The sequence below is a fragment of the Doryrhamphus excisus genome, linkage group LG11, assembly GCF_037039965.1.
Source record: "Doryrhamphus excisus strain RoL-2023G ecotype Guam linkage group LG11, RoL_Dexc_Guam_v1.1, whole genome shotgun sequence".
Lineage (NCBI taxonomy): Eukaryota > Metazoa > Chordata > Actinopteri > Syngnathiformes > Syngnathidae > Doryrhamphus > Doryrhamphus excisus.
The window spans coordinates 8,202,092-8,617,345 of NC_136367.1; the positions used below are offsets into that span (position 1 = coordinate 8,202,092).

The following is a 415,254-nucleotide window of genomic DNA, read 5'->3' on the forward strand; positions in this document are numbered from 1 at the left end:
CAGAAGCCATTCTCAACATACAATACACCCCCCCCCACCCCCCCACACACATGCACTCGTTCACCTTCACACATGACAGAAACAAAATGTTATAACCTACCACTAGTACACTGTTACTGATAAAATTTTGTTAAGATATTAAAGCACACATTAACATCATCCACATTCCATGATGTTGGTGATTTTTTTTAATTAATTTTTTTTCGGATTTAGCGCCTTTTGGCTGAAATAAATTTGAAGTCACCTTTAACTTCTTCAATGGCATTGTTGTAAAAGAATGTAAGGTGCTTTAATGTGCTATGCTAATAAAATAATTACAACACAGAAACATACAACATACAATACAAAATAATAATTATTAATTAAATTAATAAAAATGTTATTAAAAGCAGTGCTCATATTTGACTGCACCTCATTACAAACTCTTTACATTGTATGTTTTTTAGTACAAGTAAAATAATGTTTCTCATGAAAGTTGGAGGTGTCAAGGTAGAGACATGCCTTTTATGGCGTAAAAAAAACTTCCATGTTACAGAATACTGTAAAAACACAATTTGTGTTCTCCTGAATTGCATAACATACTGTAACTATCATACGTGTACTTAATGTACACAAACAAAACAGGATGCACACTGATACTGGCTTTCTGTATGTGCAGTGCCAATTGTATTCTTCTCTCTGATTGGTCAGATTATCAATAGATGGGAAACTTGGGCCAATCAGAATAAAGAATAAAGAAAGGGATTTAGCTCCTTTTGGTTGAAATCTGAAATGGAAATAGCGCCTTTTGGTTGAAAGCATAAATTTCATATCACTTTTTTTCATATTTTTTAAAATGATTTCAAGACCAAAATATGTGATTTGGATACACATGACAGAGGTCTATTAAACTTAGTGAAAATTGGATTTAGCGCCTTTTGGTTGCAAGCTCTTCATTTGTGTACTAGTAAAGTGTTTTTAATCCAGAAAAAAATGCTCAATGGTCAAACAATAATTTGTGAAGCAAAGGTGAGAAAAATCCACAGAGAAATGGAAGCGCTAGATTTTGTAGCTTGTGCAAAATCAGCACTTGGTATTGGATCTCATCGGTGGTGTTTCATTGTGACCACTTCAAATTGTCACAGCAATGTGATTCACTCACCTGTGCCATCATTTGATTTGCTGCCGCTAATAAAATATTTGTTTAGGAGGCACTGGTTCATCACTTTTTGCTGTTTTCCTTCACAAGTTGTTGAAGAATTAGACCATGTTGGCAGGGACGCCATGATAGATGTTTTCATAGTCAAACCATCGCTGATTGGTTGATCACCAACAAGAACGGGTGTGGGTAAAACGCGGACTGTGGACCGCGGTCTAAATAAACAATTCTGATTGGTCCATTTCAAGATTTGCAAGGATTGGTTTGCAAATTACCACCGGAATTACGCAGTCCGTGTTTTACCAACACCCAACAAGAACCGCTTTTAAAAAAACTCTTGACAGTATGGCATGCCAAAGTACACTTGCCCCACGGGAATATCACTGATTGGATTTACTTGCCCCAATTTGGTTTTAACTTGCCCCGGGGCGTCGGTACATCGTTATTGTCGAGCTCTGGGAAGGGTAGTCGCTGTGTGAGACTGACTGTTCGTACTCATCAAAAATGACTATCTGTAACGGATACTCGTTTATAACGAGTATGCAGCTAATACCTACTATACTCCATGTACTAAATTGCTATTGTGAGCACTTTAAAACACACACTTATTTACGGGATAAAATTCTACAATGTATTTAAATATACTTACTCTTTCAGCTCTGTTGGGTCCCGTTGAAGGTATGGGCCTTGGGGGGATCAGTGCTTTCACCCTGCAGAAAGATTTCAGAACATTTGTGCCAAATCTAAGTATAGCATGTGCTGACAAACTGCTTTTTCGGAGTTCCCATTTTTATGACAGCTCTGTGCCAGAACCTTGCAGGTAAGAAAAGACATACAACACAGGTCATGACTTAAGAACACACAGTGCACATTACCTTCTAGCCAGCTCCTCCGATGATGTTATGGACACCAGTGGTTTCGTCAAGGAAATTTCTATTAAAATGTATGATCTGGACTCCGTATAAGCCTGTCATGAATTGGAAATTGAGCTCATCATACTTAGGGTTCTCAACTTATCATCACTGACCATCAGAAATATGTTCTAATCATATTCATTCCATACAATGCTTCAAAGCTTACTTTTCTGTCTGAAGGGATGTGATCAATTACGTCCGAATCTGTCAAACCGGCACTGCCAGGCGCCTGACACACAAACATAAAATAGACATTTAAAGACACAATGACTTGTGTAAAATGTGTATTGTGTGGTAAACTACACATTTTCATAGTTTGTTCACATGGATGTTTGTACCACATAGACATGAGCTTTTTAAAATTAAATTATTATATGCAAATTCATTCATAACCCGTCATACTTGTTGATGGTAAGAAAACATGTTATTTTAGACTATTGGTCATTTTTTTTCAACAAATATTTTAAAACAAATCACACTTTGCTGTAACTTACATTGCACGTTTTCTATACCTCTTATCCTCATGAGGGTCACAGTGTCATGCTGGAGCCTATCCCAGCTGACTTCAGGTGACAGGCGGGGTACACCCTGGACTGGTGGCCAGCCAATCACAGGGCACATATAGACAAAGACAAACAACCATTCACACTCACATTCATACCTATGGACAATTTGGAGTGGCCAATTAACCTAGCATGTTTTTGGAATGTGGGAGGAAACCAGAGTACCCAAAAAAAAACACGCAGGCACGGGGAGAACATGCAAACTCCACACAGAGATGCCAAACGGAGATCCAAACTCAGGTCTTCCCGATCTCCTGACTGTGTGGTCAACATGCTTACCCAAAATTAATATATAATTAGCATATTATATTGCATATTAACTTACATTGCATAGTATTGGTCCTATTTTGTACAAACATTATTTGTGACATGCACGTAGTGGCATCACAGTAAAAGAAGCATGATGTGTACATAATCAGTACATCCATCAGATGTGACCTGAGCAGCTGCATATGTTGGTATTATTATAGTATCAGAAATGAAGTGCTGGACAGTATGAGCATATTAGACATTATTATCGTTTTTGGCAGTCAATACCATGAACTCCCGCTACTCTGACATTGTCAGATTTCGCACTCACATCCCACTCTTAGGTAGATCTCAACACTTCCTCTCATGCAAATACAAATGACTGCGTTGTTCAACTTACAAACCTTAATACCATTCCCTTTTGCGTCCTTGGGCTTTCCCGTATTTGTCTTGGAAAAGCCTAAAGCTGTGCCACAACGTTCTTTGTTGCTTCCAGGCTTGGAAAGCTCTTTTAAAACACTGAAGGTGCGCTTGGCCTGGTGAACAAAAATAGGATCAGTGACTAACAAGTCAGACCATAGGACTACTCTGACAATACGCCATGACTACTATAAAAATACATGCCCGTTGCAATACCTTGTTAAGTAGTAAAGTGCTTGAGTAAGGATGAATATGGTATGCTCCTCGGATATGGGTAATTCCTGGATACAGCAAACGGCCCATGTCAATAAAGGCTACACCATGGGAGGGTATATGCGGTTCCTCCTCTGTTCCCTGCATGAATACACAACATTACATGTTGGTGGAGAAGAGCTACGCTACTGGTGGTCAGCAGTACAATAGTTTCTTTTTCTAAAACGATTCAGAGTCTATTCTAGAAGAATGACAATCTCACCATCTTGGAAGTCATGCCTGCCTTTTCGTTGGGAACCAATGACTTCATGATCTCAAGTGGCCACAATCTGCTCTCAGTGATCTTCTGACGCAGCCTGAAATCTCAGTGGGCATTGTGGACATCATTTCAGCTTGCACGTGTAGGCTATACTGCATGTGTGAATTTGCTGTTTTGTGGATGTTTTGAGAAGCCAAACACTTTACTTAAGTGGCCCCACCAACTACCTGGAACTACCTCATCACCAAAATCCCAAAAGGAACTTGGTTTACAGGACAAAGTGGGGAACTATAAAGAACTATAAATAACGAATCGTGCAGTAAGCTGACCTGGTCGTTCCACCTGCATCCAGAAAACAGGACATTTCTGTATCCCAGCTCACTCGGTTCAGCAACGTCTCTGCTTCATTACGAAAGTCACGATCCTGTGGTTGACATTCAGAGCTTCAACTTTTCACTGTTCTCGTCCACAGCCAAAATATGTCTAGGTTTTGTGTTGGTGAGCTAAACTGTACCTACTTTATCATCGTACATTGAAAGTGTAATAATGTTTTACAACCCGAGTATGAACATCGAGAGCGACTGACTTGTACCATCTACCATCGGTTTTGGTTGAATTTACAAGTACCTCTAAACCAGAAAGCTCGCCATCTTCAAGATCAATCGATTGGCTCTCGAAAACAGCTCCTGGCAGGAAGTGGTTCCCAGGAGCCAGGAGGGCGTGATGGGGCCTCTTTCTCTGTCGGCCATTTTCTTCCCTGTGCCCACCTGGCTTCATTTGGCCTTCAGCGAACAGCAAGAGCTGATCTCTCTGGGAGTCAGAGGAACATAAGACACTTTTTAACACGGAACTCACAGTGCTATTATGCAACATAGCACTGCAGACCTACTTTATTAGGAAAGACTAATGCTACACTGGTGACTGCCATGCAAGTAACCCCGTTACACCCACCTCTGCTGCACATGGGAACTCCATTGCAGCAGTGCATATGTATGGGGGGGCTGCAGGTCCACCACCCTGATTGAACGTATCAGGGAGCGAGTAGGCAGTCTCCAGAACTACCTTCACCAAGTTGGAAGTTGAAAGGTCTTCTTCTGTGAGTAATGGAGCTGGCACGTTGACACACACGTCCAGAATGGGGTACTACATGGGGGATAGGGTCTGGATTATTGGGTGAAAACAACACTGGAGATCCAATATAGGCTGATTTACATTTACAGCAAAAGTATTTCTTCATTCCTCTACAGATTGTAACACCTTTTACTAAGATGACAAATCTGAAGTGGTGGCTATGTAAGGGCGGCACTTAACTATTAACTTTACAAGGTTGGAATTCTTGATGCAGATTTTATATTGGATAATAGATAATACACACGCTATATACACACACCACTCTTAGCTAACTGACCTTGGAGTTGAGTCCCGGGATTGAACCCTTTTCTGGAGGGGCATTAATTGCATGAAGCACAACCGTGGATGAGAAGCTACACTCGCCTGAAGACAGAAAGCAGAAAAAGAATAAAATGCCATAAAAGATGAGATGAAAGCATCAATAAAGTGTTGCCAATGTGTTAGTTTACCTTGCAACAACGGCAGCAGGTCAATTACTGCCTGGCCAAGGACGACTGCTTTTGGCTCCGCTTTTTTCTTCTCAGGAACAAGCTCAATCAAAGTCACTGACAAAAATAAATGCAAAATTAAACGCATGCATGACCAAATCGTATGTCAACATTGCTGAGGAAAAAGTTGCATATTGTGATTTTTTTCAAGGGCCAATGGCAAAAACAGGAGCCTATTTCACAAACACGTACTGCAAAGGTTGCCGTAACAGTCCCCTATTGGGCTCCACATGATTATGAGATATCAATACATAATTCACTTTATAAGGTTGTATTTAGGTGGAGTACTTTGTACTCGTAACAATAGCTGAACTTCTTGCTTTGCAGCTTGTGTGTGTGTTAGAAACAAAACATAAGGTGTGTTGCAGGTAGTGTGTGGCAGAGGACACAAAATCTAATTGCTATTGTTATTGGAAAAGTTCCAAGGTTCCTGTACTTAATGAAGGAATGGTGTACGTCATTTGGAAACAACACATCAATAAAGACTTCGACTACAAATCATTTTACAGGATGCAATGAATATAATATCAAAGCCACTCAATAACACCATGATTTTCCTGTCAAGTTGTAGTGTCCTTTTTTTCTCCTAGAATATGTAGGATTGAATCATCAATCAAGAAAAGACCACATGTTATGTTTTCTGTAACTCGTGTCAATCATGCTACTTGAAAAGTAACATTTGTTGTTTTCTGTAACTCATGTCACTTGTTCTGCTTGAAAAGTAACATTTGTTATGTTTTCTGTAACTCATGTCACTCGTGCTACTTGAAAAGTAACATTTGTTGTTTTCTGTAACTTATGTCACTCTTGCTCCTTGAAAAGTAACATTTGTTAATTTTTCTGTAACTCATGTCATTCATGCTGCTTGAAAAGTAAGTTATGTTTTCTGTAGCTCCTGTCACTCGTGCTACTTGAAAAGTAAGATTTGTTAATTTTTCTGTAACTCATGTCATTCATGCTACTTCAAAAGTAAGCTATGTTTTCTGTAACTCATGTCACTCGTGCTCCTTGAAAAGTACAGGAGGGATGTGCTGTGGCACAATAGTGTGCTATTAACACCCACTTTACTACGTAGGGATTGAATTCTTATTCAAAAAAAAAAAACTTTTTGTAGAGCGTGTTTAACGTGTGCAAAACACAATGCCCAGGGCAGCTTGCGACCTCGGCGTGGCCAATTTCAAAGAACCACAATACTTATTTCAAGAAATACACATGGACTTCATTGAACTCAACAACAGTGAAGGGAAAAAATTCTGTTTAGTGATAATAGACTCATTTTCAAAATGGATAGAACTGTTTCCTACAAAACATCCAGATGCACTAACACTAGCTAAAGCTCTATGCAAAGACATAATTCCACGCTATGGTATTCCAGAAAAAATTTACAGTGATAAACTATGACTAAATTATCCATCTCCATCTTAGTATTTACCCTAACTATACCTGTTTGCGTCATGATAATAGCATTGTGGTATCTGCTGTAGATTTGTAGCTCCTCAACAACCTTCAGAGGAAGTCCGGCTACAAAGGGGGCTGTAATTCTAGTTTGCAGTCGTCTCAAACCGGTGAAGATTGTCCACAACTCTGTTGCGTTATTAGGAGGGGTTGCAAGCCTGCTGGTAAGATGATCACTCAGACGCATAAAAATAAAAAATAAATAAAAAAAAATAAAAATAATTAATTAGCAGCAGTAGGAGGACTGATCGGAGCAATAATAGTGATGTCACTGCCACTATGGAAAAAATAAAAATAAAAAAAATATTAACATGCAGAAAAGAAGTGTGGGGACCCTAACCGATCACAAACGCAGATCGAACAAACACCTTGGATAATTAGGTGGGCATACAACAACTCCATATGTATGACCATAGCCCCAAATTCGACTACCAAATACCCATATCATCATTGAAAGGATTTACAAACAGACGTCAGGTGTCAGGGGAGACATATGCTAGTTATTGGTGGTATGTTACTGGACACGTGTTAGATTTAAGTTGGGACACATTGATTACCACCCAGGAAGGTGATTACTGGGCACCTGGTACCACATTAGAAGCCAGGCATTTCCATAATAAAATTATGTTAAAGAAACATGGGGCCATATTAAGTATGACATTTGCTTTTAGCTCAGCTAAACTCAACCCATATGACCGACCATTGGGCACTACTTTAAATACCCCGTGTTGGGGTTTCCTTTTATGGGCCTACTCTTCTGGGGTAGATCCCTACTTTCCTATAATTATTTGCAAAAATCAAACCATGACCCCTGTTGAACTGCCAATCACAAATAACTACACACATCACGCTGGAGTTAAAATAGCCGTAATTCGAAATACAGATGATTGGTTTCATGCCACTACGGGCATTTCACAACAAAGTAATAACTGGCTGCTGCTAGTGGAACAGGCAGCAAATATGTCAAATCAAGGAGATTATGTAGTATGTATGGGAGCCAGACCACTGTTACAAGTAGTGCCTTCAACTATGGGAATAGATTGTTTGATCGAAGTAATGAATAAGAAAGAAAAAAAAAATAATAATAATAATTCGTTCACAATGGGATAAGGTCTATCCTCTTCCACTGAAAAACAAAAACCAGTATTTTCTAAAAATTAAATTAAAAGTATTTTCTGTAGGAACCTTCTCATGCATAAACAGAACAGGTGTTGGAATCAAATTAGGAAGATTGAATGATACTGAGTGTCAATCAATAGAGATGGTAGACATAACATTCAAACCCAGAATCAAAGAGATCAGTGTCAGGGTGGGATAAAAATGATCCCACCTACATAGACAGTATTGGAGTTCCGAGAGGAGTCCCTGATAAATACAAATTAGTCAACCAGATAGCAGCAGGTTTTGAATCATCGATTTGCTGGTGGTGCACAATTAACAAAAATGTAGACAAATCAACTACATCCACTATAACGTGCAGAAATTAGGTAATAAAACAGAAGAAGGGTTCTCCGCCATCCATGAACAACTGTCAGCTACCTCCCTCATGGCTTTCCAAAACAGAATTGCTGTTGACATGCTCCTGGCGGAGAAGGGCGGAGTATGTGCCATCTTTGATGATCAGTGCTGCACGTTCATTCTGAACAACACGGCAGCGGACGGGAGTCTCACCAAGGCCTTAGAAGGTCTAAGGTCCCTTAACAGCAAGATGAAAGACCATTCTGGAGTTGACACGTCAATGTGGGATGGTTTTGGAGACGTATTTGGCAAATATAAACAACTGATAATGTCAGTTTTAATGTTGATCGCTGTATTTGCAGCTATTCTCACCTTATGTGGATGTTGTTGCATTCCCTGCATTAGGGTTTTGTGCACCAGGCTAATCACTACTGCTATCCAACCAATTAAGCAAGAGGTGTCAGAAATATATGCGCTCCTTACTCCAAAAGGGGAGCCCCAAGAAGACAGCGACAATGAAGACACCGAAACTGAAGAGATAAATGATGAAACATCATGGCATTTTTCGGACTTGCCAGGACTGAAAATCTAAAAAGAAGAGGTCAACGGAGGATGGGAGAATATATTGCAAAATGAATAAACAGGAGGGAAATGTTGGAATAATTGTACATAAAGTTATTCTATTTTTACTATATTCTTATTACCTATATTTACTATATTCTTATGACCTATTTTTCTTATGACCTACAAACATTTCGTATCACTCACATAACAAAGTAAGATTAACGCTGTACATGTGCTTCATATCACTCACATAACAATGTAAGATTAATGCTGTGACGCCTGCACTTGTGGTGTACATCATGATTAAGGGAAAACAGAACATGACAGAACATTCCTCAGCAGATAGTTTTAACACCCTCGTGGGACATAGGCACGGGTCAGAAGTAGATATGACCTCAAGGTGTATGTGTGTGTGTATATGTATCACCAGAGAATCACATGTCAAGGATGAGGTGTCCACACATTATGGATAACATGTTGTACAAAGAAACTGGTTTCAACTGGAATAATTAAACCCCCCTTCCCTCAGAAAACTGATTGTAACCAGGGCCTTCCTTCAATAAAAAGGCAAGAGGGCAGGAACTGCTTCAGAGTGAGGTGGCGAATTGTTACTGAACGGTTCCTGATCACTCTCCTTGCAAGTAAATGAAACTCATCTCTCTGTGTCTTCTTTTGTACAGGCAGTGTTTTTTACAAGTGTTGGGGTTTAAACCTGACAGTAACATTTGTTAATTTTTCTGTAACTCCTGTCATTCATGCTGCTTAAAAAGTAGCATTTGTTATGTTTTCTGTAACTCATGTCATTCATGCTACTTCAAAAGTAAGTTATGTTTTCCTTAACTTACAGTGAAGAAAATAAGTATAAATAAGTATAAATAATTAATAATAATTAATAATAATAATTAATAATAATAATTTGAACACCCTGCTATTTTGCTATTTCTCCCACTTAGAAATCATGGAGGGGTCTGAAATTTTCATCGTAGGTGCATGTCCACTGTGAGAGAGATAAACTAAAAAGAAAAATCCAGATATCACAATGCATGATTTTTTAACAATTTATTTGTGTGATACAGCTGCAAATAAGTATTTGAACACCTGTGTATCAGCTAGAATTCTGACCCTGAAAGACCTGTTAGTCTGCCCATTAGAAGTCCACCTGCACTCCATGTATCATCCTGAATCAGATGCACCTGTTTGAGGTCGTTAGCTGCATAAAGACACCTGTCCACCCCATACAATCAGTAAGACTTTAACTTGTAACATGGCGAAGACCAAAGAGCTGTCCAAAGACACCAGAGACAAAATTGTACACCTCCACAAGGCTGGAAAGGGCTACGGAGCAATTACCAAGCAGCTTGGTGAAAAAAGGTCCACTGTTGGAGCTATCATTAGAAAATGGAAGAAGCTAAACATGACGGTCAATCTCAATCGGAGTGGAGCCCCATGCAAGATATCACCTCGTGGGGTCTCAATGATTCTAAGAAAGGTGAGGAATCAGCCCAGAACTACACGACAGGACTTGGTCAATGACCTGAAAAGAGCTGGGACCACCGTTTCCAAGGTTACTGTAGGTAATACACTAAGACGTCATGATGTGAAATCATGCATGGCACGAAAGGTTCCCCTGCTTAAACCAGCACATGTCAAGGCCCGTCTTAAGTTTGCATATGACCATTTGGATGATACAGAGGAGTCATGGGAGAAAGTTTTATGGTCAGATGAGACCAAAATAGAACTTTTTGGTCATAATTCCAATAAGCGTGTTTGGAGGAAGAAGAATGAAGAGTACAATCCGAAGAACACCATCCCTACTGTGAAGCATGGGGGTGGTAGCATCATGCTTTGGGGGTGTTTTTCTGCACATGGGACAGGACGAGTGCACTGCATTAAAGAGAGGATGACTGGGGCCGTGTATTGTGAGATTTTGGGGAACAACCTCCTTCCCTCTGTCAGAGCATTGAAGATGGGTCGTGGCTGGGTCTTCCAACACGACAACGACCCGAAGCACACAGCCAGGAAAACCAAGGAGTGGCTCCGTAAGAAGCATATCAAGGTTCTAGCATGGCCCAGCCAGTCTCCAGACCTGAACCCAATCGAAAATCTTTGGAGGGAGCTCAAACTCCGTGTTTCTCAGCGACAGCCCAGAAACCTGACTGATCTAGAGAAGATCTGTGTGGAGGAGTGGGCCAAGATCCCTCCTGCAGTGTGTGCAAACCTGGTGAAAAACTACAGGAAACGTTTGACCTCTGTAATAGCAAACAAAGGCTACTGTACCAAATATTAACATTCATTTTCTCAGGTGTTCAAATACTTATTAGCAGCTGTATCACACAAATAAATTGTTAAAAAATCATGCATTGTGATTTCTGGATTTTTCTTTTTAGTTTATCTCTCACAGTGGACATGCACCTACGATGAAAATTTCAGACCCCTCCATGATTTCTAAGTGGGAGAAATAGCAAAATAGCAAATACTTATTTTCTTCACTGTAGGTGTCTTCCTTCCTGGGTCGAGGAGGTAAAACCATGACTGGCAGATCAGATTCTGCAGCTGCTCTGCTTGGTTTACAATCTGGTCTCTGGACTTGTGAAGATCGTCTTATCCAAGTTGATATGCTTTTGTTAAATATACGACTATTAGGCATCCAAATCCAAATCTGATCTAAGATACGGTTGTAGTCAGCCAATAAACCAAGAATCAGTTCCCTCAAGTCTGACACCAGTGTTGCGGTAAGAGGTATTGAAATGGGTTTGGTACCTTTGCCCCGACACCATCTTCATGTGACGTCACACGTAGTGAAGGGTTTCTTCAATGTGGGTTCATTGGAGAAACACAACACACAATATTTCCAATTGTCGGTGTAGATTTCATCATGGCACAAGGTAAAGTTTACCCTGTTCCTGAGGCGGTTCTTGGTCCCCCCTGAGTCCCAAGGCGATATAGCCGAGTGTCACCACAATGTTTTTCTTGCTAGTGTGCTGACCTGAAGCCAATCCCATAAGCATCCACAAGAATTTGACGTTGCTGATTCAATGAGTGGCTCTGCTTTTTCTGAGGACATTTGGCCTCTAGTGATGGTGCTGTAGCCAGCAGAGGGATTGAGCCTGAGGCCAAGCTCACTGACTCACCAGTCCTCCGATCCGGGAGGCCCTTGTCAAAGCTCAGGGAAGTGACCCATCGTTGGTCTGCTGTTGAACACCACTTGTCTTATCTGTGAAGATCTCAGAAATGAGAAATAATTAATCGTTTTTTTCACATACCCAGTAGAAAAGTATTATTTGTGATTTTAGAAATACAGTAAAGTCTCGTTATATCGATATTGTCGGGAGTCGGAAAAAATATTGATATAACCGGACTGTCGATATATCCGATCCTGCGCCGAACTGCATTAAAAGTGTGCAATAATGCACTCGACATTATTCTATAGTATAGAACAATGTCGAGCAGTTTAAATCAATCTTTGCTTAAGGATTTCAATACCAAAAAAGAACACGGCGAACGGCAGCTTCCAGTCAACTTTATTTTTCACACTTCCACCACCAGAGCACAGCACACAGAATCCCGCACTTCCTGGTTCACAGGTCATGCTCAACCCGCCCCACATAGCTGGCCAAACACATGCCTGCAACAGAAGAACCAACTGCGTTTGTGGTTTCTCTCGTGTGTATAGATTCTATACAAACGAACGCCAGCATGTACATATGAAAAACAGTGATTATTGCAAGCGATAAAAAGATATCTGAATACAACAATACTTCTGTTGCAGGCATGTGTTTGGCCAGCTAAGAACCAACTGACATAGCATACACACCTATTCCAACGAAGACACAAGCGTACAAATACATGTATTTAATTGTGTTGTATTCAGATATCTTTTTCTCACCTGCAATAATCACTGTTTTTCACATGCTGCAGTTGGTTCTTCTGTTGCAGGCATGTGTTTGGCCAGCTATGTGGGGCGGGTTGAGCATGACCTGTGAACCAGGAAGTGCGGGAATAGGTGTGTGTGCTGCGCTCTGGTGGTGGAAGTGTGAAAAATAAAGTTGACTGGAAGCAGCCGTTCGCCGTGTTCTTTTTTGGTATTGAAATCCTTAAGCAAAGATTGATTTAAGCTGCTTTTGTATCGATATAAGCAGACCAAATTGGCTGGCGGGAGATGAAAAGGGCATCGTAGTAACCGGATTATCATAATAACCGGGTATCATACTAACGGAACTAATTATATCATAAAAGACTAGAAATTTGCCGGGAAATGAAAATAGTATCGTAATAAGCAGTACTTCGATATAACCAATATCGATATAACGAGACTTTACTGTAAAGGATTTGTATGTTTTCTATAGGCAGCATTAAGGATTATCCTTACTGACTTTTGTGCAGTACATTTAGCAAGTGAAGATTGATTTTATAGTTATTAGCCCATATCTCATTCAATGTCTATTTGTATTTGCTTGTACGTGTCTTTTCTACTATTACCAAACAACGTTATTTTTGTTTTACTTATAGGTTCAAGAATATCTTTTTTAATATGACCATTTCATCTGTGACCTGATCTCTTCTGAGCTTCCTCCGGAACAAAACACAGTAGTATCACCATATAAGTCTTTTGTAACAGTAGTGGTCCCAGTATTGACCCCTGGGGTACTCCACACATAATATTTAAACTTGCAGATGTGTGTTCTACTAGCTGTACGTATTGCTTCCCGTCAGCTATGTAGCTTTTGACCCAGTTCAGAACTAATCCTATGATTCCGTTCCAATTTTGATTCTGTTCTATTTTAGTTATTAGGATTATGATTGATTGATCCAAGGCTTTTGTCAGATCACGAATACTGCAGCTGCACACTTTCTTTGATCTGTAGCATTAATGATTTCCTCCGTAATTTTAATCAGTGCCATGGAGGTTGAAAGTCAGTAGCTCTGTACTGACTTTCTGCTAGCAATTTAATTGTATTAATAAAATTGTCCAACCTGTTATTCAATAGCTTATCATTAATTTTAGAGAATTGCGGTAATAAGGAGGAAGATTTCGGTGCTTAGAGCGAAATGATACGACAGCAGAGGAAATAACGCAGAGCCATTTGTGAGGTCTGATTTTTTTGAGTAGGCATTTTTGTGATGCAAATGTATTACACTTTTGAACGCATATTGCTTTGAGAAGCCAAACTGTGCACAGCAACTAGCTGGAACTACTTTCCTCAGCACCGAAATCTGACCAGAACTCGGCTCAGGACACAAAGTGGGGAGTGAGTCGCTGTTGATGGACTTCACTCCCTTTAAGATGCAACAAATCATCCAATTGCCGTACCTTCTTGTCTATATGATTCAGCCTCTGCAGCCTCTGTCCCATAGGGTCAAGCCTCTGTCCCATAGGGTCCAGCCTCTGTCCCATTGGATCCAGCCTCTGTCCCATAGGGTCCAGCCTCTGTCCCATAGGGTCCAGCCTCTGTCCCATAGGGTCCAGCCTCTGTCCCATAGGGTCCAGCCTCTGTCCCATAGGATCCAGCCTCTGTCCAATAGGATCCAGCCTCTGTTCCATATCATCTCGGTAGTTTCATTAATCTGTTCCAGGGTGTCTTGTTACTTATTTGCTGCCATTTGCATCTGCACCAGCTGGCGTTGAAATTGCCTGATGGTGGGGCTGTTATAGACACGCACCGTCTTTCACCGCTGTCTCCATGTGTAGAACCATATCCGGAGTGCTTCAATTCCAGCTGCAAGAGCTGGAAAACCTGCTAGTAGATTCCTGAGGAGATCCTCTTTCTTTCTCTTTTGACCTTTGCATTGTTGCGATTGCTAATGTCTTTTCTTTTTTTCTAGCTTGCTAGCTAGCCTTGTGGTCGTAACAGTTGTGTCGTCTCCTTACTGTTGGTTTGTTATGGTGAGTAGAGTCCCCTCGCTTGTCCACATTAAGGCGGAGATGTCAACACTATTTTCTAGAGTTGTAACAAGTTATGGTCAGAAATTGTCCCCAAAAAGTTCAAAACTCTGGTAGCAAAATCAGAGATCTTGCCGTGAATGTCCTTCCCTGAAAAGGAGGAAGTGACATTTTTGAACAGGAAGTGTTCAAATACTTCATTTCCCTTTGACCACTCAAAGATTGAGTTTTCCTTACCAGACATTTGTCTTTCTTCCATCCTACCTTAGACACCTTTGGGCCATAACAGGCTGTATGAGTGCTGCCGGCACTGGGGAAAATGGTTCACTGAGGGAAACAGGAATGTATTGATCCTGAAGCAGAACATGATGCCCTCCCTTCTGAAACCGGGTCCACAGGGCATATTCCAACACGATAAGTAACCTAAACATATCGCCAAAATGGCCACCGGCTTGCTAAAGATGCTGATGGTGAAGGTGACACATGGAAACCCTATTGTGGGGCATTCTCATTCTCAAATGGAATGTGGAGTGCAAGGTGTTTAACATCATGGAGGCCTGAAAGAGGCAGAGTCAATTAGCTGTCAATCTAGCTGTTTTCAGTGGGTATATATAAATATATATACATATGTAGGTGCTATTAGCTGGCTACTCTGCCACGAGGTGCATGCCATGTTTCTGGGTGACTGTGTCCAGCTTGAATGGGATGGGAAGGACATCGACTGGGGACACAATGCGCCATCCATCCGACACACAGTTGCAGATATCTGTTGGAAAAGAGTGCGCCACAGAGCGGACAGCAACTCATCGCTGCAGCCCAGGATGTGCTGCAAATGACTCCCTCTAAAGGGGACCTATTGTCACATTGCAGCTTGCGGGCTTTACGGTTTGACCCCAGGGTGCAGAGATGACGACCCAGTTGCGGGTAAAAATCTATTTATTGGATGCTGTGTCCCAGCTGTGTGGGCTGCACGCTAACCACTCGACCGCCGTGCAGCCCGCATTATTTCATGTTATGCTTTATTGTTTAGTTAGATTTTTCAACCGACTGTGATATTTGATGCTTAAAACCACTAACAAGTCCTCAGCTATTTAAAGAACTTTGTTTTGTATTTTTATGTATTCATGTGTGTGTGTGTGTGTTAACAGCTTCTGTGTTGTACTACTACCTCTACAAGAGGACCTCAGAGTATTTGGGTGACCCTCGCCTCTATGAGGATTCACCGTGGCTGCGAGATATCTTTGAACGGGTCAGACAGTGAACCCTGAACATTTCCCAACAGACCAGCGATGCCACAGCAAACATGACATTGGGAACGTGGCAAATGGGACCAAATACAAATGTCCAAATGGAAAGTGGATTTATTATCAGGTCTGGTTTGAGTCATTTATCCCTTTTAAGGGTACAGAGCATGTATACCCAACAAATCTAAAAAAATATACAAAAAAATGAAAAAAAACCCCACAAAGCTTTTGTTTTTGCCCCCATTTTTCATGAACTGAACTTAAAGATGTAAGACGTTTCCTGTGTCAACAAAAGGCCCATCTCTTTCAAATATTGTTCCCAAACTGTCCCGCATTCATCGTTAATGGTTCATAATCTATCCAACATGCTGATGATACAGTGTGATTACTGTATTGCATGGGTGTCTTGACATTGGCCACAATAAAAGGCTCCAAAATGTGCAGTTACAGTCCGACGTACATGCTCCTGTGCTGACTACGTGAAAAAATTGGGAAAATTGCAAGAAAGACGCACATGGCCCCCACGCACAGACACTAAGCGTGCTGTGGATCGGCGTGTACGGTGTTTGAGCCAAATGGTGGCCATCGCACTGGTTTTTAGGACATCAATCATGACTGATCAATGCTCACTAACATTTGTGAAGAATATTTGCTAGCGATGTAACTTGTGTGTACATTTGAAAGTTTTACAACTTTGAGTTCAGTTCATGAATAGAAGGAGCAAAAACCAAAGTGTTGCATTGATGTTTTTGTTGAGTGTAGTAGATGTAGTAACCGGTAGACATGGATACGGTCTTCCCAGGAATCATGATAGAGTACATACATTGTTAACAATCAAGACGCTCTATATAGGATGTAACAGGATCACACTGGATACATTTGCTTGTGTAAAATGTGCCAAAATATGTATTTCTTAAAGCAAAGTTTGAATGTTTGTGTGTTTTCCACTTTTTTTTATTTTTGAATTCCTACTGTTTTTCTGTTGTTTTTTTCAATACATTTCAGACTACTAATGTTGCTGTGTCTCTGCAATGTTCTATTAAACAGTTGCTATCATGGTGGGTTATTGAATATCTACATGCACATTCGACTAAATGGGACACATTTTACCATTCCACAATATATTGAGTTTCAACACACGTAGGAATAATTTAACCGCATTTGATTTCAGTAGATTTGTGATTTTTTTGGCCAAATTACATAGCTTTATTTTAACCTACAAAGCCATAGCATCACACATCTCATGGCCAATAAAAAATTGTACATTGTGGTTCACCCTATGGCGTGAAAAAACATTTTTTTAATCACTGTTTCGTGGTTTAATACAGCTTGTTATAAGACAAAACTAGGGCTGTCAAATGATTAAAACATTTAATCAGATTAATCAATTTTAAAATTAAACATGATTAATCACCACTCACAACTATGTCTGAAATAATTTTACTGTATTTAATTAAGACAGAGAAACAACAGGAATTACATTATATATAATATATATATATATATATATATATATATATATATATATATACACATTCATTTTCTACCATTTATCCTCACAAGGGTCGCGGGGGTGCTGGAGCCTATCCCAGCTGTCTTCGGGCGAGAGGCGGGGTACACCCTGGACTGGTTGCCAACCAATCACAGTGTGTATATATGAATATATAAATTCTAAACAATTACGGGTTGCTTTCAGACATCATGTCATTTAAAGGGGCCCAATTATGCTCATTTTTCAGCCCTTTGTATTGAGATGTGGACTCCTATAGAGCAGCTACACACAATAACCAGCGCACAAAGCTTTCTAAAGGTATCGAAGGTAAAGCTATTCAAAGGTATCCAAGAAGAAGGCAGAAGAAGAAGGGGTCGAAAAACAGACGAGGGTGAAAAACCAGGCAAGGCAATAACGAGGAATGCTAGAACGAGACATGGAAGTACAACAAACTAACAACTAAGCAACTAACAGGAGGAATCAGAGGGAATCAATTGGGAGCAGGAAATCAGGTAATGAAGAACACCTGAGCGCAATCAGGCAGGAAGCGGGAGCTCCAAGGTGAAGGCGGGCTATTAGATGACAGGCATGACACATTTATGGGATATGGGATCAGAAAAGGGGAAAAGCATGATAGGTCCCCTTTAAGGTAAATGTACTTGTTTTCAGTGCATTTTCCAGCATACTTACAGTAAATGTAGCAGATTTTGAGAGAAAGTGAGTAATAAGAATATCTACTTCATGTTTTTCTTTATCTTCCTGTTCACACACACACACACACACACACACATTATTAAGCTGTTTTTGTGATGTTTGGTGTGTCCCTAAATGCATCTGGTGTTATTGAATGAGGAAGTGTCATTCTCAGGATGAACAGACTAGAGGCGTATGTTGGTTGGAGATACATACAGGATATGGAGTCGGAATGTGTAATTACGCTAAAACATGAAATTAATGAACGTGTTATTTTTGCCAGCCCGAGTCAAAACATATGCATACATAAGCAAATTAAAAATATTCTCCACAAGCATTTTCAATCATAAAAATGACGTGCGTGACGTCAGCTAGCTACTGTGGACTTGCTGAGCATGATATGAAACTATTCCATTTGTAATATGGAATGCTACTTTGCAGAAATTCACTTATTACGTTTGGGCAGTAACCATGAGAAACAAGGGACAACTGTAATACAGTAAGTATAATATATTATTCCGGAATAATAAAAGGTTGTAAACAACATGTCAAGAATTTGGTAATGGTAATGGTAATGGTTTTATTTCATTTGAACATGCATCAGATTACAATTGAGTGCATCCCATAATCAGTTCCCAGTTCCACATGTCCAAAAGGAGTAGGAAGAAGCAAAGCTTATTAAATCCTACCCCTCCATCTGGTACTTTTACAATCAGTAACTGTTACATTTGTTCACTTCCTGCTTTCCATAATACAGTTTAAGGTTGTTTTTATTTAAATAATGTACCTGGTACCTCGTAGGAGGTGATATGAGCATCCAATGCCATAATGGGTACCATAGTAAGTGTCAATATAGTGATATATATAGCACATCATGACTGGTTCAAGACTCTTCATCCTTGTATTTAGCAAACATCAACTGCTTGTATTGTTTCTTGAATTGGCTCATCGTTGTGCATTGTTTGATTTCCTTACTCAATCCATTCCATAGTTTGATTCCACATACTGAAATGCTATGGCTAGCATAACGTAGTCCTAGCATAGAAGTGTTTCAAATGTACTTCTTCCCTGAGATCATATTTCTCCTCTCTTGTAGAGAAGTATTGGATGACATTTTTAGCTAATTGCTTATTTTTAGCCTTATGCATTATTTTAGCTGTTTGAAGATGAACTATATCAGCAAGTTGAAGTATTTGTGATTTTAGAAATAAGGAGTTAGTATGTTCTCTGTAGGCGGCATTATGAATTATCCTTACTGACCTTTTTTGCAGTACATTTAGCGAGTGAAGATTGCTTTTATAGTTATTAGCCCATATTTCCACACAATAAGTAAGATATGGTAGAACCAGAGAGCAATAAAGAGTGTGGAGTGATTTCTGATTGAGAACAAATTTTGCTTTGTTCAATATTGAAATATTTCTGTCCACCTTATGTTGTATATTTGTAATATGAGGTTTCCAGCTCATATTTTCATCTATTGTGATCCCCAGAAATGTATTTTCATTCACCCTTTCAATGTCTACACCGTCTATTTGTATTTGCTGGTACGTGTCCTTTCTGCTTTTACCAAACAGCATGATTTTAGTTTTACTTAGGTTCAAGGACAATCTATTGTGATCAATTTGGTTGAAAGCATGACGTCAGAGGACGGATCTGGGCCTGATTCTGCAGCTCTTTTACCTCCCTGTGAAGCGCTGCGTTCTCCAAGTTGTACTGTGAACCAATCAATACAAACATGTATATTCAGCTAGGAAGTGTGTGGTAAAAATCACTCCAACTCACCCTGTTAGCATATTTGTAGAACAGCTCTGCTTCCCCATGTCTGTCACACTAAAGATGTTTTATGAAGTCATAGTTAGGTATGGTGTCCATGAAAAGTGCTTTCTGATCTAACGTTAAAGCTGAGTTTTTTTTTACTTGAACAAATCTTAATGTGACTTACCTTGAGGCAGATCAGAGTCAAATAGGCCCACACCTCCGCGTTGTGATTGTTCAAATGGTTGGCCTCCGTCAAAGCTTCTTCAGCAACACAAAGCTCGCCCAGCTGTACGCTCAGACACAAAGACAAAGCACAGGCTTCTTATTTGCTGGCAGTGCTGCTAGCTTTTTGGAAGAATGGTGCTTTCAGGTGCATCACATAACTTGTCGGGTTGCCACTGAATTCACGGACACTTGGAAATCACAGCACAGCACGCATGCACGTGCAGCCGAAATCACATGATACTTACAAAAGCAGCCACTTGTTGCTGATAACATGAGATCTCCAAAATGTTCTCCAAAATGTTCTACTTATAACAGACATCAATGCTAAACAAATCCACACATATTCACACTGAAACCATAGTCATGGTGACGGACTAAAAAGTGAAGCTCAAATTCAGTCCATTCAAAGCTCAAAATATACAGTATATGACGTCAGGCCCACAAAAGTACTACAGACGGCTTTTTACCTGGTAACAGGCGATACCAAGGCCCAACCAGGTAAGACAGGAAGGAGATTTTTCACAAGCTTGCAGGTAGGCCATTTTAGCTTGCTCAAACTAATGGGGAGGAGCAGAAATAGGAAAAGGCTGTTTGAAATTGTGACTTATGTTGAAAGATTGTTTGCACTCTCACAGCAATTTAGCGGCCAGGCTTATACAATCATACGATGATGACTGACACGTAAATATCCGTGTACGGTGATGTCTAACCTTCTTCTTCTGGAGATAAACGCCTCCCAGGCGGAGAAGCACGAGGTGAGTGTCTGATGGCTGCTGTGGGAAGTCCAGGCTCCGTTCATAACTCCCCTGAGCCTCAGCGAACGACTCACACAGGTAGTGACAGTGGCCATTTAGCGCCCACATATCTGCAGACTGCTCACAGTGTGGATAATACTCTGGTAAACATTCCCATCGTGTTGGTTGATCATTTATATTCCACTAATTTGCCTAAAAATCTAATCTGAAAGCCAATACTTCAATCACATGTTGACTGTTTTATTTCAATGTATCAAAATGATAACCTTACTACCACAACTGTCCCTTCTTTATTGCAGTTAATCGGTTCCACACTCCATCGTGATAAGCCAATTTCCACAAGGTTTATTATATATATTTCATATTAGGGATGCTCCGACCAGTGTTTTATACTACTGATACCAATACCGTCCAGATCATCCAAATGCGGAAACCTCATTATTTGAAACTTTGGCATCCTTTAACACGAGAATACTACATTCTAATACTACATTCTAACTACATGTATAGGTCAGAAAAGTGTCTTTTTCTTCAGCCAAATTGTTCCAAACTAACACTATTTGTGTTTTGTTGTGCCTTGATTTGTGTTGTTTTTGTAAAGATTGAATGTATTCTTCCCCTACCGGTTCTCCGTCAAGCAGGGCCTCACTGATGGTGATAGCAGCTTTGGAATAGTCAGCTCTGAGCAGCTCCACACGAGCCAAATAAAAACGGTGATCGCCCTCTGAAGTCAGCTCTTTGGAAAGAGCATGCTCTGCCATCTGACAAAGACCATTTTCATAGGATTGGTCTTTTTTTTTCAGAAAGACTACTTAAATGATCCATTTTGCCTAAACGGTTACAACATTACTCTACATTACTGGTGGGTTTTTCCATGTGTTTTTCACGTATGCTAGTCTGCCAAACAGGCTGCTGTGTGTCTCTTTACCTGCAGGGCGTAGTTGTACAGCAGAAACTCAAGGGTCTCAGTGTAAATAGATTTGGACAAGACATTGTTTTCTTCTGCCTCTGTGTGCTCTGCTGTGTCCTGGTTATCAGTCTCCGTGTCTATGATGAAAAGATCAAAACGTAGTAGTTCATAACCACCGCAACTGCTTTTATTTACAACTGGATCGAAAAATATCACCTTTTGTTTGAAACCACACGTTTTTCATGTGGGAAAAAAATATTGTCCTATAAAATATAAAACACCGGAGTACTAAGTAACAGTAAGATACTATCGGTAATAAACACCTTGTTTTTTCACGTTTAAATACATAATATGCAAAAATATAGAATAAAATGAAACATGGGGCTGCACTGTGGACAAGTGGTTAGTGCACAGGCCTCACAGGTAGAAGACCTGAGTTCAATTCCACCCTCGGCCAATATCTGCGTGGTGTTTGGATGTTCTCCCCATGCGTGGGTTTTCTCCCGGTACTCCGGTTTCCTCCCCTATTCCAAAAACATGCTAGGTTAATTGGCCACTCCAAATTGTCCATAGGTATGAATGTGAGTGTGAATGGTTCTTTGTCTATATGTGCCCTGTGATTGGCTGGCCACCAGTCCAGCTTGTACCCCGCCTCTCGCCCCAAGACAGCTGGGATAGGCTCCAGCACCCCCGCGACCCTTGTGAGGATAAGCGGTAGAAAATGAATGAATGAATGAATGAAAATGAAACACGTCAAAACAATTATATTTGTAGTCCCAAACACTCTCAGAATAATCCAGATTGTTACCTTGTGTTATGGGATGAAAATTATTAATATATTTTTTTAATTTTTTAACTTTCTTCATACATTAAACAAGCACAGGTAGCTGTTTATGCATCAGGGCGTCCTCCAGAGGAGACCTCGAGATGAACAGTTCTGTAAGTCCGAGGAAGTCACTTTTAGACCAGCCTCCCCAAAAACATCAGAGAATGTCTGACTTACTGTGCATTAAAAAAGTGCCTTTCCTGACTGGGTGTCTTGTGTTTTTATCTGCCATTGATATTATATATTGTCCTATATTGTCCTATATTGTCCCATATTGTCCTGTGTTTGTCTTTATGGCTTGGGACTACAGATGAAAATGAAAATGCTTTCATTTGGCTGATGGGTGTTCATAAATGTGCCTTGTCCCAAATAAATAAATCAAATAATAGCAGGATACTGACCTGGAGGTAGAATGGGATTTTTCTCTTCCTGGACCACTTGATTTTCGCTTTCCTCGTCCACATCCACACCCACATGCATATCCACACCGGCATTTTCTGCCTCGTGAGTTTCATTATTTTCTTCCTTTGCAGTCAGATGGTTTGCTTCCTTTGCGTTCAGATAGCTTGTAGCCTCCAGGAAAGCTCTTTCAGCCAGGATGTGTTTGTCCTGGCTCTCTTGGACCAGACCTGGAAAACAAATGCAATGTGGAAAGTGTTTTTTCTCAGAATCAATTGTCACTTTAGAAGCTTTGAATTATTTAGGACATACACTGACACTTGGCCAGTCTATGCAATCCAAAAAGCTTATGTTTAAAAATGATATTGTTTTAGGTAAAGGACAGGAAACGTGTCCACACTAATCATCCACACTAATCAACACAGAGGATTTTTCATGAAGGATGTGTCTATTTGTATGCTGAACAACATCAGAGTGAAAAGTTGGATCTCACCGAGCAAGGTCCAGGCCACCAAACTGGGAGGTTCTATGCTGGTGGCTCGCTCCAGGAAAATTTCAGCTTGCTCAAAATCATTAAACATGGCTGCCAGGACGCCACACATCATCAGACTAAATGGAGAAAATGATGGAAAGACACAGGCTGGAATGTGAATTTGAAGCCTGAACTGACTTGTTGTGACGAGAAGCAAAATGCAATGCTTCATTTTTATTTTACAAAATGCATCCTTCCATAAGTTATGCTAATATATGCACTGACCCATCAGATGGAAGTACCATCTGCTATGTTTTTATTGGATTTTTTATGTCTGACCTGGGCTGGTGTGCTTGCTGAACAGCAACGGCATCATGGAAACACATTTTGGCCATCATGTATTCTCCATTTTGCATGTAGAACCCTCCCCACTCAAACTTGTGGGAGGGCTCACGGGGCTCCCTCACAACCAACTGCAGCAAAATACACACAAGATTTACTGGTTTGAATTTTTCAATTTCTTTGCCAATCAACACTGGCAAGGAGCAGATGTTTTACAGGTGTTATCGTACCTCTTGGTAGTAGCGAACGGCCAGACGATAATCCCCAATGAGCTGAGCCTCTCGAGCAAAATGTCTAAGATGAGAAATGCTCAAATGGATCTCATTAATGGGGTCTTCTTCAATACCATGTGAATAAATCTAATTATGGGGAATAATTACAGTGATGAAGGTTTATGTCTGTATAAAGTGTGTGTACAGTGCATCCGGAAAGTATTCACAGCGCTTCACTTTTTCTACATTTTGTCATGTTACATTCCAAACTGAATTAAACTGAATTAATCTCTTACCTCAAAATTCTACACAAAATACTCCATTATGACAATGTGAAAAAAGGTTTTTTTGACATGTTTTGAATTTATTAAAAATAGAAAACAAAAAAATCACATTTACATAAGTATTCACAGCCTTTGCTTAATACTTTGTTGATCCACCTTTGGCAGCAATTACAGCCTCAAGTCTTTTTGAATATGATCCCACAAGTTTAGCACACCTATCTTTAGGCAGTTTTGCCCATTCTTCTATGCAATAAGTCTCAAGCTCCATCAGGTTGGATGGGAGACGTCTGTGCACAGCTATTTTCAGATCTCTCCAGAGATGTTCGATTGGATTCAAGTCTGGACTCTGGCTGGGCCACTCCAGGACATTCCCGGAGTGGTTCTGAAGCCAATCTTTTGAGATCTTGGCTGTGTGCTAATGTCTACTGTCTATATGATCAAGGTACATGACCAGTCTACTGAGGTCAAGAGCGCTCTGGAGCAGGTTTTCATCCAGGATATCTCTATATATTGCTGCATTCATTTTTCCTTCTATCCTGACTAGTCTGCCAGTTCCTGCTGCTGAAAAACATCCTCACAGCATGATGCTGCCACCACCATGCTTCACTGTAGGGATGGTATTGGCCTGGTGATGAGCAGTGTCTGGTTTCCTCCAAACATGGCGCCTGGCATTCACACCAAAGAGTTCAATCTTTGTCTCATCAGACCAGAGAATTTTGTTTCTCATGGTCTGAGAGTCATTCAGGTGCTTTTTGGCAAATTCCAGACGGGCTGCCATGTTCCTTTTACTAAGGAGTGGCTTTCGTCTGACCACTCTACCATACAGGCCTGATTGGCGGATTACTGCAGAGATGGTTGTCCTTCTGGAAGGCTCTCCTCTCTCCACAGAGAAACGCTGGAGCTCTGACAGAGTGACCATCGGGGCCTTGGTCACCTCCCTGACTAAGGCCCTTCTTCCCCGATCGCTCAGTTTAGAAGGCCGGCCAGCTCTAGGAAGAGTCCTGGTGGTTCCAAACGTCTTCCATTTACGAATAATGGAGGCCACTGTGCTCATTGGGACCTTCAAAGCAGCAGAAATTTTTCTGTATCCTTCCCCAGATTTGTGCCTCAAGACAATCCTGTCTCGCAGGTCTACAGACAGTTCTTTTGACTTCATGCTTGGTGTTTGTGCTCTGACATGCACAGTCAACTGTGGGACCTTATATAGACAGTTATTATATTTCCAAATCATGTCCAATCAACTGAATTTACTGCAGGTGGACTCCAATTAAGCTGTAGAAAGATCTCAAGGATGATCAGTGGAAAAAAGATGCACCTGAGCTCAATTTTGAGCTTCATGGCAAAGGCTGTGAATACTTATGTAAATGTGATTTCTTAGTTTTCTATTTTTAATAAATTAAAAAAAAGTCTTTTTCACATTGTCATAATGGAGTATTTTGTGTAGAATTTTGAGGTAAGAGATTAATTTAATACAGTTTGGAATGAGGCTGTAACATGACAAAATGTAGAAAAAGTGAAGCGCTGTGAATACTCCGGATGCACTGTATGTGTTTTGGGGTGGGTGCATGTACTTTGTTGAGAGCAACGTGCATCTCATCCACCAGGTCCACATACAACTTGCTGACAAATTCATGCAGATCCTGGTCCACTGTAAACGAGTCTGTCTGCTGCATCTTGTCACGCACGAACTTCACCACAGCGGGCTACAAACCACACGCACACAAACACAAACACACAATCATCTGGTCAAACTGCAGAGATAAATAGCACCAGGTGGACACATCAAACACATCCATGTTGCACGACTCGAACCTTCATTTTTTCTTTAAAGGCAAAATATCTCCCAGAGACGTTGAGAGCGCCCATCAGCTGAGCCATCATTTGATCCTGATTGCAGTTAGTGAGCGGTTGGAATCCTGTTCCAAACAATTCCTCGTACTGCTCCGAAATATGCTTCACCACTTTGCCCACCTGCTTGTGGAAGTTCAACACCGCCTACAAAGAAAGGTAGTGTTAATTAGTCTCTATATAGGGGGTGAGATTCACGATTGATTTTGAGTATAAAGTGTGTGCATACACTATACTATACAATATATTATACACTATACTATACACTATATGTGTATACATACTGAGTTACCTACACATTACACCTACACTGTGGCTGTTGTGCTGACATTTTTATTGTGTTGCCTTTCTGTGACCTCCTGCTAAGGCTCTAATATCAAAAATATGCTTTAAAAACGTGGGCGGGACTAAAACTGGAAGTGGCCACGGTTTAACCAGAAATGGGTGGGGCTTATAGCAGTACATTGATATAAGTGGGTTGAACAGAATTTGTCCCCCAGCAGCAGCAGGTGCCCGGCACCCGCAGGCTGCGGCACCCCGCCTACCCGGCCCCCAGGATAACCACCACCATCCCACCCACGCCCCATCCCAGGATCCCCACCAGAACCCCCAGGGGGCAGCCCAGCAAACAAGTCCGGGGACACCCAGCCCCCGTTCGCCCATGTAACTTTTCAAACCAAAATAGAGGTGAACTGTGGAGGCAGTGGGCAACGCCAGCTTGCCAATTGCAGCCTGTACGTGAATGAGGCATCGCGGCTCCTCTGTGGCTGCCACCTGCAGCCTGAAGAGTCAGTCTAAGGAAACAGGGCTCTACATTAAAAACCAAAATGACTTGCCTTGGGGAATCCTTAAGGTGAGAACTACTTGCCCCAACTTGCCCCAAGTAAAATGAAAAGACTGTCATAATGATATCATCTCATTTTTGTGGCATCACATGAGAATCTGAAATAAAGATGAAATGATTATCATTTCTTGTGGTTGTTTTCCTACATAGATCATGACGTTGCATGGAAATCTGGATTGTCAAGAGACTTCTAGGCACTTTGCCTTTTAGAAGTTGTGCACCACAATGAAACATTATTGAATAGACACATTTGAAGAGCTTGCAACCAAAAGGCGCTAAATCCATTTTGACTGATTTCGAGAAAATCAATGATTTTTAACTACGCACATATCAATCTATTTGGTCATCAAGTCTATATTGCAAATGAAAGAGCTATCAATATAGGTCATAAAAATGCATGCTATAAAAATCCTGCACACACCGTGTATTTTATATATATTTTTTTATTAATATTTTTTCGGATTTAGCGCCTTTTGGCTGAAATGATGGATTTAGCGCCTTTTGGCTGAAATAAATTTGAAGTCACCTTTAACTTCTTCAATGCCACTGTTGTTAAAGAATGTAAGGTGCTTTAATGTGCTATGCTAATAAAATAATTAAGAAGCCATTTTCAACATACAATACACCTCCCCCCAGCCCCCCACACACACATGCACTCGTTCACCTTCATACATTACAGAAACAAAATGTTATAACCTACCACGAGTACACTGTTACTGATAAAATGTTGTTAAGATATTAAAGCGCACATTAACATCATCCACATTCCATGATGTTGGTGATTTTTTTTAATTAATTTTTTTTCGGATTTAGCGCCTTTTGGCTGAAATAAATTGGAAGTCACCTTTAACTTCTTCAATGGCATTGTTGTAAAAGAATGTAAGGTGCTTTAATGTGCTATGCTAATAAAATAATTACAACACAGAAGCCATTCTCAACATACAATACAAAATAATAATTATTAATTAAATTAATAAAAATGTTATTAAAAGCAGTGCTCATATTTGACTGCACCATGAAGGTGACAGTGACAAAAATCATCTCATTACAAACTCTTTACATTGTATGTTTTTTAGTACAAGAAAAATAATGTTTCTCATGAAAGTTGGAGGTGTCAAGGTAGAGACATGCCTTTTATGGCGTAAAAAAAACTTCCATGTTACAGAATACTGTAAAAACACAATTTGTGTTCTCCTGAATTGCATAACATACTGTAACTATCATACGTGTACTTAATGTACACAAACAAAACAGGATGCGCACTGATACTGGCTTTCTGTATGTGCAGTGCCAATTGTATTCTTCTCTCTGATTGGTCAGATTATCAATAGATGGGAAACTTGGGCCAATCAGAATAAAGAATAAAGAAATGGATTTAGCGCCTTTTGGTTGAAATCTGAAATGGAAATAGCGCCTTTTGGTTGAAAGCATAAATTTCATATCACTTTTTTTCATATTCTTTAAAATGATTTCAAGGCCAAAACATGTGATTTGGATACACATGACAGAGGTCTAGTAAACTCATGAAAAACATGCAACTTAGTGAAAATTGGATTTAGCGCCTTTTGGTTGCAAGCTCTTCATTTGTGTACTAGTAAAGTGTTTTTAATCCAGAAAAAAATGCTCAATGGTCAAACAATAATTTGTGAAGCAAAGGTGAGAAAAATCCACAGAGAAATGGAAGCGCTAGATTTTGTAGCTTGTGCAAAATCAGCACTTGGTATTGGATCTAATCGGTGGTGTTTCATTGTGACCACTTCAAATTGTCACAGCAATGTGATTCACTCACCTGTGCCATCATTTGATTTGCTGCCGCTAATAAAATATTTGTTTAGGAGGCACTGCTTCATCACTTTTTGCTGTTTTCCTTCACAAGTTGTTGAAGAATTAGACCATGTTGGCAGGGACGCCATGATAGATGTTTTCATAGTCAAACCATTGCTGATTGGTTGATCGCCAACAAGAACGGGTGTGGGTAAAACGCGGACTGTGGACCGCGGTCTAAATAAACAATTCTGATTGGTCCATTTCAAGATTTGCAAGGATTGGTTTGCAAATTACCACCGGAATTACGCAGTCCCTGTTTTACCAACACCCAACAAGAACCGCTTTTAAAAAAACTCTTGGCAGTATGGCATGCCAAAGTGCACTTGCCCCACGGGAATATCACTGATTGGATTTACTTGCCCCAATTTGGTTTTAACTTGCCCCGGGGCGTCGGTACATCGTTATTGTCGAGCCCTGGGAAGGGTAGTCGCTGTGTGAGACTGACTGTTCGTACTCATCAAAATGACTATCTGTAACGGATACTCGTTTATAACGAGTATGCAGCTAATACCTACTATACTCCATGTACTAAATTGCTATTGTGAGCACTTTAAAACACACACTTATTTACGGGATAAAATTCTATAATGTATTTAAATATACTTACTCTTTCAGCTCTGTTGGGTCCCGTTGAAGGTATGGGCCTTGGGGGGATCAGTGCTTTCACCCTGCAGAAAGATTTCAGAACATTTGTGCCAAATCTAAGTATAGCATGTGCTGACAAACTGCTTTTTCGGAGTTCCCATTTTTATGACAGCTCTGTGCCAGAACCTTGCAGGTAAGAAAAGACATACAACACAGGTCATGACTTAAGAACACTCAGTGCACATTACCTTCTAGCCAGCTCCTCCGATGATGTTATGGACACCAGTGGTTTCGTCAAGGAAATTTCTATTAAAATGTATGATCTGGACTCCGTATAAGCCTGTCATGAATTGGAAATTGAGCTCATCATACTTAGGGTTCTCAACTTATCATCACTGACCATCAGAAATATGTTCTAATCATATTCATTCCATACAATGCTTCAAAGCTTACTTTTCTGTCTGAAGGGATGTGATCAATTACGTCCGAATCTGTCAAACCGGCACTGCCAGGCGCCTGACACACAAACATAAAATAGACATTTAAAGACACAATGACTTGTGTAAAATGTGTATTGTGTGGTAAACTACACATTTTCATAGTTTGTTCACATGGATGTTTGTACCACATAGACATGAGCTTTTTAAAATTAAATTATTATATGCAAATTCATTCATAACCCGTCATACTTGTTGATGGTAAGAAAACATGTTATTTTAGACTATTGGTCATTTTTTTTCAACAAATATTTTAAAATAAATCACACTTTGCTGTAACTTACATTGCACGTTTTCTATACCTCTTATCCTCATGAGGGTCACAGTGTCATGCTGGAGCCTATCCCAGCTGACTTCAGGTGACAGGCGGGGTACACCCTGGACTGGTGGCCAGCCAATCACAGGGCACATATAGACAAAGACAAACAACCATTCACACTCACATTCATACTTATGGACAATTTGGAGTGGCCAATTAACCTAGCATGTTTTTGGAATGTGGGAGGAAACCAGAGTACCCAAAAAAAACCACGCAAGCACGGGGAGAACATGCAAACTCCACACAGAGATGCCAAACGGAGATCCAAACTCAGGTCTTCCCGATCTCCTGACTGTGTGGTCAACATGCTTACCCAAAATTAATATATAATTAGCATATTATATTGCATATTAACTTACATTGCATAGTATTGGTCCTATTTTGTACAAACATTATTTGTGACATGCACGTAGTGGCATCACAGTAAAAGAAGCATGATGTGTACATAATCAGTACATCCATCAGATGTGACCTGAGCAGCTGCATATGTTGGTATTATTATAGTATCAGAAATGAAGTGCTGGACAGTATGAGCATATTAGACATTATTATCGTTTTTGGCAGTCAATACCATGAACTCCCGCTACATTGTAAGATTTCGCACTCACATCCCACTCTTAGGTAGATCTCAACACTTCCTCTCATGCAAATACAAATGACTGCGTTGTTCAACTTACAAACCTTAATACCATTCCCTTTTGCGTCCTTGGGCTTTCCCGTATTTGTCTTGGAAAAGCCTAAAGCTGTGCCACAACGTTCTTTGTTGCTTCCAGGCTTGGAAAGCTCTTTTAAAACACTGAAGGTGCGCTTGGCCTGGTGAACAAAAATAGGATCAGTGACTAACAAGTCAGACCATAGGACTACTCTGACAATACGCCATGACTACTATAAAAATACATGCCCGTTGCAATACCTTGTTAAGTAGTAAAGTGCTTGAGTAAGGATGAATATGGTATGCTCCTCGGATATGGGTAATTCCTGGATACAGCAAACGGCCCATGTCAATAAAGGCTACACCATGGGAGGGTATATGCGGTTCCTCCTCTGTTCCCTGCATGAATACACAACATTACATGTTGGTGGAGAAGAGCTACGCTACTGGTGGTCAGCAGTACAATAGTTTCTTTTTCTAAAACGATTCAGAGTCTATTCTAGAAGAATGACAATCTCACCATCTTGGAAGTCATGCCTGCCTTTTCGTTGGGAACCAATGACTTCATGATCTCAAGTGGCCACAATCTGCTCTCAGTGATCTTCTGACGCAGCCTGAAATCTCAGTGGGCATTGTGGACATCATTTCAGCTTGCAGGTGTAGGCTATACTGCATGTGTGAATTTGCTGTTTTGTGGATGTTTTGAGAAGCCAAACACTTTACTTAAGTGGCCCCACCAACTACCTGGAACTACTACCTCATCACCAAAATCCCAAAAGGAACTTGGTTTACAGGACAAAGTGGGGAACTATAAAGAACTATAAATAACGAATCGTACAGTAAGCTGACCTGGTCGTTCCACCTGCATCCAGAAAACAGGACATTTCTGTATCCCAGCTCACTCGGTTCAGCAACGTCTCTGCTTCATTACGAAAGTCACGATCCTGTGGTTGACATTCAGAGCTTTTCACTGTTCTCGTCCACAGCCAAAATATGTCTAGGTTTTGTGTTGGTGAGCTAAACTGTACCTACTTTATCAACGTACATTGAAAGTGTAATAATGTTTTACAACCTGAGTATGAACATCGAGAGCGACTGACTTGTACCATCTACCATCGGTTTTGGTTGAATTTACAAGTACCTCTAAACCAGAAAGCTCGCCATCTTCAAGATCAATCGATTGGCTCTCGAAAACAGCTCCTGGCAGGAAGTGGTTCCCAGGAGCCAGGAGGGCGTGATGGGGCCTCTTTCTCTGTCGGCCATTTTCTTCCCTGTGCCCACCTGGCTTCATTTGGCCTTCAGCGAACAGCAAGAGCTGATCTCTCTGGGAGTCAGAGGAACATAAGACACTTTTTAACACGGGACTCATAGTGCTATTATGCAACATAGCACTGCAGACCTACTTCATTAGGAAAGACTAATGCTACACTGGTGACTGCCGTGCAAGTAACCCTGTTACACCCACCTCTGCTGCACATGGGAACTCCATTGCAGCAGTGCATATGTATGGGGGGGCTGCAGGTCCACCACCCTGATTGAACGTATCAGGGAGCGAGTAGGCAGTCTCCAGAACTACCTTCACCAAGTTGGAAGTTGAAAGGTCTTCTTCTGTGAGTAATGGAGCTGGCACGTTGACACACACGTCCAGAATGGGGTACTACATGGGGGATAGGGTCTGGATTATTGGGTGAAAACAACACTGGAGATCCAATATAGGCTGATTTACATTTACAGCAAAAGTATTTCTTCATTCCTCTACAGATTGTAACACCTTTTACTAAGATGACAAATCTGAAGTGGTGGCTATGTAAGGGCGGCACTTAACTATTAACTTTACAAGGTTGGAATTCTTGATGCAGTTTTTATATTGGATAATAGATAATACACACGCTATATACACACACCACTCTTAGCTAACTGACCTTGGAGTTGAGTCCCGGGATTGAACCCTTTTCTGGAGGGGCATTAATTGCATGAAGCACAACCGTGGATGAGAAGCTACACTCGCCTGAAGACAGAAAGCAGAAAAAGAATAAAATGCCATAAAAGATGAGATGAAAGCATCAATAAAGTGTTGCCAATGTGTTAGTTTACCTTGCAACAACGGCAGCAGGTCAATTACTGCCTGGCCAAGGACGACTGCTTTTGGCTCCGCTTTTTTCTTCTCAGGAACAAGCTCAATCAAAGTCACTGACAAAAATAAATGCAAAATTAAACGCATGCATGACCAAATCGTATGTCAACATTGCTGAGGAAAAAGTTGCATATTGTGATTTTTTTCAAGGGCCAATGGCAAAAACAGGAGCCTATTTCACAAACACGTACTGCAAAGGTTGCCGTAACAGTCCCCTATTGGGCTCCACATGATTATGAGATATCAATACATAATTCACTTTATAAGGTTGTATTTAGGTGGAGTACTTTGTACTCGTAACAATAGCTGAACTTCTTGCTTTGCAGCTTGTGTGTGTGTTAGAAACAAAACATAAGGTGTGTTGCAGGTAGTGTGTGGCAGAGGACACAAAATCTAATTGCTATTGTTATTGGAAAAGTTCCAAGGTTCCTGTACTTAATGAAGGAATGGTGTACGTCATTTGGAAACGACACATCAATAAAGACTTCGACTACAAATCATTTTACAGGATGCAATGAATATAATATCAAAGCCACTCAATAACACCATGATTTTCCTGTCAAGTTGTAGTGTCCTTTTTTTCTCCTAGAATATGTAGGATTGAATCATCCATCAAGAAAAGACCACATGTTATGTTTTCTGTATGTCATGTCAATCATGCTACTTAAAAAAGTAACATTTGTTGTTTTCTGTAACTCATGTCACTTGTTCTGCTTGAAAAGTAACATTTGTTATGTTTTCTGTAACTCATGTCGTTCATGCTACTTGAAAAGTAACATTGATGTTTTCTGTAACTCATTTCACTCGTGCTACTTGAAAAGTAACATTTGTTGTTTTCTGTAACTTATGTCACTCTTGCTCCTTGAAAAGTAACATTTGTTATTTTTTCTGTAACTCATGTCATTCATGCTGCTTGAAAAGTAAGTTATGTTTTCTGTAGCTCCTGTCACTCGTGCTACTTGAAAAGTAAGATTTGTTAATTTTTCTGTAACTCATGTCATTCATGCTACTTCAAAAGTAAGCTATGTTTTCTGTAACTCATGTCACTCGTGCTCCTTGAAAAGTAACATTTGTTATTTTTTCTGTAACTCCTGTCATTCATGCTGCTTAAAAAGTAGCATTTGTTATGTTTTCTGTAACTCATGTCATTCATGCTACTTCAAAAGTAAGTTATGTTTTCCTTAACTTATGTCACTCATGCCACGTACTTGAAAAGTAACATTTGTTGTTTTCTCTAACTTATGTCACTCTTGCTCCTTGAAAAGTAACATTTGTTAATTTTCTGTAACTCCTGTCATTCATGCTGCTTGAAAAGTAAGTTATGTTTTCTGTAACTCATGTCATTCGTACTACTTGACAAATAACATTTGTTGTTTTCTGTAATTCGTGTCACTCGCGCTGCTTAAAAAGTAACATTGGTTATGTTTTCTGTAACTCGTGTCATTCATGCTACTTCAAAAGTAAGTTATGTTTTCTGTAACTCATGTCACTCATTCTGCTTGAAAAGTAGCATTCGTTATGTTTTCTGTAACTCGTGTCATTCATGCTACTTCAAAAGTAAGTTATGTATGTAACTCATGTCACTCGTGCTGCTTGAAAAAGAATATTTTCTGTATTATGTGCGCTGTGCAATGGAAACACAGATGTGTCTTTCAAAGAAATACAATGGTAAGTCAACTGATCACGCTGTATTTCAGTAAAGTACCAAGCTACAGACGTGATTTACTGTACCTATGACTGGTTTGTGGGCGATGTCATTGAGAGGCAGGGCATCATTGCAGCAGACAAAGCTACAGGTATAGTCATACTGGATGAACTGGGCCGTGGGATCCACTGGCTTCTTTTCAGATTCTCCCACAACTGCACCATTCATCTCCACCCGAACAAGACTTTGGAGGTTTCCTGCTTTTTTGCCATGCTTACAGAAAATATAATGTTGTAATTAGGTGTGGAAATGATACATCAAAAAGACAGAAAGAATACTGTGTTCCACAGATTCAGCTATATTGTCCTGAACTGGTGCTTACACTATAAGCGTAACGACACAACATGCAGCATCCAACAACATATACATGTAAGAACTGGGAAGGGTGGAGGGACACATTGATGACCTCTCGATGAATGCCAACAATAAAGATAAGCAAATGAATCTCTTCACTCACCATGTTAGTTGCCCGAATGATAGTTACTTTGATGCAAAAAGTAGTCTCTACTTTGTCTACAGCAGACTCCATTATTAAAGGCTAACCTGCAAATGATGAAATTAATAGGATTATAAATCGATGTAGATCTTTGATATAACAGTTTTACTTTAAATGTAACCTCACCTCTAATCCTTGTACAGATTGCTGTCAAATGCTTGCAGATAAGCCACTGTGCGCCTATTGAAAACACTTTTCCTAGTTTCCTCTTCTTGAGCTGTGCTGAAGATACAGACATAAAAGTATGTGTTTAATATTTCACCAAATGTTATTGTTATACATGTTGCCTGACAACTGTGTGGTGATTCATATTGAAGTGATACCTTTAAAGGGGTCTGATCGGGTGTTTTTTTTTAAAGCTGAACTAAAACTGTAATATTGGGCTGGCAAAGATCTTAAGAAAATCACACTTTCAAATGACAATTTAGTATGTCAAAAAGAACGTTAAAACCACAGCACAGCAATAAAATTAATTCATTCATTTTGTTCCGCGGTGGGCGAGAGGCGGGGTACACCCTGGACTGGTGGCCAGCCAATCACAGGGCACATATAGACAAACAACCATTCACACTCACATTCATACCTATGGACAATTTGGAGTCGCCAATTAACCTAGCATGTTTTTGGAATGTGGGAGGAAACCGGAGAAAACCCACGCATGCACGGGAAGAACATGCAAACTCCACACAGAGATGGCCGAAGGTGGAATTGAACCCTGGTCTCCTAGCTGTGAGGTCTGTGCGCTAACCACTCAACCCCCATGCAGCCAAATAATAAAATCCATCTCCAGTTAAAATTCATTAAACTTGACCATAAGGTTTACCCAGTCATTTGCAAGTGCTTATTGGTTATACACTGCAGTTATTGTTATACGTTTTTGCTCTTTCTACATAGTCCCTCCACTGTTGCCTATAGCAACCAATGTTTTCAATCCCGTCCGGATGGATAGCATTTTTCGAGGCAAAAATAAAGTTGTATCTTGCCATAGAAAGTGACTTTTTACGTTTAAGGATGTCGTTGAGTTAGTGATTTAGTGATCTCACAGCAACAGGTTGATTTTCTACACAATTTTCTACACAGCACTACCATCTATCCATAGAGCGTACAATAACAGAAATATCTAATCTCTACTAATATATATATCTATTAATCGAATATATTTCATATTCAAATAAACATTTAACTTCACTTTTAGCAAAGCAACAATGCCCCCAAATACCTCAGGGTAGTCCTGAAGGTGCACCTTTCGGTTGGAACCTGGTTTGCTTCCACTTGAGCACTCGACGCTCTGACGTCATAAAGACGCTGATAACCGCATATTGAACAGACACAGACAATTCTCATATTATTTTTGTATAATAATAACAACAACGATAATGGCATTATTATTTATTATGTAATTTATTCTTTCTAAAAACGTTTTAAAACTGTCTACTGTACTCTAAGTGGAGCCTCCGTGTCAATAGAGGGCGCTTAAGCTTTTCGTCGCTGCTAGCTTGCCATGCTTCATGGACGGATACCGTGGCTGTGCTAACTAACTACTTCCGGGAGTTGTAGTTTCAATGATTTTGTCACTTGTGTGAGAGATATAACACTATTCTGGTGTTTATCTTGTACTGTGGTAAAAATGTCATACAACTACGTGGTTACCGCTCAGAAGCCCACGGCGGTCAACGCCTGCATCACAGGTAAATGACAGTTTGTGTGCTGTTTTTGCTGCGTTGAACGGAAAGCTACGTGAAAGCTAGCTGAGCTCCCGCGCTGCAAGCCCTACATCTCCACACGGGCCTGCAGAAGCTGCAAGCTCTTGTTTAGTTACGCTAGTGTTTACTTGTCACGACTATAAAGTGTCACGCTCAATGTGCAATGTATTTGCCTTTTTCTAGTAGCTCACATACGATCGGCTTTTGATGGAAACATTTGTGTGTGTGTCACTACGTGCTTACAGGATGCAGTGTTATCTTGCTCATAAACATAGCCAAAATGCGTCACACCTACCATTAAAGTTCTTTGAAAATGGGCTGTATTATGGAGATATTAAAGCTGCTCATTAGTTATTATGACATAGAATAAATAGACTTTACACTAGCTCACTATAGAAATATAAACGTGTGTTTTGACATAACATTCGCTGAGTCACAGGTGTTAAAATCAGGGTCCGGGGGCCAGATGTGGCCCGCTACAAAATGTTACTCTTATAATCTCTTTCATTCAGCCATGCGATAAGATACTGCAAGCATTCTTTGTTATCAAAAAATAAATACTTGTCACTACGGATGTCCAGATACCAATATTACAATTTCGATTTTTGATATTTCAAGAAGGCTTGATCAAATGATATTATTAACAGAGAACAATAATCAACAGTTGGTATGAACTATTTATTTCTTTATGCATCTGGGGTAAATATCGGAGGTTTTAGATGCAAGCAGTATAATTCGATACTTGTTCTTTTGCTGATACTTTCTTTCTTGATATCAGTATTGAATTGGGACACTCCCCCTTGTCCTCTTTGCATTCTCACTTCAAAGCAAGTTATACTTCAATTTGTAAGTAAAAATATAATAATCAAATGCATGGCCAATTATGTAATACTATCATCAGGTTACATTCATGTATAGACAGTTTCAAGCATGACTGAGGGCAGCCATATCTGCGATGTGGCCCTCAGTGAAAAAGTGTATTCACACCCCTGTGAGTCATCATTTTTTGTCATATTTATCTTAATGTCAGCACCCAGGTGTTATAAGATAGCGGCATGCTAACTGCAAACTGAGCCATTGTCAAAATGTGACTCTGTTGACATAAACAATAATGTAAACAGCATGTTACATGTCCTCGTTATGATTTTACAGGCCACTTCACCTCCGCAGAGGACCTCAATTTGCTAATAGCAAAAAACACAAGATTGGAGATCTATGTTGTTACAGCTGAAGGTCTCAGACCTGTCAAGGAAGTGGGCATGTACGGCAAGATCGCTGTCATGGAGCTCTTTAGACCCAAGGTATGTATTCACTCTTTGCAGTTTGAATGATGCATGCTTGTGAAAGCTGTTTTTTCACTGTGAATGAAAGCCAAGATATATGTCAGTTGTTTGTGTTTGTGACAGTCATAAGGATAAACTGCAATGGCCGGAATTAAGTTTTTTGTTCAGTGCCATATTCTTAATTTCTGCAGGGTGAGAACAAGGATCTGCTCTTTATTCTGACATCCAAGTACAATGCCTGCATCCTTGAATACAAGCAGAACGGCGAGAGCATTGACATCATCACTCGCGCCCACGGCAACGTCCAGGTGAGTGAAACTGCTGGTACTCTTCGTCGCAAGGAACCAACTATAAAAACGCTCAAGTCTGCAGTGAGCAACAACATGAAAAATTAAGACTAAAACCAAAGTTATATTGTTGGAACTCCTAAATGTTTATGAAAATGGGAAATGTTGAAAGAGCCTCACACCAAAAAAGGTATAGAGAGACATTATCTGCATTTGTACCAAAACAGTATTTCCATTAAAAACAGGATTTGGGGGGTGAGTTTGAACAGTTATGTCCGGTGTGTGAGGGTCTGCAGTGATGTTCCCTGCCTTCTTCATGGCCCTGGACCAAGGGAAGGTTGTTTTTTATGCAGCTTTGATGGCCTTTGTAGTTTTTTCCTGGCCAGTTTGGTTGCAGATCCAAACCAGACAGTGATGGAAGTGCACAGAACAGACTGGATGATTGCGGTGTAGAACTGGATCATCAGCTCCTGGGCAGATTGAACTTCCCGAGTTGTCTTCGGAAGTACAACCTCTGCTGGGCCTTTTTACATACAGCGTCTACAGGGCTGTACACTTAGCTTTTTCGCTAGGAGCATAGGTGCTCTTAAATGAAAAAAAAATTAGGAGCACAGAATTTTTTTTTTTTTTTTTTAGGAGAAATGTGAAATTTTTTTACACAATTTTTTTTATGAACACTCAAACAATGTACTTGGTAACACACGTGCACTCATACATGTAAACACAGTGCCATGATAAGGACTTTTTGATTTGTAGTCCTGGCGTACTACATGCTGTACACACTTATGCTAACTCACATCACATGCAGTAACTCGTTACGTGACAGAGACAGTTGTGGCCGCGGGTGATGTGGCGCTTGAAGTGGTTGCATTTTGTTAGGCTGCCATTTTGTCTTTTTTTACCTGCCTGCTTCTGCCCTTTGCAATATTTACAGAACATGAGGTTCTCAAACTCCAGCCAAAAGAAGAGTTTGATGCAGTCTGATTGAAACTTGGCTAGCATTGTCAGTAACACTGGTGCATAGTAGTAGTGCTAATATTTCACATTTTCTCTCACTAAGTTCCTTTCCCTTCTTGGTTCCACTTTGAAAATACGACTTGATTTTCATTTTTCACTGGACACAAGGTCAGTCATCTTTCCTGCAACACTCCAGTATCCAACTGATAACAATTAGTACTTGCCCAGTCTCTTTCTTGGCACATATGTGAGTGAAAAACCTGCACTGTATAACCATGGTCTCTATGGGAGGACCACTTCAGGTCCTGAGAGATTGTAGTTACCAGAAACCTGAAGGTGTCCACATTACACTGTGCTGTTGAGGATTGTTAGGAGTTAGAGTGCAGGAGGGTGGTGGGAGTGGGGGTGGGGGGTTCTCCTTAAGTCCACAATCATCCCCAGTCTAGAGCGGGTTCATCTCCATATGGCTCTCACCACACCAGAGGACCAGCCGGTTAGCTTTATGGTGCGGAAAATACAGTCTTACTTAGTCATCCATGAAAGCTTTCTTTGTGATCTTTGTGTTTTAGCCAAAACAAGGTAGCCACACATATCGGTTTTGACTTTGGAAAATGGCGATGGGCATTTTTGCCTCTTTTCTGATGAGGACACAATCACAAACTGTAGGTTTTGGATCATTTGGTCCATTCATTCATTCATTTTCTACCGCTTTTTTGGCTTAATCGATTACTTTATTAACTGAAACAAGCTTTAGATTAATCAACCAAGAAAATGATTGATTGTATTTTTGTGTATTTTTTTTACTGAACCTATTAGACAAAAATTAGGGATTTAAAAAAAAAAAAAAAAAGCTTACATTAATAAAGCTATTACAATTGCATCTACAATTTTATTTAAAAGCTTTTGACATTCCAATTGCAATATGACACTCTTGAGAAATCAGTTTATTGCTTTTGATAAGATGTGCTTGCATTATTATGCCATTTAGTGAATGACAAAATGCTCTCAAAAAATGTTATCAATAATATCGATTATCAGCAATAATTTGTAGGACAATTATCATCCAACAAAATGTGTTATTGTGACAGGCCTACTGTGAAGTGATTTAAAAATGGAATCACATGTCTACTCCATGAATAATCATAATCAATCACACGTTTACCTTGGCTTTGATGAAGGAGATTATCTATTGAATACTACAATGAATTTTGTTTTGAGATAAAAGTAGTACAATGATGGTGTTTGAGTAAAGACATATTTAACAAATTGGCATTTTACAACTTTACATCTGCAACTTGAAATACTACCTATGGAGTGCCCCGGCCTGTTTAATACTTGGGCCAAAACTGTTCAACTCATATACTACTATATCAGAGGAAGCGTAGAAGAGATCACTAAAAAGGTCACAGATTAAATGGTTTTATTAAAAAGATGGTTTGAATAATCTTAGATTACACTGGAACAGAAGTAAAACTAAAATCATACTGTTTGGTAATAGTAGAAAAGAAAAATATATAAATAGAAAAATATACGAACAAATACATGGTGCAGACATTGAAAGGGTGAATGAAAATACATTTCTGCAGGTCATAATAGATGGAACAAATGAGCTGGAAGTCTCATATTAATAATATACAACACAAGGTGGTTAGAAATATTTCAATATTGAACAAAGCAAAATTCGTTCTTGATCAAAGATCACTCCACACTCTTTATCTATGATATCTTTATCTTTTTACCAATAGATATCTACCATATCTAACTTTCATTCATTCATTTTCTACCGCTTACCCTCACAAAGGTCACGGGGGTGCTGGAGCCTATCCCAGCTGTCTTCAGGCGAGAGGCGGGGTACACCCTGGACTGGTGGCCAGCCAATCACAGGGCACATATAGACAAACAACCATTCACACTCACATTCATACCTATGGACAATTTGGAGTGGCCAATTAACCTAGCATGTTTTTGGAATGTGGGAGGAAACTGGAGAAAACCCACACGTGAACGGGGAGGACATGCAAGCTCCACACAGGCCAAGGGTGGAATTGAGCTCAGGTCTCCTAGCTGTGTGGCCTGCGTGCTAACCACTCTTTGCCATGCAGCCCATAGCCCAACTTATTGTGGGCTAATAACTATAAAAGCAATCTTCACTCTATAAATTCACGTTATAAATCTATTGCAAAAAAGATCAGTGAGGATAATTCATAATGTGCACTATAGAAAACATACACATTCTTTATTTCTAAAATCACAAATATTAAAACCCGCTGATATAGTTAATTTTCAAACAGCTAAAATAAGGCATAAAGCTAAAACTAGCCTGTTACCAAAACCATGTCATACAATACTTCTCTTCAAGAGAGGAGAAATATGATATTATGATTTTATAAGCTTTGCTTCTTCCTACTCCTTTTGGACATGTGTCACTTTGAACTGTGAATTGAATTATGTGATGTATTCCATTGTAACCTGATGCATGTTCAAATCAAATGAAACTATTCCCATTATTATTAACAGCTGTACCCATAAAGTCAATACACAGACAGACGTACAAAGAAGTTAACCAGTATTACAGTAAGACATAAAAGCAATTACACTCTGTTATACATTTCCTAATTAATGACACAGGTAAAATGCATATTTGATAGCCTCACACATCTGGTTTTTGGATAGCCTCCAGCATAGCCGCGACAAGTGAGGATGAGCGGCATGAAAATGGATGGATGGATCTCGTTTTTTGAACCTGCAGTATTTGTCACAAAATAATAACCACTATAAGACAAAAAAAACAAAGGAATACACCATATTTGAATCAGCGCTTGGATGTGCCTCTGCTTACTTAGTTTAACTTTGTTTCTCTTGTGTATTCTTTGCTAAATACACCTTGTTGAGGCTGGTCCTTTTTCAGAATACATACGTATAATATAAAACATTAACCCAGAGTGATCTTTCAACTGGGAATTAGTGATATATACTCATTTCAACCATTGTTGATGTTCAAACTGGGAGCTTTTGTGTGACTTTAGAGGCATATTTTTCACTCATTATGAAATGATACTGTTTTTATAATTTCAACAAAAAAAAATAGAGATGTGATTTTTGTACTTTTCTCCACTTTTGCTTTTTCAGGATCGCATCGGGCGCCCCTCAGAGACGGGCATTATTGGAATAGTTGACCCAGAATGCCGTATGATTGGCCTGCGGCTATATGACGGGCTGTTCAAGGTGATCCCTTTGGATCGGGACAATCGTGAGCTTAAGGCCTTTAACATCAGACTGGAGGAGCTGCAAGTTATTGATGTTCACTTCCTCTATGGCTGCCAGGCCCCGACTGTTTGTCTCATCTACCAGGTACGCTTAGCAACGGCTGTCAGTGCAGTTTCAATATAAAATATGACTAAACTAAATACTATTAAAGTTTTGCTGTTCTAATTTTCACTTAACTCTATGTATGAAAGAATAATAAAGAGCAATAAAGAGCAATTGACAGATGTGAGATGTTCATTCAGTAGGAAAGGAAAACTTAATATTGCCCATCATTCACAATCCTTAGAGAAAAACAGTTTGTATCAGGATAACTGGTATAGAAGATTGATGGATGGATGGATAGCTAGCTAACAATACACGTCATTGGCACTGAAGCCCTAAAAAACCAAAAGTGTTCCATTTATATAGCTAACTTGTATATTAAACAAGCTAAAGCGATATTGTTTAATTTATCTGGCAGAGTAAACATGACGCCTCGCTAACCACTCGTATGGAAGAGTGGATAGTGCTGGCTCTCGGTTTCAGCACGAAGACTCAACAAGATGGCCTTTTTCTGTCAGCGTTTTTTTTAACCCGAGGACTGGAACCTCAGTCTTGTGCTGGACGACACAGCCATCCCAATGAGTGCAGAAATATCAAGTGCCATTGTCGTTTCTATATGGCTGTTGTTGATGGAAGTAGCGTGGGCTCCTTGGCTAAGTCAATGCACCTAGGAAAAAAGTTTTGATAATGTTTAAATAATTAAAATACGGCAAGATACTGTATTACACAGTATCATCACTGTACTGTTAATGTGTGATCACAGCATATACTGTATATCAAACAATAAAATGTTTTCATGGGTTTTCGTAGAGGGCTGTGTAGTCAAAATAGGTACCTCCCAATGACGTACATTGTTAGCTAGCTCTTACTAACTTGTTTTCTCTCATTATAATGCACATAAAAGGGAAAGAAAAAAGTGTTCATGTTTCACATAAGAATTGTGGATGATGGCCAAAATTCCAAAAGTGGTGAAGTTTTTCTTTAAAGTTTTGCCAAAGTTATTTTATCGTATCTATCCACCAAGAAGATGTGTCCTCTGTCATAAACTGTAGGACCCTCAGGGACGCCATGTGAAGACTTATGAGGTTTCATTGAGGGAAAAAGAGTTCAACAAGGGACCATGGAAACAGGAGAATGTTGAGGCTGAAGCATCGATGGTCATACCAGGTTTGTGGAACTTCTTTCGTTTCACTACTTAACAATAATTATTGAATGCTTTAAATGTGGGGTCTGCTTTATCACAATCCTATTGTATTGGGCTTTAGTTTAAGAATCTGAAGAAGCGTGTCTCTAGGAGTGCCCGTTTAACTTATCGTGCTTGCATTTTAGTGCCAGAGCCTTTTGGTGGTGCTATAATCATAGGACAGGAGTCCATTTCGTACCACAACGGAGACAAATATTTGGCCATTGCACCACCCACGATCAAGGTAATTGCATCTTCTAGTTTTTATGTAAAGGAGATTTTTTTTTTTGTATCATGGAAAACACAAAAGTGTGATTGTATGGTTGTGGGAGCTCTGGTGTTTCCCTTTCATAAACAGGAAATTAAAAAGCTGAACAGATCTTCAGCCCTCAGTGTTTAATACTAAAGGACAGATGAAGTGTATTACATTATCTCGTTCGTTAAACATTCATTCAATGGGTGATACAAATGTAAGATTATATGTCAACGTAGTTGTGATTGACCCTTTGACACATCATCTTTTCAAGGAGATATTATTGATTTACATTAAAATTATTACATGCCTCTTTTAGTTTAGTTTTACACTAAACAGTCAGCCCTCAAGTCAATTTGATTCCACTTTTGTACGTCGATGATCATAAAAATATAAATACTTCATAAAATGGCTATAATCTGTTGACAGGCAGTCCCTGCAATGCCAATAGAGTCTTATAATTTATACATTAACTTAGTTTACACGGTAGGCGACATTGGTGAAGGAGAGGCTTTGAAAGTGAAGTAGACTGAATGAGTTTATGATACCATGACTGCTATTATTTTATCTGGTTTGTCCTTCTGTCATAGCAGACAGGACCCCCCCCCCCCCAGCCAAACACTCTGAAATGAAACAACAGGGACAATCTGTCCATGTGGACAGAACATTTTTAGATATCTTTTCTCCAGTGTTACCTATTATCTTCTGGTTCACTTTGTGGCGTTGAGCTTTATTAGAAGAGTGTGCAGACAGGGATATTGTCACGAGCCAGTAGAATTGTGCCTGCGTGCATTGTCAAGATCTACAAGTCTGCGGCCATCTACTGGCGGAACATGCACTGTATTATGGTGTACTTCTTAGTCACTTCATTGTATTAGACTCCTAGTTTCATCAGAATTGTAATTCTTCCTCATACCAGGGTATTTTGGCAAGGTGCAACTTTGTGGGAACAGTTTTCTGTCCATTAAAATATATAGTGGTTCTTTTACAGGGTTCCTACAAAACTATGGATTGGACATATTGAAAAAAATGGCTTTTCCAAAACCACAGGTCTGTTTTCTAAACAATGAATTTATGAATAACTAAAAGTATAGAAGAATTGGATGGATCTGTTTTTCTAAGGCAGTTAAGATGTTTGTATGAGAGCACAAAGTAGGCAACGTATCCTAGAAAATATAATGTATATATGGGAAGACTGACAATGTCAATGGCCAACTCTCTTCTTTTATCCTCCTCCAAGCCTTTGTATGAGCAACATTACCTAGCTATAATCTCCTGGAAATTATGTAATGACATAATGGCATTTTTTTCTGAAACAACAATACTGAAAACAAACTACTAATTCCCTAATTTTTTTTTTAGCCATCATTTATGTGTTTCCCATTAAAACTAGAGTTATTTGCTATAATAATCTTTATTATCTCATCTTATGGCTATATTTTTATTAATAGTTTGGGGTGCTCAGTGATCGGAATAACGGGAATAACTAACGCTGTTACTTTTTTCAATAACGGGTAATCTAACAAATTACTTTTACATTCAGCATAACGGCGTTACAATTTTCGACACCCCGTTATTGCACGTTACTGTAGCCGACTAAACATATATCGCCGACTTCTTAACTAATCTGCAGCACAGGGAGTGTTGCAGAGTGACAAGGGAATGGGTGAGATAACCACATAAGCAATGAGGATTGGCTCAGGTTTTAGTAAAATTGCGTCTTCAGCCAATCAGAGAACTTGGGTGGGCGGGTTAGAGCACATGGTTAGTGAGCACGTGGTTAGCATGTTGGCCACACAATCAGGAGATCAGGAAGATCCGGGTGCAAACCTCCATTTAGGCATCTCTGTGTGGAGTTTGCACGTTCCCTCGTGTGTGCGTTGGTTTTATCCTGATACTCTGGTTTCTTCCCATATTCCAAAAACACATATGTTTTTAGGTTAATTGGAGACTCCAAATTGTCTATATGTGCCCTGTGATTGGCTGGTGTACCCTACCTCTCGCTCCAGCATGCACCCTCAACCCTGGTGGCATATAAAATGGATGGTGGATCATTGGATTTGCCTTATTTCATGACAAACAAAGTTCCACTGTATTTTCTTTCATCATAGCTCCTGTCAGTGTCATCTTCTAATACGGTAGTTTTGTTCTGATAGTGTATGGCTCATGTTGGTGACTATGATGTCAAACAAATCATAGTGATGGTCTGCATGATTTTTCAAGCCTCATATCGTCTCTGTGTTGGATTACAGCAAAGCACTATTGTCTGTCACAACCGAGTGGACCCAAATGGATCACGCTACCTACTGGGAGACATGGAAGGCCGCCTTTTCATGTTGCTGCTGGAGAAGGAGGAACTAATGGATGGAACAGTTGCACTTAAAGACTTGCATGTGGAGTTGTTGGGAGAGGTACCCCGTTTTATTACGTTATCTGTCATTTTATCCTATTTCACTGTGTTAGTCCACCTGCGTTTCCTTGGAATCATTCCCATACTTAGCTTGCATGGTAACCTTGTCGCTGACTGGCTTTTTTTCCCTCCAGCTTTCTCATCTTCCTATGTCCCCTTTGCTACTATAGACATTTTAGTGTTTTATACTCTTGACAGGACCTAATGGGTCTTTCTACACTTGTACAGCGAATGCGACATATCATCCCATCTCTTTGTCTGCTTACCTGGGTGTCATATATCAATTTAAAAGTGATTTAGACAACTGCTTCACGTCAATACCAGCCTTTAAAAACAAATCTCCAGTGAAAGGCAGACACCTTTTTGGCTTGTGACACCTTATCCTTAATGATCTGCCAAAGAGTGTAGTAAATGGTGTTTTCCAAGTCCTCTGAGTGATACTGGAGTTGGGAACTGCCAAGAAGAGTGCTACTGCTGAACAGGAGACAGATTGCTATATTGTTAGGACCTGTCTGCTCTTCCGAAAGGGAGCGGTATCGCTGCATTGTCACACATCATGAAAAAGAGGTCCATTTTTGGTATACATTTATTCCACACGGCATATAGCCATATATACACAGAATCAGCTTAACTGCAGGCACTTTGCACAATCAAATAACTCTCTGAAGGTCACTTCCAAATTGGGCTGCAGCTTTCAAATATTTTAGTAATTTAGTCATTCTACTGAAAATGCCTGCATTTAATTGAATAATGTGATATTTTTGCTTGATTAAAGAGAAATTAAAAATACACTAGAGAAAATAAGACATTTCACCTAATAATGAACGACCAAATGGTTTCATTTTTTTAGATCAACAGTTTCATTATTGTTATCTTATTAATTTCACATTTTGCATAGGAGCAAACTGTATGTACCCACCATGCTCAGTGGGCACATGTTTAAGATGCTACCAGTTAGCTCAGCTGCTTGATTGGGACTACATAATGGCAGTAAATTAAATAAATAATAATTAGACATTAAATAACACGCCAATAGTCGTTAACCTCCCTATCATTCTTTGTTTACATCACATTGCCTAAGCCAGGGGTGCTCACACTTTTTCAGCATGCGAGCTACTTTTAAAATGACAGAGTCACAATGATCTACCCACTACAAAAATGCAAAACATCTATTTATTTTCAAATGTATTGAGGATTATTTGTACGTACAATGTATGTTGACGTACCTTACATAACCAAATGAGCCAATATTGCAAAACACACATAATTAACTATTCACATTTTTTGTAATTACCTGAGTTTACTTTGATGACTTGCACTGAATTGAATCAGCCAGGGATGCATAGTCCGGACAGTAGCTGCTGATAGCCAGGTTAGCCAGGCAAACGCACTTCGAAAAAGACATTGTGAAAAAAAAATAGTCCACCTCCCATTCCGTATGGAAGTGATATGTTTTTGCCTTTTTACTTGGTCCAGCTACTTCACTCATTTTAGTGACCATAAACTCTAGCGAGGGCTTAAAATCTGACGCGATTCGCCGACTAGCTTAGCACTTTGCATCGTTGTTTACGCATGAGCGGTGACCTAAAGGTCAAAATTCAGTTGTCATCTGACTGGTTGTCCTGTATGTCAATCAAGTAACGGGGATGGATGATAGGCTGACATCGTAAGTTCTGCTGCACTTAGAGACGTTGTTTGATTTGATTGGTCAACCGAAGGGCAACATTCAGTTGTCATCTGAATGGCTGCCCTGTATATCAATCAAGTGACGGCATTGATGCTAGAATGATATTTTTTTAATGTCACGCCGCGATCGACCAGCGATCGACCAGTACCACCTCCGCGATCAACCGGTAGATCGCGATCTTAATGAGCACCCCTGGCCTAAGCTATGGGATCACTGCAAGGACAACAGATAGCCACCACTAGCCTAAAGCGACCGAGCAAACTAGTTAGCCTTTCCAATTTGCTTATTTGAAATTTAAGAAAATATTTCAAACGGCATAGGGAAGAAGAACAAAGCGCAACTAGTTACCACTTCCACAGTGAATGAGAGGAAAACCGTTATTTCACTCTCTCAGCCATGGCATGTCCATCTCAGCCACAGCATGTCAGCTCAGCAGCCAGTCTCCATGCAGTGTGACAGGTTATGTAATCTAACGTCATCATGTCTCAACATTACTGATGCCCAGTTGCATTACATACATCGGCCTCAACACAAAATTCACTGACATCCGCGATGAAGCCATAAAGCATTTACATTCGGTGAACACAAATGACTATTGGGTTTATTGATTCATCATCATTTGCAGGATTTCTTTTTACATCTATATATCTATACCGTATTTTCTGGACTATATATTGCTCCGAAGTCAGAGTCCCACAAGGCCAATAATGCATAATTAGGTAGAAAAAAAACATACATAAGTCACACTGGAGTACACGTCGCATTTTTTGTGGGTAATTTATTTGACAAACTACTTGACCAAAACAGACATTACGTCAGTAAGTCAAGTTGTAACATTAATAAAAGACTAGACAACTGGCTGAATAGGTGTAAGATATGCTAACACAATGGTTATTCAGCTACACCAAAAATAAACATGAACACAAAAGGTGTCCAGTGTTTATGGAACATAAACAGTTTGAAGTACAGTAACTGTTTTGTTTTCTTCATGGCAGTAAGTAGCCTGCGCTTTATGCCAGTCCCTAACAAGTTTAACAAGTTTCTCACTCCAAACTTTCTCTCTGCTGCTCCATTACTGTTTTCAGCTGCTAATTTCACTACTTGCAGCTTGTAGTCTGCAGAATATATTTTCTTTTGGGGGGCCTTTGTATTCTGTCCTTTTCAGTTGTCTTTGTAAGCTAACGTCTACTGTTTAAATATTGAATTAAGGAGTAGGCGATATCGGTGCAGAAGTCTAGAGTGTCCTCTTGTGGCTGTCTGTGATATTATATGTATATTTTTATATATTTTTATATATTTTTATATATATATTCGCAGGAACAGCCAACCTATGAAAAAAGTGCGACTTAAAGTCCAGAAAATACGGTTGGCAAGCAATCTGAGCATGTTAAGAAATTGAGATGTTTTGTTGTCTTCACAAACAGACATCAATTGCTGAGTGTTTGACCTACTTGGATAACGGTGTGGTCTTTGTGGGTTCCAGACTGGGTGACTCTCAGTTGGTAAAGGTAAGGAAACGTCCGAGTCCTAGACCATTGACTTAGGAACTCTAAGAACTAAATATAAATTCTGTCACTCCTTTACAAATGCTGAATGTACCTGCGTGCTGTCAAGCAAGGCTTTTTACAGTTTCTTTTTCTTAAAAAAGCTCTGTTATTTCTTGACAGCTCAATGTGGACAGCAATGACCAGGGCTCCTATGTGGCTGTCATGGAGACTTTCACTAATCTGGGGCCCATTGTGGACATGTGCGTGGTGGACCTTGAAAGGCAGGGCCAAGGCCAGGTGAATGCCGACTCTTCTATTACTTGTTTTTCTAATTGTATGGATGCTTCTACCAGCATTTACGTCTTGTTGTGTATTTCATACAAAGATCGATGACATGATAAATGCTAAATAATAGTTATCTGGCTTAGCAAATGGCTTTTGAACAGCTTTGTTTCATGGTGTTTAAGTACAGAGCATGAAAAAGATGATGTCTCTAAATTGACATGTTTATCAACAAAACACTATATGAAGGTATTTGCAACTTGGAAATTTTGATTCTTGACATTTAATTGGGCTACATTAAAATGGGTGGTTTGAGGTACACAGGTAATGCTTTATTTCTCAAGCAAAAATCTGTAACTGAAAATCATTTTTTGTTGATTGTTGGAGATAGTTGATATTACTAGCTGATCAGTTAATGGTGTGTGATTGAGACCATTGTGGTAAGCACAGATAACTGAAAAGACTACATCATCAAAGGCCAAGTACTGTGTTTTTACACTGTTGATACTGTATATTTCCTGAAAAATAACTGCTGTCCTCAGTACTTACAGACTTAGGTCATTAAAACAGCCGCCATGAAACTCTTCTTTTTGATCTCGGCTACAGAACTGTGTAAAGTTGTGTCACTGCACATTCGGGATGCCATCATAGTCAGAAAACTACAAAATGTGTCTACAACCACAAGAGACACAAATAGCAGCAATAGTAGTAGTGTAGTGCAAACAATACTGGGTATCATTCACATAAAAGCTTTCTTGTATGGTGCCTAGACCTGTCACGATATTTGATATATTGATTTATCCAACGATTAAAATAAACAGGTCTGTAATTACGAGTGAGTGTATGCGCTTCCGCTCCATCTTTCTGTGGCACACAGGCTGAATAACAAGCGGGTTCAGTCTGCATGTGTCTGTGAGCCTTGGCGCTATATGAAATAAATACAAAAGAGAGCATCCACTCAACTATTAAGCCTCTTGGTGGAGGTGGGAGCTACACACATTGCTAGCAGTTAGCAAGGATGAGTGAACATAAATGAAGACTTCAAAGTCTGAATGTAGTGTCCTTTTTGCCATCATCAGAGGAAGAACCAGGGCGCCAGCACCAAAGTAGCTGCCCTTTTGAGTGGCATTGTCTGTAGAACGGAAGCTGCTCAAACCAGCCCTAAAGTGTCACTGGCTTGTGCAATGTGCAACTGCAATGGAGTGTAAATTTGGATTAATTGTTGTGGACGTCTTGTATGAATACTCCTTTTACTTTCTGTCTCTGGCCGTCATTTTGTTTATCACTTGTTAGTGTACTCTGTTTACCCAACATTAGCATGCAGGTCCTATTCCAGTTGCTGTAGACATAATTTCAATATTTTGATTGCAATGTCAAAATGCAGCAGTGATAGGCGCTACTCAATTAGCTTTATATATTATTTTGCAAACGTGTAGATTGATGTGCATGTCTGTCATCAATATTTATTATACTCTGTGAAACTCTATCAGATCTAGCTACCGTATGGTTTACTGGTTTTCTGCTGTTTTCAATTGACACTTTATTAGGCACATTTTTTTTTTCCAACATAGTGGAAATCAAAAGTGTGGACCCACCTTTATAGCATGGATGGGACAAAGTTGGTTACAGACCCGCCAAAATATGACAGACATGCAGAGCCACCTCGTTTGTCACCACCAATATGCTGCAAAATATAAACACATAAACAATATTTCAAATATATAATATAATATTTTTGGGTCTGTTTCCCCATTGCCATATCAAGATATTATCGTTACCATGAGCCATGTACTGCAAATCGTATTGTATTTCTAGGTATCCTGATATTTCCAGTCCTAATAGGCATACACTTACGATCCCATTCCGATATTGCAGCCTTGAATAGCATCTGATACTGATATCGATCCAATACCAGTACAGATCATACATACTTTTGTTACTTCAAATGATATTACTCCACTGCTTCCACTGCATGTTCATTTCTAATATATGATTTTCACTTTACCACACACCATGTGTGTTGCCATTTTGCCATTACTCCAATAAGTGCGTATACCAACTATGTACACAATCAGATGTTCACCGGTGTGCATATTCTCACTCCAGGTTGTGTTTTTATAGGGAACATACAGTAATGGAGTAGAGCCTTGTTTTATAGGTGAGGCCCCTGGTCTTTCATATTAAGAAGCCAAGTCCAAAGACTAATCAGACGAGGCAACCGTTCTCAAACCAGTTGCTCATTAGCTTCTGAAAAACTCTTAATGACTCCTAACTCCTAATGAACATCACCTCTTCCTTCCCATGCTAGTGATCATTTTTATTTTTATTTCAGAAGATATGTTGCTTCCATATCATTGGTATATGCATCACAAGTGTCATCCATCCATCCATTTACTACGCCGCTTTTTCTCACTAGGGTCGCAGGCATGCTGGAGCCTATTCCAGCTGTCTTTGGGAGAGAGGCAGGGTACACCCTGGACATACAGTAAAGTCTCGTTATATCGATATTGTCGGGAGTCGGAAAAAATATCGATATAACCGGACTGTCGATATATCCGATCCTGCGCCGAACTGCATTAAAAGTGGGCAATAATGCACTCGACATTGTTCTATAGTATAGAACAATGTCGAGCAGCTTAAATCAATCTTTGCTTAAGGATTTCAATGCCAAAAAAGAACACGGCGAACGGCTGCTTCCAGTCAACTTTATTTTTCACACTTCCACCACCAGAGCGCAGCACACACACTGATTCCCGCACTTCCTGGTTCACAGGTCATGCTCAACCCGCCCCACATAGCTGGCCAAACACATGCCTGCAACAGAAGAACCAACTGTGTTCGTGGTTTCTCTCGTGTGTATGGAATCTATACACACGAGAGAAACCACGAACGCCCGCATGTACATATGAAAAACAGTGATTATTGCAAGCGATAAAAAGATATCTGAATACAACACAATTAAATACATGTATTTGTACGCTTGTGTCTTCGTTGGAATAGGTGTGTATGCTATGTCAGTTGGTTCTTCTGTTGCAGGCATGTGTTTGGCCAGCTATGTGGGGCGGGTTGAGCATGACCTGTGAACCAAGAAGTGCGGGAATCGGTGTGTGTGCTGCGCTCTGGTGGTGGAAGTGTGAAAAATAAAGTTGACTGGAAGCAGCCGTTCGCCGTGTTCTTTTTTGGTATTGAAATCCTTAAGCAAAGATTGATTTAAGCTGCTTTTGTATCGATATAAGCAGACCAAATTGGAGATGAAAAGGGCATTGTAGTAACCGGATTATCATAATAACCGGGTATCGTACTAACGGAACTAATTATATCATAAAAGACTAGAAATTTGCCGGGAAATGAAAATAGTATCGTAATAAGCAGTAATTCATTATAACCGATATCGATATAACGAGACTTTACTGTATATCGACAAACAACCATTCATACCTATGGAATGCCAGTTAACCTAACATTCATGTTTTTGGAATGTGTGCTAACCACTCAACCACCGTGCAGCCCAAGACAGTGCAGTATCATCACCTTTATTGTAAAAAAAAAAAAGCCTTGAAATCTGCCCAGGGGACCTATTTTTTGTCAAATGAAATGAACTTTTTAATCAAATTTTGTTGTAATTATAGTTTAGTCTGCTTAAAATTCAACTTCAAGTAGAAATATTTTCCTGTTTATAATTTTAAATAGTAGATTCCAGTAGTCATAGTTTTCAAGACTCTAGGTAGCCTACAGGAGTGTGGTTTGTTGGTAGTTTGAGGATGCTTATTGCCACAGGTGGTGAAATTGTGGTGTAAGGTTGTTTGTTATGTCTGCTTGATCAAATAAGCTCCACCCACCCTTAGTTAATAATTATTGCTCACAAATAACACAATGCTAAAGTATTGATACTAGGGATGTTCCGATTGGGATTTTATGCTGTGGATACCGATAATCCATGGGCGAAATCTGTGAGCGATCAATCAGAACACCCTTAATTAATACCACCTGGTTAAGTTACCTAAAAATTTAAAAGGCAAATGACCTTGTATAGTATTTGGCTGTTTTTCTCATGTATGATTTCTGTTTTGCTTTGTTGTTGTCAGCTGGTTACGTGCTCGGGTGCATTCAAGGAAGGATCTCTTCGGATCATTCGCAACGGCATCGGAATTCATGAGCACGCCAGCATTGACCTGCCAGGAATCAAAGGTTTGTGTGTCTCTGTGTTTCATCACCTCCTACTCAAGCCTCGACTTTATCCAAGCCTTCATTTTGCCCTTACTTGGCAGTTGAAACACTTGAACCTGCACAGCTGCTTAAATTGCCTTGGCAAACACCAGCTGTTGCCCATCCAAGCTCTGTATCTGGGCGTTAACACATGGCTTTGATGCCATGGGCCTTGGAGTAATAGTTTTAAAATGTCTTCAAATTTGGCACCATTACCTTTAGAAATATTCTCTTTCATTTGATAAACCATCACACTTAACCACATGGCTGTAACATTTTCTGGTGAGTGCTAGATCTTGGTATTCAGTATTGAGATTGAGTTTTTCTTTTCCCAAGCCAATGCTAGTAACTTACTGCTGTAAGGCTGATATCGAAAACATTTTATATCTATATATTTTTTAATTTACAATTAACTGTCTAGTCTGTGGAATTAAGTGACTCGAACAAAGGTGTATTTCACAAACTCAGATTTGTCTTAGGGCTGGTCTATGTATCGATATTTTTTTAGATCATGCTTATTGTTCATATCGATATAGACTGGATTTGATGCCGAGGTCTCATGCTGAGAAGATACAAGCTAGTTAAGGCAGCTCTGTGTCTACTGCAGCGTTTTTTGTGTTTCATTTAGTTTTTTGTGCCATACCGACACCTTAAGCAAGTGTGCAGCGATGGATGTTCATCTTGTTACATTTGTAGTTTGCCGTTTGCTCCATTGTTTACACTCGGGAGCAGCTGTTCGCTTTGAGGACCCCTTTTCTATGCGGAGCGATCGTAGAACCCCGCAGAGATATGAAGGAGGAGCGGCTGCATAGTGGGAGTGAACAGCAATAAAGACTATATAAAGCACAGGTGTCAAACTCACTTTGAGAACTAGAAAGCTTTCTGTGCGTCCACAACTCAATACAAAGGGCCAAAAAATGAGCATAATAGGTCCCCTTTAGCGGTTGTTGTTGATTGGGATTCTGACGTCCTTACTCTCTTGTAAAGATCCTCACCTGAAAGTCACCAAGGTCACAATGTCAGTTGTTGACACACCACCACATAACACAACGTATTGAGACTCGAGAATCACTTAAGTCGTGAGAACGGCCTCTCCATTATCCATGTTTACAGGAATCATACATAGTGTATTGCTGCTCCAGTGTGGTAAATTTAGAGGACAGCCTTTCTTTAAACAAACAACTGTTTAAGCTGTCCCTGTTTAAGCATTCACTTTGTGTACAACACCAAGATGTCCAATGCCTTCCACAACAAGCTATGTCAAAATTGTCCAAATTATAGCTGGAGATTGCCAGGAAATGGAGCACAGGAAAGCTGGACCACAACTTGTATTCAGCGAGGCCATTCCACTTTGATGTATTGGGCTCCTTCCCCCCTCTATAAAATCATCAGTCTTCTCCGACTGACCCTCTCTCATGTCGTTGCACTTGATAATCTGTTGTGTGTTTCATATCACAGCAAAGTAGAGACAGTTCAATTGGCTACATGTCGAGTGTCAGTGTGAACGGTCCTGTCACGGGTTAATGATGGCCGACGTGTCTTAATCCGAGAAAAGAGGCTCCTTTGTCAGGACGTTGCTGTAACGCTTAAAGGGCCACACAGGCCGGTTAAGGTCTGCTTGCACTCGTCAGGCTTCAGTTGTTTATTGATCAGCTTTGCCCTAAAAGTCTTTGCTGCTGCCTCCCGTTTCTGAAAAAGACAGTTATTCACTGAACCAATCAATGGCATTCTTAGAGTGACAGGCAACCCTATGCTAAAATGTGAACTTTAAAAATGTAAAAGTCTTGATACTCACTGGATTTTTCTACCACTCCTCTTTGCAACCGGTGATGCGAGTAACTCTTTGTCTCGAATTGGCTTCCAGGTTTGTGGCCTCTCCGCTCAGAGGCAGGCAGGGAGACGGATGACATGCTTGTGTTGTCATTCGTTGGGCAGACACGGTAAGAGATGGCGGTGGAGCGTCTCAGATACATGAAGTGTCAGCAGAACTTGAAGAGTGTGTTTTTTGTCATAGTGTGCTGATGCTGAGTGGCGAGGAGGTTGAGGAGACAGAACTTCCAGGCTTTGTGGACAACCAACAGACATTTTACTGTGGCAATGTTGCACACCAGCAGCTCATTCAGGTATGTAACCTATGAAATTCTTTATATTTTTTTCCTAGATTTTTAATTTTTTTCAAAATTCTGGTTTTTTTTTACATTTTGCACTTATTTTACCAGCATAATGTCTGTGCTTTTTGGGTTAGTCAATACAATGTCCATTAATTAAATGCAAAAATTCTTACAATTATTGATGCGATACATCATTGGCCAATTTTGCATAGTAATTCAGAAATGAATATAGCTTTGCTAACTTTCCTAATGGGATGTCAGGATCTGTGAACATGGCCACAATATAAGGAAGATGTTGATGCAAATCCTATCACATTATTATTGTAAAAAAAAATGACCCACTTTGTTTCCACAATTAGACGAGATGTGGCAAACGGCGCTTCTCTTTTGAAGGCTGGAAGTGTGTTCTGTGTGAGTTAAGATGAGCTGGGTGCAAGATTAAAACACACACTGTCAGCAAGCATTGTACAACGCACCGTACGTTAAAGTGGTAAAACACAACATGGAGCCTGAGTCGCACACATACAGCCACACCAGCATGCTTTGCTAAACTAAGCTAACCAAACTAGCTTCCATTTCCATGAGACAACATTTGGTGGTGTTTTAGACTGCCATTTCAACATGTTGATTTCAGGATGGGGCTGGTTAGTGTTTGCGACCATATTACACCACTGTCCGGGGAAGTACCTCCCCAAACAAATTTCCTTCTCCTCACAATGACAGCATTTACTTTGTGTTTAACAGTCAAATTCTTTTTTTATTGGCCATATTTGCAAGTCCGTCTGCCATTCTGATTCCGTTAATGCAGAAATCATAGAGCCATAGTATCCACACACATTCACTTGGTGGACTTTAGACCACTTTACCAAAACACACTTTGTTGGCGGGACTTTGATGATTCTTACTGGATGTTGAGATGAATATTTCACATTTTTGAAATTGTTAAAATGTATTTTTTTTACAGGGAAGGAAGGTTATGGTCATAAGCATGGCAATTATTAGTTATCAGCTCAAACGCAATTTGCGATATTCTTATGTGTCTGTCACATTTACACACCCTACATTTCCGTTCTTGTAACCTAACGTGTAAGCAGTGGTAATGACCTCCGATGTTATTTACACTTGATTCAAATATAACTTGCTTGACTAAATACTAACACTTGAAACAAATACATTGTGGCTCCCCACTAATATGAAAAAACATTCTCATGTAAATACACAAAGTCATAAAACTAACTAAGAAAATACGAAAACTAAGAAAATAACTTGCCTTGTACCGAGTATCTGCATAGTGGCTAGGGGATCTGTGAAAACATTGTAGAACATTTACTTCTAAAAAATGTTTCAAATGCTTTGAAGCACAATTGTCTTTTTTGGCAGATAGATTGAGCAGATAATTAGAGGCTTGACATTTTAATTTAACCTACATGCAAGGCCTGAGTCTTGACCTCGACACCCATGAGCATCTCCACTTCATCTTTAAAACATTAGGTTGGCAAAAAGCTTCACACTGTACTTCACCAACAAGCTCTTTAAGAGGATCGATTAATTAGTCAAATTTGTTTGCAGGCAGGAGCAATCCCGACATGGAAATGTACAATAAACAATGAATATTGCTTTGAAGCAGATTTATATTTTATCACCCCAACCCCTTCTGTCACTTCCCAGAGGAAGCTGAATAATCTTTCAAAGAGAAACCCATGTGTGTTTCCAGATCACGTCCGGCTCAGTTCGCTTGGTGCTTCAGGACAGCAAGGCATTGGTGAGCGAATGGAAGGAGCCACAGGGCAGGAACATCAGTGTGGCTGCTTGCAACCACACTCAGGTGGTGCTTGCTGTTGGACGTGCCCTTTACTATCTTCAGATCCTGGCTGGAGAGCTCAAACAGATTAGGTAGGATGATTTGTCATGCACAATTTAGGATGTTAGTCAAATTTTATAAATCACTGTTGGATGGGATTGGAGCGTCCCTAGTTGTAATTATTAGATGGGATTCAGCTCCAATAACCCCCCCCCCCCTCTTCAAGTGCCATTGTTTACTTGCAACACAAGTTTAACTCTTAGCACACAACTATGACACGTTCAAGGACTGCCGAACACAGTGCAAAACCTCAATGTTTGCCGAAAAAAAAAGGCCAGCGAAGCATCAAGACATAAACGTCAAATTGTGGGATTTTTCAACAGTGGAAAATGTATGCTGTACATTTTACATTTATCATGTATTGTAAGTACGTTATTAAGGCTTATGCTGAATGTGGTTTTTACAGGTAAGTTTTTTTTAAAACAAAACTCCACTGTAAACTCATATCCTCAAATTTACACATTTAGTCATTCATTAGAAACTTTAATGTTTTTAAATGAACACCCATCTAGTTCATATGCTACACATGTCATAACCCCAAGTAAACAATGCTTGTAACCTTTAATATTTTTGTGTTTAAACATTGTTTCACGTCTCACTTTTAATCAAGACACAAATAGTGATCTGGCACCTCCAGACACCCGAGTTAGGCTGCTCATTCCGCAACATTTCCCACTTTGAGTCACTCAACCCCTCTTTTTCTCAGCAACACAGAGATGGAGCATGAGGTGGCCTGCCTTGACATCACGCCCCTGGGGGAAGGTGGCGGTGAGTCACCTCTCTGTGCTGTGGGACTGTGGACCGACATCTCAGCCCGTGTGCTGAAACTGCCCTGCTTCACTGCCCTGCACAAGGAAATGCTGGGTGGAGGTGAGGGAAAGGGAGGCTGTGTGCACTGACAAGGAAGCACAAAAGCTGTTTTGGGCTTCTCAGACAGTTCTATAAAGTTTGAGGGTGTCAAGTGAAGTTTATTTTCATGCCCCAGTCAAAGTCATATAATGCCTTAATGGACTTTACAAATCCACTAAAGTGAAATTTCCGAACTGCTCACGCACTGTGGAACAGCAAGACAAAAGCTTCCCTAAAACCTTCACATAAGGAAAAGCCAAAAGGCGAGGGAAATTGCTTTGTGACTAACAGCAGACTGAATGGAGGCCAAGAGCAGTTTGGCACCTTATTTGGCATTTTATGTGATGGACCTTCATAAAAATACAAGTACAAGTCAAAGAATAATAACCGGTAATCCACATTTATGAACCACTGGAGGGTGAAGCGATTTTCTCCATAGATGCCCAAGGGTTGTACGAGTAATTCCACACTTAGTGCATCATTTAAAGATTGGGGAGGTAATTTAGAATGTTGCATTTTACAGTAGATAACATCTTTTGGTTAAACTTATGAAAAGGTCAGTACTTTGTGGCGACAGAATTCTCAGAACATCATGAGCTTATAAAGGGAGGGCTCTTTTTTTGCAGTCAAAATGTTTCATTCATGATGAGTAACCTGTGCTAATCCGTAGTGGTTTACATTATTTTATTTCTGTGGGTGTGGGTGTGCGCGTGCTTTAATAGCTGCTCAACGTGCACATCCTACTCATAGATTAAAAAAAAAAACAGATAATAGGCACATTATCTATTGTAATTATTTGTAAGTCTTTAGTTCCCCCCAGTTTTTGTATTTTTATTATTTTAAACATTTTTTCAAACATTGATCAGTGTGGTATTGATCTGTTACTTGTGTTAACATGAAAAATATAATTTTTTTCTGTGACCATCTCCAGAGATCATCCCTCGCTCCATCCTAATGACCACCTTTGAAGGCAGCTACTATCTGCTCTGTGCCCTTGGAGATGGTGCACTCTTCTACTTCGGGCTAGATCTGCAGACAGGTATGTCGTTCTCTCGTCGTCAGCACACAGGCATCAGACCAGAACACATTTGAAAGTCAATTTAATGTCTCAGAAGACAAAGACAATAGCGAGCTTTGGTGGTTTTTTTCAAGGTTGATACCTCGAAAATTACTGAAAAGAAAATTACAAAGTTTTGTCATTGTTTCATCAAAAATCAATTTATTAATAATGAAAATAATTAAAAACTTAAAATTCCTGTCACAAGATAACATACACTCGCCATGGGAATGAATGTCACATATTTTGGCTGTAAATTATTGATTAAAACTTTTTTTTCTCCGTTTTGAACTTGGTTGCCGTATATTTAATATTATATACATACATCGTTGCACCGGTAAGATAATCCACTTCCAATCCAATCCACTTTATTTATATAGCACATTTTATAAACAGAGTTTACAAAGTGCTGCACAGACTAGTAAAATAAATAAAAGGTACAAATTTAATTTAATCCAAAAAGATCAAATAGAAACAAAATAGTAAAATAGATATTAAAATATTAAAAAACAAGAAACAAAGCAATAAAAGCCAAAAGTAAAATCAATTAAAATAAAAGAACCAAAAGACACAGGACCATACAACTCACGCGGAGTTAAAAGCCAGAGAATAAAAGTGGGTTTTAAGACGAGACTTAAAGCTTTCGATGTTGGGGGCCTTTTTTACTTGGGAGGGGGGAGAGTTCCATAGCTTGGGGCCAACCACAGAAAAGGCTCCATCTCCCATGGTCTTAAGTCTCGTCTTGGCCACCACAAGCTGGAGCTGGCCCTCGGACTTCAGTGACGGCGCTGGAGAGTAAATTTGGATGAGGTCCGAGATGTATTTTGGGGCCAGCCCATTCAACGCTTTAAAAACAAACAATAAAATATTAAAATCAATCTTAAAGCGAACAGGCAACCAATGCAGGGAGGCCAGTATTGGGGCGATGTGCTCCCCCTTTTTGATACCAAATTTATGTAGCATACTTTCATCATCACTATCTTGCCTACTGTGTAAACACGAACCAGATGAGGGTTTACAGTTCTGGGCTGTATTGTCATGACTGAGGAGTGAACCCTTTGACTATGCAGTTATTACGTGACTATTTGAAAACCGCTCTGCACACAAGAGCACCTTTACTTACTAGAGCTTACTAATGCTTCTCTTGGCCTCAACCATTTTCTTCGCCTCCACTTTTCAAACTGATGATAACTTTGTGATTGCATTGTATTTCTATCATTGTAGGTGCGCTGACTGAGCGCAAGAAGGTCACCCTGGGAACGCAGCCCACTGTGCTGAGGACCTTCAGATCTCTTTCCACCTCCAATGTCTTTGCCTGCTCCGATCGCCCCACTGTCATTTATTCGTCCAACCATAAGTTGGTCTTTTCCAATGTCAACCTCAAGGAGGTCAACTATATGTGCCCACTCAACTCTGAAGGCTATCCAGACAGGTCAGCAACAGTAAATACTTTCACAGTTTGAATCTATAAGCTTTACAACCAAGTGTTGGGAAATGTATACATTGTAGAATTTATTTTCATCATTATGCCAAGGCTTCATAAATTTTAATCTTTTCTAAATCTGTACTTTCTTACAGTCTGGCTCTGGCTAACAACAGCACTCTCACTATCGGTACCATTGATGAGATTCAGAAACTCCACATCCGCACTGTTCCGCTCTATGAGTCACCCAGGTCGGTCTCCTCGTCAGATTTGCCCACTTTTTGCCGACTTTTGCCCTTTTTACCGTCATCTTGTTTGTCCTGTTGTAGTTGTTGTTTGAACATGTGTTACCTTGCAGTTTTCTTTTGACAGGAACAAGTCAGGAAATTATTAGATTTGTGATTTTATGTCGACAAGCGCTCACACTGTTTCATTGTGTCCTGTTCATTTCACTTCAAACTGTACTTTTTTTCCCCCACTTGTTTATCAGCTTACCGACTTCCGCCCACAGCTGTTTGTGCATCCTCTCACCTCGTTCTTATTTTGCTCATGCCCCAGGCGGATCTGTTACCAGGAGGTTTCCCAGTGTTTTGGGGTCCTGTCCAGTAGGGTGGAGATTCAGGATGTGAGCGGTACCACCTCTGCTGTGCGGCCGAGTGCAAGCACCCAGGTATCTTCACGTTTTGTCGGAATAAATAATCACTGTTTTGTGATTGACTATAACCAATTATTAATTTAAAAAAATGAAATACAAGTCCTATGTAGTACTCTGGTCACTCGGCATCAGTAATGCTTGATTGATGAGACATCGCATTACCCCGGCATGTCTTTGGTAGAGTGAATAAAAGTAATCCTCCCATTATTTGTGGAAGTGGTACATATTTGTCAACTTACTTTGTCCTTCTTCTCCACACTTTCACAAAAACAAATAACTAGGCTAACTAGTTAGCGCGGTTGCTTGCTGTATGCTATGAGTGTCTTCCGTCTCTTATGACCCTGCAGTGATCACATAGCCTGCGCATTTGTGGCAAAGTGGTGCAACCAAAGAATAATAGGAGTGTAAAGGTGACTATGGGGTTGTTATTTCATGTGTACAGGCTCTAATAATGGTAAAAACTGTATTTAGAAAGTCATAAACAGGTTCTGTATGTTTTAACTAAGAAGGTACTTTGCGGAAATGATCTGGAACCAATTAACCGTGTTAACAAGGGACGACTGCATGCCATTTAATAGTTGGGTCCATTATGAGTGTGTCCCTTAAATCAGTGGTTCCCAAACTTCTCACAGCGATGTACCCTTTCAGACATTTGACCTGAAGCCATGTACCCCCTACTCCTGCACACTGAAACCTTTTGATGTTGATACACTTGAAATATTGAACATAATGGTTCATTCATTTTATAGTAATTCCGGTCAAAAATTTGTATTTTGCATAGTGGCATTAGAATAAAGTTTGACGTGAGCGCTGATAAATATTTAAGTAATTATCCTACATATCTTTTATTCCACTATGATGCTGACATCCTTCCCTTGGATTGGATGGGTTGAACGGATTTAATTTGAGCTTCACTTTTTTTGTCCACTCACAATGATTTAATTTTTTAAGTCTGCATATATTTGTGTATTTGCTTAACATTGATTTCTGTTATCACTAGAACGTTTTGTAACATTGTCTTATTGTTATGAGCAACAAATGGTTGGTTGGATTTGTAATATCGCGTGATTTGGGCTACATGTGCATGTGTGGGTGGGTTTGCTGTCATTTCCAAGGGTCCGTGAATGCAGCGGCAACTTGTCTCTGAGGAGTTATGTAATGCACCTGAATGCACCGTTCCTCGAAAAAGCTGGTACAGCACCGATAGTAGTTTTGTAGTTATGATCCTGCTTGTTGAGTATGAAGTAGGCATGTCCCGATCCGATTACGTTATGGAAAATCTGGCTTGATCAAGTCGTTTCAGACTGGATCGGAAGTGGACGTTATCTCCCGATCAGGGCTTGGATTCATATGTATATTTATTCTTGTTACTTTTTATCAGATTTAGAGTTATGTGGTGGAACAGAGTGAGACATCATAACCTACATAACATCACTTTTCTGAAGTGACACTATTGCAGGGGTGCGCAAATATTTTGACTTTGCCGCATTGAGTTAACAAAATTCTCCGGGCGGGCCAGAACATATATTTAACACACACACACACACACACTATTTTATGCTTATAATTTTCCTTGAATTATTTGTCTAATTTTATCTGTACAAGTGTTATACGATCAGCTTTATGTTCTCATGTCCCTTTTTTCAGGAGCACCTTAAACATCAGACCACATCAAACTATGTCATTTAATTTTACAGTTTTGTTGTTTTGTTTTGTTTTTTTACTAAATAAGACATCGGACTTGCAAGTCATGTTGCCAGTTTGTATGTTCAAAGTTGAAATACTTAGAAAGTAACTGGTGGGCCGGATTCAAACGCCTGGTGGGCCGCAGTTTGCCCACCCCAGCACTATTGGTTGAATGTCGTCAAGCGACATAGGACACAGAAGCAGCTTGCGACTGTGGCTGCATTTAACACGACACACCTGATACAACATCTCAAAAACAAACGCACAACACAATACAACAGGTTCACCCAGGAAACCCAGCCTAAGACGAGTCAGCCCACCCTGCAGGACATTTTTAGGAGGAGAGGAAAAAAGTGACAGCAATGAGTGATCTGCCATTAATCTTTCGTAGAAAACTCTTGTTTTCTAATGCTTGTGGAGCACTTAGAACCCCCGATATGGCATGCCCTCCCGCCATTATTCCATAAGAAGATACTGAGGCACTTATTTTCTTATTTGCTTACATGCATGCCGGATATTTTAAGTTGAGGTGCTGTTTCATTTTATGTTACATTTTTATTTAATGAGCCCGCCGTGGTATAGCGGTTAGCGTTCTGGACTTTGGAGCGGACGCCGCAGGTTCGAATCTCCGCTAGTAAGCACCAGCGGTATTCGTCAGGAAGGGCTTCCTTAATTTAAAGGGCTCAAGCCAAAAATCACTATGCAGCTCATAAATATCCTCTGTGGCGACTCTGTAACCTGGTAAAAGCCGAAAGAAACAAACAAGCATTTTTATTTATGGTCATGGTTTTATTTCATTTGAACATGCATCAGATTACAATTGAGTGCATCCCATAATCAGTTCACAGTTCCATATGTCCAAAAGGAGTAGGAAGAAGCAAAGCTTATTAAATCCTACCCCTCCATCTGGTACTTTTACAATCACTAACTGTTACATTTGTTCACTTCCTGCTTTCCATAATACAGTTTAAGGTTTTTTTTTCTTGTGTTTTTTTAATAATGCACCTCGTACCTCGTAGGAGGTGATATGAGCATCCAATGCCATAATGGGTACCATAGTAAGTGTCAATATAGACACTTTGATTGATTTTGACATTGTTTGATTTCCTTACTCAATCCATTCCATAGTTTGATTCCACATACTGAAATGCTATGGCTAGCATAACGTAGTCCTAGCATAGAAGTGTTTCAAATGTACTTCTTCCCTGAGATCATATTTCTCCTCTCTTGTAGAGAAGTATTGGATGACAGTTGCTTGTTTTTAGCCTTATGCATTATTTTAGCTGTTTGAAGATGAACTATATCAGCAAGTTGAAGTATTTGTCATTTTAGAAATAAGGAGTTAGTATGTTCTCTGTAGGCGGCATTTAATATTTACTGTTGCACTAAAGTCCAAAGAATATATTTTATTACTTCATTGTTCAAGCTACCTCACAATGCGCCATTAAAGTTTTAAATGTTTAATGGTGAATCAAATGAAAACACAAGGGACATTCTGGATGTGTTTCTTTCTTCTTTTATAAATGTTTACTGTATTATAGAATTATCAAATTGGGACAAAATATTGTGGGCAAACGGGGGCAAAAAAACTGTTCAGGCCATCTCTAGTGCCAATATATAGCAGCATGGCCCAGGCTCGGTTAGAGTGTCAGAAATAAACATCTTTATGGGCATTCGGGGGAAAAGCAGGGTTCTCCTGTTTTTAGATGCTTTTGGAATAGTAACAACTTTTCTTTAGTAGTTCAAATGATCCGGTTCCAAACATCTCTCCTGCCATCTCTTGACCGTCAGGAAGTCAGTTCTGCCTCGTTTAAAGAAAAACTTTAACTTAATGGAAATTTGAGACTGTACATCAAATCAGTATTGTTTTTCATCCTTTCATTGGACGCTCCCTGGCATCTCGACTTGGCAACCATAATGTGCTTTCACGTACGTAATTATGGCATCCAATTATTTTCAGGCCAATTGTCTCTCGACCTTCATCTCTCCTGTAGTGTAAAGCTCAGGGCAGCATTTTTGTTTTTTACTGGACAATTGGCCTCAGCAATTATTGTTATATGAAATTATTCAATTTAATTGTTATATCCATGTCACTGTAATTCAGTGCTTCTGTATTTTCTGTCATGCTCCCCCAAGGGACAGAGAATTTTTCCTGTCTCCCCCCATTTGATATACTAGACCAGCTGATAGTATTTATTCATTTATTTATTTACTGTACAGACTGAACTTAAAAATGAAACCAGGAAAATGGAGAGCATACAAGCGTATTTGAAGACTATAAATTTGTACATGTTGGTAGGTCTGCATTGAAATGAAAGCCTCTCGTACCCCCCCACCCGCCGACAGTTCCCTGCATCCCTCCCCACTACAGAAGCACTTCTGTAATTAAAAAGCATGTCTGTTTAATTATATACCTACTCCTATTGAGACAACCTAAAGTTGAAATTACATTACACATGATTTTCATGTAAATACATTGAGTGACATACTAGCATTTGAAAGAAATGACTTCCAATGGACTGTGACAGCATGTGTTTTGCTAACCCTGTCAAGCATCACAGCCTCCGTTGCGGTGTAGAAGTCCATTTTATTATATATTTTTTTAAGATTGCACAACTTTGCAGGGACAAATCACTGCCAGACATGTTTGCATGGTGTCCACAAAGGTCTGCACCCGATTTTAAATGCCTGTGCATCTGGAGAACAGATGGTCCTGCTGTCCCGGGGAGCTCTTCAGACAGAGATGTGAATCCCTGTATAGACCTTATTAGAATTCTCTTTGTATTAATTTCTGTTCTTGTCCCATCTCATACATCTCCATACTTCCAGGCTCTCTCTAGCAGTGTGAGTTCCAGCAAGCTCTTCCCCAGCAGCACTTCTCCCCATGAGACGTCTTTTGGTGACGAGGTGGAGGTTCACAGCCTGCTCGTTGTGGATCAGCACACCTTTGAAGGTGAGACAGCCAGATGTACATTTCTATTTGATGTCCAAAGTTGGCACCCTCATGTGGTGCGTCTGATGGTAAAATGATGTCCACTGCATGGAGAATAATGAGATGAAATGGGTAGAATCAGGTCAGTCCACAAGAAATTTTTCTCAGCCTTGACTTGACAATCATTCATCAAACTATTATTGTCTCATACATATTAAAACAGGTGCATCAATACATTTGCATTTTTCGCTTCAGCTTTGGGTTTATCCATAACCTGCGTGTTGTCTCATTTTGCGAGTATTAAACACACACCAACATACTGTTGTGTTTTGTAATGCTAATTCCCCTGTACACCATCCTTCCTTTAAAAGACACAGGACTTCACAAAGGTGCATAAATTAGCACACATATTATGTAAATAAATGTAAATATGGGGACGGATCAGCAGGTTGTGTTTACATCTGAATCCAATTTATCAGTGTGAACTCATTTTTAATGTTTTTTTTAATACAATCCTGTATCATCGCTTATGTGCTCTGTTGGCCATGACTGACAGATATGAATTCAAGTGGGGATGCATGTTCATTGTACAGTCATTCAGGTTTATAGTTGCATAATCACCACTTAAATCTGGAGTCATTTTTTAAATCTCTGCCACTAATTTGAACATGCACTTCTTAGTCCAGCTAAATTCTTCAGATGCTGCATTATTGATATTGGTTGTGTCAAATATATTTTGCATATATAATTCCTGGTCAACTTGTGGTAACCTGGGGTACCTTCTGTGTGCATCAGTGACATGCAGTGAGGTTCATGGCTGGTGAGGCACCGACTCCTTTGGATTTCATTTTTTATGTTAATACATGTTGCTCATTAAGAGGATGAAAACGGCTTTGGTTTAAAAAAAATGAGCCGTGAGCCAACTCAGTGGTGCTTGCACACTAAGCAAACCTAGCCTGCAATGCAGAGTTCCTAGATGAAAACTACAACCACTGCTTAACAAAAAGAACATGAAGACTCGTCTCAATTTAGCCAAAAAACATCTTGATGAAACCCCAAGACCTTTGGCGAAAATATTCTGTGGTTTGATGAGACAAAAGTTGAACCTTTTAGAGGTGTTTGTCCCATTACATAAAAAGAACATACCAAGAGTAAAATATGGTGGTGGTAGTGTGATGGTCTGGGGCTGTTTTGCTGCCTCGGAACCTGGAAGACTTGCTGTGAAAAATGGAGCCACGAATTCTGCTGTCTAGGAGAATGTCCAGCCATCTGTTTGACCTCAAGCTGACCCCAACTTGGGTTCCTCAGCAGGACAAAACACACCAGCAAATCAACTTCGGAATGTTTGAAGAAAAAACAAAATGAAAATTTGAAGTGGCTTTGTCAAAGTCCTGACCTGAACTGTATTGAGTTGCTGTGGCATGATGTTATAAGGTGGTTCATGCTGGAAAACCATCCAGTGTGGCTGAATTACAACAATTCTGCAAAGATGAGTGGGCAAAAATTCCAGCAAAGATTGCTGTTGTTGCTGCTAAGGTGGCCCACCCAGTTATTAGGTTTAGGGGAGAATCACTTTTTCACGCAGGGCCATGTAGGTTTGAATTTTTCTCCGGGAATTGTATTTGTGGTTGGTTTTCTGTGTATTTTTTCCCAAGAAAGCAACATGCAAAAGGCTGTGCTGTGCTAAAGTATATATTTTTTCTCCTACCAGTCCTCCATGCTCATCAGTTCCTCCCAAGTGAGTATGCCCTCAGCATGGTGTCTTGCCGCCTGGGAAAAGACCCATCCGTCTACTTCATCGTGGGCACTGCCATGGTCTACCCAGAGGAGGCCGAGCCCAAGCAGGGCCGTATAATTGTCTTCCACTACACAGACGGTCAGTACCCCGTCGTTTCTTAAGTGTTGACTATGTTTTCCAAACACAAGCAAACTGAGCTGAACATTTTTCTCTCTTGTTTCTCAACCGTTTGCTGTTTGTCTTCTCATCTACCTCATTTTTCTTTGCTCTTGTTATCCTCCGGTCGGTTTCATTTTCTTCTTTATCCACTTTGTCCTTTTTCTTCACTCAGGGACAGTTTGTCCTGTGATGCTCTTGTTTCGCTTCTCACTTAATCATTGCTTATCACTTCTCATCAGACGTTTCCCTCACCACTGCAGTTCCTCTCATTTCCTTTCATGCTACGTTCTTCTTGAGGTGTTTATTGCCTGCTTTTCATTTATTTGCTGCAGCTTTCTTCATTCCACAGTTGTACCAATTCTGCAAAGCTGTTTTTTTCTCTCTGTTTCACACACCTCGATCACACTCTAGCAGTGCAGTGTACCCCAGTAAGATCCTGTAGGTTGAAATCAAGCAACACAATCATGATTTTTGCTTCAGTGCCGACAGTATGCTGGCCTTTCCGACGGTGTTTTGATCCTGTTACAGCTCCTCAGCGGGGGTGGACTTGCAAGTCTCTAGCAAACAACTCCTTTTGACTGCAGTTTAGCTTCCGGTGTAGTCGTGAACAATGGCGACGAATGCAACATCCAGATCGTTTTTTGTGCTGGAAGTAGTCGCTAGTGACTCATTAGTCACTTTTGGTGCTTTGGGGGAATGGAAAACCCCCAAATGATGTGCTAAAAAAGCCAACCAATCACAGCTGTGTGGTTTGTGTCGCTGTTGATGCAAAGTTAACATTTTTTTTAGATGCACCCCTAGCTTTGCTGCAGGATTTGGAGGTGGAGGAGCCAGCATTGTGACGATGAAGCATAAATCAAGTTTTAAATTGCTGGACTGAAACTGATTGATGTACTTTTCCCTTAGGAAAGCTACAAACTGTAGCAGAAAAGGAGGTGAAAGGAGCTGTCTACTCCATGGTTGAATTCAACGGAAAACTCTTGGCCAGCATAAATAGCACGGTAATCATCACTTCAATAGTCAAAGGTCCCATTTTACACTTTGGTTTTTTTTAGGTCTAAAAGGTCCCACAATAGTGTATTAAGTGTGTTACTCAAAATCTAGATTCATGCTGGAATGTAGGTGTTTTTTTTTTAATAAGCCCTAATGGGAACACATGTTTTATGTTTATAGCTTTACTAGTAATGAGCAAATATGTGGCTCAAAGAAACCCTATTGTAATTTTTTTCCACTTTATACATATACATTACTGCGAACATGGCAAATGCAAATTATAAGCTGTCCTCTTCTAAAGTGGCGGCATCATGTCCATGGGGGAGTAGATTTTTTGTTTTGTTCATGATGTCCTAAAAACCTAAGAAAGAACCATTGCTGAGTGCCTCTCCTCTCAAAAGTAGAGCAAACAAGGCGGGAGATTCATTGTCATTTATGTCCTGTTGGGTGCTCACTGACAGGATGCATGAACACGCATTGCTGTTAGAACATAAAAACATAAAGTCAATTTTCAAATGATAGAGGGCCTTTAACAATATGTTAGCTTTTCATGAACATCTGCACAGAGGTGAACAAAAAGTACAGTGTCTTGCACAAAATATGCTTTTCGTCTTACTCTTAAAAGTTCTCGTGAATTATTTTACCTTGGAGTTGCAGTGCAAAGTCTCGGGGAATAAGAGATGTTTGGCACATTGCTGACAATGTGCCTTGCTCAAGTGCTAGCTCTAAAGCAGAAGTGCAGTTTATTTATGTACTTCCCACATCAGGATTTACCTTGCTTTTTACTTTGTTTTGTTTTTGTTTTTTTGTCTTTTCTATAACCTGCTGGTAAAGGGGGCTACATAGTATATAATATTTTTCTGTTGTATACATTAGAGATTAGATGACTATTGTCTATTATTGGTCACAAAATATATTGAAATACAAGTGATATGTAGTATAGTGGTCACGTGTTGTGACTTAGTAATGTCACAACACGTTGACGACACATTACCTGCGTGATTTCAGCCATGACATGTCTTGCATGTCAGCATAAGGACCCCCCCCCCCAATTCCGTGTGGAAGTGGACGTTTATAGCTTACGGCTGTCTCGAGGCCCTGCAGCATAAGAGTTGCACAGTGTGATGTAAACAATGAATAATAGAAAGTAAAGGTGGTAACAGGCTTGTAATTTCATGTCTACAGAGCTCTAATAATGTTGAAGAACGTATTTATAGTCACAAACAGGTTGTCTAAGCTGTAACTATGAAAATATTCCTTTCATTAACATTGAATCATATATCACTGAAATTCATTGATTGCTATTTATTTACCGCTATTGGGACAATTGTATATATTTTGTTATATATATAATTATAATAATCCATTCATTTTGGTATCACTTTTACCTGCAGGTAATGTGTTCCACACAGGAACAAGCTTGTTAGTTCCGTATATCCGTGGTCTGGAATTATTTCCAAGCTTTGCCTTTGAATTACAAAGATGTACAGGCGAAGGTTTTTATAAAATGTCAGCTGCCAACTCAATGAAAGGACAGCAGCCATGACTCAGCTATTACGCAGCTTTGTCTCACCATCACCCCACAAGGCCAAAAGGCAAAAGGCACACTTTTCCGGCCTTCACAATACATACACTTTGCGTTACATCTTGGTGGTCTCTGGAAAAATAGCTTCAAACTGCAATGAAAGAGCTTGTTACGCGAGGGAGGAGTAAGGTGGCTTCCTTTAATTGGTCATGATTTTCAGTAACGTTTGTTGACATAAAATGGTATAAACAAAGTGTTTATTTGAAAAATGCATCTAGTGGCATCACAGTAAAAGGAACATAATGTCTGATTATTACATTACCATTACGCAACATGTGACCTGACAAGCTGCTGCCTATGTTGCTTGCAGTTGATATTGGTATGGGTAATGAAGTGCTGGACTATATTGGTAAAAAGCCAATAACGAGCATCTCTAAAAGATATTGTATTTTTTGTAAATTGTGGTTCCTTTATAGAGACTTAAATGTAAGTAGATTGGACAAATGTGTGGCCAAGTCAAGAGATCACAGACAAAATATCAGATAGCAACAAAGTCCCTTCTTCCATCTTTCATCTTTTAATTAAACTCCTGTAGAGCCAGTACTGTGCAGTATGTAGTTAGTCAGACAAACATGGACCTCAGCTGCAAGCGAACTGCAGTGAATGGTGTATGAGCGTGTCAGGCAATGTTGAACCTTAATTGTATACAGTAAGTAGTGCAGGGCAGGTTGGGGGGAAATGTCTCCTCCTCAGTCATTTTGAAGTCTTGAAGCTTCCCAAATAGATTTATCTGGTATAGATTATTCTGTGAAACCACTGACACAGTGTGAGAGAAACGGCTCTCCCACTACTGCCCTGTAATGTCATGCTCATCCACGCTGAGCTATAGATAGACCAAAAGGATTATATGCCTGAAAAGCAGCCTCATCTTAAGATCAAACGAATCCAAAAGTCATGGCTTGCACAATTCTGGAAATCTTCACTAAGAGCACCCCCACCCCCAAAGTCCGAAATGTAGTGGAAGTTATACCTGCAGAACCCAGATAGTGTATTTTACGTGCATGCATTTAATGAGTGAAATCCTTGAAACTATTTAGGTCTTAATCACGTTTCTGCAAAACAATCTTATCAAGCAGAATGCTATACTTAAAGGAGCACACATGGAAATTAGCTGAATGCTAATGTAAATCTGGTATGCTCATTGATTTCTACGTCAATAATGTAAAGTGCACACTGCCCATAACCTACACACTCAGACCAAGCTTTTTGAAGTTTTGAAGTACTACTTTGGTGTTTAGAATGTTAGATTAAGGTTGGGCAATTTACATATTTATCCCCAAAATAAGGTGAAATGCTGAGGGTGATTAGCAATTACCCGGCTGTGTAATATGGCTACTTCTAAGAGATCAGCACTTTAATGTCATGCTCACTGAAGCACGCCGTATCCGAAATAATATCATGCACTGACTGTAAAGTCAGCAACTACATCAAACACCAGTGCAGCTAAATGATTTTGGCTTGTTCACAAAACAAACAGTTATTCACCTTGAGTGTGTGTTTCAGGTCCGTCTCTATGAATGGACTGCTGAGAAGGAGCTGCGGACCGAGTGCAACCACTACAACAACATTATGGCGCTTTACCTGAAGACCAAAGGCGATTTCATCCTGGTGGGAGACCTGATGAGGTCTGTGCTGCTGTTGGCGTACAAACCGATGGAGGGCAACTTTGAAGAGGTAACATTATGGCATTAACTCTGAAATGGGAAAGAAAGCTTGGGTCGGGTTGGCCTATTTGCCAGTCGAGGCCAAGCTGACTATGTAGTACAATTGTCCCCCAAATAAGTTGCATTGTACATATGTACAGTACCTTAATAGCCACTGTAGTAGTAGTGGTACCCTTTTATTCGTTCATTCGTCTCTGGACGAGAGGCGGGGTACACCCTGGACTGGTGGCCAGCCAATCACAGGGCACATATAGGCAAACAACCATTCACACTCACATTCATACCTATGGACAATTTGGAGTCACCAGTTAACCTAACATGTTTTTGGAATGTGAGAAGAAACCGGAAACCACACATCTCCACACAGAGATGCCCAATCGGAGAATCAAACCCAGGAAAAAAAATGTTTGATGACAATATAGTAACTACATTTATTCAGTGATTTAGAACATAACACAAACTAAGCATCTATTTACAGATGTTTGCTTGTTACATTAACTATTTACAGATGTGTGTGTGTGTGTATAAACTACAGACGTGTGGCTCACGCACACACAAACTACAACAACTACACCTATGTGTAGTCACCAAGTCTGTCCCTATCCTTTGCGATCACGACAGATCCACAGCCAGACAAATTCTGTGCCGGTCTAAGCTGCCTGTACTTTATTATCTGCTGGATTTCCTCATATACGTCAACATTTTACTCTCTTAGTGCGCAACACAGCAACTTCTGTCTTCTTCATATCCAAACTGTTGCTGCCCATTGGAGGCTATGTATTTCTATCCCTGCTGGGCACAAAGACATCATGAGCAGTTGATACTGTGGGCACAGAGAGGGTCGGCAAGTTGGAGGGTCACAAGCACTGGATGCACCATCTGGAAGCCGCTGGCGAAGGCTGGTCCTCAAGAGGAGGAGAGAGGTTAGCGCAAAACAGGGATAAATGTTGGCAAAGTGTCAAACAACGAGGAGAATGCTGTCACTACATGCAGCGCTAACTCAGAGGGAGAAATCCATCGTCTCCCAGATGCAGTCCACCTGCTTAAGAAGAGGTCGCAGATGATCAGGTGCGTCCTGTGGTCTCGCCTCCCGCTGGATAGAGCGCTCCTGCACAGAAATAAACATGCCCAGGAGAAGACAGGGAAGTATAAAGGGCTAGGACAGGAAGGGCCTGGCGGTGAAATGACAGCAACTCGTGCATGCTAGGTGCACTTCATGTAAGGCTGTCCGTATGTTTCACTCACTGGGGGGATGTACGTGTGGGCATCGTACAAGGCTCATGCAGCCCACTCAATTTGCAAGATGGGCATACTGGCTTGCTACGGCACCTAGGGTTATTTGTTAGCAAGAACCAGAGTGTACAGCGGGAAGAGTCGCCCGCCATGGCCAGGTAAGGTGCATGAATGTCGCAGACACTATGTGAGTAGCCGCCGACCGTCCACGGAGGTCGGGAGAAGCAGAATGTTGGCTGGGAGAATCTGACCACCACAACCGGACATCGGGATGTAACTCCCCCTTTACTTTTTGCTGAAATATCCTGGCAGGGTGAATGAAGTCTTCTTTTGGAGGTTCTTGCTTGGAGATAACATGTCCTAGGAGATCACAACTACTACAACAACTAGTCTATGACGAACTGCTCATGTTTTTCCACAGATTGCGCGGGACTTCAATCCTAACTGGATGAGTGCTGTGGAAATCCTGGACGATGACAACTTCCTCGGGGCAGAGAACGCTTTCAATCTGTTTGTTTGCCAGAAAGACAGGTGAGAAACTGAATAGGGCACACTGTACCACATTTTTGTGGTACAGTTTTCTGTTTGAAATAAACAAATTTGAGGCTAACCGGTTAGCTCGGCAGCATGTTGCGTTTAAAAGGGAACTGCACTTTTTTGGAATTTTGCACATCATTCACAATTTACTTATGTGAAACAAACATATTTCCCTTTTATGTGCATTATAACAAGAGAAAACAAGTTAGATTGTGCTGGATAGATTTCAGCTGTCATTGGGATACACATTTCATTGTTTGCTATACATGCTGTGATCACGCCTTACATCTTACATCTTAATACATAATCAGTGTTAGTGTTATGAAAAGGGAAATATGAACAGGCTTGTTAATGATGGGCAAATTTCCAAAAAAGTGCAGTTCCCCTTCAAAGTAGCGGCTGTCTCGTGTCCCTGCAGTGAACCCCGAGCCTCCCAATTACAGTGTAGCAATGTGGTGTCAACAAAGAATAACAAGTTTAAAGGTTACTAGGGGTGTTAGTTCATGTCTCTAGCGCTCTAATAATGGTAAAATTTGGATTTAGAAAATTCAGTTAGGTTTTCTATGCTCTATGAAAATATTCAGTGTATTAATATTGCTATCACATCTGGAACCAATTAACTGTGATAAACGAGGGATAACTGTACAAACAATATGAGTGATGTAATTGTATCTGAAGAATGATTTGGGTCATGCCACTACTTGTCATCTACCTAATACATCAAGTTCGATCACTGGCTGTCTTATTGATTTTTTTTGTCTCAAATCTTTCTTTCATTTACTTTCTACTTCTGACATAATTATCCATTTCCATTTTCTGACCTTTACCTCTGATGTTTCTGGTCTTTATGTTTTTCTTCAGATTTCACCTCAGACAGTATCTATTATTGTCGGCTGTACAATAATGACTCTGATTAAAACAAACCCCTCTTTTTCTACCAGTGCGGCCACCACAGACGAGGAGCGTCAGCACCTCCAGGAAGTGGGGCTCTTCCATCTCGGAGAGTTTGTTAATGTTTTCTGCCACGGTTCACTGGTACTGCAGAATCTGGGAGAGAGTTCCACTCCCACCCAAGGGTCCGTCCTCTTTGGCACGGTCAATGGCATGATCGGTAGGCACAGTTGACCACACACCATTTTGATTGTTTGCATGGATTCTCAACAGTTAGGAAGCATTTGCTGCAGTCAGTAGTAGTCCAAGGAAAAGGATGAAAAGGTCTGCTTTCATCCATATACAGTGGTATGCATCCCTGATCGTTTATACATCACTGGTTGTTTGGAACATCCATTTCAGTTAAATATATCATACAGCAGACAGACACAGTGATGGATGAGAAGTGAAATGAGGTTTATCATATTTACAGAAAGTTTGCAATAATTATTTCAACAAAAGTTTAGCAGCATTCCTTATGCAAAGTGCACTGAATAGTTGAACGATGCACAGTAACACCATCTGCACCAAGATCATGTTGTAGGTCTTTGGAGCTGGTCTGTGGGTTGACTTTCACTGTTCTCACCATCCTTTGCTTCTCTGAGATTATTCTTGACCTGCTACTCTGGGCCTGAGCTAGAACTGTGCCTGTGGTCTTCCGTTTCCTCACTATGTTCCTCACAGTGGAAACTGACAGCTGAAATCTCTGAGCTAGCTTTTTGTATCCATGGTCTGGGGCAGAGGTGGGCAAACTACAGCCCTGTGGTCCACCAAGTGTTTGAATCCGGCCCGGCAGTTGCTTTCAAAGTATTTCAACTTTTAACATACAAACTGGCAACATGACTTGCAAGTCGGATGTCTTACTTGGTAAAAAAAAAATTAAAAATAAATGTAAAATTAAATTACGTACTTTGATGTGGTCTGATGTTTTAAAGTGCTCCTGAAAAAAGGAACATGAGAACATAGTAGTAGTATGTATAGCACTTTCACAGATAAAATTAGACAAATAATTCAAGGAAAATTATAAGCATAAAATAATGTGTATGTATGTGTGTTAAATACCGTATTTTCAGGACTATAAGTCGCTCTGGAGTATACGTCACAGGAACAGCCAACCTATGAAAAAATACAGGATACGTTCTGGCCCCCCAGTTTTGTTAACTCAATGTGGCTCACGAGTCAAAATATTTGCCCACCCCTAGTCTAGGGCCTAGACCAGGATGTTGAACAATCTTTGCTCTCAGGTCATTTGACAGTTGTCCTGAAGCTACCATGGTGCTACTATTCAGAGAAAATGCAACTTGCTATTGGCCACCTTAAATACCATTTTCTCATGGTTGGCTTCATTTGTTGCATGCAGGTCAAGGGTCAATGAGCTCAGCAAAAAAATGTGTGTTCCAATAATTAGTGTTAAAGGTATTCAAATCAATAGAACAACAACGGTTGTCTACTTTTGTTGAAATAATTATTGCACACTTTCTATAAATCCTATAAAATACATCACTGTGTTTGTCTGCTATATGATATATTTAACTGAAATTGTTGATCCCAACAGACAGTGATTTATAAAGGAAAATCTTACCAAAATTACCAGGGGTCTCATACTTTTTCATACAACTTTATTTGACTTATGGTACATGCACAAAATCTGTACCACATACAAATTGCGAGGAAAAAACGTGTCTAATTTTAAGGAACATCTGAGAAATCATCATCAAAGACATAATCTTTAATACAGCTATCGCTGATATTAGATTGTACATTATTTATGACATTTTTAGAATGTATATTTTACTACTATGAGAGCTTCAATACCACTGTGTTTTAAAGGTTTTTAAGTTTTAACAACATGTAGAGCAGCTATTCTTCCTCTTGGTACTAAAGAGTACATTTTAAATGTCTCTTTCTTTCATTATTAATCTGCAAAATTAGCACTCAGTTGTAAGTGGGTTGTGTATGCCCAACGCCTTGTTTCCAAGGAAGGTTCAACAGGAAGTAATAGCCATTGTTGTGCATGAAAAATGTTGCTATAGTGTGTTTCATAGAAAAATAACGCTGTTAGCCTTATCGTTGCTGGAGACTGTGATGTATCTGATGCTCCTGAAAAAGAGGCGAAGGCCACAGGAAGCAACTAATAAGTTCACAGACCAAAGTAAACTTGTCTTGTATATTTTTGTCAAGGTAGACATCAGATGGTATAGGCATCGGATTGAATTATTTAGAGCATCTCCATAACAAAGTGTCATGTTTTACTTTATTACATTTTCTTTTGGTTAGCTCAACATTGAGGTTGTTTTCTGATTAACAATGACGACAATGGAAAAATGTACAAGTCTGGAAAAAAATCTAAATCTGGAGGAAGCTCAAGTACACGTTATCGAAGACAAATATTGATGACGTCATCAGTCACCCCTCTGCGGTGCTTTATGGAAAACATCTCACCCCCAATTCACACCACACGTATATGTTGTGCACATCAGCGTATCCCCCAGCTATATCGCGCCTTTGCTCATTTTACATTCATGTTACAACTAATTACAATTACAATTAATCTACCATCAATATCTAATGTTGCTGATATTCAGCACCACACCTTTGCTTATGTTGTCCTTGTAAAAATGGTGTTTTGGGTAGGTAAAGGCCAAATTTCTCCAAACATTACGGTAATTGTTCATCATCCATCGTAATGTGCGCTGGGCACATAACGCTGGGTCTTTTAAAGGCCTATTTTGCTCAGAAGGTCACAAGTATGACTACTGAGTCGCTTCCGTACGACGATGATCGTCTTGTGGTACTTTGACCAAATGAAAGCACTTAATTTGTCTTACATTGTTATTCTATAGATGAATATATGATAAGTCCACCAGGAGGATCATCTTCTAATTCAGCTGCTCTTTTTGACATTAAGAAGTTGTGTATATGTATGTTTTGTGTGTGTGTGTGTGTGTGTGTGTGTGTGTGTGTGTGTGTGTGTGTGTGTGTGTATTTCCATGCAGATTATGTCTCTCGCATATAAGAATAATGCACTCTTCTTTTGCGAACTTGTGTTCTCCCCCGCATCCTCAAAGCCTTGCGGCTGTAAAATTTAGCAGAAAATCACAATGAATTATTTAATGTTGTGAAAAAAATGTCTCTTTTCTCTCAACACAAAGTGGCTCTGGCATATGAGCATGAAACTTGCATTATAAGAAACGCCGTCACTAATGATGCTTTTATTTATTTATCATGGTGTTTTCAGTTCCATTGCATTACCAGCACAGACAAGGTTTTTCTATTCTGTCCATGTCCTCGCTGACATATGGAAGTGTTTGTTTCTCCTCACAGTTTGTCTTTTTTCCTTTTTCTTGGATGGTTGTGTGCGTTAGGACTGGTGACCTCTCTGTCTGAGGGCTGGTACAGTCTTCTCCTAGACCTTCAAAACCGCCTCAACAAAGTCATCAAGAGTGTGGGCAAGATTGAGCACAGCTTATATCCTTGTTTTGTGTTCACCAAGGCCATTTCCTAAGCCTGTGCTGCATATGCATTATATCACAAAATCACTGAATTTCCAATGGGACTGTAATCTATTTTTTGCGGGGGGATAACGTAATGACATAATCGTCAAATTTGCAGTACCACGGCAGAGCATCATCAAGCTTGCATGGATTGTCCTTGACGCCGTGTTACCTGGAGATCCTTCCACACAGAGCGGAAGACTGATCAAGCCACAGGATTCATCGATGGCGATCTGATTGAAAGCTTCCTGGACCTCGGCCGTGCCAAGATGCAGGAGGTCGTCAGTACACTACAGGTAGGTTACACTCGCTCGTTCATTCAAACACCGTCCATCTTCTATGCAGCTTATCCTCACTGGGCTGGCCGCTAGTCCAGGACCGGTACCGGGATATTGAGTCCCAATGGGCCATATTCCCTGCCTCCATTGCTCAGGCAGCCAATGGGATACACGGGAGTTTGCCCAACCCGTCCACATGTGCGCTACCACGTGCCATTTGTCAATGTGGTCCAGTTCAAGAGCGTTAGGATGTCGTCTCTGCTCTTGGTGGACGATTTGGTCCCGATGGCCTCATCGGGCTGCGACCTTCAGCGTTTACTGGGACGCTTTGCATCTGAGTGTGAAGCTTCTGGGATGAGACTCGGCACCTTCAAATCAGAGGCCATGGTTCTCAGTCGGAAAAGGGTGGAGTGCTTCCTCCGGCTTGGGAATGGGGTCCTGCCCCGGGTGGAGGAGTATCTCAGGGTCTTGTTCAGAGGGAAGGTGGGAGCATGCGGTCAATAGGCGGATCATCGCAGTATCTGCAGTAATGTGGTCGCTGGACCGGAGCGTTGTGTTGAAAATGCCAAAATGTATGCTGTCCAAAGTGCGACCCAGGGGCCATTTCCAGCCCAGCCCGAAGCTCTTTATTGGCCCATGGCATATTGTAGAAATAAAATGAAGCTTCCAAGAAGCTGAAATGGTGACACTAATTAATAAAACACAGCTTTGTCTTTTAAATATGAAGGTATTTTAAGCCCATCCATCCATTTTCTATGCCACTTATTCTCACGAGGGTTGCGGGCATGCAAAAAATATCAGTCATCCTTTGATTTTCAGTGAACGATCCTCTATGGAAAAGGTTTGGACACCCCTGTTCAGTCAGATTGCTCTCAAGTCATACCCTGACATTCTTTGTCATCATTTATGCAAGCATATTTTTACTTTGTGGTGTTCACCAAGAAAGCCTGTTTTAGTTTGCATTGCAGCGAAGGCAACCATTGCATGTGATTGGTGGTTGGTAAATAGATGAGCGTCATACTTGTCGACTAGTTGACTCACCTGAAAACTGAGACACGGCTGACGTAGACCTTCCAAAGGCAGCGTTGGAATGGAGGGCTCGGGGACATCAGGAGGTAGAGCAGGTCGTCCACTTTTATCTCCGACTTCCCCAGGGCGGCTGCGTCTCCAGATGTATCTCACCAGTGTGTGACTGACTGATTAAGACATGACTTGTGTGATGCAGCACAACTGATTTCAAATAGTTTCTTTTCCACCGTTCCACAAACACTGGTGACCATTGTGATCCATGGGTGGCCTACTGCTTTACACAAAAGTCAAAAACCAACCAAATTGTGCTATTAATAATAATAAATGTTGAATACAAAAGCAACCAAACACATTTCTGATGTGTTTTATCTGGGTGAGAGTTCTCGGGAATAGAGGTTCATGGAAATGTTTGTGGACAAGAGGCTATTCCAGAGAAACATTGCCGCATTTAATGTCATGCTATTATAAAAGAAAGAAAAGGGCTCACATTGTGGACCTAAAAATCAATAAGAACCAAGTTGTCCTGGCTGTTTATTTATGCCATAATAAGCATCGGCGAGGTCTGCCTCACGTTTGACACCCTACTGTTTAATGTTCAATCCTAGATCGATGACGGCAGTGGCATGAAGCGTGAAGCCACAGTGGACGAGGTCATTAAAATTGTGGAGGAGCTGACGAGGATCCACTAGCCTTTCACGCCTCGCCGACACAGACAAAGATGCTCCTCTGGAGAAATGAATCTGAGAAAAAGCAAAAAAACTATTGGGTCTTTGGAGAGGTGTAAATAATTATAAATGAACGTGTGCATGCTTGTTGGACATGGAGGCCTTGAAGGTGCACTCTTCATTTAGAGAAGAATCTCCTGGCCAAGCATAGCGTTTGATAAAAAGACCAAAGTGAAGACGTTGGTCGGAGCGAGTGTGTGTGTGTGTGTGTGTGTGTGTGTGTAGTGTGGAATGATGGATGACTAAAAATACAGAAAAGTGACATTTTCCTCGCCACCTTTTAGCACATTTGTGACTATTCCGAGCAGGTTAGCAAGTTCTATACATCCCACAATTGAAATGTAACACCTTTTCACACATTACTGTAAAGGTTATTAATCAAGTCTGATGGATAAAACAAAGAGGAAAATGATAGATTTATAGCTATTTTGTCTTTGTGATGTTTTTTGTTCTAATAAACCTTGCTTTAGTACTGTTATCCCGTGTGTTTGTCATTTCTCATCCTCCGTGTGGTTCAAAAAAATACTTGAAGTAGTCGCTTTGTACTGGAAACCCTCAACAGTTAGTATCCTGAAGAATAACAAAGTAATCAAGTGAGCTAATGTGTTGCCAGCACAAGGATGTTGGATCTAACACGGAAAACGCCTGCAACAAGTGAGCGGTGTCGATCTTGAGGCCATACTTGGCTTGCCCACAGCTAGTGTCAGCTAGTTAGAAAGCTGGCTAATTACTTGATAATACTAAGTCATGAAGGACACATACACATTATATGAAGATAATACTTGCTGTATGAGCACTTTATGTGTAAAATAATCTTCCTGAGGGGTGACACTTCTGATATAGTCTGTGTGGTCTACAGTTAATTTATTATTATTGTGTGGAAATATGGGCTAATAACTATAAAAGCAATCTTCACTCGCTAAATGTACTGCAAAAAAGGTCAGTAAGGATAATTCATAATGCCGCCTACAGAGAACATACTAACTCCTTATTTCTAAAATGACAAATACTTCAACTTGCTGATATAGTTCATCTTCAAACAGCTAAAATAATGAGATGAAGTGGTCATATTAAAAAGATGGTTTGATGATAATAGATTGTCCTTGAACCTAAGTAAAACTAAAATCATGCTGTTTGCTAACAGCAGAAAGGACACGTACCAGCAAATACAAATAGATGGTGTAGACATTGAAAGGGTGAAGGAAAATACATTTCTGGGGATCACAATAGATGAAAATATGAGCTGGAAACCTCATATTACAAATATACAACATAAGGTGGCCAGAAATATTTCAATATTGAACAAAGCAAAATTTGTTCTCAATCAGAAATCACTCCACACTCTTTATTGCTCTCTGGTTCTACCATATCTTACTTATTGTGTGGAAATATGGGCTAATAACTATAAAAGCAATCTTCACTGGCTAAATGTACTGCAAAAAAGGTCAGTAAGGATAATTCATAATGCCGCCTACAGAGAACATACTAACTCCTTATTTCTAAAATCACAAATACTTCAACTTGCTGATATAGTTCATCTTCAAACAGCTAAAATAATGCATAAGGCTAAAAATAAGCAATTAGCTAAAAATGTCATCCAATACTTCTCTACAAGAGAGGAGAAATATGATCTCAGGGAAGAAGTACATTTGAAACACTTCTATGCTAGGACTACGTTATGCTAGCCATAGCATTTCAGTATGTGGAATCAAACTATGGAATGGATTGAGTAAGGAAATCAAACAATGCACAACGATGAGCCAATTCAAGAAACAATACAAGCAGTTGATGTTTGCTAAATACAAGGATGAAGAGTCTTGAACCAGTCATGATGTGCTATATACAGTGCATCCGGAAAGTATTCACAGCACTTTTTCTACATGTTGTCATGTTACAGCCTCATTCCAAACTGTATTAAATTAATCTCTTACCTCAAAATTCTACACAAAATACTCCATTATGACAATGTGAAAAAAGGTTTTTTTGACATGTCTTGAATTCATTAAAAATAGAAAACAAAAAAATCACATTTACATAAGTATTCACAGCCTTTGCTTAATACTTTGTTGATCCACCTTTGGCAGCAATTACAGCCTCAAGTCTTTTTGAATATGATCCCACAAGTTTAGCACACCTATCTTTAGGCAGTTTTGCCCATTCTTCTTTGCAATAAGTCTCAAGCTCCATCAGGTTGGATGGGAGACGTCTGTGCACAGCCATTTTCAGATCTCTCCAGAGATGTTCGATCGGATTCAAGTCTGGACTCTGGCTGGGCCACTCCAGGACATTCACGGAGTGGTTCTGAAGCCAATCTTTTGAGATCTTGGCTGTGTGCTAATGTCTACTGTCTATATGGTCAAGGTACATGACCAGTCTACTGAGGTCAAGAGCGCTCTGGAGCAGGTTTTCATCCAGGATATCTCTATATATTGCTGCATTCATTTTTCCTTCTATCCTGACTAGTCTGCCAGTTCCTGCTGCTGAAAAACATCCCCACAGCATGATGCTGCCACCACCATGCTTCACTGTAGGGATGGTATTGGCCTGGTGATGAGCAGTGTCTGGTTTCCTCCAAACATGGCGCCTGGCATTCACACCAAAGAGTACAATCTTTGTCTCATCAGACCAGAGAATTTTGTTTCTCATGGTCTGAGAGTCATTCAGGTGCTTTTTGGCAAATTCCAGACGGGCTGCCATGTTCCTTTTACTAAGGAGTGGCTTTCGTCTGGCCACTCTACCATACAGGCCTGATTGGTGGATTGCTGCAGAGATGGTTGTCCTTCTGGAAGGCTCTCCTCTCTCCACAGAGGAACGCTGGAGCTCTGACAGAGTGACCATCGGGGCCTTGGTCACCTCCCTGACTAAGGCCCTTCTTCCCCGATCGCTCAGTTTAGAAGGCCGGCCAGCTCTAGGAAGAGTCCTGGTGGTTCCAAACGTCTTCCATTTACGAATAATGGAGGCCACTGTGCTCATTGGGACCTTCAAAGCAGCAGAAATTTTTCTGTATCCTTCCCCAGATTTGTGCCTCAAGACAATCCTGTCTCGCAGGTCTACAGACAGTTCTTTTGACTTCATGCTTGGTGTTTGTGCTCTGACATGCACAGTCAACTGTGGGACCTTATATAGACAGTTCCAATCAACTGTATTTACTGCAGGTGGACTCCAATTAAGCTGTAGAAAGATCTCAAGGATGATCAGTGGAAAAAAGATGCACCTGAGCTCAATTTTGAGCTTCATGGCAAAGGCTGTGAATACTTATGTAAATGTGATTTTTTTGTTTTCTATTTTTAATAAATTCAAAACATGTCAAAAAAACCTTTTTTCACATTGTCATAATGGAGTATTTTGTGTAGAATTTTGAGCTAAGAGATTAATTTAATTCAGTTTGGAATGAGGCTGTAACATGACAAAATGTAGAAAAAGTGAAGCGCTGTGAATACTTTCCGGATGCACTGTATATCACTATATTGACACTTACTATGGTACCCATTATGGCATTGGATGCTCATATCACCTCCTACTTCGGCACAAGGTACATTATTAAAAACAAAAAAACCTAAAACTGTATTATGGAAAGCAGGAAGTGAACAAATGTAACAGGTACTGATTGTAAAAGTACCAGATGGAGGGGTAGGATTTAATAAGCTTTGCTTCTTCCTACTCCTTTTGGACATGTGGAACTGGGAACTGATTATTACCATTACCATTACCATTCGTGACAGCCAAAGTTGATAAGCATCAAAGGTTCCTATTGGATTCCATAGAAAATGCATGCGGGTCATTTTTGACCCACTTCTGGAAGGTTGGGGTAGTAACACAAAAACAAAAATTTCTTAAAATATATAAAAGGTAAGATAAAAATGTGAATGACATAATATCAAAAACATGTTTTTTGAGGAATATCTGAAATATAAAATGATTTTTAAAAAAATTCAAAAGATTTTTCAAGAAAACAACCTGACTGGGTCATTTTTGACCCACTTATGCATCTAAGGGTTAAAGGGGAACCGCACTTTTTGGGAATTGTGCCCATAGTTCACAATCCTTATGAAACATGATGTGAGAAGACAAGTTAATATGAGCTAGCTAACAACAGACATAATGGGAAACGCATGTTTAAAAGCCTTTACCAGACCTAGCTGGAGCTGTGTAGATTTTTGTGCAACATGAGTGTTTTAAAAAGGGCTAGCATAGTCTCCGCTCCTCTCTTTACATTTTTGCAAAACTGGGTAAAAGTTGTAAATTTGTAAATGTAAATTTTTCCATATGTCAAATGTGGCATCGTGGCTCAGAATCTGACTGCATACTGGCGGCTTGTGGCTGTCTTTGGGTGGGGCGGACCTGCCAACAACATTCTATTTTGCTCAGTGAGAACACGGAATACCAAAAAAACTCCCCAAAGTCGCTAGATTTGTCGCTAGCCGCTTTTGAGGGTGGAATTGAACCCTGCTCTCCTAGGTGTGAGGTCTGCACGCTAACCACTCGACCACCGTGCAGCCCGCCATCTGGACCATCAAGGCAAAGTTTTTTCTCATCAGAGAATAAAACCTTTTTCCACCTTTCAATGTCCCATGTTTGATACTCCCTGGCAAAGTCTAAACAGGCAGTTTTGGGGCATTGAAGGAGATGAGGCCTTGTGGAATTGAACCCTAGTCCCTTAGCTGTGAGGTCTGCGCGCTAACCACTCCTCCGCCGTGTCGCCCTCATGCCATGGTCAAAGGTAAAAATCATTCATTCATTTTCTACCGCTTATCTTCACGAGGGTCGCGGGGGTGCTGGAGCCTATCCCAGCTGTCTTCGGGCAAGAGGCGGGGTCCACCCTGGACTGTGCCTGCCAGGTAATAATCAAGTCTTTTTAAATGAAAAATGAAGCAATTTGCTGCACGCTGCCATGCACTTTTCCAGCTATTCAGCGCATTAATTTGTGTTCAAGAGCACTTGGCTCATTTCAGACTTTGAAGTGAGGAGACGCAACCAGCAGCTTCAGCTTTCCTCCATCGCTACAGGAAGTGTTAGGCCAATCCATTCATTGGGACAAAAAGCCATGAGATTGGGTAAAGAGGTGAGCCGTATTCTGTAGGTGTGAGGCCACTGGTTAAAAGATTTGACCTTGCAGCACAAAAGTTTGAAATGAAAGGCGTCTGAACTCACACACGGACTGCACTCAAGCATCTCTCATTTACCGTTAATGCACATTCACCCTGAAAGTTGTTCACGATGTTTTCATTTTGTTTTCTTTGTCACCTTTTTCTTCTTTTATTCCGCTGGGTTTCAGGCGTCCCTTGCAGTATTGCGGTCCCATTAGCGCTCCCTGGCTTTATTGCAGTGCTTCACAAACTTTGGCCGTGTGACCAACCACAGAGTGGGGGGCATTTTAAACCCCTTAGTGAATTAAAACGGATTGTTTTGGCAGGGAGCATAAAACCAAGGAAATACAGCTGGAAAAGGTACAGATTCTGGAAGATCTGGAAAGCTTTCTGTCCGGGTTATTGAAAGCCATAGCATTTCAGTATGTGGAATCAAACTATGGAATGGATTGAGTAAGGAAATCAAACAATGCACAACGATGAGCCAATTCAAGAAACAATACAAGCAGTTGATGTTTGCTAAATACAAGGATGAAGAGTCTTGAACCAGTCATGATGTGCTATATATATCACTATATTGACACTTACTATGGTACCCTTTATGGCATTGGATGCTCATATCACCTCCTACGAGGTACCAGGTACATTATTAAAAAAAAAACCTTAAACTGTATTATGGAAAGCAGGAAGTGGACAAATGTAAGTTACTGATTGTAAAAGTACCAATTGGAGGGGTAGGATTTAATAAGCTTTGCTTCTTCCTACTCCTTTTGGACATGTGGAACTGGGAACTGATTATGGGATGCACTCAATTGGAATAACAAATGTAATTGTAAACCATTACTATTACCATTACCATTGTGTGTAACTGCTCTATAGGAGTACACAACTCAATACAAAGGGTCAAAAAATTTGCATAATTTGTCCCCTTTAATGGCACAATTTTTTTTGCATGTGTACATCCTTTTGGACCCTCAGCCGCCGCCGTCGTTGTCACGTAGCTACAAACGGGGCCAATTATTGATCAGAAATGATGGATAAAGAAAGGGCTAATTTAGCTACAGACCCTTGGCAGATGGCTCTTACAAGAAGACCCAAGTTATTTGCATCTACTGTCGCAGTGATTGGAAGTGTCATGGACTACGTTGTTGTCAACTTGCCAGATAGAAGCAGGAGGGTACTGACGCACTTTGATTGACATCTGTACAGTGGTACCTAGCATACAAGTGGTACCTACTAGCATACAAGTGGTACCTACTAGCATACAAGTGGTACCGACTAGCATACAAGTGGTACCGACTAGCATATAAGTGGTAACCAGTAGCATATAAGTGGTACCTACTAGCATATAAGTGGTACCTACTAGCATATAAGTGGTACCTATTAGCACATAAGTGGTACCTACTAGCATATAAGTGGTACCTACTAGCATATAAGTGGTACCTACTGGCATATAAGTGGTACCTACTGGCATATAAGTGGTACCTACTGGCATATAAGTGGTACCTACTGGCATATAATTGGTACCTACTCGCATATAAGTGGTACCTACTGGCATATAAGTGGTACCTCCTGGCATATAAGTGGTACCTCCTGGCATATAAGTGGCACCTACTGGCATATAAGTGGCACCTCCTGGCATATAAGTGGCACCTACTGGCATATAAGTGGTACCTACTAGCATATAAGTGGTACCTCCTAGCATATAAGTGGTACCTACTAGCATATAAGTGGTACCTCTTAGCATATAAGTGGTACCTCCTAGCATATAATTGGTACCTCCTACCATATAAGTGGTACCTACTAGCATATTATTGGTACCTCCTAGCATATAAGTGGTACCTACTAGCATATAAGTGGTACCTACTAGCCTATAAGTGGTACCTACTCGCATATAAGTGGTACCTACTCGCATGTAAGTGGTACCTACTAGCATATAAGTGGTACCTACTAGCATATAGTAAGTGGTACCTACTAGCATATAAGCGGTACCTAAACGCATATAAGTGGTACCTACTAGCACATAAGTAGTACCTACTAGCATATAAGTGGTACCTACTAGCACATAAGTGGCACCTACTAGCATATAAGTGGTACCTACTAGCACATAAGTGGCACCTACTAGCATATAAGTGGTACCTACTAGCACATAAGTGGTACCTACTAGCACAGGGGTGGGCAAATATTTTGACTAGTGGGCTGCATTGAGTTAACAAAATTGTCTGGGGGGCCAACACACACACGCACACACATTTTATGTTATATTTATTTATATATTATTATTATTATGTTATTATATATTTATTTATACGTTATATTTATTTATATATATTTTATGTTTATGTGTTTTATGCTTATAATTTTCCTTGAATTATTTGTCAAATTTTATCTGTAAAAGTGTTATACTATCAGCTGTATGTTCTCGTTTAAACATCAGACCACATCAAACTATATAATTTAATTTTAATTTTTTTTTTTAAATAAATAAGACCTCCGACTTGCAAGTCATGTTGCCAGTTTATATGTTAAAGGTTGGAAGCAACTCGTGGGCCGGATTCAAACGCTTAGTGGGCCGCACCTGGCCCCCGGGCCGTAGTTTGCCCACCCCTGTACTAGCATATAAGTGCCCCAACTAACAAAAGTTCTTGGGTTTTTTTTTTAGAAGCGAGCCATCTAGGACATCTATGTTGAGTCTTTCGTCATTTCAGCGCTCGCTAGCATTAACTAGAATCGCACTAGCTAGTCATCGACACATCAGTAAAACATACTAACATGATAGTCATCTAATTTATCTTATTTGTTATGTATTATGTAAAGCTATGACAGGAAGAACATCAAAGTAAAAGCACAAAAAGAATTCTGTGTTCAACGGATGTCTTATATGCTCCGTTTTCGTTTGTCGTCTTCAGGAGACGATGTTTCAATGGCGTCAATGAGGCATTTTTTAATGAAGTCTCCTTCGATGTTCCAAGCCAGTTGATATGATGCAAGCGTTACGGCCTCTGAGTGTTTCGTAAACTTTTTGAAAAACTGCATCTGCTTTTCTGCCTGACTTTTCAAAGCGACCAACTTGTGTTTGGGAAGTTCCGTCCCTTTTGGACGTTCCTGTTCGATGTTCGGATGGAGTGAGCTGAAGTGACGCTGAAGATTGGAAGCTTTGAAATGCGCTAATGCTGCGCGACATATAAGACAGACCGCCGCGCCATTACGTTCAACAAAAAAATAGAAACTCTCCCATTTTGTCAATAACGTCCTGTGTTCTTCTTCATATTTTCGTTTCACTGTGCATTTTTCCCTGCCATTTTGAGAGCCCACTTAACGCAAATTGTTTACAATGCCAACAATGTTGCGCCAGAGATTCTCTCGTTGTGTGTTTGACGTCACTCTAACAGGCTTACCTCGTCAGCGTGCCATTTAGCCGTATGCATTTTTGATGCATGAAGAGCCGCATGAAACAGGCCAAAGAGCCGCATGAGGCTCGCGAGCCGCGGTTTGGCCAGGCCACTTCTAAGAGTTTCAACTTTCCAATGCTTACCTTGCAAAATGCTACAAGGGACATGAAGCACTGTAAGCATTTAGTGTCATTAAAATAAAATAGTGTTCTCGTTTGTATCAGACATGAAACAATACGTTTAAATTAGTCTAACATCTCAAACTTAACAATGTACACATTAGCGATGTGTACCATCCTGAAACATGGTGATTATGAAATAAAAGGCAGGTGTTTTTCCATTAAGATCCATGAGGGTAAAATAAGAAGTAAATAATGGCGTTCTACTGCAGCTGAGCTTCATTGAGCGCCGCTGGTCCAGTACGAGAAAGTCATTATGCTGCTCCTGGCAACACCGGTTGAAACAACCCTAGTTAATGTTATTTATTACACCCACCTTTTGTGCAAATGGCACATCCGTTCTCTGATGTAAAAAAAAAATAATTGCTCTTTATTTCCAGAGAACAAACACGAAGAAAACATAATTTTCTGGATTTTTGTATTAGAGATTAGAAGACACAACTCAAATGTTCTTGTTCATCCTCAAACCAAAGTACAGGAACTATACAAGATGTACTAGACAAATAAAGGAAACAGACGTATATACAGTATATTATACTGTTTGTACTGCTATTTGGCTATATTATCTTTAGGGATGGATACAGTGGTGTGAAAAAGTACCCTTCCTAATCATCAAACAAATTTAAAAATATAAGTCAATGGCAACACGACAGAACACAATGTTGTTTATAAATGAAACTTTTTATGAAATGTCGGATTTCAATTTTTTTCTCCTTCAGACCTAAAACCTTGCTTCCTAATGCACAAGACTAGACACACACAAACTAAAACACGTCTAAAAAACTCAGGTAGGGTTTAACAAGAAGAAGTCTCAAGTTCTTGTTTTTTAATGCATAAGATTAGACACGTGCAATCCAGAAAATAAGTAAATGTTACAAAAAAGTGGGCAATAAATTGACACACAAAGACTGTAGATTTCTGAAAATAACAGCTGAAATTTCTACACTGTACAAGAAGCAATGAAGTCTGTAAAATTAAATAATTAAAAATAAAAAATCACAAAATTTTCAACTACAATGATGAAAATGGTAATATTAATGATGATTATAATGATGTTAATAATGATAAAGATTATAAGAATAATGATAATAATAACAGGGGAAACAAGACAGTGGCATGAACATGATTATATGTTGCAAAAAGGGGTAGGCATTTATAAGCTTTTGCTTCAGCCTACTCCTTTTGGGCTTGTGATCAGATAGTTGAATACAAATGTAAATAATGGAAAGTTATATTTTGATTTTGATTGATGTAAGAAATGCACTGTTATGATTCATATATTTGCCCAAATAAAGGGAAAAAAAACATTTTTAAAAGTCATCAGGAGGGAAAACAGATTGTACAAATTTGTACATGGAGGCTAGCAAAAATGATTCTGTTCATTTAAATGTGCCTGTGTTTTATTTATTATCCCGATAAATCTTTAAATCACATAAGTCATGTTTTAAACTTTCTTGTGACACGAGATGTTGTGATGTTGTGAATTACAAGACAGCTGGGATAGGCTCCAGCACACCGGCAACCCTCATTAGGATAAACAGTAGAAAATGAATGCATGAATCGATGGAAGTTCCAAATGTTTTTTGGTTCACTCCCCTTTCTTGCTTTTGCATATTGCAGCTCTAATTAAAATCTCATTAAGGTTCAAATGCGCAAAATCTTTTGCTCCCATCTTTGGTCAGCTGAACTCAAAGATCCTTTTCTCTCTATGACAAAAGAACTATGTGTCACAAATGTTGTTGTCTAAATGTGTGTTAGTGAGTATTTAATAATCCATCCGCCCTCCAGGTGTGCCATATGTTCTACTATTCATCTTTCTGTGAACTCCAGTTGCACTGAAGAGGTCAGCTTGATCTTGGGTTGTATAAGCGTTGTTCTTTTAATATATGTTCAGTTTAAGTACTTGAGCGCCACATGTATTATAAACTGGGGCATTTTTAAACATTATTATTAGGAAAAGTAACAAGACTGACCACCTTCATCATTTCATGGTAGGAAACACCTATAATGATGATATGAATGACAGTTGACAAGCTGACTTTGTCAATATTGGTCCCAAAAGAAGGAATTCCAAAAAAAGGACAAGGGAAGGAAAAGAATGAAACAATAGAAAGGAATCCTAATTCTATTTCTGACAGATGTAACAAAAGAGGAAATCATTGATATCGTCAATAATTGCAAAGCAAAAACATCAACTGATTGTAATGGAATTGAAATGCAAACTATAATAACGGTCATCAACAAGATTGTAGAACAGCAAAAATAGTTCACATTTTTTAAAATGGTTTATAAACTCCTTACTACCGCAATTCTCAAAAATAATCAAGGAGCTATTCAACAACAGCTTGGATAATTGTATTCATGCGATGAATTATTGGCATAAAGTCATTATGAGGCGGCAAAACAGGAAGTCAAGTACAAAATAAGAGTGTTGAAAGGAAACCAAACAAACTGTCACGAGGGAACCCACACAGGGCGTGACAACGATCTGGTTACATCACCTTATACTTCTGCATGTGTACCAAAAAAACAAATCACTCCAGGAAGGCATGAAGTGAAGAAATGTAACAATAACAGATTGCAAAAGTAATGGATGGAGGGGTTGGATTTTAGGCTGTACTGAAAACAACAGAAACTAATCAAGGCAAGATAAACAGTTTTTGTAAAAACTACCCTGCACTGCAAACGGTTAAATCCAAGTGCATAGAGCCTTGAGCCATAAACACAACTAAAGTATCTTCTCTGTTTTTAGGTTTTATCAACTCCAAGGCTTCCTCCAACAGAGGGGTCAGTGACCACTCAAGCAGGTCCAGGCTGGCAAGCGTGTATTGGCATATATTTGTATATTTTCACCGGTTGACCGCACATGACTCAGCTTCCAAACATCTCCCTGTTTCCTCTTTGGTCCCAGATTGAGTGACACGCCATCCTGCCCTCTCATGAACTATATACCACCCCCCAGAGACAAAAACGGGTTTAAGTAGCATGTATTCAAACATTGGCAATGGCGTAGTGCACCCACTTCCTGGCACATAATATCTGACTGTATTTCACCTCCCACGGCATTTGAGGGGGAGTCTTGACCTGCTTGCTTTGCATATGCAGGTCTGTGATGCAGCCAATGAGGTTTGGCTTCTCTGCCAATGGACGAGGTTATTGTTTGTCATGACTGTTTGTTTGTACGTTATCCAACCACAAAGGGCCGTGGGTGGAATTGAATAACAACAACATAGTTTGTGATCCTGATCCAGATCTACAATTTGTGGTGCTGATCCAAATTAGGCTGTTCGGCATCGTACTTTCCACCGGGCTTCACAAGGCAGGGGTTATGTTTTTATGACTATTTCATAATTGGCAAGTTTGTTAGCAACAAAAAGCTTGTGCTTGGCAGTCGGAAGCCACCTTTTATGTCTGTGTGGATTCTCAGTCGTCCGTCCAGGAAATGGTAATCTGCAGAAGGTTGAATGCAGGCAACTGGGCCATCGTAACGTTGGTCTCCATACCTTACCTGGCTGGTTTGATTTATTTCCTATCCCAACATACGAATGCATTTCAAACCCACCTACACCCTCAGACAAAATCTGGTTCACCCAAAGGACAAAATCACAAAAAGACAGCCAAGCGATGTTGTTGATGCCGTGCATAAAAAGCAAACACCTCTACACAAATGTACGGTACAATATAGGAGGGCAGTTTATTCAGGCCCAGAATCAGCCATTCATTTGCATTTCCAAAAGGAGGGACATTCCTTTGAGGACGACGATGTCCAAATTCTGGATTGCAATGACTGGTTTGAAAGATGTGAAAGAATCCATCGTCACGCTTGAAAGGCCCTCTCTGAACCGAGGAGGAGGTTTACACCATCACCTATTGTCTGCTTACAAACATGTCCTGACATCTCTCCCCGGAAGATTGGCGTATTCCAGGGAAAAATGGCCACTGGCGAGGTGATCGATCCATTGTCATGCAAGAAGGTCATTCACGGGCTACAGCAACAAACCACAGTGACCATCACCAGGAGACACCAGAAATAGCTAAAGACAGAAGTCCACACCTAAAATTTAGAATTGTGAATCCTGGTTAGGACTGGGGTGAAACGTCAGGATTTTTAAATGAATGGAATGAAATGCAGAGTTGGGAGTTTATAAGTGAATTTCCATGAAGTCGGATTCAATATTAATAAACTGAATATTTCCATGCTGAAAGCATACAGTGACTAAATACAGGTTTGTTTTTTACCCCTATTAGAGCCCTGTAGACATGAAACAACCTTTAAGACCTCACTTTTGTTTGTTTTGTTTGACCTCACCCCTATTGTTCTTTGTTTACATCACATTACACAGGACGGGTTCACTGCCGGGACACAGCAGATAGTCGCCGCTAGCATCGCAAGCTAAGCTGAAGTTTGCCTCTCCAATTTACCAAATTTTCTGGACTATAAGTCGCACAATGCCAAAAATGCATAATTAGGTAGAAAAAAACATACATAAGTCACACTGGAGTATAAGTGGCATTTTTTGCAGGTAATTTATTTTCCAAACTACTTGACCAAAACAGACATTACGTCCTCTTGGAAGGCGAGTTCTATCAATAAAAGAATAGAGAACAGGCTGAATAGGTGTAAGATATGCTAACACAATGCTTATTCAGCTACACAATAAATAAACATGAACAGAAAAAGTGTCCAGTGTTTATGTAACATAAACACTTTTTTCATTTATGGTCATGGTAATGGTAATGGCAATGGTAATGGTAATGGTAATGGTAATGGTAATGGTAATGGTTTTATTTCATTTGAACATGCATCAGATTCCAATTGAGTGCATCCCATAATCAGTTCCCAGTTCCACATGTCCAAAAGGAGTAGGAAGAAGCAAAGCTTATTAAATCCTACCCCTCCATCTGGTACAGATTCTGGAAAATGTCAAACGTTTGCTGTGCGGGTTATTGTGTGTAGCTACTCTATAAGAGTCCGCGACTCAATACAATGGGCTGAAAAAAAACATCATCAGATGTTCCTTAGATCCTTAGGCACTTAGATAGATAATATGAAACATTCCTGAGAAATGTTGTCATGTTGTTTATTGCGCCCCCTCTGGGGTTAGCCCAAAATGCCTTGCTCCAGCACTCGTAGGTCCAGTATGCTCAAGATTTTATGGTAATAGTTTTATTTCATTTGAACATGTATCAGATTCCAATTGAGTGCATCCCATAATCAGTTCCCAGTTCCACATGTCCAAAAGGAGTAGGAAGAAGCAAAGCTTATTAAATCCTACCCCTCCATCTGGTACTTTTACAATCAGTAACTGTTACATTTGTTCACTTCCTGCTTTCCATAATACAGTTTAAGGTTTTTTTGTGTTTTTTTTTAATACTGTACCTGGTACCTCGTAGGAGGTGATATGAGCATCCAATGCCATAATGGGTACCATAGTAAGTGTCAATATAGTGATATATATAGCACATCATGACTGGTTCAAGACTCTTCATCCTTGTATTTAGCAAACATTTACTGCTTGTATTGTTTCTTGAATTGGCTCATTGTTTGATTTCCTTACTCAATTTACAAGTTGTTCTGGAGTATAAATCGCAGGAATAGCCAAGCTATCAAAAAAAAGCATGATTTATAGTCCGGAAAATATGGTACTTAACTTAAGAAAGGGTTTCAAACAGAATGGAATAGAAGGACAAAGAAGCCGAAAACTTACCACTTCCACACAGAATGAGAGAAGAACTTTTTTTTAAATTCAATCTCAGCCAAGGTATTTCAGCTGGGTTCTGCTGGCTCATGTCTCCTAACATGGGCCACACGGTGGCTGTAGTCAACCACAAAACAGTAATCATTTATTAACGGTATTCTAACCACATTATTGACACACCTCCTCCTTCAGAGGATAACTAGATGGGATCTTGTACCAGCTGTCCTACCTAGTCTGACCTGACTGATGCGTGTCCCGCCTGGTCATTGAGCATGAACTGATGAAGCCTGCTTGCATGAGTGGCCAAATGTCTTTTAAAAACAACCCAAACAGTCCAGCGTAGATCGATTAAATGCCCTACGAATACAATGACCTGGATGAATTTGAGGTATTGTTGATTCACAGGCTTTTGTGCCAACTTATTGATCTGACAGGACGTTAGGACAGTAGACTATACAGTAGGAGGACGGCAGGGAACAAACCAAGGAAGGTTGCTGCCCCCTTGTTGCCTCGCCTGCAGTACCAAGGCCGACTGTAATTGCTGCTTTATATGGAATTGACTCTTGGCCTTTCTATTCTCCTGGATTGTTGGGAGTATATAGTTTATATAATACTTATATTTATATACTTCTGCGGCCTCCGTTGTTTTGTGGCTTTATTTATGTGGCTTTGCCCCGTCTTCGTGTTACTTTTAATGTGTTTTTCCACTTCTTCACTTTTTGTTATTAAACATCATAAACACATTTTATGTTGTTTCTGGGCTGCACGGCGGACGAGTGGTTAGCACGCAGACCTCACAGATAGGAGACCCGAGTTCAATCCCACCCTCTGTGTGGAGTTTGCATGTTCTCCCCGTGCATGCGTGGCTTTTCTCCGGGTACTCCGGTTTCCTCCCACATTCCAAAAACATGCTAGGTTAATTGGCCACTCCAAATTGTCCATAGGTATGAATGTGAGTGTGAATGGTTGTTTGTCTATATGTGCCCTGTGATTGGCTGGCCAGGGTGTCCAGGGTGTACCCCGCCTCCAGCACTCCAGCACTCCCGTGACCCTCGTGAGGATAAGCAGTATAAAATGAATGAATGTTGTTTCTGCTTTAGGGTTCAATTTCCGGCTTCTAGCTGTAACAGGAACGGGAGGTAAATAAATAGCGTGTGTTGTAAATTCTAGCACTATTGAAAATAGTGAGAAATTCATAATGGGCTGATTAGAGAAGATTCTCCAGCCTGTGAGCTTAGAAAACAAGAGCAACCATTTCCAATTAAAACCACCGAAAAATGTGATTGGAACGTCGTCCATGAAATGACACTTTATGTTCACGATAAAATGAAATGGAAAACAGCACACACACTTCATAGTCTCTAATCACATTATCGTAGGATAGTTTGGATTCCTTGCATGAAATGTTGAAATCAAGGTGCCCTACATTGGATGATGAATCTTATTTTTTACCACTCTGGAGGCAAGTGCCTGATAACGCAGCCTTTCTCTGATGTCCAGATGCTAATCTTCTCCAAACATGATCATACTGAAATAGCTTTCATTTTTTCCCCCACCCACAGTTACTGATATTACAGTTGGTAACATGAGCAAAATTGATGTGCCCTTGAGCAAAAAACTGCTTGGGGTGTTCTCTTTATTCTACTAGTGTGTGTTTAAAAGCTTGTGAGTGGGTGGCATGTTCATGTTCTATAAAAGAAAGTGGAGAAACTCAATTTGTCTCTTGGGACGTAACAAAGGAAGTCCTTCTAATTATTCTTAGCCACAAGGACGCAGAAGCTATTGCGGGAAAATGCTAACGTGGTTATTTATTAAAGGGAGCCTATTATGCTAATTTTCGGCCTTTGTATTGAGTCATGAACTCCGATAGAGCAGCTACACACAACAACCAGAACAGAAATCTTTCTAGTTCTTCCAGAATCTGCACCTATTCAGCTCTATTTCTTTGGATTTCATGGTTCCTGCAAAAAACGGTTTGTTTTAATGTATTCCACTCACGGCCCACCTCCAGGCACGCGCACTCTGCTTGGGTTGGTCACACGTCCGGTTTGTGCCGCAAACTTTATCGGAGTTGATAAACGGTATGGGAGATGATTTATCTTTTTAAAATGTCAGCTTTTAACATACAGCCATATGTTGGATGTTGGATCCCGAATCTGATCCAGAAGTAGAGACTGGACAGTCTGATGTTTCTCAAGATCTCTTCAAGATGTCTCTCAATGGTAAGTAGCTTTAGCATTTCACCGTTTTCGACAGCATGGCTAACCAAATGTGGCCACTAATTGTAGCGCTTTTGCTCCATGACTTACACTAAATAAACACAATTAGGACACTACAACCATTTGTGTGTGATGGGGGAGTCTTTAGGAATTGTAAACTAAAGTGGCATTGCTAGCAAGTAAACAGAAGAGCAGAGCTTGGGGGAGTGCAAAGCGCTTATCCGGCTTACAGACACGCTCATATAAGGAAGTCTGCCCCTCTGTGACATCACACAGGGGCAGTTTTACCACACCTTTTGAAACCAAGCATTTTGAGCCATCCCAAACGTCTTTCAGGGCTCACTTCCAAATATGCAAACCTCATTATCTGAAACTTTGGCATCGTTTAACATAAGAATACAACATTCTAACTACATTTATTGGTCAGAAAAGTGGAAAAAGCACAATAACCTTTAAGTACTTTAAGTACTTTAAGTATTTACTGCATACTCATCAATCCACATGGGCAATTGGCCATGGCAGCACCCTCTAGGGCAGGGGTGGGCAAACTACGGCCCGCGGGCCACATGCGGCCCACCAAGCGTTTGAATCCGGCCCGCCAGTTGCTTTCTAAGTATTTCAACTTTTAACATACAAACTGGCAACATGACTTGCAAGTCTTATTTAGTAAAAAAAAAAAACAACAAAACTGTCAAATTAAATGACGTAGTTAGATGTGGTGTGATGTTTAAAGTGCTCCTGAAAAAAAGGGACATGAAAACATACAGCTGATAGTATATAACACTTACAGATAAAATTAGACAAAAAAAAATTCAAGGAAAATTATAAGTATAAAATAGTGTGTGTGTTAAATATATATATATATATGTTCTGGCCCCCCCGGACAATTTTGTTTCCTCAATGCGGCCCACGAGTGAAAGTATTTGCCCACCCCTGCTCTAGGGGGCGCCACAAGGAAAAAAAAGATTCATATTTATTTATGCTAAGTGCCCTCTACAGGCAGATACGTGAAGTGGATGAAACCAAACCGGGTCTCTAACATAGGACATACACTAACGTCTCACACAATGAGGTTAAGTCGCAAGGCTAATGGCCCGGATCAAACTTCAGAGAAGTGCTCTTTTATTTGTTCATAGTAGCCTAGTAAACGCTCACCTGCAATACAAAAGCAAACACTTTGATATAATCTAAAGTAGTCAGTGTACAGCTTGGATAATAGTGTCAATGTGCTGTCCACTCAAAATAACTCAACCCACAGCCATTAATGTCCAAACTGTGTCCAAAGTGAGACTATTAATAGTAGGTTCCATTAGTTTCCAACACCACCTTAACTCTCTAGGATATGGGGTTCTCTAGAACATCGCATGTTACCCCTGGAATCCTCCTCCAGGAGCCAGTAGATGTAAAAACACGTCGCGCTCCTCCATCTTCCGGTTCAAGATGCCCTATAGATGCTCTTAGGGTTTAGATCCATCATCGTTACCCTTAGCTTCTTTAGCAAGGCAGTGGTCACCCTGATGTTTTTGGGGTTCTACCATGTTGGAACACTGCAATGCGGCCCAGTTTCTGCTCTGCTTCAGTATGTCCCAATATGTGTTGGCCTTCAGGTTTCCCTCAATGAGTTATGGCAGCACTCGTGCAGCCCCATACCGTGACACTCCCACCACCTGAGTTGACTGTAGTGTAGACACTCTTGTCTTTGTCCTCCTCGTCTAGTCGTCAGCACTCATGCTTGACAACGGCTGAAGCAAATATATATTTATCTCGGTCTCATCAGACAACAAGACACAGTTCCAGCAATCCCTCCAATAATTCCCTTCAGCAAACTGCTTGCAGGCTTTCTTGTGCATCATCTTCAGAAGAGGCATCTGTCTGAGATGACAGCCGTGCAGACCAATTGTATGCAGTATACGGTGTGTAGACCATACACCGTGTACTGCATAGCATACACCGTGTACTGCATACAATTGGTCTGACCACTGACCGGCTGACAACCTCTGCAGCAATGCTGGCAGCACGTCTATTTCACAACATGACCTGTGCTCGACTGCCTTTGTGGACCATGCGGGGGCCTGTTCTGAGCGGAAGCTGTCCTCTTGAAGCACCGTATGGTCTTGGTCACCATGCTTCAGATCAGTTTCAGAGTGGCTCAATCTTTTTATGGAATGTTTTTACACTGAGCAACAACTGCTTTTTGACATCCTCCAAAAGTGCTATGTTCAACTGATCCAGGGGGGCAAAAATGGCTAATTGGGTTTAACAGAATTTTTTGCCATGGTTATGACATTATGGCTGTGTTGAGTTATTCTGAGGGAGAAATACATTGAGGGGGCAATACATTTACACTTTCATCCAACCTGAACGCCGACTACTTTACATTGCATCAAAGTGTCATTTCTTTCGGTTACCCCATAAAGATACCATAAAACAGGTTAGCTTGTGTGGTAGCGTGTGCGCGGATCGATCCAAATATTGATTTACCATCACGTGACTCAACAGCGAGAGGCAACCAAACCCCGCCCACCAAGGCAAGCAAGCCCAGGCATACCATGGCGAGAGCAGGAGGATGGCAGAAAGGTTATATTTTCAGGCCGAAAAGGACACCATGGCAAGTTGTATAATTTGTAAGAAGGCTGTGAGACAAATACTTTTATTGTGCTAATAAAGTATTTTATATTTACTTATAAACCCTGCCCAAATTCTTTCCTGATTTTTTACTAAATCTAAAAGGCAAATTACAAAAAAGGTCATAAAAATTAATTCAGATTTAGATTGATTCCAATCTATGATGCATCCACCTTAATTTATAAAAAGTATCGGTATTGAATTGAGCGATACTGGCCCTGTATAATCGAGCAGTATCGCACACCACTAGTATATACATTCTCCACACATACGGAACACACATCCGGGACCATCCTATAAACTGAGAGCACCGTTTGCACCACGTTGGTGTAAACAAAACAAGAGTGTCATTAAAAAATATCTTGCATATTAGAGATGGGATTTTTGGCTCTTTGAGGGGATCTTGGTGAGCCGTTCTTTTCAAAGAACCGTTAAAAAACTGGTTCATTTGGCTCATTTTATATTTATATTTATATATTTTATATTTATTAAGTTTTAAGTCGCCGTGCGCCACGTGGGGTGATGCTATTTGCAAGTTTAATAAGCACCACGCACAGTGGGGCGGCGGGGGGGACGGTTCCCAGCTGAGACTCGGTTCATGTTAATGAGCCGTTCAAAAGAACCGGTTCATTTGTGAACGTCACAACACTATTCCATATGCATCTTCCGTACTCCCAAGCAGTGGCATTGCAGTTCTAAGGTTTGTATCGCCCAACCTTATAACACAAGACATTAAGAGCGATCGTAAGAGCGTTGGCTACTAGTTTACAATATTTAACTTTTCGACAACATTTCAAATACCAGAGATACTGAAATTGGGGGTTTTATTAGCTATAAGCGATAATGGTCAACATCATAAAAAAATGAAGAAATATATCTCTTCTTTAAAACACGAGGAGGATAACATAGTGGTTGTTTTCATTGAGACAGTCACGGAACAATTTGTTAATCACTATGATTGATGTCGCCAATGGTGAAGAATTGCACCGCATCATAATGAGAGGTGCTTCCAAACAGAATGATCTGAATCACAATTAGATTCAGATTATGAAATGTCTTTTTTTGTAGCGCTACCCATCCACTTACACAATACATAATATACCAAATACCACATTTCTGTATCTAAAATACAAAAAAACAATAGAGCCATAAAGAATAGAGCATGTCAACATGGGCAGATTTAGGAGCAGAAGAAAGAAAAAGCAAGGACAAAGTGCACCAAGGCACCATAACACTTCAAACCATAACGTGTCAAAAAGTCCAAAGTGACATTGTGATTATACTGGTTAAACGTTTCACAGGATGATGGCAAGTGGGTAGAAAGTGGTCTGCTGTCTGGTGCTTCCGGTGTGCAGCAAGGACTCTGCAGCAAGTGCTGTCTATTGTAGTCTGCTCTTTGTCTTTTGTGGCAGCAAACCAGACTGTGATAGATACGAGCAGAAGTGATTGAATACGTGTCATTTAGAACTGGATCGACACCCTATATGACAGGTTGTGATTTTTCTATGGTGTCAGAAACATTTTTAGGATCTTTTTCAAGGACAGGGTGCTCGGGATACAATATTTGTTATTAAAAAGGATTATGCTTATCTATTATGCTTTTTCCACTTTTCTGACCTATAAATGTAGATAAAATGTTGTATTCTCGTGTTAAACCATGTCAAAGTTTCAGATCATGAGGTTTGCTTATTGGGAAGTGAGCCCTGAAAGAAGTTTGGGATGGCTCAGAACGTCAAAGAGTTTTTTTCTAACACTGTCTTCCTTACATGGGCGTGCGGTGTCGACCAGATTAATTAAAACAGCCTGTTTTTGTGGGAAGCACCGAATCCAAAGAAATACAACTTGGAATAGGTACAGATTCTGGAAAATGTCGAACGTTTGTTTTGCGGGTTATTGTGTGTAGCTACTCTATAGGAGTCCACGACTCAATACAATGGGCTGAAAAAAAATCCTCAGATGTTCCTTAGATCCTTAGGGGCCATCCATAATTTTCAACATTTTCACAAGAGTACTCTTTTGAGCAACCCCCCACCAAAAAAAAGAGTACAATCCCAAATGAAAAATGTTGATAGGTCCATGACCAACTGACCCAATACAGCCAGGAAATTCAAACATATCCAATCCAATAGTGTTCTCTGGCTGTATTTTGGGACTCTGGTCAATCAGTCACTGCCCATCAACATTGTATTGAACACGAACAAGATAAAAAATTATATCAAATGCCTCTTTTTTGTACAGTAAACCTCGGATATATCGGACTCGGATATATCAGAAATTCGCTCACAACGGACAGATAAAAAAGAACCAATTTTTCTGTAATGCATTTCCAATAAAAATTAATTGCATATATCAGATTTTTTATAACGGATTTCGCCTATTTCGGACAAAATCTCCAGTCCCGTTCCAATTTCCCTGGCATATATCGGATGGCCGCATCGTGGCCTTTGATCCATCTTTGATCCAAAGCTGAAGATTATAACATCTTTGTATGAATTACAGAAATGTACATGAGCATGTACAACGAAATAAAAAAAAAATCTCAAATCTGTAGAAATGCCTTCTTGTTGCTATTAGCGAGGTTTAGAAACCAAACGATAAACGTAAACGATAATGACGTCACATGCTATTGAAATGTATGGGAACTTGCCGACTTGTCAATAGCCTGTGACGTCATTATCGTTTGCGTTTACGTTTATCGTATAATATAATGGATTTCGCTTATATCGGACAAAACCAGTGGGAACAATTGAATCCGATATATCCGAGGTTTACTGTATTTTTCTTTCAAGAAAATACAAATGTATTACAAATTTGGTCTTTTTGTATTGTTCTTTCTATCAAATGATACATGTAGAAAAGTCCTGATGCAACAACTGTTTTCCACAGGATTTTTTAATCAAGGGAATACTTATACACACATGATTACTCAAGGAGCAGAAGAGTTGCTCCTGGTTTCCGAAAGCCTGAGGAGATAAAATCTTCTTTGAAATGATGGACACAACCCTTGAACTCAACTCTATGCGAACGAAGTATGCAATAAAGATGCCACAACTGTTTTGAAAAGGCTTAACAATCACACCTATAGTCTAGTCAGTGTATCACAGGAAGTGAAAATCACATTGATTGTTACTGCACTGTCCACAAAGTCAAATTCACCACCACAGAGTCATTCAGAAAATGGCAATCACAGCCAGGTCCATGCCCAAATATAGAAAATAAACACAGAGCTGGCGAATAGATTCAGGATGGTCGGTTTAGTTTTGATCTTCTCCATTTTCGCAACGGCACTTCGGAACAAATCCGCCCTGCTCGATTCCTTCGATTTGGAACCTTTCCAAGCCGCCTGGCCAGCCGCTACAGCGTCCTTCCGCTTTCTTTCCGAACGCACAAAGCAGTAAACATTGATGTATTGTTCGTATGCATTGCTCGGTGAGCGATGAATGGCAGTAATTCTCTTTTTGATGAACGAAAATAGGTAATCGAAATCACCGGGGTCGGCCATTGTCTGATTGTTGTGTTGGGATGCGAAGCACGCAGAGCTACGTGGAGTATCGCGTGGACTGGTGCGCTCTTGCGCGAGCATGCGACGACAGGGGACCAGTCTATTCGCGCTAAAATTTGACTGCGTCCCGCGGTTCGAACATACAGACATCGACATTTTCTGGTTTTCAAAAAAGCGTACGTTGATGTCTTAACCCCCTCCCACCCTCGTACGGTTTGTACGCTCGTGAAAATGTTGAAAATTATGGATGGCCCCTTAGGCCAGTGATTTTCAACCACTGTGCCGAGAGATCGTCAGGTGTGCTGTGAGAAATTATCCAGTATCACTTTTTTTTAATAAAGCGGTAGAAAATGAATGAATGAATGAATAATATTTATTAATCATTTTCTACAAATACTATGTCATTGTCGAGTGTCCGTGCTGTAAAGACTGGCAGAGTAATGTAATATTCGTCTGTGTGGCAACACGGAGCTGATTGGCTCGTTCCTCAAATAGAATTAGTGATGCACTTGAGAAGTCGTGGTGACAGTCATGGAGAATTTTTTAAAAAGGACAACTGCAAACTCCGAACTGGGCCCTGGACAAGATTCTGACCCGGAGGAAGGTCCTAGTATGAGTGGTGGGAAAAAGAAAGCAAAGACGGTGAGCTCAAGGCAATATAGTGAAAGCTATCTTTCGTTTGGATTTACCTTCACCGGGGATGAGACGACACCTATTCCATTGTGCCTGGTATGTGGCGAGAAGCTATCCAACAATGCCATGGTGCCAAGCAAGCTTAAACGCCATCTCCAAACGAAACACCCGTCGCTTCAAAACAAGCCAATGGACTATTTTGTTCGCCTGCGTGTTAACACAGCGAAACAGGCAACGTTTATGAGAAAAACCACAAAGGTAAATGAGAAAGCGTTCAAAGCTAGTTACCTAGTTGCCGAACTCGTTGCAAAATCCAAAAAGTCGCACACTGTGGCAGAGACATTAATACTACCTGCCTGTAAAGCCATTGTCAACGAGATGCTCGGCCCTGACGCGGTTAAAGGCATCGCTAAAGTCCCGCTCTCCGATAACACAATTGCCAGGCGTATTGATGACATGTCGACAGACATTGAAAGCCATGTTTTGGAAAAGATACGCATCAGTAGGAAATTTGCGTTGCAAGTGGACGAGTCTACAGATATTAGTGGACATTCTCAGCTCTTGGCCAATGTGCGTTTTGTGGATGGAGATACGATTAGAGAAAACTTCCTATTTTGCAAGGCACTGCCAGAAAAAACAACTGGAGAGGAAAATTTTCGGGTCACATCGGAATATCTTGACCAGGGACAACTTACGTGGGAAAACTGCACAAGTGTTTGCACTGATGGAGCTGCAGCCATGGTCGGGCGCACCAAAGGCTTCGTGAGTCGAGTGAAGGAAAGAAACCCAGGTCTGATTGTTACGCACTGTTTTTTGCACCGTGAGGCCCTCGTCGCTAAGACTTTAGCAGCAGAACTGGTTCCTGTGTTGGATGATGTGGTGCGCATAGTGAACTTTGTAAAGACACGGCCTCTGAAAAGCCGGATATTCGCATCTCTGTGTGAGGAAATGGGAGCGGAGCATAAAGCCTTATTGCTCCATACAGAGGTCCGATGGCTGTCGCAAGGTAAGGTGCTGACCCGTGTGTATGAGCTGCGAGAGGAACTTAAAATGTTTCTAACAAATGAGAGGTCTGATTACTCAAATCTGTTTGCAACTGATGAGTGGTGCGCAAAGCTGGCATACCTGGCTGATATATTTCATCATCTGAATGAACTGAACACAAGGATGCAGGGTCGAAATGAAAACCTGCTTACAAGCACAGATAAAGTAAATGGATTCCGTTTAAAGGTGCACCTCTGGCAACAACATGTGCAATGTGCCAACCTGGAGATGTTCCCACTGACAGAGATACAGCAAAGTCCCACTGCTGCACTGTGTGAAGTAATAGGTAAACATCTGAAATGTCTTGAGGAGAAGTTGTCATTTTATTTCTCTTCAGCCTCCACTGAATGCTTTGACTGGGTTAGGGACCCATACAGCTCAGCATCAGTTGTTGGAAAGGACATGACTTTACAAGAGCAGGAGGAACTAACTGAACTGAAACAGGATCGTAGTTTAAAACTAAGATTTTCTGATCTTCCTTTGGACAGTTTTTGGTTGACTGCTGCAAAGGAGTTCCCCATTCTGGCCAACAAAGCTGTTCTGACATTGCTCCCATTTTCCACAACATATCTGTGTGAGCTGAGCTTTTCAAGCCTAACTGCTATAAAAACTAAAAACAGAGAGAGACTGAGAGCTGTTGAAGAAGAGCTTCGTGTGTGTCTTTCTTCCATTCCTGTTCGGATATCGGCTTTGTGTTCATCTAAACAGGCCCAGGTTTCACACTGACTGAGTACAAATACATTACGAAATTATATTGTAATTAAATATACTGTGCAGTGTCATTTTGTAATATTTTTGGTTAGTGGTGTGCCGCAAAAAATTTCCAATGTAAAAAATGTGCCGTGGCTCAAAAAAGGTTGAAAAACACTGCCTTAGGCACTTAGATAGATAATATGAAACATTCCTGAGAAATGTTCTCCTCCTGTTTATTGCGCCCCCTGTGGGGTTAGCCCAAAATGCCTTGCTCCAGCACTCGTAGGTCCAGTATGCTCAAGATTTTATGATAATTGCTAATTATCCCTCCCACATTCCAAAAACATGCTAGGTTAATTGGCCACTCCAAATTGTCCATAGGTATGAATGTGAGTGTGAATGGTTGTTTGTCTATATGTGCCCTGTGATTGGCTGGCCACCAGTCCAGGGTGTACCCCGCCTCTCGCCTGAAGACAGCTGGGATAGGCTCCAGCACCTCCTCGACCCTCCTGAGGATAAGCGGTAGAAAATGAATGAATGAATGAACTGGAAATGTACATGTTTGTAATTGGGAATTTGGTTTTTATTCATACGGACAATCAATAAAAAAAAATCAGGTAGAAATGTACGCATAGTTCTACTTGTAGGATGGTTGTAATTCTACCTTGTGTATTTATGGTAATGGTAATGGTAATGGTAATGGTAATGGTAATGGTAATGGTTTTATTTCATTTGAACATGCATCAGATTCCAATTGAGTGCATCCCATAATCAGTTCCCAGTTCCACATGTCCAAAAGGAGTAGGAAGAAGCAAAGCTTATTAAATCCTACTCCTCCATCTGGTACTTTTACAAACAGTAACTGTTACATTTGTTCACTTCCTGCTTTCCTAATATAGTTTAAGGTTGTTTTTTGTTTTTTTGTAATAATGGGTACCATAGTAAGTGTCAATATAGTGATATATATAGCACATCATGAACAAATAACAAAATAATATTTGAAGAAATAATGAATTAGTTTCTGTACTGGCAATTTAGAGGATGCTAGGAAGCTGATATCCATTCACAGATGCAACGTTGACAGTGAAGGAGACATTCTTCAGGATTACTGAGTTTAAAGCTGAAATGTAGCCCCCTGTTGACACCCTCAGGCAAAGGGTCCAGGATTTGTCCTTTGGTGGTCCTTCGCTGGTCCATGCACTTGCCTGGAGTCATTCACTGTCAGCTGTCTTGGGGACTAAAATGATGACGTTTCAAAGAAAAATAGAGCTGTTGGAGCTGTGAAGATTACAGACGTTTGATCAGGCCAGACTTGAAGGCGAGGATGCTGTCTGGGCCTGGAGTCTTCCTGGAACAAAGACTACAGTCTCTTTACTACGACGCGGTTTGAATTTTGTGGCTTCACTCTATCACGGTTTTAATAATAAACTATGCTCTTTTGTGATTGAATGGGGCCTATTAGTCAAAAATACGCATTCAAATTGTATTTTTTTTTAAACAAACAGGCATGAAGACGGTTCACATGGTGTTTGGTTTTAGCCCCTGGGTGCATTTGATTCATGAAACTAAGGCTTGAATGAGGGAAACCCTCTTGTCGGCCACACAGTCTCTTTGTCTCTCTGAGGGACGCTAGCATAAACACAGCAGACGAGCAGCGATGCCAACTTGTGAGAAAACTTTGGAGTGAGACTTCATGGTGTGCCCAGTACCCGCTTACCACCACACACCCATTAGTCACTGGGAGTTCAATGCCGGCCCAATCAAAGAGCTGTCTTCCTTTAAGCAAGTTGAAGTGCCTCCCACCATCTCCCCCAGGGGGGAGGGGCAGCACTTACAGTAAACTTTGATGTCAAGTTGGGGGCAGCAAAAAACTCTAGTTTGAGTTAAAAAAAGTATGTTTTTGTAGAAATAACTTGGTTAAGTTCTTTTTACGCTTCTAAGACAGATAACAGTGTTCAAATGTGACTTAAAAATTGCCTGTACACTTAATAACACTTAATAACACTTAATAACACTTAATAACACTTAATAACACTTAATAACACTTAATAACACTTAATAACACTTAATAACACTTAATAACACTTAATAACACTTAATAACACTTAATAACACTTAATAACACTTTGAACCTGGAACTGATTATTTCTATTTAGATTATTATTTAAATAATTTATTTCTTTTACACTTATATGACAGTTAAACATTTTCAAATGTTACAGACTCCTGTTCTCTACCTTTATATTGTTATTTTCTGTTTCTTGCTTGCACTGATTGCTTCAACTTTAATTTTGGTTGAGGGAACCCGGAATGGGCCTGCACGGCGGCCGAGAGGTTAGCGCACAGGCCTTCCATTCCACCCTCGGGCATCTCTGTGTGGAATTTGCATGTTCTCCCCGTGCATGCGTGGGTTTTCTCCGGGTACTCCGGTTTCCTCCCACATTCCAAAAACATGCTAGGTTAATTGGCCACTCCAAATTGTCCATAGGTATGAATGTGAGTGTGAATGGTTGTTTGTCTATATGTGCCCTGTGATTGGCTGGCCACCAGTCCAGGGTGTACCCTGCCTCTCGCCTCGACCCTAGTGAGGATAAGCGGTAGAAAATGAATGAATGAATGAACTGGAAATGTACATGTTAGTAATTGGGAATTAGGGTTTTATTCATACGGACAGTGTATTTACGGTAATGGTAATGGTAATGGTAATGGTAATGGTAATGGTAATGGTAATGGTAATGGTTTTATTTCATTTGAACATGCATCAGATTACAATTGAGTGCATCCCATAATCAGTTCCCAGTTCCACATGTCCAAAAGGAGTAGGAAGAAGCAAAGCTTATTAAATCCTACCCCTCCATCTGGTACTTACAATCACTACCTGTTACATTTGTTCACTTCCTGCTTTCCATAGTACAGTTTAAGGGGGTTTTTTTTGTTTTTTTTTTAAATAATGCACCTGGTACCTCGTAGGAGGTGATATGAGCATCCAATGCCATAATGGGTACCATAGTAAGTGTCAATATAGTGATATATATAGCACATCATGACTGGTTCAAGACTCTTCATCCTTGTATTTAGCAAACATCAACTGCTTGTATTGTTTCTTGAATTGGCTCATCGTTGTGCATTGTTTGATTTCCTTACTCAATCCATTCCATAGTTTGATTCCACATACTGAAATGCTATGGCTAGCATAACGTAGTCCTAGCATAGAAGTGTTTCAAATGTACTTCTTCCCTGAGATCATATTTCTCCTCTCTTGTAGAGAAGTATTGGATGACATTTTTAGCTAATTGCTTATTTTTAGCCTTATGCATTATTTTAGCTGTTTGAAGATGAACTATATCAGCAAGTTGAAGTATTTGTAATGAATTATCCTTACTGACCTTTTTTGCAGTACATTTAGCCAGTGAAGATTGCTTTTATAGTTATTATCCCATATTTCCACACAATAAGTAAGATATGGTAGAACCAGAGAGCAATAAAGAGTGTGGAGTGATTTCTGATTGAGAACAAATTTTGCTTTGTTCAATACTGAAATATTTCTGGCCACCTTATGTTGTATATTTGTAATATGAGGATTCCAGCTCATATTTTGATCTATTGTGATCCCCAGAAATGTATTTATATTATTGACTTAGTGCTCGGGTAGTTGAGGTAATGTCATGTTGTCACGGTTTATTGCACATGGGTTGGTCTCGTTGTGCGATGGGTATCTGCATAATTTGAGTATTGATTTTGGAAGCCTAAAAAGGCCAGCATTGTTAATCCAGTGAACAGCAACATGCCACATCTATGGATATATATATCGTATATCGATATTCAACCTAGATATATGGGGACATGAATTTTTGGTTCCTATCGCCCAACCCTAGATTATTATTATCATTATTATTATATGTACATGCCAAGGCTGTGAAAACATATATTTTTTATCTTATGCTTGTCCAGATGGTGTATGACTTCCATGGCTGAGATGGACGAGCTGTTCGCCTGCCCAAAAGCCATAAAAGTCTAAAACAGTAACATATGAGAACCGCCAATCGCTATCCAAATGTTTAACATTTCTAATGGCTAGCTCTGTCCGTCAATATCGAGATACATCTGTAAGCCTTTTTGAAAACGTTCTCTAACTCTAACAACACAAGATGCGAGTGTCTCACCAGGTCAATTGTGGGTGTTGTGATGCTTTCTTCTTCCTGGTGGAAAAGATGAAACGTGAACAGCAGCCCCCCTGCGCACACCTTTTAAACGAACAAACCACTTTGTGAAGTCTCAGTCCATTTTAGTGTTCCACGACAGTCTTAACCACCCGTGGGCGTCCTGGAGTTCAGTCTCCTCAAATGAACTTTTTATTTTCTCAAGTGAAAGAATAAAAATAAGAAGTGTGGTTCTTGTGTGTGTCTCTTCCGGCAGCACTTAGTGGCTTTGCAGAGAAACTACTTGGGGATATATGGCGCCTCCCAAATTAAAAATCCAGCTCACGCAAAAGGTGTCGTGGCCTGAATTGTTGTCAATTTCGCCCAGACTGAAAAGACCATCCATCTATGCTGTTTTATCTGCTCTACATGGGCTCACTATTTGGCTTTTGGAACAAGGTGAGCGGATGGAGAGGTGAGGGAACAAGCACACAGGTATGTTTTATTGATCAAGCACAAGATGGGAGAAAGCCTGAGAACATGGGAATGAATAATGTATGGATGGGGGAAAGGAAACAGAGGTTTGCTGGAGCGCTGAGGTGAATTGAACACTTGGTGAATTGAGGTAACAGGAGGATGAGAGGAGACTCTGGGGTTTGGACCAGGTTTTCTGTGTTGTTAGCGGGAAACCCTATGTCCCCACTAATGGAGTCAACGGGAACTCTTGTGCTCCAGTTGAAAATGGTGCACACATACCTACGTATGTACAATACCATCTGTCGTCCATGCATGTCAATAAGATGACTGTTGTTACTTCTCGCTCTTTTGTGGAACTCGTTTCAGTTGACATCCCGAGGACTGACTATTGATAGTCGACTTAACCGAAACTTGCCCAGAATTCCTGGCGGTCAACTTCGACTTCAGCAGGCACTTTTTAGTAATAAATAATAACACGGTGGACCAGGACTTGATGACTTGTTCAGGTTGTCGACGGGACCAACTTCCACTTTATTACATTCTGCCCTGTGTAGGTAGTCCTTGGGTTTTGGTGCAAGTCCATCCATTGCTATACTGCTTCTCCACATTCGTGTCATGGGGGTATGCTAGAGCCTTCGGATTAGAGGCGGGGTACACCCTGGACTGATCACCAGCCAATCGCAGGGCACGTATAGACAAACAACCATTCACACTACAGTATCAATAACGTACAAAGTGGTCACCAGTACAATGGATTGAAAATATTCATACATTAATATTCATTTTCGTTTCAGCGTGAGGGCCATTTTCTGTGGTCATGCAATTGCTTTGGATCACAAGCGAGCAGATTCAAGGCCAGGAATCAGACACAAAATGAAAAAAAAAAAAAAAAAAAAAGACATTATAGACTGAACAGGATGACGTTTGGGTATGGATGCTTTTTAAACAATTCCATGGTTCCCTTAAGCAAGGTACCAAACCTCCAACTGCTCCGGGCTGTGGCAACATATCCTTCAAAAGGGATTGTCACATATATCCCATCTGACTGCAAAATATACACTAGCATTAAAAATGCTCGCTAAAAGCATGTGAGATATGGATGAAAACTACCAGTAAGGTTTTAGGAATAGTATATTATTTTCCGCAACAGTTTGTTTAGCTTTAGAGTTACAATTTCCCATTGGGAATAAAAACCAAATAAATATGGCCTGAAGTGTACAAAATGACAGTTTCCACTGTTCATATCAACACAATCTGTCCCTTGACAAACACACCAAGGGGGAGTCTTTGCAAGACAAATAAGCTAAAGAAAAAGCAAAATCCTCCAGCTGCTCTATGAGCTGAAGTTAGTCCTCGTGTTGCGTGTGTTGTGTTATCGTTTCTATTGAATTCCATTATAGTTTTAGATGTTGTCATACCGATGAATTCAGTTATTCTTGACACACTCACATAGCACAATCAGAGTTGCACAACACGTACATATGACTGATGGGAAAACACTGTGAGACACACAATCAATGCTTTGTTCTTACTCAAACACGGTTAAATCTCACCTCGACACACACTTAAAGGAACAGTTCAGATTTGTTGACATGAAATTGTATGACATCCCCAGTGACTTACCCCCACTTTGTTCCCGTGCACGCAGTTTGGGTCAGATTTTGGTGATGGGGAACGTAATTCCGGTTAGCTGGTGGCGCCACTTAAGTCGTTTGGCTGCTTGAAACGATGTTCAAAAGAGGAACGCACAAAATTGCCTCATTGAAAAAAAACCTACTTGCTTTCTGTGCATGTGATGAAGATGGCTGTGGCGTCAGCATCGTCACATACACAACCATGGACAGGTGATAGTGTGCAGTGGAAGAGATCTCATTTTTTTTCAAGGAGGCTCTTTTGAGGAGCCAAACTCTCTAAGTGGCGCCAGCAACTAACCCAAACGACGTTCCTCCTCACCGAAATTTGCCCAGACCTCAGCTCACGGAAAGACTCATTGCAAGTTATCACAAACGCTTTTTTGCAATTGTTGCTGCTAAGGGTGGCCTAACCAGTTATTAGGTTGAGGGGGCAGTCTGTCATGACCTGAGAAGCTGTCGATGGCTAGACCCCCCCCCAGGATGCAGAGACCCCAGCAGCAGGGCGTATGTAAAAGTCATTTTTTTGACATAATCAAAATGGCTCTGTGACAACAGAACAATCAGGCAGAGGCAACAGGCACAAAATGTTAGTTCAGGTGACAGCACAGGTGAGGGTACACCAGTCAGTCCCAATGAACCAGCACCGTCCCTTTGGTGATACTGGGCTTTCAAACCCCCTGATTGTACTGTAATTGCCACCAGCCGTGTGCAATTACACTGCGGTCAAGCTGCTTCAACAGGAAGTGCAGCACACCAAAATAAGAGGGCAACATGACGCAGTCACTTTTTCACGCAGGGTCATGTAGGTTTGGATTTTTCTCCCTAATATTTACATTTCTTTGATGCTCACAAACATTTAAGTGTGCCAAAAAATAAGGAGGTGGACAAACCCATTTTTCACCACCATATTGCGTATTTTGGAATACAATTTGAAAGCCATGGTTGCACGGCGGTCGAGTGGTTAGCGCGTGGTTAGCACGCAGACCTCACAGCTAGGAAAACAGGGTTCAATCCCACCCTCGGCCATCTTTGTGTGGAGTTTGCATGTTCTCCCCGTGCATGCGTGGGTTTTCTCCGGGTACTCCGGTTTCCTCCCACATTCCAAAAACATGCTAGGTTAATTGGCCACTCCAAATTGTCCATAGGTATGAATGTGAGTGTGAATGGTTGTTTGTCTATATGTGCCCTGTGATTGGCTGGCCACCAGTCCAGGGTGTACCCCGGACAGCTGGGATAGGCTCTCGCACCGCCCGCAACCCTCGTGAGGAAGAAGCCGCAGAAAATGAACGAATGAATTTGAAAGCCTTTTAAATATGCGTCCTTTGACGATTTTGTCTTTCTAGTCCACAGCAGCAGAAAGGAAGGCTGCACAGAAGTTAGCATATATATTTTAGGATTCACAACATTTCTGAGAGAATTTCCTCCATGAAAAGGTCTTTTCACTTTATAAAATCAGTAACCATGGTGTCAAGCTCATTGGCTGCTATTCCTGCTCATCCTCCAAGTTCTACATCCTTGTATTGGACAGAAAGGCCCCACGCTGCAGTTTTGTTTTTTTCCCAGTGAAGAGTCCTTTCCTGCTGCTTTCTTCTAGCCAGCGGGAGCAGAATGTCCTTTTCATTTATAGTTCTCATTTCTTGTTTCATAATGCAGTTGCTGTGAGGCTGTGTTAACTTTTTTCCAGCGCTGGTCACATAAAGTAGACTTATTTCTTCTCCAGAACATCTGAAACACCACCCCAACACCAAAGCTGCAGACATGTGTGCTGTGCACTCACACTGTTAGGACCCGTATAATAAAATCTTCTTGCTGAAATCACACCCTACGTATATTTGCCTTTTATAGCCGATATGTATCATTTTTTGTTTTTTTAATGAATGAAAAACTGCCACATAACATAACATAATGTATGTGGAGTCATGTGGAGAGGCCCCTTGTTTGACATAACCTTCCTGAAAATGTTGACTTATATAATTGTATGCATAATGTATAGTTGTTTAATTCCAAAAATATATTAACAATGTATTATTTTACCTTTAAATAATGAATAATATGCATCATATGAGACTGCAAATTGCTCTCAAGCATTAATGATTCATCACAATCATTATCACTGACTTCGTATTCACTGGAAAACATGCATAGCTTTGTACCAATGTCTTCCAAAAGCCAAACAGGAAATATTTGTAATCTAGTCAGGTGTTTCTGAAAGCCAACAACTTGACACCGTAACCCTGATGGATCTCAAGAGGTTGTTTACACAGGACTGGGTTTTTTTAAATGTGCCTGACAGTGGAAGTCTTAGAGCCTATGTAAACAAGAAGACAGAAAGAAGACAAAAGCAATTTCCTTGAACAGAGCGTAATCCCTTGTTTTGCGTGGTTAATTGGTTCCAGACCCCACCATGATAAGTCGGTTATTTTTCCAGTCAATTCTTATTTGCTTTGTATGTAGAGCACTGTATGAAATGTGATGTGATGTGTTAAGGATGGGACGTACATTCTTTTTGTTGGAAAAACTAAAGATAATTGTTACAGTGTATGAATATTTTCATAACTTTCATAACATTTGTATGTGTGTACAGTCTGGCTAACACTGAACATAAGAAGGCCAAAGTCAGAGGTGCGCTTTCCATTGTTTCCATTTGTCATTTGAACACAAAATACCATTTTGTATTTGTGTGTCTCTGAGAATAGGCTGCATACTTTCAGATAATGTGCGACTCCGGAAAAAACTATTGGGGAAAAAAAATGTAAATGTGCATTTTTCATAACCAATAACAGGTCTTATTCAACCACGGAACAGATTGATTCAGTAATGAATATATTTTTGAAAATCCATGATGGAGTGAAATTTGAATCCCCCCGGTGGAGAATCATTACGCCTGTAACTCAAATCCCCAGGCCAAACGTACAGCATGAAAACATGCTGGACAAGCCATTAATGTGCGTTCATGTCCATTCATGTCAAAATTGGCATTTGAAAATAACGTTTTGCAGAAATTGTCCCCACAGATTGCTGTGACAGTGGAACCTCAGTTAGCATCATTAGTTTGTTCCATGTCCATTGTTCCAAGTGAAATCGGAAATCAGTTTTTAGAAAAAAAGTCTACTATTTCCAGGAATATACAGTTTACGTATATATACATGTATATATATATATATATATATATATATATATATATATATATATATATATATATACATATATTCTACCACCAGAATATACATGTTACGTCATGCTTTTAAAATCCCAACCATAAGTGATAAGTCTTTCACTTGTGTCGTGCTTTTCCACCTCCAAGGCACTCAAACATTTTGACACTGTCAGCACTTTTATCTACTGATGACGCAGCATCAGGACCAACTGGAGCATCACTATCTTGCCCAAAGATATTGTACTTCCACATGATCACAGGAGGATTAAACCTGCAACTTTCAGGTCAGGAGGCAACCACCCTACCATGCCGCCCCGTCATCAATATTTATTTTCTTCAAGCAGAATACCAAGTTGCTCTAGAAGATCTGTCATTTAGTCATTGGTGGGTATTGATCATCATTCATAGTATTGTGTTGAATAAAGTCCATTTTAAAACATTATCCTTTTGCGCTTCTCAAATGAAACATGTGAAAGTGGCAAATCATCTGCAGTGTATTTTGTGCAATATGGAAGTTCATCAATAAATGATGACTGCATGGCAGGAGGAACAATTGTAACGATACGTACAGGATGTGGTCTGTTCAGCTCCGTGTGAGACATTTGCGCCGCCACGCATGTAGCAAAGCTGCTTTACGAGCCGAGGCTGTTTGTCATGCTGCCTGCACCGTCAGGAGTGACTCACTTTATGACGTTTTTGTCGCCCTTTTTCAAATGACCTCAGGAAGGTGCAATGTTATCGTGTGTGCACTTTAACACTTTTGCGACTGTCTCCTTTGGGATATAATGCTTTTTATAATCCTTTGAATGCATGTAGTTCACAGCATATGTGAATAATTCAGTCGAGGGAATGATTCATAACCGTGCAGCCTGGTGACTGTGATTTTTGCTTGGCAGTTAAAGCAACTTGAAAGTTTCAACCTGATGCTTTTTTTTCCAGGGGAAAATTCAATCAATACGTCTCCAGTGAGCTTTAAGTATGGATTACGGATGATGACCCGAGGTAAGAGGTGGAGGTAAAAGTCAGAAGAGCTGGAGGAGGCTTCAAACGCTGCTGAATAATCTTTGCCATTGAAGTGTGCATTGGGGCTGGAGGGAAAACAGCCTCCAGCCCGCCGGAAAGATGCTGCTTCCAAATGCTTCAATACGTGAAAATCCTATTTTTGAGGATGGTTAGTTTCTACTGGTTGTCCGTGCTTTATTTCATTCAGATGAAGCGTTTGTGTTGAGACATTCTGTTATGATGTTTTGACTTACGTGTCGTGTTTTGTTGTGGGACTCGTGCTGTGTATTAACAGCCTGACAGGAAGCTGACTTTATTGTAGCTAACTGGAGAATGAGGAGGTCAAGTTAACTGAAAAACATGCTAACCAGGGCGGACGCTAACTGAGGTTCCACTGTGCTGTCAACCACCTAAACCAATTCCACCTGAGCTGCCTACTAAGCAGCAGGTGGCATGACAAGATCCCGGACACAGAGGTCCTGGATCAGGTGTAGAAGAACCGCTTCAGGGACTGCCTCAAGGGTCCTTCAAAGCTACAGACATCAACCTCAACGCTTGGGAGTCACTCGCCCAGGAACGTCCAGCAGAGACCAGACGGACTACAGAGTCTTCTCGCAAGGCACGAGCCACTTCCACTTCCATCACAGCACCCACCCACACGTGTCCCACTTGTAGACTACAGAGGGTTTACACGATGGCTATCCTTTGTGGTGTACATCATTGACATACTAAATACAACTGGATTACACACCAAAAGCCTCAAGCGTTGCGTGATGAGTAACGACACGCTGACTGCTCTGTAGATCCAAAACATTTATTACACGCCATCGCGGCAGACATGCACTTGCAGCACCTCACCAGTGCACTCGCTTCACTGAACCTCTTGCTTGAAAACACATAAAAACATAAAATAATTTAAAACAAACACATTAAAAACAGGTTACGTTGCTTAACACGTGTTCATTATACTGCTTGGTAAAATGCATCACAGGAATGAGTATCTGACACACAGCAAATGATAGCAAAGGTAGAACACTGTGCTTGTTGAAAGTGAGCAAGAGTATGGTTGGGAAGAGGAAGGCTGCATCCGTCCTGCTTCAGACGCACTGAAGGTCTTCGGGGTGGAGGGCTAAGCGTAGAAGGTTTCCACCTTGACTGCCTGACAGAACATCGTCATGGAGAAGACCAGGCCCAGGATCTGGAAAACATCAGACATTCATGTTCAACTCTTCTCTCTTCATGGCTCACTTTGGCACCATTAAGATGCATTACATCATACTGGGAATGTTGGGAATAGGCCACCAACAGCTCTCAGTGTGATGGAGTCATCCAATGCTACAATAACTTGGAGTAGTTGTGGAGACATCATTTTACTAGATCAGGGGTCAGCAACCCATGGCTCCAGAGCCTCAAGTGGCTCTTCAGCCTCTTTGTTGTGGCTCCCTGTGGAGTATTTTTTTTAACGTCCGAGTGGGGAAAATGCACGTCTTTGTACTGACGTTTGGAAAATTCCAACTTTGTGTGAGACCATGAATGCACTAAATTTATTAGAGATCATTTAAAAAAAAAACAGCAGCATGGGAACTTGGTGGTGCCAACTTGTTTGGGAGTTTATCTCCAATACTAGCAAGAGTACTCCATCAACTCGTCTTTTCTTATCTGAACTACAGTAAAGTCTCGTTATATCAATATCGGTTAACGAATTACTACTTATTAGGATACTATTTTCATTTCCTGGCAAATTTCTAGTCTTTTATGATATAATTAGTTCCGTTAGTACGATACCCGGTTATTATGATAATCCGGTTACTACGATGCCCTTTTCATCTCCCGCCAGCCAATTTGGTCTGCTTATATCGATACAAAAGCAGCTTAAATCAATCTTTGCTTAAGGATTTCAATACCAAAAAAGAACACGGCGAACGGCTGCTTCCAGTCAACTTTATTTTTCACATTTCCACCACCAGAGCGCAGCACACACACCGATTCCCGCACTTCCTGGTTCACAGGTCATGCTCAACCCGCCCCACATAGCTGGCCAAACACATGCCTGCAACAGAAGAACCAACTGACATAGCATACACACCTATTCCAACGAAGACACAAGCGTACAAATACATGTATTTAATTGTGTTGTATTCAGATATCTTTTTATCGCTTGCAATAATCACTGTTTTTCATATGTACATGCTGGCGTTCGTGGTTTCTCTCGTGTGTATACATTCCATACACACGAGAGAAACAGAGAAACAGGCATGTGTTTGGCCAGCTATGTGGGGCGGGTTGAGCATGACCTGTGAACCAGGAAGTGCGGGAATCTGCGTGTGTGTGCTGTGCTCTGGTGGTGGAAGTGTGAAAAATAAAGTTGACTGGAAGCAGCCGTTCGCCGTGTTCTTTTTTGGTATTGAAATCCTTAAAGCTACGTTCACACCGACGCCGAATGTCGCGCTTTGAATCGGCGACGAATTTGGCGTCATTTTTCAAAAAATCTCACGATTTCCTCAGATATGTTTAAGCTCTGATACGCTCTGATACGAAATTCGTTCCCGCTTTAGGCGACAAATTATTTCCCGAATCGCTACGGCAACTCACGCTTTGATGCCGATTGATCAGGATTTGTTACGCTTTAAATCACGCTTTGATACGCTTTAATACTCATTGATAAGCTTTGGTGCGCTTATCACGCTTTATATAACGCTCTGATACGATTATCAAGCTCTCTTGTGCATTGATAGGCTCTGTTAAGCTCTGTTACGCAATGGAAAATTTCGAGATCCCGACTGCATCCCGCCTCTGATCCAGAGCATATTGTAGCGACCCTGACGTTTTCATGTTGACGTTGTGCTCTTGGGTGTCCGACTGTTCCGGGTGACTGTGAATGCACCAGGGGGTGGGGGCGTGTCTGGTGGAGGAAGTACTGTTGTGTTGCTGGCGGTGGTTGCAACGGCGTGGTTACGGCCGACAGTAGCCAGTATTATTGTTGTGCAATAAAAAGCTTGTTAGCGATCGCAGTCGTGTAATTTCCATAGCGTCGGCAACGACGCTACAATATATAAAGATGCAGCAGATCCATTGATCCTTTGAACCAAGCTCTGTTAAGCTTTCCTACGCTTTGAGCAAAACTCTGATAAGCTTTGTGACGCTTTGATAAGCTTTAATACGCTCTCCCCGCTTTATGCAATTCGTGACAGATCGCCTCAAATTTTTAAGCAGTTTAAAAAATTTTGGCGCTCTTGCCGAATGTCCCGAATTGCTCAAACCTTTCTTATGCTGTATTACGGTCTTTTACGCTTTCATTAAGCTTTGTTACGCTTTGCCGCCGCTTTGCTCGCCAATTTAATTCGCCATCGATTCGGCGTCGGTGTGAACGTAGCTTAAGCAAAGATTGATTTAAGCTGCTCGACATTGTTCTATACTATAGAACAATGTCGAGTGCATTATTGCCCACTTTTAATGCAGTTCGGCGCAGGATCGTATATATGGATAGTCCGGTTATATCGGTATTTTTTACGACTCCCGAGAATATCGATATAACGAGACTTTACTGTACTTTGGTACCCTAAAATTCCCTCCAAATTTGACGGCCAAAACGATGGGAGACTCCTAATTGGCTCAGCTTGTGAGCTCATCACAACTCTTGGTAACCAGCTAAAAGCAGCAGGCGACAGCTTGTACTACACTGTACTACTAATTCACTGTACTACACAGTTCGATTCGATTTCACGCCTGAAGAAATGTGTAGTACAGTGAATTAGTAGTACAGTGTAGTACACATTTCTTCACATTTCTTCAGGCGTGAAATGGAATCGAACTGTGTATTTTGTGTATTGCCGCACCCATACCTTCTAAATATGTTTGTTTAACATTATAAGAGCCCTCTAGACATGAAATAACACCCCTATAATCACCTTTACATTTGTATTACCCTATATGGTAGCCATAATAACAGAAAAGAAGCCATTTAATACATAGATAACATTTGTATCAGTCTGTGGAAATGGCGTTTTGGCTTGGCGTGAGTTATCGTCGCAACAGTAGCCTATGCTATTATTGTGCCTGTTTGTCTGAGCTAATTCTAATCCTGCAATAAAAACTATATAAACATATCTTGCCTATATAAAAATTATAAACATATTATGCTTCTTTTGCTGTGATGCCATTGGATTCATTTCACAAATAAACATGGTTTCTGCAAAATAGGACAAATACTGCAATATGTATCAACACGTAAAACAAGTTCATCTTAATACATTGAGAAATACAAATCTCAAATAATACTGGGAGCGTCACAAATTCCATATTTAGAATCTGAAAATAAAACTGATATAATTCCACACTGTGGACTGTTGATGAGTGTGGGCTTGGCATGGATGTGATCATCCATCATTAAGGTTGATCTCGGTTTGCATGCAATACAAGACAGAGGACAGGCTTGATTGTGCTGGGGGGGGTGATGAAAGATTGATAGAACAGCCTGAAAGTCGAACCGACACGTCTTGAGTATTGTAGTACATCCACAGCAAAAGATAGATATTCATTTATTTTTTACCACTTATCCTCACGAGGGTCACGGGCGTGCTGGAGTCTATCCCAGCTGTCTTCGGGCAAGACGCAGGGTACACCCTGGACTGGTGGCCAGCCAATCACAGGACACATACTGGGGCCAAAACTGTTCAACTTGTACATCAATGATATGTCCAAAGTTACGAAAGACTTAAAAGGAACTCACTAAATGTACTGCAAAAAAGGTCAGTAAGGATAATTCATAATGCCGCCTACAGAGAACATACTAACTCCTTATTTCTAAAATCACAAATACTTCAACTTGCTGATATAGTTCATCTTCAAACAGCTAAAATAATGCATAAGGCTAAAAATAAGCAATTAGCTAAAAATGTCATCCAATACTTCTCTACAAGAGAGGAGAAATATGATCTCAGGGAAGAAGTACATTTGAAACACTTCTATGCTAGGACTACGTTATGCTAGCCATAGCATTTCAGTATGTGGAATCATTATTACTAAATCATTATTAATAAAACAAAACAAAACAAAAAACTAAACTGTATTATGGAAAGCAGGAAGTGAACAAATGTAACAGTTACTGATTGTAAAAGTACCAGATGGAGGGGTAGGATTTAATAAGCTTTGCTTCTTCCTACTCCTTTTGGACATGTGGAACTGGGAACTGATTATGGGATGCACTCAATTGGAATCTGATGCATGTTCAAATGAAATAAAACCATTACCATTACCATTACCATTACCATTACCATTACCATTACCATTACCATTACCATTACCATTACATATAGACAAACAACCATTCCCACTCACATTCATACCTATGGACAATTTGGAGTGGCCAATTGGAATGTGGAAGGAAAACCCACATACATTGTGATTGCAGGGTGAGACCATAGAGGCCATCAAGTATCAACTGCTGGAGAAAAGAAGCTGCAGCACTGCAGCGGTGTTTAGGTTTGATTCTGCCGTAGAAAAGCAATCCAAGACTTGTATTGATGACCACTTGTACCAATCAGCCTGTGTGTGCTCTGTTTCTGTCACAGGGGTGGGAAACAATTCCTGGTAAGGCCAAGTGCCGAAATGGCAGGTATCCGGTCCGGTGATCCCAATGTGCTGGCTACAAATTTGCTTGTAGGTAGACTCCTACCTGCAGCAACTGTCTCCGTCTGTAGAATAAACCCATAAAAGACAGATCTCTCATTGAGCACTTTATTTCTCCTCTCCATCGGGCAATTTTCCAAGACAGTTCATACTGAGCTAGCAAGCTTGTTGCTGTGTGCAGCAGGACGATATCACTGTCTGCAGAAAATCAATACCACTATGATCCGATATCTTATTTTTACATCAATAATATTGGATAGAGTTTAGTGTATTCAATGAATTCCATTCATCCATTTTCCATGACGCTTATCCTCACTAGGGTTGCAGGGGTGAGCTGGAGCCTATCCCAGCTGACTTCGGGAAAGAGGCGGGGTACACCCTGGACCGGTCGCCAGCCAATCGCAGCCTCTACAGCATTAGTATTATTATTTTTGTAGGTGGCCCACATTTTGGACAGTCCTGATTTAAAGTTAGTTTATCTTTCATCAAAGACGATGAAGATGAGCTCATGCTATGCACTAATGCATTCATTACAGCGTTGACCCCAAAGGCACAAATCGAAAAGAATGACATCACCAAAAAAGCACAAGGCCCACGAGGTGTTCCCACTCATTAAACACAGGAGGAAGTCAAGGGAACGCAACACATTTCTGATGATTCATGATTGGGAGGTCCGGCAGGTCGTTGGTTAAACTGCAGCTTCAGCAAATCCAATCTCCTGCTCTCCGTGTTCGCATAGCAAAGTGGCCTTCAGCAGGACACTGGATGGAGACCACGTGTTCTTCCTGCTCAGGAGGTCAGCTTGGTGACATGGTCACTTCACTTGCTGAGTGCATTGTGCACAGAAGTGCCCTTCCTCGATCTTCTGGTTTCTATTTTGGTGTGTCGTTGTGTCTTACATATTGTATACAGTATTGGGCCACCATTAGATACTGTATGTTGTTTGAGCTTAACAATAGCAATGACCAAATATGACTAAAATGCCACTGGAGTGCAGAAGGCCACCAAACCTGAACTGGGAACCAAATAACTGAAACAGAAAAATGGCCAATTTTTACGGCAAATGCTATAAAGTGCTTTGTTTTTGCAGCAAGCTGGAACGTAAACAAAGCTATCTCAGCCATGTGCAATTACTTCTGCATTGTAAATGAAAATAGTCCTACAGTCTGCAAAATGACAATGGCACAATAAGAGCTGCATCTGCCAAAAATAAGACAGAGTATGACATGCTTAGCAAGGGTAGGGACAAAAAGGCTTCGACGCCAAGGCAAGAAACTGTGAACTTTGGGAGGAATGACAAATATCCCCAAGAGAGTGACAAAGCAAAGGAGATCACTGAAAAGGTTGCTTCAGACAACCAGTCCATCTCTATCATGAATTGTAGGCTGTTGCCATCTTCTAGAGTGGATGGATCCACACCATGTCCTGCCATCATGACACTACATTAAAAAAGTGCTAGTATATTGATAATGATGATGTAATACATAAACTGTGTACTACATATTATCGATACTCGGGTTATGTACATGACTATTGAGGAATTATGTGTAATTATCTTTATTGCCATATTGAATATCATTATGATATCAACTACTTGGAATAACTGTACATTTGGAAAATGTGAATCTAAATACAACATATATACAGTAAAGTCTCGTTATATCGATATCGGTTCTAACGAATTACTACTTATTACGATACTATTTTCATTTCCCGGCAAATTTCTAGTCTTTTATGATATAATTAGTTCCGTTAGTACGATACCCAGTTATTATGATAATCCGGTTACTACGATGCCCTTTTCATCTCCCACCAGCCAATTTGGTCTGCTTATATCGATACAAAAGCAGCTTAAATCAATCTTTGCTTAAGGATTTCAATACCAAAAAAGAACACGGCGAACGGCTGCTTCCAGTCAACTTTATTTTTCACACTTCCACCACCAGAGCGCAGCACACACACCGATTCCCGCACTTCCTGGTTCACAGGTCATGCTCAACCCGCCCCACATAGCTGGCCAAACACATGCCTGCAACAGAAGAACCAACTGACATAGCATACACACCTATTCCAACGAAGACACAAGCGTACAAATTGGTTCTTAGCTGGCCAAACACATGCCTGCAACAGAAGTATTGTTGTATTCAGATATCTTTTTATCGCTTGCAATAATCACTGTTTTTCATATGTACATGCTGGCGTTCGTGGTTTCTCTCGTGTGTATAGATTCTATACACACGAGAGAAACCACGAACGCAGTTGGTTCTTCTGTTGCAGGCATGTGTTTGGCCAGCTATGTGGGGCGGGTTGAGCATGACCTGTGAACCAGGAAGTGCGGGAATCGGTGTGTGTGCTGTGCTCTGGTGGTGGAAGTGTGAAAAATAAAGTTGACTGGAAGCAGCCGTTCGCCGTGTTCTCTTTTGGTATTGAAATCCTTAAGCAAAGATTGATTTAAGCTGCTCGACATTGTTCTATACTATAGAACAATGTCTATACTATAGAACAATGTCGAGTGCATTATTGCCCACTTTTAATGCAGTTCGGCGCAGGATCGGATATATGGATAGTCCGGTTATATCGGTATTTTTTCCGACTCTTGAGAATATCGATATAACGAGACTTTACTGTACTTACAATTGTATTTCAAAATGTTCCAGTTAGATTTTATGTATATGTTTTATGTCGGTAGATCATTTTGACTTGCATGCTGATAAAGTGTGTGCACCCCTGATATACAACTATAGCGTACATAAATGCTCATATTTACAAATATTGTAAATACTTATATTTTCTATATTTATAGGACCCCTGATCTATAATAATATTGTCCAGGTATCGGATCGGGACTTGAAATCAGATCAGGAGCGGATGCTTTAGCTTTGTTGCCATAATGACTCTCACCAAAAATGTTATGTATTTCTCATTGATTGATGTGTTATGTCTCTATTCTGCTTTGTGTCTGTTCATTTATTAACTGCTGTAACTTTCATTCATTCATTCATTTTCTACCGCTTATTCTCAGGAGGGTCATGGGGTTGCTGGAGCCTATCCCAGCGGTCTTCGGGCAAGAGGCATGTGGGAGGAAACCGGAGTACCTGGAGAAAACCCACGCATGCACGGGGAGAACATGTAAACTCCACACAGAGATGGCTGAGGGTGGAATTGAACTCGGGTCTCCTAGCTGTGAGGTCTGCGTGCTAACCACTCGACCGCCATACAGCCCTGCTGTAACTTGTTTAAAAAAAACAAACTATTAGAACAATAAACAACAATAAAGAGTGATGGCCTGGGACTTTTGCACAGCACTGAATGTAAGCCACACCCCCAAATACTCTATATAGGCGGGACTCTGTAAGCCACAGGTGTCCATGTTGCAACATGGCATATTTAGACAAAAAGACACACTATAAACCTTGCAATCCTACCTACACTGGTGTCCCCAGTGTCACTTGTTTACAACTGCCATCCTGTACAATCCTGTGTTTGAAGCTTGAATTCTGACTTTATTCTGCTAATATTTCAACTTGATGTCCACAACAGCGCATTTTGCCCACTCTGTCCTTTGAACATTTTGCAATGAATAAATAGCCATATCTAAGAATATTAATAAACACTATATTTGATGAGACAATGCATCCTATTAGTATGAAATTATATTGAGATGTATTAACATTAGCTTGGCAAAATAAGCGTTTTGTTAAAGTTGCATATTCAGCACATAACATGTTGGGATAATTATTCAATTGGCTTAGTTTGTGAGTTCAGGTACTTCTCTTTGAAATGCAGGGTAATACATCACATCACTTTGCACGAGCCATCATTCTATGTACGCTCTAACTCTGTTAAGTTGATTACACCTACTTTCTGTTTCATTTGGCTGCATTAGAAAACGCAAAGCAGCACTGAAAGTCTAATGAGGGACTACAAATGATCCTGCAGCTGCAGCAGAGGAACAACCACGTGATTGATGCCTTCAAGAACAGAGCCGTTCACGTTATCGCTTGTGTAGGCGTGTCACGTTCCAATCGGCTGCAAAGGTGATAAAAGAGTTTTATGGAATGTCAAACCTCCCTATGTGGTCTTCAGTGGTAACACACACAAAAGGGCTACTACGCCCCTGCCGTCCACAGAAAGCCTGCAGCAGCACTTAATTCAAAGGACAGTGGAAATGTTAGCTTTACTTAACCAAAAGTCAGAGTGACTGAATGCACATGAAAATATCAAGAAGTGACTCATGGGACTTCCTCTAATTACCTGAGTAAGTGCTGTGCATAGAGCAAAGATCCACAGGGCCACCAGGTTCTCATTAAGCCAGTCCTTCACTCGCTCGTAGCACGGCTGTGGGAACACACACAAACACACAAGAGACTGTGAAGTTACAGTTCGACAAATTCAACATTTTTATTTTTTTTTTATTTTGGGGCAAAGCCACCCTTTTATTCAAAAAAATCTCACAACCCAATCTTATTTACACAAGTCTGTGATAATTCACTAATTAGGCATTAAATGTCAGCAAAGCACACAAATGTGTTATTATAGAGCATACTGTGATTAGGTTGTGCAGGAAAAGGTACAATTGAAAGTGTGGCGAGTACAACAATGGCAATTAATAAATTAATTCAATACACACATATACAGTGAAGAAAATAAGTATTTGAACACCCTGCTATTTTGCTATTTCTCCCACTTAGAAATCATGGAGGGGTCTGAAATTTTCATCGTAGGTGCATGTCCACTGTGAGAGAGATAAACTAAAAAGAAAAATCCAGAAATCACAATGCATGATTTTTTAACAATTTATTTGTGTGATACAGCTGCAAATAAGTATTTGAACACCTGTGTATCATCTAGAATTCTGACCCTGAAAGACCTGTTAGTCTGCCCATTAGAAGTCCACCTGCACTCCATGTATCATCCTGAATCAGATGCACCTGTTTGAGGTCGTTAGCTGCATAAAGACACCTGTCCACCCCATACAATCAGTAAGACTTTAACTTGTAACATGGCGAAGACCAAAGAGCTGTCCAAAGATACCAGAGACAAAATTGTACACCTCCACAAGGCTGGAAAGGGCTACGGAGCAATTACCAAGCAGCTTGGTGAAAAAAGGTCCACTGTTGGAGCTATCATTAGAAAATGGAAGAAGCTAAACATGACGGTCAATCTCAATCGGAGTGGAGCCCCATGCAAGATATCACCTCGTGGGGTCTCAATGATTCTAAGAAAGGTGAGGAATCAGCCCAGAACTACACGACAGGACTTGGTCAATGACCTGAAAAGAGCTGGGACCACCGTTTCCAAGGTTACTGTAGGTAATACACTAAGACGTCATGATGTGAAATCATGCATGGCACGAAAGGTTCCCCTGCTTAAACCAGCACATGTCAAGGCCCGTCTTAAGTTTGCATATGACCATTTGGATGATACAGAGGAGTCATGGGAGAAAGTTTTATGGTCAGATGAGACCAAAATAGAACTTTTTGGTCATAATTCCAATAAGCGTGTTTGGAGGAAGAAGAATGAAGAGTACAATCCGAAGAACACCATCCCTACTGTGAAGCATGGGGGTGGTAGCATCATGCTTTGGGGGTGTTTTTCTGCACATGGGACAGGACGAGTGCACTGCATTAAAGAGAGGATGACTGGGGCCGTGTATTGTGAGATTTTGGGGAACAACCTCCTTCCCTCTGTCAGAGCATTGAAGATGGGTCGTGGCTGGGTCTTCCAACACGACAACGACCCGAAGCACACAGCCAGGAAAACCAAGGAGTGGCTCTGTAAGAAGCATATCAAGGTTCTAGCATGGCCCAGCCAGTCTCCAGACCTGAACCCAATCGAAAATCTTTGGAGGGAGCTCAAACTCCGTGTTTCTCAGCGACAGCCCAGAAACCTGACTGATCTAGAGAAGATCTGTGTGGAGGAGTGGGCCAAGATCCCTCCTGCAGTGTGTGCAAACCTGGTGAAAAACTACAGGAAACGTTTGACCTCTGTAATAGCAAACAAAGGCTACTGTACCAAATATTAACATTCATTTTCTCAGGTGTTCAAATACTTATTAGCAGCTGTATCACACAAATAAATTGTTAAAAAATCATGCATTGTGATTTCTGGATTTTTCTTTTTAGTTTATCTCTCTCACAGTGGACATGCACCTACGATGAAAATTTCAGACCCCTCCATGATTTCTAAGTGGGAGAAATAGCAAAATAGCAGGGTGTTCAAATACTTATTTTCTTCACTGTACATATTATGTGTGTGTGTCTTTTAGTTTTTTTGCGCGACAGGCAAAAAAGAGGTGATGACGCAAGTCCACAATAAAAGAGGTCGCTTTACAAGCAGTTTAAAGAGCTCGGCATGGCCCATTTGCATGTATTAACACTCAACAGCAAGGAGGAAGTACGAGAGCATGGAGAAGTATGGAGTGCAGAAGATAATGCATTGTGGGGACAGTTTAACGAATGCACCCGCACGCCGACGTGTTCACACGCAGTTTTCAGTTCCAAATAGTTCAATAGGTCATGGTGTTCCACTGGTAAATAAATGATTTACAAATGTAAAACAACACTTTTTTGTATTGTTTATGTTGTTGTTAAAATATTTTAGTCGTCACAAAAGCAAAAAACATTGTGAGGAAGTGAAAGGTATGCCCCCGTCTCTCGCCCGAAGACAGCTGGGATAGGCTCCAGCACCTCCCGCAACCCTCTTGAGGATAAGTGGCAGAAAATGAATGAATGAATGAATGAAAGTTAGGCTTCAGAAAAAGCTGTTTGTCGCCCCGTTGTTTTTGTTGGGAACTGATATTTAACCTGAAACCTTCCTATGTTCTACAGTTGATTACTAAAGAACGGAAAAAAGTGAAAGTTATGCTTCACAAAAAGCTGTTTTTCTCCGACCCCTTTTTTGTTGGGAACTGACATTTTCCTGAAACTTACCTATGTTCTACGGTTGATTACTAAAGAACGGAAAAAGGTAGAAACTAACTTTGTTTTTTCCTGATGAAAGACTAGAGTCTTTTTTGTTGGTATTTATTTATAGAACACAATATTCTGTGTATCTTGAAAAATCTGATAAAATTGTCTAAAATGGGTTGAATTTTGAAAAATGGCTGCAATAGAATGAGTTAAAGTGGAGAGCTATTTGGGCTCATGCTAATGTAATAAAAACGGTCCCCTTTTTTGAGTGAGCCTGTATAGCTTATGATGGCAGTGAGACATAGGAGAGTGTCAAAATAGTCTCAGCATAGCATAGTATAGTACGTATATATAAAGCATATATACTATAGAATAAGGGTCCCATATTTTTTGCATGCTTATGTTGTTTTGTGTTATTACAGTCATTCCTCCTTTATCGCGGTTAACTGGGTCCCAACCACGATTTATGTGAAATTCAATATTAATAAATTGAATATTTTCATAGTTAGAGCATAGAGAACCTGTTTATGACCTTCTAAATAAGTTTTTGTACCATTATAAAACCCCCATCATGACCTTTACTCTTGTTTTAGCCAGTGTAGTAGACATAATAATAAAAAGTAAGCCATCTAATCCCAATTTCACACCAGACATGTATCTAGCATTTTACACTTGACAGCGTACTTCCTGGTGACTATTATCTCATCAATGTAACGTTACTGACACATAGAGACCAGAGTAGCAGAGACTCACAATCCACTTCAATGGTTTTGCTAACAAGCAGAGAACACATGCAGTGAAAATTCACACAGGAGCTGCTGCCATTCTTTACACTGCTAACCTACTGCTAGCACTCAGCTAACAGTCAACTCTAGCTAGCTGCCATTTCCCAGGGCCCACTTATTTGTATTTTTATTCATTTAGCCATTTTTATGCTCGGAAATGCATGATTTAGGCCAATAATACAAAAACAATTGGCTTAGATATGCTTTAAAAAAAACTAAAAATGTGAGGGTTTGATGGTCGATCCACTTTGTTCAGTGGTCCTTGAACTCACCATAGTAGTGTAACAAAGGGAACTTTAGACTTTAGACAAATAGAATAATATTTTTCCAGTTCATCTTTGATCCCAAATGCTGAAGCTGGCTGTGAATGAAGGCAAGGTGAGCTTTGATGACGTTATTGCATCTGTGTTGAGTGCTGGTATTCGTATTTGTCAGGTGTCAAGTTAATTCATGCTCGCCCATCGCCTGTCACCCACATATCAAACATCTACAGGATGTGATCATCTTCAAACTCCAGGCTCGTACCAATGGTGATCCGGTATTCATTTTGTGATTCACTTGTTGGAAGCTACTTTTCTGAGACGCTTATTTTGTTCAGTGCAGTCAAATAGGAAGTGAGGCTGGAAGGGTGGTCTTTTGGGCAGATCTGGTGTTCCGAGTACAAAAAACAAGGCTCACCTAGGCAGGATTGTAATATGTTGGTGTGAAAGAACCCTCACAAAAGTTCTTACAGATGAATAGCAATAATTCTTACAGTCACACTCCACCATCTTGTAACAGAAAGTCTTTCTAGAAGCATCATCACTAGCCACGTTTACATGGACCCAAATATATCTAAAAAAGAACTGAAATGTTGCACGGTCAAGGTAAAAGATTGTTTGCTCAACAAAAGTTCCGACATTCCAATACATCTGTGAAACTCCTGAGTGTAGTATCTCAACTTATATTGACTCAGTGGTGGTTCTGGCTTGGTTCTGGTTCTGGCTCTGGCTCTGGCCGGACCTAAGCTGTGATCAAAATGTATTCTATGATGTGGTGTACAGGAGTTTGCATGTTCTTCCCGTGCGTGCATGGATTTTCTCCGGGTACTCCGGTTTCCTCCCACATTCCAAAAACATGCTAGGTTAATTGGCCACTCCAAATTGTCCATAGGTATGAATGTGAGTGTGAATGGTTGTTTGTCTATATGTGCCCTGTGATTGGCTGGTCACCTGTCCGGGGCCTCTCGCCCGAAGAAAGCTGGAAAAGGTTCCAGCAGCCTCGCGACCCTCGTGAGGATTAGTGGTAGAAAATGAATGAATGAATGAATATTTTGCCAAAATGTCTAAACAACTATGCTTCAACATTAGCCACGTTTACATGGACCTAAATATTCCAATTCCATTCGGTTTATTTGCTCAAACGGAAAGAATGTAACCTTCGTATACACCTCATTCCGAAAGAAAAGTACCAATCCGAATGAATATATAATGGGATTCACAGGGGTGGAATATTCCTTTCCCCAATCCGGTTGAGGTATCTTGTACCGCTCAAACGGAAAGTTGTCAGGGTGCGTTCTTCTTCGTGGTGTTTTTCTTCTTCTGTTGTTTATTGGCGGTTAGCAAGCAGCTTTCGTGTCCATTAGCGCCATCTGTGGAACAGAATCTAAACCCTTCTATAGTCCACTTTTATTAAAAAAGAAAATACATATCTACGTATATAAAACAAGTGCCAAGCTTAATTATAAAATATTAGCCCCATTGACTATTCTGGTTAATTATAGCGGCGCATGTAGACACGCAATTGGAATATTCCTTTCCATGTATACCATTGCTTTCGGAAAGGTCATTCGGAAAGATTCCATTCGGAAAGAGAAAAACTCCTCATGTAAACGTGGCTATTGTGGCTTCACGCAGGGTGCTCTCATGTATTGTGTGCAATTTTACTTGGTAACACATTTAGATTCAGGAGATGCTCCTTTAGAAAGGAATAAGATCTCCCTAGGCAGCGTCCTTATCTCCCCACGCTCTTTAAACCTCATGTAGCTTACGTGAACTTTCCATTGACATTTCCAACAGAATGCGCTGTGCAATTTCTTCCCCCTCTACAAGAGCATCTCTATTTTCTGACACTGGGACATTTTCGCCAGTATCTCAAGCACATTTCACAATCCCTTTTGAAACTGGGTCTAATGTCCCTGAGCCACCTAGAGTCTAAAGAAGAGAATGATACAGTAATTATGAAAATGAGGAGGATTGGAGCGCTGCCCTCCTGGGTCACAGATGATAAAAAGGAAGTGTCCTCACAGTGAAGAAAGAGTGCCAAAGAAAAGGTGAACGCTGACTTACAAGCGATGCCAGCAGTGTTTGCCAAAAAGGCCAGGTGGCAAATGGTTACCCGAGGGAATGCAATCTTTTAGACATTGCAAAGATGTGTGTCAGCTTCTATTTGATCAGTGAAAACACCATGTGGCACAGCGAGGGACGGCAGAGGTGCTATCATGACCATCATACAGCCGTGCCGTTTTCATTGGATTATTCACTTCTGCAGACAGATTACTGACTGTGCTATTCATACAATTTCTCTTATCAATTAACTGAGAGGCACAGAGAACAAATACTCCATAATTCACATCTGCCTGAAACACAGCGGAACAAAAAAAAAGATATTTTTCTGGGCACAAGGTAAAATAATTCTCAGCTGGATCAATATGGAAAGTAATTCAGTGGGCCCGTGTTATTCATTCATCTGAACCCCATCGCGCCTCTGTGCTGCATCTGAAAATGTATAAATCATGTTGGGAAAGCCAGGGTTGATATGCCAGTTCAAGACATATAACAACGTGTTACACCTTATATTACAAAGCAGATACTGTACATGCAGGGTTAGCGTTACAAGGGAGCCCAGAAAGACGGAAAATCAACCATGTGTGCGGTTATTTGATGGCATATGAAGAGCTTGCAACCAAAAGGCGCTAAATCCAATTTTCACTAAGTCGCATGTTTTTCATGAGTTTAATAGACCTCTGTCATGTGTATCCAAATCACATGTTTTGGTCTTGAAATCATTTTAAAGAATATGAAAAAAAGTGATATGAAATTTATGCTTTCAACCAAAAGGCGCTATTTCCATTTCAGATTTCAACCAAAAGGCGCTAAATCCCTTTCTTTATTCTTTATTCTGATTGGCCCAAGTTTCCCATCTATTGATAATCTGACCAATCAGAGAGAAGAATACAATGGGCACTGCACATACGGAAAGCCAGTTTCAGTGCGCATCCTGTTTTGTTTGTGTACATTAAGTACACGTATGATAGTTACAGTATGTTATGCAATTCAGGAGAACACAAATTGTGTTTTTACAGTATTCTGCAACATGGAAGTTTTTTTTACGCCATAAAAGGCATGTCTCTACCTTGACACCTCCAACTTTCATGAGAAACATTATTTTACTTGTACTAAAAAACATACAATGTAAAGAGTTTGTAATGAGAAGATTTTTGTCACTGTCACCTTCATGGCAGTCAAATATGAGCACTGCTTTTAATAAAATTTTTATTATTGTCTGCAAATTGTTATTTTTCATGTGTCGCTCTACTGCAGCCTACAGGTTGAATGCACCTGCAATGTATGACATGTCTTGTACCATTGTCTTGTATAATTGGGTATGTTGAGTTGTGTTAAAGCTGATCATCATGGAATGTGGATGATGTTAATGTGTGCTATAATATCTTAACAACATTTTATCAGTAACAGTGTACTAGTGGTAGGTTATAACATTTTGTTTCTGTAATGTGTAAAGGTGAACGAGTGCATGTGTGTGTGAGGGGGCTGGGGGAGGTGTATTGTATGTTGAGAATGGCTTCCGTGTTGTAATTATTTTATTAGCATAGCACATTAAAGCACCTTACATTCTTTTACAACAATGGCATTGAAGAAGTTAAAGGTGACTTCAAATTTATTTCAGCCAAAAGGCGCTAAATCCATCATTTCAGCCAAAAGGCGCTAAATCCAAAAAAAAATTAATAAAAAAAAATATATAAAATACACGGTGTGTGCAGGATTTTTATAGCAAGCATTTTTATGACCTATATTGATAGCTCTTTCATTTGCAATATAGACTTGATGACCAAATAGATTGATATGTGCGTAGTTAAAAATCATTGATTTTGACACCATCTATAGGATGGGTTCCTAGTCCACTCTGAAGAAGCTGGATATTCTTCACCACTCTGCCATCCGTTTTGCTACTAGCGCCTCTTTCACCACTCACCGCTGTGAATTATATAAATTGGTAGACTGGACATCACTCCATACCAGACGACTCCGTCACTGGCTCCAGCTCATCTACAAAACCATACTTGGCATCACACCCTTCTAGCTCTCTTCCCTCTTACATCTTTCTCACTCTGCTTTCAATCTAAGGTCCAGTAATCACATCAAACTCTCCATTCCCAAAGTTCGTACCGTCTTTGGACGCATCGCTTTCCGGTTTGCTGCAGCTAATGACTGGAACACCCTACAAAACTCTTGAAAACTTTCAGCCTTCACATCTCTCTCTGTCTTTAAACAAAACTTGCAACTAATTCCATCTGACTCATGCACTTGCTGATTAGGCCTATTGCCATATCCCATTGCTTTAATGTTGTTTGATGCTTTTCTATTACATATTTACTGTATTGATATTTGTCATTATATATAATGTTGTTCTTATTTTCAGCACTCCCCTCTCCCGTCAAAGTGCTTTTGCTCTTTGTTCAGGCTGCATTTGTAAATAAGAATTTGTTTTTGCTTGCCTGGGTAAATAAAGGTAAAATAAAAATAAAATAAATAAAAAATAGTGGAGATTCAAACATGGGGTATTTGCGCCAAAGTCCAGAACGCTAACTACTACACCACGGCAGCTCTATACGTATCTTCATACATGAAGTGCAACAGCATGACAAACACACTCATTGGCACACAAGCCTGTCGCGGCTGTCAGTGTGGGAAAAAAATACATATATGAATCGCTCCGGAGTATAAGTCGCAGGACCAACCAAACCATGAAGAAAACTGTGACTTGGGGTCCGGAATATACGGTACTTCCCAAGAACCCGTGAAGAAAATCTAAGGAAAAGAAACAGCTTTGACATATCTTTCACATCAACACTTACAATATTTTGGTTTGCTAATATTTGGTCTTTTAAAGTTTGTTCACTTCCTGTGTGAAAGGAAAGGAAGGTGTTGGAAAAATAAAATATCAATCTTGCTTGTGCAGCATTAAAAAAAGGATTAAAAAATGAGATTACAATGTAATGAAAGTAATATAAAAGGAATACAATTGCATACAAAGAATAAATACATACATACAGTAAATACTACTGGAGTACAAATTTGGACGGAATTGCCCAATTCATGAGTAAGCTTCATTAACAAGATGCTGATTCCACTTGTTAATAACATGCGTGGATCAGTCCCTCCAGTCCCAGTTTAACAACTCCCAAAGCACTATTCCATGTATTAGCAAACATTCTGCAAAAAAAAAAATGTCGCCTTCTCCAAGCCTCTTATGCTATAAGTGCTGGAGTGTGACCAGAACCAGCAGACAGAAGTGCAGTGCTTTGTGAATGTTATTACTTTCATTTTTGAAGAGGAACATGTAAACATAGATTCTATCATCTTGAGCCGCATCACAGTTCCATTCTGCCGTGTTCATTTAAATGGTTACACAGAGTACCAATAAACGACTTGACAACAGTGCTTTGCCAGGCTTTCGCTCTTCAGTAGCTGCTTTTTCTTGGTCACGCTGGCTTGGCCATTGAAGAATATTTATTTTCTTTGCCATCCCAAAAAAAGACATTGAGTTACCTTTCACTTGGAAGCCATTTAACACATAAATAAGACTCGTGCTCATGTTTGTTGTTATAAACTTGTTCAGTAACGTTGGGGGTTCAGAGTTGAGTTTGGTCTTGTTGTGGGTTATGGCCAAAAACCTGCGTTGTTATTAGGGATCATTGTGCCTAACTCACTAAACAATTACTGACTAGTGATCTGACTAGTGATCTATTGACCAGAATACGACATGTTAGGGGTGTGAATCTCAGCATTGACGACGATTCGATACACATCTCCATGCACTGCCAGCGATACCATACTTTAACGATATATGGAATATTCTGGCAATAGGATGCAAAACGATTCACCCTCTTCACGATGCGATACAATGCGATAATCATTTAGTTCAAATCAATGCAATCCGATATGATATGGTGCAATTTGTTGTGATATGATGCAATTCAAAATGATGCTAAAAAGCAAAGGTAAAAATGTAATTCAGTATGGTCCTACAAAAAGGATTTGGCTTTATTCCTTCTAGGCACTTGGCAGTAAATTCAACTAAAGTGCTGTTTGTCTTTTTTACTATGCACCACTTCTTCATCATTCTTTTTGCCATCTTAAAACAGCAACAACTTTCCTCCCACTTTCACATGGCTATGCAATTCCAATAGCAGCGGTTCAGTGGTGGAGTCCAACAATTCAACAATAATTACTGCTGTAAAAAATACAGTACAGCAACAACAAAGTTAAAGTTACACTTTCAACAGCGGAATCAATATTTGTTTATATTCCTGTCTGCTAAACATACTGCTAATATGAATGAGCTAGCAGCTAGGCTAATACAGTAGTGGGGAGCAGAAAGTGGAAAACAACTTCTACCCTTTTAAAATTGTCTCAAAATTCAGGAAGAAGCCAACTGCTCTGCTGTTCTAATGTCACCTGCTGTGCTGAACTCTTGTTCGGGGGGGGGGGGGGGGGGGGGGGGAATACAGCTGGGATAGGCTCCAGCACCCCCATGATCCTTGTGAGGAAAAGTAGTAGAGAATGAATGAATGAATGAATGAGTGAGTGAGTGAATGGATGAATGAATGAATGAATGAATGAATGATGGTGCATTCATTGCCCCTGGGGAACAAAATATGGGGTGAAGTTGAACCTTCATGAAATGGCGCTTGCATCTGATTTTACCGATACCCACAAACGCATCACCATACCTGGTGAATGAGCCGATACACTCACATCGCGCGCATGTGCATCGATGTATCGATTAATATTGATTACAATACCCTTACTACATATCCACACCCTTACTACATATCATTGACAGCATCTTTCAATGCATCGTCTGAATGGCTTGTTTTTGTATTTCAGTTCATTTAGTCATTTTTATTCTAAAAAAAAGCTTATTTATATAATTTAGGTGAACAAATACATACAATTTGCGTAAATATATATATTTTTTCCACTAATAATAGGCTGTATTCAACCATGAAACAGCATGGCCGCAAACGTAATTCGAACCAGGAAGAGGCAAGCGACAAAAATGTTCACACAATGACTTCCTGTTCAGGGCGACGTAAGCTTCAGAAAACTACCACAGCAACTAAGAAAATCCAACCATTTTATGATGTTTTTCAGGTTGTAAGCTACATTTTCACATTTTCACATGTACAATGTACAAAAGCTTTATAGCCGTAGTCGTCAAGATATTTCTGTAAAAAGACAACAAACTGCCATAGGTGTATTATTGCCCTTCCTCCTGCTGTCTCTAACCAAAATCACAAGTAAATGTGCAAGTTATAGGCTATTTGGGTTTGGGTTATATCAACAAGCACTCATGTCGACATGGGTCAGCCCATCTGAGGGGTGTGGGCACATCATGTGTCAAACATGGTGCAGGCTGAGTTATGGCATGGACACGTATGAACGAGCGCTCTGGTGTTTGCTGACGCTGTGACTGCTGACAAAAGTAACAAGATGATTTGTGAGGTGTAGCCAAACGCCACCAAACTGACAAGACAGCGCTTCAAAGTGCAGCTGAACAATGACCCTACACAAACTGCAATGGGATGAAAATAAAGGGAATATCTCTCAAGTTAATGGCCGGATCCCGACCCAATAGAGCATGTTTTTCACTTACTCAAGACAAAAGTGAATGCAGGAAGACCTAGGTGGCTGCAGTGAAGGCCTGGTAAAGCTACTTCATTGTCACGCCCTGTGTGGGTTCCCACGTCACAGTTTCTTTGAGTTACCTTCTTGGGCTTTGGTTTCCGTTTTGCACTCTCTTATTTTGTATTTGACTTCCTGTTTTCCCGTGGCTGCCTTGGTTGCCCTAATCACCCACACCTGGCCCTAATTTATGTGTGTATTTAGTTCAGGTGTGTGCTTCTTCCTGTGTGGGATCATTGTTGTTTGTCCTTCTGCTGCAATTATTCATTCATTCATTTGCTACCACTTTTTCCTCACAGGGGTCCACCCTGGACTGGTGGCCAGCCAATCACAGGGCACATATAGACAAACAACCATTCACACTCACATTCATACCTATGGACAATTCGGAGTGGCCAATTAACCTAGCATGTTTTTGGAATGTGGGAGGAAACCGAAGTACCCGGAGAAATCCCACGCATGCACGGGGAGAACATGCAAACTGCGGTCTGCGTGCTAACCACTCGACCACCGTGCCGCTCTGCTGCAATTATTGCTAAAATAAATATTGTTTCCCTGCATTTGGTCCTGTTCTCTGCATCCTGGGGTCGAACCGTAAAGCAATGAAGCTATGAAGTAATATTAATTACGGGTACATCTACATTTACAGCATGTGACTTTTATAATACTACTTTAAAGCCCTGAAAACACTGTCATTCCTAATACATCCACATATCTATCAAGCTGAGAGGCTAAAGACAGAATCCCGATCCCTAGAAATGGAGCTGTTGCTGTCATTCCTTTTTGATCTGCACCAACAGGTTATGTTTTCACCTCTATGCGTTCGTATGAATAATTATATGCAACAAGCGTAACTCAAAAGCTACTGTCAGTGTTTTGTTGCTGGTAAACCTTTTGTGTCATAAGCTGACACGCCAAGTGCCATATGTGTCGAGGCAGATAGAAACGTTTCAGCCGCTTGTTTGTCACATCCAATGATGGGCCACTCAAATCCACAAGTAGGTCTTTCCTCGGTTGCCAAGTGCTTGCTGATGTGGGGTTCAGATGGTTCTCTTTAATGTATAATGAGCTTCAAAACTTGCTCTACTTGTTAAGTGCCTTGAGATAACCTCTGTTGTGAATTGGCACTATATTAGACATACGGACTTGGCTTGATTTGACTTGACTCGGTCTGCCTCTTTATGGAATAGCTAAACTTTATCACTTATTTTTGGTGGTTTGAATTGTGGTTGCTTTTCAATCATCATTCCCAGACTCAAAAAGTAAACAAAGCATTGTAACGTAAATATGTCCATTGTAAATAAAATAAAGGTATGATTCAATCATGTTGTTTGAGTACGATTCTATGAAAAATCTGATGAACCAATTTCATATCCATCAATCCAATACGAATGGCGTTCATCATGTTACAAACGGAGTGTTCAGAGCCATCCCAAACGTCTTTCAGGGATCACTTCCAAATGCGCAAACCTCATTATCTGAAACTTTGTCATTGTTTAACGTTAGAATAAAACAACATTTGTAGGTCAGAAGAGTGACAAAACAGGTCCCCTCTAAGTGTTTGCATGTTTCTTGCATGTTAGTAGACTTTGTCATTTGATTTAAACAAGTCCTTTACTACTTCTATCTATAAAAAATAAGATGAATTGAAACAACAAGATTGAAACTAACAAAACCCAATTTTGTCCATTGAATAATACTGAAACTAACAAACATGGTAGTTGAATTCAAAGTAAGTAATTTGATTTTAAATAGTAACATGATTTCAATCAACTAATCGTGTTCAAATAGCACATCATGACATATTGATGTAACTAGATTTTTTTTAACATTGTTGTAACATAATTATTGTATTTGTACGATAATTTCATTATTCAAAAATAATTGTAACGCCTTGACCGCATGGCTATGAGCAAACATGAACAGGATTCATCCTACACAGCGCCTGATGTTCAACATTGCCTCACTTACCTCTTTAATCAACGTATAATGGCACACAAGTGACCTTGAACCTAGCACACAAAAGTAAATAACAATGTACAATGGACACAATGAGGCGGAGGCATAAAACGAAAGTGCTGGAAGACGAGGAGGAAGAGACGACATAGAAAACCAAGCAGCAGCTCTGCCAAAAAGGCTTAAACAGAAGCGGATGGGAAAAGACAGCAGTTTTACTTTTGTTAGCGTTAGCAGCAAAACTTCCTGTCGCTGCTGCAATGTTCAAATGGTGGCAGAGATCACCGCTCGGAAAATCATGGCACGTCTAAAAAACATAGTTGTTTGACAAAGAAACACAAACGAGTGGTGTCCAATTTTTTTGGATGAATCGCTTTACTGTGGATTTCTCCCAGGGGTATTATTAACACAACTGAACATTAAAGGGGACCTATTGTGCTTTTTCCACTTTTCTAACCTATGTCATTATCGTGACAAACTATGCCAATGTTTCAGATAATGAGGTTTGGGCATTTGGAAGCGAGCCCTGAAAGAAGTTTGGGATGGCTCTGACTGCTCAGTTTCAAAGCTCTATGCTTGCCCCCCCACCCCCACCCCCCCGCTGCTCTGTCTCACTGCTATCATTACACCATGTTAGCACAGAGCAATCGCCTCCAGGGTATTATTTGTTCTGGTTTGAAGGACAGCAAACTTCCCTAAAGAGGCGAGCAGTCGTGGTTGGAGTTGAAGATTCCAGGTGAAGAGAAAATATGGGAATGTTTTGTAAACATGGGCGAACATTGGTGACGCCCAATGCCTTTCCAACGTTACTTGGTCATGTTGAAGCATCAGAAGTGCAGGCTGTTAGTAACAATTTCATGTATCCGTGTCCTAAATGCACTTATTTTGGGTAGGTAAGCGGTGGTCTAAGTAGCATTATAGAGTGTGCATACAGGGAGCGTCTTCCCTGCATGCATACAAATTACAAGCTCACAGTTGCTATTTGCAGTTGCACAGTTGCAGTTGCTATTAGCCTTTTTAGGTTTAGGCTCTAATTTCATGGCTCAGCGCAAGGTGGCCCAGGGTGGCGGAACCGGGCGCAGCCCACACAGTGGTAATATGTGCAAGTGCAGCACTGTGCGCAGCCAATTTGGTAATTTGGTAGACTGGACTGCGCCAAGATGGCCGTGGTGGCGTGCCAGGGGAGGTGTCCACATCTTCAGCTTGGCGTGGTGACGATTTCGTGACAAAACAGCACGGAAAAGGTGAAAATAAATTTGTGAGCTCCAGCCTGGTCCATTCTTGGCACAGGCGAAGCGCAGCCTGCGTAATGGTAAATTGGCTGACAGGCGCACACTGATGACGGGTCTCCAAAACCTCACATGCAGATTTTTCTGTGGGTTGCACGCATTTCAATGGAAAAAACAGCAATGACGGCAACCACTATTTAATGTAAGCGTTTGAACCAGCATGTACATTTTTGCATGAATTGTCCCATCACATCTGAGACGTCTTGCATAATGGGAACTCAGCCTGATGGGAACTGGAAGTATACTGCCAACCGGAACCGACTCTACACTGGGGCTGGGGGAAGGGGACAACGCCCCCCGGAAATAAATGGCTTGTCCCCCGAAATCAACATTTTAGAAGTGAAAATTCTGCTAGAAAAAAAAGCACAAGACATCTCCACTCATTGCTCGTCTCAGTGGTTGTGCTGGATGCACGCCAGATCACCCCCCCTTAGTAATCTAATCACAAATGAGCCAACACGCAGCGCAGACTTTGTGTTAACAGAGAAAGGGGACCAATTAGACAACTAATCATGAACAACTAAAAACAACGATTCATATTAAGCTGGATATATTTTTTTATTGCACACCAACAGAAGTACACACCTCCATATGGGTGCACAATCTACACAATCTACCATCTTATCCCTGATGTCTATATGCTATTGGTATGCTATTGTTACAGTAATAATGATGTCAAGCAGTGAGATTTTAATGACTGTAACTGTATGGCTGTAATTGTGTTTACTATCATGGTTCATGTCTTCATTGTTACTATTACTACTGGTAAGTTGGACTGTTTCATTTCACTGATATCATCTCCATTGTGACCCTTAGCCATCATTGACATTTAACTCATGCAGTCCTGTTTGTCACTGTTGTTGTTATGGGAATTCTTGTTGCTGCTGTTTTTGTCTCTCTCTCTACTGCCCCACCCCCCACCTTTCTCTTCTTTCCTTTCTGTTCTTCTTCTTGCTCCGGTCCGGTCGCTCCAAATGCGCATAACAAAAACATCAAATAACGGCAAATAAAATGTCATGGTACAGGGAAGTTGTAGCTTACACCTTTCCTGACACAGAGCAAATCTGTTTAGCATGTAAGGGCATTTAGATCAGCAATACTAGCTGCCCCAATGGCTGGACGAGACAAAAAAAAAACTTGTTTCATAAAACACACAAGACAGTGGGCACGATCGTGCATCAGTCACTGACTGTGTTTTTTTTTTGCTTGTTTTCTAGTAATATAAAGTCAGTTGGAAAATTGCTTGTAGTACTGAGCGATTATTTCCCTTTTTGCCATGTTTACATGAACCACCGACTTCACACAGCTCATTAAAAATAATTAAAGTATTAAGTGTCAAGGATCACTTGCACAACTCCGTCCATTTCCAGGTTAAACCACACCCACTTCCGGTTTATACCCCGCCTACTCAGAGGACAGATACGGATCCAAATCATTTAGATGGGTTTAGATCAAGAATACTATCTGCCCCAATGGTTGGACGGGATACAAAAAAAAAAAATGCAGTAAACACGGAAATGTTAGCAATCTTTGAGTTCATACACGGAGAATAAAGCTCCTAGCCACTTATCAAGTAGCTCTTCAAAGAGGTTATTCACTTATTTTCAACTTCTGTGGCAACAAAATTAGAAAGTGGAGTTCAGTAGTAGTGCGGACATCCTCCAAAGCACATAGGAGTGTGACCAAATACAGTGGAGTGGGCGTGCAGTAGAGAGAGAGACAAAAACACGCCAAAAATATCCCAAAAAATACAGCTGGAATAGATGCAGATTCTGGAAGATATAGAAATCTGCAGTAGCATTAAAGTGCACAGCCTTACATTAGCTGGATATTGGAGTTGGCCACCATATTCGCAGTATAAAGTATATAGTAGTATATAATTTGTTTGCTGCTTCAATGTAGCATAAGAAGTTGGAAGTTTTGTGTCAAAAACAAAAAAGTGTTTAATCCTGTGAGATGTGCACTCTTCTTTGCATGATATGATGGCATTGAAATCCATTCATTTTTTGAATGTGAGTAAGCAGTACTATTGAGGGCCAGTGGTGACGTTTTACTGTAGGATGGTGCTGAGCAACATTAACGATCATTTCCCTCAAAAATACGATCATGGTAAGCTTCTGGTACCATAATTTGTCATTTCCCATTGGCAACCGCCTATGCTTTGTCATACTCAAACATTACATAAATGTTCTTTATGTGATGTTTTAAATATTTATGCTTCACATTTGCATCAATAGAACATGTAAAAAGGCAAACGGTTGCTTAATGTTTCATCGTCTGTCACACTGACTGTGTGTGTGTGCCATTTTATTTGAAATACATAATCACAATTTTCCTGCTTTCAATGATTAGAATTGCAAGAGCCGGGATTTTGTTCTTCTAGTTTTGTCCCCTCCCCTGCTTCTTTGTGAGCACGCTTGTGATAAAGGAAGAAAGGAATGGACTTAACCCAGTTGACATCATGAAAATAGACCATTTTGCCTCTACAGAAAGCCTTTTTAGTCTTTGATTATTGAATGAATGGCATCAGTAGCACTCAGACAATGAAGACAAGGTGCGGCTTCATGAAATTATACATGAATCAAACTTTGAAATAGACTCAATGTGATATGGATATGCTATCATTTGTTTATTTGTATATGCATAACATACTAGTAAGACACTGTGCTGTACTGTATATTTCAATGTATAATAGCAGGGTACTTAGGCTACACTGGAATCCTCCAAGATGGAGAATAGGGAAAAGGACATTTTGGAAAAAAAGGACATATTCTATGTATTTTTTTACTTGACTTTCCAGTTTATAAAGACAGAGAGCAGCCACTACTTTTTCAACTCAGCGTATGACGGAAAGAATGGTGCTTATGTTAGTAACTGACAAGATAACGGGATATACAATACGGCAAGGCAGGGATTTCATGAATTAATTGCAGAGGAGTTTGCACGGTTGAAAAGCAGGTCACAAGGAGGTGGAGTTTGTTCTAAATTAATATTTGATATTAGCTGTCCTTACATATTATCTCTGCAAACCCAGCTAATTCTTGTAACAACCTGCTGTATCATTTCACTTGTAAATATTCATCCTATTACACGCAGCTCTGGTAATTAACGAAAAGCAGACAGTACGTTTTACCTACTAATAACCCTGTCGGAAAGTTTTTTGTTTTTTTTAATCTGTAACTACTCCACACCCTCATTTTCACCTCACAGTCAAAATAATAATGATACTAAAAAAAAAACATAACAGAACAATTGCCATTCATGATATTCATGCTTTCTCCAGCATGTTTACCTGCAACAAAATATTGCGACACCCAACTGCAAAATGCAATCCTGCTTTTAAAGCAATAATTTCAAAGAAACATCAGGAGTCAGCGCCTGTCTCCATCAGTGTGAGGCATGCAGAACTGCTAGTGTGCACATTATCCACTTTTTGCACCGTCTATCACCACTTCTTGCTTCCTATTTTGCAGCTTCACGCTATCACAGCTTTTTAAAATTATACCGATGAATAAATAATGCTGTTTCATGATTGAATACCACCCATTATTCATCAAAAAAGAAAAACTGTGCTAAAGAAAATAAAAGCCATCATTATTAGATGGATATTAGACTATTAGACAAGAATAAAAACAACATTAGAGCAACCTGGGGCATCTAAAACAGCATTATTAGGAAAGTAATAAGACAACAACCATCATTATTTCACAGTTGGAAGCACCAATAATGTTGATATGAAAGAGATAGTTGAAACGTTACAACTACTTTCTAAATATTGGTCCAAAACTGGAAGAAGGAATTCCAAAATTCAAGGAAAGGAATGAAACAATAGGAAGGAATCCTAATTCCACGTTTCTCACTGATGTGACAAAAAAAAACGGAAATATTGATATTGTCAATAATTGTAAAGAAAAATGTGTAATGTAATGGAATCATAATGAAACTATAAAAGGGTAATCCATGACATACATCAGTAATGCATCATTTCAGACTTGAAAATTCCCCAACAAAAAACAGCTAGTCAGCCAACAAATCAGTTTACTGGTCTACAGACTAGCCTTTTTATTACCACAATTCTCTAAAATAATTGAAAAGCTATTCAACAATAAGTTGGATAAATTTATCAGTGCGAATGAATTACCATCAGATCGTCAGTACAGATAGAGAGCTAACATTTCTACCTCCATGCCACTGATTAAAATTACAGAGGAGATCACTAATGCTATATATCATACAAGTGTACAGCTGCAGTATTCATGGATCTGACAAAAGACTATGATACAATCAATCATGACATCCTAATAACAAACTTAGAAAGGTACAGAATCAGGGGATTATTTCAGAAATGTGTCAAAAACTACTTAGCTGACAGGAAGCAATACATAAAGCTAGGAGAACACACATCTAACTCATGCAGTCCTGTTTGTCACTGTTGTTGTTATGGGAATTCTTGTTGCTGCTGTTTTTGTCTCTCTCTCTCTACTGCCCCCCCGCCAATCCCCATCCCAGTTTCTCTGCTTCTTGTTTGTGTTTCTTCTTGCTCCGGTCCGGTCGCTCCAAATGCGCATAACAAAAACATCAAATAACGGCAAATAAAATGTCATGGTACAGGGAAGTTGTAGCCAACACCTTTCCTGACACAGAGCAAATCTGTTTAGCATGTAAGGGCATTTAGATCAGCAATACTATCTGCCCCAATGGCTGGACGGGACAAAAAAAAAACTTGTTTCATAAAATACACAAGACAGCGGGCACGATCGTGCATCAGTCGCTGACTGTGTTTTTTCTCTGCTTGTTTTCTAGTAATATAAAGTCAGTTGTAAAATTGCTTGTAGTACTGAGCTTTTGAGAAAGTACAGTCAACAGAGCTGGCAAATTATTTCCCTTTTTGCCATGTTTACATGAATCACCGACTTCACACAGCTCATTAAAAATAATTAAAGTATAAAGTGTCAAGGATCACTTGCACAACTCTGTCCATTTCCACGTTAAACCACACCCACTTCTGGTTTATACCCCGCCCACTCAGAGGACAGATACGGATCCAAATCATTTCGATGGGTGAACAGATACAGATAGTAGTATACTATAGTGATATACTATAGTGGTATACTATAGTGATATACTATAGTGGTATACTATAGTGGTATACTCGCTCATCCTTAAACAATACAAGGATGAGCAAATTCAAACGATACAAGCAGTGGATGTTAAAAATAAGGGTCATGTTATGTATCTCTGTTATTTATCACCATTCTGATTGTAATATTTATGATCATTTACCACATACCAAAAACATGCTAGGTTAATTGGCCACTCCAAATTGTCCATAGGTATGAATGTGAGTGTGAATGGTTGTTTGTCTATATGTGCCCTGTGATTGGCTGGCCACCAGTCCAGACAGCTGGGATAGGCTCCAGCAACCCCGCAACCCCTCGTGAGGATAAGCGGTAGAAAATGAATCAATGAATGAATGATCATTTCTACTCATTTGGACACGTGGAACTGTGAATGGAATCATGTGACGTATTCCATTGTAACTTGATGCATGTTGAAATAAAATGGAACCATGAACATTACCATCATGGCGGAAGTGAAAAAGCTCAGAGAGAGAAGAAACGGCCACCATTTGCTTTTCTTTTGGTCTGAAATGTTTGACCGTCATAACTATAATTAAGGAAAATGATTAAATATTGAAAGCCAATGAATACTCGATGGGTCATGGATTCTGTTACAAAGACATTTGGGAAAACTGCACCATTATTCTCTCAGTCTCCACTGTCACCTGCAGAAGTAAGAAGGATATTTTTTGGATGAAAGTTAAAATATGGGAAATTTGTGAGAAAGTTAGGGTTGGCAGGTATGGATATGAATAATATATTTTCTTCACTTTGGGCTTATTCCCTGTCAGGGATCGTTATAGCAAGTCAATCGGATGAATGGTTTTGGATTAACTTTTACGTCAGACTATGGTTGGGTATGAAACCCATGCTTTCTTCCATATGAAAGGCAGAAGCGTGTTCCATTATACCACCGGGGACTATGGATATGAATAATAAGCAAAATGTACAATATAAATGTTGATTTCATTAGTATCACTAACAAATTCTTCTTCAAGTCTGAAGCCATTCTCATGAGCGGTTTGGAGCTAAAAGCAACAAATTAAAATTCACTTTAACTCAACATTTGGCCAGGGTATGAATCACGATGCTTAAGCGTACATGACATAGTATCTCACATTGTAGGTGCTTGTAAATGGTTAAAGTCGGACTCTTCAGTTGTAATAAGACAACATCCGTGCTAATGAGTATCTGTTCAGACACTGCAGTTGCATTTTCAGACATCTAAGCTATGCTTGTGTTTACTGCTCTTCCTGTTTGCAAACCCTAAAAGGAATACACTACCCTCAATGCCGTCTGCATGGTGTTTTTTTTCCCAGTGACTGATGTATTATTGAGGAAGCAAAGCAAAATAAAAAGACACAAAAGAACACCAACTGTTAAGACGTCTGTCATGCTGGTGCTTACCGCCGTCCACCAAGTTCCTGGGTTGTCTAGGCCACAGTTGTCGCTGTACTCCAGGCAGCAGGAGTCCGGCACGCGGGAGGCGTTGTAGACTTCAAACCAGTCTGTGTGGTTGGTCACGCCGCAGCAGCGGAACTGCATCACAGACATAAAAAAATATGAAATTGTCTTCTGTGGGGATTACTTGCCATGACATGCAGCCCTAAATATGCAAACCCTTTTGTGTTGAATACAGCCAATACTTCCATTCACACCATTTCTGAGCATACTTCATCTTCTCCATGTGTGCACCTAAGACATCTGATGAGGTGTCATATTAGCATTACCATCCTAATCAGTCCATTTTGTGAAAAGAGTGAACTAATGTCCACCTAAAGGAAAACAGCACTTTTTTGGAATTTTGCCCATCTTCACAATCCTTACGTATCTGCGACATAAAGACATGTCTTTCTCTTTTCTGCGCATTATAACGATACACACAGATAAACACAGAAAGACACAGATAAAAAGTGACAGCTTATTGGGAAACACTTATTCCACCTACAAAACTGTTAGAATAAAATGTAGATACAATTATTATAGTATTAGTTATCCCCCTTATATCCATACACACACATAGACAAACAAATACAGCTTGTGCAACTGCCCCCCCCCCCAGAGTTGCACGACCATGTAGTAGGGACCCCCGAAAAGAGAAAAAAAAGAGAGGAGTGTAAACTGCATATTCAGAGTGGAGCGGCATGTCACTGGGTATGTGGTTTCACTCTCCTCGCTGCGAGTAACTTTAAATATTGTCTGTCTCTTCTGTATTTCTGTAAGTGTTTTTGAAAGTGTCACAGGAGTTTGAACCTGACAAAAACCTTCTGAAAAAGACTCCAAAAAGTGCTCTCAATGTACCATTTAATCATGCTACATTAACATTGTTATTATTATTATTATTAACATTTTTACACCAATCGAACTACATTACTGTACACTTTACCACAACACCTTTTTGGCTAAGAGAGCCATGAAAGCAACACATTTGAAAATATACAGTAAAGTCTCGTTATATCGATATCGGTTAAAACGAATTACTACTTATTACGATACTATTTTCATTTCCCGGCAAATTTATAGTCTTTTATGATATAATTAGCTCCGTTAGTACGATACATGGTTATTATGATAATCCGGTTACTAGGATGCCCTTTTCATCTCCCGCCAGCCAATTTGGTCTGCTTATATCGATACAAAAGCAGCTTAAATCAATCTTTGCTTAAGGATTTCAATACCAAAAAAGAACACGGCGAACGGCTGCTTCCAGTCAACTTTATTTTTCACACTTCCACCACCAGAGTGCAGCACACACAGCGGAAAACACCCGTCCCTCGCGCCTACCCCTCCGGGTGGCAACACTTTCCCTGTCGATAGTTCCGGGGTGAATTATGTCCCGGTAACCGGTAATCACTACAGCGTAAGTTTATTTTTATTTACTGTAGTACAAAATGTATTGTAGTACAAAAGCATGCTAGATACACAATCCATGAACTCAAGGAGAAAAGGATCGGATATATGGATAGTCCGGTTATATCGGTATTTTTTCCGACTCCCGAGAATATCGATATAACGAGACTTTACTGTAGTTCCATATAGAGCCATATAAAGCCATATATTATTTTCAGCACCGAATAAATGTTTTTGTTTTTCCCACTTTTCTGACCTATAAATGTAGTTAGAATGTTGTGTTCTCGTGTTAAACGATGCCAAAGTTTGAGATAATGAGGTTTGCTCATTTCAAAGTGAGCCCTGAAAAAAGTTTGGGATGCCTCAAATCGCTCGGTTTCAAAAGGCGTGGTAAAACTGCACCTTTGTGACATCACAGAGGGGTTGACTTCCTTATATGGTTCATAGTTCATAGAAGCACTTTGTTAGTGTGACCAATCACAGCGGGGTGGGCATGCCCATGTTTGATTTCCTTACTCAATCCATTCCATAGTTTGATTCCACATACTGAAATGCTATGGCTAGCATAACGTAGTCCTAGCATAGAAGTGTTTCAAATGTACTTCTTCCCTGAGATCATATTTCTCCTCTCTTGTAGAGAAGTATTGGATGACATTTTTAGCTAATTGCTTATTTTTAGCCTTATGCATTATTTTAGCTGTTTGAAGATGAACTATATCAGCAAGTTGAAGTATTTGTGATTTTAGAAATAAGGAGTTAGTATGTTCTCTGTAGGCGGCATTATGAATTATCCTTACTGACCTTTTTTGCAGTACATTTAGCGAGTGAAGATTGCTTTTATAGTTATTAGCCCATATTTCCACACAATAAGTAAGATATGGTAGAACCAGAGAGCAATAAAGAGTGTGGAGTGATTTCTGATTGAGAACAAATTTTGCTTTGTTCAATATTGAAATATTTCTAGCCACCTTATGTTGTATATTTGTAATATGAGGTTTCCAGCTCATATTTTCATCTATTATGATCCCCAGAAATGTATTTTCCTTCACCCTTTCAATGTCTACACCATCTATTTGTATTTGCTGGTACGTGTCCTTTCTGCTGTTAGCAAACAGCATGATTTTAGTTTTACTTAGGTTCAAGGATAATCTATTATCATCAAACCATCTTTTTAATATGACCATTTCATCTTTGACCTTTCTAATGATTTTGTCTGTACTCCCTCCAGAACAAAAAGCAGTGGTATCATCCGCTAATAATACCAGCTTTAAGTCTTTCGTAACTTTGGAGATATCATTGATGTACAAGTTGAACAGTTTTGGCTCCAGTATGCTATTATGTGCAGTACAAATCTGTCTCTTGATTTGTTTTGTTGTCTTTAGTATGCATAGAAAAGGGAAAGGATTGCAGATGATGGGCAAAATCCCCCCTAAAAAAGTGCAGTTTTCCTTTAAGAATCATGCTGAACAAACACTACTGGTGACTTCTGTCCTCACACATCTCTGGTGTATTTTTCCTCATGTGGTGCATGGAGATGCTTAACTATTGAGTGAGCTAATACTATTCAGGGTGAACCCTGCTCCAGGGACATATGCCTTATTATCTATTCAGTGACTCAGCATGTACCTATGAAGGAGGCTTGGTAGCGAGAATAGCGGCAAAACAGAGCTATCACACATCCAACGGTGATCTGACAAAAAGTGCCCCATGCCGCCACGATCAACCTGCATGCAGCGACAGCCTCACATTAACCCCCCCGCCCTCCCACACATTTTATTTAGCGCTGTCATGGTGGTTTCATCACACATGAACACGCTAATGCGGTGTAGCTTTGTGCACACACATGCACACACCTGAGCCGTCAGCATGTACTGCATGTCGGCTAACGGATGAAACCAAATGTGGAAATAAAACCAAAGACCCCCGAAGTCTCCAACATGTCCTTTGATGTCACCTGAAGGCATCACCAGCCGCATTATTGGCAGCACGCATCCACTTTTTTATATTTCTAAGTTTCGATTGCTTCTTTTTTCGGCTTGAATTTAAAACAAATGTACGGGGAAAGCACATCAAAGTGAGAGCTGGGAACAAAGATTACCTCCCCGACCGGATGGTGCTTTTTATCTCTGTCAGCTTTTTACCACAGCATTTTAAACTTGGGAGGCTTAGAATGTGGCAGAGACATTTCACATATTTTTCTCTGCTGTCCTTTTTTTTTATAGAAAAGTCGGTAAGTATTATCAACAAGAATAAAGTTTCCTATTCCATTAACCTTAAAATGATTGCAGTCAGAGAGAAAACGAGACATCCAAAGGTCTTATAAGAAGTATGGAATAACAGTTAAACCCTGGTTTTCATATGATTTCATATGATTGATGGAAACATATTTTGGCTTGGTTTGTGTACAATGTCTTGGTTATCATACATAATTGTGTGAAACAAACTGGTACATTGATAGCAATGCTTAATTTAGTCACCCAATACCAAATATTGCAGTACTTAGTTTACAAAATACAGTATCCTGTAAGACTGTTTGCCCTGCAAGGTCAATGTTTGCCAGTCTACCAAATTACCAAACTGGATGCACACAGTGGTGTGTTGGACCAAATTACCACTGAGTGTGGTGCGCCATCCTGTGCCACCTTGCACTGCGCCACAAAGTTCGAGCCCCATGACTGAAGACAAGAATGGATCTTGCGAGACTTCCGTCCCGACATACGTGTTACCGCACCACATGGGCTCTGCAATTTTGGGATAATTTGTTGGCCATGGCTAGCATGTAGAGGAAGTATGGTAGTCAGACGTCACATTTGGTTTTGGACGTTTCAGTTTTTGTCTGACCTGTTGGAACGGATTAATAATGAAAACCAAGGTATTTCTATCTCTACATGTAGCCCCACTAGATGTCATGATGTCTTACATCAGTTTGAACTATCATCCAGGCGTTGGTCAGACCCACGTTGCCCTCAGTGCCAAAGAGCTGGAGGCCCTTCTTCAAATCCTTCTGGGCATAGTGGTCAATCTGGAAAAAAACAGAGCAGGAAATGCTGTTACTCAACTCATCCAAAAATTGCTTTACATTGAAATTGAATGATATTCAAATGAAAACTACATGCGGTATATATTAATAGGCTGATATTTTGCAAAGGTTACGTCCCAAGACCCTCAGCAAATGACACACAAACAAATAATGGACACCTCCCTAAAAAGCCGCCTTAGCAGTACTTACAAACCCAACAATATGCCGCTCACACATTTAAAATTCACTTTAACACATTGAGAGACAATTACAGTCATACAGACATGGGACTTTTAAAACATGCAGTTACACAACATCACATCTTGTCAAAGCACTTGACGAGGAACACCCACTGCATCAAACCGAACCGCCAATAATCTGGGATTTACTTTACTGTTATTTGTGGTTGGGGATGTGCAAGCAGGTGTATTTGGATTTGTTGAAGTCAGAAAATTATTTGTATTTGTATTCGAGTCAAATTTAAAATACACCCCCTGAGAAATAATTAAGTAAAATACAAATCATAATATTTACAATAATAATAATAATTGTGATTAATCATGATTAAATATTTTAAGCAATTGACAGCCACAGTATTTATGTTAATGGTAATGGTTTTATTTCATTTGAACATGCATCAGATTCCAATTGAGTGCATCCCATAATCAGTTCCCAGTTCCACGTGTCCAAAAGTAGGAGTAGGAAGAAGCAAAGCTTATTAAATCCTCTGTTCACTTCCTGCTTTCCATAATAACAGTTTAAGGTTTTATTTTATTTTGTTTTTAATAATGTACCTGGTACCTCGTAGGAGGTGATATGAGCATCCAATGCCATAATGGGTACCATAGTAAGTGTCAATATAGTGATATATATAGCACATCATGACTGGTTCAAGACTCTTCATCCTTGTATTTAGCAAACATCAACTGCTTGTATTGTTTCTTGAATTGGCTCATCGTTGTGCATTGTTTGATTTCCTTACTCAATCCATTCCATAGTTTGATTCCACATACTGAAATGCTATGGCTAGCATAACGTAGTCCTAGCATAGAAGTGTTTCAAATGTACTTCTTCCCTGAGATCATATTTCTCCTCTCTTGTAGAGAAGTATTGGATGACATTTTTAGCTAATTGCTTATTTTTAGCCTTATGCATTATTTTAGCTGTTTGAAGATGAACTATATCAGCAAGTTGAAGTATTTGTCATTTTGGAAATAAGGAGTTAGTATGTTCTCTGTAGGCGGCATTATGAATTATCCTTACTGACCTTTTTTGCAGTACATTTGGCGAGTGAAGATTGCTTTTATAGTTATTAGCCCATATTTCCACACAATGAGTAATATATGGTAGAACCAGAGAGCAATAAAATTATACATTAATACCAACCAATGATAAATGTAAAACTTTTTTTGTAGATGCTTCATCATATTTAAACTGCATGACTCTGAAGTGCTTGATAATATGCTTCTGTCACATGCATGACAGGACTGCTTGCTACATTATGAGAGTATTCGAATTAAGATTAAAAATTGCAGCATAAAGCTGTGCAAACACAGACAAAATATTTCCCAGTTGGATTTTCCTGTTGCCATAGTAACCAGCTGTGCCCTTGGCAAATGATTGAGGTGACACTGTGATTTGATCATGACAGAGAGTTGAGGTGAGCCACTGTTAATAATTTCCACACTGTGGACTTGAGATAAAATGATGAGTGACAAATAAAACGTGTTCATAGGATGCTGCTCCTTGACAGATCCTACAAAAAAAACTCTACTGGAGGAATTCTTCTCAAGCGCCTCTCTAATCCTCTCTATCACTAATTTGAATGAATTTGGTGGCGATTGCTGTCTAATACATTAACATTGCTCACAGGTGGGGACATTACACGCAGATTTAGTGATTGTGAAGCTCATAGGACCGTTTTCATGGCCATCAAACCATGCAAGGAATGAGTCCAATATATGCGGGAGGTCTAAAAAAGAACTGAAACGTTGCACGGTCAAGGTAAAAGATTGTTTGCTCAACAAGTTCCGACATTCCAACACATATTAACTGAAAATCATTGAAAAATGTCTGTGAAACTCCAGAGTGTAGCATCTCAACTTATATTGACTCAGTGGTGGTTCTGGCTTGGTTCTGGTTCTGGCCGGACCGAAGCTGTGATCAAAATGCATTCCATGATGTGGTGTACAGGAGTTTGCATGTTGTCTCCGTGTATGAGTGGGTTTTCTCCGGGTACTCCGGTTTCCTCCCACATTCCAAAAACATGCTAGGTTAATTGGCCACTCCAAATTGTCCATAGGTATGAATGTGAGTGTGAATGGTTGTTTGTCTACTATATGTGCCCTGTGATTGGCTGGCCACCAGTCCAGGGTGTACCGTGCCTCTCGCCCCAAGACAGCTGGGATAGGCTCCAGCAGCCTCGCGACCCTTGTGAGGAAAAGCGGTAGAAAATGAATGAATGAATATTTATTATTTTATTTATATTATTTATTTATATATAACAACTATGCCACAACATCAGCCACTTTTACATGGACCTAAATATTCCAATTCCATTCGGGTTATTTGCTCAAACGAAAAGAATGTAATAAGATTGAACTTTAGCTTTTCCTGTTCCCGGTTGTGTTCTTTCAGCGAATGCTGAGATATGACGTAACACGCAGCTCGGGACGTTCTTCGATTTAAAAAAATGGAGGCCAGCAATCGGCACTGGACTGCTAAGCAAAGTTTGTTTTTGATTTAAACTAAATTTCAAGACTGGACAAACGAAAAACTGGCAATCCGGAGTTATTCCAACAAGTGAAAGAAAAACTCGGGGAAGTCAGTATCACGTGATGTTGATGTTTACATTTTACTGGGCATGCCCCATTGAGTCTTCTGGTTGAGTATAGCGGCGCATGTAGACAAGAGATTGGAATATTCTTTTCCATGTATACCATTGCTTTCGGAAAGGTCATTCGGAAAGATTCAATTCGGAAAGAGAAAATTTCCTCATGTAAACGTGGCTATTGACAACGTATAAAATGTTTTATTTGAAAATGACTATTTTCTACAAGTATAACATCATCAACTACAGTATTTTCACATTTGCAACTGAACTGTGTGCATTTACACACGCATACATGTGCACAATTCCCTTCAATGCGTAACCTTCTTCATTCAACACAACAAGATGCCTTTTCACTCCCTGGTTTTCACTTCCTTATGGCAGGTTTTTCGGCTTAAAATTGCACCAAACATGCTCTCTTCTGTTGTAAAGTTACATCATCCCCTCTTTGTGCCTTTTCAGCAAAAAACAAAAACGTAAAAGATGTATAAATACGTCTTTAGTCGTGAAAAATATGGCTTCAATGTCATTTTCTGTCCGGTATTCACACTTCAATGGAAAAATTGAACTATAAGTTCGTTCGCTCCCTCGACGGGGGTCACCTTGCTAATGTCACTCACCAGACTTGTGTTTGCTCTCTTCGTCTCGCTGCTAACCATCAGGAAACCATTAGCTTTTTGTTATCCCTTCTCGTTCGGCGCCAGTGGTTCTTGGCCTTACTTGGCTTAGACAGCACAGCCCTCTCATTTACTGGTCCCACTAAAGATAACCAGTAGGAGCTATTTCTGCCACTCAAATTGCCTGCGTTCTGCCTCGTTTCCCGGTTCTCACTCTGACCTTTCCCCACTGGCTCCTCCCGACCTCTCATTAGTGCCCGAGCAATATCATTCCTTTCACCAGGGTTTTTGTAAAGATCGTGCCATGTCACTCCCACCCCACCGCCCTTATCATTGCGCTATCGACCTGTTGCCGAGAGCGTCACTCCCCTCTTCGCGCCTATATAATATCTCTCTGCCTGAGCAAAAGGCTCTGGAGGACTACATTTCCTCCTCCCTCGCGGCCGGCAATATACGCCCCTCCTCCTCACCCTTGGCGGCAGGTTTTTTGTTCGTTAAGACGAGGGATGGCTCCTTGCGACCCTGCATCGATTTTCGTGCCCTTAACAAGCTCACGATCAAAAACAAGTACCCTCTGCCCCTGCTCGATTTAGCCTTCACACCCCTCCATAGCGCCGTCATGTTTACTAAACTGGATTTACGCAATGCCTACCACTTTGTGCGTGAGGGCGATGAATGGAAGGCGGCTTTTAACACCCCGCTGGGACAATTTGAATACCGCGTCATGCCATTTGGCCTCACTAATGCACCCACTGTTTTTAAAGCCCTCATTAACGACGTATTGCATGACATGATAGGACGTTGTTTTCGTCTACCTTGACGACATCCTCATTTTCTCCCCATCGGCGTCCGCGTCTTTTCCAGACGTCTGTCCTCCACCGAGTGTAATTACGATATTGGAAATCATGAACTCCTGGCAGTGGTCCTCGCCCTACAGGAATGGAGGCACTGGTTGGAGCGGCGGCTCACCCATTCGTCATGGTCACGGACCACAAGAACCTATCCTACATCCGCTCCGCCCAACGGCTGAACCCAATGCCTGGCCCCGCCAGGCACGTTGGGCCCTTTTCCTCACTCGGTTCGATTTCACCGTCACATGCCGCCCAGGGTCACAGAATGGAAAGCCTGATGCCCTGTTGAGGATGTTCGCACCACCGGAGGAACCCCGCCTTCTGGAGACCATCTTACCCGAATCCCGCATCCCTCACTTCAATGGAGGGTGGAGAGGCGTGTGAGAGAGGCAAACAGCAAAGCACCTCCGGCCCACCCAACCGCTTGTTCGTTCCACAAGACCTCCGCTCGGAGGCCCTGGTTTGGGCTCATTGTTCCAAGCTCGCCTGCCATCCGGGGGCCAAACAGACCACTTTCCTTCTTGCTCAGAGGTTCTGGTGGCCATCTCTGCACTCTGACACCAGGCGGTTTGTAGCGGCTTGCACTACATGCGCTCGAACAAATCTTCGAGTCTGGTATCTGATCTGGTCTGGCATCCATCATCTGGGTCTGTTGTGGCCCCTCCCCATCCCCTCCCGCCCATGGTCTCACGTGGCCATGGACTTTGTTACTGAACTCCCGGCTTTGAGAGGCTTCACTGCCGTCCTTACATTCGTCGACAGATTCTCCAAATCAGCCCACTTCATCCCACCCGCAAGCTGCCATCCTCCATGCAGACGGCCCAACTCTTGGTCCAACATGTGGTGCGCATCCATGGGATTCCACTCTATGTGGTGTTGGACAGGGATCCGCAATTTGCGGCAGCCACATGGAGGGCATTCTGCAAGTCTCTGGGAGCCACAGCCAGCATCTGTTCTGGATACCACCCCCAAACCAACCCTGCTTTTTCCGTTAAGTCCATTCTCGATGCCAGGAGGCGTGGCAGAGGGGTCCAATTCCTCATAGACTGGGAGGGTTACGGCCCCAAAGCGTGTTTGTGGGTCTCACGCGCCCTTATCCTTGACCCGTCCCTCATCTCAAACTTCTATCGGAGTATTCCCGATAAACCAGGTAACCCGTTAGGTCCGTCTGGTTAGTCGGGAGGGGGGAATACTGTCACGCCACACCGTGACACCCCCTTACACCCTGGCTCCTGGGAGCTGCCCACTGGTTTCTCCTCAGTTGTCTTTTGCCTCATACTCATGATCTCTCTTTCTCCCCTCAGGCCCTGGTTCGCCCTGATGGGAGGAGCTACCCGGCCAGCCACAGGTGTTCTCAATGACCTCCTCTCCCATTTAAGCACACCTGTGGCAGCAGGGGGGCGTGGTAGTATTGTTCCTTTTGGATGCACGCCACATGCTAGACAGACCAGACCTTCTGCCTCCTTTTTTCTGCTGTAGCGCTGTTCTCTCTCCTGCAGCTTGTTGCCCTCCTACCAACCAGGTAGCTGCTCCCTACTTTCATTCATTGGTAGCTATTTTTCAGTTTTGTAGGACCTTGCTAGCTTCCCTCATGGTGCCTTTTCTGTTTTGTCACTTTGCACCATAGTTTTTTGTTGTCACTATTCCACTTGCTTTAGGAGCAATAAAGACTTACCTTTTTATTTGCTACCAACTCCTGCCTGTGTGCAGAATTTTGGCTCCAACCCTCTCCTTGGCGTGACAATGACTTATGTATCCATAACATTTATTACACAGGAGAACAAATCTTTAAAAATTGTGCTGATTAATCCACAGTTCATGATTGTTAAGGGGAAATTACACTTTTTTTAAAATTTTGCCCAACATCCACAAACCTTTATGAACACATATTTTCTTTCCTTTTTCTGTGCATTCTAACAAAAGAAAACCAGTTCATATGAGCCAGCTAACAATGCACATCATTGGGAGGCATCTCTTTTGACCTCTAACAACGTGTTATCTTTTTATATACATGCTGTGATCAATAAGTACATTGATGATAACAGGTAATACTTACAGTATCTTGCTGTATTTTTGATGATTTAAAACATTATCAAAACTTCTTTCCGAGTGCATTGATTTCAAATATCATAGACAGCTTAAACAGCTACAACACTTGGAGTGGCTGTTTCTTCCAGCACAACACTTGTGTTCCAGTCCTCAGGTAAAAAGCATCTTGTTGAGTCTTTGTAGCAAAATTGAGAGCTAGGTATCCACTCTTCCGTCTGTTCCGTCTCTGAGTGATGCTGAGATGAGCAGCCAGATAATGATAGTAATTCCTGTTAGCTGCTACAATAACAACATCACTGCAGTTTGGTTAATGTACAAGTTAGTCCATTTTTTTTGGACAATGAAACTTTTGCTCTAACATTAGCTAGCTCATACTAACTTGTTTTCGAGTTTAGAGCACACACAAAAGGGAGAAAAATATATGTTTATGTTTCAGATAACGATTGTGAATGATGGGCAAAATTCCAAAAAAGTGCAGTTTTCCTTGAAGGGTATACTATCATATCTCAGTAACCAGATCCGGTGGATAAAAACAGCATATTTCAAATGAGCGAGCAAAATAGTAATATCTTAGGCACCAAATGCTATTTTTCCAAGTATTTCCCGACCTTCCCTTCCTCACACTTTTTCTAATGCCTGTTATGTGAGTTAATACTGCTTTAACCTGTCTTACCAACATGGCTGTTTATGCTGTTTCTGTTTACCCGTCTCCATAAGCAGCAGGCAAAAATCAATAAAGGCAGAAATGTGATGAGTGCAAGTCTGACTTTCATCAACAGACAGCAGTATCTGGGTTGTACCATGTTTTCTTTTAACCCTTTCCACCTGGCTGCCCAAAATAACTTGAAAAAAGGTTTGCATATTTTCAAGTATTTTGTCAGGATAGCTAATTTGGTAAAGCACATGCCACATAAACACATTTACCTTTCCTAAAACATGCCACATCTCATTACCTGCTTTGCATGGAAATGATTCAAGTGTCAGCAGCAGTAGCAGGTGAGCCTTCAGTGGGCAGGCAAGATTTTTTTTCAGCCAGACAACATGAGAGCCTGCATCAAAATGATAATAAATTTGTGCTCCAGCAGGGTTTTGAATCACAGTCTGTAATATGGAGCCACAGCATCTCTTGATGTGACATACATATGGGCGGTTACCTAGACGGGAGCTCCATGAGTCCCCTAATCTTCCAATAAATGGTCACCATTTATCACCAATAGGACTTGCATTACTGCTAATAACTTTGGGTTAGATAGTAGATAGATAGACAGATAGTGGTGTAGTCGCTCATCCCCAATTGATATGGCAACACATAGAAGCTGAAATCAAGACTGTTGGGAATAACTTCGTATAATTGAATGCAATAAATACTACAATTTAAGTTTAAAGAGGAACAATTATGCTCATTTTTCAGCCCTCTGTTTTGAATTGTTGACTCCAATCCAGCAGCTACACATGATAAGCTTTCTAGATCTTCCACAATCTGCACCTATTCTAGCTCTATTTGCTTAGCTTTCCAAAACTGTCTGTTTTAATTTATTCCACCCGCGGCCCGCTTCCGGGCATGCCCACTCTGCTGTGACTGTTTACACTCCCAGGCGCTCCTGATGACATCCTGACTACTTCTGAACCCCACTTTCGAGTTTTGGCGTTATACGAGTGGATAATAAATGAATAAACCCTTTGGAGAGCTACTTGAAAAGTGGCTAGGAGCTACTGGTAGCTCATGAGCTCCTGGTTGTAGACCCCTGACTTACTGTGTATGAACTAGAAGAGTGGTAACTTAGTTCTGTGTTTATTGAGTATTGCATGCAGAATATGTGCTACAGCAGGGTTTTGAATCACCGTCTCCAATATAGAGCCACAGCATCTCTCTCGATGTGACATACGTATGGACGGTTACCAGGTTACCCGTAATCTTCGGATACATGGTCACCAATAGGACTTGCATTACTGCTAATAACTTTGAGTTAGTGAGGATTTTCTGGTTCTACAAACATGACACTCACAAATGTGATGAGCATACATTGAATTGCTCGGTGAGCAAAGGTTCACTACATCATCTAAGCAGTTCACAATCAGTATTTAGCAAATAAATAACTTATAATACAAATAATATAAATAATAAAACTTTCAAGTAGAATACAGTTCTCCCTCACTACATTGTGGTTCGAATATCACTCCTTCTCTCTATTGTGTTTTTTTTAATGATAATGTTTTTTTTAAATGATAATTTTTTTTATGTTTCATGCTTAACTATGGCCTATTATTTCTCAAAACTATTGAAAGACAAATTATATGTAGTATTCTGGTCACTAGGCATCAGTATTGTTACACTGATGAGGCATTCACTCATTCATTCATTTTCTACCGCTTATCCTCACGAGGCCCATGAGCATGCTGGAGCCTATCCCAGCTGTCTTCAAGCAAGGAGTGGTGGCCAGCCAATCACAGGGCACATATAGACAAACAACCATTCACACTCACATTCATACCTATGGATAATTTGGAGTGGCCAATTAACCTTAGTCTGTTCACAAAGAATTCCAACGCATCCACCCACAAAGGGGGTGTGGATAGATTTGTGCACTGGTGTGAGGACCACAAGCTTCACATTAACACCTTTAAAACTGTGGAAATGCTGTTTGACCCCAAATCAACTGGTGATCAAAGCCCTGTGACCATACATGGTAAGAATATAAAACAGGTGACATCATCCAAGTACCTTCATTCACATAGACAATAACCTGAACTGATAGGCACAAGCAGCCACTGTCTGTGCTAGAATCCATCAGCGCCTTCACTTCCGGCGGAGACTACGGTTGTTCGGTGTCAGCAAAAACATTTTTCAAAATGTCATCAAATTTTCTACAGAGCAACAATAGAGTCTATTTTACGGTACGGGATCACCAGTTGGTTTGGGAATCTAAACGTTAAATCAAAAACCCAGATTCTCAACCTGGTCAGAGTAGCCAGTAAGATTATGGGCAACTCCACCATCAACCCTCAGGAGCTATTCAATCAGGCCGCCATCACCCAAGCAAAAATGACAGCTCTTACGTTCTGTTCAATGAATACGTATTAATGCACTCAGGGAGAAGGTCCAGGGTTGCGCTATGGAAACACAACCGTTACTAACACTCATTTGTCCCTCTGTCAGTCAAGCTCATAAACGAGCAAATGTGAGGTCTGGTCTATATGTGAACTAGCACTTTAAACTAGCATTTTAAATACTGTGGACTTTAATTTACCAGTTTACCAGTTGGTAATTGCAGAGCTCAGATGATCCCCCTTTTGCACATTGATCCATGTCTGGAAACCAGTATGGTTCTGGAGTTTTCTGGAGTTTTCTGGAGTTTCTTTTATGCTCTTGTTTATGCTTGTTGTATATGGTTTTACTATGTCTGTCATGTACTGTAGTATGTCTCTTGGTTATATGCAGCTGTACCCTGCCTCTAAACCACATTTCTCCCAAGGGAGACAAATAATACTAATAATAATAATACTGAATAATACTTAATATAGCAACTTCAAACAATGTACTAAAGTAATTGGTGCAATTTGGCTCGCACCATTACATTCCAATGGGTTCTAATCGGCGGATTGTGACGAAGATTTTAAACATTTTGACATTTTCTTGTCGCCAAACGGGCCACCACGAGACAGTTGGAAGGCAGTTTGAGCCACTGCACGCCACTAGGCACCTTATTTGGCAACCCTAGGCGGCACAGCAAATTGCATTGGCGCAAACTGGCACCAACTGGCGCCGGCCCAGTGGACTCTTCGCATGAGCACCACTGGGTTAAACCATGCCACTTCCTGCTTATCCCAAGTACTGATATGGATACAGATAGTGGTGTATTCGCTCATCCCTAATTGATATGGCAACACATAAAAGCTGAAATATAATAATAGACTGTTGGGAATAACTTAATATAATTGAATGCAATAAATACGAAAGTTTAAGTTTAAAGAGGACCAAATATGCTCATTTTTCAGCCCTCTGTTTTGAATTGTCGACTCCAATCGAGCAGCTACACATGATAAGCTTTCTAGATCTTCCACAATCTGCACCTATTCCAGTTCTTTCCAAAACTGTCTGCTACTTGAAAAGTGTTTAGGAGCTACTGGTAGCTCATGGGCTCGTGGTTGGAGACTCCTAACTCACTGTGCATGAAGTAGAAGAGTGGTAACTTAGGTCCGTGTTTATTGAGTATTGCGTGCAGACAATCTTGTCACAAAATTGGTAGTGTAAATCTGATCCTCTAAAGTTTTTTGCGGGACTATCCATGTTTAAAACTTGGGTAAATCCACTGATTGTGGCGGAAAAAGGCTATGAGCTAATTTGCATGCATTTATGCACATTCTATAATGCTACACTGACAACCGCTTACTTACACAAAATACACAAGGTTACGACACTGATAAATTCAATTGTTACTTACAGCTTCTGACTCTTCATCAACATGACCAAGTAACTAAAGCCATCAGATTTTCAGCAACAGTTTGCCGGATAGTCCGGCTTCGTCCATGTTCTCAAAACAGTCCCATATTCTTGTCTTGCTGGCCTGAAATCATCCACTTCTGCCTAATTAGGTAAATTAGCTTTCCCTTAACCTGAACAAACATGTCCTGGAAGAAGCCAATGCTCCGTGCTAACACCGTGAAATCTCCGCCAAGACTGTGTAGTGGGGGGCGGGGTGGGTTGGTGGGTGTTTCGGCCTACAACACTCACCCCTGCAGCATACCCCCTTGACCCTAGTGAGGATTAAGTAGTATAAAAAATGGATGGACTGAAGTTTGAAATATAGGGCAGTGCTTGTTGTAGTGGTTAGGCCAGCAGAGAAGGCCTTGCTGGCCCTGACTGCACACCACCAGTTAGAAGGCGTTGCAAATTAAGCTAGCCGGTAGCAAACGTCAGTTAGCGACAGTCACCCACACTTAGAGGATTTCATTCAAAATGCAGAAAATGAGCTGTCGTACAAAACATTGAAAACATCATCACCGCAAGGCTGAAAGAGATGGAGTTGAAAGAGAATTCTGAATGAAAAGCAGACACAAACTGTAATTCCTTGCAACCACAAAGAGCAGTTGTTCTGCTTTCTAAATAGAGCTGAGCTAAAAGCCCCTTCCTGTCGTCACGACTCCAGCACGAGGCAGGCAGCAGGCCTGCTATCTCCTCACTGATGTACGAATCCAGCACAAGCAGCTGTTACACGAGATTCCAGTAGACTGGAAAAAACCTTAAGTCCTCTGAAGCTGTGCAAATGACAAAAGACAGATGCTTGGAAAGTGGGTCATTAGGAAAGAGTGACTCCTGCGACAGTCAGGCAAGCAAGCCACAGTTTTACTTTGAGCTCGGTATTGACGCTATCCTCCGGACTTCAGTCGCCTTTTAAGTACACCAGACGAGTCCAAGATGGCTCATCAATTATTCAGGTGATAAGACTACAAGCAGAGAGACGCGAGATGAGATGTATATGGAGAAGAGAGGTGAGGCAGAGACATGTGGCTTGACGAAAGTGATAGATAGAGGAGAGAGTATGTGTGCTGAAAACCATAGAAGAGGCAAAATAGTGGAGATTAATAGCGGGTGTGGTTGCTTGATGGTTACAGATGGTACAGGCCTGCAAAGATTCAGAGAGTTTCATTCTTGACAGCCTAGGGAAGAGACCCAATTCAGTACATCATACATTAAAGGAAAGTAAATAATGATGGGAGAATGACTCCATTTTTGCAAAAAGTGGCGCTCCATTTGCCTTAATGGTCGTAGCAGGAAGACAGAATAGACTGCAAAAGCAGAAACCTGTGATAATCTGCTTTAGTGACTAACATCCCTTGTATTGAAAAGGCCTGTGATTGGCTGGCGACGAGTCCAGCGTGGGATAGGCGGTACAGAAAATGGATGGATGGTTAAAAAAAAAACGTAAAATCTTTTATTTAAAGTCAGTCTTTCAAACATGTGTGTCACAGTCCCTCCGTACGTTTCTGAGGGTGCGGAAATGTTGGCATTCCTCACCTGTCAGGTGTCCACGCTTTTTGGCACGGCCTGCTGCCATGTGAATACTTCCATTACATCCTTGCTCCAAGGGAGCCACAGCCCAGATTACCTTCCCCTGACTCCAAGACCATTTGCAGTCAAAGTCAAAAGTTTTTCAAGGGCATTTCATTTGACTGCACCGCGGTGTATTTCCCTTGGCTTGGGATATGAGTTGGAATCACGGGAAGTGTTGTGGTACATTTCAAAAAGGGGGAAGACGCTCCAGTAGACAATCCACATATGGTATTCCTATGCCTCAGGACAGATCAGTCAATACTTGTGAACTTCTACAACTTCACTTAACTCAAGCACTAACCTTTTGAAAAGCGGGATCTGAAGTCTGCAAAACTCCTCAGATAATGAATGGCCTAGCAGAGTCAAAAATACAAGTCTCGACTTCTAATTCTCTCCTCCAGCACAGCATTAACGCGCATAAATGTCTACTATGGGCTACATTTCCCTCCAAGCAACTCATCTCAGTCATTAGCAGAGCCAAATGAATTACAATGCTTGCACTTTTCCATCCTCAGCTTCTAATTAAGTCCTGGTTGACACTTGGCGGCCATGTTAGAAGACAATCGATGCCATAAGTGTGAGACGGGAAGTGAAGGAGCAGAATGGAGGCTGCAAGGCATCCTGCTTAAATGTCATTAATCAGTAGCATAGTGTTGCATGGGACTAGAATTGAGTCAGGAAACTAATGATGTATCAGCTGGGGGGGGGGGTACGGCAGTCTCCTAGGACACATTCAGAGGGACAGAAAGCAGTTTAGTTTACATTTAACGTAACATGCATGTTTACACCAATGTCCAGCGGTTGGAGGTCTTTTGTTGATGTTTCATTGAAGAGATGCTGAACAACGTTTTAACATTCAGTTGATTAAACAGAAAGCTAGTAACTGATTGTAAACAAATTTGATTGATCGCCAATACAGATGGATTTCATTTTAAAAGTATTTAATGTAAGCTTCAAAGTCCTCCTTTTTCTTTGTTTTTACACATAATAATCTTGAGTTTTGGATTTTGGTCCTGCCTATTTCTAGATATAGGAATCTTTATTCTTACCAACTAAAATTGACTTGCATGGATGGATAATTCCACTAGTTTTATGGTAATGGTAATGGTAATGGTAATGGTAATGGTAATGGTAATGGTTTTATTTCATTTGAACATGCATCAGATTCCAATTGAGTGCATCCCATAATCAGTTCCCAGTTCCACATGTCCAAAAGGAGTAGGAAGAAGCAAAGCTTATTAAATCCTACCCCTCCATCTGGTACTTTTACAATCACTAACTGTTACATTTGTTCACTTCCTGCTTTCCATAATACAGTTTAAGGTTGTTGTTTTTTTTTTTTTAATAATGTACCTCGTACCTTGTAGGAGGTGATATGAGCATCCAATGCCATAATGGGTACCATAGTAAGTGTCAATATAGTGATATATATAGCACATCATGACTGGTTCAAGACTCTTCATCCTTGTATTTAGCAAACATCAACTGCTTGTATTGTTTCTTGAATTGGCTCATCGTTGTGCATTGTTTGATTTCCTTACTCAATCCATTCCATAGTTTGATTCCACATACTGAAATGCTATGGCTAGCATAACGTAGTCCTAGCATAGAAGTGTTTCAAATGTACTTCTTCCCTGAGATCATATTTCTCCTCTCTTGTAGAGAAGTATTGGATGACATTTTTAGCTCATTGCTTATTTTTAGCCTTATGCATTATTTTAGCTGTTTGAAGATGAACTATATCAGCAAGTTGAAGTATTTGGGATGAATTATCCTTACTGACCTTTTTTGCAGTACATTTAGCGAGTGAAGATTGCTTTTATAGTTATTAGCCCATATTTCCACACAATAAGTAAGATATGGTAGAACCAGAGAGCAATAAAGAGTGTGGAGTGATTTCTGATTGAGAACAAATTTTGCTTTGTTCAATATTGAAATATTTCTAGCCACCTTATGTTGTATATTTGTCATATGAGGTTTCCAGCTCATATTTTCATCTATTGTGATCCCTAGAAATGTATTTTCCTTCACCCTTTCAATGTCTACACCGTCTATTTGTATTTGCTGGTACGTGTCCTTTCTGCTGTTAGCAAACAGCATGATTTTAGTTTTATTTAGGTTCAAGGACAATCTATTATCATCAAACCATCTTTTTAGTGTGACCATTTCTTCTCTGACCTTTCTAATGATTTCGTCTGTACTCCCTCCAGAACAAAAAGCAGTGGTATCATCCGCTAATAATACCAGCTTTAAGTCTTTCGTAACTTTGGAGATATCATTGATGTACAAGTTGAACAGTTTTGGCCCCAGTATTGACCCCTGGGGTACTCCATATGTAATACATGAACTTGCAGATGTGTATTCTCCTAGCTGTACGTATTGCTTCCTGTCAGCTAAGTAGCTTTTGACCCAGTTCAGAACTAATCCTCTTATTCCATATCCTTCTAATTTAGTTATTAGGATGTCATGATTGATTGTATCATGATTGATTGTTCAAGTATGTTAAATCTATTTTTTTTATATTATATTCGGCCAGCACTTTTTTGCAGTGTGAACTGTTTGAGTTGAAAACTTCATCTTCAAGAAGATGGCCGGCTGCCTCCATTGAACCGCTGCAGATTACCTCTGCAGAGAAATTGAGTCTGAAGTGCTGTATCTGTGTGCGTGTGGGTGAACTGTTGTGTGTACGCATAGACTAGTGTGTGGCCACCAGTGGCGGTTTTAGGTTCGATGGCGCCCACTGTGAAAGCCACTCCACATCCAGTAGATCAACATGTACCAATGTTAGAAAGCCCACAGTTGTTGCATGTCTTTGTGTCCATGATGATGTTTTTCTGTCAAGCCAAGTAAAGGATTCACACTTTGACTGTCCTTGAATGCACCGTAGTTGCTATGTGAGAAAGTGAAACTTATGTATAACTTTCTTCAACGCTGCCACAGACAAACAAACCTTTTTCTCTTTCTTCTATCACCTCGTCCTTGTTCCCATATGCTGTGTGTGAATGCATAAACCCCACAGCTTAACAAATCCACCCAATAGAAGACAAACTGTCGTGTTCTTTAACTTGAACAGGCACATCTACGCCATCGCCACTTTAAACCAGTTAAATCCCAGGAGACATCTCACCCTTTTGAGAGCCTCTCCGTTTTAAACACCATGACTGAGATACAAAGACACTTCACGCCACAATTTATTTATTTCTTTGAATACCGCATGTGGGCTCATAGACGTTCCAGAAGACGCCACTGCCTCCTAGAGTTAGTGACATAACGAAGGGGCGAATTCAAATTTAAAACTGTCCTTACGTGCACAATTCCGTGTTGACAAAGATGTTGAATCTCTCATAGTTTCTCTTTGGTTTGGTTTTACGACGCGCTGACCACATTCAGGACCATGATAACAGGTCTGTTGCTGATTGGATTGGGCACTTTCCTGGTGTATCGCAGAATTCGTAGGATGCAGGCAGCGGATGGAGTTGGCCCACAGCTGCCCATCGTGAATGATTTGGTGGGCAAAGCCGGTCACACGCTGACTGTGGCTGCCAATCACAACGAGGATGCCATCTTGGAGAAGATTTGGGCTTTGCAAAGGCAGTTGGATCCATTGGGAGGCCAGAATGGACACTAGAGTAGCCTGGTTTATTGGAATGTGGCTTTCCCGAACTGACCCTAAACGATATTCTAAATCTGGATTTCGGTGTCCCCACCAAGGCCAACCAAGGTCGTGTGGTGAAAACAACTTCTCCCAAGAGATTGCTGCAGTGGGACGCTCTGACCCTCCATTAATTTCTTCACGGACACCTGTTGTTTCTCTTCTCTGGGCCCACCACGGACTTCTCCATGGCAACTGCTGTGTATCGCAATGACACCCTGCGAACTGAGCTCCAGGTTTTCAGGTTTCACATCTGAAACGTCTTTAAACAAAACTTACAACTAATTCCATCTGACTGATGCACTTGCTGATTAGGCCTATTGCCATATCTCATTGCTTTAATGTTGTTGTTTGATGCTTTTGTATTACATATTTGATATTTGTAATTTTATATAACGTAGTTCTTATTTTCAGCACTCCCCTCTCCCGTCAAAGTGCTTTTGCTCTTTGTTCAGGCTGCATTTGTAAATAAGAATTTGTTCTTAAATTGCTTGCCTGGGTAAATAAAGGTAAAATAAAATAAAAGAAAAAATAGGTTTGGGCACCTGATGAGGGAAGTGTTGCAGGCCACGCACTCACGCATCAAAAGACACACATATGTATTGCACCCCCCCCCTCCCCATCACAACACCTTCGCCGCTATATCCCCCCTCCCCCCCACATGACGGAGACCACAAGTGGCTGCAGGTAGCCTGGCTGGCTGCTGGTCGTATCAGTAATTTTTCCATTTGTGGCGCTGGTCTTGTGTCTGTGTGTGTGAACAATGTTTTTACTTCTATGCCAAATTGTATGCCAAGGTTTTTTTTTAACAGTCCCACACTGTACTCCTTCATTTAGGAGTCTAGTTTGGAGTTTTGGAGGGTTTTTTCCCTCCCCTCTCCATGTGTTGTCCCCCTTCTTCCCCCCTTCATCGGACAATCATCCCGTCTTGTCACCCCTTGTCTCACTGCATAGTATTTTGTATACGTATGGACAGATGATTGCACTATTTTGCTCGTACCTCTGTAAGTGACAAGAATAATAATCAATAAGAATAAGAATAAAGGGCTACCACACAAATAAATATGATTTATATGACACACCAAACACACAAATTTTCATTCCCCCCTTCATCCTCGCAACACCCGCCCTGAGAATGCTACCCTGAGTACTTGCCCAAGTGGCCCACATCTAAGACCACCATGGTTCTTGGTCATATGCCACAAAATCTTCCACTGGCAAACTTGTGATGTGCCGATCAATACCAGCTCTTCATACCTAAAATCAATTCCCAAATGACAATATTGATACTTTTGATACTTCAGTAATTTGAGGCATTGTAAATGATGAATTCATTCAGTGACAGAGATGCCTAAGATGTCTTTTCAAAAAGTAACGCGGACCACCAAAGACATCTATTGTGACGTCTTTTGTTTTTTTTGCAGGACCAACAGATCAAAGTCTTATGCATCTTTTGTGTGAAGTTTGGACTTGCAGGCGACGTATTTCTGGCCCATTAGTTGGCAACAAGTCTATTTTCCTCCAGTCGACAGCAACAGTTTGGATATGAAGAAGACAGAAGTTGGTGAATTGTACGCTGACAGAAGGAAATGTCAACAGATCCAGCAGAGACAAAAATACAAGCTGCTTGTACTGACTGGCAGTTTATCAGACTGTGGATGCGTCGTGATGGCGAAGGCGAAGGGAAGACGGAGGTAACAATGTTGTTGTTGTCTATAAATAGTTTGCATGCACACATACACGTCTATCGTTAACACACATGCATACATCTGTAAATAGAGGATTATTTTGTGTTATATTGTAAGTCTGTGAATGAATGTACGCAGATATTTTGTCATCAAAATCTTTTTTTCTCTTCAGATGTTTGAGGTGTCACTAAAACAAAAAATATGGACATCAGTTACCATTCTGCTTGAATTTGCTTTTATGCAGAAAAAGCTCATTTTCTCAGTTTTTGGTCAAAATTATTTTTTTTTTCTGTGAGACCACTCTATGTTCTACTGCCGAATACCCAAAAAGGCGAGACATTTTTTTTTTTCAGATGACAGAAGAGAGTCTAAAGAAGGGGTTCTCAACCTTTTTGACCTCGGGGACCAAATCTTCCTGTGCAATATGGCCTGGGGACCATTCAAATATCCATCTATGCCACTTGTCCTTAATAGTGTAGGGGTATGCTGGAGCCTATCCCAGGTGACTTTGGACCTGGTCGCCATCCAATTGCAGGGCCATCATTAAATATTGTACCATCGTGTACGGTCATCCGACGTCAGCTGGGATAGGCTCCAGCATAGCGCCGCTACCTTACTAAGGACAAGCGGCCCGAGGTCCCATTGTTAAGGAAAATTTGGTCCCGAGTTCAAAAAGGTTAGAACCCCTGGTTTAAATGATATACGGTTGGTGGGAACTACTTTTTCTTCCGCCTGAGTACGTGCGTAATGCGGGGGTGTCAAACCCAATCACACAGTGGGTCAAAACACAAAGCCTTCCATGGGCCAAATTGGACATTATTAATTATTTATTAATCATTTTATATGAATTACGGGTGTAAAGGTTAACACGTTAACGGACGTTTCCTTTAAAGGTAGCAATTTTTTGTATTTTTTTTAATGTTCCTAAATAGGGGCTGCATGGCGGACGAGCAGGTAGCGCGCAGTTCCCAAAGCAGTTCCCACCCTGGGCCATCTCTGTGTGGAGTTTGCATGTTCTCCCCGTGCATGCGTGGGTTTTCTCCGGGTACTCCGGTTTCCTCCCACATTCCAAAAACATGCTAGGTTAATTGGCCACTCCAAATTGTCCATAGGTATGAATGTGAGTGTGAATGGTTGTTTGTCTATATGTGCCCTGTGATTGGCTGGCCACCAGTCCAGGGTGTACCCCGCCTCTTGCCCGAAGACAGCTGGGATAGGCTCCAGCACCCCCGCGACCCTAGTGAGGATAAGCGGTAGAAAATGAATGAATGAATGAATGACTATTCCTAAATGGGCGTTTTACTCACAAACGTTCGTAGGTGAGTTCAAGAGCTAATATGCTAATAATAAAGAAAAATAGTAATACAAAAATATGAATACTGACTGTATTGTTTAAAATAATGGCCCATTGTTCAGAAATTGATATCCTTTTACATAATTTTGTTGTGATTTGTTGTAATGTAATTATCGTTATAGTTGCACATTGAATGGTTTACCACAAAGAGATTTCCCCTACTTATTATAGATAAAAACTTCTATCTGCGATTAAATGTGATTAAGTATGAGTTAACTATGGACAAAATGTGATAAATCTTGATCAAATATTTTAATCGATTGATAGCCGTAATTTTAAAATTCATTATTTTACTTTTTTCCCGTTTTCACATTGTATGATTTTGTCCTTTGTAATTTCTGTCCTATATTATTCCTCAGTGTTTACAATAAATAAATATATAAATGACGCTTATGTCTTGTATTTGAATTAAACTATTTTGTTTTTTAATTGACCACACATATTAGGAGTATTTGAAGCAAGTTGAACCAACATTTCTTATTCTTCTGGATCATTTCATACACTAAAGCAATCAGCATTTGTTCAAAGCCAGCACAAACGACTCATCCGTAATTATAATGCGCAAAACATCTATTTCAGGGAACCAGGAAAAAAATGCAATTAACAGCAAGTAAACTATGAAACCTTGCAGTTAATTCTGATTACAAATTGGAGGTTGATGGACAGTAATAATAATTGAATAAAAAAAAGCTAATTCCCTTTCAAAGGAATCCAAATCAACGGGGACGATGTAGAAATCATCGAAAAAGTCAAATTCAGGATGAGTTCTCTGATATAGTCTCACTGAGCTAGACAATCCTTGAACGATCTTGTAATATCGCAGATGTTCACCCGGGGCTAATATTTGACAGCATGGGGTTGGAAGAGCTTTTTCATCCTTCGCCTTGAAACCGTGCTGGATTTCGAGTGACGCTTCCCACCCCTCAACTGTTTAATTAAATCCATGCATCAGGAGCAGACAGCAGAGTAGCGCCATCTGACACCCCTACGCCAGTTTACCACAATCTGTTAGTTTATCACTTTTCCCACACAGTTCCCCCAAAGGTGCCGCTAAATAAATGCACTAATCTGGGAACATGCGAGCAAACTCTTTCTGATGTCCTTAAGCACACTGAATATTTTAAAGCCAGGGGCGGAATAGACATGGCACAGCAGCTTGTTTAGTGAAAGATTATTTCCCAAATCCACCTGGGAGTGAGGTGATAAAAACGCTTTGGAAACGGATAAACACTTAATGAAGATTTAGCAAATGTTTGGTGTGTCATATCCAATTTATTTGTACCAATTTCAGGGTTCCGTTGGATCTGACATTTACAAATGTCATGCTTTTTTCCAGATGCGGGTAATAGATGTGTGTCATTAAAGCTGCAACATTTAATCGATGAATAAAAGATGAACCAATTTATTGACATCTATTTGGGGATTCAATTCATTGTTTTGTTTATTTAAAAATGTAAATATGCTCTGATTTCTGCGTCTCAGATGTGAATATATATATATTTTTGTGCGTGTTTTAGGCAAAACAAGACCAGATTTGACTCTGGGAGAGTGATTGACATGTTTGCCTCTTTTCCGATATGTTGCAGACCAAAAAACGAACTGTTTGTGTTTGTTGTCATACTGTCAAGACGTCTTTATCATGTCACACTGACTGGCCAATTGACTCTTTGGGTCAACTTGCAATGAGGCGGATGGTTCAAACTCTTTGAAAATGCATTGCAAATGCATTTCCTCTGCTTCATGTTAAAAAGAAATACAGAGCTCGATTCGGGTGATGCAACAATCGTCCCGAAGGCGGGAGGGGAAACATTCTCATTCTTGTTCACGGAGTCAAACTCCAACTCCGTTGCCTCTCACTGCTAGCAACACCAGAGTGGAATAAAGTCCAGCCCCTCCCAAGAGGACTGGTTCCAGAGCATTTGGTGTGCGCCAAGGTGAGTCCGACAAACCCTATCTGGAAGTACACATTGTACACCAAGTACAAGTACACCATCTTAGGCTCCTCCCCCATCAGAGAAGTGACATTCCACATACTAATAGCTCCAGTAGCGTCTAGTATCTGCAGCCGAGGATCAGCTCACCAAGTTTCCCCACCTTCGGTTGCCGCCCAGCCTACTCTCCCTCTGACCCCTTTGGCCCCTAGTAAGCTCAATGGAGGGAGGACCCAGGTTGCCTCCTCAGGCTGTGCCCGATCGAGCCCCGTGGGTTAAGGCTCAGCCACCAGACGGTCGCCATCGTGTCCTAACTCCAAGTCTGGCTCCAGAGGGGGACCTTGGTGACCCACTCTTGTCAAGTCCCGCACCTATCCACTCTTTGTCTAAATGTGGCCCGCAGGACACTAGTTTGAGGCCCCCGCCTTGATATGAAAGTTTAATGTTAGTGCGGCCCGCGCAAGTTTGATATGGATGCTGTATGGTATCATGTACCCAGAAAAAATTATTACGTTTGATTAATGTTCATGTTAAAGGTTAAATAACTGTTAATAGTTATCCTCCCTATCCATGTGGAAGTGGTAAGTTTTTGGCTATTTAAGTTTAAAGGAAATAACTTGAAGGCTACCGTTTAGGTCGCTAGCTCTCTAGTTTGCGAATTAGCATGTGTCTCGAGACCCTGCAGTTGCGCAATATGTTGTAAATAAAAAAAGTATAAATGTGACTATAGTCGTGTTTTGTCATGTCTACAGGGCTCTAATAATGCTTTGTTCATTTTAGTCTGAAAAAAATCATTTGTCTACCCACCAACTATATGTGGTTTCTTAAGTTTTTATTATTTGCCCTTTTATTATTATTATTATTATATTTATTTATTACTGATTGATTGATTTTCTATATTCTTGATTTGTTTATTTATTTTTCTTCTTATTTTGTGTAGAAAAATAAAAAGTAAGATATTTGAGAACAGTGGAATGTTTTATCAGAGCTTTTATTGTAGAAAATTGGAACCAAAGCAAATTTTTAAAATTTTTTCTGTTTTTAATAAATGCGTTTTTTTTTGGTTTTTTTGGGAAAACCTGATGCGACCCAGTCTCACCCAGACCCAAGCTCCAGTGGCCCCCAAGTAAATTGAGTTTGAGACCCCTGGTCTAAGGGCTTTCATACTGTAGCTGACCCCTCCAGGGCATAACGGCCCCTGACTACCCCCTACTTTGGCCCCTAGGATCATGAGACACGCAATAAGGAGGAGACCCTATAAACCAGGGGTGTCAAACTCATTTCGCATCGTGGGCCACATACGGCCTAGGGAGATGTCAAGTGGGCCGGACCATTAAAATTATACCATACTCTGCTATAAATAACCAAAATATCATGTCTTTCCTTTGTTTTGGTGTAAAGAAGCACAAAAACATTAGGAAAATATGGAAATTTAATGAACTATCCTTTTACAAAACATTTCATGAAACACCTCATATTTCCTTAGACAAATGTGCAATTTACTTTAATCATTCACAAATATGCATTGCAACTGATCCCACTGATTGTACAAAGGCACAAAACTTTAATTGGTACTGAAAAATATAGTAATGCACTTTAAGATTAAATGAGACTTTTAAAGAAAGGGATTTTTAAACCACTTACACATACGCATATAAAATCTAAATGTAATCCCTGCGTACACCTTACAAACTAAGGAGAGCAGCATTTTAAAGGTGTTAGTCTAGTCTGGACTTGTATTTGTTCCTGAAACTTGGCATCTTTTGGCCTGTACAAGTGCATCAACACCAGTTGTCATGTCCTGACTAGCTGTCCCTTTCAGAATGTCATTTAAGTGCTTGTTTGTGAGCCTTGAACGCATTTTTGTTTTATTGATATTCATCACTGAGAAAATTTGTTCACAAAGGTAGGTTGTCCCAAACATGCACAAAATTTAATTAATTTGGGGTACCCTGGTGGTAGATACTGATAAAATCTGTCCAGACCTACAGAGGCAAATTTGCCCTTCAAATCTGCATCACACTGCAAATCAATTATCTCTAGCTGAATTTCGACCGGCAGATCAGAAGCTTTAACTGTGAAAGGTGAGCGAAAAACTGAAAATTCTGTCTTAGGTAGTTAGGTAGCTGGCTTTTACCGCTGCTTCACTGACTTCTCGGCTCTTGATGAAAGTTGACTGCTGTTTCCTCAGACCCGCCAGCAATTCGTTAATCTTATCTCTTCTCAGTTGTCCTTGCAAGCCGTCATATTTTTCGCTGTGATGAGTCTCGTAGTGGCGTTGAATATTATATTCCTTCAATACCGAAACTTGTTGCAAACACACCAAGCACAAAGGTTTTCCGTGCATCTCTGTAAATAGGACGTGGTCCATTTTTCTTTGAAAATTCTACACTCCTTATCTACTTTTCTCCATTTGGATAACGACATTTTGGCTAATGAGGGTGTAGCGGAGAGGTAGAGACCAAGGTATTAACAACGTCGTAACAAGCAACAGATGGCGCATTGATACCGTCTGCTGTTTTCAGTCTGTCTCAGTGATGCGGCTTGTCTTCTACTCTGATGGAAAGAGTGCGCCCCTTAGCGGATAATCCATGAATTGCAGCGAATTAAAAATATTAATTCCATGTCTTTTATGCATTTTTTCCACTTTCAAATTATCCTGCGGGCCTGATCGAACCTCCTTGGGGGCCGGTTCCGGCCCGCGGGCCGTATGTTTGACACCCCTGCTATAAACCATGGTGTAGGTATTGTGCAGGCATGTCCATTTCTGCTGGATTTCTTATTTTTCCTGAAACGACTCCAACTATGCATGCAATTCCCCAGCATGCTTATCTGCAGCTGTCAAACTCCACATTCCCTTGTCACATTTATCACCGGCTTCCACAAACATCTTGTTTGCAGATGATCTCAATTTGTCTTTTGTATGAACATTTTCTTTGATGTGGTTGAACTTTACTAACATGATTAGCCTCGGGTACTCGTTTAATTGCATTTGGCATTCAACATGAAATGAAAATGATTCAAGTCGGAGGTGCAGCCACGTGATATCTTGACAAGCCCCACCGGTCTGACGGCTCTTGCTGGAAGGGTAATGATGTGGAAAGAGGGGGGTTATTGTGCTTGAAATGGGACTTAGCGAGTCTCACAGGTGGGCCATTTCAAGCCTTGCAGATACGATGCTTGCAGTTGCCGTGTCTTCTTCCTGCCTTCCGAGCAGACCCATTGTGCGTGTTTCTACTCCTCACCACTCATTTGGTTTATTGTTTCGACTGCGATCCGTGCTTGATGCAATCAGATGTCAGCTGAGACTGACGGCAGACCCTCAAGCTGAAACTATGCATGTCAACTAAATCCACCAGGAGACGGGTTCTCTCTGGAAAGGCTGCAGTTGAGATCTCATAACATCAAGTTTAATGAAACAAGGTCATGTAAAAATATACTGTATGTGACTATATAGAATATTATACTGTGTGACTTGTGTGGCGCAATTTCTTAATGAAATGAAGCCATTTAAAAATAAAAATATAGGCAAATTAATATAAACACAACATTTATGGAGTCCTTAGATCAAGGCTGATGATTACACTCATGAACTAACCTTATTATGCGCTACATAAGTTACTGCCAAATTAATAATGCATTTACTCTTTGAAAAAAGACGATCCCCAGTATTTGTGGACTTCCTTAACACTGCAGCACTGCAAATTATTTAGCACTTGCCAAGATTTAAAATCCTATTTTTAGACATGGTAGATAATTTGCCTGGTTTTAAGGCCTATTTATATATTGACTTTATAGTATATTCTTCCTTTTAGAAGGATATTCTTCCTTTTGGTTTTCCCAACAAATAACATCTTTAAAGATTCTACAATATCCACAGGATGCTTCATTTATTCAACAGAATACTGTGAATGACGTACTGTAACCCCGGGCTCACACCGAATCCATGGCGGCTCCGCAATATTAAAATCTCTGTTGTAGGATCAGACTATAGCTCTTAAAAATCCTAAATCGAGGATCAGGTAAAATTCACTTGTTGCATGGACAGATCATTTCACTCGCTTGAAATAGTTTTTTCCCAAAATCTCGCCTTTTTTTGCAGTGAGCTAACTTGTCCTCCTTAGAGTTTTAGTTGGGATGTCACGAGACTCTCAGTTCACTAGACGATACGATTTTTGGGAATTTTGCCCATCATTGATTACCCTTATGTGAAACGAGCATATGTCTTTCCCATATCTGTGTGTTTTAACATAGAAAAAGAGTTAGCATGTTGGAGCCAACAATGCGCCTACATGACAATCGTATTTTGATATAAGACAAAAAAACACCAACAATATTCCATTTACATAACTGACCCGTATATTAACCAAGCTAAAGCTACAGTATATTGTTATTGTAGCAGCAAACACAAAGAACAATATTTTTGCTATAGACTCAACATCACTCACATCGCCCAGGGCCTCTACCAAGCGGTAACACTACCTACTGGAGCTACTGCAGTTTTATGTGTGAGTTTGGACAAGTTAACACGAGGTTATGAATCATGCCTCACGCATGTATAGAACAAGGTTGCGGCAATTAGGCGAAAAGTTGGTCAGTTTGGAGATTCCACACACTACCAACTAAACACTGCGACAGACTGAAGCAGTGGATACTGGCTCTCAACATCGCTATGGAGACTCAGCAAGACGCTGGTTTGCTCTCTGCCTTTTTTTAACCTGAGGGCTATGATAAATTTACAAGCTCAAAGGCACAGGTCTTGTGCTGGAAGATACAGCCATCCCATCAATCAGCATCCCAATGAGGGCGGCTTTTTAAGTCACTGGTTTCATTATACTGTTATTTTGCCCATGAAACATTTAGCACTCGTGCTACATGATATCACCATGAGAATGCTGTTATGTTTCACTGAAGCTGGATCATTCATTCATTATTTCCATTGTGAATTCTGTTTCAGCAAAATGTATCAATTTTAATGGCTTTTTCTTTACAAATGAAGCCTTTATTTGTCCTGGAGGAACCTAACTGGTAAAGTTTTAAATTTTAAAGAAATTATAATTACAGCCCTACGGGTTTGTGTGCATCAGACCCACAGATAGTCCATTTTGAATCAGCCTTTATCTACGGCGCCCATGAAGTTAGTTGGATGGCAAACTGCGGTTTCATTTATTTCGAACATGCATGCATATCGAAATACATTATGTCACAATTCTTAAGTTTATTTAATACCATTCCCCCTCTCCTGTTCACATCATTGCTAATACATTTATTCACTTCCTATTTTTAACAAATCTGAAATAATGCAAGAAAATGATGAGGATGTGTAACATTGTGCTACAGTATAGCCAGGGTTCATAGATCAATATATCATTTAATGTTCCCTCCATTCTTATTGTTCCTATTGATGTACTTCATGTCATTTACTTCCACTTCAAAATTCATTCCTTTTTAAGAATCGATCCATATTTCTGAGATTGTGATTACTTTGACGGGTTCATTGATTTGAGTCAAATACTACTTGATGTTATTGTATTGTGCATGCATGATAGAAATAATAAGGCTTTAATGATATTGTTTTGTTGTTCCTCCATGTAATAAAGCAATTGTTTCCGACATCTTTTTATTATTCGCCAAGCCAATCATCTGTGGTATGGGGAGCAAAAGGGTTCCACTTCCTGTCCTGCCATATTTCACTTGTGTTGTGTGCAACATGGAATTAATGTCAATGCTATCGAATGTCATCCTTCGAAGCGTTTGTGTGTTGTAGGCTCCATTTTCCTTGTTGTCATGGTGACATGATTTTTATTATTTATCCAGATCCTTGTTATCTTTGGCCTCTTCTGATCCTCCGTATAGATTGATGTATTTACACTTGGTACTTTCCCTTTCCCTGTTTCCTCAAGCCGTATGCTTTCTTTCTCTATGCGATGTCAGATGATCATTCATGTAGACCAGGGGTCGGGAACCTTTTTGAGAGCCATGAAAGCCACATATTTTAAAATCTATTTCCATGAGAGCCATATGCTATTTTATTAACATTTCATACAATACGTAAATGCGTGCATTTTTAACCAACACCAACAATATTAAAATATAAGTCTATGAATTCATTAATTTTATGCATCTACTGAGGTCAGTGGTGTATACCGTGCCAATGGGGTGTGGCCAGCACACTTTGCACAGCCCAGTGGCTCAATCCCAGACAAGCTTGATGGGATGTGACGAAGGAGCATTATCTGTTGGGCTCAGATGTCGGGGATGTTACAGTGGGACATTGAGAGTCAGGTGATGGAGCCCCTCAAGGATATCGCTCCCCCTGAAGGTTGCCTATTTGTCATTCCGGACCTGTGCCATGAAATCCTGTGCTGGGCCCACAGCTCCAAACTCGCCTACCATCCGGACACCACTTGCACTACCCTCCTCCTGTCGCAGCTCTTCTGGTGGCTCTCCCTCAGAGAAGATGCCAGAGACTTTGTGGCTCTGGGTTTTCTGTGACCGCTTGCCATCCAGTCCCGGTCGTGGTTTCGTGTGGCCTTGGAATTTGTCCCAAGATTCCCACCATCTAATGGCAACATGGTCATCCTGACCCTTGTTGTTCGCTTCCCTAAGTTGGCCCACTTTGTCGCCCTCCTCAAATTGTCTTTGGCACTCAAAACATCTGAGGTTTTGGTGTGTCGTGTTCTGGCTGCATGGGATCCCCATAACGTAGTCTTGGATAGGGGCCCACAATTTTCGTCTCCAGTGTGGAAGGCTTTTTGCAGGTCATTAGGGGCCCCCAGCCTGTCCTCGGGCTACCACCTGCAGACAATGATCAGACTGAAAGTGCTGACCAGGACTTGGAGGCTGCCATTCGTTGCGTGTGCCACCATTAACCTGCTTTGTGGGCTATCAACTTACAGTAAATTGGGGCCTACCCCCTTTTCATTCTGCCTATGGATACCAAACGCCAGCATTCCCCTCACAGGAGTGTGAAGTGGCCGCCCCCTCCATGGCTGCCCACCTGTGCCATGTTCGCATTGCACCTCAGAGCGCAACCAGCACTTTGCGAATAATAATCTCAGCGCGGCTCCTCAGTACAAGCTTGAACAGAGACTTGCCTCGACTTACTGACTCCAGGAAGCCGCAGCTCCGGTTTATTGGATCCCTCATCTATCCAAGTACATCTTCCAGAGGATGCATCCTTCTCATGATGAATCCCACGTCTCTCCCCAGTCTGCTGCCTCTAGCACCCTGAGACCCCTAGAGGTGCCTCCTCTTCCTTCCAGGCTTATTGATGGTCATCCTGCATTTACTGTCAAGGCTATCTTTGACGTTAGAAGAAGGGCCAGGGGTTTCCAGTACCTGGTCGACTGGGAGAAGTACAGCCCAGAGAACTGTTCCTGGATTTCGCTCTCTGTCATTCTTGACTGCAGTTTCTTAACAGACGTTTTCCATATAAGCAAGCAAAAGCCACCATGTGGCGTCCATTGAGAAGGGGTTACTGTTACTGTTCCATTCTCCTGTTGCACGCCTGCTGTTCCATCCACACCTTCCTCCGCTTTCATTTTTTCCACAGAACTCCCTTCTCTGGCAGGAGGCAGTTCCACTGGGCACACCTGTAACGACTGCAGCAGCGACTTCTGCTCACTGTGCTAAACCTTTTTGGGCTGCATTAGGGAATATATATTGTATATTTTTGTTGTCACTCTCTGCCTCTTGTCTCTGTATCTGTGGTCCACCATACAAACAAACCTCAGAAATCGTAATCGTGTATTCCCTCTTCATGCTCTGTGATTGGTCAGTCACACACAGCAACCGCCCCTCCCTGGACAAACCCTGCAGGCTGCAAGCAGCAGCCACGGTCAGTCATTCATGTACACGGTGCAGCTGGCAAGCTGTAAAGGGCTTGTGTGGTGTTGCGCCACTTTAAAAGGTTTTCCTCAGCTGCCTCTATTTTGGTTTGTATCAAAGTTATTTGGTAAACTTGTTTCATAACATAAGTGGTGCAAAGCTGACAGAATACTTCCCTGTTTGTCATCACTGGATGTTTGCATGAATCACCAACTTCACACAGATCCTAAACAATAATGAATACAATAAAGTCAGGATCACTTACACCAGGGGTGCTCATTAAGTCGATCGCGATCTACCGGTCGATCGCGGAGGTGGTACTGGTCGATCGCTGGTCGATCGCGGCGTGACATTAAAAAAATATCATCCTAGCATCAATGCTCAACATTCAGATGACAACTGAATGTTGCCCTTCGGTTGACCAATCAAATCAAACAACGTCTCTAAGTGCAGCAGAACTTACGATGTCAGCCTATCATCCATCCCCGTTACTTGATTGACATACAGGACAACCAGTCAGATGACAACTGAATTTTGACCTTTAGGTCACCGCTCATGCGTAAACAACGATGCAAAGTGCTAAGCTAGTCGGCGAATTGCGTCAGATTTTAAGCCCTCGCTAAAGTTTATGGTCACTAAAATGAGTGAAGTAGCTGGACCAAGTAAAAAGGCAAAAACATATCACTTCCATACGGAATGGGAGGTGGACTTTTTTTTTCACAATGTCTTTATCGAAGTGCGTTTGCCTGGCTAACCTGGCTATCAGCAGCTACTGTCCGGACTATGCATCCCTGGCTGATTCAATTCAGTGCAAGTCATCAAAGTAAACTCAGGTAATTACATAAAATGTTAATAGTTAATTATGTGTGTTTTGCAATATTGGCTCATTTGGTTATGTAAGGTACATCAACATAAATTGTACGTACAAATAATCCTCAATACATTTGAAAATAAATAGATGTTTTGCATTTTTGTAGTGGGTAGATCATTGAGACTGGGTCATTTTAAAAGTAGCTTGCATGCTGAAAAAGTGTGAGCACCCCTGACTTACACACATACACAGTATACAGAATAATAATAAATACAGCAACTTCTCATCAATACATGCCAATTTAAAATAATGTATCAATTAAAGCCCCACCCATTTTGTGGTTAAACCCGCCCACTCGAAGTACAGATACGGATACAGGTAATTTCGATGGGTGACCAAATACAGATAAGTGGGTTACGTCCTCATCCCTAGCCAGGATCTCCAAGTCACCAACCAATATTGAATCTTTCTAGCTGAATGACACACTGTACATGTCCCCGTTTTAGCGTTTTGCATGGTTTTGTTGCTTGGCAACTGCTTTGAACTTCAGAAGTTAGCCAGTTAGCTTGGCTTGCGGGTGGCTGTCGGCACTTGGAACTCTTTATTTCATCCAAACCGTGCCTCTTGCTTGTCTGAGTTCAAGTAGAAAGGGTTATTCTGTGTACGTGGTCGGGAAAGCACAAAATAGCTCAAAAGTTGCCATTAACATTCTTTCCGGTCCCCCCCAAAATTTGAATTTAAATCAGTCTAAAATGTGAATTCGTACCGCTCTGTTTTTCTTAATCTAAACTGAATGGTTTAGTGGATTCATTGACAAACAAAAAAGAATCCTTGGAGCATCAAACTAAGACTTCATTCAACGGAACCAATGTGGTCATAAGTCTTGGCCACTTGCTTTTCATTGCAGTATTACCTCCCTTACCTTGACTTGCTGGTAAATCATCTCAGTTGCCTCGCCATGACAGGTCCTGGTAAAGGCGCGTTCAGGCGAAATGCTGCACTGACCTCACAGCTGAGGTCATTTTCAGGTTAGGACATAAATGGCGGAATCGGCAGGAGGTCATGGCCAAATCAAATGAGGTTCATGTTAAGATGAGCATTCGGTATTGCAGTCTCGCGACAACATTTACACTCATAGAAAAATCATATGAGGACGGTTTCAGTTCTGGACGTAGTTTTGTACCATTTATATAACCAGCTTCAACCCTATCAATATTGTTATGTAATCACCCCAGGGTAAATGATCACGGCACAATGGTGCAGGAACATGCACTGATTGCTATCACTAGTATTGATCTGTTCTGTGTCAGCACTTTCAATTGGATTCCAATCCTGACTCAATTACATGTGCTATGGTAGGGACCTTTACAATCCCCACAGGCGCATTCATGAACCCAAATTTATAACCATAAATGCTTTTAACCTCCTATAGTACAACCGTCGCCATCAATATCAGTAATGAAAGTACATTATAAATAAATAATGAAATGGAATGTTACCGCTAGTGGATGAGCTTATTTTTGCTTCCTCTTTTTACTTATGTGGGCTCCATGGGGGGGAGGGGCTCTGCTTCCTCCCACATACCAACACAAAGGTCAGGTTAACTGGAGACTCTTAATAGCCTGGAGGTGTGAATGTGTGTGAGTGTGTCTCTCTGCATCAGCCCTGTGACTGACTGGTGATCAGTCCAGTGTGGATTCCGCCTCTGACCCCAAGTCAGCTGGGATGCACTCCAAAATAAACATTATGGATAGCTGCCTAGATGGATGGCTTTTTGGCTACATGAAACTTGGTTGTATTTATAATATAGTAGAATATGTATGCAGCCAGCCATACAGTGGACGAGTGGTTAGCATGTTGGCCACACAGTCAGCAGATCAGGAAGACCTGGGTTCGATTCTCCCCCTCGGCATCTCTGTGTGGAGTTTGCATGTCCCTCTTTGGGGTGTGAATCTCTGCACTGAGGACGATTTGATACACATCTCCGTGCACTGCCAGCGATACCATACTTTAACGATATATGGAACTTTCTGGCGATACGATGCAATAGGATTCACCCGCTTCGTGATGTGATACGATACAATACGACAGGATGCGATACGATACGATAATCATTTAGTTCAAATCAATGTGATCCAATATGATATGATGCAATTTGTTGCGATATGATGCAATTCAACATGATGCAAATAATGGTAATGGTAATGGTAATGGTAATGGTTTTATTTCATTTGAACATGCATCAGATTCCAATTGAGTGCATCCCATAATCAGTTCCCAGTTCCACATGTCCAAAAGGAGTAGGAAGAAGCAAAGCTTATTAAATCCTACCCCTCCACCTGGTACTTTTACAATCACTAACTGTTACATTTGTTCACTTCCTGCTTTCCATAATATAGTTTAAGGTTTTTTTTTGTTTTTTTTTAAATAATGCACCTCGTACCGAAGTAGGAGGTGATATGAGCATCCAATATAGAAACTTCCTCGCTGCTGCTTGCGTGCAATCGTCCATGCTGTTTTACTAGTAGTTGGATGTGCCTCACGGCTTCTGTCAGTATTCAATACAAAACGCTAAATAATGATGGTGCATTGGTTCATTGCACCTGGGGAACAGCATATGGGATGAAGTTGAACATTAATAAAACGTCAATTGCATGCAACGTCGCAATCGATGTATCGATTAATATCGATTATTTTCCACACCCTTAGTTCCCGTGTGTGGGTTTTGTGTGTGTGAGACTAGTCCCTTCGGGTTGGAAATGAGTTGTTATTAGTAATTAGTGTTGTCTCAGGTGGTCTTATTTACAAGTCACGGAAGGCTGGAGCGTGGGATTTGGTGGATTAGCAGTAATACAGTCACTGTACCGGACTGTTGTCTTGAAGTGAGAGCTGAGCCGGAAGGCAAGACTCTGCATTCATTGGCTGATCTACGCTTCCATCCTTACTTGTGGTCAAGAGCTTTGGGTCGTGACCGAAAGAAGGAGATCACGGTTAGGCCTACAAGCAATCGAAAAGAGTGTCCTCTGTCTGGACTCACCCTAAGAGATAAGGTGATTAGATGGATGGATGGATTGATAGATCCATCCTGGCTCCCGTACAATACCAGAGACAAAAGAAGACAAATAGTAATAATGTGGAGAATAAATAGATGACATCAAATATGAACAACAATGTACAGCACAAACAGTAAATTTACACTCTTCATTACACAAATAATTAAAATAATCAAAACCACTAATAGTGAAAATACACATTTCAACTTTCATTACGGCACCACCGAGTCAGCCTTTTTGCTATTCGCTTTGACAGTACAGAGTCTCATTGCTTCATCTGATGTTAACCTCACAGAACTCCATCTCCCTTAGGATCCGGCAGAGTGAAACAAATGGTTGTGAGGAAGATCTAGGCGCTGTTTGATGTCGCTTCCAGCAGCGTCATGGAGCCTTTTATCAGGCCTAAAGCAGGCGTAATAAAGCGGGCTGTTGCGCATGACCATCCCGGAATCCTGGGACGGACTTCATCAATATGCACTTACTGCAACACTCTTTTTAGGTTATGGCATCTGAGCACATGGCTTTCCGTGCATCGGGCTAACTTGAAAGGTGTTACCATGGTGATGGGGAAGGATAATCACAGATATATTTGGATTCTAAAACCATCAGACAACATGGTAAAAGGAGGTTACAGTCAAAAAGATGCTATATTTGGGTTGCAACAGATTTGTATGCTTGGCTGCATTTTATTCCACAGAGCTCCAGCAAGTCAATTGTAGGTATTTCTAACAAATAAAGGACGTGTACTATATACTACAGGACTGTGTAAACTTTTTACCACTGAAGGGTGCATACAAAAAAAATGAAAGGATGTGGAGGAGGGCAAATTAATATATTCTGTGCATTAAAGATGCTAAACGCAATCCGATGTAGGTCAACATATGCTAAGATTGGCACGGGACAGATGTTATTTATTGTTTGGTTTTCCTGATTGTGATGCTTAGAGGAAAGCCGATGTAGCAAGTAAAAAAACGGGGCACTGTTCTTTCTACACCATGAATTGGGAGGTGTTTAATTAATTGGAGGTGTTGGTCGTGCACCATCCTTTGCATGTCATTGTGTTCCCAATGTTGCACTGAGCTGACTGCTGGTTTTTATGAGGGTTAAGCCAAACCTTGTAGCTGCTTCTTCTTCGTTGGTGTTCGCTGGATATTTTTTTCTAGTTGGCAGACTGGGCATTCAAACTAGGAATCCAAATGTTTAAAAATTGAACGAGCCTGGGACAATGGGAATGTTCATCCTGGTCCCCATCGATGCTCAAGACTCGATACCCAACCCTACTGATATATGAGCACATGACTTGCAATTCTCCGCCTAAACACTTTTCCTGAAAGTGAGCAACCCCAATTACTGTTTACTAGTTACTGTATTTAGCTTCCTGTGTGGGATGGAACAATGTACCCCTCAATTTACACCATTGTTTTTTCTTTTTGGTAGAGGTATCCCGATCCGGTATTGGCATCGGCTATCTGTCCAATATACGCAAAAAAAAAACAAGTCTTGGATTATAGCAGCCTCCATCTAAAATTGCTGATATAAGCACAAACTGTCCATTCCAGACTGCGCTCCAGCACTTCTGCCCCACGGGTCTGAATCCAGCATGCATCATCACGACAACAGTGTTAACAAAATATCAAGAAGCAGGGCCGACGTCAGCCATGTGGCCATAACATGTATTAGCACCTTTTGGTCTGAAAAAAAAGTCCCCGTGGTGGCAGAATACCGGGGGCGTTCAACACGGCCAACCCCATCACGCATCCTTTACTGTGTCCAACACATCAAAAATATCCTGGGAACCGTATCACATTGCTTATTCATTTTTCAAAAACTTACATCAAATCTATCCAAGCAACACAAACCTTTGCCACAGTATGCACCAAAACAACACCCGACGGTATACTGTACTTATAATGAAGTATCATGCTTTGAGGTAGATATTCTCTGGCTGAAACCGCAGATTTAGTCAAGGTGTAGTGAATTATATATGATTGTTGATTTTGTACAAAAAAAAATAGAAAAACTCCAGGGCTTCACACTTTGATTCCTTCTTTACATTTGACTTCTACTGCAGTGCAGATGCTAAAAGATGACAGTAGCGAAAGTAAACAAAAGCAACATACAGGCCCACCATACAGAGAACCAAGGTCTATACTAGTCTAAACTATCCGAGTACAGTATGTTGATATTTACCTAAATACATAAAGGCATCTCACACAGGCTTGGCCTTGGGCTGCTGTCTTAGGAGACAACACTTTTTGTCTCAACACATAAATAATGCAACACCAGTGGGTTAGAATTGCTAGTGATTTATGAATAGCCCCCGTAATTCAAAAGCAGTGCACCAGCTGTGGTCATTATGCGCCTCTAGAGAACATCTACTATTCCGTATGTACGCTAAGCTTTCATGTGAATATATCAGCAGAGTTGGTTTTATTAAGGCCGAAACAATTATCTTCGTAATAATTGACTCGTGCATTTTTCCTTTTATTTCATGCATTATCATAATTATAATCAAGTTTTCACTGAGCTGTGTATTTTTCACACAAAAAAACAGGCCGCGTATACCGACATGCAAGGAGCAACACATGGTTAATGCCCCCCCACCAGCTAAGGTTGGGGTGGCTCAGTAGATTGCGAGTCAGGAAGCTAATTCGCATTTCTCGAATGACTAGTTGCGTTTACTCTGAGTCTGTGACTGTGACCCTTTGGTTGCAAAGACCTTCCAAATGAGCCACTGCAGCCTTTTTAAGTGGAGTAAGGTTTGATTTTTGTGCTGTCAAATATTTCACTTTGTTTTCTCACATAATCAATTACACAGGAGGTCTACGCAGAAATGACTCCACAATGACAGAAATCTTAGCAGCACTCCCACACACAGCTCATTTAAATTTTATAGCCAATTACTGACAAAATAGTAAAAAAAGAAGAAATCATTTGATAACTCGGGCTTCCCTTATCATCTGGGATTCAAATGAGGTAGAAAAATGATTCCATTATCGCTAATGGTCAGCGTCATGTTTATTAAGATGGTGGTGCTTGTGAAGTGATGTGCCCCCTGACTGCGGCTAAAGCCATTCAGCATGGCAAGAGCACATAAACATAATTGTGTCTCGGCATCAAACCTCAGGGCATTATTCACAGAAGACATATTTGACTTGGATGCATCAAGACAAGACATTTTGGGTGGATTGGCACTGCTTTAGTGCCGACTAATCTCTCACACACAATAGATTTGCTAAAATGCTTAATAGACGGATGACACAATCTCTGGTTGGGACAAGAATGCGTATCACTGGCGGCAATGATGTCAGATTTAACCCCAATTGGCCCTGACACATAAGTATAAACATGATAGACAAAGGAAATATGGGGAAATATAGGGATGTAAATCGCTTAAAATATTTACAAATAATTGTACCTTTGAAAGATCATTTGTTTTGATACACCTATTAACACAAAACTTGCACATTTTGTGTTTTTAAACAACATAAAATGGACCTCAGTGTATAAAAAACAAACACAATGTACAACACATAGACAATGGTAAGGTAAACTGTCCATCACCCAAATATTCTCTTCAAGCAATATATATAATAGTTAGGGCTGTCAAAGTTGACGCGCAGAACAGAACCGTAGTTTGATTGAAGCACGGTAACTCTGTAGCTACAAGCCAGACCAAATACTGAGCAGAAATAGAGAAAGAAAAGAGTATTTTCACTGGTAAAGTTGGCTTCAAAACCCTGGCAGATGGCTCTTGTAGCAAGACCAAAGTTATTTGTATCTACTGTTGCTGTGTTTGACTTTGGTCAAGGTGCACTGAGGAAAATCTTTCTGAATGTTCCTAGATAGGCTTTTTTTTACTCACAAACGTTTAGAATTTAAATAAACAAATCTTATTTTGAGGTGACATAAATAAACAAAAAGATATTTGTGTCAGTGTGAGAGGTCTCACTTGTTCACATTTTGTATTTGCTGAACATTTGTGGGCGGGTTTAAGAGCTAATATGCTAATAAAGTAAAATAGTATGCTTGCTGACTGTATTGCTTTAAAAAATGGCCCAAAGTTCCGAAATTGATATCCTTTTACATAAAATTGGATGTAATTATTTTTGTAGTTGCACATTGAATCGTTTACCACAAAGAGATTTCCCCTACTTACTATACATATCTGCGATTAAATGTGATTAATTGTGAGTTAACTATGGACCAAATGTGATTAATCGCGATCAAATATTTTAACCGATTGACAGCCCTAATAAAAATATATCATTGTGACTCTGCGAAAACACCCAACTACTAAGTGAAATGAAAAATAAATATTGACAACTTACAAGAACAAAATTCTTACAGTCGGTTTACAGAAATAGGGCTGTGTATATATGTATACTGTATTGCAGTCAGCCTATAGATTATCCTTCACTTCCAAACACTCCTGCAGAGACACACACACACACTATTTCACACATACGTATGTTATCACACTTTCTTGGTGTGGCAACCTGTAGCAGCGTGAAAACAACATGCAAGTTTTATTCTGTCTCTCTTAGACAAACAGAAGTTCCAGATCAAACACTAATAAAAATAAATTCCCTTGTGAGCCTTTACTGGCGTCTGCTGTGTGTGTGTTCGCTCACTTCCTTCCGGCTTTGTCACCACATACCAAGGTGACACAAGCCCTCCAAATAGCTGTCTTCAGCAATGCCTGCCAGTAACTAGCAGCTTGCAACCCACATTTTCCAGAATATAACACATTTGTGGCTGCACGGTGGACGAGTGGTTAGCGTGCAGGCCACACAGAAGACTCGAGTTTGAGTCCACCCTTGGCCATCTCTGTGTGGACTTTGCATGTTCTCCCCATTGTACATGCGTGGGTTTTTTCCGGGTACTCCGGTTTCCTCCCACATTCCAAAAACATGCTAGGTTAATTGGCCACTCCAAATTGTCCATAGGTATGAATGTGAGTGTGAATGGTTGTTTGTCTATATGTGCCCTGGGATTGGCTGGCCACCAGTCCAGGGTGTACCCCGCCTCTCGCCCAAACACAGCTGGGATAGGCTCCATCACCCCTCGTGAGGATAAGCGGTAGAAAATGAGTGAATGAATAACAGGATTGTCTTACCTTGTCTTGGTAGATGAAGAACAGCATGATGGACAGGATCTCGAGGAAAAAGATGACCAGAAGGAGGATGAAAAACTGTGGAAACAGAAAGACAAGATGGAGGCCAATCAACTGATGTTGCATTAATCCATGTGTTACATTGTCAGGGAACAAAGTTTTCATTGAAACCAAAGCATGAAGAAAAAAAAGAAAAAGTTCTAATAATGTCAGTTGGCAAAGTAGGAGCAATTGAAGAATAAAAAAAGTCTTCTTGTACTTTTTCTCCTTCCTCTTTTAAATAAGTTTAAGAGCTCTATCCTATTCTCCAGCAGTCCTCGCCTACAATGTACCCCCCCTTTATATTATAGCTAAGATGAGCTGCTTCATGGGTGATACATCTTCTTCCTGCCGGCCCGTGTGACTGCTTGAAACATTTCCGAGCTCATCCATCAAACACTTATTCAAGGCAGGGCTGCGAGCTTCGCCGGGAGGGGTTAAACATTTCAGAAACAATAAAAAGTTCCAGACGGTCACAAAAAGATGTGATTATCAGATTATGGACGTGAAAGATGAGTGGCGCTTCCTTGTCACGCATCTCGAAGAACAGAAGACTTCACTTATTTAAGATTGCATTTTCATTTCAATGGAAAACATCGATGGAAACATCAGCGTTTAACCGTCAATAACATTGATTTAGTTTGTACAATATGAGGGGGGCAGGTTGGAAATAACCGACTTTACTTGGCAACCCAGCGTGAGAAGCCAAGAGAAATGTAACTGGGACTGCGATGGACTGGCAACCAGTCCAGGGTGTACCCCGCCTCTCACCCAGGAAAAAAACCCATATATATACGATAAGTCACACTTTATATATTGCTCATTGCAAATCACACATGTGTACATGTTATAATGTTGTTGTAAATATTGTATATAAGTTAATGCTATAATTACACAAGTTTCTGCTTAATTTAAGTGATGTTAACTGATGTGTTTGTGTTGTCAACGCTGAGAACGTCACCTTGTACCCCCTACTACTCCTAATTAGTGTAACACCTGCGGTGTATATAAGCTTTGGCCATTACTCCCTACTTCCTTTTTATTCATGATTTCCATGTGAGAGGTAAGCATGTGTGTGGCTTAACAAATGTTTCTTATTTTTATCTGTTGTAATCTGTGTAGGGGCACGTTACTCGACCACATTGTAAATACAACGTGTTTATTATCTTCCATCAGGTACACTATTTGTGTACGTCGTACTTTTTTGTTATTCATGATCTCCATGTGAGAGGGACACGTTACTTGACCACATTGTAACTACAACATGTTTATTATCCTCCATCAGCCGAAAATAAAGTGCAGCAACTGCAGCAACCCGGTGCTCGTCGTCACTCTTTCATCACAACGCAGAGTCAAAGACCACCGGTTACATGGTTACATTTATAGTTGGTCAGTGTCTGACACAGCAGCTCCAAATAATCGGCCAAATTCTGAAAGAAAAGTGTGACTTATAACTTCTACTCTGTGACTCTGATTCCATGTGTTCATCCAACATTACCATTCGTTAGTGGTGACTACACATACATTTTATACTCTAATTGCTTTTAATAAGTGTGAGAAATATTGAATCTAACTTTTATTGCAAAGGTTGATCCAACTTTGGAGACAAAGTCAAGGTCAAGTTGCAGGAAGGTTTGAAGGGGGAGAATGTTCTTTCTTTCCATCATATGTCTGTTTATGAGGAGAAGAAGGCAAGAGTGTAAAAAAGTGAAGCCTGTTCAAGTCTTTATGAATGCTTATAATAGTATAACAGCACAGATCATACGTTTATAAGAAATATGAAATGTACTGTCCTGTACAACCTTGCATGGACTGGAGAGAGAAAGTCAGTGATGGCAGCCCACATTGTGCACATCGGAGAGGTGGTTATGAATAAAATATGTGTACAAAAATGTGTTCTTGTAAGGTTCCATTTACAAAGCTATGCTGTATGTGATGCTGAAATAAATACCGTATCTCAAATACCATTTCTGGATTGCCAGGTGCGTATTGTGTATATATATATTGTAAGTATGGGATTGTGAAAATTAAGTCTTTGGAGTCATTTTGCTAAAGATTTGTGTAGATTTGTGGTCTAGGGGTTAGTGCGCAGACCTCACAGCTAGGAGACCAGGGTTCAATCCCACCCTCGGGCATCTCTGTGTGGAGTTTGCATGTTCTCCCCGTGCATGCGTGGGTTTTCTCCGGGTACTCCGGTTTCCTCCCACATTCCAAAAACATGCTAGGTTAATTGGCCACTCCAAATTGTCCATAGGTATGAATGTGAGTGGGAATGGTTGTTTGTCTATATGTGATTGGCTGGCGACCAGTCTACGGTGTACCCCGCCTTACGCCCGGGCTCCAGCACCCCCCGCGACCCTCGTGAGGAAAAGCGGTAGAAAATGAATGAATGAATGAATAATTCATACTAAAAAGATTAACTGGATAACTAAAATGACAAACAGTTTAGGTCTTTAGTATTAGAAATTTGGTAACTTGGTACATGCTAACATATAGGAAGTGAACAGATTATCAGTGATTGCTGAGTAACGGAGAAGGGGATTAAATAACCTTCGCTTCATCCTCCTTCTTTTCTTCAAATTGGAAATCAGATGCACGAATTCATTCTATTGAATAGTGCACACTGTCCATAAACTCATGACAAAACATGTTGTGCAAGTGCAAACATAAGATCAGTGTTGAGTTCACGAGATTGACGATACATGGGATTGTGTCGAGAGGATGAGACGAAACCAGAATTTGACATTTAAAAAAAGTACAATGAAAAAATATAAAAAAGAATATGACAATGTATAGCAATCTAATCATTCAAGTTTGACTACATTACCTTGCAATGTTCCACTACAGGGGTACAGTCTTCTGCACTCTGTGTCTATGCTAGCGGCCCCACCTCCACCCTCCAAAACTAAGAGACTGTATGACTGAGAAAAGGGCTCACTCCGTTCATACTATTGTTCTGTGGAACAAACACACCAAGGTGCCGAAACCAATGCAGAGTGAACTCTCTTCCTGACGAGGAAAACAGACGCACGAGCACCTGGTAATATATTGAAGCCGCCAAAATAATTTAGTTCTTTTTTATTTATTGTGTAACTAATTCATTTTTATATTGTCGCTTGATCTGGTGACATTTCAACCCCGCTTGACGGCTTATTTTCTGGAAAGCGACTAGCGACAAATCTAGTAACTTTTTCTGACGTCATTGGGAAGTTTTCTAATATGGTGAAAGCACGCATTGTTCTGTGGTTTGTGTACTCTCTGAGAACACGGGGCGGGTGCTGTTGACAGGTCCGCCCGCCTAAAGGCAGTCACAAGCCACCATGTGGAGCTCTACGCAATGAAAGCGCGAATGAATTGATATTACATATATTCACCAGAAGGGTGAAAAACTCATGAAGCACATCCGGTATGTCCATCCATCCATTCATCCATCCATCCATTCATTCATCCATCCATCCATCCATTCATCCGCTTATCCGCGGCTTATCCTCATGAGGATTGTGGGGGTATGCTGGAGCCTATCCCAGCTGTCTTCGGGTGAGAGGCGGGGTACACCCTGGACTGGTGGCCAGCCAATCACAGGGCACATATAGACAAAACCATTCACTCTCAATTTAATTTTTACTAAAAATAAATACAGAATGACCATGAATCAAGTTCAAGTTCAAAGTTCAAAACACTTTATTTATCCCCAAGGGGCAATTTAAAAGACACAGAGAGCAGCATATGGAATAAAAATGTAGAAAGCAGACAAGGACAAGTAAAAGAGCAGACACTACTGAACACTACTAAGAGAATAAATAGTAATAAATAAATGAATAAATGAATGTGTGATACACAAGACAAACTATGAACAATAAACGATTGACTATTAAAGAATATGAGAATATCCCTCCTTTTATACTTCCCAGAGTGGGTATGGTTAAGTTTTGTGCCACATAGTTGTTGACTTGTGTTTGTTTGGCACCGTGGGTGAGGTTGTTGTGCGGATCGCTACAGATGAAAAGCTACTTAAACCAGCCAAAGATTGTCTCAGATTGACTCTGACTACTTGCAAGTCATGTTTCCAGCTTGTTTGTTAAAGGTTTAAATACTTTGGAAGCAACTGGTGAGCCGGATTCAATGGCAAGCCGCATATGGCCCCCAGGCTGCAGTTTGCCCACTCCACAATTTAGATTTAGAAGTTCATAAACAGTTTTGCTATGCTCTAATAACAAAAATATTCATTCATTCATTCATTCATTTTCTACCACTTATCCTTACAAGGGTCGCGGGGGCTGCTGAGAGGCGGGGTACACCCGGGACTGGTGGCCAGCCAATCACAGGGCACATATAGACAAACAACCATTCACACTCACATTCATACCTATGGACAATTTGGAGTGGCCAATTAACCTAGCATGTTTTTGGAATGTGGGAGGAAACCGGAGTACCCGGAGAAAACCCACGCATGCACGGGGAGAACATGCAAACTCCACACAGAGATGGCCGAGTGTGGAATTGATGTAATGAAACCTACTTTGTGGAAAATCACTTATCACTGTGAAGTCTGGAACCAATTAACTGTGACAAACAAGGGAATACTTGTATTGCAAAACCTATTGTGATAGAAGAGTTTCAGCTAAAATGAAAGGAAAGGTATACAAAACTGTGGTGAGACCAGCCATGTTGTTTGGTCTAGAGACAGTACCACTGAGGAAAAGACAGGAAGCAGAACTGGAGGTAGCAGAGATGAGGATGCTGAGGTTCTCATGGGGAGTGACCAGGATGGATAGGATCAGGAAGGAGTACATCAGAGGGACATTACATGGAGATAAAGTCAGGTTATCGGCCAGACTGAGATGGTTGGGACATGTCCAGAGGAGAGATAGTGAATATATTGGTAGAAGGATGCTGCCAGGCAGGAGGCGTAGAGGAAGACCAAAGAGGAGGTTTATGAATGTAGTGAAGGAAAACATAAGGGTAGTTGGTGTGAGAGAGACAGATGGTTGGACGGAGGAGGTTGATTTGCTGTGGCGTCCCCTGATGGGAAAATCCCAAAAGAAAGAAGAAGAATCGTGTGCCAAATAGTCCTAACCATTACCATGAACACTGAAGAAATGGCCGTATTGCCTAAACTCAAATGGGATAATAAGATTTGCCATTTGGTCTTACAGCGTTTTATTTATCGATCCGCGTTGGCCCTTCCATCTTTCCCCCTGATTGTTTTTCACTTCCATTATTCAGACAAGGACTACATCAGAGGTTTGACCTTTTAAAAATATCAACAGTTGCTGGACAAGTCATTTAACAGTGAAAACGGATTACCTTGTTACTGAGCATTGATTTAAAGCCACGATTGTGAATGATGTGTACTTATAACAACCTCTTTGATAATAAGCCCTTTCAGGACAACTACTTTAGAAAGATGGCAATTACATCAATAACACACAATCATGTCACGTCTTCTTATCACCACAAGCAAAACAAACATTTCCCTCCCTTGTGATTCCCTGAATATTTCGCCATCAATTTACTCTTAATAAGAAAATGTAACTTTTCAGACCACAGGCCTCAGCTGCAGTAAGTGCAATCTTTTAATAGCAGACGAAATGTATCCTGCTGTTATTGCTGTATATATCACGGAGCAGCTATTGAATTACAGGTTGGACCTCAAGGAAATTATAGACAGTTGGTTATTCTTATTTAACGTATTGCTGAAATTAACTGAAAACTGCCCAAACCCACGTTAGATCTCCGTAGAGAGCGCAATTATAATGAAAGGGGAAAAAACGATGTGCTCATTTAGTCAACTCCAGATGAACTGCTCGGAGCAGTTCTTTAAATTAAAGAATAAGAAATGTTAAATGACAAATGCAACTTTTCTTCCAAGCAATACATGGTGTACTATAAAAGAACGGATGAAGACATCTACACAAAGTGGAAGTGCAGTTTGAAATACTTTGTGTATTTGTGCTTAAATGACCTTGCTATGCGTCTTATATGCAGCTGTGATGTTATAAGGATGCTTCATTCTGCTATAAAGTGGCCCCATCCTACATTTACAATTTTTCAACTTGAGTGTACGTTTAAAATGTTGTACTCGTCTTGTGATGTGGAGATGTCGTATCTTTAAATTGGTCTGTTTTTTTTTTTAATTATCTCCCATTTTATTTTGATGCCGCTTCTAAGGCAAGGCATGCACACCACAATCAGGAAGTTACCCAGCATGCCTTGCTAGTTATCAAGGCTAGTATTGGTTTGCATGTACTGTGTATTGGCGCGTAAGCTGTTGCTGGATACCAACGCAATCAGGGTGATGCCGTTCTATTGTATGTTCCTAGGTGTTACTTTTGTTATCATGCACTGTGAGTGAGATATAGGGGTTGAAATATGGATTATGGATATGGATTAAGGATATATGGATTCATGTCCTGCACTGCATGACTGATATCATCAGCAGCCCTGTGAGAAAACATAAAGCCACTTGTCGCTTCCCCGTGGGACAAAAACAAGCTCCAAACTAACCAAGTCACTTGTATGTTTTAATGACGAAGTCACGGTAGTAAACAAAAAAGTCACATTTGGAATCCAAAGGTAAGCTGCCTCCAGTGAGGTTGAGTGACAGCTAGGCAAAGTGTGTAAACAAAGATGCCAGAAAAGTCAAGCGGAAATGAGATTGAAAGGTTTGCGATCACACACACTGGCATCGATAGACAAGCTTTCATCAATTGACTCTATATTTTGCAGACAATTTTTCATTCTCAGCGTAATAAAACACCAAAGTGTACTGAGTCCCTTGTCAACTCAGTATGTGACACATACTTTTTTTCTGTATGGCTAGTGAGAAAAAAGATTAAAATGTTAAAGATAAAATGAATATATTTTTAGTTGCTACAGTGAGATAGGACAAAGACAGGAAGTGACAGTGAAAACACAAAAAAATCTTTCTGGGAATGTCTTGGGCCCCAGCAGTTTTATTTAGAACCATTATGATATTATGGCTTAGCCCCGTCGTTTTACATCCTCCTTCATGGACCAAATGTTGGGATTTGTGTTATTGTTTATATTAATTCATGCTACGGTTTAATTACCGTTAGTTGACTGGCTATCAGCGTGAAAGAGCTGCTTCATGTTTGTGTGCGGCTTCACAATAAAGGCCCTTCATCCACCATCATCATTCCACACATATTCTTTTTGAAGAAGCACATTTCCTCCCATGGTGTGAAAAAATATCTAGAACTACAAGAGGGGATTAACATGGATCTGAAAAAGCAACCATAGCTGACTTGGTCGTGCATGATAACGCATCAGTTCATCAATATAGCGATATACAGTGTCCTCTAAAAGTTACAGAACAGTGAACAGTCAATGACTTTATTTCTACTGAAAACATTTGTGTTCGACATCAAAAGATTCTTATGAGGCAATGGAGCAACAATTTAGCTTTTATTTCCAGGTATTCACATCTGGAACGGAGGCACAACTTTTGTTCCAACTCATCCATTCTTCATGTGAGCAAAAATAGCGAAACATGTGACTTACTGGTGTGTCTTATGACTTTACTAATTCGATCAATAAGCAGCACTGAATGTTCACTCACAGTTTCAGGCTGGGTAGGATCGGTTTTGCGTTTGTAGACTGCATTTAGAGGCCAAAACAACATGGAAACCAGAGAGCTGGGAAACTTAGAGAACCAATCAACAAACATCGGTTAATGTTGGTATTTATAGAGTTGTATACCTCTGTTGGTATAACTGTTGGTATAACTATTTGGAAAGTCCTGAAGATGAAAAAAACACTGGTGTTCTAAGTAACAGTCGTCTGGTAGACTAAAAAAAAACATCCAAAGGTGCTGACAGAAACATTGTTAGACATGATGTCACGATCGGGCTTCACCTCCTTGTGACAGCTCGTTTAGTTCCTTTTTTGCCTCTAGTTTTCCCTTCCTAGTTCATGCCCTTATTTTGTATTCACTTCCTTTGTTACTCTGTTCTGTTTTCCGTTGATTTCCATTTTCTCCCGCACCAGTTTTCCATTTGTGATTCCTATTTAGATCAGGTGTGCGTTCCTTTGTTTGTCAGTTCATTGTCTTTGGTTGAGTTGGACTTGCTAGTGCGTCATTCTGCTGCAAAGCATAAATAAATATATTTTTACCTGCATTTGGGTCCTCATCTCTGCATTCTGGGGTCGAACCACAAAACTCACAAGCTGGACCGTGACACGTGAGGCTGTACAAGGTTTAACCTGTCCACACAAACTCTGAGATTTTTGAAAATCTTCACGCTGGTCGGAGTTTTCCAAAAGACCAAAAACCAGAACCAGAATGCCAACTATAATGATGAAAATTAGGAGTTCAGCCTTGAGGTGTGTCCTTTATCAGTGGCTATTCTCGTGGAAGGTTTGTTGCAGTAGCATTCATCATCGTGACAACCAGCAATCTGATCAGAGGTACTGTCTGTAATATTTGACCCTGATCATGTAGCGGCAGCACAAGTCTTAGAAATAGATTGCTCTTTAATGTCTTCATCGGGTAGCCCAAAGAATTAAGAAGCAATGAAACTGCTTTCTTTTGTTGAGCGTGATTTTTCCATTGATCACCACAGCAGAAATTAAATCCTGAAGACTTTTCAGTTCTTGCCCTGGAGGGCAGAAGTCCTATATACTGTACATATAGTTTGTCTTTGAATACTTTGTCATCCCCAACAGCTTTGTTTAATGAAATTTAATGAGGCCCAGTTGGTCCGTATATGTATGCAGGGCCCTCATGGAGAAGCAACAAGCAGTAGGATCTGGACTTCCGAGGACTACAGTAAAACCCTGGGGTGTTGTGTCCATTGTCTCTACGTTTACAGCATGTTTTATAGCGCAGCACAGAAATCTCACATCAGTACTTCAGAGTCACTGGAGCGTTATGAATCATGGTGTTATTTACCCCCAAGTGGACTTTATTTGTAGGGGCCGAGCTTTAAAAGGCGACAAGCCAACTGCACACATTATGAACACAAGTACAGGAACTACAGGTTAACCGAATGCAGGGCCAGTATTGCCAGTAGAGAGGCAAATACTTTTTCATCGATCAATCAATCAAACTTTATTTGTAGAGCACTTTTCATACATGAAATGTAGCAAAAAGTGCTTTACATGTTAAAAAACAAAACACATGATGTTTGTTTGCCTGAGTACGAAGGAACCAGGTCAGGAAGCGCTGCCATCTGCGCGGGGGGCTAGATAAAAATATAAAATAAGAATGTAGAAAGTATATATAGAAATAACAACATAAAAAGTAAAATATATAAGAACATTAATAAAAACTAAAATAAGCATGTGTAAACATATAAAAACATTTGGTTAAGAGCCAAAACAAAGGGTATAGGGCAGGGGTGGGCAAACTACGGCCCGGGGGCCACATGCGGCCCACCAAGTGTTTGAATCCGGCCCGCCAGTTGCTTTTTCAGTATTTCAACTTTTAACATACAAACTGGCAACATGTCTTATTTAGTCATTTTTTTTTTAAATGTAAAATTTAGTGACATAGTTTGATGTTTAAAGTGCTCCTGAAAAAAGCCACATGAGAACATACAGCTACAATTAGACAAATCATTCAAGGAAAATGTGTGTGTTAAATACATGTTCTGGCCCCCTGGACAATTTTGTTAACTCAATGCGGCCCACGAGTCAAAATATTTGCCCACCCCTGGTATAGGGTATACAATAACCATTAAATAAAAGTCAAGTTCAAAGGTTAAAAAAAGAGTTTAATAAGAGCATGAGTTAAAAGCCAAATTAAATAGGTGGGTCTTGAGCCTATTTGTAAAAAGTCTGAAGGTTCTCTACGGCAAGCTTTTCCACAATCGGGGGCCATAAAACTGGACTCTGGGAATAGGCCGGTGTCGGAGGACCTGAGGGTCCGCGAGGATTCATAACGTAAAAGCAATTCAGAAAGATAAGAAGGCCCACAACCCATAAGACATTTAAAAACTATTAAGAGAACCTTAAAATACTTTTTGCTTTGACATTTTTCACTCATTTTTCACTCCCAAAATAAATCCTCACAAAAAGTGTGGATTTGATGTCTTAGCTTGCATTGAAATGCCTTGCTTTTTGCCCCAAGAGCCATCCTGTGTTCATGAAGTACTCCCTGAGTTTTTAAAACAAAATAACTCCACATAAACTTGTATTAAAAATCATTTGCAGTAGCGCACTGCTACTATTGCTACTATTGCTACTATTGCTACTATTGCTACTATTGCTACTATTGCTACTATTGCTACTATTGCTACTATTGCTACATTCATATCTATTCTCGTCTTCATCCATATTAATCACAGGCAGACCAGGCTGCTGATGTCAAGATATCCAATGTATGTTATTGTAAGTATTTATGTCTGAATTGTATTGATCTTGTTGGCTGCTCCCAACACAGCCGTATATCGTGTTGTCAAAGCGAATGGCCGGTTGCATCAGTTTACCATTCACAACCAAAGGGACCGTAAAGGGGAGGGAAAGTTGGGACAATTCCAAGAGCCCATGACTGACAGGGGCCCCAGTAAATAGGTAAATATTATTGCTTTCTGGGTGTGATTAGTGTGAAGTGAGAAAATGATTAATGCAATCTGGTAGTAGCAGTTAAATATCCACATTGACCAAAAGTAAACTTCCAAATTGACTGACCTGATTGATTGACTTCCCATAGGTGATTTTTTTTGTTTTTGTTTTTGAATTTTCCAGAATTCCTGGCAGCACCCCTGTTGACAATCCTAATATAAATAAGCAAAAAAGAAAGAAAAAAGAAAAATACATTTGCAATGGAAAGGATGGAAAACTGGACTATCTGTTCATCCATCTCCAATCAATCGGCCAATGATCGGTAGCAGCTGATATCAGTGATAAAAGGACGGTATCAATATCGGCCGGTACTTGCTTTAAAACGCCAATCCCCTCCACGGATCTCCTCCAACCCTGCTACAGCATCCAGAACAAGCATGTCGACCGTGTGTGGGACTTCCTGTCTTTGTGAGAGTGATAGAAGTGCATCCTGCAAAACGTGCCGCAAAAATGTCTCACCGGGGTGGCGCTTTGAAAGCTTTAGATTTGGGGCCGAACACTTGGCAGGGCGTGGTGAGTTTGAGACTCCAAGGCCAAATTTGGGGATGGAAGTGGGTGTCATTTTATCGAAAATTGGTGGGCCATGAACCGGAAGTGGGCGTGGTTAACCATAAATAGGCATGACTTAAAGGGGCACTGCACTTTTTGGAGAATTTTGCGCATCATTCACAATCCTTCTGTAAAACATGAACATATACGTATTTGTTTCCCTTTGATGTGCATTCCAGCGCAAGTTAATATGAGCTAGGACTGAACATGGTGCTTTTGAAAAAAATACAGTCAGCAAGGCTGACAGATTATTATTATTATTATTTTTATTGCCATGTTTGCATGAATCACCAACTTCACACAGCTAATTAAAATAATGAACAAATAAAGTCTCAAGGATCACTTACACACACGACACACATGGCTGAATAATAAACAATTAAGGATTGTGAATGATTGGCAAAATTAAAAAAAAAAAGGTGCAGTTCCCCCTTTCAATCGGTACATTATTTTCCATTATTATTTTATAAGTCTGAAATGAACATGGATTGGGAAGTTGCTATATTTATTATTATTATTTATGTGTACTGTGCATGTGTGTAAGTGATCTTTCAGACTCATTAGTTTTTTGTATCAACTCTTCTAAAACTTGCATTTTTTAATTTTTTGAAATTGATATACTTCACATTGATTGCATCATGTTTCATGTTTCTAAAATTAAATATCACTATATTGACAGTTACTATGGTACCCATTATGTCATTGGATGCTCATATCACCTCCTATTTCGGTACTTTTTAAATACTTCGGTATTTAAAAAAAAAAAACAAAAAAAATCCCTTAAACTGTATTATGGAAAGCAGGAAGTGAACAAATGTAACAGTTAGTGATTGTAAAAGTACCAGATGGAGGGGTAGGATTTAATAAGCTTTGCTTCTTCCTACTCCTTTTGGACATGTGGAACTGGGAACTGATTATGGGATGCACTCAATTGGAATCTGATGCATGTTCAAATGAAATAAAACCATTACCATTACCATTACCATTACCATTACCATTACCAAGTACTTTTGACATGCAAGTCATTGTTTGTCTTTTGACTTTATTTTACCAATACCACCCTTGTATGGAGAACTATTCATCTGTAAGAGTAACTACACAGCACATAGATCCCTCTAGAATATTTAGCGGAGATTGACATCCAGCGACCTTTCGGGCCGAGTGCTGGCGGTATTGATCCCTCCATTGTCATCCCACTGTGCTAAAACTACAACTGCTCTTTGTTTGTCCATCATGTCACACAAAGTCCATCAGCACATCCAAAATCAATAGCTTGTTGAATCCTGCTGCCGTCAGCATTTAGTAGGCGGGAAAGACGATAGCTGACACCTTTCCATCAGGTGGGGCTCTGTCACAAAAAGTTTAGTGAACGGGTGTTGTACTTGTTACTTCCTGTCATTTCAGTTCTCCTTCCTGTCTAGTTTCTGTTCCATCCTATTAGATACTCCTGTCCTGATGTGTTCCACCTGGATCTATATCCAGACATGTCCGTTTCATTACCGTGGATCCGCTGCTCCGGGTTTCTCTCCAAATGTGTTTTTCCACTCTGCCTTTTTTTATGATACTGTGCCCCTTTCAGATGCGTTTACGTAACCTTTTCATGTTTTGACAATATACGTACCTCTTGCACAGCCCTTGTTGTGGTGTGTTATGTGACAGCTTCACACTGCCGACCAGTTCTTGCTCTTTGCTTTATTTGGAACTCTGAATCAAGGGTCATGCAGTTCACAGTTCTTCACTTTTCTGTCAGCTTAATGGGAAATATACAGCATATCACCTAGATGGAAACAGCACTTGAAATGATCCAAAACCACAAACACCGTAAACCCAAAAGCATCTACATGAGAGGAGTGCTGCTACTTGACGAAGCAAAAGTTAGCCAGGCAATTTGGCCCTACAATCGGCGCCAGACATGAGTGGTATCAGTCTTGGAAGAAGATGCCCGGAAGAAAGTTGGCGGACTGAAAAATGTTTTTCTTTTTTTGTCTTTGTAAAAAGATATTGCTCTGTAATCCTGTAAAATTTGACGTTTTAAGTAGGGATGTCTTAGAATATTCAGCTATTCAATGATTTGATTTGAGTGTGATTGGATCTCGCAGTTGAATGCTATGAAAATGTGATTGTCCCATTCTGATTACATGGGGGTGTCCACAGCTGCTGCTGAGCATACATTTTTACATAGAATGTCTTTCTTGATGCTATAAATAACCCATTTTGATACAAATTTAGTCTAATAATGTTAGTTAATAATGATTTGAAAATGACGCTTATGCAAGATGATGGCGCGTACACACAGCAACGCCTAGCATCGCTTCCAGATTTAGTTATTATTTTGCTCATATTGTTATGTGTTATTATGTTATGATGAGTCGTTTGGACTGCAATGTCATCATTTTCACCGCGACATGACTAATAAAAACATAAAAAATGCTATTTAACTAGCTGACCCTGACAAGTTCAATTGCCTATACATTCTACGGGTTATTGCTGATTCTCCTGATAATAAAACAACAAAGTGAAAGTCAGATTCTTCCAGTGATAAGAAAATGACTTATGCCGACTTATAATGATATAAGTAAACAAGACGCAGGGGAATTTATTGATACACAAGATGAATGAAATGCTGTCATTGTGAGGAAAAGGAACGTTCGTGTGGGGAGTATTTATTTGGCGGACCACCCAATCATGGCACAAAATAACACCAAACTGCCTCCTCCCAAACTGTACAGGTTGAAATGGTGACAAACACCAGAGCGTCAATTGAAGCTAGGGGGGTTAGCTTTGTTTAGCATGTTGGTGAGGTTGTGTGTGCGACTGGGGCTGGATGAGTATATGTTCACCGCTTTAATGTTTAATTCCTTTAACTTCAGACTTCATTCTCGAAATACAGCGGGGAAAATAAGTATTGAACACGTCAACATTTCTCTCAAAAAACATATTTCTAATCAAGCTATTGACATGAAATTTTCACCAGATGTCGGCATCAACCCAAGTAATGCACACATACAAAGAAATCCAAATATTTATGTCCATAAATTAAGTTATGTGTAATAAAGTGAAATGGCACAGGGAATAAGTATTGAACACATGAAGAAAAGGAGGGGTAAAAGGGTCTGGAAAGCCAAGAAAGCAGCTGGAGTTTGTCAGTATTTAGAAGGTTAACCTGTCCCCTATTAGTGCAAAGTAATATCAGCTGGTTTAGTCCTGATTAATGCCTTTTAAAAAGGTTTCTCACCAGCAAGGTGTTAGACAAGAAGCATTGCATGATGGGTAAAAGCAAAGAGCTGTCCAAAGACCTACGCAGCCTTATTGTTGCAAAACACACTGAAGGCATTGGTTACAGGCGCATTTCTAAACTTCTGAAAGTTCCAGTGAGTACCATTGGGGCCATCATCCGGAAGTGGAAAGAACACGGCATTGCCATAAACCAGCCACGGCCAGGTGCTCCTCGCAAGATTTCAGACAGAGGAGTCAAAACAATCATCAGAAGGGTTCTCCAACAGCCCAGGACCACTCGTGGAGAGCTTCAGAAAGACCTGGAATCAGCAGGTACCGTTGTTTCAAAGAAAACAATAAGTAATGCACTCAACCGCCATGGCCTCCATGCACGCACACCACGCAAGACTCCATTTTTGAAGAGGAAGCATGTTGAAGCTCGTTTGGAGTTTGCGACACAACATTTGGATAAACCCATGACATTCTGGGAGAACATACTCTGGTCAGATGAGACCAAAATTGAACTCTTCGGATGTCATAAGACACAACATGTTTGGAGGAAAAATGGCACTGCACATCACCCCCAAAACACCACACCAACAGTCAAGTTTGGAGGTGGGAGCATCATGGCGTGGGGCTGTTTTTCAGCATGTGGTACTGGTAGACTTCATATCATTGGAGGAATAATGACTGGAGAAAAGTATCGAGACATTCTTGATCAGAATCTGCTGTCATCTGCCAGGCTGCTGAAGATGAAAAGAGGGTGGATCTTTCAGAAAGACAACGATCCCAAGCACACAGCCAAGGTAACACTCAACTGGTTGAAGAAAAAGAAAATAAAGCTGCTAGAATGGCCCAGTCAATCACCAGACTTGAATCCAATTGAAAATCTTTGGAAAGAACTGAAGATCCGGGTTCACAGAAGAGACCCCCGGAACCTTGAAGATTTGAAGGCAGTTTGTGTGGATGAATGGGCCAAAATCACACCTGAGCAATGTATTCGACTGGTTTCTCCATACAGGAGGCGTCTTGAGGCTGTAATCACCAACAAAGGTTTTTGCACTAAGTATTAAATAAATTTCAGTACGCGTGTTCAATACTTATTCCCTGTGCCATTTCACTTTATTACACATAACTTAATTTATGGACATAAATGTTTGGATTTCTTTGTATGTGTGCATTACTTGGGTTGATGCCGACATCTGGTGAAAATTTCATGTCAATAGCTCGATTAGAAATATGTTTTTTGAGAAAAATGTTGACGTGTTCAATACTTATTTTCCCCGCTGTATAATGAAAATAAACTAGTAATTAGACTGAAGTTGTAGCCTTCAGACTAAGACTAAAGTTGTAACTTTATGTTAAAGATTAACGGAAAGTAAAAATTTCAAGCAGAAATGAATGGACACAAAGAAATGGTCATTTCCCCCACTTTAATGTGGGTAGCAGGGTAATGTCCAAGAAGGTGGGGGGGTAATGTCCAAGACCGTGGGGGGGGGGGAATAATGTCTAGTTCGACCAACAACCAAAAATCAGCTTTCAGTTTTGTCCCCCTGTGCGTTTGAGTTTGACATCCCTGAGCTAGCACCAATCATGGCTAGCGATAGTGGCAAAGAGAAGCTAGCGCCTACAAGCTAAACTTCCATTTACTAAAAATAAAATTCCCATTGTTGCATATCTGCGTTTTCCGGTGGGTGAGTGGTTAAAATGTAGGCCACACAGTCAGGAGATCGAGAAGACCCGGGTTTGATTCTCTGTGTGGAGTTTGCATGTTCATGCATGTTAGGCTCATCGACGATTCTAAATTGTCCATAGGTATGAATGTGAGTGTGAATGGTTGTTTGTCTATATGTGCCCTGTGATTGGCTGGCCATCAGTCCAGGGTCTTGCCCAAAGTCAGCTGGGATAGACTCCAGCATACCCCTGCGACCCTCGTGAGGATAAGCGGCATAGGAAATGTATAAAATGTAAATCTCCAACCCAATGCCCAGGGGTTATTTTCAGCTTGTTTTTAATTGGTCCACAACCAATTAACATCCATTTTTAATTAGACATTATTTGCTTTGTCACCTCAAACACAAAGCTTACTGCAAATTTTTGTATTTTCTTCCCTTGTTGTATGGAAAATGAACACAAAACCACGGTACTCACCACACCAGGATAATGTTGTACCGTTACACCCCCTTCTGTGCAATCCATCATTTCTTAACAGCTCCTCCAAAAAGTTAAGAATAGACTAAAAAGATGCACATTTGGTCTATAGCTTTGCTATAAATCAAGGACAAAATGATTTAGTTCTTATTATGCTCTGGAGTATAATGTTTTTTTCTAGCTAGAGGACATAGTTTAAAAAGTTGTTAACGAATTTCAATAAAATTGTGTGTCGTCTTTATTATGACCCAAGGACAATTGATTAATTTTTCATTAAGACAAGTCCAAACAAGGAAACAATATCATTTCATACCCAAGAGATATGCCCCATTGGCCGTGCAGTTGCTGTCCTACTGTATTTGTTTTTAACAATTATTGCAGAAACCATGTATAACTAAACAGGTGCAGTCTAAATGAAAATAATGACTTACTTTGAACTTTAACATCAAACTGTTAAATGATGTAAGAATGCACGGTTTTTAAAGGGCAGTGCATTTAAACAAGAGGAAACTATTCTTGTGGCACACTTTCCATATTCATGTCTACTTTCAGGCTTTTAGAGCTACTATAAGTCGATGACAAATAGGTAAAAGGTAACAAAATGACTTCTCCAAATAATATATTTTTTGATAATGGCGATAACAGCAATGCCAAGCAAAATACCAAGGAATGGCACCTTGACATTTTCATGAAATCATCAGATACCTGACCTCCCTTCACACGCTCTCATCCATTTTTTTCACTGACCTTAAAACACCAGTCTTTGTGAGTTTTACACGAACACTCGGCACTCGGTTAGCACCGAGGCACACGACTAAAAAGCTGCTTGGCTAACCTTTATGGCAACAACAGGAAGATGTCGCACAAATTTAGTTTACTTGGACAAGCACCAAAGGCAGCAATCATTTGTAGACTCCGGGTGTCCCTCATCAGCCACCGGCATGCTAATTAGGCCTGATCTTTGAAAGGAGTCTTTTCCCGAGAAGTATGGCCCGCTCTGCCACTCATTAAAGCAGACTCATAACTTGCCTGCTGCCATTATATTGACAGCCCAAGAATTGGTCCGGCCACTGGTGGACCAGATGCCATAGATCATGCTCACGCTAAATCCCACAGTTTATAATTGCTTACTCCTACTGTGACATTTTTTGGTAATGATCAATCATTTTCCCTCCACACAGAAACATTCCAGAACCTGACTCTTATCTACAGAGGATCCATTGAAAAGAGCAAAAAAATTCAGAGTTAATGTCAAAATTCTGCCACAAACCTAAACCCATACATGGATGTACCACTTTATGTCTTTATGCTTCACTGGTAATGGTTTTCCACCAAGCGTTGATATGTCACACTAGCCCTTGACTCCCATTCATCTGTTTCATCCATCATCATTATCATTCCTTAGTGGTTAGTACAAATACATTGTAGCATTTCAACTGCATTACTAAGTGTGTGAGAAATATGTAGGGTGTAAAATTTGGGCATTTAGCTTGTTGGCTGGTAGTAGCGGTACTACTACTGTATTTACTTTATTTTTTTGTTATACCGTGAGTACCCCATTCATTCATACATGTTGATCATTCTCAAAAAGTAAAATGGAACACAACTGTTGTGATTTTTGGCGTCGCTATGACACGGGTTATTGTCTCTGTGGGTAAACTAGCTGGAACGCAAACATTCCATTTTATTGTTTGACTTCATATTTACCTATGATCTTGGAAATTAAATGTTTCTACATTTACATGTTTCTGCAATTTTCTCATATACCACTAGGGTTTGGAGTTTGGATGTTCCTCTTGTGCGTCCTCCCATATTCCAAGAATATGCATATTAGGTTCATTGGATGCTCTAAGTTGCCTATACGGTGCATCCGGAAAGTATTCACAGCGCTTCACTTTTTCTACATTTTGTCATGTTACAGCCTCATTCCAAACTGTATTAAATTAATCTCTTACCTCAAAATTCTACACAAAATACTCCATTATGACAATGTGAAAAAAGGTTTTTTTTGACATGTTTTGAATTTATTAAAAATAGAAAACAAAAAAATCACATTTACATAAGTATTCACAGCCTTTGCCATGAAGCTCAAAATTGAGCTCAGGTGCATCTTTTGTCCACTGATCCTTAGATCTTTCTACAGCTTAATTGGAGTCCACCTGCAGTAAATTCAGTTGATTGGACATGATTTGGAAATATAATAACTGTCTATATAAGGTCCCACAGTTGACTGGCATGACAGGATTGTCTTGAGGCACAAATCTGGGGAAGGATACAGAAAAATTTCTGCTGCTTTGAAGGTCCCAATGAGCACAGTGGCCTCCATTATTCGTAAATGGAAGACGTTTGGAACCACCAGGACTCTTCCTAGAGCTGGCCGGCCTTCTAAACTGAGCGATCGGGGAAGAAGGGCCTTAGTCAGGGAGGTGACCAAGGCCCCGATGGTCACTCTGTCAGAGCTCCAGCGTTCCTCTGTGGAGAGAGGAGAGCCTTCCAGAAGGACAACCATCTCTGCAGCAATCCACCAATCAGGCCTGTATGGTAGAGTGGCCAGACGAAAGCCACTCCTTAGTAAAAGGAACATGGCAGCCCGTCTGGAATTTGCCAAAAAGCACCTGAATGACTCTCAGACCATGAGAAACAAAATTCTCTGGTCTGATGGCTTTCGTCTGGCCACTCTACCATACACAATTTTGAGCTTCATGGCAAAGGCTGTGAATACTTATGTAAATGTGATTTTTTTGTTTTCTATTTTTAATAAATTCAAAACATGTCAAAAAAACCTTTTTTCACATTGTCATAATGGAGTATTTTGTGTAGAATTTTGAGGTAAGAGATTAATTTAATACAGTTTGGAATGAGGCTGTAACATGACAAAATGTAGAAAAAGTGAAGCGCTGTGAATACTTTCCGGATGCACTGTAGGTGTGAATATGAGCGCGAATGGGTTGTTTGTCTATACCAGGGGTGGGCAAACTTTTTGACTCGTGGGCCGCATTGATATGACAAAATTTACGGGGGGGGGCAGACTATATATTTTACACGTAACAGTCCACCTGGTATTATTGTATCTGTAAAATTGTCATGCAATCTGCTATTATTATTTATTATTTCATATTTATATTTAAATATTTTAAAAATAATAAAATATAATAATTACAATAAAATAAAAATAATAATTATTATATTATTATGTAAAATATGCAAATATAACAATAATATTATATATAATTAATATAATTAATTAGCATTAATATAATAATTATAATAATCATAATAGTTCCATTAATAATTATAATAATCTAATAATAGAATTTCAGGAGCACTTTGTAAACAACAGACCATGTCAAAAAACGAAATTGATAAAACCATCAAAAGGTTGGCTCAGGCCATGATGCCAGGTTGTATGTTGAGTTTAAATGAAATACTTTGGAAAGATTGGGCGGGCCGTATTCAAACACTTGGCGGGCTGGATGTGGCCCCCGGGCCGTAGTTTGCCCACCCCTGGATTAGACGGTGACCAGTGGCGGGTGTACAGACCCGTCGCCCAAAGATATTCTCCTTTAATTGCCCTCGAGGGAGAAAGAATGTTTTCTGAATTGAATTGACCAAGAAAAACTGAAAACTGAATTGACCTGGATGTTGAGTACAGTTGAGTAACAGTACCCCTGGATTGCTAGACCAGGGTGGTGGGCCCCCTTTTGAAGAAGGGTGACTGGGAAATCTGTTCCAAGTATAGGGGATCAAACACCTCAGCCCCCTTGGGAAAGTCTATTCCAGAGTGCCAGAGAGAAGGCTCCAACCTCAGCTGAAGGAGATGCAATGTGGTTTTCATCCTGGTTCTGGGATGAGACTCAGCATCTCCAGCACCTCCATACCAGGGTTCCCAATCAGATAAGGATGGCTTCCACCCTCCGTGATAAGAGTGAGGTTTTGCCCCTGGTGGAAGAGTTGACGCATCGGAAAGGTTGGCGCATGAGATCGATAGTCAGATCATCACAGAATCTACAGAAATGCAGTCTGGACTGGACAGTCACGGTGAAGAGAGAGCTGAGCCAGAAGGCAAATCTCTGAATTTACCAGTCGATCTATGTTGCCCCCCCATCTGTGGTCATGAGCTTTTGGATCCCAGCTGATAGAATAAGATTGCGGGATTGATTATGTCTCGCATTTGGCCACGGAACGCCTTGGTGATGTCTGGGCTTCCCTACTGAGACTGCTGCCCCCATGACCCGGATCCGCAGAAGCAGAAGAACATTGATGGATGGAAGAAAAACAGTAGGAACGCGTAGTCAAAACTATTTGGGCTACTCGGGCCATTTTAGTTCTGGAGCCCCAATTTATATGCATGTTTGACTCTGGGTGAGGCAACTGCGACATTTCCTTTAAAGGTAGCAATTTTTTAAATTTTTTGAATGTTCCTAAATAGGGGCTGCACAACGGACGAGCGGGTGGCGCGCAGCTCCCAAAGCTAGGAGACCCGAGTTCAATTCCACCCTCGGCCATCTCTGTGTGGAGTTTGCATGTTCTCCCCGTGCATGCGTGGGTTTTCTCCGGGTACTCCGGTTTCCTCCCACATTCCAAAAACATGCTAGGTTAATTGGCCACTCCAAATTGTCCATAGGTATGAATGTGAGTGTGAATGGTCGTTTGTCTATATGTGCCCTGTGATCAATTGAAACACATTCTTACTGCATCACAGCATCGCATCAAAAGTGGTGTAAAATAACTTACCGCCAGCAGAAGAGGACGGCTCTCTTTGACAGCCCCCACACATCCCAGACAACCAATCACCATGATGATGGTCCCCAGTGCAATGAGCAGGTTGGCTGCCGACAAGGAGGGGATGGACGATGATAGGGTTGCAAAGTTGCCCTGGGTCACTGACAGCCACACCCCCACCCCCAGTATGCCGCATCCTCCCAACTGCAGAGGGAAAACAAGGGGAATGTTAGTGGAACAACTAACACTATCCCACAGGGAGGTGATGTCTTTAAGTGCTTGGGAACAGAGTTAACAGTGACAGGTTAACAAGGTCCATGTTCTGTGGAGACCTTCATCCAGAAGGAAATTAAACGTCTCAACAACTGCTCTTAAAGGCTGGCTCCAATTACAAAACATGAAAACACGTCTGTGATTCATGAGGAAAACACTCCAATCTGTTGAAATCATATGTGTTTAAAGTTGATTTCATTTGCAGGCATTGTGATGAATACAAATTGAGTGGAGTTAAACAGTGAGAAGCAGAAGCCAAGCCCATGAATGGACCCGCACTGAAAAATGTGTCTATTGGACAGCAGGACATAAGGGTCACTTTTCCGAGTATAATTGTCTAATAAAGACTTGCCAAGTGATTGTCAATTTCACATTCACCGTCTTAGATTTATGTAACAGCGTGATCGATTGAAGCAAAGGAATGAAAATCCAATATCAAGGAGACACATCCTCTTAAGATGGGAGTCTTTGTCAGTGTAGCGATGTTCTGTTATGTGCAAAAATGTCTCATTTCGCCATGTGCTAGCCAACAAATATAGTCCTTGACAATATTTTACTGCTTTAATCTTTCCTTTTGGATTGGTTTCGTGGCAACACGTCCTTTCCTGGGTTTTAGTCCTCTGTACATCCTGGCCAAGTGTTTAGCATGCAGGCGAGGAGACCTGGGTTCGATTCTCAGCTTGTGCATCTCTGTGTGGAGTTTGCATGTTCTCCCTGTGTGTGCTAGTTTAATTAGTCACTCCAAATTGTCCATAGGTATGAATGTGAGTGTGAATGGTTGTTTGTCTATATGTGCCCTGTGATTGGCTGGCCACCAGCCCTGGGTGTACCTTGTCTCTTGCCCAAAGACAGCTGGGATAGGTTCCAGCATATCCGTGACCCTAATGGCGGTATAGAAAATGAATGAATGAATGAATACTTCATGGTAGACTATGGTCTATTATTAGTCAATACATATTGAAAGACAACAGTATACAGGTATGTAGTACAGTAAAGTCTCGTTATATCGATATCGGTTAAAACGAATTACTACTTATTACGATACTATTTTCATTTCCCGGCAAATTTCTAGTCTTTTATGATATAATTAGTTCCTTTAGTACGATACCCGGTTATTATGATAATCCGGTTACTACGATGCCCTTTTCATCTCCCGCCAGGCAATTTGGTCTGCTTATATCGATACAAAAGCAGCTTAAATCAATCTTTGCTTAAGGATTTCAATACCAAAAAAGAACACGGCGAACGGCTGCTTCCAGTCAACTTTATTTTTCACACTTCCACCACCAGAGCACAGCACACACACCAATTCCCGCACTTCCTGGTTCACAGGTCATGCTCAACCCGCCCCACATAGCTGGCCAAACACATGCCTGCAACAGAAGAACCAACTGACATAGCATACACACCTATTCCAACGAAGACACAAGCGTTGCAAAGTGTTATGGAATTACGAGGTTACTTAGAGTCGAGAGAAAATGCATCAGATTGTTTAGAAATGTTAAACAATATTGAATCGTTTGTGTTAAAAGGTAAAAAGAGGAAGCAGAAGAAGATCGAAAATTTTTTTAAAGTACGTATTGCAGAATAAGTACAATAATAGTAATGTAAACGTTGCAGTTTTTGTTTTCCATACATGTACTCATACATGTACTGAGTTGCAAGAGTGCGTTATGAAAATAATAAATGTTGAAAAAAAATGTGACCCATCTGACTTTAACCGAATTGTGTTATGTATATGAATGCAATCATTTTTTGCAACAATGTTTATGGTTTTGTCTGCTGAAGCGTGAGGATTTTGCATTGGTTGAATTTTAGAAAAGAAATAGTCATTAAAAAAGCGTAAAGATGTTGTTATTTAATGCATTGAAGCGCCGAAGAATTGGAGTCTGAGGCGGAGTGTCAAATTTGGGAGAAAACTTTATTTTTCTTGGCAACATTAACTTGCACTCTCTTGCTACGTAAAGGCATGAAAGACATGAAAGCCACAACAGGAAGCGGAAAATCCCCGTCCCTCGCGCCTACCCCTCCGGGTGGCAACACCTTCCCTGCCGATAGTTCCGGGGTGAATTATGTCCCGGTAACCTATCACTACAGCGTAAGTTTATTTTTATTTACTGTAGTACAAAATTTATTGTAGTACAAAAGCATGCTAGATACGCAATCCATGAACTCAAGGAGAAAATTACATGCCATATCAAAGATCCGCCCACTTTTAATGCAGTTCGGCGCAGGATCGGATATATGGATAGTCCGGTTATATCGGTATTTTTTCCGACTCCCGAGAATATCGATATAACGAGACTTTACTGTATTTTGGCCACAAGGTATCAAAAATGTTGAATTAATGAGACTTGATGATTGATACGTCACCTTGACAAGCCAGGCAAACTGAGGAGTGGAAAAAAAGGTTCTCTTCTCATTCCGTGTGGAAGTGGTAATTTATTTTTTTTTACTTTATCTTTCTTTTTTACTTTTTACTCAGTTTGAAACACTTTTATAAATTTAGAAGAAATAAACCTTGCTAGCTAGCGGCTGTCTCCAGTACCTGTAACAAGAGGAATTTTTTTCTTAATAAAGACAGAGACAAATTGTCTATTTTTTAATGGTTATTTTTGCTTATGATTGTGATTTTTATTTAAGCACAGTTTTTCCTAAAAGAGGCCAGTTTCATTGGCTGGCAACCAGTCCAAGATGTACCCCACCTCTAGCCCAATGACTGCTGGGATAGGCTCCAGCAACCCTAATAAGGATAAGTGGCATAGAAAACGGATGGATGGATCTGGTACCAATTAACCGCTGTGAACGAGGGAATACTTGTCTTGTAGTGTGGAATGGGAGGATGGGAAGGATGGGATCAAGTGGTATCAGTCAGCAACAGTAAGAATGAGAAAAGGCTGAGATTTTGGAAAGTTTAGATGCAGGCCAATATAATCTCATTGGACCGATATCTGATAGCAATGCTGGATCGGGACACACCGAGTAGAAATTCAAACGTGCAGAAAGTTCTTCCCCCCAAGTGATTCATTTGAGTCAGCGGAGTCGAGTCAGTACTTGTGAGTCGGTTTTCCTGTTGTGAGACAATTTAAACCTGCAATAAAAGCCAGTTGTTCAAGTCAGGTGGTCTCACCAAATAATTACTGGCACCAAGTGACCCATGTACTGGCGGAATACTGTATTCGTATTTTAGTGCATTTAGTCATTCTTAACTAATACTCAACCACAAACAGTGATCCTTTATGAATGAATTAATGTTTAAAAACAGTGATGGAGTGAGTGAGTGATGTTCAAACTGCTATGTAGCGAGGGACGTCTACCAACCAAAAAACACAGCAACTGGGGCGTACGCTAACTAAAGCTTCCTTGGATTCAAAACCAATTGGAGTGGTGACGGGTAACCATGTGAATGCTGAAGATTCTCAGAAATCGGATCACCTCCCAGAGTCCACGGTTCGTCATTTTGTAACCTGTCTGTGTGCTTATTGGCCAACCCAACCTGATTGGCTTGCACCTTTAGATGGTGAAGGAGCCGCATGTTTATGAGGCACATCAGGTTATGAGTTCAGACGCATCTACAGGAAACACAAACCATTACCATTTGCAAAAACTCCCAAAGGCGGTAAGATTTACATAGCTAAATACAAGATTACTGTTTTTTTTCACAGTTATTTAATGAGTTCTTTCACCGGAAGTAGGGCAAAACAAAAAATGAAAGGTGCTGGTGTGCTTGAGTCAGGTTTTGTTCCCAATCTGCCACAGCTGGGCGATTTCAGCAGATAGCAAATGAAGGTTCTTGGGGTTAGTGTGACTCACAACAGAGCCTTATTACACCCCAGAGTGTGTCCTCTAATGAAGATTGGCCGCCAAGAGACGGGTGAAGGATGAAAGGGAATGCTGGGAACAGACGACGGTGAACATTTTGAGGTCATTTGCTCATCAGAGGAGAAGATATAATAACATGGCTGTTATTCATATTCTGCAAACGTGCGTGTTCATCCAAGTCAAACATGGGTCCATATAAAATTTACAACCAGGCGTCTTATATTTATTATCCATCGACATGGGTATATACCTAGCATAGCAGCCAACCCAAGGTGACTGACACGGAATGTGGCTGTGCTGGCTTCATCAATCTGTGTGACTGAAGGCTTTTTGCTATTTGGACTAAATGTACATGTTACTCAGTGGGGTAATTATTCATACACGGCGGGGCAGTGATGGAAAGAACGTCAGTAGTAGAGACAAGATTCCCAGTCCATCAGACCATGATGGTGATGGAACTATCTCATTAGTTTCCTCATCTTCTTTCGATGAAGTCCAACTGACTTGCTGAGAATGACAATATAGCAAGATGACTCCCATTTATGTAACTTTTACCTCCATATCGTATCATTGGGTAGGTTTCATCTTTTATTAAGTGATTTAATTTCCTGTCTGTGTATAACGGTTAAAAATGCATGGACTCAAGAGATGTGAGGGATGTAAAGTCATAGAGGAAAAGGACATTTTCTTAGTTCAGAAAGTAGCTTTGAAGCTGGAAAATATTCCATTTACCAGCTCAAGATGAGTTACAGACATGTTGTATGAATGTACAGTGTTTTTGCATAATCACCATCAGTCTGATTCCAAATGTATATCACACGGTATGCTGATCAATGCTGGCAAAAACAAAGTACAGTAATTGAGGTTACCGACCAGCCAGTGGTTGTCAGCTTTTTTTCAGCCAATTACCTCCTGAAAGAGAAAAATATGAAACACCGAGCCATAGCATCACCATCTTATTTATTACTATACAATACTACACTTGCGGCAAATGTAGTGAAAAGCCCTTTGGAGTGGAAGTTTAGAGTGGAAAAGCTATAAATGTGTGTGTTCAAGATCAAGAACACAACAGTTTGTCTTCTATTTGTAGACTAATTAAGCTGCGGCAGCATCGAGAAAATCAAACTGTATATGTTTCACTCTTGCTTCTCATAGCACATAACTGTGGTGCATTCGGGGACACATAGGGGACCTATTGTGCTAATTTTTTGACCCTTTGTATTGAATTGTTGACTCCTACAGAGCAGCTACACCCAATAGCACGCACAGAAAACCTCATTATGTGAAACTTTGGCATCGTTTAATATGACAATACGACATTCTAACTACATTTATAGGTCAGAAAAGTGGAAAAGCATAATGGGATCTATTATGCTTTAATGCCTGACAAAAAGTGCATCAATGACACAAAAACAAACATAAAAATAGTTTTCTTGGTAGAGAGCATATCTGCCCATCTGTGACATCACAAACCTCCAGTTTTACCACGCCCGCGGAAATCGAGGGTTGTGAGCCATTCCAAACTTCTTTCAGGGTTCACTTTCAAATGATCAAACCTCAATATCTGAAACGTTGGTATCTTTAACACAAGAATACAACATTCTAACAACATTAATAGGTCTGAGGAAAAGTGGAAAAAGCACAATATGTCCCTTTTAAATAAAGCTTGGATGCATGTTAAATATGACACACATTACACGGCCATCAAAGGACCAAGGAAATGCAAAGAAAAACATCCATTTTTAAAATATCCATTAATCATTTGGACACTGTCATGTCAAAGTCTTCACGTATTTTTACTTTGACCACATTTTTCGGACTGAAGGTGCGTTACATTTTATATTTTATTTCAAAGGTCTATTTCAAAAGTCAAATTGTCCTGTACAACAAAATTATCAGCATAATGCTGCCATTATGGACAAATAACTCTAGTTTTGATCCAAAATTCAGCATGGCCTCAATTACACAACACGGCACAAAATGGAGCTAAATGGAAATGCAGCCTCTTGTGCTTCCAGGCGTGCGTCAGAGGGTCAGAGCAATCATGGCTCTGCGTGATGGCACTCCTGCATGACATACCAGAATATGTTATGGACTGTAAATCTGTGATCTTATGAGGCTTTATGACGGACGAAAGCTTTACTAAAGAACATTTTAAAGAACAACCATTTTACCGACTGCTGTTTTTCCTACGACCCAGAAAGAAGAAAAGAAATACCTCTTCATTCCAATGCATTGTGTTTATTTTTATTTTTTCAAATAGTAATAATAGATATAATGTCACAGCACATTAATCTCAAACCAAATTAGAGTGACAGTAGATCACGAAATTGATGTAAGGCCATAAAAGCCTTTTAATCCGGCCCGGCAGACAAATATTTTTTTAAACCTTTAACATCGAAGCTGTTGCCAGCAAAACGATTTGCATTGCTATTTTGAAATGACCATAAGTCATCTGAATTACTCTACTATAACTACTATCACTACTCCACAGCTCCACTGCAGCAATCTTTACTTCTATAAACACACGCAAATGATGTTTTACGTTTGTGCATGCACACATCAACAAGTCTCATTTTTTGGCAATATGAACAACCAGGTAAAAATTCTCTGTTTAACAAAAAATACAATTGGGCATCATACCCTGCAGTGTGAACGTAGTAGCCATAGGGACGACGTCACAGCAGCTCAAAGAAGACGACGCTTTGATAGAAAGCAGAGTGGGTGGGTGTCTGTTTACAGACGATGGCTCAGGGATGCCAAGGGCACAGAAGAGGAGATCGGCTGCATCTGTGATTCAGAACAGCGGATGCGGCTGGAAGGGCTGCACAGAGGCAGGCAAACCTGCTTTTCATTCAGGTTTTCAGTTAATAATGTAAGAAGACGAGAAATAAATGCATTTTGAAATAGCAAAAGTGAGTTGTTGTTCTAGTAAAATAAGAATTGGCTTTGTTTGATTTGAAATCAACTATGAAAATAAATGCTATAAAAATGAGTGGCGCTTGGCCATTTTCATTTTGTGAAAGGAGCTCTCACAAGAAAAAAAACCTTGTTGATCCCTAATATAACCAGTTGTATATTTAAACATTTACACCGGATGGATGATCGGATCCACAGCATAAAACACTGATCGGAACGTTCATTCATTCATTCATTCATTCATTCATTTTCTACCACAGGGTCGCGAGAGGTGGGGGCTAGCCAATCCCAGGGCACATATAGACAAACAACCATTCACACTCACATTCATACCTATGGACAATTTGGAGTGGCCAATTAACCTAGCATGTTTTTGGAATGTGGGAGGAAACCGGAGTACCCGGAGAAAACCCACGCATGCACGGGAGAACATGCAAACTCCACACAGAGATGGCCGAAGGTAGCTGTGAGGTCTGCGCGCTAATATATATAAATATTATATATGAAAATATTCTTTCATTCATTCATTTTCTACCGCTTTTCCTCACAGGGGTCGTGGGGGTGCTGGAGCCTATCCCAGCTGTCTTCGGGCGAGAGGCGGGGTACACCCTGGACTGGTTGGCAGTCAATCACATTTTATTTTATTTTATTTTATTTTATTTTATTTTATTTTATTTTATTTTATTTTATTTTATTTTATTTTATTTTATTTTATTTTATTTTATTTTATTTTATTTTATTTTATTTTATTTTACAAATAGTATTTATGTATTTCATGAGTATTTGTTTTATCCGCCACTGCACAGTGACTGACTAGTCAAAGACAAAGTGAGTCCTTGTGAGTCCTCACACTACACCTACATTTGCATATACAGTATATACTAGTATAGGGTATATAAGCTTTTTCTCAAAGTGAAGGAAATGTTACTATGGATTCAAACGATAAATATGGGGCATTTCAACATTCCACTGTGAACTCTGACATTTTCAGTTCCTACCGTGTCTGTATGGGTTTTATATGTTTACTAGTTTGCATGAAATGTGCATCAGTGCATCAATAAGGTGCCAAAACGTACTCCACGACAACCAAAGCATAATTTTCAGCAATACACTGGTTGTATACATGTTGGCTCTCTGCTTTAATAATTAATATTATGTGTTTGTGCAATGCCAAGAAAATCTTTCTCAACTGTGGCCATAATTTTCTTTTCCAGGTTCACATCCTTCAGATGGTAAACAAACACGTACTAGATGTTGTTGTAGTGTTCATCTAAGAAGGTTTTTGGTGATCATCCAGTTTCCTAAGTAAGGTCTTCAATTGAAAAAGGCCTTGAAAAATTATTGCAGGTTTTATCAGTCCTGTTTTTTTTAAAAATGTTGATTCTTCACAACATTTGGAGCACTTTTTCTTCATGTCAAAAAAACACCTTCTACTTCCACGAAGAATAATATGTTTCGATATCTCATTATTATATCTCATTATGTTATATCTCTCGTGTTTAGGGGAGCGGGATTATGCAAACGTGTACCTTTGGAGTGGTAAAGAAGAACCTATGACGTTTTGGTGGAGATAATTATTGTTAGTAGAAATAGTATTTACTTTAGTTAACATTGGAAGATAATGATATGAATGCTGCATGTACAGAATACATAGAAAACAGTTAAATGACTCCTCCTCCATTTTCCTGTTTCACAATTTTTGTGTGTTTTTTATTTGTGTACAAAAAATGACAAGAAATCTACGAAAGAACATTTGTGTAGGAAAGAGTAGGGGATAGAATTTACACAAAATATGTGCTGTTGTGCTGGATTTGGCGGCGTTGAATGGACAAACCATTTATCCATAGGCTGCATAAGGGACACTGTGTTATTATGTGCTGTATGGTAATGATAATGGCTGCCAGTGGGACACTATTGTATTTAAAATAAAAAAAATAATAAAAAATATTATTAATTAAAATTATATTATTATTAAAATTGTTATTAATATTATTATTATAATATTATTAATAATAATATTAAAATCATTAATTATTATTTAATTAAAAATTAAAAATAAAAATAAACTGCATTCAAATCTGCATTCTTTTGATCTCGGCGCCTACATCGTGCCAACAGGGTGTGGGCAGTGCACTTTGCAAATTTCGTGAGCAGCACAGTCTGGCGCAGCGCACCCGCGCTTCCATCCCTCCCACCGGCGCAAGTGGCAAAGAGGGAGGAGAGAAGGCGCGAGAGGGTTTAACACAGCCGAGTGTCATCTCAACCAATCAAATGAACGCCTTTAAATGCGTATCAGAGGGCACACCTCAATGCGCCTCATGCTCCTCGTACACCTCCATGTGGGACACGTCGTCTGAACGGTAAACAATATATCCTACAGCCACATTTTAACAACCAACTTTATATTAATCGTTGTTTTTACTTGTTGTTAATTATTAGTTGTTTAATGGGTCCGTGCTGCGTGTTGGCTCATTTGTGATTGGGTGGTTACTAAGGGGAGGGGGTTGGAGGGGCGATCCGGCGTGCTTCCAGCACAACCACGGAGATGAAAGATGAGTGGAGCTGCCTTTTTTTCTGGCGTAATTTTCACTTCTAAAATGTTGATTAGGGATCCTGCTTGTTGAGTATGAAGTGTCCATTATCTGACTGGAATCTTTCCATGGTGTCCCAACTCTAAAAGAACCACGACATACAACCAACAAAACAAGCCATTTATCTGGGGGGAGTCATTGGCATCATATTTTCTCAGCTGGCGTCAGGTTGACTACCCGTTATGCGTGAGGTCTTTGATCTGACGTCAGATGCTATGGGACAATTAATCGAAAAACGTACATTCTGGTTCAGACACGCACCACGAAATTGTCACTGCACCCAGCTGAAAATGCCGACACATCTCCTGGTGCGCCGCCACACCCATCGTGGCGCAGTCCAGTCTACCAAATTGGCTGCGCACAGTGGTTCACTGGACCAAATCACCACGGCGTGGGCTGTGCCATGCTCTGTCCACCTTGCCACCTTGCACTGCGCCACCAAATTAGAGCCCATTGTGTCCAGGACATGACGCACATGCACACGAAACACCGACATCACACACGAGTGTGTTTACAGAAGTTAACATTCCTTGTCAGTCCTGCCACAAGGATTTGAAGTAACCAAAGTAAGCATTTCCTTAACCAAATTATTTTGTGAAGGTCAGTAAAGGGGACCTATTGTGATCATTTTCCGACCCTTTGTAATGAGTTGTGATCTCCTATAGAGTAGCTACACACAATAACCCGCACAGAAAACTTTTTGGATTTTTCCGGAATCTGTACCTATTCCAGCTGCATCCTTTGATTTGTTCTTCCTGCCAAAATGGTCTGTTTTAATTTATTCCACTCACGGCCCGCCTCCAGGCATGCCCCCTCTACTGTAATTGCTCACACGCCCAAAGTGCTTCCTAACTATCAACCATATAAGGAAGTCCCTCTGTGACATCACTAAGGAACAGTTTTACCACGCCTTTTTAAACCAAGCGTTTTGATCCATTCCAAACTTCTTTTTGGGCTCACTTCCAAATGCTCAAACCTCATTATCTGGAACTTTGGCATCGTTTAACACGAGAATACAACATTCTAACTACATTTATGGGTCAGAAAAGTGGAAAAAGCATAATAGGTCTACTTTAAATAAGGTTTGGAAACATGTTAAGTACATTTTGTATGACACACATCACACAGTCATCCAAGAACCAAGGAACATAAAAAAAAAAAGTTTTCATAGTTTTCACTTAAAGGTACACCTAATATAATAGGAGGTACGTGAATAACACTTAAAAACAATTAGCATCTCCCACTCACAATTACGAGTGTGCCTGAACGCCTCATTTTGCAAGGAGAATGGAGCAGAACCAAGCATTTTATTAATGATTATTAACGTTACCCTTCAATTTAGTATTAAATTAATAAGCAGACTCAAACCATAGCCATTGTGAGTGGACAAAAAAGTGAAGCTCAAAGTCAACCCATTCAAACGGAAGAATGCTCACATCCGACTGGAATGGATATGCAGAGAGGATATGTGCAAAATAAACAATTTGGACCCAGAATGAATATAAAATGATGTAACCAATGAATTATGTTCAATACTTCAAGTTACTGAAGATGAAGGATTTGGGGGTGCATGGCTTCAGTTCAAATGTCTGAGGGCTGAAAACCTGCAGGCTTTGAAAGCCATCATTATCATTCAGTGTATCTGACACCTGAACAATAAGCAGGAACGCTTTCCTGCCCAGGAAGAAAAAAGATAGATCTCACAGTAAGTGTTTCTTGACGGGAAAACTCAAGGTTAGTACAGTGCCACAGGTAAATCATCACACAGGCAAATTATATATGAAATATTGTACATGAAATACATACACCATTATGACGGATCCAATAGAAGTCACATACTGCAGCTGCTGGAATGAAATGAACATGCAATGTCACATAAAGCACATGCCATGCAATTATCTGGGTATACCTATATAGCTTTTGTGGATCTGACTCCTTATCATCGTGGGCAAAGCAGCCAAGCACCACAGAAGTGTAGCACAATGCCGTTGTGACTCGTGCCTGAGGCCTAGTCTCATCATGACTGACTTCCATCCCCTCTTGTGCCTGGAAAGCCTACACACAGTTAACTCCATTTCCTCTTATTGTTCATCCCTTTGCCACTTCTCACCTGAAGAAAATGGCACACTTGACCTACTTTCTGGAATAAAAGTCTAACAGCCCCTTTTCATGCTGGAAATCACTGTTTCACCACTTGATTGAAAGAAATACTTCAAAAGTCTCACATTCAGCTCAGCGTTGGAAGACGACAGCAGAAGTTGGCCAAAAGACATTTAAGTAGAATATAACCCAGCAATGACGCTTACGTCACTTACCTTTAACCCTAATGGCGGCACTTTTTATATTCCAATGTAATTCACTTCCACGGCTCCACACTCTAAATACAGCTTCAATTTCTAGTGTCTGGAGAAGAGACTTGATTTCTGCCTTGTGTAAGTAAAAAAAATGTTTGGTTTCTCACAGCATGGAAGTGGAGTCTTAAGTCAAACTGTCAAACTGTGCTGCTTGTAGTTCATCCTCAAGGTGCTCCCTCATTATTATTATGTAATTACATTTTGCTTATCAGTCAAATTGAATTTAAACTCTGAAACTACATTAGTGCAGCCATTACAGAATGCACAGGGATGTAGTGCATGTGGATTCGTGATGTAAACCTGACATTATCTAAAGGAACATATACTGTATAGACGGTGTATAATAATGGTCTATTTAATTATGTAAACAAGTTCTTTCACCTAGATCTTTTCACTGGGACATCTGCACATAGATAATTCATGCTAATAAATTATCTATGTATTCTTCTCAGATATGTAAAGAGATTCAGGTCTGCATTGGGGAAATTAATTCACATCTTCTAGTCAGTTTAAAAAAATGCATATGCAGTAATAAATATATGTCCCCGCAGAACCTTGGTTTTCATCATAATTTTGTTCCAAAAGATGTAAATCCAATTTATGGTTCCAGACTCCCAAAAATATGAACACGTTTTACAACAATTATTGTTTTACATGCAGCAAACAATGCAAATATGCATATGTTATTATAATAACTACATATAGAGTCCACCTTCGCTACTTCAAGGTTCTAATATATCGGCTTCAATCTGTCATAAATATATTTATTCATAAATCATGCTGTTTCCAGGGCAAACATAACCTATTATTCATCAAAACATATGCATATTTAAGATGACGTTACATCTTTTTCACGTACATTTCCACGTACAATTATGACGCATTCAAATGATGCATTCAAAGATGGCTTTTCCACTAGTCGGAATCGGCAGCAACGTTTCTGTCAGACAACCCCATGGCAGCTTTATCTACAGATGTAGCTTACCTCCACCAGTTTGTGCTTTGGGTGACGCCTTGAAAGCGCTATACAAAATCCAACCCATCATGATTTGTCACTAGGTGTCAGTAAAGTGTAATTGGTGAGACACAATCACCAGACTGACTTTACAAACAACACGAACAACAGGAACAATAATCCCTCATGAAAGAGGCACAATAATCTCAAATACAAATTCCAAATTAAACTATGGGTTGCTGTTGCACACGTAACAAGCTCCAAACGGAAACTCAACTCTGAACCCCCAACGTCACTTCCTGTTCACCACTTGCTCTGCCTCCTTTGGGAAGCCATTTATAGCAACACATTTTATGTCTTATGATTTATGTCTTAAATGTCTTATTTACTCATGTGTCTACTATATCTGCTAATCCAAGTGTAAGGGCGTCTATAGAGGTGTTAGGTGTCTAGAGGAATGTCTACGATGTGTCATGTCTAGAGGGATCTAATGTTAAAAATTGGATTTAGAAGGCTGTAATTACAGAGTGCGCTTGAACACATCACCAGTGCAGGGCTCACAGTGCCTATTAGGAAGATGAAAGAAGACGGATTCAGGTACAGATACATGTTCATCTTTCTGTATGCTTTCTATGGACAAATAAACCACCCACTCAAACATAATAAAGATGATTCAAAGATTCTCTTACCGGACTTTGTCTATGGTGATCCAACTCTAAAAGAACCCCTAGCCCAAGCCAAAACATTCCATGTGCTTGACTAAATGTGGTGAAAAATAAAAATGAAGCATTCTCCTGTAGCACTTCTTCTGTAAAATCAATATTGATGTTCCAAATTCTCAGGAAGGACCAGATAAGTTGATTGTTACCTCGAGAAGCAAGGCACAAGAGCAACAATATGGTGAATGATGCATGACTCAATGAAGACGTAACCCTTGGTGCCTTGGCGGGCATCTGCCCAACACCGAGGGCCATTCCAGTCTTATTTCTGATAGAGACATTGGCTCCAGACTTGGAAAAGTTGGCCGCTTCAAAGATATTCTGCTCATTGCTGCAACAGCCAGGAGCCATAATACGCTGTAGGTTGGGAATTCACTCCATGGGAATTCACCACAGCCAACACACGGTGTAAAAAACCCGCAGCCTGCAGCACATTTAAGGAGAAACTGGCAAGTGTCAGCCACTACTTACCTCCACGGTCTTGTCAGCACCTTGCCCCCCCCCCCCCCCCCCCCCCGCTACCCCTTACATTCACATTCACTGCACAGTCATAATCCGCATAATCATCTATATGTCTACAGATTGCTTTTTTATGCCCATCAGGACATAATTATTGAAGCAGCAGCATTTTGCGGAGAAGCTACCGTCACATTTTACCAGACACGACATGGAACATTTAAACTGCAGAAGACACCTCCTGCCTACCTCGCTCGGCACAAGTGGTTTTTGACTTCATATTCACAATGTATGCAAACATTGTTACTTTTAATAAGCCTCTGAAAGTATGTCTAAGGAGAAGACAGGTCACTCGCAGGAAGATGCTGCAGGGCCCAAAAGACATCCTTCTACATCATAGTAGAAATAAACAAGCAGAGAATAGAAGGCCCGTGGAAGATGCACAGAGCAAGCAAAGGAAGGGAAAAGCTGCAAAGGGTAATCAATAAATCTCTAATCTCACGAGTATTCCCTCCTTCAGCCCTCTGTGCAACTGGGAACACACACACACACATAAACCCTAAAACTCACACACACGCGCCTCAAGCCGCCTACGGGTCTGGGCTCATTATATCGACCGGGATTGGGTGGAGACTGATTTGTTGCCGTGGCGCCTGGTTTGTCAGACATGGTGACAGCAGTCCTCCGCTTCCACTGCAAAGTCACAGTGGAGGGACCAGCTCATATACACGTAATATGCTTTAGATTATTTCCCTCATGTCACATGCCAAAAATGTCCACAAATCACACGGTAAACATCCTAAAGGTGCTTGGCATCAATTCACTGCAGATGCACGTCACTGGTGTTATTGACGGAATGCTGGAACATGAAATGCTTTGTGTTTATCTAAATATCTTCATATTTTTTCCCATCATGCCTAACAGCATTTGACCAAGACGTGTGACCCATCTTCACAACGGAAGAGCTATTTATTTTGGCACTTTTTCCTTTTTACCACGTGTCATTGAGATCCCTGCTTTGGTATGTTGGCATCCATTGTAGAGTATTTAATACCCACATTGTCCATGTAGTACAGTTACATTGTGTGTTCCTTGTGTTATTTTTGGTTGCACCGTATGCGAGACAGAAATTTGGGTTAAAAACCACCTGTTGATTTGTGACGTGTTAGTGGTAATGGTAATGGTAATGGTAATGGTAATGGTAATGGTAATGGTAATGGTTTTATTTCATTTGAACATGCATCAGATTCCAATTGAGTGCATCCCATAATCAGTTCCCAGTTCCACATGTCCAAAAGGAGTAGGAAGAAACAAAGCTTATTAAATCCTACCCCTCCATCTGGTACTTTTACAATCACTAACTGTTACATTTGTTCACTTCCTGCTTTCCATAATACAGTTTAAGGTGTGTTTTTTTATAATGTACCTGGTACCTCGTAGGAGGTGATATGAGCATCCAATGCCATAATGGGTACCATAGTAAGTGTCAATATAGTGATATATATAGCACATCATGACTGGTTCAAGACTCTTCATCCTTGTATTTAGCAAACATCTACTGCTTGTATTGTTTCTTGAATTGGCTCATCGTTGTGCATTGTTTGATTTCCTTACTCAATCCATTCCATAGTTTGATTCCACATACTGAAATGCTATGGCTAGCATAACGTAGTCCTAGCATAGAAGTGTTTCAAATGTACTTCTTCCCTGAGATCATATTTCTCCTCTCTTGTAGAGAAGTATTGGATGACATTTTTAGATAATTGCTTATTTTTAGCCTTATGCATTATTTTAGCTGTTTGAAGATGAACTATATCAGCAAGTTGAAGTATTTGTGATTTTAGAAATAAGGAGTTAGTATGTTCTCTGTCGGCGGCATTATGAATTATCCTTACTGACCTTTTTTGCAGTACATTTAGCGAGTGAAGATTGCTTTTATAGTTATTAGCCCATATTTCCACACAATAAGTAAGATATGGTAGAACCAGAGAGCAATAAAGAGTGTGGAGTGATTTCTGATTGAGAACAAATATAGAAAAATATAGAAGACCAACTCAAGCAAGTTGAAGTTGGCCTCTAACGATGTCCTCTGCAACTCCAGCTTACCACAGTGTGCCAGTCCGCTTCAATGCTCTTATGTACTATACTGACATCCTGACATTTCTTCCTACATATTTATACATCATCACCAATCTGGTGTAAATGACATGGGTTTTCTTTCAAATCCACAAATTATTAAATATAAGTGCATCAACAGAGAAGCAACAACGCAGCAGTGCTTATTTTATAGATTTGATTTTTCTCATTTTTCTTATGTCTCCTATCTGGCTTGTTTGTTTCATTTTTACATCTATTATGACATGCAGAGCTGCTGGAAAAGTGAATTTCTCTAGGAGATGAATAAAGTATCTGTCTAGACCAAAGTGTGTCAGCCAATGGACTCTGACCTACTTTGACTATCATTAGGCTATTAGGTGTTATGATTGCATGTTTGTCAGTCTTGGGGGGCTGACTAAACTTGCTGTGAACTTGTCTGTGAAACACTTGCTTTAGTCTTTGGCAAATGTTTGCCTAAATTAACAAGAACAATTTCTTTAAGATATGAAGGAATCATACTGAAGTGAATTCCAACCTGATTTCCCTGAAGTTGGAAAAACGGTGAGGTCAAATGACTTTTTTTTATACACAAGAATGTTTGCAGGATGGACATATTCTTTACATTTGTGAAGACAAACTTGAATCGGTCTGTGGAACATAAAAAAAAACATTCTGCCTTTAAGGGGATACTCATTTTGCGACGCTTTGTATTGAGTTGTGGACTCCTGTAGAGGAGCTACACACAATAACCTACACAAAAAGATTTTGCAGAATCTGCACCTATTCCAGCCACCCAGCTCTGGGCATGCCTACTCTGCTGTGATTGGTCACATGCCCAAAGTGCTTCCTAACTATGAACCATATAAGGAAGTTTGCCCCTCTGTGACATCACAAAGGAATGGTTCTACCACACCTATTGGAACCGAGCATTTTGAGCCATCCCAAGCTTTTTTCAGGGCCCACTTCCAAATGTGCATTACTGAAACTTCCTTTTTGGGTGCATTGATGTCACAGAGCACATTGCTATGAATGCTAGCTCCGTCAACAACAGCAGCATAGCAAGAGCATTTGCTGTCATTAATCATGGCGGACTTCAAGAGCACCGATGACAACTACTACTTTTTACTTTTACACTACCCAGGCAGAGAATAATGTTGCAGGGTGCTAACCAGATTAGCTATAACGAAACACTAAGTATTCACAACGCGTTATCATGTAGCACGAGTAGCAAATGTTTCATGGAGCTTTTCATAGAGCTCATGCTACTGCCCCCTATAGCCCAATCCCTGAAGCACAGCTCAGAACCATACATAATACTCTTATTGCTACGGTATCGTATGAAAACAGAAGAAGCTATGTAAGAATATGCCCAATTGGAGGAAAACGATGTGAGCAAACATCTTTCATCATCACCCACTCTCTTTACAAAGTAAAAGTAAATGTGTAAGCAAAGGCTAGTTTCTGTTTTGTTTATGTTAACCTTTTTCTTGTTGTGGTGCGTTTTTTTGTTGTTGCTACTTTGCCTGTTTTTTTTTTCCTTTGCCTGTGGAGTTAGCACACATTTCTTTCTCCGGACAGACGGTCTAGAAACTCAGAGAAATGTGTCTACCTTCCTGGCAGTCTGCCGACGCATGAAACATCCCCTTATACAAACTAATGGCGGCTTTTACAGATGTTTATTTCGCAATTGGATGAGCCATGAAAGGATGTAAGTGTTCAGGAAACTACCCTTGGATTTCAGTGTGGAACAATTAAATTGTAAGACCTTCTATACAGCGATAAGAGCTCCAAGAGGGAGCACTTTAAGATGCATCTGGTGCTGTAAACTGCCTTCATCCTGCTCTGTCTTTATTTGACCGCATGGAGCAATCGAACTCCAGCATAGGTCCATCTTTATTTTTAACAATGACCATGGTCGGCACATCAACAGAAACCAAAGTGTTATAACTTTGCAACACTCACCTCAAAGCTTTCAATTCTAATGTTTGGTTAGATGACTCAGTCTAAAGACAAAAAGCAGCATGTTCATGGATCAGGTTGTTGGGCTGTTAGGCTGTCGGTATTTAGGGGAGCTCATGATGGCCAGGGGTAATATAAAAAAAAAAAACAGGTATGAAGTGTCGTCCCTCTGCAAGCCATCGTTTAAGAAATGCTAGCGTTAAACACCTTCAAGTTATTGGAGTGGAAATGACTGAAGAATACAAATGTATGAGTTGAGACCTGGGTTTGAATCTCCTATTGGGCATCTTTGTGTGGAGTTTGCATGTTGTAATGGTAATGGTAATGGTAATGGTAATGGTAATGCTAATGGTTTTATTTCATTTGAACATGCATCAGATTCCAATTGAGTGCATCCCATAATCAGTTCCCAGTTCCACATGTCCAAAAGGAGTAGGAAGAAGCAAAGCTTATTCAATCCTACCCCTCCATCTGGTACTTTTACAATCACTACCTGTTACATTTGTTCACTTCCTGCTTTCCATAATACAGTTTAGGTTTTTTTTTTTTAATAATGCACCTCGTACCTCGTAGGAGGTGATATGAGCATCCAATGCCATAATGGGTACCATAGTAAGTGTCAATATAGTGATATATATAGCACATCATGACTGGTTCAAGACTCTTCATCCTTGTATTTAGCAAACATCAACTGCTTGTATTGTTTCTTGAATTGGCTCATCGTTGTGCATTGTTTGATTTCCTTACTCAATCCATTCCATAGTTTGATTCCACATACTGAAATGCTATGGCTAGCATAACGTAGTCCTAGCATAGAAGTGTTTCAAATGTACTTCTTCCCTGAGATCATATTTCTCCTCTCTTGTAGAGAAGTATTGGATGACATTTTTAGCTAATTGGTATTTAACAGTAGTACTTATCAATTATACTTTATTACCAACTTATTATGAATGAGATGTGTTTTTTGCGGAAAAACTGCCCATTTTTGCAGAAAAAAAATCACAGCATTTGCAGGGCTATAAAAGCTTGATTGCGAATGTGCAGGAATCCAAGAGACAAGAGTCCTCTCGGGGTGGGTGTACACCCAAGACTGATCGCGAGCCAATCGTAGGGCACATATAGAAAAACAACCACTGACACCCACATTCATACTTATACACATTAACGAGTCTCCAATGAACCTAACAATTTTGGAATGTGGAAGGAAGATAGAATACCAGCAGAAAAAGGATATGTAAACTCCCCACAGAGATGCCCAACAGAGACATGAACCGAGTTTTTCCAGATCTCCTCCGGGATCCACTCTACGATGTCAAAAGAATGAATGACATACTGTTTATACAGGATACATAAGCCAGGTCCTTAACAATAAGCCACTTATTTCTTCTATCTTTGAATGCTGAATATAATTAGACTCATGAATTAAAACACAATCAAAATGCATGGCAAGCTTATTATTCTTTGCAACTAAAGCTGTTAAGTAAATGTTCTTGATGCGATATTTGTGCTTTTAATTTACAATTCATCAACCAAGTAACAGTTAACTATCACAGTTTTTAACTTGTTGATGACACACTTTACATACTATTAATGTGGGACGTGAATGGTTGTTTGGCTGCATGTGTCCTGTGATTGACTGGCGACCAGTCCAGGGTGTATGGACCCCCTTCCTCTCCTCAAAGTCAGCTGTTACCCTGAAAGCCATAACGAAAATTAAATGAAAAGAGAACGAGCAAAAAGAGATACACTATGTCTGGGTATTCCTTCTCAACTGGAACCTAATTACAAATCAAGCAAATGTGAGGAATTCTGTTCAAAATAAATTAAGTTTTCAAAGTAAGGAGAAAAAAAAAACAGCTCATCTTGTGAATATGAACTTGTGCTGGATAATTTGGTTTGACAGCATTATTTGCTGCTTTTGTGGCTATGGATAGTTTGGTGGGGGAATCTTCCTCCAGCCCAGCATTTTCTATGCAGTTTATCATCACTATATGCTGGAGCCTATCCCAGTTGTCTTTGGGCAAGGGGCGGGTACACCCTGGACTGGTGGCCAGCCAATCACAGGTCACATATAGACAAACAACCATTCACACTCACATTCATACCTATGGACAATTTGGAGTGGCCAATTAACCTGGCATGCATGTTTTGGGAATTATAGTCTGAGCATACACAGTAGATGAAGAAGGATAAAGAGCGTATCCTTGACCATATAAAGGTATCTGCTCCATAATTCTGTCACCAATTAACCTAGCATGTTTTTGGAATGTGGGAGGAAACCTGCAATAAACCTACCCATGTATACAGAGAACATACTAACTCCTTATTTCTAAAATCACAAATACTTCAACTTGCTGATATAGTTCATCTTCAAACAGCTAAAATAATGCATAAGGCTAAAAATAAGCAATTAGCTAAAAATGTCATCCAATACTTCTCTACAAGAGAGGAGAAATATGATCTCAGGGAAGAAGTACATTTGAAACACTTCTATGCTAGGACTACGTTATGCTAGCCATAGCATTTCAGTATGTGGAATCAAACTATGGAATGGATTGAGTAAGGAAATCAAACAATGCACAACGATGAGCCAATTCAAGAAACAATACAAGCAGTTGATGTTTGCTAAATACAAGGATGAAGAGTCTTGAACCAGTCATGATGTGCTATATATATCACTATATTGACACTTACTATGGTACCCATTATGGCATTGGATGCTCATATCACCTCCTACGAGGTACCAGGTACATTATTAAAAAAGGCTTTGCTTCTTCCTACTCCTTTTGGACATGTGGAACTGGGAACTGATTATGGGATGCACTCAATTGGAATGTGATGCATGTTCAAATGAAATAAAACCATTACCATTACCATTACCATTACCATTACCATTACCATTACCATTACCAAAAAAGACTGACTGACTGAGCTCCGCACCCCATCTCTTTGGGTGAGTTAATCTACCTGACGGAGGAAAGTCATTTCAGCCGCTTGTATCTGCAACGACCCAAAGCTCATGACCATAGGCCAGGATGGGAACATAAATCGACCAGTAAATTGAGAGCTTTGCCTTCCCGCTCAGGTCTCTTTTCACCAGAGCTTCATCCCAGAAGCTTCACACTCAGATGCAAACGATCCCAGTAAACGCTGAAAGTCGCAACCTGAGGAGGCCATCAGGACCACATCGTCCACAAATAGCAGAAATGATCAGACTCCCTCAACACCTTGGCTGCTCCTAGAAATTCTGTCCATGAAAATCCTGAACATAATTGGTGTCAAAGGGCAGCCTTGACGGAGGCCAACATTCAACGGAAACAGACTCGACTTACTGCTGGCAATGCGGACCAGGCTCCTGCTCCGGTTGTACAAGGCCGTAGTAGCGTGCCACCAATCACGTACTCCCGGCGCACCCCCCATAGGGTGCCATGAGGGACATGGTGGAATGCCTTTTCCAAGTCCACAAAGCATATGTAGACTGGTTGGGCAAACTCCCATGCACCCTCCAGCAGCCTCGTGTAGAGCTGGCCCAGTGTTGCACACCGGGGATGAAAATCGTGTTGACCCTCTTGTAGCAGAGGTTCGACCAACGGTTTCACCCTTCTCTCCAGCACCTTGGAATGGACTTTCCCAGGGAGGCCGAGGAATGTGATCCCTGGTACACACCCTCGGGTCACCTTCTTCAAGAGGGGGACCATCACCAATCCAAAGGTACTGTTCCCGATGTCCGCCCAACATGTCCGAAGAGACGTGTTAGTGTATTGCAGATGTTGATCTGAATTCAAAACAAGCATTTCCTGTGCAGTACCACCATGCTCTGATCTTCTGTTGTGAAGTCCGACCCCCTCCCTTAGCCCCTGAAAGTGGTGTCCCCCTCAAAGTTTTAGCTGAATAACCATGTTACCATTATTGAGTAATAGGCAACCAGAAAGTCTGCATTGTGTAATTAAACTAACCAGTAATAATAAACACCAGTATGGTCTGTTTCTCAAGATGTTGTGGTCTTTTGAACTCCAACTGACTGACAGGACAATTTGAAGTCCTGCTGAGATGAAAGACTTGTTGTCAGTTACTGGCTATAATTTAAATTTCTCTAATTTCTCTCAATGTTTATTTATTTCCACATAATCACCTTTGCCAGTGGACAAGAGCTTTGCACAAAGCCCTGTATGTGAACCTTCTGTTTTCCAGTCATTAAAAACTAAAAAATAATTGCTCTCTTATTAAAATATGAAAAAAAGGCCAATGAAGCCCCGCTAATGTGGACTCTAATGTTCACTGCTGATAAAGATGTTGCTGAAGAAAAAGCACCTCTGAAGCAAGCTGTAAGGAAAACACATTTCTGACTGTATAAGATCAAACACATGGGGGAAGGATGTAAAGGGGGCGCGGGTAATAGAAAACTCAGCGGACAGTGACCAATGAGACGTCAACGGGGGAATGGCTTTGGCATAACAAATCAGTTGTGGAGGAGACAGAAAAGGAGACCAATGAGAACTGCTGTGGCATGACAAATTATGAATGTCAAGAGAGAGGAAGGCAAAGGAGCTAAGAGGGGGCAGAGTTGTAAGAGCATCCCACAAGACGTGCACGGCAAAAGGCAGCATCAAACCCAAAACAGACATGGAGGGTGAAGACGGTGACATGAAAATCACAAGTGAGGGTCAACAAAGCATCCATTCGATCTTTTTCACTGCCCCTTATCCTCACTACAATCGAGGGTATGTTGGAGCCTATCCCACCTTCAGTTGTAATGGTCTAAATACCATTTATACCATTATTAGAGCCATCTAGACATGAGATAACACCCCTATAGTCACCTTTACACTCCATCCATCCTTTTTCAATGCCTCTTATCCTCACTAGGGTCGAGGGTATGTTGTGCCTATCCCACCTTCAGGCGTTATGGTCGAAATACCATTTAAACCATTATTAGAGCTCTCTCGACATGAGATAACACCCCTATAGTCAAGTTTACACTCCATCCATCCTTTTTCTATGCCCCTTATCCTCACTACGGTCGAGGGTATGATGGAGCCTATCCCACATTCAGGTGTTATGGTCTAAATACCATTTATACCATTATTAAAGCTCTCTAGACATGAGATAACACCCCTATAGTCAAGTTTAGACTCCATCCATCCTTTTTCTATGCCCATTATCCTCACTAGGGTCGAGGGTATGTTGGAGCCTATCCCACCTTCAGGTGTTATGGTCTAAATACCTTTTATACCATTATTCGAGCTCTCTAGACATGAGATAACACCCCTATAGTCAAGTTTAGACTCCATCCATCCTTTTTCTATGCCCCTTATCCTCACTACGGTCGAGGGTATGTTGAAGCCTATCCCACCTTCAGGCGTTATGGTCTAAATACCATTTATACCATTATTAGAGCTCTCTAGACATGAGATAACACCCCTATAGTCAAGTTTACACTCCATCCATCCTTTTCCTATGCCCATTATCCTCACTAGGGTCGAGGGTATGTTGGAACCTGTCCCACCTTCAGGTGTTATGGTCTAAATACCATTTATACCATTATTAGAGCCCTCTAGACATGAGATAACACCCCTATAGTCACCTTTACACACCATCCATCCTTTTTCTGTACTTTTCCTCACTACAATTGCGGATATGCTGGAGCCTATCTCAACTGACTTCCGGTAAGAGGCGGGGTACACCCTGGACTGGTGGCCAGCCAATCACAGGGCACATATAGACAAACAACCATTCACACTCACATTCATACCTATGGACAATTTGGAGTGGCCAATTAATCTAACGTGCATGTTTTGGGAATGATAGTCTCAGCATACACAGTAGCTCAAGAAGGATAAAGAGCGTATCCTCGCCCACGTAAAGGTATCTGCTCCTATGAAAGTATAACGAAAGTACAACAAAGCCTTAGGATGATTCAAGAGGTGATCCTCAGCACCCGTTGTCCTACCTCTTCTACTTCCTCTTCCCACAAAACCACAGGGATAAAAGTCAATGGTTGATTTCTACAGCGGCTGAGGAGTAAATGTAGGTATTCAACACCAAAACTTGGCTGACAATAAAGTTTACAAACGGAACTCGTACATAATCCGAGGACCATCTGTAGTGTCACGCAGAACAATACATAACATAACATTTTTCTTTGTACTGTGACATGTTTTATCGTAAAATGTGTTTAGAAATACTGCATGAGGTTATATCACAGTCAGTTTTCGTATGGTTTGATTTTTTATTTGAATTGTTTTCCTTTTTAGAACAAAAATCAATAAACAGTATAGAAGTTGTACTAAATGTCAATTTGTCGTTTTACAATGACCGCTTTTAACATACAGCCATATGTGTTGGATAGAGACTTTACAGTCTTAAGTTTCTCAAGAAAAGTGGATCTCAATGGTAAGTATCATTTTATGGGTTTTTTTACCAAAAATGCTAATGATGACATTACACGTTTTTCGGGACTACCGGTGATTAAAAAAACTCAAATTATGGTGGTAAATGGCTATTAGCAACTCCAGACAAGGTGAGCTTGTAAATTGCACCCCACGTCCTGTATGCACACTCTATAATGCTACACAAACAACCGCTATTGTTCATGACTTACACAAAATAAACCCAGTTAGGACACTGATAAACTGCTACTTACTGCTTGCTCTTCTGACTCTTCCACACGACCGAGTAATGTTGGAAAGGGGTCAAGGTTCAGCAACAATGTGTTGGCTAGTCCAGCTGCATACCGGCCCAGTCCAGTGTCAAATGCCGTTGACAGATTAAAATGTTTTTCTTCTGCTGGTAGAAAATCAGGAACTCCAACTACTTGTGCCTGATGTTTTGGAAACAAATGTAGCTTTTCCTTACACCTGAACAAACACTTCCTGGGAGACATTGCTAACAAAGTAAAGACAGAACCAGAGCTTGGGGGAGGGGAGAGTGTGTGTCTGGCCTATAGCACATGCCCATATGAGGAAGCCCGCCTATGTGTGACATCACAAACCTCCAGTTTTACAACGCCCTCTGGAACCGAGCGTTCTGAGCCATCCCAAACTTCTTTCAGGGCTTACTTCCACACCTCATTATCTGAAACGTTTGCATCGTTTAACATGAGAATACAACATTCTAACTACATTTATAGGTCAGAAAATTGGAAAAAGCATAATAGGTCCCCTAAAAAAAATTCCTGCCACAGCGACACTGCGGCGCCAGTCCAGCTCCCAGGCAGCCCACCGCCACAGCTTTAAAAACATCATTGGGGAAACTCTGAAAGAAGATGAAAAACTCAGTTCAACTGAAGTCCCACAGACCCCAGTCCTCTCACATCACTTCAGGCGTGCCTCAGGGCTCTGTCCTGGGACATCGTTTACCTCCCCCCTCTGGGAAATATCTCCTGTAAATACAATCTCAATTTCCGTTGCTTGGCGACACCCAGCTCTACCTCGCAAGTACAGCTGCAACAATGACTTGATGAATCAGTGACTAATCGAGGAGCAAATTAAACAACTATTTGGTATTCATTAATCATATTTGGATTGATGTCATATGGCCGTGAAAGAAGAAATCAAGGAAGCTAATGTTGTGAAAAGGGATCTGATTTCCAACAAAACAGATATCACTGATGATTGAAGATGTTGGTGTAGATACCCTCATCTCCTTTCTACCTCTCGTTCCTTGCCGCCTCGGCCAACAAGAGTCTTCAATAAAGGTAAAAATGATGGCAAACATGAATTTAGCCACTTCACAATTTTCTGTGTGTAAAACTATAGTTATTCTGTATAAAATGTATTCATTGGATTTATTTTATTTCTTATGAGACAATTTGTTTTGTCTGACCTTTTGAACAAATGAACAAAAACCGAGCGACCACTGTAGTTCAGCCAGTGTAGGTTGAATTCCAGAAACCAAGCATGGGAGGTCTCCAGTGCAGGTCCCAAACCCAAATAAAGGAGGGGGGTTCAGGTGGTCAGGAAGGACATCTGGGGAAAAAAGTGAGCCAAACCACTCTTGCGAGTGAGCTGCAATATGGTCGCTGCTGATGAGAGAAGTAAAAAAAAAACAACTACATTTCCATGCAATGTGCATCAAATATGAAAAGATAAGCCGTACCCAGTAAAAATATGACTTACATCATAATGAGTTTTATGGCAGTAACGGACAGATCAGACAATTGCTTACGGAGCAAATGCATTCTAATGTGAATCAGCAATGAAACAATTCTGAGTTGCGTTCGGGTGCTTTCAGAAATGCAGGTCTCTTACAATAATTCTAAATGCATAAAAATATATTGGATTAATTGAACTCTTTACTACACCGGCACAAAAACAAGCACGCAAGCAATACTGCTGTTTGTATTTGCGTCTGTGGTTGTTTTTTGTTGTTTTCATCATAACTCATAAAATGACTCCAGATATTTAGGGCCTATTACTTCAACAAGGAATAAGTCCTGTGTAACACAACACCTACCAATGCTCAAACCCTTTATCGTGCATATTCATTATTTGAATTGCACCAACTTGCTGAACTTACGATCGAAGTTGAACCAAAATGGCTACTAAAACATCATAATAGATGGTCAACAAATATATGACTGGAGTCCACACCTCTGATATGTCATTTACCTTTCTGGTCATAAAATAGAGAGAGAAATTTTCAGAGAGAATAGTTGCACATGGTGATTAATCACGATTAATTAATTTGAAAACTGTGATAAATCTTTAAAAATATATAATAATTATTAATATATATATGTAATATTATATTTATAATATATTAATAATAATTCAGCCCTAAAAAATTACAATTTAATTACAAAAAAAAACAAACCAATAACGTGTTGGTGATAATCAAGGAAAGAAATGTATTTGTCACGATCGGGCTTGAGGTTCGACCCCAGGATGCAGAGAACAGGACCAAATGCAGGTAAAAATAGTTATTGCTAAAAATAATTGCAGCAGCAGGATGAAGCAACTCAAGAAGCAGATGGACAAACGATAATGAGCCCACATTGGGAGAAGCACACACCTGAACTAAATAGACAGGACAAATTAGGGACAGGTGGGGGATAAGGACAACCAAGGCAGACACGAGAAAACACCAAATACTAATCATATAAAATAAAATAAAATATTAATTCATTCATTTTCTACCGCTTTTCCTCACGAGGGTCGTGGGGGTGCTGGAGCCTATCCCAGCTGTCCTCGGGTGAGAGGCGGGGTACACCCTGGACTGGTGGCCAGCCAATCACAGGGCACATATAGACAAACAACCATTCACACTCACATTCATACCTGTGGACAATTTGGAGTGGCCAATTAACCTAGCATGTTTTTGGAATGTGGGAGGAAACCGGAGTACCCAAAGAAAACCTACGCATGCACGGGGAGAACATGCAAACTCCACACAGAGATGGCCAATGGTGGAATTGAACTCTGGTCTCCTAGCTGTGAGGTCTGTGCGCTAACCACTCGACCACCGTGCTGCTCATAATAAAATATAATATATATTAATATATTAATATATTCATAATATATAATAAAAAATAATAATATCAAATACCAAATAAGAATGTCCAAAATAGAAACCAAAGCCCAGACAGGGAACACAGACACTGTCATGTGGGACTGTCACGTATTGCTCAATATTGTTGAATTTGTCAACATCTATGTGATTATTTGTAGTGTCCATGGTTGATGACTTCATCTGGTAGTTCTTGGTTTTGCCAAAGGAAAAAGCGGCCTATTCCTCCATGTCTGTTTTGGGTTTGATGCTGCCTTTTGCCGTGCACTTCTTGTGGGATGCTGAAAAAAGGACATATTCTCTTCAATATTAAACCTGCATACTGTCAAAATGATTCCAAAGCTATTATTTTCATATGATACTCTAAGATATTATTGCTTTCAACTACTTTAACTTAGCCTGTAGGCCGAGAGCGATCTGGTGCTTCTGCAGAGATGCTGTATTACCTGAAGATTGAGCCATTTAGATCCAATCTAATTAAGAGCTGTTCCCACTCCAAGTTGCTAAATGAGGGAAATGCTAATTTCTTCAAGAGAAGCTTTATTTGTATGTATGGTACAGCTCTATCTATCTGTAGTAGCGCTACAGACCATTGGAAGTAACAGGAAGTCTTTGCTGCCCTTTTCGGGAAACACACCGTCGACAGCTTGTTTAGGCTGACATAAATGATCAGCACAAAATGGCCAAATGTGTCCAACGATATACAAACAAATGTGTTTGTCCCAAACTCCCCCATGTGTATTATTCCATGCCGCTACAACACTGCACTGTTATTTACGCCCCTTTGGCGACTCTTTTTTAAAAAGCAACTCAGGACAAATGAGCCCGAGCGTCATGGTCAAATATGCAAATGAGATTATGACATCATTTAGCTACTTCTAGCAAATCTTAGGGCAGTGAAGAGCAACTTTCCTCACTGAGGAGTTGGCAAAACTGATTAACACTCCTTCAGCCTGTCTCCTGTTCTCCTAGATGACATTTATGTCCTCATGTGTTAATTGTTTTGCCCTTTTTTTCCCTTCCACTCCTCCTCTCCTCTCCTCTCCTCTCCACTCCTCTCCTCTCCTCCCCACTCCAGCAATCCTCTCTCCTCCGCTCTTGACAACAGCGACTTTTCCCTGGAGCCACACGTCACACGCTCACTCTGACACCTACCCTACTTCCACTCACCTCTTCTCCATCCTTCCCGTCGTCACCTTCAAATTGCCCAAATGACCACTATGTCAACCAACCTCTGTCAAAGTCAGCATCAGCAGGCTCAGTCGGTCCAATGCAGCCTTGAGGGGTGGGGGCGGGCAACAGATATGAGAATTGGACATTTGTTCTGCTCACTCAACCACCCAGGCTGCAGCTGCATTGTAAAGCTAGCTGCTGTGTATCCAACAGGGTGTGCAGGCACCAAGATGGGGGGGTGCATTGAATTTTTCAAAAGCGCTGTGCATTAAGTCGAGGGCAGTGGACCACAAAAGAAGGGGGTAAAACATGGTGGCCGTGTTCTTTGCAGAATTAAATGTATTTGATGCAGAAGTGGTACACACGCACACACACACACACACACACACACACAGAGGGAGAACACTGTTCAATCAATCAATCAATCTGGTGAAGCATCTGTGCCTTTAATGTGTTGACTGTAAGGATGAACGCTGCCACTACTTTTCCAGGAAAGCTTTGGACGATGACAATGCTCCAAGTAGAACATTTCCTGGAAATGATCAAGTGGTTTCAAGTTCCACAAGGCAGGGGTCACCAAGAGCCATTTTGCCCCCTCAGCTCAAAAAAAAAAGTGAAAAGTTGAATCTTTCTTAATTTTACCAGCCATAAAAAACAGAATAGAACGACTAGAAGTGTAGTGGGGACGTGTAGTGGGTTGGTCTGTGGGGATCACCACTCTTACACATCTTAGTTCTACTTTGAAATAAAGGATTGATTTTGATGGCTGCACCGTGTATGAGTGATTGGCGCGCAGACCACAGCGAGGACACCTGAGTTCGATTCCCCCCTCAGGCATCTCTGTGTGTAATTTGCATGTTTGCTTTTCTCCGGGTTTCCTCCCACATTCCAAAAACATGCTAGGTTAATTGGCCACTCCAAATTGTCCATAGGTATGAATGTGAGTGTGAATGGTTGTTGGCATCGTTGGCAGAGAAGAAAGAAGAATCTGTCCGTACAGAATTGAAAACTCTATTTTCTGTTTTTGGGGGATATATTGATGGTTAGTTTACTGCAGGGGGCAAAGACCACCCTTCCTCTATCTCATCTTGATCTTGGTTTACTCCGGTTATGCAGTGTCCCGTGACTGGTAACCAGTCCAGGGTGTACCCCACCATTTTTTTTATTTTATTTGGGCAAATATATGAAACATTACAGTGCATTTCTTACATCAATCAAAATATAACTTTCCATTATTTACATTTGTATTCAACTATCTGGTCACAAGCCCAAAAGGAGTAGGCTGAAGCAGCTGGGATAGGCTCGAAGTCAGCTGGGATAGGCTCCCACATACCCCCGCGACCCTAATAAGGATAAGCGGAATAAAAAATGGAAGGATGGATTTAGGTTTAGATTTACCATTAAGAGTCCCGTATAATTTCTACCTCAAATGTTAGAAAAGTGAGCTTAATGTTCAAAACATATCAGATAAAAAAAAGGGTGACATCATTTTCATTTCCAAATCCCATTAGCAGATGCCTGCAGAGATGGAGGAAAAAGATTCACTCCAATTACCGATCACAGACAACGATGAGATAAAAGGGGAAACTGTCTCAGTCCCGATGAATTAAAACATCAAGTTCAACAGCCAATTGGTAGATCAATTTGACACCAAGTGGTCTGCACAGAAGCTCAGGCCCTCACATTCTCAAGGTACACAATCCCGATCATCAAATACTGACACTCACAGTTCAACCAGTATTGATACTTTCTCACGCCCTCCGCCATTCGCTACGAGTCACATGAGGCTTTAGCGCTATGAAAAAAAGCCTCTGCTTCCAGATGAGACTCACCTGGCTTTTGTTCAGTAGAATCCAGATGGCATCAATATATATTGGGAAGCTGTGGATGTGAAGGAACAACCCCGGAGATTACAGTTTCATTCACATTCCCACACATGATCCGCGATTGCAGAAGGGCTAAAAAAGTGTGCACTCTATGAATTTAGCTTTGATTTTGGCACGGTGGTCCAGTGGGTAGCAAAGGAAATTCCAGGTTTGATCACACGATGTATCGGCTGGGATAGACTTTAACTTCCCTGTGAACCGAAAAAGAAAATTTCGGTTCAAAGGGTCTGTCTGAAACCGAATAATACAAAAAATTCATGATGTGATTTTTTCCCGTAGGAAATGACAGTTGTCCCTTGTTACATCGCAGATCGAATATCACACCCTCATGCTATCAAGATTTTTAAAACATTTATTATTTAAAAAAATGTTAATACAGAACACTTCTCGTTGTAGAAAACCATTTAAAATACATAAACTGTAAATGATGACTGAACATTGAATGTCTTTTTGAACTTGACTTGACTGAAGACTTGATTGTTGACAAAGAGGATAATGATGCAAAAACCGTAATTAATGATCAATAAAACCAAAGCAGAAACTGCTGGGGTAATTGAGAACTTCTAGAACGAAGAACTACAGAGTCAACCTGTGATGACATCAGAGAACCGACACAAAAGTTTAGCCAAACTGTTTAGCCAGACTGAATTTTTACAAGAATAACGTGTAATTATTGAGAGGAAAAAGTTGTAATCTGATGAGAAAATTTGACATGAATTGATTTATTGTCCATCCATCCATTTTTCATGCCACTTATCCTCACTAAGGTTAGGCTGGATTGGTCACCAGTCAATCACAAACATTGTATTTTTATGAGGAAAAATAACATCATTTTAATTGCATAAAAATGACGTTTTAGAGAAGAAAAAGACTAAATATTCTGACAAAGAAATCAACTAATGAAGTTGCAATTTTTGGAAAATTGTGGAACATTACAGAATATAAAGTCAAAATATTATGGTAATAAAGTCATGATTAGGAGAAAATTTACTAGAAAAAGCTGAAACAGTTTGAAATGGAACAGCAGAACAGCTGTTAGACAGTTCTGTCTGTCTAAAACCGAATAAAACGAAATATTCATGATATGATTTTTCCCATAAAACCATTCAAAATACATAAACTGTAAATGATGACTGAACATTGAATGTCTTTCTGAACATTGACTTGACTGAAGACTTGATTGTTGACAAAGAGGATAATGATGCAATAACCGTAATTAATGATCAATAAAACCAAATCAGAAACTGGTGGGGTAATTGAGAACTTCTAGAACAATGAACTACAGAGTCAACCTGTGATGACATCAGAGAACCGACACCAAATTTTGGCTAAACTTTTCATTGAACCCTGAATCATATGAAAACTGGTGTGTTCATAAAACAAGTTTCCACTGGGTATCAGTAGATATTGGCTCTTAGTGGTGTGCAATGCAATAAATACTGTAGACGTGGGTCAAGATCAACTCAGAAATAAATACTGGTTAGAGTGGATCTGTGCATGTGGTTGGCACCTCCAGTGGTAGGCTCGAATTTGGCTCTTGAGTTTGCATGCTCTCCCCCGTGCTTGCGTTGGTTTACTCCGGTTATGCAATTGTCAGTATGAGTGTCCTGTGACTGACTGGTAACCACTCACCGACACTCAGTCAGCTGGGATTGGCTCCAGCTCAGCCATGACCCCGAACAGGAGCGTCATATGCAGCAATAGGATTGGATGGATTTGTGGATTTGGGTGCTTCTCACCCAAATGCCAGAGGATGATCTAGTACGGTACTTCACCATCACATGCAGGAAGTGTCCGTATCTGATGAACTGAGATGAGAAGGGTCTTAATTAAAGATCCTCCAACGAATACACAATCACTACGGTAATTATGAGGATTTCTCAAGTCTAATCTCCAGTGACTTTAACAGATGCGAATATACAGCACGCTTCATCTGACATCTTCTTTTATCCTTCTTGGATGTTTCTTTTTTTGATGACTGGAACCAAAATAATGTTGAGGTATTGGTTTAAAAGTGAATAATGACAAGAGCTTTTTACTCACACCCATGAAGACTGGCACAGTTTTGGCTCAAATTGGAATTGTAGTTATTCCTGGTCAGAGGAATATCGGGATAATGAGTGAGCTCTCAATGGGTTTCCTACGCTATTGCAACATGTTGTTCCGTATATTACTTGCGTTGCTTTAACCTGGGAGAATTTGTTGTTCGTATTGCTTTTTCCAACATCAAGTTTAAGTACCCGCAGTAAATATACATCAAGTACAGCAATTAGCTTAGGTGAATGATGGCTATAACAACACTGAATGACGACGCTGGGGCAATTAACTTTGTCTCCATAGACTGCTTGTCTGAGAACGCTGGCAAAAAAAAATACATATCCAGAGGTCGATATTCATGTTTTGGTCCTTGTTGAATATGCAGGCTTTTAAACATGGCCTGCATCCTTTTGGGGGCATGCATATTTCATGAGAACATTCACTTTTGGGCTGCACGTTTTATGTCTTGTCAACAATTGCCAAAGCTGCCTTGGAGGTCCCTTTGTGTGGCCATTCTCTGTTCACCCCAAGGCTCCAACCTGTCACAATAAAATGCAATAAGAACACTTGTATGTTCCAAAAGAAGGTAGGAGATGTAATTGATCAGTACAAGGACCCATTGAGAATTTCACTGTGGGAGTTACAAACACAGACACAGTAATTCATCTCGGGAATAATCAGGAGCAAACCTTTTTGGTGAGATTGATTGGATGAGCGTACACATCCTGAGAGAAGCAATTTCTCCAGCTTCCATCTGTGTGTTATTTTTGTGTAAAGCTGCCTCTTGACCTCAGCGTCTGAGCTGAGGGGACAATGAAATACATGGAAACTCCCATATTTTGAGAAGACACTTGAATACAGTCTTCTTGTTCCAACGGTTGGTGGTTGTGACACACTCTCATAAATCAATAATAATGTACAAAAATAAAAGAGAAGTTACGTGCATGCAGCGGAAGAATACGTCATCACGCATCACTACTTTGCGAAAGGACAACATCACTTTTTAAACGTCTTCCAAGCATCAGGCAGACTCTGCAGATCACAGTGCGTCAACGAAAAGGAAAGTGAAAACTCAAGTGAAATGCGGAGAAATGCCGACCACCACTCCTTGGTGTAAGCCAGGGGTAGTCAAAGTGTGGCCCGGGCAGTATTTGCGGCCCACGGCTGTTTTCTACTGGCCTACAGCACATTCTAAAAGAAAATTCTAAAGAGCGAAATTGAAAAATCAGCAGTAATTTTTACAAGAATAACGTGTAATTATTGAGAGGAAAAAGTTGTAATCTGATGAGAAAATTTGACAAGAATAGATTTATTGTCCATTTATTATCCCTTTTTCATGCCACTTATCCTCACTAAGGTTAGGCTGGATTGGTCACCAGTCAATCACAAACATTGTATTTTTATGAGGAAAAATAACATCATTTTACTAGCATAAAGATGACATTTTAAAGAAGAAAAAGACTAAATATTCTGACAAAGAAATCAACTAATGATGTTGCAATTTTTGGAAAATTGTGGAACGTTACAGAATATAAAGTCAAAATATTATGGTAATAATGCCATGATTAGGAGAAAATTTACTAGAAAAAGCTGAAATAGTTTGAAATGGAACAGCAGAACAGCACAAATGGAAAAGATAGCTGAAATTTAAAAAAGTATAAACTCGTAATATTATGAAAAAATAATGTCATTTTAGTAGCAAGATTTTTTTTAAAGGTTGTCATATGAGAAACAAACCAAGTTTTAATTTTTGTAAAATTAAGTTGGGGAAATGTATAGGAATAGAGTAAAAAAGTTGTAATATTTAAAAAGAAAATTGAGAAAGAATATTTAAAAAGAAAGTTACAATATTTTTTAACAAATCTGCAAATATTACATGTGGAGTACCCCAGGGCTCAATACCGGGACCAAAACTGTTGAACTTGTATATCAATGACATATGTAAAGTTGGATCTCTCTTTCAAAGTGGTTGACATTGCTGTCTGCATCATCCCTTCTCACGTGGTCCAAATCCTTAGAACAATTAGTTCTCTACCTTAGTCAAGGTTATTACAATACAGGAAAGCCTGATGGATGCGTCCATGATGCCGTTGCTAAAAGGAGAGTGACCCAGCAGTACCTCATATTCCCAATAGATAGAACAAAAGGGAGTTTCCACAACACTGTTTTCAAATGCAAAAAAGAAAACTCAACTTGACTTTTTTGATCCACAACCCTCAGGATCTTTGAAGAAGTTTAAAACAACTGTCTTTGTGCGTCCGACTTTAGCAGCAATGGTGCGCCATGAGAGGCCTCGCTTATGCAATGCAACAATTTGTTTGCCTTTGCTATCAAGAGATGATGACAGAAAATTACATTGAGTCCACAATATCGATTTTTGTTTAGAACCTCCTTAAGATCCAACGGTCAAAAATGTCAATTCTGGTTTGTAAAAGTGTGACGTGATGGTAAAGGAGGCGCGGTGGTAAAATAGGTGGTCAGGTGCCTTAAGACGGACTGCACCTTCACCACTGATTTGACAAATTTGTCAAATAATGATGACATATACAAACCACTGCTTCTTTGCGACATCAAAATGACATTTTTGGATATTTTCCCTGCCACATGACCAAGAATGCCTGATCCCAGGCCGTGCCCTATTTTTTTCTTCGCTCTTCGCCACCTGCTGTTCCCCCACCTGCTTCTTGCAACCTCCGCACAGCCCACCTCCACCCCACCTACCACCACCCCCGCCAGCAGCCCTTCTTGGCTCTGCACCACTCTACCTGCATTCAGCACAGGTCCCAAGGTACACGGGCATCCGCCGCTTTGTGCAGCCCCCCTATTTGGACTCTGTGCTGCACCGCTATGCAGTTGTTTTGTCCACACTGCTACAATTGGACCTCAATTACACAAACAAGGGCGGTAAAGACAGGGCTCCCCACTCCCCACAGCCCCTCATCGTCTTCCATTCTCCCCATCTGTCTGCTTTCTCAGTCCCAAATCCTCCCTGGTAGTTAGTGTCCGTTCCCCACTCCCCATCATTCCATGCCCATCTTTTTCCCCGAGCCATCTGCTTGTCTCATTTCACTTTTGTTTGGCTTTATTTAAATGCACTCCCCACATGGCTGGCTTTCTTTCTGTCTTTATTTCTTTTTGTGCCTTATTCCGTTTAATTCGGTGCTCCAACAAAACACCCCCCACACCCCTTTGCTGTCAATAAACAGATGGATTTTTGTTTGTTTGTTCTTTGTTAATTAAAAAAAAACGCTGTATTTTTCCAGGCTGCGGAAATAGTAACTTGTCAGTGTTGTTAATGTGTGAAACATTGGCGGCTGAGTGTGTTGTTTCACAGATTATGTGCGTATATGTAAATACACATAGGCCTTGATGATTATCTAAATTGGAGTCTTACCATTTTAGACTAGCTTGACTGACGGTTTGTATGCATAATGTTGGGAGAAAAACGAGCAATACGAACACGAGAGGGCAGATAAGACTTTCACCTGAGCAGCTCAACCTTCACACTTGCAGATGAAGCTACAAAGTCAAAAACTTTGTCTTCTGGAGAAGGACTTGTACTCAATTAAATAGACAGGAAAACCTGTCCTCTGGAGGACCTGGTGATGTAGGTGTGAGGGTGCTGTGGTTAGAGCAACATATGCATACCCCATTGTGTAATGTCTTTCACATGTGGGGGGGGGGGGTGCAGTGTGGGTATGGGTGTGTGCATGTATGAGGAAGGCGTTGGATTCCAGTGATTCATTCACACATTTATTTATTTTAGTTGAGTTAAAAAAAAATGGGCCATGTGTTCAAAGTGTGTGCTTTTATGAAGTTTTTTAGTGCAACTATTGATCGGTACTACTAGTTGTACATGTTAAGTCCGTCTACTGGCTCGTTGGGGCTCGTTTTCACAGTCAGGAGATCTATTCACACGGCCCTTGTGGGGATAAGCAGCATAGGAGATGAATGGAATGAATGGAAATCATGCAGCCTATTATTCCAACAATATGCATATGTTATACATTTTAAATAAATTAAACATGTTTAAGCATAAAAATGACTAAATGAACTCAAATACAAATGTAAAGCATTCAAAAGACGCATACAAAGACGATGAAGGAATGTAGTATTCTCCGAACCCTCGCCCTGCTCCCGTAGGGAACACATTTATAGCAACACAAAATAGTATTAAAATACTCTATGAAGCTATTAACAGAACCGTTACGTATACACACAAAAAAGGCGGAAATGTATACCATCAGAGGAAATGTCAGCTTCTATCAGTTGCAACTACCAACCTATTTAGCTGATTTCCATATAAATCACAGTGCTTGCCATTCACTCTGTTCCTCGTTCTTGGACATGGTAACAAGAAACAACTATTAGCGTGACTGAAAAACAATGTGTTTTGTTGGAAGGATTGGGAGGATGTTGGGGTTTTTTCTCAGCTGTAGGATGGCCAACCGTGATTTTTAAAAAATCATTCCAAGGTTTGGAAATAATTGAAAATAAATTGGTCAGTGCACCAACTGAACACAACCAGAGGCATCTCCTTTTATCACAGTTAAGGCGGCACCTTAATTAACATTTTATACAACAACCAGACCAAGGTGATTTACACAAAGATAACACCCACATGCATTTACATAGGAAAATAAGGCTTTGGTGCAGATTTGCATAAGAGAACTGTGACTTTTGGTATATTATTGAGCGGACCACATGAAATTGAAGCAGTCTTCTGTTAAATCTGTTAAGTCTCTTTCAGCTCTGAGCTTTCAGTAAGATCACTCTGACGTGCCCTATGACGTGCCCTGCCCTCAGTAAGCTCTACAAGCGGAAATGACTATGCTATGGAGGGCAGGGCTCAGCCTCGCTACAGGTGAGACTTGACAATTCAAATGAAGGTATTTTTTCACCAATTTTTGCATCAAAAAGGTCTACATGGATGATCCAGGTATAAGCTTATTAAATCCTACCCTCCATCTGGTACTTTTGCAATCAGTAACTGTTACATTTGTCCACTTCCTGCTTTCCATTATACAATTTAAGTTTTTTTTTTAATAATGTACCTGGTACCTCGTAGGAGGTGATATGAGCATCCAATGCCATAATGGGTACCATAGTAAGTGTCAATATAGTGATATATATAGCACATCATGACTGGTTCAAGACTCTTCATCCTTGTATTTAGCAAACATCAACTGCTTGTATTGTTTCTTGAATTGGCTCATCGTTGTGCATTGTTTGATTTCCTTACTCAATCCATTCCATAGTTTGATTCCACATACTGAAATGCTATGGCTAGCATAACGTAGTCCTAGCATAGAAGTGTTTCAAATGTACTTCTTCCCTGAGATCATATTTCTCCTCTCTTGTAGAGAAGTATTGGATGACATTTTTAGCTGATTGCTTATTTTTAGCCTTATGCATTATTTTAGCTGTTTGAAGATGAACTATATCAGCAAGTTGAAGTATTTGTGATTTTACAAATAAGGAGTTAGTATGTTCTCTGTAGGCGGCGTTATGAATTATCCTTACTGACCTTTTTTGCAGTACATTTAGCCAGTGAAGATTGCTTTTATAGTTATTAGCCCATATTTCCACACAATAAGTAAGATATGGTAGAACCAGAGAGCAATAAAGAGTGTGGAGTGATTTCTGATTGAGAACAAGTTTTGCTTTGTTCAATACTGAAATATTTCTGGCCACCTTATGTTGTACATTTGTAATATGAGGTTTCCAGCTCATATTTTCATCTATTGATCCTGATCCTGGTATGAAAGTGCAGAGGAGACTCAAAATCTTTGCTGCTAGTGTCTGTACTACTGAATAAGAGTAAAAGAAGCTCCTTGTTCAGTAAGTTTTAGCTGTAAAAGAATGTGACTGTTGGAAGGGCTAAGCGTGACTGATGAAAAGGTGCTAAGCTTGTCACATTCGTGCTTGGTTTTATGAAATTATTCATGAAACATGCTGGTCTCGGACAGCTCGCTTGCTGTCAACATTTGCCCATTTAAATACTTGCGGTTTTAGCATTGTTAGAGTCCTCTATTCCTGAAATAGCACCCACATAGTCACTTTGGGATTTGTATTACCCAATATTCATTCATTCCTTTTCTACTGCTTTTCCTCATGAAGGTCACAGGGGTTGCTGGAGCCTATCCCAGCTGTCTTTGGGAGAGAGGCGGGGTACACCCTGGACTGGTGGCCAGCCAATCACAGGGCACATATAGACAAACAACCATTCACACTCACATTCATACCTATGGACAATTTGGAGCGGCCAATTAACCTAGCGTGTTTTTGGAATGTGGGAGGAAACCGGAGTACCCGGAGAAAACCCACGGGGAGAACATGCAAACTCCACACAGAGATGGCCGAGGGTGGAATTGAACCCTGGTCTCCGAGCTGTGAGGTCTGCGCACTGACCACTCAACCGCCGTGCAGCCTATTACCCAATATAATGGAAATAAATAATTCTCAGACAAGCAACATATACTACATTCACACAGGAGCTGCTGTCTGCCACAACTCACACCAGTCACTTGCACTCTCCACAGTGCTAACAGTGCTAATTCGAGATAGCTGATCTCCCCCACGTCGCTTCCCAGGCCCTGCTAATGGTGTTGTGAAAAATGGTTTACATTTGATCAAGTGATCATGCTAATATAGTAAGTCAAGACTGGTAGCATTTTTGTTGTTCGATATTCTGCATCCATGTTAGTGCACGCCTAAGTGCCTGTGGCATGACACACTCACTAATGCTAAAACAACAGTATTTGTGCCAATGCGTTTTCATGAGCTTTTTAAGTATAAAAATCATTTGTGAAAGTGAAAAGTTGATCATTCAAAAATTCATGGGGAAGTTCAGACATTTCATCTACTTTGACTTTGAGCATGAACTGATGATGTCTGCTGGGAGAGGCCAAAAGTCTTCTAAGACAACCCGAATCCACCATCCATCACTTTTCAACAGCACTTCTCCTGTTTGAAATGATAGTGACACTAGAGCCTATCCTAGCTGACTGGGGGCCAGAAGCTGGACTGGTTAGTTACTCACAGGGCTCATTATGTGTACTATGGTACACATTATGTCATTGGATGGTCATATCACCTCCTACTTCGGTACGGGACAAAAAATTACAAAATGTAAAAATAAAAAAAAAACTGTATTATGGAAAGCAGGAAGTGAACAAATGTAACAGTTACTGATTGTAAAAGTACCAGATGGAGGGGTAGGATTTAATAAGCTTTGCTTCTTCCTACTCCTTTTGGACATGTGGAACTGGGAACTGATTATGGGATGCACTCAATTGTAATCTGATGCATGTTCAAATGAAATAAAACCATTACCATTACCATTACCATTACCATTACCATTACCATTACCATTACCATTACCATTACCATTACCAGTACCAGTACCATTATTACCATTACCATTACAGGGCTCAACAATAACGATGTACCGATGGCCCGGGGCAAGTTAAAACCAAATTGGGGCAAGTAAATCCAATCAGTGATATTCCCGTGGGGCAAGTGCACTTTGGCATGCCATACTGCCAAGAGTTTTTTTAAAAGCGGTTCTTGTTGGGTGTTGGTAAAACACGGACTGCGTAATTCCGGTGGTAATTTGCAAACCAATCCTTGCAAATCTTGAAATGGACCAATCAGAATAGTTTATTTAGACCGCGGTCCGTAGTCCATAGTCCGCGTTTTACCCACACCCGTTCTTGTTGGCGATCAACCAATCAGCGATGGTTTGACTATGAAAACATCTATCATGGCGTCCCTGCCAACATGGTCTAATTCTTCAACAACTTGTGAAGGAAAACAGCAAAAAGTGATGAACCAGTGCCTCCTAAACAAGTATTTTATTAGCGGCAGCAAATCAAATGATGGCACAGGTGAGTGAATCACATTGCTGTGACAATTTGAAGTGGTCACAATGAAACACCACCGATTAGATCCAATACCAAGTGCTGATTTTGCACAAGCTACAAAATCTAGCGCTTCCATTTCTCTGTGGATTTTTCTCACCTTTGCTTCACAAATTATTGTTTGACCATTGAGCATTTTTTTCTGGATTAAAAACACTTTAGTAGTACACAAATGTGTCTATTCAATAATGTTTCATTGTGGTGCACAACTTCTAAAAGGCAAAGTGCCTAGAAGTCTCTTGACAATCCAGATTTCCATGCAACGTCATGATCTATGTAGGAAAACAACCACAAGAAATGATCATCATTTCATCTTTATGAGATTCTCATGTGATGCCACAAAAATGAGATGATATCATTTTGGCAGTCTTTTCATTTTACTTGGAGCAAGTTGGGGCAAGTGGTTCTCCCCTTAAGGATTCCCCATGGGCAAGTCATTTTGGTTTTTAATGTAGAGCCCTGCCATTACCATTACCAAATAAACCAACATTTCACCCTCCCATTCATGCTGAGGGACAATATGGATTCTCACTTGAAGACCATACATTGGATTGTGGGAGGGGGTATTTAGACACCCATACAAGCACAGGGAGAAAATGCACAGCACACAGAAAAGCTCCACATCTGACATTCTATACATTCCCATAGTGAATGCATCGCACCTGAAGCTAAAGCGGCTGGCATCGAACCAGACTGTCAATTAGGCGTGTCAAGAAGCTGTTCTCCTTCCTATTACAGCTGAATCGGTGTGGTGTTGGAGCTCATTGGTTCCATCTGGTCTCCATCTGTGATGAGAGAGGCTGACAGGAGGCGGACTCCTGACGTACGCATGTATCTTAAACACGTCCTTGTCTTGCAAACCCTTTGCAGCTGTCTTTTGGATCTCATCGGTGTCCCAAGTGGTTCACCAGCTGAAACAAAGCCGACCTGCTTGTGCCGTTTTTACAACCGTCTGACTCAGTGGACAGATTTCCATTCAAACAACTCCTCAACTTCCTGATGGAGGGCTGTGGCTCACGGCGTGTGTGACGTCTTCATCCATTCATGGTGACCAAATTGAAAGAAATGACTGTCGTCAAGTGCTGATTTCAACACCCGCATGCTGTTTTTCCACTACATCGCACATCATTTTGACACTTCTAGCCCTCAGGTGTCCTATATGAATATTTCAACATTTTTATGACTTAGATCTGTCAGCTGCAATTACTCAATGGCCATTCATTTTAACCACACTCACTTTTCAAGTACACCAAGAGAGTGTTTTGTAAATCGGTGCCTTAGATCTATGAGCCACAGGATGAGTCTCGGTCTATATATTGCTTGGTTCCAATCCACTAAACATCCCAACCCACACAAATTCCGTGGGAGGCTCCGACATCAATTGCAGAATGTCATAAAATAAGAATGTTTTGTGCCCACCGAGCTTTAATGTTGAGATTCAACCTCTGACCTTTATGATTTAAGCAGTAAGCATGACTTCATTCTCATGGTGCGGGACATGTGATGTCATTTCCATGAACCTTTCTGAAAGATCCCAGTGTGTCATAGGGAGCCTTATTTTAAACAGTCACAAATAATATTCAACAAGGAACACTTTTAAAATGTGTCTTATTTATAATTTATAGCACTGGAAAAGGCTCCTGTGTAAAAGAGTGTCTTTACACAGATGATTGTTTTCTGTGCTGTTTGGCTGACTCAGTACAATATGCTGCGGGCAATCTACAATTTTTTCCCATGCTCTTGAAAGATGCACTTGCCAACCGACGTTTCTCCAATAATGCCAGCCAGAAAAACACCATGCATTACTTTAAAGAGATATTGATTTTAAGAGGCTAGAACTCTCTACTCTGGATTAGAAGTATCGGTATTTGGCTTGATGAATCATTTTCATTACAACTTCATGTCAGACTTGATTTTGCACTGGTGGAAACAATTAGGACTTCTTTTGATCACTCCCAGATCTTCATGATAAAATCAGTCATGCTGCTTCTTCACTCGCTTGGCCCGACACTCACTCTACCCGTGGATGATGCTATCGCATCCGGAACACATGAAACGCACGGATTGGCCAAAGTCCCTCAGATTTAGACGTTTTACACTTTAAGCACCAAAGTTGCAAAATTGGGACAAGAAACATTTGGTAAATTTCACAAGCCCGTCACTGCAAATATGGGGCTTCATGTAGTGACTGCTTACTTACTACTACTACTACTGTAACTACAGTCTGGGCAACATTTGTGGTCATGTTTCTATGCAAACTGTTTTCAAAAGTGAGTTTATAGTATAAACAGTCTACAAGCAGCATTATATCCATGCTACAACCTTTTCAAATAGTAATGGTAATGGGAATGGGAATGGGAATGGGAATGGTAATGGTTTTATTTCATTTGAACATGCATCAGATTCCAATTGAGTGCATCCCATAATCAGTTCCCAGTTCCACATGTCCAAAAGGAGTAGGAAGAAGCATATTAAATCCTACCCCTCCATCTGGTACTTTTACAATCAGTAACTGTTACATTTGTTCACTTCCTGCTTTCCATAAAGAGTTTAAGGGGTTTTTTTTGTTTGTTTGTTTTAATAATGTACCTCAAAGTACGAGGTGATGTGGAATGTGGAAACTGAACATTTATTTTAAACTGTAGCAGCAAAAAGGTTAACAATGCAAATTTCATGATCAGAAAAATGTATTTCAATACAGTTGGACCACGTTTATTGCGATTAATCAATTCTAGACCCAACCAAGTGAATTTCCACCAAGTAGGATTCAGTTAATTAATCAATCTTCTTCTTCTTTGTCTTTGGGCTTTTCCCTTCAGGGGTCGCCACAGCAAATAAACCTCCTCTTCCATCCAACCCTTCTTCTGCATCTGTCTCTCTCACACCAACTACCCTCATGTCCTCCTTCACTACATCCATAAACCTCCTCTTTGGTCTTCCTCTATGCCTCCTACCTGGCAGCATCCTTCTACCAATATATTCACTATCTCTCCTCTGGACATGTCCCAACCATCTCAGTCTGGCCGATAACTGACTTTATCTCCAAGGCCTCTAACATGTAATGTCCCTCTGATGTACTCCTTCCTGATCCTATCCATCCTGGTCACTCCCAATGAGAACCTCAGCATCCTCATCTCTGCTACCTCCAGTTCTTCTTCCTGTCTTTTCCTCAGTGGCACTGTCTCTAGACCAAACAACATGGCTGGTCTCCCCACAGTTTTGTATAATTTCGGTATTAATCAATCAATTTATTTCAATATTCTCTCATGGCACTTTACACATGAAGGTCACATTCAGAAATGAAAACAGAGAACCAACTGAAATTGCACATGAGCAAGCACTTGGTGAAAGAAACTTAACAGAACCCAGGCTCTGGGGGGAGGCTGTCTGTCTCGACCGGTTGGGTTTAGATATAAAAACAGAGTAGAGGGATGGATGGTATATCAAGCTAGAAGTCTTCGCCCAAGGATCATAGAGGAGTGTCTTTAATACAGATCAGCGTATCAGGGGTCAGTTCTAACTATTTGCTTTAGCAAAGAGGTAGAAGTTTAGAGTTGACTTTTAAAAAAGAACAGGGTGCCTGCCCCCTGGATTAATTGGGGGAGATGGTTCCACAACAGAGGAGCCTGATAACTAAATGCTCTACCTCCCATTCTAGAGTAGCGAGTAATTGTAAATTCTGGGAGTACATGGTTCTACCGGGTTGATGGGGTTCTTGGAGCTCTTAGATGCAAGAAGGAGAATTTAAAACTAAACTGTACAGATAATTGTACAGGTAACCAGTCCAGTGAGGCTAATACGGGTGAGATGTGGTCTTTTGTTCTGGTTCTGGTTAAAGGGTACCAATTATGCTTTGTCTACTTTTCTGACCCATAAATGTAGCTAGAATGTTGTATTCTTGTGTTAAACCATGCCAAAGTTTCAGATAATGACTAAGTTAGGGATGGCCGAACACTCCGTTTCAGAGGGTTTTTTTCTAGCACTGTGGCTGCCCGGGTGCAAGCTGGACAAGCTGTTTGCTGTACAAACTGAGCGGGACCAATCACAAAGGAGTGTTCATGCCCAGAGGCGGGCCGTGGTTGGAATAAATTAAAATAGAATGTTTTAGAAATCTAAGGAAATACAGACGGAATAGGTGCGGATTCTGGAAGATCTCGAAAGCTTTCTGTGTGGGTTATCGTGTTAGCTGCTCCATAGGACTAAATTCATAGGTCAGAAAATGAGCATAATAGGTCGTCTTTAAGGCTTTAATAATCCAACCTGGAGGTCAAAAGAGCATGAACAGGTTTTTCTGCATCTGATAGTGCAAGAACATTCATGTTTTCATACAAGGAAGAATGCCGTTGTTGACACTTGTCGTATTTGGGAACTAAAGGGAAGGTCCTGATCGAAGACGACACCAAAACCTGACTGTACTGTGCAGGACCATATAAGGTAGTAATATGTGCAATCTTGTCTCTCAGGCGCTGGGAACAATGGACTATGATTTCAGTCTTATCTGAGTTTAACTCGTATGTTCAGAAATAATTATTCTCATCGTGCCAAGATAGAAAGGTTGTTAGGTAAGACTTAACACTTGGAAAGTTAGAACTTATCTTAAAAGGGGTCACATTTGGAGTCTGTTAACTAAAGACGAGGCGGATAACTATGGCTACCTAGCTACAGTCAGATAGACAGTGGAGTCAGGCAAAATGTGTAAACAAGATGGTAGAATAGCCAAATTTTAATGCAAGTTAAAAGAGGGCCATCAACAGGTTTAGACTGTGACAAGCTGTCGTCACTTGACTAAAACTTTTACAGATTATTTTTCATTCTCAACCCGATAAAGGATGGCCCTTGTCAACTCAATACGGGACTACATCTGGTTGCAGATGTGCAAGAAGATGAAAAAATATACTTTAGTCACAAAATGCCAACTCGTTGCTGTCTGGCGCCTTGGCACCACCCGCTCAGCAGTTTGACTCCATCCACTCAGTCCTGGGTTCATTAGTAAACCCAGTAAAGGGGTTCAAGTGTGAGCGTTCACTCATACTCAAAAGTTATCAAGTGTTCTCTTGATAGCTGATAGAGATTTGAAAACATAGACTCCGGTTTCCTCCCACATTCCAAAAACATGCTAGGTTAATTGGCCACTCCAAATTGTCCATAGGTATGAATGTGAGTGTGAATGGTTGTTTGTCTATATGTGCCCTGTGATTGGCTGGCCACCAGTCCAGGGTGTACCCCCCCCCCCCTCCCGAAGACAGCTGGGATAGGCTCCAGCACCCCCCCATGACCCTCGTGAGGATAAGCAGTAGAAAATGAATGAAAGAATGGATGAATATTGGAGAATCCGGCTTTGTTCACAAAACAGCTTTATGTGGTGAGCGAGTGACCATGAGGTAGGACTTTAGCTCCCCAAAAACAACAAAAATTGTGATTGCTGCCTTAAAAAAAAAAAAAAAAAAGAAACAGAGGTGAATATTTTAGTGTTTGACGCTGCGGTGCATTACTGTTCTGATGCCAGTTATAATGATCCTACAAAGTCAAACTCAAAATGAAAGAGTTTTATTTTCCCTTTTTTATTGATTTTTTTTTTTTCACACAAGACAGTTCCATTCCTGAAACAGAAGTAAAATGAATGACCTCCTTACATTTATCCCTACCTTATTATAATGTTGTCCCAGGCTAGTCTGGGATCTCCTTGTAACAGCGCACAGAATCCATGACCCCTCCAGCATCCAATAATTGACATTACAGACATTACATTTGGAGCTCTTAATACATACTAAAATACGTATATCACCATTTATTTTTCTATTCATTAAATACAGAAAAAAAATTGAAATAGCTGCCTTACTATAGCTTAGATTCATACACTTACATACATACAATTCATACACATTTCATGAAAAAGTCAATCAGCCGCCAATCACTCTGGACACTCGGCAAAGCATCACATGTGGACTAAAGTTGTAAACATGGAATAAGGCCCTTTTAAATAATAGAACAGGTGCATGTAAAAACTTGATATAAAAACTATAGAACTATAAAAACTATTTGCAGATTTTTTTTTGTTAGAGTTTCCTTTTTTTTGTATAAATCATGCTGCTACTCTGAATGTCATTTTAATTGCCCCCTTGGGAATAAAGTCCAGGGAGTGGATGGACAGTTCCCAGTCTGAGTTACAGGGACTCCCACTCAAAAGTTATGTGTACACATCAAGTGTTCTCTTGATAGCCGATAGAGACATTTGAAAACATATTTACAGCAAGAGGAAGACGAGTGATAATATGGTGATGATGTCAATGGGATATTAGGTTAAAGTAGCATTTGGTTAATGTCCAAAAGACGTGAGATGGCAACATGCTGGTACCTAAGCTTTCACAATGAAGTGTGATTATCATTGCCCTTTCGACTAAAAACATACTCCATCACCTTCACATTCATCTTCCTCAGCAAGGGAGTTGTCATCTTGTGTGTTCGAGGTTATGTCATGTCATGCTTTGCTTCGGAATGCCACAGTAGATGCTGGATTTCATATTTTCCTCAATGAACCACAGCGGTCAAGCAACCACAAACCATCGTAAGACCGCTAGTTTCATTTCTATAGTATCATCCATGAACGAGATATACTGAGCATATACTGTACATGTGCTGTGGTTTGATCATGTGGCGGACATTTGAGCCACACGGGGGCGTCAGCACAGACACTCACCTACAGAGGGCGCCCGTCTGCTATCCTGACTTGATGAGTGCTGAACACAAATACAGTGCATCCGGAAAGTATTCACAGCGCTTCACTTTTTCCACATTTTGTCATGTTACAGCCTCATTCCAAACTGTATTAAATTAATCTCTTACCTCAAAATTCTACACAAAATACTCCATTATGACAATGTGAAAAAAGTTTTTTTTGACATGTTTTTAATTTATTAAAAATAGAAAACAAAGAAATCACATTTACATAAGTATTCACAGCCTTTGCCATGAAGCTCAAAATTGAGCTCAGGTGCATCTTTTTTCCACTGATCATCCTTGAGATCTTTCTACAGCTTAATTGGAGTCCACCTGCAGTAAATTCAGTTGATTGGACATGATTTGGAAATATAATAACTGTCTATATAAGGTCCCACAGTTGACTGTGCATGTCAGAGCACAAACACCAAGCATGAAGTCAAAAGAACTGTCTGTAGACCTGCGAGACAGGATTGTCTTGAGGCACAAATCTGGGGAAGGATACAGAAACATTTCTGCTGCTTTGAAGGTCCCAATGAGCACAGTGGCCTCCATTATTCGTACATGGAAGACGTTTGGAACCACCAGGACTCTTCCTAGAGCTGGCCGGCCTTCTAAACTGAGCGATCGGGGAAGAAGGGCCTTAGTCAGGGAGGTGACCAAGGCCCCGATGGTCACTCTGTCAGAGCTCCAGCGTTCCTCTGTGGAGAGAGGAGAGCCTTCCAGAAGGACAACCATCTCTGCAGCAATCCACCAATCAGGCCTGTATGGTAGAGTGGCCAGACGAAAGCCACTCCTTAGTAAAAGGAACATGGCAGCCCGTCTGGAATTTGCCAAAAAGCACCTGAATGACTCTCAGACCATGAGAAACAAAATTCTCTGGTCTGATGAGACAAAGATTGAACTCTTTGGTGTGAATGCCAGGCGCCATGTTTGGAGGAAACCAGGCACTGCTCATCACCAGGCCAATACCATCCCTACAGTGAAGCATGGTGGTGGCAGCATCATGCTGTGGGGATGTTTTTCAGCAGCAGGAACTGGCAGACTAGTCAGGATAGAAGGAAAAATGAATATATAATAGAGATATATAGAGATATCCTGGATGAAAACCTGCTCCAGAGCGCTCTTGACCTCAGTAGACTGGTCATGTACCTTGACCATATAGACAGTAGACATTAGCACACAGCCAAGATCTCAAAAGATTGGCTTCAGAACCACTCCGTGAATGTCCTGGAGTGGCCCAGCCAGAGTCCAGACTTGAATCCGATCGAACATCTCTGGAGAGATCTGAAAATGGCTGTGCACAGACGTCTCCCATCCAACCTGATGGAGCTTGAGACTTATTGCAAAGCAGAATGGGCAAAACTGCCTAAAGATAGGTGTGCTAAACTTGTGGGATCATATTCAAAAAGACTTGAGGCTGTAATTGCTGCCAAAGGTGGATCAACAAAGTATTAAGCAAAGGCTGTGAATACTTACAGTGAAGAAAATAAGTATTTGAACACCCTGCTATTTTGCTATTTCTCCCACTTAGAAATCATGGAGGGGTCTGAAATTTTCATCGTAGGTGCATGTCCACTGTGAGAGAGATAAACTAAAAAGAAAAATCCAGAAATCACAATGCATGATTTTTTAACAATTTATTTGTGTGATACAGCTGCTAATAAGTATTTGAACACCTGAGAAAATGAATGTTAACATTTGGTACAGTAGCCTTTGTTTGCTATTACAGAGGTCAAACGTTTCCTGTAGTTTTTCACCAGGTTTGCACACACTGCAGGAGGGATCTTGGCCCACTCCTCCACACAGATCTTCTCTAGATCAGTCAGGTTTCTGGGCTGTCGCTGAGAAACACGGAGTTTGAGCTCCCTCCAAAGATTTTCGATTGGGTTCAGGTCTGGAGACTGGCTGGGCCATGCTAGAACCTTGATATGCTTCTTACGGAGCCACTCCTTGGTTTTCCTGGCTGTGTGCTTCGGGTCGTTGTCGTGTTGGAAGACCCAGCCACGACCCATCTTCAATGCTCTGACAGAGGGAAGGAGGTTGTTCCCCAAAATCTCACAATACACGGCCCCAGTCATCCTCTCTTTAATGCAGTGCACTCGTCCTGTCCCATGTGCAGAAAAACACCCCCAAAGCATGATGCTACCACCCCCATGCTTCACAGTAGGGATGGTGTTCTTCGGATTGTACTCTTCATTCTTCTTCCTCCAAACACGCTTATTGGAATTATGACCAAAAAGTTCTATTTTGGTCTCATCTGACCATAAAACTTTCTCCCATGACTCCTCTGTATCATCCAAATGGTCATATGCAAACTTAAGACGGGCCTTGACATGTGCTGGTTTAAGCAGGGGAACCTTTCGTGCCATGCATGATTTCACATCATGACGTCTTAGTGTATTACCTACAGTAACCTTGGAAACGGTGGTCCCAGCTCTTTTCAGGTCATTGACCAAGTCCTGTCGTGTAGTTCTGGGCTGATTCCTCACCTTTCTTAGAATCATTGAGACCCCACGAGGTGATATCTTGCATGGGGCTCCACTCCGATTGAGATTGACCGTCATGTTTAGCTTCTTCCATTTTCTAATGATAGCTCCAACAGTGGACCTTTTTTCACCAAGCTGCTTGGTAATTGCTCCGTAGCCCTTTCCAGCCTTGTGGAGGTGTACAATTTTGTCTCTGGTGTCTTTGGACAGCTCTTTGGTCTTCGCCATGTTACAAGTTAAAGTCTTACTGATTGTATGGGGTGGACAGGTGTCTTTATGCAGCTAACGACCTCAAACAGGTGCATCTGATTCAGGATGATACATGGAGTGCAGGTGGACTTCTAATGGGCAGACTAACAGGTCTTTCAGGGTCAGAATTCTAGATGATACACAGGTGTTCAAATACTTATTTGCAGCTGTATCACACAAATAAATTGTTAAAAAATCATGCATTGTGATTTCTGGATTTTTCTTTTTAGTTTATCTCTCTCACAGTGGACATGCACCTACGATGGAAATTTCAGACCCCTCCATGATTTCTAAGTGGGAGAAATAGCAAAATAGCAGGGTGTTCAAATACTTATTTTCTTCACTGTATGTAAATGTGATTTTTTTTGTTTTCTATTTTTTATAAATTCAAAACATGTCAAAAAAACCTTTTTTCACATTGTCATAATGGAGTATTTTGTGTAGAATTTTGAGGTAAGAGATTAATTTAATACAGTTTGGAATGAGGCTGTAACATGACAAAATGTAGAAAAAGTAAAGCGCTGTGAATACTTTCTGGATGCACTGTAGACCCAGGTATGAATGTGAGTGTCAATGGTTCTTTTTTTACATGTGCCCTGTGATTGGCTGGCGACAAGTCCAGGGTGTACCCCGCCTCTCGCCCAAAGAGAGCTGGGATAGGCTCCAGCATACCCGCAACCACAGTGATAAGCGGCATAGAAAATGGATGGATGAAGTCTAAAGGTGACTATAGGGGTGTTATCTCATGTCTAGGGGGCTCTAATAATGGTACAAATGACATTTAGACCATTTAGACCAGTGATTTTCAACCACTGTGCCGCGACACACTCGTGTACCCTGAGAAACCATCAGGTGTGCCGTGAGGAATTATCCAATATCACTTTTTATAATTAACATTTATTAATCATTATTTGCAAATATTATGTCAATAGGCATTATGTCAATAGTATACATGGACCCAAATATTCCAATTGCATTTGGTTTATTTACTCAAACGGAAAGAATTGAACAGGGGTGGAATATTCCTTTAACCAATCCGATTGAGGTATCTTGTACCCGCTCAAACGGAAATTTGTCAGGGTGCCTTCTTCTTCGTGGTGTTTTTCTTCTTCTGTTGTTTATTGGTGGTTGGCAAGCAGCTTTCGTGTGCATTACCGCCATCTGTGGCACAGAATCTAAACCCTTCTATACGCCATTCACAAGTCCAGTTTTATTAAAAAAGAAAATATATATCAATATAAAACATGTCCTGAGTTTAATTATAAAATATTAGCAAAATTGAATTTGGTCTTTTCCTGTTTAAATTGATCCCGGGTGACGTAACACGCAGATCCAGACGTTCTTCAGTTTTAAAAATGGAGGCCAGCAATCAGCACTGGACTACTAAGCAAAGTTTGTTTTTGATTCAAACTAAATTCCAAGACTGGACAGATGAAAAACTGGCAATACGGAGTTATTCCATCAAGTGAAAGAAAAACTTGGGGAAGCCGGTATCACGTGATGTTGATGTTTACGTTTTACTGGGCATGCCCTATTGACTATTCTGTTTGATTTTCACGGCGCATGTAGATAAGAGATTGGAATATTCCTTTCCATGGATACCATTGTTTCCCGAAAGGTCATTGGGAAAGAGAAAAAGTGGTGATGTAAAGACGTGGCTACTGTGGAGTGTCTGTGGTGTAAAGACTGGCAGAGCAATGTAATATTGGTCCGTGTGGCAACACCTACCTTGTTCCTCCCATAGACTTATTGATGCACGTGTGAGGTCGTGGTGACATTTTGTAACATTTTTGGTTAGTGGTGTGCCACAAGATTTTTCCAATGTAAAAAACGTGCCGTGGCCCAAAAAAGGTTGAAAATCACTGATTTAGATCATAACGCCTGAAGGTGGATACTGCAGCCAAACCAATTGAGAACTGTTCTCCAATATTTGCAAGAAAAGTGGCCTTGAAACGGGTCCTGGGACTATGACTGTTCAAGCTGTGAAAATCGTTGCCATGTGTGCACAACAAATGCATTATCAATGAGTACTCTTTTACTGTACTATTATCGGCCAGGACAACTTTGTACTGCTGATGGATAGTCCACATTTGTGTATTCTATGCTTTATTGTCCTATTTATCATTGTATTGATTTTTACATACCATTTTTTGCATATCAGAACTTTTTTTGTACAGCATGCATTCATTTAGAGCTGACCTGAGCTCTCTGACATTTTATCATTGCCAATGAAACTGTGCACTTTTTGCTTATTTGACCCTGCAAATGATGGAAGTCGTATAAAAGTCAGGCTGGGTGGATCTGAGTAGCCACCAGCTTTTCACATAGGAATGTGAGCTTAGTCAAAAATGTCCATTGTTATTCTCATTTTCCCTTTACTGTCTCTCTATTGGACCTCCATGGACCCCAGATCCATGCTCACAGCCCCTTGGCACCACCGACCTTGTATAATCCATCCATGATGGAAGCACCCGAGGGGCTGCACTGCTTCTCCAACAGACACGATTTTTTGTACGTGAATTCTTACCAATATTATGGGTGGTAGGTTCTAATGCTGGGTCCCGTTGGACATCACTGTCAAGGTCTCTGACCATCAATATTGCTAACATGTGTTTAAAGGGTTTCAGTGGTAAATTGGTACTTTTATTTGTGTTGTCCAGTTAAAGTAAAGTTAAATAGCTTGTGAAGGCAATTAGTACATTGGCAGCTCACTGTATTTTTAGTGGTGCTGTAAATAAAATGTACGACTCTGTTCAAGCCTGCAGTCACTAAACTTTGCGTACACTGTGCAAACATGGAGTCAGCCAACTGAGCTGACTTTGGAACTGTGGCCAACTTTTAGTATGAGGCAAGAAACAATGAAAGATTGGAAGCTGTTTAGTAATAATCAAATGAATTTCTAATGTGTTTGCAGTCTTCGGAAAGGAACGGCAACGGCATCGTGTCAGCTATGGGAGGTTGAGCTAAGCCCACACAGATGTCTGCTACAGGCAAGATTACGCCGATCAATACAACACTGGCATGGAAACAACTCATTGAATAGAATTGAAAATAAATATCATATATTTTTTATCATTGTTTTCTCCGGGTACTCCGGTTTCCTCCCACATTCCAAAAACATGCTAGGTTAATTGGCCACTCCAAATTGTCCATAGGTATGAATGTGAGTGTGAATGGTTGTTTGTCTATATGTGCCCTGTGATTGGCTGGCCACCAGTCCAGGGTGTACCACGCCTCTCTTGATCACCCACCTCCTCATCAACAGTTGAGTGTGGAGAGTACTGTACTGCACGTAGTGTATTCTCTGTACACTCAGAGGATGCATCCCAATTCCACTCATTAGCCCTTAGCTTAGCACTTACTCCGAGGTTTCGCACATTCACAAGAATTGAGTGAAAATCCAAATTTGTTTACCTCCAACCTGCCATGTGAGCACCATGAGGTCGATGTGATTGGATTGCTGATCGTGAAAAGAAATACAAACACAGGCGCTGCTGTCATCCCCAAGCAATAATAATGAGATGGGAAAAGAAAAAGTGTGACGATATCCCTGGCGTCCCTCCTCCACTTCCAGGTTTCTTCCAACGCCAGAAGGAGCAGAGTATTGTTGTCTTTGGTGTTTGTGTGCACAAACATGCCATACTCAGCAAATGCAAACTGCGGCCTTATTAAGAGGGCTGCTCATGCCGTCCACGTCCCCTCTGTCTTGCCGGGAATCGATGGACCGTGTGGCAGCGAGGGCTGAACTGGGCGGGGCAGACAACTCTTAGATCAGTAGAAGGGCAATTTCTATTGATCTGGCAAAATCATTAGAGACAGATGCAATCCATTCACAACTCTGGCAATCTCTGGATCCTCCACTGGGCTCTGACCTACATTATGACGACAAGTAAACACAACTTCAGAGAACATGTCTTCAGGCTCTTCCTACAGCCGCCATTTCTATCGCTTCCATTTCTGTCCCAGAATCACCCGCCGTTGAAAGGGGGATCATCCACCCCGACGCTGTTAATAAAAGTCAGGAAAATCCCCTCTAATGCAATCCAAATTCATTAAAAAGTGTTTATGTATTTCTTTTTTCGCTTTGGGCCATTTTTCCCCAGCTCGGTGGTGGTTTCCGGCAATTAGTGTTTGCATATTTTGTGTTTCCCACTGTTGCAATTTTGTGCAAGAGTCATCGCCTCTACATTAGGGGATAATCAGCATTTGTCTTGAAGCGTAAAAAAAACCTTTTTTAGGTTTTCACGGTGGTTTGTTTGGAAAGAGGCATTACCAAGCTTGGGCGGAGTTTAAATGTATTTAACACTTTAATGCTCCCGTTTGAGTAATATCGGCTTCTTTTCACTTTCTTTTCAAGGGTGGCTGTGGAGACACACAATGGCTAAGCAGACCTTGTGGGTGCTTTGAATAAATGTGTTTCTGTGACAAACTATTTCCAAAACAATAAAAGCTGAAGCTTTTTCAGCACAGTTTCACACAATCAAAAACAATTCTAGAAGACTAGCAGCAATTCCACCTGGAATAGAACCAACATTCTAGAGCTTGTTACGTGCAGCTTCCGTCAATTGAGCGGCACCCAGATTTGGTGGGATAATGATGCCTGTCAGTCTTGTTGTTCAGCTGTCGACTGTACGTTATACGTTACTTGTCCCAAGGTATTCATTGATGCATGGTGAGCGCGTCGTTATTTTGCCTTCTTTCAGTGCTTCTTTTTTTAGCGCAGCCAAATTGAGATGCCAACATTCTTTCATTGTTTTTTTTTTTTTGACATGAGCAGCAGTGAACATGCGTACATTTGGATATCAGACAAGATCCAATTACAGACACACATCCGTCCTAATGATATCTATATAAAATAATACTAGGAGAAAAAAGGGTCAGCACGTCCTGCATACTTTGTCGATAATATTCATGCACTATTCATTGAGAAAGTAACAAAGTGTGTAATGTGAATACATCCACAACTTTATTTATAGACACAGCAGTCCGTAATACTGCACATTTTTGGGGCAATTCTTCTTCTTTCTCTTTGGGCTTTTCCCTTCAGGGGTCGCCACAGCAAATCAATCTCCTCCATTCAACCCCGTCTTCTGCACTACATCCATAAACCTCCTCTTTGGTCTTCCTCTACGCCTCCTGCCTGGCAGCATCCTTCTACCAATATATTCACTATCTTTCCTCTGGACATGACCCAACCACCTCAGTCTGGTCGATAACTGACTTTATCTCCAAGGCCTCTAACGTGTAATGTACTTGTTCCTGATCCTATCCATCCTGGTCACTCCCACTGAGAACCTCAGCATCCTCATCTCTGCTACCTCCAGTTCTGCTTCCTGTCTTTTCCTCAGTGGTACTGTCTCTAGACCAAACAACATGGCTGGTCTCCCCACAGTTTTGTATACCTTTCCTTTCATTTTAGCTGAAACTCTTCTATCACACATCACACCTGACACTTTTCTCCACCCGTTCCATCCTGCCTGCACACGCTTCTTCACCTCCTTTTCACAATCTCCATTGTTCTGAACTGTTGACCAGAAGTACTTAACATTCTCCACCTTCTGTATCTCTTCTCCCTGTAACCTCACTCTTCCACTTGGGTCCCCCTCATTCACACACATATACACACATATTCACACACAAAATGTGATTTTTGCTGACAAACAAATAACCTCATCATTAAAATGCATTAACTTTATAAAATAAAATAATAACATAAAATAAAACATTAATAATCGCCATGTATGTGATTGAGTATACTGTCATAGGAACAGTATTGAGTGGTATTGTGAATGACAAAAATTTTATACAATCATTTTAAATTACTTATTTTTATCACTCAGGTAGGCATACAATCTAGAATAACATAGAATCGGTAAGTAGTTTTGAGTTCAGATTTTAATCTAGTTTAGGTTTCATTTTTTTTCATTTTATTTTATTTATTTTCATTCATTTATAGGTCCAAAGGGATGACAAGTCAAATCTCATACCGGTCATACATTTTCAGAAATTGGGATTAGATAGATGCTCGTCTGATTTCTGAGCACTGCTGAGGGTTATTGGAGGCTTGACAGGCACCAAATCCCCAAACTGATCAGTGCTCATTGCACTGTTGAACTTCCATATCACACTGAGAATTACTTTTTTCCCCTGAATTCCCACAGTCCCACTTGTCACCCCACTGCCCCTCTACATCCACTCCATAGACACATATTACCAAGATGTTTAAAATACTATTAGATTCATGGGGTACTATAGTCTTTTTTTTAATGAACCAACTCATGATTCCCAAATTGTGGAGAGAGGAAATCTGCATTCAGGCCAAAACACAGTGGATGAATATATGGGCTGCACGGCGGTCGAGTGGTTAGCATGCAGACCTCACAGCTATTCAATTCCACCCATGCCCATCTCTGTGTGGAGTTTGCATGTTCTCCCCGTGCATGCGTGGGTTTTCTCCGGGTACTCCGGTTTCCTCCCACATTCCAAAAACATGCTAGGTTAATTGGCCACTCCAAATTGTCCATAGGTATGAATGTGAGTGTGAATGGTTGTTTGTCTATATGTGCCCTGTGATTGGCTGGCCACCAGTCCAGGGTGTACCCCGCCTCTCGCCCCAAGACAGCTGGGATGGGCCCCCCCCCCCCCCCCCCGCACACACACAGCTCACCACAGCTTTATGTGGTGAGCGAGTGACCATGAGGTAGGACTTTAGCTCCCCAAAAACAAAAAAAATTGAGATTGCTGCCTTAAAAAAAAAATAGAAACACAGGTGAATATTTTAGTGTTTGACGCTGCGGTGCATTACTGTTCTGATGTCAGTTATAATGATCCTAAAAAGTCAAACTCAAAATGAAAGAGTTTTATTTTCCCATTTTTATTGGATTTTTTCCATTCCTGAAACAGAAGTAAAATGAATGACCTCCTTACATTTATCCCTACCTTATTATAATGTTGTCCCAGGCTAGTCTGGGATCTCCTTGTAACAGCGCACAGAATCCATGACCCCTCCAGCATCCAATAATTGACATTACAGACATTACATTTGGAGCTCTTAATACATACTAATATACGTATATCACCATTTATTTTTCTATTCATTAAATACAAAAAAAAATGAAATTGCTGCCTTACTATAGCTTAGATTCATACACTTACATACATACAATTCATACACATTTCATGAAAAAGTCAATCAGCCGCCAATCACTCTGGACACTCGGCAAAGCATCACACGTGGACTAAAGTTGTAAACATAGAATAAGGCCCCTTTAAATAATAGAACAGGTGCATGTAAAAACTTGATATAAAAACTATTTGCAGATTTTTTTAGAGTTTCCTTTTTTTTGTATAAATCATGCTGCTACTCTGAATGTCATTTTAATTGCCCCCTTGGGAATAAAGTCCAGGGAGTGGATGGACAGTTCCCAGTCTGAGTTACAGTGAGAGAGGCAAGGTAGACTCACAAGGCTGTCATATAGTAGTGGCAATTCAACAAAGGAATAAGACAATTCGACTGAACATTTTTTGTGGACGGTGAGAGGAGGTCTGAGGAGAACCCACAAAGTACAGTGGGAGCATGCAAACCTCCCACAGACAGAGCCACACAGATTCAAACCCGGAAAATTCTGCTGTCTTCCAGGCAATCTCTACTGCAACAAAACATTAGCAAAGTGGACACAGAGGAGCTGTCAGCTTCCTCCAACAGATAAAATCCTGGGTCCCATCCTGCCTTCAGCAGAGGCAGTCCGATGTCATACCTGAACATACTGGCAGTTTTAGCTGGGGGCCACAGGACCAATTGCCCAGGGTGGTAATTCCCTGGTGGGCACCGCAAAGATGCGGGGGAAAAACATTCATATTTATGTCTGCTCGGTACTTATTTGGTACCCTCTGCAGGCGGGATACCGCCGCCCCAATATTGCTCATACGAAGTTGATCGAACCATACCGAGTCAAACATAAACTTTATTACTATTATTAATATTCAAATTTGAGGGCTGCACGGCGGTCTAGTGGTTAGTGCGCAGACCTCACAGCTAGGAGACCAGGGTTCAATTCCACCCTCGGCCATTATGTGTGGAGTTTGCATGTTCTCCGTGCATGCATAGGTTTCCTCCCACATTCCAAAAACATGCTAGGTTAATTGGCCACTCCAAATTGTCCATAGGTATGAATGTGAGTGTGAATGGTTGTTTGTCTATATGTGCCCTGTGATTGGCTGGCCACCAGTCCAGGGTGGACCCTGCCTTTCGCCCAGGGACGACCCTCGTGAGGAAAATGCGGTAGAGAATGAATGAATGAATGAATATTCAAATTTAGTAAGCTGGGATAGGCTCCAGCATACCCCAGCGACCCTAATGAGGATAAAGGTAATAATAAATGGATGGATGGATGATTGTATGACATGATGCTATAACACTGAGCTGTGCGGATGCTAAAGCATCAGTAAGATGAACAACACAGGCTTCTAGAGCATAATAGCTTCGGCTCCCTTTGCTGTCGTCTGATCTTCACTTTTATCCTATGTTATCATTTCCTAGCTCACTGCTGTTAACACCTGAGCCTCCGCACCTCCTGTGAAGACTCCTGTTGTGATTTCAATTTGTTACCATACATTTACACACCTCATTTTCAGCTTCAATGCATAGTGAACACATTTTTGGCAACCGACAGAAAGTGTCTCGTTTTTTTTATGCAGGGAGCCTTGATTCCTAAAATAGCTAACTTATCTTAAATACCGACGTACAGCAAGGATGACACATCGTTTTTTATGTTTAAATGAATGCTTTGATTGGTTGTTTTTTTTTTTTTAAATGTCAATTGGATGCAAGTTTTAAATAGTCATGAATATGTTATATGAATATTAAAATGTTGTGCAAGTTTGTTTTTTAATGAAAAAAACCCTGATAAGTAACAGGCATAATTAAGTTGTTTAGACAGCAATTTTATAAACTTTTCATCTCCGTTTGAGAGAACTACATCATGTGCAGTTAAAACAATAAGTATGTAGTGTTTCACATGTAGTTATTTTTTTTCAAAATAAGTATAGCAGTGCTGCACGGCAGTCGAGTGGTTAGCGCACAGACCTCACAGCTAGGAGATCAGGGTTCAATCCCACCCTCGGCCATCTCTGTGTGGAGTTTGCATGTTCTCCCCGTGCATGCGTGGGTTTTCTCCAGGTACTCCAAAAACATGCCAGGTTAATTGGCCACTCCAAATTGTCCATAGGTATGAATGTGAGTGTGAATGGTTGTTTGTCTATATGTGCCCTGTGATTGGCTGGCCACCAGTCCAGGGTGTACCCCGCCCGAAGACAGCTGGGATAGGCTCCAGCAACCCCTGTGACCCTCGTGAGGTAGAAAATGAATGAATGTAGTATAGCAGATGGGTGAATGGTGATCGGCCAAAAAGTTAGCTACTTTGTTTGCAATATATAAATCTGCCTGACAATTTGAGACCAACCAAGGTTTGTAGCTTTTATACAAGACTGCAGTGCATTTAAATTTGATATTGTTTGAAATCGTCTTATCGTGTGATACATCCCAAATATATTGTGAAATATGCTATGGTCCATATCACCCAACACTATTCACCAAAAGACAAAAGACATCCCTTCCGGACGTTTTAGAGGATTCTGACACAAAAAATATTGGGCTCTAATTTCGTAGACCAGGCAGAGTTGGCGCGGTGTAGGCGCAGCGCAAGGCAAGTGCGCCGCGCGTATAGCGCGCCAACTGGGTGTGGCCAGCGCGATTGGGGGGCAAGCCATTTATTTAGGGGGGACGTTGACCCCCAGTGAAGAACTGGCCCCGGTTGGCATCATACTTTCAGCTGCTATCAGTTTGAGTAGCCATTATGCGTGACGTCTTTGAACAGACATCAGATGTGATGGGACAATTCATACTAAAATGCACTAATACACTAAATAGTGGCTGCTGTGATTGTTCAGTCCACTGAAATCTGCCTGACACTCTGAAAAACCTACCTGTGAGGTTTTGGTGACGTGTGCGCACTGTGCACCCGTCAGCCAATTTATCACTGTGCAGGGTGGTAATGGTAATGGTAATGGTAATGGTAATGGTAATGGTAATGGTAATGGTAATGGTAATGGTAATGGTAATGGTAATGGTTTTATTTCATTTGAACATGCATCAGATTCCAATTGAGTGCATCCCATAATCAGTTCCCAGTTCCACATGTCCAAAAGGAGTAGGAAGAAGCAAAGCTTATTAAATCCTACCCCTCTATCTGGTATTTTTACAATCAGTAACGGTTACATTTGTTCACTTCCTGCTTTCCATAATATAGTTGTTTTGATTTTTTTTTAATAATGCACCTCGTACCTCGTAGGAGGTGATATGAGCATCCAATGCCATAATGGGTACCACACGTGCACGTGTGAAAATTTCCCTTCAGTGCATAACCATCACCATCAACCATGCACGCGACACTCCTCCATGCTTTTCCACTTACTCACGGCTGTAGAGCGCATCAATACACGGGAAAGGCGACCCTCTTATCAAATGTACTTCTGCCACCTTGGGCCACCATTGGAAACCGAAACAGGAAGTCATTGTCCCTCATCTCTGTCACTTGTCCGTGTCATCATCAACGGTTGACTCTGTAATTCTTTGCTAAGTAACACACGGGTATACCACAAATCTCTGGAAGTTGTCCGGCTGTCCTGAGGCGTATTTTCCAGTTGATCTGGGATAGGTGCAAAAAAAGGTTTCTACCACTGCAGGGTTTGTTAGCGCCAGCAACCCTTTGTTTGTTGCGAACCAGTCAGTTGGAGCGCCGTCCTCCTCGAAAACGCTTATTCATCGATGGTAGCACTGTGTGCCACAGTGTGAGCAGAAACACTCCATTTCAGTCGGCACGGCTTCTGGATCTTCATTTGTCCGTAGAATCTCACAAGGTCTGTGTTGGTAGATGTCAACATTACCCAGAGGGCATAGTGCTCTAGGGGAAATACATTTAGACGTTTTTTTTAGATGGCTTTGTAGGCGAAATGGAGATTCTCCTTCCTCTTGTGTTAGGGTCGGCACCGACCCGTTTTACATTTGAATGCATAAAAAGAATCCCATAACATTTGTTTATTGCATCAAGGCTTTTTGACTTTGTCAGGAAACTCTATTTCAACAAAATGAAACCCAAAAAATAATTTTTACTAAATTTTAAAATCATCTGGTTGAAATGATGACCACTGTATTGTTAGGGTCATAATAATATGACTATAAAGCAATATTTTGAGCCAAAACTGAAATCATAAGTGTACAATTAGCCAACACAATGACAACCAGCTCCTCTTCTCATCATGGAAGCTTCAGGTGATTCTCATTTTGACCGCTTTTCCAGTATACCAGCAGAAAAACAAGGTCCAGACATGTGAGGTGAATTCACTCATTTCACTGATGGCTGATTTCACATTTACAATTTGGATCATGGAAAGAATGGCAAGAAGTACAGTGAACCAAGATCTGGACCACATTGGACAGACCAGCATAGCCATTGAGATGATCAGGAGGACAATGTGGACTATGATCCAGAAGACACAGATGATGCGAGTCAGATGAAGAGGTTGCTGGTGGTGAAGCTGTTCTATATCCCTCAGTAATAGCCAGATAACAAAAGAACCTTCAATTTATGAATATGATTCTTTTGAGGTTCATTTGACCATTTTTGGAAATTGAAATGGAGGGGTATAGTGACAAAAAAGGCCTCCATGTCCACACCAAAAGTATTAAAACCAACATTTTCATGGATGAGGAAGCCGAAGAAGGTAACCAAGACATGAGAAGCAATTTTGATGGTAACTTATCGTTTTTAGTGTATTTTATAGCTGATTTAATACATGGGTCAAAACCCACCCGTTAACATAAGAGATGATACCAGAAAACTAACACAAGAGGAAGGTTAAGTGAATTATTGCAGTTTGTCATGTGTGTTCTTGTCTCACATGAATCTTGGGGTGGATGAGTATTTTTTTTAAAAGTGCAGTTTTTCTTTCCTTGTTTACCACCAGGTTTGTGAAATGATTGGCTTCTCAAATGAGCAGAAGACGATAGTTCAGCGTGGTCAAGGGGTCAATATTTTTCCCAAGGAGCCAATACACACAAAGTTGCGCACGGCTGTGCTAATAACAAACTGTGACCTCTCTCTGACTGCAGTTTATTGCAGACAGAAGATATGGCGGTGAAAAGGTTGCTCAATCCCTGAGGGAGCTTGCATCTTGGCAACTCAATGGTATTTCAGCATTCGGCTCGTTCCCTTACCAGTAAGAACAAACCAATATGGCAATCCAAAAGTCAAGTCAGCAGGCCAATCGTGTGGACCAGCATCCTTTCCAAAGTATCTGACGAGTTAGGACGGATTTCCCAAAGGGGTTTGTGGCAAAAGAGAGTCAGACGCTGATAATGATCTTTATAGTATCTGATCCACAGTGCGGAACATGACAGGTTTTCCAGTGTGAATGAAAGTGATCTGCTGTGAGGTTATCGGAGCGGCAGCGACAGAAACTGCAGCTCAAACAGCTCCATGGCAAACTGATATGATCAGCAAGCTACCACAGACTGACAGCCACTTAGATCACAGTGCTCAGGTACAAACTTAAAGCCGAGGAGGGTAAGGATTTACTGCACAGCCATAACAATAATACTGTTATTAAGTACACACAATACACGCTGTAAGTAAGCCAAAGCTTAATACAGTAAACAAGTCAGCATACACCCACTCGCCAAGTGTCTTGTAGTGAGCAGAAAAGGCTTGACTCGCCCACACAGAAAGCTTTATACACATTTCTAAATGCATGATCTCTTTTACACTCAAACTCACATCATTACCACACAACACGCAAGAAAAATGACAAATATGACTTTGGATGAAAAGAAAAAGCACATGATTTATGGAAGGACATGTAAAAAGGTCTTACCCAGAACAGGAGGTTGAAGAAGACCATCCCGTAACGCAGGGCCATCATACAACCTTCAGCCATCCTGCAGCGCCGCAGTTCTAGGAGGAATATGAAGGAGAGGTCCAGGTAAAACACCACATACTTCTTCCCCTGGCCGTCGCGGCCCTTGGACGTTTGCGGCCCCTTTGTCGTGTGGAAGCCGAATGCAAACGGCGGCCGCTTGTATTCAAACTCTCCGCTGAAGCGATGGAAGCCAGAGGAGAACGGCGGCGTGTCGGGTTTGCTGTCCAGAGATGGACTGCGCCGGTACGGCGTCTCGTCCGTGCTTGAGCGTCTCATAATGCGAGCTTTTTTTGCCAACGGTGAAAGTTCACAGTGAGGAAGCAGAAGTCATTCCACGGAGGGGTGATGATGCTGAATCCCGGTGCTGCTTTCACCTATCCTCACTTTACCTCCAAAATCAATCAGGAAAATATCCAATCCCGGAGCAGATTATTCAATCATTATAAGAGTCATAGCTTGATCTGAGTTAATCTGTTGGAGATAATGCTCTGTCATTCACCTGACTCCTAAAGCCTATAATACGGCAGGAGAGTGTGCGTAATCCCACCACAACACCTGTGTAATTCTCATGTGTTTAGGACATAATCCAAGCACACACATCTGACCATGCCTGTTCCCCTTCCTCTAATCCTTCCAACACGGGTGTCATGCTCTGGCCGATAAAATGGTTTGCAGGTTCATCTCGGAACACTTTAATCAGGCAGATGACTGGAGAGCTTGAACAACCCCTCTCGTCTAAATCCGGGCTTCTTAGGACTGTCGAGACCATACAGAAATGTCCTACCTGATCTCATGAGAACTTTCCCATTGGGATCTCTTGGGAACTTCTTAAACACATGCGCTCGTGCCGTGTCTCAGCACTGTGCATGTGGGACATGGGATTTTGCTGACATGCAGTGGAAATGACAAGTGAGACAGATGCCGGTAAAAGTGCCGCTGGAACACTGCCGAGCATGAAAAGATGGATAACGTACATACGCAACTCAATCTTTGGGAATTACAATTCCTGTTTTCATCTCCATGAGCACTTCTTTTATAAGTGCCCCAACTTGCCAATTCCAACCAAAAAGTGTTACGGTGACTCCTTCCTTCTCTCCTGACTGACCACACACGTCACAAATCAAGTCGCCTTCTTCAACTCCCTCATTTTGTCCTCTTGTGTTAATTTCCAGACTCTCATCGGCGAGGCAAAGTGTCCCCTCCTCTGGTTCCTCCACTGTGGAGCGTTTGTCTCCTCCTCTCTAGATGATCAAGGCGTCCAACGGGGTCACGGCCGAGCAACGAGACAGTGAGAAGAGACAGCTTCTTCACAGAAGCAAAAGAAAGACTGCAGTGTTTGAGCGCTAGCCCGCTCTTTCTGCCTGGAGCTCCCTCCCTCTCTTTACACCAGCTCCCGTTCTCCTTCTCTCTCGGTCTCCCCCTCCTTCCTCTTTTTTCCTTGCACCTTCTCTCACTCGCTCAGATGCTGTGCGCTCAGCATGCGCAATCTCAAACACCACATGCCTCCTCCATATCCGTCCCAAAAAGCTGCCAAAGCATAAGGCGGCAGCGGTCATTCATATTCTGGCCACTCCCTGCTATCAGGTAGAGCCAATCGGTGTCCTGCGGTCCCAGCCTCCCTTGAGCAGACCACAACCGTACCTTGCCCTGCAGCACATAACACGCATTCTAAGTACACCAGTGCTTCATCCTGCTGTCCTCTCCACTTCCTGCCTAGAGCTCATTCCTCATGCAGAGGCTGATGTTGCGCACAAGCCCATGCACTCAGTGCGTACTTGGCTTCGGTCATGTTGCATTTTCCCGCTTTCACTCTGGACCTGGCTCGTGCAGCATCCGCAGATCTGCACCCTGAAGTGCGATTCTGCGACCGTACAAATGAAGTGGTCACTGCAGCTGGCATTCGTACTCAATAAATGCATGCGATCCGCAAACTGTTGGCCATCTGTGTCAGTTGCTCTATGACTCCGCAGGGATGTTTCAAAGCTGCTCAATTTACACATGGCTTCATTAAATATGGAGTGGCTTTCTGGTATGCCTGTTCTGGAGCTTCCATTGGACTACATTCAACTCATTGTGTTTTCTCAAAAGACAGACAGGTGACTCAAATAATTAGCAATTGGACAGGAATTACTTCTTTTTATTATTATTTTTAAAAGGCATAATTGCGTATAACAACCACAGGCACAAGCAGCACTATGGATGCCTGTGCCCGTGCCTGCCTTAAGACAGGAGGCTCTGGGTTCCAGAAAAACCTCTCTTTGCATGTTCTTCCTAAGAGTGGGTAGTCCAGGTTCCTGCTACAGTCCAAAAGATGTACAGTATATTGGACTCTAAATTGGGGGCGTGAATATTACTATGGAAGGTGAGTTTAGAGGGTTAGCTCGGTCTGTTGAGTCCAAAGCTAGACCTGCCTGGACTACAAAGGTGGCTCCCTTTTCATAACTCATACCCTGTTTCCAACCAGGCTTTGTCCAGCCTTTCATCTCAAACTTGGGGATGGAAGTGCTACTGTTTCACTGTGTAACTTGTTCGCAGATGGCGTCACCATTATTGAGCAAAACAGGGGGACCTGGGAACAAGAATAACTCCAGCAGCTTTTTGCCTTTTTCATTAGTATTTCTTGACAAAATGATCTAAAAGCAGCAGAGGGAATCACTTTTTGAGCCAAGCATCGGGAATTATTAATTCAGCCAATGTTAGGAGACATATATGTTGCAGCAGTACTTGCAGTATACTCGGGCCATTGGTTTAATATTACAACATTTTCTGGATGAATCAGCACTCTGAAGCCTCAATCAACTGGTACAAAACGTGTTTTTATTCTAACAAAAAAAGGAAAAAGGCGCAGCAAACCGTATGGACACAGTCACCTAGTGCTCACCACAAGCTACCACAAGCTAAGTCTCATGACCACACTCGTACAACTAACTCATCAGTCAACCTAGCAATTATGTGTCACAGACAATGAGTATTTATTGTCTTTGTAGAGAGACAGTAAATACACATGTTCATCAGACATCATTAAAAATGAAAAAAGATAGTTGTCCTCTCTTGCTTGACTGATGCAGACGGCCTCATCGGGCTGTGACCTTCAGTATTTAGTGGCGTGGTTCGAAGCTGAGTGTGAAGCTTCTGAAAAGTGAAAAGTGTGGATTGCACCCTTTGGGTGGAGAGTGATTTCTTGTCCCACGCGGAGGAGTTCAAGTATCTCAGGAGAGGCGGGCGCAGCGTCTGCATTAATGCAATCATTGTACCAGGCCATTGTGGGAGATAGCTGAGCCGAAAGGCAGAGCTCTCACTTTTATATATGGTCATGAGGTTTGGATAGAGACTGAAAGAGCAAGAACACGGATGAATTGATTTTCCTCCATAGGGTGGCTGGACTCGCACTATGGGAGTGGTTCATATAGTCGCTGCCAGTTACAGTGGCTAAGGCAACTACTAGTCTGGATGCCTCCTGAACACCTCCTTGGTGAGGTGTTCCAGGCATGCCCAGCCGGGAAGAGGTCCTGGGGCAGACCTAGGACACACGGGAGAGATTCTGTCTCACGGCTGGCCTGGGAACGCCTCAGTGTCCCCTGGTGAAGCTTGAAAAGGTGGCCGTAGACCAAGAAGTCTGGGCTTCCCTCCTGAGACTGCTGTCCCCACACCCCAGACCCGGATAAGTGGAAGAAAATGGATGGATGGATACCTGAAGACCAGTGAAGCCATGAAGAATGCATACATATGTGGGTCGGGGAAAACTGAAACAAAGCCTCACCTTGTTTAGTCCTGACTCTGGGCATCCGCAGAAGATCACTACCTGAGCTTCTCAGTTCAAGATGGTTTATATGAGTGCAGAGAGCTCTCTGAACTAATATGGTCATATATTCTGATTCTAGTCAGGACTTGAGCCGCAGCATTCTGGATGCACTGCAGCTGTTTTACAGCTTGTTACGTGAGCCCAGTAAGAGGGCCTTTGCAGTAGTCCAGCCAGAGACTAATCTTGCAAAATCTGGCTTAGACACCATTCCCTTTGGTTTTGGCCCTGATTTTAAGGTGGTAAAAAGCTGATGATGTAATTGATTTAATGTGGCTATTATAGTTCAGATCTTAGTCTATTATAGTCCCGAGATTTTTAACCTAACGATGAGGTTTTGGAGAAAGAGTCTGAAGGTGACTGATAACTTTGCTTCTGTGGGCCTAGGACAATGATTTAGGTTTTGCCTGAGTTTAGCTGGAGAAAGTTGTTTTGCATCCACACACTGATCTCTCTGTAAATATGCAGGACCGTGTATCGTTAATGACACCTAAATCTGAGTGTCATCAGCATAGTTACAGTAAGACATATTGCAGCTAAAGGAAGCATGTACAGATTACATAATAGCAAACCCAGGATTGACCCGTGGGGAACGCCGCAGGTCATAGCTATTTGGTCTGAGACGCAGTTACCAATTCCAACCAAGTATTTCCTGTCCTCCAAATAGTACTCCTCCTTTTTAAAGCAGTACCTGATATTCGCCTGCAGTTTTCTAACCTCTGTCATAAGGCAGTGTCAAAGGCAGCGCTCAAGTTTAGCAGAACTAAAAGTCTTTGCCTGCATCTGTGTTCAGACGGATATCATTTGTCACCTTGATCAGAGCTGTCTCAGTGCTGTGGTGGGGGCCTACAGCGTGATAGGAAAGTATCAAATGCATTGTTAAACAGTAGAAAGTCAGCAAGCTGTCAGAATACAACCTTTTCTAAGACTTCCCCAAGATTGGCAGGTTTGATTTGGGCTGATAGTTGCTCAGTACTGTGGCATTGGGGCTTAATACAGCACTTTTTAGGGCCTTTAGAGATGTTCCAGTCTGAAGTGGGATGTTAACTCGATGTTAAGGAGATGTTAACTAGTGGTAGCAGACTGCTGAGCACCGACTTTAGAAATGGAGTGGGTAATTCATCAAAGCAGCATGGTGATGGACTCAGACTGTAGATGATTTCTTCGACTGCTTTGTCAATGACAGGTGTGAAATGTGTCCGCTCCAGCTGGCTGCAGAATAGTTATTTGTGTTGTGGAAATGATTGCATTTTTTATGCCTTGAACTTTATCATGAAAGACTATTGCAAAGTCATCGCACTTCAATGTAGAAATGAGTTGTAAAGGCAGTGAAAAGGGTTTGCTAGTCTGTTAACTGTAGCAAACAGGAGACGAGAGTTGTTAGTATAGTTGGTCATGATTCCAGAAAAATAACTCTCCCTTGTCCTCCACAAGATTTGGTTGAAAACAAAGGACTTTTCTTTGTAAACCTGACAATGAACCTACATGATATAAGCTTTGACTTTTGACTTTGACCATTTTCGTTCGGTTCTCTGGCACTACACTTTCTGTGCCGTGACAGACTCTTCTTTTCTCTTGGTGCCTTTTGTTTACTTTTAGCCATTCTAACCTTAACGGGAGCAATGGTATCCAAAACATTCCCAACACATGACGTATAAGATCATCAACATAAGAACATGAGGCGTTATCAAGCTTAATCCTTGCCTTAAATTGTGTCCCTGTGGTGTCATTAATGAGTCATTCATGAGGTTCTGTCCAAATAGTCAAAATCAGGGGGCACAAATGAAAGTGATTGAGTAAAATCAATTGTCAATAAAAGAAATTTGTGGTTTATAAAAGGCAATATAAAGTATGGAAGTTTCTTTTAACAACATTTTGAATGACTCATTGAGAGTACTTGTGAAATGGTAATGGTAATGGTAATGGTAATGGTTTTATTTCATTTGAACATGCATCAGATTCCAATTGAGTGCATCCCATAATCAGTTCCCAGTTCCACATGTCCAAAAGGAGTAGGAAGAAGCAAAGCTTATTAAATCCTACCCCTCCATCTGGTACTTTTACAATCAGTAACTGTTACATTTGTTCACTTCCTGCTTTCCGAATATGGTTTAAGGTTTATTTTTCTTTAAATGTTTTTAATTTTTTTGTCCCGTACCGAAGCAGGAGGTGATATGAGCATCCAATGCCATAATGGGTACCATAGTAAGTGTCAATATAGTGATATATATAGCACATCATGACTGGTTCAAGACTCTTCATCCTTGTATGGGTGGAATTGTCTATTGCTAGTCCCACTTTTCTGACCTGTAAATGTAGTTAGAATGTTGTATTCTCGTGTTAAACGATGCCAACGCTTCAGATATGAGGTTTGGGGATTTGTAAGTGAGCCCTGAAAGAAGTTTGGGTCAAAACGCTTGGTTTCAGAAGGCGTTGCAAAACTGTTCCTTTGTGATGTCACCGAGGAGCGGGCTTCCTTATGGGCGTGGCTGCAGGCCAGATACGCTCTCTGCCCTCCCCCAAACTCCATTTGTCTGTTTACGGTGTTAACAATGGCTCCCAGGAAGTGTTTCTCCGGGTGTGAAAGAAAGCTGCATTGGTTTACAATTCCAAACAATGCAAACATCAGGCACAAGTGATTTCAGTTCCAGCGAAAGAAAAATATTTGAATCTGTGAACAGCATATCACGCTGGACTGTTTTGTGAACACGGGCAAGTACGCAGTTGGACTAGCCGACAAACTTGATGAAGCCTGACGCCTTTCCAACGTTACTTGATCATGTCGAGGAGTCAGAAGAGCAAGTAGTAAATAACAATTATCAGTGTCCTAACTGTGTTTATTTTGTGTAAGTCATGGAACAAAATCGGTTGTATGTGTAGCATTATAGAGTGTGCATACAGGGAGCGCGGTATAAATTACAAGCTCACCTAGTCGGGAGTTGCTAATAGCCATTTCCCACCACTATCCATGGGTCTACACGAGTTTTTTAAAACACTTGTAGTAGAAAAGGTGTGTAATGACCGCATAATACGTCAACCGATGCTGTAGAAATGTTGTAGAACACTAAAATGCTAAAGCTACGTACCAATGAGAGACATCTTGAAGTAACCTCTTTTGATGAGAAACTTCAGACTGTCCAATCGGTACTTCAGTATTCGGGATCCAACACATATGACTGTATGTTAGAAGCGGACATAAATGTTCGATAAATCACTGCTTACTATAAACTCCGATGCCATTTATCAACGCCGATAAAGTTGGGTTGGACAGCTATCGGCACAACACTGAGCCTACTTCTGAGCACTTGGGAGTGTGACCAACCACAGCGGAGGGGGCGTGCCTCGAGGTGGGGCCATGAGTGGAATAAATTAAAAAAGACAGTTTTTGCAGGAAGCATGAAATCCAAAGAAATACAGCCAGAAGAGGTGCAGATTCTGGAAGATCTAGAAAGCTCAATGTGCTGTTTATTGTGTTGTATATAAACATAAGCAGAAGGAAGTGACCGTTTATTCTGTCTTGTCAAATGCACTTTATATACAAACCGTTAAGTTAAACTTAACAGTTTAATTCCAGTTGAGTGCATTGCAGTACAGAGGTTAATTACGATATACATTTTGAATGTTTTAATGTCTTTTAATATTTCATATAAAAACGTGTACCTTCTTGCATAAAAGCTTATCCTTGTGAGGTTATAGCTAAGCTGCTATAAGTGAGGGTTTTTCATTAAATGGAAAAATGTAATCACATATTTATTAAAGACGAGTGTGGCAGCCATATCCAGCATATTCATACATACGGTATCTAATGTATTTCTTATTCTGGCTACATGGTAAAAGAAATATGTTCCACTGCTTATGTCCATTAAGCCACTAATTGCAATAATCTGCTGCCATTTTCATAAAATATACAAGCTGGGATGAATCAAACAGCAGGAAACTCATTAAGACAGAAAATGGCTTATCATTAATAAAGTATGTTGTGAAAACCCCAGACTGCCATTCATGTTATTCCCAAACCTGGCACATCACCATTACGCAAGCAGTTAGTCGATCTGTCACACACACACACACACACATGTTCACACTTGCAAAAAAAACCCACCAACAACAACAAGATGTGCATAAATGTGCAGTGGCACCCAGAGGTGGCAGACACTTTGATGGCTCAATGTGTAACAAATACACACGTAGAATAAAACATGATTTAGCCACAAAGAGGCAACACGCTGCATCTTGGAAGTGAATGGTGATATTTCCCAGAGAAGGGCACATAGGAAACAATCCTGTGATATGAAAATAGGAGGTAAATAGATGGTCCTACTCAGGCAGACAAACAAAGTGTACTGCGTTGCACTGTGGTCCCTTTGCAATCTTAAAGGGCTACGAGGCTGGCTGGCTTTTCCTTGTTTAAAGCCGGAATATGAGGCTCCTGAGATTTTCTCATCTAAATGACGAATCAGGGCACACTCGCATTATGAGAGTACAAAATGAAGCTTTTCCACAAGACACCTCCAATCATTCACTGTTATTTGCCTATAGACTTGGAGTTTATGCACACGCAAAATCAGTCTGATTGTTGCAGACATTAGTTGGTTACACAACATTACCTGTCAACCCATCTGTTGTCGGTGCCATATTTTGCCCTTTTTTCCCAGGGCACTACAATTTTACTGTTGCTGGTTGTTTTACACATTATAAACAACAACATTGTATATTATATGTTATACACATTAGGTATAACTGTATAATTAGATTATTATCTAATCATCTTTGTTTGCATAATGGAGCATGCAAGTATTAGAAGCCTGTGACTCAAGCATGGAAAGAAGGCTCTGAGGTCAAAACAAGGGAACATATATTTGATAGATAGACATTGGGGTGCCTGTCTTTCAGGTGGTTTTCCGGTTTATAGTGTTTATTCCTTTGGTATGAAAACTTCAGAGGCACCATTTGCATTAGTTTTTTGTGAATTTATAATGAAACCACATTCAACCGCCTCCAATGTGAAGTATCGCTACACGTGACTCGTACTACCTCAGGTCTTTACAAGCTTATTATTTTTACAACATTATTTTCCCTATATACTATTGTATGTGTATTATACAGTGGAGTGTTTACCCTCTTCTTGATCATTTTTTTTTGCACGATTGCCACTCTTAAATGGTTCAGATCATCAAACAATTGTAAATATTGTAAACATTGACAACACAACTGAAGGCAGTGCAGTTTTTACATGAATAATATTAAGGGAGGGAAAAAAACGTTTGGAAAAGGCTTTTAAAGCCATTTCTAAAGTTTTGGGACTCCAGTGAACCACAGTGAGAGCCATTATCCACAAATGGTGAAAACATGGAACAGTGATGATCATTCCCAAGAGCGGCTAGTCAACCTAAATTACTCCAAGAGCGCAGGGATGACTCAGCCAAAAGGTCACAAAAGACCCCACAACAAAATCCAAACAAATGCAGACCTCAGTTAAGGTCAGTGATAATGACTCCACCATAAGAAAGACACTGGGCAAAAACATCCAGCATGGCAGAGTTCCAGAGTTCCAAAACAAAAGCTACTGCTGAACAAATCAAATATTAAGGCTTGGCTCAATTTTGCCAGAAAACATCTTGAAATATGATATGGTCTGACAAGACAAAAGTTAAACTTTTTGGAAGGTGTGTGTCCCATATTATTAATATTTATATTATTGTAAAATGAGACCCTCTGTCCTCATAAGTTCGCTACTTGTTGGTGAAATATTTTTTTTAAATGTGTGTTATCTGCGAATATTTCTGTGCAACGTAAACAATACTATTTGCCATAATACTATTTTAGTCTACAGTTTGGGTTTTGATACAGTGCTTCACTTTGCAGCATATACAGTATGAGGTATTTTGCTGTAATGGTCTGTGTTTTTGTCAATTGTGTTTAGTTTTTGAAAAACAAGTGTAGTTTCCAAATTGTGTTTTCTACGCTGTAACTACTGAATAGTCCACCCATTTCTAAATAAGGAATCATACTTTGTGGAAATGTGCTTGATCTGTAACCAACAGGACCAACAGCACCGCCGAGGGATGACTGAAATGTATCATTTTGCAAACAAACAACCTATAGTTAAGCCAATTGAGCGTGGTGGTTGGATAATTGTGTGATTATTTTGAAAATAGCAGCAGTGTTTTCCAAATTGTGTGCAAACAATTGAAAAGAAGTGTTTTCAGTTTTAACTTTCATTTTAAAAAATGGCAAGGGTTCAAGTGGGAGCAGTATGAAAGATTTAAATTTTTCTTATTTTCCCTGATTTCCCCTTACTTTTACACAACATTTCCCTTATTTTTATAAAGCAAACATTTTCTGTTGTAAAAGTGCCAAAGTATTGAACGTATTGAATGAATAGTTGAATCACCAATGTTACTATGACTACTGCAACTGTACGTATTCATTATTGGGTTCATTGGGCTGTTTCGGGCTTCTCTTAATAAAAGAGAATGTGATTGCCAGGGTTGGGTATCGAACATCAATTGGAACCGGTTCTGACATTCCAATTCTCTAGGAATCGTTCATTTTTTTCAACTTCCAGTGCCTATGTTCGGCAAAGCATTTGTGTTCATATGTTTCAACCATGGACAGTATGCGATGGCGCTTGCTAGTTCGACTGAAATTGTGCAATAAAAATAGGATTGTGCAAAGGAGGATGCACCGCTCTCAGGATTAAACACCTCTGGATGAGTACTTTACCTTAGACACTAACTTTGAATGCACAGTTTCATAAACTTTTTTCCGAACACCAGCTCTCTGTGACTTCACAGTGGGCCTTGTGAGCGGTCACTGGCTCCAACCTGTCAAATTAAAACAGACAGTTTTGGAAAGCCAAAGAAATACAGCTGGAATAGGTGCTGATTCTGGAAGAGCAAGAAAGCTTTCTGTGCTGGTTATTGTGTGTGCTATTGTGTGCTCTATAGGAGTCCACAACTCTATACAAAGGGCCAAAAATGAGCATAATAGGTCCCCTTTAAGATTTAAAAAAAAAACCTCCAAAAGAGTCAGTGCCTCAGTGTGAACCACATTGCATGTCACTGATCACAAGGATTTGTTTCAGAATAATTATCAGGAAACCATAATAATACTATAAGCATAAGTAATCTATTTATACAGTTTATTGTGGCATTTAAACTATATGTAGGTGTTTTAGAACCTGAGATATGACATACAATGTCATTTCATATTCTGGCATTACTCCGGAAACAACATTCTCAGCAAGTTCAACACTTGACTTGTTTTCTGGCCATGAACAAAGCTGACACTATTATGACATTCTGACTTTAGAATGTATTGAAAGATTATCATTCATTATTCATTCATTATTCCTTTGCATATATTATTTCTCTTGTAACCACACATACTAACTACTCATGCCTCTCAAAACATCCTTTGTATGCATGATCTGTCACTTGACAAAGAAAGCATTCAATTATCAAACATGTTAATAGTCCATCATGGTGAAATGGCAAGCTATGGCATCTGTTAAAATGGCTAATTAACAGCTTATGACAAGTGAAAATAAAAATGATGACTGTGTGGAAATAGGCTCCAGCATATCCCCACGACCCTAATGAGGATAAGCGGTATATAAAATGGATGGATGGATGGTAACCATTTGCTGGAATGTTTTTGTTAAAGAAAGAGTATAAAGACTATAAGTATTCATTACTCTTCATTTAGCTTGCACTGACGGTTCCCACCTATATTTTTGTAAGATGAATTACATTTTGGGAGAAGTTCTCCAGCGTGCACTCAGAGTGATGTGATCTCATTAAGATGTTTGAACATTCTGGTACAATCAATAATTTATTCAACTATCAATGATTTATTTTCAACATTTAAAGCAACACTTTGGGGGGAAATACTTTAGTGTCCCTTTCAAGAGTTCCTCTTGAGACATGTTTCTGTCTTTTGCTTAGTTACTTGTAATGTGTACGCTGATGTGTTCAGTAGAATAAAGAATTGGGAGATCTGGCTATTACACCAACATGAAGTGAAAATGAATGGAAATATGGCCTTTCATGCACTCTGCGTTATGTCCTATCTGTGCTCTCACCTGTTCATTGTAGCACAGTGGATGATGCAACAGTCTCCAGCCGAGCATGTAAACACATTGGAACAAACACACACAACAATGCACAGGCAGGAGTGTGTAGTAATACTGACGCAGGTCTGACTTTTTTGTTAGCAACGGTTTTGTGATTACTCTTTTGAACGCATATTGTTTTGAGAAGCCAAACTTTACTTAAGTGGCCCCACCAACTAACCGGAAGCTCCTCGACACCAGAATCCAACCAGAACAGGGCTCCACACTACTGATCGCGATATCATACAACCTCATGTCAAAAAATCTGAACTATGCCTTAAATTGCCTCAATTGCTAAGTTTGACATGATATCACATTTGGTTGTTGTCAGCCCTGCCTCAAAGAGATGGAGGGGAAATAAGAGCATTTGGAACTCAAAGTCTTGTCAAGTCAGAGCAAAAATGCTGCACAAATGCGCCATTCTCATATGTGGAAATTGTTTGGGAAAAATGCCATCAGTAAGATAGTCTATCATAACATGGGCTCCAACCCCATGTCTGTTGACTGTAGTGTTGACAAACTTGTTGTCCTTCCACCTTGGAGCCAGGATCCCATCGTCACTGGTGACGTAACTGCAGGTACCCACCATAACGGCCCTCTTCTCTATTTCCTTGATGGACCTGAGTGGACGCTTCCCTACTCTGTCGTGCCTGGCTGTCCCTTTGCACCTTATGTTCCTCTCCTTGAGGTACTGCACCAACACCAGGCTGGTGAAGAAGTTGTCTGCAACTGGCTGTGGCTGTGGTGGTGGCGGCAGACATAGTGCTGGCCAGTACGGAGACTAGTATCTAGCTGGTAGCACCTAAGGCCTCTTGTTCAGGTGTGAGAGGGACACCGTGAGTCTCCAGCGTGGTCTTCCCTTGATATAGCACTATGTCATGAACAAAGCCATCCTCAGAGGCCCTGTAGACAGTTTGAATCCACATTGTTCCGGTTTGTTCTTGATGTACTGCCTGAGGTTACCAGCGTGTCTTATCTTTGTAGGCAACCATGATCTCATCCACAGACTACTTGGGGTTTCGTGGCTCACTCCTGAAGGCAGCATTCAGGAAACTGAACAGTGGCCGGATCTTGACAGTGCCAGGGAACTGAGGGTTGTCGTTGAAGTGGACAAGCCTCTTCAAGAGCTCGAACCTCTTAGATAACATGATGTTGGTAACTTGAAGGATCCTGGTCTCCATTGCCCAGTGGTCATGAACAACAGGCAGCTCAGCAATCCCCATGTAGATCAAGACAGCCACAAAGTTCTTAAATGCACTACTAAGTACTGTGGTCTTCAGTTACACGGGCATGATCAAATATGGCCTGAGCATTTTTCACACACAAATTTCACTGCACAAACAACACCTGTATGACCATTTGCAATACTACTACTACCCAGTGACATACAGAGTGACTGTGATCAACTTATCGTGGTTAGTTTTTATGTTTGGACCACAGGTGTCGGGCCCACTAGTGACAGAAAACTGCAATTGCCGACTTCTGAATGAAGAACTAAGTTTGAGACTTTCTGGTTCACTCTTACAAAGAGTGTGCAAGTTACCATATATGGTATCTATAGGGTTAAAACATTGTTCATCATTTCCTCACACCGCTTCGTCTAAATCAGGGGGGCTCATTCAGTCGATCGCGATCTACCGGTCGATCGCGGAGGTGGTACTGGTCGATCGCGGCGTGACATTAAAAAAATATCATCCTAGCATCAATGCCGTCACTTGATTGATATACAGGGCAGCCATTCAGATGAAGACTGAATGTTGCCCTTCGGGTGACCAATCAAATCAAACAACGTCTCTAAGTGCAGCAGAACTTACGATGTCAGCCTATCATCCATCCCCGTTACTTGATTGACATACAGAACAACCAGTCAGATGACAACTGAATTTTGACCTTTCGGTCACCGCTCATGCGTAAACAACGATGCAAAGTGCTAAGCTAGTCGGCAAATTGCGTCAGATTTTAAGCCCTCGCTAAAGTTTATGGTCACTAAAATGAGTGAAGTAGCTGGACCAAGTAAAAAGGCAAAAACATATCACTTCCATACGGAATGGGAGGTGGACTTTTTTTTTCACAATGTCTTTATCGAAGTGCGTTTGCCTGGCTAACCTGGCTATCAGCAGCTACCGTCCGGACTATGATCCCTGGCTGATTCAATTCAGTGCAAGTCATCAAAGTAAACTCAGGTAATTACAAAAAATGTTAATAGTTAATTATGTGTGTTTTGCAATATTGGCTCATTTGGTTATGTAAGGTACATCAGCATACATTGTACGTACAAATAATCCTCAATACATTTGAAAATAAATAGATGTTTTGCATTTTTGTAGTGGGTAGATCATTGAGACTCGGTCATTTTAAAAATAGCTCGCATGCTGAAAAAGTGTGAACACCCCTGATCTAAATGCTCCAACTGTATAAGTTCCCAATTCTTCAACAAATAGCATAAGTATACCGCCAAGACTACAAAGCCTGTTCTGTTGCAGGAAAACAAAATGAAAAGTCTGCAACACATATTGGAATTTGTGAAGTGATCTGGTTGTTGACACGTCGTCACTCTTTTGAGGACGAAAATGTACACATTCTGGACAAAGAAGACGGTTTGATGGTTTGAAAGGAAAGCGAGGGAGGCCTTTGACGTTTAAGTCGAGAAACCATCACTGAACACAGGGAGGCCTGCAGCACCATCTCTCTCCAACAAAGCGGTCCTTTCATCCCTTCCTAAAAGATTTAATCATTTAGCCGCTAAACAAATAAACAAGGCACAGCTACCTTGTTTCAGGCGTGTCAATGACTGTCTTACTATGGTACACATAATGTCATTGTATGGTCATATCACCTCGTACTTCGGTACGGGACAAAAAATTTAAACATTAGAAAATTAAAAAATTAAAAAATTAAAAAATTAAAAAATTAAAAAATTTAAAAATTTAAAAATTTAAAAATTTAAAAATTTAAAAATTTAAAAATTTAAAAATTTAAAAATTACAAAAATTACAAAAATTAAAAATTAAAAATAACAAATAAATAAAAAAATACTAAATAAAAAATACTAAATAAAAAATACTAAATAAAAAATACTAAATAAAAAATACTAAATAAAAAATACTAAATAAAAAATACTAAATAAAAAATAAAAAAAACTTAAACTGCATCATGGTAAGCAGGAAGTGAACAAATGTAACAGTTACTGATTGTAAAAGTACCAGATGGAGGGGTAGGATTTAATAAGCTTTGCTTCTTCATGCTCCTTTTGGACATGTGGAACTCGGAACTGATTATGGGATGCACTCAATTTTAATCTGATGCAAGTTCAAATGAAATAAAACCATTACCATTACTTTTTTTTAAATGCTGCCCATCATTCACAATCCTTATGTGAAACATGAACACATATTTCTTTCCCTATTCTGTGCATTCCAAGGAGAGAAAACAAGTGAATATGAGCTAGCTAACAAAGCATGTCACGGGACTGACATTTTTTGACGCAGAAAAAAATGCTGTGAAGCCTCAACAAGAAGCTAGTTTGCTACCAGAGGACTGAAACACAAGTCTTGTGCTGGAAGACAGAGCCATCCTAATCAGAGCGGACATAGCCGTCAATATTTCTATGCTACTCTTGTTGACGGAAGTCGTGTTAGCTATATGGGCTCTGTGAAATCAATGCACCTTGGAAATAAGTTCCTGTAATATTTTAAAGGGGACCTATGGTGCTTTTAAATGGAGTCATGTTGTATTCTTGTGTGAAACGATGCAAAAGTTTCAGATAATGAGGTTTGCGCAATTGGAAGTGAGTCTTGAAAGACACAAATGGATTTAAAGGTCCAAAAAGTACACAAGTGGAGTGATTGTAACCCGGAAATACTGAAAAACATTCCTTATACAAAGTGTGACATTATTTGTAAGTACTTACAGGACTAGATTCTTGCAAAATAATACTTTCATTGTTGTCAACAGATGCTCCACTCGTATAGACAAGTGTTACAGTTGGTTTAGCTTTAAGATTTTACAGGACTTTGGGATGACTCTGAATGCTCGGTTTCAGGGGGCATTCTAACACTGGTGGTTTGTGATGTCACAGATTGCCAGGCTACCTTATTTGGGCATGTGCTGTAGGCCAGATACGCTCTCTGCCCCCCCCCCCCCCCCCCCCCCGAAGCTCTACTTCTGTGTTGATGCTGTTAGCAATGTCTCTTTGGGTGTTTCTTTGGGTGTAAGGGAAAGCCACATTTTACATTTATAATATAACAACGCAAACAGGCACAAGTGGTTGGAGTCCTGATTCCCCACCAGGAAAAGGATGCTAACAGGGATGTTTTATGATAAAAAATAGGGTTGGTCCGATTGATCGGCCACTGATTGGGATTGGCCGATATCAGTGAAACAGGACAGTATCAATATCGACGATACTGCAGCATCCAGAACAAGCATGTCTGCCGTGTGTGGGACTTCCTGTCTTTGTAAAAGTGATATAAGCTTCGCCCCCTGCAAAACATGCCTCAAAAATGTCTCACCGGGTTGGCGCTTTGAAATGCTTCGATTAAAGCAGCATTTGGGTCCGAACACTTCGGAGGGTGCGATGAGTTTGAGGCTTGCGATGTGATCATCTGTCATCTGGACATACGGAGACTGTTTTGCACTTTTGTGTGCGGGGCTGCGTCGAACCACGGATGATGTGTGAGCGTTTGTGCTGCTTTTGAAACGGGCACAGAAGAGGGAGTCGGCTGCATCTGCGGCTGCAGGGACCCAGCAGTGATGGATAAACCTCTTTTTCATTCAGCTTTTCAGTTAATAATTTGAGAAGACTAGAAATAAATGCATTGTGAAAACAAAATATCAGTAGTGGATACCAGCGTTTTGTTCATGTTCTGGTAAAACAAGCATTTTGGCTTTAAAATAAGATATGAAAATAAATGTTTCTAAATTGGCTATTTTCATTTTGTAAAAGTAGCTCTCAAAAGAAAAAACTTTGTTGACCTCGTAGTACATTTACCCTGCATGTACGTATATGTGATCGGTATTGGTATCGGTACTGATTTCACTAGGGATTTTCGGGATCGGTATCGGCAGCAAAAAAATCCCGATGGGAACATCCTTCAGAGAAATACGTTACGGACACGTGTACTCACTTGATCCTGATCTTCTCATGTGGACATCGCAAGACCAAGACAATACCTAACAATTCATGGACAGTACCTCACCATATCCAAGCTTCAAACAGGATGTTCTCAGCGGCAGGTGGCCACCGAGCTTAGAGTGTCACACAGTGTCATCAGCAGGTTGCAACAGAGATCCAGACAGACTGGAAGAGGCCCACAGTATGCCTTTTGAACACTGAACAGAGGTCACTGATGTTGGACAAGAGGGCCTGCTGGCTCACCGTCTATCACCAAGCCTTTCCAGACGTTGCTTTCTACACTGAGGCACCTGTCTCCTGTGCTTTAAACCTGTGTGCTATAAATCATTTAAATGGAGCCCACTGCTGCGAGTGAATGATGGCAGCGGCAAGACCTCCAAGCTGTTCATGAGAGAAAACCATTACTTTCACTCTCGGATGGCTTCTTCATTAGTCCGGTGAGTTAATTACTAAATACAGATGATCGCCCAAATGCAAAGAAATGACCCATCCTGCCTTGTCATGGGGTATTTGTATGCTCCTTCTAAGCTGACTTTTACAGCCATTTTAAAGAAGTCACAATGATCCACAGCTATGAATATCTTCTCGGCTCTACCAGGCGTAAACATCTGGATGAAAGACTGATCTGTGTTCCACATGTCAAATATGATCTGTGTATTTGTGTCATATCTGCTATTTGCATTCTGCTGCTAATCCCTTCTAGAAAAGGAAGGGCTGGTGCTAGTCAAACTCTGCCCAAGAAAAGACAAAATAGACATTCTATGTGGACGTGTATTTATAGATATGGAGGGGATGACACCCCCCACAGTAAATGAGCAGGGAAAGGCTGCAAATGTCTCAAACGTGCATCCTGCGCATGTAAAGCCTTACAGTGACACATATACAGTATGTACATGATGGAGCCCCCCCACTGGGCTATAAAGAAGTAGCTATTTGACAGTCCATACACAGCATGACTGCCATTGCCAGATCTATTCTCATTGCTGGTGACTTGAACCAAATCCTCTTACACTGAAACCATCCAACTAATGCATATTTCCAGATGAAACTGACTGAGACGTGCTGCTTTGCGATAGAATCCAAGTGTTGGCGGAGATGATGTTTCCAGTTGTGTTGAGTGAAAAGCAAATTGGATTGCCGCATTGAAATTCATGCCCTCACAAGCACAAGAGTCTGAAACCTGATTTACACAGCCGAAGTCAGACACATATCAAATGAATGACTTAAATCTGATTTGCGAAAATCAATTTTCATACGTTTCCAGACTGGAAAGCATGAAATGTTAGCAATAGAACTTGGACTGCCAATTAAGTCGTAGCTCGTCCCATTGGCATTAAAGTCGCTCCGAGTCAGCCTAAATGCAAGTGAAGTTTTATTCCACACTTTAGTGTTTTTCTTGATGATCCAAATAATAATAGGCATGCTTTCAGCTTTGAGTCATCCCATCAATATGATACAAAAACGACACTGAAATCCGACTGTGAGCAATCCGTTCAGTGGAGTGGTCATACAGCACCGGCGATGAGCAAGGATAAATCTCTATGGAGCACAGAAATCACAGCATGGCGAATAAATTATTTCATGTGGCTATGCATTTGACTCCGTCACCCCTGAAGGACCTTGGTGTTCTCTCACAACGGCTAACTGGATGGTTGCAATTGAGTGATTACAAATAAATCTCATATGGTCTTATTATCAGTGAAGTGGAAAAATACAGTAAATGTGTTTTATGCATCACAACCGTGTTTATACAGCATATAGTATGTAGGCCAACATTTTATCTTGAAGAAAACGCAGATGTTTTGTTATTTCCACACACAAATGGACCCTCATCCCCTACAACAGTGATTTTCAACCACTGTGCTGCAGCACACTAGTGTACCTTAAGAAACTGTCAGGTGTGACGTGAGGAATTATCCAATATGACTTTATATAGTTAACATTGATAAATCATCATTTGCAAATATTATGTCAACAGCCATGAATACATGGACCCAAATATTCCAATTGCATTTGGTATATTTGCTCAAACGGAAAGAATTGAACGGGGATGGAATATTCCTTTAACCAATCCGATTGAGGTATCTTGTACCCGCACAAACGGAAAGTTGTCAGGGTGCCTTCTTCTTTGTGGTGTTTTTCTTCTTCTGTTGTTTTCATGTGCATTACCGCCATCTGTGGAACAGAATCTAAACACTTTTATACTTTATTCACAAGTCAAGTTTTATTAAAAAAGAAAATATATATCTATATAAAACATGTCCCGAGTTTAATTATAAAATATTAGCAAGATTGAATTTGGTCTTTTCCTGTTTAAATTTAGCGCATGCTGAGATATGACGTAACACGCAGCTCCAGACGTTCTTCAGTTTTAAAAATGGAGGCGAGCAATCAGCATTGGACTACTAAGCAAAGTTTGTTTTTGATTCAAAATAAATTTCAAGACTGGACAGACGAAAAACTGGCAATACGGAGTTATTCCATCAAGTGAAAGAAAAACTTGGGGAAGTCGGTGTCACGTGATGTTGATGTTTACGTTTTACTGGGCATGCCCTATTGACTACTCTGTTTGATTTTCACGGCGCATGTAGACAAGAGATTGGAATATTCCTTTCTATGGATACCATTGTTTCCCGAAAGGTCATTGGGAAAGAGAAAAAGTGTTGATGTAAAAACGTGGCTACTGTGGAGTGTCTGTGGTGTAAAGACTGGCAGAGATATGTAATATTGGTCCGTGTGGCAACACCTACCTTGTTCCTCCCATAGACTTATTGATGCACGTGTGAGGTCGTGGTGACATTTTGTAACATTTTTGGTTAGTGGTGTGCCACAAGATTTTTCCAATGTAAAAAACGTGCCGTGGCTCAAAAAAGGTTGAAAAACACTGCCCTACAAGAGCAGTATTCAAAGTTTGAGGACTTTAAACCATCTAACAAAATTGTTAACTCGGTTTATATTAACAGGACGTATACACTGTAGCGCTGCAGTTAATCCATTAGCCAATTAATTGAGGACTATTTTGGTATTCGATTAATCAATGGAAGACATGACTTTGGAAAACAGTGATCAATATTTTTGCCTATTTTCTAACATACCAAAGCACTAACTATGTTTGGTTCATATTGACTTGGTCTGTCTAAGGCAGGGGTGGGCAAACTTTTTGACTCGCAGGCCGCATTGATATGACAAAATTTACGGGGGGGGCAGACTATATATTTTACACGTAACAGTCCACCTGGTATTATTGTATCTGTAAAATTGTCATGCAATCTGCTATTATTATTTATTATTTTATATTTATATTTAAATATTTTAAAAATAATAAAATATTATAATAATTACAATAAAATTAAAATAATAATTATTATATTATTATTATGTAAAATATGCAAATATAACAATAATATTATATATAATTAATATAATAATTAGCATTAATATAATTATAATAATAACAATAGTTCTAAGAATAATTATAATAATCTAATAATAATCTAATAATAATTATTATTATTATTATTATTATGTGCTTGTGTCCCTTTTTTCAGGAGCACTTTGTAAACAACAGACCATGTCAAAAAACGAAATTGATAAAACCATCAAAAGGTTGGCTCAGGCCATGATGCCAGGTTGTATGTTGAGTTTAAATGAAATACTTTGGAAAGATTGGGCGGGCCGTATTCAAACACTTGGCGGGTCGGATGTGGCCCCCGGGCCGTAGTTTGCCCACCCCTGGTCTAAGGCCTTGCCGATGACTGGATTCATCAATAAAACAACAAGAAGAAGAGGAGATTAAATGTAAAGTGAAGATGTATGAAAATGTTGGGTTGAGTGAAATATAGTATGTATCTTTTAAATCTACTGTATATTAGGACGACTGTGCTAAGGTTCTAGCGATTGATTCCTTTTGTAATTGCTTTGCCTTTTCGGGGTCACATGTAGGCTGGAGCGTATCACAGCTGACTTTGAGAGAGAGGCGGTGTTCACACTGGACTAGATTAAAAACAAACATTTCCCATCACAATCATACGTTATAGTATTTCATACACAATTCTTAAATGTTTTTTTTCTCTAAACGGACACAACAGTGTAGATATGCTGTAACAACCACAGCAACCATAATAGCTATAATATTTATCAACATGTTTCAAAGGTTGGGGAGGCCCTAGTCGTTTTATGTTCTCTGAGGCAGAATTATGCAAAAATATGCATGCTAAGCTAATTGGACACTCTAAAACCAAACCTCTTTTGAAGACCCCCAAAGAACAATATTCATTCATTCATTCATACATTTTCTACTGCTTATCCTCACAAGGGTCGCGGAGGTGCTGGAGCCTATCCCAGCTGTCTTGGGGCGAGAGGCGGGGTACACCCTGGACTGGTGGCCAGCCAATCACAGGGCACATATAGACAAACAACCATTCACACTCACATTCATACCTATGGACAATTTGGAGTGGCCAATTAACCTAGCATGTTTTTGGAATGTGGGAGGAAACCGGAGCACCCGGAGAAAATCCACATGTGCATGGGGGAGAACATCCAAACTCCACACAGAGATGGCCGAGGGTGGAATCAGGTGTGAGGCCTGCATGCTAACCACTTGATCGCCGTGCAGCACAGAACAATATTCCTACATTTGAAATATATAAGAACATTTTGCTTATATCCAGCCTCATGAAAGCAACTTTGATCTCAGTTTATGAATCTTATAAGAGTTTTTGGCTTAAATCTCACCTCATATAATATTGAAGAAGGTTGGCTAAAAACTGTGAATAAAATCAGCATAAGGCTGAGAATCTACAATGTTCCCCCTAATTTTTGAAGTATCTGCTCATACACAAAAACGACCTGAGCATTCCTTGGACCTCTGTGAGCTGCATCTGATGTCCACACTGTCCAAAGCCTGAGGAACATGGGAACTGAGAACTTCCATTCTGTCATAGTTTGCATATGACTGGTTTCAAACAGACAGCAAGGAGGATTCCACAGGTGATCCTAAATGTACACAACATACATAGTAACACACACATGCACTCATACACAGTATGATCGTATGGCCTACATCTCCTTGGGACTGTAGCCCACAAACATTAATGTACCATACATATACATAGGCTGGTATATTACGTCCTATACACGCATGTACTAAGCCATCGGTTCCCAAACTGGAGTATACGTACCCTAATCGGTAAGTAAATAAAAATGAAAAACAACACATTTATAAGTGTGCCTGAACACCACACAACACAAGGAGAACGGAGCAATAAGTTGTTCATTGCTCCGTGTGCATCATATCGACACATAAGCAAGTCGGATTATTATTTTGTGCATTGAGAGTGTTTTCATCTCTTGTTCATGTTTGTTTTGCCATAATGCGATTTAGCAAGCAGCATTTAGTTTTCTTTACTCCTCTGCACCATTAGCTGTATGCTAACCTGCAAAACAGCATGTGTTAATGCTGTGACGTTCATGAAAAGCCTTTCATTAAAATAAGCGACTGGAACCAAGTCGCAGCAGGGAACCGTTCCTGTTTTCCCCCATTTAGATGGGGAGGAGCCCAGCCCAGCTGAACAGTGCTTATAGAAAGGCAAATAGCATCACGCCATGTTGTACCTTCATGTGAGCGCACCAGTAAAAAAACAACAACATCAACATTGTTGTAGTACACTGCTGAGCTGCATGGGAGGAGCCTTTTGACACACCTGCTGGCAATTATCACCTGGCCCTTCTTTAGCACCGTCATCATCGCCAGATTGTTCCGTGCTTCACGCCGGTAACCTCCTCCTCCCAGTCTTTTGTTACTTGTTTGTAACATTGTAGTCATTGTAGTCAAAACAAACAAACATTCATTCATTCATTTTCTACCGCTTTTTCCTCACAAGGGTTGCGGGGGTGCTGGAGCCTATCCCAGCTGTCTTTGGGCGAGAGGCGGGGTACACCCTGGACTGGTGGCCAGCCAATCACAGGGCACATATAGACAAACAACCATTCACACTCACATTCATACCTATGGACAATTTGGAGTGGCCAATTAACCTAGCATGTTTTTGGAATGTGGGAGGAAACCGGAGTACCCGGAGAAAACCCACGCATGCACAGGGAGAACATGCAAACTCCACACAGAGATGGCCGAGGGTGCAATTGAACCCTGGTCTCCTAGCTGTGAGGTCTGTGCGCTAACCACGGCTTATGTGTATGTGCGGCAATCATTTTATTCCTCAATCTCAAACTGTTCTGTTCAACTACTATTGGTAACGTCTGCTAGCTGGTCGCGGTCTTCTTATATTTTTGGCTGAAAGAAGTTTAGTTTGGATCTGAGAAGGGACAGCTCCTTTAATCCCCCTTCACACTAAGCATGAATCACCATACTCTACATTCATGACTGACCATCCCACAGCATGACGTTGGCTGTGTTGGCATTGATTTACAACAGTGATGAAGATCCCCACAGGCGTGAGATAAGCTAACGCCGCTCAACAAAGCTTCACAGGCCCTCTCATACCCTTTTACGAAGAAGTCAACTTTAGCTACTGACCTTCAAATGACCTACTAACTTCTTTCCAAAATGGCATTAATGTACAGTGGAATCTGGACTGGCTAGTGGTTATTGTGAACGGTTCGATATAAAGAAAAAAAAGCACGAATATCAAACTCCTCCACACACATTGTTTGGCTTTGATAAGAAATACGCAGAGGCAGTTAGCGCGTCAACACTCCTCTGGAAACTGGACAGAGGCGATGTTGTTCTTTCAAATGCACAGCATGTATCTGGGCCCAATTACCAACAACGCTGTCAGCACAGCGTTTGTTATGTGTTGATAGATAAATTGTTTTTATTGTGAGCGGCTCTGTGTTTCAAATACAAAAACAGACTGGTCAATCTTAGAAACTATGGAAGAATATAAAAATGATTCAGTTGTCCACATACTAATTGGCTTATTTCATCAACAAACATGGTTGAAAATAAACTAAAAAATGAAGTGTTTTCTTGTTTTAAGATTAGGAACAGCATAATAGAAAAGATGCAGATATTTACACGTGAATATAAATAGGAAAACCTCATGCCATCTTGCCTAAAAATGAAGTTATTATCCTGTATTATTACTCCAACAAAGCACTAGAATGGGAAATAATGCTTTTGTGAAATGAAATAAAAAGGTATTAATCATTGTCAGTAATTCTTCAGAGGTTCTCATAATTACCAGCTGGAGAGTAGAAGAGATTATTTTGCAAATAATGCAGGGTTATGACAGCAATAACAGCCTCCGTTGATAAGGAGCAAACACTGCTATAGCTCACGCTGCTGAATAATTATTCTAGGAATTTATTCTGTATCATACAAGAGCTATTATTGTAAGATGCAGTGTCTTGTTTTCTACGTTCCTTTGCAGTATGGATTCAGAAAGTCATGTCTTACAACAAAACATAAAAAGTGGACTTCATCAGTACGACCAACAACAGGCGTGGCGGCTTTTTTTTTTTTTTATTGATGTACTTCAGTCAGGAAAGTTGCTATATAGCTACAGCGCCACAATCAGCAAGACACTTCAAACTTCTTCTGGAAAATATATCCCACAGAAAAAAAGCAGTAAGTATCAGGTAAAGTATTGCTCCTAACGTCTGACACTTGTTTCCATGGCAACAAATGTGCAGGCTATAGCAGTAAAAAAAAAAAAAAAGCATTGTGAACTTCTCAGTTTTGACAAGTCACTCCAAGCAATGAAATGATGTTAATCACATTCAGACCTTGATATTTCCAAAACAAAACAAGCTCAGAGTTGCTCTTCCATTGTATGTGGATGTTGATTTGTGTGTGAGCACGGTCACTACCTTCCATCTCCTTTAAGGCTGATTGCGATACATTTCATGCTAATAGCGTTAGTAATGTGCTGATTGGGTATATAATGAGGTGAATCAACCCAAAATGTCAAAGCAAGCACATTTGTGACACTGTAGCAAGTCAATAAAACAAATAAAACATAATTGTATAAGTACTCGTAAATCTTAACATAAATGTACATTTTTGTTTAATTTTCTTGTCTTTGGAATCTTCAAATCTGAATGGTTTGGTTTTGTACAGTCAGAGTCAGCAAAGCCTTCTCTGCTGGCCTAAGCACTAACATGTAATGGTCTAGTATTTGCCCCATAAAATCGTATTCATTTCTTCCCTACAGCCAGCAGGAGCCTCCCATCTCAGGACCAACATCATTTGGTATGCTTGATATCAGCCATCACCTCATTTTGCTCCTTATCAATGGAGGCTGTTATTACTCCTGTTATTACGGTTAATGTGACCGCCAACGACAGCGTTTGCCAGCTGACAAACCATCCAGCCACGCATCCATTTCCTTTATCTTCGAATAGAATAATGGCTTGCTCAAAAGTACAAAGTTGATAGAAAAAAAATACATTTAAAAGTGAAGGGACGGACCAATATGTGTTCATTCTTCCAGAATCTAGCGCCAAATCGCTGAGTCTGAAACTCTAGCGGCCAGTATGAAAAATCTACGAGCACATATTTACAGCAGAGCATCGTGCAAACCAGCCTTCACTAAGGACTAAGAATATTGGAGCTCTTTCGCTGACGGGAGCGCTCTGCTGCAGAGATCTTCCCCAAAGCTAAAGTACTCTTGTAGCTTTTCTGTTGAAAAAGACAATTCATTATTCAATTATTATTACATTTTATGGTTAAGAGGAGACCCCTGGTTTATATGTTTCAGACATGCTCTTTTGGGTCTGGGGGAGGCAGAGCAAGTGATGTCTACAACAGGCCGTGCCGTTCACCATAATGTATTTGCTGTTATTATGTTGCAGCTCTCTATGAATTTCTGTTGTTAGGTTTTTTTTTCTGCCCACTTGTTGTGTTGAAGGCTTTTGATGGAACACTCAACGAGACAGAGTAAGCTTGTTCACATTTCTAAAAGACACCATTGACCTTGTCAGATGATCGGGACAAAAGTTTTCATACTCCCCCGCAGATGGAAATAAAATGTCAAAAACTCAAAACACTTTCAACTGTAGAAAAGCATGCCAAGGTGAGAGTAAGTCAGTTCACATTTCTCCTGCTAGTTTGCTTCATAGTAGGCAGCCTCGTGCTGGCGGCTAATGCAGTATGGACTCTTAACTAGGGATGATAGTACGAGAATATGAAACAAGTACAAGTACATTATCTGTGTCATCCCGCTCTGTGATTGGCCAGTCACACACAGCGACCGCCTCTATGGAGACGGCTGCCGCCACAGAGGAGCTCAGCGGTGCGTCACAATGCCTCCGCTTTATTAGCTTTTCTTTGGCTGGCCTCTATTTTGGTTTGTATCTGAAGTTACTTGGTAAAGTTGTTCCGTGACATGCGCCATTGTTCAGTGCAGCACAATTTAAATGGAATGGTATATTATAAATGTTTTGGGAAAGCAGTAAGTGGGGCAAAATATAAAAATATAACAACTGCAAGTCAAAAACCAATGAATTCATAAACAGAAAACCACAGCTTTCACTTAAGTTGCTGGGTATGAACTCATCAACTCAGTACATACGTATAACCTGCATTGACTGACTGCAATGGCTGACATGAGCGTGCTAAAACATTAGCTTTAAGCTCTGCCCTTTTCCAGTTAAACCACACCCACTTCCAGTTTATTCCCGCCCCCTCAGAGTATGGATACGGATGTCATTTAGATGGGTGAAGAGATACGGATACAGATAGTGGTGTACTTGCTCATCCCTACTCTTAACTAACGTGTTAACTAACGTGTTAGCTAGGTGGCTAATGTGCTATCTGTGGTAGCTATCACTGCCAGTAAAACATACACTGTAGGGCTCTAATTTTGTAGACCAGGCATGCGCTGCGCCAACGGGGTGTGGGCAATGCACTTTGGAAATTTCGTGAGCAGTGCGGTCTGGCGCCGCGCACCCACGCCTCCATCCTTCCCACCAGCGCAAGTGGCAAAGTGGGAGGAGATAAGGCGTGAGAGGGTTTAACACAGCCAAGTGTAGTCTTAATCAATCAAATGAATGCCTCTCATTGCCTTTAACTGCGCCGGACTAGACTGCGCACCATAGACTGGCCACCATGCGCATCCAGCACAACCACGGAGATGAGCGATGAGTGGAGATGTCTTGTGCTTTTTTTCTGGTGGAGTTTTCACTTCTAAAATGTTGATTTCGGGGGACAAGCCATTTATATAAGGGGGTATTGCCCCCCCCACCCACCAGCCCCAATGTAGAGGCTGAGTTCCCATTATGCGTGATGGGATTAATGGGATCAATTAATACAAAATTGTACATGCTGGTTCAGACGCTGACATTAAATTGTGGTTACTGTCATTGTTTTTTCCACTGGGATGTGCGCGACACTCTGAAGAATCACATGTCTGCACTGTGTGCCTGTCAGCCAATTTACCACTGCGCGGGCTGCACTTCGCCTGCGCCAAGAATAGACCAGGTCCAAGCTGGCGCACTGTTTTGTCACGAAATTGTCACTGCGCCAAGATGAAAATGTGAAGTCCTCCCTAATTACCCCTGCGTGGGCTGTGCCACCCTCCGCCACCCTCCGCCAACCTGACATTAGAGCCCTTATTCTTAACAACAAATGTTGTTGTGAACATGTCACTTTCTTCTTTCTTTCTTTCCCCCTGGCCGTCAGACTGCTGAATGCCAAATAAGCCCCTCTACCTTTACTTACATTATTATTATTTATTTAAATTATTTACATTATTTGGGCAATTTACTGTTCACGCTGCACTTTACATTATGTTGTTCATATTTGGTGTCTATTCAATCTATTTATTCTCCACATTATTATTATTATTTATTATTACTTATCTTCTTTTGTGTCTGTTATTATATGGGAGCCAGGCAACGACATTTCGTTGGCAATTTCACTACTGTGTTTCTGTGCAATGACAATAAAGGGAGTCTAAGTCTAAGTCTAAGTTCTTAGCCTGTGTTCGTGGCTGTGCTAGTTTGTACCTGGTTGCTTGTAGGGCTGCAGCTATCCAATATTTTAGTAATCAAGTATTCTACCAAAATTTTTGTCGACTTATCGAGTAATGGGAAAAAAGGGATTTTTGCTTGGTTAAAGAGCTAGAAAAAAATGAAACATTTCACTAAATATGAATGACACCAATTGGTTTATTTTTAGATAATCAAGCATTTCATAGCATAGTGTAACTGGTGGTTATTTTTTGGCCTATGTATAGACTATAAGTCATTTGACTGCATGGAGAAGAAACAGTTCTTGAGGGAGTCTAACTGGTGTGAATGAAGCAGGCAAACAAAGTTTACATTTAAATGGAATGGTATATTAAAATGTTTTGGGAAAGCAGTAAGTGGGGCAAAATGTAAAAATATAACAACTGCAAGTCAAAAACCAATGAATTCATAAACAGAAAACCACAGCTTTCACTTAAGTTACAAGGTACAAGGGTTTTTTTTTAAGGGGATACTGGCTTTGGGTGCAAAACCAAGCTATGCAAAAAAAAAAGGCCAGAAAACATGCATCAATATTAAATATTGTCAAAACGTTTACCGGTACACAACTTTTTAATAATTCCCACTTCAGCTCAATATGACAATAAAGATCTTTATCAGATCCGTTCATATTTCTGTTCTTTTACCAGTTAGCATCGAGTTTAGTAACCATTAAAGATACAATAAAAAAATAGACTTTTTTTAAAGTCACTTTTACAGCCAACCTTCACTTGCTCACTGTTTCATTCATTTTGCAGTGCGTATATGTTTATCTATGCCACTTTGTCTTCATACTATACGATACTGCATGTGGACAGCACACCAGAGTTCATCCAACCATTGGAATACTACTGTCACTATTATAATTGTATTTACAGTGAGTTAGTAGTCGTACCCTGTGAATCATGCGTAGAGTATGTGTCATTCCTGCAACAGACGCTGAGCCAACTGAAGTCAGCACACCAAAAAAAGCACATTGCTACAAGCCTCTTCCACGCCAAAAACTGCACTCCAGGATGATTCATAAGCTGCAATCCTGGTTTGGAAAAGTAAAAGTAGGTAGGTAGGCTATACAACATTGAAATCAAGTAAAAATGTATACACCTTACTTCATGGTAGGAGACATTTATTATGAATATTTTTGTTATTGTATTATCTGCCTACGTCACAGCCAGCAAGCAGTGAAGGGCGATGATGTAATGAGGATCCAGAGGTGTCCCATATCTTAGTGTCTTCTTCCCCTTGGCCCTCGGTTTTAGGAGGAAGGGGAAAGGGGAAAACGAAGGCCTTATACAGTATACTATAACTCCTACACTGATCAATATTGAGCGATTTCTCTAAAAAACATTACCTAAGAAAAAAAAATTGCGCAAAAAAGCAAAACATTATGGAGTTTCTAAACCCTCCAAAACCACTTGGTTTTCAGTCTCCTGTACAGAATCACTGACACTTAATCCAGGTCATGAAAATGGATTTTCCCTCCACAGCTACAACATAATATCCATCCGGAGCAGATGTAATTACCTGAAGTCATTAACATCAGGACAAAAACATCAAACGTGAATTTCCAAAAAGAAAGGAAGGAATTGGATGAAAAGTCATCCTTTTGACTATTCCGGATGCTTGCATGTTTCTGGTTATGTAGCCACAGCAATGCCAAATGAAAGGTTAGGAAAAGATGAAGCTGCTCTTCCACCACCAAAGGGCTAAAAATAACTCCATACTCAATGTACACAGTGGTTGCTATTTTTACCACATACAAAGAAAACGTTCCAAACAAACATTTAAATAGAACATACAACCTCATTAAGGAGAAAAATGATGCTGGAGGTAACGATGTGAGGAGAAAAGTAAACATCAAGCAGCTAAGGAAAGAAAAGGCTCTTGTTTTTTGTCACTTAAACTGGGTGTGAGACTGGGAGTCAGCGGCAGTGAAAGCTTGCGGGTGCGGCTTGTGGTTTTCATTCTGCACTAACATCAGAGCTGAGTTCTCAACTAGGAGACAAAATAGACTCTTCCACAAGAATCCACAAGGCCAAGATGGTACTTCACTCACTAGGAGGAATGAACAATAATACAAACCATTTGAGCGACACCCAATTCAAACTTTTATTTGTACTTGTTTATTGGGATGTGTAGTTCAAGGAAAAAAAATCCCTTTTGCAAAAAACAAAAAAAGATCATTCCTCTTCACATCGTGTGACATCATGAGTGACATGTTTTGGGCATCGATGGAAACCTCCATTCCTTGTTTCAATGCCCCTAGTTTTGACCGGAAGAAATAGCTGCAAACTCCAACAAAGGAGGCTACAATGTTTGGCTTAACTTCATTTTAAAAAAGCCCGGTTGACTCAGTGCAACATTTGCAACACAACGATATCATGCCAAGCTGGCACCTCCAGATTCAAGGCATACAAATAACACAGTGTCCCGTCTTTGACGCACTACGTCAGACTTACTCTCAGCAGTCAAGTCGAAGTTGAAAAATAAATGACATCTATCTCATGCCGATGTGATTGAGGGTTTCAGGATGCCACAACTGCAGGATACTTGCAGTAATACAATAACGGTGTCATACGGAAAAGTATACTAGTGCTAATATGAGAGCACAAGTCATAGCTTGATATTGTGCACCCAAGATAGTGCATGCTGAAGTCCCTGCAATATTACACACTAACATATTAACAATATCATATTCGGAAATGATACATTTTGTGCATTAAAGATGCTAAAGTCAATCCAGTGTAGGTCAACATATGTTATGATATCTGAACTAAACATCCACATCTTGGCTTGTGTTTTATGTTACAAATCAAATATAGTGTCATACCTAATAATATAGCTCATAAATACATATTAAATTTTCTTTTTAGACAAGCTGCATGCTGAAAATAGCCCCTGGCATACCTTTTTTTCATTTCTACCCTGACATCTACAGTGACAAATCAAACATGAAAAGTCATCCTTCGCCACATCACAGTTTGAAATTTGCAGCCTCAGTCTATAATGCTTTTTCAATAATATATTGGTAAATCATAATGTGTTGTGGTTGAATACAGCCTATTATTATCTAAAAATGTGGATATTTAAGCAAATGTCACTGTTTTTCTTGCCTCAATTCAGCATTTTCAAGCACAAAAATTGCGAAACTAACTGAAATGCAAATGTAATCATGTACAGGTGAGGCACATCAGACTTCATCCACAGGTGTTTATTGCAGGTTTGAATGCTCTCACAACAGGCTCAATAATAATGACATAATAAGCAAAATAACAATAATCCTAAGAAAAACACAGGCTATTGTTGCAGCTGTAATCCAGCTAAAAAACTCAACTCAACTCTGAACCACTGCCATCACTTCCTGTCCTCCACAAGTCTGAAACACATTTCTTGGAACAAACATGAGCACAAGTCTTATTTATGTATCAAGTGGTCTTTTCTGATTATGTCTGCTGATTATGTTGAGTAATACGAGGGTCAAGGTGACTATATGGGTGTAATGTCATGTCTAGAGGGTTTTCATGATGTTAAAAACAGTAGACAGGTTTTCAACAACAAAAATATTTGGTTCATACACAAGGAATCAAACTTCGCGAAAATGTCGGTTCAGGAACCAATTAAAGGAAGGATTATTGTATTACCTGAATCTGTGAACGCACATATATTACTGGTGGGACTTGGATGAATGAAAATATTCACACACATTATCCACAAGACCGTTAACATGTGGGCTGTTAGAACACAAACTTCGTAAACTTGATATTTTCTGACAGATTACTGCCCCTTTGTGCAACACGGACACACACCAGGAGGAGGCAGCCTAATCCAGTCCTGTTGAAGGCATCTACAGAGGAATCAGTGTTTGGGGCACCACACCTAGAGAAGCCCACAAGTGAGCCACATAACTACACTAGGACAAACAACACCAGCTCGCTGTGACGAAAACTCTCAACATTTCCACTTCAGAACAACTTTGGACCGTGTCTGTCAAAACCCCACGAGGCCAAGGGAACGTTAACCACACATGCTTTATAATAACTCTGCATAGCTGCAATGTGCAGAAAGAACGTCAACAAACTGCCAACTGTCCTGTGCCATCAATAAATCATTCCTCCAATCACACTGGAGTTCATGAACTGGGAGTAGATGGAAAAAGGAAGCAGCTCCATGCACATCTCCATGCACATCCTGGAATGTGTCAAGCAGCATCTGTCACTGGGGTTGGAGATGTTATGAGCGGTCATTAGGTTATATAAAGAGCATGGACTGAGTTTGTCTCACAGGAAATAAAGCAGTTGTCCGTCCTTGGGTCAAGATAGCAGAATGTTCAGTTGCATGCCTAAAGATATAACAAATGTCAGCCATCACAACTAAAACAATGCCTCCCATGTACTTGGGCCTCACAAGAAGAATAAAGTTTAGAATACTGGCATCCGTGTGGAAGTTATCATATAGCATCCAAGGCTCTGGACAGATGGGACTCATGATAACCTACAATACATACACGATATGGCCTCATGGACTACTTAATGGTTAGCTGATATACTGTATGCTGCCATTACATACGGATGCAATAGAATGATTCCATAGTATAGCCATTTGGCTAATGGTAGCTTCAAAATAACCAAGTAAGCTTTTGCTAGCTGAATTATGTGTCAGTACTATTTAGATTATACATTACACAGAATGGGGCTGAGAGGTGCATTCAAACATGGCCGGCTGTCCAAACATAAAAGGGGAAATTAACTGAGATTAATCACCATTGGGAGCAAATGTGACCTTACTCTGCAAGAGCAACAGCTTCGTGGATACGAGGACTTGCTGGGCTGATCCTCGACAGTCCATGTCTTGTACCTGCATTGCATCAAGTGCACCAGCTGGCAGAGACCATTTACTGTTGACAATAAATCCAAGTAGTCTACACTACGCCTTTATGGAATTATTGTCAATGTTTCAGATTTTGGACGATATGATGCACCAATTAAAGTGTCCTTAATGAGTCCTTCATATGCCAGGATTTGTGTTTTTTTTCCAGCCGATGCCAATACCGACTCATACCGATACCGATTTTTTCCATCACCCATAGCCATGGCCGATTTTGCTTGGGCTGATATTTGTGGCTTTTACTCCCTCAATTTATATGAAAAAATGACATTGATAACAAATATTACAGGTCTCAATTTTAAACAAATATTTATTGAAATGTAAACACTGAACACAGTAGGATTCAGCCTTATTAAACACACATTTAAACGGCATTATCAACTTTAAAATAAATATTCAACCATGTGCAAAACATTTCTGTCGTAGTTTAAATTTATCTAGCATCGACGTGATGACTGCTCCTCCTTTATTCGTCTGTTGCGTTGGTATGTGATGTTTTTGGGTTTCTTGTTGTCACACCATGACTTAAACTGTCCTAGCGGTCACCCAGTGAAATGTGAAGGGCTATGTATGGTGTGAAAAGCAAACTTATTCTTTTACTTGGTGTCCATGTTTCCTATTTCAAAGCAGGTGGCAATATTTCAACTAAGCCTAACTGAGGCTAATTAGAAGTTGAAAACGTACCCTTGTTATGATGTGGCGGCGGGGCGACTGCGGGTGTTGCAGGGTCCTCCGGCAACACCCTGGGGTAGGCATGCCTGGGGTATGCCTGTCTGTAAATCATGCGGCGGAAAAATATATAGGCGAACCCTCGCGTGTATCGGCTGATACCGATTCAAGTAAAGAACACAACTATCGGCCTGATGTATCGGTCGATCCTAAATTAAGATCCATGTAGTATTAGGGATTAAGGCACAATGGAAAATGCATGGTTAAGAAAAAGTGTGAATCCATACTGTCTTGGCTGTCATTCATATCAAAGAAATTGGACTACTACATTCAAACCCGAACACCTGAACACTACCACAGTACCATGCTCAATACTGTAAACCGAAGACCGTAGTTGGCCATCATCCTATAACCCTCAGGCCCAAGCCAAAGGTTGACAGACAAAGCGACTGCTACACAATAAAATGTGATTTTCTTAGTGTGGGTCTGTCTGACTGGGTCTGTTTCTATCACTTGAAATAACATCCAAAACTGACGAGTAGGTGTGACTGGCATATGACAATGTTTTTCTTGCTTTTGGGGTATATGATCAAGGCTGAAGATCTCTGTCTTGTTACAAATACTTACAAACATATGTTTTATGTGTCCTTTTAAAACGAATTACGCACATGTCAATTGTTTACAAAGTTGACATATATTACATATTATATTGTACACTATGTTATATTCAAATTGAAATTAGAATTAAAATAAATATTTGACAGTCAATGCCACTTTTGATCCTGCAAATCACAGGAGAGTTGGGTACCATCAACGGTACCCTTCATTGGTGACGTCATAAGAACACAAAAAGGCAAAACACTTTTTTTCAGAGTTTTTTCAGATGTCTAATGACGCATCATCAGACATGGTAATGGTTTGGCCCATGCAAGACTTTTGAGGCGTATTTGTTTCAGACCACGTTGGTTGTGATTTTGGGGGAATTTGACTTTGAAGGTTCCACTGCTCCCTCGAATCCAAGGTCAAATATTCTTTACAAGTCTTTCCTGCCTTCAATACATTTGTGATATAAATGCACCGTATTGAATACTGAACCACCTTAGACAGGATGTGGTACCTTGGCAAACCTAACATAAGGCCGCATTGTGAGGCAGTGAATTCCACTGAAAGACAGTCATGGCTTTCAGGCTAAGTCCTGAAGCCTGCAAACTTCCTGTAAACCCTCCAAAAAGAGAAACCAAAGCAAGGCAATACTTGCAGGAATGGTTGGTATTCTGAAATGTTGTTCTTATCCACAAGATTATTTCTGTCTCACACCACCGTCTAGTAAGACATGCTTTGGCCTATCAGTGCAAGAGTTCTGATACAGTATCTACTATCGTTACATGTTTACAAAGGGAGCTTTTTTGGGCCAATAACTGTCAAGTGAACAACAGAGTGACTTTTTTGGAAGCTGCACAGTAAACATCTGTATGATTCATGATTGCACCCTCATAGTTAACTAAGAACATAATTAATTCAGAAATTCACCCAAGATACATCCCTTAATGATTTCAAAAACTAAGCTTGTGTTAAAAGTTAAATGAAAAGGTCTCTGACAGCAGAACACAGTTAACCCAAACAAAAAAATCATCATAGCAAAGAAGCCTGAACAAGAAGAATGTGACAAAAAAGTGGCAAACACGAAAAGGACTTACCTTTTATTAATGGCACACTGCACACTCTCTCGGAGTTGTTCTTTCTTCAGTGCGGCCAAACTTCCCAAGCTTTTCCTCTCCAATGAGCCTCTCTCTCCCTCCTTCCATGTGGGGGCACATGTGACTGACACTCCGCCTGCAAAAACAAAAAAACAAATGCTGACATCTAGTGGCAGCTAGCACAGTAGCAGGTTAAAGCAAGAATTATTGTCCTCTACAAAGATACCGACGTTCAACAAAGACAGTACTTCAAATTGTTCCGTCAATGTTTTGTCAGTTGTCAGTTCCAAATGACGTTGTTTTTAACCAAAAATATATATAAAAACACCACCAGGTAGTTTATATGACCCATTATGTGTTTATGTTTATCAAACAACACACAAATGGTGTTTCCAGGAGACGACATATGGTAATTAGTAGTGATGTTACAAGAGGTGCCGGGGCTTCAAAGCGCGGGCGCTTCCGGGAAGCGTGTACCGAGGCTTGATTCATTGGAGGAGGGGCCTGAATTGATGACATCGGAAGCCACGTGACGGATTCGGGAAGTGGTTCAGAATTTGCCGCGATGTTTGCCTGTCACTCAGCGATATAAACCCCTCAGGCTTAGACATTAAAATGTGGGGTTTTGTTGTGAGAGTCAGTCATTTGAGCGTGTGGATAGTGTTTGTCGACAGTTTGGAAGGTTTGGTTAGTACGGTTACGTTAGTTTGGAGTTCAGAGAGAGAAGGTATGGAGCCAGCTAGAAAGAGGAAAATTTCTCCTGTGTGGGAACATTTTGACTTGATCAGTCTGAATAAGTAAGCCAAATCAAACACTATTAAGACTGCATTTTTCCATCTTAAGAACATAGCCCGACTCCGTCCATCACTTACATTCTCTGCCGCTGAATCCCTGATCCATGCATTCATCCCAACCAGAATGGACTACTGCAACAGTATTCTCTACGGTACACCTTCCAAAACCCTCAACAAACTACAATATATTCACAACTCCGCTGCCCGCCTCCTCACCTCCACCCGCTCCCGTGAACATATTACCCCGGTCCTTAAAAACCTCGTCCCCCAACGCATTCACTTCAAAGTTCTTCTCAAAACCTACAAAGCCCTCCACGATCAGACCCCCCCCCCCCCCCCCCCATATCTCACAGACCTTCGCTCCTCAGACTCCAACCTCCTGGCACTCCCCTGTAAGACCAAGCTCCGAACCTGGGGAGACAGAGCCTTCTCCATCGCTGCCCCCACCCTCTGGAACTCTTTGCCCCATTCACTCCGTGCTTGCCCTGACCTTGCCAGTTTAAAAAAACAACTAAAATAAAAACCCACCTCTTTAAATCTGTTTTTAATGTCTAACTTTTTATACCTGACTGCTGTGCCCCGCCCCGCTTTTACTCATGTTTTAACTGCATATTAACCAATGAATGTTGTATTTTAACTTATCTTTTACTCTGTTTACTTGTTTTTATTCAACTCCATTTTTCTGTAAAGTGTCTTTCAGTATTTTGAAAAGCGCTATACAAATAAAATGTATTATTATTATTATTGTTTGCATTTCAAAACCTGTATTTTCACTGTTGCTTTTTGTGTTTCAAGGAGTTGAACATAAAGATGAAAATGGACCTTCACCCATCCATGGTAAGGTTAATAATATCACATTATAATATTAATATATTACAGTATTACAAACCAGATTTTCAGGGTTGACTTATGCTCATTGTGCAAATGAAAGATCACCCTTGTTGACATGGTTGTCAAAGATACACAACCCTAAAGCATAGTGGAGATGTTGTATCAAAAACAGGAATCGCCTCAAACCAAACATTTTAAAAATTAGAAAAAAAGACAAAATTATTGGTGAATAAAAAATCAATTAAATCTCCCTTAAATCTTCTGTCCAAGTTACACAAGCATACATCTTCGTACATCTTCCTAGTTACACAATCACTTTCACTGAGGCCATGCCATGTAACATAAACTCATGATGAAGCTAGTCATATCACATGACACCGGAAGCATTTATGGACAAGAAAACATTCAGCATTTTATATATACTTTATATTTTATATCACACTTTGTAGATTAATCATTTGGTTATACAATTATGTGTAGTACATTATCATTTCAAAGAGCCAAAACAGATCAGCATTCAATGCATCCAGGTGGTTTCATGTCCACATGAAGCTTCAAGAAAGGAACCCCTTCTCGAACCAGTTGACTGAAATGGTTCAAAACTTCATCGGGCTTCATCTCAGCATCACTTGTAATTAGTAGAATGACAAGAGCAAACTTGTTCAGTGACACATTGGTCAGCTTGAGGCCACAAACTTCTACATCACACATTGTTACTTGTTGTTGTTGTCTGAACTCCTGAAGGTCAGAATGGGCCATTTAATGACAGCTCTCCAATCTTAGGGTACTTGAAGTTGATGATGGCCACAATGGTGGTTTACACATGAGCTATGATGGGCAACATCTGAGTCTGAAGCAACAAGTGAGCCGGCAGACCCTGATTTTCTGATTTGAGCCATGTTGCTCCTGGTCTTCCTCATGGCTACTTTGTGTTAATCCGCATCCTCACTGCTACTGCCTGAGTTGCTGGAGGGTTCAAAGAAGGAAGAGAAAAAGAAGTTGCCATTTCTTCTCTTCCTTCGTATTCTTTGGGACTTCTGGGGACAGAGGAAGCCCACTGTTACCCACAGTCTGCCTCGTGGAAGTCCAGATTTAGGAGCTGGACATCTGCTTGGAGAGTCCATATCTTTTTCGGTAGTGATGTTACAAGAGGTGCCGGGGCTTCAAACGTGTGTCGAGTAATCGAGTGGGTACTTCCGAGAAGCGTGTACCGAGGCTTGATTCATTGGGTGGAGGGGCCGGAATTGATGACGTCCGAAGCCTCGCTGCCCAGCTGTACCACGTGACTGATTAGGGAAAAGGTTCAGAATTTGCCGCGATGTTTGCCTGTCACTCAGCGATATAAACCCCTCAGGCTTAGACATTAAAATGTGGGGTTTTGTTGTGAGAGTCAGTCATTTGAGCGTGTGGATAGTGTTTGTCGACAGTTTGGAAGGTTTGGTTAGTACGGTTACGTTAGTTTGGAGTTCAGAGAGAGAAGGTATGGAGCCAGCTAAAAAGAGGAAATTTTCTCCTCTGTGGGAACATTTTGACTTGATCAGTCTGAATAAGTAAGCCAAAGTTGTCAGTCAAGTCAGTTGAGCGTGTGGTTAGTGTTTGTCGATGGTTTGGAGGGTTACGGCTATGGTTACGTTAGTTTGGAGTTCAGAGAGAGAAAATAATTTACTTTCACGATACTTTCACCAACATAAAGATGAAACTGGACCTTTACCCATCCATATAATAGTTAATAGTACTACATTATAATATTAATATATTACAGTATTACTAACACAACTTATGTTTATTTTACAAATGAAAGATCACACGTTTTTATCAGCCACAAGAAAACAAGACACAAAAATACACAACCCTAAAGCATAGTGGAGATGTATCAAAACAGAGGAATCGCCTCAAACCAAAAATTGTTAAGGAGAAATTATTATTGAATAAAAAATCAATTAAATCGCCCATATTCTGTCCAAGTTACACATACATCTTCGTACATCTTCCTAGTTACACAAGCACTTTCCCTGAGCCCATGCTAGCTAGATGACATAAACCCATGATGAAGCTAGCCATATCGCATGATGCATGGCATTTATGGACAAGAAAACATTCAGTATTTTATATATACTGTATATTTTATATCACACTTTGTAGATTTATCATTTGGTTATACAATTGTTTGTAGTACATAATCATTTCAGATCAGCATTCAATGCATCACACATGAAGATACATCCGCCTGTAATTGCATCCAGGGCCAGCAGGTGGTTTCGTGTCCACATGAAGCTGAAGAAATGAATCCATTCTCGAACCAGTTGACTGAAATGGTTTAAAGCCTCATGGGGCTTCATCTCGCCATCACTACTTTTTCGTTTGTTACTTTCGACAGAAACCAACTCATCTGTTCAAATACTTGTGTGTTTAATTACACATAAAAGTCCCTAATTTCCACATTCCTTCCTCGGCTGAATCACACTCTTATGTTAGAAAACAGAAAATGCAAACTACTTCAAAGCTGTACTTGACGGACCTTAGCCAAGCGCCCGTTCAAACGTCAGAACAGGTTCCACTTCCTGCCTCGCGCGTTCTCAGCGTTTGTTTCCGGTTTGTGTTGCGCGCTCTCGATGCTGTTGCATTCCGCCTGTGCTCACGTGTTGTGTGTGTATAAAAGCTGTCCGTCCTCGCTCATCATGAACAGAGTGTCTCCGGACAAACGGCGAAAGATGGAGTCGGCGCTCAACCAGCTGAAAAAGTACACGGTGGTGGTGGCGGACACGGGAGACTTTAATGGTAATTTTCACACGCCGTCCGCCCGCGAACGCTATAGCCGGTTAGCATGCGAGATAAAGCGAGCAGGAAGTCTTAATGTGAATGACCGCAGTGTTAATATTAAACCAGGGTGAGGCACCGAGGAGTGCTAGCATCGATCGCTAGGCCCGTGTGCTTAACATGACACTTTTAATGTTGGACTATTTTCTTGACGTCGAATTATGCACTGATTGTCCACAAACATGTAATCCGATTAACCTGCTAAAGTGCAAAGTTATTTAACTGCGAAAGGTATGTTAACTGCGTAGTTCGCTCTTGTTGTTAAACAGCTTGTAAAGTTTCATAGTATAGTACATTTAAAAGTAGTTTGCATCAGATGTTAATCACAATTTATTGCATTTGAATGAAGTTCAATGAAGTTGAAGACGGTAAATTTTTACTTCCTGGTTTGTTTCTACCAAGTGGTTCCTAATGAGGAAATCCATGGTGTAATTCAGTTAGGTTGTGCTGGAAGCTGTTTGCAATTCAGGATGACATGACAGTTGGCAGCCATGCATGGCTCTGGCATACTAAATATACTGCACAACCTTTTATAAATCGCATTTTCAGTTCTAAGGTAATTATGTGAATTATACTTGGCTGTGGTCATTGCAAGATGTCCCAGTATGACTGCACATAGGTCCACCAAGCGCACAGTAACATCCAAATACAGAAATGAGCCAACCATGCAAACGCCATGAAACAAGAACACAGTGCAACCAATTTTGTGAATTCAAACTGCTGAAGTCACAAATGCTTCAAAATAAAAAAGAAACACCCTATAGGAAAAATGATTCAAATGCAAAAAAAACAAAAAACGCACAACCTCTAAAAACAATTGCATGCGATAAATGCTGCATGTTGATATTGTAAAACATTACAGTGTTGGACTTGAAGAATTCCACCACTTCCATGCATTGCATTTATTTTATGGTGTTTGTATTTCTTTTCTGTGTTTGGAGTTTTTGGACATTGCTGCTTGTTTTCCCCAAACGGCCTCCAACCCCAATGCACATGAAGGCAGAATTCAATGGAGGTTTTATTCACAAATCTATTTAATAGCGCCCATCAATACTAAATGTTTGCTAGCTTTTTTTTTTATTTTTTTTTACTGAGGATGCAGTTTATGAAAAATCATGGTTAGAGTGCTTGCTTTGACACAAATACAAAAATAGGAACCGCACACATATTGCACGGTTGAAGTTGAAAATATGTCACGTGATAAATATTGATTTGAAATAATGGCAGATAGCTGGATGAAGGGTTGGAAGGCAGCCACCTTGTCTGCAACGTCTGCATGTTTTATGAAGTGAAAATTAAATATACTAAACCCAGTACACACAGTTGTTGATTTAATAAGGGAAGTGATTGCGATGGGCATGTTTTTTTTTGCTTCTAATTACTGTTGTACCTGTTTCACCACTTCTCATTTGGTAAATATGGGTGCAACACCGGCTTCTGTCATAACTCTAGTAAATGTGCAGTTGAAAAAATTATTGTTTTAATGCAATAATTTTTACCCCAGTGTAATAATTGCATATATCGTGTTACATAATAGTCTGATGCGCCGTCAAGAAACTGCATAGCAAAGCTAAGACTTAATCAGTAATGTGCATGTTTCATTTGCTACGTCATTGATTTTGCTGCAACAAAACATGCCAAAAGGCAAGTTAGTTGATGGTGCTCAGGTTATTTTTGTTTCAGTCCACCATCACAAAGAAAGGACTTTGTGAAAAGCACTATGCAAATAAAGCTTACTTACTTATATTATATACTTTATTAAATACTTATCTTGCCATATTGTGCACTACATGGAGAATGCACACAACGAAGCAAAATTGTGGCATACATATTAGACGCTATTATTATTATGCAGCAAAACTATACCCCATATGCACAAAGTAAATAGCTGAATTTTTCCTCATACCTACTGTTGTAGGCAATTTTTCTCTGAACAATATCATTTTCAAACATTCCACACTACAAGATAAGTTTGTGATTTGTGATGTTATCAAATCAATTTTGTATTGGCTGCTATCAAGGCTACGGTTTTGGCACCGTAAGCACTGGAAGTAAAAAAAAAAAAAGTTGTCTTATGACACCCTCGGGTATCGCAGTGAAAACATGTGTTGGGTACTGGCTAATGAGTGTACTTTTGGGTCTCTGGAGATTTCAGTACTGACTAGCACTGTTTCATCTGCCACAAACTACAGCTGACACGCAACAACCCTCCATGAAAAGGCTCGTCGTGTGTATGTCAGTCGAGAAAAGCCAAGCCAGCATGCAAAATGCTGTTTTGTTTTTTTCATTGTTCTAGAATACCACTGGCTGTTTGAATTAAACAATGTATCTCTCTCTGTGGCTTTTGTTTAATGCAAACTGACCATTTCATTAGTTCAAACAGCAAATATGCATTAATACCCTGTTAAGTTGTTCCCTTTTTGTTCTTTTCAACGAGTAGTCATGAACACGGCTACCCCTCAGGCATTACAACAACATAACAGAAGCAAATGTCCGTCTGTTTTGGTGATTTCCATATACATGCATTACTTATAGATACAGTATCTGCAGTTGTTGCATAAACTTTACTGCTAAAAGAAGGAAAAAAAACTTGCTGAGCAGGTTTAACAGGAAATGTTGTAAAATTTGTTTTTGAAAAGTTGTGACACTGTACTCTAGATGGTGCCGTTTTCTTCTTTTGGAACCTGGTTTGTAAGAAATTGAGGCAATGACAACCTGTCTTCCTCCAAAGTGTGGGAGTGGGGGGGGATCAGGAAAAAGTTTGAAGCCACTGCCATAACTGATGTCATGTTCTTTATACAGGTGTCCTTGGGTTATAAACAAATCACTAAGACTTTCATAGGAGCAGATCCTTTAACATGATCAAGGACACAATATGTATCCTTCATGTTGGCTGCGTGTGTCAAGTGTTTACGGATCAAAATGAAGTTTTTAACTCATAAATGGGAATGTGTTTATTACCACACAACTGGAAGACCACCTGTATTACCAATTAGTAGCGGTAGACTCAGCAGCTCCTCTACTGGTGCTTGCAAGTAGTGCACGCTGTTATGCCTCAGTTAATCACTGACAATTCAGCCATTGGCTAAATTGTTAATGACTGATATTAATGTTGTTCGACTTGACTGTCTTTCAGCCATTGATGAGTACAAGCCTCAGGATGCCACCACCAACCCATCTTTGATTCTGGCTGCTGCCAAGATGCCAGCCTACCAGAACCTGTTGGATCAAGCCATCAAATACGGCACCGCTAAGGGCGGGTAAGACATTCAAATCAAGTGTTTCTCGTGTCTCAACCTCTAGAGGGCACAATGGAGGTTTAAAAAAAGCAACAGAAGCATTCATTACCTGGACTGTAGAGATTTGAATGACTTCCCCAAGAGGGAAATTCCAACTGAAGTGATTAGTCAGACAAAAGGTCATCCTTTAGTGCTGAAGCAGTTTACTCATAATTGATTTTGGTGACATTGTTAAACACAATTTCATCAGAGGTTTTGTAGAAATGAGTTTTGTTTCATCTGGACCCAAGTCAAAGGTCGCTACTGACTTTTTCATTCTGTCTATGCCTGTGGTCTTACTTGAAACTGTGCTTCTTTGCTGGCCAGAACTGAAGACGAGCAGATCGCAAACACCATGGACAAGTTGTTTGTGAGTTTTGGCCTTGAGATCCTCAACAAGGTCCCGGGCAGGGTGTCAACCGAGGTGGATGCCAGGTTGGTGAATATTAAAACGATAATGATATCATGACGTCATCTGTGTTAAGCTGCTGAGTATGGCAGTAAAAGAAAATTCAGGTGTACTCCCCTTAGGCCATCGCGCTGGACTCCTGTCTGAATTCCCGTCTCTCATGGTCCCATTGGACTCACACTGAGAATGAATGGTTCTCCCCATTTGCTCAGTGCAGGGCAATAAATGAACTGCGACACTGCGATTGTCCTGACCTTGTGGATTGTAACCTTACTTGAAGTTCTGCTTATTTCCATCGGTCAAGTGGCAGCTGTCATTTGAAAATGAATGGAGTAGAGGTGACGGCGTCCATTACAGTTCAAAAGGGAGGAAAGGGAGGAGTTGTATTACCGATATTAATTGTATATAGTACGTACAGTAAACCTCGGATATATCTGATTCAATTGTTCCCACTGGTTCTGTCCGATATAAGCGAAATCCGTTATATGCGTATACCGGAAAATGTCCGCCACATTCATTACATGGACGTGCAATGCCATGGGGGAACTTTCTTTGATCCATGTTCACAGCCAAAGCTGAAGATTATAACATCTTTGTATGAATTACAGACATGTACATGAGCATACAACGAAATAAAAAATAATTCTCAAATCTGTAGAAATGCCTTCTTGTTGCTATTAGCGAGGTTTAGAAACCAAACGATAAACGTAAACGCAAACGCTAATGATGTCACAGGCTATTGACAAGTCGGCAAGTTCCCATACATTTCAATAGCATGTGACGTCATTATCGTTTGCACTTACGTTTATCGTTTGGTTTCTAAACCTCGCTAATAGCAACAAGAAGGCATTTCTACAGATTTGAGAATTATTTTTTTTTTCGTTGTATGCTCATGTACATGTCTGTAATTCATACAAAGATGTTATAATCTTCAGCTTTGGATCAAAGGCCACGATGCGGCCATCCGATATAAGCAAGGGAAATTGGAACGGGACTGGAGATTTTGTCCGAAATAGGCGAAATCCGTTATAAAAAAATCCGATATATGCAATTAATTTTTATTGGAAATGCATTACAAAAAAATTGGTTCTTTTTTATCTGTCCGTTGTGAGCGAATTTCTGATATATCAGAGTCCGATATATCCGAGGTTTACTGTAGCTGGCAATTCAGGATTTTTCCAAGGATGGTAAATTCTGCCTGTGAACATCTTCAATCATCCAGGTGATGATATTGTCAAGGTATTGAATCAATCCTTGCTTTATTCACCTCAACTCTCTCTAAAACTGACAAACTATAGTCGTGTAAATGTGGTTTTGCTCTCCAATTAAAAATCTAAATGGGTGAATGTGTAATTAGCTGAAATGACTAATAATTATTTCGATCATGTTGCTCAGACTGTCTTTCGATAAAGAGGAAATGGTGGCCAAGGCTTTGAGGCTCATTGCTCTCTATGAAGAAGCAGGCATCAGCAAGGAGCGTGTACTCATCAAGCTGTCGTCCACATGGGAGGGAATCCAAGCTGGCAAGTGAGTGACTTTTTTTCTTTTAGCTAGATGTTTGTCAATCATGTTTGGAATTGAACTGTATTGCCGTGCGTACGACAGATTGAAACTAGTATTTCATTAAGCAAGCTGTTGCTTATACCATAATCCATTTTGGATTGTATGGGTGTGTAGGTTACGCCGTTTGGTGTAACACATTCTCCAATGATGTGTTTTTGTGGGTTTCACATTTTTTAGGGAGCTTGAAGAAAAGCATGGTGTTCATTGCAACATGACCCTGCTGTTCTCTTTTGCACAAGCGGTGGCCTGTGCCGAAGCAAAGGTAACGCTCATCTCGCCCTTCGTTGGCCGCATCCTGGACTGGTACAAGGAAAACACAGACCGTAAAAGCTACGAGCCCCATGAAGACCCAGGTACTGTTTGAGATGTTTACAGTACGTGCAGAAGCAACGTTCCTGTGGAGTCTAACTGCTGTGAATATGAAGCAGGCAAACATAGATTGCATTTAAATGAAATGGGATATTATGAATGTTTTGGAAAAGGGGTAAGTGGAACAAAATATTCACAATATAACAAGCAGCCAGTCAAAAAAATTAATAAACTAAAAACTACAGCTTTCACTTAAGTTGCTGGGTGTAAGGTTTTTAAAAAAAAAAACGACAGCTGGGTTAGGCTCCAGCACACCCGCAACCCTTGTGAGGATAAGCGTTAGAAAATGAATGAGTGTATGAAAATGCTCATTTTGAGTGCAAAACCAGGCTGTGGGAAAAAAAACTGACCTGTAAAGGTGAGGAGAAAAATGCAACAATATTTCATATTTTGTGCCATGTGATTGGTGACCAATCCAGGGTGTACCCCACCTCTCCCCCAAAGACAGCTGGCATAGGCTCCAGCATACCTGCGACCCTTGAGGATAAGCGATAGAAAATGAATATTTCATATTGTCAAAATGGTGTCAAAACCTGTAAACAAGTTTTGTACAATTCACACGCTGCTCAATATGGCCATAAAGATCATTACACAATTCATTCATATTTAATAGAATTTCAACCGGATTACAAAGTGAATGTTCAACTAGCACTGGTTAGCATTGACTTTAGCAACAACTAAAGTTGCAATAAACACACTTTTTTTTTAATAACAGCTGAAATCAAGACAATAAAACCTTGGCACTACTTGTTATTTAGTCATGCAATAATAAATGAACAAACAAGTACATGAGAATAAAAAATACTTTTCAGCAATGAAATCCAAGGTGTAACTTTTCCACACAACATAAAATATGATGGGTGGCTATTGTGAAAGGGCGTGTGAATGTTACTGCAGAATATTTTTTTTCAAAGCCTCCTGGTGATAGTACACGTTTTGACACTCTATAAAGACGCACTATAGCAGTCCAAACAAAGTAGTACTTCTACACGTGATCAAACCTATAGTACATAGGATTCGCCAGGTCAAAACATGATCGCTGCATAAGACTCGCCTTCCGCTTCACCTGTCCAATTCACGACTTACTGAAGCTGCACTCTAAGCATCATGGGAACTCTGGTTCTTTTTACGGTAATGTAGCCATATCACTGTATAAGAGTGAAATTGCAGCGTCTTTATGTCTGGTATTCCACTGCCAAGTGTGTGCAACAGGTTTGTCTTTTCTTCAATTGCCAACTCCAATCCTCGTGGAGTTGCCTCTGTTTACCTTGGGCTTTTATTGTGAAAAACATACCGCGCTACACTTTTGGGACCACAATGTAGATTTAAATACAATTGAATAGACATATTCAATTGGGCCAATATTTGTGGCTGATACTGCTTTTGCTCCCTCAATTTATATGAAAAACTGACAATGATAACTAATATTCCAGGTCTCAAGTTCAAAGAAATATTTATTGAAATGTAAACACTGAACACAGTAGGATTCATCTTTCTTAAACACACATTTAAACAGCATTATCAACTTTAAAAGGAATAAATATTCAACCATGTGCTAAACATTTCTGTCGTAGTTTAAATTTATCTAGCATCCATGTGATGACGGCTCCTCCACACACCCACAAACTAAACTATATTGTAGCGTCGCTGGGAGCACTTCCTGGTTCCCAGTGTGCTTTGCGGCACCGTCGATGTAAATAGTTGGTCAGTTTGTAGTTAAAGTTGCATAGTTGTTCATTCTTGTTCTGCTCAGCTAGTGAGAGTGCTTTTATTCGTCTGTTGCGTTGGTATGTTATGTTTTTGGGTTTCTTGTTGTCACACCATGACTTAAACTGTTATGCCTAGCGGTCACCCAGTGAATTGTGAAGGGCTATGTATGGTGTGAAAAGCACGCTTATTCTTTTACTTGAAATAAAAATTGGTCTCTGCTTTAAAAGACCCTTAAGCACCACAATATTTCCAAGCACGTATATTACATCCACTTGGTGTTCATGTTTCTTATTTCAGAGCAGGTGGCAATATTTCAACTAAGTTTAACTGTTAGAGGATAATTAAAAGTTGAAAACGTACCCTTGTTATGATTCACCAGTGGGGGCGGGGTTCTCCGGCAACACAAAGCTGCCCGGCGGATGCCTGTCTGTAAATCATGCAGCGGAAAAATACATAGACGAACCCACGTGCGTATTGGCCGATACCAATTCAAGTATAGAACGCAAATATCGGGCCGATGTACAGTGCATCCGGAAAGTATTCACAGCGCTTCACTTTTTCTACATTTTGTCATGTTACAGCCTCATTCCAAACTGAATTAAATTAATCTCTTACCTGAAAATTCTACACAAAATACTCCATTATGACAATGTGAAAAAAGGTTTTTTTGACATGTTTTGAATTTATTAAAAATAGAAAACAAAAAAATCACATTTACATACATAAGTATTCACAGCCTTTGCTTAATACTTTGTTGATCCACCTTTGGCAGCAATTACAGCCTCATTACAGCCAGTCTTTTTGATTATGACCCCACAAGTTTAGCACACCTATCTTTAGGCAGTTTTGCCCATTCTTCTTTGCAATAAGTCTCAAGCTCCATCAGGTTGGATGGGAGACGTCTGTGCACAGCCATTTTCAGAGATGTTCGATTGGATTCAAGTCTGGACTCTGGCTGGGCCACTCCAGGACATTCACGGAGTGGTTCTGAAGCCAATCTTTTGAGATCTTGGCTGTGTGCTAATGTCTGTCTATATGGTCAAGGTACATGACCAGTCTACTGAGGTCAAGAGCGCTCTGGAGCAGGTTTTCATCTTGGATATCTCTATATATTGCTGCATTCATTTTTCCTTCTATCCTGACTAGTCTGCCAGTTCCTGCTGCTGAAAAACATCCCCACAGCATGATGCTGCCACCACCATGCTTCACTGTAGGGATGGTATTGGCCTGGTGATGAGCAGTGCCTGGTTTCCTCCAAACATGGCGCCTGGCATTCACACCAAAGAGTTCAATCTTTGTCTCATCAGACCAGAGAATTTTGTTTCTCATGGTCTGAGAGTCATTCAGGTGCTTTTTGGCAAATTCCAGACGGGCTGCCATGTTCCTTTTACTAAGGAGTGGCTTTCGTCTGGCCACTCTACCATACAGGCCTGATTGGTGGATTGCTGCAGAGATGGTTGTCCTTCTGGAAGGCTCTCCTCTCTCCACAGAGGAACGCTGGAGCTCTGACAGAGTGACCATCGGGGCCTTGGTCACCTCCCTGACTAAGGCCCTTCTTCCCCGATGGCTCAGTTTAGAAGGCCGACCAGCTCTAGGAAGAGTCCTGGTGGTTCCAAACGTCTTCCATTTACGAATAATGGAGGCCACTGTGCTCATTGGGACCTTCAAAGCAGCAGAAATTTTTCTGTATCCTTCCCCAGATTTGTGCCTCAAGACAATCCTGTCTCGCAGGTCTACAGACAGTTCTTTTGACTTCATGCTTGGTGTTTGTGCTCTGACATGCACAGTCAACTGTGGGACCTTATATAGACAGTTATTATATTTCCAAATCATGTCCAATCAACTGAATTTACTGCAGGTGGACTCCAATTAAGCTGTAGAAAGATCTCAAGGATGATCAGTGGAAAAAAAGATGCACCTGAGCTCAATTTTGAGCTTCATGGCAAAGGCTGTGAATACTTACGTAAATGTGATTTTTTGTTTTTTTTGTTTTCTATTTTTAATAAATTCAAAACATGTAAAAAAAACCTTTTTTCACATTGTCATAATGGAGTATTTTGTGTAGAATTTTGAGGTAAGAGATTAATTTAATACAGTTTGGAATGAGGCTGTAACATGACAAAATGTAGAAAAAGTGAAGCGCTTTGAATACTTTCCGGATGCACTGTATCAGTCGATCCTTACACTGTACACTTGACTAAAACACTAGCTGTTATTTGAACACTTGCCAATATGATGCAGCTGCTAGTCAGGTCCGTTTGCATTGTAGAACCAGTTATTTCTTGGTGACATAGTTAATGTCTTTACAGGTTCTTTTCTGGAACATCCTCATTCCCCCCCTCTTGTATTTTGTCTTTCTTTAAACTAGGAGTAGTGAGTGTGACGAAGATTTACAACTACTACAAGAAGTTTGGCTACAGCACTGTGGTGATGGGCGCCTCTTTCCGAAACACCGGACAGGTCAAAGCCCTGGCAGGCTGCGACCTGCTCACCATTTCACCCAGCCTGCTAGCAGAACTCAGCCAGGACCACAGCACTGTCTCTGAGATGCTCAAAGTGGAAACTGGTAAGACCATGTGGAGTGCTCACCCATGAAGAAGGGGATAGGGAAAATCCTATCATCTCGTCTTTGTTTGTACCTTGACTGGGAAAGTGTCTTCAATCCAAAGCTGTTGAGTTTTGAATGAAGCAGTTTTGCTCATTTAATGTTTGACCCTGCAAGCGGCCAAGGTCCACACAAACTTTATTTTCTATCTGCAGCCAAGGAGTGCGACCAACAAAAGCTTCACCTGGACGAGAAGGACTTCCGCTGGCAGCACAACGAGGACCGCATGGCAGTGGAGAAACTGTCCGACGGAATCCGCAAGTTTGCTGCAGACGCCATTAAGCTAGAAACCATGATAAAAGTAAGACCTGATGGGTGAGGTTTCTGTACGTCTTCCCTGTCCGTATCCTCATTCTACTCGCCTCCATTTTCAGGAGAGAATGCACGGTGTTAAAAATGGCCAGTAACGGGCACAAAGGGGGTGTCGTGACGTATACGCAGTCAGGACTCGGCCTTGTTGCCAGCTGCCATCTCAACGGCTTTGGAAAGCATCAGAACCATTCTCCATCCCTCTGTGACCAAACTCAAGCAGCCTCCCTCATCCAAGGCTCTCTCCCATCCATCTATTCCATATTTGGATGGAACCATGTTGGTTATGTGACCAAACATTTAGGACTCAAGTATTTTGGTGTATTTTAACACATGAATCTAGACGGGGCGCATCCTTCATGAGACTCTATTATGGTTCTATCATGTATGAGACTACTAGAGGACCATATGCACTTTTAACAACAAAAATGATTTGACTAGACGAGTTTTACATGTCTTCTTCCCATAAATCTAATAAATATCAGCTTGAGCAATGAAGTTGTTTCTGTCTTGTGTTCCAAATAAGAACCGCAGACACGCAAACATCATCATCAGTAGGAGGACTCATAACAAGGAATATGAGTTTGGCAGGCCTTCCCCCTGACGTGCAGCCTTTGTCACCATCTATTATTGCCTCTGGTCCAGCCAGTTTAACTTCATTCTCAATTGCTCCAAATTTTGCTAAACTCCACCTTTAGTAAAGCGCTACTGTGTATATAGGAAGGCTTATTCCTTCACTGGCGTTTGGTGGCTTCATTTGGTGCAACGTTCATCTTTACAAAAGACGTTTGTCTGGTGCTTGTAAGGTAATGGTATTTAACATTTCATTTCAATTCAAATCATTTCACTATTTACTTGGCAACAATTGCGATAGGCAGGATATATTCCTCTCTATGGCTTGTTTTTAAAATACTTCAATAACGGCAATATCCACACAGCCAACGGTACTTGATCCTGTTTGTGGAATTAAAATCGAAATGATAGATGAGGCAAAGGTTGTAATTATTCAAACACGTTCTTCTCAAAGCATTGAAAGGAACAAGGAAGCTTTGCCAGACAATACTGATACCTTACCTGTGCTTATTATTATTATTATGCTCATTCTGAAATGTGCATGCCTGTTTCGGGAGTGTTTTCTACATTTACTTATGTGATGCAGATTTTGGTTTCATCAGATGTTTGTAAGGAACAGTCCTGTACCCATGAGGACCGAGTGATGTCTACTATTAAAATCATAAGGGGGGGGGGAAGACGTGTAGCGGCGTATAGTGACCTCACTTTTCATCCAAATTATTGAGAGTACGATCATCTTCAGAAATCACTGTGCTTTTGCCAACAAATGCGGTAATTAAGTGTCTCTCTGAGAGCTTGAAAGAACTTAAGCTGGTTCAGCAACATTTACCGGAGTATGTTAATGACAGGTTGCACTTATATTCAATATGAGATCATTGTTTATTAAGAAATCACAAGATGGATTTGACAAATGACTGGTTAATGCTTGGTTAAAAATTACTGATTTAAGGAATTTCCAACCTCATCCGAAGGACTTTTCTACTGCTTTTTTACCAGGAAATGTAAAATGATGAGATCCAAAAGGGAAATGTGTTACGTTGGCAGCAGCCACATACGTCGTTTGACGCATGTCACAAATACCAACACGTCGCAAATGTCTACAAGATAGTAATTAGGTATGGCAGTGGCTCTTCATCTCCAACTCTGAAGCTCTTCTCATCTTCTCATCTACCAACACATGCAGTATGCAGTTGTGACTCACAACTGTACACTTTTGAATTGATCTTAAATGATAAAAGATCTTCACCATATATGAATTTAAAGGTAAAGCACCTATTAATTAAGGCTGAGCAATGCTGCAAAGTTGCAAAGTTTAGTATCCAGTATGGTACGGTTTATTTGTTTCGACAACGTCAAGTGAGATATACAAAATAGTTTTTATTAAACAGGACAAAATAATACATTTTAGCACAACTAATAAAATAGGCATACATTTTTTTATATTTTGAATTAACATTACATAAAATAAAATATAATTAAATACATAAAAAATAGGTAAGAATAGAATGAGTTGGAACATTAAACAAGAAGAAGTAGATAAATAGTGGAGAAAATGACGACATTGCACAACTCATGAGAAATACCATTAATCACCAATACTGACGCTTTCCACTTGATTTTTAATGAATTATAATTATAATGATTTTTTAAAATGAAATTTTGTGGTGCATTACAGAACATGCAGTACCGTGAAAAAGTGTTTGGTCCTTTGCATGTTTGTCACAAATTGAAATATTAATCCATGACAACACAACTGCACACAAAATGCAGTTTTGAAATGAAAATGTTTATTATTAAGGAAGAAAATACAAATCCAAACCTACACGGTCCAGTGTGGAAAAGTGATGGCCCCCGAAACCAACCTAAACTGGTTGGGCCACCCTGAGCAGCAACTGCAAAAGTGTTTGCAATAACTTGGAGGAACTTTGGCTCGATCATCTTTGCAGAATTGTTGCAATTCCGCCACATTGGAGGGTTTTTCCTCATGAACCGCCTTTTGATAGACAGCAGAATCCATGCTTCCATTTATCACATCAAGTCTTCCAGGTTCTGAAGCAGCAATACGGCCCCAGACCATCACACTACCACTACCGTATTTCACTCTTGGTATTATGTTCTTTTTCTGAAATGCAAAACTTTTGTCTCGTCGGAGTATTAGACCAAAGAACTCAACCTGTTTTGTCTCAGATGACGCGTTCAAATGCCCATACGGTGCTGGTAATTATTTGGTTTTTTGTATGCAGGCAAAATGTTTGCTCTGTTTTCCAGAGGGGTAACATTGGCGTATGAACAAGGAGCCGAGATGGTGGACAGACTGAGACTGACAATCGTGTTGCACAGCCTGGCTCTTCTCTTCTTTGGGCCGGCCAGCGAGGCCTCTTCTCTGGGACTGACAGTCCACATGGAGCCACTGGAGAGTGATGGAGGACATTCGGTGGGCAACATTTTTCACCTTTCTAAGTCCTTTCTTTCATCTTTCTGTTAGCAACAGCAGTTTATTACGTGCGGTGGATAAGTGGTTGACATCGGTTGACATCGGTTGACATCGGTTCCACGGTGCTAGTGGGACGTGTGTGCACTTCTGATTGTCTATGCATAAGATTCATGCATTATACAATGACAAATGAGGACATTTGACCACAAAATTAGCAATATTAAAAGTTTCTTGAAAAAAAACAAATCTGAATCCAACATAACTTTTTGCAAAATCCAGCAACAAGCCAATACTACGTAGTACGTACTATGTACTACTACAAAATAGGAGTAAAAAAGAAACCTATTTTTTCTTCTGCTTTGGTTTTTGCAGGTGCGAGCTTATTTCACCGCCATTGCCTCCACCCCATGCCCCCCGCTCACTGGGGTGTGTACTGAAGGAGTAAACTGCACCCTTTACAAATCCCATGCCCCTGTCAGTGGGTCCATGCCCACCCCGGGCTGGTGTGTCCGCCAGTGGCAGAAAGTGGTTCCCAGTAACTACAATGGAACCTTCACTTTGAAGTATGTTGCAGAATATTTCCTATTTGCCTGCTTTTTCATTTCAGTGTCAACTATTCACAAATAAGACGCTTCTTTTGATGTGGTTATTATTCAAAGCTGACATCCTTTCATTCTGTGGTCTTTCCCTTGCAGCGCCACCACCAGTTTTTATGTGTCATTGCATGCGGGGCCACACGTGCGAGCCAATTCTGGGAAACTCAATCACCCTGCTTATGTTGCGCTGCCCCCTCCTCTAAGGTAAGGTACAAAAAGGAGACTGGAGAACATCTATTTCAACTGGCCTGGGAAGTGGTACAAGATCTCGTTCAGGGGATCCCAAACCTTTTACAGTCACGTACCCCTTCAGACATGACCCCAAGGTTTGACATGAGCACTGATGAATCGAGAAGTTCTCATGTTGGTATCCTTCCCTTTGCATCCATTTCGTTTGAATAGACTTCATTTAAGCTTTGCTTTTTGGTCCACTCAGGATGGCTGTGGTTTGGCATGGCATCATTCATTCATTTTTGAAGTTTCCTGCCTGCATTTCCTGTCTTTATGTTTCCTGCATTTTGCTCTGTGAAGCATGACTCCATGACGCCACTACCAGAGCACTGATATGGTGCACCACAGGCATGCACGTTATATCCATATATCATATATGGTAATGGTAATGGTTTTATTTCATTTGAACATGCATCAGATTCCAATTGAGTGCATCCCATAATCAGTTCCCAGTTCCACATGTCCAAAAGGAGTAGGAAGAAGCAAAGCTTATTAAATCCTAAATTAAAAAAAAAATAAAACCTTAAACTGTATTATGGAAAGCAGGAAGTGAACAAATGTCACAGTTACTGATTGTACCCCTCCATCTGGTACTGGTCATTTTTATTTATTTATTATTTATATATTTATTATTTTTTTATTTTTTTGAAATTTTGAATTTTTTTATTTTTTGTCCCGTACCTCGTAGGAGGTGATATGAGCATCCAATGCCATAATGGGTACCATAGTAAGTGTCAATATAGTGATATATATAGCACATCATGACTGGTTCAAGACTCTTCATCCTTGTATTTAGCAAACATCAACTGCTTGTATTGTTTCTTGAATTGGCTCATCGTTGTGCATTGTTTGATTTCCTTACTCAATCCATTCCATAGTTTGATTATATCCATATACCATATAATATATGATAAAAACTGAGGACAAAAAATAAATATAACATACTTAAATAGTGAATACTTGCAAATACAAATCATTAAACCATTAATTCATTTATTTATTCATTTGTTTTCTACCGCTTATCCTCACGAGGGTTGCGTGGGTGCTGGAGCCTATCCCAGCTGTCTTCTGGCGAGAGGCGGGGTACACCCTGGACTGGTGGCCAGCCAATCCCAGGGCACATATAGACAAACAACCATTCACACTCACATTCATACCTATGGACAATTTGGAGTGGCCAATTAACCTAGCATGTTTTTGGAATGTGGGAGGAAACCGGAGTACCCGGAGAAAACCCACGCATGCACAGGGTTCAGCGTTCAGGCACACTTGCAATTTTGAGTGTTGGGCGCTAATTGTTTTTCATTTTTTTATTCCTGTACCCCACTTTGGGAACCGCTGGTCTACAGGTTTTACAAGCTGAGCGGGCAAGAAGAGAGGGTGAAATGTTGGAGCAAATGGGAGCCGATAATAATAATGTTGCTTTAGATTGTTTATATGCAGGTCACAGCATGTCAATAGAGCGTTGTTGCCATTTTTTAATGTTTTTTAGAGGACATAATAGGCGAAATAGGTGGATCCCAAAGACCTACATTGGGAGTGGAAACTGGCAGCACAAGGCAGCTTTCTACAACACGCAGAAAAGGGAAACATTTATTACAATTGAACAGAAAAGTAGCGCTACCTTTAAGAAGTTGTAACCTTAATGTTAATACTCAGTTTCAAAAAATTGTAAATGCTGTTTAACATCAGCAGCAAATGACTCTTCCACTGAATGTCCACACTGCAGTTCCTATTTTCATTCATTCTCTCGTCATGAAAGTGAGAATTTCAGTCACATGACTCTTATTGTCTTATTGTCTTATTGTCTTATTGTCTTATTGTCTTATTGTCTTATTGTCTTATGGACGCAGGGCCCATGCCAACTGCCCTCACCACTTCCCCCTGTCAGTCAAAGACCTGGATGGAGACAAGGTGCGATGCCGCTTTGCCAAGGAAGATCGAGGGGAGTGCTTCAACTGCACCCCACACTCCTTTATCGAGTTGTATGAGGTCAGTCGGACTTAAATGCTGCTGTGCCCCGCCCCGCTTTTACTCGTGTTTTAACTGTGTATTAACCAATGTATCTTGTATTTTAACGTATCTTTTACTCTGTTTACTTTTACTTTACTGTTTTACTTTCTGTTTACGTTTTTATTCAACTCCATTGTTCTGTAAAGTGTCTTTGAGTATTTTGAAAAGCACTATACAAATAAAATGTATTATTATTATTATTATTATTATTATTATTATTATTATTATTATTATTATTATTATTATTATTATTATTATTAAATGTTACACCAGTTTCCAAGTTGAGCACAAGTATAGTTGCACCTTTACCCTTTGCCATTAGCGGTAGACTTCTGCGGTGGCATCACACACCAACAAAAAGACAAAAAAAGCAAGCACAACTAGGTGTGCAACATGATGGTTTGAACTTTTGCATATGTATATATATATGTATATGTATATGTATATTTTCCCCTGGTTTGAAGTGATGGACTGCTTTTCAAGTATGTAGAATGTAGTGTAGTCAACCCTTTAAGAGGCATACTGCATATGGTATACTTCATTTTCAGCACATTTTGAAGTCATCTTACACCACAAATTCCTATCCTTGTTGGAATCCTTGCCTATGTTGCCAGGATGCATGTAAGTTGACGTTTACCGGAGATGCACCAGCGGGACACTACTCCATCTACCTGATGGCAGAGGACTACGTCCCAACTCCTAAAATAAGCCAAAAGGGCGAGAGCCAACCCCTCAGCTCCGTCCCTGTGCACCTGTCCCTCACTGGTGAGTCTGCTGACCAGGTACATCTCTTTAGAAATCTTCATACATATACAAAATATGAATATACCCTCATTTCCTAACTGAAAGGAAACTTGTTAGATTCTTTTAAACTTTGACTTTTTTTTTTCCAAAAGCCATCTTCATCCCCCTCCTGGGAACTAAAACCACTAAAATCATCTTCTTCAGCGTCACAATTGAACAGCCTCATAATTCCTATGTCATACATGTTGTCAGTCTCTCTCTTTTTTTGCTGTTGCTCTCTGTTGCTGACAGCATCTCAGTGGAGGAGCTTTTCCTCCAAACCGTTAAACTAACTCTATTGTTTTGTTGTTGTCTTCGTCTCCAGTGGAGGAGGCGTCTCCCAGTTGCACAGATGAGGTTTTGGCCACAGGGAAGACCCCCAAAGAACACTATACGTTTTCTGTCCTGCCATACGAGGAGGTGAAATTTGAGGTGGAGTTCATGTCACAAACACAGAGGTGCGTCTTTCAGGACATATTATTTTTCTATGTGGACAATTTTGAGGCTGTTTATAGCGCAGTCGGATGGGTAAAAGCAGATGGAAGTAGATGGATCCAAGATCCAGAGCTAATATATTAGTAATGAAGTATTAGCTCATATCGGTATCGGTTTGTTTGGTAACTTTCATCCTTTGTGCTGTTCATAATTGTGATGTTGCCAGCATTATTTCAGAGGAATGACAGGAACTCAAGTATTTGAGGGAAGTCATTGTCAAATAGCAGTATCAGTGGACATCGGTATTGAAGAAATGAAGGGTGAGACAATATCAGTATATTAGAGACGGGTAAAAAGCCGATCGCGAGCTATGTCTGAAACGTAGTGTATTCGGTTTCAAGTCAGCCATCTTTGGTTGTCTCCATGCGGCCTCTTCAAACGTCACACTCAAAATTCTTGTGTCATAAGATCGCCTTAAGGTGACAACGTTCCCAAATGTCACACGCCTCACCCTTACAAGTATGCACAAAATGACACGGTGGAATGAAAAAAGTAATATTCGTGGCATGTAGACAATAAACTCCATCTGTTGGCTATCAGAGATGACGCACATGACAAATCTTGTTGGGTTCCTGCTCATGGCTGTTTGTGTGAACAAACGGCTCAAACATTTCACGTTCTTTCAACTAATCGGCCGACATGCCGCACTTCCTTTGCAGTGTTTCAGAGATTGACGTCGTTGGCCAACCTGGGCTCATCAAGTATGGCTTCGATTCAACCGGCGCTATGTCGCACATGTCCGTATCCTGGGTCCGTTCAGAGAACAATCTGACCCACCTTCTGCCAGTCTGCTTTGTGGCCAACACCATGAGGTACGTCAGTCAACTGCACATTCAGTAAATTAGTTTCCAAAGAAAACACGTATGACTCATCAAAGTTGTTAATCGTTTATAAACGTATCATAGTTCCACTGTTAGAAACCCCACAATTGTTACGTGTTAAATGAAGAAAATTAGTGATGAGTACCTCTAGATCAGGGGTCTCAAACTCAATTTACCTGGGGGCCACTGGAGTTAGGGTCTGGGCAAGGCTGGGCCGCATCAGGTTTTCCAAAAAAAAAAAAAAAACGCATTTATGAAAAACAGAAAAATATACAAACTTTTTCAGTGCTTTGGTTCCGATTTTCTACAATAAAAGCTCTGATAAAACATTCCACTGTTCTCAAATATCTTAATTTTTATTTTTCTGCACAAAATAAGATGAAAAATAAATAAACAAATCAAGAATAAAGAAAATCAATCAGTAATAAATAAATATAATCATAATAAAACGGCAAATAAAAACTTAAGAAACCACATATAGTTGGTGGGTAGACAAATGATTTTTTTCAGATTAAAATGAACAAAGCATTATTAGAGCCCTGTAGACATGACAAAACACGACTATAGTCACATTTATACTCTTTTTATTTACAACATATTGCGCAACTGCAGGGTCTTGAGACACATGCTAACTCGCAAACTAGAGAGCTGGAGACCTAAACGGTAGTTATTTCCTTTAAACTTTAATAGCCAAAAACTTACCACCTCCACACGGATAGGGAGGATAGCTATTAACAGTTATTTAACCTTTAACATGAACATTAATCAAACGTAATATTTTTTCTGGGTACATGATACCATACAGCATCCATATCAAACTTGCACGGGCCGCACTAACATTAAACTTTCATATCAAGGCGGGGGCCTCAAACTAGTGTCCCGCTGGCCACATTTGGCCCGCGGGCCGCGTGTTTGAGACCCCTGCTCTAGATTCTACACTTTAAAATGCATTTTATAAGTGTGTGATGTGGATGGTGCATATTAATAAACATTTACATATAAATATGCCAGGATTAACCCAAAGGCTGCTTTACGTACATTTGTAGTCCCAAATTCGCAGTTTGGCATTCTGGTCTTATACTGTAGAATATACAGTACATTATGGGAGCTTAAACAGGAAGTGGTTTCATGGTGCTACCTGCAGGGGGAAATAGTGAGCAGGAGAGTCAAGTCAAGTCACCCAACATTTTCCAACAGGAAAACGCTTTTGCAAGACATGATGTGTGACTATAGTAGTGTATACTGACTGGTGTGACTATAGTAGTGTATACTGACTGGTGTGACTATAGTAGTGTATACTGGTGTGACTATAGTAGTGTATACTGGTGTGACTATAGTAGTGTATACTGGTGTGACTATAGTAGTGTATACTGGTGTGACTATAGTAGTGTATACTGACTGGTGTGACTATAGTAGTGTATACTGACTGGTGTGACTATAGTAGTGTATACTGACTGGTGTGACTATAGTAGTGTATACTGACTGGTGTGACTATAGTAGTGTATACTGACTGGTGTGACTATAGTAGTGTATACTGGTGTGACTATAGTAGTGTATACTGGTGTGACTATAGTAGTGTATACTGGTGTGACTATAGTAGTGTATACTGGTGTGACTATAGTAGTGTATACTGGTGTGACTATAGTAGTGTATACTGGTGTGACTATAGTAGTGTATACTGGTGTGACTATAGTAGTGTATACTGGTGTGACTATAGTAGTGTATACTGGTGTGACTATAGTAGTGTATACTGGTGTGTCTATAGTAGTGTATACTGGTGTGACTATAGTAGTGTATACTGGTGTGACTATAGTAGTGTATACTGGTGTGACTATAGTAGTGTATACTGGTGTGTCTATAGTAGTGTATACTGGTGTGACTATAGTAGTGTATACTGGTGTGACTATAGTAGTGTATACTGGTGTGTCTATAGTAGTGTATACTGGTGTGTCTATAGTAGTGTATACTGGTGTGACTATAGTAGTGTATACTGGTGTGACTATAGTAGTGTATACTGGTGTGTCTATAGTAGTGTATACTGGTGTGTCTATAGTAGTGTATACTGGTGTGACTCTAGTAGTGTATACTGACTGGTGTGACTATAGTAGTGTATACTGACTGGTGTGACTATAGTAGTGTATACTGGTGTGACTATAGTAGTGTATACTGGTGTGACTATAGTAGTGTATACTGGTGTGACTATAGTAGTGTATACTGGTGTGACTATAGTAGTGTATACTGGTGTGACTATAGTAGTGTATACTGACTGGTGTGACTATAGTAGTGTATACTGGTGTGACTATAGTAGTGTATACTGGTGTGACTATAGTAGTGTATACTGGTGTGACTCTAGTAGTGTATACCGGTGTGACTATAGTAGTGTATACTGGTGTGACTATAGTAGTGTATACTGGTGTGACTCTAGTAGTGTATACTGGTGTGACTATAGTAGTGTATACTGGTGTGACTCTAGTAGTGTATACTGGTGTGACTATAGTAGTGTACACCGGTGTGACTATAGTAGTGTATACCGGTGTGACTATAGTAGTGTATACCGGTGTGACTCTAGTAGTGTATACCGGTGTGACTCTGGTAGTGTATACCGGTGTGACTCTAGTAGTGTATACCGGTGTGACTATAGTAGTGTATACCGGTGTGACTATAGTAGTGTATACCGGTGTGACTATAGTTGTGTATACTGTAGAGTCATCCCTCACTTCAAACATTGGAGTTCAGTTCAAAAATTGCTCCTTCACTCTCAAAAAGTAATTAGAAAGTAATTAATATCACTAATGTCATATTTTGTGGTTGACTCTGGCCTATGATTAGTCAAAAAATGCATATTTAAGCAAATGTTACATACTATTGACCTAAATTAAGCCTTTCCATGCAGAAAAAGTAATATACAAATAAAGTGTAAGGCCATAGAATACTCAATAATAATCATTATATTCATCTTCACAATACCACAGTAAAAACTCTGCTCTGATTCCCCAACGTCACTTCCGCATCCGCAAGACAACTATTGAAACAATCTTACTTGTGTCTTAAATGCTTTATTTTCTTGGATTATTTCTACCATATGGGATAATATGAGTGTAGAAGTGACTATAGGAGTGTTACTTCATGTCGACAGAGCTCTAATAAACAGGTTGTCTATGCTCAAACTCCAAAAATATCCCATTTATTAATACTTAATCTGGTCCCACTTTACCGTGCGGTACACAAAACTACAGTAGTTACTGAGGAAACGTGGCACATTAAGGTAGGTTCATTCTTAAGATAACTTCATTAACTACTGGGATTTTGTGCACTTTACGTCTCACAGGGAATTTTTTTCTGTTCATGAAAATAGTTTGTGCAATATACAGTGCAAAATAATTGGCACATTTCATAAGTATAAAGGCCACGTATGAGTCTGGCATGATCTTGCACAATATAATTTCAGCCTTTAATCTTGTCACTTATACAGAAGGACAAGCGAAGTAGCGCAATCATCCGTCCACATATTTACAATATTCTATTCATGCCAAAATCAAAGAGAAGCTAAGCCAAGTCATGAAAATAGTTGTTTGCGGCAGACCAACTTGAATAGAATTATCGAAAGAGAGGAAAAGATACACACACAAACACAAGACACTTTTAGGGAGCTTGCATGATAAATGTTGCAAAGTCTCATTTGCACTTCTTGTCTTTCCAGTTTGCAGTCGGAGCCCAGATGCGTGTGGTTGTACCAAAGTAAGACTCCTTCCAAATATCAAAAGAATGCCAGTTTACAAACAAAAAGCGACTCTGAACTATTCAAAGCTTTCTTTCTCAATAATTACAGGAGAAATGAAGACCCTGCCTGCTGGAACAGGTTCTTAAAACATGATGATTATTATTATTATTTTACGTTGTGTTTCTAGTTGAGTTGTGGCAGTGTTGCTATTTGCGTGTGTGTTGTCGTATGCCTGCAGAGCTGATGTGTAATAAGACGGAGATGACACTGGTCCTTCCTGTTGCATCACTGAGCAACATCAACCTGGCTGAACTCCAGCTGAATAGCGCCTCCTGCCCTGTCACCTACAACGACACTCACCTCACTGCACGCATCTCCCTGGACGGCTGCGGTACCAAGGCGGTGGTAAAAGCTTCAATTTCTTCCTACGGATGGATGGATGGACGGATGGATGAACTCATTATAATACATAAGCGATCAGTGCGGTCCTCCGGCACTGGCCTTTTAACAATACCAAAACCCAGAACTAAAACCCAGGGTGAGGCAGCATTTAGCCACTATGGCCCCCACCTGTGGAACAGCCTGCCGGAGAGCCTCAGGACTGCAGAGACTGTTGATATTTTTAAAAGAAGATTAAAGACACACCTTTTTAATCAGGCTTTTAACTCATATTTTAAACTTTTTTATCTTTTTAGTCCTATTTTATGCTCTTAGTCTTTAGCTTTTAACTCCAGTGTTTCCTCGGGGGGGGGTCCTCCACACTGGGGGCTGTGTCGGGTCTGCTGGGGCGGTGCCGTCCTTGGGTCCCTTCGACCCGGCTAGCTGGGGGTTCCTCCCTTTGATGTGGGGGTCCGTCCGTCTGTCGGAGTCGGGGGGCCCGGGTGCTGGTCCCCCGATGGCACGGCCTGCGGCTCCTCCCAGTGTGGACGGCCCCAAAGGTGGCGTCTCCTTGATGCCATGTGTGTGTGCGCGTGGGGGGGTGGGGCGTCTAGTATGGCGTCTAGTAGTATAGGGGCTTTCGTTGTAATTGTTTTTCTTTGGAATTGTGGTAATTGTTTTTAATTCTTTAAAGCACTTAGTGTTGCATGTCCTTGCAGGAAAAGTGCTCTACAAATAAAGTTGATTTGATTTTGAAAAGATAATACACGTCCATCTGATATCTCATATTAATGAACAGATGTGTTGCATAATGTTTCTGAGCGAGGGCAACCAGGTAGCGCCAAATGTATCTGTGGCGGTTCAAATGTAATTGTGGTGGGCCACCACAAATGATTGAACTCATACAAATGATTTTATGTCATTGTAAGCATAACATAACATACTATAATATACATACATTTTTCATACTTTAAATGCAGACAGAAGTAAGGCAGTGGTAAGACGCGATGCGGGGTCAAAGTTCATAATGGCAGCTGGCGTTATTGTGAGAAAGGTCAATTCCCAAACCAGAAATAGTCTCACCCTCACCTGTTTTGCAGCAAACTGGCAACGAGCTGGTTTACACCAACACCTTGAAAAGCGTCCGACCTTTCTCCATGATCAGTCGCCACCCCTCCCTCATCCTCCCGCTGGCCTGCCGTATTCCCGGAGTCCAAGCAAGGGGTCCAAATTTCAACATCACGGTTCCCACAACGACCTTCGACAATGATGGCGTTTGGATAGAATTCCACTTACCAGGAGACGGGCCGCTGTCAAGGGTCACAAGCAACCCGGTGTACCGTCCTATTGGTCTTATACCGAGACGGCTACGGCGGGAAGCAGCACAGGGTCATCATATCCATTCTCGCCAAGCAGCCGTTGGGTCCAGGCTGGAAAAGCTGGACCTCCATGTGTTGAGTAACACGACTACAAATCGAGTTGAAATGATTATGAAAAGCTGCATGGCATCCGAGAAGGAAGACATGGCTGACAGCAGCGTCATTCTGGAAGAAGGGTCGGTAACGCCTCACATCCATGATGGAATACTCTGGTATCACAGCTTGAGTGAGACATCTCCTCTACGTTTGTCTTTATAGATGCTCAGCTTCCAACACAACAGTGGAGATCGTTACAGGACAGAGTAATTCTTCCATCTTTCGCATTGATTTGTCCTCCCTGAACACACAAGGAACAACGGTCAGTACTTTTGGTTTGGGGCTTGACTTTGTCTTTTTTACTGGCTATTCTTACAGCATACGGCATAGCAAGCAATATAGCTTGTTGACCCACGGGGGATTCTTGACATTTTCCCTAAAATAACAAATTCTGGTCCTTGTTTTGTTTGTTTTGCTTAGTTTTATTTCTTTACTGGCAATCTTCCTTTATTCTGACTTCATCGGCTACAGGATGTGTTACACCGATGTTGCCTAATTGTTGCCGAGCGGACCGCACAAATAATTGGAGAGGGTTTTTTTGTTTTTTCCAAAAGAGTTAAAATACAGGAAACCCACCGGGAAAGAACGTCAAAATACAGTAGATTCTGGTGAAAATGGGAGTTTTGAAAGGCATTCATTCATTCATTCATTCATTCATTTTCTACCGCTTTTCCTTATGAGGGTCACGGGGGTGCTGGAGCCTATCCCAGCTGTCTTCGGGTGAGAAGCGGAGTCTACCCTGGACTGGTGGCCAGCCAATCACAGGGCACATATAGACAAACAACCATTCACACTCACATTCATACCTATGGACAATTTGGAGTGGCCAATTAACCTAGCATGTTTTTGGAATGTGGGAGGAAACCGGAGTACCCGGAGAAAACCCACGCATGCACGGGGAGAACATGCAAACTCCACATAGAGATGGCCGAGGGGGGCATTGAACTCGGGTTTCTTAGCTGTGTGGCCTGCACGCTAACCACTCGTCACCGTGCAGCCAGTTGAAAGGCATTTTTCACATATAGCGGCACGGCGGTCTAGTGGTTAGCGCACAGACCTCACAGCTAGGAGACCAGGGTTCAATTAAATATAAAACTCACGCCTTAAAGGAATAATTACGATAATAATTACAACTCATCCACATGTGGCTCAGGATCCATTTATATTAGAACCAGAATGCAACATTGATTTTGACATTTTTCCAAAATACAATTCCTCTGGACATCAAGGGAATTTGGGACTTGGTATTTCCAGGATCACGTCATGTTTGTCACTAGGCAAACATTTTCAGGATGAAACGAGTATCTTGTCGTTTCAACTCCCTGAAGTATATTTATGAAACGGCTTCCAGAGTGGTAAAAAGGGACAACACCTGCATTATATTCACAGTCGTTTATTATCGTCCATGAAGCAGGAAGAGACAGACGGACAAACAAATATAATCACACTCCACAATTGTTCAGCTTGAGTTGCTTTACTTTTATATGGTCATTGAAGTTTTGGATGAAAAAGCTCAGCGCCGACTTGACCAGAACGGTTGTCTCCTGTCCCACAGATGCACTTCCAGTGTGTGGTCCAGCTGTGTGTCACCTTGCTTCCCTCCGACACCTGCGGAACAGGGTGCTCAAGCACCCGGGTGAAGAGAGCTACTGTCAACGCCTTAACCAAGACATTCACTGTCAATTCAGGACCTGTAAGTCTCGTGGTCACCACGCCAGCTCCAACTGTGGTCCCCGCTTCTGTGGCGACACAACAAACTGCAGCTGCTACAACTGCTGCAGTCGTAGCCGCGACCTCCAGCGGTAAGCCTCAGCCTACTGAATCCTTCTTGATCTTAGCTTCCACCATTTGCTTGTGGTCATGAAGGTCACGCCCACGATAAGCAGGCGGGCATCTGCTGTACATTTACAACTTCTCATAGTATGTTCTTCTCATCGTGTTAAGAAGGTGTCCAATGTCAAGCATTCCTTTCTCCTCTTCTCCTGCAGCTCCAAAGCAGACTTCTTCCATGGCGCTAGGATTGATCCTCATCACCACTGGCATGTTTCTTCAGCACATCTTTATTCACTAAAGAAGTTTTTGATGATCTGCCAGAACGGTCTTTAATTCATCTTTTATTTTTTATTCATCTTTCATGTTGCTATCAAATGAAGGCATAGATGCCTGAAATATGTTATTAGATTCATACAATGGAATTAAAATACATAATACATACTGGTGCATCACAATAAATTTCAGAAAAGTTTATTTCAGTAGTTCAAGCTCTGTCTGCACGGTGAACGAGTTGGCCACACAGCTAGGAGACCCGAGTTCAATTCCACCCTCGGCCATCTCTGTGTGGAGTTTGCATGTTCTCCCCGTGCATGCGTGGGTTTTCTCCGGGTACTCCGGTTTCCTCCCACATTCCAAAAACATGCTAGGTTAATTGGCCACTCCGAATTGTCCATAGGTATGAATGTGAGTGTGAATGGTTGTTTGTCTATATGTGCCCTGTGATTGGCTGGCCACCAGTCCAGGGTGGACCCCGCCTCTCGCCCGAAGACAGCTGGGATAGGCTCCAGCACACCCGTGACCCTCGTGAGGATGCGGTATAGAAAATGGATGAATGGATGGTTCAAACTCTTACAGTATATTCTATAGATTCACTACACACAAAGTAAAATATTCCAAGAATGTTTCTTCATTTCTTAATAAGCTTAGCTGACGAAAATGCCTTTAATTGGTCATTTCGTCAAAAATGAACCTGAAATGAAATAACTTCAGCACCATATTGAAATTTATTGAGATGCCCCTGTATCAGACTAGATGGCGCTGTACTGTAAGAGTACAGACCTATTTATGCTTATATGTACACAGTTCAAGATGGGTAGCCGGGTTTGTAGAAAGCAGATAGCTGCTGATTATCTTACATAACATTTGGGAGATATGTTTGATATAAGTTATGTTTTGTATTCCATGGCAAGGATTGTTGTTGACCCTGTGTTGCTCTCAGTACACATTTGTTGACATTTGTTCCACTGCAATGCCTAACCCAGGGGTGAGTCAACTTTTGACACCGAGTTAACAAAACTGACCGGAGGCCAGACTATATATTATAATTCTGTCATAATCATCTGTCATGCATGTCATGCAATCAACATGATTAAAGGATGTGTGATATACAATATGAACGATAAAGCATCAACAGTTCAACTCAGATTGACTCGGACTACTTGCACAGATTCCAAAATGCTTGGTGTTAGTTTGCCCACCCCCGGCTTACACCATCCCCATTTTGCTGTTATCTACACTATTTACATTCATTCGTAAGAAAAGAACAACACGACATAACAAAAGATATGAAATGTATGAAATCATCCAGCTGTGCAGAATTTTAACCTGAGGTATGCCTTTGTTCAAATTGTAACTTCCCTCCCCCCCTCAATTTAGTCACTCTTGTTATAAACTGAAATGATGTAATTACGAAAAAGGTAACTACTGTTGAACATCGAAGATCTTGATGTTGACTCATGGTAGTTTTATGTTTGAGACCATTCCTCTATAATAATGCATTATCACTCTGATAAAATATACTAATAAAGCACTTTTGCATCACAGTTTGATGTTTATTGACCCAGTAAGAGCATTAACAAGCTTTTCCAATTTAAAAAAAAAGTGGAATATAGGTTGTTTTCTTGAAATATCTTCATAATGAAAAATTATTATTTCATATTCCATGTACAGTGCATCCGGAAAGTATTCACAGCGCTTCACTTTTTCTACATTTTGTCATGTTACAGCCTCATTCCAAACTGAACTAAATTAATCTCTTACCTCAAAATTCTACACAAAATACTCCATTATGACAATGTGAAAAAAGGTTTTTTTGACATGTTTTGAATTTATTAAAAATAGAAAACAAAAAAAACACATTTACATAAGTATTCACAGCCTTTGCCATGAAGCTCAAAATTGAGCTCAGGTGCATCTTTTTTTCCTCTGATCATCCTTGAGATCTTTCTACAGCTTAATTGGAGTCCACCTGCAGTAAATTCAGTTGATTGGACATGATTTGGAAATATAATAACTGTCTATATAAGGTCCCACAGTTGACTGTGCATGTCAGAGCACAAACACCAAGCATGAAGTCAAAAGAACTGTCTGTAGACCTGCGAGACAGGATTGTCTTGAGGCACAAATCTGGGGAAGGATACAGAAAAATTTCTGCTGCTTTGAAGGTCCCAATGAGCACAGTGGCCTCCATTATTCGTAAATGGAAGACGTTTGGAACCACCAGGACTCTTCCTAGAGCTGGCCGGCCTTCTAAACTGAGCGATCGGGGAAGAAGGGCCTTAGTCAGGGAGGTGACCAAGGCCCCGATGGTCACTCTGTCAGAGCTCCAGCGTTCCTCTGTGGAGAGAGGAGAGCCTTCCAGAAGGACAACCATCTCTGCAGCAATCCACCAATCAGGCCTGTATGGTAGAGTGGCCAGACGAAAGCCACTCCTTAGTAAAAGGAACATGGCAGCCCGTCTGGAATTTGCCAAAAAGCACCTGAATGACTCTCAGACCATGAGAAACAAAATTCTCTGGTCTGATGAGACAAAGATTGAACTCTTTGGTGTGAATGCCAGACGCCATGTTTGGAGGAAACCAGGCACTGCTCATCACCAGGCCAATACCATCCCTACAGTGAAGCATGGTGGTGGCAGCATCATGCTGTGGGGATGTTTTTCAGCAGCAGGAACTGGCAGACTAGTCAGGATAGAAGGAAAAATGAATGCAGCAATATATAGAGATATCCTGGATGAAAATATTGCTGCATTCATTTTTCCTTCTATCCTGACTAGTCGAATAATGGAGGCCACTGTGCTCATTGGGACCTTCAAAGCAGCAGAAATTTTTCTGTATCCTTCCCCAGATTTGTGCCTCAAGACAATCCTGTCTCGCAGGTCTACAGACAGTTCTTTTGACTTCATGCTTGGTGTTTGTGCTCTGACATGCACAGTCAACTGTGGGACCTTATATAGACAGTTATTATATTTCCAAATCATGTCCAATCAACTGAATTTACTGCAGGTGGACTCCAATTAAGCTGTAGAAAGATCTCAAGGATGATCAGTGGAAAAAAGATGCACCTGAGCTCAATTTTGAGCTTCATGGCAAAGGCTGTGAATACTTATGTAAATGTGATTTCTTAGTTTTCTATTTTTAATAAATTCAAAAAAAGTCAAAAAAAAAAACTTTTTCACATTGTCATAATGGAGTATTTTGTGTAGAATTTCGAGGTAAGAGATTAAATTAATACAGTTTGGAATGAGGCTGTAACATGACAAAATGTAGAAAAAGTGAAGCGTTGTGAATACTTTCCGGATGCACTGTATTCCTCAAAAAACATATTTTTGATATCATGTCATTCACATTTTTAACTTGTCTTTTATATATTTTAAGAAATTTTCGTTTTTGTGTTACTACCCCAACCTTCCATAAGTGGGTCAAAAATGACCCGGTCAGGTTGTGTTCTTGAAATATCTTCGTAATGAAAACATTTTATCATTTCATATTCCAGGTATTCCTCAAAAAACATGTTTTTGATATCATGCCATTCACATTTTGAACTTACCTTTATGCAACACACAATGGATCCTCACATTTTCTATTGTTGTACGGGGTCATTTTCTTTTTCAAAGATGTTAAAAAGTGAAAAATGAAGATTTTTCTAACATGAAATCATTCTTGTGTGGTCCTAAATATAATACTAAATATCATACAAGTGATTATTCCTAACCAAAATGGCAAAATTGGCATAAAAAGGCATTGATTCTAGTATCAGTCATATTTGACCCACGTATGGAAGAGTGTTGGGTCCGGTCACTCGTGCATCTAAGGGTTGATTAAAAACCTAATTTTGGTCCTTAACGCACGAGGCTTACTTTAAAAAAATATGAATAACATCGCTTGTTAGTCAACTTTTGGTGTTTCAATATTGTAATGTCTCTGAGTTAACAAAATTAACCGGAGGCCAGACTATATATTTCCAGCATTTAATTCTGACAGTCTAACTGGAATTATTTGTCTTATATTATCTGTGTCATGCAAGGTGCTATATGTTTTTTTGTCTATTTGTCAGGAGAACCGTTGTTATCACCTTATAATAACTTGAGGAAATTTATACAATCAAAGAAAAAAATTGCATTAATTGCTTTGAAGTAGAAATTGCCTACAATTCAATAGATGAGTGACAGCTTTACATCTATAGTTGCTACCACAGTCAGAAAGATACCAATATTGGTCTTATTGTGATTTTGGAATGGTGTGCAGGTGTTTCTAATATTCAGGTGACAGGGCAAGCTTTAAATACCTCTAGTCAAATTAATTAATGAATAATACAAAATACCCGCATTTAATGGGTCGTGTTATTTGTTTTATTCTTTGTAACTCCACCCTCGCGTTTAAACAGGCCGGGTAGACATAAACCAACCAAAGATACTGATGCTGTATTTGTTTTCATCCTCCACGACTGACCAATGGCAGCAAAGCATGGGAGGAGACTTCCTCCATGACAGACACGCCCCTATGTTCAACGAACACGGCTCCATACATACCCTGTTGTTAGCGGCACGGACGATTTCATTTTTGGCTATTCTAATAGGCAATTGGAAACAAAATTTCACATCCAGCCTCGGTTATCTTCATGATCCTGTAGAGGTTTGCCCATCTTTATCACTGGTGTGACACGTTGTTGCTGGAGACAGCCTTGAGAGGTAAGCTAAACTAGCTAGCTAGCCAAGCATAGCCTGCATTGGTGGGGGTGGTTGTTGTGCTAAACCTAGCACACATTAGCGGCTACATAACCTTGTCGCACAGTAAGTTGCAAGTATTTGCGATGTCTTGGTTTTGTATATTACAGTCTCCCGGTTGTTCGGAAAGTCAAGGTTACGCGAAGGCACGTTTAGGTGAGGCTGGCGAGGTAAGTGGTCCTCACACTGATTTAGCTGTCAGGCTAACGCTTCAAGATGAACTTGACAAGGAACTCAACATGTCTTCAAAGAAGTTCGCCGTGTGAGCCAGAAAGTTTGGCGAGGCAACTGTTAATATCAGCGCGGGGTCTTTTTAGGGGACAACATTATCTTTAACCGTCGAATTCCCGACAAAACTTGAGCGTCGACTCGACGTTACGCGGAAGCTAGCACTAGCTTGCTGTGCACAGTGCGTGGCTAGCGTCGGTGTTCAATACGAGCTGATAAATACATCCTTTCCTAAAGTCCAAACACAGGCAAATCTCACTTTGCCGGTGTAATCCACAGTAATATGTATGCCGTATATATTGAACAAAAAATCTGATCTTGCTGTAGCACTGTTAAAAAACGACTTGTAAGGGTAACGCTAATTAGCCAACACATTCGATTCGTCTGGACTGTTTTTAGTTCCATTGACAGGGGCGATGACCCGACACGGACACGCCGATATCGGTCGAGTGTTACCCCCTAGCAGTGTCCGGACGGTGAAGGCTTAACTTCATGAAGTACGAGTGTCAACGTCAGCCATCAGGAAAGCAGTCAGCTCGGCGACGACGGAACGGTTAAAGTCGGGGTTTAGCGGTGAGGGGGAGGGGAAGAGGCACGGCTACTGCCAGCTAAACAGAGAGAGAGAGAGCGAGGGAGAGAGAGACAACGGCGAGCAAAAAAGCCGATGCTTTTTGTGTTAGACAACGAATATTTGACTTTATACCGTCTTTAAGCGAAAATATTATCAGCTGTATATAAGCCTGACACGATCGCTGCTACTCGACACCGCTCGCTCCGCCAGGCTGTTGTCCCAATTTGGTGCAGAGCAGCGCGCAAAGAAGGCAGGCAGCACTCCAGTCGTCTGTGCTCTCCGGAGTCTCCCTGCTGGCAAAAGCCTGTGACGTCATAGGGAGCGTCAACAAATTACAACATCCTTGGGGGGGGGGGGAGAATTGACTTACGTTTTGCGCTGTCTATAAACAATACGTGCTGAGCGAATACATTTTTTTACACAAAGAGGTTGAGGTTATTTATTGTCGTTGACAGTAGTAGTAACTACACTACGTCTGTCCCTAATACTGTATTGTGGTCAGATTGCAGGAGGCACAAAATATTACAAACGCCCCTCATTGTGATGTAAGGTTTGCGTTTTTCAGTGGTGTGTATGACTTAACTCTTTGACTGCCTGCCATTCTCAAAGGAGTACTCCATACTGCCATAGTTTTCGGGCATTTTGCTGAACACTCAAGACCCACAAAATATTGAGTTTTAGAACTACATAAACATTGAAACTATGGAAAGAAACCTTACTATCTTCTTTCATCAGAAAAAAAGTTTGTTTCTAGCCTTTTAGGTCTTTATAAATTGGCAGCAGAACACAGGGTGGTTTTAGCGGAAACCCTGGATTTTCAACAAAAACAAGAGAAGCAAATTCAAGCTGAGCGGTGACCGACGTACATATTTTTTGTTTTAGTGACACCTTAAACATATGAACAATTGTTCACTTCTATGAAACAATAAAAACAACCCAGGAAAAAAAAGAGTTTTGATGACAAAATATCTACATTTATTCACAGATTTAGAACATAACACAAAACATGAAAATAAGATGATCATTTACTTACAGATGTTTGCATGTGTTTAAACTATTGACAGTTGTGTGCATAAACTATAGGCAGATGTGCGTGCAGCTGCATGTGCAAACTTTTTATTGATGAACAACAACGGCGTCCCAGTGCTTTTCAAATAGTGGGGGTCCCTTTGGGGGCCGCGAGAGGCTTTCATTTCAATGCAGACCTACCAACATGTACAAATGTATAGTACTCAACATGCAATTTGACTCTTGAATATGCTTGTATGCTCTCCGTGTCATGTTTGTGCTATTTCCTTCCATGTCAACAGGAGAAACATACTTTGCCTTTTTTCAACTAGAACATGAATGGAGAACATTGTTACTTTAATGGCAAAGTTGCTAAGAGCATTGCCAACATTTTATTTACAAAGCACATCTCCACTCAGTGTGCTCAGTGATTAAATACAGGTGTCACGTTGGAATAGAACACTTAAAACAATACTAAGAGGTGAAGAAAAATGCCTCATGTTCACCAGGCTTGTGATGGTGATAAATCATCCATCCATTTTCTATTACCGATTTATTGGTAATAAATCAATTAATGTATAAATAAATAAAAATGAATGAAAATGAACGTAATAATATATTACCATGTGCATGAAAACAGACAGGAAGAGGGAGCATTGGTTTCAGCACCTTGTCACATTTGTTCCATAGAACAACTGCATGAACAGAGTGAGCCTTTTTGTCTGATACAGTTTCTGTTCCTTGGGGGTGCAGCAGTGTAATCTACACTAAAGTTACAATTGAATATTTTTCAGCATAGAAGAGCAAAAAATTTCCTTTTGCATCACAGTTTATAACATTTCCTTAAATTTTAATCCTATAATGTTTTGGTGGATTTTTTTTTGCCCACCAGAAAACGAGCCTAATTGCATGCAATTAAGTTTTGGTATGGTTTGGTATTTTCACTTTAGCAGCTACTTTTTGGAGAGTATACTTTTTTGATACACCCAGTAGTATAACTAAATTAGTAGATTGCAATATATTGTTTCGTAGGTCATGACACCCTTACTAATAAATGTTTGCTTTGTGCAAGTCTAATGTCAATTTGGCATGTATTTTGTTGTGTTACACAAAATGTATTGCACTACTTTTGAAAGGAGTACTGGTTTAAATGCATAATGTCAGCTTTGCATGTGTCCTTTTCTCTTTAGCCCCTTTGAGTATGTTAATACAATGAAGAGGCATGTGGAGGACCAGGAACCAATATTTGCAGCCCAGCAACAGCAGTCACATCGTACCCCAGTCCAGGGCATTGCAGAAAGCTTCCAGCATAGGGCCCTTGCCCCAACCACTGCTGTGATAGAGGCGGCCTCAGACAACATGCAGCCATCTTCTGGCATCCAGTATTCTCTTCCACAGGGTTACCAGGTCAGTAGAACACTGTCCATTTCACTTCCTTTATTTCCTTGATTGACTGTGGGAGAATGTAACTGGTTAACAAGTCAACTGTTAAATATCAATTTCAATAAGTGAATCTTTCTGAACTCCTCTTTTGATACCTGGTTTCCATAGCCTCTGCAAATGTATTAGGAGTGTCCCGATCCAATATTGACAGCCATGTCACGATAATGGATAAATCGACTTATCGAATGATTAAAAAAAAAAAAAACATGTCCAAAATTCTGACTTCCTTGATAAAGTCTCTGTGACACATAGGCTAGATAACAAGAGGGTTCACTCTGCATCTGTGTGTGCATTGGTTCTATAAGTGGAATGAACGAGAGTGAGCTCTCATCTCATTCCACCTCTTTGTGGAGGCGGGGCTTCTAGCTACTACCCTCGCAGCCAACATACGCTAACATGAATGGCTACATAAGTGATTTTTAGGTGAATACCAAAGAATGGGAATATTTTGGTTTTAAACAGAATGAACACGATGAGTGCATTAACGCTCAACTGGGGGAAAAGTAACACAGGAGGTGCTCGGGCAGTGGTGCCTTCGTGTTTGAGGTGTTTGATCGTCATAATAATGTATATAAATTTAAATATAAAAATGTCCAACTTTTCTGAGCCATAAATGTAGTTAGAATGTTGTGTTCTCGTTTTAAATGATGCCGAACTGTCAGGTAATGAGGTTTGCGCATTTGGAAGTGAGCCTTGAAATAAATTGGGGATGACTCTAAATATCACAGTGAGCCGGACTTCCTTATATGGACGTTCCTGGGTACAAGCTGAGTGGGGCCAATCACAGCGAGTGAGCATGCCCACAGGCGAGCCATAGTCGGAATAAATTAAAACTGACCATTTTGGAAATACAGCTGGAAGATGTGCAGATTCTGAAATATCTAGAAAGTGTTCTGTGCGGGTTATTGTGTGTAGCTGCTCTATAGGAGTCCACAACTCAATACAAAAGGATGAAAAATTAGCATAATAGGCCCCTTAGTACATTAGGACGTTTTTCCTCATACCCACTTTTACTGGTTATTTCTCCCAGTTTAAGGAATATCACTTGTTCAAGCCTTTTCTAACATTCCACACTACAATATAAGTAATAGAATAAGTAATGTGTATGATCCACACTCGCATTGGATTGGTATCGGCATTGACCAATATTCAAGGCTGCAATATAGCTATCTGATCAGAATGGAAAAGTTGGATAGGGACACCCCTAAAATGTATCTCAATTTCCATAGCTGACATGTTGTTCCTTCGTTCATAGGGCTGGGCCATATGAACCAAAAACTCATATCCCAACATATTTCGGTTAAATATCGATATACGATATAGTACGTATATCCTGATACAAACTGAGTTTCGAGAACATGAAAGCCAAATATGCATGTAAATACGCATATAAAGTAATTTTCTACCGCTTATCCTCACAAGGGTCACGTGAGTGCTGGAGACTATCCCAGCTGTCTTTGGGCGAGACGCGGGGTACACCCTGGACTGGTTGCCAGCCAATCACAGGGCACATATAGACAAACAACCATTCACACTCACATTCATACCTATGGACAATTTGGAGTGGCCAATTAACCTAGCATGTTTTTTGAATGTGGGAGGAAACCGGAGTACCCGGAGAAAACCCACGCATGCACGGGGAGAACATGCAAACTCCACACAGAGATGGCCGAGGGTAGAATTGAACTTGGGTCTCCTAGCCGTGTGGCCGACTCAGTCACCGTGCAGCCAGAGCTTGCAGCCCACATATAAAGTTGTTTTAATAAAATAAATGCTTAAATTTTATTACATTTTTAAGGTACATGAAAGGTGCACGGAAAAATCGTATCTATTAATAGCCGCTAAAATGAAGTGGGTCATTCTTTTTAAAATGAATATAGAGAAAGTAAAATGTAATCTTTTTAAGGCAAACCTTTTTTTTTAATGCTCTGGGTTCAAAGTGCCCCCATGTTACCGAGTTACTGCTTCTTCCACAGAAAATGCACCAGCCTGTTTGCTTCAACTGAGCCTCCGGGCTTCTTCCGGAGTTACAGCGCAAATTCAGTCTATATTGTTATCAACAATATGGTTGGTTTTGATATTGTGTTTAAGGCAAATATTAATATTTAAAAAATATTGTATAATATATAATAAATTAGTCATTTATTCCCCCCCTCAATTATCAAGGGACCTAGAAGGAAAATGTTCAAACTCAATTGTATTGAAGATGAATTAAACATTTCAAAGGCTAGATATGGGCTATTTTACACCGACATACAGCTGCTGGAATTACGACAAGGAAGGCAATAATGATCTTGTAAAATGAAAGTATGATTTCTTTCTTAAAAGGTACCAACAATGCCTCAGAGCACAAGTGGACATGGACTTAACAATTCTGCCCAACATGTTGGGGCCCATGCACATAACATAGCAGTCCAATCTCAGGGCCCTTCACTGATCCAGGGTCATGTGCATTCAACTGCACCCGTGACTTCAGCCCAAGGACAGCAGCAGTTTCAGCGACTGAAGGTGAGACAAATCAAACAAGGGCAGTGTCAAATTGTAACCTTGTCTACATTTGGTTACAGTCTACACTCTTTGGGGAATTTGTCAGTGACTTGAACGCCGCTTTCTTTTTTAGGTTGAAGATGCATTGTCATACCTGGATCAAGTGAAGCTCCAGTTTGGAAATCAGCCTCAAGTTTATAATGACTTCCTGGACATTATGAAAGAATTTAAGTCACAGAGGTCAGTTAAGATATAATGACATACTGTATTTCCACATTTAAGAATTTGCCAGCTATTTAATAATGCTGATGTTTCTGAACAATCACGCTGAAAGTTGTAATAACCATTTTTCTGTTACAGCATAGACACTCCTGGTGTTATCAGTCGTGTATCCCAGCTCTTCAAGGGTCACCCAGACCTCATCATGGGCTTTAATACATTCTTGCCACCCGGTTATAAAATTGAGGTTCAGACTAACGATCTGGTTAACGTGACCACACCAGGCCAGATTCACTACATCACCCCTCATGGTATATCTGTTCAAAACATCCCAGTAAGTGGGACACCCAGCCAACCTGTTAGCCAGCATCAACACCAGAGTGTGCCACAGGCCAGCTCACACACTGCTGCTGTCACGCCACCAGTCCCCACCCAGCCTGCAGTAAATAAAATCAACAAGGTATAATTCAAAGCGCATCAGTGTCAGAATATTACAAACATGTTCTTGTGCTCACCAAATGTGCCGACTTGTCACCTCATTGGCTCTCTATTCCAAAAGGCGATGCAGTCTCCAGTCCACACCCCCACCAGCCAGCCGAATCCATCCATCCCATCTTACGCCTCACCACGGTCACCTTCAGTTCAGTCCCACACTCCTGTCAGCAGCACCCCGTCTGCTGGTCCACCACTCCAGAACAACCAGCCTGTGGAATTCAACCACGCAATAAACTATGTCAACAAGATCAAGAACCGATTCCAGGGTCAGCCAGACATCTACAAAGCCTTCCTGGAAATCTTGCATACATACCAGGTCAGGAAGCACTGATGATGGCAATGGTTTGCACCTTAACTAAGTATGAATCCATCAGTGCTAGCAAGGCTACTTCTCTTTTTATTTATTTGTATTTATTTTCCAGAAAGAACAGAGGAATGCCAAAGAGGCAGGAGGCAATTATACTCCAGCTCTGACTGAGCAGGAAGTCTACACTCAAGTTGCAAGGCTCTTCAAGAACCAGGAAGACCTGCTCTCAGAATTTGGACAGTTCCTGCCTGATGCCAACAGCTCAGTAGTGAGTTTATCTGCTAATATCAGCAAGCTGCTTTGTTTTTTTTAGTCCTGGAGGAGACATCAACTCGGTTAGCATGTTTAGAACTACTAATTAAAGAGAGAAAGTCTATGTTCCTTCTGTGCATTTCTATTTCTTATTTGAATCCTGTGTCTTTTCAACTGTTTTCATCTTCTGCTCAGCTGCTTGGCAAAACTGCACCTGACAGGGCAGAGTCAGTGCGTAATGATCATGGTGGGACGATCAAGAGACCTTTACCAAACAACAAACAGAAATTAAGCCACAATGGACTAACGGTCAAGAGACCCGGAACTGTGGGAGTTTCTCCCCTTCTCAAGGTACACCAGTTTTTCATGCTGATCTGATTTAGCATGTGATAGTAAATATCATTTAAAAATCTTTGTGTTTGATGTTTTGTAGAAGAAACCAAAAATAGTTGGCAAGGACCATGGCTTAGCTGAAGTTGGCAAACACAGCACAAGCACCGAAACCATGTTCTTTGAAAAGGTCAGTAATGTAACAGAAAAAATAATGTCTTCCTCTTTAAGTCTCTCTCTCTTGTTAGAATAAAATGGAAAGTAATTTTGAATCATCACTAAAAAACAGGTGAAGAAAGCCTTGAGGAGCTCCGAGGCATATGAAAACTTCCTGCGGTGTTTACACATTTTTAACCAGGAGGTGATTTCACGTGCAGAGTTGGTTCAGCTAGTCGTCCCATTTCTTGGGTGAGTGCACATTACCCTCTGTTTGACTTATTGTTATGATCTAAATAACAGAAAGATGAAGAGAAACAATAAGTAGATATTGTTATCACTCTTGCACACAACACTTACTGTGGAAGTACAATTTGCTGCATTAAAGTATGCTTGGAAATCCTACAAAATACATGTAAACTTAAAACGGTGAATTGAACTCATGTGGTGACTATGAATGCAAATAAAAAGAAACAAAAAAGACGTGTGATATGTAGCATAAAAATTTTCAGACCATTTGGAGTTGTTAATACATACAAATATAATGTAATTGTGTCTGGTCATTTAGCTTTTTGTTCATAAAATATATATTTAAAAAAAATGCAAATTTCTCACAAAATTGCAAATGCTGATTAATGTTAATTTGAAAACTCTAATTACTTAGATCAGGGGTGCTCACACTTTTTCAGCATGCCAGCTACTTTTAAAATGACCGAGTCAAAATGATCTACCCACTACAAAAATGCAAAACATCTATTTATTTTCAAATGTATTGAGGATTATTTGTACGTACAATGTATGTTGATGTACCTTACATAACCAAATGAGCCAATATTGCAAAACACACATAATTAACTATTAACATTTTTTGTAATTACCTGAGTTTACTTTGATGACTTGCACTGAATTGAATCAGCCAGGGATACATAGTCCGGACGGTAGCTGCTGATAGCCAGCCTCACGCACACTTCCAAATGTTTATCAGTCATGGATAATATCCGTATCATATCCGTATAATATTCCATATCCGTATAGAAGTGATATGTTTTTGCCTTTTTACTTGGTCCAGCTCCTTCACTCATTTTAGTGACCATAAACTTTAGCGAGGGCTTAAAATCTGACGCAATTCGCCGACTCGCTTAGCACTTTGCATCGTTGTTTACGCATGAGCGGTGACCTAAAGGTCAAAATTCAGTTGTCATCTGACTGGTTGTCCTGTATGTCAATCAAGTAACGGGGATGGATGATAGGCTGACATCGTAAGTTCTGCTGCACTTAGAGACGTTGTTTGATTTGATTGGTCACCCGAAGGGCAACATTCAGTCTTCATCTGAATGGCTGCCCTGTATATCAATCAAGTGACGGCATTGATGCTAGGATGATATTTTTTTAATGTCACACCGCGATCGACCAGTACCACCTTCGCGATCGACTTAATGAGCACCCCTGAATTAGATTAACATTTGACACAACTCAATTCAAACCTTTGGTAATGGTCTGTTCCATGTACTTTGTTTCAATTTTTTTCAGAAAATTCCCAGAACTTTTTACATGGTTTAAAAACTTCTTGGGCTACCGAGAATCCAGTCACAGTGAGTCGAGCCATGCGGAGACTTTACCCAAGGAGCGGGCAACTGAGGGCATTGCCATGGAGATTGACTATGCTTCCTGCAAGAGGCTCGGCTCCAGCTACAGAGCGCTACCCAAGAGCTACATGCAGCCTAAATGCACAGGGAGAACACCACTATGTCGAGAGGTCAGTCTAGTCACTGGTTGTTTCTACTTGCTCCTTTGGGATTTTTAGGGCTGGATTTTAGTAAGCTGGTATCTTGTCTCAGGTTCTCAATGACACGTGGGTGTCGTTTCCATCCTGGTCTGAAGATTCTACTTTTGTAAGCTCCAAAAAGACTCAGTATGAAGAGCACATTTACAGATGTGAGGATGAGCGTTTTGAGGTAGGACTATGCAGCTTACTCACTCCTGATAAAAATGCTCATGCTCATCTTTCTCTAGCCTCGGTACGCATGATTATGTATGACCAAAAATAACAGAAGCCCACTTGATGGTGACACAGTTGTGTACTACGTTTAAACTGTATAGTGATTTGTTTGGTGTGCTCCAGCCTGAATAGATTGGTATGAATTCATTTGCCAAGCTTAAATCATGCATATTTGTAACTTTACATATGGAGGAGAGTTACAATTCTGACTTTGTGAAGTTGTTTTATTTGTTTTTCAGCTTTTGATTCATAACTTTTGCACAAAACCAAATTGTTTGCCTTTTAAGATGCATATCTTAAAGTCCTCCAAACTTTAATTGTCAATTCATTTAAAAGTCAATGTAATTGCATACCCCTCAGCTTGATGTTGTTTTGGAGACCAATCTTGCCACGGTACGAGCCCTTGAGTCGGTCCAACAGAGGCTTTCACGAATGTCGGCGGAGGAGCAGGTGCGCTTCAAGCTGGACAACACATTGGGGGGCTCCTCAGAGGTCATTCACCGCAAAGCTATCCAGCGAATATACGGGGAAAGGGCCCACGACATCATTGATGGTCTAAAGAAGAACCCAACTGTGACCGTCCCTATAGTGCTAAAGAGGTTTTTATTAATATATATACTTATAAATTAATGTAATATGTCTATATTGACTTGAAACGTTCTGATCTCAGGTTAAAAATTAAAGAGGAAGAGTGGAGAGAAGCCCAAAGAGGCTTCAACAAAATATGGAGGGACCAGAATGAAAAGTATTACCTGAAGTCTCTTGACCACCAAGGCATCAACTTCAAACAGAATGACACCAAAGTGTTTCGCTCCAAAACCTTGCTCAATGAAATTGAGCTGCTATTTGATGAGGTAAGTGGTTGCAAAGGGTCCAGATGCGTCTGGACGTTTTCTAAACATCACATCACTTGTGGATGAACGTCTGGCTGTCTTCTGTAGCGGCAAGAGAGAGCATCGGAGGAAACCAACACTACGCCTCCTAGTGGCCCACACATAAACCTGACGTATGATGATAGTCAGATCCTGGAAGATGCTGCTGCCCTCATTATTCATCACGTCAAGAGACAAGTGGGCATCCAGAAAGACGACAAGTTCAAGATCAAACAGATCATACACCACTTCATCCCAGATCTCCTTTTCACCCGGCGAGGTGAGCTCTCCGACGTGGAGGAGGAGGAAGCACAGGACATGGATGTGGATCAAGACGGATCGAAAAAGCACAACGGCCTGCCAGGCAGCAGCCCGTCCAAGACAAAGCTCCTCTTCAGCAACACGGCAGCTCAGAAACTGCGGGCCACAGATGAGGCTTATAATTTGTTTTTTGTCAACAACTACTGGTACATCTTCCTCCGCCTCCATCACATCCTCTGCACTCGGTTACTGCAAATCTATGGGCAGGCCGAGAAGCAGATTGAGGAGGATGCCCGCGAGAGGGAATGGGAAAAAGAAATGTTTGGGCTCCAAAAAGACAAGAATGAAAATCCAGCATTCCAACTCAAGATGAGGGAGCCGAGTAAGTCTGAAACATCTCTAGTTTTACTATACAGTAAAGTCTCGTTATATCGATATCGGTTATAACGAATTACTACTTATTACGATACTATTTTCATTTCCCGGCAAATTTCTAGTCTTTTATGATATAAATAGTTCCGTTAGTACGATACCCGGTTATTATGATAATCCGGTTACTACGATGCCCTTTTCATCTCCCGCCAGCCAATTTGGTCTGCTTATATCGATACAAAAGCAGCTTAAATCAATCTTTGCTTAAGGATTTCAATACCAAAAAAGAACACGGCGAACGGCTGCTTCCAGTCAACTTTATTTTTCACACTTCCACCACCAGAGCACAGCACACACACCGATTCCCGCACTTCCTGGTTCACAGGTCATGCTCAACCCATCCCACATAGCTGGCCAAACACATGCCTGCAAGAGAAGAACCAACTGACATAGCATACACACCTATTCCAACGAAGACACAAGCGTACAAATACATGTATTCAGATATCTTTTTATTGCTTGCAATAATCACTGTTTTTCATATGTACATGCTGGCGTTCGTGGTTTCTCTCGTGTGTGTGTATAGATTCTATACAGGCATGTGTTTGGCCAGCTATGTGGGGCGGGTTGACCATGACCTGTGAACCAGGAAGTGCGGGAATCGGTGTGTGTGCTGTGCTCTGGTGGTGGAAGTGTGAAAAATAAAGTTGAATGGAAGCAGCCGTTCGCCGTGTTCTTTTTTGGTATTGAAATCCTTAAGCAAAGATTGATTTAAGCTGCTCGACATTGTTCTATACTATAGAACAATGTCGAGTGCATTATTGCCCACTTTTAATGCAGTTCGGCGCAGGATCGGATATATGGATAGTCTGGTTATATCAGTATTTTTTCCGACTCCCGAGAATATCGATATAACGAGACTTTACTGTACTCACTCATTTTGCACTATAACATTACTATAATAAGCTACTTTGTTTCATTGCAGTGGATGTTGACGTAGAGGACTATTACTCTGTCTTTCTGGAAATGGTGCGGAACCTTCTGGATGGAAACATGGAACCAGCTCAGTATGAGGATTCCTTGAGGGAAATGTTTACTATCCATGCCTACATTGCCTTCACCATGGACAAACTCATTCAGAGCATTGTCCGGCAGGTCAGTGTAATCCATTTTAATCCATTCACTGCCAGATTGCCCGACAATGATAATATTCATATAGATTAATAATAATCACTCACCGCAATTTTCTTTTAGCTCCAGCACCTTGTCACTGATGATGCATGTGCTCGTGTAATGGACTTGTACCTGAGTGAAATGGCCAATAAAGCCACCGGGGGCACCCTGCCCACACAGGCATCCCGGGCCACTGCTGAGGGCACCTACCAGCGGAAAGCCGAGCATCTCATGTCCGATGAGAACTGCTTCAAGGTATCCTTGAATCCGGCATGCTTTCGTGCTAACATTGTGAGTTAGTCTGTGGACTCTTTTGATATTTAATTTCTGTTTGGTCCAGTTGATGTTTATGAAGAACCAAGACACTGTTTGTCTCACTATGGAGCTTCTGGACACAGAGGAGGAGAACTCTGATGAGCAAGCGGAGGCAAGGACTTGAATGATGCACTTTTCAGCACAGTCAAGGTTAGAAATGGTTTCAATGATCAACACTCCCGTTTCTCTGTGTTCAACAGAGGTGGTCGGACGTGGGCAGGTACCTAAACTCTGATTCGGCATCTCCAGAGCTGCGTGAGCATTTGGCCCAGAAACCAGTGTTCCTTCCCAGGTGAGGGTCCATGTCTCCTTCTTGTCTGCTCTTTTACAACTCCTGTGCTGATCCTCTACTCAGCTGTTGATGTGCCAGACACCTGACAATTAAGAGCAGTGGCATGTAGGAAGTGCTGTGTCATGGTTTTGAGCGGAAGAGGTGCTTGGTAATAGACAGAGATTGTAAGAAACAATCGTGACGCCACTGTTACAGTCAAAGCCTCTGCCTCACACGGATGATTGCACTTTACATAGTCATTCTTTTATGAAAAGGGAATTTATTTATTCATTCATTCAGTTGCTTTTTAAATAGCTTTTATTTATACACAGATTTTAAAAGGAAATGGGTTTGCTTTATCATGGTTTGGAATCTCCACATTTGGTGTGATTGATCTTGTCGAATTCAAATGATTTTGAGTCAGTGAATACGCAGGCGGAGACTAAAACAAATGGGTCCCATCTTCTGCCATGTTATTTCTTTTTTTTTTCCTGAGTTTGGCGAAAGACAAAATATGTATGAGACAGCAAACTGACAAATCTTTTGAACGTATCATGCCTTCTTTGTAACTGTCTTCAAAGCAAGAGTCCTGTATGAGACCTAATCGCTGTTCACAAATGTCTTTGTTTTAGTCTGTAAACTCAGTGTTATGTTTGTAAGAAATAGGAAAGTGCACGCCTGTTGCACTGTTGTTGTGGATGAGGTTTTCCCTCCATTTGAGAGATTTGTGCCCAAGTTTTTTTTAGAACTCAAGCACATTTTCTGCATCACTTGTAAAGAGGAATAGGGTTTGTCAATAAAATGATCATCTAAAGTGTATGCTCAGATCTTGGTCTATTTCTTTCTTCACGCTGTAGAGCCTTTCACGGAGGCATGTCCGTGTATGCTCTGTCTTCCTGTCCCACGTGTGAAGCCTGCTTTTGAATTTTGCTACGTTTGTTTTGGTTTTTGAGGCTGTCCAAACCATAAACCAGACCTGGGCCAAATACGGTTCCGCAGGCCGTGCTGGCCCTTTGCGTGGCCCCGACCAGCTCACTTAAGGTTAATCAAAATTCATGAAAAACGTTTAAGTAAAATGAGAATAAGTTGACTTAAAACAGTAATGCTTTTATTTTGAGCTTTTGCTTCTAATTGGTAAACTATTTAGCTTAGCAATTTTTATTACTACCGAAAAGTGTCAATGAAAGAATGTTATTGAAGTTGGAGCTAATCAACTTTTTACAACAGTCATTTTTAATGCAAATATTGATCCAAAGTCAGAGGAGAAAACGTGTACAGTAAAAGTACTAAAATTTTACCAATCACAGCCCTTATGGTCCGTGTTGCCAGAACGCGAGTTTAAACCAAAACTATGTAGTAGTCACTGCGCCTTGATCCGTTTGTAGGTTTTCGTTAGGGTTGCGTGAGCTACCACAACTGTCGTGGACCTATTAGCTTGTTTCACGTTGTTTTGAGTGAACAATGGTAATTAAAGAGAGCTGGAGCTAATCACTTACAAAATTGTTACAAAAGTAATTTCTTGTAAATGTTCTTTAATCAGAGAAAGGTTCAAATAATGGGCTAAAATCACTGCGGCACCAGGTTACATTTTCTTGTCATGCTATGCAAGAGGTTTTGGAAGGGAAGGAGGCAGCTTGCATACTGTAGGCAAAGCGCCTTAACGCCGAAGCATAAAGCAGGTTGGTTTTAAGGCTTGAACATGCAAACACTGCCTGCCCAACTGTACGAACAGTGCCTTGCCTTCCTCGGCCCAACACATTTCAGCTCATCCTCATGCTCATCGTGGTGCTGTGTTTGGTTTGCATAAATCTGGGAGGTGACATTCCTAATATGCATACTGTGTTTACTGTCGTGGCATGTTTTGATGTTTGCTAAGCTTATTTTATATAGGTTTTTTTTGCTTTTGTAAAGATGTATAAGTGATATTAAGCATAATTTGTTGGGCTGGAATTTGACAATATGTTCAATTTCTCATTGGGGAAAAACCAATTTCCTGCCATAAGCATTTCAAAAAGCTGTCAGAAACTAGTCCAATTAGTGTGCTTGGTCTTACCGTTGAGTCATTGCACATATCTTCTCTCCACTTCAGGTTTAATCGTGAGCCTGCCTACATCTTTGTTTGAATTTTTTTATTTATTTTATACCACTATCCAATCTGAGAGGTCAGCAGTCTGTCTTCACAAAACACCCAGTGGCAGCCCAAGTCCAGTTTTTCCTTTTCAATTGTGTTGGGTTTGGTCCTCATCGCATGATCATAACACTGTGCATTGTTGGTGGCAGTATGTGAACATCTGAACATCTAAGTATTCCCCGCTCATATTTTTGATTGGTATCCAACCAAGGCAGCAATTCTTTAGTGTTTGTTTCTAACGCTTTTACCTGAATTTGGCCTGGAAAGTCTTTTGTCTTTTTAAGCGGACCCTGAAAGCAAAAATATGCCTCATGCACCTCGCACAGCCACTACCCTCTGTGGTAAGTCTTGTGTTCTGGTGCAACGTGGCGACACGGGCAACACAGTAAGTACACATTTCAAACTTTCATGCCAGTCGGGTGATTATTTTCTTAGCTGCACAATTTTGGGATCAATAATGACTAAAATTGAATTTTTCCTATGGATTTGAACTGACAACAACAACACAGTCACTGCATTGTGAAGGAAATATTACGACTGCTGCCTCTGCTGCTCTTATAGATCCACATTTCCCGAATGATTTGACCTTCTATCTAATTCTGTTCCTGGGTGAGTTGCAATGCATGGGTGTAAACATTCTTCCTCAAAGGGATGGATAGATGGCTCTGTGCAGTTTGTATGAATAAGGCTGTGAAATAGCATGTGACATGCTGACTTCAACATTTTTCAACTTAACCTTTAACCTCTTGGGCCCAGGGTCATGTTTCTTGAAAAATTTGAATCAATCCAGTACCGATGTGTCTGGGCTCATTTTGTTTTGAGGTTGTGTAATGGATGCCAGCTTGTGGAGCTGTGTGAGGGTATGTTCAGTAAACCACACTGCCTTCAGAGCTGCACTGGTCAGTGGGTTGATGACCTTGGCCGCTTCTCACCTACGGTGGAGATGTGTGGTCACGGGCTCACATTGGGGGTTCCGTTTTTTTTTTCTTAAATTGGACAAAAATGTCATTTTAGGGTGTGGAGTGAACCCTACCAACATACTGGTTCACATCTGTTCCACTCACCCCTCTAAACCTCACTCACCTATGGTCACCTGTGCAATCCGACCCTTCACCCGCCAGGGCTCAAACCCGAGTCCACCAATCCACACTAAATAAGTTGAGCAGCATTAACAAGTTAAAAGCCTGAGCCGTCAACCATAGCATCAGCTGCCATTCGTTTCCATTGAACAGCTACAGAAGCCACCAAACCTTCCCAAGGTCACCCATTGATGAGGAGACCAATGTCATTTTTTGAGAAACATGGCATAGGAGCTAAGAAGTTAAATGTGATACCCTACTGTATTGAACTGAACACAGAGTGGTGGTTTTAACGAGTCCGCTTGTATTTATGACAACTACTGTTGTGGCTTTCAGGAACTTGAGAAGAATAAGGAAATGCCAGAGAGGATGGGAGCAGCTGCAACAGGAGAGGATGACGACGGGCCCCTCTGACCCGGAACTGCAAGGCGACAAGAGCCACCTCAAGATGGAGTGCATGTTCAAGCTCAACTCCTACAAGGTGTACGTCTGCAAGTCGGAGGACTTCATGTACAGACACACGGCACTCACACGCGCTCATCAGGTAAACCATTTCAATCAAACCTTTTATTATGAAGGGAGAAAAAAGTCCAACTGTACATGACCAACAATGGCCCATGTCTAGTTTTGACTCCCTCCAAGCGCTCTCGGTAGCTTGACAATGAAGTTCTCTACTAATTTCAGATAAACATTAGATTACGTTGAGTCCCTCTTCTCTCTTTGATTGCCATTGTTCACGCACAACAAGCCCTAAATATGCCTCACACACTTATTAAATGCATTCATTCATTCATTTTCTACCGCTTTTCCTTACGAGGGTCGCGGGGGTGCTGGAGCCTATCCTATCTGTCTTCGGGCAAGAGGCGGGGTACACCCTGGACTGGTGGCCAGCCAATCCCAGGGCACATATACTAGACAAACAACCATTCACACTCACATTCATCCCTATGGACAATTTGGAGTGGCCAATTAACCTAGCATGTTTTTGGAATGTGGGAGGAAACCGGAGTACCTGGCATGAACTCCACACAGAGATGGCCGAGGGTGGAATTGAATTCTGGTCTCCCAGCTGTGAGGTCTGCGTGCTAACCACTAGACCGCCGTGCCGCCCTTATTAAATGCATTTAAAGTATAATGTATAGGTACTGGCCACTAATGAATGATAATGTAAGCTAATCCGTGATTAATGGAATCAGAGCCACGGTCTAGGAACACACGTTCAACGACCACTGAAAAATGTGCAAAATCTCAGTGCTTTACAAAGAAAGGTTTTCTGCAGAATCCTGAATGGCGACTGTGCAGGCATTGTACCGCCAAGACCAGTAGTATAACTGGATGCATAGTTTGTCTGCCACACAGACGTTTTGTGTCCTTACTGACTGACCGACCTGTGGTTTGGATCTGCCTGTTCCAGCTCTAATGTGCAGCTAAAGTACCTCCGTCTGTTCACTGTGTCTTCCAGTCCCACCAGCGGGTCCACAGACGCCTGCACCGACGCTTCCAGGCCTGGTTGGACACCTGGGCCAAAGAGCATGTGACAAGCGACATGGCTGCCGACAGCCGCAAATGGCTGATGGGAGACGGACAAGATGGCCTGGTGCCCTGTACCACCACCTGCAACCTGGAAGTTCTCCATTACCTTAACGTTAACAAGTACAGGGTCAAGTACAGAACACAGTAGCCTATGATCCTGTCAGATCACCCGGGGGAGGGACGCTCCGACTCCGGATCTCCGGATCTTCATTCTTTGCCCTTCTGCTACTGGATTAGTTTGCCAACCTTGAGGGCACGTCTTCTGCTGATGGAGGTTCTGCAAATGCAGGTAAATCATCTGGAAACGTCACACTCGTGTCCATGCTGCAAAATCAGGTTTTTGTCCACGCCGCAGTCATGAGGATGAGAGGGGTGTCTTCTATGGAAAAACACCTGCATATTTGTTTGTTTAGCTATAGCTAGCATAAGCTCTCTAAAGGACCACTGACTTGATTTTTCATAATCTATATTGTTTGGAATGATGTTCTATGTTGTTTGTTCTTTTGTATGTGAAACTTAACTTGGTAAAAATGATATGGCGGGAAACCTTTTTTTAGTTTTTTTTTAGTCGGGGGGGGGTAGTAGGGACGGCGCTAATAAACAAACACTCGATTGACCTCGTCTGCTTTGTTTATGTTTTTCATCCAAATACAGTAACGTCTCGTTATATCGATATTCTCGGGAGTCGGAAAAAATACCGATATAACCGGAGTATCCATATATCCGATCCTGCGCCGAACTGCATTAAAAGTGAGCGGATCTTTGATATGGCATGTAATTTTCTTCTTGAGTTCATGGATTGCGTATCTAGCATGCTTTTGTACTACAATACATTTTGTACTACAGTAAATAAAAATAAACTTACGCTGTAGTGATTACCGGTTACCGGGACATAATTCACCCCGGAACTATCGATAGGGAAGGTGTTGCCACCCGGAGGGGTAGGCGCGAGGGACGGGTGTTTTCCGCTGTGTGTGCTGCACTCTGGTGGTGGAAGTGTGAAAAATAAAGTTGACTGGAAGCAGCCGTTCGCCGTGTTCTTTTTTGGTATTGACATCCTTAAGCAAAGATTGATTTAAGCTGCTTTTGTATCGATATAAGCAGACCAAATTGGCTGGCGGGAGATGAAAAGGGCATCCTAGTAACCGGATTATCATAATAACCGTGTATCGTACTAACGGAGCTAATTATATCATAAAAGACTAGAAATTTGCCGGGAAATGAAAATAGTATCGTAATAAGTAGTAATTCGTTTTAACCGATATCGATATAACGAGACTTTACTGTAGTACTCCTTATGCCAAAAGCTTGTGTTGCCGCTAGCTTGTTCCATGTCCGAGTGTTGATGTCATTTTTAATATCTATCGATCACTATCAGAAAAAAATAGCACAACATAGAACATAATTGTAAACAATATAGAAGATATTTGACAAAGTAGAAAAATGATGTGAGTCAAGCTTTCCCAGTCTGGGAGCAACGCAGCTTGTGAATGGCTTTCTTGCAGGTAAAGGTGCACCAGTGCATCCAAGCCCTTCTTTTGGAAATCATGTCTTTTCAATGTTGTCATCAATGTGTAGCACACAGGAACAGTATTGATATTCAGCTCGTTACAGCAGGATGCAGTTTTATTTTTTTCCTTCTTACTAATGGGGGCGGCTTCCAACCTTTTTGTGTTTGCGGTCCGTTCCTCTCCGGTGGTTGATTTAGCAGATAGGTACTGTTTTATACGCCTTTCTTTGGCATCACTGTGGCTCGGGTTTTAAAAGGACTGACTGAAGCCAAACGGCACTGATGGCTCCTGTCTTTTTAAAGACTGAAATGTTGTATTTACATTTGGCAAATTTGTTCTGTTTCACCTGTGAAACCTGCATATGAATGTGTCTTTTCCCGTAATAGTGCCGATACCTCCACTGACGCGTGTACAGTATAGAATAGTTCAGTGTCAGCTGTGTACAGTTTTTGGGTCAACCAAGTCAGTCAGCAATACTTCTTCCCTATTGTGAATGTCGACCCCCCTTGAAAGGGTTACTGGTAAAAGAGAATGTTTGATGGTCTTTGGTGGGTCGGCCATCCTAAAATGCAAATATTGATGTAGAGATTGTAGCTAATGTAGAATAAGACGAGACGATGACTCCAACTTCCATGTGCCACATGCAGACGTGAGGATGTGCCTGTAGACATCTCACACCAACGATCACAAAACTAGCAAAGATTGGCAACGTTCTCGGGATGCTGCTTCCTCACAGGAACTTTTAAAAGTGCTGACAACCGAAACCAGCTCCAGACAATCTTGCAGTTTGCTTTTTATTTCATGTATTTAACCATCATGTTTAATGTGGGAGGCCCCACGGCCCCGTGGAGGAGACGATAATGTACACCAATACATTGATTCTTCTTTTACTGTCTGTTCTCTTCACTTGTTGATGTACACGTGGGTTAGTCTGGTGTTTGCTATTAAACTATCCTTTATAGACACAAACATGGCGCTTCCTTTTTGTTCTGCATCTACACCAGCCTGGCCGCTTTCTATTGAAGACTGCAATCTGTGTGGATGTCGTTTTACGGCCGCCGCAGGAGAGACGAGATGAGCAAGAACAGGGGTGTCCAAGGTCTGGCCTCAGAGCCCTTTTTGAGGCCTGCGCTGTATTGTTTTTTTGGTTGGCCTGCAGCACACTAACTGCAGATTTTGTTCACGTTTTCCATTTTAAAAAAATCAATTGTCATTTTACAAGAATAAGGTTGAAGAATATCAAGAAAAAAAGTTTTAATCTAATTAGAAAAAGCTGTAATTTATATGAACAAATACAGTAAAGTCTCGTTATATCGATATCGGTCATAACGAATTACTGCTTATTACGATACTATTTTCATTTCCCTGCAAATTTCTAGTCTTTTATGATATAATTAGTTCCGTTAGTACGATACCCGGTTATTATGATAATCCGGTTACTACAGCTACAATTAGACAAATCATTCAAGTAAAATGTGTGTGTTAAATACATGTTCTGGCCCCCTGGACAATTTTGTTAACTCAATGCGGCCCACGAGTCAAAATATTTGCCCACCCCTGCTATAGAACAATGTCGAGTGCATTATTGCCCACTTTTAATGCAGTTCGGCGCAGGATCGGATATATCGACAGTCCGGTTATATCGATATTTTTTCAGACTCCCGACAATATCGATATAACGAGACTTTACTGTATGAATAAGCCATTTAGTAGCATAGAGTTGAAATACTAATTTTTTAAAAATTGTAATATTGTGAGAAACAAAGCATAATAAAGTTGTAAATATTGGAGAATCAGGTTACAGTAATACTGTCAAAATATTGGCTAAGTCATAGCAGTAAATGTACAGGGAAGTTGAAATACAGTAGTTGCAAATTACAGCAGAAATGAAAAGAAACTGTAATCTTGCAAGGGAAAATCATCAATATTAAGATAAAAACATGGCAATTTTACAAGAATCAACTACTTCTGCTTCTCCATGCCAGTGATGATGGTGGTGATGATAAGATAAGGTCCTTTTTGAGACATGACACTACAACATGGAAGCTAGCAACCTATTCTGTGGGACTCAAACCTACACTTTCGTTCTGGAACCAAACCCCTGGAGAGGAGCTGGACCTGGTTCTACTCTGGAGTTGCTGCAGGGGGGAGGCGGTGAGCTGGTGTGGGCTTATTAGTAGGTTGGGGAAAGGGTTGTTTGTGTGTACGCGGCAGGGATGGCGTGCGGAATCCCGAAGCAGCTGACCGATGCTATCATGCCAAGTGGCTTGCGGCTTCGGTGGTGGTCTAGGTAAAACCTGTGTTGGAGGAGTTTGGTGAGGCCATGCAGCACAACTTTCAGTCGGCCTCAAAGAGCTTCTGGCAAACCGTCCAACGCCTCAGAAAAGGGAAGCAGTTCCCAGTCCAGACTATTTACAGTGATTGGATCGGATGGGGGCCGGATGACCTCGACCAAGGATCTAGTCGGACGGTGGAAGGAATATACTTGTCAACTCCCACTTCCATAGAGGAAGCGTAGTCAGAGGATACGTACACCACATACGTACAGTTCCATCACTGCGGCTGAGGTATCCGGGATGGTCAGTGGTAAAGCTCCAGGGGGGGTGAGTTTCAACCTGAATTCCTCGAGGCTAAGGATGCTCAGGGACTGTCGACTGTCTTGGTTGACACGTCTCTTCAACATTGGGTGGAAGTCGGGAACAGTACCTTTTGGATTGACAGACCGGGGTGGTGGTCCCCCTCTTTAAGAAGGGTGACTGGAAGGTCCATAGGGGGATCAAACTCCTCAAAGTCCCTGGAAAGTCTATTCCAGGGTGCTGGAGGGAGGTGTACAACTGTGGGTCGAAACTCGGCTACAAGAGGTTCAATGTAGTTTTCGTCCCCGGTTGAAAAATACTGGACCAGCTCTATACCCTTGCAGGGGTGCTGGAGGGTACATGGGGTGGGGGGGTTACCCAACCGGTATACATGTGCTTTGAGGACTTCATTCTAGAAGTCATTCTACCGTGTCCCACACGGCAGTGAACGTTGGCCTCCGCCAAGGCTGCTGATTGTCGCCGATTCTGTTCAGAAATTTCATAGACAGAATTTCTTGGCACAGCCAAGGTGTTGAGGGAGTCCAGTTCGGGGCCTTCAGATCTCATCTCTATTTGCGGATGATGTGGTCCTGATGGCCTCTTCGGGCTGTGACCTTCAGCGCTTACTGGGACGGTTTGCATCTGAGTGTCAAGCGTCTGGGATGAGACTCAGTACCTCCAAATCAGAGGCCATGGTTCTCAGTCGGAAAAGGTTGGAGTGCTCCCTTTGGGTTGGGAATGAGATCTTGCCCCAGGTGGAGGAGTTCAATATGAAAAACACATTATACCATATTGTTTGATGTGCGGTGCAGGGAATGGCCATGGAAAAGAAGAGGAAAGCCATATCCGGATCATGGAGTGTTTTATGGAGATATAAGACAATACAAGACAAGGTGCTGAAATGTGTGGATGCACTTTGGAAATGATGGACAGTTGCTGAAAACATCTGCTTGGGTTTCTTCTATGCTCGTACGTAGATCCTCGTGCACACAACATCGTCAGCTCCGAAGGTCTGAAAGACAATGGTCAGTATTAATTATATTAATATTAATTAGTGCATATGCACTAAGACAATGGTCAGTATTAATTATATTAATATTAATTAGTGCATATGCACTACAGTGGAGGCCTTGGTTGGAGATACAAGATCAAGTGACATCCTTTTCCTCCATTGCTGCATATTTCTGTTAGTTGTTAGTATTCATTTTGACATAACTACAAATCTGCTTCTGCAAAAACATGTGAGGGACAATGATGAAGGTAATAATACTACAACACGCTTTTTTTTTTTTAAATGGCCCTTTCTGTTCTGAAAATGTTATGTCAAACATAGCACGCACTAAAATAACCTGGACTTGATGAGTTAGTTGTCTTACTTAAGCTGACAACTCATTTAGTGGGAAGTACTAGTACACATATCTGATCTCAAGTCCGTCAGAAAATTGTGTATACTACGGCGTCAGTATCTTGCCCATGGATACTTCACCATCAAACGTAGAGACTTCTCTGGCGTATTTTCATTCAAATCAACTTTATGCAACATGCAACACAAAGTGCTTTACAGAACACCCTATGGTAATGGTAATGGTAATGGTCATGGTAAAGGTAAAGGTAATGGTAATGGTAATGGTAATGGTTTTATTTCATTTGAACATGCATCAGATTACAATTGAGTGCATCCCATAATCAGTTCCCAGTTCCACATGTCCAAAAGGAGTAGGAAGAAGCAAAGCTTATTAAATCCTACCCCTCCATCTGGTACTTTTACAATCACTGTTACATTTGTTCACTTCCTGCTTTCCATAATACAGTTTAAGGTTTTTTTTTTTCTCAATAATGTACCTGGTACCTCGTAGGAGGTGATATGAGCATCCAATGCCATAATGGGTACCATAGTAAGTGTCAATATAGTGATATATATAGCACATCATGACTGGTTCAAGACTCTTCATCCTTGTATTTAGCAAAGTTCTAAGTTCTGTAATAATTGGAGATTTAAAATACTTGGGACGAGCAGAGAGCAGGACATTCCAGTAATCTAAGCGACAGGATATAAAAGCATGCATTAGCACCTCCTACTGGCCTGAGAGACAAAAAAAACTATTTTTGTTATATTTTTGATATGTGGGATAAAGTTTAGCTCAGAGTCAAAAATCACGCCCAAATGTTTTACTGATTCGTCTGGTTCAAGATCCTGTAGTTTTGGTCAAAGTTTCCCTCTCTGGCCTTGAGGACCAATAATTAAAACCTCAGTTTAGTCCTGGTTGAGCTGTAGGAGATCCCCTGAACGCATCCTGCTGTGACTGTTAAGAGTACATGACGACATGACATGGCTGACATGGCGACTGTTTTTTATGGCATTCCCGGAGGCGGAGCTTAATGGCCAACTGCAGCGCCACACATCATCATTATCTCCGGCCGTGCTGCGGTGCAAAGTGTCGGCATGGTGACTAATGGAGCCGAGTCCAAGTCCATCTGGCGTACAGCCAGTCGCCCGGGGAGGCGTTAAGTGGCGCTAAAGCCAGGCTTCATTTGCATTTCTCAGCGGCGTGATCGATGAGGCCGGTTAGAGGCCGGAGGATCAAAGGCAGACGTTTTCACCTGACTCTTCTCCGCCATTAGAGGCCTGCGCTCGTCCTTTCAAAGGGATAATGGAATGGTGTCAAACCCAAACCAGGAAGGAGCTTTCTCCCTTGCTTGACTATAACTATTTTTTCTCCTCCCACTTATCATTATGAGCGTTGACTCAAAGTGCTCATTAAATTGCGCCCATCCTCAATCATGTCTGCTTGCCGACCCCCAGCCATGCGGCCATGCGGCCATGCGGCCATGCGGCCATGCGGCCATGCGGCCATGCGGCCATGCGGCCATGCGGCCATGCGGCCATGCGGCCATGCGGCCATGCGGCCATGCGGCCATGCGGCCATGCGGCCATGCGGCCATGCGGCCATGCGGCCATGCGGCCATGCGGCCATGCGGCCATGCGGCCATGCGGCCATGCTCAAGGGCCAAAGCTGCTTTCTTCTGGCCAGTACATCTTTTAACTCCAAGCAGAGTGGGCTGCTATTTTCACTTTCTTCCGTTGCTATCCTAGAAAGTCTGTTTATTTCCTGTGCCCGATGCCCATTGTTTATGGACTCATACGTACTCATCAAATTCTTTCCCCTAGTTGACATTCATTCATTCATTCATTTTCTACCGTTTGTCCTCACGAGGGTCACGGGGGCGCTGGAGCCTATCCCAGCTGTCTTGGGGCGAGAGGCGGGGTACACCCTGCCAATCACATGGCACATATAGACAAACAACCATTCACACTCACATTCATACCTATGGACAATTTGGAGTGGCCAATTAACCTAGCATGTTTTTGGAATGTGGGAGGAAACCGGAGTACCCGGAGAAAACCCACGCATGCACGGGGAGAACATGCAAACTCCACACAGAGATAGCCGAGGATGGAATTGAACCCTGGTCTCCTAGCTGTGAGGTCTGCACGCTAACCACTCGACCACCATAGTTGACATTTCATCCAAAAACACAAATCCTCTCAGGTACTGCAGATGACGATGGTGACGTATCCACGCCTCACTGTGGGCAAGTCAGGTCTTTCCACCCCAGAAGAAATGTTCATGTGGGAGGGGAAGAAATATTCCTTATTTGGGGGAAAATTGTAAAACACAAATGTTGACAGGCACGGAGAGTGTGGAGAAGATCTACTCAAATATCATCGGTATCGATACCAAGTGTAGTATGAGAATTGGGTGGATACTAGTGTGATGATAGCAATATTTTTGGTTATTTTTACTAATAAAGGAGGACTTAACACCAAAGGATTGGAATGAGAGACAGTTATTTGTTGTTTTAGCACTATTGTCCACCCATCTGTCAACCTTTAACCTTTGCATGTGAAAATAACGGAGCCCCTACGTATATATATATATATATATATATATATATATATATATATACTATATATTTCCGGGAAAAGTTTAGTCATTTAGTCTGACAAGTTCAAATTAGCCATTAATTTCATGTGTATATTCAACTGTCCATATCTATATTCTTCCAGTCAATAGAAACTTTGAGGTAGAAATCGATGCATATTTCTACTTATACAGGAAGGTTGTAATATTGTGGATTTATTGTCGACTTAGTTATGACAACGTTATGTTTTAACAGGCGGCAATGTCGGTTTGCCTTTTTTTTCTGTCCTTTTGTTGGTCGCTTGTGGAATCTCAACAATACCTTCAACTGCGTATGATTTATAACCTAGTATTAACTCGAAATTAACAACACAGTACTAGCACCATTAGGATGTGTACTAGGGAGTAGTTTGAGGCAATAATACAACAGCAAATATCGCTGTAGTTTGGTTAATATACAGTAATGGAACATTGTTGCCGTTTTTTTAGCTGTGTCCCAATGATGTGCATTTTTAGCTAGCTCATATTAACTTGCTTTATCATGTTATAATGCACAGAAAAGGGAAAGCAATATATAGGATTTTCATGTTTCACATAAAGATTGGGAATGATGGGCAAAAATATCCAAAATATGTGCAGTTCCCCTTTAAGAGCTGATATCTAGCAACTACCATGGTTTTCCATGGATTATAACCAATATTAATTATGTTTATACATTCATATTCCGTGTCATGTTAATTGGGGGGAGCTAACCCTCTAAGTGCCGCAAACTTTGAGTTCACAATTTTGGGGGGGGGGGGGGATAATTCATATAACTTGACTTGATCAAGGAGGCTAGTTCAACTACAATAATGATGTAATATGAATAATGTATATAATAATAATATGATTTGATGACAAATCTTATCATTCGTCGTAAAGCCAGGCCCCATGCTGAATAAAGTATGAATGTCACCTCAGTGACAACATGTTTTATTTGTATTTGAGTACCTTGTAATAAAAGATGATCATTCCCCAATCATCCATCCCCATGTGTCTATCATCTTACAGTCATTCCATTCCAGATGGACACACGCCCTCATCGGGAAGAAAAACATTTGGTTTGGCTGAAATCATGTGCGAGGTCAAAGTCGGTGCCACGCCCCTCTGGGGTCCGTAACCTCATCTGGTCGGCCGTGTCCAGCAGGCCCTGATGTCTACGAGGGAATGTGGATCTCGGCTTATCTTGACCGACAACAAACTAGGGACAAGATGCTTCTTTTTCCGACAGTACCATGTTTTTCCTTCTTCTCTTCTTTAGGTTCCATATTTTATCCGGAAATCTCTGAGTTGACCACCAAAATATTCTGACATGACATCTGACATCTAAAGCTAAAGAGCGTTTACCTCAATAAAGGCTTTAAGATATGACAAGCAGTGATGATATTTGGAGTGGTATACACTTCTACACCTTCCCTCTCCTGGCCCCGCTGGCCTGCACTCACACATTTCTCTGATTTGGGGGATTTTTTGTAGTCTTGTTTAGAGTCCGTATGATTCATCTTATTGTACAAGGAAGTGACTATCATCCTCTCGCCCAAAACACAGCTGGGATAGGCTCCAGCACCCCTGCAACCCTCGTGAGGAAAAGCGGTAGAAAATGAATGAATAGTGACTATCATTAGAGGAGCATGCATGAACTGGGCTGCACGATGTTTGAGTGGTTAGCGCGCAGGCCTCACAGCTAGGAGACCCGAGTTCAATTCCACCTTCGGCCATCTCTGTGTGGAGTTTGCATGTTCTCCCCGTGCATGCGTGGGTTTTCTCCGGGTACTCCGGTTTCCTCCCACATTCCAAAAACATGCTAGGTTAATTGGCCACTCCAAATTGTCCATAGGTATGAATGTGAGTGTGAATGGTTGTTTGTCTATATGTGCCCTGTGATTGGCTGGCCACCAGTCCAGGGTGGACCCCGCCTCTCGCCCAAGCCAGCTGGGATAGGCTCCAGCATACCCACGACCCTCGTGAGGATAAGCGGTAGAAAATGAATGAATGAACTGGAATAAGTTCATGACTGCCAACTCCACCCACACTAATAAAGATATTATATATTATAATATATATATATATATATAATATGTATTTTAATTAAATGAATACCTCATGGTTTTGACCCACAAATGGTAAATAGCAAATAAACGTGACTAATTGATACACCCATTCTCCAATTTTGGATTAACATTTGCAATAAAAGCCACTGTTATAATTATTACATTAGATTCAGCTCCAGAACTTCCCTTTTTCTCTTCAATTGCCATTGTTCACTCATGACATAATCCAGGTGTAAGTATGCCTCTGAAGATGCCTCTAAGATTGAATGAACAGTTCAACTTTCTCTGCTTTCTGCACCAAATCTACACCATAGCTCCGTTCTTCAGGACTTTGTCACCTGGTGTGACGACGTTTGCCTGCAACTCAACCCAACCAAGACCAAAGAGGTGATTGTGACATACAGCAGCAAGCAGAGACAACTTGCAGAGGCCATCACTACCACCATCGGGGGGGAACCGGTGGAGGTGGTTGAGGAGTATAGGTATCTGGGCATTATATTTGACGGCCTTCTGAGGTTTTCATCCAACACAGAGGAGATCCTCAAGAAGTGCCATCAGAGGAAGTACATGTTGAGGAAGCTGAGTTCCTTTGGAGTGAACAAAAAAATGTTGCTGACCTTCTATTATGCTTTTATTGAGAACATTTTGACCTTTTCATTCATTTCATGGTTTTATTCAGTGCATCTACAGGACCCGACTCGCTTATTCAGTATTTGCTCCGAAATTATTGGCCATCCTGTGGGAGCTCTTTCTCTACACTGCGATCAACAAATAACCCGGACTGCATATAGGATCCTACAGGACCCCTCCCACACGCTACACCCCGTGTTTGAGTGGCTCCCATCAGGTCGGAGACTAAGATGCCCACGATGTAGAACACAAAGGAGGAGGGCTACCTTTGTCTCTACAGCAGTCCAGTATGTCGGTATGTGTGTGTTCAGTAGTGTCTGCTCTTTTACTTGTCCTTGTCTGCTTCTTACATTTTTATTCCATATGCTGCTCTCTGTGTCCTTTAAATTGCCCCTCAAGGAAAAATAAAGTATTGAACTTGAATGATAACAGAAGGCTAGCGTTAGAGGCTAGCCCATGCTAAATCTAAACAAACATGAGTGAAGCATTAAGACCTTTCAAACTGTGGTGCAAATTTACCAATGATCAACACTTATGGCGACTTTTGACCAGAAATCAGTGAAAATGCAAAGATCCAGAGTATACATATTTGTGTATACCGTATTTTCTAGACTATAAGTCGCACAAGGCCATTCATTCACTCATTCATTTTCTACCGCTTTTCCTCACAAGGGGTGCTGGAGCCTATCCCAGCTGTCCTCGGGCGAGAGGCGGGGTACACCCTGGACTGGTGGCCAGCCAATCACAGGGCACATATAGACAAACAACCATTCACACTCACATTCATACCTATGGACAATTTGGAGTGGCCAATTAACCTAGCATGTTTTTGGAATGTGGGAGGAAACCGGAGTACCCGGAGAAAACCCACGCATGCACGGGGAGAACATGCAAACTCCACACAGAGATGGCCGAGGGTGGAATTGAACTCGGGTCTCCTAGCTGTGAGGCCTGCGCACTAACCACTCGTCCGCCGTGCCGCCCCCCTCAAGGCCAAAAATGCATAACTAGTTAGAAAAAAACATACATAAGTCACACTGGAGTATAAGTCGCATTTTTTGCGGGTAATTTATTTTCCAAACTACTTGACCAAAACAGACATTACGTCCTCTTGGAAGGCAAGTTGTAACAATAATAAAAGAATATAGAAAATACTGAATAGGTGTAAGATATGCTAACACAATGGTTATTCAGCTACACCAAAAATAAACATCAACAGAAAAAGTGTCCAGTGTTTATGGAACATAAACACTTTTTTCATTAATAAGTCGCTCTGGAGTATAAGTTGCAGGAACAGCCAACCTATGAATAAAAGTGCGACTTGTCGTCCAGAAAATACGGTATATTTTTGTCTTGATTTTGAAAAAAGGTACCCACCAATATAAGTTCATCCCCTCTGAGTTCTCTGGTCCAGAAGGTTTTGGGCCCGTTGCCACTGAGTAGAGTCTGGTTGCAGTGCATTTTGTTTTCTGTCTCCCAGATGGCCAGACTCTGTAGAGAAATCCAACACGTCCCTGATGATGTTTCTGTCCATCATTCAGGTCTACCCTCAACTGAACTGCAGCGTTCTTTGAACGTACTTGAGTTTGGCTGGTGAAGCCAAATGCTAGGATTTATTGCAGCTACTTTTTCCGCCTATGAGACTCTGCTTTTAAGCTTTGGCTCTCCAAAGTGCTTACCTTACACTTTCTTCCATCCACCGTCTCCTCATGAAACTCCTCGCCGACGTGGAAGTTGATCTCGGTGGTGCGGACGGTGGTGGAAGTCTTGATGTAGAACTGCTCGCCATTCTGTCTGATCTCCACGTGAGGCTTGGAAGCAGCCGCCACCGCCACCTTTCTCAGCATGGCGTTCACACCTGAGAGCACGCAAAAGCTGCAAGTTCATGCTAGTATTTTGGCCTCGGATGCTGGTCATCATGCTGTGGCAAAGTCCAGCAGAACAGAATCAGGATCTACTGCTTCATGAATGCCATGGCAGATGGGATACGGAAGATCCTGTACTAGTTAGCATTCACCTAAATGGACAAATGTGTTTATTTTGTTATCTCTTTCCTGTAGTAATAACCATGTGTCATAAGGAGACATTTCATGGCTGCCATTCGCTGGTAGTCCCGGAATGTAAAAAGCGTATCTACTGTGTAGCCCATCAATACAGGCCTACAAATAATGTTTAATATCATCATTAATATGAATGTGATATTTCTGTTAGCATGTTCTATGACTATTTATGTCTGTATTATTGTTTAGTTGCATGTGGATTGGGGCGGCATAGCGGTCGAGTGGTTAGCACGCAGACCTCACAGCTAGGAGGGGTTCAATCCCACCCTCGGCCATCTCTGTGTGGAGTTTGCATGTTCTCCCCGTGCATGCGTGGGTTTTCTCCGGGTACTCCGGTTTCCTCCCACATTCCAAAAACATGCTAGGTTAATTGGCCACTCCACATTGTCCATAGGTATGAATGTGAGTGTGAATGGTTGTTTGTCTATATGTGCCCTGGGATTGGCTGGCCACCAGTCCAGGGTGTACCCCGCCTCTCCAGCACCCCCTGCGACCCTCGTGAGGATAAGCGGTAGAAAATGAATGAATGCATGTGGATTGTTTCATTTGTGAGTGTATGCAATCACAGTGATGCTATGATAATATGGGCGACTTGCACTAAACTTTTTCCAACAAGGGCTGCGTTTGGAAAAGTCAAAGGATGCCCCCATCTCTCCAGCAACCTGGAATAGACTTTCCCAGGGGAGCTGAGGAGTGTGATCCCCCTGTAGTTGGAACACACCCTCCGGTCACCCTTCTTGAACAGGGGGGCCACCACCCCGGTCTGCCAATCCAAAGGTTCTGTTCCCGACTTCCACGCAATGTTGAAGAGACGTGTCAGCCAAGACAGTCCCTCAACATCCAGAGCCTTGAGGAATTCTGGGCGGAACTCGTCCACCCCCGGAGCTTTGCCACTGAGGAGCGTTTTGACCACCCCAGATACCTCAGCCACGGTGATGTCCTCAGACTCTGCTTCCTCTATGGAAGGTATGTCAGTGGGATTGAGAAGGGCCTCAAAGTATTCCTTCCACCGCCTGACAACATCCCCAGTCGAGGTCAGCAGGCCCCCGTCTCCACTGTAAACAGTGTGGACCGGGCACTGCTTCCCTTTTCTGACGTGCTGAACAGTTTGCCAGAACCTCTTTGAGGCCGATCAAAAGTCGTGCTCCATGACCTCACTGAATTCCTCCCACACCTGAGTTTTTGCCTCAACAACCGCCAAAGCCGCAAACCATTCGGCCTAACGGTACCTGTCAGCTGCTTCCGGAGTCCCACAAGCCATCAATGCTCGATAGGACTCCTTCTTCAGCTTGATGGCGGCCCTGACTCTGGTGTCCACCATCAGGTTCGGGGCCTGCCGCCACGACTAGCACCGACCACTTTGCGGCTGCAGCTCCGGTTAACTGCCTCAGCAATGGAGGCACGGAAAATGGCCCATTCGGACTCAATATCCCGGTCCTCCGGGATGCAGGTGGAGCTCTACCGGAGGTGAGAGTTGAAGACTTGATGAACGGGAGACTCTGCCAGACGTTCCCAGCACACCCTCACTACTCGTTTGGGTCTCCCAGGTCAGTCCAGCATCCTCCCCGCCATCTAATCCAACTCATCACCAAGTGGTGATCAGTTAACAGCTCAGCCCTTCTCTTCACCCGTGTGTCCAGAACATACTTTTTGACTGTAGTTAGGGATAGGGGCGGGGGGCAAACCAACAGCAGAAATTTTATGACCAAAAATTAGGGATGTCCAATAATTACTAGTACTGATAATCTGATATCAGCCTAAAAGTGTGATATTGGTTTCAGATATTTCCGGATCATTTTCCCGAAAAGCGATGCTGTATCCAACACGTGTATTAATTCCACCCCAGGAGATATGTCATGTTACACATATCGGTATTGCCTGGTATCGGTATCGGTAAATTGAGAGTTGGACAATATCGGCACATCAGTTATCAGTAAAAAAAAAAGAAGCATCCCTACAAAAAAAGTATTCTGAGAAAAAAAGTCCCAATATTATGAGAATAAAGTTGTCATTTTAGTAGCGTAGAGTTTAAATATTAAAGAAACAAATGAAGTCAAAATATGAGAAACAGACAAAATCTAGTTGTAATTTTTGGAAAATTTGATTGGGGAAGAAGTTATAATATTATGTAAATAAAGTCATATTGTTATGAGAAAAAAACAATTCCAAAGATTATTTAAGAAGTGAATGTGAAATATTTGAAAAATTAAAAAAAGAGAAAAGCAAAAAAGGGAAAAGGAAAAAAAACTTTAAAAAAAAAAACACTTTTTCAATAAGGCATATGTAACTTAGCATATCAATATTTACAAAATATCAAAGTCGCCCTTACATTCTTTCATGTTTTAAATGTGGCCATTGGTGGAAAAGTTTGTCTTGCAACATTCACACAATAAAGCTGGAGCAGTCCTCATCATTTATCCCTTTACTTTAGCATCTCTCCAGCAACTAATCGCATTCCGTAAAATAGTTATCAAATGTGCATCTGATAAAACACAACGCCAAGACAACGCGGCAACTTTCGGAATCAAGTCAGGGAAAAAAGGCACGCAAGTTAATTGGAGAACCAGAAGATATACCAAAACAAAACCCATTTTTACTGTCAGAAAGCTGAAGTACGGAGCAGCGAAGCCCCGTCCCAGCAGATGTTGGACACATGGGATGCAAGGAGAGGACAATGAATGAGAGGAATGTTGGCACACTTTGCCCTGTTCAGCTCTCCTGTCCATCATGATAGATTTAGTCCTGCAAATGAGCGGTAAAGCCCTTAACCCTCTTTGTGACTCCGTCATAGTAGAAACAATTAGGAAAGACATGCATCCCATAACATTATTTTCTCATACCTGCAAAGTGGACCACCCTCCATGTACTCATTTACCTTTCATTTACCTCTCACTGTCCACACAAAAAACCAAGTAGGTGACCGTGCTGGAAAGGACTATTCATCCCAACTTCCACGCCATCACCAGTCCGAGTAGTCCTGGGTGTCTTCTACCGTTAGGCTACCAAGAAAAATAAAGATGCTCACCTAGTGCTTTGAGCAACTCGTCAAAATTCTCGCTGCTTTTCATCTTCCAGGTGCCTGCAAAATTTGGCATTTCTCCTTCCCAACGTAAGTGTGTGTGTGTGTGTGTGTCTGCCTTCGTCTTTTGGTCTGGTCTGCTGCTTCTCCTTCTTATGCCTCTTCTCTTGTGTGCTTAATGATCCCAGGCAGAGAGCCAAACCCCCTCCACCTCCTCTGTATCACAAACACACACACACACACACACACACACACACACACGTCATGGTTTATTCTCATCATTTTATAGACTGTATCAACGTATGAACGGCCCTCGGAACATCGACGGGAAAAGTTGATATTTCAACGGACTTGACATGTTTTAAGCATCTTGTTTTAAGTATCCTGTACACACACGCACACACACACACACCCATGAGAATAGGACGCCCCTCCGCTAAGCTGCAGCCACGTCACATGTGTTCCCTCCTCATCCATCTTTTTTGGACAGAGTGCCTTTTCAGACAAGCTTTGATAAATAATGCGTGGAGGCGAGCGGCCGGTACTCCGTCATCCCACCAGAAAGTGTGGGCCCCCCCGTCCGCCTCAGTTCAAGCAGTGAATTCATTGGTGCTGAGCAGATGGACGCACTCAATAGGGGAGCAGTCAAAACGTGAAGTATCGTTTGGGAAAGATAAGCAGTGTGAAAGTCCGACGGAAGTAGCAGAAAAGAAGACGGGGTGATGATGGTGGTATTATCATAATGAGTTGTGACCTTTGGTGGCCTTCACAGCCTTTGTAGACCATCAAGCAGAAACACATTAGCTGAAAAAGAAAGGCTATTGATTTTCTTTTTTTCTTAATAGTTTCTGCTCCCCTCCCACATCATGATCATCTTTCACAAGGTAAAGTCTTTTTTTTGATGTGTCACAAACACGAGTAACATGTAATTATATCTTCTCAAAGGACAATATTATAGGACCAGAACTTGGACATAACCTGGAGTAGTCACTGTACAGCTTGCAAAGCAGTACAGTCAAGCCCACATTTTTGTGAGGGTTAAATGGGACCTGTTATGCAAAATTTTCAGTACCGAGTCCTGCAGAGCAGCTACACACAATAACTAGCACAAAGCTTTCTTGCTCTTCCAGAATCTGCACCTATTGAGCTGTATTTCTCTGGATTTCGTGGTTCCAGCGAAAACAGTCTGTTTGAATGTATTCCACTGTGGTTGGTCACACTGCCGAGTGCAGAAAAGGACTTCCAGTTCACGCTGCTAGCTGCAAATATGAGTTCAGAACAAACGAGCGATGTGTCTTTTTAAAATATCGCCATTTAACATACAGCCGCATGTGTTGGATTCTGAATCCGATCAGGAAGTAGAGACCGGACAGTCCGAAGTTTCTCAGGAAAATAAGTTACTTCAAGACGTCTCTCAATGGTAAGTAGCTTTAGCATTTTAGCCGTGGCCACTAATTGTGGTGGGAAACGGCTATTCGCAACCCCGCTTTTTTATGCAAGTGTTTTTGCTCCATGACTTAAAAATAAACAGTTAGGACACTGATAAACTGTTACTTACTACTTGCCCTTCTGACTCTTCCACACGACCAAGTAACGTTGGAAAGACGTTAGCAAGTTAGTCGGCTAGTCCAGCTGCACGGTGGCCCAAGTTCCCCAAACAGTCCAGTGTTTTGGCTTTTGTTTTTGCTGGTAGGGAATCAGGAACTGGGGGGACGGAGCAGCGTTTGGGTGAGGGCTTACACCCTGTCCATATAAGGAAGTCCGCCCCTCTGTGACATCAATCACACGCCAATCACACGACATCAATTTACCACGCCTTTTGAAACCAATCATTTGGAGCCATCCCAAACATCTTTCACGGCTCACGTCCAAATATACAAACCTCCTTATCTGAAACTTTGGCATCATTTAACACCAGAATATAACATTCGTATTACATTTATAGGTCAGAAAAGTAGAAAAAGCATAATATGTCTGCTTTAAGAAGAAGTACTCTTCTGGCAGGATCTGTTTTGGAGGCCAGAACTACCTTGGCCAGAAATATATCAATATTGAGCAAAGCAAAATTTATTCTCAATCAGAAATCACTCCACACTCTTTATTGCTATCTTACTTGTGTGGAAATATGGGCTAATAACTATAAAAGCAATCTTCACTCGCTAAATGTACTGCAAAAAAGGTCAGTAAGGATAATTCATAATGCCGCCTACAGAGAACATACTAACTCCTTATTTCTAAAATCACAAATACTTCAACTTGCTGATATACAGTAAAGTCTCGTTATATCAATATTGTCGGGAGTCGGAAAAAATATCGATATAACCGGACTGTCTATATATCTGATCCTGCGCCGAACTGCATTAAAAGTGGGCAATAATGCACTCGCCATTGTTCTATAGTATAGAACAATGGCAATATAGCAGCTTAAATCAATTTTTGCTTAAGGATTTCAATACCAAAAAAGAACACAGCGAACGGCTGCTTCCAGTCAACTTTATTTTTCACATTTCCACCACCAGAGCGCAGCACACACACCGATTCCCGCACTTCCTGGTTCACAGGTCATGCTCAACCCGCCCCACATAGCTGGCCAAACACATGCCTGCAACAGAAGAACCAACTGACATAGCATACACACCTATTCCAACGAAAACACAAGCGTACAAATACATGTATTTAATTGTGTTGTATTCAGATATCTTTTTATCGCTTGCAATAATCACTGTTTTTCATATGTACATGCTGGCGTTCGTGGTTTCTCTCGTGTGTATAGATTCTATACACACGAGAGAAACCACGAACGCAGTTGGTTCTTCTGTTGCAGGCATGTGTTTGGCCAGCTATGTGGGGCGGGTTGAGCATGACCTGTGAACCAGGAAGTGCGGGAATCGGTGTGTGTGCTGTGCTCTGGTGGTGGAAGTGTGAAAAATAAAGTTGACTGGAAGCAGCCGTTCGCCGTGTTCTTTTTTGGTATTGAAATCCTTAAGCAAAGATTGATTTAAGCTGCTTTTGTATCGATATAAGCAGACCAAATTGGCTGGCGGGAGATGAAAAGGGCATCGTAGTAACCGGATTATCATAATAACCGGGTATCGTACTAACGGAACTAATTATATCATAAAAGACTAGAAATTTGCCGGGAAATGAAAATAGTATCGTAATAAGCAGTAATTCGTTATAACCGATATCGATATAACGAGACTTCAAACAGCTAAAATAATGCATAAGGCTAAAAATAAGCAATTAGCTAAAAATGTCATCCAATACTTCTCTACAAGAGAGGAGAAATATGATCTCAGGGAAGAAGTACATTTGAAACACTTCTATGCTAGGACTACGTTATGCTAGCCATAGCATTTCAGTATGTGGAATCAAACTATAGAATGGATTGAGTAAGGAAATCAAACAATGCACAACGATGAGCCAATTCAAGAAACAATACAAGCAGTTGATGTTTGCTAAATACAAGGATGAAGAGTCTTGAACCAGTCATGATGTGCTATATATATCACTACTTACTCACTTACTATGGTACCCATTATGGCATTGGATGCTCATATCACCTCCTACGAGGTACGAGGTACATTATTAGAAAAAAACCTTAAACTGTATTATGGAAAGCAGGAAGTGAACAAATGTAACAGTGATTGTAAAAGTACCAGATGGAGGGGTAGGATTTAATAAGCTTTGCTTCTTCCTACTCCTTTTGGACATGTGGAACTGGGAACTGATTATGGGATGCACTCAATTGGAATCTGATGCATGTTCAAATGAAATAAAACCATTACCATTACCATTACCATTATCATTACCATTGCTGGTCACACAACGGCTATGTTTTATGACGGATGGGAGAAGCACCCTTGGGTAATAGCTGTGGTGTGCAGGCAGGGCTAACACAGCCTTTTCTGCTGTCCATACCATTACAAGAAGCACTGGCCTCCATTTCTTCTTCGGAAATGACTGAAGTTCACTTTTACGCCAGATGTAATGGGACACACTCCTTCCAAAATTCAACTTTTGTCTTGTCAGACCACCGAGTCTTGGGGATCATCAAAATGTTTCCTGGCAAAATGTTTTTATGTTCAGTAGAGGTTTTCATATTGGAATTCTGTCTTTCTTCTGGTGGAATCATGAACACTGACCTTAACTGGGGCAAGTGAGACCTGCAGTTCATTGCATGTTGTTGTGGGGTCTTTAGTGACCTTTCGGATGAGTCGTTGCTGTGCTCTTGAGGTAATTTTGGTTGTCCGGCCACTCCTTGGAAGGTTCACCACTGCTCCACGTTTTCACCATTAGCAGATAATGGCTCTCACTGTGGGTTGCTAGAGTCCTAAAGTTTTAGAAATGGCTTGATAACCTTTTCCAGACTGATTATTGTTGATTACTGCTCACTGACACAGTTTACAGTATTAACCTCTGAGATCAGCCATGCAATAAAAAAAGACCTGGGACTCATTTTGGGCCCCACCCTTTTGGAACAACTGCCTGTATGACTGAGCAAGTTACCAAGTGTTAACCCAACAGCCCAGCATTGACAAGATGCTGAATATAAGAATACTGTACATGCATGCCTAATGACAGATTCTTAATGCAGGAAACAGATGTGAACATGGTGTTTTATTGGCAGGTTGAACCAAGACATGGAGTCACGTGACATGACACATGATACAAACAGCTGACTTGTGAAAGATTAGACATAAAAGGATCAGAAGTTGCACATATTTAAATAGTTTTCTCTTCATTGAGCAGCAGATATGTACAAATTAAATATTTGCATTAGCCATGATATCTAACCTTAGCTTCATCTGCATTTTGTCTTTAAATAACGTTTCATGATGGAATCCCGCAATCCTTGTTCACTAAGTTAAACATTTAAATATACAGAAACGGTCGCATTTTGACATGATTCCAAAATGCATTGTTCTTCACATTATTTATTATATTGTTACAATATATCAGTGCGTTTTCAAATGAAAATCCCTGCATCATCGAAAGTCTTGCCAGTTAAATAGGTTTTATATAGTGTTGCCTCGCTCATCACCTTTACCTTTCACAGATTCGCTGCTTATTTAAATGCAATTTTGATTGCAAAAAATAATAAAATAATGCAATTTTTTAATATTTTTTAACAGCAAATGAACGGACATTGTTCTGAGTCCTTGTGGTGTATTACAGCGATCCATCAGTGCACTGTTGTATGTTTGTTTTTGTATTTACTACTGCTACCAATAGAGGGTGTTGTTTACCCATGTTGACGATGTATGCAGCTCCATATCCTGCACCAGCAATGAGGAAGCCTCAGCGGACAAGAGGATGCCAAATATAGAGTCACAACAGTCCTTATTGGCTCAGGGAGGACCTGCCCGTTGTGTTCTGCGTACTCATTGGCTGCAGGCCATTGTCAATTAATCCCCTTGGTGCCACCACTGGCAAACTCCAAACTGCTTGAGCTGCTTGCTAACCGCCAATAAACAATAGAAGTAGGGCTGGGCGATAGAGCAATATTTTTTTTAATATCAATATTTCATTAAAATGTTCATTAAAATTCAAACTAAATTTGAACTTTGACAGTGTGTTAAATGTGAGAAAATGTTGTATAAAGTGTACTGTGAAGGAACCTATCCCCCCGCGATAATCGAGGGAACACTGTACTGCTCATTAATAGAATCCCATACACCTTAAAATTGCCACTTTGGAAAAAAAAATAAAATTCAAAAAACTGTACTCAAAGCAGCAAAGTCATACCAATAAAATGTACTTGGATATTAATTCTACAGTTTGAAGAAACACCAACAGCCAATAAAAATAAATTAGGCTTAATATCTTTTTAAGACATAATCGAAAAGAAGGATAACTCGTGACAAAACTGGCCTCAAACAATAACAGACACAGTGGGAAGGCACTGACTGTTGCCACCCCACAACACCCACAAAGCCATTAGTATTGTGTTATGTGCATGTGTGTGCATTTGCCATTTAGTCATGTATTATTCAGAACACACCCATGGCTAAAAAATATTGCATGATTTCACTTGAAGGCAAAAACTTTAAAAGGCCAAAATAGTAGGAGTTGGACTCCAAAACCAGCTCAGGTTCTGACGTTGGCCCACAATGTTGATGTACACCAGAAGACACCAATCCTCATTTGCAAAAAAAATCTGGTATTTGTGTATTTTGGTCTACTCTTTAAAAAACATGAGGTACTCTTGTTTTTGTGTCCTCTATGGAACTTCTCCTGCAGCCGTCACGTATGTGTGTTCCATTATGAGGAAAAACAGTGTCAGTGTTAATCAGTGCATGTCCACTGTTTGACCCAAACGCAGACACTTGCTTCTGACATGGCACACCCTCCACATGATGAGCATCTTCTACCAGTGTCTGGAGTCCACCAGCTCAGGCCGCAAACTCACTTTTTTCAAGGTCTCGTAGCCGACCACCATGACGATGGCGGTGGGAGTGGACGAAATGATGCGTGCCGACAGTCCTTTGGTCAACCCCCAGAAGCCCTCCTCTCTGATCAGCTGCCTGAATGTGTCGATGATTGAAGAGCGACCTTCAACCTGAACAAAACACGCCATTGCCGAGTTTGCAGAGATCTATATTTCTATATTTTATAGTATGTGTACAGTAATCCCACATTTTTCACAGTTATTTGGTTGCAGACCCAAACGTGATAAGTGAACTTCCACAAATAGAAAGCCTGTTTACGACCTTTTAAATATGGTTTTTAACATTGTTAGAGCCCACTAGACATTGAATAAGAGCCCTATGGTCACCTTTACACTGGTATTACGCAATATACAAGACATAATCAGAGACAATGAGCCATTTAAAACATAAATCAGACTAGTGCTTGTGTGTTATGTTGCTAGGAAAACAGTAAGTGGCGGGACAGGAAGCAACGTTAGGGGGGTTGAGCTCATTCAATCCTGCAATAAAAGCCTGGTATTCCAACAATCACGTGTGTCGCTTGTGTGTCTCATTGCTGACACCTACTGACTAGCCCACAGTACTGCATATCATTCAATGAGTCTTCTGAATGGCTTAAACCAAGGGGCGCTCACGTTTTCAGCCTGCAAGCTACTTTAACAATGACCAGGTCCCAAAGATCTACCTTCTTCGATAAATGTAGAAAATATACAGTATGCATTTCATTCATAAATATGAATATTTATGTACATTAGACAGTTTATAGATTACACATAATAATTACACATAACCTGAGTACCGGTGATATATCAGTCAAAATAGCTCGGCAGTTCATTAGGACTCGAGATCGACTCATATGGGTCCTTCAGGACCAACATTCATTGACAGTAAAAGTATAAATATTGCTTTAAAATCTTGTATAATACAAACACTTAACTTGGAAGAACTGCCAATCACACATACAGCATAATTTTGCCATTTATTCATTACTTAAAAAGCTTAATTTAGGCATGAAATACATCAGATGTGCTTACATTTTTGACTAATATTGGGCCATATTCAACAACAAAACACCCAGATTTATTAATATATTTTTGAAAAACTGATCTGGGTGAAGCTGTGAAATTTGAAACACAAAGTGGTATATATAATGTTGTTGTAATGTTATAATGTTTTTTTTGTCCTGTTGCTAATGTGCAGGCTACAGGATCACTGCAGGGACACAAGGGACTTCCACAGCTCTCAGCATGACATGCTAACAAGCTAACTAGTTAGCCTGTACTTTATTCTTCTTCACCAGTGAGAGGAGTGTCATTACTGACACCCAGTGGCCACTATACTATATACTATATACTGTAACGTCCATCCTTCTGTCTATGCTCCTTGTCCTCACTAGGGTTACGGCAGTATGCTGGAGCCTATCCCAGCTAATATTAAGACTTGCCTACTACTGGTTCTCTATTAATTTAAATGTAATAACAAAAAGACCAGATAGTGACTACATAACTACATAAGTTACCAGAAATAACAATTTGACCTGTTATTACATTCCCACTTGCTTGTGATAGATAAGATGGGAGCTATCTCTGACGCATCCACGCAGATAGAGGCTTACCTGTACCCTGGCTCTGACAACATCCATTGGGTTGGTGACAGTGGAGGCAGTAGCAGCTGCAAGTGGACCAGCCATGGCTTGGAGGACAAGATGAGGACAGGCAGAAGGAGCCATATTTGACAGCTGCTCTGTGGAACACAAACAGATACATAATCAGATACACAATGAAGGTGGGAAGAGAAATTTCAACTACACTACAACAAACGTGTTCTTGAAGATAGGAATTTTATCTTACCTGCATAAAAATGGTAGAATGGCCACCAGACAGCGCTGTTTGGGATGTAGGTGAGTAAAGAAGCAACTGCTCCCCTGTAGAAGCCTGGCAAACCATCAGCGGCAAATATTTGGGCCACAATGCTCCTGGTTTGGCCAAACACTCTTTTCGGCTTTCCGGTGTCCGATTGAGAATGGGGGCGAAAGCGGCTCAGGTGCTCTCCTTGGCCCTGCATCATCAGCTGCTGTGACACCACATCTATGGGCACCGTGATGCTCTGAGCCACCAAGGATGCCGCGCCGCCCGCCACCAGCGACTTAACTGTGTTGTCATCAGAATAATTGGACACATACTTCCTCACCAGCTCATATGTGGTGATGTAAGCCTGGCCAGAGATGATGGTGAAGGTGTTGACCATGAAACCGCGGTACAGCCCCCGAACGCCTTCCGCCCGCAGAATTTTGACGAATGCATCGAATGTACCGCTGTAAAGAGACTTGCCCCTCTGCACCTGAAGCCGTGTCCGGATTAAGGTGGCCGGGTAGACTGTGGCCCGGATGCTCAGGGTAATGAACACCCCAAAAGAATAGAACTTCCTTTTGTCCAAGTCCTCCCACTCAATGATCTGGATGTTCCTCTTTTGCTGCATGCCCCCATTTGTAGGAGTGTCCTCGTTAGAATGACTCATGACTGTAGCAAAAGAAAATACTGTATTAAATATTCTTATACATCTTGAATGGCCTACTACATATGACGCAAATGTGTCCGTTTAGCATCTACAGTAACCAGACAAAATAGTTGAAATATGGCCTTGGTTGAATTGCTGACACAGAAGTTCAAAGGCCATGTTGTTTTCGCTGACCATCTCTAATTGTAATGTTTGAAAAGTTTGTATTACCCGAGAGACTAAACAAAGCAAATCGGTGTTTTGATGGTGTTTGTAGACATTAATGTTCTGTTTAAAGCAGCAGTTTAGTCGTTAGCCCTGATGGCACCACCGTTCTATGGATGAAGCGTGTGGAGTCAGAATAAAGCTACAAATTCAGTCGTGTGACGGATGTCGTCGTCGCTTTTACACACATTACATTTTCCACAAACTGTTCAAGCTGCCTTTTGCTGCATCGATTTACACTAATCAATGTTCATCACATTTAGGTACACGCTGTTAGCATAGCATTCAATCAGCGTTAAATCCCGCCCTAAAATCACTTACCTCTTTGGAGGGATGTTTACGTCCTAAAGTATTTCAATGAACATGTCGACAACCGGTGTTCGAATGTGGAGTTCGTCATGCAACAGTTAAAAGCATAAAGCTTCGGTTCAGTTTTCGAATTTCGACCTCCGATCTCATCTCAACTTCCACCTTCCATTGCAAATGCAGGGTCGGTCCTGACGTAACAACCAATAAGGAGGCGTGTAATTCTTCTTCGTGTCTGTTTTTACTGCTCTATCGTAAACATTTAATTGGGCTCTAGCGCCACCTATAGTGACTCAACTAGAGAAACATTCTATTAATATACTCTATGAGCATATGAATGTGTTCAAGAAAATCCATCCACTCATTGTCTACCCACTTCCTCATTTTTCCTAGTAAAATACACAAATGTGTTCGTTCAGTTTAAATTATGGTTAAACAATAATTAAAACTACAAACATAGGAGACAGTGAATCAATAAACAAAGTAATTGTTATATTGTAATGTAATTACAATTACATTGAATTTCTCCCATTTGGGATTTTCTTTTCTATAATATTTGATTTTACATTTACTCATTAAGTTGCTAACCTAAACCGTATCACTAATTTCTAATAAGAAAAAGTAGTCATATAATTTTTTATATGTTGTGTCCTCCCACGGACAGGTGGCGCTGTTTCAAACATAGTTTCACCGTAGGTGCATTTCGGACCGGTGCGCATGAGGAAGCGTCAAATAGAAAGTAGACGACTGACCATCTTCGTTGGATTATTCAGCAAACTACTGATTTCATCGAAGGTAGTACAAGCAACTGTTGTGACTAGTCGCTAATGATACATCACACTGGGCTTTCAGTTCGAAGAGTTTTATTCATTTTCCGCAGTTTTTCATTATATTATAGCATGCTAGCTAACTAGCTTAGATAATGCAGATTCATTCTGTTGAACGGCGACTAGCTAGCTAGTTGTCAGACTGAGAATAGTCACTTATTACTCAATATTTGTGTATTGCAATGCAACTTACGTATTTTGTGGTTACATGCACCATTTACATTAAATTATAAAACGCATTCCAATTGTATTTGAACCAGTGGTAATGGAACGCGAGGAACGCCAGAAGTTGTGCTGTTTATTAACATGGCATCTCTCTGTTATTTGCAGGATACTCCCTTGATCACTAATAATGGTATGTCACAACAATATGTGTTCATTAACTTTATTTGTTTGTTTGTTTGTGTCTTTTGTTGACGCATTGCTCTTCTTGCTTGATGTTTATGTAGTCTCGCAGATATGATTCCCGGACAACCATATTTTCTCCAGAAGGCAAGTGTTTTTGTTTTTTTTGTAAATAGCTAATAATCACTTTTAGTTGAATTGCGTTTCCTCTATTGTCATTCTGCATTAAATACCTACATGACTTTAGCTGGAATTTTGAGTCTGCAACACTTGAACATACCTGCATGCATTCCCTTCACAGGCCGCTTGTATCAGGTGGAGTACGCCATGGAAGCCATCGGCCATGCTGGAACGTGTCTTGGGATTTTGGCAAATGATGGGGTGCTGTTAGCCGCAGAGAGACGAAACATCCACAAACTGTTGGATGAAGTATTTTTCTCTGAGAAGATCTACAAGCTGAATGAGTGAGCATGCTGTCCTACAGTGTCTGTGTCATGTGTCATAAATACACAACAAAGAGATCATTGTTACACTCTTCTGTGTGACTTTCAGAGACATGGCTTGCAGCGTTGCAGGGATCACATCAGATGCTAATGTACTGACAAATGAACTGCGGCTAATTGCACAGAGGTATATTTTAACATTCAATAAACAATATTCATTTAATAGTGAAAATATAGCTGATGTTTTCAATCTTTTGTTGTCAGATATTTATTGCAGTACCAGGAGCCAATCCCCTGTGAGCAGTTGGTGACAGCGCTATGTGACATCAAGCAGGCCTACACTCAGTTTGGAGGTAGGAACCTTGGTCAGATCCCCTCCTGTGTCTCTTCATGAAGCTGAAATAGTCCACCCTCTGATATCACACAACTTCTATGCTACTGTGTTCAATGCACTTTGACATAAAGACATGAAACAAATGTCATTTGGAGATGTTTCACATGCCTATGGCACAGCAACAAGTCTAGGCTGGAATCATTCTGAATTCCAGAAGTATTTATGAAGTAAGCATTCACATGCCTACAGATTCGCAGGCCTTTGGTCTGAAAAAAATGTGTTACATGTGCTAGTTTAATTTTTTCGTTGCCAAAAATGGGCCATTTTAACGCAGAAAACACATCTCATTCACCCTATTGGTTACGTCACTATAATTGTAAGAGTGCATGACCCTCCAACATTCATTAGCATTCACTAATTTATGGGAGTGTGTTCATACCAGACGTATAATGATCGGCTGAGAATTGAGAATTTTTTTCATCTGTATGGTTTCCCTTGCAGGCAAGCGGCCATTTGGTGTGTCTCTCTTGTACATGGGATGGGACAAGCACTATGGCTTCCAGTTGTACCAGAGTGACCCCAGTGGAAACTATGGAGGCTGGAAGGCAACGTGCATCGGCAACAATAGTGCAGTAAGCTCCACTGAATGAAATACGTTTCCAGCACCATTCCGGCTGTATTTTTAGTTTGTGTGTTTTTTTTCACCTCAGGCCGCAGTGTCCATGTTGAAGCAGGACTACAAAGAAGGAGAGATGACTCTGTCCTCAGCTTTGGCTTTGGCTGTCAAAGTTCTCAACAAAACAATGGACGTCAGCAAGCTTTCGGCAGAGAAAGGTGAGCTCCAAGCCCCGCTGGCAAGTACATTAAACTAAAAGTCAGCCACATACAAAGTGGTTTGACCGTGGCGCTGTCATTTCAGTGGAGATTGCCACCCTCACACGGGAGGACGGCAAAACAAAAATCAAGGTGCTGAAACAGAAAGAGGTGGAAGAGCTCATCAAGCGACACGAGGCTGAGGAGGCCAAAGCAGAGAAAGACAAAAAGGAGAAGGAGCAGAAGGAAAAGGATAAATGAGCACAATTATGACACTTCTTTATGTCCTACAACCCTGTATTGTTTTGTCTTTTACATTAAAAGTATGGAAACTTGTACTTATGCTTCAGTTTCTAATCACTTCCGCTTTTAAAATATAAAGAATTCCCCTGATAAATCTGGTTTATCATATGGACAAAACAAACACATTTGACGTAACTCAGCAGCCAGCAAAAGGCTTGGAATTGGAAAGTTTGACCAAAAAAGTCTCATGGAAAGAACATCATCAATTCTTTGTCATTGATATTTAAATTGTAATGTCGCTTCCTCACCACGAGATGGCGATAATGTACAATAGACTTCATTAGAGCAACATCACTGACTAAAGCTTTACAGTATTTCCAAACTTTTTCACAGTATTACATTGAAAAAGCCATTTAACATTTAAAAACTAAAAGTTAGTCAAAAACTGTATAAGCGCTGCACGGTGGCCCTGGTCATCTCTGTGTGGAGTTTGCATGTTCTCCCTGTGCATGCGTGGGTTTTCTCAGGGTTCCTCCCCACGTTCAAGAAACATGCTTGTTAGGTTAATTGGCCACTCCAAATTGTCCATAGGTATGAATGTGAGTGTGAATGGTTGTTTGTCTATATGTGCCCTGTGATTGGCCTCTCGCCCAAAGACAGCTGGGATAGGCTCCAGCATACCCCTGCAGCCCTAGTGAGGATAAGCAGCATATAAAATGGATGGATGTTATTTTGGTTATAAAATGGTTATCATTATATCAGTGCTTGTCTTAATCTTGTTTTGCCCAAAATTGATACCCCAAAGTTTTTTTTGTAATATCATGGAATTAAACAATGTCTTATGACAAATGAATCCATAATTCATTCTTTTAAAGTGAGATGATGATCCAAGTATCAATCCCACCAATATCAAATATTCAAATATCAAATATCCATATAGGATGTCAGAAATTTATCCATCCATCCATTTTTTATTTCTTTATAGAGGCGATATTCTGGAACCTACTACAGCTGATTTTGGGCGAGAGGCGCTTATCCTCACGAGGGTCGCGGGGGTGCTAGAGCCTATCCCAGCTGTCTTGGGGCGAGAGGCGGGGTACACCCTGGACTGGTGGCCAGCCAATCACAGGGCACATATAGACAAACAACCATTCACACTCACATTCATACCTATGGACAATTTGGAGTGGCCAATTAACCTAGCATGTTTTTGGAATGTGGGAGGAAACGGAGTACCCGGAGAAAACCCACGCATGCACGGGTGATTTTTGGTGAGCCTAAAGTGTGTGTCCTGTGTTTTATTCTGATTATCATCAAGACAAAACCTTTCAATGTTGTTGTAAAAAGCATCAGTATTGTCATGATTGTCATGACCCCCCCACCCCCCTCATTGCTGGCTGTGTATCCATCCATCCCAGAGAGGTTACATCATGGAAAGCAGCAGTGATGTCATCATTGGACTGTGCTCCAGATTGTAGTTTGATGGTTGGGATTGGTGACGTAAGAAGATGATTCCCAGGTATAATAATATATCATAATATATAATAATAAGACGCTGACATAACTCAGAGGAGATGAGAAGGTCTTACATGGCGCAGCAGTCCTAATTCATGTACCGGGCCGAGGCAGTGAGGTCATGGTGTTCACATGATTTTGAGTGGGAGGATCTTGGCATCTGCTCGGACATGGACCTCCCCGTCCTTTTCCAGACCAGACTGTTTGTGCAAAAATGTAAAACCTGAAGCTCACTGGCTGTGTGCTCTTGGACACAACACTTCCTGCTGAAGATCTGCCACCAGGCCCCTCCATGATGGCTCCTCCATCAACGTGTTGGTCTTGCAGATGCCGGTGCAGAGACTGTGATGAAGCAGTGAGACGGATTGTAAACACAGAGCCCCGGAAGAGCGCTGGAATGTGTCGGCGCTGGGGGCTGGAGGGCGAGGTCATCCCAGGGCCAAGACAGGTGGTATACATCAGAATCAGGACTGACATCTCTGCATTAACTTATCCAAACAAGCCGTGTGTTGTCTCGCTGGCACGAGTTGGGGGTGGAGGGGGTTGGGGTGCAGGAGGAGAATAGATAGAAACCAAAAAGATGGGGGAGGATTTGGTCAGACAGGAACGAGTGGGAGCGTCCCCCAAAATGCAACGCAATCATCTTGCCATGCCCCCTCAGTCTCCCAGGAGAAAGACACTTAGTGGACGAAACATCAGCTACTTTCATCTCAACTACAGAACCATTTATTCAATTATGGCTTTTCAACTGGATTTTTTTTTCATATAAATCATAACTGCTTCCATCAATAAGCGGATACTATGCTATGTCAACAGCTATGTTTTGTCTATACCAGGGGTCTCAAACTCAATTTACCTGGGGGCCACTGGAGCTAGGGTCTGGACGAGACTGGGCCGCATCAGGTTTTCCAAAAAAAAAAAACGTGTTTATGAAAAACAAACTTTTTCAGTGCTTTGGTTCCGATTTTCTACAATAAAAGCTCTGATAAAACATTCCATTGTTCTAAAATATCTTAATTTTTATTTTTCTGCACAAAATAAGATAAAAAAATTAATAAACAAATCAAGAAAATCAATCAATCAGTAATAAATAAATATAATAATAATAATAAAACGGCAAATAATAAAAAATTAAGACACCACATATAGTTGGTGGGTAGACAAATGATTTTTTTCAGATTAAAATGAACAAAGCATTATTAGAGCCCTGTAGACATGACAAAACACGACTATAGTCACATTTATACTCTTTTTATTTACAACATATTGCGCAACTGCAGGGTCTTGAGACACATGCTAACTCGCAAACTAGAGAGCTAGCGACCTAAACGGTAGCCTCCAAGTTATTTCCTTTAAACTTAAATAGCCAAAACCTTACCACTTCCACATGGATAGAGAGGATAACTATTAACAGTTATTTAACCTTTAACATGAACATTAATCAAACGTAATAATTTTTTCTGGGTACATGATACCATACAGCATCCATATCAAACTTGCGCGGGCCACACTAACATTAAACTTTCATATCAAGGCGGGGGCCTCAAACTAGTGTCCTGTGGGCCACATTTGGCCCGCGGGCCGTGTGTTTGAGACCCCTGGTCTATACACTAAGTATTCATTTGATGCTTTAATTCTTATTCATTATACTTTCTACTATTATTATCATGAATTCACTACTGTTATCTCTGTGTGGAGTTTGCATGTTCTCCCCATGCATGCGTGGGTTTTCTCCGGGTACTCCGGTTTCCTCCCACATTCCAAAAACATGCTAGGTTAATTGGCCACTCCAAATTGTCCATAGGTATGAATGTGAGTGTGAATGGTTGTTTGTCTATATGTGCCCTGTGATTGGCTGGCCACCAGTCCAAGGTGTACCCCGCCTCTCGCCCGAAGACAGCTGGGATAGGCTCCAGCACCCCTGCAACCCTCGTGAGGATAAGTGGTAGAAAATGAATGAATTAATGAATATTTTTGTTATTAGAGCAAACCTGTTTATGATCTTCTAAATGTAATTGTGGAGTGGGCAAACTGCAGCCTGGGGGCCATATGCGGCTTGCCATTGAATCCGGCTCACCAGTTGCTTCCAAAGTATTTAAACCTTTAACAAACAAGCTGGCAACATGACTTGCAAATCAAATCAACTTTATTTGTAGAGCACTTTTCCTGCAAGGACATGCAACACAAAGTGCTTTACAGAATTAAAAACAATTACAAAGAAAGCCCCTCCCTCCCACCCTCCATACTAGACACACACACACACACACACACACACATGCACACACACAGTAGGGAGACATGGCATGGCACTGAGCATCAAGGAAACGCCACCTTTGGGGCCGTCCACACTGGGAGGAGCCGCAGGCCGTGCCATCGGGGGACCAGCACCCGGGCCCCCCAACTCCGACAGACGTGTGGACCCCCACATCAAACGGAGGAACCCCCTTGGCCGGGTCGAAGGGACCCAAAGACGGCACCCCCTCAGCAGACCCGACACAGCCCCCAGTGTGGAGGACCCACCCTGAGGAAACACTGGAGTTAAAAGCTAAAGACTAAGAGCATAAAATATGACTAAAAAGACAAAAAAGTTTAAAATATGAATTAAAAGCCTGATTAAAGTTAAAACGCTTCTCGCCCGAGGACAGCTGGGACAGGCTCCAGCCGCCCCCGCGACCCTGGTGAGGATAAGCGTTAGAAAATGAATGAATGAATGAATGACATGGCTCAGAAAGGATGACATGATCTCCGCAGGCTTTACCAAAGCAACACATTAGCAATCTCCTTGTCACGTTTCGGCATCACTGTGTTGCGGTGAGACCCCAGGATGCAGAGAGCAGGACCAAATGCCGGTAAATAATATTTATTTTAAGCATTAGTTGCAGCAGCAGGAAATAAGGCAACACAACTTGCTGGCAGACAAACGATAATGATCCCACGAAGGGAGAAGCGCACACCTGAACTATATACCCACACAAATTAGGGACAGGTGTGAACGATTACGGCAACCAAGGACGACAGGACAAAACAGGAAGTTAACTACAAAATAAGAGTTCCAAAACGGAAACCAAAACCTAAACCGAGAACATAAACCAACTGTCACGCAGGACTTCACGCAGGGCGTGACAGTACACCCCCCTCAAGGACGGATCCCAGACGTCCAAAACAAATAGTAGTCAAAGAGGGATGGGTGGTGGGGGGACCGGAGGTGGGTCGCCGACGGAACCCTTCTGGGGGCCGGCCGGGGCGGCAGGCCCGGCAGAGCCAGCAAGACCCCTCCAAGTGATGGAGGGAATGGTTGGGTTGGTAAACGCCTTCCGGGGGGCGCCCTCGACCAAGCGCGAGGTAGGCTTCCTCAGGCGGGCGCCCTGGGTGTAGAACCAAGTCTCCGGCCGAAAGTCTAGAGGCCGTCCGGCCCCGACGCGGAGACGGCAAAGAAGCAGGCGTACTAGCCCCCCCTCTCGAAGGCGGATCCCAGACGCCGTAATCCAAGGGAGCCGAAACCAGGGCAGGGAGGAGGGAGGCTTGGAGGAGGGCCACTGGCTCCTCCAGGTCAACAGTCCCGGCCACAGCCACCTGCCTGGTCCCGAAGCTGCGCGGCTTGGGCACGGGCGGGATCAGGGACGCCACGCAGCTTGGCATGGGAGCCGGGTCTTGAAAACCCCTCGGGCTGCGCGGCTTGGGCACGGGCGAAATCCGGGATGCCACGCAGCTTGGCACGAGAGCCGGGTCTTGGGAACCCCAGTGGCTGCGTGGCTTGGGCACGGGCGCCAGGTCTTGGGGACACCTGGGACTGCGTGGCTTAGGAACTGGAGGAATCCGAGAGGCCACGCAGCTTGGCACGGGAGCCGGGTCTTGGAAACCCCTGGGGCTGCGTGGCTTGGGAACTGGCAGAATCTGTGAGGCCACGCAGCTTGGCACAGGAGCCGGGTCTTGAAAACCCCAGGGGCTGCGTGGCTTGGGAACTGGAGGAATCTGAGATGCCACACAGCTTGGCACGGGAGCCGGGTCTTGGAAACCCCAGGGGCTGCGTGGCTTGGGAACTGGAGGAATCCGAGAGGCCACGCAGCTTGGCACGGGAGCCGGGTCTTGGGGACACCTGGGGCTGCGTGGCTTGGGAACTGGAGGAATCCGGGGACCCCTGGTCTATACACTAAGTATTCATTTGATGCTTTAATTCTTATTCATTATACTTTCTACTATTATTATCATGAATTCACTACTGTTATCTCTGTGTGGAGTTTGCATGTTCTCCCCATGCATGCGTGGGTTTTCTCCGGGTACTCCGGTTTCCTCCCACATTCCAAAAACATGCTAGGTTAATTGGCCACTCCAAATTGTCCATAGGTATGAATGTGAGTGTGAATGGTTGTTTGTCTATATGTGCCCTGTGATTGGCTGGCCACCAGTCCAAGGTGTCCCCCGCCTCTCGCCCGAAGACAGCTGGGATAGGCTCCAGCACCCCTGCAACCCTCGTGAGGATAAGTGGTAGAAAATGAATGAATTAATGAATATTTTTGTTATTAGAGCAAACCTGTTTATGATCTTCTAAATGTAATTGTGGAGTGGGCAAACTGCAGCCTGGGGGCCATATGCGGCTTGCCATTGAATCCGGCTCACCAGTTGCTTCCAAAGTATTTAAACCTTTAACAAACAAGCTGGCAACATGACTTGCAAATCAAATCAACTTTATTTGTAGAGCACTTTTCCTGCAAGGACATGCAACACAAAGTGCTTTACAGAATTAAAAACAATTACAAAGAAAGCCCCTCCCTCCCACCCTCCATACTAGACACACACACACACACACACACACACACACATGCACACACACAGTAGGGAGACATGGCATGGCACTGAGCATCAAGGAAACGCCACCTTTGGGGCCGTCCACACTGGGAGGAGCCGCAGGCCGTGCCATCGGGGGACCAGCACCCGGGCCCCCCAACTCCGACAGACGTGTGGACCCCCACATCAAACGGAGGAACCCCCTTGGCCGGGTCGAAGGGACCCAAAGACGGCACCCCCTCAGCAGACCCGACACAGCCCCCAGTGTGGAGGACCCACCCTGAGGAAACACTGGAGTTAAAAGCTAAAGACTAAGAGCATAAAATATGACTAAAAAGACAAAAAAGTTTAAAATATGAATTAAAAGCCTGATTAAAGTTAAAACGCTTCTCGCCCGAGGACAGCTGGGACAGGCTCCAGCCGCCCCCGCGACCCTGGTGAGGATAAGCGTTAGAAAATGAATGAATGAATGAATGACATGGCTCAGAAAGGATGACATGATCTCCGCAGGCTTTACCAAAGCAACACATTAGCAATCTCCTTGTCACGTTTCGGCATCACTGTGTTGCGGTGAGACCCCAGGATGCAGAGAGCAGGACCAAATGCCGGTAAATAATATTTATTTTAAGCATTAGTTGTAGCAGCAGGAAATAAGGCAACACAACTTGCTGGCAGACAAACGATAATGATCCCACGAAGGGAGAAGCGCACACCTGAACTATATACCCACACAAATTAGGGACAGGTGTGAACGATTACGGCAACCAAGGACGACAGGACAAAACAGGAAGTTAACTACAAAATAAGAGTTCCAAAACGGAAACCAAAACCTAAACCGAGAACATAAACCAACTGTCACGCAGGACTTCACGCAGGGCGTGACAGTACACCCCCCTCAAGGACGGATCCCAGACGTCCAAAACAAATAGTAGTCAAAGAGGGATGGGTGGTGGGGGGACCGGAGGTGGGTCGCCGACGGAACCCTTCTGGGGGCCGGCCGGGGCGGCAGGCCCGGCAGAGCCAGCAAGACCCCTCCAAGTGATGGAGGGAATGGTTGGGTTGGTAAACGCCTTCCGGGGGGCGCCCTCGACCAAGCGCGAGGTAGGCTTCCTCAGGCGGGCGCCCTGGGTGTAGAACCAAGTCTCCGGCCGAAAGTCTAGAGGCCGTCCGGCCCCGACGCGGAGACGGCAAAGAAGCAGGCGTACTAGCCCCCCCTCTCGAAGGCGGATCCCAGACGCCGTAATCCAAGGGAGCCGAAACCAGGGCAGGGAGGAGGGAGGCTTGGAGGAGGGCCACTGGCTCCTCCAGGTCAACAGTCCCGGCCACAGCCACCTGCCTGGTCCCGAAGCTGCGCGGCTTGGGCACGGGCGGGATCAGGGACGCCACGCAGCTTGGCATGGGAGCCGGGTCTTGAAAACCCCTCGGGCTGCGCGGCTTGGGCACGGGCGAAATCCGGGATGCCACGCAGCTTGGCACGAGAGCCGGGTCTTGGGAACCCCAGTGGCTGCGTGGCTTGGGCACGGGCGCCAGGTCTTGGGGACACCTGGGACTGCGTGGCTTAGGAACTGGAGGAATCCGAGAGGCCACGCAGCTTGGCACGGGAGCCGGGTCTTGGAAACCCCTGGGGCTGCGTGGCTTGGGAACTGGCAGAATCTGTGAGGCCACGCAGCTTGGCACAGGAGCCGGGTCTTGAAAACCCCAGGGGCTGCGTGGCTTGGGAACTGGAGGAATCTGAGATGCCACACAGCTTGGCACGGGAGCCGGGTCTTGGAAACCCCAGGGGCTGCGTGGCTTGGGAACTGGAGGAATCCGAGAGGCCACGCAGCTTGGCACGGGAGCCGGGTCTTGGGGACACCTGGGGCTGCGTGGCTTGGGAACTGGAGGAATCCGGGGAGCCTCGCCACTTGCCACGGGAGCCGTCAGGGAACGCCCGACGGGCTGAAACTCGGCAGCAGCGAGAGAGTTGAGCTGTGCCGTGGCGTGACATGGCGAGGCGGAAGAGGGCGGCCACACCTCTTGGCGACGTGCCGTGCGCCGGCGACGCCGCCGCGTCGGAGGGCGTGACAGTACACCCCCCTCAAGGACGGATCCCAGACGTCCAAAACAAATAGTAGTCAAAGAGGGATGGGTGGTGGGGGGACCGGAGGTGGGTCGCCGACGGAACCCTTCTGGGGGCCGGCCGGGGCGGCAGGCCCGGCGGAGCCAGCAAGACCCCTCCAAGTGATGGAGGGAATGGTTGGGTTGGTAAACGCCTTCCGGGGGGCGCCCTCGACCAAGCGCGAGGTAGGCTTCCTCAGGCGGGCGCCCTGGGTGTAGAACCAAGTCTCCGGCCGAAAGTCTAGAGGCCGTCCGGCCCCGACGCGGAGACGGCAAAGAAGCAGGCGTCCGGTCCCGACGCGAAGAAGCAGGCGTCCGATCCCGACGCGAAGAAGCAGGCGTCCGATCCCGACGCGAAGAAGCAGGCGTCCGATCCCGACGCGAAGAAGCAGGCGTCCGATCCCGACGCGAAGAAGCAGGCGTCCGATCCCGACGCGAAGACGGCGAGGCAGCAGACGTCCGACCCTGACGCGCCGACGGCGAAGCAGCAGGCGTCCGACCCTGACGCGCCGACGGCGAAGCAGCAGGCGTCCGACCCTGACGCGCCGACGGCGAAGCAGCAGGCGTCCGACCCTGACGCGCCGACGGCGAAGCAGCAGGCGTCCGACCCTGACGCGCCGACGGCGAAGCAGCAGGCGTCCGACCCTGACGCGCCGACGGCGAAGCAGCAGGCGTCCGACCCTGACGCGCCGACGGCGAAGCAGCAGGCGTCCGACCCTGACGCGCCGACGGCGAAGCAGCAGGCGTCCGACCCTGACGCGCCGACGGCGAAGCAGCAGGCGTCGTCCCTGCCAGAGCCTGTCCATCTGCTCCAGCAAGCCCTGCTGCTCGTCCTGCAGGTGGAGAGGGCTGTGCCTCCTCACTCCCCCAGCAGGTGGCGCCATCCTCCCCTTCCATCGGCGGACTGGGCTGTGCTTCCACCGTAGCCCAGCAGGTGGTACTAGCCCCCCCTCTCGAAGGCGGATCCCAGACGCCGTAATCCAAGGGAGCCGAAACCAGGGCAGGGAGGAGGGAGGCTTGGAGGAGGGCCACTGGCTCCTCCAGGTCAACAGTCCCGGCCACAGCCACCTGCCTGGTCCCGAAGCTGCGCGGCTTGGGCACGGGCGGGATCAGGGACGCCACGCAGCTTGGCATGGGAGCCGGGTCTTGAAAACCCCTCGGGCTGCGCGGCTTGGGCACGGGCAAAATCCGGGATGCCACGCAGCTTGGCACGTGAGCCGGGTCTTGGGAACCCCAGTGGCTGCGTGGCTTGGGCACGGGCGCCAGGTCTTGGGGACACCTGGGACTGCGTGGCTTAGGAACTGGAGGAATCCGAGAGGCCACGCAGCTTGGCACGGGAGCCGGGTCTTGGAAACCCCTGGGGCTGCGTGGCTTGGGAACTGGCAGAATCTGTGAGGCCACGCAGCTTGGCACAGGAGCCGGGTCTTGAAAACCCCAGGGGCTGCGTGGCTTGGGAACTGGAGGAATCTGAGATGCCACGCAGCTTGGCACGGGAGCCGGGTCTTGGAAACCCCAGGGGCTGCGTGGCTTGGGAACTGGAGGAATCCGAGAGGCCACGCAGCTTGGCACGGGAGCCGGGTCTTGGGGACACCTGGGGCTGCGTGGCTTGGGAACTGGAGGAATCCGGGGAGCCTCGCCACTTGCCACGGGAGCCGTCAGGGCTCGGCAGCAGCGAGAGAGTTGAGCTGTGTCGTGGCGTGACATGGCGAGGCGGAAGAGGGCGGCCACACCTCTTGGCGACGTGCCGTGCGCCGGCGACGCCGCCGCATCGGAGGGTGTGCAGCGGTTACCGGGAACACCGACGCCATGGGCACTAGGGTGTCGTCCGGCCCCCACACCATGGTTTCCAGTTCCTCCGGAGTATACCTTGCACATTCTTGCTCCATTGCCTTGAAGAACTGCCGGGTCCATTCGTCGAACTCCGCGAGGTCGTCGTCGGGTCCGTCGAAGCCGGCAGGGCAAGAGGGCGGGTGCACCTCGACTTGGCGTGGAGGGGAAGACGAGCTAGGCGTCGCTCTGTGGTGCCGCGGCTTGCGTCGGCGTCGCGAAGGGTTTGGAGCGTCGTCGGCGGGTCCGGGATACAGCCACGCCGTAGCGACGAACGTGTCGTCCGGACCGCACACCAAATCCTCCATCTCCCATGGCGGCATCGCCATCTCCTCGTCCTCCATCGCCTTGAGGAGCTGCCAGGTCCAATAATCGCTCTCCGCGAGGTCTTCGTCACTTGGTGGGATCATTCTGTCACGTTTCGGCATCACTGTGTTGCGGTGAGACCCCAGGATGCAGAGAGCAGGACCAAATGCCGGTAAATAATATTTATTTTAAGCATTAGTTGTAGCAGCGGGAAAAAAGGCAACACAACTTGCTGGCCGACAAATGATAATAATCCCACGAAGGGAGAAGCGCACACCTGAACTATATACCCACACAAATTAGGGACAGGTGTGAACGATTACGGCAACCAAGGACGACAGGACAAAACAGGAAGTTAACTACAAAATAAGAGTTCCAAAACGGAAACCAAAACCTAAACCGAGAACATAAACCAACTGTCACGCAGGACTTCACGCAGGGCGTGACACTCCTCCAATCAAAGGAGGTGGATGGAGATATCAACAATAATAATAATCATTGGCTCTTGACTTGAAATGGACTTTTCATCCCTCTGGTGTTGCATCCTGGTCCTGTGACATGCATCCATGGAACACATTCATACCTATGGACAAGGTCAACAAGCAGACTTGACCTCCAAACCACCGTCAAAGCCAGCCATCCACATTTCCAATGTTCTGCACCAGGAAGTGCAAGTGTTTACATGCAGCCATGATCGTGTAAAGAAGAACTCCAACCTCCGTAACACATTTATTACTACTTGTGTTTATTTAAACCCCGTCAAACCTAACCAGGAGGATGTGGCCACTTTATTTTCTTCATCTTGGATCTTCACCTGACAAAGATGCATTCTTTCTGTCGTCTTTTTATTTAAATCCACTGGATCCACTAAACAGTTCCACCTTAAAGAGTAAAAGGAATTTGAACGTCTTGCAGATACCTCCAAGACATCCAAGATCTGTTCAGCACGTCACCATACCTGGGGCTGAGTTTGAGTACTAAACAGTAATTCCAGCTGAGCTCATCCAGCCTGTTATGGAAGCTCAATGAAGCTTTTGTGTCTGTTGAGCTGAACTGTAGCTTTGTTATTATGATTATTATTTTCTTCAATATTGCTTTGATTACTTCATAGTATGTGGTTGTTGTTACTTGAGCTATTCATTCTCTGTGCTTTTTTAACAACCACATCATAACATTAAGTATGTTGTGAAGTATTTTATGAAGAAGAAGTGAACTGCTTGTCGGTTAAACAGAAAGACAAAACCAAAAGCATATCTTTGCCGTGCTTAATATTAATAGCCACATATTTAATGGCTGTTTGATAACTTTTTGTCTACAATGTTGGGGTCATTTATCAAGAGGAGATTACCATGATGACCCCTGAATGACATACTTTACCAGTGGCTGGCTAGTGGCTAAATACAAGGATGAAGAGTCTTGAACCAGTCATGATGTGCTATATATATCACTATATTGACACTTACTATGGTACCCATTATGGCATTGGATGCTCATATCACCTCCTACGAGGTACGAGGTGTATTATTAAAAAAAACAAACGAAAAAAAACAACCTGTATTATGGAAAGCAGGAAGTGAACAAATGTAACAGTTACTGATTGTAAAAGTACCAGATGGAGGGGTAGGATTTAATAAGCTTTGCTTCTTCCTACTCCTTTTGGACATGTGGAACTGGGAACTGATTATGGGATGCACTCAATTGGAATCTGATGCATGTTCAAATGAAATAAAACCATTACCATTACCATTACCATTACCATTACCATTACCATTACCATTACCATTACCATTACCATTACCATTACCATTACCATTACAAATTGGTGACTCCAAATTGTCCATAGGTATGAATGTGAGTGTGAATGGTTGTTTGTCTATATGTGCCCTGTGATTGGCTGGCCATCAGTCGAAGGTGTACCTCGCCTCTCGCCTGAAGACAGCTGGGATAGGCTCCAGCACCCCACAACCCTTGTGAGGGAAAGCGGTAAAAAATAAATGAATGAATGAATTGTTTAATGATTTGTATTTGTAAGTATTCACTATTTATGTACAGTGCATCTGGAAAGTATTCACAGCGCTTCACTTTTTCTACATTTTGTCATGTTACAGCCTCATTCCAAACTGAATTAAATTAATCTCTTACCTCAAAATTCTACACAAAATACTCCATTATGACAATGTGAAAAAAGGTTTTTTGACATGTTTTGAATTTATTAAAAATAGAAAACAAAAAAATCACATTTACATAAGTATTCACAGCCTTTGCCATGAAGCTCAAAATTGAGCTGAGGTGCATCTTTTTTCCACTGATCATCCTTGAGATCTTTCTACAGCTTAATTGGAGTCCACCTGCAGTAAATTCAGTTGATTGGACATGATTTGGAAATATAATAACTGTCTATATAAGGTCCCACAGTTGACTGTGCATGTCAGAGCACAAACACCAAGCATGAAGTCAAAAGAACTGTCTGTAGACCTGCGAGACAGGATTGTCTTGAGGCACAAATCTGGGGAAGGATACAGGAAAATTTCTGCTGCTTTGAAGGTCCCAATGAGCACAGTGGCCTCCATTATTCGACTAGTCAGGATAGATATCTCTATATATTGCTGCATTCATTTTTCCTTCTATCCTGACTAGTCTGCCAGTTCCTGCTGCTGAAAAACATCCCCACAGCATGATGCTGCCACCACCATGCTTCACTGTAGGGATGGTATTGGCCTGGTGATGAGCAGTGCCTGGTTTCCTCCAAACATGGCGCCTGGCATTCACACCAAAGAGTTCAATCTTTGTCTCATCAGACCAGAGAATTTTGTTTCTCATGGTCTGAGAGTCATTCAGGTGCTTTTTGGCAAATTCCAGACGGGCTGCCATGTTCCTTTTACTAAGGAGTGGCTTTCGTCTGGCCACTCTACCATACAGGCCTGATTGGTGGATTGCTGCAGAGATGGTTGTCCTTCTGGAAGGCTCTCCTCTCTCCACAGAGGAACGCTGGAGCTCTGACAGAGTGACCATCGGGGCCTTGGTCACCTCCCTGACTAAGGCCCTTCTTCCCCGATCGCTCAGTTTAGAAGGCCGGCCAGCTCTAGGAAGAGTCCTGGTGGTTCCAAACGTCTTCCATTTACGAATAATGGAGGCCACTGTGCTCATTGGGACCTTCAAAGCAGCAGAAATTTTTCTGTATCCTTCCCCAGATTTGTGCCTCAAGACAATCCTGTCTCGCAGGTCTACAGACAGTTCTTTTGACTTCATGCTTGGTGTTTGTGCTCTGACATGCACAGTCAACTGTGGGACCTTATATAGACAGTTATTATATTTCCAAATCATGTCCAATCAACTGAATTTACTGCAGGTGGACTCCAATTAAGCTGTAGAAAGATCTCAAGGATGATCAGAGGAAAAAAGATGCACCTGAGCTCAATTTTGAGCTTCATGGCAAAGGCTGTGAATACTTATGTAAATGTGATTTTTTTTTGTTTTCTATTTTTAATAAATTCAAAACATGTCAAAAAAACCTTTTTTCACATTGTCATAATGGAGTATTTTGTGTTGAATTTTGAGGTAAGAGATTAATTTAATACAGTTTGGAATGAGGCTGTAACATGACAAAATGTAGAAAAAGTGAAGCGCTGTGAATACTTTCCGGATGCACTGTATGTTATATTTCTTTTTTTGTCCTCAGTTTTTATAGTATATGATGATTTATAGTATATGGATATAACAGTATACAGTATACATAACAGTGCTCTGGTAGTGGCGTCATGGAGTCATGCTTCACAGAACAAAATGCAGGAAACACAAAGATAGGAAATGCAGGCAGGAAACTTTAAAAAGGAAAAGGAAAACTAACAAAAAACACAGGGGGGGGGGGCTAGAATGAAGTTCAAAGATTCAAATCTAGCTGGACATCCCAACAATCAGGTCCCATATTGACAAAGCATCCTAAGGCTAAAGAAAGGTCTTAGTGATGTCACTCTTGGAAAAATCTTAGAATTCCCTGGATTCAATAGTTATAAATGATCACTTGATATTACTGTCCATTCCTTACAAGGAGTGCGGAGCGGATTCTGTCCTTCTTTTTTGGTCTTTCCCACTTTTAGAAGACTGCGTCATACCTAGCAACGGGATCAACCACACCTCCTCACTAACATAAAAGTTTCTCCTTGCTCAGAGTTGTTCTCAGGAACTTCCTTAGTCACTCTTAAGCTAAGATTCCCTGCTAGGAATTTTTAGGTTATTTTTAAGTTTTTTAGTTTGGAGCTTCTTGAGAGTACTCTGAGAAGCTGTGTGAATATTAGCCCACTAGCGGTGAGAGCAGGTCTCAAGTGAGTCTCGAGTCCTTCCTCTCTTGTCTCAATTCAAGACTGAAGTGAAAATGTTCAAGTCCGCTTCAAGTCAAGACAAGACAGATCGAGTCAAGTCCCAAGTCACAGGCTTGAAATGTTACAGTTGTTACATATACCGTAAGCACTGCTTAGTATTTACCAAATAAAATTGCATTTTAACAATAAAAACAAATACCATACATGATTTTGAATTGTTTTATTTTTTTTTAACAAGACTAAAGTCACCAAAAAAGTGCTGACATTGCATTCATGAGTACAATTAGTACAACAAATGAACTTCTTAAGATGTTTCAAGCAGACCTATTATGCTCATGTTCGGCTTTGTATTGAGTTGTAAACTACTCTAGAGCAGCTACCCACAATAACCTGCACAGAAAGCTATCTAGATCTTTCAGATTCTGCACCTCTTTCTGTAATGTTTTTCCATGGACTTCCTGTTTCCGACCCAAACGGTCCCCATTTATGTCTACGGATACGTAGGTCCGTATTTACTGAGTCTGGGGAGTCCGGGAGTCTGGATTGCATTGACATCAGTAGAATTTGCTGTTGGAAAAAACTCTGTAAAAGCAAGCATGAACAGCCATCCAAAACTTATTTTAAGGGTCACTCCCGAATGTGCTGAGCTGAGGGCCACAAATGGTACCCGAGCCGCACTTTGGACATTTGTTGAATATGAATCTCTGATTATGTTTTTCAGAGAATGTCTGTAAATGCATGTGACTATTTGTAGTGCAGTATGCATTGCATGTACTTCCTGACAGCATTTTTAATTCTTTGTGGGATTACATAACGTCGTTCTTGTTAAAGTGCTGTTTCACACGCACTTTTACCAGGTTTGTGTCCAACAACATCACCATATGAACACATGAAGGTCAGGGCGTGAGTATAACACGTTTGTGTTGCTGAATACTCCATGCAGTGGTTGACCCATGCAAGTAGTACTTGGTAGTACCTGCTTTTGGCAATGAAACGTTTCAAGCAGAGGCCTGAGAAGAGGCAGGTTTGAACATTTAATAAGAAAGATAAGATTGTTGCACTCTGCAAAATCAAAACACGTCCGGCTGATAGATACACACAATTATACACCCAAATCAAGCGAGAGCTTATTTTCTGCAGGTGTGAGGCATGTGAAACATCTTTCTTCTCTGGCTGACCTCGGTCACCTTGACCTGCCCAAATGCAGCTGTCCACACCGGCTGTTCCAGTTCGCCATCAAGCTCGGTCAATAGGCCTTTTGTTTACTTTCACTGACTCCACATTGGTCCATTTCAAACGATGCACTACTTCCAGACGCCTGTGGGTGTCCAAACTTTTTCCACCAAATCAAAGCTGGGGGGGGGGGGCAATTATCTTCAATAGATATCTATCATTTTGTAAACAAAAAAGCTAAAACCACTCTAATATGCTTAGATGTTATATATTTTTTTACAGCAGCATGCATGTCTGCTTTGTCTTATTAGCTAAAAATCATTTTTAGGCATTTAAATTAATTTATTAATTTAAATTAATTATTCATTCATTCATTCATATGCTTTTCCTCACGAGGATTGCGGGGGGTTCTGGAGCCTATCCCAGCTGTCTTACACCCTGGCCTGGTGGCCAGCCAATCCCAGGGCACATATAGACAAACAACCATTCACACTCACATTCATACCTATGGACAATTTGGAGTGGCCAATTAACCTAGCATGTTTTTGGAATGTGGGAGGAAACCGGAGTACCCGGAGAAAACCCACGCATGCACGGGGAGAACATGCAAACTCCACACAGAGATGGCCGAGTGTGGAATCGAATCCTGGTCTCCTAGCTGTGAGGTCTGTGCGCTAACCACTCGTCCGCCATGCCATTTACATTTATCTATTAATTTTATTTAATTTTAACACATTTTTCTCCTTATAATACCAGTCTTTCGATCAGGGGTGTCCAAACCTTCCATACAGAAAACCTGAAGGATATGAAGGCCGTTTTGTTATTTTTATGATGTGAAAAGGCAAAAAAATTGTTGATGATATTATACACATATAGACAAGGCTTTGTTGTGTTATTAAAACTAATTAATACCTAAAATAATTAATTCACTGTTTTGTTTTTCTATATTTTTACCATATTTCCTTTATTTATGGCCTTTAGTTTTATATCTACAATGTGTAGCAATCCGCAGATGACCCCCCCTTTAACCCACTTTGATGCCTGAAGGCTTAGACGGAGGTAGTGACCCCAACACTGCATGGTCATGTGATCAAATATGGCTTTAAATATGCTGTAGCTTGTCGTCTTGGCCACTCCAAATTGTCCATAGGTATGAATGTGAGTGTGAATGGTTGTTTGTCTATATGTGCCCTGTGATTGGCTGGCCACCAGTCCAGGGTGTACCCCGCCTCTCGGCCCAAGACAGCTGGGATAGGCTCCAGCACCCCCGCGACCCTCGTGAGGATAAGCGGTAGAAAATGAATGAATGAATGAAACTAAAGGGTAAATTGAGCAAAAAGAAGGAAGATTAAATGTTTGTACTAATAAATTGTAATAATAGCACAAAGTTAGGGTGTACGAAATACAATTTTTAAAAAATGCTTTTCAGACTTTTCGGTTGGACACCCTTCTGCCATCTCGCCATCGCTACTGACGTCACCTACAAAAGTTTCAGAGCAGTACTTTTGGCTGTCATCTGTATCCATTGTTTTAACTGCGCCGCTCGTCCCATTTGGATAGCACCCCCCCCCCTTAAATTCCGTCTGCTGCATTTTTGATAAGAGATGAACCCATGCGGCATCTAAATTATGCAACCGTTCACATCCTCTTAGGAGCTAAAGTAGAGTTGGGCTGACTTGTCAAAAGGAACCGGCCATGACAGGCCTGTGCATGAGGTGGGGGGGTGGGGGGGCGGTAGTGGTGGGCATGCATTATGGATGCTGCTAAGTTGACTTCAGATGCAGCAGCTGAGTAGAGGTGATGGAGGGCGACGGGGTGGTACCAGCTCATTGGCTGCCTGCAGGTAAAGCAGTTCACCCCCCCCTAAAAATTGTATTCCCTCTTCAAGCTAGCCACCCGTCCCATGTATGCCTTTGTCTCTCACCACAGCACCTGTCACCCCCTTAAATCATCCACATTCACTCTCCAAAATAAAAGCTACGCAACCTTCTTGCAGGAAGAAGTGCGGCCAGGATGACTAATAGATTGAAGACTGCACTCTGTGCTTTCTTCACATTTTGGGTTCGAAACTTTAAAAATTTAATATCAGCAAGTATGCATTTGAAATAGCTTGTTGGGATCAGCTAGTACAAAAATAGAACCAAACTGGAACCTCTCAGACAGATTTGGAGTCCAATTTAGACTTTCACCCTGAGAGTTCCTGACTTTTTACTTGTTTTTCATGACATTTTGAAAATATTGAAAATATGAGCTGGAAACCTCATATTGATAAAATATACAACATAAGGTGGCCAGAAATATTTCAGTATTGAACAAAGCAAAATTTGTTCTCAATCAGAAATCACTCCACACTCTTTATTGCTCTCTGGTTCTACCATATCTTACTTATTGTGTGGAAATATGGGCTAATAACTATAAAAGCAATCTTCACTGGCTAAATGTACTGCAAAAAAGGTCAGTAAGGATAATTCATAATGCCGCCTACAGAGAACATACTAACTCCTTATTTCTAAAATGACAAATACTTCAACTTGCTGATATAGTTCATCTTCAAACAGCTAAAATAATGCATAAGGCTAAAAATAAGCAATTAGCTAAAAATGTTATCCAATACTTCTCTACAAGAGAGGAGAAATATGATCTCAGGGAAGATTGTAGATGGTCATATCACCTCCTACTTCGGTACGAGGTGCATTATTTAAAAAAAAACAAAACAAACCTTGAACTGTATTATGGAAAGCAGGAAGTGAACAAATGTAACAGTTACTGATTGTAAAAGTACCAGACGGCGGTGTAGGATTTAATAAGCTTTGCTTCTTCCTACTCCTTTTGGACATTTGGAACTGGGAACTGATTATGGGATGCACCCAATTGGAATCTGATGCATGTTCAAATGAGATAAAACCATTACCATTACCATTACCATTACCATTACCATTACCATTACCATTACCATTTTCATATAAAGAAAATGGTAGATCACCGACCACCTATGTAGACCACTTCTAATGTCTTCTAATGACAATGTTACACATTGCAGTTTTTGTGGATTCTTTATAAAACTTCAGAATAAAAAATATATTTATAAAAAATAATATATATATATATATATATATTTGGCAGCTCTCTCTTCACCAGTCCGTTACAGTGACCACATTACTGCGGAGGCTGCTCTGATCTCACACTCCAACCTTCCCTCGCTTGTGAACAAAGCAGTATACTTGAACTCCACCTGGGGCAGGACCCCATTCCCAACCCGGAGGGAGCACTCCACCCTTTTCCGACTGAGAACCATGGCCTCAGATTTGAATGTGGTGAGTCTCATCCCAGAACCCTCATACTCATTTGCAAACTGCCCCAGTCAAGGCTGAAGATCACAGCCCGATGAGGCCATCAGGTCATCCTACGGTCCCCGAACTCCCTGGACTCCCTCAACGCCTTGGCTGCACCTACAAATTCTTTCCATTAAAATGATGAACAGGACCGGTACCAAAGGGCAGCCTTTATGAGGCCAACGTTCTGCTCCGCTTATATAAGGATGGAATGGCATGGAGTGGCGCGCCACCAGTCCCGTAGTCCCGGCGTCCTGGAGTACCCCCCACAGGACACGGTCGAATGCCAAGTCCACAAAGCACATATAGACTGGTATCCTTGCAGTACCCTTGCAAGAGTGTAGATCTGGCACAGTGTTCTGCCACCGGGACGAAAACCACATTGTGCCTCCTGTAGTCAAGGTTCGACCAACGGTTGTATCCTTCACTCCAGCACCGTGGAAAAGGCTTTCCCAGGGAGGCTGAGGAGTGTGATCCTCACACCCTTGAGTCACCCTTTTTGAAAAGGTGGACAACCATCCTGGTCTGCTAAGAAAATGCTAACAAAATGATGGTAACCACAACTGACAGTTTTGTATTTCTAGTCTTCTCACTTTGTTAACTGAAAACCTCAATGAAAAGCAGGTTTGCCCGCCTCTGCTGGGGCCCTTCAGTCACATCTGCTGCCTTCTGAATCGTAGATGCAGCCGCCCTCTCTTCTGTGCCCTCGGCATCCCAGAGACAAAAGGGAATGTGTCACATGTCATCTATTGCCCGAAGCAACCCCGCACACAATGAAAATTCCTCTTGCACTAAATGTGCTACATAGTGTCTGCATGCTCCCAAATCCATTCTGAGGCAAATTATGTTTATTCCACTTTTCTGACCAATAAATGTAGTTAGAATGTTGTATTGTTGTGTTAAACGATGCCAAAGTTTCAGATAAGGTTTGCACATTTGGAAGTTTGGGATGGCTCAAAACGTTTGGTTTCAAAAGGCGTGGTAAAACTGCCCCTTTGTGATGTCACAGAGGAGTGGACCTCCTTATAAGGGCGTGGCTGTAAGCCAGGTAAGCTGTCGGCACCCCCCATGCTCTGCTTCCCCCGCCACCCCCTAAGCTCTGCTCCTCTGTTTACTTGCTAGCAAAGGCTTGTACGGGAAAGCCACATTTGTTTCCAATTCCTAAAGAGTCCACCATCAGGTTCAAGGGGCTGGAGTTCCTGGTTCCCTACCAGCAAACGAAAAATATTTGAATCTGTCAAAGGCATTTCAGACTGGACTGTTTGTGAACAAGGGCCCTATGTTTCCCACATTAAACGTTACTGATGCTGTCGAACGCTAAAATGCTAAATGATAAAAGATACTCATTGAGAGATGTCTTAAAGTAACCTCTTTTCTTAAGAACTTTCTTCGGACTCTCCAGTCTCTACTTTCTGGTTAGATTCGGAATCCAACACATGGCTGTATGTTGAAAAGCGACATTTAAAAAAGATACCGCTCGCAGCTGAACGGGACAAAACAGAAGTCCTTTTATGCACTTGGCGGGTCTGACCAATCACAGTGGAGTGGGCGGTCCTGCAGGTTGGCCATGGGTGGAATACATTAAAACAGACCGTTTTCGCGGGAACCACAAAATCCAAAGTAGTCCACAACTCCTATTGGGGAGAACAGAATAATAGGTCCCCTTTAAGACTGGGGGGAAATTGCAACCAGATTGTAAGTACATCAAAACATCAAAATCCAAAAAGAAGAAACAGGACAAAAAGTCTGCAATTTATTGAAAACTGCATTTAAAGTTAAACAGGTTGTTCTTCTGGATATGTGGAGACGTTCCAGGCATCCGTCCTGACTCCACAGAGAGGGTCGGGTCTTTCAACAGGTCAGCCATTGCAAAATGCAAATACATTTTATTTGTGTTCATATTTGGTCAGGTGTGTGTTTACAATAATAATAAAACCAATAAAGGAGCTGAAGCAAGACGCCATTTCACCAAAGTCCTGACTGGGACTTTTCACAGCAGGGAGACAAATGACCTTGTGACTCTTTTCACTGTATGTTGCATAAGTGCTGCGTGTCAGCACAACTCACTGATAACAAAACAGAAAGATTACAAACCTGCTGCAGATATCATGTTACTCAAACACATTTTGATTGCGTGAATATTCTCTATTGTTGCCTGTTGAGGGCCATTTTGTTCAGGTTGCAGCAATGAACCTCATCTTGAGAATGTGGATTTCAAATATATACGCTTTTTCATTGCGTTTGTACAAGTGCAGAAAAACTCAACACGGAACTTGTGTTCATTTCTCTACCTGCCAGACAGGTGAGGATGTCAAGGACCAATCAGTGCAGGTCATCGCTTTCTCTCTTTGAATGCAGTCAGATTGTTGAGCTGCATAAGCAGGCCTCTCATAGGCCTTTGCTGCTGGGATTGGATGCAGTGAGACATTAGTCATGAGTAAGGCAGAAGTCATTTTAAACCTCTTAAATCCCCTGAGAGATATTAGTATAATATGGCTTCATTTTGGTTTTGAGTTGAGAATACCAAAATGGAGGCTGCACGGTGGTCGAGTGGTTAGCGCACAGACCTCACAGCTAGGGGACCAGGGTTCAATTCCACCCCCAGCCATTTCTGTGTGGAGTTTGCATGTTCTCCCCGTGCATGCGTGGGTTTTCTCCGGGTACTCCGGTTTCCTCCCACATTCCAAAAACATGCTAAGTTAATTGGCCACTCCAAATTGTCCATAGGTATGAATGTGAGTGTGAATGGTTGTTTGTCTATATGTGCCCTGTGATTGGCTGGTCACCAGTCCAGGGTGGCCCCAAGACAGCTGGGATAGGCTCCCGCGACCTTCGTGAGGAAAAAGCAGCAGAAAATGAATGAATGAATGAATACCAAACTGAATTTATGACTTCATGTGATAAATAAAATAAGGTTTTTGCAAGAATTAATTGCATTATTTACATTTCATCCATCAATTGTGGCGCCTGCGAGATGAAGTTGCTCTGCTGGGAAATCCCACTGGATCCGTATGCTGCTCAGCTGAGTCGCTAACCAAGCTTAATATTTGATGACATTTGTTCCGCTCGCTGCCTTGCTCTCTTACGTCCTGCCCTCAAATGCAACCATTTTCCTTCCTTTTTAGTCAATGTTTGTGATGCTTTCATGTAATGGCTGACAATTTAAATCAATTTGAAAACAATGTCACCAACATTTTCGTGCAGTTGCTTGCTCATGGAGTCATTTGAAAAGTGTCATTTCAGATGGACGTATTTATTTGTTTGTACAATGGAAATTCTTGAAACATATTTTAGATGGAGAGCACAGTCGTTAGACTTAGACTTCTAGCTCCATCTACCATCTACCCTGCTACTCTTTTTTGGATCTATTTTAGTCCAACCCCTTGAGACAGACGGCCACCCCACAGATCCTGAGTTCTGTCTAAGGTTTCTTCCCCAGAGGGAGTTTTTCCTCGCCTCAGTCGCCAAGTGCTTGCGCATGTGGGGTTGCAGTTGGTTCTCTGTTTTTCATGTAAGAATGTGACCTCCATGTGTAAAGTACCATGAGATAACTCTTGTTGCGATTTGGTGCTGTATCAATAAATGGAATTGAATTGAATCTAATTCGGGTGGCCTTCACTGCTGCTCCTCACTCCTCGTGCTTCAAACTCCACTCTCTGGATGTTCTTGCGGAGTAAAAGTCCAATGTTTATGTGGAGCCGACTGATTTAGTGTCTCTGAGTGGCTGAACCTGGTCCTGCTTCTATTAACGGCCTTGTTATTGTTCATCGGACGAGAAGCATGCCTCGGATCTGTGCTGCTGAAGAGGGAACAGGAGAATGTGCCATGGACGTGTGTTTGGATTGGACGTCTGGATGGATGCTCTCTGACCTTTGGGAGATTTACTGAGCTGCAGCTGGATGTCAGTCGGGATTCTATCTCTATATCTACGGCGGAAAACCAGTCGAAGTCGACCAACTTGTCAAGTCCTGCTCCACCATCTTCTTACTATTAATAAAAAGTCAACATTGCGATACAGTACACGGTACAGTCCACGGTACAGTACACGGTACAGTACACGGTACAGTCCACGGTACAGTACACGGTACAGTACACGGTACAGTACACGGTTCATCACTTTTGTCAACATACAATTTGAGAACAAAAGGGGTGGTTGGCATGTTCTATGTACGATTGTTAACTTTTACATAAGCAGGTTTGGGGTTATGTCAAATTGCATTTAGATTAATCAGAGATGAATCAGATTAATCAGATTAATCACAGATCCCAATTGAATTAATTATGATTAATCACTGTTAATCAAATATGTATATTTTTACTGTATTTTATGAACAGAAAGAGTATTGTCAGGATAGGGTGATATATATTTATATGTATTAACAATATGTATAACAGCTCCAAATGAACTGGACATTGAAGTCAAGCTAAAAGAGAATACACATGTTTGAAAGTGTATATTTATCATATATATATACATATATTTATACATCCATGCGTGAATACGTTGTGGCTCCGGTCCTGATCTAAAGTTCTGCTCACACTGTCTCCGGTAGGCACTGCCAAGTTCTTCAGAATTTACCTGCACAGTCGCTTTTTCGTAAATTTTGTCTGTTTTTTGGTGTTTTTTGATGTCATACAACGAGGAAGGGGCGGCACGGCGGAGAGTGGTTAGCATGCAGGCTTCACAGCTAGGAGACGTGAGTTCAATTCCACCCTCAGCCATCTCTGTGTGGAGTTTGCATGTTCTCCCCGTGCATGTGTGGGTTTTCTCCGGGTACTCCGGTTTCCTCCCACATTCCAAAAACATGCTAGGTTAATTGGCCACTCCAAATTGTCCATAGGTATGAATGTGAGTGTGAATGGTTGTTTGTCTGTATGTGCCCTGGGATTGGCTGGGTGTACCCCGCCTGTCGCCCGAAGACAGCTGGGATAGGCTCCAGCATCCCCCATGACCCTCATGAGGATAAGCAGTAGAAAATGAATGAATGAATGAACAATGAGGAAGTACAAAAATGTGTCTTTTGTTGTTTGTTCTTTGAGGTTATGTGCCCTGTGATTGGCTGGCCACCATGCCAGGGTGTAGCCCACCTCTTGGCTCAAGTTAGCTGGGATAGGCAGTAGCCTGCCTAATATATAATATTAACCAAAGAAATACAAAAAATGTAAATATCTTTCAATGTGTTTCACATATGTGTGTGCTATCTTCATAACACAGATCGTACATAACACGAATAAATGGCCTGTGGTTTGTTTAATAGGGTCAAAATACCAGCAGCAGGATGATGTTATGGTTGAGTCGGATCCAAGTCGCTACGTCAAACTAGTATTTGCTGTGTAATGATGTGGAATTTAACGTGAGCAGTTTGTCGTCGTCATCTGAGGTTGATTAGGGCTCACAAACTATTCCACACTTGTTATGAAGCCCAATGT

At 41.2% G+C, this 415,254-nt stretch overlaps 10 protein-coding genes across 13 annotated transcripts in view; 5 read left to right on the plus strand and 5 right to left on the minus strand.

Moving 5' to 3' along the window:
* LOC144901260 (cilia- and flagella-associated protein 70-like) overlaps positions 1–14,394 on the minus strand; it is a 22,527-nt gene extending 8,133 nt beyond the window's left edge. Inside the window, exons 1-13 of the mRNA XM_078794637.1 lie at positions 14,164–14,394; positions 6,819–6,879; positions 5,337–5,432; positions 5,165–5,250; positions 4,708–4,899; positions 4,384–4,566; positions 4,086–4,180; positions 3,760–3,853; positions 3,501–3,638; positions 3,269–3,400; positions 2,219–2,281; positions 2,014–2,105; positions 1,788–1,848 (exon numbers count right to left, since the gene is read on the minus strand). Coding sequence (XP_078650763.1) covers positions 1,788–1,848; positions 2,014–2,105; positions 2,219–2,281; positions 3,269–3,400; positions 3,501–3,638; positions 3,760–3,853; positions 4,086–4,180; positions 4,384–4,566; positions 4,708–4,899; positions 5,165–5,250; positions 5,337–5,432; positions 6,819–6,879; positions 14,164–14,394 — 1,524 coding nt within the window. The remainder of the gene's footprint in view (positions 1–1,787; positions 1,849–2,013; positions 2,106–2,218; positions 2,282–3,268; positions 3,401–3,500; positions 3,639–3,759; positions 3,854–4,085; positions 4,181–4,383; positions 4,567–4,707; positions 4,900–5,164; positions 5,251–5,336; positions 5,433–6,818; positions 6,880–14,163) is intronic.
* Positions 14,395–19,432: 5,038 nt separating this feature from the next.
* On the minus strand, positions 19,433–36,569 carry LOC131100355 (cilia- and flagella-associated protein 70). Its single transcript, XM_058046129.2, has 28 exons — positions 36,472–36,569; positions 35,379–35,474; positions 35,214–35,299; positions 34,783–34,969; positions 33,012–33,107; positions 32,840–32,925; positions 32,383–32,574; positions 32,059–32,241; positions 31,767–31,861; positions 31,438–31,531; positions 31,179–31,316; positions 30,947–31,078; positions 29,903–29,965; positions 29,698–29,789; positions 29,472–29,532; positions 26,158–26,340; positions 25,917–26,048; positions 24,080–24,208; positions 23,847–23,980; positions 23,529–23,644; positions 23,038–23,265; positions 21,829–21,947; positions 21,524–21,661; positions 20,856–21,017; positions 20,613–20,702; positions 20,105–20,206; positions 19,945–19,992; positions 19,433–19,875 (listed from the first exon to the last, which is right to left on the minus strand). The coding sequence occupies exons 3-28, from the start codon at positions 35,283–35,285 to the stop codon at positions 19,780–19,782; spliced, it is 3,168 nt and encodes a 1,055-aa protein (XP_057902112.2). The 5' UTR covers positions 35,286–35,299; positions 35,379–35,474; positions 36,472–36,569; the 3' UTR covers positions 19,433–19,779.
* Positions 36,570–36,629: 60 nt separating this feature from the next.
* On the plus strand, positions 36,630–81,714 carry ddb1 (damage-specific DNA binding protein 1). Its single transcript, XM_058046128.2, has 27 exons — positions 36,630–36,940; positions 38,108–38,256; positions 38,430–38,546; positions 42,612–42,833; positions 43,844–43,958; positions 44,121–44,218; positions 46,480–46,638; positions 49,749–49,832; positions 49,992–50,108; positions 54,179–54,281; positions 56,164–56,239; positions 56,314–56,422; positions 58,125–58,303; positions 58,978–59,141; positions 60,052–60,159; positions 61,402–61,609; positions 61,756–61,851; positions 62,159–62,270; positions 66,771–66,894; positions 68,585–68,749; positions 69,677–69,771; positions 72,852–73,022; positions 74,667–74,776; positions 75,724–75,893; positions 79,078–79,180; positions 79,379–79,502; positions 81,119–81,714. Exons 1-27 carry the CDS (start codon positions 36,880–36,882, stop codon positions 81,200–81,202), a joined length of 3,423 nt encoding a protein of 1,140 aa, XP_057902111.1. The 5' UTR covers positions 36,630–36,879; the 3' UTR covers positions 81,203–81,714.
* Positions 81,715–117,520: 35,806 nt separating this feature from the next.
* Positions 117,521–309,828, minus strand: tspan4a (tetraspanin 4a). 2 transcript variants are annotated; one of them, XM_078794702.1, is made up of 8 exons: positions 309,714–309,828; positions 274,399–274,478; positions 211,356–211,547; positions 190,083–190,157; positions 152,147–152,248; positions 147,784–147,915; positions 126,603–126,686; positions 117,521–117,918 (listed from the first exon to the last, which is right to left on the minus strand). In XM_078794702.1, exons 2-8 carry the CDS (start codon positions 274,459–274,461, stop codon positions 117,850–117,852), a joined length of 717 nt encoding a protein of 238 aa, XP_078650828.1. In that variant the 5' UTR covers positions 274,462–274,478; positions 309,714–309,828; the 3' UTR covers positions 117,521–117,849. The 2 variants fall into 2 exon arrangements, with proteins under 2 accessions (XP_078650828.1, XP_057901890.1); XM_058045907.2 differs by lacking the exon at positions 309,714–309,828 and having other exon boundaries at positions 274,399–276,111.
* A 4,105-nt stretch (positions 309,829–313,933) lies between these two features.
* Positions 313,934–324,892, plus strand: taldo1 (transaldolase 1). The gene is made up of 8 exons (XM_058045905.2): positions 313,934–314,116; positions 317,292–317,415; positions 317,761–317,868; positions 319,238–319,369; positions 319,583–319,758; positions 323,853–324,050; positions 324,245–324,390; positions 324,464–324,892. The coding sequence occupies exons 1-8, from the start codon at positions 313,951–313,953 to the stop codon at positions 324,494–324,496; spliced, it is 1,083 nt and encodes a 360-aa protein (XP_057901888.2). The 5' UTR covers positions 313,934–313,950; the 3' UTR covers positions 324,497–324,892.
* A 2,890-nt stretch (positions 324,893–327,782) lies between these two features.
* LOC131097689 (uncharacterized) lies at positions 327,783–340,023 on the plus strand. Its single transcript, XM_078794703.1, has 11 exons — positions 327,783–327,968; positions 328,101–328,205; positions 330,086–330,224; positions 330,860–331,010; positions 331,354–331,486; positions 332,183–332,335; positions 336,045–336,082; positions 336,174–336,470; positions 337,544–338,180; positions 339,474–339,720; positions 339,907–340,023. The coding sequence occupies exons 1-8, from the start codon at positions 327,892–327,894 to the stop codon at positions 336,209–336,211; spliced, it is 834 nt and encodes a 277-aa protein (XP_078650829.1). The 5' UTR covers positions 327,783–327,891; the 3' UTR covers positions 336,212–336,470; positions 337,544–338,180; positions 339,474–339,720; positions 339,907–340,023.
* Positions 340,024–344,422: 4,399 nt separating this feature from the next.
* LOC131097673 (paired amphipathic helix protein Sin3a-like) lies at positions 344,423–363,567 on the plus strand. 2 transcript variants are annotated; one of them, XM_078794704.1, is made up of 22 exons: positions 344,423–344,660; positions 344,807–344,866; positions 347,694–347,910; positions 350,275–350,454; positions 350,567–350,673; positions 350,794–351,112; positions 351,212–351,463; positions 351,570–351,722; positions 351,902–352,057; positions 352,140–352,226; positions 352,326–352,444; positions 353,723–353,948; positions 354,031–354,147; positions 354,552–354,790; positions 354,862–355,045; positions 355,133–355,706; positions 356,682–356,851; positions 356,951–357,124; positions 357,210–357,296; positions 357,385–357,476; positions 361,002–361,209; positions 362,128–363,567. In XM_078794704.1, exons 3-22 carry the CDS (start codon positions 347,716–347,718, stop codon positions 362,344–362,346), a joined length of 3,858 nt encoding a protein of 1,285 aa, XP_078650830.1. In that variant the 5' UTR covers positions 344,423–344,660; positions 344,807–344,866; positions 347,694–347,715; the 3' UTR covers positions 362,347–363,567. The 2 variants fall into 2 exon arrangements, with proteins under 2 accessions (XP_078650830.1, XP_057901878.2); XM_058045895.2 differs by lacking the exon at positions 344,807–344,866.
* A 3,563-nt stretch (positions 363,568–367,130) lies between these two features.
* Positions 367,131–378,161, minus strand: LOC131097907 (cellular retinoic acid-binding protein 1). Of its 2 annotated transcripts, none has more exons than XM_058045916.2 (4): positions 378,014–378,161; positions 374,608–374,786; positions 374,306–374,419; positions 367,131–367,297 (listed from the first exon to the last, which is right to left on the minus strand). In XM_058045916.2, the coding sequence occupies exons 1-4, from the start codon at positions 378,081–378,083 to the stop codon at positions 367,247–367,249; spliced, it is 414 nt and encodes a 137-aa protein (XP_057901899.2). In that variant the 5' UTR covers positions 378,084–378,161; the 3' UTR covers positions 367,131–367,246. The 2 variants fall into 2 exon arrangements, with proteins under 2 accessions (XP_057901899.2, XP_057901900.2); XM_058045917.2 differs by lacking the exon at positions 378,014–378,161 and adding an exon at positions 377,864–377,977.
* A 4,457-nt stretch (positions 378,162–382,618) lies between these two features.
* slc25a44b (solute carrier family 25 member 44b) lies at positions 382,619–387,680 on the minus strand. The gene is made up of 4 exons (XM_058045906.2): positions 387,481–387,680; positions 386,289–386,957; positions 386,054–386,181; positions 382,619–384,569 (listed from the first exon to the last, which is right to left on the minus strand). The coding sequence occupies exons 2-4, from the start codon at positions 386,953–386,955 to the stop codon at positions 384,378–384,380; spliced, it is 987 nt and encodes a 328-aa protein (XP_057901889.2). The 5' UTR covers positions 386,956–386,957; positions 387,481–387,680; the 3' UTR covers positions 382,619–384,377.
* Positions 387,681–388,139: 459 nt separating this feature from the next.
* Positions 388,140–390,565, plus strand: psma4 (proteasome 20S subunit alpha 4). The gene is made up of 9 exons (XM_058045909.2): positions 388,140–388,260; positions 388,623–388,647; positions 388,742–388,784; positions 388,939–389,101; positions 389,190–389,267; positions 389,345–389,433; positions 389,916–390,046; positions 390,125–390,248; positions 390,334–390,565. The coding sequence occupies exons 2-9, from the start codon at positions 388,645–388,647 to the stop codon at positions 390,486–390,488; spliced, it is 786 nt and encodes a 261-aa protein (XP_057901892.2). The 5' UTR covers positions 388,140–388,260; positions 388,623–388,644; the 3' UTR covers positions 390,489–390,565.
* The last annotated feature ends 24,689 nt before the right edge of the window (positions 390,566–415,254 follow it).

Bases quoted from the DNA above. Each gene is read 5' to 3' on its own strand.
- LOC131097673 (XM_078794704.1), top strand. From the start codon at position 347,716: ATGAAGAGGCATGTGGAGGACCAGGAACCAATATTTGCAGCCCAGCAA. The intron at 347,911-350,274 runs GTCAGTAGAACA...CTTTCTTAAAAG, and splicing joins CTCTTCCACAGGGTTACCAG to GTACCAACAATGCCTCAGAG. The intron at 351,723-351,901 runs GTGAGTTTATCT...TCTTCTGCTCAG, and splicing joins CTGATGCCAACAGCTCAGTA to CTGCTTGGCAAAACTGCACC.
- LOC131100355 (XM_058046129.2), bottom strand. From the start codon at position 35,285: ATGGAGTCTGCTGTAGACAAAGTAGAGACTACTTTTTGCATCAAAGTA. The intron at 21,662-21,828 runs GTAAAGAGACAC...GGTCTTTGTCAG, and splicing joins TGTACAACTACGCCCTGCAG to ATGGCAGAGCATGCTCTTTC. The intron at 20,703-20,855 runs GTTAGACATCAC...CCTCCCCATTAG, and splicing joins TTTATCTCCAGAAGAAGAAG to TTTGAGCAAGCTAAAATGGC.
- ddb1 (XM_058046128.2), top strand. From the start codon at position 36,880: ATGTCATACAACTACGTGGTTACCGCTCAGAAGCCCACGGCGGTCAAC. The intron at 38,257-38,429 runs GTATGTATTCAC...TAATTTCTGCAG, and splicing joins TGGAGCTCTTTAGACCCAAG to GGTGAGAACAAGGATCTGCT. The intron at 58,304-58,977 runs GTAGGATGATTT...TCTTTTTCTCAG, and splicing joins GGAGAGCTCAAACAGATTAG to CAACACAGAGATGGAGCATG.
- psma4 (XM_058045909.2), top strand. The intron at 389,102-389,189 runs GTGAGCATGCTG...TGTGACTTTCAG, and splicing joins AAGATCTACAAGCTGAATGA to AGACATGGCTTGCAGCGTTG. The intron at 389,434-389,915 runs GTAGGAACCTTG...TTTCCCTTGCAG, and splicing joins GGCCTACACTCAGTTTGGAG to GCAAGCGGCCATTTGGTGTG.
- taldo1 (XM_058045905.2), top strand. From the start codon at position 313,951: ATGCTGTTGCATTCCGCCTGTGCTCACGTGTTGTGTGTGTATAAAAGC. The intron at 319,759-323,852 runs GTACTGTTTGAG...TCTTTAAACTAG, and splicing joins CGAGCCCCATGAAGACCCAG to GAGTAGTGAGTGTGACGAAG. The intron at 324,051-324,244 runs GTAAGACCATGT...TTCTATCTGCAG, and splicing joins GATGCTCAAAGTGGAAACTG to CCAAGGAGTGCGACCAACAA.
- LOC131097907 (XM_058045916.2), bottom strand. From the start codon at position 378,083: ATGCCAAATTTTGCAGGCACCTGGAAGATGAAAAGCAGCGAGAATTTT. The intron at 374,420-374,607 runs GTAAGCACTTTG...ATTTCTCTACAG, and splicing joins TGGATGGAAGAAAGTGTAAG to AGTCTGGCCATCTGGGAGAC. The intron at 367,298-374,305 runs GTGGGTACCTTT...ATTGTCTTTCAG, and splicing joins GAGGGGATGAACTTATATTG to ACCTTCGGAGCTGACGATGT.
- slc25a44b (XM_058045906.2), bottom strand. From the start codon at position 386,955: ATGAGTCATTCTAACGAGGACACTCCTACAAATGGGGGCATGCAGCAA. The intron at 386,182-386,288 runs GTAAGATAAAAT...TGTGTTCCACAG, and splicing joins ATTCTACCATTTTTATGCAG to AGCAGCTGTCAAATATGGCT. The intron at 384,570-386,053 runs GTAAGCCTCTAT...TGTTTTGTTCAG, and splicing joins TTGTCAGAGCCAGGGTACAG to GTTGAAGGTCGCTCTTCAAT.
- LOC131097689 (XM_078794703.1), top strand. From the start codon at position 327,892: ATGCCCACCCCGGGCTGGTGTGTCCGCCAGTGGCAGAAAGTGGTTCCC. The intron at 332,336-336,044 runs GTACGTCAGTCA...TTGTCTTTCCAG, and splicing joins TTTGTGGCCAACACCATGAG to TTTGCAGTCGGAGCCCAGAT. The intron at 336,083-336,173 runs GTAAGACTCCTT...CAATAATTACAG, and splicing joins ATGCGTGTGGTTGTACCAAA to GAGAAATGAAGACCCTGCCT.
- tspan4a (XM_058045907.2), bottom strand. From the start codon at position 274,719: ATGAGACGCTCAAGCACGGACGAGACGCCGTACCGGCGCAGTCCATCT. The intron at 147,916-152,146 runs GTAAGACATCAT...TCTGTGATGCAG, and splicing joins GGATGATAGTTCAAACTGAT to TTCCGCTGCTGCGGCGTGAC. The intron at 126,687-147,783 runs GTAAGCACCAGC...GTGTTCCCACAG, and splicing joins CAGGAACTTGGTGGACGGCG to CCGTGCTACGAGCGAGTGAA.